This window comes from Amblyomma americanum, chromosome 6 (assembly GCF_052857255.1).
Source record: "Amblyomma americanum isolate KBUSLIRL-KWMA chromosome 6, ASM5285725v1, whole genome shotgun sequence".
Lineage (NCBI taxonomy): Eukaryota > Metazoa > Arthropoda > Arachnida > Ixodida > Ixodidae > Amblyomma > Amblyomma americanum.
In genome coordinates this window covers 98497557-99067658 of record NC_135502.1, presented here as the reverse complement: position 1 = coordinate 99067658, position 570102 = coordinate 98497557, and the positions used below count along the sequence as shown (strand labels likewise).

Below are 570102 nucleotides of genomic sequence, written 5' to 3'. Positions count from 1 at the left end.
TTGATGTTATTTGACAGCTTATAGAGGAAATGTAACTCTGCCATGGGGCTTTCCCGGCACTGCGACGGATGTACCGAGCTTTTGCTCTTGCCTTTTTAAAACGTACGAGATTCTCATGTGTAGGGTACCTGCGAAATTTGCCCAAACTCTATTTTGTTGTTTTTTTGTTTCCTTGCATTCCTTTATCCACCACACTTTGTGTTTTTGCCGCACCACTCCTGAAGACTGAGGAATAGGTAGGTATGCGGCATTAACCATAGAATTCGGGAACGTTTCGTGTATCTCATCGATGCTGAGGTTTTCTAAAACTATATCCTCTAAATTGGCTTCTGCTCTAAAAATTTCCTAGCCTGCTAAATGCAGCTTCCAACTTCGCGGTTTAGTTGGGATGATTCTGGCGCGGATGTCAAACTGATTAATACCGGAAGGTGATCGCTGCCATATGGGTTGTCGATAACGTCCCATTTAAAACCGTTAAAACAGATGGAGAACTAAAAGACAGATCTAAACAGCCATGTTTCCCGAGGTTGGAGAGCAATATGTGGCCTTTTTCATGTTTAAAAGACATATATTGTTTGTGAGAATAAAATCTTCGATTGTTTGCCCCCTAGAGTCGCAGCGCTCGCTTCCCCAAAAAGGGGAGTGAGCGTTAAAATCCCCAACTACCAGATATGGCTCTGGAAGTTCATCTATCAGTTATTCTAGATCATGGACTGTTAATGTAAAATGTGGAGGAATGTATGCGGAACAGATTGTTAGTGTTTTATAGCTGACGATGCTGACTGCAACCGCCTCAAGTTTTGCATTGAGCTTGAATTCTTGAGCAGGGACGTCGCTTTGGACGACAATTGCGACGCCTCCCGAGAGTCGATTTGCCTGCTCGCGATCACGCCTAAAAGTTTTATAATGTTTCAGGATATGCACATGTTGTCGACCAAGATTGGTCTCCTGAAGATTTAAACTATGGGTAACATTGACCCTAAAATATGTGTTATGTCACTGTAATTCCGCATAAGTCCTCTACAATTCCAGTGAATTCGAAAGGCCATGTTTATGCTTTGAGAGGAAATGAAAGGGTATTTACTTATGTAGTGGACCCGTTATGAGGGGCCTGTCTTTTTTTCGCTCAAGAGAGATGTTCCGCCGCTGTAATGGAGGCGGAGTGGGTGTTGAATCCATGACCTCAACAGAGGTGCTGGAGGACCGCGCAGCCGCGGTTGTGTTAGTTTCAGGCCTCTCCCGACGGGGGGAGGTCCTGCGGGATGCCGACCCATGGACCGGCGCTCCCTGCTCTGGCAATGACAGGGCAGCTTTCGCTGGCCCTGCCTGGGGCGTGGATGGCCCTGCCATAGGCTCGGTGGAAGCGGCCTTGGCAGGTGCCGGAGTGCTGTGTGGTGCTACGCCCCTGCACACCACGTCAACGAAGTTTTGTTTTGCGGTGAAGGAGAATGTGTTTGTAAGCGCAAAACGCCTTCTCGCTTCTTTAAATGAAATGTTTTCCTTTGTCTCTATGGTAATTATCTCTTTCTTTCTTCCAGGACGGACACGCCCTGGAGTATGCAGCATGTTCTCCTTCACAGTTTGCAGAGCACAGGGCTGCGTCACATACATCAGACTGGTCATCATTCGAAGTACATTTTGCGCAAGTTTTGCGACCGCGGCAGCTCTGTGAGCTGTGGCCGAACCTTCGGCAGTTGAAACATCTGCGAGGGTTAGGTACGTAAGGTCTTACATTGATTTTCAAATATCCCACGTCGATTGTGTCGGGCAGGGTGCCGGTGTTGAACGTCAGGATCATGTGTTTTGTGTCTATTTCCTTATTGTCCTTCCGGATTTTGATTCGGTGGACATCTATGATGTCTTGGTCGATGAGCTCTTCGAGCATTTCTTTTTCAGTTATGTGAACAAAATCATTTTCCGATGTTGCGCCTCGGACAGTGTTAAGTGAGCGATGAGAAGTCACGGAGAACGGGATTTCCCCTATGGACGTTAGGTTGGAGAGCTTAGAGTGTTGGACATTGTCACATAGTTCGAGCAATAAGTCGCCGCTGGTCATTTTGACAGCTTATAGCCAATGCCTAAGGTTTCAGTCAAGCACTTTGACACAAGGAAGGGGGATATTATTCTTGCCTGTTTACCTTGTTGTTCACTGTGGATCACGTGATATTTGGGGAAAGTTACTTTTCTTTTTTGAAAGAAGTTGTCTGCCTCGTTCCGCCCTCTTTTGAGAGAGCGATCAGGTTTTGAAAGTAAGGGAGCCATCAAAAAAATTTTGTTTTTCGGTCATGGTGCAAGCCACCCACCACGGAGTCCAACAAGGAGACGGTACAGGAACTTGATAGCAAGTCCTGCCCCCGCCAGCTGTACACCTCAACTCTAACCAAATATGACGCAACTCAGGGTAGTTGGTCGCACAAGGTTAACCCTCACCGCCAGGAAAGAAGGAAAAACCAAGTGAGTAGAAGATAGGAGAGTTTTGAGAAAGAGATAGGAAAGTGAAAGATGGAGGGGAGGATAGGAAAAGGCGAGTGCCCATTTCCTCCGGTCGGGTGAGGCCGGAGGTGCTGTCTACAGGAAGCTGAGGCCAAAGTGGTGTGTTGCCTCCGCCGAGGGGCCTTAAATCCAAACGCTCGGCATCGACTCAACCACCAGGATCCCCTTTTCCCCGGACACGGCGATGCTACGCACGGCTAGGCGAGGGTGCTCGGGTCCGTGGTGATGCACTGTTCACCATCATCCCCCTGCGGGGATGTGCCTGCGGATGCTCGGAAACCCGTGGTGTCGCCACTCACCAACGCCTGCAAGCTGCAGGCGACCCCCTGCGGGGGCCACGCAGAAATGAAGGCGCGGGAAACGGTCTCTGCGGTGATGTCAGGAATGGGGACTGCCTCCCGCCAGCGAGTGAAGCGGTCGACCATGGTCAGGATATAACGGTAGCCTCGAGACACGGGCAGAGGGTCCACGATGTCGAGATATATATGGTCGGAATGACGGCAAGGTGGTAGGAAAGCTTGGGAAGGCGTCGTGGTATGACGGCAGACCTTGGTCGTCTGGCAGAGCAGACACGGGTGCGGCCAAGCGCGCACGTCAGCGTTGATTCCGGGCCAAACATAGCGCTGGGTGAGAAGGCGCTGAATAGTCCGAATGCTTGGGTGGCATATGTCATGTACAGAATGGAAGATGGGGCGACGTAGTGAAGCCTGAACAAAAGGGCGGGGCCGTTCTGTTGACACATCGCACCACAAGGGCTCAGGCGTGCAGGGATGGGGCACAAGCCGTAGTCGGAGAGAACGGGGGTTCTCTCGAAAAGCGGCGAGCTCACGGTCATTCTGCTGTGCGGAAGAGAATGCGGCCCAGTCGGCGGTGGGAGATGGATTGTCTACCGCGGCTATAAGACAGAAGGCATCAGCGGCGGTGTTGGCAGCACCTTCCACATGGCGGATCTCGGTAGTAAACTCCAAGATATAAGCGAGCTGACGGAGTTTCGGTCATCACATATCCCTCTGAGGATATGTGATGACCCAAAAAGTCGAGCTCAGATGCACCAAAAACACACTTGGAGGTGTTCACAACCAGGCCGTACTGCTGTAGACGCTAGAAAAAAGCACGTATGTGTTGCTCATGATCTTCAGGCGTAGGGCTGGCGATAAGGACATCACCAATGTACGCGAATACAGTCGGTAGGCCCCGCGTGACCTCAGCCATGAACCGCTGGAAGGTTTGAGCCAAATTGCGTAGACCAAAAGGTATCCGCATGTACTCAAACGAACCAAAGGGTGTCGTGATGGCGGTCTTAGGTATGTCGGCAGGTTCGTTGGGAATTCGGTTATACGCCTTAACCAGATAAACTTTGCTGAAAATAGTGCAACCGGCGAGGCGCAACGTAAAGTCCTGGATGTGGGGCAGCGGACAGCTGTCGTGGACAGTCTTGGCATTCAACGCCCGATAGTCGCCACAGGGACGCCAGTCACCGGGATCACGTATGGGCTCTAGATGCAGCGGAGACGCCCACGCGCTGGACGACGGGCGTATAATGCCGAGCTGCAGCATGTGGCCGGACTCGCGTTTGGTGATAGCTAGACGGTCTCCAAGAAAGCGGCGTGGTCGAGCAGCTGAGGGTGGATACCGGGTGACGATGTGGTGTGTCACCGTATTTTTAGGTGCCTGAGCGAGGTTGCATGGCTTGGTCAGCTCCAAGAAATCCGCCAACACTTTTTCGAACTTAGAGGAAGGTATCAGCGTGCGGATGCCCTTTGGAGCAAGGTCGGACAAGACTCCCGAGATGGAGAGATGAGTCAGACCATGGGTAAGGCGACGACACTGCACGCTGACGTCCAAGTCGAAGTATGAGAGGAAAGGCACCCTGCATCCGCCAGGCGCCACCACCTTCAGTTGTCGTGAAGCGCCACCGCGTAGCCGCTTTTGCGTTTGCCGGGGGATAGCTGCAGCAGACGACGCGCCTCACGCGGTGCAGCGGTATGGCGGTAAACGGCGTGCCCCTTGTTTTATCGACGGGTTTCCTTGAACTTCAAGACGTTGACGCTTTTTTCGTGGTGCAAACCTAAAAAAGGGTCAACTACTACTGCAAGCGGGCCACGTCTACGACGTCAGTGAAGCTGTGCTTGTTGCTGGCTCCGAAATCGTGGGAAAATGCATACCGCAGACAAGAATAAACGCAGCGACAAAATGCGCGACGCTTGATGTAAGTTTCGTTTCTTCGAAAGCACTGTACAAGTGCTCTAAACAAATGTGAGATTCTAGATGCCGACTTACAATTTTTTATCGCTGTACTGGTGCTTTAGATCGACGGAAGCCGAAGAATCCGCAGAGCTAGCTGTGACTGCCGCGCTGGCGTGGCGGGAAAATGTAAGCACACGGCGGCCGTTGCTCTCTACATTGAACAGTACAAATGTAGCTCCTGCACGAGCCAACCGCGAGCCTGGGGCCTTCCGTCATCACGCAAAACTTACCCGAAACTGTCCAAAGTTCATAGGCCGAGAAAGGAAAACGGTAACTTGTTTTGGTCACGCTTTCAAATGCAATCACCCCACTCGTTCCGAAGCCAAGATCCCTTGATGATATTTGCGAATATACATTAATGTAATCTTATTTTACTTTTCAGTGCGTGCGAAAAACATTGATGTCGGCCATGTGATAAAGTTTTTCGCGGACATCAAATGTCCGTTGACGGACATGCTTCGCGCAGAGGCACTACCCAACGACGAAGTCGCCCCAGCGGCTTCCGAATGCTCTGAAAAGGAACTAGAACATTTGGATGGCCCAGAAAAGGAGAAAGCTTTCACTGATATCAATTACAAGAAAGCGGAGGCAGAATGATTTTCAAACGACTTAACTTTCCCGAGAGGTTTGAGTAATTTATATTCTTTATTCAGCATGTCATTAATTAGGAATTAAGGAAACAATTTTTCAAAGACCAAATTAATATTTAATGATCTTGTATCATGATACTCTTTATCTAAATCATGCAGGCTCTTAGGCGTTGAGCAAGGAATATATCACCAGCGCGTGATGCTGGATGCAAAGGACGTGAAAGAGTTATGCTCCAGAACAAAGACAGACAGACGCCTTTGGAGCGATGAAAGATTCTGGAGAATCACAGCCACAAAGGTATATCAGTAGTGCTTCTTTTCTTTTACGCAGCACAGAACATCTTCTGGTGTTCATGTGCATGTGCCAGTGCTAAAACAGCGTTATTTTCTTCTGCAGGCACACAGGGTACTGACCTGCAGTGACCTGCAGTGGTGTCTTGTCTCGCTTCGTCCCCGTCTTTATTCGCGCTGTACCGCATTATGGAAAAATTCCAACTAGCCCGATCTGCCACTCCTGCAGTGAAGAGCTCCTCTATGACCGTGCTAAACGCATTGTCTCAGAAACACCGTTCACTGGTCCTGCGTTAGAATATGGTTTGGCACAGGAGCCAGAAGCGAGAAAAAAATTTGAGGCTGAACATGGTACCATGGTCTCAGTTTGGTCTTGTGGTATGCTCAGACGATCCGTGGTTGGCGTGCTCTCCGGACGGGATTTTCAAGTAAGCAGTTGCATAAACATGTTTTGTCGTTCATTGAACAAAATGTGATTTCAGGGATCAAGACGGTGAAACAGTTCTGCTGGAAATAAAATGTCCCTACACCAGGAGAAACCAGAAGTTGACAGAGAGGCCCTTGCTAAAGTACCTGTGTGGCGACAAAGACTTGAATTTAAGATGCAGTCACCCATATTACACACAGATACAAGTTAGCTTGCATGTTCTTGGCCTGGAAAAGTGCTACTTCTATGTATATTCAAGTCTGGACTCCCTCACGATTCCTGTTGTAAGGGACAATAGGTTCCTGTCTTCGGCAGTCCCAAAGCTGCGTCAGTTTTATTTTCAACATTTTTTGAAGGCAATATCCGAAAGCAGAAAAATGTAATATTCCACACTAAGCAGCGCTTTCACTGGCCATAAGGCTGAGCAGTCGTTTATTACATGTGGATGCAGTACATTTTATTTATACTATTTACAATGGCTCCACTGCAGTCATTTTAGACAGTTGCATGTGTAGTACCACATTCTATACTGTAATAGTCTGTCAGTGCAATAAACAGTTGAAATCAAGTGCAATACTGCGTTGTGTTTACTGTCTGTCTTGCAGCCTTTCCAGCAAGCTGAAGCTAACAGTTTGAGTTCATTGCAGCTTTTGACAATACAGCGCAGCATTGCCACGGTGCCGGGCAAAAAGGAAGACATAAATCTTCTTTCTAGGCCCCTAGCACCACACAGGTGTCACAACACAAGCAACGGTACAGCAGTTTTGCTCATTGCAACAGCAAACACATAACATAAGAGTTCTACTTTGGAAAAAGAAAGAAAACGAGAAAAATAGAAAGATAATGCATTGATCACAAAACACACCGACAGCGCAGTAATGAAAAAAACAGGAAAGAACGGATTGGCTTTTGCTGTGCATGGAAGGTAACGAAAATGCACTCACTGCTGGGACAGAAAAAAATAGCTTTGATTGTTTTTGAAGCAGAGACAGGCTGGGATACCGTTACATTATTTCAATTAATGAAGGATGGCGTTTCAAAGCTCAAGGACTTGCCATGATGGTAAAATTGTGTAATAGGTCGTCCTAATTTTTGTTTTCCTGAATATGTGTTAGGGCACTTCAATATTGGTTCAACGCATTAGTCACTGCAGTCATTCTTTGCGAAGATTCCAGGCTTAACATTAGTAATAACAGCAACCACGTGAAGGATGTCGTCAACATATCCAGCCAATTCATGATGAATCCTGTTAGTTAAAATTTGAAATATCTTCAGCCGTTGTATCACGCGCTCTACATGGATGCGTACCGATGCTGTTTCATAAGTAGCATCCACCTCTGACTCGGTAAACTGAGGACTTGTTGCAAAGGGTGGCATTACCAAAGTTGCTTGCTGTGCGCCAACCCCAGTCCTAATGCCTGGAAAGCCCTTGTCGGCCAATATAACGTCACCGGGTTCCAGAAGAGACAATAATTTGCTCTCAGTGGTGATTACTGCATCTGTGGTCCTGCCTCCAAAGCCCTCAGAAATGAATGTTTAGGTTTAGTTTATGGTGGTTTAACGTCCCAAAGCGACTCAGGCTATGAGGGACGCCGTAGTGAAGGACTCCGGAAATTTCGACCACCTGGGGTTCTTTAACGTGCACTGACATCGCACAGTACACGAGCCTCTAGAATTTCGCCTCCATCGAAATTCAACCGCCGCGGCCGGGATCGAACCCACGTCTTTCGGGCCAGCAGTCGAGCGCCATAACCACTCAGCCACCGCGGCGGCTTTAGAAATGAATGTTACCAACCCGTTAGGAGCTATGCCAATTAGATATTTCAGTGTATATCGTCCCTTGTAGTTAGAAATCCCAGGTTACGCTTCTCAATGCCCGGTGGCATTTCTGTTTCAAGTTCTGTGCATTCAATAATAACTCTACACATGGGGTAGTGCTCACGAAAGCTAGCTGGCATTGTTCGTTGTACAGCTAACCGTGACGGCCAGTATATCCAGGTCTTTGTAGCTGATTTCAGGTTTGCAAGAACTGATTTGAAAATTCGGGAAGCTGTCGTGCTGTGAATGGAGAATAATGTTGCTAGAAAGGAAAATGGAAGGCCATGTTTTAACTTGATCAAAAACAAAAGGAGTTTGTCTTCAAGGAAAAGTTCATTCACCCGTTGTGTTGAGGCAGGAAGAACACTAAGCAGAAGGGCAAAAATATGAAAAGACACTGCCGTTAATGACTGCAGTGTAGAATCATCGTTACACAGTGCTTTAAACCCACCGAAGTAGGGCTGCTTATGCACTGGGCCAATGGCCTTGTCACAAAAATCGATATCACACACAGTTCCTCGCTCCACTGTAGATGATGTCTTGTGGGATACAAAGCAGCTTGCAGTGCAATTAGAAGTCACTGAGAGAAAGATAAGCTCCCCACTAAAGCACTCTGGTTGATCTTCTGTCATTGTAGATGCCTGCATTACAGAAATACCGATAAACACCACATTTTCATTAGTGTGGAAGTCCAAGACATATAATTCATCACTCGAGCAAAAGAAACATCTTACATATATTAGGCTACATTCCATAGGTGCAATTTCATTAGCTTGTTCTGCGGAGTAATCAATGGCAAGGACAGGTGAATCCAGGTGCGGGGCAGGATCCTGATACCTTCCTGCAGCTTTCTTCTTTTCCCTTTCCATTTGCCTACAAACAGCATGCGACAACAAAAATCACAATGACCATCCGCAGCCTGCCTTTAACTGGAAGGCATTTCACACTCTACGGTTTAGAGGAGCACACGTGTACCTTTCAAATCGTCTGCTTGAGCCAGGGGTTTGTTTCCTCTTGTGAACAGACGGGAAGATGCTTGGATGATATGAAGGATGACCTACTTCGTTGGCCTTGACATTGCCGACAAAATGCTTACTGCATATCCTTGAGTTCTTCGATGGAAGCCAACCCGTCCCATCTTCACTGCGCAGTACAAATAAAAAAATATACTGGGTAGAAAGGCGCAATAAAGGAGTTCATGCTAGCACAGCAGCACGCTGAGAGTGCCTAAAAAGCAATAAACGCTGTTTCCAGAGCTCATAATATAACCTACAAAAAAGTACAGTAAGAACCCGAGTAACATGCAAAGGCTGCCGCCGAAGCGTTTAACACTACCTCTTCAAACGTTTAGTGAGGTTAGGAATTCACGACAAAACAAGATCAACAGCATTTTAAAGATAAACGCTCTAAGACGTCACAAGCGCAGTGGCGTGGAAACACGCACATAGTTCGCGATGCTAGCGTCGTTGTGAGAGCGCCGCGGTTTCGTGTAAACGATGCTAAGAGAGACGTGAATATCGCACTCTATATTTACGTTAGAGCTCATTCACGGCACGACGATAGCAATCTGAGCTTCTTTCTTTATACAGTTGTTTCAAAACGATATATAAAAACACCTCTGAGCGCCGATTTCTTGAGTATATTGTCAGTGAGATTAATAAGAACCGGAATCTTACATCTGACGACGAACTAGCTGTATCCAACGCTGGCTCCGTTCTCTCTCCCAGGGTCTCGATGGGAAGGAGAAAAACTTGACGCCTGGTGAGTTGCTGTACTTGCTGTTACACCCTACAACACAGCAATTTTTGTTGTTGGGACGCGGACCCATGTAATCGCAAGCGCAAAAAGCAAGGCTTCCCGACGAAACAGCGGCGGCGATGCTACTCGGTCGGCGCGCTTGCTCGCTGCGGCCCCCCAAGGGACGCTCGGGCCGCCGCTAGATGCGCCCGCGTCGGCGCCGGAGTTACATCTGCAGGGTGCCTTATGACGAGACTTTGGCAGCACGGAGCGACTGCCCTGATGACTCGGAGCGATCAGCCTTAGCCGGTGGAACCACGCTGATTTCCGCGACCGTGTCTATTAGAAACCGGGCGCCGGAGAACTTGTCAGACAGTCGGCTCGGACGACTGGCGGGACCACACGCCGCCGCTAGTGATCCTGGCGGGCGTTTCCCGGCCACGAACAGGGTGATGTACACTTCGTGGCCCGGTGCAGCAGACGCCGCTGGTACCAGCAGAGAGACGCAAGGCTGGGACTCTGAGATTGACGTGTGCGCGAAAGAGCGCGATGAACGATACGAGGTGGCCGGGTCTCTTGGGGTGGAGTGCGGCGACTGAGGCGGCAAGCTCATCGAGACGGGCCTCAAGGCGCGAAATCGACGGGTCTGCAGGCGGCAAAGCAGCAGTGACGGACGGGGAGGTCGCCTCATGAACGTTATCGGCGAGCTCAGCCAGGCGGTCGAGGTTGACGTCACCGGCCGCCGCAAGGACGAGGCGGATGGGCTGGGGAAGGTGTCGGAAGAAAAGCTCTCGAAGCAACGCCCAGTGGTTGGGGATATCGCGCGCATCCGGCGCAGAGGCTGGGAAGGGCGCCGGTAGCCAAGGTATTCCTCCTAGGTCCTCCGAGGTCATAGGTCAGCAATGTAGGCTTAACGCCTCAGTAGCGAAGGAACAAGGCCACTGTTGTGAACCGACAACAGAACAGAACTGCCAGACATGGTAGGTAGGTAGGCCTCAAACAATGCTGGCACATACCCACTGCGGGGGAGTGGCCAAGACACAGGCGGTTAATTGCTGGATACAGGAAAGTTTTGACGGGAAAAGGAGTGGTCTAAGATAATGTTCGATTGCAAGTTTTTTTTTTCGTCTCGTCAAAAGCAATGCCTGACTGTTTTCGTACATAAAAGAGTGACGTAGATGGCGGGGGGAGGGGGGGGGGCATGTTTTGGCTAGGTTTAGTGGATGTTGCAAAGAGTCAAAAAGCGAGCACTAGCTACGCCATTTGTAAATATAATCCAAGTAGGCCAAAGTGAAAACAAGCACTGGAGAAGCAGCTGGTGTATTTATTACCTGACCTCACTGCACGCGTCCGCCTTGATGGGGGAAATGAAAACACTTTCCTCATTACATATGTGCGCCGCATGTAGACCAGCGCATCGCAGCTGAACAACACGTTGGAGACTAAGCCCTTATGAATGGTTAACTGAATCTGGGTCGCAAGGGGAGTGAACCTGAACCACGTAACTGAAAGTTGTTCTGCGTTAAATTACAACCTGTGATGACAGGTTTCTGTTTCTGCACGCAGGAGAAGATCACATATAAAAAGGAAATGCTCGTTTAGAATTCTGAAAACTTTCTTTGTATAAAACGCATTTTAGCCTGCCACGTGAAACAGCACCAATGAGACATTAACAGCAACCACACAAATACATTAACTACTGTTCACATCAACTCATGATATACGTGTTTAAATGAGTCCTGGCGTGACAATGTTTACATAATATATTCATGCTGTAATATATAAATGATTTCTTTGAAAGCTTGTGCGATTGCGAACGACTACAAACAAGATATAAAACTAACCTTGAGGAATTTTTCCCATTTTGAGGATGTGAAATATGCCGATTTCACTGAATGGCATGTTTAATATTGCTGCAAAAGAAATCAGCGCGCTTACCACATCATGGGCTATGGATATTTCAGAATGAGCTAATTGACTGGCTGCCGCTTGCGCACAATATGAAAAAAGAAACTACACTTGGAGCATGATGAGACAAGGTACTTAGGGATGCGGCTTTGTTTCTGCAGAGCAATGTAGGAATAATACCAAGCCAAGCTTGGCCGCGGCTGGCACAGGACTGGATTAAGTGGATGGATACGGGAGAGTCCTTTGTCCCGCAGTGAGCGTAGTCAGGCTAATGATGAAGCACAAAACACATGACAGATGTAAAAAAATGGACCCCACGGGGGTTTCACAAGCCGGTGCTGAAAGGTAGAAAGCGCCTTCTTTACATAACGCATGACGGAATGAATCTGACCCACACAAACCACACACAGACTCGCACAAATGATCTTTCAGTAGTGGATGATTATGACAGTTTGAAGAGTCACACGCGTCGTTGGTCACATACTTAAATAAAAACGGGATGTGGACGTCAAATGCATCATGCATTTTTTAGGAATCTAGAAGCAAGCAGGTCCGACTAACGATGCCATTCGGGTTTCCACATTCAGTACTAGTCAAGTTCGGTAAGGTTGAAGTTTATACCTGCGCCTCTGGCGTTCCCGGGGAAGAGGACATTCAAACTGCAATTTGAAAGCAACATCATTCAATTCCATCTCTTAAAAAATTACAGGTTGGGAGAAACTTACTAAATGCCTGTCTTAGAACCGCGCCTACATGGAATGCTTGGTTTTGCGCGCAGCTCCAAATCCTGCCCGCTTGCGCACCTTTTGTACGAAGATTAGAACCCAGGGGGTCGGCTTCTAAGCCGTGTACTGGGGCTCTTGTAACACTCGGAGGATTCCTTCTCATTGGAGCGGGCGGGACCGGAATCTTCTTACCTTCAGAATCTTCTCACGAGCCACACGATGTATCTCGGGAGCAAACCCCCGGGCTATAAACTTTTGAAAAAGGGTGTACCTTCAATTTAGCTCAGCATTTCAAGTAATGGTGAATTTTGCTGCAACATAAAATAGCGTACTTCCGGCATAAAAAGCGATGAATATTTCAACACGAGCTAATCGACTGGCTGCGGCTTGTAGACAATTTGTAAGAAGCAACACTCGGAGCATGATGATACAAAGCACATAGAGATGTGGCTCCGTTTCTTCCAAACGATGTAAAAATAAAAGCATCGCCAAGCACAAAGCGCATGACAGATGCAAAAAATAAGCCCCCAAAGGGCATTCACAATTGGGTGCTGATGCGGTAAAGAGCAGTTTCGTTACTTCACTATGTACAGGATAAGTCTGACCGCGGGAGGAAGACTGATGCTGATGGGTCCACCAAGGGCGTAGCTCGGGGTGGGGGTAATGGGACTTCAGCCCCCCCCCCCCCCTCGCCCGAAATGTTTTCAAACTGTCACGCACCGCTGACCAAAGCAACCACCAGCGCCGGAGTCTTTCTGTATTTTGTCGCCTACAGTGTGTCTTTTTCAGACCAGAAAAGACATTTTGGCGCAAACATTGCTAACTCGGATTGAATTTCATGGCAACGGCCATGCACCTAGAGTCATGTAACGCAAGGGGCCCCATCCTAGCACAAACTTTCAAGGGCCTACCGATGGCTCACTTTTGCGACTAAAATTTCGGTGCAATTACTCGCAATACATGACCGGTGACAGCTGCTGCTGCACACTACACTTGAACGAAGGACCGCGTCATTGAGGTTTTTCCCTGGCCGCTGCATATGTACAAAAATGTAAAGGTTCTTGATCGACAAACATTCGTTAAAATATTTGTCCTCTACTTGCTAATTTTATGGACATTACGTTTTTCATATCAGCGGCATGCACTACTTTGCTGGTTCCGGACTGATATAGTTCTAAACATGGGGTGATTTTTTCTTTACTTAATTAATAGGCAAAAACATGGAAGAATTGGTATCAGTTATGTCTGCAAAGAGTGAACGATAAGGGGATAGTTGGTATGACATGATTACAAGAGATAAAACTGAGCAGGGGACAAGACACAGAACAGAAGCAAACAGGACGAGCTCGTCCCGCTTCCTTTTCTCCTGTGTCTTGTCCCCTGCTCAATTCTATGTTTTTTAATCATGTTTGCCACGATTTCTAAGACATATCAATGCACTATTTTATTTTAAAAAATACACATCTCACTTGTCTAGACAGTTCGTAGCGTTATCTAATACACAATGGCATTGGCAATGGAAGTGGCAACGCAGTTATTATTTTTGCGTCTGATCCTTCCACAAATTCTATGAGCAGGCCGCGCTGCAACATGACCCCCTCGAAAAAAATTAAGCACTTACTAGAAATGAGGAGAATTTAGAGAGTAACAAGAATCCTTGTTCGCATGCGACTAATAAGAACTGTGCGCGTCAGATGTATGATGGACTGCTTCGTAATCTTGAAGCAAACAGGAGCGGATAGCGTAGCTGCCAACACTTGCACAGTTCGCCACCGCGCTCGGCCATGTCACATCACCAGCGTGTACTTGCCAACTGCCAGCGCACCTGCCAACTCGGCCTTATCACGCGCCGTCATGACGGCATACATCCCGGCGACCAGTCAGCACTCAGACATGTCACGCGACCCAGTGACGTCATTGCTGTCTCGATCAATCAGCTAATTTTACGACTAACCAATCCGTTTATTTCCATGATGGGGCTTCATGTATTGCAATAAAACCGACATAAATACACCGCGCGCAAGCGCTACAGCTAGGCATTGAAGTGAAAAGAAAATGCAAGAAACGGCGAAAGAACGTAAACCAAGTCCACAGAACTGTTGCTGCACTCTTGGTGAAGGAACACGGAAGAAAGCCCCAACCCTCTTAATGACCAGGGACTCAAAAGGGAGAGGCAGGGTTGGACGCGGGAGCAGACTTGCGTCCGCTCTTCGAAGCGGCCTTTTAGCATTGCAGCTATGAGCGGTAACCGTTGTCATTGTGTTGTACCGTACGAAACTGCAGCAGTACACGCGGCCAGGCGCCTCAAAGGGGACTTCGGAGGACGGGAGGGTGTCAAAAAGAAGATGTCCGGCGCCCCTTCAGAACAGCAATAGCTGCCTTGCTATCTTAAGACCCCACAAGTTGTCTAGCAAAATTCGAATGCTCTGAGGACGGAAAACTTCGAGAAAGTCCGGAGCAGCCTGCATGCGCGGTATAGACTGAATAAATGGAATTTATACGAGGTTATGTCCTAAAAGCTAGACCTAACCAACCGCATTGCCACACATGAAAACATAGTTAACTTTTTTTTTTGCTTTCAGAGAAGATCGAAGCAGAGCATGAGGTGCAATGGAAGTTGAACGGAAACACAACGTCTGCTGGTGACGTGTTTTAATGCCAGTGGCTCCCAAATCTAACTGCCGGCCCTACTACTTCGTCTCTTGGTGCAAGAAAAATGATAGTTTTAGCCACCAATATGGGCGACGTTTTTGAAATCGACGAAACAAACGGAAGAGGTGCCTCTGGGGAGTAGTGCGGTAGAATGCATGCGTAACGACATATATAAATGTAGGGTGGTGGTGCCAGAACCCGGCCGCAGTTTTCTATCAATCGTACGAACGATGAGAGGGTTTTTCACCGCCGTGACTATTACCGGACGCAAATTTTCTTCGACAATGGTCTGGTTCCATTTTCTACCGCTGAAATATGACTCTCAGACGTGCTGATTATGTCACAAAATGTCAACAGAAGCATGCGGAGTGATCTAAAGCACTTCGGCTCGTTTTTTTTAATTTTCTCTACAAATTATGGCCTGGCTGTCTTCGTCAAATAAAAGCTCACGGGAAAGGAGTTGTCGAGTCAGAAAGGAACCTCTACGCTAATGCATTCGTGGTTCAGGTTCACGGCTGCGGTGGGAAATTGCCGAATCGACAGCAAATGTACTCGACTTTCCATATGCATTCAAGACTATCAGAATCTTCAAATGGTGCAGTTAGGCGGCAGTTGCTGGTGCTTCCGGCTCCCCATGCTATTAGTATCAGTCATGCGACACGCTCTCACTCGTGTACGCATACAAGCAAGTGAAAACGTATAGCCTGCGTTCCTGCCCTTGACGTGAAGAATGATATAACCATCACCAATACTCAAGTGCGCAGCTTAAAAACGGGCAAACCGCACCCAACGTGGGCCATACGTCGGATACTGTGAACTCGTAAAAAGGGGCGATGGATCTAGGCCGCTACTGCCTTAATCTGAGCGTAGCTCATTGTTTTTGGCCATTCTTCTCATGGCTCCCGATCATGCTGCGGCTTTTGAAGACGATTTGCAGCTATAGGCCCCCGTCTGACCCCAATAAGTGATGGCTGTGCAGTGCTAACTTAAACCTCATAGTCAAGCCTCTTCATTTTTGCATAACAACAAATTCCGCAAGTGACAGTTAACTGTTCTTTTGGAGCCGAGAAAAGTGTTTTTGTGGAAAATATATTTCGTCTGCTAGATGAAGTACTTCTGCTCTCGGGTACTTATCGCAGCGTCTCAAACGGAGATTTAAATATGATCAACAATTACACGTGATATACTTGCATAAAAATGTTCTCTGGTATGATATTAACAAGCGAAAATGCCATTGTGTGACAACTGCCATGTACAGGTTTGCCCACCGTTAAAGCAAACTAAGAAGTGCGCAGCGGTGTCGCGTCTATATTTTCGTTCACGTGCAAAAAACGCCGGAAACATTTCTGTCTTTAGTTCGCAGGTATCCACCAAATAAGGCATTCTCGTTCACTCTAGCCTAACAAAAGATACAGGATTAAATTGGTGCAAGCATGCGCATCTGCACTGAGTCATGATGACAAGATGGTTGAAAGGTTCCTTGAAGATGTGGAATCGTAAATAGTAAAAACACAGTACACTGTACAGATGTGTGACTTCAATGCCAAGGATTAGAACAAGCAGGAAGGCGACCATGTAGGCAAGCAGGGGATTCTGGCGTCGATTCTAGGAACAGCATGGGAAAGTTATTAGTTGAGTGCGCAGAACGAAACAGCTTACAGGTTATGATCACCGTCTTCCACAAATGGGACAACAGGAAGTAGATTTGGAAAAGAAAGAACGGCGGGAATAAAAATGAAAGTGTGTGTATGTCACTGTGTGTGTCCATCCCGGCATCATACCGGGATTGCAGGCGCCAGGCAAGGTGAGATGTAGAGGCCATGGGATGTAGAGAGCCGGAATTAGCATAGATTTTATAAAGGAATAGAGCAAACTAGAAACAGGTGTACATGAAGGAGTAAGCGGTAAGAAGGAAAGTAGAGCAGACCAGGGTCTCGCTTGACAACAGAAATTCCGCTTTAACCAGGAACGACAACCTAAGTGTAGAAGCAATGAACGACAATCGTGCCAGTTTAATAGCGGAGTGCGCAAAGGAAGTAGGAGTAGGTTAATTGGGCCGGATGCTGGCAAGCTTTCCCAGGGAGCAAAGCATCGGGTTATAAAACGCCAAGGCATGAAAGCCTCGTATCTCATATAGAATATAATGGACAGGATTGTTAAAGGTAGTAAATAAGTGCAAGGTGAGGAACGCAAGTAGGTGGAATAAAGTGATGATCGAGCATGTTTTGAAGAACGGAGGAAACCTAAAACCTGGAATAGGCAAAAAATCAGGTGCACGCGCTTAGAGCAAGAAGTGGACAATGTCATTAGCAAAATCGATAAGATAGTTGAAGTAGCCAAAAAGTTCTACACAAATCCAAGCAGTAGCCAATGTAATCAGGTCGTTAATGAGAGAAAGCTTACTGCACGGAGGAAGACAGACACCCAACTATTTGCCACAGGTGTCGGGAATTACGTCAGGTGGGTCCTGTGTGGGCCCCAGGTGAGGGCGACGTCCCGGGCTCACGAAATGAGTGCAAGTTGAGTTTTGTCTTGCTGGGTAAGGACTTGGTTTCAGCTTTCCGCAGAGGAAGCTGGCAGGAGGGCCCGTGGGGGCGGGTTATTTTCGCATCCCCAGAGAATGTGCGCCTAAGTGGTGGGTTCTCCGTGGTTGGAATTTGGGTGGCGCACAGCAATTTGGCATCCAGTCAGCAGCGAAATAGGAATTAAACGAAGCCTTAAGAGCAATCAAACGGAGGGTAGCAGCTAGTGAGGATCAGATCATAGCAGACCTGTTGAAGGGTGGTGGGAAGATCGTGCTGAAAAAAAAACAAGCCACCCTGCATACAAAATGTATGATGACCTCGAGCATAGCAGAATCTTGGAAGAACGCCAGCATCGTCTTAATTCATGAGAAAGAGGATGCAAAGAACTAAGAAATTTGCATAAAGCATTTGACTATGTCGAAACCTCTGTAGTCATCCAAGCTTAGCGTAATCACAGTGTGGAAGAGGCACATATAAAGGGTACTGGGAAATGAGCGTAGGGACTGTAAAGGGCCATTGTCCTCCTCAGGGAAAGTGATAGAATTTCGATCACGAATGGTGGCAGGCAGGGAGGCCCAGTCTCTCCAGACCTATTCACAGTGTGTTTACTGGGGGTATTCACAGAGAAACTGTCTGAGAAGAGCTGGGAATAAAAGTTAAGGAAGAATACCTTAGTAATAATCTCCGACTTGCTGATGATAAATGCGTGCGAGAGCCTGGCGTCGACCACTTTCTTGGTGCGTTTGGAGAGCAGGCCATTCTCGAACGAAATTGTAGTGCAGTGGAGCACTGCTTAGGGCTGCTGTGCGATCGTGTTTTTTTTTCCGCATGCGCACGCGTCCTTGCGACTATGCGCACGGGCGCATGAGGGCGCGTTGCGGATGACGTGCTGCACGATCAAGTTTGCAGCATGCGGCCGAGCGAACGTCTCTCGCGTTCTGATTGGCGCGCTCGTCAGTGCCGCCCGTGCGGCAGCTCCGGCATGTGCCTTAGCAGAACACGAGGATATCTTGCCTACGAATACGCACACATTGATATTGTGGCTCACCCGAGACATGTTTAGGTATGAGATTTTTCGTATCAGGTAAAACCGCGATCGGCTGTGATAGCCATGGATCTCGGCGCGGCCGATTCTGACGTCCGCGAACGAAGTCGAAACAAACTTTGCAACACCGCAGGCGAGGTTCTAAAACAGCGCCGCGGAAACGATTAACGTTTGCGCTATTTCCACTTCAAAAAGTGAAAAAAGGCATCACACAGAGATAGTGACACAACTCGTTCGACCGCTAGTCGGCTAGAGTCCGCTGATGACCACCCATATATATGCACCGTTCTAACTACGATCTAATTTTTTTGCCTCCTAATATTTGAATCGTGCCCCTATTAAAGTTACGCTATACCCTAACATGCAATAACGATTTCAGAACGACGACGCGATTCGTATCGCGAATTTTGGAGCCAAGGATACGAGACTAGAACAAGCTATAGGTTAGCAGTACATAATCGATCGTTTGTAATTATAACAGGGAAATTCACATAGCTGAGATCAGGCACATGTTAAATCATCAGTTATTCAAACTAGCACACTGCAGTCTCTTTACATGTTATTTAAGTGCCTTTATTTTGTAGACTTTTATTAATCCATGCGCACTTTAGTTGCCATCTGTAAACATTGGTTCTCACTGTCAAGTAAACAGGCCTCCTTTTTGTCTCCCCGCTTACCTGTAATTGCTAAAGACACTTATCAATTCATCGATACAGGAAGTGTGTGTCTGAATTGCGCATGTATTAAAAAAAAAATGCCGCCACCGCTAGAAGACGTTGAAGTAACGGGCGTTAGAGGAGCGATCGACACATAGCGCCATCTATCAGAGAAGTTCAGTTGTAACTGCAGCAGTTGTGCATCTCACCGAAGAGTGGCCGTGCAGCAGTAGTGCTTTCTCTCTGTAATGTTATTCGGTCCATTAGAAAAGCCAAAATTAAAAGAGCCCAGCAGTGTGGTGACAATTTAAGGGTGACAATTTAAGTATGACAGAACTGTATGTGCAATTTAGCCTTGTTATAGAGGAGAAGGGGCACTCTTTTATGAACGCTGTAAATGCTGGCCCTATAGCACACCTGGCTGGCCATTTCAGCCGAAGATAAGGGTCAAAAGGCGCACTCACATAAAAGCCACATGCTTAAACATATGCACCTAGCATTTTAACCGCATCACGTAATGAAAGTCTCTGTGTTGCTTCGATAGACACAGGGTAGGATACAAGCACAAAGGAAATACTGACACATAAATACTGACACATATCGATCATAAAATCTATTAGTGCAGTCCTATAACGCTGGCAAAAGGCCTAATTACTCGATGTCACCACTTCACTCACTTTTGCGTGCGCTCCCAGACGCCCTTAGAGCGTGCGGGGGTAGCGGTCTCGGTCACAAATGAGATGCCCTCGACAGAGCGTGGCAAGTTCAGCCGGAGACCAGCTACCAAGTGACAAGGGGGTTGGTCGTTTGGTGCCCAGCTTTCGCACGTCGCAAGCCAGAGAATGGCTCGGAGCCAAATGTTCACAAAACAAAACAAAGTTTATACAGCAAAGAGACGATACACAGGATTTCACAATCACTAGTACGAGCACAAAGTGATTTACAAATACAATGCAACTCGTGCAAAGTAACCATAGAGAGAGATAAAAACTCAACAAAATCTTTGCACCTAAAGTGCACTAACACAAATAGAGACAAATAAACAAAACACAATTTGTTCACCGGGCACTGCGGCAGTCCGACGACCTGAGGAGCTCGACGGGGGCCGATCCCCACACTGGCGCACGTTGCCTCGCTGGTCCGTGGATGGGCGAGTGGTGTTCTCCCGGGAGTCTAGCGGGCGCGCTTCATGGAGGCTTGAACGGCGGCTCGGGTTGACAGACAGTGGTTGCAGCCCCTCACTTATAGGCGCAGCCCGCGTCTGTTCTTCGCGCCAAGGCAGGCGCGCACATACACGCAGTTCAACTACACAAGCTCTTTCTCCTCGCGCCGGGCGCGCGACCCCATTGGTCGAGCGCGGAAACCACCATCCAGGAAAATCCGGGTCATTCTCGCCACGCGAAGTCATCGGCGCAAAAGCAAAAGGAAGACGGTATCACTTTAGCGCTGCCAAGGTTACCCCCTTTCCGTCGACGATGAGTAGAAACTTCTCAGACATTGTAGAGGAATCGACGCCGCGCGTGGCTATGTTTACTTTGGCGCCGCGCCGGCGAGCTGAGTGGAAAGGGCAGCAGCACACGCAAAGTTACGCACTATCCGGGGTTCCTTCCCCGCTGTTTTTTTTTTTTATTTTACAGTGCGTGGGCGCGATTGCTTACGCGCTGCGCCGTTTTTTTTTTTTGAAGATGCTTCGAATTTTGTGACACTCGAGCACGCACACGGTTGTTCTGGAGGGTTGGAATGTTGGTATTGATATAGAATGGCAGACCACACAGCAATCAGTGAAGACTAGTTAAATGAAGCACTGAAAGGAAGGTCATTAATGAATGTAAGAAAAAGAGAAGGCCCAAGCACAACATCTTTGGGGTAGCCCGAGATTCCAAAAAAATAAAGGCAGGATGAGTAAGAGTTAGCATGAGACAACTGCTCCAGCTAGGATCACTTAAATCCAGCACATAACAGTCGGATGCAAGGCATTATTCTATAAGGGATTTTACTGCATGATTTCTCAAAGCGACCTTGTCACGAAGAATGACAAGTTCGCTATTACAGGAATGGTTTTCAAAAAGCGTGCCGATCTGAAAGGAACAATCCACAACAATATAGCATTGTGAGAGTACATACTGTTTTTCACGATTAGGAACACATGCTAGTCATAGAAATGGTGCTTTGATTTGGTGCTTGTGACATTATCAGAACTAAAAAAATTTACCACAGCCTGCTGTATGCAGCCATGCCTCGTTAATATCCACCCTGCAATATGATTTCGTTTCATTTCATTTCATTTATTGAACCCTCATGGCCAAAGGCATTAAAGAGGGGAGTGGTTACAAAAAATACATAAATAGATGCAATGCATGTTACAGAACGAGTATTATCATTCTCCTGTTATACAATGTTAGCTAGTGCAGAACGAAAATGCTGGTTATCAATTATGTCGACGATATCTGCGGGAAGGCGGTTCCATTCACGTGATGTACGAAGCAAGAAAGACTGAAATGCCCTTTTAGTGTTACATGATTCAATGCCAACTTTGTGACGATTATCAATGCGATTTGACACGTATCTGGAGGACGAAATGAGGGAATCGCGAAGCGTGGGGTGATCGTATAGTTTATGTAAAAGGCTCAAACGAATTGTCTGCCGCCGGGATGCTAAAAGAGGTAAAGAAACTTGACTTGAAATATGGACAGTTTTTCTGGGGATGAAACAGTTTCAAAGCATGCATGCATTGTTAACATGGACACTTGTTGTTTGGACAACTAAGAGGGTTTAAGTGCACAAAGCCCACTGGGACGCGGATATTTTTGTCATGTAATATGAACTGCAATGCGAACGTCTGGGCTGTAGTAACCAGATACTATAACACACCGCGAGGACTGTTAGAGGTGTTTGGCGACAAATACAGACTGAATCATATGGCTGTTCCACCCTGGAATTGCCCTCATACTGTTTGCAGCATAGCGTGCAGTTTTTGTAAACTTGAACTGCCACGCATTCCGACTCTCTCCGCTCGTACTTCCTGACTGACAAAGCACTTCTCTTTCTGGTGTCAAAATCATTGGCACTGAAATGGTCGGCGCCTCTTTTCCTGGCGCACCTTGTTCACTGCACAAAATAATTAATTAAGCCACTCGCTGGCAGTATAACATTTTTGTCATAATCGCAAAGATGTTTACTTCCAACACTAATTTAATGTTGTTGTTTTTCAAAGAGACAAGGAAAAAATAAAAAGGCTACTCGAGTTAAAGGACGTCAGGCACGAGGAGAACTTAGGACAGGTGCAAAGCAGGGAATCTGCAAATACAATCCAAGCAGTAAGGAAACGGGTTGAAATTAAATATGATCGCAGCATCGACAGGTCGATGGCTACGCCGGCACTGTAGGAATTTCAGAAATAGCTGAACGTCAGGGCCAACCGCAGTGCAATAGCGCTTAGCCCATTTTGAAAAATCCAAATAAACCTTGTTAGCATGATTTGGCAATATGAACAAATATAGCCCCGTCACGACTATACGACAAATGTGAACAGTTGTGTCCCAAGAAACTATAGCAGAGCATTGTGGAAGGTGCAAACAAGCATCTGCATTTAAGCAAACAAATTAAGGAATGCAGCAAATGCAAAGAACGCTAAGGAAATCCAGGAAGCATTCTACGTCTCTGACAAATACATTCGCATAGACCCACCATTGCCTTCATCCAGCAGGCAAATAATGTTCATTGCAAGTCGTCGCAGGTAAATGAACGCAGCCGATGCGTGTGTGCATGTGCATTGATGACATATATTTCTAAAGGCTTCGAGAATGTATCACACAAGCTGGTACAGCTTACTTAGGAATCGCTAGTTAACAACTGTTCAACGCCAATAAAGCCAAGCTGTTGAGGGACTCGGCCACAGAAGTGTAGTGAAAACAAACATGGGATCAGGTGCTGATTCAAAGAGTACAGTTTCTATCCCGACTGTCAAGGCTCACGGAGCACTTCGAGATCGCTGCATTTTACCAATATCCATGGCAACCACGTTAATGCCCTTAATATTGCAAGCACATGTCTAAAATCCAGAATGGCACAATGGCAGAATGCGTTGAATTATCATATGGCACGTGTGTTGTGAGTTTTTGAATCAAAGATGTGGTGTTTTATCTGCAGCAATACATCCTGGGTGGCCAAACCAACCATGCGGGTGGGCAGGAGCTCCCGTTCCTCGAGGAAGGTGCAGAGTCGTGTGTCAGTAACGTGTTTCATTAATTTCCGCATGGCAGATGTGAGAGAAATAGGTCGGAGGTTGTTGAGGAGAAGTGGTTTGCCGGTTTTGGGATGAAGGCCACTTTGGCCTCGTTCCACTGGGGCGGCAAGCTGCCTTGTTGCCAGCATTGATTAAAGTAATTGGTTCAGGCAGTTCTGGAAGGGATGCCTAAGTTGCGTAAAAGCTTTGTTGGTGATTCCAGCAAGTCAGGGAGCTGAGGAGGTATATATATTCTGAAGCCCTGCCATTACTTCTACTTCAGTGATAGGCTAACTTAGAATGTCGTTAGGGAGTCCTTGATAGTTCGGGTGGAGTGTGGGTTGGAAAAGTGGAAAGTATGTCTCCTTAATTTCCCCAAGTAGTTATGCTGGCGAAGTGGGGGAGGCGTGAATTAGTTTTACTTCCTGTGGATCGCGGTGAGAACGTGATCAGAAGGTAGCCCGGGTGACATGGTGCTGACAAGATGCTAAGATCGTACCTCCAGTACTCGGTACTGTTGACTGTCCCAGTCTCCCTCGCTGGTAGTGAAACTGGCGAATGCGAAGGGCGAAGCGGTGAATAATGCAGTGCATATCCGACAAGCGACAGAGGTGTCAGCGGGAAGCCCGAAAAAGATTAAGATAATACATTTTTTTATTGTGAAAGCAATACTACGCCAGGTCTAACCGCTCGTCGCGTATGCCGTCCACCCCCCACCCCAAAGCCGGCGCTGCGCTTAGCAGGTGGTGTGACGTCAGCTCTCTCCGTTGCTATGACGACGCGTGACGTCAGCGTGCTCCCCGCTGCAGCTAGAAGGGAGCCGCTCATCGCGTGTGTCGTGGCCCCAGAGCCGGCGCCGCGCCTAACAGGTGGTCTCTCCGTTGATATGACGACCTCCTCGCCTTGCGCTCGCTCCGTGGCGGCTTCACTGGGATATATAGTGGTGCGCTACGCGTTGGTTGATCAGTCCCGCCATAGAAGTTACCGACGAAGAGTCTATACATGAATCTAGTTGCTCTACTGCTTCGAAACAGTTAAATTCTGAGGCGAAAGCTAAGCAAGCTAGGAAGAATGAGAGAAAGAGGTTGCAACGTGCCCAGGAAACAAAAGAACAACGAGAAGAACGATTGCGAAAACGACCAGAAGCCGAAGCAGCTAAGCGAGCCACTTAAGATGGTGAGTCTAGTCGTACTAGACGGAATGAAACTATGAGACGACGAACGTGCCGAGGAAACAGAAGAACAACGGGCCGAACGTCTTTCGCAATTCAACCAGGTTTAACCACAGCCAATTTCTTTAGTTGCTAGTGCCATGAGAGACCCTAAGTCTATGGGGTATTTCTACCAATGTTTTTAGTCTTGGAGTATACATCTAATACTTTTATTCGATGTTCAACCTAAATAAGCTGGTCTATCAGAGTTGTAGCTTGAGTAATTAACCACACATATCTGGAGGCTGGGAGAGATTTTTCCTTGCTGTGCGGCGAACCATACATTGCTCTGGAAAAGCCCTGAGGCTTAGCTTTCCTATCTGATAGCAGCGCCGTAGCAAGTAACCTGGTAAGCGGTGAAAGATCGCTTTATAATGAATGACTCACTGAATTATTACAGCTTCACTGCCACATTTATTATCATTAGTATCATTTTCACGACACCCACTACCAGAGCTTATCTCTCGGCACAAGCATCAGGGTACTACAAAAGTTACACGTATGGTGTGTCCAAACCGAGCGGTACAATTTATCAATTAGGAATTTATGCGACAGCAGATGAAGCCAAATCTATAAGAAGCATGAATGTTACAGATGGAGACTCGGGTGCAAAACCATCTTATGTTCGCAAACGCGAGATCGATGCTGCTATAAGGAAGTCTGGGCGCTTGGCCGTTCACAATTTAAAGAGGTATCGCGTCACGCATTGAGCCTCAGGTAAGTGTTACAGCCCACTTTGCCCAAGTAAGTCGACAAAAATGCTTACAAAAATCAATGTTGACCGATTAGACGCGAATATGGTTATCTCAGGCCTAAAAGTTTATGTGGTGACAATGTCTTTAGGGCCAGCTGGGGGTTGTTTACTGTGTGCCTGTCGCTAACGATTCATCCAACATGTGCTCTTAGGGAATAGAGTTCACTGCTACTAGTTGCAAATGGAAGACAGCACAAAGTATATCTGAACCATACCAAAAACATATCTGGCAGCTCGTGTGACGCCCTCACAATTTGAGTTTAAGTGCGTGAACTCCTATCATAAGCAGCTCTGTCATCAGACCGAGGTGCCTCACGGGGCCATACTCCCATTAACTCTTTAAACTTGAGTAAAGAGTACTGGCCACCCACTTGCGTCAACAGGTCGATTACATCTGTCTGATGATGCAGGCCAATGATGCAATCTATGGACTGAACCCGAAAATCATGCAACTGCAGATGAATCAATCAGGGCAATGGTTCATGTGGCACTGGTTTTTAAATTCAATGCACTGGTTTTGTTAGTGTTCTGCTGTTTTCTATATAATGCCAGGACGACTTCCGGTGAAGGCATATTTGGCCAGGGAATCGAGGGTACCGTGATGTTAATTCCGCTCATTTTCCTCAACTGAATTCCACTCCATTCATGTCTGTGTAACCAAGTATCTATTCGCACGGTGATTACAATGAGAACATGCTAGCTATATGGTGAGTATATTCATGTCGTCGCGGACACCAGCATTTGCTCATTCGTTGTCGTTCTCACGTGATTCTAGTACAAATGTGGGACCCGCATGAAAATCTACTCACACTTGTAAAGGAGCACGTATATTGCAAGCGTAGAGCCCACCAAACACGCCACGACCTTTTAACTGATTATTTATAGGCGCTTTATTCCGCGCGCAGCAGTCGTTTAGTTTTCTGAGGTGGAATTCGACTACACGTTGACCCGTTCGGGGCCGGTGGCCGTGCACCATGAAGTGCTGCCACCTTGCTGGGAGGAAGTGCAACTGATTCGCGGGCCCGTACGTAGCGAAAGGTTCAGGCGCAGCGCTTTCTGGTAATCACACAAGAGAGCGGCACTGCCGCCCTGCCTTGCCGAGCTCAACAGCGTTAGCATGGCAGCCAATATAGAGCGCCGAACAAAAGTTTGTTGCGCTGGGATTGCAGTTTTATACGCATTTGAAGGCTACTCATGAATTACTGCAATAATGCCTAAGCGACCTCCAGAGACCTCTTTTCCTTCCTTCCAGACTAATGGAAGGCGAATGCTCAAAAGTAGCTTCTAAAATATGCGGTTTTGCTAAAATCAGGGAGTGTAGCATTCAAATGCAAATTCTCATTGCACCTATCCCGGTTGAAGTGCACACAAAGTAATCGGGATCTGATCTTGCAAAGTTTCGGTGTCGAGCTTAACTGCCAGTTAAGTTTGCCTTGCCAAAACTTGTGGTTCAGAAATTTAACTTATATTGTTACTGCAGGAGTAGACGAAACGTGGACGTTAAGCTAGTGCTCCAACGTGATCGACATTGACGACACTCAATTCGAAGACAGATGAGTGAAACTACATTTCTTGAGTGAGCTGGACTCGGTTTATGACGTTAACGTCCCATATCGACTGAGGCTATGAGGGAAACTGTAGTGGAGGGCTGTGGATAATTTCCGATACTTGAGGTTCTTTAATGTGTGCAACATCGCACAGTACACGAGCCTCTAGAATTTCGTCTCCATCGAAATTGGACCGCCGTGGCCGGGATCGAACCCGCGTCATTCGGGTCAGCAGCCGATCCCCACAACCACTGAGCCACCATGGCATGGCGGCTGTGAGCTGAGCTGAAGTCATTTGGAGGAGTATAGCATATCGGTTTAATGGTATAATGCGATTAAAATCTCAGCTCAGCTCTGTTTTCTGTTCAGTTCTTATTCAGCCTCAATCACTTGGTTGAACCAATTTCAGTTACATACTCACCTTATTTACTGCTTCCAGAGGGCTTTTAAATCGGTCTTTCCTGAACTATGGTTTCGTTTCTACTTGGCCTGATTATAGCGTTTGTTGACTTGCTATCGCAATCAAGTCGACCTTTTGCCAGCTTTCTCAGCACTTTTGTTTAAAATATTATTTCGTTTCTTTCTCTAGGCGCCGAATTGGCTGAGTGACTTTGGTGTTCGGCTGCAAGTCCCAAGGTCGTGGGAGCGAATCTCGGCCGCGGCGGCCACATTACTATTGAAGAGAAATGCAAAACGGCCAGCCGATGCGGTGGCTCAGCGATTATGGTGCTTGGCTGCTGACCCGAAAGAGGCAGGTTATATACCGGCCTCGGCGGTCGCATTTCGCTGGAGGCGAAATCCTAGAAGCCCGCCAACTGTGCGATGTCAGCGCACGTTAAAGAAGCCCAGGTGGCCGATAATAAGTCGGAGCCCTCCAATACGTCCTGCATCATAAGTCATGAGAAATTTCGGAATGTTAACCACCATATATTATACTATACTATACTATACTATACTATACTATACTATACTATACTATACTATACTATACTATACTATACTATACTGTACCAGTTGTTACTCTGCTCACATTAAAATACTAAATAGCTGCTCTGCGTTTCGTTCGTGCGCAGTGATAGCAGGAAAATATTAACTTTCGTATCCTTATTCGGATATACGACAAGTTTTATGTGTTAGAAGTTTTAATCGGCGTGTCGGCTTTTTTTTTTTTGCTCTCAAGTTATACGGTTCTTCGGCCCATTTTTTAATCTTCCGTGTGGTCTGATTCTCACCATACTGTATTAGCAATCTGCAAAATTTCAAAGACTGCCATTCAGGATATGAACGTTGTCAAGACAACACTCCCCGGAAGTTTACTACTGCGATTCCTTCGTCATCGTCATCATTACAATTATAATAAATATTTTCCCAGTCTCTGCCTCCCCCCCCCCCCCCCCCCTGCATGGACCGGCGGACCATAAACTACTAAGCTACTACCTCTGCGTTTCTTCTATTAAGCGAAATAACCTCCTCTGTGTCTTTCTCTAGAAACGTAATTCACTGCAAAGCATGCGGCACTTAGTTTCGGCAATCTCAAGGATTCTTTACCATTACTTCTGTTCTGGTTTTTCGCAGAGCATACCTTTCCTGAAGCTTGAAATCGTTTTGTTGTTATTTGCTCACCTCATAAGACAGCACTGGGTTAGGCGCTTTGACAGCCGGACGCTGCTTTCCAAGTATTTGCGAGCGGTACGGCATTGTGCAGAATTAAACGGCCAGCAGGAGCTTGCGTTCGTGATAACGCAAGTGTTGACTTAATGTTCAAGATGAAGGCTGCCGATCCTTGGCACATATATGCGGATATCACACTGCCAAATCCTCTCAGCCTCTGCCATAGCGCTTCTCGTCCGAGCTGTGGACACAATTGTGAAGCTGCGGAGCAAGCCTTCGAGGCATCTCGGGAAACTGGTACCTTTGGCATACAGTCCATTTTTTCTTGAAAATTTAAAATATATTTTTTTATCTGAAGCAGGCCCCGCCTACGGTTCATGTTCACCTTGGCACCTGCTTCCGTATATCTGCGGCAAGCTAATTTTAATAAACCACTACCACCACAACACCTTAGTGCACTATATGATGCGTGAATAGTTCCCGTTGATCACTAGCCTTACAGTTCAGAATCCGCGAATGAGTTGCCGCTTCTTGGGTTTCCAAACAACACGCTGGCAGTGCGCTGGCAGTGCGGGGAGCTCCTCGGCCCTGGGAGCCCGGGTTAGTTCAAACCTCATGATAGTCTCAATCGCGCTCTCTAATCTCAGTTGCCGGGTGTTCTGGCAGGTCTCCCTGCTGGCGTGCGGTCACCGCGGGACCTCGAATATGCGCAGCGGGCTCAGCAACAGGGGGTTCTGACGGTTGCATAACCACCCCTAACAAACAACCACTAACACAACCTCTGCGACTTCCTTCCCACAGGTGTAAATGACGCCGAGACGCTATAAATAGCAATGATGAAACAAAAATATATAAGGAGGAGTCGCTAGAATGGCAAAGGAACGCACAGAGGTTTACACTCTGTCTTACAATCTGTTGGCATAGAAGTTCAAACTGTAGCTCAGCTGGTGCCAGGGACCAGAGGCCTTCTCAAAGATCGCCGCGCACTGGCCAGTACATTTGCAGTCGCATGCATCGGTGGGGATCACAGCTCACAAAACAAAAACAGGACGAAACACGAGAAGGCACAGGACAAGCGCTAATCCCCTACTAAACGTTGAGCGCTTTTTCTGCGTCATCTTTTTTTTACAGCAAGAGCTGTATCCCTCACGCCTCCAAAGAAACACAGTTTAAGTTTGTCTGCGATCACGTGACCCCCTTTGCACGTGCCTCGCTCTAGCTGAGTCATCGGGTGGGGCGTACGCTCAATCGCGATCACGTGACCGAGGGTAGCCTTCTCCCACGACCAGCTGACCACACAGCGCACTCAGCCCATGCCTTGCGTATCGCGCAACCTCTGGGATGCTGCGTGCAGGGCTTTGTGGGTATTATAAGTAGTTATAAGGAAAAGCACAGCAGCAGTCTTGTAATGGGGGGGGGGGGGGTACTCGTGGACCGTGCGATAAGAAAAGAGATTAAGGAAAGAGAGAAAGAGGCAGAGATTTCGTTAAAAAAACAGCTAGCTCTTGCTGAGTTCACATAGCACAAGCGCAGTCAACTATTTCGTTCGCTTTTCGTTTCCTGCGCAACGATTTCTGCTTTGCAGTGGGTCGACAAGCCACTCAAACTCGTTCCCTTCTCAGGTATACGCGAGGCTATTACAACCAACGATGAGGAGAGCGCGAGCCAATCCCAAACCGTTCTTATGCGTGAAATGCTTCAATTGCGAAGCCCACAGTTCATGACTCGACCCCTACTGCCTTCCATTAGTACCAACAAATTGTGGAAAAGATGGTAGTATATAATGAGCGAAGATAAGCCTAGTAGGGCATCCACAGGTGCTTACTTAAAATGCCTGTGTACATGTATTAAATACGAATATTGTTGCGACCAGCGGTTTATTCACACCACGATGGGCTGCTCAAACCAGCTGGGTCCGCTGCCGAGCACGAGGCCCATAAACCTCGTCCTCCTCATCATTTGCGTAGTCAGCGATACCGGCCAAATAGACTAGGCATCGCCTCTTCATAGGCGTCACGATATAATGACATCTGTCGTTCAGGGAAAAGAAATCCTGCGCGTCACTGGAAGACCAGGAAAATTGTACTTTGTCGTTGGGTGTAAGCATACAGCCTAAAACTGATGGCCGCGTCCCGGTGCTCGCAGGAGCACGCACCAGCTGCAGGTGCGTGCCCCCTCACACGGCAAATTTAATGTCATGCCCATCAAATGACATTAGCACCTAATGCCATTAATCGGCTGTTACACGGGAATATTTAATGTCATTAGGCTGGAATGACATTCGCCATCGAATGAGTTTGGGGAACTCATTCGCATTCGATATCGAACCGAATGTATACTCTGGACACCAGGTACGCAGCAGAAACAAGCGACACAAAAAATAGCATGCGCACCGCCATAGTTATAAATTGCATTTATTTAGTTCTGCTAAAGAAATACTAATTTTGGTGCGGACCTCTTGACATTAGAAGCTGTCGTGGATAGTTGTTAAACTCTCGGTCCCAGCAGCAGCCAACGGCAGCGACCGATCGTGAAGCAGGGCCTTTCCAGCGACCGCTTCAGCCATTTTGTTTGTTTACGTTTATCGGATTTGTGGTTGACTTTGTACTTGACTTGGCTTTTTAAGGCTAAAGTGCTGTAGAATTGCCGGAAATAATTTTTTAAGCTTATATTATTGTACCGAAATGTTCTCACCCGCTTTTGAAACACGACACAGCAATATCAAACATCTTTTAGGCGCGCTCATGTCTTTCAATTGTACTATTTTTTTCACTGATTGTCACTGCCATCATTTTCGAATGACATTATTTTTTACCGTGTAGCACCGAAAGAGACCGAATGACATTCGATGCATCGAATGACATTCGGTTGGAAGGAATTTAAATTTGCCGCTTAGCAGGGGTATAACATGCCTCATTCCTGTTGAATGAAAGTAAGATGGGTCGCGTATATGGGACGTTCACATCGAAGGTCAAGACGGGTCAAGCGCAAACTTACCTCAGCTGAAAGTTTGTGTTTGTCGCGTCTTGTCCTCCCTCGCGAAGGTCTCATATGCGCAACTCATTTATTTATCGCTAAGAACCAGCTTGCCCAACAATGCATTTTGAAGACTATAGAATGATATAAAATTTCCTTTTGCAGCTCCTTTCTTGGTCCTTAATTTCTTTTTACCTCAATTCTTTCCCCAAGAAGGCGTTGTTGCTGCATGCGCAAAAAAAAACAGAGCTGTGCGCTACTGTGAACGAGGTACCCTTGATCAAATTGCAGACACTCGTACTGAACTTCCTCCTATTCATGCACATGTGCGTTGCCTGGAATTTGTTGTTCTTTTTTCTTTTGGTGGTATGGGAGCGCAGTTTGTGCTTGTAATATTTCACTTTCGCACTGGTAAGAGCGAACTGCCCACTTTCTCGCACGACTAGCTGGAGCGGGGCCGTAACTGAATACGGAGGCCTCGCCCAACGGGGCCTCTTGCTGAGCCATCGACTCTCTCCAGGGCGAATGATGCCCATAAACGGAGCCCGCAACCCCGACCCTCGCGTGTCGGAAATAGAGACCACGACGGGGCACATTGGGAGGGGCGCCCTTCGGACCTCCAGCTGTGGGGCTGTACACCACGTGCGCAGCACGAAAGGCGTTGCATTTGGGCTTTCTCTTCTTTCTTCATTTAGCAGTTGGGGAGACCGGCTCTTAGGCAAGCACAAGGAAGACGTATATGAGAGTACAGCCCCGAGCTGATCATCAACTAAGAGTGTAGAACCACATTGATCACGTCTACGTCAGAGGTGAACTCCAAGTAGCCCCATGAGGGCTTCAATCTTGAAGTCTCTCAAGCAAGGACGGAAAGCCCGGAAGCTTTCATAGATTGTATTGTATTTACAGCCACATGCAAACGGTTTCACGTAGTAGATTAGCGCTATGATTGCATTAGCTAGCAAGCTGGAAGGCCAATTTGAAGCTTATTAGGTACCTGGGCTCAAAAACGTGACGAACTTCTCTCTTGGTCTTACAAGCAGGTGCCACGTATACAACTAATCATGCTGACGGCGAGGGAATTCTTCACAGGTCTGAATGTTCAACAATACAAAGCCGCTTTGCTGATAAAATGTGATCTCAGGACATCTAGCGTCAGTAAAGATGATCATACAAGTGCGCAGTGGATCGCATAGAATGACACACATACCGATCAAGAGGGGTAAGATGGCGCGCGGTTGTTCTGCCCGCGTGGTCAAAGTGTGTTGATTTTAGAAGCACGTGCGCGGGCGGCCGCCCGTCTGGCGCTTTCGAAAGCAGAAAGAGGCATTTGTTTTTGCCAAACGGCGCTCGCGAAAGCAGAGTTGGCGCCGCCCGCTCGGCAGAGCGAAATCTGCACGCACGCACTGTCGATGCTCGCAACCTCGTTAGAGACCGTCGAAACTCTTTCAAGATAATTTGTGGCGGATTTTCGGTCTTGTGGAAAAATGGTATTTAGAGATTTTTGATGCCACTGGCGTAGTTACATTGCTATAAAGAAGGTTTTTCTAATTCCAGGAAAGAGCCTAACCACTGAGGGCAGCCCTCGTGGTCGCCGCAGTGGAACGATGAATGTGTGATACTGCTTTAGCATGTTCTACTTTCCGCCTGGAGCAGATATATGGGAAAAGAGAAATTTTCAGAAGCGATGGTATATCTTCGATTTCAATGCAGGCTGGGGTGACCTCAAGTAGTCAGAGCATATCCATAGCGCGCCTCTCACGGCCCACGAGGATACTGCAGTGCATGATCTTTCCAGAAAGATACTCAGGCACGTTCTACTGAAGCTGCGGTTTGTTTTACAATGAAGCTTACGGGTGCTAAGGAACCTGCTATGTCTTCAATGCTAGCGCGCGAGACGCTGCATGCGAAGGGAGCTGCAGCAGTAGTAACGCAACATTGTTCGACAACTCCCATGTTTTCCCTCTGCTAAGACTCATCTTTGTATCCGTTGCTTCACGAGCGTTCTCTTTCTTTCGAGACCGCCAATTTGTGGTATTTAACCCACAGTGATGCTACAGGTGCACCGCCGAGGCAACAGTAGTCACATGAAACGGAAGCGATAAGAAACAAAACAGCGCGAGAAAAAGGCCGGAAATCGTTGTTCAGGGTCAGCCCGCCAGAACATCACGCAAAGTCCACTTTCTTAGTGTGCCAAGATGGCAGGCTTCGCCGAAGGGTCCACACATGGGATTGCTCAAATATTCGCCGCTTCATCCGGTCTTTTATTCCTTCGCATTTCTTTGCTGTTGCACGTCTTGCACGTTTCACCGGTGCGCCTGCTTTGACTCCGCAAAAGCCTCGCGCTGGCCCATTTCCAGCCAGTTGCCTCGGGCAGCCCTTCTTCTTCCATGTTCCTTGAAAGTTTATCGAAGCCGACGCCTCCCTGACGGGCAGCTTTTCACGTTCAGGCCTTGGCTTGGCTTGGCGCGTCGGTCGGCAAGATGCTTTGCATCTCTTTACTTTTCCCTCTCGCTTTTCCTCCTCTACGATGCCCGGTTTCTGCTCTCCCCACTTGTGTGTCGCGGCTTGCTTGGCCCCTCTGCTGGACGCATATAGCACCCTTCCTTCGGAGAGTTCTTTGAACTGTTCCGCGGCTGTCACCACAGCCACTGGGTTCGAGCGCCCGCGCCGCGGCAGCGCAACTTGCGACACCCGCCGCGGCGGTCGCGTGGAGGCGCATGGACCAGTGCTGCCCGACCCGCCAGACTGCTCGTCGGCCGCACACCTTTGCCCCGCCAGAAAGGGCGAACACCTTGGCGGTGGTGATTTGCCCACCAGTGTCAACCACCGAACACTCCGGAGAAGGTGAAAGACGGAAAGGCAGGGGAAGAAAAGCGCAGTAGGAAGATGTTAACCAACGCATACACGGAAAGAGATGTTTTTGTGCGTTTTAGCAATGTGCATGGCGGCAGATGTATCGCAAAAAGATAGTGCGTACTGCGGAAGAAAAAGCAAGGTAAATGCAGAATAGTGACGGGAACAAAGGGCTACATCGGACGGGAATGAAATCTCGGCAGAGAAGTACAGACCTGGGACGACCGCGGAAGAATGCGTAGCACCTTGAATGAGGAGAGGCGCGTACGAAAGCCGTTTAGCCAACATGCTTCTGACATTACCTACTGAAAAAGAATTGGAATATAGCAATCACGCATTCAACCAGAACATGTGATTCACCAATGACCGTTTATTTATCATGGCTGCGTATTATATGTGTGCAGATTAAAGGCAGTCGTACTTAATAAATGACCAATGTACAGTGTTCGTCCGGGCTATATATGGGTGCTTTATATATTCGTGTCTTTTGCACTGCATGGTGAAGTCTGAAGAATGTCGCACCAATTATGGCAGGTTAGCGTTCCCCTCTAATTCTATGCTTTTCGTCGCTAGCTAAACTCCGAACGAGGGGAAGCAGCTGAGCCGCACGTGACGGAAACGGTCGTTCGAGTGATTTTTTTGTTCTTTTTAAGACTGCCGCTTGCAGTTTGTATATGGCGCATAAATGTATCAAACTTTGCGTTATTATATGCTGACCTTATAGGTGTACTGTTCAGTACTATTTTGATGCTATTTTGTATTTGCTTTCCTTTAACACTTTTCGTTTTCTTTTTCTCTTACTTGTTGGTTGTATTTCGCTCACCATATCATGAAGTGTGCTATACCGCGACTATTTTCATTGCGCACTGACAATACCGCCATGGGCATTTTATTTTATATCTGTGCTTTTACATATGTGTCTCGTATTGCTTAATCCCACCCACCCCACCTCCTTGTTTGGTATACTCTTCTATACCGTAATCATGGGCTTAAATATGTTTTACTATGCACTGCATGCTTCCTTCTTTTTTCATTGTTCCTTTGTTCACAAACGCACTGTTCTCTACTTGACGCCCCCCTAACACAATGCCCTGCGGGCCTGAAAGGTATTTCAAATAAATAAAAAAAGCTCATTAAGTCCTCGTGCCGACACGTGTATTAGAAAATAAGTTTTCTACCTCTTCTCGCAGGCTGCATTGCGGAAAACCGAATGGAAACGGGATAACCAAAAAAATTCGCTTTGATTGTGCTGCAGTTAGCAAAGTAATATATTTGTTCCATGCCTGGATAGATACACATATTATTGCCAGTGTACACAGCGTTGCCTTTTTGAAAGCACAGATACGGCGTTCAGTCAAGAGTTGCACGAGGTTACATTACATTGTGTAGCGCGATAAATAATCCCAAAGGACGTGGTAAGAATAAGTTTGTTCGATGTGTTCCGCATTAAAGAAAATTCTTAAGCAAGAGTTACATATCCTTTGTCAAGGATATAGGGCTCAGGGAACCTCCAGGTTCTGTGGCTCCTAATGCACCACCAGCGTTCCAAGTCAAACCCTCTGGGCTCTAAACTTTTGAAGAGGGCAGTACGTCAGGACAATGAAGCGTGTTAATGGCTGTGGTTTACTTCGCTCGAGAACTTCAGGTTAGTCGATGCGTACAGAAATCTTTTTGCGCTATGATTTTTGCATTCCGCCGATATTTAAATGGGCTGCCTCATAAGATTCTTCTGATTTTCCGCCTCAGATAGGACGGCACAGAAAAGGAAAGGCACATACACTTTTTAACTCCCAGGAATTTCCCAGAGTCGCAAGAAGGCAAACTGCCCTCAACCCAAACCCTATATAGCTGCTGCCTGGGCCTGTGGTCGAATCCTAGGTGTCGTGCCCATCATCACAACACCACAGAAACGACGCCATCAGTGCAGAGAATATCTGGTTGTACACTGTGAGGAGTCATACGGAGTCCAAGCAGGCTACAAATTCAGGCTAAGTAACACGGCTAGTAAAGGTTGACAGCCCGTCTAGGTACGTATCAAGCTCCATGAAAGTCTTCACCCCTCACGTTACAGAACCAATCGATAATCGCGCATAAAAAGACCCGCGCAAATTTCATGTCTGGACTGGGCTCTCCAGATAAAGCCTTATCTGTAGTCTCGGAATTTAGGTGAGCCCAAAAAGTCTCAGCAGAAGGGAGAGGGAGAGCGAGAGGGTAGAGATGCAGAGCCAGTGGTGTCACTCGGCCCAGCCTACAAAAATAGCCTATAGACTGTACGTGGACTTCTTATAGACTCTATTGCCTTCCTATAGATATATCAGTTTCACTTTATTTCTTCTTAGTTTTGCATGTACAGTAAACTAAAAGGTCAGGAACAAAACGTACGGTGTATCCGACTGGGTCCCTAAACCTTTAACTGGGTTTGGGAACAGCCCAAATTTCTAATCCACACTTAGAACACATAGAATTATAATGCATCATTAAAAAAAGCGTATATAACAGCACATCACAACAATTGACACGCGATACATCAAGTATAGATTGTATACATCAAATATACATGGTTAGTCTAATTTTTAGAGAAATCCTTTAAGGTGGAGTAAATATTTAATAAGGGAGTAATTACTCATTGGCATCCACCCAAGCGGGCCCATACGGCTACAAAGCAAAGCGATACTGCTTTCTCAGAAACTTCGTTGTTAAAGAAAAATTTGTCCTGGTCCGGGGTTCGAACCCGGAACCATCAGTTCATCAGAGCAGTCACTCTACCAACTGAGCTAACCGGGACGGCAAGCTTATGGTAGGGAGAGAGAACTGATCAATAACTCGAAGTGGAAGCAGTGTTGGTCAAATAATGAGGGGAATCCCCCAAGGTGGAGTAAATTTGTTATAAGGGAGTAATTACTAATTGGCATCCACCCGAGCGCAGCCATGCGGCTACAAAGCAAAGCTACGCTGCTTTCTAAGAAACTTCGTAGTTAAAGAGAGGAAAGCTGTATAGCTTTTCTTTGTAGCCGTATGGCTGCGCTCGGGTGGATATGCCAATGAGCAATTACTCTCTTATAACAAATATACATATTTGCATAAAAAGATTAACTAGCATCACTCAGTTCTGTAGTGTTGTTAGAGGTTACAATCAACAGAAATTCATCAAATAAAATACAGCACTAATGACAGGATGGTACAATACATGACTCAGAACACATCAAGTAGAACATTACATCTTGCACGAAAAGGCATCATTTGTATTAACGATTTGCGAAGTGAATATTAAGTAGAGGCAGCAAGAACATAGCAATCCATTAGGACATATCAAACAGTGGAACGTTGCTCAAGTAAGTATTTAACTAAATCTATCTCGAAAATTTTGGTTGAGGAAGTTTCTGTTGCAGCCTTAATTTCTCTATTTTGATTTAAGGGACGTGGTATTAAGTATTAAATAATTTGCTGACCATAATTTGTCCTATGTCAAGGCACTCTATATTTAATTACTCTGAAAGGAGAGGATTCATTTCTGTCAAGGTACGTTTGTTAAAAAAACATGATTACGTCTCCTTTCTAGTGAAATGTGCATTGCAAATTTGTAAGTATATAATTAATTCATATGCAATGTGGTGTGCTTTTCGACGAACTCTCTGGTTTTAGCCCCGTAATTTAAGCCTTCTATAGCTTTGACGGCTTTCTTTCGAAGTCTTGTTAATGCTTAGATATCATTCGAAGTTGTTCCCGTTATTAAAAAGCAGTAATTTATATTAGACTGTATTAAGCAATAACAAACGGTTTATCGAAATTTCTGTGGGATTTGACTTGGAAGCTTCCACAAGGCGCCAGTTACTCTTGCTAACTTTAACTTTAAGCTGTTTACATGCTCGTTCCATGATAAAAATTCTTTAAAATATACACCGAGTAATTTAATGGATGATGTTGACTGTATGGTTTCATTACGATAATGCAAGCTAAAACCGGTATCTGCAAAAACATTTTTTTAACCTAAAAACAGCGTATTTCGTTTTGTATGTATTTAATTCTGACTTCATGCAGCATAACCATCCAGAAAGTTCTTGTAACCAACAGTTCGTAGTTCTTTTTAGATGTATGACGTCAGATCTAGAGAAAAATAAAGTTGTATCGTCCGCATATAGCAGTATCTCATCTGTTTTAGGTATATTGTCATTAATGCAAAGTAGAAATAAAAGTGGTCCAAATATTGAACCTTGCGGGGCTCCTATGAATGAAGTGCTATAACGAGAAGCACAGTTCCCTATTTTCACGTACTGTTTGAAATTTAAGAGATAATCTTTAATAAGGTTTAATGCAATGCCTCTTATCCCATAACAATTGATCTTATTTAGCGATATATCATGATTAACGAAATCAAATGTCTTTCTAATCTCAAGGAGTATGCCAGTTGTGTAGAACCTTTTCTCAGTGTTTTCAACTATCCTTTCCTTTATTGCTATTAGTGATAATTCGGTCGATTTACTCTTCTGAAATTTGAACTGGTTCAGAGTAATGATTTTTGAACTGTCTAGATATACAGAAAGCCTCCTGTCGATCACACGTTCGACAATTTTTGAAACAAACACTTACTGTAGATATTGGCCGATAATTGTTTAGGCTTTTTTTGTATTACGGTAACTCTTACAATTTTTAGTTGGTCAGGGAAACAGCCTTCACTCAGTATATAATTACATACCTGTGCCAACGGTACTGCAAGGACATCAGCTACTACTTTTATTGGCAGGGGTTTGATATCATCAGGGCAAGCTCTACCTGAGCTATTTAATGATGCAATTATCTCCTGAATTTCGGCCTCATCAGAGGGGGCCAGCAATATTGAACTTTCGTTATGTTTGACTATATACTTTGATTTTTTTGGGTAACAGTCCATCATTTACTGGCTTAGAAACACCTGTGAGAAAACGTTCATTGGAGTTTTCATAGAGGTTCCTACCTGATGTTATTACATCATCTATGGTTATGTTAGGGTGAACAAAGTCCTCTCTTCGAGCTTTGCATAGGTCGTTATAGACCATCCCGAAATTGTGCGGGTGGTCAGTATTTTCAAATTTACTGATCTGATACGCGTTGCTTGTTTTATCTGAGCATTAACTTTATTATGGAATATCTTAAATTCCTTGAATCTAGATTGGTCTTTTGTTTTAAGGTAATCGCCGAACAGCTTGTATGTTTGTTTTATTTTTGATAAATTTTGGCACAAACCGAGGCCTTTCGGGCTTTTTTGGATTTTTTCCGGAACTTTTCCGGGAAAGCTTTAGCGTGTATGTCCAGAAGCTTACCATTAAAAATGGACAAACTTCTTCGCGCATCAGTTTCAGTAAGTACGCCAGACAAATCTGTCTCCAGGAGAATAATTCTAACGTTCGTTAACGTCATTTCATTAATTTTTCTGTCTTTATGCTCTGTTGCAGTCAGCTGTCTTAGGACAAGGACACTGGTAGCAATGTTACAGTTGTCATAATTTGCAAAGAAGGCATCAGTCATTGTCTCAGAAGTGTCAGTTATTCGCGTCGGACAACCAACAAGATTTCTGTAGCCAGGATAAAGCATCAAAGATGAAAAGGCACTCTGAGCATGTCTAGTCCCCAGCAAATCAATATTGATATCTCCAATAACAACCATATTTTAATAAGGTTGAGATAATGCCCCTAAAAGTGTATCCAAATGTTCTATGAAGCAATGTGCTTTTCCTACTGGAGGTCTGTAGACAATTACCCCAGTCACACCTTTACATCTCAAAGTCAGTATTTCATAATCATTATTAAATGTGGAATATTCCTGCAGCCTAGTGCATTTCAGCCCCATCCTAGCATATATAGAAACACCACCACCTTTCTTCTGGTGTCCAAATGAACCGAAATGAACATAACCGTCGAATATATGGATATTAGATTCCTTAACAAACCAGGTCTTCGTGGAACATAAAGGATCAAATTTCAGAGCAAGGTCATTAAAAAGAGCGTAGAGCTGTCCGCTCTTATTCCTTAGACTGCGCGAACGAAGTCCGAATACGGAAAATGCTTTACGCGTTCATTTCTTGTCGAAGACGTACTGGTTAAAACATTCATAGTCACACTTTGTTCCAATCATGCCGCAGCGCTGGCTCGGTGGATATGGCGCTGAGCTGCTGACCCGAAAGACGCGGGTTCAATCGCGGCCGTGGCGGACGAGTTTCAATGGAGGCGAAATTCTACAGACCTGTGTACTGTGCACGTTAAAGAACTACAGGTGGTCGAGATTTCCGGAGCCCTTCACTACAGCGTCCCTCATAGTCTGAGTCGCTTTGGGACGTTAAGCCCCCACAAACCAATTAACACCTCTTTTTGGGCTCGTTGACGCATACTTGAATTGGAGAAAAAATAGCGCCAAACCATGCCCACCACAAAAAATAACGACGACGAGACATGGACCACATATAGAAATTGTATTGCCTATAGACTGGTTTGCAGGATTTGTTTATAGAAAGTCTATAGATTGTATAGACAAAAGTCTATTGACAGTATACAGACTTCCTAAAGAAATTTTTCTAATGGAGTATCTTTCAGTGGCCGGGATGACGAAAGTACCGGGATCTTTTTTTTTTCCTTGTCATTGCCGCAAGAAAGGAAGCTCAAAACTTTCTTGGCAACGACAAGGCACTGTGGCTACAGAACCTGATGTTGTTCAAACAACTTTGAAAGTGTTGAAGACTTCAGTCCTCTTGTCGTCAAGCCCTCCGGTCCCCCTCAGCTTAGCATGACTAACCGGACGGCCTAAGTGCGCCTCGCGTCCGCGAATGTTCTGTGAATATATGAATGTGCTAAGCGTTTTACGAGCGCGGTCTTCTAACATACGTGTTGAGTGGATGCCGTCGGCGCTAATCTTGGACATCTTCGATCGCCACGTGAGTCTCCCTTTTTTTTCTGCGTCATTTCTTTGGGAAATAGGGTAAAAATTTCAGGGCCTCGTTCCAGCGGCACGGGGCAATGACGTCCCATCTTGGTTCAGCAAATTTGACGCATCCCGCTTCCGGAGCATGAATGATTGCGCTTTCTGCCGGCTCTTAGCTTTATATAACCTTCGCTGGCGCAACTCTGGCAGCGCACAAGCTCGTCGCTTCTTCCCGGAGTGCATTCAATGTCAAACGAGCCATGGCCTTGTTCCTGGACGCCGTTATATACTTACCACGGACTCGCTGTGCAAGACGGATACCAGTCCTGTGAGAAGTATACGTCCCACCGTATATCGTGTGAAGTGCCGCCTTCCTGTATTTCCCAATACGCGTGCACTGCTTCTGTGTTCTTTTTTTCAGCCGCTCACAGACAGCAGTCCCAATGAAAGTCACTGTTCCCCCCTTCTCAGCGCTAAACAAGGCGCATGGTGTCATGGAGTACAGCTTTGTTCTTTGTGTTGCTTTGTTTCCACTTTGACTTTCGTTGTTTTTTCTTCGCCTTGTTTTTGAGAGCGTATGAGTTACTGGGTCACAACCGGACGCCGCCTCTCGTACCGCAACTTTTATACTGCGCCGAAAAAAAAAAGGCATGGTCGCACAAATGGTATTGTACCGTCCAGAGATCGACAGAAATCCACGTGGCGTCCGAAAACTGCGGAACCAGTTAATGAAAATCAAAGGCCGGCTACCAGATGAACAGTTTCCTGGAGTTATCGACAAAATACTCTGTCTGCTCTGAAATAATTCCTACATAGGTGGAACGGGAAAAATCGCTAGACGCCGCAAGGATCATCAGCGGGATGTTAAATACAACAAACAAGCTACTAATCCGCTCGGGGGCAACGCACATGACACTGAGCTACCAAAGTGACTGGGGCAACGCCTCTCTCTTATCAGAGGAAAAGAACCTGGCAATGCACCTTCTGCTTGAACTCCTATTTCTCCAAACTACGCAAGCACCTTTAAACAAGACAAGAAGGCCCCATGTAAAGCATCTACGACCGATCATTACGGAATATTCTTCACATATGAATTCGCTGCTGCGCTCCTGTCCAGCTCATTTTGAACAGAAAGCCTTTGCGAGTTTATAAACGTCTTTTCTTTTCTACTATGGTCAATTACTGTATTTTCATTTCCTCGGATTTCATTGCATTGTACTGTACCGTGTTGTACTGTATTGTACTGCATTGTACCATATTGTACTGTGTTCTGTTCTGCTGTACTGCATCGTGTTGTATTGTATTTAATAATATTACAATCCCGTTTTCAGGATTTTGGCATATCCGTGTATGCATGCAGTAACATATAAACTGGTTTGGTTTGGTTTGGTTTGGTTTATAGGGTTCACTGTCCCAAAGCGACTCAGGCTACGAGAGACGCCGTAGTGGAGGGCCCCGAACAATTTCGACCATATCGTGTGCTCGCGCACTCCTGCAGCACAGTACACGGGCCTCTAGCACTTCACCTCCATCGAAATTCGACCACCACGGCCGGGATCGAACCCGCGTCTTTCGGGTCAGCAGCCGAGCATCATCACCACTGAGCGACGGCGACGGCTAGATATAAAATGGCAACGATTGTGAACTGTACATATAACTGTAAGCAAGAAAAAAGTCAGTATAAAATGCCAAAAAAAGAAAGTGTAAAAGCATAACGACAATCTACAGAAGTAGAGGCTGGAAAATTCGCTAATAATAGTGCATGCTGTCAGCGTTTTATCTCTCGCATAAGGCGACCGGGTATCACGAACTGCAGTTGCGTAGCAGCATTGAGCTGGTGTTGCATTTAATTATCAGGCGACCTTGAGTGAAATCTACAGGAGTATGTTTGGTGCAAACTGCAAGAAACACAAAACAAATAAGAGGACATAGCAACTGTATTTCAGTTTTCTGTAAAAACATGTCGTGTACCATATAGTAATGGCCACACCGAGAAGGTTAAGATTTTCGAGCAACAGTCTTCTGGCCTGCACGATAGGCTGTTACTTTACCGAACGCTTGCTGACTTTGCGCACTAACTTCATTTTCCTGCTACTCTCTTTTCTCTTTCACCTTTTTATGCACTCACCCCTTTCCCACCATGCAGGGTAGCAAACCGGTTATTCTTCTGATTAATCTCCCCGCCTTTCCTCTTTCTCCTCCTCCTCCTCCTCCTCCTCCTCCTCCTCCTCCTCCTTCGAGGCTGCGTCTTCACCTAGTTCGATCACAGCACAGGGCTACAGCGCGGAGCAGCACTTGCGGACTGCCCGCAGCAATTAGTAACAGATGGTTTTGTTGAAGTTATCAATATTGTAAGCGTGAAGTGAAAATAGAAAAAAAACATGGGAAGAAACTTTAGGGATAGAGTGGAGAGTTGGGCTACATATACCTTTATTTTTGTCTTCACGTAAGAAGAACGTATAATCAAACACTTGCACCCAGATACAGCCACGCATAAAAAGGCTGAAACCAGATTTTGAAAGGCCTTTCATCCCTGAATGAAACGGTCTCCACAGGATCTCGAGACACGCGGCCTGGAATGGTTGCCTGTAGTAGAAAGCCGCATCATCTCTCTCACCAGCGAAAGTCGTGTCACTCGGATACGCACTGATTCTGTCTGCTGCCAGGTCAGGGCGGAAAATAAAATAAAATAACCGACCTCCTCCTCTTCTGTGAACGTGATTTAGTCTTTTTTTTTCTTCCTGTTTCTTCGTGGCGCCTCCTTCCTGCCGACGTCCTCGAAGTCTGGGCTGCTCGCGGGGAGCTCCCTGCGCAAGCGGAGGGCGCCCCTTCCTCGAGAATAGCACCCATTGTTCCACCGCGTCTGCTTGCGCCGACTGCCTTCGGCGAACCGTTATTTTTACATTCGTTTTGTCCTCTCCACGAGCTAGCACACCGCTCTTACCCTCCACCGTCTCGTTCCGAGTCTGCTCGGAGGAGGAGCTCGGAAGAGCGATGGATGGACCGGAACCGCGGAGGCGATGTTCTTGCAGCCGGTCTTCTGGGGTGGAGGGACGCAGAATTAGCATCGCAGCCCACCTTGAAAAGCTGCAGCCGGAGAGAAGACAAGGAAGTTGGTGGAAGGAGAGGGGAAACCATGGCTGTAAAATTGAACACCGTATACCTATTTGGACCAATGCACGGGGCAGGGGGCACGGCATAAATGAGCATACTTGTCCGAGTCTACGTGCTGCTGCTTTTACAAGCAAAGATTACAACCAGTTAAGTTCTAAAGTTCTAACAGGGGCCGTACAAAGAGACGAAAGTTTCAGCACGAAAAGCTGTACCGGAGAGAACTGCTTGTTTACCTTGCATCATCATCATCATCATCACAGCCTGACTACGCCCACTCGAGCACAAAGGTCTCCCTCGTATCTCAACAAACTAACCCTGTCCAGTGCCGTAAACTGCGACCCCTTTCCAAAGCTGTCTAAGATTACTATAGTTTCCTGCGTGGTAATTTTTGGACCTAGCTTCCTGCTCTGCCTGTCTAACTAATTGGTCATGCTTTGCAGTTCATCCCCTGAGTGACTAAGCAAGGAAATGTTATCAGCCAATCGCAGATTACTAAGGAATTCAATAATAACTCTTATCGCCAGCTGTTCCCAATCCAGGCCTTGGAATGCCTCCGGTAAACAGGCGGTGAATAGCATTTGAGATATCGTGTATCCTTGCCTGACGCCCTTCCTTATTGGAATATTATTGCTGACTTCAAGGAGTACTTGGGTGGCTGTGCAGCCGTTATACATATTTTCCACAATTTTTGCACAGGCTCGTATACACCCGGATTCCGCAGCGCCTGCATGACTGCTGAGGTTTCGCCTGAGTCGAATGTTTTCTCGTACTCTATGAATGCCATAGTGGGGCTGGTGATATTCTGCACACTTCTCTATCGCCTGATTGTTAGCGTGAACATGATCTATTGTCGAGTAGCTTTTACGAAAGCCTGTCTAATTATTTTGTTGATTGTCTTGGTTCCATTAGCGGTTACCTTAGTAAATACCTGGTAGGCAACTGACAATAAACTGATCGCTTGGTAATTTTTCAATTCCTTGACTTCCCTCTTCTTGTGGATTAAGATGATATTAGCGTTCTCCCAACATTCCAGTACTCTCAAAGTCATAAAGCATAGCGTATACAGAGTAACTAGTTTTTCTAGCCCCATCTCCCCTCCGTTTTTCAGCAGATCTGCTGCTAGCTGATCCTCATCAGCTGCTTTCCCACTTTGTCTTGCCCCCCAAGGCTTTCTTTACTGCCTCTTTCGTTACTAGCAGGATGCCCAATTGCTGTGTACTTCTGCCTCTCTCCTTAACGCCCTGATTTTACATTGGCTACTCCATAGATCTTTTGTTGAACTCTTCGGCTGCTATGACTATCTCATCCATATTACTAAAGATATTGCCCTTTTTGTCTTTTAGCGCGTACATCTGATTTTCGCCTGTTCCTAGTTTCCTCTAGATCGCTTTTCGGGTACCTTCGTTTAGTATAGCATGCACGATTCTCGCCATATTATACTTCCTTTATTCGGCTAACTAGTGCTTGTTGATTACCTTTGGTAGCTCTGCCAGTTCAATTCTGTCTGTCCTCACAATAGAGTACCTCAAATAGTTTACTACAAGCTTATGAAAGCAATCTGACAATAAAATCAAATATTCTAGTACCCGAGGCCGGTTCCGGCTCAAAGAGGACAACAGAGAAAAATTAAGTATTTTGAAAATCGATATATTTTGAAATATCGTATTGACAAAAAAACACAACGTCACTTCATGCGCAAACGAATAAAAATTCGTACCCAAAAGATCACATACAAGACAAATTTGTGTATGTGACATAGGTCTCTTGGTTTTTCTTTTTTTCTCTCTTCTGAAGAACAGTACGCTGGCGGCTAAACTCTTTCTTACAAATTTACCTGCTGCGCTGCCCTTTCTTGGCAGTGAATGAAGGCAGAGGCTGTAACAATATGAACAATAACACTAGTGAGAAAAGAACAATTTCAGCAGTATCTTGAGGAAAGGCTTAGTTCCTAAGCTTTCTTCCGTCTACGATGTCATTTTTATCTAATTTTATTGTGTTCTCGATTGTGACATGCTCGTAGTTCACAAGAGAACGACCAGCGGCATTCGTACATCATTCAGATTTTGTGCATGGTTTTAGCATACAGGCTCAGCTCTGATCTATTTGAAAAATGCAGCTCGCCAGTACCTTAGACGGACCTTGTTCATGAACAGTTTGTCAACTTGCTTCCGGTTTGGTTTATGGGAGTTTAACGTCCCAAAGCGACTCGGACTATGAGGGACGCCGTAGTGAAGGGCTCCGGAAATTTCGACGACCTGGGATTCTTTTACGTTCACTGAGACCGCACAGCACACGAATTTCGCCTCCATCGAAATTCGACCGCCGCGGCCGAGATCGAACCTGTGTCTTTCGGGCCGGCAGCCGAGCGCCATAACCACTCAGCCACCGCGGCGGCTTACTTCCATACTGCCCACCGCTAATATTCTCTTCAATTGGAGAACTATTCGAGAAGATAATTACCTGATTAGCGTTCGCCTCCAGGTGTAAAATCGTCATTTGCGAAGAGCTAACATATTCCTTTCCCTTTTATTCTGCAAATCTAAGTAACACGCTTTCCTTGCACACCTGATGATTAGGGCTCATATCATGGGCAGAAATCATGACTAAATAGCAGCAACGCGTATACGTGATTAGGGTAGCTGCAATTAAGGCTATTAAACTTTGCAGTCCCTTATCAAACATCAATATGTGGAAAAGTGAACATCTTCCTTGGTCCTCTCCCCTTTCTGTCTCTCCCTCCGTTCCCCTTCTCATGTGTAAAGTAGCACACCGGGCGCTGCCTAGTTAACCTCCCTGCCTTTCCGTTTGTCTCTCTCTCTCTCTCTTATCAAACATCAAGAAGAACTATCGCCGTATGCGCGACAGACAAGGGCACTTGGTTTCCTGCCACAATGTTCATCGCGCTATAAGGGAAAAAATTGCAGAGGCACGGGAGAAGAAAAGTGTGCAGCCAGAAATGCTGCGGCGAGGGTCACCCATGATGCCCGTTTTCTAAGAATAGCAGTTAATAACAGTCAATCAATAAACTAAATTTTGTCGCGAAGTTGAAATTAAAAAAGACTCGGACGCACATAAAAAGACACGGGGAGTCGTGCAAGCAAATATCTATCTAAAGTAATCAGCAAATGCATGACCGTTCCCCTCGGGGGAACGTTTCCGAGCGGGGTTCAATTATCGATACTCATCGCAACGGCCGTCACGGAAGCGATAATAAATAGCTCGGTCGGGTCGAGCTGGTAGTTTTTTAGGATATTTTCGTCATTGTTTACGGCCAGACAATAATTAAACAGTGGAGCAATTGTTTTCTTGCCGCGCCTATTTGCTTCCTTTTCAAAGCAATCTCTTGCCTCGCCTCATCTGGAACCGCGACATTTATTGCACTTTACACCCTGGCCACACGACCGACATTCCTCTGAGGTGACGGCATCAGTTCCGCGTCCTCGTCACTCGCTGGAACCTTGGCTGCTCGATGCGCATCGGTGTGTTTGGCTCCCGCTGCCTGAGCGACCGTGTTGTGCTCTGGACGGGGCATTGTGTGGCGTTGTTTTGATGCCGCGCATAAGGGAGAAGCCTTGGACCTTAGTCGCACGAGGGAGCCCGGCGTTATCGGTTGGGCGCAACGCCACTCTGGTTCCAGCCGGCAACAGGAGACGACCGAAACAAAGGCAAGTTGGACGCCGGAATGTGCGTGATGGACGCAAAGTGTGGCTGAACGCTCCAGCTACGACAAATCCCCCTTAAGTGCGACATTAGATGCGTCGCGTTCTATTGTACAGATCTTACTGGGGAAAGGCGAAGGGGTAGAAGATGCGCACGCTGAATGCACGGCAACGGTGGAGTAGATCCACCGTGACAGTTCATTAGCTCACATGCGAATGCGCTCAGAGGTCAACAGTTCAACCAGGGCGAAGTCAAGTGGCAGTGAGATAAGGGGAGTCGACGTATCACACAATGGTCGTCGCGTTGCCAGCTGGTTGGCGATTATATTGCTTCCGCATTGGCAAAATAAATAGTGTCTCGTGCAAACGAATAAGGAACACAAGCATAGAAGGTTACAACATCGTTAAGTTTATTAGGAATTGTAGTTTACTGGTAATACGGGCATTCCGGGAGTTGTTATATGCGGACGCCTTCTCGATGGCTGTTAGAGGACAGAGACAAGCTTGGAGGAAATTTGCTTAACTCATTCTATAAAGTCTTTGGCGTCATCAAGTCGCCACTGATACAGGAAGTTCCAAACATATACCTGCTAACTGACAGTGTCTATAAATGTGCCACCATAACCGTCTAGCCCAAAAGCTTTCATTCATCAAATACATGACTACACTTTTTCAACATGTCAATGCATGCCTGCTAGCTTATATAGTTCCAGGCACGTACTAAAATTGCTTACGGATAACAAGAACAATGCCGCTAATTTCATTTCAAGCGACTGCGAACAGCGCATTCGAATAATTACTGCTGAATTCTTTTCAATCCGTCGAGTTGAACACAGTGATCGCAGCGTAAAAAAAAAGCATTTAGTCAGAGTTAATGCGGGCATTTGATACGTATCTAATACTATCACTATGCCTTATCGTTAGACACTACCCGTTAAAGTGATGTGAATATGATAAAACTCGTCGTATCCTACGAGCTGTCACATTTTGTCCCATCCCTTTGCCGTTACATTTCGACAGCTTCATGCTATGTTTGCGTCTGTACTCTTATTTTGGTAGCTTTAGTGCGTCTCTGTCCTCCGTGACAATTCCACGTAAAGTGCGGCGCCCCAACCAGAGGCTGTGAATTATCCGTCCAGCTCGCATGAGACACCGCACCGGGGAATGAATTGATAGTAGCCAGAATACGCACACAGATTAGTACTTATTTAATTGTAAAGTCGTACGTTACAAAAGCCCTTATCCCTGAAATCGCTGCTATTAGCTGCCTATCTACATTCGCTTCTAGTGTGAATGAGTATTTTGCGAAACAATACATACGTGCCAACCGCTGTTTTTCTAATACCACTCAGTGTGTTATGCGATGTGAAATGACACGACATAATGCGATGTACAATACGTAATTATGCAGTGCTCCCCTCTATGGTGCAACTTTATGCAACGCTGTGCAATGCCGCCTTAGTGAAGTGGTATCATGCCATCAAGCGCAATGCCGCAGCTCTCTGCGCTGCGAAGTGTCGCGTTCTTGTCTGATTATTCTCATACGCATCATGATGCATAATGGCGTGGGATTCTTTGAGCACGCGTACTCGTTTAACAGTTTGCTTTAACAGATTTACGTTTCTGCGGATTACTGTTCGCGCAAAAATATCCGATAAATTTAAAATACAATGCTATAAAGATGAGCTTAGAAGTAGAGGACAAAGGAAAAGAGGAAGAACAAAAAGCCAGCCTATACTACACGGCATTTCGTAGGAGCTTCCGTTTTGATACACATATACGTCGTTAATAGTGCAAGAATACACTAAATGCGTACCTTCGAGGAGGTGGAGGTCACGAAGAGAGAGACGAGCCTGCATTTTTGCAGTGTAGGCTAGGCCAGGATTACCGGATGTGAGTGAAATTTATATATATATTTTTTAAATTGCCCGCGTAGAGTAAGAGGAAATGGGCTTAGTTAGGCTATGTTATGTGAGAGCAAGCTAATCGATGGTCGTCAAGGGTAACGGAGCGGATTCCAAGAGAAGCAAATAGTCAAAGTCAGGTGGCTCGATGAGACTAAGAAATCTGCGGGGATAGGGGGGCCGTGGCTAGCACAGCGCAAGGTTAATTGGAGAGATATGGGAGAGCCCTTTGTCCTGCAGTGGACATAGTCAAGGTAACGATTATAATGCTGCTGATGATGATGCTGACGATGACGCATAGACTGCTGCATCGTTTGTCGAAGGGGGATAATTGCTTCTGTTGACTGAGTTTGTATTATTAACAAGCCATTATTCTTTGAGCTTTCGAACAGCTTTTCTACATTTAGGCTATGCAGTTCCCGGTGATCGACCAAGGTCGTTTACCCTGTTTGATAGCAGTGCTTGCTCACATGATCCAAACCACTGCTCGATAAGCTGCGAGGACAGAAAAAAAATGGTAACTGCAAAACAACGGGTACTTTCATCCCATATCCTCAGTCCCTTTGTATCGCGAAGCTATTTGGGGCTTTGTTGTCGCCCATTACCCGCGTTCTCTCTCTGTCTCATTTATCATCCGCGTTGAGAACGGAAACCAAGGCCATATGCGGGTACATGCTTGTTGAGATGAAATCTTAGGCTTTCTTTTCAGCAGATGTGCGAACGAGATGCATGCTGAAAACAAATACCCATTCCTATGGCGGGAAATAGTAAGAATACAAAATCTATGGTTCCGATCGCGTACTAAGTCTTTTCTTTCGCTGTTACCTACCATGTATTTCAACCAACTCGCCCAACTTTCTACCTTTATCGTACTACTAGAGCTGCACGCGGCACCAGGCCCTGTTTTTTCTTTTTTTCGTTGTTTTCGTCGTTTCTGTGTTGTTTCTGCTGCTCATAATTTGAAAAGTAGGACGGAAAAAAACGCTCCGTCATTAAAACGCAAGCGAAGGCTGCTTAACCGTAACCAGGGTAGTCGTCCTGGCTGTTAGCAAAATAACGCGCCTCTGGTGCTGTCTCGCCTGGGCCTCACGTGCTGCTGACCAAAATGAACAGAGCTGGTTGCTAACGCAAAATAAAATAAGAATAGCGTTTGCCTAAAGAGGACACGAAAGTAAGCAGGCAATGCTGCTCACAACCTGTGCATACAGTCAAGGACAGAAGAAAATTACACTGACATTGGCAACATTGGGAAATGTTCTCATTAGCAATGTGCTCCTTTTGACTCCCGTATGGACATGATTTTTCTTGCAAGTCTGCATATTATTTTTCAGTGTCCATGTGGGATTTTTTCTTTTACTCTGCATTAGAACACGTAGAATGTCTGTGGTATTTTCATTTCACGTTATTTTCTTTCTATAGTAGTTGCAGTTTAGCACACAAACCGAACATTATATATTGTGCCCTGCTCTTTGTTTCAAGCGATATTTATTGCCTGAAGGCATAAAAGAGAAATGGTTACGAGAATGACAGAGAGGCGATTGTTATATAAATTTAAAAAAAGTATGGTTACGTGATTGGCACAAAGGCGATGGTTATAGAAATTTTAAAAAGGTTGCCTGATCGAATGAAGTCTAGGAGTGACCGACTGCGTGATCCCTGCAGTCCGAGCATCACAGGATGTCAAACTGGCCGGCGAAAGACCCGCTGCGGCAAGGTGCCGAATTCCTGTCGGTTTTAAAACTGGGCGTACCGATGGTAAATTATGAATGTCGGCTTCCGCTGCCTGGGATTAGCATACCGTACACCTAGGCCCGGGAAACATCGGAAATGAATCCAATTTCGAGTGGCGGCCCGACTGAGATCAAACCAGGCACAGATCCTCCGAAGAGTGGCTGAGGCCGCGGGGGAGGGTTAGCGAACACGAAGGGACTAGAGCACGTGTCCGGCGCTGGAGATACGGTCCTCCAACCACGCATCATTTGTCAAGCCCATACGCTTCCATCATGTAACCACGGCTCCATGAGATCGTCCCAAAGCCATCAATCGAGAGGCCATGAGGGACATCACTCGTCTGCTCTGTATGACGCTGATCGCGGATTTACAAAAGCATGCACAGCTCAACACAATAGACGAACTAGTGTAGCAACGATGTGGGTCTCACAGGCTATGCACTCAACACGAGCACTCATGCCTTACGGTTCGTCCCACTTCTTACTGCTACAGCCGCCGCCGCTTCTTTGTGTCTGAAATTTTAAACAACTAAGCGACAACAAACCAAGCGGCATTCATCGTCAAACGTCGTCATACGGAGTCGTCTCTTCGCTATCACAATTCTAAGCAAGATTCCCACATACCCCACGGCTCCATTGTTCTTTATGTGGATGCCAGTATCCCGACCTGCGAAATAGCAACAGGAATTCACTACCCTTACAAGCCTGTCCTTGATAAACCGCCTCGATTTAGACTCGGCGAACCTCATTCCTCATTTTGGGCAAAAATGGTAGGCGCTTTCCTCTGTGGCCATACGTGTACCTTGCCGCCTTTGACCCGCACTGTCATCCGCACCCACGCCCTTCAGTAAATACGCTTACTACGACGGGTCCGCCGAAGCCCAGTGGTTTGTAAAAATATTCATCATCTGGAACACGTCGTCAGCGATAGCAAAGTGGCGGTTAGGAATTTTAGGAAGGGTACAGTCAGCAATCGTGCTGCCAAAATTCTGAACGAGTCGAGTCTCGCCGAAAGCGTGACTATAATCTGGACCCCAGCACGCGCCGGTCTCGCCGGCAACGAGGCTGTCCACAAGCTCGCCTGCTCCTCGCTACCTCGGGGTGCTTCGGACGCCTCCACAACGACATCTAAAAGCAGAGAAATTATTGGCACGTTTAGGGATCTAACCGACAATCTGAAGAAAGACAGGGGGACATATCCGCCACCGGATAGATCCCTGAGTAAAAAGGAATCCTACTACTGGAGAAGAATCCAAGCTCGAAATTTCTTCTCGCCACTGTGGAGGAGTTGGACGGGTTCCAGAGGGCGAAAGAGGGACGGTGCAGAAACCGAAATTTGTAAATTTTGTGGCCACGTGGCAACATTAGATCACATAATATGGAGATGCGCTCGTGCCCCAGGGCGTAATGCGATTAAAACTAGCGATCAAAGGGAGACCACACTAAGAAGCTCCGACGAAAAAACTCAGCGCTTCGCCGTCCGCCTAACGGCCGAGGCTGAAGACCTCTTCTCCCAGACGGGGTCGGATGTCCTCCGGCCACGGAGCGACAGACTGCCTCCCCGGACGCCTGCGTGCAGACCCGGAAGTGGCTGCCGTGCCATATTCGGTGGAAATAAATGTTCTTCCTCCTCCTCATCATCTGGAAGCTCATGTTCCACTACAAATACATATTGAATGGTTTCCACCGTGGCTTCCGCAGTTCACAAGCCCATGGAGATTCTGTGACCAGCACCATCACTCACCCTTCGCCACTGCCTCAAGTCCTCAGCGTGATTGCCGCCACCCTCCTTTTGACGAGGAAGATTCTTGTGTTATTACTTAGCGAAAATTGTTCTTTATTAATTGCATTACCTGTGCTATGGTTGCTGCTGCTCTCAACAGTGCAATAACAATGTCGGGTGAGAAACTGCGTTAAGCCTTGTTATCCAAAGGACAAATAACATGAATTGGTCCAAATGAAAGATTAATAAAAATAAATTACAAATGAACGAAATTAATCAAATTAAGTGTTTGTCTGCAGCAAGACTTAGCAAGGCAATCGCTCAAAGTCTAAGCGGTTCGTACTACCCTTGCCGGCAACTATAGTCTGATACAACTTACAGGCAGATTCACACTGGCGAGCTGCGGAGGTCGAGCGACAGGTTTAAGCCGATTCGTTAGGCTTCCTCGCCGCTTTTCTAGTGCTCCGTAGCCATAACTAATCGACCGAAATCGGCCGCTTGACGTCTGCGTCTCACCACTGTGAACATGCCCTATGTCTGACCGCCAAACAGAATTCCTCCGTGATAAAAAGTAGTCCGCTCGAACCTATCATTTCAAAGGAGAAAACACGCAACTAAAATTAGGTGTCGGTACTAAAGCTTCTCTTGTTGCCTAAAGAAAAAGTTCACCACCAGCGTAAATCATCAGCTCAACCACTTTTATACTTGTGGCGTGTTTGATATATTGACGCATCAACAAGCTGATTTCTTTTACTGTTTTGATTGGTCACCGAAGTAACACAGAATGCCACGGAACATAGCTCATTGTTACCAAGTGCTCAGTTTTCCGTTGTATTCAACTATTAACACCCCATAATTTACTTGTTGCGTCACTTATCGGGCAAAATACGGACAGATGAGAACTAAAAAAATTACTTCAATTCCCCTGACCCCAAAGAAAACACCGCAGTTACCCAAACCTCAAATCCGCCTTCGAATTCAAGTTTATGGTTTAGTGTTTAGGGTCGTTTAACGTCCCAAAGCGACTCAGGCTATGAGGGACGCCGTAGTGAAGGCCTCCGGAAATCCCGACTACCTCCGTTACTTTAACGTGCACTGAATAAAAATGGGGTGGAGCGCATATGGCAGGTTCTCTCAGATCATGAATGGCAGTTTACCAATATTCCTCAAGAGAAAAATGTAGAACAGCTGCATATATATTATCGGTACTCACCTACGGAGCAGAAACATGGAGGCTAACGAAAAGGGCTCAGCTTAAGTTAAGGACAACGCAGCGAGACATAAAAAGGAAAATGGTAGGCGTAACGTTGAGAAACCGGAAGCGGGCCGAGTGGGTGAGGGAACAAACGCGTGTTAATGACATCCTAGTCGAAATCAAGAGGAAAAAATGTGCTTGGGCAGGGCATGTAATGCGAAGGCAAGATAACCGCTGGACCTTAAGGGTAACGGAGTGGGTTCCAAGAGGAAGTAAAGCGTAGCAGAGGGCGGCGGAAGGTTAGGTGGGCGGATGATATTGCCACGGACCTGGCTCGAGCTACCTGCGCGCTAAGCCGTGACGAGGACGAAGTGGTCGCGTTCGCGTGAGGCGCGCTCGAGCTGGCTCTGTTCTGGGCGATTAAAAAACCTCGGCCGTTCTGCGGTTCCCCTCTACGTCTACGACTGTTCTCCGTCTGGCCTGTGACATCTGGTGGAGGTGCTGGGTATTCTCGGCTGATGCTCCATCCTTCCTCGGAGAGCCGAAGCACAAGCCCGGTGCCCCTTGTGCGAAACCCCCGTCCATCGTGTCAGCCGCAGGCTCCGCGGCTTGTCTCCAGAATTCGGACTCCAGCCTCAAGAGAGCGCACCCATGGCTACGACCACGGCAGCAAGGTCAGACAGCGCCCCGTTCATACCTGCTTCTTTTGTTAGCCTGCAAAATCCCCGGATCCCGAAGCCCCTTCACGGCGGATACTCGGAGGACGCCCAAGACTGGCTTGATCAGTTCGAGCGCGTTGCGCGTTTCAACGGCTGGGACGACAGTGCTAAGATCCGGAACGTTTACTTCAGCTTAGAAGACGCCGCTCGGATCTGGTACGAAAACCGCGAGACGAGTCTAACGACGTGGCAGGACTTTCGTCGCCAGCTGTTGGAGAATTACACCAGCAGCGATCGCCGTGAACAGGCCGAGCGTGAATTGACCGCTCGCATTCAGCTACCAAACGAGAACGTAGCGATGTACGTGGAGGAAGTGACGCGCCTCTGCAACCGAGCGGACCCGACCATGACGGAAGAGAAAAAGCTCAGACACCTGATGAGAGGCGTGAAAGAGCAATTGTTCTGCGGTCTTGTGCGAAGCCCGCCCAGAACAGTCGCCGAGTTCCTCTCCGAGGCTGTGCTCATGGAGAGAACGCTCCAGCAACGGTACAATTTCTACGACCGGCAGCTAAACCCTATCTCGGCTCTACACCCCCTGGATGCTGCTTGGGGGCCAATACAAGCTCCCTTCGGGACATCGTGCGTTCTGTGGTCCGTGAGGAGCTGCAGAAACTTCAGGGGATTTTTCCTGTGGACTCTCTGACTAGCGCCATTCGGGAGGAAGTTCAGCAGGCGCTCAGATCGCCCGTCGCTCCAGTAGAGCCGCCACCACAGCCAGCTGCTTGGCCGTCAGCGACGTATGCGGACGTGCTGCGCCGTCCTGCGCCGGTTCCCTGCGCGCCACCGTATGCCCCTTCGGTAGTCGCACTACACGCCGAGCAGCCGGTTCCCTACTGGCAAGCTCGAGGACAGGCGCCGAGGAAGACCGATATTTGGCGTGCGCCAGACCGACGTCCCCTGTGTTACCATTGTGGCGAGGCCGGTCACATCTTCCGGCGGTGTCCATATCGGCCTCTGGGATTGCGAGGCTTGTCTGCAGGTAGTCCCCGTCCGCGGCATGCCGAACAGCCTCAGGAGTTTGACGAATACGTCACCCGCCGGCGTGGTTCACCACCTCCTCCGCGCCGAACGTCCCGATCGCCCTCACCTCGCCATCCGTCGCCTCATCAGTCCGGTTATGGACCTGGTGCACAGCGTGGGTCCTCGAGCCCGCACCGGGAAAACTAGAACAGGCGACCTTTGGAGGCGAGGCCGCCGAACGCCGTATTGCCGAAAAGCTTCCACCGACGCGCCGACTGACCCTTCCCGAATCGACGACCACGATACCGATGACGACGACGACGACGACGACGACGGCGCCGACGACTGGGTCTGGTAAGACCAAGGTCTCCCTTGACATACCCGTGCTGATTGACTCTAAGGAGGTTAGCGCACTAGTGGATACGGGTGCGGACTACTCGATAATGAGCGGTAGGATGGCTAAGGTGCTGAAGAAAGTTATGATGCCGTGGGCAGGGTCACAGATACGTACGGCTGGTGGCCACGTGGTTACGCCGCTCGGAATGTGTACGGCAAGAATTACGGTGCGCGGATGCACGTTCGTGGCAACGTTCCTCATTTTGCCTGAATGCTCATGAGACGTCATTCTCGGTCTCGACTTTCTTCGAGAAAATGGTGCGACTATAGACCTTCGAAATCGATTGGTTACATTTTCAACTGAACTCGCTGCCACCAAACCCGCCCCCGAGAATTTCAGAGCCGCACTGCGTATATCCGACGATGCCGTAACGGTGCCTCCACGGGCGAGTATTCTGGCTAGGGTCACTTGCGACGCGCCACATTGCGGACAACGTGTTTGTTGAGCCAAATGTCTCTCTTTTGCTCACCATGGGTGTTTGCGTAGCAAGAGGGCTCGCCTTTCTATCTGACGGTCGCACTGAAGTCCTCGTGACCAATTTCAGTAATGAACACCGCCATTTATTTGGTGGCACAGCCATCGCACACGTCGACCCCGTCCAAGAGGTGGCTGAGTGTTTCGCATGCCTAGAAGACACGCCTGGTGAAGTTGACGAAGGGGCAGTACGCGCCGTTCACATAAACGAGGGCCTCCCGCCCGCAGAAAGGCAGCAATTGCAAGAATTGTTGCTGCAGTTTAAGGACTGCTTTACCTCGTCGTCTAAGGTACGTCAGACGCCATCACTAAGCATCGGATAGTCACCCACGATGGCGCGCGCCCAATACATCAACAGCCTTATCGCGTATCTCCCCGAGAGCGGAGGCCATCCAAACGCAAGTGAAGGAGATGCTAAATGACGGCATAATCCAGCCATCGAATAGTCCCTGGTCGTCTCCTGTCGTTCTCGTAAAAAAGAAGGATGGCACGCTGCGCTTCTGTGTGGATTACAGAAAACTTAACAGCGTAACAAAAAAAGATGTCTATCCGCTACCTCGTATAGATGATTCCCTCGACGGACTGCGCCAAGCAAAATACTTTTCTTCTGTAGATCTGCGCAACGGATATTGGCAAATAGAAGTTGATGAGAGGGACCGGGAGAAAACCGCCTTTGTCACCCCGGGACGGCCTCTATGAATTTCGTGTGCTCCCCTTCGGACTTTGCTGTGCTCCAGCAACGTTCCAGCGAATGATGGATACCGTGCTCACCAGCCTTAAATGGCAACATGTCTAGTATACCTGGATGATGTAATCATTTTTTCAACAACGTTTTCGGAACATTTGCAGCGGCTCAGAGTGGTGTTAGAAGCCGTCCGATCAGCTCATCTTACTCTAAAGCCGCAAAAATGCCATTTTGGATTTACTGAATTGAAGTTTCTCGGGCATGTCGTCAGCTCCGAGGGCATCCGGCCAGACCCTGACAAAATTTCTGCCGTCGCGGAGTTCCCGGTTCCCACTGATAAAAAAGCCGTCCGACGATTTCTAGGCCTTTGTTCGTACTACCGACGTTTCATAAAAAACTTTGCTAAGCTGGCCAGTCCTCTGACGCGCTTGACACGAGATGAGGAGCCATTTTTGTGGGGTGCCGAGCAGCAAACTGCTTTTGACGATCTACGACGTCGGCTACAATCACCACCAGTACTAGCCCATTTTGACGATGATGCCGCCACTCAAATTCACACGGACGCCAGCAACGTCGTCTTGGAGCGGTTCTCGTCCAGCGTCCGAACGGTGTCGAAAAAGTAATCGCTTATGCTAGCCGTGCACTTTCCCGTGCAGAGTGTAACTACTCTACAACTGAGAAGGAATGTTTGGCCGTAGTATGGGGCATCACAAAGTTCCGCCCCTATCTGTATGGCAGGCAGTTCAAGGTTATTACTGACCACCAATCATTGTGCTGGTTGACAATCTTGAAGGACCCATGTGGCCGCCTAGCACGTTGGGCATTACGCTTACAGGAATTTGACTTCACGATCATCTACAAGTCTGGTCGCAAGCACACCGTCGCTGACAGCTTGTCGCGTTCACCCGTGCAACCTTACGAAGGTAACGCAGAAGACGAAGCATTCCTTGGTGCAGTCACGTCGTCCGACATCATCGCACAACAACGTGCGGACGACGAGTTGAAGCTGCTCATGGAGCATCTAGAAGGTCACCATCCCTCGATACCCTCCCACCTGGCTCGTAGGCTGCCATCCCTATGTCTTCGAGGCAGAGTGTTGTATAAGAAAAATTCCGCCTCCAGTGGTAAGAGTTACCTTCTGGTTATACCAGCCGCCCTCCGCCACGAGATCCTCCTCGCCTGCCACGATGAGGCCGACCTCTGGGCACCTTGGATTCACGCGCACACTCACACTTGCCAGAGTGCGGCAGAACTACTATTGGCCCAACCTTGCCTCATGTGTGAAGCGATATATTCGGACCTGCCGTGAGTGCCAGCGTAGGAAGACGCCGCCTCTGAAACCGCCTGGCATGTTGCAACCTATCATGCCTCCTAACATACCCTTTGAACAAGTCGGCATGGACCTCCTCGGACCATTTCCTTGTCGTCGGGAGGGAAACAGATGGATAGCTGTTGCAACCGATTACCTGACGCGTTACGCCGAAACGCAGGCTCTCCCTCAAGGCACAGCGTTCGAAGTTGCGCACTTCTTTATGCGTGCAATAGTGCTTCGACACGGCGCTCCGTCCGTCGTCATCACAGACCGAGGGAAGGCATTTACAGCTCAGCTTGTCCACGACATCTTTGAGCTTAGTCACACCAGCCATCGAACAACGACAGCATACCATCCCCAAACAAATGGCTCACAGAACGCCTGAATAAAACACTGGCCGACATGATTTCCATGTACGTGGATGTGGAGCACAGAACCTGGGACAAATACTCCCCTACATCACATTCGCGTACAACACTGCGACTCAAGAAACGACCCGCTTTACACCATTCCGTCTAGTCTACGGCAGAGAAGTGCGGATGATGCTGGACGCCATGCTCCCGTGCGTGGATGATGACTTGACACCAGATGCGGGCTCCTTTGTCGAACAAGCCGAGCAAGCTCGCCAGCTTGCTCGTTTGCACATCACAGCTCAACAAGACACGGACTCCAGACGTTACAACCGGCGCCACAGGGAGGTTACCTACAACATCGGTGACCGTGTGTGGGTGTGGACCCCTGTCCGCCAAAAGGGATTGTCCGAAAAACTGCTGCACCGATATTTCGTACCTTATGAGGTGCTCCGTCGTGTTGGAAACGTGGATTATGAGGTTGTTCCACGTGGAACTGTGGCTACCGGTCGTCGGCAACCACGGACTGACATTGTGCATATAATGCGACTTAAGCCATACTTCTCGCGTGAGAGCGATGACGCTCCACTTTAAACTGTGTTCGGGTTCTGCGTTTTAATTTGTTTCTTTTGTTCGTTTTCTGCTTTGTACATACCCTCGCATCGGGACGATGCTCTTCTTTTTCGGGGGACTAATGCCACGGACCTGGCTCGAGCTACCTGCGCGCTAAGCCGTGACGAGGACGAAGTGGTCGCGTTCGCGTGAGGCGAGCTCGAGCTGGCTCTGTTCTGGGCGATTAAAAAACCTCGGCCGTTCTGCGGTCCCCCTCTACGTCTACGACTGTTCTCCGTCTGGCCTGTGACAATATTAAGCAGTTTGGAGGCATAGGGACGGCGCAGCTGGCAAAGGACGGGGTTAATCGGAGAGACATGGGAGAGGGCTTTGCTCTGCAGTGGGTGTAGTCAGGCTGATGATGATTATGATGATGACGACGACATCGCACACACTAGGGCCTCTACAATTTCGCTTTCATCGAAATTGGACCGCCGCGGCTGGAATCGCACCCGCGTCTTTCGGGTCAGCAGACGAGCGCCATAACCACTGACCCACCGCGGCGGCCCTTTCGTATTCGAGTTATACTACGAACAGTGCTAACTACGCACCATCGAGAGTGATTGAGAAAAATTAAACTGGACGCTCCTGTATGCATAAACTGGTAGCGAAACATGTATCGAAGCCCTTGAATTCAAAACATGGCGGCCAGTGGGGCACGCTCAGTGCCATCCATGGTAGAGGCATTAAACAGGGAGCGAGAAAGTATCGAAAATGCAAAAAACAACATGTCATTTGAGAGAGAAAAAGTGCTCGAACATCTACGCGTTTATTATATGTTTCAGAATGTTGACAATTCCAGATGAAAATATTATATGCGTAGTCAAATGTGCCGCAATCAAACAAGTACAAGTGAAATCGTTCGGCAAGCAAAACCTATATAATAAAATACTGGTGGTTACAGTGAATAGTGTAAAACGCAGCGACCCTCTGAAATTTACCTGCAGTTCAAAGGCTAAGTTGTTATCAACCCTGTTTTACTAAATTGTTTTGTGAATTATTACGTTGCAGACTGAAGAATAATCGAAGACTTTAAGCCGAGCTTTTTTCTCGCACAACCTATGGAAAAAAATAAACGCGAAAGACGTTTTTGTTACAAAAGAATCTTTAGTATAAAGGCGTGATTATTCCGTGTGGGTTCACTGCGTTTGTAGCCGGCGAAAGCAAAGAGATACAGCCTCAGCTCATTATGTAAGCATAAATGTAAGCTTTATGTAAGCATTAGGTAAGCATAAAATCGCTATTCGCTAAACACGGCTAAACTTTATTCGCTCTGTTTTGCGAGGCCATCACAGGAGAGAAGTTCAGAAGATGATTCCGCGTGCTGGTAGCGATTACAGATAAATCAAACAGCATTCTATTCAGCCCTTTAAAGTTTGATAACCTTGGTTTTTGGCATGTGCGAACCATACTTTGTTGGAATATTCAAGCGCCGGTCTGATATGTCTCACAGAAGCAAGCTGTCGTGTTGGCCCCGGTACAATGACGCAGCGTGAAACGCGAGGAAAGTTGGAAAAAAAGGGGGGTACGTCGGGCGCTGACCACGAAGACCATTAATTCTATGGCAAAAGCCCAATTTGTCTCTTGGAGTCACTGAACCCGGTGTTCGGCATCCACGAGACCTGACCGAAAACCCACTTGACCTGATCACGTCATCGGCAGCGCCTACATCATCAGAAGAGAAAGAAAAACAATTTATTTCAGAGTGCATTTTGAACGCAGGCTGGCGCGAACAGATCAGGTATGTTTACCCACTCCATCGGAGTACTGCGCCATCACCATTCGCACTAGTGCATTAGCATTACAGCACTGTGCCATTTGGCTATCGTCGTTTTCATGGCATCCAAACAGGCGGCGCAAACAGACCAGTTTCGCTGGCCACTTCATTAGGGTCTCTGATCAATGGTGTATTTCGTTGTATCACGATAAATTGTGGTGTATTAACTTATGGATTATGTGGGATAAAGTATGATTATGGTAAATTGTGGTGAATGAAGGGTCGATTACTTTGGCTTAAGTTGTAGTAGGTTAGCTTGCACGGGATTAAGTTGGTCTACGATGAATTGTGGTAGATTGGTGGTGGGTTCTGGTGGATTAAGAGTGAATTACATTGAAATAAGTTTGATTATAGCGTATTATGATGGACTCTTGTATACGTTTAATGTGGATTAAGTTGAATAAAGGTTTATGGTTTATGAAAGTTTAACGTCCCAAAGCGACTCAGGTATGAGAGACGCCGTAGTGGAGGGCTCCGGAAATTTTGACCACCTAGGGTTCTTTAACGTGCACTGACATCGCACAGCACACAGACCTCTAGAATTTCGCCTCCATCGAAATTCGACTGCCGCGGCCGGGATCGAAACCGTGTCTTTCGGGTCAGCAGCCGAGCGCCATAACCACTGAGCCACCGCGGCGGCAGTTGATTAAAGGTGAATTCAGGTGGATTGTGGTGGGTTACATTGGAATAAGTAGATTAGGAGGCTTACGGTGGATTACAGTGGATTCGTAGGTGGATTAAAACGCAGTCAATGTTTTCTTGTTCACAGCGCGTAAGTAGGCTGAAGTGCCATCCGAAAATTTACTTATATAGCGCTCGTTGTGCGTTCTTCTTTGCACTATCGGACGTATCGCGTTGAATTTCAAGATGTTAACGCACCAGCATGTCCATCTATCTGCCTGTATACCGAGAGGAATAGTTCTAGAAGACCCCTTGTTTAGAAGCTGTTTTAGAGTACCAGAGTTTGCGAGCAACTGACTTGGACAAAATTGTGTTTATTGGCTTCTTTTTCACATAACAACAGCAATTTATTTTTTTATTATCCCACAATCTATTTTGCGAGAACCACGTAGCACACAGCCTAGACCGAGACGAAGAAAGGGGTTGATAAAGTAGTCTACGAGACAAGTTTTAGCATCTGAACTCGCAGAGTACGATAAGCTGGCTGCTTGCTGTGTGTCGAGAGCACAACGCTACGGCAAAAAAACGCAGCACATTCACAGTGCGATCAGTGTAGCCACGTCGAATATACGTAGGGCGGACGAACTCTGGAATATATTATTGAAAGCTACGCAGACAAAATGCGCCCAGAATTATGCAGTGATACAATTGGGAAATAAAAGAAGGCACGAAAAAGTGACACAATACGAACAGTGAGCTCGTAGTCCAATAGGAGCCGCCGCGGTGGCTGAGTGGTTATGGCGCTCGGCTGCTGGCCCGAAAGACGCGGGTTCGATCCCGGCCACGGCGGTCGAATTTCGATGGAGGCGAAATTCTAGAGGTCCGTGTGCTATGCGATGTCAGTGCACGTTAAAGAACCCAGGTGGTCGAAATTCCCGAACCCCTTCACTACGGCGTCTCTTATAGCCTGAGTCGCTTTGGGACGTTAAGCCCCATAAACGAACGAAACGTAATCCAATAGGAAACGTTGAGGCAGGCACTTACTACTAGTGTACAGCCGTCCTGCTTTTGAATAATATAGCACGAGCGTCCAGTACTTCGGCCTGGCCACTGCGGAAATGTGTGATACCTCTTGTGATGCTAATTCCTCCGTCTAGAAGCGACCAAACTGTTGGTAAGCGCCTTATAACGGCGGTAAGCGTGCAACACGGCGACATTTCGCGCACGCGCACGAAGGGAGAGCGTCGTCTGCTATGCTCTTCCGATCTCATGGACACACGCCCTGCCACAACATCTGTTCGCAAAAACCGCGTGGACAGTAGAGCACATGTGCATTACTAAGATGCGGCATTGAGACGTTCGAAAGCTGCGATGCTTTTTTTACGCCGTATAGAACGTGAAAGTCTAATTAAAGAGCTGGTTGGTGCCCCTTTTATCGTGCTCCCACCTCGCAGAGGGCTGCTCAAATCAGAAGGTTCGCATTCGAGGCAGTGGTTTCCAAATGCTGCTGTATTTCCCTTTTTATTTTTTTCTTATCTTAATTCTGCGTCGCCAGCGCAGCCTCCCGTCATAGGAAAAAAATAGGAAAAGCAGGTCTCAGCGTCTCATCTTAGTCATGCACATGCGCTCTACTGCCCGCCGGTTTTTTGCGAACAGATATTGTGGCAGCGTAGGGTGTGTGTCCTCGTGATCTAACAGCGTTGCAGACGACGCTCTCGTTGCATGTGCGAGCGTGAATTTTCACCGTGTTGCACGCTTATCGCCGTTATAAGGCGCTGACCAGCAGTTTGGTTGACGCTCGCGTTATATTATTAAAAATCAAGACGGCTGTACACAAGAAGCTTTCAACAAAGTGACTGACCTCATGAAAGGCTAGTATGGGCCTAATTGAATAAAGAAGTCTGCATCTGGGCGCCGAGACTGCTGCAAATTAAGCATAATGTGGCACACTCGATGGGGTGTGCTCAAATATGTGATATAGGATAACAACGAAAAATGGATTACGAGGATACTATAAGTACGGCAGGACATCTGTAAATAACTTGTGTTGCATGAAATTTATTCCGTACCATTTTGCGGCATGCACACGTAAGTAGGGTAAAAGTTTAACGGAACGCTCAATTCGTCTCTGAGAGCCATGGGACGACACCTCAGACCTTATACTGAAGCGTTAAACAATACGTAAGGAGATATAAAACATATAGTGCATGTCCTCTAGGTGCAGCAGTGCAATAGATCTTTGCGCCAAATCTTAGTCAATAAATTACTGTCACATACGCGTTGATCACGGCCACTGAACGCTGAACACAAAAACAATTTCATGCATCATTTCACCTAGCGTCAGCACAATGACCATTTATTCCTGTCCGAGGCAGCCTGAACTGAACAAATTCGCTATAGAACACGCTCTTTCGGCCAGACTAGACCAAGTAATCATCCCAAATCCCCATCCCACTTCTCTAGCATACGCTTCCTGACGCAGCTTTATTGCTGTAGTAGACAAATAGTGAGAACGACCTATAAGCGCTAAATACCAACGAGACTAATACTTACCGATGCAGTGTGATGCCAGCACAAGAGACGTCACTTTGAAGCTTCACTGTGGAGCATCGTTTCTTCGCGTGCCGAATCACATCATGCCCATCACAGCAGTAGCGTCAAAACCAACGACGGGAAATGTGGCCAGTACAGCGAAAAACAAGCACGCACAATCAACAGGCAGAAAAGCAGCACACGAACAGAAAAAAAATCATCAGAAGCTTGAAGGTAGCCAGCCGTACTGCAGAGCGGACGACTGCACGCAACGAAGTCACGAGTTCTAGAGAGGCTGGCTAAGTCCGGCAGCCAAGCGGCATAAGCACCGCTGCTATAACAGCCTCACCAAAAAACAGAAAAAAAAATTTATGGCAAAAAGGCACTGTATCTTTCAAGCAGATGTGACTCTCTAAAATTTATTTTAAGTGGAAGTAACTAGTAATATATTTTGAAGATTATTAAGAAAAGTATATGCGTAAACAGTTTGTTTCAAAAGTGTTTGCTTCCACAGTTATTGGTCGCGCTTCAATCGCATCGCAACCATGCTAATGTCGCTGCTAATTACTTCTAGACCACATCGTGTTTCGGCTTTGCGACCTTTAAATTGACCTTGTCAAATACAGCAGGCCCGTCTTTCCTGCGCAGCGGCACCGAAGACCGAGGCCAAGCAAATCAAAAATATGAGAGGGAACGAACGAGCGTACCGATTATGGTACCGATCGTGTATTCATTATGAAGGAAGGAAAAAAATGGTACCCATCATGGTACCGATCATGATCATGGAGCGAGCGCTGTCTACTTGGCTGTTCTGCTTCGTGCGAAGCAACCTTCTCGAACCAAGTTTTATGGTCGACTTCTGAGAGCACTTCTGTCGTGTTCTATTTGCTGCGTGTCTGTGGCTATGGAGTGACGCTAACACGTAACGTTCCAAGCGTTATGCTAGGCCCCGGTTGCGTTTGTGAGTAGCGTCTTGAAAGCGTTTGTTTTAAATAAGTTATTGCGCTGATATGGGGATCCTCTACAATTAGTTTTTTTCTTCGTAATTAACGAATGCAACTGTTTCCTAGGAATGCTAGGCTATTTATGCCAAATGCTTGCTCTTTTCAGATATAACCCGCACTATTTCAGCGGGTAAAAATTACTGGTCGCAGCCTAATGGGGCTCTGATGCATAGCAGCAGGTGATGTGCAGGGGTTGCTTCACACTAATCAGAACAGCATAGCAGACGACGCACACTACAACAGCAAGAATTGTGGGAACGTTCTTGCCCTTGCTTTCTCCTCTCCCTCGCCTTCCGTTGACGCAACGCACGGCGCATAGTCTTAGGTTAGTCTTAGGTGGCCGTCTACACATATTAACGCCAAGAATGCGATTGCGCACAATGCCATGACGTGTTGCACATATAATGGGTGAACTTGGAACTTGTACGCATTTTTGCACATTCAAACGACCGCGTACGTGCTAAGGCAAAAAAAAGAAAGGAAAAAGAAAGTGGAGAAATTTAACTGCACTGCAAGAAAACTCCATTTGGCAGTCACCGTGTAAGGCACATGAGTTATGAAATGGCACTGAACAACACTTGAAGGCGAGCATGAATTGGAACGATGCTATATTTTTTTTTCTAAATTATTTGTTGCAATAAGCTCGCAGCGAAACTGAAATTCTTAGAGCAAAAGCATTAAACATGCTGTTTTTTACGCGAGCTTTCTAAATATTCGGGGTTTTTATCCGTGTTATATTCAATATTATAAAGCCGTTAAGGGGTTTCTCTGTACTCATGCGTTTCACGCCACCTTCCGCGCTTATCATGACCTTTGCCTCTTCTTAGGAAATATCCCCAGCAGGAAGTTTTACAGAATGCCGTGACGTCAGCGGAGAGAAAGCCACAGAGATTGCATAAGTAATCAGCAATCAGCGTGACGTAAAAGCCTTTGCGAGCATTATTATCAGTTGCATAGACAGCACTCCTTTATATGCTTGCCCTGACCGATTACGATTTCACAGGAAGTGAATGGAACCATACTCCTCTCACAGGGCTCCCGGCCAGCTGAACTGAAAACTTGCAACGTACATATAGAAACAGGAAAACATGGGGCGGAAAGCAGGCAAGCGATTGGAAAGACTGGCTCGTTATGATATAAATGACGAAAGCAAACAATCACCGAAACTCGGGAGCATAGAGGATTTGTTGTGTTTTTTTTTATTAATGGGAGATTAATAAAACCAGAGGAAGAAACCACCATATGCCGCCGGTGAGATCAGAATCCACGACCTCCGAATTCTGCGTAAGGTGTTCTGCCAACAAAATTTTGAAAAAAGACATCCTATGCACGCTCTATGGTTTCGTTGACTGTTGGCGCCTGTCATGTATGTCGTAAGGAGGGCCTTTTTCCATTAACCTGCCTGCTGAATAGTTCATCGAGGGCCTGGAATCTGGCAGTCTTGGCGCCAAGTAGGTAGTGTAAGAGGGTTCTCGCACAGCTTCCGCCCTCACCGTTCGATCGCGTTCGTTTACGTGGCACTCGTGGTAATACAGGACATACTACGTCCGCCGCTATGAACGAAGGTGGTGCAGGTGAACGCTCTCAAGGTTCGGGTGCACTTACGCCCGAAAGCAGAATCTTGGGCAGCCATCGCCGTAGCTTAATTGATAGAGTCAAGCACGCGAAATTCGGAGGTTGTAGGTTCGGATCCCACCGGCGGCATGTGGTTGTCTTTTCTGCTGCTTTATAAGTAATTTTCTTTAATCGATAGGTTAATCTAAGTATTATTATCCCACTGGTAAGCACAACCCATAAAAAAAATTTAACATTCACCTATGCACCTTGGTTTCGGTCAGTGTCGGCTTCCGTCATTTATGGAGCAAAAAGGTTGATCTGTGCCATGGTACCACTTATTAGGTTTGCTGTTTTTCGCGTGATTCTACACCCACTCGTGTGTATTGCCGTGCAGAAGGAACACTTGTAGCCTGCCGGAATGCATTTCATTCTCACCCTGTTTATTACACCTAAGGCCAGCAATACATTTGATGGCCGTTTCACCGGTACGACGCGTTTGGCGTGGCTTCTAAATTTGACGAAGTGATCAACGCCAGAAGATTAACGAGCGAGAACGCTATGCACGCTTTGTTGAGAGTAAACTAAGTTAGGTGAGCAGGCAGTGGTGGCTCTGATATGAAAAGGAGTGGTCATCTTATACATGAAAACTAATTCTGTTGTTAATTCGAATTCGACATACTGATCCGGAGTACCCGGATTCGAACCCAACCGCGGTGGCCGCGTTTCAATGGAGGCGAAACGCTAAGGCGCCCGTGTCCTGTGCAATGTCAGTGCTCGTTAAAGATCCCCAGGTAGTCTAAATTGTTCCGGTGCCCTCCACTACGGCACCTTTTTCTTCATGTCTTCTCTTTGTCCCCCCTTTATCTCTTCCCTTACGGCGCGGTTCGGGTGTCTGCCGAGATGTGAGGCAGATACTGCGCCGTTTCCTTTCCCCAACAACCAATTTACATTTTTTAATTCCACACTCAAGCTGAAAATGTCTCATTGGGTGTTATTTATATTCAAATTAAACCCATTCAACCCGAAGGAAAAACAATTGTTTTCACTGACACCTACGGGGTAACCACATTTGGCAGCATGCGGATGGTGTGTTCTTTTTAATATTGGAACTACCTGTATACATACTCCGCGTCTTTGCAGCTATTGCTTTGAAAACCGCTGACAAGCATGCATGCTATCCATCACATATGAGGTACAGGCTTCTCCAATATGAAAAAAAAAACAAATTTTGAGAAATAACTAAATTATTACTCTGTAATTAAGTCTGACATACACCCTTATTTTCTGATTTCTAGCTAGTTTTATTCTTGGGGTATTATACCAAAGTCACTTTCAACCGTAGTAGAGAAATAACCAGCTAATTCGTCTTTTTGTGCAACTGGTCATTCCCTTTTATATTTGGGGGACCTGCACTATGCCCAGCAATTCGGCGCCACATAGGCACCCCGCAGGGTATAACCAGTAGTGCGAGCAGCGCATGCGCCAATCGGCCTGTTTCAGTCTGGTCACGCTCCGTTAAGACTCGTTGCTATGTCGTGTACGCTCTGTCAGCAGCCATTGTAAATTTCACCCTTAGCGACGCTCGTCCAGCTTATACGCAAAAGAATATTGCTAGTTGTAAGTAAACGGGAACGGCCTGCAATTTATTATGCTTAGCCGGTGTGGCAATTAAGTTACGACTTGTGCTCGCTCGGTGTCGAACATAACCATGTTGCGTGTTCATGTAGCCGCATGCGATAAACAAAAGTCGCCCTACTAATCTCACGCCTGGCCAGTTGGTCCATAACGACTGTTTGTAGTGCCTTGTTAAGCCGTTATTCTACGTGCGCATAGTTATTCTATGTGCGCCTCACTCTTAGTACTTCTTCGCGGCCAAATCAGTGGGTATGTCAGAGTTCCTGGAGCTAGAAAGTATAGGGCGCTATCAACCTGTGCGTTTCACTCTCATGCCGGATGCGAATGCTCAGTGCGCCGAACCAGCCCTGTCTTCCAGGAACGTGCCATAGAACAGGGCTCCGGACTCAATTTGAGCATCAAAGGTTCTCTTACGTACGCTTTGTCGAAATAAAAATGAAGCCACCACTGCCGGAATCGAACCCACGTCCTCGGGCTCATAGTCCTAACTCCATAACCACTGAGCCCCCTTGGCCTGTAAGATGATGTTGGAAGGCCTGCTTTTCTGCAAAGCGAAAGCCCGGCTGGGAAGCGCGGCTCGCAGTTGTCGTTGGACTCGATAACAAACTAACAGAGAAGTCGTCGTCACCAACTGAGCGTTCGCAACACAACAGAGACATGTGTCCTGTTCTTGCTGATACAGATTGCAGCTGACCATCCCTTGCTATGCCTCTTCCATGGGTCATTCAGTTCAAAGTGACTCGTAAATGTAAACAGTTTCCTTCTTTTGGGTGAAGGCCTTCGAGCGGGTGCTCAAGTGCATTTATATAGGAATGCTGTGGATAGTAGGCATAATTAATGGCGCGAGCAGACATCTACAAGGCGCTCCTCTCACTGAAGAGGCCACGTAGAAGTAGTGCCTCGGAACAGCGCAGCGGTTGCTTTTCTTACCGTTTACCGAAGATATTACCCTTGACATACTCTTGCTGCACAAGACGCCACACGTGCTCTTAGGTTGCCGGAAATCCTCATGGAGGCCATGTTTTAAATTACGACGTGCGAATGTTTCCAAGATTTAGAACTCTGCAGATGGTTAAACGAGGTGGTTGCAAGTGGTGAAGAATGACTGCCATCTGCATGTGACGTCAGAGGTCATGTGAGATGTCTCCATCTTTTAGCCTGGGGAAACGCAGAAGACCAAGATTTCAAAGCGAAGTTGCGTAACAACTGCGAACGCTTATCAATATATTCGAAGGCGCTCGGTACCATGCGCTGTTTGTCCCATAAACAGACTCTCGGCTGGCGGGAGCTCCCTTCGCCCTAGAATAGTCAGATAACGTGCTGCGCAGCTACTCGTATGCTGCGCATACCCAGCCGGCTTCAAGCGATAACGCCTGACCGCGTTATCCACAGCGTACACGACCGGTCTTTCCCATGGGTCCAGTCGAAGTAATCAAAACACGAACTTGGCGTCTTGTGGCACACGCGAGCCCTGTTGTCTGCCGCGGGCTACTGTGCACACGCCCCGCTGTTGTCGCAATAGCCTTCGACCCCTCAGTCAGCGGTGCGTGACACGCTACCCGCAACGCGCACTATCGCCTCTGCCCATCGGTCGGTCCGCGTCATGTGAGGCCCATTGGTGTCGTTAGAGGGGGCGGGGTTTCGGGTCCTGGGAGAGCCGCCCGCGCCGCATTGTTATCGGGGCAAGGTTGAATACACTGGAGAACCTTCTGGAAAGATAAAATAGGGAACTTTGTCGTCGCACTGAGGCACGTGAGCCGCACGCGTAGTTTGCAGTGATTGTTATCTTCAGCGCGTGCCCGCGGTGTCATGGTTTCTTAAATCTTACTCTCAACTTTTGTAAACGCAGAAATGCATTCCAGGACTTTCTCGCCATATCTCCACCCAGTTACGCGAACGCACAAAATTGATCCCAAGTGGGAGCAAATTACGTCATTTAGCGCACGCCCATATGGGAGTTTTATATGGTCCTTTTTAGATGGTCCGTTTGCTCCTTTTAGGAGTTCAAGGATGGAAAATTTTACCGCTCCATGAAACCTATAGTCACTATTAGTGACTATAGGTGTAGCGCCTAACCATTCTCTCCCCTTTTTCCATTCCTCATTTTGGCCATTGGCCATCCTAAGGCAATTAATGTCAACTGATTAATTCATTCCTTCGGAAATGGAGCAGAATCATGGCGCCATGTTTATGCGTTTCTACACTGAATCTCGCAGCCCCTGCCAGCGATGGAAGACGACAGGAAGAGGAATGGGCTGCTGGCAAACCATAGTAGACGACTCTGCTGCTCTCAACAAACCCCTACTTCTGCTTGCGGAAGGGACCGTACACATCACGGGATCTTTTTTTTGCCGTGTGCAGGCGCTGCCGCGGCGCAGACGGCAGGAGTCGTCTGCTTGTCTTCTGCTTGTGCTTTGCAATCGTTTGGTTTCGTATTAACGTAGATGAAGCGATGTAACCTTACAAGCTCATGCAAAAGTTCGAAGCCAATGCGAAATTATACTGCAGTTTTCGTGGTCATGCACCACGCTACAGTTGAGGAAACACCAGCGCAGAATAAGTTGAATACGAGGACGCCACAGGAGGTTATCTAGCATGAGACTGTCAGATTTCATTCTCGTATATTGAAAGCTTTGTGTAGCTGTCACCAAGGGTTACTCTTTCTCCATAGGTATGGCTGATAGCCCTGCATGCGCCATCTGCGGGCGAGACGAGACTATAGCCAACATTCTTTGTGAAGGCCCTGCCTACAGCGCCGAAATGCAGTCTCTCTGTCATGCGCTGTAGCGTCTAGATCCACGCCCGCTGATGGAAATGATGATTCTCGGCCACTGGCCGTGGCGATCGTCGACGGTGAAGGCCTCTAAGGCACTGCTCCCCTTCTTACGAACTTCTGGCCTGCACGATAGGCTGTGACTTACCGAACGTTTGCTGGCTTTTCATAGTGACTTCAATTTCCTGCTACTCTCTCTTCTCCTTCATATTTTTATCCCCTCACCCCTTTCTTCCCGTGCAGGGTCTCAAACCGATTATTCTTCCGGCTAACCTCCCTCACTTTCCTCCTCCTCCTCCCAGAGATGAAACTCTGTTCAATCGCAGTTCCAGTTCGATGAACCAAGCGGCGTTCGGGTGCACTCACCACGCGAACAACACCAAAAAATGTGAAAAGGCCGAAGCAAGAGCTCCTGCTTATCCTGCGGGGATGGCGATACTTACAAATAAAGATCAGGTATCGGGACAGCGCGCTGGACGCTACAAAAGAACAGTTCAGTGTAGCTTACTATTGTGTGAAATTGTATCCATACGGCCTTTTCTGTCATGGTAGGCGCCGGTGAAGCAGCAGAGACGAGCGGTGATACAGCGACTTTGCCAACGTTGGCAACCGTCATTATCAAGCCACTGAGCAGCAGCAGAAGAGAGTCTACATGGTAGTGCGGCTGGGCAAAAATGCTGTCTTTCATACTCCATTTGAGATTTGGGGGGGGGGGGGGGGGGGGGTATTAAGAGCACGAAACTCCATTTCTAAGTGACAGTTGTAAAGAGAGGGGCCTTCCATTTAGCTTCATCACTCGGTGAAGGGAGTAAATGAGTGCTTTCTCCTGATTTTGTTCCATGTTGATAGAGCAAATTAGTCATCAAGTAGAGTTTAAAGGGCGACGTGACGTATTTAAGCTACCATTGAGGCCGAGTCTCGTTTTCATTGCGCTGCGGAGCTGACCTGGGTTTGCTTTATGCCAGGTCCAAGCTCTCCCGGAGAGCAACAAATACCATCAAAAGCGCGCACTGTGCAAATGGCCACCTACAGCATACGCTGCTTACATAACCGCAAAGACGGGATAGATTGTTCATATGCTATGCAGCTGAGCTTGGTAGGATGATGATAGTCTGCAAACATTTTAATTGGCACTGAAATTGGCGGTCGGTCCCCATATTCCGGGAGTCCAATGGATCTTGCAGCCGCTCTAGCCCTTCCGGTCAGCTCCTGCTGAACTTTAGAGTCTCAGCTGGACAGCATTTGCTCCCAGCACTCAGTCGTCGGTTCTTTTATGCTTTATATTTCTGTGCAGTTTTAGCAGGCCCATACCATGTGGTACAGGTCCACCTCTAAGTCACAGTGTGTGCACTGCGGCTCATATTCTTCTGGGCAAATTGCGTGAGGTCTTTTAATGTGAAAGCACCCATACGATCGTCAGAGACGAGCTAAAATCTTGTTTATAAATCATCGAAAGCAAAAAAAACCCATCGAAAGCAAAAAAAAGTGAAGGTTGAGTACTAAAAGGCTATCTAACTCTAACTAACTATAATGCTTCTATTTCCTGTTGATGCGAAAGCTCAAAGCAAGTTGCTTTGACATGTTCGATGCATAGAGTGCAGTATAGGCACAGGCACAAAAGGAGGACGCAGATGCACAAGACTCTGGCTATCAGCTCATGGCTTATTGTGAGCATCGTCTCTTCACTACGTTCTGATGAACAATAAAATAAAAGAAACAATTAAATAGAGATACCAGGAAAGCAAAGACGAGATACGGTAGATCGCGGCAGAGCCGCCACAAGGAACACAAGGAACGCCCGATAAATAATGAATTTCTTAATCGACCTACAACAATAACAGCCTCCTGAGACATATTTGTTGTAGCGATCAATTTTTGTGTGTATTGATAATTTCCGTCGTGAGTTCGGCAGCATTCGGGGCGATTACTTCACAGCGGTCAGAGATATGCTCATAGCAGCAGTGGCGGTAATTGAACCGTTGAATAGCTTGCTACTGCTTTTTGGACACATTGTTCTCATAAACGCGCATTTCTGCAATGGCTGTCCAATATGAACACTGTGTAAATGTCTTTTTTTTTTTAACAGGACAGCAGGAGTCTCTGCTCTTGCGATAAAATGTCTCGTATGATAGCTACTACAAGCAGACGCTTTTATTCAGAACTGATTGCGAGACGCCTGATCCTATAAAGTTTTCTTTTTTGATCATAGGAAAAAAAAACCCTGACTCCTGCGCCTGTGACAATTATATACAATGGATTCTAGTAATTACATATAATCGTGCGGTGTATAAATGCTAAAGGACCTTGAAATGTTTTTCTCGCTATATGAACGGTGAACGATTTACAATTTGTTTCGCCTTCCACAATCGTTGCAAGGAACGATTATTCTTTCATGCCAGATTTTTCTACAACCTTCCATTTCTCGTATTTTAAGTGCAAAGTCCTGTGCCTAACGAGGGCAACTTGAAACTCGAGGTCACCGTGTTTTATTCGAGTTGTTTTCGTTTATGCCAGTGGCGTCGAGCAGGGTTCGGGAAGGCGGGCTTCACGTGAATCACGGCATCAGATAGATGAAGTGCGTGAACATGTCACATGCCTTTTGCGAAAACTATACAGTAGTGCCGTTATCGGCCACCTAACATAATAAACCGCACCTGTGTCCTGTAATCAACTGATTAAACAATTCTGCAAGTTTTGTTTGCTAGTAGCAATAAAAACTGTTGTAATAAAGTCCCATCGTGTAAAAATAAAGAGATATTTGCGTGTGATATTGTGTTCGTACACCCATCTGCACAGGGCTGTTTGGATTCATTTGGCAGGAAAAGCAAGCGAATGCACCCGTATGCAACCACCGTTCGCGGCACGAACGCGTAATGCAACTTGGTGTGCAAGGCGGTGTTCGGCAGCTGATGGTATCCAAGCCAGTAGTTGCTGCACTGGCACCCCTAAGACCTCGCAGCGGAAGTCGCGCGCGGAGCCCGCGAGTGACGGTGCACAACGTCACCAAAAGCGTAGAGGAAGCTCTCACATCACCTATCTGGGACGCCGCCGTGGAAGCCTCCGAATTTATTTCAACCCCCTGTGTAGACATGCACTGAGATCATACAGCACACGGGCGTTTTCACATTTCCCGTCCGTCAAAAACGCGGCTACCCGGACCTTGAAGGGCTCCGTAGCCGAACGCAATAGTCAGTAAGCCACCGCGGCGGGTAAATGATCCAATTTAGGAATGAACAACAACGCTTTAAACCGGAACAATGGATGCCTATGTACCGGATGGTAGTACCGTTAACTCGTTGTTTTAGATGCGAGTCATCTTTTTATTGTGGGGTCTCACTTAAGAGAGATTAGCTCAAGGAATGTAATCGCCAGTGTGCGGCAAGCCAAAGCATTACAATGCTAAAAGAACGCCTGACAAGCTCATTAACTTTGCAGCCAGTGCTATATGTGACCAGGCACACAATGCTTTGAAAGAGAGCATCACCGGTCGCGGGCGTGATGACCAAGAGGAATTTCAGGTGTGCGCAGGTGGACAATACTGAAGTCAAGAGCTGTTTTCGTACTGTTGACCGGGATTCAAACACTACATTAGGACTCAGATGTTCTATCTGCCTCAAGTAATTTTGTGTCGTCACTTCGAATTGCCTTACACCAGAGAATTTCAACAGGTCGTCGTCTCTGCATCTCACCGACAGCAGGTCCTAAAAACTCGCCAACTTGCGCGACAAGTGACAGCGGACAGTGGCGAAAACAAAAGGAAAAAATTTGGCTCAGGCACACCTTTTGAGATGCTCGCTATCGACATTGTCGAATTATTATCGCCTCGATCTAGAAGTGTAGACCTCTTGGCTGCAGTAGACATCGCTATCTCGTATCGCATCCGGACGCGGGCGCTCTCGAGAGAGCACTCACTCCTCAGCACTCAAGGATAACATTCTCTTTACCCTGCGGCCTTCATTACGGCATAGAACGAAGCCGACCCCGTCTACCTTTGAGAAACCCCCTGTACAGTTGTCACTCGAAAACACTACGACGTACGCGCGTAACGATAGCGGTTCGAGGCATGGGACAAGGCGCTCATTCTTCTGCCAGCCACACACAGCGAGCCTCTTGTGCATTAGAAGAGCGATTGGCCTGTTGTTGAGGAACGGTTTGAGAGAGATCATTTTCTTGACTTTGGACGCACGAAGCAGCTGTCTCTTGTCACTGTGTTCAGAATGTTGGTTGAGTCCCGTTACAGACTGCTACCGCGAAAAGGAACAAGATGGCTTACAAAACGGAGAGTGGCCACTTCATAAGCAGTGCTATCGGAACACTACTCGCGTCTATTTCACGCTTCCTCAGTGCTTGAAAACAGACTGCTTGTTGCAGCGCGAACCCTAATGCACTTAATCCTTTTTTCTGTGTTTCGCCATGATGGAAGCTCCGCGATGAGCCTAGTAGAGGTACATGGCGTTTCAAATGGCATCATCGTATCTATGTACACTTTGTCTATGTACACTCTGTCAGTCGATGCTCACTGCTATAGCGTAGGTGTATTATCAACTGCCCAAGAGGTTGCATTTCAGGTGACGAATACGGTAGTTTTGTTGGTATGACCTACTTCAGACAATTTTTCTGAAGAAGCTACTTCCCTTAGGACTGTTTCGTTCATCCTACATATAAAAAGTATCAGAATGTGCGTTCGTTCAATTGTGTTTGATCAGCTGCCCTTTAAATATAGCAAAATTTGTCCACTTTTGGCACGAATATCTGCTCTATATCGGGTGCACAGCAGCAATATCTCTACAACTTAGGGCACACCATATATTATACCCTCTACTGCACTATATGGTTTTCCCCAAGTGGTAAAAATACTGCTGCTGTGCACCCGATACAGAGATTAGATTCGTGTCAAAAAATGGACACATTTTGCTATATCTTAAGTACAATTGAACGAACGCACTTTCTGATACCTTTTGATACTAGATAAATATCTATTATATATGTAGGCTGAACGAAACAGTCCTAAGGGAAGTAGCTTCTTCAGAAAAGTTCTCTGAAGTGGGTCATATCAACGAAACTCTCGAGTTCGTGATCTGCAATACCAACTCTTGGGCAGTTGATAATGCAGTTAAACAACAGCGATATGCATCAATTGACAAAGTGAACATTAAGCATCGTAATGATGCCTACATTGAGCTGTTTGAACACGAACATAGCGCGGAATGCTGGCGCGAACGTTGCCTAAAATGAAGCCTTAGCGCTGCCGGAGTGGGACCAGCGGCTTATTTCGCGGACGCAGCAGTCAGGGCATAGAAACTGCCTGTCTTCTTCTTCACCATTCACCGACATAATGCGAAGTCGTTACGCAGCAATTAAATAAAAAGAGACAGTGAGACTTCTTTTACGGGGCCTGCAAAGCCTTACCGCACCGGAACAGTTTCAGCATCGGAGGCAACAAATTTAGAAATAGCATCTGAAGAGCTGAACTCGAGGTAAACAAACTGTGACCGAGATCAGTGGTTCGACGGCGCTTCTACAAGTTTCTCGGCCCTTGAGTGCGTACGACGGCTCGCTGCCTGCAGCCCGAACACGGACGGGTGGCTGCACGGGTTAACATAGGAACTTTTCGCCACCATACCATTTTGAAAGATCTTCACTGAGCCAAGATCCTTCGCAATTGTCTCTGCTGGGGAAAAAAATAAGATCCAAGGAGGGGGAGGGGGTGGAATAACACGAGGTACCGCCTCATCTACAAAGGAGGACGACATGATCTTGGAGGGGCAGCCCTTGCGTAACCAGAGCACGCGCGCGCGCTCCCTGGGGTCTTTGTGTCTATTTGTCGCCCTCCGCTTAATGTGCACACGATAGGCCCACGCTAAGCGGCGTGTCTGCTTTGCCAACAATGTTGCCTCAGAGCTCATCCCCTCTTGCTTTCCCAAGCCCGCTCGTCCCTCATTCTGGGACGTCTCCACGTGACTTCACCTGAAGACGCATGGTGCGGCTGACGCATCAGCTTCATCACGCTACCGGGTATAGCTTACCGCTTTTAATGAAATTGAGAAAGCATCCACGTGGTTGCTATAAAACAGTGACCCAGTTCTGAACCTGCGAGCAAAGTACAGAGGTTCAGCACACGCATGCGTGCATGCACGTAATGTGAACTAAATTGATTCAGTACAAGCCGTTTTTCCCACCCGTGCAATTTGCTAGCGGGAATTCTTGTTTCGCTAAGCCTGCTGCACTACTTTTCTATGTGCGAACATACAGGAAGCAGCATCATGACAGTCAGTTTCGCGCTTGTGAACAGAAAGCAATTCCTGTAGATGGCTATTCGTCACCACATACGCTATATAGTACTTGCTATTCCCCTCCACCAACTATTCTCTTCAACAATTACTCCGTTGCATAGTGCACTGCACAAAAGGCTGATACTGGCTCTTCCTAGCGCCACACTGTGAAGTTGACTGCAGGAGGCCACGACGGCGCTTGCCAATTGGCGAGGTGCTTAACTACTTGAAATGATCCGTAGTTCCATTTGGCGGTTACTTTGTGTTACTTAGTGAACCAATTGCGGCTTGCTGCGCCGCTTATTCTAATATAAACACAGTGTCATCATACTTCTCCATTTCATCGTGCGCAGTCCTCGGCTCATTATCGCATGTTAGGCGCAGTTTTCTGAGTGGTACGACACCTTCTGTACTGCCTGTATTGGCATGTACGGAAGCGTCTACATAAGTGACACTTTCTTAAAGTGTTTTTCATTGTGTTTTTTATAGCGGCACCTCTGTCAAGGATGTTTCTCTGAAGTTTACGGCATCGTCGCTGTGGTAGCTTTAGACGTAGTACTATTAACATCGATCGTCACAGGGAACTGAATTGAATTGGAACTTTGTGACTTCGCCTTTTCCTGGCACCTTGGGTACTATTTGATCAATTACAGGGGAGTACTTACTGCCGTGCTCACCAAGGACATAACGAGATTATGACATGAATGGTCACATTACCTGGTCAATAGTCCCTAAAAGGAAATGGCGATACGCGAGGCACTCATTGGTGCCCTTTAGGAGGCGAAAAGTTTGTCAATTCCCCCCCCCCCCACCTTCCTTTCTTTATTTCTCCGTGCGCAGTAGCTTTACTTGAATTCTCTTGTATTGTTTAGTTTTTTTCTCTATTTTTCATGCAGCTATAAATGCTCCCTTTCTTTTTATAAACTATTCTATGTAGCCAGTATTTGTGTGATGTCTCTTTTTCTAGCTCAGGGCAGCCGTTACTGTCACCATTATTGACAAAAATTTTACTAAAATATTTTACCTTTTTTATGTTTTGGAATCGATAAAGCCACACACTGCGTCTTCCTGGGTTTTCTAAAATACTTCTAATGCTACCTCGCGTAACACAAGCTGACAACTAATAATGTGACCTGCTTACTATGAGATTACAGCTGCACATCGACACAGTACTTTCTTCTGTTTCTTCGTCTGCATCAGCTGTCGCCCTCATGTTTTTTTTTTTTTTTACATGGCAGTCGTAGCTAAATCTTTATTGAAGATAAATAAAATGCTGGAACGAGGAAAATTCATGAAGAACGGCAGATTGGGAGAGTTGGTTTTCCATAGTTACTTAAAAAACAGCGCCATGGACACGGGGCCTTTAGCCGTAGCGCATTTTTTTTTTAAGCAACAATCGGAAGGATTAAACACTGTCCACATAGATACACAAGGGGATCAAAGCCAGGTTGGGAGCTTGGATACACCCGAGACAGCTGTGGGTCTGATCCTGGAGACAACGACATGACTGGAGCTAGAATGCTTTTACAACAGGCACATTCTTCAGTTACTCAGTTTCAGCTTGCAAGCAAATTCTGCCTACATCTTGCTGCCTATTTCAAGCTTTCGCGTTGCCTCTTTCGCCTTAAGTGCCTTTCATCGCCCCAGATGGGTGTGACCTGTTCACTGCTGCCTCGGCAACATCCTCCCGTTTTTTGCGCTGACAGCGCATCTTTTGTTTATGCCCGCCGTGACGGATCCTTCAGGAAGTATGACGGATGATGGCCAGTCGCTGTAACCCAGAATAAAAGCCATACAGGTACAAAAAGGAAACAAGAGAGCGGAGCAAGGAAAGATATAACCGAGGGGAAAATGGAAAAAGGAATAAGCGTAATGGGGAGAGCGAAACACATGTCTGAAGCGGCTCAAAAATACCCTCGGTTGGAGTGGCGGAGGGGGCCTTTCTTCTATTTACGTGACCGCGGGGTGTTGACACAGCGCGCGCGAGCGAGCGGGGCCATGTGCGCGTCGCGGGCAGACGACCTCCGGGCGGGCGACCAGGAACACTGCGGGGACGAAGGACGCGTCTGGCGTTCTCGCCGATGCGGCGCTATTGCCGCCGCAGCTTCGGGGTCGCTGCCGGCAATAGTGTCTGGATTGCAATCGCGGAAGCAGCCGGGCTTCCGGGAACGTTTTCAATGGCTTCAACGACGACCGTTACCAAAGACACGTTCGTTGCAGTCGAGGAGACATTTACTGCGCGCGCGCTTCCCATGCCTCTGAATCCTCGCCAGGCACCGCCTATATTATAATGCACATCGGTATTTCATGGCACTATAGACAAACAATTATGGAGCCTAAGTGCCCTTGGAAGTCGGCAGCTCTAGTCATTGTGCTCCTACGCAGTCACCTTTTCAGGAATTGTGTAGCAATGGGGGTGCTCTGAGCAGCCCTCCAGTATGGTTGCTTTGTCCGAGTCAGCATCTTGTTTGCAGCGATCAAGTAACTCCCTAGTTTATCGCGCATCACCACGAGATTATTTATCGTTTTGATTTAATTAGGCATTCCGCGGCGTATGTGTATTGAATTGAATATGTCTTATAATACGTTGCTGCATGTTCCTTAAAGAACAGAGATCCATTCAACAGAGCATTAACAAAGGTCGTAGTGAAAGAACTTTTGCACCCAGGGGCTGCAAAAAGAGTTCTCCGCTAAAGGGAACACCCAGATTTTAAGAGTATATTTTGATTAACGCCGACAAGCCAAGATTTTCAGCCGATTCGGCAATATATACGTGTGTGCAGTGTGAAGTAACAATGGTACAGGTCTGCGTTGTTTAACGTCCCGAAGCGACACGTTAGCTAAGATTATGGTAATGTAAAACATTAATTTTATTCAACATGAGGTTTGCCCTGTTCAGGAGGTGTCCTCAGTCCAAAAGGGTTCTTGCTGCGGCTGCCACCAGCCTGTCTTTGTCTAGGGACGCCGTAGCGGAGGGCTCCGGATTTTGATGTGCGTTGACATCGCACATCCAACAGGCGTTTTTAATTTCGCCTCCACCGAATTGTGATCGCCACTGCCGGAATCGAACCCGCAACTTTGGGATTACCAGGCGAACGCCAAATCCACTGAGCCCCCACGGGGAGTTAAATCATAATGGGCAACCGGGCTAGTTGGTTGGTCATCTTGAGAAGAAATAACGTACTGTGGGGCCGAAATGAAACGGGAACAAGCATAAACTGTACTTTTCCACTTTGCAGCGAGATATTTCTTCCCAACCGGTTTAGGAATATGAACATCGGTAGACTATTTACCCGGGAACATTAATCATGCTGGAGGGAGTTACACTGCCGCTGAAAGGGGGTCAGGTAAAATGTATTGTTTGTTCACACGCGCTGTTTCGTGTCTTTCCGGCCTTACTGTACATTGAGAAGAAACGAAGGAAGGACATCGCATGGCCGGGCAACTAAATTGGCGGTGATGGGGTGTGAGGAACGCTACTTGCTAACTATCAGCCTGAAGTCACTCCGGATATCTAGCTGCCTGTGAAAAAGTGGAGAAAGGTTTAATCTAAGAAACAACCAGAAATAAAATTTATGGCGGTCCTAATATATGAAGAGCCACAGCGGACGCGCTGAACCACCCGCCATGTCTTAGCCGACGCCGAATTGGCTGCAAGAAAATGATAAACGGTCATATATTAGCAGATGCCGAATTGGCTGCAAGAAAATGATAAACGGCCATATATTCGTAAAAACGCTAAGGCGCCCGTGTGCTGTGCCATGTCAGTGCACGTTAAAGATCCCCAGGTGGTCGAAATTATTCCGGAGCCCTCCACTACGGCACCTCTTCTTCCTTTCTTCTTTCACTCCCTCCTTTATCCCTTCCCTTACGGCGCGGTTCAGGTGTCCAACGATATATGACACAGATACTGCGCCATTTCCTTTCCCCCAAAAAATCAATTATTTTTCATATATTCGTTCTGGAACATGTTCAACAGTGGTAATTTCAGGAGCACTTATGTAAAGAAAGGATTTATTCATCTGGGGCGCGACTGGCGCAAAGGCCACTCGGCTTTATGAACGAACCTGTGGTATGTACTAAGGGCACAAAGCCTGGGAGGGATGAAACGGAGGCTCTGCTCCTTAGGCCGCACCCCGGGGAAAGTGCGCGTTCTTTTAATGGCCGCGCAGCGAATGAGAAATCATCTTGAGCACCGGCGACAACTTAGTGGTTCCCGTTCCGCGCGACTTAATCAGCGCGAGCCCAGCCTGGCACGTCATCAAGGCCAGCCCGGGCACCGAGTGTTTCTCAAGCTGGCCGGGCAAAAAGCATTGCGCACCCCCTTGTTTCTTCACGGCTGAAACTCCCGAGCCCACGGAAGCACCTACATCACCGCGCCGGCACGCATTCACAAAGCTATCATCACTCTTTTTTTTAATGGGGGATGATTTAACGTGGTTAGGCCAAATGTGAATTTGGTGCGCCAGCACTTCGGTTTTCACTTCGGGTGCGGTTTGAGGCTCGGTTTTCAAGGTCAAGCAGGCTTCAGTTTCATTTTTTATTCATAATCTTGACATACAGATTATCAAAACATGGACTGAACCCATAGCCAGAGGCTAGTGTGGGGTTCAGAAACAAAATACATAATGGCGATGACACAGCACTTGTGTAAAATGAAAAGCACAAAATCAACGGCGAAAGACCGAAATACCGCATACAATGAGAAGAAAACAAAATAATGTGCATTTTACAGCAGAATGAGTAAAGATCTATCAAGAACAACACTGCACAAGAAATACAATCCGAGAACGACTACCACAGAGGTCAAATAAGGCTCATAAAATATGTTCTTAATGTTTTATTAGTTCCATGGGACTGTTTTATTTCTGGGGGTAGAGCATTCCAAACTTTGGCTCCTGAAAACTGCACCAATCTTTCGCTGTAGATGTTATTATTCGATGGCAGATTAACCTTACTATGTGTGAGGTTTCTTGTGAGTCGAGAAGGACAGCGAAACAGGGAGGCATTAAAAGGTTTATTATATTATTATTATAAAATAGGTGAAATCGGACTTAAGCTCTGTCATAAGGGTATGAGACGATAGAGTTAATAGGTGAATGTCCATACATGCGGAACTGGTTATTCACTATACTAACATTCATACATTGCAGGGAGCCCTCACACCAATCATGGCGCAGTGGTTAAGCTATAAGGTGGCTTTTTCAAACAAAGCTACCGGAGGGACTCGTCAGAGCCAAGTTGCTCTTCCCGAGCGACCTCTTGGGATCAATAATTAATTTAACTGCCACCTCTGGCGGTGGGCCGTTTCCTCACCCTTTCCGCGGCACTTTTCTGTACACAACTCTACCCTTCCTCTGAATCCCCACGGGGCTCGCGCTGTGGTGATCGCATTAAACTTTTCCGCATTGCCTGACAATGGCGGGCAGCCCAAAACTCACAAACCATCCTTAGCGCCACCTCTGTATCCTGCAAGCAACGGCGAAGAGACGTCATGGCCGCTGGCCAGCAAACACTGGTGGAGCCTGCCGTGGATCTGGCGGCCACGTATATGCAGGCGCCCAGACGTTGAGGTATCACCGTAGAGACTATGTGAAGGCGTACGCTTGTTAGAAAAAGCAATTTCTAAATATTAATAAGCACTAAGAAACTTGTTTGTCTTCTTTTCCGTGTTTCCGTGAAATCAACCAATATCCTGATAGCCATAGGGACGACTAGAGTGTGTCTTGCTAGTATGTGTATAGCTTAATTAGATACAGGCGCTAAAATATGGCTTTCAATAATTACAGAAGCTACACACAATATTTCTGGCATGCGTTTTCCTTCCTGTAGATTGAGCTGTACCAGCCTGCATTTTCTTCGCAATTTCAAGTGCTTATTATGCAAACGACTAACTAGGAAGGAAACTCCTTTTTCTTTTTTTGGCTCGAAACAAAGGAGGTTTCGAGGCGCACATTCCAAGAGTAAGAAAAGGCACTATTCTTATCAAGCTACTCCAACTCTAAGGTGCTGAGTAACGCAGTAGAAGTGATTTCATCATAGGTATGCTATTGAGTGCATCTTGACACGGCTCCTCACAGGAGCTGTTAGCTGGAGCTGCATGCGTCATAAAGGCGAAAACTTATTACAGCGAAGCCAGCTGTATACCTCTACCGCCCAACCAAATTTTCGCGTCGTCTTCAGCAGAAAACCCGAGGAGTGGAAAAGTATCGATATATGGTGAGACAGGCATCTTCTCCTTTCCTTAAAACCAATTTTCAGTTCATATTACTTCCCTTTGGCGCGGTTTTCCTTCCCTTGAAAATTGTTTTTTGGGAAAGGAAATTGTGCAGTATCTGTCTCATATCTCGGCTGACACCACTTCCGGGCCGTAAGCGAAGTCGCTCCTTATAAGGAACGGCTAAGAGAAGAAGGGAAGAAAAGGTGCCCTGGTGGAGGGCTTCGAAATAATTTCGACCACCTGGGGATTTTTAGCGAGCCACCGCGGCGGGTATTTCCTTTCCCTAAATTGTCGAACAGGCAAGGCGCCGCGACGAACGGACGATGGCGTTCCGTTCCGTGGACTCCCTGGCAATTCTGCAACACGCTGTCACGTCCCACTCTTAAAGACGAAGCATACAGGAGTCGTAATGTAAAAAAAATACGAAAAGGGTAAAAATACAAAATAAATAAAAATAAATGATCAAAAATCAAATCACAAAAACTGCTAAAAAACATTTTCAAAACAGCTCCGTCTTTAACACCGGGACGCGGGAGCGCGTTGCAGTGTTGTCAAGGGGTCCACGGAACTTAGGCGCGACGACAGGCCCGTAGGACAATTTAAGGAAAGGAAATGACCCTGCCGCACATATCTTTGAGGACACCGAAACCGCGCCGTAAGGCAAGGAAAATTAAATGAAAAATGGTTTTAAGGAAAGGAAGTAACGCCTAACTCCCATATCTCAGCGGACACCCAAACCGCGCCAGGTGGTGATGTCACTTCCCTCTAACCAATGAGAATGCTCCCGTCTGGTGACGTCCATGGGCCTCCAGCCAATGAGAATTCTCTCGACTGGTGACGTCATTACGATCCAGCCAATGAGAATGCTCCGGGCTGGTCACAGCACTTCCAGCCAATGAGAATTGTCCCGTCTGGTGGCGTCACTTCCCTACAGCCAATGATAATGCCCCTGTCTGTTGGCGTCACTGCCCTGCAGCCAATGGAAATTTTCCTGTCTGGTGACGTCGCTTCCCACCAGCCAATGAGGGAGTTTTACTACCGACGACACATTTTTGTCCCGTGGGCTGCTAAAGCAATTGCATTAATAAATTCGTCCTTGACCCCAAACTAAGTGTTCCTGTTTGTATAGCTATGTACAGGTTGCATAGAAAAAAATCAGATGACGGTCACAGTAACGTTCATTAAAGGCTACAAGCTTTCACCGAATCTTTCGGAATGGTGTCTTTTACGAATTAGCCATGTGAAAGAAATGCGAGAAAGGCCTCACTGGACGGCCCCGAAACATCCGTGAGCTGCCGACAATACCCACTCCCATAACCTTGCACTCGCAAGACAACAGGATTTATTAAGCACAGCGACCATATGTACAGTTTTGGGTGTCATAAAAACCGCATATCTTAAGAACATAAACCATAAAATGAGAAAATCATGCTATGCTATTCTTTATTCAGAGCGACAAGTTTTGCCTGCCTGATTGTGATTGTATAAATCACGTATTTTCATCGCTTTTGCAGCTAATTTGATACAAAAAGCGTTTCATCCCCTCTGTGTCGAACATTTCCACTTGCTCAGCGTAGAGCCTATGAGACGCGACAAATGCATGCAGCAGGCAGCGTATCACATTAGGCTCTATCGCTTGAGAAAACGCGGGAACGGATGGCTCAGCGTACAGAAAATCCAGCACAGGTTCCACTTCGACAGACTTCAAGCGACTGCTTACCCACATGCACAAAGCCCCCATCGACCCTTAGAGCATGCTTACACAGGCCAAGCAGGTGTTGCGTGTCGTGGCGCTATGGTCACCCATGCGCCAAAGGCCTCCGACCCGCTATGGTTCACTAATGATGATGGTATGGCGGTATATCAGGTTTGAAGCTGCACAATGGCTATGAGAAAAGCTGTCGTAGAGGGCTGCTGGTTAATATCGACCCCATAGGGTTGAAACCCGACAGGGGGCTGCGAGTGCTTTAACGAGCACTGACATGAAACAGTCACGGGTGTACACGGGGGTCCGTGTACATCGCTTCCATAGAAGTGCGACCTCCGCAGCCCGGATTCAATCCCGTCACCTTGGGCCGAGCAGCTGATTTTCGTAGCGTCGGAGCGACCACGTGGTTCACTAATAATAATAGTAATTGGTTTTGGGGGAAAGGAAATGGCGCAGTATCTGTCTCATATATCGTTGGACACCTGGACCGCACCGTAAGGGAAGGGATGAAGGAGGGAGTAAAAGAACAAAGAGAGAGGCGCCGTAGTGGAGTGCTCCGGAATAATTTCGACCACCTGGGGATCTTTAACGTGCACTGACATCGCTCAGCACACGGGCGCCTTTGCGTCTTGCCTCCATAAAAACGCAGCCGCCGCGTGGTTCACTAATGAAGGTTCTAAAACGCATGGATGATGCGTTTGAGCCGAACTTCCAACGTAGGCACGATTGCATGCGCAGTCCGCAACGCTGCAACCTGTTGGAAATACAGGGGCAGATTCCGCGTTAGTTGCTTCCGTTTCCGCAGGCTCACCAACCTTAACAACGACAGAACAAAAAAGCAAATAATTTGTCGGTGAGCAACCACTCCGTCTGCGTCGGCGCGGCCCCCTTCTTTCCACGGAGCGGCTTGCGGCAGCCTGCAGCAGCGGTGGGTGATCTTGAAGCTGCGCCAAATGCGTCAGCTGCGCTCGGCAGCGCATCTCCGCGAAATTCTTCTTCTTGTTGCACGTCGCTCTCGTGGCTTCAAGGCCCCGAGAGCGAAAATTTTTTTGAGAAAAGCTCCGGGAAAACCCCGAATAGCTCGGCTCGGTTCTTTGCGGACACGCTGCTGGGAGCAAGGCCGCCTACCCTCGTTCGGTGGCCTCTAATGGGCCAACAGCGACGGCTGAGAGAGAAACGAAGAACAGGATGCTTAAAGCCGAAAACTTCCGGCGGGCTATCCTCAAAAGCCAGAGGAAGTGAGATGTGGCAGCAAAAAGAGAGGGTAACGGAGAGTTTTAGGCAATCCGGGCATCCACAGTGGCCGAAGGTGCGCTGCACAGTCACACTGCTGGAATTGCACTTACTGCTGTCAAACCGCTGGGCAAAGGAGGTAAAGCAAACGCTAAGACTACGGCAAAGCGCTGAAGTAGTATTAGTAATATCGAAACTAAGGCATTTAAAAGAGTACCGATATATTTTACGACCCTTGACCGAGCACTCAACGGATTCCTTTGCACCACCATTCATGTCCGCCGATTTCCAGAATGTAATAAATTTTAATGTGAATGGCAATAGCAAACAAGCACAGGAAGACAGAAAGATCTTTCTGTTTTCCTGTGCGCGTTCCTTTGACGTTATTCAAATTTGTTATGAACCAACTAGCGCAACAGCAAATGCTTTTATTTGCAGAATGCGCTCATTTATAGAGGTTTCTTTCGTTTTGGCGGTACCAAGTGAGGAAAAGTGGTGCCCGCCGTGCGGGTGACGCAATGTCAGGAGAACTGACGCAATGGATGCCGTAAACATAAGAAGTACACAAGAGCGAAGCCCGTCTAGGTTTTTTACGTTGTTCAAAGCTGAATTCGGGCAATCGTCATTGCTGTCAATTTTATTTGTCATTTTTTCTTCTGCATCTTGTTTAGTTTTCTGTCTTAAACTTCCTTCATCTGTTTTCCTCCGTACTTCCCTTTTTAATGAAACAGCGAATTACCCGCCCTTTTACAACCGCTTGTAGTGATCTTTAGAGCAGAATGACCCTATCGATTGGAGGCATATATGGGAACAGCGGGGCGCCATTGTGGATGCGCACAATAACCGGAGGGGCGTTATTGTCCTGCGCCTGTGCACTGGCGCCCACCTGTTCCCTGATTGATAGGTTCACCCTATTCTAAATGTGTCTATTATGCGATGGCATACAAGCTTCTCCGGAGCAAAATGACAACGATGGCCATCCGGCATTAACCAGAAAAATCCTGACTGGCTGGCGAGCAGTGACGTCATCAGCTATGTCCCACCCAGGAGAGAAGAGAAATCTCATTGGCGGAAGGAAAGTGACATCCCCAGACCACATTCGTCTGTCTAAAGCCTCCACCTGCAACTGTGGCAGGAGGCAGGTGGTGAGCAGGAAGAGCTCCGAACTGCAACCTGCCTCTCATTAGACCCGCCAGTCACTTCCGGCATAAGGTATCAAGAGCTTCAAATGTTACTGAATTCTCAAATCAGAATGGAATGTTTTTACCACAATTTTTACTTCCCTCCGTGTTCCTTCCATTCGTCATATGTTTAGGGGAATCCCCCAAGGTGGAGTAGATGTGTTATAAGGGAATAATTACTCGCTGGCGTCTACCCAAGCGCACCCTTCTGGCTACAAAGGAAAGCTGTACAACTTCCACTTAAACTAACATTGGCATCTTGGCTGGTTGCCAATGTATAATTGCTCCCTTACTACAAACCTACGCCACCCAGGTGGATTCCGGCAAACATCTGACGAACACTATTCCCATTTCGCGTTATTGATCAATTCGCTCTCGCTCTACCAAATGCTAGTCTTTCCGGTTAGATGACTTTTCAGAGCGACTGCTCCGGCGAAGCGGTGGTTCCGGGTTTGCACCCCGGACAAGGATGAATTTTTCTTGCGAAGTTTACGTGGAATCTGCATAGCTTTCCTTTGTAGCCGCAATGCTGCGCTTGGGTGGATGCCAGTGAGTAATTACTTCCTTTTTACCTACCTTTTGCTAACCACACTGAACAAGAGGGCAGGAAGGACGTCGGTCACTACCATGTTATCACCGTGCGCATCTCCTAAACGTGAGAGGCCATTGACAACCCTGATTACATCCTAGAACCGAAAAGTGAGAAGAGCAACCAAGGTCCCGGGTGCTCAGTTTACTCCTCACGAACGGCGTTAGCGCTACGGCAAAAGACATTGGCTCCAAAGCCCATATTCGAGGCGTTAATGATATGCGTGCAATTTGATTGGAGAGTGGGTTAATCACCATCATTCTCTACATATAGCCCTAGGCACTTACTCATCTTAAATTTAAAAACCATCGTAGTGCTCGGCGACTTCAAAATAGACGCTTCCTATCACAAGCAGTTCCTTGACGACGTTCTTGACCAAAGTTTCGAACTGAACATGAACCCTGCCAGCCCAACCCGCTTCCTCAACACCTGTATACACCTCATGTGCGGAAGAAATAAGCAGGTGCAAAAAGTTACATATGCACTGAAAGTTCTGATCACAAAGCGGCGATAATACATGCCCTTTACCCGTGCAGTAATATGGAACGGCTTACAGATCTGTGCCTTGCCGTTGCGAAGATAGCTCATAGAACATCACTACCATCGTCGGTCCAGCCAAGCGTAAGGTTAGAGCTAGGGCTGGAATAGGCAGCATCTTGGGTGGTCACGCAGTAATTTCTCTTCAGAGAGCTTCGCCATCGCAAAAAAACCCTGCTACTCCTACCTTTACAACAGGTCTACAACGATAGCGGTGTTGACCTGTTGGTTGTTCATGTTTCTGAAGCAGCGCAAAATACACGGACCAAGACAAATATTGGCCACACACGGCGCTGACCTTCAGCTGTGTTGAAGAATGAAAATTTTACACGTATTTATGCGCGACGCGTGAAGAAAGGGGTGAAATGCGCAACCAAGAAAAAAGGAGTTGCGTTAGTCACATTTTTCAGGCCATGCCAAATACACGAAATTCCTTCTCCGATAATTCAAGGGCCGGTCTGCGGACGCAGAGGTCACCCAGTGCGGTGGTCACCCAGGCTTCGCTAGTTTCCCTCGTGGCACGATCCTTGCATATTTTGTACATTGCTCGAACAAATGTTTGCAGTTTTGTTTCAGTTTTTGAGTGCATTCCGAGCAGTGTCGTGCAAGGTTTCGGTCTTTGGAATAATGCGATTTTTCTGCTTCCTTAAATCATCATTAAGGCAACGACCCGTTTGTCCCGCGTACGTTTTTCCATAAGAATGTTACCTTATAACAGGGTCCTGGCAGCTGGTTGTCGGGGCTGACTCAGTGCGGCCGAGCCCAGAGCAAAGGACGAACCCTGGCACCTTCGGACACGCTTCTTTCACTTCAACTCCTTCCTATACTACTACTGCTTGCACACGCCGCAGTAGCCTTACAGAAGTGACGCTACGGTGGAGCAATTGCCGGCAGAATAAGCAAGGCTAATCCCACCTGTAGCACTCAACACCTCACCTCAACTCAACTCCACTGCTCACGTCGTCACAGGCGTACGATGCCCGCCAGCATGTTTAGAAGGATTATGGGGAAGGTGATCTTTGAAGTACGTCAGCCGCCTCCTCTGTACAGTCACCACATTAACTTGACGCTATCCGCAGTTACAGCGCCGTGGTACTTTGTCGAGTCACAGGACCAGATTGGCGGCATTGTCATTACCCCGAAAGGCGGTGCCATGTATCGAGGCACCGCTGTATCTAGAGTGAACATACGAGTTCTAGAGGAGAGCGGCGGCCGCACTCCCCATGCACAACCTTACCATACTACTGCTATCCGAACTGGCAACTTTGTTGGTAACGCCTCTCGATAGCCAGCCGTTACTCTGCGAACAAAATGCAACCGTACTAGTCTGGTGACAGCGATTTTTTCAGATCACATGATCCCAGCTGGTACCTAATGATGGCTGCTACTTCTGCAATGGTTTAAAGCCCACGGTGCTCAGAAGCAGGAAAATATTCTCCTCAAACAAATTTCACCGCTTCTTGAAGAAACTAATCATTCATCTTGTGCCTTGTTTTGTGCAAGCATTGAAGGCAGCATCATGATGACGCAGCAGAGTTAGCACCGCCTGTCATCCGTGCTTTAACTTCCTTTCCTGCAGGTGTGTCCACGTCTTCGGCGCTCCGAACAGCGCCTGTATACACCGTGCGATCTTTCCGAGTGGGCCCAGAAAGTTCAGCAGGAATCCATTTCCTTCGGCACTTTGCATGTGGCAGTTCGCTGCACTCCGGAGCGTTCTCTCCTTCCCGCTGAAGTCAGGAACCTGGCACCTCAACTTAATAGCTGTGGTCCCTCTAGAGAATAGATCTCGCTGGCCCAAAGGACCCGAAGAAAACGGCCTAAGCTTCGTGCCCATCACCGGAAGCTGAAAAATAGCTAAGGGCTGAGAAATCCCTCCATCTTCAAAAAAATTAAAAATACGGAGGGCACTACAGATTAGTTACGTGCTTTGAATGCGAAAGCATTGTTTTTTAATTCCCTTCTTATTTGTGTTTTGAATTTATTTTATTTTTTCTCTTTCTTTCTGATGACACACCTATACATTATTATACTGTTTCAAGGCTACGCTTATACTAGGTTCACCCTTGTTGGCCAAGAAACAACGCAGTTTTATATCCTATGGGTTGCATGCTCGGGGTTCGGAAAAAACGCCTCCCGATAAAATTCCCCCGGAAAAAACATCCCCACTTCCGAAGCAGGAAAAAATGTCCCCAAACGGGTGCCACCAAAGGTCCCGTAACTATCTGCTATTTGAGCATCCACCTCGCATGCGGGATGTGGGAGTTCGATCTTCACTGCCGCTGGGTACCCACCGGTTTTCAAATGAGCACAAGCTTTCCCCTGGCCTGGTGCTCACCTTATCTTGCGTTACGTGCAGTGCCGGTATGCAGTGCGCTCCCAACGGAGCACTTGTTCATGCTGGTGCCATTTTAAACGTAATGGCTGCAGAAATCATTTGACTGCGTGCCTTTCTCCAAGAGACTAATGCCAGAAGCTGCCCGAAAGCTGCTAGGCTGTTTTGATGCATGATATGTTTCCGGTACTTACACTCGGTTAAACCGAGCTTAAACATATTAACTTTGCAGCGAACGCCTCCCACTTATCCCCCTGTGATGTGAAGCGTCCACTCGACCACTCTTGGTGCAGAACACATGACCACGGATAAGGCAACATTAAATGCTACAGCGATTCCACTCATCGGCATGGAAGTGACTAAATTGAACGAACAGATTCCTGGCGTTCATCCCCCGGTGGAGATGCCTCAAACGTAATGATGGCTGACATCGAGTACCCTGAGGAGTCTCGAAATGAGCGGCGGTCAGTGTCACAATCAGTACTGAAGTTTCAGAAGACACTGGCCTTATGTAACAGTGGTGCAGCCAGAGTCATTCAAATCAGTGACTCAGACGAAGCAGTTGCCGACAGGCCCCTTTAAGTCTAATACCGCCTGTACATTCACATCCTTACCATCACCACTTCATCGTCACCCATCCACCCACCGTGCAACGTCCATGAAAAACAAAATGATGACGATGGAAGGGGAATGGCCCTGCGAGCGCAAGTGTGTCCTTGCATGGTTTGTTCGGCGTTTCAACGGATTCACCGGCGGAAGTGCTTTGGGGTGTGGCTGCTCTTGGCATGACGTGTACTAAATGACCGTATTGCGATCTGGTACTGCACAACACTTCATGCTTATATCTATTCTCAAAGTCAAGGAACAGTCCAATGAAGAGGGCAACTTTTTGTGTAGTAGGTTCTCAAAGAATTCATTCTTTGGGGACTTTTCTTTTATATTGGGTGCTACCTCAGGTGACTTTTTTCCACGGACATTTTTTTCTGGGAACTTATCTTCCGGAGACATTTTTTTCCTACACCCGCGAACTTTCTTCGCGGTCTGCAAGTCCTGGACCTTGCACTTCCGGAAGACCTCGCACTTCCGGAAGACCTCGCACTTCCGTAAGACCTCGCACTTCCGGAAGAACACTCACTTTTCTTCGATACTGCTGTGACGTCATCTGGAACTTTTGAGACCGCTGCTGCTTATCAACGCCGACGTCAGTTTTCGTTGCCGATGAGCCATATAATTTTTTCGCATTAATATGCAGCAGCAAAAGCGACTTGACGGTCATTTCGGCATGTGTGGCTTTCGAAATTAATATTTGTTTTTCCAGACACAACATAGATAGGCAACAAATAAAAACATCAGTTTATCTTGTTCTATTTTTTGGCAGGCTTTTCCTTTGGCTGCTCTTCAACAATTTCTGCATTGTATTTTACTATTTTTTTCTCAACACACTCGATTTGTATAAAAAAAAGTAAAAACAGCGCTAATTTTTACACAAACCACACAGAAAGACACGACAGGACGGGCGTTGACTCCAAATATGTTTATTGAAAGCCACATGTTGCATATATGTGGCTCATTTCTTACATGGTGATGTAAGAAATGCGCATGCGTTCACCTTCTTAGGGCTACATATATGCAACATGTGGCTTTCAATAAACATAGGGTTGGAGTCAGCGCCCGTCCTGTCTGGTCTTTCTGTGTGGTTTGTGTAAAAATTAGCGCTGTTTTTACTTTTGTTACACGATGTTACACCAACTAGCCCAGCAAGAAGTACTGTTAAACACTCGATTTATTTATCTGCGCACGCGCATGTTTTCACATGCTTATGTATGTGCTGACACCGAGTTCAGGATAATGTAGCCATTCAATTCTAATTTCACTTGATGCGAAATTGCAAATAATTGAACGAAATCGAAATAAAATAGTCTCATTGTCCCTTACTAGTCCATTTGTTCCTTCCGTTGACAGCGTTCGCTTTGCCCATTCCCTCCATGCACGCCCCGCCCCGCATTAGCGTGCACTATTATCATAAAAGCGTGCCCTGAGAGGCATGACCTACATGTCAACGCTTCTGAGAACGCCCAGTACACAGGGATTACTTTAGCGATAGCCGTTATCTGCAGCACGAGCCTCATTTCGAGGACAGGGCAGACTGCTGCTGCTCCTGCTTCTGTGTGGTGACTGGCGCGGTGAGGGCGTCTCGTGACCTCGCATCCCCTAGCATCCGGGCGTCGCATTTGTCACGCGCAACGCGTTTGCGCTTCCCTGCAACAAACAATCGTCGCGGTTGGCCCTGATCACAGAAGTCGTGGCTTCTGTGTCGCTGATGTCACCAAGCTTTGTCCTTATCGCGCGCAGGGAGGCCACGATGGACTGGCGCATCCTCGCGTTACTGAACGGAGCTCCATCGTGGGTCTCTCCAGAAATTGGGGTCACACACACAAAGGCACGCACAAATACATTCGCGCACACACCGAAAAAAAAAGTTTGCGTTTGCTTACGTGATTGCGTAATCTGGGCATTCCCGGGCGCAGTCACTGGCCGACTAGAGCGGTTGCTTACCTCTCTGACAATGGCGAGGTTGCCAGAATATAATCCTTCTGTCTCTATCTCCTGTGCCGGCACGGGTCGTGCTTGTTTTAGGAAGCAGTGTGTGTGTTTGTGCGACGAGTCATTGGGAAAGGACAAAGCTTCTTCACCCTATCTGCATCGCCCTTGCAAACACGATCCCTCATAACTGCGGGAAGCATTTAGCACGTGCAGCGAACCGGTTTCGTGCGGAGCGTTCATGTTTACCAGTGCGTATACATTCGTGGAGCTGTTTCTTGTGAGCCTTGGGAACCGCTTTCGCTATGAGGCGTAACTTCAAATATTTACAAAACACGTTCTGATTTCGCGTGCCATTACCAGCGCGGGCCACGGGTCTACAGACGCCAATGGTGTAGAGTGCTGCCGCGGAGCTTCAACGTAACGTTTCCATCGTTAAAAAGCGCGCAATCCCAATGATGATGGTGGTGGTGGTGAATTTTTATGAGGCAAGGGCATCTGTAGCCAAACAGCGTCATAGCACAAGGTGTTTTTGACTACTTAAGTTGGGGTCAAACACCCATATTCTAAGCATTTCACCTCTGATAAGCCGATCAGGAGGCCAGGGGAAAGCTTGTACCCATTGTATCACCGGCGGGTACCCGGCGGCACTGGGGATCGAATCCCGCATCTCCCGCATGCAAGGCGGATGCTCAATCACTTGGCCACCGCTGGGCTAAAAAGCGCGCAATCGAATGGGCCTTTATATTTATGGGGTCCCGGCTAAGAGCATGCATGAAAAATAAATCGTGTGGTATATATAGATCATGAAGCATTATTAGCGATCGCCTAGCGATATCACGATCTTTTTAAATAATGTCAATTTATTGAATCAGGTGAACCACCTTGATTGTGTCTGAACCACGGAAGAATAGCGAAACGTTTAAATTAGTAAGTTGCAAAGCGTCAGTGCATACCAGAAACTACACAGCTTTCGCAATAGTAGACGCATTGCGAACGTGTTTTCTGCATCCGCATAAAACATTGACAGAACCGGGAGCGTTGTTTCCTCGGATGCATGCTTTGTTTTCAACATCCCTTTGTGGTTGGAGCACTCGTACTGGTCGTTCATATAGCGGGCCTAAGTTCGAGCCGCCGCATTAGTTGTTAGTGCTCGCGACCGCCATCTTGCTTTCATTCTATGCTATTGCGCGCCTCCTTTGCGTGCGGGAATAATTAGATGTATTGTTATTTGTTGCAGCCGCTCTCTGTTAAGCTGCGGAGATCACCAAGACGGTCGTGACGTCAAGATTCACCGTGCACAGCGTAGGTTTTGATGACATACCTGTCAAATATCTAACGCGTCACTTACGCTGCCGCAGACAAACAGTTAGGAACACGTAAATTGTTAACGGGCGGGTTTCTTGTCGAGCGCTCCGAACGTTAGAGAGGCTGCCGAAAGTCTCACAGTGGACCAACTAAGCCCGTTTCGAGTATACACCTATCTAGCGAAGTACACAACGCTTGCGCCGTTCACGTGCCCTGTCTCTCAAACTAAACCAAGAAACGTTCCAAGCTATGCGTAACGCAACTCACCGTGGAAACATCTGTCCAAATCGCGATGAAAAAAAAAACGCCAACAACGCAGCGCCGACGCTCTCCACTGTTCGATTTTGTTCACGATCGCGCTTTTACCTTGGCGGTAAAAAAAAAAAAAAAGACGTCAGAGTCGTCCTAGAATGCATCACGGGCGACTCTAGCGTCTTTTTGGTACCGCCAGAGTAAAAGCGTGATGAAAATAAATGCTAATAGCGGTGCGGCTAGGCTCAGCTCTGTTCGGCGTTTCTATCCACCACTCCTGTACATGCACAGAAACGAAACCAGCTTGACGTCCGTACCCCGAGCTATTTAACGGGCGTGCGCAAATATGAGTGTGCGGTAGTCATCTGTCCAAAACTGTCGAATTTCCGTCTTGTTTATTGCACTCCAATAAAAAATACAAAAGAAATGTCACGCCATGATGCAGCTCAAAAGTTGTCACAGTGAGAACAATGAAACATATTAACATCAACGGCCCGCACAGATCAGCCCTAGACGCCCGATTCTCCGTCAAGCAAGCTAAAATAGAGCTTCTATGCGGGTAGTAATTAAGCGTGTTTCTACCTGGCCGAGACATGAAGTATAGTTCAAGGTTTCAACAAAAATATCTGCATGCTGCCATAGGAGCTGTTGTTCCGCCATATCATTAACTGCATTCATATTATATTCTCTGTTGCGTCTAATTCTCTTGTTCCCGTTTTTTTTACAGCTTTAACTCAGAGCGCGTGTCGGTGGCTTTTTGAACAAGGCAATATTTCTTAACCCGTTCAGCTAATTGCCACGAGCACGAAGGCCATTCCGAAACACAAAACCGAAGTGTTTCCTTCGTGTGCGAAGAATCGGATTGGTTTTGGCACGTGGGCATGAAGATAGGAGAAAGGACATGCACTGTCCCCCTTTGCATTGTATTGCATTGAATCTCAGTGTTACATAAAAGCTCTTCCTGGAAGTCGATATCTCCGCAGCACAGGTTTTTGTCCATCGATCAACCTTGACCCGTATTTCTCAGATATCGGTATGAATATGACGCACGGAGTATAGAATGACGCCCCTTCTGCAGCTAGCTGATCCTGTTCCTTTATCATTTTCGCGCGCTTGTAAATTGCAACGCCTGGCAAATATCGGCAGGCACGCTTAATATTATCTACAGATAAAGAAGTCAGCTGCACTCCATATTTCTCCCCTTTTTTGTGTTTGAACACAGCAGCGGGGAGTTAAGAAAGATCAGTGGATAAGACGACTGTAGGCAAACTTTATCGGAAACTCGTGACTTTTGCCTTTCGCCATGAGAATAAAGCAGTTGGACGAACTGGATGGCGTTTAAAATAAATACAGTTATCGGCAACTCCATTGCGTCTGTAGTTTTGACAGTGTCATTGAAAACTGAATGAGGCAACTGGTGCTGCACACGTTCGATCGGCAATGTTTTTTGCGTACTCCTGTTATGAAATTGATAGCGCCACCTACATACCTCTTCTTGCTCAATAAATTTAGCTCCAAGCACGGAGGTGGTCAGTGGTTGTGCTGGTGATAAAATTTAATTAGTAAAGAGCTCTCCCCAATTGGGAGATGCCCTTAGTCCAGGGTTCCTGCGTCCTTAGTTGTTTGCGTCGCCCGCTGAACCAGCTGTCTTTGGTCTTCTAGGCTGGACAGCATGGCCTCCCACTGCTCAGGTTGTGGGTATGGGATTTTCGGCGCAGCCTGTATGCTTTGGCAAGCTCATGTAGCGCGATGCAGTGCCGGGTGCATAGCGGGCATGTGTTCGGGTATAATATGGGGTATATATGGTGTAAGAGGCTGATGCATGTGTTCGTCTGTAGCTACCTCCAAGCTGCGGCTTCTTCTCGCGTCAGCGACCCTTGTGGCCCAAGAGAGATGTTCAACCACTTAGCATGGTATCCTGTCTCTTGTCCCATCACGCTTGCTAATCTGTAACCATCCTGACATTTTGGACTCTCTGGAAGCTGCAGAACTTGGTGGTCGCATGTTGTGCTGGATACGAAGTTCTCTATCCAACCGATCATTATCTATGCAGACTGAGGACGGACCAACATCTTCACATTTCCCTTCCCGTGGGGTCCCACAGGGCGGAGTACTCAGCCCAATGCTTTTCAATCTTGCGCTCGTCGGCATTGTCGATGCACTACCACAGTCGGCGCGAGTCTCAGTCTATGCGGACGATATTTGTATCTGGGCATCAGGAGTTACGCGGCCACAAGTTCGAGCAAGGCTTCAAAAGGCGGCAAGCATTCTTACGGCTTACCTCCGCCTGCAAGGCATGCAGATTTCTACTGAAAAGTGTTCCCTTGTTGCTTTTACACGCAAGAACATGTCAAATTACCCCGTACGCATAAATGGCTCAACCATACCCTACGAAAGAGCCTACCACTTCCTTGGAGTAATCGTCGATCATGATCTAACATGGAGCCCACATTTCTCGTACATGAAAAGGCGACTGACATCGATCGTTCATGCTCTCTCCTTTCTCGGAGGGGAGTCGTGGGGAGCATCACTGCAGTCGATGCTCCAGCTGTACACCGCATTATTCATGGGATTCCTTCGGTACAGTATCCCTGCACTGGGAAACTGGAAGAAAACGAACATACGGTGTCTACAAAGTGTTCAAGCTCAATTAGGCTCTCCGGACGTGCCTAGGACTCCAAAATGCGCGTCTTAGGCGGCAACAGTACTCATCGCTCTGGAGAATCCAATGACTGCCTATGTAACAATCGAAGCCTTGAGAGCGCATATTCGTCACCTCTGTCGGATTCCCGCTCACCATCTTGCCAGTCTTCCTGCTAACCGGCCGAGTATATCGTTCGGGAAAATTACTGATGCCCATCGCGACTTCCTACCAACCCAATTTACACCAGCGTCTAGACCATCTTCTCCATTATGGAGTCGGCACCAAACTCGTGTGCTTCCTTCCATACCGGGCATCAAAAAGAAGGCTGATTTATCATCGACTGCACTAAAACAGACCTTTCTAAAATATTTTCATGAGAAACACGGACAACGACTGCACGTATACACCGATGGCTAAGTGACCCCTTGCAGTTCCTCGCGCTCCGTAGTCATCCCCGAAAAGACCACAGTTAAGAAAATGAAAAAAAAAACATCATACCGGACTTCATCGACTGGTGCAGAACTTACAGCTATTTGTATTGCCATTGAGCATATCAGTGAAGAAACACCCCAGCAATGGTCTTTTTCACTGATTCAAAGGCAGCCCTCCAATCCTTCCAATCTGCTCTTCGTCATGGGTCCCATGAACAACTTGTCGCGGATATCCGAGAGCTCCACCACACAACCATCAACAAAGGGTACGATATTGTTTACCAATGGCTGCCAGGACACAGCGGCATCGCAGGCAACCACCGCGCGGACGAGGCCACGCGAACTGCTCACCATGAGGGCGATTATGTGTCCATTCCCATTTCGAGAGCCGACGCAGCTGGTAGGCTTAGACCACTTGCGCGGGACATCACGCTTGCCGCGTAAGAAATCAGGCCAATTTCCCAATTCGCGTTTAAAAACTTGGACCCAGATCTGGAGCTTCGGCTTCCATCCGGCCTACCACGACGTGAAGCAACTTTGCTGTGTCGCCTGTGGCTTGGTGTAGCTTTCACCAAGCATCACTCGTTCTTAATAGGTATTGGCTGGCAGCCCTGCATGTGCCATCTGCGGACGTGACGAGACTACAGCCCACATTCTTTTTGAATCCGCTGCCTACAGTGCGGAAAGACAGTCTTTCTGCTGTGCGCTGCAGCGTCTAGAACCACGCCCACTGACGGAAATGAAGATTCTCGGCCATTGGCCGGGGCGATCGTCGGCGGTGAAGGCCTCCAAGGCACTGCTCCGCTTCTTGAGGACTTCTGGCTTGCACGATGCGCTGTGACTTTACCGAACGATGTGACTTTGCATAGTGACTTCAATTTTCTGCTACTCTCTTTTCTCCTTCACCTTTTTATCCACTCACTCCTTTCCCCCCGTGTAGGGTAGCAAACCAGTTATTCTTCTGGTTAACCTTCCTGCCTTTCCTCCTCCACCTCCTCCTCCTCCTGGCATAAAAACATAATTGCCTGTAAATAGTCTTCAGCAACTTCCTAGCAGCAATATTACATGCATTAGAAATCGCCCTATTTTCCCATTACGTCTGCTCTTCACTCATAACCTTTCTCTAGTGCATTAGGTTTCTCTCCGGAAGGTTCCAGTTTGGCAGTACTTACACGTTCCGCCATCTGAAAGCAGAAAAAACGAAAGGCAGAAATTCACGGGAACACCCAATTTCACTGCATTAGGTGTCGTAAATACGATAGCATTAGAACCTGTGGATGATTTTACCGGAAGTGATGTCACTTCTTTCCAGCCAATGAAAATTATCCGGTCCGATGACGTCACTTCCCTCCAGGCAATAGGAAATTTTGTGACAGATGACACATTTTTTTATCGATGAGGCTTTTAACGCGACAGCTTTAAAATCCTCGCATTTGAAATTTCTATTACGTCTTCCGTCACGTGATTCCCGAAGGAAATGTGCGTAATGTACCTTGTTCCCGTGGCTTCGGCTGATGATCACTGTTCTCTGCTGTGTTGGCTACAGCCTGACCAACTGAGAACGCACACGCATTCCGTGATTTAAAAAGCAACACGCAGCCTTCCTGGTCTCCTCCACCACGACGGAGTTGATGGAGATCCGGCTCGGGCTGGACCTGCTGCTCACCCTCGGCCCTCCGCCGCCCAGGAGTGCTCTGCTGTGTGACTCCCGCGCCGCCCTCAGCCGCCTGTAATCTAACGGCCGCGGTACCCCACTAGTGAGGGAAATTCTCTCGCGCATCGAGTGCCTCGCGCAGAGAGGTTGTGCCTTGCGTGTACAGTGGGTGCCCGGTCACTGCGGCATCGCAGGCAACGAAGAAGCTGACGACCTCGCGAACGTTGCACACCAACTACCTGCCAGCGATCTGCCCTTGCGCTGGAGGACGTGCGTGCGGCCATCCACGACCATCTCCGAAAGCAGCACCCCGACCCACGCATCGCGGGAGGTGAGCGCATCGACAGTGTCATCGGCTGTCGCGGACTTACACGGTCACAACGTGCAATGATCCTCCGCGCGCGCATTGGCTGCGTGTGGCCCGGGGAACGACGGTTGCGTCACGGAATCGCGACGAGTGATGTGTGTGACGGATGCGGTGCAGTGGAAACACTAGAACACCTGCTCCTTCACTGTGCCGCGTTCGCCGATGCTCGTCGCGATATGCTCGCCGCCTATAGGACGCAGGGCATACTACCAGACTCCATCAAGACTCTATTGTGGCCGCAGGGCAGTGCGCGCACTCGTGAGCGAACATTGGTGAGCCTCTGTGCATTCCTCGAACACACTGGCTTGACGTCCCGTCTGTTCTCCGTCAGGTAGTTACACGCAGTGACCGAACGCTGCGCGAGTTCTACCTTGAACGAATAATAACTGGACGCCCCACTCCAGTTGTAGCCAACACAGTGCTGTGCGCGTGTGTGATTTAATTCCTCTAAAATGAACTAATCGCGCGCACAACCTGGACACATTTCTTATTGTGTAAATAGTTTGTACATATTACTTCTCCCCATATTCTCTCTCCCTGTCCCCTCACCTCTTTCATTTCATTTCTCTATTCTGCCTGCTATCCTCTATTTCCGCTGCCCCAGCTCAGGTGCTTCAGTATCGATGGCACATGCCGGGGCTAGCAAAAATCGTTTCCTTCCTTTTTAATATTATTCTAATAAACAACCACTACCACCATTTAAAAAGCAGTTCTATACGTCGCCTTATCCGTGCATGTACGAAGGTCCCCTGCCGACCACCCGTCTAGTTCTCCTTCAGGGATACCTTGCTGCAACCATCGCAAACTGAAGAAGAGAGAGCTTACGTTGTTTATTTATTTCGCGAGCCTGAACCGTCCGTGTTTGAGAAGCCTTCATTGTTTCCCATGCTAAATTCAACTTCAATTTTTTATTACTTTATTTTGTAGACGCCCCCGCTCTAGATAGCACATCGGAGATGCAATACAGAAAGCTTGCGTGCCTCTCATGAAAACGTATTGCATAACAAACTGCTCCTCGTACGCCCACCTTTGGCCGCGCGTTTGGGTTTGGCCATTCAGCTCAAAGCCCAGGAAGTATCGCTGCCGTCAAGGCAGAGAGCTTAATTTAAAAAAAAAAACAACGCTCTGTAGGCGTCATTTTGTCGAAGCTGGCTAGCTGCACCGTTAAGTGGCGTCAGCGTCAACAGTCCGCGTCAGACAGACCAAGCTTACGCAAACAGTGCGAATATTGCAACGCACACACCCGAGGGTAAATAGTTTTCTTGCCAGAAAACCCGCTCCCTGGGACCTGTTGGTCTTCGCGGAAGCGCACATTGCCTGCTTGCTTCGGTAGCCACCGCGGCGATGCCCACAAATTGTCCGCTTGCCGTCTGAGTGCCAGCGAGACGGTCCCTGCAGAGAAAAACACTCTCGAGTCGGGCCAGGAACGCGGGAAACATTTTGAGGATCGCGTGCGGGCTGTGAGTGGTTAAGGAGACGCGTAAAAGTGACGTAACTGAGCTATTTTATGCGTTTTGCTCTTGCGGGCGTGAGCGCGCCAGACTGAGAGGGAGAAATAGGAAGCGAAGGGGGTGAGGGCGCCTAACAAGGTTGAACGGAATCCAGGAGACAGAAGTAAACTGCGCTCGCCGCGCGTAGAGCTAACTGCGTAGAAACGAAAAATGTTTGTCGCTTGAATAGGACATGAATCTTTTTGCAGATTCTAGCGCCTTGGCATAAAAAAAGAAGAGCGCCAATTATATCTTTTCTGTTTGATTGCTATTGCCCAAAAAGAAGACTTCAAGGTTGGTCTCCACCTTAGAGCTTGAACAAGTGATAACGGCAGCTCTGCCGCATCAGTCGTGAGGATGACGCCACTATATAGGAAAACTTTGTTACGCCGATATCATCGCAGATGTTATCAGAGCTAACGAACGAGGTAGCGGAGAAGAATAGAATTCGTAGACACCACTGGCGCCTTTGTTCTTGATCTTTTAACCATTCTACACTCATATTGTAACGCAACACGAACATATTCAGTGGACAAAAAGAAACATGAAGGTAGTTCCGAGTGCTCTGCCTACCAGGGTTTTCAGAATGTATCGCTTTGTCACTTACAGTCACATCAGTATCACACAAAATTCTGGGCAAAACCATTTTTTTCAACAAAAAATGATTTATCAACGCAATTTTTTTTTTCATTTATTCCAAGATTTTGCTATGACAATAAATGTTTCCACAGGCCTTCCCTCGGCATCCTTGCATATTTTTGCTATTAACGGTTTCGCTGTCGTCAAAAACGTTCCCCATTAGTTTTCTGTGGCAGTCTTAACTCCTCAATGGGAGCGATAGAAAAACTAAAAAAAAAAGAAATTTTGCTGCGCATCGGCAGTATGGATTATTGCCTTCAATATTTTTATAACATTACCTTGCTATATTTTAATATTCAATCATTTTTGTCCTAGAATGCTGGACGCGGAGGACAGCGGCACATATTCATTCCACTTTCTGAATCCCCGTTAGGAAGCCGTAAGCGGCTATTGGGGGATGTATAGGCCTGGTTTCTTTTATCTTTGTCGCATTAATAATAAAGTCACTTACGATATGCCAACGTTTCAAGAACAATGAAATGTGTTTATTTTCTATTCCGTCAGTTTACTCTGGGCTACGATTTCAGTTGACGCACTGTACTGACCACTAACATTCAAAGCCGTCATAGTTTCAGGTTACGGAGTTGGTAAGTAAAAAATCGCATCGTACATTCACAGAATGCTTTACGAATAACCTTGGATACTAATTTTGCTCTCTAACTTCTACAACTTAGAGAATTAGTCAGTACCAAATGTACTATGTTCCAACATTCAAAACCTTTAATCTTATCACTTCCTTAGCTATAGCAATTCTTCACGACAGAAATGAGTAGATTCCTCGGTGTTGTTTTGCTGGACAAAAAAAAAACTGACTCCTGAGCTAACTCCTTATCTGTATTTTAGACTCCCTGAAATCGAAACAGAGTGTGCGGACGAATCTGATGACAAATCGACGGAGCTTCCGATGGACGTGGATGACGAATCCGACGAGGAAGAGTAGTTTTCCCTAAAAAGTGTTCCCAAAGAAGAAAATTCATAGGGCGATCAACTGGATTGGTGTGGAGCAAATGCGATAGCCTTTTCTTTCACTTAGCCAATATATTCCAATTCTTATTAATTTGTATCTCGTTCCCCAATCTGTTACACATTGAGTTACATTCCAAATGCGCTTCTATTCCAGTTCCGTTCTATTCCAGTTTAGGTTATATTCTTATTCTGTTTCCGTTCTTAGTCTGGCCTCTCCCTACTCTTCCCTACAAGTGGAAAGAGGATTTCCCTCTCCATATGCGCCTGCCAATCATGGAAGGAGGAGAGAGGGAAGCCCCCCTAAGCACCACCTGAAGTGTGGAGGCTGAACTCTAGACACGAATGGTAGTAAAGAGTGAGTAAGTTGTCCTCTAGTGCACACACTTTTGGGGGCAAGATATTCTGCCCAGGAGGAGGAGGAGAAGAGGCAGGAAGGTCATCCAGAAGAATAACCCTGCACGGGGGGAAAGGGGTGAGGGGGAAAAAAGATGATGGATAAAAGAGAGTTGCGGGAAATTGAAGTCACTATGCAAAGTCACAGCGCTCAGTAAAGTCACAGCCTATAGTGCTGGCCAGAAGCCCTCAAGAAGCGGAGCAGTGCCTTGGAGGCCTTCACCGCCGACGACCGCCGCGGCCGGTGGGCCGAGAATCTTCGTTTCCGTCAGTGGGCGCAAATCTAGACGCTCTAGTGTACGGCACAGAGACTACCTTTTGGCGCTGTAGGCAGCGGATTCACAAAGAATGTGGGCTATAGTCTCGTCACGCCCGCAGGCTATCAGCCATACCTATTAAGAAGGAGTAGTGCTTGGTGAAAGCTACACCAAGCCACAGGCGACGCAACAAAGTTGCTTCACGTCGTGGTAGGCCGAATGGAAGCCGAAGCTTCAGATCTGGGTCTAAGGTTTTTAAACGCGAATGCGAGAATTGGCCTCAATTCCACGCGGCAAGCGTGATGTCCCGCGACATCGGTCTAAGCCTACCCGCTGAGTCGGCTCTCAAGATGGGGATGGACACAAAATTGCCCTCGTGGTGAGCGGTTCTCGCGGCCTTGTCCGCGCGGTGGTTGCTTGCGATGCCGCTGTGTCCTGGCTGCCATTGGTAAACAATATCGTGCCCTTTGTTTATGGCTGTGTGGTGGAGCTCATGGGATCACACGAACAAGTTGTTCATGGGACCCATGACGAAGAGCAGATTGTAAGGCTTGGAGGGCTGCCTTTGAATGGGTGAAAACAGATTATGACTGAGGTAAGTTCCGTAGTAGATTTCGAGCCCTAAATATACGGACTGCTTACTCTTGGCAACAGAGGTGCACTGCCATTGCAAAGCATGGTAACCTTACACCGTTAGTTATTAGAGGAGGCTTTAAACGCGACACTGGAGGTCTTGAGGTTACCAAATAGAGGAGTTTGAAACCTCGGTTAAAATCCTCGTAACTGCTAGGTTCTGGAAATGAAATTTGTTTCCGTTGCCATTCGTAAGTATTCCGTAGGTGAAAGTCTACTGCAGGGCTTGGGCAACTCACTCTGCGCCGTAAAGGAAGTGCATTAGAGCATAGCTTATTCTTTTTTAATCATTTGTGTTTAGACTGCAGAGGGGGGGGGGGGGGGGGGAGTTCACAACATCAGAAAGAGTTACGTCAGTCTCTTTCCTTGCATTCTAGACGTCGTAATAGTGAACGCTTTTCTCTGTTATAGCTGCATGAATATTTAGAGCAAGAACTCTATTCAGTGCAAGAACTCGTGTTTCAGTCGGTATGCAGATTTGACATTGAAGTTACCTTCGGACTTGGAGATTTCAGAGCAACAGCGTTAAGTCAGATGCCGAAGCATACTTTGACTATGGTCAATGCGATGGTGTCCCAAAATTTTGCCCCGGTGAGTAGAGAAATTGGTCCACCCCACCTCCCAATTTTGGCCTACACCCATCCCCGAAATTTAACCTTCTCACATTTGGACCAAATTCGATATCCAACATGGCTCAGTGGTTAGGGCGCTCGACTACTGATCCGGAGTTCCCGGGTTCGATCCCGACCGCGGCGGCTGCGTTTTTATGGAGGAAAAACGCTAAGGCGCCCGTGTGCTGTGCGATGTCAGTGCACGTTAAAGATCCCCAGGTGGTCGAAATTATTCCGGAGCCCTCCACTACAGCACCTATTTCTCTCTTTCTTCTTTCACTCCCTCCTTTATCCCTTCCCTTACGGCGCGGTTCAGGTGTCCAACGATATATGAGACAGATACTGCGCCATTTCCTTTCCACCAAAAACCAATTATTATCATAATTTTAATCTGCCCAACACGATGATGACCACCAAATTTAGCCTTGGCTATTTCCAATTTTAACGCATCCTCCCCCCCCCCCCCTTCCAAAAAAAACATTTCACCTCGAATTTGGACCAAAATTGGTGTCCAGGCTAATCGGAATGTGCTAGATACAATAGTAACCTCCAATTTTGATCTTGCTGGTGATATCTACAAAGATTACTATTGTGGAACTGTAAACCATAGCCAACTACTTCATGGGTCACCAGGTGGTGCTTGCCAGAATTGGTTGCGAATCAAGAAGCGTAATTTCAAAAAAGGTTAAAACTTGCAAACTGAGCACTTGATCCGATTACACATAACAGCCGCAAGAAAGAAGTTAAGCCAAGAGATAAGAAACCGCAAAATCATAGTAGATGCAACAATATCTATCTCTCGACCATTCGGTTTAACACAGTTCGATCGCTCTCATTTTTCAGGTATGAAAGTGCGTACTCATTTCGAGCAGCGGCTCATTTCCTGGCAGAGGTTCTGAAACGGCAGGGGCAAACTCGCTGTTCCGAACAAACGAGGAAGGAAGGACGCAAAGACGCTGCCACGGCACTGGCCACTACCCGCTCGGTACTCCGGCAAATAAAGATGCAGCTGAGCTCCAAAGAGAAAGTAAGTTCACTTGCGAGGCATGCGACGCCCTTATCTGCTTCATATTGTTACAGACCTGAATACGACGATCGGTGTGAAGCTGCGCAATAAAAATTGATGATGTCCTAGCTCTGTTAGGCCAGGATATACGTAGTGTAAGCGCGGCGACATCTGGTTCGGAAGAGTTAATATATGAAAGGCCCGCATTCACTAGATGCGCCTTTATTAACGGTTAAACCTTGAGCCGTCGTGCCGGAGTGGTAGCGTCTCCACCTCAAATGCCGAAGGCCGTGGTTCGATTCGCAGCCTCGACACATGGTTTTTTTTATTCAGTGAGTGTGTGTGTGGGGGGGGCGTTAACCACGTGGCCGGTCACGTGGTGCGGAGCAGCTGCCGGCGGCGTGGCGCCATGGCTGGTCACGTGGCTGGTCACGTGACCAGTCGCGTGGTTGGTCACGTGGTGCGGTTTCCAGAGAATGCGCAGACCAGCGAGGCGCGCGCGGCGGCGGCTCCGGCGCGCCAGCTGTGCGCCGTGTGACGTCACTGCTCCTCGCGCATGCGCAGCACAGTTCTCCAGGAGCCACACCAAACTGCTAAACCTCGACCAGTGTAGCTTGCGCTACGAAAAGGATAACGACATCCAGCAGCCTGCCGCGTTGGTGCCAGGAGCATCCATTTGTCACCTGTTCCAAAGCGTCTTTCCGAGTTCCCATCATAAACCCAAGCACTTAACAGTTTGGTGGAGGTTCCGGGCATATATCACTACGAACCCCGGCAGACATCGCCGGAGCCGAAGACTTGCTGACCTTCCTCCACTGACCAAGACGGGGACCCAAGAAGGCGATGCACGGCAGCTAGGAACTGTCGCAAAATTCACCTGGCGGCACTACCGCGAACCGCGGACCTGTCTTGTCAGCCCTGTAAGGACGCGTATGGCTGGCTCACCAATTTACAGCTGGTGTTGAAGTGCAGCAGCTGGGGCGCCCCTGTCTAACTGGCAAACGCTGTTTTTTTTCTTTTTGGCCGAGACAGCATTGACTCTGCTTGACAACCATGATAACTCTTTTACGAGCTGGGACCCTTTCGTGGAAGAAATCATGAATTCCATCAATAACGCTGCAGACAAAACGAAGTACGCAGAAGAGACCTTGTTACAGCGTGCGCAAAAAGCGGATTAGACATTCACGGCGTACACTGGAGATTTCTTACGGCTGTGGAACGTAGTTAATCCCAGAGTGTCCGAAGAGGACTAGCTAGACGTCTTCTGTAGGGTGTCGCCAAATACGTCTACAGTTTTCTTACTAGCAAAGGAGATTTCGCTGCGACCACCGACATCAATAGGTATTGCTGTACCTTTGAAAAATTCAAGCGCCACCGTGTAACGCCGAAGTCTGGCCGGTATTCAAATGTCACCACTGCAGCCAGTGTTGATAGAAATGAGCCTGTAACTCTGGCCGACACCAGTCGCCACAAAGCCCGGGAGGAACTACTGCAGTATCAAGACATGGTAAGCTGTAATGAAGCAGTACATAACTGCTGCTCATTCCAAGCAGTGTCGCCACCGATAACCCTTCTTCAAGTTTGTCCTTTCCAGTTCCGCATTTTGAACATCGTAGCGATACCGTTCCGCACACCGTCTACAGACCGACCAACATCAGCGCCTCGACAAGCGAGCCGCTCGTCCACAGCGCCGGCAGCGACTCTACTGCAAGCGACCCTTTGATCACGTTTATGAGGATTCTTACACCGAGCGCGCCCGTGAGCCGCCACGTAGTGTGCTACGTCTGTGGACTGCTCGGCAACACATCTCAATTCTTCCCCGCCGTCCGTCATCGTGCTACCGGACCTCGACATTCCCTGCGCGACCGGCTTCCCGGGCTATCCCTGACCAGAACTCATTCTCTTCGGCCATTGTAGCGGATCCCTGGCACGACAGATTCCAGCGTCCTTCTCCGGCATCGGACCGCAGCCTGACCCCACGTCCCCTTTAACGGAAACCTAGCTAGCGCAGCCGATAGATGAGGTTGCGGGCCCATGTGCGCTGCTGCCATACTCATCATTATCAACCTGACTACGCCTATACTGCAGGGCAAAAGCCTCTCTCATGTCTCTCTAATTAACCTTGTATTCTGCCAGCTGCGGTCACCATATCGCCGCAAACATCTTAATCTCATCCACCCACCTAACTTCCTGCCGCCCGAAGCCTTCTCTTGGAATCCACTCCGTTACCACTAAGGACCAGCAGTTATGTTGCCTTCGCATTACATGCCCTGCCCAATCCCATTTCTTCCTTTGGATTTCGACTAGGAGGCAATTGACCCGCGTTTGTTCCCTCACCCACTCTGTCGGCTTCCGGTCTTTTAACGTTACACATGTGATTTTCCTTTCCATAGCTCGCTGCGTTGTCCTGAACTTGAGCTGAACCCTTCTTGTTAGCCTCCACGTTTCTGCCCCATAGGTGAGTACCGATAAGATTAAGCTGTTGTACACTTTTCTCTTTAGGGATATTGCAAAACTGCCGTTCATGATCTGAGAGAACATGTTATTCTTCTCCATCTATCTTCATTTTAGTAACAAAGTACAAGAGCTTGACGGTTCATCTAAAATAGCTTTGTTGGACACTGGAGACACAGTTTCGGTTGAACATTTGTGAACCCCTTATGCCGAAAAGTCATGCTTAATTGGAACAAAACGGCAACCTTTTACAGTGTGAGTTGGGAGCGACCGTTCCCGGCAGAAGTGTGTAGTACCAAGGTGTCCTTAAGTGACATCGTATTTCTGGCGAAATTCGCACTTCTCCAGGGCGTGACACACGATGTCTTCCTGGGGGTATACTTCCTGCTTACAGTATGCGGCGTCACTGTTGACTGTGGAGCGAGCGGGATCGGCGTTAGCATTCGTGTTCTGACCGAGCTTTTGGCATAGTCGCCCGATTGTGAAGGCATCCTGTGTGTTAATGATGATGCCGGTCGTGCCTCTATGCTCCGCATAGAGATTCACGGTTGCCTGCTGCCGGCCTGCTCGAGACTCATCTGGCGGCACTGTGGCACCCTGTCATTCAAGATTCACGAAGAAAAACGCTTTGGTGCCTCTATGTTTGGTGTCTTATTACTCGCCTACCCACCTGCACCCTCCAGCAGGCATTTACCCACCATCCGTCCTTCATAAACCGTCTATCCACAAGAAGCTCGTGCAGCAGAGGAACAATAACGCGATGGTGAAATCCAGTTTAAAGAGACAATGGAAAGGCAATCTATAAAATTGATATAGGCAACCAATACTGAAAAACGCACATCTGTCGCATCAAATCCTATGAGCGCCTACGAATTTTTAACGCGATAGTGTTGAGGAGCTATGTACAGAGTCGGCGTCGGCGTCGTTCACAGTGAGAGTAAAAATAGATTAAAAATCCCTGAAGAAACAACACCAGGGATATTTGGGCCACCGAGGTCACGTGATCTTGTGGCGTCAACCCATCCTGCCTACCGTATTGTGTGCAAACTGCCCACGGTGGTGGGTGTTAGTTAAATTAATGTTTGACCGCGAGAGGTTGCTCTGGAAGAGCAACCTGCGACGCACAAGCCCCACCGATGGCAGCACCTGTCATTTCAGGGCTGTGCCGCATCGCTTAACCACTGCAACACTGCGCCAGGTGTGGTGTAACACTCCCTGCGATATATAAATGTTAAGTACAAAATGACCACTTTCGAATATATGGTCATTAATATATTAGCGCTATCACGTCATATCCTTAAGGCGGAACTTGTGTCACCTCCAATTTTTTTCAAAACCAACAACCAGTTCACAGAGGCAGGAAAACTCCAAAGATTCTCGCTTTTCACTTAAAAATTCTCGAGTTTACATCAACGTTATTTTAGGTAATTTTTCAGAAGATTTATTTGCTCGTAAATACCGTACATCGATAAATACTCAGAATGAGGTCCCAGAACACGAAGGCTGCATGGAACCTCCTGCTAGCAATTAATTACAAATCTTGAAATGGCAACAACAAAACATCAGTTCACAGTGAAAGGACGAAAAAACGGTATGTCTAGAAATGAAGGAAAGCAAGACCAGAACCATGTGCGTTATACGCTATCAACAGTAAATCTCTGTTGCGGCATAAAGAGTGTTATTAGTTCACGATCAAAATACCTAAAGATGACGAACGTTTAATGTTAGTAGGAAGCCGATTGCAAACTAATAATGCAGAAAAAAAGATTGGTTTGTAAATTAGTATGCGCTGTTGGGAGAGCAGATAATTGTTATTGGCAGCAAATCTTGTTTATTTACGCTGAATTCATTTACGTGTTCTATCCCGTTCGTATTTATTTAAATACGCGTAAAACGAGACGTAGAGAAATGGAGCAGAGAGCGAAGAGAACGGTCACAGAGAAGGAACTATCGAACCAACTGATGCGGAAACCTATGGGAACGTCCAGATTTGATACATACGTTTTGATCAACAATAAAACGCCAAACTTTTGCTCAGGAGTGAAGAGAAGACACCTTCGCTTTCAGCTAGCCGGTTCTCCATGAATGACTACAGTCACGGCAGAGTTTGCCAGAAAGCGAGCTCCTGCCACCACATTGTCCCGGCGTCGCCAGTGCTGCTCGTTCAGCTGCCGCCGTCAATGAGCCCTTGGCGCGGCCCCCGCCAGTGCCACGCCGTCGCCGATGGTGACACGCTGCCACGGCATGCACGTCCGGTTTTCGCGCGGACGGGCCTCTCGGGTCGCGGCCCGCGCTTCGCTCGGCTCCGGAAACTTATATTTGGAAGCTTGCCTACGCCCTCCTGCTACTTCTCCCCGGAGGGGGTGCCGCGGCGGGGTGGCAGAGGCGAACGAACGTTATATGTCAACGATCGCACGATATCGTGCAACTGCGCACGCTCGCACATCGTCGGCGGGGGGGGGGGGGGGGGGGGGGGGGGGGGTTGGAAAGATGGAGACCGTGTCTTCATTTTCTGTGAACTACCCTTAATAGAGCCCGCCAAGTACATATGACCGAAAGAAAACGCGAGAGACGAGATATGGATGGAAATGAATGTTTCTGGATGCGATGGCGTAGGAGGCACGTTTCATTTTCGCTGTATTAGAGCATAAGACAACGTACAACCAAAGTCCGCAAAACTACTCTGACTTTTACTCGTTGCTTAAATTCCTAGCGTAAAGAATACTGCAATGCATGTTACGTCTGCATTGGTGACTAAGCTGCATTGCACATCCTTCGTGTCTTTTCCTGTTAAGCCTTTCATTCCTGACCAACTCGCATGTTCAAAAGGCATCACCCGCGGCGTTTACCCTTCGGCCTGTCCTCGGAAAATGATTGAGGTCTTTCAAGATGCCAGTGTTGGCGTGATACCAGTATTCCACTGTGCCAGAGATGCTGGTGGCTCTCGTGTGCCTACAGAGTCCGTGATCGCAACTTTTGCTGGACCTCCGTACCTGTCTCACGTGCCCAGCTGCAGTCTCTGTAGCGGCGTTCGTCCGGCTGAGAGGTGCTGGCTGTCCTAAACGCTCTGATGAGCAGAATGTTCTGGACATCATCCAACAGAGGAGCTGATTCAGAGCTGATTGGATAGGAAAAGACATTCTTATGCGGGCCTTGCTAGGTCATCTGGGTGTGAGGTAGAGGCGTTGCTGACTAAGTCTGTGGTCTCAGCTGTTGAGAAGGCACTCGTAGGCGTTGTGGATCGCATGCTGACTGCCTTTAGGGAAGCTCTCTCAGGTCATTTCTAGCCATTTTGCTGCATCAGCTGTTGTTCTTCCCGCTACATCAACTAGTCCTTCAAATAACATCTCTGGTGTCTCTCCCAGACTCGTGTTCCTGCTGCGTCCTCGTTTGTGCCTGTACATGGTGCCGGGGATACCAGCCCCTCTACCGTTTGCACTTCGGACGTCGAGATGGCGAATCCTTCCCAGAAGCGTCGAGCCCTTTCCTCTCCATCGAAGGCTCTCTCCCAAACGACAAAAGCAAGAAAGGTTCCCCCAGTAATCCGCTTAAAACGATGTGTTAAAGGAGGCTGTCACAGCCTCTCTGCGTTTACAGTAACCATGGTGGAGTTAAAAGTACTACGATGGAATTGCCGTTCAGTCGAATCTTCTTTTCACGATTTACTGAACCTTGTCTCACAATTCAACCCAGACACAACTTTACTTCAGGGAACTTGGCTTACTTTAATTAGGTCATTCTCTCTCAAAAATCTTCGGGTATTCTGCGCCGATCGCATTTGCGGCCGGGTTGGTGGCTTGTTAACATTAATTTCTTCTAAATTATTTCATCGGGCGCATGTATCTCCAAATTCTAAGGCCTGAATGCGAGCTGTTGGCTGTTGATATCGCAATTCCACAATGTGCTTCCCTTACCGTTGCTAATGTCTACTTTCCTTCAGGTGTCCACAGTTCAGAATATTTAAATATTTTGGGTTCTAACAACTGATTGGTGGCAGCTGTCGATTTCAATTCTCATCACGTAATTTGGGGCTTCCGTATAGATGCATGTGGGCAGATTTTGTTCCTGAATGTCGGCAAGGAACATGCGCTGTTGCAACAGTTCAGATGTAACTTACATGCATGCCGATTCTCGGTCTGTCATGCACTTAACGTTGGCAGCGACTGAAGCTCATGTCCCTTCTTGGTCTACAGTGGGTTGTGGTACTTCCAGTGATCACTTTCCGATAACTTTCACCATAGTCTCTTGTCCCCATAGGACGACTTCTTCACAGAAATTTGTCAACCACGCACTTTTTAAAAAACTTGTGCGTTCCTCTTTCTCCTCCATTGCATCATCTGACAACTTGGATCGCGCTCAGCAAGTTCTCTGTTCAGTGTTAGGTGCTACTGAGCGTTCCGTGTTCAAGGTGCAATCTACGGTCAAAAACAACAGCCCTCCCTGTGGTGGAATGATGAGTGTGAGAGAGCATATCGACTTAGAAAAGCTGCATGGAAGAGCCTCTCTCATAACCACTGCCCGCAGAATTGCATAAATTACAAATTTTTCGCGGCTTCATTTAAAAGAACCATTGGTAAGACAAAGGAGGAGTACAATGCGAAAATGGATATTTATCTGTCCAGCCAAAACAATCGCAAAGCTTTGTACCGGTTCATGGAACTCAACCATTATTCACCGTCCTGTCATGTTACAGAGTCAGTGGTGTTACCGCCCAAGAAAGCACAAAACCAACTTGACCAGATAGTTCAAGGCCTTGCTCTGCGCTTTCAAGTGTGGTTTGTGGATCATTTCGTCCTACCCACACTGCGCTCAGACAGCATTGCGGTTCAACCCTCTGAATTATTTTCTATACTTTCTGGCCTCAACCCTGCAACTCCTAGATGCGACGGGGTAACTATCGGTATATTGAAGCCTCCTGTGCAAGATTTTACCTGTTATGTTTTGCATATTGTTAACGTGTCCCTTGAGACAGCTTGGCTTCCTCCCGAAGGAAAAATTTCAAAAATAATCTTAGTTCTCAAACATTCTAGGAAGGGTTTTGTAATCGATAAAATTCGGCCAATTTCCCGCTTGCCTAATTTGGTAAAACATATTGAACGCATTATTCACAGCCGTCTTACAGATCACGTCCTTGCAATACAAGCCTTCAGCGCTTCTGAGATAGGGTTTCGTCGTGGGTGCTCAATCTGGACTGCTCATTTGGACTTGGAAAGCAAATTTCGGATTGCAATGGAGAAGAAGGAGGTCGCGGCTTTAGTCACTTTGGATATCGCCAAAGCACATGGCAACGTAGAGCATTCGATACTCTTGAACAAGCTTGTAAGGAATACCTAAAAGAGAGATATTTCTTATATTTCTTCTTTACTGACGGTTCCTTTACCTTCGAAACCTTTTCTCAGTCTATAGAGGTGTGGCCTCAGGGATCGGTCCTGTCACCTTTACTTTTTAACATACTCATGCTGGACATACCTATTCAGGGTGACATCAGAGTATATGTATATGCGGGTGACATAGCCTTTTTTGTGTCTGCTAGAGATATTCATTCACTGTACCAGCCATTTCAAGATTACCTCAATGCCCCGGAAGTTTGGCTGTGTAAGTCATATTTAATTCTCGACGTGAACAAATCTTCCATTCTCGTTTTCCCATCAGCGTCCCCTCTTTATATCAGTCTACTGTATCGTGGTGCCCAAATCCCGCAGGTTGAGTGCTTAAAATACCTAGGTGTTATATACGACCATCATTTAGACTGGCGACTTCATATCAAAATTACTGCACTGAAAGGTGAGCGGGCTCTCGGTTGCCTGAAGCGAATCAGCAATAAGAGATTCGGTATGCGTAGCCACGCCCCATTATTTCTCTATAAGACTCATGTAAGACAATTTTTGGAGTTCGGTTGCGTTCTTTCTCCGGTTGTCCTAGATACAAAATTCAACCTCTGGTGCTTTTGGAGAGGCACTCTGCTCCTTTTCCTAGGTTTGCCAAAATCACTGATAAATGTCTTTCTGGAAGCCCGCGTATGGGACTTGAACTCTTGCTTGCAGCTTCTCACAGTGCGCACCTTCTTACGGGAACTTGAGCCTATGCCTGAAGTGGCTCCGTCCATTTTTTTTTTGAAAACCCTACTTTCTTCTTAGATAAAGATTGGCCGCAATGCAAGCTGCCTCAATTTATGTTTACAGAGCACTTCTTGTGAATAATTTCTGTCTCACTTAGGTTCGTGCAATGCGTTAGCAATGTGCAGGCTGCTCCAGCTATTTGCTTCGACCATACGCTGCCGCAATCTGCAACGAACTTGACTGCCAATGTGCTAAATTGTCTCCTGGAAGAATATCTGTTCCAGTATCCGAGCTACATTCTTATTTTCGCGGATTCTTCTCAACGTGGCGAAAAAGCAGCAGTAGGTGTTTATTTCTACGCACTATAATGGAGTTATTCTATCCAGGTCTCACATTATACGCTAATTTTTACTGCTGAATTTCTCGCTATTGGTTTGGCCTTTCAAAAAGTTCCCCGCTATATTTCTCATGTTATCATTCTCTCGGACAGTCTCTGAGTCTTGGCAGTGCTTGAAAGCTTGAGGACAAGTCTCTTGTACAGATCTCTAAAGTACTTTGTGTCCCTTCATGTGCAAGAAGTGCGTTTTCAGTGGATTCCAGGGCAATGCGGCATTCCTTCAAGTTCGATGGCCGATTCTTTAGCGAAATCAGCTATCAATAGACCTGCTGACCACGTCGTTCCAAACCTTACCCTGCTGACCATGCCCCGTTATGAACGTTCCCAAATACACCAGTACCTGAGTACCTGAAGCCCATCCTTGCTACAGGGGACTATAAATACTTAAAATTCCCATGGAACGTTCGTTCATGTGCTTCAAGGCAATGTGAGGTTTCCATGGCGCTGTTTCGCAGCAGGATTACTCGCCTCAATATTTATTTTTGCCGTTCTGGGTTCACGCTGTCGAGTCTATGTGCGTCAGGCGGTGACGTTGAATCCTGAGACCATTTCATCATCTTCTGCCGGCGGTTTACACAGCCGATTATTCGGTATTTTCAAATTCCCCTTGCTCAATTAGGGCTGCAATTTACTCTCACCATCCTCCTCTCCTACAGTGCAACCGTCAAAGCGCACCCCCTTCAGCTGGTGTGTGAGCTTGTTCGCAGGTATATTATCGATATCGGGAGATTTTTCTGTTAGGTTTTCTTTTCTTTTACTTTACTCTTAAAATTTATTTATTTATGATTATTACTTTTCAATTTATTTATTTTAATACTCCCTTCTTTTTTTCTACGATTTTCATTTCAATCTCCTCAAATCTCTCAAAATTTGTCATCTGTTTTCCCAGGTTACTCAATTTTTATTTCTGAGCTGCTTGAGATAAGTCCGGATGAATTTTTCTCCTCTTTGGATCTGCACCAAACCCTGCCCACTTCCCCACCGTGAGTATGGGCCACATCGTTACTGCGGCAACAACAAGAAGCTGCACACCGATGCATATGTGCACAGTTATAATATAGTACGCTGCAGCGTGAGCGCAGCCGTCTCAATTATTGTTCGAAGATTTCTCCTTTGGGTTCAGCCCAGCATTTTTTGTGAAAGACACGAAGTGTACCTGTGTAAGCACTTCGAATATCAATTACGTTTTAAACCTTTCTGTACTTTCATTTGCATGAAAGTGTTTAAGAAGGCATGCTCTTATGACGAGAACAGACACTGTTAGAAGCAAGCTGACTAGAACTTAGGTCGCTGCGGATACAGCAAGTGTATGCGGTCACTGACATGTCAGTTTCCACGCGGTTACTAGCGGGCACGAAGTGATACAAAGGGACCTTTTTTTCCAGTTACTAGAAAAAATGGCAAAAATTGAAGCTGGCGCTGCGACCGATGTGACTGTGCACGTTTGTTTGGCGAGCCTCACTCGTGACCTGTCAGTTATAGCACAGCGGTCTATCTTAAACTTGCTGTCTACAGCTCATTACAACAAGAATACAAACAGCGTAAGAGCGACCTTTTAGCTGTGAAAACAACACTACTGTTGTCGGAGTGCTGACGCGCCGCTAACGTGTGACTTATTGCCGTTTGCATCCTGTTTGGATTCCTTAACTGCGCCAAGCACTCTTCAGCCACGCCATGCGGAGCACACGCGGTTTGCAAGCCAGGAAAAGAACGCCGTAGGTATCTTGACCGGACTGCACTGAAAACAACGCGCATTTTCTCTTGCGCAAATTTACTTGTTTCCGCCCCATTCGTGGTGCACTCTTTCCAGGAATGACAAATCGGAATACCAGCAACGCTTTTCTTGAGGTCACACGCCGGGCATTCTTTCACGTACACCAGTGTGCCCAAGGCAGACACCGGTGAAACTTGCGATGGATGGTGATTCAACGAGCTGTGTAAACATAAACACGCCGTCTCGGGCCACCGCATTCCATGGGACTACCGCACGGCAAGGCATCTGTGTGCCGGGCTTGTTTCTCTGCGAGACACATACGCGAGGTATTTATTAGAAGAGCATGTGTTTGTCTGGAAATGGCGGCGCATTGTAAATAATTTTAAAAAACAAGGAGTCGCTATAACGGCCATCCGGCCATCCTGCCCCCTCCCTGCATCACGCGCGTTAACTTCAAAACCAAGCCAGACGCCGACTGTTTATATGCGCCTCGTCGGGAACAGAGAGAGATAGAGAGGGGGGGGGGGGGGGGGGTGCCCTCATACAGCTCACCACGCGGGGATGAAAAACACCACGTGGGGATGGAAAACAAAGCGCACGTGTGTTTTCGCTCGTTGAAGCAGTGCTGGTGCCAACCTAGGCTAGGTGCGCACCATTGGTCGTAACTGGCCCAAGTTTTAAAACTGATGACGTCAGCTTGAAGTCCGGATAGTCGAAGCAGGGGCACTGCAGTGACAATGAGAGCAACGCATCAAGATAACTTCACAGAATAGCTTGCGGCCATGAAAATGGTCCTGTCATCAACCTGTCATTCGGTTTATTCATGTTCAAAAGATCTGAGGGCACTGAAGAGAACCGGGAAAGAATCTTTAAGAGAAGCCGGCCTTGCAGGCAGAAAGTGGCAATGTTATCTACCTTCGTTGCATTGAACATCGTGGGAAATACAGCAGGAGCAGTGTCGCTAAAGTTTGCGTTTGCAAATTTTATAAAAGCAGAGCCAACGGTATTTGAAGAAGCAATAAGTCCAGGTAGAGGATTCAATAAAAGTGAAAAGTCGTAGCACTACATTAAACGCATAATTTTCCGCTAAAGTGGTTATGTGGGAGGGGGGGGGGGGGGGACTTTCATACCGGGAGTAGGGAGGGAAGGGGGGGGGGGGTGGAGCGCAGCCCGATAACTGCCTCCTTGTGCAGGGGAACTCCGCAACTGGGCTATCATAATTTGCCGCATTATGTCGCCCTAATAACGTGGGTTCATACAATTGTGGAAGGGGTGGTGTCAGTTATCGCACAGATAAATTGGGTATGCTCGTACCACACAGCATTATTAATACTTCGAAGATCTTTTCCACGCGCACAGGTTCAAACTTTGGCATTATAGAATGAAGTATTACTCCCAAATAAACTAACAATAACATGCGATGACGCAACCCAGTGAATCGCATTCCATCCGCTTTGCACACTTCGGTAATAAATATTGCAGACTGGACGAAACACCGGCATCTTTTGACAGTTTGTCCCCGAAAACTTCCCTTGTCCCATCCATCCGTACAGATGTCCATCTCACAATAAATCTTAGCCGGAAATAGGCATAGCCTAACTGTGTGTGTATGGATCACCTGTTCTAGCCATCAGCTCCAAGCTCGTTACGCATGCACCCAAAGGATGACATTTTTCGACAGTCCCATTTAGCGCCATGTTAAATGCAGCACGACGTATCGCTCGCATGTGGCACATTGCGATAATTGCCCCATTGCGAGTAAGTGACACATTTATGTAGCAATAATTGTAACAGGGTGGTATTCCGGTGCTGTTAGCTACGGCGGACGTGGGTGGGGAATGACGCCACAAGGCCGCGACTTAAGAACATCCGGTCAGGCAGTGGAGGCCATCTGCCACACACATCCGCTATGACGTCAGTGCCATTGTCCGAAAGTTGAAATACTGCGTGCGTTCAAATACTACTGCTTTCCTTCCTTCACCTCGAGAAAGAAACAAGAATTTTTTTTGCTGTTTTTGCTTTTATGGGTACCTTTGGACTGGTTTTGCCGACAAGGAGAGCGCTTCTAAAGCATCTCAAATCATTCTGCTATTATTTGCAGCGATGTGCGCGTAGGTTGTGATTTCCAGGACACGTGGTCTTGTGGGGACGTCACGATACACCACTGTCACGTGACCCAAAAGGCCTGGAGGTTCCTGTATTTCTTCACATGGCGCGGCGCCTACCTTTCTCGTTGATGTCAGTCCAGAACTCTCCTCAAAACGCATCCAACTCACTCAAGTCTGTCGTTCTGCAGACGTCAAGGCGTCAAATCGACGCACCGGTTCCCTCTTTGGTAGGCCTTGATATCTCTGCGCAATAGGGAGCCTAAATTCGCTTTATCCGATAGCAGGCATTGTTACTAGGTGGCAGACAGTTTCTCCGTGAATACGCATCATGCCCAACAATTCTGGACAAAAACAATTTTGAGCGGGAAAGAGTTTTTTTGCAATTTTTTCATATAATGCAAGATTTCAATATAGTACTCTCTCTATATCTGCACATAACGCGACGGCAGTCCTCCAATTTTTTTCCTATTAACGTTTTTCCTAAAGCGTTCCCATTTATTTTCTATGGCAGTCTTAACTGTTCGATGCGATCGATGGGAACACTCTGGAAGAAAGATTTTGATACATGTCAGAAGAATGGATCCCATCACCTTAAATATTTCCATAACAGTACCCTACAATTTTCCAATGCCTGGAAATGTTGTATACGGGGATTCACACTTCTTTTAAGGCGTCGTCTCCATGATCCCGGGTGAAGGCTTAACCCATGCTCGGCGTCAATGTCCTTTACGAGTTCGTCTCTTAGTCACCGCTCGCAACTCGAGAAGCTCGGCCTGCTTTACCCGCCGCCGCATTCGCACGCCCGGGGCAGCGCTCCTATAATATGGAAACTATATAGATCGGCAGAAATCTCGACGTGCGGAATGCTTGACGGCTGCCCGCGCTATTTTTAACGCGCTGCCACAGTCTTCTTTTCACGTGGGCGCAGCCAACGACGCCTCTGGAGTTCCAGGCAGGAGTTCCCGCGCATTGCATTTCAGCGGCGCAAGCATCCGGCAAACGGCTTATCTGTGACCTCATTGCCGCATCTGCGAGTTATGAACTGCCACGGCCTGTGCGCGCGGAAAGAACCAAGTGCCACTGAGTGCCATTGACACATAGGTGAGTAAACACTTGAAAATAAATAGTAAGCGATAGGAGTAAGGGTAAGGTCCTCGGCCCCGATGCATTACGCGGTCGATAGCAGGTGGGCATACAGAAAGCGAGCACGAAAAGCAGGGAGTTCATATCGCTGAGCTTCCGCGAGGGACAAGCAAATTGAGGCCGCTACCACAGTGGAGGAGCCAGCGGGTTAACCTGCGCCAGGTACTGTAAACTGGCCTGTTACCCTATAACCGAAGTAAATAGTTGAGGAAAGCGAGTTCGCTCGGATATTAAAATCATGTTAACCCCTGCAAGCACAGCATCTAAATTTGTCGACGCGATCTGAACGCTGTTAAATACTCTTATACACAATTCCCAATGTGCAGATATTCAGCCGCATTAAAAAATGTACCGACGTCTGAAAAATCTGGTGCGATACCATCTCAAGCCAGGAATGCAAGACGAAGATGGCGAATTGTTTTTAAGGTGAACACGTTCACAATTTTCAGTAGCGCTGATATGGCACCAGTGTGTTTTCATTTGCTTGTTTTGCAAGCATGAGCACTTGTGCTTATTTCCTGATTTGTTTACACAATGGCATCTTATGATAGGAAACACTCAAAAGCCGTATAATTGAGCCCATAGTGAGTCATCTGGGATGGAGGGTGGAGGGGGGATTTTTCTCTGCAATCCTGGCATGCATGCTGAATTTTACCTTCTCACAAATGAGTCAGTACAGCTGGCCCATACACGTTTCTTAAGTTCTCACCTTTTATTTGCTGCTTACCGATCAGTATAGAGTACTACTGACGGCAATTTTGCATAGGGGCAATTACGCTTTTAAGAGCTTCTGTAAACGAATGCAAGTAATACAGCTCCACGTGTTGCCTTAGATCACTTCTGCGCATGCTTTCTCGTCAGTTTCGCAACACTCTATAAAAAGCTCACAGTCATGAAAAATATTGTCATGATAAGTACTTGAATACCAAAATAATCATAGATAGGCCGAGTTACTGGTGCGCAAGGGTTTCAGTGGTATACATGCGTCAACTTTAGGGCCAACACCTGCAAGACCTACATCGGGATGCGGGTGTCGCCATTTTCTGCCCAGTGAACACCATAACGTACGTATAAACCATTTCTTGCTCTCAAAACCAAGCGCCTTCTTATTTTTTGAACTTATATGGCATATATATTGAACGTAACGGTAAGCGTGAGCCATGTGATGAAATTTAAAATTTTACCAAGTGTAAGAAGGCGTGAGAATTCGAATGCGTTCCCAGGTTTTGCATCCATGACACTTATCTCACTCGTGACATCCGTGGCAGATAACAAAGCCCGAGGTACACAGTGTTTGATAAGACGCTTAACATATCTACGTCAAGAGCAAGGAAGCACGACGTCAAAGCTAAGTTGTTTGTGGAACGCAGCCTTTCGATAATGAGGTCCGTCCCACCAGCCGCAAGCATTACTAAGGAAAGTGTATACAATGTGCCGAGCCCCCAGGAAGTGAATGGCGGAAATATGAACGCTGCTTCTTCGATGCCGGTTGCGTTTCTGCCATCATCAAGCTTGCTACGCTCGAGCAACAGGCGTCAAAATATCTTATACCCCTGTCACACAGGACTTCTTCTCGGCCTTTGCCGTAAAGTTGTCTTATTGCACTAAAGGAGGAAAACCGAAAAGGAGCAGCGACGCTGCTACACGGCAAATCCAAAGGAGCTAGAACGCGGCCTCCGTGAATGCCAAAAGTCACCGCTGTGTGTGAAGCGGCGCTAGTAACATTATGAAATTAAAGCAGACGGTAGCACTTCAGCTAAGAGTGCTTTCGTTTATGTTGAAAAAAGTAGCTATCACGATAATAAACGAGCGTTCTGACGGTGAGAAACGGATATTTTGAAACAGTTTTTTTTTTTTCATCGTTCTCGGTCCGAGCACGGTAGGCGCACTTTTCCGTTCGGCTCCTCGTTGTGTTCGAGAAGCGTGCTTTGTTGCTTGTGTCTTTGTGCACACAAGAAAACTCAAAACACGCACACAACAAAGAGCAAACGAAGAAAAAACAGCAAAGCGAGGTGCGCAAGCACGTGTGTGTCGATGCGGCTGCTGAAAAGCGTTCAAGTCCTTTCTTAGCAGTGTGGATGTCTTTAGTCATAGCCTCCTCTACGGTTAAGTGCACTGTAACGCAAAATTAACCATTAAGTAAGATAAATTAGATAATGTTCTACGGTTTCAAAACTAAAATTGCGTCGATTTTTTATTCTTTGAGCTCGCTAGCTGGCGCTGCCGTCTGGGTTGCTCCTTTAAGCAACTTTAAGGCCGCTGACGGCCGCCCTTATTGCTACGGACCTTTATCGCAAAGGTCTCGAAGCTTTGCCGTGTAGATGCGCGTCACGCGCCTTTGGGGCAAAGGACCTTAATTTCTAAGGCCTTAGAAGTGCCCGTGTGACAGGGGTATTATTCAGTACCATCGATATTTTATCACGCTGTTACGGGGAGTATGGTACAAAGAACTGTGCTGCACAGCTATAGGTGGTACTCAATCAACTGAGGGACCTGAGACTTGAAAAATACTCATGCACACACTTTCAGTGTCGGCATCTTCAAAAGCGTCTTCGTTGTCAGGTAACGACAATGTATATGGAATTCCTCTGAGAACATACGAGTTCGCGATTCGTATTGGTAGAAACCTCGGTGATTGGCTTATTGCTACGCTACTTCTGGCATTGTGAATAACTAGCGCGCGCCCACTCTAAACACAAGTACAAATGTTGCGTAGAAACAAGATTTGTACAGGGCATCACAAATAGGTGCTTCTAACCGATAGGCGGCCTTTATGTCCGCTAGCCTGCTTAGAACACGGTGCATCAGAACGCGAGATTACAAAAGAAGATTCACCCTTGATGACGAACCATGTGAAGTGTGTGGTAAGTCTGAAGATACAAGCATATTTTGGTAGCATGTCAAAGCATCCATTCAATCATTCATACCGGCATGATCATCACCCAGTAAGCCGTCAGATACAGGGATAATCAAGATAACGTGAGCGTATCCGCAGTAGAAGACTGTAAAACACGGTCGGAGGGCTGGTGACGGAAGCGCATGGAAGTGACGTAAAGGGGTAATTGTAGAAGTAAAATTTAGTACACCCAAAATATCATTCGAGTTATTTAGTTGAAAGAAGGGTAGGTGAACTGCAAGGGACTTACTTTTATATTTAAATAAAAATTGAAAATCAAGGTTTTGCTGAGCTTCCAGTTCGCGTCTTGCCATCTATCCCCCGATATTCCAAGAAATGGTGTCAGGTGAAGCCCAGATGGCAAGTTTTGACTCGCGATTTCGTAGCTAGCAGAATTAAAGAAGTCTCACTCAAAACCAGCGCTCTTTGTCATAATCAGTGCGTGTTTACTGCATCGCCTGATTCCAACCGACAAGAACTGCATCTGCGCATATGGTGCGACACCTGAGCTGCAGCATGGAAAGCGCTTTTCCACGACAAGCCGTCTGCTCTGCGAGTTCCAGTCTTCCGCGTCATTCTCGAGTGCCGAGCGAGGTTTCGCGCCTGTACCGCATCTGTTTGTAAAGAATGCCATTTCTGTTTCACCCTTGCACCTGACGTCAACCGGCCTCCGCTCCTGGCACGCCTCCCGTCTTTGAGGTCGATATCGAATGTAATCACCAGATACAAATCCCCATTGTTCTCGGGGTATCGCCGCGCTGCTCGGTGCCCATAGGATTGCGGGCCTCCGGCACAACGACGGAACAAAGAGGAGGGGTGATAGGGGCGCTAGGCCTTGTTGCCTGGTAACCAGTAGGCAGGAATAAAGTTTCCGTTTTGCGCCTCTGTCGTTGAAGTCTTCAATACGTTTTTGAATATGGTAACTATGCGCCTTCCTTGCTAAAGTAAGTAACCAAGGCAACCATGCTTACTAGCTAATTTCGGAACATTTTCACGTACACTTAAAGTTCTTATTCGATTACAAAATGAAGGTGCTCTCACAGCTCATTCGTAAAAACCTGGAAACAAAGATTGAATTTCTTCTTAGACTAGTTGGCGTTCGGGCTTGTTGGAGGGCAGGAGAGCAAAGTTTTCGCCTCTATCGTTCTTCGCTTTTCTCTCCTTGTTTTTCAACATCCATCGAGCTTCGCAACAAACAGTGTCGTGTCTCTGATCAAGTTTGGCCAATGCTGTCACAACCGTTGATGTCATCAATATGCAAGTTTTAAACAGAAGATATAGAAGATAAGTTTTAAACATAAAACTAATGGCAATCGAGGATCAGCTATCATACGCAAACAATCAATTCAAGGAACTTGAAGGTGATTTTCGGGCGTATTTCAAGGTCAGAATAAAAAAAATCGCCGCTTAGACAAGAAGTGCTGAGACTGCTCTTTCTTGATTGGAACAACAGCTTGGCATGCCTGGTCCTAACAACAGTATCACGCTAGCGCTCACCTGGTTTTCAGCCATGGCGAATTATTTCGCAAAACATTAGAGCAGGTTACTTTATTCTATTACTGATGGCACGGTTTTTCAGGTGCTTCTAACTGCAAAGTGTTTGCCCTTTGGTCCCTGGTTCTTCTTCTACTCCGATACCCTGAAAGCTTTCCCACATACCTTATAATTAGCTCATCATGCAGAGTAGCATAAAGACAGCAATACCCACACAAGAACTCCTCTTCGACTAGATATTATCCTGGCTATCTTTGCACTGATGTTGCAATTACCCGCCTTCACTTATAATCACCCTTGAACTGATCATTGCCCGCCCACAGATAATGGCAAAGCGCGTTATGAAATCTCACTTATATCGCGTCGCCCTCGATCACGCATTGTACAATGTGTCAGTTTAGCATCTGCGCTCAAGTAAACTGCAGCAGATTGGGATTAATCAGTTCAGTGCTTACGAACCCAAATGTGCATCTGTACATTTTGACAGCATGAGTAACGTGTTGTCTAAGCGAGCACTGCACTTGCGTCCTCCTCGCATTACTCAGTAACCTTGATCAATTTAGCGCCCACCAAATGACGATTAGCCGTTTATGACAAGACCTTTTTAACACATCAAGCAACTCTCATTATTTCTCAGTTGGGGACCTGTCCTGTTCAGGTGACACTCTGGTTTTTTTTTTTAATTGGTTTTTGGAGAAAGGAAATGGCGCATTATCTCTCTCATATATCGTTGGACACCTGAACCGCGCCATAAGGGAAGGGATAAAGGAGGGAGGGAAAGAAGACAGGAAGGAAGAGGTGCCGTAGTGAAGGTCTCCGGAATAATTTCGACCACCTGAGGATCTTTAACGTGCGCGGACATCGCGCATAACACGGGCGCCTTAGCGTTTTTCCTTCATAAAAACGCAGCCGCAGCGGTCGGGTTCAAAGCCGGGAACTCCGGATCAGTAGGCGAGCGCCCTAACCACTGAGCCACCACGGCGTATTCCTTCTGGGGTTGACAAATTTGTTTTTGTGCGTTAGTGTGCGTGCAATAAACACAAACGCTTAGTTTGTGTTTATTGCACTGCTGCAGGCGCCGCATGTGACTGTGAGGATTCGAACTTCAAGCAAAGCGTCAGGTTTAAGGGCAACCACACCTTTATTCATTTACTATTCAGTCAGTGATTGGGCAATGATCTGACGCTGAATGGTTGGCAGTGAAGCGAATGAAGAATTAAAGTGAAATCTAATGCACCGCGATGCAGTTTAATATCGTAAGTAAAGCCTCTGGGAAAAGTTTAGATTCATGCGTTCCAGATCTCTCGAAGGTAAAAAGAGCGCTCATTATCATGTCCTTGAAACTTCGAGATACGCTGATATAGCCTCACAACACGGCTTGGAAGCAAACCCTTTGCGCCCTTTACTTTCCACAAAGGCTCGGCATTTTTTATGGTTGCGGGTTGTAAAAATCAAAACAAGACAGCATGAACTTTGCCAGAGAAAGCTGGGACCATTGGCAAGCCTGAAATGTGTTAACCCTCCCGTATACAAACGATTTTGTGCTATTAATCATCGTGTACGAAGTCCCATCGCATTTCGCAAGGAATAGTCGACACATTACAGCCTTAGAGTGCACGTGCCCAAACATCAGGATCCGTGCTATCGCAAACGTAGAGATAATGGTATTTGACCACGCATGTCACACGACGAATTCGAGACGAAACAAGGTGCCCAGCATTGTGCAATTGCCGCACTTGTCGTAATGTGCGGCTTGAATGCTGTCCCAAGCAAAGAAATGACTACGTTACACGTGCTATACATCCACCATGATGGTACAGCGGGTATAGCACTCGGCTCCCGAGCACGAGCTCAATGGCAGAGAGGGATAATTCCGGCCGCGGGGGCGACAATTTCATGTAGAATTGCAAAACTGGCCATGCGCGTAGATTGCAGTGCTTAAGTGGTGAAGGTACGTCCACCCGACGTTTCAACTGTGGCGTGCATGCCTCAGGGTTTTTAAATTCGTTTTTGAGGAAAGGAACCGGCGCAGTAATCGTCTCGCATCTAGGAGGACACCCTAACCGCGCCGTGAGAAGAGGGAAGAGGGTGGACTCAATGAAAACTGAGAAATAGGTACCGTAGCAGAGGGCTCCGGAGTAATATCGACCACCTGGGGATCTTTAGCGCGCACTGACATCGCACAGCACATGGGCGCCTTTTTCATTTCGCCTCCATCGAAACGCGGTTGCCGTGGGCGGGTTCGAAACATCAGGGCCAAGACAGAAATTCGGCCGGTAGAAATGCTATTATACGAAGACATACATTTTAGACTGACAGGTATTCGATACTGAAGCCCCAAGAACTCGCTCTCGGCAATGTCCGCATCAAGTGGAGCTGCGAGTAAAATTAGGAGGGCGCTTCATCTTCGCCTTAAGAGTAGACGCGATAACACCTTCTACTCCTTTTTTCTCTTTTTATTCTTTTTGTTTCTCAGTACTCACCGATGACCAATCCACTCAAATTCACTCCAGCCTAGTCCTTCAAAGACATTGTTTTACTTTATCAGCATGGCCACGTCCTTTATCCCCGCCCGTGTAAAAGTCTATCAAAGGTGGAGGAGCGGCTTCTGCTTCGCCTGTACACTAATACTTTGCTGTTCCTGGCAGCTCTCATGCACTTCGATACTTCTTTCTCGGGCAGCTGTCCGCACTGTGCAAAGAAGTCTTCGGACATCTTCCACACGGTGTGAGCCTGTGCCTCCAACTCTGCTATCCCCGCTCACCCAAACCCCATTCGGGAGGACTGGGAGGCGACCGTATTCGGTTGCTCTGACCTTCAGGCCCAACGGGCCTTGGTCGGGCGAGCCCGGCCGGCGGCCGACGCCACTGGGGTCCTGAACTAGGGACCTCCACCTAGTACTTGTAAGGGCTGGTCTTCTCTGGGTCAGCTCATGCATAACCTCCTGTAAGTTTATCTGCACATGAAGGTTTTCCAGCACAATCACATTACCGATCACGAAAAGCGTGGGTTCGATTCCGGCCGCGGAGGTCGAATTTCGATGGAGGCGAAATTGTAGATTCCCGTGTACTGTGCGATGTCAGTGCACGTTAAAGAACCCCAGGTGGTCAAAATTTCCGGAGCCCTTATTTACAACGTGTCTTATAGCGTGAGTCGCTTTGGGACGTTAATCCCCCTAAACCATAAACCACCTTACCTATCAGAGTCACCGATTACAAATACAATTACCGATCACATTACCGTTTACCAATAACAATTCTCGATTTCAAATCACTGTCTTGGTTGTACTGCACGATACACTACGCCACCACATACTCATACATATACACACCATTTGTTTCAGTACAATTAAGCACAGTAGCAGCGCCTTTTCATTCCGCGCATTTTCTGGTGCCTAATTAGCATATCAGAACTTGGTTTCATTTTTTTAGTTGCTATAAGATCAGTGAGCTTTCGAAGCACACGTTACCAGGTCATACACGCCACAAAGAGTTCACTATGTGCCCCTCTAAAACGTTTGGACCAACGACCTTTCGTGGCCTAGGGCGTGGAACTGTGATTGTTAATGGCTGTCTCTCACAACCAGTCTGCGTTCAGTCCTCTATGAAACAAGGTAGTCTATTGTCCCCGCTCCTGTTTGCATTACACTTGGAGCCATTTTGTCTAAGCGTTATAAACAGCGCAGCCGTCAGCGGTCTTCGTATTATGCGTGACGACCTGAAGGTATTAGCCTATGCCGATGACCTCGCCTTTTTCTGGCCTAATAAGCCAAGCATCGACGAGGTTATTCGTTTAACGTAAGACTTCAATTCAGTGCCAGAAGTTCGGATTAATTGTTCTAAGAGTTTCAGTCTCTGGTTTGGTATGTGGGGAACGACAGCTGCCGAATATTCTGGTATGCAATGGACACGTACGCCACCAAAGTACCTTGGCTTTCCTTTAAGTGCCTATAAGCACAGTGCACATTACGGCCTACCTCCTCCTGCAAAGCGTGGAGATTTCTACTGAAAAATATTCCCTTGTTGCCTTTGCACGCAAGAGCATGTCTCATTACCCCGTATGTTTAAATGGCTGAACAATACCCTATGAAACAATCCATAGCTTGCTTGAAGTAATCATCGATCGTAATCTACCATAGAGCCCACATGTCTCGTACATGAAAAGGCTACTGACATCGATCCTTCACGTTATCTCCTTTCTCGGAGCAAAGTCGAGGGGAGCATCACTGCAGTCGATGCTCCAGCTGTACACCGCATTATTCATGGAATTCCTTCAGCTCAGTATCCCTGCACTAGGAAACTTGAGGAAAACGAACATATGGTGTCTACAAAGTGTTCAAGCTCAAGCTGTCCGGACGTGCCTAGGACTGCAAAAATGCGCGCCTACAGCCGCAACAGTACTTATCGCTCAGGAGAATTGAGGGTCTGCCTATCCAACAATCGAAGCCTTGAGAGCGCATATTCGTCACCTATCTCAGATTCCCGCACACCATCTTGCCGGTCTTCCTGCTAACCGGCCAAATACATCGCTTGAAAAAAATTATTGATGTCTATCGCGACTTTCTACCAGCCCAATTTACACCAGCCTCTCGACAGTCTTCCCCATTATGGAGTCGGCACCAACCTCGTGTGCTTATTTCCATACCGGGCATCAAAAAGAAGGCTGATTTATCGTCGACAGCACTAAAACAGACCACTCTAGAATATTTGCGTGAGAAACGCGGACACCGACTGCACGTATACACCGATGGCTCAGTGACCCCTTCCAGTTCCTCGGGCTCCATAGTCATCCCCGTCAGGACAATAGTTAAGAAAGTGAAGACATCACACCGGACTTCATGGACTGGCGCAGAACTTACTGCTATTCGTGTCGCCATTGAGCATATCAGTGAAGAAACACCCCAGCAATGGTCTGTTTTCAGTGATTAAAAGGCAGCCCTCCAAGCCTTACAATCTGCTCTTCGTCATAGGCCCCATGAACAACTGGTCGCGGAAATCCGAGAGCTCCACCACACCGCTATCAATAAAGGGTACGATATTATTTACCAATGGCTGCCGGGACACACCGGCATCGCAGGCAACCACCACACGGATGAGGCCGCGCGAATTACTCACCACGAGGGCAATTTTGTGTCCATCCCCATCTCGAGGGCCATCGCAGCGGGTAGGCTTCGAACACTGGCGTGGGAGATCCCGCTTGCCTTGTGGAATTCCGGCCAGTTTTCGAACCCACGTCTTTTATCCACAGATCCTGACCTGGAACAGCGACTTCCATCCAGCCTACCACGACGTGTGTCAACTTTGCTGTGTCGCCTTTGGCTTGGTGTCGCATTGACAAGCCATTATACTGTGATCGGCATGGCTGATAACCTTGCGTGTGACATCTGTGGCGCTTGTCCTTCGTCTTTCTTTGCGTCCGTATTTTTTTTTCGCGCTTTTCGTCTTACAATGCAGTACCAACTAGCCCGCACCCACACCTTACTAAACATCTGTGGCCGCGAAGAGACTATATCTCATATCCATTGTGGGTGCCCAGCGTACAGTTCTCAAAGACATTCTCTACGCCGTGCGCTGAAACACATCGATTCACGAACGCTAATGGAGTTCAAGATTGTTGGACACTGGCCGCGCCGATCATCGATGGTGGCCTGTCAGGCCCTCCTGCGGTTCTTAGGAGTTTCGGTCCTGCACGACAGACAGGCTGTGACTTTGCCGAAGCCTTTTCGCCTTCTGCTGTTTTTTATCACTCCCTTTTCTCCATCACCTTTATATCCCTTCGCCCCCAGTGCACGGTAGCAAACTGAATTCATCTGCCGCTTAACCTCCCCGCCCTTTTTCCTCCTGGAAAGACCGCGTGCCAACTCTTCAGCGCTATGCTCAGACTTTTGTACAGCACGGTGTCTCGATTTTTTGCAGGGCGACGGCATGTAATCTATTTCTCGCTACTAAAATTCATTAAGTACTGCAAATAATTTAAATTACCAGGCGTTATAGCCAGCATTTTGTGAGGTATTCGTCGTTTGAATCAATAAGGCGTGTTAACCTTTTCCGGCCTGTAAGCGCCGGCGGCCTTGGTATAGTCCACCTGTATTTGTCCGACAGGTAGTTCCACGTTTCATGTTTTCCCGGGACACTACACGCCCAGTATTGCGTGCAGCCCTGCAAGTCAGTTTAGTTCATATTTTGCCGGGCCTCACTGTGTCTTCTAATGTTTCTGATCGCCCGTGTAAGCGGGGATTCATGCTTGAGGTGCATTTGTCTGCTCGTTTCCTGCTTGTCGGTTTTTCCCCGAGTTCCTTTTGTACAAGGATTTAATTTGTATGCTTTTCCCTCCACCTATGTAACGCTCTTTATATTTTGGTCTAATACATGACGGTCGGTGCATGACGTACTTAAGAGAGTACCTAAAATTCCCCTCTCGCCATGCACAAAAATATTTTTCATAAGCTGCACACCAAGACATTACCAGTTAAACACATGACTAGAGAAAAGGGATATTTTTGTGTCTACGGTAAATTGTCTTTTGTGATGCTCCTGAAACGACTGAGCATCCTTTCTTCATTTGTAAAGATGAAATTCTGTGCTGGGACCTCATGGAACGGACATTGAAAAAAAAGACAATTTGTCGCCGCATTCTCTACGATATCTCTCTGGATTGCTTAGAAGAACTTCTATTTGGGCTCGATGGTTCATTTCGATCCAGAAAGGAAAACAGTAACACACACACAGTAGCGCTATTCCTATGTCGTACTTCTACTGTGTGTGTGTGTTTTTTCGGCGCTACTGTTTTCCTTTCTGGATCATTGCATTGCCCTTTGTTGATAAACCGCGCTATTCCTATGTCGTTCTTCTACTGTGTGTGTGTGTTTTTTCGGCGCTACTGTTTTCCTTTCTGGATCACTGCATTGCCCTTTGTTGATAAACCTTTTGATATGTTATTTTTATTTGGATTGCACAGCCTCTCGAAAACACGCATGATGGGCCGACAGTGTGAATCTGTTGTTTCTGCAAAATACTATTTCAGTAGAATGATTGTAGGCCTAAAAGATTTGCATGCCCAGACCGATTTTGAATCGGAGTGGCACTCACTCTTAGTGTTGTGCTCTTCATTCCTTTTTTCTAGTTCTTTGTTGCTTAGATGTATCGTATTATGATGCATTAGCTATGTGCTGTGCATTGACTCTTTTCCCGTGCTTGGGTGCTCGGGTGGGTTGATTTGCCACTGTTTTTTCTTAATGTTTGTGCATAGCTCACGTACATAAAACATTGCATCATTGTTATAAACACTATGTAAAAAAAAAAACCTTTACTGGCCTATGCGTTGCGTACCCGCCTGACGCGCAGAGCCCTGGTTTGAGCCCTAATACCAGCCATTTTCGTTTTCGATGCGATGATTTCAATGATTCTGGGATTTTATCCCACTTACGACTGGCCAACGCTGGGTTTTCAGCAGAATGAACTCCTTTATGCTATCGCGTAACATGCACGCGCATGAGATGTCCTTCTCGCTCCTGCCTTTCGGAGAGAAAGAAGCAACTTTATTAGCCACCAGAGGGTTGGGAATAAGGGAAGGTGGGCCGAGTGTGGCCCCAGGCGGGGGCGACGTCTTGAGCCCACGAGACGAGTTCCAGTTATGTCTTCTTGTCTGGTCTTGCGGGAAGTTGGATCCAAGCCTCTGCTTAGGGAGCTGGCTGTAATGTTTCCTGGAGGCAGGTTTCCGTCGCATCCCCAGCTGTCGTGTGCCTGAGTGGCGAACACTTCGTGGTCGCAGTTAGGGCAGACGGTGCTGTATTCCCCGCCAGTGGTGAGATATATAGTCTAGAATGACTGATAATGAATTTGGTCTGCAGTCTTCAAAGCATGGTGGCTTGCACTCGGTCGAGGTCGGGGTGGACAGGCAGGTGCATGCGTCTTGTCTCCTTGCAGAAGTTGCTGATTGTAGCATAGGATTTGAGGGGGGAGGGGGGCCAAGGCACGGCGGCGCACTTTCTGGCACCCTGGCTGGCTGCTGCCACACAGGCGTTACGACGTGAAAGCGACGAGCTGGTCAAGACCACGCACTTCGTGCAGCGGAATGCGAAGCCAATAGGCGTCGGCGTCAAGACCCCACAGTGCGTGCCGCCGAAGGTGCAGCAAAAAGGATGTAGCCTCAAGACACCATAGTGCGTGCCGAAGAGGACGCATCAAAGAGGATACGGCTTAAATGCCCCGTAATGTCTGCCGCAGAAGCCGCAACAAAAAGGCGCTGAAGGCAAGCGAAGCGAAAGCCGCAGGAGCCACAAAGGAGCCTAGCGAGCGATTTCTGGACAGCTCATTCGGCTCTGTGTATGATCATCGTCTGTTCAGCAACGAGCTGACTCCGTTACCACTTCCATGCAGCCCTGCGATGCAGGGGGCGTTTCCGACTGCTGACGTTACGACACTGCAATGCGCACCAGCTATCGCTAAATTTCGCTTTGTATATTTCTGTAATCGTGCCGCAAATTGTTTTACCTTCTTTTATCGACCGCTTGCATCTTAGCCTTGTTGCTACCATTGTGTACTTTGAGATCAGCCTTAGCACAGTGGTGCAACATTCAGTATTGCAGCATTCAATAACAAGAATGCTTCGCAGTTCCCACAGGTCCGGTTAGATCGTCACATGACCAGTTGTAAGCAATAAATGACACCCGCCTCGTGTGATCGGCCTTTTTTTTTTCTCTGACACTCTGCTCGGTTTAAAGCCTGCCGTTCGCGGCACTGATGAAATGCAGAGAATATCTGCCCTGGGCTCTCCGTAACGTGTTACAAGTATAAATACGGGCGTAGCCCTAGAAATCGAAGCAAGAGCAGGAAATGGCAAGAAATTTTCCATCCTGCGTTGATCACTCAAGTTTCCACTCATATGTTCGTTTAAGAAGTTATGTAACAAAATGCCAGTTTATGTAGAGCGCTGCTCAACAATCCCTGCAGGACACGAAGGCAACAGATTAGATACGTATTGTAACTTAAAAGAAACACGCCGTTAGATAATAAGAGAAAGGACAGTCTTTGGTTCCTCTTCTGAGCAGCGGAGAAAGTTGAAGCCGTGACTCAGCGTTTGGCTGCGCCGTTCGATGCAGGATCGGAAGCAAAGCCATTGTTGCTACCGGTCTTCGCAATGACAATAATACTGTGCGAGAGCGAGCAGAGAGAGAGAGAGAGCGGCTGAGTGAGGGCTAAACCGCGGAGCGCAACCCCCGGACGAAAGACAGCTGCGCGCGAGCCTGACGTCACGTCTCGCCAAGTCGAAAACAACAAAGAGGAAAGGGGAAGAACATTAAAACAAAAGAACCGAAAGTCTCAAGACCGGCATGAGGTAGCGGGCGAGGAAGAGAGAGAAGAGGGAAAGAGCGGCGGAGGAAAACGCTGGAACATGAAAGTGCTCGCACGGCACAGCTAAAAGACGAAACGAAGGAACCAGAAATTCGGCAAGGCGTAGAAGGGGAGTGCTTCGCGAAGCTAGAAGAAAGCCAGGAAAGGGGGGGGGGGGGAGGGTTGGGAAGGGTTTTGGGGGTGCGGAACCGCCTTGACGATAGAGAAAGGCTGTCGGGAGGGGGACGGGGGATCTATTCCTGGATAGATTTCGTGTGGGTTCTTGGCCCGGGCTGGAGGCAGCCGCCTCCTGGGCGAACTGCGACGAAGTTCGGCGCGGGTGACGCAAGCAGCGGCGATGATGCTGGCCGTGTGAGTGGCCCGCGGCGCGGCGCACTCAGTGCCTGGCGCAGAAGAAAAGCGCCCTCCGACGGGTCTGGCACGGCACATTGCAGTCTGATCTTTGGCCGGTGCGGAGGTGGTGATTGCCTCCCCAGGAAAGCTCCATTTCGATTAACGTGCACCGTGGTGAACCCGTGGGAGGAACAGCTTCCTTCCTCACAGCTGCGGGCGATTTCACCCCAAGGCTCGCATTTGCTCCGCATCCGTGTGCTGCTCGCTGGCTGCGGATACCCACACATCTTGATACGGTAAGCGCCGAACGAGCCCCGTGGAACTGTGTCGTGTACTACGTGGGGCTCAGCCCCGCAGCCTTCCTTTGTGGTTTGGTTCGAGTTTTCAATGTTTCGGGTTCCCTGATTACTGCCTCTTAGCGGTGTAAGAGGCGGATACCATAACGAGGTGTTTCCATCGCGTGATTTAGAATATTTACGTTAAACCGCTTCCAGAGAACAGGCCGGTCATCTGAGCCGTCGCTACTTGGAGGTGCGGTGTTTGTCCGCTTCAAGTATCCCGTGGTCCGAGTACTCAAACGACCAGTCCTCTAGGCCCGTTGTGTCGCTGTATCCGTTTCTACGTGCAGTGCGTACTGTGGACTAACGGGGCGCCTTCTGTGCCTAGTTATTAACTATATATCTGAAGCGTTCGCTCTAGTGCGTTCTTCACGCTGTTAAGCCTAATGAAGTATTCAAGCAACCGCATGGAGTGGATATGAATCCGACTTCTGCTGACCACATCAAATGTTAGCGTCAGAGAAGGCAAACAGACGTAGGATATATGTAAAATGAGCGTGCACCAATCGAGTGATTAGACCGGAAGCAACAGAAACCGCGTCGGACTAGCACCGAAGGACCTCCCAATATGCGACCACGACATTAGATTTCAAAGCTGCTTCTTTATTAATTCTCGTTCATTAAGATAACGCTAGGGCTAGCTATTTTTTTGAAAGCATCGCTGAAATGGGAGATGCACTTTTGATTCGTCGTTCTTGGCGTCGCAATTTAACCTCTGCATCCTGCGTTATAAAACTGCTCCCTTGCATCATAAGGACGCGATGGCATTGGTTACGAAGTAGAAAGTACGGGCTGCCAAAGACCGACTGCTTCGCTTCGATGCGTGCGAACGATAAGCCCCGAATGAAGCATTCAAAACACCTCTGACGAGCACTGATGGAATAAGCGCGGCTTCGCCCGTTTCGGCGATAACGCCAGCATCAAACTGCAGGTCGGTCTGCCGCAGCCTCGCTGTGTGCATAGAGCGCGCTGGAAAGCAGTTTTGCCACCCCTCGTGTGCTCCGTTTTACTTTTGACGCGCCTGTAAAGCCATGAGTAGGCTTACCTACAGTGCTCGAACACTGCCCTGTGGTTTTAACGGAGCGAAATTTTAAAGCGAGTGTTAGTGTCTTGAGACGGCTATTGCGCTCTAGCAAACAGGCATAAAAGTACTGCGTGCAAATTGCCCTGGCACTATCCAGTAATAGCTCAGCTGAGCCAAGATGTCACTCTTCGTACCGCGGAAGACTGCTCCGTTCTCTAGACAAGCGTGCTCACGTCCGTCCTCAGGCTTCAGCAGCAGGCATCGCCGCTTTTTTTCTTTCAAGTAGGCTCCAAGCACAACCGGACCAGTTTGCAACTGGGGACTGAACGCATCGAGTAAAACACAGCATATTGCAGGCAGTAAGTAGATAAGAAAGAGGGAAATGTGAAGGGGAGAGGGGTGCACGCTTTAAACTGCGCCGACACACGTTCTTGCATTTGCCTTGTCGGCCTCGTCCCATCTGCGCTGCGGCTTGCTATGCACAATTAAGCGCTATCCAGCTGGAAAGCCCTCGTTGCTAGGCAGGAAAACAGAAGTTCTTAAAGTGCCGTTTTCATGCTCCCCGTGCATTCGTGAGCAGAAAGTTAATTTTGTTAGTATATGGGTGATATATATGAGACAGATACTGCCCATTTCCTTTCCCGAAAAACCAATTATTATTATTATTATTATTAGTATATGGAACGTATTGCATAGCACACCAAACTCTTTGGTTTTCCAATCGGGGCAGGAATGGGCCCTTGAAGCAGTCCAAATCTCTTACGCGCCACCCAGTTAACTTGGGTCTGACTGGTCACACCCACCAAGTGCAGCTCACGGCCGTTCATTTCTCGCAGGCGTACTCTGGAGGCCGTTTCCCGGCGCCATTCTGGCTCAATCGCAGCGTCGAATTCGCGTTCCACGCGCACTTATCGCGGAAGTCACGCGCGCCATCGAGAGCGCGCTCTCCGGGAACAGTGGCGCGCTGATAGCCAGGCGCGCGAGCCTTTGTCGTTGGTGCCCCTCCCCCCTAGACACACCGACGCCGCTGTTCGTTGGTTAGTCAGTACCGTTCCGCATAAGCAGCAGCCCGATACACTGCTTCGCCGTATACTGCGCGTCAGCGATCCGCCGGCGCGGCATGATGACCAAGCGGAGCTTTGTTCGACAGAGACTCCAGGGGCGATCTGCGCGGGAGTGTGTGTATACCCATGTCCCCTCTTTCGACTCAGTATCGGAGCCTGAATTATAAGGTAGATAACGAAGGGTCATGCGCAATGCCACTAGAACACCTGGGTGATAAAAGGGGTGCAGCTCGAACGCGCTTTCATTCTTTCTGTGAGGGGATCGCTCCCCGTAAGTGTTCCGGGAAAGAGTTCGACTCAAGGGTATACACATCAATTAGATTATACTTCTTTGTTACTTCTCGCGCACACTATCAATGTAGAGCTATACTGGCGTGTTTGGGAGCGCAGCAGCTACAGCGATGCCAACAATACTAAGTGCACGTTGGGAAAGCGTCGAATCGAGATCTAATCTCAACGCGCACTCGCATCCCCGACCGAGGTACTTGCAGCGCCTTTGACAGCGGCACAGCTAAGCCTTTTGTTGAAGCTCGCGCAGTTATGAGCCGCAACGAATAAGCAGCACTGCCAAACGGAACGTCACGGACAAGTTTTGGGACACTGCAGGCGTGGAAGGCGCGCACAGCGCCTCCAACAAGGGAGAGACCAGTGGCTCATCGGCTGGTTGCAAATTTTACACGGGTTACACTTAATGGCAAAGACGCAGTTGTATCCGGCGCCGTTCCTAAGACGACGAAACACAAAATTTCTAAGCTGAGCTAAGTATCGCGTCTCCAGTTGGTCGCGACGAAATGGTTAGAACTTTAGTGCGAACTAAAGCAGCGGTTAGAACGTCACCTGGGCTTTATCCAGGTGGCATTGCCTGAGCGCGGGGCGCACGTTGCCAATTTAGTGGCGGTGCATAAAACAGGAGGGAGGGGAGAGGACTAGGCAGACAACGAGAGAAATTCACTAACTAGGTTGCTTCAGCTAAACATCCCGTGTGAAGGTTTTTTTTTTCGCATCACACCGCTAACCTGATCGTGAAGGCACGGCGAGAATAACGCATAGAAGTTCAGCCTTCCGCATAGGCAGTGAAGCACACATTGAAGTCTTGCTGCTCGTTGCAAACTTTTCCCAATTCCCTTCCTCAACAACGTTGGCCCTGGCAGTTTTAGGGAGATCTGGCCGAGGCTTATAATCCCATTATAATGTATGGTTGCCTCCAAGCTGAGGACCAGGCGTTCGCCTAGTATTTCTTGCTCTTCAACAGCCAACCTCCTTCTCGCGGTGCACTGTTAAAACATGGCAGAATTCTTACCTATATTCACTTGAGAACGGATGTGTACAGCCTAGGTTTGTCCTCGGGTTTTTCTTAGTTCTGATGCTGTCTCTCTAACAGTCAGTATTTTCCTTTTATCCACTGCAGTTGTGTAGGCTCAATTTCATTTCCTATACAATTTGTATATACCTGGAGCTTCTCAAGTATGGATGTGCACATCCGCCAAGCATTCACAGCATTCGCAGTGCGATACTCAGTTTTTTGCCACTGCGTGCACAAAAGCACTTTTCATGTTCGCATATTCCTCCGTATGCACTAAGGAACTTTCAGTGCTTGGTGTAAAATATTGCGTTTTGCCGGTGTAGTGGTAGCAGCATCAACAATCCTCCGGTTAGGTCTGGGGCAGGTGTAGGTTTCTAACGCATCCCAATCGTCAATATTACCCGGAGTCTTTGGTTTTTTCAGCTTACATAATGAGTTTTAAGGCCGTCAGAGCATATAGTTTAGCATTCATTCTCGCTGTCCGAGTCGGCATAAACTTTCTCACCGCGCATTTCAGACGGCACGCACAGCTTTTGCTTTCGTTTATCACGCAGCTGCTGCAACGAAGAACTTTCAAAAATACCCCCGGGTAAGCGCGGGACGCAAGCACACGTGGCGATGAGCGTCTTTGTCTCGGTGGCCTCCCGGTATTGCGCGTTGGGACGGTTCCAGGGGCAATCCTTGTAGCACATCTCGGGGCAGCATTTTCAAATAGTGACGCTTTCGCTCGTCTGGCGTTGCGTTGCGTCATTAGAACGAACTGTCTGCTCAGCGTTCGTCTTTCATGCGACCACCGTTGTAGTCGCTCTTATTACAGCCTGCGGACGCGTGGGAACTGCGCAAGTTAAGGAAAGCGGGGCAGGCCTTCCAAAGATCTTGCACGACTTCTTTTACTCCTGATTCTCCACCAATGCGACGTCTAACGAATAAAGTGTCTTGCAGAACTTTTCTTATCCTCGCTCTTAGTGGTTTCGCGCGTGAGTTAATCTTCTGGTTGTAAATTCACTCTTAAAAAAATCTGGGTACCGGTGCTAGCGTTGCGTGAGGTTTAGGGCTTAACGCTCTCCTTTTTCAAAAAAAAAAAAGTTCGCCATCCTGTTATCGCTACAGTCCCGGGAGGCAGTCGCTAAGACACTTGGTAACGTTTAGCGCCTTTGCACGTTTTTAATTCAATTTATTGGTTCAGTTTTCAACTGAACCCACGACCCAAGGGGTCGCGGTTCGAGTCCGGGAGCGCAGATGCATTCCTATTTTCAGGGGCACTACGTAATTGTGGTGAAATGACGTCACGAACGTGTAGAACAATGACGAATTGTGTAGCGACGTCACTTTTGCGTTGTGCGACCATTGTGGAGTGCTTAAATCAACCGCGCGAGGTCATGTGGGTTTGACGTGTGGCCTTTCTGACCAATCCGGATCTTGTCGACACGCCAATGCCAGCTACGTCAATTTCTCCACTGAACGGGACCCTTAACGCTATCGCGTAATTACTTGGTTTGGTATCGTGCCGCTGGACTAAATCATGACTGCACACTTATCGTTCATTCATTTATTTACAAGCGCGAGTGGCTTTCTTAAGTTCAAATTATAACCGAACTGATCTCGTGTCATTTTATGTGCGTAATATGTGTCTCGTCTTCGTTTTTTTATTGTGATGTGCATGGTTTGGCGCAAGTTTTTCTCTAATTCAATTTATGTATGCTAACGGGGCTACGATGAGGTGCGCTTGATCGCTCGAAGTGACCTGTAACCGCGTGAGGTTACTAAGCCATCTCATCAAGCCATGACTGAATTTCGGAATTATACTGCACTGCGCACTGCACCGGTGTTTGCGTTGCGTGGGCGTGAGGTTTAGGGCTTACGGCTCTCCTTTTTCAAAAAAAAAAAAAGTGCGCCATCGTGTTATCGTGAGTCACGGGAGGCAGTCGCTACGACACTTGGTAACGTTTAGCGCCTTTGCACGTTTTTAATTCGTCGATGGGTTAAGTTTTCAACTTGCCGACTAGCGGTGTCATTCAAGGTACACCTGTGCGGACTGGTAGCAGTAAGCAGTAACCCACCTCCCATTTGTGCAGAAAAGGGCAAAGCATCAGCAGTTACAACGTAATGCTGTTATGCTCTACACCTAAGCTCATATCGAATAGCATTGGTAAGCACTCCCGTGAGCAGACCTTGCACATATATCCCTCTGCATGCGCAATTAGATTTGCTGTTTTTGTGTTATCGCAGTACATCGCTTGTGCATTACATTTGCAGTATTGCCTGGGCGTAACGCTGTTTCGTAAAGCAGTATCAAAGCAGATTTTTATTTATTCGGTACTTTCTGGTGAGAAGACAATTTCGCCCTTTCGCACTCTGTATATCGAAGCTCATTAAGCACTCGCTAGGCTTGTTTCATTGCTGTTCAAAAACGCAAGCAATGCATCTCATGCAACACGCTGTGCAATATGCAATACAACGCTATGCAATACAGGTCTTTCGAACTAGTCTCAACTTATTGTGATCGGCTATGCAATGTGTAGCTAATCAATTATCTTTCTGCGATAAAGTAATTACTCCATTCATTTCCCATCATCAACACCACAAATCAGAAAAGGCCCCATGTTTTCCTTGGTTTCTGTGATTGTTGGCTTTCTTCGTACTGGCATGTATACGCATTCGATGTTAAATTGAAAATATCATGTCAACATTTAGCCCGCGTATTCTTGCATTTCACGACGCTTTCGAGAAGGGCAAAGCAGCGATGTTAATACAGGATGTATTTAACGAACGACAGGCATCACCCGTTAGCCTTCTCACCTTTTTCTGCGTACCGTGTTGTAGCACTGTTTGGACCCGCTTAATGAAGAAGCAACAAGCCCAGTTCCGTGCCCTCTTTAAGGCACCGCTAAAGGGGTGGGGTACAGACACAAAATTTAGAACGTGAACAAATTAAATTTCTTTCATGGCCGTAAGTAGACGCCTTCTAGCATGTTTCAGTCGCAGGCGTTGAGTTTAACATAGTTGAATGTTTTTGCATGTTGTCCGGAGAGCTGCTCGACGCACATTGAACGACGTCAAGGTGCACTTGGCACAATTATCTTGACGAACCGAAAGCCCAGAGGTCGTTCATAGGCGAACCAGTGCAAGCCGGCAACGCCGACGTAATCGGGAATGTCGTACTCCGGGTTGGCAGGTTGGCCGTGACGCCATGGTGCTCTTAAGCAACGGTGCCTGCCGAGGCCGAGACCGCGGGTACAAAATCATTTGTAATTACGCTGCGCACCTGTATTTCTTTCTAATTTTCGTGATTACCAGGCCTCTTCCAAAGCCAAAAAGAAAAAAAAACGTTCACCCAAAAACTTTGCCTCTGTACCCCTTTAAAAATCTTCCTGTTATAGTTGAGCTGACTCGATGCGGGCTGTTCAGTGCCGGCGAGAGGTAATATTAAGCTGCATACTACTCCTTCACTCCGAATCAAGATGCGCGCAGGGCTGGCGGCACTGCGCGAGCACACATCGCCGAGCGACACAGTAGTCTTTGCTCGGTGGACCGCGCATACGCCTTGTCCCTTTCCTCCTCTCCCTTTTTGCTTCCTCAAAATAGTCCGCGCGGCGGCAGGACTGCGGTGAGGCCGCCAGCTCGGTCGTTAGTCTCGGCTCAATTTTGTACTTGTTTTCGCCAAGGGAGCTCGCGGGCGACGCCAGAGCAGTTGCGTACCTTGGAGATGGCTATCGGCGACATTGAAGAATGTGTCCCGTGTTGTGTCCCCGCGCGGACAGTTGTCGCTGCCGCTGCGCGGAGCCAATGCAGCGAGGCGAGATGGGAGGCATGCTGCCAGCGGGCTCTTCACAGCCTCAGCAGACGCGCTCAGTTCACTGTTTTGTGCGGAGTGGTGTACCAGCTTTGGGGTGCAGCAGGTGTTGCGCGTTGGCCTCGGAGAGGAACTTGAAAATACTTTTTTTTTGTATCGCCATTTCAAAGTTCTACACCCGAATTTCATCACCGCCATTTTGTTTTGCGTGTCTTTTAACGCGATAGCATTTAGGTTGTCTTGAAAAAAAAAAAGCTACCGGATTTCTCCGTAACACAATTCCTTCACCAGTCAAGACGAACGTGGCGTCATCAGCACAGCCAAATTTGAAAATCTAAAGACTAGAATGTTCGAATATCTTGTATTAGGTTATCATACAGGATTATACTAACCGAACCAGCTGATCTACCCTAATCCAGGCACTAATTTTCACTGATTTGCCTTAATCCAGTATCTAATCCCCACTAATTCACATTAATTCATTTTTCTGGGGTGCACTTCGAGAATCTTGGGTATCCTTTGGAATGTTTCGGGATGTGCCAACTTCCAAATGCTGGTGCATTTTCCTTTTTAAGAATGCGAATGAAAAGGCTGCCATTTTTTTAACGCCTTCCTTCTCATCCCGCCTTATTCTCCACTAATGCGCTCTCGTACGCACAGTGCCTTCTGCTGCCCTAAACACGCTGACAAATGTCTGCTTTAGAATTTCTCTCTGTCGTTGCCCTCAGACAAGTTCGCCGATAATAATGCTGGTTTGACACGCCTCACGTCACCAACGCGTTTCGTCCCGAGACAAAATGTATCTGAAAAAGCTACGCGTCCGTTGACTCGCGCGTCGGCTCATCTTCAAGAATGTTCGGAATCTGTTGTGGAGCGCTGTAATGTCGAGCCGTCTGTGCACCCCTTGGGCACGTACGCACGACATTTCGAGTTTGGCGCTCAGTCGGTGTATAGCTTAGCTAGCGAACGGGCACAGGCTGTAGGTCATTGGCGTCCATTGGCTTCGTATATTTGGGGTAACTTAAAAATGGCCTACTGACAGGGACGCGCCCCCCGATAGTACGTTTATGCTTGCGTAAGAGAACGATTCTATCAATAGCGAAAAAAATATATACACGCTAGTAACTAAGAAAAAGAGCCGCTAAAACTTGCTTGATGTAAGTTTTAGAACATACAGTATGTGTCATACTTAAAGGGAACACGTCAGTGCGTGGCCGCCGCGCTGCCCAGGCGCATGCGCCTTCGCCGCCGATTCTAGTCGGCTGCAGGCACGCGTTGCCGTGTTCCTTTTAAGTATGACAGACGCTGTATTTTTGAGTTCGTATCCACATTCTGCAAGTGCAGCCTTTGCTAAAAGTTTAAAGCCCAGGGCTTTTCTTCTAGATCGTGCAGTGAAGCCCTTGTAGCAACTGTGGAAGTTCTGACCTCCGGAGGGCGAGGAGCTGTGTTTCAATTAGCTTTCAGAAACTCGTAACGCTGAATAAGCATAACGGTTTACACGGCATGGCCTTGAAGCAAGCCCCCCTGGGCTCTAAACTTCTGACAAAACTGTACATGTGAGTTAGTACTGCTCTTGAAAAAAAGCGAGGTTTGTGCCGAAAATTTTAAAGGGGACAATTTACGAGGCCAGTAAGGTGTCTGTAAAAAAAGTAGTGGCTTAGGGCAGTCAAAACATAACCCCCACGCCATTTTTTTGTTACTGCCATTGCTATTTGCATCAACTGTCTTAGGAGTAGAGCTCGAAATGGATTAATGGTTAGCGACACAAGGAGGGAAAGGGGGATGGTACTGAGCTTTCCTCCTCACATGTTGGCCACGCGGTGTTCTAACACCTACCCGCCTGTGAATGGAAACGAGCCCGTCAACGCATTTCATGGCCACTATCGCTCCAGCAATGCTCAAGTGCTCCCGATTTCTGTTCTGGCTTTCAAGCGTGGTGCGCTTAACAACTTTCACTTTTCCGGCCCGCATTCCAACATTTGTTTGTTCGTCGCGGCGTCCCCCGTCGTCACAATTGTGCGCGAGAACCGCACTCGTCGTTGTAATCGCGGTCTAGCTCTCTCCCGAGCGTTTCTGCAAACATCCTGCGCTGAAAGCGCGTACCTGTCTTTTTCTTTATTCTTTTCTCTTCCAGAATTTTCCTTTCGAAAAAAAGATGGCACGAGTAAGTGACCGAACATACCGCTTGACGATATAGTGCAACGACGTCATTTCCAGTACGTTTCCATAAGGGGAGCGTTAGCATTTTTTTTTTTGTCTTTCTCTTCTGTGTTTACCTAACGACGGCTAGACAATGGCCCCTGCGTGCTCTTGTTTTTTAGGCTGTTTACTACGGTGCCTTTACATATTGCGCATCGGTGCGAAATCTCGCGCAGTCGGCAGCCGCAACTATTCAAAGATCTTGCAGTTCCTTAAAGTGCAGCCAGTGTTAAGTACACATGTCTTGCTCAAGACCGCACTTGAGATTTTTTTTGTAGGCAAGACAAAGAAAATTGCGCCCAAATCTTTGCCGGGAATGAGAACCAAAATTGGACATGCGGAATTCCCACTGGTGTCCCAAAAGCCGCACGCAGAAGTGCAGAAGGAAACGCTCATGTCGGGAACAACCAAGCGATTTTGTTTGCTCTGAAAAGATATAAGATAACAAAAGGCAAGCATGCAATAAAGTAGTACAACCAACACAGATACCACAATGCATTCACGTATTTCGTGCTGCTGGGGCAACATGGGCAATTACTTGTACTTGTGCCGGTGTTTTTGAAACTGCACAGCTTTCTTTTGTCTATCGCTTGTTAGCAGATGCCTATGCCACGCAAAAAAAAAAAGAAATGCAATTCTTGCTGCTCTTATATGTCATCTCCTGTCTCCCGCGGAATCAGTTAGCCCTACAGTGCGCGCTAAACACAGGCAGAAGGTCACTTTGAAGCAAACGTGAAGAGAAGATACAAGCATCTCAGGGGGAGCTTTGTTTGTGGCGAGCCCTTCGAGAATGTTCTCTCGCAAACGTCAGTGAGCTCGCACTTCAAAAACAGAATTGAGCGCCCGCACCGATAGCGCACTTGCAACTCCGAAACAGCTCCGTCAGTCAAATCCTGAAATTCGGTGCAGTGCCACAAGCTGCGAATTGAGCGGGCACCGTTATCATCTACTTGCTTCTCTAAATCTACGTCCTTCTGGTCAAGTGCCGAGTCTTTAATCGGAAACTGTGGCTTAACGCTCGTTCAACATTTTGCTACACAATAACTCCCCTGGAGCGTCACTCGTTCATAATCGCTCGTTTCTTAGAAATGGATGCGGATTATGTGAAGCTAATTGTTTCGCGCCGATAACGGCTGCCTCGCTGGTTTACTACAATCAAGGCTTCGGCAGTGCTGCACTTAACTTAACAGCAAGGAGCGCACCGCGTGCAAAGGTCCCCAGGCTCACGCGCTTCCGAGGGTGAATCACCCCCTCACGGAGGCCAGCGATCGGTATGCCCTCGAACCCCCCCCCCCTCTCCGCATCCCTCCTCCCGCAGGATAAACCAGTATCGGTAACGTGCTCCACTTTTATCAGCCGTGCGCACAATCGCGCGCGCCCTCCCTCAGGAATGTTATCGTTCTCCCCTTGTGCGAGATAAGTTCCGGACTGTACCGGTCTTGCACTGTTCCGCGGCGAATTTTCTGCTTGTATTTTCGTCGCCCCGTCCATTGTCTTAGGCGAGCTCGCCCCGCGGCTCCCAGTCAGTTGACGCGAAGCCGAGCTTGGCTCTTGTTGCGTTTCAATCTGCTCTCTTCCCGAGACGCGAGCGAAACCTTCTTGGGAGGAGCTGGTCTCTGATCGATGCACTGGTGTCCCGTCTTCCAGGACGAAGCCAATGAGTGCGACGCTCCGCTTTCTCCTATGGCATCTGGAGTACACGTAGACCAGGCCTTGGCCCACATCAAACGTGAGTCACTCGCTCCGGCAAGCCGCGCATTTGCTTGCCTTTCCTTGCTTGCTATACTTTGCGCGCGCAATGCGAATACGCCTTCAGAATGCACTCTCATCCTAGAAGAAGTGTATAGAAAACGAAAATTAGCCGGTGCATACTTTTTAACAGCGTCACACGCGCATCTACTAAACATAGGTCGTGGGAAAACGACCGTCAAGTGTTCATCTAGTTATTCACACTATTAGGTTCCTCTCTTCTACTTTACGAGCACGCCTCTCTAACTCGCGTCAGTGTTTTGACCCGGCTACCCGATTACGTGCCTGCAACTGGAATAAATCTTCAACATCAACGGCAAAGAAAAATCCAACGTCCGTCTGCTCTTTTAAAAAGCAGTCGCATCTGTCGAATTCTTGGCGGCGAAAAGATCATTACGAAGTTTCCAAGTTATCAAGAAAAAACGACTGATTTGCTGTATGCATGCCACAGTACGCGGGTCGTTGGTTAGCGAGCTCTCGCATTCGAAGAGAGGTGCAACAGACAAAATTTATCCTAACAATAGTTTCTTTATTTATTCAGTGAACGTGTCTTTCTACCAAAATCTTATTCCTAAGACGCAGCGTTTATTTGGGCTTTGTTTCTGGAAGCCACTGATCACACACCCCCTGAGGCGGGTGCCTGAAACTTCACTCGAATTTGACTCAGCAGAGTCGGAACAATTGTCCCTCTTATCGCGCGCATGTGCCGCACATAACTTCATTGTCGCGTTCGAATTTCGCTGGGGGCGTACAATAGTTTTAAATACGCTAGTTTTGCAAAATCCTCCGTGTAAATGCCTGTAGATTAAATGATGCTTTGATTGCTGCAGGAGTTGTGCAATAGCCTAAGGGACGCTAATCTTGTATGGAAACAATGTCGACATGGAGGCAATAGCAAAATCACAATAGACATGTGTTTGGGCCAACTGAAGGGTCTTTCGTTTTGTGAATGAGCATTTCCGCTGTTTACAAGACCGGGCGCTTCCCCGTTTATTTGGTATTCTTTCTAACAAAGCCTGCATTAGACTGCTGGTAAACATTATTCCATTAACTGTTGTAGCTCGAAACAAGCGAATAATCTAAAACTCTTCCGACTACCAATGAAGCCATATTTGGCGAAGCTGAAGTCCGATAGTTAACTCCATGTGATCTTGTCCCGAATTTACTCAGCTCGAATAAATGTAATAGCAAGGCGAATTTGAGCTCGCCGTTAAGTTTCCTGTTACGTTAGAGTTATACCGCCGCCGTACGGTTAACATGTCAACTATGACCGTACGGCAAATGTGATGAGGCAAGCCTGGTAACGGAAACGCGTAACTGTGCTAGAACCTTCTATTATTTGTGCCAGCGCTACAATGCCTTTACACATGTAAAATAAGGCTAACCAATGTCGACGCTTCCCCGCTGCATCAACCCTTGGTTATTCAAAAGTGGTCACCCGCTGCAGTGACCTAGCAGTCATCTTATTCCACTGCATGCTTGACACTAGGTCGCTGGGCCGACACACTGCCATGGATGCTCTATCGACGGCGGGGCCGACACACTGCCACGGATGCCCTATCGACGGCGACTAAATGAGGAAACACCCGTGTACTTTGGTGGATATTAGGCTAAAGACTACGTGGTCTAAATTAACCAGTATCCATCAACTACTGCACGTGTCACGGTCCGGGGAGTATCTCTGCTAGCACGACAACGCTTTCACTAATTCCGCTAATTTGGCGTTGCACTGTCCAAGAGCGGACAGCGAAAGCTGGTCCACTGCTGCCCGGTTTTGCGCAAGTGCGTTTTTTTACCACCCAGTGGAAAAACGCGAAAGCCTCGATACTCGACCCAAAAGCATTCAGTACGGGCTTTCCCAGCAAATCTGCGGCGGCTGCACACTGAACATCGCTTGTTTCCATCGCGAACCACGTGCCTCATCGAGGCCAGCTTTCTCGCACTTCAGCTGGGAGGGAAGCCCCAATCGGTCGGTCGCGTGACGCGCTGCCGCGATAAACGGCTCCCGTATCTACAAAGCTGGTACCGAACCAACCTAGTGCTTCAAGCCGCAAAACGTCCTAGAAGTTTCATGCTTAGAATTTCTATCGATGCGGAGTTAATTGTTGCATAAATGTTCGCAAAACTGCTGGTTTTCGTCGCCTGCGTATCTTGCAACCATATAGACACACTATTCGACCGCCTCAACTCGGATTTCACGGAGCCTCGTCGCTGCCGCTAGGGGCACGCTGTAGCGTCCAGGCTGTGTAAAGAGGCCGCCGGCACACTTGAGCAAGCGCTTCCGGGGGTATAGGTTGCCTGCTCGTGCCGCTGGAGCCAAGGGCTCGCGCGTGCGTGTGATAGCTGGAGCCGAAGCCACGTGCGGCGTCTGCGCGGGATTTCGGGAGCACGCGATAACCGATCAAGGGTCGATCGGACTCCCCCGTATCCTTATCTCGGAGGCTCCCGGTGACGCGCCGTCTCTGCCACGTCTTGTTGCACTCGTGACATGGCCTATCTGGTGGAGTGGACGGCGCCAGTTAGTTTAGGCTTTCTCTTAACAGCACCGAGTCTCATCAAGACGAAAGCATTTAATGGCATATATATACTCGCGGCCACGAACCCTGTCTGTCTGTCCGTTACGCTCTTCAGCAACTCGTCAAGAGAAAAAAAAATTGTGTACACGATGCGATTAGAACCACCCTCCTTCCGTTCCGCAGCCGAGCATGCTGACGACTACGCTACTTCCTACCAACACAGTAATTCTCCTTCTCTAGGACGCTGGAGAGTGCAGAAAGGCGTCGAATCATACGGATGCCTCCCAAACGCCGTCCAGTGTCTCCAGCATTTAAGTCACAAACAATTGTGTACTTAATCAGCATCTTAACCACACATTAGTGACACAAGCAGCAAGCAGTGTAATGTTCACCTCGCCTCACCGCACTTTATGTCAACGAAGTGCCCCCTGAATTTTTTGTCAGTCTTTTTTTCACAGCAACATAATCAGATGTAGGGCCTCGCCCTAATGCCCTGTACACTTACTTTATTCTTTATTTGTAGCGTATCCGTAGTAAACGAACTGAGGATAAATAAATCAAAGTGCAGTATCTAAGCAATAAAACGTGATAAAGCGAGTCTTATCGTAATGTCTGAATAACCGCCTACGTCGCCGATACGAAAAAGAGGGCTGAGGAAAATCGGGCAATTGTTGCTCGCGGCAAACTTTTTTTTCTTAGATAACAATACGGTGGCACTCAGTTGTACAGAGCACGCAATCAAATGAAATTTTTCGCGACAAGGAAGCTTTACTCGTACACGCTGTTATGCTGGCCGCCAAGCCAGCTCGGCTCCGGATTAGTTCAAAACTTCAAAGAAGGCCAATTGTATAGGTTCACAAAAAATGGTACAGGTATGGACACGAAAAGGACGGAATCTTAGAATGTTTTGCTTGCAGGAACAGTCTTGCAGTTGTCCTAAACAGTAGCTAAAATTTCAGCCACAGACCTGCGGAGACAGGTCAGCAAGCGACGGTAGTGCTCACGTTCGCTTGAACGAATGCAAGGTCCACGGAAAAAGCAGGACTCCCGCACACACTCTGTCGTCAGCGTCATGATGCTTATCGCTAACAGATTGTTACGACGTCAGGAGGACTGTGTTTTTGCAAAGAATAAGGAAGTGACGAATAGGCCACGAACCTAGGTCAGTCTGCGGTGTCCAGCTGATACAAAGTATATCGGCGACGTCGCGTTCGGTTTGTAAACCTAAGCTCACTTGGCATGCTGTTCGCAGAAAAAAGATAAAGGTCTGTGCTCAAACACTACCAAGGCACGTGCTTCTGGAGTCAGTGGCAGAATCGGTTATCGCGAGGTCTCCGCAGACTTGTTTACTGATTCGACGCACTAACGTAGCCCAAACACAGACTCGCACGAGCTACTGCTTGTCAGATAGATACACGCCTAACCTTAACCCTGCAAGATTCACATTTCTTTTGTGCTGATCAAGCGAGACTCGGAAACAGCGAGACCAGAGTATACCACAACTTGTTCTGTCGCCCTGTGTTACTATGCCCTTAGAAGCCGCGGTTGCAGCTGTTTAACAAAACTGACTCTGAATGCCCCATGCATTTGCATTCTGCTTAAAACGCAGATATATTCGTCGTTGCGGAGACGCTACTCGTAATCTCCTTTGATATTTCCCTGACTACGTGAGCTTTTCACATAATTACCCTCAATTATATTTGTCTGGTTAGAACCTTTGATGATGCAGACGCGTTGCTCAACAGTTGTCTGCCTGCCGAATTTCAAGAGAGCTGTAGTTGACGTTTTGTTGGTAGTATTTCCTCGAATATCAATGTTATTCGGCACGATGTTGTATGTCCATATATTTTGCACCTTCTGCTGCCATGTGGAGCTGTGTTTTATTTTTCAACCGTATTCATTTCTTCCTTGCTGTTCATCAACAGAGCGCATCCAAGAGCTATGTGAAGAGTTCAAGGCGAACGACGAAGCTATAAATGACGACAGCACGACGCTCAACAAGTTCTGCTCGGAGCTCGAACTCGTACTCCAACATGGTCAGAAAGGTACAGGAACCTGACCTAGCTACAGCTTTTCCATTTCAAGCTATCTTTTCTCGTTGTTCTTCAGCCCTAACAGGCGACCTATCACTTTTTTGCCCCCTGATTTCTTGTTCCGGTTCTCTTGACACAGACAAGACGTTCCTTCTCAACGTCTCCAAGGGCTACTGGGGATACTTCTGTCGGTGCTTGGCCGGCGAGAAGAGCCTGAAGGGCTTCAGCGCGCTCAAGTACGCCAAGTCGCTGCCCGAGGTATGTGTCCTACATTTTGAGGCCTGCAGTTCAAAGTACGCGAATATGAGCACGGACGAAGACAGATGTAGTCTTTGGCAAAAGTAACCAGGCTGCATGGTTTGCTTCTCATTCGAATTGCAGAGCCCTTACGGCTTCCCTACAGATAAAAGAGGTATTTGAAGATGAAGACAAGCGTTCTCCTTACCACATAGAGATTTAGAGCTTGAAGGCTGGCATAAGAACTCCAATATACGACTGAGAAACAAGCCGTGCAGCCTGGTTACTTTTGGCAAAGGCTGTACGTACGTACAATGCGTACATTGTATAGGTCGCTTTTTTCACTTAATTTGACCTGACAGGCCCGATAAATTTTTCTTTGAGTAATGTCCACTTGCACCCCCACAATAAATGCTGTGCAGGATAGAGAAATCGGGCGTCAAGCTAAGTTGGCTTATTTTTTTCCAGCGTTCTTGCAGAAATAAACTGCGTTAGGACATCTTAATAGGAATTGAATGTGGGTAGCACAGCACGAAATATACTAAAGACAAAGTAGAAGATGGCACGTTCGCGCTGTAATTGTTTCTTGTTTTTATTTAGCGCAATCTAAGCTCTATACCACCCACAATGAACTATTATCAACTCGCCCAACTATCAGTCTTTGAGTGTGTACTTTAAAAGAAGTTGGCTAAGGCTAATGCGTCGAAATGCATCATACTGCACTACGTCATAGAGGCTCCGCTGCTTATTCTCGCTCTTCTTTCAAGTTCGTTTCTGCCACGCTTTGAACTTCGCGCGGCACTAAAGCAACTAGCTCTAAGCCTTGCCGTATCTTGAAGCCTGTTATCGCAAGTGTGACCGCGGCGTGCCGATTGGCTCGCAGATCAAGACGCACGTGGGAAGAGGGCGGGCGGTGATCCGCTACTGCCTCGTGCACCAGTGCCTCGCCGACACGCTGCAGGTCTGCACGCTCGACGAGAAGGCGACGAGGTGAGCTTACTCCGAGCACCGACGCTGCTTTCGTTCTCTGCCAAATACTTCCGAAGGTCTTCGGACGTTTCTCATTTTTCATGGGTTATCCACGCAGCTAAATAGACGTCATGTAAGAAAGAAATTATTCGACAAGAGAATAATAAGGGAGGCGGCGTGCTATTTATTATGCCTACCGACGTTGTACTTGCAGCACAGATCTGCAAAGATAAACGTCACTTAAGTAGACTATAAAGAAAAAATATTTCCGCAGTTTATCCTAAGTTCACAAGCACGTGGACATCCCTTAACCCTCTAATGCTCACCGTTTTCAAATTCTGATATTGCTAAAAAAAGGCATATCCTTTAGCTAACAAACACTAAGCTCTGTTCGCAAAGTCGATTAGCCTTTCTCGTCAAGGTACTGCAATACCACATGCCTGTCCTCTCTTCTTCGCAGCGACCACTACTATGCGTGGTCTTTGGTCCGACAGCCGGAAAAGCTGCAGGCGCTGCTGTCATCTCTTTACGAGCTGAACGCCGTTCCCTTCGATCTCGCTCCCAGTGGAAACGACTTGGACGCTTCCTGGCCAATCTTTGCAAGGTTTGTCTGTTTCTTTTCTTGCCTTGTGTTGTGCCACAGCTAAGGCACAGCGCAACCATCACTGGTGGAAAGATCGCTTGTATAAAAGCTCAACTGCCAGCAGAGTATGCACCAGGCTTTTTAATATGCCCTGTCTTCATTCCCAGAATAAATCAGTGGCATGGTCTTATCTCAACCGGCTCCTGGTCTGAACAAAAAAAGTTGAGGTAAAACTAGTTTCCATTTCAACTAAAATAGTTCATAGCGCAATTACACGGTCGCTCGATCTCCCGCGGCCGTGCCAGGAATGTGCCACTAATTTACAGGACGAAGAGTTTAGTTTTTGGTGGCCCCTGTTTCATATCTAAAGATTGCAGCCCTGCCGCGGTGGCTCAGTGGTTATGGCGCTCGGCTGCTGAACCGAAAGACGCGGGTTCGATCCCGGCCGCGGCGGTCGAATTTCGATGGAGGCGAAATGCTAGAGGCCCGTGTATTGTGCGGTCAGTGCACGTTAATAAACCACAGGTGGTCGAGATTTCCGGAGACCTTCACTACGGCATCCCTCATAGTCTGAGTCGCTTTGGGACGTTAAAACCCCGTAATCCATAAATATTGCACTCCTGATCACCCGTTAAGATTGTAGTGTTGGCCCACGGAAGAGTAGACTGGCTGTCGCCTTAACCTTACTCACTTGTCAGCAAACTATCGCGTCACAATTCTCCGTCCCGAAAACAATCTTTTTCCTTCTTTCTTCCTAAACAGGAAAGTCTTCGACGAAAGCTGGCCCGCACTGAGCCGGTGTTCGAGCCTCTCGAGCCTGTCCAGCATCAACAGCGCCCACTCGCAGGTAACTTTCGCTCGGATCTGTTAATCGGCTTGCATTACGAACACTACCCCCGTGTCTATAGCTCACGTGGTCTTCGCTCATTCTTTTCCTTTTCATTCGTTCCGAAAGCTGGACACGGCGTGCGCAACGTCACCTGTTGAAGAAGGACCCACTATGGACTCGTCCCTTGTTGCCCAGGATGGTTCGCCGCGACCATCGGCGTCTGCAGAGGACTCCGTGATGGAGACTCCTTGCAGGTCTGATCTTCAGCCAGTTGTGAGAACGGTTAGTTGGTTTCTGTATTTTTTGTACATCTGTGACGTAACATCAGTCCGCAACATATGTAGAAAGCCGTGTGTGTAGGAAAGTCTAACCAAAAGATGGCTCTGGTGGTGGTGAAAGTAGCTGCGCTTACGCAGCGCACCTTTATGAAGTGCTAGAAAATCTTTATATTCATAAAGATTAGCTCGCACAGTGTTTTTAGCACAGCGGAACACTATCACAGTAGTATGGTTTCATTTAAAGGTGCAATTTGTCTTTGCCTAACTCTTAAAACTGGCCATCCTGTGTTGTAAATAGGAACGCACGTATCCTTCGTCAGGTCACTCGCTCACATAAGCCCGCAAAGAAGCATAAAAACTGAACCGAAGATTATAGGCCAGATTAAAGCAAAAAAAAAATGCTACCTGTAATGAATTGGTCAAGTCTTCATGCAGTATAAGCAGAGGTAAAGCATCGGTTTGCGCAAAATCCGCGGTGTTATACGAAACAGTTGAATGAGACGGTGGTTTTATAAATTTTTATGGTGCAATGGCAGGTGCGGCCGTAGACAGTCAAGCACGATGTGAACACTGTACGCCGGTGTGTGCAACACGTTATGCGGTCAGTGCAATACGTTATGCGGTCACAAATACAGGCTCTGAAAAGACGCAGTAGTGCTTAAGATGCGCTGTTCATCGCAAGGCACACATGAGAGCGTGCTCACGCATGACATTCCGTTTGCATTTTTTCCAGTTCAAGAGCAGATCTCTATCTCCAGTTGTGTTCAAGATATCGCCTCCGGACGTTTGTCGTGCGGCACCCTTCCTGGTGGTGAAAACTGCATCTTCGCAGACGGAGTGCTGCTTACCCGATCGAGTGGCTGAAGCAGAAGCCACAGCGACCGCGTGCTCCGAGAAACTGGAGAAAATGGCCGAGGAGTGGCGTGCCAAGGAGCAAGCCTGGCTGGAAAAAGAAGCCCTAATGCAAGGAGAATTAGAATCCTTGAGAGCATCGCAGCCCGGTGAAACCGCTTGTGTTCAAAGTAGCTGTAAATCGTGTGATGATCTAAAGGAAGTGGTCCAGCGGCTAAGTGTTGAGAAAGACGATCTGACCACAAAGAATAACTTCCTTGCCCGCAAACTGAACGAAGTCTTGGAGAAGCTCGAAGACTCTGAAGAAACCATCAACACCCTGAAGCAATCAGAGACTGAACTTCGGACGAGAATAGAGAAGCTCAGTTTTGTGAACGAAGGGCTGAAAAATCTGGTCGACGCCGTTAAGGATGAAGCCACGATCCTTCGGCAGCAGATCCTCATCATGGACAAGGAAGTAAAAAGCAGCCACGAGCTCCTGGAGCAAAAGAAGATGCAGTGCAAGGGTCTAGAAGACCAACTGGTAAAGCTGAGGTCCAAGTGTTGCGAGAGCATCAACGCTAGTGCCGTCAAGGACCGTGAAATTGAGAAACTTGCCTCCCTGGTCCGCCTGGCACGGAGGAGGTTGTTCTCCAAGACACCTGCCATGCACCAGTCAGACGCTTCCCTAGAAGAATCCTCCAAGATTTCTCCAGACAATAGTATGAGTGATGAAGCTCTGCTGAAGATGCTGTCATCTGAAGAAATGGAGGAGTCGGGCATTCCAGCAAAGCAGACATCGAGGACCGAGAGCTCGAACTGCGAGTTGTTCGAACACTGCCTGCGGTACCTGGGCTCCGCCATGTTGCACCACGAGTCCCTAATTGACAGGGCTAACGCGAAGGTTCGCGACATCATTTCCACAAGCCACAGTATTAACCTCCAGCTGCATGTCATGCAAGAGGTGCTCAGCATGCAACATGCCAAGGAGGACGGCGGCTCAGCCGAGGGGGACATTTCTGTGACCAAGGAGGTTACGGGGCCTTCAGAGGAGTTGGTGCCACCGCGTATAGAGGGATGTGACTTCGTTACCTCCCTCTTCGAGACCATGTGCAGGAACCACTCAAAGATGCAGTCTCTCATGCAGTCCGAATCTCATCTCGAGAAGGAGCTCGCCGACTGCCGGGAACTGAATCGCCTACTCTCCAGTAAGGTGCATGAACAAGAGCGTAAACTGTGCGGCTTCGTGCAGGAACTGGACCGCACCAAGATTCTGCTGGTGGGCATGGAGCAGACTCACCACAAGCTGCAGACCGCCAAAGCCGTCATGAGATACGAGCTTCAGGAGAAGAAAAACCTGCTCCACAACCTGCGGCAGCAGCTCGAGAGCACGAGGGAGAACTGCGTCAAGGTGATGCGCTCCAACGCGGAGTCGGAGATCGAGTGGAAGAGTCTGCGCGAGGAGTTCCAGAGCCGCAAAAAGCAGGACAGCCAAGACAGCGGCGTCTCTGACAACGGCCAGAGCACGCGCGAGCAGACACCCTCGAGCAGCGAGGACTGCTCGGAGAGGGACGACCCGGAGTCGGCAGAGGACGATGACCACTCCGACTCCGTGGAGGACATCCCCGAAGAAGGGGCGCAGTTCATTCCAGAGCAGGTGGCCGACTTCGAGTGCAAGTACCGCGCGCGCTCTCAGAGGCTCGAGTACCTGGAGCAGCAGTGTCAGATCCTGTACAACAGCCTGGTGCGTAGCAGCGAGCGAAGAAACAACCTCCAGCGCCGGCTGCACAGCCTGCTGGAAGGCGGTGGCACCAGCAGCAGTGAGACGGTCGTCCAGCCTGTTCTCTCGGACAGCGCGCCGAGCATTCCAGTGGAACCGGATGACTCCGGTTCGCGCGAAGGTGTGGTGGACGAGGAGGATTGTGATGCCGCGAGTGACGATGTGTCCTTCTGCGAAGAGGACAGTGACGAGGTCATGGATGGTGCTCTGCCTGAGATCAGGAAAAAGACGCTGGACACCATAGTGGGCAGAGTGAAGCTCGAGCGATCCCAGAGCGAGGAAGTAATCTCGAACCTGCGGGCTACCATCGAGCAGCTGCAGACGGCGAACGAGAGGCTGCGACAGCAGGTGTCCAACCTTGTGGAAGAAAAGGCTCAGCGAGAGAAAGAAATGAGGTGAGCCGCTTTCATAGCATGCAATGGTCCTATGAAGTATGCGAACAGTATGTGGTGAACGCAAATTTAAGAACGGAGCAGCCAGAATCTCCAACTCAAAATCACAAAACACCAAGCGTGGCGTGTTTGAATTCATTCTATGCACTTATACCATACTGGGTAAATAATGTTTGAAGTAAAGAACTAGCATCAAGCCATACTTAGGGCACTCGTAAATACACGGGCCGTAGTTCGTGCCTTAAATAATATGCTTGCATTAATTTCGGGTCTGGGTGTAAGGACACTGACACCTAGCTGCGCCGTTCACAGCGACTATGAAGTGCAATAGGAGCCACAAATTTTATCGATGTCGATCGGTGGTCAGCGGACCTGTAGTGGCGGGGGAAGACAGCGGACATGCAACCCATTTTGCCACCAGCAGGGTCACCAGCTGCAAGTTTTTTTTGTTTGCTATGGCGTTGGGTGACCTCTGGTTGACGCCATGAGCTGTGCCACTGATGCCATGTGGAATAAGTCAGAAACAAGAATGTACCTTATTCTCTTCGAAGTCAAGCAGCAGACAGACGAGCCCCTGCCACTTTCGTTTACAGTGGGCGCATGTAGGTCATGACAGCGCGATGACCCTGCATCGTCAGGAGTGTCGATGCTAATTCCTTAAATCTCCATTACAGGCAAAGGGCCTCCGGGATGCTGCGCACGGAGCGTAGTCTCAAGTGCGTCCAGATGCAGGAGATCTCGCGTGAGCGGGGAGAGCTTCTCCTGAGAAACAAGGAGCTCGAGCAGCAGCTGGAACAGAAGGACATGCAGATTACGCGGATTGACGCCAGCCGCCTCCAGAGCATCGAGAAGCAGCAAATGCTCGAAAAAGAGCTCGGCACGCTCACCGAAAAGCTTCAGGACCAGGCTGCCTCGAACAGCCGTTTGTACACGGTAAGTGTCCAAGCATATTCACCTCTCTGTTCTCAGCACGACTGCACGCCGCTTCTTGATCAATTTAGCAGACTTGCTGGCTCTTGATGCAACTTGGGCCGCGAAGGAAAATAAAGTGCATGGCGGTGCATGAAATTTAACCTGTGATGGAATATCTTGGACTTGCAGTTCTGTATCGCTCAACCCAATGTGCAATGCCGCCGCTTGTTCGTTGGGTAACCTCGGCATAAGTTTCGAGGGACATGTAAAATTGCTGGGCGTCGTAAATGCATTTACAGTAACATAAAAGAAACAAGCAGTGTGTGACCACTCAAAGCGTTACTTGTGTCTCGGATAGTTTCTCCTCCATCTGAGATCCATAGTTCCCTTAAACTCGTAGTTGCTTGCGCTCGGTAAGGCACTACAAGCGTAGCGTAATGCCCAGCATTTGCACAGCAGCTTGAGTGATCAATGGCCATGAGCAGAGCATCCTATACTGCCGTAAAGCTCATTCTCAACGGCACCCATGACCGAGAATCTTCCCGGCATGTGTTTCAGCTGTATAAACAAGCGCTGTGTGACTTGTGCGGCCTGCTTCTCTAACACCTGCCACTGACTCTCCCTACCCTTAGAATTACGTGACACAGCAAGCTGTTATCCAGGAAATGCGTGAGCGGCTTGAAGACCAAGAACGCATGATTGAGGAACTGGAACAGTGTGTCGAGGACCTCAAGCAGGACCAAGTGATCGAGCAGACAAACTTCGCTGAAGAGGTGAGATGCACGACAATGACTTCGCACCGTCTTGCTTCAAGCTTTCGTTTTTTTTTCGGGAACGCTAACTCCAACTAGAACTTCCTTGAGTTCATGAACTTGATCGATTAAACCATTAAACCTTTTTTATTGTAATCCTGGAAATTCATCTAAACTGCACGTCCCAACTTCTAGTGTAGACTTGAAGGCTCCTTCTTGCATGCTGAATGATATGCTTGATATACTACGGAAGAGAACTGTTTTTGTCGTTCGTGAAGTTGTTTGCTGACGTCCATTTTTTTTCAGGTTAAAAAGCTTCAGCTGGGTTTGGTCTCTCGAGAAGAGGAGTGCTCCATTCTTAGCGACGAACTAAAAAGAGTGAGTACTAACTCGTGCTTAAGAGCGAACGAATTTTCAACGAGAATGCATTTTGGGCATCGCCCGTCGAGCAAAGGCACCAACTTTCATTAAAGGTTCCTAGCTGTAATAGCAAATTGCTTTCGATAATCACTCCTTGGCGAATCTAACTATATGCACATTAATGTTCCAGCTGAAAAAGAAAGTCTCCAAGGTTACGCTCTTTCAACACCATAATTAAGACTTAATAGGTTTCATGCTAATATCGGCGGCAAAACGCCGAAGAAGCGAGTCATCCACGGCTTCTCTCGTCTTTTACACATTTTAGCTTCGTGTGCAAGCTGATGTTGACAAGGAGTGCGGAGAGCGGCTGAAGCAGCAGCTCGACCAGAGCTCCGCCCAAGTTGCATCATGCGAGGAGCAACTGAGCCAGCTCAGGATGGACACGGTAGAGCTCAAGAAGAAAATTGTCAAGCTGGTCAGGTAAGTGTTTCTGAAACCATAATCTCCGCGTCTACGTAGCCATGTTAAGGTTTCGGCACTGCGTCGTTTAACTCGCGGGATTCAAACAAATATGCAAACAGAACTGGGCACCTCTGATCAGAGAGAACAGCATAATGTGATCAATAATGCAGTAACTTAAGATAATAAACCTTAGATAATGTGTTTCGAAATGATTGGGAGCCACTGCTGTGCTCATTCTGCTGCTGAATTTTCGAAATACCGCGTTCCACTTCTCCATGCTGCCTCTTTTGAAATGCATACGGCTTTTGAGCAAAATGTACACTCATGAACGAATGTTTACATTACGCGTATTCACAAATGAAATAAAAAATTGTCTCATTACCCATGCAGTTGGTATTCGTACCATGGGCTGAATAATGCGGGTCTCCTTAAGATGCTAGGCTTTGGTTTTTAGCGAATTGGTTTGCCTACCTGCGCAAAATATTTTTCTTGTTAATACCAATTCATTGAAATTTTGTGAATTACTTTGTATTAAATTGCGTTTTGCTAGTGTCGATTAATGCGAAGGGCTGCACTTGTTCATTATACGTGTTGCTCTGTTTGTACCTCCAGAGAGAAGGACATTCTGTGGAAGCAGAACGACAATTTGCAGTTTCTGCAAAAGCTTCAGGCTACTGACAAGTGGATGGACAACAGTGAAACAGACTCCTGTCTTCAGTGTTCGGCTCCCTTCACGTTCACACTGAGAAAGGTACGCGATTTAGACTTTTTTCGGCACTGGTGCATCGCTCGCTCATCAGCGACTGCTTCACAGTGAGAGCTTGATTTTCGCACACTTGTGGCAAACACACCGCGTTGATTTAAAGTTGCAGTTTCATTTTCACTACGGCGTCTCTCATAGCCTGAGTCTCTTTGGGACGTTAAACCCCCATAAACTAACTAGTTTCATTTTCATGAGCTGCGTTTTTTGCTTATTCTTCCCATTGTCTGTGTGCATACGTTTTCTAACCTTGTATTTATCTTATATTGCAGCACCACTGCCGGCTGTGCGGGCGAATCTATTGCCATGACTGCTGCAGCAACTGGCTCATGACCACCGCAAGCAGGTAACATTGTTAAAACAAAAAAAAAACTTAATCAATCCTGGATAATGGATTTTACTGGTTTGAGCTCCGCATTTCGTCCTGACAATTCGTAAAAAAAATATACACTGCATTCTAAACGCTGCTCCAACTCAATGCGTGCTCGGCAAAGTTCGAAGCGAAAAAGTTTGCAGTCAGTTGTAACATCGACGTTCTCCTAGATAAAAATCGGATCCATATGTTCTGTAATAATGGGCTGCTGTTACGCTTCACTGAAATGTGACAAAGCTACCGCAGAAAGATCACACGCCCCTGCGGATAGCAGGCCGAGAAAAGCATATAGTAACGTTTCACGCAACGCAACCATTCAGCTTTCCTCGGCTTGATATCTGTAGAGGTTCAGAAGTTTTATTTCTAACGTGATATATGCCAATGCAGCTCACCGCACATCTGATTCATGTTAGAAAACTAGCTTAGACACACTGGCACTTTTCTGGTGCAGTAGCTGAAGTATAATTTATGTATGCGGCTGGCTGCATCGGGCGGCTTGCTTCAATGTCCTCTCTCCCCGCAGTATTTTAATCGCCTTCTTCCTATACAACTTCTGTGCGTCTGCTATTAGACATCTGTTGTTCTTCTACGCAGTCGACCCACCAGGGTGTGCAACGCCTGCGCATTTCAACACCAGCAGCTAGAACGGGCTGCCAGGAATCCTTCTGTCTGCTCCAACGCATCTGCAGACAGCGAGGAAGACGACATCGGCGTGCTGGCGATGCGGAGGAGGGAAGAGCCTGCGGAGGCGACCGACACCATCGGTACTTACTCTAGCCCTCCTCGCCCACATCTTCCTTCCCTTGTTCCAATGTGTAGATTAGCTGCCCAGACCTTAATTCATCTTCCCGCTAAGGAAGTTTTTCTCAGGCGAGCTTTCGCGCACGTTTCGCGCGCGCAAGACGTACACACGGCCTCTGCGGGCTGTGTGTATGTTTTCTTGTGAACTTGGTTTCCTTAGACTGAAATTATGTCTGAGACCGCCGAGCATATCTTTCATAACCTCGCATTCCTTGAACACAGCAGCCTCTGTTTTATCTCCGAATCAAAATCTTATCTATGCATTCTGCTAAATGCACACGCCCAGTCTTTCTCTCCAAAGTACTAAATTTTGTATTGAGTGCCTTGATCGCAGATATAATACTAATCAAAATGAGCCAATGACGCGTGTTACGTTGAGTCGCACTAGGACTCTTTTTGGAACTGATATCGTTCGTGATCGATGTTTGATAGTCGGTTTCGATTGTTCCAATAGTTGCGTTCGCTAGCGTCGTCGAGGAGAGCTGCTCGCTTACTGCTGCGTCCTTCTTAATTCAACCTGCTTGCTCGCTTCCAGACTCCTCAAACAGCACTCCCGACGAAGCGGTCTCGTCTTCGGCGCCGATCCAAGGAACGGCACCCAGGACAGAGGCCCTCAAGATGACTCGAAACTGGTACGAATCGAAATATTCGTACTTTGCTGAAACAGTCACTGGCACACTTTTCTGCTATCTCGCTGTGAAAGAGACATGTGGCTGTTGTAAACTAAATAAAATTAGCACCAAGACTGTTTTCTCTGCAGGAGCACCATAGCAAAATCCGCTCGGGTCTCTGCTCTTATCCTCTGCAGCGATATCGTATTTAGACGGAAGTGTCACCTCTTCAGACTAAAGTGAACCTTAGAATGTTACTTGACCCCACCGGGAGCGTACGCCATGACCCCATAAAATGAGCCAACCGTGTACACTAATGCAAGCATGATACAACAAAGACAAATTATGTTCCTAAAGATCGTTTTTCGATAAAAACGCAGAATAATTTCGCGCCATTACTTCTCGTTCCTAACGCCTATTTTTGTACATCTCACTCTTCTATCAATTTGCGAAGCCTACGTCACATGAAAGTTGGAAACTAGGGGTAGTTAGTCGCTGCCGCAAGGGCTCTCTCGATTCGTTTCCATGCGTTCGGTGCCCTAGCTGTTATCTACGTGGCACCTTTCTGGTAAAGTGCAATTGATGCATGCATCCTTCGTACGCTTCGGCAGCTTGCCGCAGACGCACCCATTCTGAGCTGAAGCGCTTATCGCCCTTGGCTTCTCTCCTTCGCGTGTGCAGGTCCTTCCCTCGCTTGCGAAGGCCCCAGTTCCTGCAGAGCGGAGCCAGCAGCCTCACAGAGAGCGACAGCTGCGCCAAGCAGGAGTTCGACATCATCAGCGACGAGGAGATCGCGCGCTCGCTGCTCGCCTGCAGCCCCTACAACAGCTCCCCCAAGACGAGCCACGATCCGGCGCTCTTCCACATGAGCGGACCGCGCACCATGGACGAGATCGCCCAGTGCGGCCCGGCAGGACTCCGGGGCGAGGTGTGGGTGAACGCTGGCGGACGCTACAGCATCCCTGTACAGCTCGCGGTGCCCAAGACGGTGCTCTTCTGGGAGTTCAGATGCGAGCCAAAGGTGCGTTCCACGAGCGCGCGAGACCCTAAACACTAGGGGAGAATCCTAAACGCTAGGGGAGAATCCTAAACGCTAGGGGAGAATCCTAAACGCTAGGGGAGAATCCTAAACGCTAGGGGAGAATCCTAAACGCTAGGGGAGAATCCTAAACGCTAGGGGAGAATCCTAAACGCTAGGGGAGAATCCTAAACGCTAGGGGAGAATCCTAAACGCTAGGGGAGAATCCTAAACGCTAGGGGAGAATCCTAAACGCTAGGGGAGAATCCTAAACGCTAGGGGAGAATCCTAAACGCTAGGGGAGAATCCTAAACGCTAGGGGAGAATCCTAAACGCTAGGGTAGAATCCTAAACGCTAGGGTAGAATCCTAAACGCTAGGGGAGAATCCTAAACGCTAACTTTAAATCACTCATGGCAAAAGCTAACCCCAACAGCAAAACAGCCTAAATTCCAACAGATTTATTGCGGCATTGATAGGTGATTTAATAATGTTATTTTCTGCGAACTTATGGTAAGCGCCTGAGTATGTCTGCTTCTGGGCGCTCAAAAAAAATTTTACTTGATGGATTTAATTCTGCAGCATCCATAAATCTACCAATACATTGCATTGCATTGCATTATTGCACTACTAATGACAACTGCTGTTGACAACACGAACTTTGCTGTGTTACTATGCTAACCAATGAAAGCCATAACCTAAATCAACAATTTATTGTTTTTTATTAAACAAGTCACAGGCACCTGATTATCGCTCTTGTAATCCGATTATCCCTCTTTTTATCCGGTCCCAGCTTTTTAGCTTAGCGGGATCGTTTAAAAATTGCACTGAGTATGACATTCGTTTCATGTACCGGTGCTTATAAGTGCACTTAAATCACTGCTGTTAGCAGAAAATACTACGCAGCTCTCCGCTAAAGCTTGACTCATAGTCCGCAGTGCCCCTCTGAAAGGTAATATACTAATAAATTGTCCTCTCAGCCCTGTTTGTCTTTCGGTTTGTTGATATCTGTAAACCTGTAGATGCCTCCCCCATTTGTTGTCGTCTAACCAATCTTAATCTTGGTTTCTTATTTTTTCATGCTCTGAGGCGTCATTTGAGTACTGCTAATGTTTCTCCTTTCATCAATGTTGCTTGCAGAGCATATCGTTTGAGATGCGCTACAAGCCCCTAAACAGCGACGCCGAGCTGGAAATGATGGACGTCATCCTGTCCATGGTGAGAGTCCAGGCCGACGTGCAACCAGCCGAAGGTAGCCTTCTAGTGAAAAACGCGGGCGTCTACGTCCTCGTCTTCGACAACCAGCACTCCAAGTGAGTCTCGACTGCCACGTATACTTTCAGAGGCAAACCACACGGGCCCGTTTGCAGTGTTTTGTCTGAGCTGAGCTTCCACTCGAAGATACAAGGCTCAAGAGTAGACAATACAACGAACGAACACGGACAAAGCGCCTTGTACATGTTCGCTCTTCATTCATCCTGTCTACTCTTGCGCCTTGTATCTTCGAGGCCTCCAACCTCTATGCGCTCAAAGAATAATTCTCTTTAGCGCTCAGATCATCCATCGGTAGCTCAAGTTGGCCATTCCAGTGTTGTGGATTCCCATTCTTTTAACGAATCAGTACAGACATATATTGTCAGTCCGTTTGCATAAATATTTCGAGTAATAAATGCGAAGGACGACGTTCGTTTTTCGCGTATCGAAAAATTGGCACCGCTAACTGTTTATTAATGAAATCCTGTAAATGCAAATTTTAAACCGCGGTAATAAACCTCCTTTATTACAAATAAATGCAAGCGCAGTAGTTGTAAACGCTGCACACAGCTGCTCCCAAATTCAGAACTTCTTTTCCTGCCATACTTTTTTTCTTTTTTTGCTGACATCGTTTCCTGAATTTAAGTGAACACCTGGCTGCTTTTTGTCAAGACCGTTTAAATACATACCTCCGATGTTCGAGTACATAGGGATCGGCGTTAGCGAATCATATATCAGCACTGTAAGGACTAACTTGTGTTATTTTTATGTATTAGGACATTGTGCAACATATTTTAATGACTCCCGCATTACACGAAGCTCATTCCTGAAAGTCAGTATACAAAGCACTGCCGTTTAAAATGTTTCGAATTTTTTTATTTGTGGCGAATTAGAGTGCTGCTGATAATGGCGGTGATAATCTACTCTTCAGATATGCGTGACCGTCGTGAACATGTAAAAAAGTGAAAAGCTTGTACTGGAAAAAGCCGACAGGGGGGCTTCTTTGTGTTCATGTCTGCTCAACGGTGAAGTTAGCTTCACAAAAAATAATAGGGTGGAAAGATTCAGCCGTCCATGAGGCTGGTTATTGAAATGTCAGATGTAACAATTAAGTGTGAAAGGAAGGGTATATCGGTCTTGCGTTGATAACGCATGCCTGGCCAGGTTCAGCCTCTCAAACCACTCTTCGGCCAGATCTTCAAGTTTGTACATGATCCCTTTCGATCTGAGGTACCCCATGTAACAATATGAACGGAAATGTTTGTGTGACATTGATATCTAACGACATTCATTGCTCCTTTCTGTTATGTTGCAGGTTCATGGCAAAGAAAGTGTCTTACAAACTGCACTTGGACAAGCCATGCGCTTCGGATGGGGAAGCGAGTAGTGTGTAAATATTTCTTCCAACAAGTCTTCAGCGGACTGTTATTGTATAGACGGACTCCTGCGCTGCCCGCGTGACGTGCTTTAGACATGTACATTTTATGTATACGTTTTAGTGTGTGTTGTACCATACCCGCTGTGACTAGCTCTGTGTACAGTAGTGCGATGCTTTTTATGTGTAAGCAGTGCCGTATAAGTTATTTAAAGACTGAAGACGACTTTCTTCCATAGCGCATGACACTGTTTTATAAATGCTAATTTAAGTCCTTTTATTTAAAGTGGTGTCGTTGTAATAAAATGTATTTTCCTATTCACTGATTGCTCATCTGATTTTTTTGCACTTTACGTTGCATTGAAACAAGCAAGTCAGTAAGGTATAGTTTATCAACCCACACAACTGATAGCAAAGGTGTTAGCGAAAACTTACTCAGGTAGGCTAGGCATACTTCGTGCAACCATCGCCACTTTGTTACACATTCATTGCCACGTTCATAGTGTCGCAAGGTTGTGGCACATGCCATACTGTTCAGCCATGCGGTGACAGTTCAACATGTGCAGGATAGTATATTGAGGGGGGAGGGGGGGGGCAGTCGTTATCCTCGAGAACACTAAGCTGGTCAGACGTGACCCAAATCCGGGGCTTGCGGAGAGGAGCGAAAAGGAAAGGACATGTTTTGGTGGCGAGGACTGTGAAAAAGTCGGAGAACGCGAGACGTGGAAATAGAAAACATCAGCAAGAGCTGCCGCGTAGAATCAGAAAGCAGGTCGAGTTTTCGACAGAGAACATTTTACTAGTCTATCGCCTTCGAGGTTGGCCTTCTTAAACCGGAAGCCCAGCGTTCGCTGTGGTGGCCCGTGCTTAGCGGACCAGCAAAAATAGGTGACTTGCAATGAGCAATGGCTTGCAGTCTTTGGTCACGATGTTCTAGTAGGACAGCGTATCAGCGGTTGGGGGGGATGTCAGCTCATTCACAGACCATGTTATTTATGTAGGGGGGGGGGCGCTGTTTGAAAATGACTGGAGTTGTCTATGGAAGCTTGCTAGGCAGTGAAAGGAAAAGGTGCGATGCGAAGATACGATGCGAAGGATTGGGATGCGCGTGACCTCTTGCCCTCACAATTTAAGCCTTTCACCGCATGGAAGCTGACGTCACGGTTGTAATTTCAACCCTTGATTGTGCACAAGAGGCATGTGCAGTGGTCTAACATAACATGACGTCATGAATGAGGTCACTGCGCAAGAAGTATATTTTTATACCGGGCGTCATATAGTGACAATTTCAGTATATGAAAACCACAATTATTAAAGTTCACACAAAAATAATGCGCCGAAATTTCCATTCTTTCCAATCCACAACTTTCAGCTCTACGAAGCACAAAGCTGAGGTAGCAATACACTGGAAGATACTATATGAGGAGTTTACGCAACCAAGTGTGCGAAAAAAAAACGTGTCTTGGACCTGTCACTAAATTCATTTTCCTGAAGTGTGTCAAGTTGTGAGGTCATGTGGAAGCCCTATACACCGGTAACAATAGCATGCCACTGGGTCGCGCGGCAGAGCTACAATAAATTTTTTTCTGAAAACACGCGTCCCGAAATATTTCGATCGCGATAGTACAAAGGGCAGAATAGAGCGGACGCTGCACACACAAATAAAGAAATCCAGGCTGCGACTTTAGGCGCTCTGACAGTTCTGTCTACTAAAAAACTGGAAGATGGATAGTATGCAAAAATGCACACATACAGAAACATGTAGACATAAGAAAACAAAATAACGCATTAAGCAATGTATGTTCAGAATTTATAAAGCGAAGGTTGCGCCAGCACAGCACCATTTACAACAATCAGAAATTTGCATTTAGTAAAGAAGACTAGTTCTATTAGCTCAATTACGAAGCTTACGAAAAAAAATGAAATATGAAGCTCGATCAGAAAGTTTTTCGAGCGCTTTTTTTTTAATAAAACTTTTACAACACACGGCAAGAATGCCAGAAATGCAAGTGAAACGCTCAGAGAATTTTTTTCTGAATCATTAAAAATTAGTACAACATTTCCAACGCAAGTACGGTGTTCAAATGGGTTCCTACTTAGGAAGAACTTTCAGGGATCTATTCTATCAATGCATCAAGAGCAGCTTGAATGTGTGTATGAAGGGTATGTCGTTATAGCGTTAAGGGTCCCAGCAGCGGCTCCTCTTGGCCACGCAGACATGGGCACTGTTTCCATATCATGTGAAAGACCACACGACATACATATTATTACACGTTCTATTTACAAAGACTATATACAAAGGCGAGTCGACGAAAGCTTGGCGCATCAGCGATAACACGCCGAGCTTCTTCCGTGTCCCCACTTCGTAGTTCCTTCAGCGTCCAATGACAGCGCGTGACAACATAAAGCCTAGCTTCAATTCATAAGCATGCCCGCGTGGTCTATGGGTAGCGTCTTTGACCAGCAGACGATTGCCGACTAATTACCGCATTTTTTAGCGCTGTTCATTCCTTTACACATTTACATGTCCTAATGACACTTCAGTCATGTTCCGACATTTTAATCGCCAGTTCTCTAACGTTTTAACCAGTTTTCAAATCCCCCTCTTCACATGTGACATAGCCACCTTTCGACCAATTGTCCGGATTTTTTCGCTCAAAGCGCACAACAGATGCCGCCGGAATTCCTGCAGGACGGGACCACTAAGCTGTCGCTTTATAACCGTTCGCGTCATAGTAAGTTTTGTTTCTGGAAAGCCGAGGTATGAACTCGAACTGAGCGAAAATGACAATTTTTCGTGGTCCCGTCCCCCGTGAGATTCCGTTTCTCGAGACGAGCGGCGCGTTATTCTTCGCTTTCTTCATCTAGTAAACCAAACAGCTAACCCTCGCTACTTCAACGTCTTCCAGACGGTGGCGGCCTTCTTTCCGCGTAGACAGAAAACCCAAGCCTCAAGGAAGCCAATTTGGCAGTTTTCCAATGGAACACACCAGTAGTTAATTTATAAAACGCGTGTACAAAATTTATTCAGAACTGTCAAAGTAGGTGTAAAGTGTAACATTAAAATACCAGTATTTGTGAAATTCACACAATTAAGGATGGTGGAATCATTTTCTGTTTCCAAGATGCGCATGGCGGTAGAAACTCCGGGGTGAAAAGGGTAGCATTAGTACTCAGAAGGGTCAGGGTTCGGGCTAGTGGGTAATCAGCATGAGGATTCATGAAAGACTTAGCTTTCTTAGGTGCAAGGCAGAGGGCGAAAGTGTGAAACTTGTGCACTGTTTGGTAGGTTTTGTTGTTTTTTATTTTTTATTTTTTTATTTTTTTAATGTTTTTATTGTTTTGGTTTTCGTCTTTCCTTGACACATCATGACCTTGACAAGATAATCATTGTTAGTTGTTTGTACCTGCGCAATACCTGACCTTTATAAGGCTGTCAGCGCCAAATAAAGACCATTCAGTGGAAGTAAGCGCTTGAGTTGTGTCCTGTGTATTCTGTGCGCTATGAATCCTCATGCATTAGTACTCGTGGAAAAATCTGTGTGGAGCCCAGATTTCATTCAAGATTGTTTCACATGAAAATGGTGGAGCACGTGCTACTATGGTCCCTATTTTGAGAAATATTATTTGTTGCGTTCGCTAGCTGGCATAAAAGAGCATCCTGTTTGTCTATGAATGTTAAATTCGTCTGAAAGGAAGAAATCGGTGTCAAGTACAGCGCACGGAAAAGACTGAGAGTTCACATGTACGTAGTTGTGTCCAAAGCGCCTTTAAGGGTTAATGGCGGTGGAAATAATGAGATATTTCTGTACAAAACTAACTGAATGCAGTCGGGTTAGTTGACACTGGTTGAATAACTCTCACAGTGTGCCTAGCGCGAAAAAAATAATCATAAACATTGAGAAAATGACACGCTAAACGTAGCTACGGCTTAGTTAAAACATTCGGTGAAAGCCCTCATGGTGTCCCTCCATTTTCTCTCCCTTCTTCGTTCTCTTGGCTTGGCTTCTGTGCTGAACGCGTGACTTGAAAGAGGAGTTGAAACGTTCTTGTCTATTGTCCGCTAGGCAAACACACTGGTGTAAAAAATTGTGAAATCCACGCCATCTAGACTCAGGTCCTCAGTAGATTATTCTTCAGAACGCTCTTCATTCGAAAAGACTTCTGCGACGAATTATAACATATTCATTTCTAGCGGTTACTTGCGATGTTTATCTTGTCTCTGGGCACTTGGAGAATTAGTTCACAAGAGCTTTAGTACACCCCGAGTTCGAAGGCGCTTTTTCAAAGGGTCCCATTATATCTGTATGGCTTATTTTCTGCCATAGTCGACCTGGTAAAGGGAGCGGTTGAAGGAATGCAGTGAAAAGGCTTAACTGCTTAGCATATGCCTCTTGACAGCCCGAACAATATTTGATGTTAAGCTCAATTTGCTTCAGGTTCGTTCCTGCAGAACGTGCACGTCGGACGACACCGCAGGAAGCAGCACTTCCGCTCAGTAATGTAATGTATATCTTTATGGGCTGGCCGCCGCGGTGGATCAGTGGCTATGGTGCTCGGCTGCTGACGCGAAAGACGCTAGTTTGATCCCGGCCGCGGCGGTCGAATTTCTAGCGAAGCGAGATTCTAGAGGCCCGTGTACTGTACGATGTCAGTGCCCGTTAAAGAAGTCCAGGTGATCGAAATTTCCGGACCCCTTCACTACGGCGTCCCTCATGGCCTGAGCCGCTTCTGGACGTTAAACACACATAAAGCAAAACTTTATAGGTCAACGATGCGCTAAAAGGAGCGGTTAAATTCGTACCTTCATCATAACATCACCCTCTTAAACGCATAGTGCCGCATTGCGTCGGCCGACCTTGAATTCCCCACATTTATATCAAGCGGATTCATGTCACCTTTGCATTCCCTAGATAAGGAAAGGCACTTCAGTGCGACTCAGATGACGACTTGCTTCAGCTTATACATGTGAGCATGAATACTTATATTCATGGTAGCTGACAGTCATCGAAACCAGGGAAGTATTTTTTGCATGGAAACAGCGCAGCAGACGGGACCAAGAAAGGAACACAGACACGGGCGCTGACTATCAACTGAAAGAAATTTATTGCAGCAACGTTACTATATAGAACCCATACATACGATAAAAGCATGAAACCTTAAAACTAGGTGACAAGATTCTTCTAATCAGACATTGACAAATCTGATTTCTTTTCCTTTCAAGTTAACAGAAGGAGTGCTGACGCACTTCTCCCCTCGTTGATGGATGGCATACGCCTCAACGAGGGGAGAAGTGCCAGCAGGCGGCGATTGGCTGTTTTGAGCTTTCGGGCTCTTCTTCAGCTGGGCTTCATTCCTGGTCCCTTAATACACCAGGCACAGCACCTGGTTTCCGCGGCCGTCTCTTACAGCAGTCTTTAAAACCTGAGGGTCGTTAACTGCCAATCACGACAGTAGTCATTCCAAATATCCTTCAGCCATCGCTGACACGTAAAGCGCTGTCGGATGTTTCGTGAAAAGATACAGCGGGCTCTTTTCTTCGCGCTTACATTGCGCGGCACGCAGCTGCCTTAGCCCATGAAGACGAGGTGTGTGAGCAAAGCAGGAGCATATGAACAAAATGTAAGGCAGGCGCTGAAGGAACAACAGTTACGAAACAAGCGCCGGCACTCAACAGACCATATAGAGTCCCTGGTACCCTACAGGGAAAGCTGGCGGTAGGCTACTGGTAGCTTTTCACTTCATCCACCATGGACGCCCGATGCATGCCGGGAAGACATCTAGTGACCTAATTGTTGACTGTGCTACGGAATGAATTTTTGGTTGCTCGGCTTCGTTTTCACTACTGTAGTTTTCACTGGTGTTTTGTTATCTTTGTAATTGTGTACTGCAGCTACACACGCAGTTCATTTGAGATCCGAAGCATCCGAAGTGAAAGTGGCCCGACTCCCAAATAACGCATGTATAGTCTAATATCGGCAGAATTACGTTTTTGCATGCGAGCAGTCGGACAGGAGGAGCAGAAAGTCTCAAAGCTATCCTCAAAAAGAACAACTTGTGTTTAACATTAGCCGTTATGTACTCAATGTGCTTAGTCCAAGTGAAGTCATTAGTGATAAACAGTCCGAGATACTTATAATGTATCTCGAGAAAAGTTTCGATAGGATGAATATTTAGGTTTCTTATCTAAAGCGGCGTCTCCAGTAGTGAGCAGTACAGCTTTCTGGTCCGATATTCCATCTACTATCTGGCTATTTGTTTTGGTAGTAATTGATCCGCTAACAAGAAGAGGTCGACCACTGATTGAGAATTTCCCTGAAATATAGTATTTTCTTCCACAATTTGCAATAAGTCGAAGGCAAAAGCAATGTCCAACATAGCATCACGTTGGGAGTCATGCTTTCTAACTGAAAAATTTGACCAGTCTGCTTTAGGCAAATTAATATATCCTGACAGTAGAATACGATTATCGGGTTCAATATTCGTGCACAAATATTGCTTCAGTTCGTCTAATACGGCAACGATGGAATTGAGGGGCCTGTACATTGCTCCAATAATATATCTAACGTTTCCAAAGTAGGTTGTTTAAGAAATGCGCTCTACATTGGCTACATCAGGCATTGCTAAAATTCGCAGGGATGATTTAAACCGAGCGCTGACATCTCCACCCCTACCATCGCGATCGTTTCGGTACGAACTGTAGCCAGTGGTAATGAACTCACTGTCAAAAACTGTATTGCTAAGCCAAGTTCCTGCCAAAACTTATTTCAGTGTCATGCAAAAGCACAAGAGCCTCCAACTCAGTTGTCTTGTTTGTGACACTTCTGCAATTAACATGTAGTATTTTCAGGGTCTGAGATCTCTTAGTCCGCAGTCAGTTTGATTTATTTCTAAGCCTAAAGCGAGCAGCTCTTGTTCCATCCCAACCATACAGTACGCTATCAACGCTTAGCTTATCATAGATTAGCTTTAAAGCTTGGCGCCCTCTTTCCCCTCTTCTTCGGAGCTTTTCCAGTGTTATTTCAATATTTCCCTAACTCGTTTAGAAAAGTCCTCAGCCAATGATTTTGAGCTTCTTTGGTGTTTGGATTTTGAGCTGATTTTGGTGCTTTTGAGTTAATAGCATGATCGTAATATTGAAATTTTTTCACAGAAGTCTAGGAGTTTCAAAATGACTGTTCGCTCCTTATTTATTTCCTTTTTACCCACCCTGTGGCATCTTACGACATTACTCACTGTTGAACCTTTTTCCAGAAAAAAAACCACCATCAACTACTTCCTTTTCCAGTTCCTCGCTAGTCTCCTCGCTAAGCTGTTTTATTCCGTAAATGATCAGGTTATTTCTCCTGCCTCTGTTTTCTAAATCGTCTATCTGCATCCTAACTGTACTAAGCTGCTCCTGAAGTTCCAATATTGCCGATTCCATGTCTTTTTTTAAGACATTTAGGCCCGACAACTGTTTCTCGATACCATCGATTGGCTCAGTTAAACCGGAAAATTATTCTCAGTTATGTTTTGAGACACCTGCAGGCCCTTCACCGTTGAATTAATCTTGCTCTGGCCTTCTAGCAATTCCGATAGCATTTGTTTTTCAATCGGGCCAGGATTTACAAACCTTTGATAATGCAACCACGCAAGAAATGAAACGCTGAACACACAGTGGGCAGGTCAGCAGCACTAGAAAGCGATCGTCACTGCTGTAGCAATGTGCAGGTTTGGAATCACTAACCTGGATAGCAAATCAGAAAAGGATTGCTTAGCATGCTGCCTCGCTTGCTGCCGCCATGCCCACTGTGCTAAAATGGACTGCTAAGATCAGTCATCGCGTTGTTCTGTCTGTGTACCAAAACTAATGTACGCCAAAAGTATTTGGAAAACAATTCAGTAGCGTTTACCACGATAATTGTAAGAAGTGCTAAGCACAGAACAGACTCAGCACGAGGAAATTTTGTAGGTCGCTTAATTACCATTACCCGATGGCATTGCGATTGCACCGGGTCTTTTCAATTTCACTGCTTCTAATCTCCCGCCATTTTGTGAGTTTGCTACATGCTTGTCTGATGACGCTTCCACGCTCACGGCTGGAAGATGATGACCACGCTTTCAAACTACAGCGTGAGAGACTGGCGCTTTCAACAACTCTCGTGAACGCGGCTACGTGACGACGACGATGACATTGCGAGCATAGCACGAGAGCTTGGCAGTTTGTACAGGCAGGCTGTTAGGATTTCCCCCAACTGATTGTTCAAATTAGGGAAATGTATGAACCGACCGACTTAAAACCGGCAATCCTTCTTGGTGATGCGCTCAGCCTATACCTCGCGTCTACTGCTCTGTTGCTGTCTTTTTGTGACGTGTTTCGTGGCGTATCCTAAAAGCTTCGTATATAATTTAGTTAATGTAAATAGAATACATTTTCAATTTTATAAATGTCATGCTTTAAAAAAAAAATTGTGGCGACGTCGTAGTCGTTTGAAGTAGCGGCCAGCGGAACTGGTTTTTTAGTGCCTCCGCGTGTTCGGATCCCGCTCCCCCAGCTTTAAATTTTTTTTATTCATTTACTGTCTTCGCCCGGTGCGGTGCTGGCTTTCTGCTGCAGTGAGGCTCTTTGCGGTCGCTTAAAATAAAACGTTATTGAGTCCACTTGAAAATCAAACGGCTCGCTAATATGCAGCATTTGGGCTGAATAATAGTAATCACTAAGACCCCTAGTCTGGAGTGGTTGCCATTTTAGTGCTCTAGCGCTTTCAATCCGCCGAAAAGTGTCCGTCCGTCCGTCCGTCGGTCGGTCGGTCGGTCGGTCGGTCGGTCGGTCGGTCGGTCGGTCGCTCTGCCTGCCTGCCTGCCTGCCTGCCTGCCTGCCCGCCCGCCCGCCCGTCCGTCCGTCCGTCCGTTCGTTCGTCCGTCCGTCCATCCGTCCGAGGCCTGCTTCTAGCACGCGGGCCGCCTTTATCATGTGACGTTGTGACGTCATCACAAGCTGCCCATTGGGTAGTGAGCAAACTGCCCATCATGGCAGCTCGATTTAATTATTAGTCGCGAAAGATTCCACAGGAAGAACATAGGCCTCACAAGCCCCACCGATGGCAGCACCTGCCATCGCAGGGCAGTGACGCGTATAGCTTAACCACTGCACCTCTGCGCCTGGAGCGGAATCAGGACTCCCAGGTATCTGTGAATGTAGAGAATGACCAATTCTATACCGCAGTACAACTCTAAAATGATGCAATAACACGCTAACTTACATCATATGATAACCAAAGTAAGCATGTCCAGGCCAAGCAACAGCATAGAAAGTCAAGCTGAACCATGCGAAATACGACTAGTGGTGCTAGCGCACAATAATTCGTAGTTAACCCCAAGCGAAACCACCCGTGATTTGTTGCTGGCACGTCTACGCCTTACTCAAACGCTGAGAGTCTATTCCCTACCATGCCTGATATAAATTTGGTTCATAAAATCGGGCGCGCGATTACGCGGTCACAGGCCTTACCAAGGACAGAAATAAACCAAGAGGTGTTGGTGTTATTTGGAGAGCAGTGCAACTTTTTCTTTTTTAGCACATCGTACGATGCAAGGTGGAGCGAGCGATGATTCAGACTAAGGTGGTTAACTGCTTTATTTTCATGGTAAGACTACAGTGGTAGCCTTTGCCCACCACGTTGCGGCATCGCTCTCCTATACCGCAGTTCAAGAGAATATAGAATATAGAAAGAAAATATGACTGTATCGAACTACTCATAGCGTGAAAAAAAAAAAAATTCCACAGCAACGCCGCCAACAGGCTTTGATTTCACAGTGGAATTTTGCAAAAGCATTTTTTGCGCTGCGGCCAATTCTGTGAAACCTCACTCAGCTGGAATATGACTTCGTTCCGGCAAAGAAGGTCCAGAACTTGGAAATTCAACAGCCTTACTAGGTATAATTTCTTCGTGTTTTACTCTACACTCTGATCATCCGACAGACTCGGGACTGGTAATGAAAATGTTTACTGTGGTACCATGGTTCCCGTTAGACTGGCGGCCACACGCACGCTCCGGCGAGTAGCCCCTTGTTAGCGCAATATACAGGGTGTTTCACCGAATACTTTACGCAATTAAAAAAAGATTTTTAAGTCAGACGAGCGCTTTTCTCGGCAGTATAGTACATCACGGCGACGGAGAAGGTGTGCTGCACCCACGTTTCGTGTTCGCCTCGTGTACCTCCAGAGTGCAGAAACTACGTCTTCCCCGGGATCTGCACCCTAAGAAGTAGCGCTTTAAAACCGGAATTCATAACGGGCGACGCAGACAAAAGAGTTTGCCCGTAGTACGGTTCGGGCCACCACCCTCGCCCTCAAACAGTGAATTCTGCCCTCCCTCACCCTCACCTCATCATGTCTTCCCTCCTTCGCCCTCACCTCACGTATTTTCATCCGCCCATCCACCCTCACTCTCACCTCACCGAGTGAAATCCTCATGAGGTGAGGGTGAGGACGCCTTCATGATGGTTCTCCCTAGTGAGGATGCCCATCTAATAATAATAATAATTGGTTTTTGGGGAAAGTAAATGGCGCAGTATCTGTCTCATATATCTTTGGACACCTGAACCGCGCCGTAAGGGAAGGGATAAAGGAGGGAGTGAAAGAAGAAAGGAAGAATAGGTGCCGTAGTGGAGGGCTCCGGAATAATTTCGACCATCTGGGGATCTTTAACGTGCACTGACATCGCACAGCACACGGGCGCCTTGGCGTTTTTCCTCCATAAAAACGCAGCCGCCGCGGTCGGGTTCGAACCCGGGAACTCCGGATCAGTAGTCGAGCGCCCTAACCACTGAGCCACCGCGGCGGGGTTTGGATGCCCATCTCCGAGTCACAATCACGGTGCTCACAAAACATCAGTGAAAACTACAGTAGTGAAAGCGAAATCGAACAACCCAACAAATCTAATCCGTAGCACAGTCAACAAGTCACTAGACGTCAATCCAGTTTGCTGCCTTCCCAGCATGCCTCGGGCGTCCATGGTGGATCAAGTGAAAACCCCTTAGCGTTTTTCCTCCATAAAAACGCAGCCGCCTCGGTCGGGTTCGAACCCGGGTACTCCGGATCAGTAGTCGAGCGCACTAACCACTGAGCCACCGCGGCGGGTATATGGGAGTGAAAACAAGTAAGTACATTCAATAGTACATTCAATACGTGCGAAAAGCAGTATCGGCGTAATTAGGTACTATATGTATCTATCTCCCAGCAATCAATTCATTTGTCAGCTCAACGTTAGTGTGCATGAGTCAAACTCTACAAACATCGTCTCAAGCTACCGGCTACGGCGCTATCAGATTTACGGCTCACGCGTCGTAGAGAATTTTCTCCGCGATATAGTACATTTTTATGGCATGAGCGCAAAACTTTAGCTCTCTGAATTTTCATTCTCTTCCCTTTAGCATGAACTTGTTATTTAATTACGGACCATGAGGCATACGAGAGAAAGTGATCAGAGTATTTCCTTGTGAATTTAAAACCCCAAACGCTCGACATAGTTCTGAGGAATGGGAGAGTGATTCCTCATTTTAAACGTTTTCATCGAGCAAAGATTGTTATGAAGAACCTGTGCACATGTGGACTGTGTTGAAGATACGCAGCTTAAGCATCTGCATTTTGCTTTCTTTGATTTCGGTGCTGTGCTCACCATGAACCAGCGGCCTACAGCGCGAAATCAGCCAAAATCCACCCGCCGCCGCAGATGCAGGCGTGGGGCCAGCGATAGGGTCGTCGCGCCTCTAGTGGCGGCGGGCGGCGTAACTCCCGGAGAAAAACTCGCATTGCTTCCGCGGCGAATGCGAAGGCCGTATGAAAGAGCGGTGGTGGTGGTGGAAACATTTATTGCCAAATACAGAGGGGGGAAAACCCCCTAACATGGCACGAGGCAACCCTTAGGGGGCTGCCCTTAGAGGGCAAAGGACAGCCCTTGTAGGACTATCTGCTTCAGGGCGTCGGTAATTATCCGGCGCTGGTCAGCAGCAGCGGAGCTGGCCAGGAGAGTCTCCCAGTATGACTCCGCCGTGTTGGGGGATGGAGGGTGTGGGAAGGCAGGACATGTGAGGAGGACATGAAGGAAGTCTCCCGTTTTCCCGCAGAGCTTACACGACAAAAGGAAGTGATCGGGGTAGCGGGGGCATGAAGGAGAATAGGGTAGGGAGCAGTTCGGGTCTGGAGTCGGCATCAGTGGGAGGCCTGAATTAAGGTTAGGGAGGGAGCCGGCGGTGCGTAAACGCGCCGGGTATCTCGGTAGTAGGCAAGAATATCTTTGAACGTAAGCAGACGCTCCCGGGATGGCGGAGGAGGTCCAACTCCGGCCCGGAAAGTGAGACCTCGGGCGATGGAGTGGACCTCCTCGTTACCCGGGATGCCTGCGTGTGCGGGGGTCCAGATAAGGGTTACGGGGTAGGTGGGGCGCCAGAAGCGTAGAAGCCGAGCCGCGGTGCGGGATATCAGGCCTTTGGCGAAATTGGATAGGGCGGATTTTGAGTCGGAGATAATTTTGGTGGCAGAGGTGGAGGCAAGAGCGAGTGCAATGGCCGCTTCCTCTGCAATTTCCGATGAGTCTGTGGTGGCGGATCCTTATGCGATTAGTACGAGTACGCGACGAGTACGCTGCCGCGTCCACATAGGCTACCTCGGGACTGTTGCCATAGAGCTTGTGCAGGGCTTTGACGCGGGCTGTCCTGCGTTCTCCGTCGTGCTCGGGGTGCATGTTCTTAGGGATTGGAAGGATGATGAGATGGGAGCGTAGGTCTGGAGGTAGGAAAACCCCCTCGGTAGGGTGGGTGATCGGGGTGATGCCTAGCTGACAGAGTAGAGTGCGGCCTGCCGCGGTACTCGACAGGCGAGTCAGCTGTGCTGTTAGTGTGGCTTCTGCCAGCTCCTCAAACGTGTTGTGGGTACCGAGGTTGAGGAGCCGGTTATTAAGAGGTGCTGGGGGGTAGGCGGAGGGCAACCTTCGTGCAGCTCCTGAGAAGCGCGTTGATGCGGTCCCGCTCCTTCTGCTGCAGACGCGATGGATTCCAATCTCCTGCACCTATGGGAGGCCAAGGCGGGTCTCGAACGGAGGTGGCGGCGTCAGCGCTGGAATAGAACACTCAGACGCCGGCTGGCCAGGCTCAACAAGGAGATTGAGACGCATGCTGCAACTCTGTCTCGCCAAAATTGGGAATCCTGTAACAAGCTGGAAGGCAACATGAGCCTGCCCCAGACCTGGAACCTATTCCGCCATCTCATTTATTCGACTCAGTCCAAGACACACCAGAAACACAACCTCATAAAGCTCATACACACACCCGAGGCCTCCCCGCAGGAACTCCTCGAGGAGCTTCGTGATATCTACTTCCCCGCATATCCCTCCGCAGACCACCCTGACTACACAGGCTCCCCCAACGACCTTCTCGACCAACCGATCACCGAGGTGAAAGTGAGGGCAGAACTTCAGCGCCTCAACGCGTCCTCAGCTCCTGGCCCCGACGGAGTGCACAACAAGGCACTCCGCAACCTCGATTCCCCCTCCGTCAAAGCCCTAACCGACTACTTCAACGAATTCTGGTTGCGCGGTGCCCTCCAAGCTCAGTAGAAAGACGCCAAAGTAGTCTTTATTCCTAAATCTGGAAAACCACTTCTCCCCGCTAACCTTCGTCCCATCTCTCTTACGTCGTGTGTGGGCAAGCTCATGGAGCGCGTTCGGAGCCGCCGCGGTGGCTGAGTGGTTATGGCGCTCGGCCGCTGGCCCGAAAGAGGCGGGTTCGATCCCGGCCGCGGCGGTCGAATTTCGATGGAGGCGAAATTCTAGGGGCCCATGTACTGTTCGATGTCAGTGCACGTTAAAGAACCCCAGGTGGTCGAAATTCCCGGAGTCCTTCACTATGGCGTCTCTCATAGCCTGAGTAGCTTTGGGGCGTTAAATCCCCATAAACCAAACCAAACCATCATGGAGCGCGTTCTCCAGACCCGGCTCAGCCTGTATTTGGAGAACAACAGCCTTATGCCTTCGTGCATGTTTGGTTTCCACCCGGGCTTGTCCACCCAGGACGTCTTTCTACAACTCAAGCACCACATCCTTAATTGACTCCCCCGCGGGCGACACCAAGGCTACCCTCGGCGTCGACCTAACAACAGCTTTCGATAACGTTACCCACGCAGCCATCCTAGAAGGCCTCCACGCCCTAAGCGTAGGCCCGCGGATGTATAATTACGTCCGCGATTCCCTCTCTAAGCGAACAGCCACACTCATCATGGGCGACCACCGGCTGTCCGGTGTCTCACTGGGAGCATGGGGAACCCTTCAGGGCGCTGTACTGTCTCCTATCCTCTTTAATATAGCCCTTCTCCAACTCCCCCACCAACTCGCCCAAATACCCGACATACATTTCAGCCTCTATGCTGACGACATCACTATCTGGGCTAATCGAGGCATTGATGCCGACATGGAACCCAACCTACAGTCGGCCCTCAACATCATCGACTCGTACGCTAGCGCGCGCGGCCTAGCCTGTTCCCCTTCTAAATCAGAACTCTTCTTCTACCGCCCCAGGCCGCACAACCCCGCCAACCCTCCCATCTCACTCACTCAAGGAAACCACCCCATTCCCCTGGTAGATGAGCCGTGCATGATGCGAAAACTTAATCGTCTGCGTCGAGATCGGGGAACCGAAACCCGCAAACGCCGTTTTTTCGTTGGCCCCGCCGCGGTGGCTCAGGGGTTAGGGCGCTCGACTACTGATCCGGAGTTCCCGGGTTCGAACCCGACCGCGGCGGCTGCGTTTTTATGGAGGAAAAACGCTAAGGCGCCCGTGTGCTGTGCGATGTCAGTGCACGCTAAAGATCCCCAGGTGGTCGAAATTATTCCGGAGCCCTCCACTACGGACCTATTTGTTCCTCTCTTCTTTCACTCCCTCCTTTATCCCTCCCCTTACGGCGCGGTTCAGGTGTCCAACGATATATGAGACAGATACTGCGCCATTTCCTTTCCACCAAAAACCAATTATTATTATTATTATTATTATTATTATTATTATTATTATTATTATTATTATTATTATTATTTTCGCTGAAGGGCGGCAATGGCGCCATCTGTTTTCTACAGCGGAAAGCGTCACGACAAGGCGCCGAGGAGAGCGTTGGAAATAATATTTTTGAAAGGTAAAGCCTCGTTAAATCAGTTGTAATGATATTTTATCCGCTCAATTAGCCGAAAATGTTGGAAGCGCTTCAGATGAAGCACACGAGTGAATGAATGAATTAACTTTATTTCCGTCATCACGGGGCATCACGGTCGGAGCGCAGCAACTAGGAGGGGGTGCCTCCCAGCCGGCTCCCAGCACCGGAGACCTCGGAGAGAGTCTTGTAGTAAGCTGTCTCCGCCTGACGGATCAGCAGACGAAACGGCATATGTGGGGCCAGCGGTAGGGTCGTCGCACCTCTAGTGGCGGCGGGCGGCGTAACTCCTGGAGAAAAACTCGCATTGCTTCCGCGGCGAATGCGAAGGCCGTATGAAAGAGCGGTGGTGGTGGTGGAAACATTTATTGCCAAATACAGGGAGGGGGAGGCAACATGAGCCTGCCCCAGACCTGGAACCTATTCCGCCATCTCATTTATTCGACTCAGTCCAAGACACACCAGAAACACACCGTTTCGTCTGCTGATCCGTCAGGCGGAGACAGCTTACTACAAGACTCTCTCCGAGGTCTCCGGTGCTGGGAGCCGGCTGGGAGGCACCCCCTCCTAGTTGCTGCGCTCAAAGGGCCCGCGCTTCTTGCAACGCTCGCCTCGGCGCTTGTGTCGCTTTCCACTGCAGAAAACAGATGGCGCCACTGCCGCCCTTCCCCAAAAAACTGCGTTTGCGGGTTTCGGTTCGCCGATCTCAACGCAGACAATTACGTTTTCGCGTCATGCACGGCTCAACTAAGTAAGTACAGTTGTAAAACTTGTCACGACACAAAAGTTACCATAATACGCAAGCTCTGTGTGCAGTTTCACCGCAAATGAGCCAGCGGTTGAGCCGAGGAAATTTTTGAGTCTTCATGATAAAAATGCACATTACTGCATAGGTATCCAGCCTTGTCAGTGCTGCATGTTTCTATGCTTCTTTGCATTTGGAGCAGTAATGAAACAAACATAGCCAATCGAACACTTTATTGACGTACATAAAAAAAAAAGGTAACAAGGTTTTTAGCAAAAAATGTAGGGGAAGAGAACAATCAAACTCCGAACATGCCCCTTTCCTAGTAACCTGTATAAAGGCACACTCACAACTGTTCACACAAACGTAAGACAGGCATACTTGTTTCCAATATAAGAACGCAGTGCTAAACAGAACTGCTTCAAAAATTTTCTGAACACTGTGTCTGGCCAGTGAAATGGAAGATAAATCACAGGGCATGCACAGGCAACATGGTCTCCAAACCAACCTCGCATCACTACATGAACAAACAGTCACTACACTCCCGCACACCCACCGCCACAATCATGTGTCAGGTGCCATAAAGTTAAACAATGTTGTGTACCATACTGTGCCCCTTAGACTACACAGCTCTTACAGTATCAGCAGTTTGAAATAACCTCAAACACCAATACAGACGTGATATGCAAGAGGTAACTGCAGATAAAGCTGGCAACAAAAATAACTTTTCCACTTCCTTTCTCGTTATCTGCCCTCACAAACAAACAAAAGTTGTGGTAATGAACATTGCTTTTAGGTGGACATGTTGGGTTAAGAGGAGTTGAGGAAAGATAAGGAATATGGTGAATGCGTGCTACCAGCAACAAATAGACCATTGACCACATTCACAACTTTTCAATGGTAAAGTGTGCCTCCAAAACCCACAATAAAGTTTAGCATAGGCACGTTACGTACCTGGCCAACTTATCCCAGGATTTTGCTCAACAATCAAACACAACACTAGCAGTACAGTCAATAATGCCGAAACGGCATAGGAACAACAAACAGTCAGCACCAGAAATTTTGGCCATCCCTTCATAGACTATTGCTCAGTCTTCTTGAATGATGCTAACTAGTCTTTGTCACCGAGTACCACACAAGTCTGCAGCACAACTTCAGCTCGTCATTATTATAAAATCGATTTGTTCATTACAAAAGAGTATTTGCCAAGCACTATCAACATGTGCACATTGTGAGGTTTGAGTGCAGTTTACAGACATTGAAGCACCACTGTACGACGCAAAAGGGGTGTGTCTGAACCCATGCAAAACTGCTAGGAAGAATTCACTTCCATCTGTTAGAAAGAAGTCGTAGACTCATAGAGACAAACTATTTCCTGACTAGAGCTGCAATGGTGCATCAAGCTGCGGACACATGAACAACTTTCGCTTATCTTCAATGACCTTTACAATCATGGCCACGGAGGTCCGCACCCTGGTGTTGGCTCCCACAGCTCAAACAACTTCTGCTGCTCGAATGCAGATTACAGCATTCTCCACAGCACCTCCACTGCTGTAATTTGAGCAGAGCACCCTTGCACAAATAACATGCCAAACAGACACCAGAGGCACATACTGCACGTAGTGTCAAGAAACATTTTGTAATCAGTGGCCTGTGGCACACTCACAGCAAGTGATTGTAGTGCCACTAAATATTTGAGAGCCAGCACCAGTGGATGGAGCCTCCAATTTTTGAGAAAACAGAACACAGAGTTGCACATGAGAATATGGGGATGACTAGCATTATTTTTGCACATATAAAAAAATGTGATGTTATTTTGTCCTTCAAGAACACTTAGCATTTTCATATATGTTCATGCACTCACATTGCTCAGTTCTATATGCAACCATTAAAAGCCAGTTTCAAAGATTGAATAAACCACAATACTAGAAAAAAAGATTGAGTATTTTGTACTGGATTGTATAAAAGTTCGACGACAAGGAAATACCTTTCGCACCAGACCTTCCAGTGTGATCTGTTCCCAGAAATAAGCAATGCTATCATCCACACTGATTGAACAGTTATATGCTTCTAACAAACAACAAGAACGATATTCAAGAGGGTTAGTATGTAAAAATGCCAGACACAGCAACACTCTGAGGTGCAGACTCCCCAACCTCAGCCATTCAGTGCTCTGGGTACGAGTATCAGCACCCTTTCAGGAAGTAACTTGATCCAACAGTTGCATGGAGTTTCTTGCAAGGTAATGCTAGCATAAAGGTCAATGTCTTCAGCTCACTGATATTTCTTTTGTGTTATGATCCAGACACCATCGCTCATATGGACGGCTAGTGAAAAGCTGTTATACTATCATATTTGCAGCGTAGCTTTGATTTCTATTGTTAAAGAACTTTCACAGTGCAACTCTGTTGAAAAAGTTCTAGACATTATATTTCTTTTAAAGCAAAATGTGCATCATAAGATAGTGATGACATCATCTACAATGCAGCGTTTGACCTAAGTGGATTACCTTGCAGCTTGTCTGACCTTAACCACAGTTTCGCTGTTAGTAGGGCAGGTAGTCTGGATTTCTACATGTGCTGTAACTTAAGATTCTTGTGTGCTCTACACTGGAATCAATCGATTGCATTCTGCATTCTTCAGGGATGCCATTTAATTGAACTACATGCCGATTGCTTAGGAATTAATTCTACACTAACGACAAGTTGCTTTCGAGCTCACAGGCATAGGCAGTATTATGCAGACAAATTAATATATATTAATATATAAATAATATATAAATTAATATATATGTTTCTGCAGTAAGCATTCTGTCTGCATGCATGATGTCACAAACATGAATGCACATGAACGTTCCACGAGACTTTGCAAGTGCGGTCAAGTGCGGTGCAAGTGCGGTGCAAGTGCGGTCAGAACAGTGGACTGTGCTATTTCCATCTACTCTTTCACTTAACAGATTTTACACTAACTATATTCAAACTACAAACTGCCTTCAAGTGGCTTACTGCCTTGTAAGAATGTCCCATTCTTCTGAAACTAGTAACCAAAAATGCTGACTGCCTTCACATGTGTAAAAAGGAATGAAAGACCTAATGCACCACTTTGACATGCTTTTTTGTTTCGTCAAGCAAGCATAGGCCTGACTTGGTGTTGATGTTGGAGACATGGCTATGATCAATAGTTGTACTACTTGGTAACAATAAAAGAATGGCCAATACCAGCAAAAAGGCAACATTTACTTAACTCAGCGAACCGTTGTGATCTCCGCACTTCCCGCCTGTGCTTTTGGTTCCATTTGCTGGGGCAACGACAAATTTCACAAGAGGTTCTTGGCCTGCTTTTCACCTTTCTCAGCTGCTGTGGCACTCCACAGCACAATAATAGCCAGCTGCACCTTTCCACAAACATCAACAAGTCAGTGGCATGATAAAAGTAGAATAACAAGTTGCGAAAAGTGTGCTTTATATATACCTCAAGCCTTTTCAGCCAGCTGCCGACAGTTTTGCCTCTCCCCAACCAGGGGAAGCAACGTGGCAATGCTGCTGAGCTGCCAAACTTGAGTTTGGGGAGCCTATACAAGAATTACCAGAGGCTTTCACGGTACCACATGAAATTGGAGCACAACATGGAGACCTGAGGGGCTAAAAGTCAAAAGGCTCATTAGCCAGAAACGACACAGTACATACGAAGCCACAGTTACCTTCCACCTGTTATTTTCACTGTTTAAAACTTTCTTCTTTCAAAGTAAATGAGCACTTTCTCTGACTAGGACAATACGCACCTTTCTTTCTTTTTTTTTAGCACTGTGCAAAACTAACTCGTGCATGCTGAGCTAAATCTCTGTATGTGCCGTGTGCATGTTGGAACTTACCTAGTAGTATATGATATAATACAAACCATTCAAGTTTGTGTCTTAAATATCACACTGACTGATGCACTCTCCTCTACTGTGAAAATAATAAATTCTACAACAGGCAGCTAGGCTGTCATCCTTTTAGCAGCCCTTGACCGGTGGACATTACCATTTTAGGAGCTGTCTTAAATGCCTTTGCAGACAGCAAAGCAGCAATTTGATCACAGCAAGTATATTCTTATCACAGATATCAGTGCCTCATTCAACAACATTTTTCTGTTTTGGACATGCACTTGCAGAAAGAAAAAGAAAAGGTTATAAACCTGTTTACGCTCATGCCCAGGAAAGTCAAATCTAAGAACTCTCACAGCAGCAAACATGTAAAATATGATCTCACATTCTTGTCAGAACAACAGTTAAAAGTAATTACGACCCAAAAATTGTCTCTCTATTACACAGGACAGTACAGTCAACTTGTGTCAATTTGACCTCTTCAGGGCCATATACTTCTGTTTGAAATATTTGAAATTATTTCACATTTATGAAACTATAAGCTGCAATAAGAGCACCTACACATAAGAAGCCCATTCCGAGTGCTTTTTACAGAGACGATCAGTTATCAGGTACTAAGAGGCATTGGCAGAAAGCCCGCGAAAGAGGCATGATCATTCCTTGACATACACATGCCCGCATGCTGTGAAAAAACGTATTTGTCATTCACTGCTTTAACAACACACGAGCATTTAGTAACTAGAAGACATTCTGTACTTTCTATGGAAAGATATGTCCGAGAAGAAAGCTACTGACAAGGTTGCCAGGAAACTGTTTGGGAGCAGCTTTACTTGGGCTATCTAGGATGGCATTGTTATACATAGTGCTGGTCTGATGCTCTAAAACTGAAATCACTCCTTATTCTATTAATTCGTCATCTTACGAACACTTTTACCAAAGTGTAAGTGTCTGTGAAAGCCTTTTTTTCTGATAGAAACATAGCAAAAGAATTAAGAGTAAAATAAAATCCCAAAAGACTACCAATTATATACAGCAATATACCAGGCAAACTATAATTAAGCCATCTGTTCAGATTAACCAGATGCATGCATTATACAAGATCAAATTAACACAAGTCAACTGTATGAATATTACATTACAACTTACATATATGGTTAAACACAGCTTACTAAACAATATTGCACTGCTCCACCAGTAAAAAACACATGTACAACATTAACACACAAACAAAAAGAGGAAAAAAAATACAACGTTTCAGGACACTCCATAAGCACCAAATGCCGGAGGTGAGCATTTTGCAGCAGTGACTAGACAGGTTTTGGTCAAGAGCTTCAGGTGGCTGCTACAACACCGCAGAACACCACCTTTACACGACTTGAGATTTTCTTTCTCTCTACACCTCGCCGGTCTGAAACCTAATGGAAAATGAAAGTATGCATCAAGTCACAAGACGTGATTACCCCGAGAGTGCAGCTTCAAAGTATGAAACAGATAGCAGGAAAGCCTGTTCCTGTGCTTCAGTGATGCTCTCTCGTGCACTGCAGTGAACAAACAGAGAAAAGAAAAGAGAGGATAAAATAAAAAAAATAAGAGGCCTGCAAAGGCAGCGGTGCAAGTATGCAGCACAAAGTGCAGCAGTAGGCAGACGCTTGAGGTGGCTTTCTGTGTCCAAAGACATGACTCACGTAGCCAGAGTAGTTCGCAGCTCTTTGATCTGATCATTCTTTGTAGCCAGCATTTTCTTCATGTTTGAGTAGGCGGCCGTTTGGCTGAACTTTTTCTCCAACTCCTGTAATGGGCAATGGCAAAACATTCGTCACAGTGATGCACTTGTTTGCTGGGGTGAGGATGAGGAGGCAACTATTATGGAACACAGTAATAAGTGCAAAGCACTCCTATTTCTTCCTTAATTGAAAGCATGCTTAACCTACAGAACAGGAAGGAGTGAAAAAACTGCAAGCAATAGTAACAAAAAGGCAACAGCTGTGTCTAGAGAAATGCAGGCTCAGCCAGGGCCTGATCTATGGATCAATCTTGGTGGGGCCGGAAAGCGGGAGGGGCAGGGGAAGTCCCCATTAAAAAATGTATTTCTTGATCTTTTTTCGTTGAAAAAATGGGGTTCAACACATCTTTCCTATGTGAAAAGGGGGGGCTGCTTCCTCTGCCCTTGGTGTCAGCCCACAAAAGTAGGCACAGGTATGTGGGGTTTAAAATCCCGAAATCCTGAAGCAACATATGGGCTTTAAGGGATGTTGTAATGGACGGTGCCGGATTAATTTAGACCACCTGGGGTTCTTCAATGTGCACTGACATTGCACACCACATGGGCATTTTTGCATTTCCCCTACATCAAAATGTGAACGAAGCGGCCAGAACAGGAACCACAACCTTAGGATCAGCAACCAAATAGCAAGATTACTGAGCCACCGCGGTGGGGTCAGCCCACAAAGCTTTTAAAGCCACTGCCATCTCAGAGAGAGCAAAGGGCACACTTCCTCTTTGCTCAAGGTGGCTTAACACAATTTACTGCACCAAAAGATAAAGAGGACTTAATAGTATACACAAATGCTCCTATGAAATGTTCATTCAAAAGAAAGTGTTAGCGCTAATGAACCTCGATGAACCAATGAGCAAATCGTCTCCACAAAGTACAGTCTTTGTTAAAAATATACAGACCATGGGGTTAGCTCCCAAGCCACATAGCAGGGCTCTTAAGCAAATCTGACAGTCCTAAGCTTGGGAGGGTTGAGAACGCAAGTTCCTCCCACCTTTGTGAGATTAGGGTCACTGAGTATGCAAGAGAAGCTGCGCTGCGGGGTTCAGGAGCACACCCCTTGGGCTGTATACTTTTGACAATGACTGTACATGCCTGTTCACTGGTTACAAAGAGGTGCATAACAAACCAAACTCAGCTAGGCATATATTGACCCAACTTTCACAATAATCAGATACAACTCAACAACAAAAAAATGGATGCCCTACAAAGAAGGCCCTCCAACCAATGGGACTGGCATACTGTCATGATGTCACAGTAAGATGTACTCCTTTCTAACTCTCATAAAAAGCCCTGACATTATTCATGTCATTTCATTTGCACTCCTGCCATTCATGATCCTAATCTGGAGCTGAGGCTTGCATCTGTAGGCTGTTACCCCAAGCAAAGCTAAACCTACTTGTTTAAAAGTCTTTTTTGAAGCTTAACTCTTTCATTACCACACCACTAAGCATCGATCACTGGTGATCGACGAATTTGAAGCGCGATTCCAGTGCTTAGCGGGGCCACCGAGGATTTGTTGCTCTATCCAGTTTGTTGTTTAGGCACTCTATTTTCATTTCTTGCATAGATTGCAGTTTTTCCACAAGCATATTTTTGAAACACCCTTGAAGTTGAGGTTCCGGTGTAGTGCACTCGTGGGGCGGCATCAGCCACAAAGACAACGTGCGCTCGGAAAAAGCAAGCTTCACCCGATTCTGCTGCTCCTGCAGCAGATTTTTTCATCAGAATTAAATTCTGACGAAGAAACTGAGCAATCTTAGCACGAAACCTGGGCATCTGTCCACCTGGGCTTCGTTTTCCGCATCGCACTCATGAAATGAATGATATGCCTGGTTTCTGTATTGTATCAACATCATATGGGCAAGACTTACTTCCATCTGCCCAAAAACGAATCGACTTCACGCCCGGGTGGAAATCAGAGCAATGACCTCGGATTGACACTTCGTAATAGCCAAAAGCTGTTCGCGAAAGCTGTGGATGTCTTCAGACTTGTCCTAAATTGTCCAAAACACCTCCAAAAATAGTTTCTTGCAAAATAAATGCATTGTAGAGAATTTCAAGCAATTTACACTCTAACCTCATTATAACGAACACAGATATTATGAATTTTTGGCTATATCAAACTGTTCCTAAATATTTTCAGAAAACACATGCATTTCTTACTTTATGTATTGCGGTTATGCATGCGGTTTTCCGTAAAATGGTTATACAGAACTGCCGAGCGCACAGCTGTGCCTACTCAGATGGCAGGCGGCAGGCTTTGCCTCACTACACAAGTGACTAGTGGTGTGCGGCACACATAGCACCCCGGTTTGTGTTTTATCTCGCTTTCGCCAACAGCAGAACAAAAGATATGCTGGTAGCAAGGTGGTCAGGGCCCATTTGTGCCTCTCACACCCGTAGATAGTGCCTCGGAACCAACAACATGGTCGGTTGTTGTAGCTTTCCAGCAACCATCCTCTGCTCACGTCCACTGTCACGGAGCGGAGGTGGTGACAATTGTGACAGCTTTAGCCCTGGTGTCTGATTTTTTAAGCAAAATCGCTGTAATGCGAGGAAGCCATCCTAGCTTGTGTTTGACCCACCACTGTTGTGTGCTGCAGTGCCGTGCGGGGAAGCCAACCTAGCTGACGTGTGCCGGTCAGTTTTTTGCAGCCTCTGCAACCACCACAAGTGGCTTCAAAACGGTAATAAAACTACGCAAGAAGTCTCTCACAGTTGACGTTCTTTAGCTGATTAAATTTTGCTTCTACAGCTTGAGCTTCTGGAGAAATTTTACAATACAAATTTTGGCTACATTGAGGCATTGTACAGTATTTATTTATTTGCTGCAACAAGATTTCACTGTATTTTACTAAAGCATACGCCTTACTTGCCCCCATTGAGCAAAAACCCATGTGTGTGATAACACTCGATGGTACCCATAAAAGATGGTGTCCTCATCAGTGGCATTAAGATGGGGGTGCGATTTGCACTGGATTTAGAGCAGCTGCAGCAACGGAGGGGTAATGAATGTGAAATTGATGGTGATGCTGTGGTTGTTGAAGAGCCTTATGAATGAGCTGAATGTTTCAGTTGTGAAACTCATAGCCTTCTATGGCTAATTGTCTGAGAGCAAATTTTTCATCAAAATAACTTCCCTATTTATGCAATTCAAAGCGACAGGCTTGGCCTCAAAAGGCCAAGCACTGATCATCATTAGTTTCGCGCAGCCTTTTCACCTCACCTACAAATATTTCAGTGCCCCCAATATACCAAGTGCCCCCAATATACCAAGTGCCCCCACAATTTGTGCATCCATTTTCCCTGATCAGGGCACTATGAGAGGTGTTCAATAAATCATTTACCTCAATACCAAAACAAGATTTTGAAAGTGAATTGAACTTACTACATATGAATGTTATGTCTCTTCACATCAATGCACCAATTCCGCTATGCTTTCGATGGTTTCTTTCACAACAGAGAGACACAACATTCTTGCTGTTCTAGGAAGCCTGTTACCACCATTCACTGAATTATCACCGGAAAATCGTTGCCCAAGCAGAAATTTGCTCAGGTTACAAAAGACAACATAATCCCAGGGATGCAAGTCTGAACAGCAGGGTGACGGGTTAAAGGGGCACTGAGGAGAATTTTAAGTTGCCTTGTATCGATAGAATATCAGCTCCTAACCACAAAAACACCACTCTTACCGAAAACAGAGCTCTTGTAAGGTAGAAGAGAGCAAGAACTAAAATACAGGTATTACCACCACAGGCCAATCTCGCAGGTATAAGCGTGATGACAAAATAGGAGAGCAGAGACCACAGATCTCTGAGGCTGACAAAAGTGCAAGAAGGTTACGCGTTTGATCAATATAGAAGTATAGAAGTTTTGTTTTGAAACCCACTAGTGCACTTTTATCACATGAGGAAGAAAAAAAAAAAACAGACAACCTGAATGTTGGAAGTCGAAGAAAGCCTGTAACTGGCAGCACAACAGGCAGCCAGCTGAGTTTCGGCATGCTTTGGGGTGCTCCGCGGCTATGCGTTCTGCGTGCCCGCATGGTTTCATTACGTACCTCGATTCTCAGGGGCGGAGCAACAGATGACCTCCAAATGTCCCTCTAAGTGCTCCTCGGATGAAGTTTCGTGCAATGGCACGCAAATGCGACAAGGAAAACGGGTTGTGTATATACAATGTTCAACGCGCCTCCACGCTTGCAAACGCACTGCTCGGCGTGTTCGTTTCGTCAATGTACCAAGACGTTGGGCTGCATAACCAGCCCTACGAGGACTATTACTTAATTTAAATTAAATAATAGAATTTAAATATGCCCGCGTGTACCAGTCTTTACACATCAGTCGTGACGGTGGCTCGGCGATGGCAGCGACGCTGCCGACTACTCGGCTCTAGAACTTTCTTGCCGGATTCACTGCCTGCATCGCAAGCTGCATCGCAAGCTGCATCGCAAGCTGTGTGAGGTTGAGGTTGCTGAAGTGCAGGCCGCAGTTCTTTGCGAGAACTTCGCTGTCGGAATTGAGAACGCGATCCATTGTAATATTGGTGCAAGCATAAACAAAGCGATGACGGCAGATAGAGGCTTTCAACATCTGGCCAGTAGTAGTTTTCATTTCGGCTGCTGCTAGGTGGAAGCGCAGTGCTCGCCGCCATCAATCACGGACTGCTCGTTTCCGTTTCTGCCACTTTACGTCACTGTTCTCCTAGTTTGTGATCAGAGAGTCCCGAGTTTTAATCGCCGTGCAGGGAAAAAGTTTTTCAATTTCGAATCCAAATCTCTTAGCAATAAATGCACCTTACACTGCCGGAAAAGCGGCAACAAAGCCACAAAAATGCCGAACAATCAGAGTTTACTAACAAAAAAACTTTGATAGCGTTGTCCTCAGTGTCCCTTTAAACCTCATGAAGCTGCATTCCCAGACAGCAATTTCTGATTTGTGAGACTTATGAGTGTGTTTGCACATTATCCTGAAGCAACAACATACTTGTGGACAACTTCCCACAGCATTATGCTTTGACTGTTCAAGTAATGTCTCCATTACTGAACAATAGATGTCTCCTGCCATTGCCTTGTGCGGCAATAATTGTAGTCATGCAATACCTCCTGTATTGTAAATATAGTTGACACTTCCAGTTCCTTTGCGAGTGGTGAGCTTAGGGGCTCCACTGCATTGGCTCTAGTTTGGATTCTGAATAATGATGTTGAACACATGCTTGAACACTCGTAAACGAGAATAGAAGACCCCTGGAATTTTTATAAGCATGCCTAAACTATCTTGGCTATATTGCCACTGACATGCTTTCTGCTCAGGCATCAGCATTTGTGGCATCCACCAGAAACTGGCCTTTGATACCAACTTAACATCATGAATGATACTGGAAGCCGTGCATATACTGAAATGCCTCATTCGTGAGCTATATCACCAATGATCTTACAAAATCATTGCCTCCAAATTAAGACAACCATATCAATTTATTCCCTACCACTTTTTAAAGTTTTTGACCCAAATCGTCACTTGATAGTAAAAAGGTGAGTTACAACCATGTACAGCAATCGTCATATCATCGATTTACTTAATTTTCTTTGCAGAGAATTTAATCACGAAACAAAGTTTAAATATCTCTTGCTTTTCTTCTAACCCAAACTTTACTGGACATTCCATACCATCCCTTCCCGTGCTTTAATAGGACCGTGTATTGCATCCAGACTTGCCTCAATCCGACAGGCAAGCTGAGCTCCCTAACACTGGTGGGGCTACTGGGGTAGACAACTTACTGAACAGCCTGCGCTCATGCATCAAGGGACGTTCTGAAAGCATTTATTTTGCTTAATAAATATTTGCACCTTGTCATTTTTGTAAATGTAGTTCACCTGTTTTGCAATATCTGTGAAAACTGTCTTAATTGGCTACTTATTTGTTCCTGGTCATTCCTAAGCAAATAAGTTTGGTTGCTTTAGGTTTGTTTGAGTGGGCCTTGCACCATTCATTGCAATCAGTACATGCGTTTTCACATGCTGGGACAATGTTTGCATTAGTTCATAATTTGTTTGTTGTAATGTCTCCAGATATCAATTCAGTTTTTCCGTACATTTTTAAGTACTTCTTGGCTGGTTGCCATTCCAAATCTTTTTAAATACACCTTCTCATTCTGGTCAACACTTCTTAAATCCTCAAGTAATACTTGCAAATCTTAACTATACATTTTTATTTATTCTTGGCTCTGCTAATTTTCACCCTACCAATCACCACATCCATCCATGTCAGAAAACATTGTTGTGTTTATCTCTTCATTAGTGCTCCTTTCTTCACATAGTAAATTTCACGTGTTTGTTTTCCTGCTTCTTATATGAGCATGGAAATATTTTCACTAAGTAGGTTGTGGCTGTTTACTGAATTATCTGTGGAGCATGGTGATAGAACAATGCCGTTGAAGGGTGGGAGAAAGATGGCGGGGTGTCGCACTAGGCACTGCAGAGGATGCAATGGACCCTAGTAATGCCACTGGCCCTCATGCAACCTGGCAGGTGGCGGTTAAATTAACGACTGGTCACGCGAGGTTGCTCGGAAAGAGCAATCTGGGTCACACAAGTCCCACGGGTGGCAGCACCTGCCATCCCAGGGCAGTGGCGCACCGCCTGAATGATGCCCCACTGTACTAGGAGTGGTATCAAGACTCCCAGGGATCTATGAATGGTAAGCAGAGAAAGAAAATTCCGCATATATGGGCACTAACCCATTAGCTACCGTGTCATACCCTTAAGGCAGAGTGTGGGCCACGGTACGGCAGCGACTGCCTTCACAACGTTAGCGTGCAGATCAGAGAGGGTGCAGCAGCTACGTTAAGCCATGCAGAGGAAGAATTGCCAGGTGCGTGGCACCGGGTCACATCACGCCGCAGCGTGCGGCGACTGCGTTCACAAAGCGTTCTCAAAACTAAGCAGTCTTAAGTGCCTCTGCCGACTGTCTATTTTCATGTGAGCAGATCACCATTAATGGTATGGCAGATATAGTTTTGTGTTCTGCAATTTTGTTTTGGCTTCTTTAAAAACATAAGTAGCTCAAACTGATAATGTAAAAAAGTACATTTATGAAGCCATACTTTGATACATGACATTTTACTTTGAAAGTTTTTTGCTGGGTGTGAAATATTTACATCAAGGACACTTTGAAAGCGGCTTTTTCGCAACGTCAGAAAAAAAATTTCTAGCTTGAAAAATTTTTTAGTTATAAACTCAAACTTTTGATGGCTACTTTATAAACGAATTGCAAATATTTTGCATGTTTCAGAATGTTTTTATATTTTTCCCATTTGTATTGTCTTGTCAATACAAATTTTTCCTTAAGGCATAAAATTTTTTTGTGAAGACCAAGGCTCCCCCCTTAACGTTTAACCTTTTTGCATGCTTACAATTTTTTTTTCCGCAAAATTCATGCCAAGTATTTGTGTTGAAATACATATCTTCAGAGAGCACACTTTATTGCCATCATTTTCATGTAAATTTCAGTTTTTTACCTCTCACATATTTTGCAGAAAAAAAAATTATGTCTCGGACCTATCAAACACAGGCATTTTTCCTGTGCTAACAATCCGATACCCTGAATTGGTACCATACATTGCCTGCCATGCTGACCTAAAAGCACAGCTAATCGGGGTAGCTGTTTCCCAAAACATCTCAAGGCTCATGGCAATAAACAGAGATTCCACTTTAACAGATGGCCAAGGACATGAGCATGTGTCACCCAAGAGCCAAGGGAGAGCAACATGTCATTCAGGCATGACAGCAACACATGTGAAATGAAGCTATACCTCCAACATCAGCCTGTTATTCAATATGTGACTAAGTTCTGTACAAGATATGGACAAAATGTCTATTCCAAAGCCACGTCACTGTGAGATAAGGTTTCAGGTGTGAAGACGAAATCACAGAACTGGTCCATTCATTAATAGATTAACTTTTAGGCACCTTCGTGAGAGTACAGATCTATAGCCGCATCTAGCACATAGCTTTCAAATTACTGATGCTTATAACCCTGCTACATGGGCAGTTTCAATGAGTCAACTGTCATCAAACTCAATGGGGATCAACCAGTGCCACATAGCAGTTTTCGATTAACACTGAATTCGGTGGGGACTGACTCAACGGAGGTTCATGAAATACTATTGGAATCTCAAGGGCCTTTCAGAACAGCCTCGCACTCACCATAAGTTGAAAAAAAAAAAGACAAAAAAAAGTCAAAATAAACGAAAAAATTATTTTGCTTCAATTATAAAATTTTAAACTGTGTTAACAAGTTCTCCTAGACTGTCAAACACAAATCAAGCCAATCCTGCTTTTGTTGAGCACCATGGCCCAGCAGTTCACTTGTTCTCGCCTCTTGGTGCATTTTGCAATTACTGAGACTGAGAAGTGCACCACAGCCACTGCAACAAAAGCAGCTGTGAGCAAGATAAAAACAAGCTGGACGGTTACTGGTCTGTGCCGGCTTCCCCAGCAAAAAATGAATAATTCTGAAACGGAGCACCCATCACCACTCCGTCATCGTTGTCTATACATTGCGCTATGAGGTATTTGAACTGCTTTTTCAGAGAAACTTTAAAATAAAAATTATGGAGGGCACTTAGGACTACTGTGCTTTGAAGGTGAAAGCATTAATTTCATTTTTTCATTTTCTTGTGGCCTATAGGTTGCATGCGCGCCTCACAATCTGAAGGTGCTTGGTTTAATTTCCTGCACCTTCGGAAGAAATTTTTTGCTTTTCTGATGACGTCATTGGGGGTTTTCTGCACCACTTTTCCTCAACGCTGACAATGACACCGGGTTTTGTTGCTAATGGGCCGTATAAGGCTTTTGCCTTAAAATAAGTTTTACTTCAAACTGCAATTTGTGCTTTACTACATGTTGCCACATGTTCAGTAGCTTTACTACATGTTGCCGCATGTTCAGTACTCATCAACAGAGTAGCGAACCACTGAAATTCGCCACGTGCCAGCGGTTCATCTGTACAGACCTGGAAAATTTTGATGGTCATTGAGATTGCCCACGTGAAAGGAGTATTAGCTAACTCAAGCAACAGCAGCAACAATCAGCACCAGCAACAGCACCAACAACCTCTAAGCCTCAGGTAAAGTCATTAGTCACTTCTGTCTCATTGGAAAAGACAGAAGTGCTAAGGCCAAGTGCAGAAGCTTTTCCTGAGAGCATACTATTAGATCTATTAGAGCATACACTATTGTATCTGCCAGCTATTAAAGTACTACACCTTTATGATGCATAAAAAAAATGTTAACCCTTTCAGATGTCGTTTTTTGTTTCCATCAAAAACATATCTTTTTCCACCTAAAGAGCATATTCAGGCTGCAAGAAGTATGCTTGGTTATTTTTCCAGCGCAAAATACTGGCGGTTAATTTTTCACAGGGATGTGCAAGACTTGGTAAAAAGTGTCAGAATTGATGAAAATTGCAACACTGAAATGCCAGGACTTCTCATGTAAACACCAGAGGGACCATGCAATCAATTTCTGTTTCGAAGATGTACGTTAAGCTTTAATTTACAAAAAACAAATGACGTTTTTACTGGTGCCAAAATCTGTTTGCACAAAAATGGTGAGCGATGTGCCCCCCCGCCCACAGTTTCACAAAATATTATTTTGCTGTGTTCGCTTTATGAATAAAAAACCCCTCCTATTAAAGACATAAATGATGCTAAATGTTCCTCAAACAAAACAATCACTGCTAGGTGAAGCCCACTCTCAAAAAGAACTGTGAGGTCACTTTCTGCACATATGTGTACAAGGCATCTGAAAGGGATGAACCACCGGTAAACTAAAATCTACTCATGAATAGCAAAAGATAACAGAACGGCAAAGCAGCATTACTTTTACAGACCTTTTCAGCCAAGTCTAGCTGTGCCTGCACTTCAAGCAACTTCTGTCTGGTGAGCACCAAATCAGACTCCAGCTTTTGCTGTGACAGTCTGCTCTTGTTCAGGCTCTGAAAATGGGAGTAAAACAATAATTTATGGCAATGCGTAACAAGGACCAGACGAATTAAAATAAATTCCACAGTGCAAGCCATTCAAAAATACCTCTTCCATTTCAATCTTGACTTTGGTCATTTGATCTTCAATGAACTCAGTCGACTCTTCCATTCTCCTCTCCTAAAAACACAGCCAAGATAAAGGTCAGTTCAACATTCTAGAAGTTATATTGTAGCTATCCACAGAATTTGCACTGAATTTCTTTACATGAGTCATGTCATACTAAAAGTAGATTAGGTAGCAAAGCTCACAGCTTTGTGAAAGTTTACATAAAATTAAAGCAACAATAACAGAGTTCTCAATTACTTTTGAGCACTTTTAGCTAAAAATAATAATAATAAAGATCAATGCAAAATTCATTTTTTTAGCAAATTTCCTAAACATTAAATAAGAAAGTGTTAATTATATGAGCAAAGGTGCTTGCAACAACATGCGATGCGTGCATATACACACCTTGCATGCTCACAAACTTTTCACAAAGAAAATCACTAGCTACTGTAAAAAATAAAATAAGGAATAAATAATGGCATTAAATGTGTCACTGCTCTGGCTTTACCACTGCTGTAAAACTCATCACCTTTCAGAGTTAAGGAAATTCAAAAGCAAGTACTGTACATAAGTAAGCCTGTTCGGTGTGGACAGTGCACTGGAAAACGCCTTCTGGAAAGCTCAGCAGTCATGCAGAACAAAGCATCGCATTCTTTTTGTTGCATGCACATCAGGCATTGTGTGTTAGATTCCCCCTTCATGCAGGAACCAATGCATCAGCTACACTGGCTTCTGCCTGAATGAGACTGCAGGAACACAGCTACAAGGCATACAATTATTGCGAACAGAATATGTCTGCACTGTCACGAGTGCGGCTGTGTGCTATTCGTTCTGATGTCCAAGGTAATGGCAAAGTATAAGAGCGAGAATATTAAGGAGGTCACTAAAGCAGATTTGATTAGGAAAGTAGGCAGGTCTTGTGTCATGTGCCCTCTATAGCAGTGAATAGTAAAGAAACTACTATATTTTTAAGTGCAACTACCCTACATTTCAGTGGTGGCTGTCATGAAGAAAGCCATACCTCAGTTTCGCAAAGCCAAGGTTGGAAGTTTGCGCTCATCGCATCTTTTTTTATCTCTATCAACGCCTGTGAGCAACTGTTTCTGTTTCTATCTAAAGGAAGGCAACACCCAGCTTGCCCAACAGTCAATAAACAAACAAGCCTGTGCTCTCGAGCTCAAGAATGTAGTTTCCTTTAGTTCAGGACATCATTTGTGTGCACAATGAACTTCAAAGTGAACTTGAAAATAAAGCACCTCTGCCTACGCACTCCTGGTTAAACGTTTGAGCATGGGAATCTGAAGCACATTATAGAGAGCTAACGTTAACAAAGTTCACAGCTGAATTATTCTAAATTTAGAACTGAGAAAGTATCGCCTGTACGCCTAGAACTAGAAGAAACCCATTTCTGAAGATGAAAAGACTTGAAAGATAGAGGCCACTACAAAAAAAAAATAGAGAACAGAAAAGAACAATTTTTTCCAGAGAATATTTTTCTGTGAGTGACAACTTGTAGGGGGATATTTCCCCATGAGTAAATATCCTCGTTTCTGTGCTATTGAAAACTACAGCCCTGAGTGTAGCTATACCAATGACTAGCAGAGCACATAGAACTATCAAATACTGTTGCACAAGTGACGCAAACTGTAATTAGGGTTATGCTAATTTCAGGCCTTGAGATCAGCCTTAGTTTCTGTACTGCCTTTACTCAACACGGAAAGTAGTAAAAGGTGCCACAGTGACATCAAGATTGAAGCTACACACTTTTACAGCTAATTTTGTGGAGCCGACACTGTAACCCTCTCGATGTATTTCGTGCCTTTGTAATTTTCCCAGGGCATATGTAGATGGATCATTTTGTGAACAATAAAATAAGCATTTGCCAATAACAAGGAGCATAGAAATACACCAACAGGCTTTATTTGAGTACGAATTCAATGGATCAACATCCATGCTACAGTACACTGTGCTATCAGACCGTGCAATTAGAACACTGCCCTCTGAATATGCTGCAGTTTCCTCTCTTTCAGACCAAGTCCTTCTCTGCCCCCTCAGGTATGAAGGTGCATCTTACTGCCCCTTACTACTAGTAAATGTAGGACACATACACATGCACAGGAGCACTACCCAACAGCCCCCTTTTCTACCTCACACCACCCCCTCTCCCCTCCAGCTTGCAGTGATTGGCTCATCATGGTTACCTCACCAGCCCCATACACACAGGCCAAACGTATATTTTATTGTATAGGCAGCCTTCCGTCAACAGCATTTTTTTGTTTTTCATACTCGAAATAACAACGTAACAGGAAGGGCGGCGAAGCTACTAAACGACACCGAGTACACTAAACGACACCTGCAGTATGAGTATGTTCATCTGTCACCGTAGTGGCCGGTAGTACTGGCGAACAGATTCAATGTCAGGCAACATGCAACACAAATGCATTCCAAAGTGGAAGAAGAGATCGCTCAGCTGGAGTTGGCAGAGCACTGCACACGACATGTGAAGGTCAGGGGTTCAGATCTTTTCACCCAACATGATCCTCTGTTCTTCTACTTTCTACAAAACTAACTCCTATCTAAACAATAACACAATTTATTTCTCACCCTAATCAACACATCAATGCACCATAAAACAAAAAAATTACAACATGTTAAGCCAGCAATCGCCCCAGCATGCTGGATCACCACTGAAATGCTGTCCAGGTTTCTTCTCGAATAAATGCGGCATGTTGCAGTTTCTTCAGTGTCCTTGTGATATGAATGAACATGGCAAATGCCCCAAAAGTGTGGCACTTCCCAAGTGCGGTAAATCTACATAGTAATATCTGTTAATTATATTGGTCATATATGGAGTGCGTTACCTTGTTTTTCATGCTCTCCATGAGTTCGCACTTCTTCTGATTAAACTTCTCAGCCAGCTCAGACTTCTGATTAAGTATCTGGGAAACCTACAAAAGAAACAACAATTATCACAGGTCTAATTTTTCCCATAAATCACGTAGAGCTGAGTCCTCGCACCTGACTCTCGACATCTTTCAGCCGGCTCCTCAACATTGCATTCTCAGTCTTCATTCGTGCTATTTCCTGGAATACATAGAAAGCAGAGATTTTAATTTACCACTCAGGAAATATGTCACAAAATTGTACCAACTCAAGTTTTTTTTAAGAGTAACTTTAGCAACAGTGTATCTTTTAAAGCTTAACCTTCTGCAGAAGAGCACTTGGTCCATGCGCATCTTCAAGCGGGCTCAGCTTGTGTGATCGTGAAGAAGAAGCCTGCAGTACCCTTCCTGTGGTCAGCCCTTCTGCTTCCATGTCGCCAACTTTTTCAATCAGTGAACTGCAAACGTAATTCCAATGACAAAAAAAAACAAACATGCGGTTTAAACTGTACAGTAATCTTCCCAGTAAGTACCCGAGGTACGGGGTGTCTTCAGACTGGTATTGGCTAGCTAGGTCACTTAACCGCAGACCAAGCATGATCGCGTGCTAATTTGCAGACCATTCGCGGCAAATTGCACACGGGAAGCACAGCCTTAAAGCTTACCCATCTTCAAGTTCCGTTATGTCTGCCTGAAGCTGAAGATGCCACTTCTCCGCTTGTTGGCAGAGCTGCCTCAGCAGGACTACATTGGCGTGAGCAGTGTTGATGAGCTCGCTTTCCACCTCTGCTCGAACTACAGTGCAGAGATCATCCAGGATTTGTTTAACTTCTTCGGACGTGTAGGTTTCCTCGAGAAGCCTGTGAAAACGTTAAAGACTTAGCGCCTTCATTAAGTAATTAAAAAAAGGGGGGGGGGGGGGGGGGTGCTTACCTCGCATGTTTGACATCGTCAAAACTTCTGTCGATAACTTTCAGGCGCTGCGATCTTTGAGATTTCGCGAATTTCAGGTAGCGCACGATTATATCGTGATGCCCGTCACTTAAATCAAGCTGTTGAGCCTGTTGGAAGCAAGCAGAAGAAAACATGAGGTTGAATTGCTTGCCAAAAAACTTTAAAAATAATTAGGATCATAGGATTTATTCTACGCTCGCTTACCATGTCCAAGTGCGCGCAAGTTGTTTTCCCTGCAGAGCTGTGTTGGCACCTGTCTCCGATTGTTTACAAGAGATGACGCAAAAAGCGCTAGCGATAACAACCGATAGTGATTAAAGTTTGTTTAAATTATTACAAGAGACCCGCACCGATACAACTAAATTTTTCATAGTTGTCGATAAGTAGATTAAAACTTTAAAGTTCTTATGTTAGAAAAAAATTTTTGCTGTGGGTTTATTTTCTCTGTCGGCAGGACTAGCGGACTAGCGGTATCGGCAGTTCCGGCGCCGCCGGTTCCGGTAGGGAACGTGTATCGATCCGCCCTTTTTTTATCCGTTGTCGCCATATGCAGAGGCGATTAGTGGCATCGGTAATATAACCACGTTAAAAATGGTATGATATTTTCTGCTACTCTAAGATCTACTGTGCTGACAAGCTTTGTGTCGTTCTGAGAGCTTGAGTGGTCATTTGTCACGCGATTTTTTTATACTGTTGCAAAGCATAGGATACTGTCAGCTACCGGCAGTAGGCTTAGTTTTCTCGCCTGTTACCGCAAACCATGTGAGAAAATGATTCGAGGGTTAGCTTCGCGTCGTACGCGCTTGGATATGTGCGGTGAAATAAGGGGCCATAACTTTAAATAATACAGTGTCACTTTTTGTTGACTTTGCCTTCTGCTGCTTCATCGTGTGGCAGACACCACTCTGGCGCCACGTGTCTAAAGCTGTCTACATGTAAAGTGTTCCGAGGCGATTTATCAGTGTGCCGGTTTGTTCTTGTCGATTGAGACATTCTTTTATTATACGAGCGGGTGATAAAATTCCCGTTTAGGTTTGATCCCGCAGTGAAGTTGCACTGTCAGGCGAACGTGGGGCCGCGGCCTCGGGTGTATCGTGTTCGGTCCCCGTTGCTCTGCGGCTGAGTTAAGCACACACCATGTGGTTTTTTGCAGGCGTATACCTTAGCGCGACCCCTGGTCAACGTTTACAATGAAAAGAACGAGCTGTCCGGCGCCACTGTGGCGCTGCCGGCTGTGTTCAAGGCGCCCATCAGGCCCGACATCGTGAACTTCGTTCACATGAACATGGCCAAGAACAGCCGGCAGCCGTACGCCGTCTCCAAGGAAGCCGGCCACCAGACGTCCGCCGAGTCCTGGGGCACGGGTCGCGCTGTGGCCCGTATTCCCCGTGTGCGCGGTGGCGGTGAGTCGCATTGGCAACCCACGTAGTTTAGGAGGGCTTGCAGGCAGTCTTTGCGCAATGATTAGTCACAAGCTCCCGGTTTCTAGCTTATGAGGGATTCCTAGTGCAATTCTCACTTGCATTATGCACCTGAGCTGTGAGCGGTTAAAGCTCTAGGCCCATGTGGCCTGACGGGAGAGCTTGTATAAGGGCACATGCTGGCAAGAATGCATCATTGGGGACTGGCGGACCGTGAACGTATAGCAGTACTGCAGGCCATGTTCTCAATGTGTGCTGTCACATCTTTAGCTGTGCTGTGTTGTGCGGAGCTGTCGTGAAGCTTGTGAGGATTTGTTAGGAGCATGTGCATTTCATTGACTAGGAAAACACCGGGAACTAAGTGTCTGTGCAAATATTCAGCAATCTGAAGATTCTTTCGAGCACTGCTGTTAGGTTGTGCCATAATTTGCTGCATTAAAAATTGTTCAAATGTTTATTGGACACTTAATAGACCTTCGTGCATTTTGGAGCTCGATCAGCACTACACAGCTTTTTTATTAAAGCCCATTATAGGTGTAGGCTCGTGACGTCATGATGAGCACGGTGAGGGTTATCCCAGCAAGGCAAACCGTTAGCTACGTGTCGAGATTCTTTGCTATACATGCTAATTTCAGTTTGAATACTTTGGATCCGTGGTCAAAATATACCGGTGGTTTCATGTTTTCTTCCTTGCACAGATCACCTGTGTTTTGTTATTGATTTTGTTCTCTCGTCTCCCTCCAGGTACTCACCGCTCTGGCCAGGGTGCCTTCGGCAACATGTGCCGTGGTGGCCGCATGTTTGCACCCACCAAGACGTACCGTCGCTGGCACCGACACATCAATGTGGCGCAAAAGCGCTACGCCATCTGCTCAGCAGTGGCTGCCTCTGGTGTGCCGGGTCTGGTGCTCTCAAAAGGCCACAAGATTGAGCAGATCCCCGAGGTGCCCCTGGTGGTGAGTGACAAGGTGCAGGACCTCACCAAGACCAAGGAGGCTGTGTTGTTCCTCAAGAAGATTAAGGCATGGACCGATGTGGAGAAGGTAAGGCCATGTCTTCTTTCTTGTGCCCCGGTTAGATTTGTTTTGTTTTTTTTTTTCTTTTGAAAGGGTGCGATTCAGGCTATTCCCATATTCCGGTTGGCAACCATGCGCAAGCCCTGGAAGTGGTAAACAAAGGAACAAAATTTGGCAAAACGTGTGCTGCTGTTGGTTTTCCAAATCACGTGACCAAAATGGCGACTTTTGGTTGGTTGGCGGCACCGACCGCTTGCAGCCTGGCGCCCTTTTGAGTTCACGCCGTCCCACTGCCACGGGGAAGTGAGGTTCGTCGGCCACGAAGTGCGAAATATCATGATTTGATCAAGTCTAAGGCTAAAAGCACTGAAAATGAGAGAAAGGTAGAGATCCACCAAAGCGCGCTATGTATGCTGCATCGTCGCATCCTGGTTTCTACAATCAGCAACGACACTTCGCGATGGTCCGATAACGCCGTAACTGGAGGTGCTTAGCGCGACAGGACTGAACACACATCCTGAGGGAGCGAAAGGTAGAGATCCGAAGCGTGTTACAATCAGCGATGAATCGCCGACGCTTTGCGATGCCCCGATAACGCCGTCACCGGCGGTGCCTGGAGCTCCAGCAAGGAGTGACCAGGACGATTCATGCCACTTACAGATAGCTTAATCATTACTGTGAAGAAATGCCAACTAAGCAGCTTTCATTGACAGCCAGCAACGGTGCAATAGATCAAGATTTCCGATAAAGCTGGTGGCGCGGCGGTCGCGTAACGGCATCCCGCAACACGTGGAATCGAAAACCTTGACGAAATAAACATGCTTCTGAATGTTTTGAGGGGCAAGATCAGCAAAGAGCACGTATAGTTTTTTTAGGGGCTGACTGCGATCAAAGGCCGTTGTGGGATACAGTTGCGCACCGCAACTTCAGGGAGGCCGCAGTGCAAAGGCGCTCGTGTCGGGTTCGAGCCTCCACACCATGCCAGCTGTTCGCTGGCAATTTCCTTGTTGCAAGTGCAGTTATGTCGACGGAAAATAGAGCCTCCTCATCGGAAGCCAGCCAGAACTCAGTTCAGCGATTTCTGGTTAGCCTTGGTACTGCAAGAGTATGCCAAAAGCTTATTCCCTGATTTCTCAGAACTGCATTTTTGTCGCATTCAGAATTTTGGAGGGGCGGTATCTCCAGTTCTGTACAGTATCCGACGGGTAATCCGGACTTGGCCTCGATGAGGCACCGTCAGTCTCCCCATAGAAGCTTATACATATTCGCGACGGATATTTCGGACTACGAAAGTTCAAAATTTCGATTCTTCGGACTAATTTCAGTCGCCTGCTGTCCAAAATCAGCCGTCTTATCGGCTTTTCGTCGGCACAAGAGGCGCCATCTTGGATTCAGGTGGATTTACATTGCAGTTGTATTGGCTTGACATACTTTCGGTACCTCATTTTTGCCAGTAGAAGTACCTGCGATCTCTTGCACTTCGAGGTTGTCATCGCCGTCAACTTGCTTTTATCGCCGACGTTGCGGGCAGTTATCGCTTGTCCCATACGTTGAAAATTGGTTGTTGGGGGAAGAAAATTGCGCAGTACCTATCTCGCATCTCGGCAGACACCTGAACCGCCCGTAAGGGAAGGGATAAAGGATGGACTGAGAGAAGAAAGAGGTGCCGTAGTGGAGGGCTCCAGAATAATGTCGACCACAGCACAGGGGCGCATTTGCGTTTCGCCTCCATCTAAACGTGGCCACCGAGGTCGGGTTCGAACCCGGGTACTCCGGATCAGTAGCCGAGCGCCCTAACCGCTGAGCCACTTGGCGGGTCTCATACGTTCGCCATTCACCGTTTCTCGTCTCCTGGGTCTCTCTGATCACGTCGACTGAGTGGCACTCAGTCTTCACGAAGTTACATCCGTTCGCCGGTTTGTGACTGCGTCCGACGGTTCCACCGCTTTGAACAAAAAGTGCCTTGTCTTTGCGTGTGTTTGACGAGCGCTGTGGTGCGCTCTCAGGTTGTGGACAACATGGCCCCGCTGGTGCCGCCGGGTCTGTCAAAGAAACGTGGGAAGTATTCAAATAAATGCTGTGACCTTGCTGTCTAGCGTGTACAGTGAAAGCACAACTTTGGCGTAAATACAGGCGCACATCGTCGCCAGCAAGAGAAATTTTCCGCAAGGTAAAATCAGTGACATTTTTAAGCCGACTTCGTCTCAATAAAGTTTTTTCTTTTCACCGATTTTTGAACTGTTCAATTATTCGGACCATTCTTCGGTTCCCTTCGAGACTGAAAAAATAGATCTGCGACTGTCGGCTTTTACCACAATTCTTTTTGTGCCAGAAAGATAAATGCACAGGTTGTGCAGTAATGCTAACTTTAAACCACTGCTTTCTTAGGAAAGTTTTCAAAAATCCTTTGTCTCAGTCATCAAAATGAGCTTTTTCTCTGTCAAGTTTGACCAGCTGTAACTTTCGTTCAAGTTGCCCTAGAATGCTCATTTATGCCTTATTACCCTCCTTGGTGACTCTAGATTATCTATTAATAGAAATTTTCTCCACGAAGCTTCAAACAAAAGGCTTTCCATGATAAATCTAAAACTGTCTGCAGCAGGAAGAAACCATTTGCAGTTTTGTAATCAGCGCACATGAAATTGTACAAACAGTGAACATTTGATGTAATAGGTCGCATAAGCCTACGGGTGGTTCTGTTTGAAACAGCCGCGTGCCTGTGCAGGGGTGCGTCACTTGACCATTGCACCAGTGGTCGCGTGAATAAACGCCTAAACAGCTATCGCTGAATCTCTCATTATATAGTTGTAACTGTCCTGTGAGTTTATTTCTTTTATTGTGATGGTTATATGAAGGAAAGAGGTTCGGGGTCAAATGGATTCCACAGAAGACACCGCTGATGCAGTCCCTGGATATGGGAGTTAAAACTGTTGAGAACTGTATGAATGCCGAGGTGCCTCTTACGCACTGTTAGCTGTGTGAAAGTTTGAGGCATAAAATTGACACGTGCTGCTTGCTCTGCTTGCTTGTGCCAGGTCTACAAGTCTCGTCGGCTGCGTGCTGGCAAGGGAAAGATGAGGAACCGCAGGCGCATCCAGAGGCTGGGTCCCCTCGTTATCTACGAAGCGGATCACGGACTGACACGTGCTTTCAGGAACATTCCTGGTCAGTGTTGTCATCACTCAAGAGCATAGTTCCTTTTCAGTCGTGTTGTAAGAATGTTGAGTGTCATTGAAAAGAATTAACATCATGGCGGGGCTTGATAAGTGCATTCTATGGATTTTTGTAAATTTGTGGCTGTGTTTGCTGATGCACCCTGTTAATGTAGACAAGCAACAGGCAACCTTATGTCTAATTTCAGAGACCATTTTTGGTCAAACCAGATGAGATAATTGGACTGAGCATGTATTTTTGGATGCTGGTGTTGAAATGCAAAGGTGTAGAAAATGGGTAATGTGGAGGCATTTTCACTAGCTACTTTGACAAGACTGCACATTTATCTGTTCGCAGTGTTGGCGGTAACACGTTACCTTTTCCGGTAACTTAGTAACATACTCGTTACCATTTCGGAACAGTAATGGTAACATACTTAAGTTAACATTTTTTGTGTTAAGTTAGTTACTTTTTGTTTCAGTTGTCCTCCACTCTGCCTGCCCCCCCCCCCCCCCCTTTTTTTTTTTTTTTTTTTTTAGAAAAAGAGGGCAGAGCACCTAAAGTGATGTTGCAAGTAAACAAAATGTGCGGGTGCTCTCGATGACTCTTGTTGCGACTCGCATGCATGCCAGAAAACACCTACCTTTGACAACGCACCCAACTAAAAAAAAGACAGAATAGCCATAAAGCACGAAAACGTGCACGAACACGTATTCACACACTTGCCTTCACCTACCTCCCCGTCCCAAACCACTCACACACACAACTCTCTAAAAAGCGGAAGCATGCCGAGCATTTTGGAACATCACATTTTTCACAGTTGCTGTAAATTTTTTTATAGTTCAGCGATGTTTTCTTTTGGATGTTAGAATTGATGATGAAGTGTCATATTGTGTTTAATGTCACATTCAGAAAATGGCTTCACCTTGTTCCACAGAGTTAGAAGCCATCACATTCAACTCTACAGGCAACTTTAGGCCACTATAACATTGCTAACCTCCTGCACATTTGTGCAAAGTATTCTCGGAAAATGAAGGGTGTGTGTGTGGGGGTGGGGTTCAGCTCTAAAGGCTCTCTATCCCCCTTGACGACTGCATTCTCCCCATGAACATTGCATATAAGGGCAAAAAGTTTTTTGTTTACAACCGTGTAATTAGGCTGGTTGATACGTGTTCAAGAGCATGGTGGGAAAGCAGTATATTGACAACGGATACAAGAACAGGTGATTCAGCATGCATGGTGTCCAGCCTGGCTTTTTTTGTTAACTTTGATGGTGCCGCATGACAGCAGTTGGGCTCAGTTATGTTTGTATTTCAGGCCTAATTCAGAAAGGCGTAGTTGTATTTTCTTGGACAGTATGTTTCCGAATGTCTGGTACGTTGCTGTGCAGGTGTTGACACGCTGCGCGTGGATCAGCTTAACCTGCTGAAGGTGGCGCCGGGTGGTCATGTGGGTCGCTTCGTCATTTGGACCGAGGCTGCTTTCCGGCGGCTTGACAAGATATACGGCACATATAAGAAGCCCTCGGCTGAAAAGAAGTGCTTCAAGTAAGTTTGCGCAGTGGTTTGCTTTGGTATTGTTTTTTCTTCGTCTCCTATGTTGCTGGCTGTAAAGTTGAGTGTTATTTGCACTAGTTCACTCTGTCAACTATGGCAGCCTTGTACTTGTGATAAGCCAATGAACTGAATAATGCATGTTTTTTTTGGATAGTGTTATGCTCAATTCAGCCACAAATATTTTATTCTTTGCAGCCTGCCCAAGCCCCAGATGACGAACTCTGATATCAACCGCATCTTGAAGAGCGAAGAAATCCGTCACCTTCTGAGGGCACCACAGTGAGTTTACTTGCCGTATATTACTCCCCTGCACGTATTCTTGGATATGGGTGCCATGATGTCATTTGTGGTGTCATGTGCAGGAGGCGTGTTGCACGTCGCACACAGAAGAAGAACCCGTTGAAGAACATCAATGCCATGCTGAGGCTCAACCCATATGCGGCTGTTACTCGCCGGGCTGCAGTGCTCCTGAACCAGAAGCGCAAGCTCAAGAGGCAGCTTCTGATTGCCGAAAAGAAGGGTGTAAGTGTGTTTTTCTATTTCAGTGTTGGTCTAATTAAGGCTGTGCTAGCTATCCTGGTTAGTTTGGTAGGGCTGCTTCATTGCTCAGGTGGCGGTTCTGGGTTTGTGGTTTGGACAGTGACAAATTTTTGAACTGTAAAGAGCTTTCTAATGTACCACGCGGCTATGTTTGGGTGGACGTAATTGGTAGTTTACTAGGCTTGCGCGAATATTCGATTTGATAAAAGTGTTTTCCCATTCGAAGGCTCTAGCGAAAGATGTTTCTGAAATGTTTGAGGTTTCGGTTAAGCATACCCCTTCCAGGATAGCATTGCGGCACGTGCCCAGCCAAAGCCCCAATTTCATCATTTCACAGGCATATGTGCTGCGTGCCTGTACGCTCACATGTATTCCGGAGCTGGTCTCCGCATTCACGGCACCCAGATCTCTACCACGGATGCACCGCAGCGTGCATCAGTTGGAGGACGCAGGACATTTTTGAGCTAACTAGCACAAGGCACATGCAAATGGGCGTGGCACAGGCACGTGCGCGGTGCGTATGCCTAGCAGTTGTTCATGGGGTCACCGCTTAAATGCAACAGCTCTGCGACGACGCAATCGCCATGAAGACCAGTGGTTGGAGGCCCCCCAAATAGGTCTTACATCCCACAAGTACGTCAGCTCCGTGTGTAGGTTGACTCCCTATATTTCCCATGGCCATTTATTGCAGAAGGTCAACACAGCCTCAGTGTCTGGCAAAGCTTAGATGCACTTTTTTTTTTTTTTCATGTAATGGCCTTGTGCGTTTTTTTTTAATGCCTATTTTGCTGTTCAACATATTTTTAACGTGTGCCAGAGAAGTATTCAAAATTGCCACTTAAAAATTATTTGAAGATAATTACTATTTGCTTTGAATTCACTCCAAACCAAAGGGATCACCATTTTCGCAAGCCTATTAATCATGCCATGCTAGGAGTAATTGTAATGTCCCGAAGGTCTCAAACAGCAGGAACTGTTCTGTTCAGGGCCAATCAGGAGCATGTTTTCTATTGAAGACATGTTTAGGTTTTCAAGAATTCGTTGTGAGGCTCCAACACCTTTTCAGGCCTTTCCCCATTCACTTGCACCCATTATGCAGTTGGTTGTTCCAAGGCAACCAAATCTCACCTGTGTGGCTCATTTGGCTGAAGAATGTGATTCAGAGCAGAAACTGATCTCTCCACAGGTGAAGCTGGATGAGAGCAAGCTGAAGCCATGGCAGCTTGCCCTGAAGAAATCGTTTGAAGATCGCCGGGCAGCTGCGATCAAGAAAAAGGGTGGCAAGGCCAAGGACCCTGTCGCTGAGAAGCCCAAGAAAGCCGGTGGAAAGGGCAAGGGCAAAGGTCCAGCCAAGGCATCCGCCAAGACAGCAGCGGCCAAGAAGTAAACTGCCTTGCTTCAAATAAAATAAAGGGTCCCTGCGCATTTTGCAGTGTTTGTGTCTACCGTCTTTGACTACTCCAGCTGAGAAATGTCGCCTTTTTTTTTATCCATGGATTGCAGGAAGGAGCAGTTACGAGTTCTCAGGTGAGATTTGTGGCTAGGCCCTCTGCCTTTTGAATGCAGTTATAATCAGTCTGCGAGGTTCATTTAGTGTTTGGTTGGCAAAAAATGGAACCAATACACAATTCGAAGTTATGCTTTGCGAGTAGTACAAGTATATACTAATTTGGTTGCATGCTTTGTTAGCGGGATTCATGGAAGAAGGAAAGAATTAAGAAGATAGTTACGAGGCCCCCTCCTGTATGCTTTCCTTCCTCCGTAGTGGGATCTAATAGGTAGTTTCGACCGAGTCGCGGGTAGTACACACCTCGTGCCCGTTCCCGGCAGGATGCAGTACCCTCCCCCCCCCCAAAAAAAAAAAATTGTAACGCGTGTGTTGACGGTTGCTTTCCCTGACGAGCTGACATCCGGAGCGCGCGTCACGCCGGAATCCGAAACTACAGGACCGTTAGGGGTCGGCATTCGGTTTGCCGCTAGTCAACCGGTCACGAGCGAGTATGGAAGGCAGGAGCGCTGTTTCATCACCTTTTGATCTCCATTTTCCTCCCACTGCTGGCCGCCGCAACGCGGCATCCCGAGGAGGGGGGGGAGCCTAGTAACATCCAGCAAAATACAGTATGTTGTCTCCTTGTTTGTGCACAATATACGGTAAACTCTTCACCTCGAAGTAAAAAAATTCTGCATACCGCTTTCAGACAAGCATTGTGTTCTGAAACCGAACGTTTCAAAGCGACTCGCTATGAGGGACGCCGTAGTGCAGGGCTCCGGATAATTTCGACCACCTGGGATTCAACGTGTACTGACATCGCACGTACCGTGCACGGGCCTTTAGCATTTCGCCGCCATCGAAATGAGACCGCCGCGGCCGGGGTTGAACCTGCGTCCTTCGGGTGAACAGCCCAGCACTATATATAACCAGCGAGCCACCACGGCGGCGCGGTTCTAAAGTTGAAAAAAATCTGAAAGTTTGTGTGCATATATTTAGTACCCCTTGTTTCGCAACAATAGCATGAATGGCTCAAGAACTTCAGGAATTCACGCTCGGCGCACACTTCCACGCCGCTCACGAAATTTCAGCCTTAGACACACTTCTGTCCAATTAATTACTTCCATCATCCGCAACCGTTCCCGCAACGATCATTTTTTCTAGGCATAAAGTTGCCGCACCATTCTGTCCAGCAGTGAGTAAAATGTCGCCGCCATCACTGACTTCGCGAAAAAAGCTCGAAGTCTCGAAAAATAAAGTTTGAAAAGTCACGCTGTGCGTCAAGGGGTAATTGCGAACTGCATACTGATCGTGCATTGTAAAAATATGCATAAACTAGCCCTTCAATGTAATGAAAAGAGCCCCATGTAGCGGCATGGCACCTCAATAAACGCAATTGACAAAGAACGTGCAAATGCGTTGATAGACAGGGCTGACCAGCTAATGTAAGGTCATGTACAAAGCTTTGCGGGGGAAAAAATATTTCGGTGCGGTCGGGCAAAGCAAGGCAATTATTCAGCACGTGGGTACATGCGCGCTCCATCTTGCAGAAAAATACCAGCTGACTGATCGGCGAGGCAACGCAGAAATGAATTTTGTTCCGCAAACTTTTGTCCATGACTGTAGACGTCTGCGAAGCAGGGGGCTATATCCGAGGCACTGTCTCTGTTATGTTTTAAATTTCTTGAAAATGCAGTTGCAGGTATACAGAGTCAAGCCCGCTTACAACATACGCTTCACTGTAATGCAAAGCGTCTCGTTTCATTAAGCTGCGAGCTCACTCTGCGGGTTTCGATAATCTGTCCTTCAGCGGGAGCCTTTGATGTTATAGTAGTAGTAGTAAGTGGTTTTATTAAAGTAATAATAAAAAGGAAGGGAAATATTTTCGCTAGCCCCGGCATCAGCCATTATTACTGAAGCACCTATGCTGAGCTGGGGCAGCGGAAATAAAGGATAGCAGACAGAATGGAGAAAATGAAATTAAAGAGTTGAGGGGACAGTAAGAGAGGATAGGGGGAGAGGTAATATACACAAACTATATACACAATAAGAAATGTTCTCTCATAATGTTTGTTCTTCTTAAAAGCTCTTAACGTGCCAAAGAGCGTTGCCTTCAACAACACTTTCTCACAGGGAGCACGATCGAGGGTGGGTACAGGACAGCTAGGGAAGCAGTACATACACCAAATTTTGGTCGTGTATTCCTCTTTAATGATTTGTTAGAAATTCGTCGACATAAATCATCTTGTGGATTTCGCCTGTCCTGTAGAATTTATACCTCAATATATTCTCTCGTGCTCTTTCGGTTTCGGCAGCCGAACAGCTCATCAAAAGGTCATATGCGCGCGGCATGCAAAGTGATATTTTAACCGCTCCTTTGTTCGCTGTCACTCCGGCTTTTGCAGCAGGCTGGCGTAAGGGTTATAGCGCATGAAAACAAGGCGCAGAGATTATATAGGCACCGTGCAGAAGTAACTATAGTTCCGGCGCGACGCGCGCACCCGCCGCGGCGGAAAGGGCATGACAGCGGTTGGGAGACGCGCGGCCGCCAGCGCCGCACAAATGCGGCGAAACTAGCTGGGAGTACGTCGTACTGTTCCTTCTTTCTTTGTATTCGCGGCATTCTGCGGTCAAACATTAATTTCTGCGTAGCATTACTTACTGAATTCGCCACGGACGAGGTTTTCACGTTCCTTTAAACGAGCTACACGATGTAAAGCAAGACGTATAGGGTGGGTGGCTCTCGTCCCGACGGCCAGCAATGTCGGTATTCACTGTATGACGTCCTTCCCAAAGTGAAAAAGAAGGCACAGTACTACAATACGTACCCTGCACCCGTATTTTTCTCACCATCTTAAGAAATCGAGCTACGCGGCAGTACGGCTCCTGCATTTTCTGCTCCCAATTAGCCTGCCCGACAGGATCGAGGAAAGCGCGTACTTGCACCATGGAACCACAGAACGCGTCTGGTGGCGCGCGCGGACACAATTGGCAATTGCATAACCCTTAAAATGTAGCTTAATTGGCCTATACTGGACAAACGGCTCACTGCGCCCGCGATAGCATGCGCGAACACCGGTACCATGTGGGTGATCAGGCACCTCAATTGGCGTTCGCTGCAGAGAACTGCCCCTCCAAAGTAACAACTGAACGAATGTTGTCAGCAAAACCAGCGTCACATACATAGAGGTCGGCCAGTGGCGAATTTGTATGTTGACGAACGACATGTGTAAGATTGTCTGACGTGGCGATCGATGCCCGCGGCTTGCTGAGTGCGTAATAGGGAAGCTTGATGGCGTCATCCTATTTTTCTTGCCATCGCAGGGACTTAATTGTTCCACCATCTGCGGGTACACACTAACACGTACATGCCACCGGCTTTTATCGTAATGGGACTAGTAATGTTTTCGCATTAAAAATTGAATTTCATATATATTCATATTTTTGAACATTGGCAAATATAGGGTTAAGTTAGGGTGCTGGGTCAATGACCACCTGCGCGCAGCAGTACAATGTGAAGAGAGTGATCAATTTGCATCATACTGACGTACGCAGCAGAGACAACCGCTGCTGTCCTTTAAAAAAAAATTGGTGGTGGTTTAGCTCTGGTTAAACCTGGAGTGACGCGATAGCTACAGCTGGCCGAGTGGAACTTGGTCACGTGACTAACCACGTGATCAGCCACGGCGCCGCGCCGTTAGCGGCTGCTCAGCACCAAGTGACCAACCACGTGACAGCATGGCGGCGCAGCCACGCTGAAGGCTCGAAATGCGACCGTAATGTAGCTATCGCTACAAAACTCTTCTGTCATCAGGAAAAGAGGAAACTGCCCTACCCGAGAGATAAATGAAGCCTCTCAATATTAATTCTGCCTAAGCATACGTTAGAGTTACCTCAACCATTCTCACAGACAAGAATGTGTCGCTTTCTAATTGGCGCCCGTGTGCTGTGCGATGTCAGTGCACGTTAAAGATCCCCACGTAGTCAAAATTATTTTGGAGCCCTCCACTACGGTAGCCCTTTCTTCTTTCACTCCCTCGATCCTTTATCCCTTCCCTTAGGCGTAAAACGCTAAGGCGCCCGTGTGCTGCGCGATGTCAGTGCACGTTAAAGATCCCCAGGTGGTCAAAATTATTCCAAAGCCCTCCACTACGGCATTTCTTTCTTCTTTCACTCCCTCCTTTATCCCTTCCCTTACGGCGCGGTTCAGGTGTCCAACGATATATGAGACAGATAGATACTGCTCCATATCCTCGCGTGACCAGTGACGCGGCGCGTACGTTAAAGTCGCCGTTCGTGTCTTGAAACCGAAACTTAAAACTTTATCATAAATCCGCATGGTTAAAGCCCTTAGTTTCCCGCGATTCCGCTAGAAATCGTGTATTAATTTAAGCATTTTCTTGTGGAATTGCGTGGGTTCAAATTTTCTTATGTTCAATTGTTACGGCCATCAGTATAATGAGATATAAGAGTGCACGTTGTCGGGCGAGTCGGTCGTACATACTTAAGCAAAAGAAATGTGAAAAAAAAAACAGAAACGAGAATAGCACAAGGACGGGCATCCTTGTGCTCTCCTCGTCCCCGTTTTTTTTTTTTTTGCGAACTTCTCTTTCTTAAGCATCCGCAGTGTAACATTACGATGAAAAATGGCAAATTTGGCTTATTTTTAAGGATATAACGCGAGGAAGAAGTTTGGTCTCACAAGAATTAAAAAATATCACAATAATAATGTGTTCTCAAACCGCTCAGGCCCACATTGCCTTCTCCCCTCATCCACCACCACCTTCTATGCACTTCTACACCGCGCGCTTCTCCTGAAGGTCCGTGAAAAGCTGGCTTCTCCTACCGGCTTTTAAGCCTGGTGGCGAAAGTTGCTTCATCTGCCCTGAAAAGTTTTATCTGTAAGCCTGTTTCACATGCAAGGGAATCCTGCCGCCGCGGCGGAAAAAACTCTTAACGAGTCGTCGCTGCGATGAGCGGCAAGGTTCCAACAAGTTGGAAATTTTCGCTGCGACGCTCAATCGCTTGCATGTGAACCAGCCTTTAGAGCAGATTTGCATCGCCTGATGTGACGTCATGCGATGAAGTAGCAATGACGTCACACCATTTTTCGCTATAAATACCACCGGCTTTGCTTTCGCTCGTCTGCTTGGTTCAGCCGGGTTGAACCTCAGCCATTTTTTTGAAGCAAAAAGCTTCACTACACCAGCTTTTCGAGCAGTCAGCTTTTCGAGCAAGTTTTACCTTGAATGTAGCTATATTGGTCAAACCATGAGCATAACTGGTGGTAGTCAGGTTCGATACCAAGGTCAAAGTCGAGACACTTAGTGTAACTGCCACTGGTGTTGCTGCTGTAGCTGACGTAATATAAAAGAGGAGGAGCAAGAAGTCAAGGGCTATATAAGCGCGTGTGCACGCTCACTGCCATACGCCTCATCCTGCCTTAGCCGTACACCGAGAAGCCATGGTTGCAAAGTTAATGTCGTTTAAAAGAAAGCAAGATGTTTGACAAATAAAAAGAAAGCCTACTACTGTGTGTGTGTCAGCATGCTTATTATGTAAACCGCCAGTCACTCGACCACAAACGTAGCCAGGGGGATGTAGCGTTTCGCTTTCGACCAGCGTTAACCAGGGCGTAACCATCAGCATTTTTTTTTTTTTCACACTGAATTTCACATTCTGAAGCCTGAATTGCTTCTCCTGCGGAATATAAAATTTTTCTCCACAGAAAATAAGGGACTTTTACGCATGGTCAACCACGCACGCATACTGATGTCTTGTGCACCATTAAATGGAGTTTAGTATTATGCACCATTCTAAAAATGAAAACGGAACTTACCAATAAGCGCTCCCTAGGTGTTGCCATATTGCTCGCTGGACAGTTGTGTGCACATGGCAATAGCACGGTAAAACGAACTCTAAACCAAGTTTGCAACCGTTTATAGAGAGGTAGAATTTTGACATGTGTACATGATAAGGTCTATATCCTATAAGCTCATGAAGTTACATGTCGACTTCAAGAAGCTGCAACACCGCGATGGACGAGTGCATTTCTCTTCCATGCTCTTGGAGAATATTGCACTTTTTTTTTTGCTTGGCTGGGCTGCCATACTGTCACATTAGACAACCTGCCGTGAGGAAGAGCAAAAAAGGTATACATACCTTGGCATGTTCTTTTCTTGCATCCTAACTACCCATCACATCGCGTTCATGGAGTCACTTCCACAGACTCCCACCAGTGGAGTGACGTACCCACATTTACATATTCTCTTTGCCGCTCTTCACAGAGGGCAACAAGTGTTGCAGTTTTGGATACTTCCCCTCATGGGAGGGGGCCGAGAAAAAGGCTGATGCACCTTATTGCGAATGGGCAGAAATGGAGCTTGTTGATTGAGAAGTACTAGATGCATTTACGGTCAGTACTCTCGTTTTTATGCACCACATTCCACACTTTTATCAGAGTGTGTGCCCCAAGCATATAGATGCTACGGCACTTTTTCGCCCAGTAACTAAACTACATCATAACTGAACAAACTTAAGCTGGAAAAAAAACCTTTACCGAACTAAAGGCATTGTGAGAGGTCCCATGTGCAGGGTCTCTGTCCCACATATTTTAGTCTTGGTGTAGCTAGAACAATGAAAGAACACAAGTAACACACAGGTGAAAGTATAACATTCAAGTTTTAATGCTTCTGTACAGATGAAACTGCCATGCTACCACTGAGCTTGAAGAGGAAAGAAAATAAAATTATTAAAACAACTGTACACAATCTAAGTGAAAGTAAGAGTAGTTACACCTGCACCACAGTCAGGGGCAATGTGTTAAGAACTAGTGTGACTAGGACTGCTAAGGCAAAAAAGGACAGCCAGTACTTTTATTGTATCCGCATGGCGAAACCATCACGCAAAGTACTCGACTGGGGTGGCTTGGCAACCTGGTGGTGCGAAACCCTGAAACTTTACGCTCGCTGCCATTTCCAAAAAAACTTCACTACAAAAAATTGTAAAAGAGCCTTTACAGCAGTAAAAACCACACTTGGCTACTGGACAGCCAGTGGCATGTTCGACATCAACCCACTAAAATTCAAAGTATGACAGATCGAACAAACATGTGCACCGGTCAACAACTGCAACAGCAAAACACAGCTGCTCGTAAAACACCATGCAACGCTCCTAATTACACAAAAATGTCACTGCCTTACTCGGAAGAATGAACACAACTTTACTACCACTTACAGATGACCTTGTGTAAAAGGTTAACTGCTAATGAACACAAAAAGGCATGCCGGTACCATGGTTGCATAAAACGCCACCCCGCATGCTAGAAAAAAAGTCGAACATTCCTAGACTGACAGTTAAAACTTTCTCAGCACCACTTGTTCTCGTTCACATCCCTCTCTCTACACAGTCCAAACCTTGAAAAAACATTCGGTTCATAAGCACATGGGTGGTCAGGGAAAAAAAGAGCGGTTCAAAAGACGCCTTTAGAACAATGGCGCACTGATAATACATGCTAAAAACCAGGGGGCATTTCGGAGAGTTCCTTGCCTATGCTACCGCTGTGTGACTGAGCAAGTTTTGTACGCAGCACATTAGGGCAGCGGGTCAGTGTATGCGTGTGAAGCCAAAACTTCGTTCACTAAGAAAAAATGTGCCCTCTAGGCGGACACATTGTATCGGGGCAGGACGAGTCCGAACTTGGTTTCCATCCCACTGAATGTGGCCAAGGCGATACGATAGCCACCGATGTGGTCAGGGTTGGAAGACTTGATTTCCCCGGCCTGCACAGGCACCTTAACTTGTGACCCTGTAGGCCTCCTGTCGAGCCAAAAACATGCAAAGCATTTAGTTTCTTGCCTCCAGTGACAAACCGCGATCAGGAAATTAACATTTACAAATTTCATCACACAAGCTCTTCGCTTACCTTCCTCCGAAGTCAATGTAGAACAGCCTCTGGAGGATCTCATATGTCAAAAGCGTGAAGCCAAACTGTGGGGCTGACCGGAACACACGAGCTGCACGAGAGAGTAAGGCAGCAATATTATGAACATGCCAGGAAGCCTCTGAACTGCACCAAAGCTTGGAAGTTTACAGAACACTTTGCTGCCTTTACATTATGGCACTGACTGTCCAGATGGTTGCATGAGTGACCATAAAGGTCTTTATGGTCTTGTGACCATAAAGGGCAAAGGCACCAGCAAATGCCAATAACAGTCTATTATTGATACTCAACACATATGGCCAAAGTCACAATTGCAGGTGTGGTATGAAGAGGGCACAGTTGAAAATGCTGCATACATCAGCTGACTAGTTATTCTTGCTAAAAATCAATGCATTCAGAGGTTCACAGAGTCAACACATGTAAAGACGACACTGCTCACATACCTGGTCCTCCCTTCCAGAAAGCCTGTCCACCTTCCTCTTTCCAAATCTTGCGGCAGGCATCCATGACACCAGAGTATGTGGTCTGACCCTGCCGGGCAGCCACTTGCAGCCTTGTCTTGATGACATCCGCAGGCGTCACTAAATACGCGGCTGGCACACCTGCCAAGAGCCAACTTAATTGTCAGCACGGGCTGGGCACAACTAAAACGCTAACACCGAAAGGCAGTGTTGCGTTCCAGGAGACTTCTTAAAGTCTCGATGCTGGAATGGACGGGCCAGAAGCTGCAATTCCTAAAGCAGTCAAGAGGCGATACAAGTCTCATATCCTCACAAGGATACAAGAACCGGTACCTAACACTTGACTGAAAGCAGGGGTAGTAATAAAGCAACATTAACAGCTATAGTCATGTGGCATGGTAATACTGAAAAGCACTTTAGGAGTATTTAGAAAAAATTTTGAAGCCAGAACATTCATATAGTTGGATTTCTTTGCATACATGGATACCTTGCACAAAATATTAGCAGCAAAGAGCTCAAAAAGTAAGATATTGCACGCCATTCAGGTGACACCACACCATAGATATTCAAAGTGATGTCACTGAGCTCCTATAATGTTCAGCGATGAGTCATGAAATGAAATGCTCCTGCCAGCTTATCTGGTAGTGGGATGCCAACAAAGCTAAAAAGCTGCAAGTCAAACATGGCTGAGCCCAGGTGAGAACCAGCTATGGCTGCCGAAGTACGCCTTGAAATCGTGGCATACTCTGAACTCTTGGCAGTCTAAAGTGCTCACAGTAAATCACAACGTAATTAAGCATTCATTGTGCTTGCGTAAATGATGCTACATGCATTATTCAATTGTTAAAATTTAAGACGAAGCCCAAAAATTGCGCATTAGTACCCCTTAAATGACAGTAAGTTACAGGCAGCTGGGAGAACTTAAGGAAAATGTCTTGGTGGAGACCATAAGGAACTGCCACTTTAGCATCCATCAGTTTAGCCTTTCTGCACCTAGCGAGTAATGACACCATTTTTAAAGGAGACTTAAAGAATGACCTGTGAGAGAAACTTTGTTTAACACAGGCATTTCCATAAGAGGGAGGGCATGTCATCCCATCCTATGACATCTCAGTTTTGATGAGTGTGGCAATATTATTTCAGTAAAACTTGGGACATGCAATGGCCAAGCTAGCAGCTGCCCAGAGCCGAGGAACAGCCAAGTTGAAGCACCTGCAATCACAGCAGACAGGAGCAGAGAGCCGGGTCCATTGTGGCCCATCTCGTCTGCGAACTTTAATTTGCAGTGCGCATAGGTTGGGAAATATATGGCCGAAAATGGGATGTCTCGCAGGAAGCACGCTCGAGAGCCCTGTAATGCAAAACAAACAAAAAGATGATGTTAGCGTCAGTTTATTTTTCTGATCAATACAACTGTTGAATCTACAGATAGCCACTTACATGCATACTTATGGAAGAGGTCACTAATGCCTTGCGAGCCACTTACATGCATACTTATGGAAGAGGTCACTAATGCCTCGCGTTATTCAGCACTTTGCTGTTTTATGCTTTCTTTTTCTCAGTACTTCTCACTTCAAAAATGGATGCAAACATTTGTAACCCTGCTCACATGCGCTGCTATGTACCCTCCAAAACTTGTTTTAATAACAGTGACCACAGCCAGTGCCAAGTCTGAAAGCCCTGAGCTTGCATACAATGCAACCACAGGAGAGAGTGTGCCTGTGGTTTGACCATCTCCAGAATTCTGCTTCATTACAGTTATAAACTTCATTATGTTTGTGCATACAACCAGCTGATACATCATGCTGCAGGGGCAGCAACTCAAGCTAAGTAGTAAGAAGGATAATGCTCAAAACAAATTGGTATTCATCAAAAGGTTCCAAACTGCGATTCGTACCACTCACAACACATTTGCTATTTAAAGACTGAGTCAAATTTTTGATGACTTCATTCCTTTCACAGTACTCCAGTTTAAGAAGCATAACCACACGATGTAGACAGGAACCTATGGTTCATATATTCCTATCTGCAGGAACATATGTAACAGAAACATGACAAGAACGTATGGGGGCATGCCTTGTAGAGTCCTCTAATTCCCAGGTCCTTGATGACTGTCCACGCCCTGACTTTAGCAGTGGATGCAATCTCTCCAGCAACCTGAAGACGGATCTTGACAATTTCCAGTGGGTTGGTGAACATCACTTGCGAGGCACCGGCCTGAAGCGCAGAACACATGGGAAACATTTTAAGAGAGGAATACAACCTTGCTCAAAATCTATTGGTGGCACAATACAGCAGAAACAGCAGAGTTACTGTTTGAAGAATAAATTAAAGTTAAGTGAATTAAAAAAATAACATTACTATGTAGCCATGTCATCTTTTGTGATTATGAGGTAAGATTACAAGCAGTTGTTGAACTTGCAACACTGTGCAGAAGTGGAGAATAATGCTGCATCACCCTGCAAGGCAGATGCTTCCAGAGGCTTCATCAACCACCTAAGCAAAATGTGTGTAGTGACTGCCATTACCCAGTTACTTTCCCATGCCCCTGCTGCACAAGTCCCTAGGAATCCCAAAATATAATTCAGAAAAAACTGCATTTCACAAGGCATAAAATTTCATATTAGGAACAAGACGTTGCTGTTGTGGATGATTCAATTCATTGGTTGGTGACCCAGAAGCAAAACAGCAGCCCCAACAATAAGAAAGCCCACCACCTCCGAGCCTCAAGAAGGTTCAGCAAGCATGCTGTTTCTATTAGCCACAAAAGAGGTGTTTTGTGCAAATCAAATCACCCCCCCCCCCCCCCGCCCTGATTTTTCAAAACTTAAACTGAAGATGAGGTAGCCGCCACCAAGCCAATGATCTCCACAAAACAAAATACGAAAAAGATGACTGCAAACAACAGATCAACTGGCCTGGTAAAGTACCTGCTGAACCATGTGGTGGGGCACCAGCTTCTGGGTTTTTAACTTCGCTGGGGACTGGCAGATCAGCCACGAAAATGCTCCAGGCAAACTGTCCATCTAAGTTTAGCCTTGTTGTTCACCATTTATATTCTGCCAGTCTGACCATGCATGATTTTTTGCATTTTTTTTTGCTTTTGAAATGATGGTGTAGCTGAAAGGCTGAGGATCTGGCACAAGAAAAGAGACCCAGGAAGGGCAAAGGTGAAGTAGGACTGCAGAAGAACGAGAAGTCCCAGAGAGTGCTCTATCAGTGGCCAAATGCATGTTAGAGAACAGTGGCGAATGAAAACCTTTATATTACCAATTTCAATTTTATGGAGGCAATCCAGGAACCATTTGATAGCACCTTGTACACCAATCACCATTACTTGCAACAATGTCCTTATCAATACCTCATTTTATGTTTGAGTGATGTTTGCATTTGCTCTTTCTGTCAAGTGTCCTTTTGATCATTTGAAAAGCTAGACAGCAGTGCAGTACATACGCAGCCTCCGGCCATAATCTCTGCCCACGCTGGAATTTCTCCTTTCCCACTTGTCAACTTGTCCCGGACCAGGTCGTTAACCTGCAAGAAGGTCACAGCGGTCAGACACTTCAAAGCACGGCCACTACTGCAAGCACTGCAGTTCAGTTCTGTTAGCTAAGGCAAAATGAAAAGCCGCAAAGAAATGGAACCACTTACCGTGAGCTTGATGGCCTTCTCTGGACAGACGCCCACCAGTTGAGGTAGGAGACCTCGGTAGAGGCCAAAGAGGCCTTCGTGTCGGATGACCTTGCTGGCACAATCCCAGCTGTTGCGGTACATCAGCTCCCCAATGTAGGAGCCTGTTCGCTGGTTCTGCATACGTGTCTTCACCAGGTCTATAGGGTACACGACCGTGGCTCCTGCCGCTGTAATTTGACAGCGTCGGCATTTTGCATGTCGAAACCCAAAGCATAACTAGCAGCATGCATGTAGCAAAAGTAAAACTCAATTGAGTGCATTCATAAAGTTCATGGTGATTGGATGCATGGCGCTTACCACCAGCGATTGAACCAAGCGTGAACCGGTAGACGCTTTCTAGAACCTGGACTCCAACGCCTCTCTCATCAGGGCTCTGAAAGCAGACATGCGCAGCCAGCTGCCATCAGATGTCTGTGCACTGTTTGGTGCAACAGGCACCAACCATGCACTACATTACACAGGATAACACAGGCGAAGCTTAAGCTAGAAACAATGCTTTTGCTAAGTTAATGGTAAAAAAATGGCTACACGCACCCTAACTGCCTTCACTTCAGCAATGGGTCTCGAAAGAAACCTGGTCGGCCTGTAGGGGGCTATTCTCTCCAAGTCTTCGTATGTTACACGCCTGAAACCATGCAAAAAAGAAAGGCAGGAAAAATGTGTTTATGCTGCCTGGTGGGAAAAAAACGGTTGACAGCATGGTACAGTGAAACAGCAATTTTAATAACAACCAAAATCAACTCTGGTTATGAGCGCAGGCATGATTCCGCTACTTTGATTCCAAATGGCTAAATTCGGGCAGTAATGTGCACATAGTCTTACAACATGCAGACATGTAGTATTCACTGCAAGCCTTCGAGTGCTGAACAGAATGGGTGGCAATAAACGGACAATGTGTCTGCATACCTTTGCATCCAAGGTTCATTAGGCCTAGAGGTAAGATATGCTACACTGTGGCAGGAAACAGTACCAGAGCCCTAAGGATACATGACGGGTGGACATAATTCGCTACCTTGATGGATATTCTCTTATTTCTCAAAAATTACATTCCAAGTAAAGTTCACAGTGAATTCACTAAAAGGATGGTGAGAGCAGCAAAAACAATTGACAGTAATTGCATTAGGCTGTAGGGCAGTGAAGCCTTGTCTGAAGAAAAAGCTCACAATAAGGTTCTAGAAGCTGTGTGGTAAGCCAAGGGCAGATTTATAGGCGACTTTTGGAGGGATTGGTTAGGAGGGGGCAACGGTCGTATCTGCACAGCACATTTCTAGAATTTTCTTCATTGAGAAAAGAAAAAAAAAAGGCTTTTCATGGTTTGAAACCCTTTTGTTGGGGGCAGAATATGCCCTTCTAAAACTGACCCTGTCGTTAGCGCACTAAGTCAAGACTTCAAGATTTTAAAGCAGTTACTTTTGAGCTACTAATGCTACAGTGATCTTCCCGTACCAAGCACATACACCAGCAGCTTACTGACACTGTTTTACTTCCAGTTACTAACAACGGTAGCACAACAGTTGCACCTTACACCGCTAATCATGACTTCTGATATATTTAATTTTGCAGAGGTTACAGTGAAACAAACAAGCGCACCGCCGCACAAAACAACAGGTGTACAAAATGCAATACTTTGACAGCATTTTATAGTTTTATAATGATAAATTTATGAACACCATTTTAGCACTTGGTGAATGTCAGTAAGCAAATCAAGCATTTTCACTAGAAGTATTCAAGCATGCTCACTTGACAGCATTAGTATAATAAATTTTATGTACTGTAGCCTTAAATTGCTCGACTGGTCAAGCTTGTCCTGGGTCAAGCTCTTTGTTAGAAATCTACGTGCCAATTCTAGTAAACCTGTAACTGATAAGTGATGCATGCAGACAGATGCTAACTCTCGAAAGTGAGCTTACTCTTTGTTTTATTCACCAGTGTGCCCAGTGGCACTGTAATGCCGTTCACAATGTAACATTGTTGTCTCACATGTTTTTGAAAAGCGCAGATTACATTGACCACTTGATGCGACCCATTCGTTCAGAATGCGAGATAATCCCAAAGATGGAAAATATGTTACAACAAACATTGTGAATGTACTCTGTTCACTGCTGTTATCTTGTAACCAACTCATGCAGGACAAACATCACTTGGATAGCAGGTGTGGGTGGCGCAAAAAGAACTTTGAGGCTTCATTTATTGGCACCTGAATGAGAAAAGCACTGGCCTAGGCTTGCATCCAGAAAGTCACTAGTGGCAGTCCAACTGCATGCAGCAGCATGTTCTCAAATGATTTTAAACTATTTTCCAGACAGTTCTGTAATAGCGTTTCGAAACTAAGCAATTTTTCGGTACAATAAATAAATACATATACAAATACTAGAACCAGTTATGCTATGATGGCAAAGAACAGTCTTTAATAGAAAAGAACACTTGTGCTATTTAAAATATTAAGGGGGGATGGTACATCGTGAGGTGTGGGTAAGAATTTTTTTTATATTCACAGCTTCTGTAGTGACAAAAGAATAGAAACTTGCCTGGATGTTTGATCAATAAGATTTTGTGAAGACCACCAAGTTACACTGAAAAATATTGTGTCAATTTGAAGTTAAAAGAAAAACAATATCTGTGCTGTGGGGCTTTGAGAAAGGTACATTTATAAAATAACTGTTGCCATCACTCTCAAAAATTCATATTATTCTTAAATACATGTATTACTGACTGAACTAGAATAGTTGTGCATGGAAGCATATTTTGTGAAAAAAAAAGTTCTTGAATTTTGACATTAAATTTATCATACCTTCTTCAGAGATATAAATATTTATCTAAAAAAAAACCTTCATTGGTATCCTTGTTTTTTTCTAGTTCAGTAAATGGAAAAGATGCACATTTAAAAGTCCCAAGCATTTTCTTTGATTTTTTTCTAAAGGTTGGTGACAAAATGTTCCTTAAATACATAAAAACAGCATCTTCAGAAATTGCTGTTTAAACTTTGCTCATGCAATACCAATCCTAAATTGTGCCTTCAGCGTCATTTCTTTGAAGTAGTTTATAAAGCCAGTCCTGGCACATTCCTTCCCCTGCTACCTGTTCTTCCATTTGGCAGAGCCATGAAAGTATGCTTTTGCTATCAGGTTGTTGTCCGTGTGGTTCAGCACCACATTACAAAATACATCTTGTATAGCACACTGACTTTCTCAAAACTTCTGCCTCTCTCATGGATTGGAAGAGAAATGAGGAATCGCTGTGTTCGCAGTGTATTCAGAAAGCAGCCACCAAGTTTTGTAAACTCCGAAAACTAGGCTGTATGACTAGCAAAAGAACTGATGGTGCTTCAACACCAACGCACAGTGCCAGATCACAAAAAAAAAAGAGCTGTTTAAACGCAGAATCTATTTTTCTAGTATGTTGTGTCTAGTTTATAAAAGGAAGACACACTCTAGGAGATCTTTTCTTTATTTTGAAACAAAACAAGCTACACAAACGCATTCTGCCTTAGGTCACGCTTCGTTAAAGAGTGAATAGGTGTGATTGAAACCATTCTAAAATATTTTCCAGAGCTCATATGAGCACGCTATTTGACGGGCACATTTTTTGGGATTCCTGATACTTTCGAAGCGCAAAATGAAAAAAAAAAGCCCTTTTTTTTGTCAAATTTTCCAAACCATCCCCCCTTAAACCACGCACCAAGATCAGAAATATGATACTTTCATGTATGCTCGTAATAAAACTGTATGACAAGTAGGAGTTTCCACAGAATAATTAATATCTCTCAAGAAATAAAACTCATGTAAAATAGGAACTAGCGTCTGTTTAACTTTATAATACCATTACAGTAATTTCATAATTTCTTGTAGATATCATGAAGCTACGTTTATTCATGTTCTGTTGCAGGCATAACAGCCTGATTTCAGGTATGTTTCGCATGATAACAAGGAATGAATTGATTACAACTTGATTACTTTACCTTAACCATTTCCTTCAACACCACCAAAGCTTAAGCAGGACTTCTTGCCACATGTGTCAAACTTGAAGCAAGCACCACAATACAGTACACTGTTTTCAGCACTCCCGACACTTCTGCCACTCCTACCCCATGCACGTTAAGAGGTTTTGTTTGTACACATGTACCTGCCATTTGTGCACAATATTTATGGTGCACTTTTGTGACATGCACTATCTTTTTGAGCCACTAACTCTTGACACTGAATGCTGCTGATCTAAAGTGTGTGAAGTGGTGTAAGCTTTCTTCAGCATTACAGAAAGCCAAGCTCTAAACATTACGGTGCAGTAAAATTTTTGGTGACATTAAAATCATTCACATGTACAATCATAAAACAACTTCGATGGCATTGCTAATTTTTTTGCTAAATTTAGGATCATAGAAAGTCAAATTTTAAACATTACCAGTACAGTGAAATTTTTCACGTAGGTCAAATTACTTATGTTTATAACCACAATACAATCTGCATGGTCTTGCTAGCTCATTCATTTCATTCTACCGTAGCTAGCAAAAATGTTAAATATGAACAACATCTGGAGGTGCACCCTGAACTTCCCGATATGTATCTCTTGAGTGGCTTGGTGAAGATCGGCAATGCTTTCAACATAAAGAGAAACAGAAAACAGGCTGTCAGCTATTTTTCTTTTCGCCACAAAGTTCTTTCTGTGCACTCGCATGAGTGTACACAATGTAAAGTAGCAATAGTGTTGCGAGTTATAGTAAAGTATTTGAATTACTAGTGGCTAACATTGATAGCACACATCTGTCTTGTACAGAGAACAACTTTTCTGTCTTGTAAAATGTCAGCAACAAGAGGTCTCAAAGCCACAGGATCTGGCAAAAAGCCACTGATAGACAGTTAAAAATTGTTGCTTCCTGTCTCCACAGCTCTTGAGCACATAATATTTTATTTGGATAGCATAATACTTTATCAGTAAATGACGTCCCTAAAAAAAATCCTTTTGTTCCATTTCCTTTCGGTGGCTTCCTTGGTATGCTATATCTAAATATGCATGAAAATATGACAGTTAAGTATGTCTTTTCAGAAAACTATGAATATTTATGAATGGTGTCATTCTGACAGACACAAAATGTGAAAATGCAAGCAATACAAATAATACCCTATACAATAATACCCTCTAAACAAGTAAGCCCTAGCCATGCCAGCATAATAGCACCCATCTGATGAGTGCCCTTGCCAATTGTTGAACATAACAATAATAATTGTATTATGACATGCTATACTTGAAGTAAACTTTAAAATTTTTGGCACCAGCCGTTACTAACACTTTTTAATCTGCAGATGATACATAATTTACACTGCAGTTTAACCTGCTCCAGTTTTTTTAGTGCACACACTTCCAGTGAATCTTCAGTAGCCACTAGGGCTCCCAGATAGGCTGTTAAATAATGCACACAGTAACACTACAGAGAACCTCAATTTAAGATAACAATACGACAATATGCTTTGCCTTCACATCTCACATCTGTTGAAAACAGTTTCACTTTTCTTGATTCATGAAATTTATTGCACATACGAACATCATAGCATATGTAAGAAGCAAAAACTAAAATAAGACAGAAAGAAGGGCAGAACAATTTCTAAAGAAAAGTTTTATCAGTAACCTGTGCATGTTTGTCAACCAAATTTAGCAAGATACGAGGCAGTGAGGAAAGATGCGCCATAACACTGCGTGCCAGCTTTAAAGGCTGCATGCCTGTACAATAGAGGACTTCCGGATCAACTGTGTATAGTGTGTTTTAGCAAGCACAATCTCCATAACTGCACAAGTGGATAGAGCATTAGTATTGTGCATGTGAGAATTTTTGCTAAAGATACGAATTTTAAACAGGTTAGCCAAAAGGAGCAGTTTTAATATGTGAAGAATTACTTGCACCATTAAAACAACCCTGAAATAAAAAAATCTAAAATGCAAATAATTTTAGTCTTAAAGTGTGACTAGCTTACACTGAGGTTCAACTGCAATGTTAGGTGTGAGCGTTTTTTTTAATGTTTGCATTCAAATTTTATAGCGCACATTTTAGCTGCATGTTCTGCACCTGCTGCCATCTCCCCCCCTCCCTTTACCCTTCCACCCAAGTTGCTTGTGCAGTGTCTTCCTGCAATGTAATTTCAGTCTACTCGCATGTCATTCATATATGTGTGCTGCCTGCTTTGCCCTTGTGCAAATATTTAAAAGTAACCTACAATTTTCAAAAATTATATAAAGCGCACTTAGGACAACAGACAAGGGAGACCAAACAACACAAGCGCTTACTCGCAACTGCGCGTTTACCTACAATCCTGCAAACTATGGTTTCATGCTAGGATATGCTATAAGTTATGTTTGAAGAAGTAGAGCATGAGGTTTTCAAAGGAGCCACAATCAAACAAACCTTTAACCTACATGACCTCCTACTGTGTTTCATCCGAGGCACAGCATTCTGGGCTGACCAGTTAAATTAATTTGCACACTCAGCTTACGGTAGGTGCGATCTGACCGAAACGACGTTTTAGACAAACTGAACGAGAAAAAACAATTGAAATTATGCTCTGCACTCTGTCATATGATGGGTAAGTTTTCTCATTAAGGAACTAATGTGGCTAAGAGACCTTTCGTACGCGTTCCTCTTTCTTCCACAACACTGCCTCAGCACCCGCCATCCACACACCACAGCCAGGGGTCAATTGCACAGTAAAAAAAACAAACGAACTTTCTGCAAGAGTGCAGTATTTGGCTCATATCAGAACAATGGTGAAGAGGCTTAGAGTGACTACCCAATTAGAGTTTGAGTGAGAATACCAACACATCAGTTGTCTGAATAAAAAATAGAGAAAGCTTAAGCTACGAAATCAGTTGGAATTTGATAAATAGATCTAGATCTAAGATATCTCTCAAGTCTAGGTAGATATCAAATAAATGCGCCTTAGCCTGCTGTTATCAAGCTAGAGCCTAATCTGTACAGACCTCCAAACACTAACAAGGCAGTCATACTAAGTGCAGTCACCATGACACTTCTAGGATGGATAAAGTGATCCCCAGTGGCACAAATCGGCACCAATGCTTGTAGAACATAGAGCTAGAGACGAGACGGAGAGATATGGATAGAGATGGTGGTTAACAGCATAATATGTCTCTGACTATTATTTTTACTTTTTTTCTATCTCAACGAAGTGTACTCTGCAGTCTGTGCCGCCCAGGGGGGGAAGTGGTTACCTGGGAACCTCCTCCTGCCTTCGCTCGTGGAGACAGAGTCCCACAAGAGGAAGGTGCAGTAGTGGGTCCCCACGGGACGCATGGTGAGAGCGCGCGCCTCTTTGCCTTCAGGGCGCTCCGGTGCACCACCGCCTCTACACACCCGTCTTTCTACAAGACAAAACCAGGTGCCTCCTGCGACACTGCCCCCCGTTGCGGGCCCCTCGCCGCACGCACCGCTCTACCCAAAGGAAGGACGCCCGCCGCTGCCGCTCCAAGAGATGGTGCACATGGCAAGAGCTTGGCGAGGGCGCCCCACCTGAAGAAGCAGCCCCCTGTGAACCCGTGTGGCTGCTTTTCCCCTCACAACCCTGAGCCCGGTGCCAGCACTCTTGACATCGGAGACATGTCTTCCCTTTGCTGTGTTATTGGGTGCCCTTGAAACAAGCCTACTCGCCACAAGAGTGGCTAAGAAATAAGCAAGTTTGAAAGCCTATGCAAACCGTGGAGAATCGTGCTTTTGTAAGACTGCTCTCCATAAATACTGATACTGAAGCTCCTTGATTTCTCGAAAAATTTCCAAACTTCCAAAACAGGGAAAGAGCAACACGTTTTGTCGGTTAAATATTGTTTTTGGTTAAGCAAGGACATTTTCAGCTGCTTCAAGCTGAAGAGAATTAAGGTTCAGTTGTGAAGCATTTACTTCTGCACCACACTGTGCATTCACGCAAGAGCTACTCCACACGTTGTGCACATGCTGCTCGTCTTGATGCCTCATTTTTAAAGACAGGGCCCCTAGATCTCTTGAATAAACTTTAATATCACTGCACAAAATTCTGATTCAGTATCTGACTTCTGGCTCCAACCAGCGTTGCTAATAAAAGACATGTCTTGGGGTCAAAGTAATGGCTCTAGGCTCAGGGTTTCCACCTGTGTCATCTACTTGGGCAGTCTTTCAAAGGTGCTATTGGGTCGCATTTAGCAATAGCATATCCTACATTGCCACATTCTGAGAGCAACACTGCTATACCCAGTCCCATTGTTCCAGAAATCAATAGAATAAAGTCACAATGCTAGAAAAAGCACCCTGAAATAACGCTATAGAACTATAATGAATGCATTTATTGGCCTTTTTATGTCACAGGCATGGGAATGCTGTAACAGCTTGAAGGATGTTATGCTTGCTTACAAAAGGAAAAAAAATGACAAAGTCTAATAATTTACTTTCACTGCTCATGTCATTCGACCTTTTATATTTGTGTGTGTATTGTTCTCATAATACCGAACTGCTGATTTATCCTGCTTTCTAATTGTTGAAGCAAGTATGCAATGCGTTCCAATATTACTTACTTCATTTTCCTGTATGCAGAGATGACCCGTATGTTCAGACTGTTAAGACACACAGAAATCTTCATTGATAAAATAATGAAACGTGTGTTAATGAAGCCCAAAATAATTTTGATCTCTTGGCCATCTAGCAGTACTTTTTGTGTGCCAGTCCGTCAGTAAATCTGCAGTTACAGGAAATTATTTCTCAACAATTCACTCTACAAAAGTAAAAAAGCCTTGCAAGCAGTATCACAAAAAGATCTGGCATTAGATTTCATGAAAAATATCTAACTTTTGTCGAAATTTCTTCCACAAAGTCTCAAAAAAAAATTCTTCAAATATCTAAAAAAAAACGCGGTAGGAACTAGAATTTGGTCACAGCAAGTGCAACAAGCTTTCATGTCAGCAATAAGTGCAGCAGCTTTTGACCAGTACACCAAGCAACACATAATAACACTAACAATACTATTAAGCACTCATGCTCTGTATAGCCTGATTTTGCACATTTTTACCGCTCAAAAACATCTAAACGGCGCAATCGCACCAGTTACTGAGCCAATTGCTACACATCTATTTAGGTTTCTTACTAATCGTGCTACTGAACACCAAACAAATATCCTGCATGCATAGTTATGGCATTCAGGAGTCAAAACTAGTTAAACCACTGCACAGTTATTGCAGCATGTACGACCTGTACACTATTAAACAGGAATGCCTAGTAACTACCCCTAACAAGAACATCACTAACAAGAAATTTTCAGCTGTCCTTCAACATACTGAAAGACATTCCATGTTCCAATCCACATTACCAAGTGAACGGACATTGTGACACTCATACTCAGAAGAGCTAAAGGGACCGGGCACAATAGAATGCTCTCAGCATGCAGCTCTCACAAAAGCAGTACAGAGTTTTGCATTGCTATGAAAATGTGAAAACAATCTATAGAGTGGAGGCTACTCTTTTCACCAAGGCACAGTTTTGATCAGGCACTGGCATGTATGTTAACCCGTACAGTAAAATTACACTCTGAAACATTGCATGTGTGCTGATCAACGTATCGCATTCAAAAATGATTCACACAATGAAAACTAAGAGCTGAAAAAAAACAAAAAACAAAGAGTACACAGGTGCAGAAGTGAAACAGAGACGCTGCTATATCAGCACTACGCACATGCTATGCTATGAGCAAAAGAGAACCACGTTTTAAATTCGGGCACTAAAAAAAAACAGCAAGAAGTGCTACTCTCTTTATGCCCACTGCAATAACACGCATGCTTAAGCTCAAATAAGCACATCATGGGCACAGTGCTGACAACATTTTTCTTTGGTGAAAGAGCACGGCCACTGTCCAAACCAAAAGCTCCGAGCTGTACACTAATTTTGCCTTTTAACAGCTGAGCTAGCTAAAATATTCAAAACATGCAACAAGCACTCCGTACAATCACTGCACTGTTCAAAACTGAGGTGCAGTTGTTGGGTACTTCAACAGGCAGCAAACTGCAAAGGTTGAAAAAAAAAAAAAAAGCTGTATATAGACTAGCCTGATACTCATAAAAAATATGAAGCATTTCATTTTTTCTCCAATCACAAGTTCCTGTAGCTTTGACACCAGCAGGTACAGTGTAATTTACTGACAAATGACTTCCACACCAAGAACAAGTTCCCTGATAACATTTTCTGAATTCGAGAAATATGCAGACCATCGTTTGCAGGAGCCAGCTCTATCGCACACATCTACCATATCCATTAGGTTTGCTATAAATCCCTTTCAATACTCTGGTGAAAGCCCATGAAAAAATTATCTAGGTTAAAGTGACCAAGCAGCCAAGGCAGTTTAAGAATTGGAAAAACATCTTTAAAAGTGCTTTTTATGAAGAGCTTCCTTTCAGTTGAGCACATATCTCAACCAAGCCCTGAAGTATCTCCATAAGGCTAGTTCGACTTAAAAAAATTGTACCAGGAGATGTATATTTTTGGGCTAAGGTGTATTCATAAAGTGTAATTTCAAGCAAAAACAAAAAGAAACCTTTCAGGGAAGGCTATCCAGATGGGCTGGTTGTCTACACCCTTGCCAAGCATTCTCACACAAGAAATTAGCTGATGGGATCTAACACAAAAGTTCCACAGTCGAGCCTGGATACTCAAATACTTTGAATTATTGGCTATATTGAACACACAGATTACCACCTCGAAAATCACACACTATACTGAACTCTAATTTTGCAGGCTGTTTAATATATTGAACTGTGCGCCGTGTGCCCCTGCAAGTGGCGTTTCTCCTAACGGTGCTCGTCAATCACTTTTCGTGCGCAGAGATGGGTCAGCCACGCGGCCTTTGGGCACCTGCTCAGTAGCGCTAGCGCTGTCAAAACCCGTGAGGAACTGAATGTGGGATGTGCTTTCGGGTCGCCTTCACTCTCTTGTACTCATTTTCCATGCCACATCGCTGACATGTGGTGAACCCAACCTAACTATCTAAAGCCTAGCAGTGGCCCTTGCCTGACATGCTTCTCTTGCTTCGCTGCTAAAGGCGTTGCGGAAACCACCTGTGACCTAATTTTAATGAGCAATTATTCTATTTATAGTGCACTGATAACAGGCTTAAATATGTTATGCAAGGCAATGAATAGTTCCAAAGAACAAGCTGCAGCAATGCGAGCAGTGCTGGCGGGCGGAATGTTGTTCAAGAAGTGCAACACTTCCGTGGGTACAATGTATTCTTGCTTCCAGGTTATAGATAAGCTTATCTATTGGCAATAAGCTTATCCACTGGCAATTTTTATATATGGAACTATCAACATATTGAACTATTTCGATCGCGATCCCCTTCGAGTTCCGATATATCCGGATTCAACTGTGCATTAAAAAGAAATGCTTACTTGTGAACTGATAATACCCCGATTTTGTTGCAAGCCCACTAAGTCATGTGAACACGCCTGTGCAGAAGCAAATCTAGAGAGATGCATCTTTTCACCCCAGCATTTTGCTACCCAATGTGTTTCTAACTCATTGAGAACTGCAATGCTCTTCCAGCATCCTGAAAATTCTAAACAGGTAACTCTATTTGCAAGCCAATAAATTCTCTTCTTTCCACTCATCTCCATCATCAACCTGACTACGCCCACTGCAGGGCAAAGTCCTCTCCCATGTCTCTCCTATTAACCCTGTCCTTTGCCAGCTGCGGCCACCATATCCCCACAAACTTCTTAATCTCATCTGCCAACCTTTCTGCCACCCCCTGCTATGCTTGCCTTCCCTTGGGATCTACTCCATAACCAGCGGTTATCTTGCCTTCGCATTACATGCCCTGCCCAAGTTAATGACTAGGATGTCATTAAATCGAGTTTGTTCCCTCCAATGAGTGAATGTTTTATCGCACCGGAAAGATGCAGCGCAATGAAGAATAAGAAGATTAACACAGATACCACTGACAATGATTTCAGTGAGTGAATAGCTTCCTTATTTCATTGAATTGTTCATGAATGGCCCTGGATCACTGAAACCCAGTCGACGCACCAGCAAGACTAGTGCTGGTGTGCTTTCTTGGTGCATAAACAGCAGTGTTCTTTCTTTCAATTTTTCTTGGATGAGGACACACCCTGGTGGCATTTTCGAGAGTTTTACATTTACTACAGCAGACACTATTACAGTAAAAGCTCGTTAATTCGAATTCCACGGGGCCGCCAGGCCAGTTCGAATTAACCAAAATTCGAACTAATGAAAGTGAGCAAAAATGGACGCGTTTGATGCCCGGAGGGCACGAAAAACATTTATTTAGCAAAACAATCTGTTATCATCTTCTGCTTCTTCTCTCTGAGGGCTACCGTAGTCACTCGGTCTTCTAGCGCGCGAATGCGACGCAGGGAGTCTTCTTCCCCCTCTTCAAAGCTCACAGCGGTCTCAATGGATACTTGGCTAATCGGAGCCTTTTTCTGTTGCTGGCGAAATCTTCGGCTTCGTAGTCATCCTCGATGGCCTTCGTATTTCGGACGTAGGTCGACAACGTGCTTGGTGGAATCCTGTGCTTTTTCGCGATTTCCACTTTGCTGGCCTTCCGTTCGTCCACCTCGCATAAAATCTCCACTTTCTCCTTCACCGTCTTGGCGCAGTATTTCCCACATGAACACATCTCGCGGACACAAGCTCACAGCAAGCGGCGTGCAAAACGAGGGCTAAAACACTAAAACGTCGTTCCTCGAAGCAGTCGCGGCAGGAAAGACTGGTTAGTACTTGTTCCAGCACCCTAGCGGCGCCCCGATGGTTGTGCCATCTATCGTTCTGCCGTGAAAGCTTCCAACGATGGTTTTCAACAGCGGCGCATGGCGGCGCGCAGTTCGAATTATGGGTGGCGGCGCCAATTTTTGAGTGAATTAACGAGCTGTTACGCGCATAGACTTCTATGCACTGCGGACCGGACCACGATGACTATTTAGAATTATCCAAAATTTCGAATTAACGAGTTGTGAATTAACGAGCTTTCACTGTACAACAATCCTTCCTGGCAGAAAGCAAACACTGCCAATGCTGCACACCGGACGTGAGAAGCTGCACAATTGTCCCCTCTTGCAAGCCGCTAAACCATGTGACCTCGCTCAGTCATCCGACTCTGCCCGCTACCGAGACCTTTTCCCCTTGGCGCTCTCCCTTGCCTCTTGGTGACGTCATTTGGACAGATGAAGAATACTGCTACAGCAGCCAAAGAAATCTATTCACTATAAAAAATGGTGCAATGCGGACAGGAAAGCATATTAACAGTATAGACACCAGCACCTGTCTTTTCATGTGTCTAAATTTTTGTCTGTCCTTCGCCGTTTATTCCAACTTTACTGAGACTTTGCTGTTACTTAAGGGCTGTCTGCTATGCTGTCACTATGGCTGAATCGCTGCGAACCAACTAGCTGCATCCAGAATTCCCAGTGAAGCACGTCAGTGCTCATTGCAAGAAAACCACTGTTACAAAACAGATAAAAATTGCTCTTGGTGTGGAAGATTTGAGCACAATGACTTTGTAGTTGCTGCTTAATTGTGATGTTAAATAAAATGATCGGCCACGGAGCGCCAGCCAGCATAACTAGAAATGCTCTTAAATGCATGCCTTAACAGGCTGGCAGTACCTGACTACTCAACCATGCTACTGGAAAGCTTTATTGTCCAGCTGTAAATGAAAAGGCAAAACAGAAAAAAAAAGCTCGAAAATAATGCATCACTGTTCATATGTAAATTATTCCAGTAAAAAAGAGAAGGTAATGCCAGAGGAAAATTATAACATATCAAAAATGAGACTAGTATCTTATAATCTCAGAATGAACTGAAGATTACACAGGGGAGAAAACCGAGGAAAGACATTATTGGGCACTTGCCAAAGTAAACAGAAACTTTGTTTACCTCTGAAAAACCTTGCCTTACTAACCGTGTCTTTTTCATCCACAAAAAGTAAAACTGCTGCACACTGAATGACTTCAATAAGAAATAAAGTTCTGCAAACGGCAATTTCTACGAAAGCAATAGTAAAATGGGTCAGTTCTAACCGATGAAGGCATTGTTGCCACAATATTTTGTACGACAGCAACCTATCACTTGTAATACATACCTTTCCTCTTGTTTAAAAAAAGAAGAAAAAAGCACCACAAGAAAGCAGAACCATGAATCCTTATTTGTAAAGATGCCTATGCATTCAATGTTACGTAACAGCAACTGAATGCTAAAGAAATATTTACAAAAGTAAGCTATCCGTACCACACTGAATAAAAATACTACTATAGTAAGCATCACTGCTACAAGTTTAGATAGAGACATTTTTTTTCAACACCATGGCACATTTTAAGAGCACCAACCATGGCAAGACTATAAAAAATGGAGTAGCATAAAAGTACACTGTTATGAGGTCCGAAACACAAGCTGAAATATGAGGCTGAAAAAAGACGAGCGCAAATAAATTAGAAGCAAAGCATTGCAGCAGCAAATTTAATTTCTGTCGTTAGTTACAGCCTCGCAGCAATTAATTGAAGGCATGCCAGAGTGCCTCATATTTGTTGGCATTCTTCTGGTTTTTCATAATGGTTTTCATAGCGCCTGGTTTTTTTCATAATGCACACATATTCCCTTCAGGTGCGCATTCTAATAAAGTGGGGAGAACATTTTCATAGCGTAAGACTTTCTGCAAGCAGCATGCCAGGATCACACAGCAAAGACTAACTCCAAACTTCTCCAATCATAATTATGTAACTTATGCTGGGTGCTCATATATCTAAATCATGACTCAGCGCTGCTTTCAATGTCTCACTCTTCTTCTGACTCATTTCTGTCAAAACAGATCATTATATCAAGCAAGGAACACATTTTAAGCACTATAAAGCATTTACGCTATCGAAACAAGCAACAAAAATTCACGCTCACCATAGCCATACCAGAGGGACCGTAAAAGAGGGAGCCACCTAGTATTTTAAAAAAGCGGATTTCCGCACTTATTTCACATGCCTGACTGGATATCTTTTTACACAAGATTTTTCAGATGTCTGTGCTTTTATTGTGTCCACATATGTGGACACTGCACCTGAAGGGGATATTGTGCTAATCTGTTTGGCTGATGCACTGGAAACCATAGATTTCATTGCACAAGAACCAGTCAGACAATAGTGATCTTAGAAGCCGGCAAAGCTACAGGATAACACATCATAGCCTCCTCCTGTCACGATATGGCCTTTGCAGAATTTAAGTGTTCCACATAAACCTCCTTTGCAACTAGAGTTGGTTAATAATGACAAATTCTCAGATGCAGAACGTGAATATGGCGCACTGCCACTTCTCACAAAAACACCACTCACACAAACTTGCATGCAACTGGTTAAAAATCGACCACGAGCTCACCCTGTGGACTGGTGAAGGAAGCCACCGAGTTGAAAGAGGATGTCGATTTCCAGTGGTGTGACCTGGGACATCTGCTGCGCCGCATACAGGAACTCCTCTGCGGTGAGTGCGTCATCATCAGCAGCAGCACAGCCTTACTACGCCCACAGCAGGACAAAAGCCTCTCAGACTAACCTCCAATTAACCATGTCCTGTGCCACCAACATGTACCCTGTCCCCGCAAACTTCCTAATCTCATCCACCCATCTGACTCTGTGCAACCTGCAGCTATGTATGCATTCTGTTTTTAGTTGCGTAAACGGAAGTTACAGCAGTTACGCAGAATGCGATACGTACGACGTTTATGGTGGTTGCGACTGTAGTCTGAACGCGGCATTACTCTAAACAACGATAGGTTAGTTTGCATTCATATTACATGTCCTGCTCATGCCCATTTTGTCAGAGGCCTCTTGCCTCTAACAAGAAATGAAATATTGGCTATGTGATAGGCAGTAACCGTGCAACTTTAAAGTGCAAACAAAAATCAGAATGTGCAACAGTAATGAAGTCCTAGCATGCACAATAAAATTTCACTCATCCCTCATGCTTCAAGAAAGTCTGATTCTATTATGCTTTTAGATAACGTACTGGAAGAGATACAACATGATCACTGCTGCCTCGTTAACATAATAGCGACATAGACTGACCTTTTGTAACCTCCAGAGAAGTGTTTCCTTTGGTAAAGTGGAGGTAGATTTTTTTCACAAGTTCCATATTGTTGAGCAGCGAGTTGAAGGCCATGAAGTATGGGAACGTAACCTGGTGGCCCCCAGAGGCAGAACCTGCAACCTGCATCATGCAAAGACACCAGTTTCACTTTAGTGAAGACCTTTTTTTGCAATTTAACCATACAGAACCTTGTTCGGACGATTACTACCTAACTGTACTTCTGAAATAGCAAGAACTGCTCCTTTGCCACAAACATTATCCATTAACCTCAAACTGCTCCAAGCACACAACATTCTACTGCAATGTCGCACATTGCCAGGCTGTAGTATGCAATTCTTCAAGATAGTAACTGCAGAAGAGCATCTGCTTTCTCCACAAGTTAATGAAATATTTTATATTGTTATTGGAAATCAAATCAAGAGAGTTTTTTCACCTCATCATTATCCCCAGCCAGGTGACGTCACGAAATGAAGAAGAGCTCTTCGCTTAGTTTAGTGGAGGTAACACAGTATAAACATGCATAAAAAATTTGATACTCTGACACTTCTCCTGACAGGGCTAAAAAGAATATGGAGCAGATTTCCTACGGATATTCACCTGCGAGGCATTTTCTTCAGTAATGCTGTAGAGATTGCCCGTGTGACTACTTGTGGTTTAAGAATACAACTCTGCAGCCATTAAATAGCATTCACTACCATCTGTTCACAAGTGTCAGATTGCGCTGCTGCTTTTGAAACATAATTCATTAGTGCAGCCTGTGGGTTCTACATCGGGTGTATACTGCTTCTTAACAAACAATGCTGGATCTATCTGTCGATCCATATTTTTTCATGCTCAGTCGATAAACACAGAGAAAAAATGGAAATAACTGCAGCATCAATTAAGATAACTGTCAACTGCCACTGCAGGCAGTTCTTTCGACTTACTGTGGGATAATACAAAACGGTAGGCTCCTGAAAGTAAACACAGAGCATATTCGACACGGCTTAGAAAGCGTTTGATGAGTGGACAGAGACGCGTTAGTACAACAGTTCGATGAATGACTTGAATGGAATGACACATGACAAAACAAAAAGACAACTTACTGCAACCAAGTTCTTCTTAACATCTTCGCTGAGCAAGTGAGACTTGACTGACACCATGATATCGTTGAAGTCCATAGCAGCAATAACACCAGCTCGCTTTTTATCATACTGTTTGAATGCTTGGATAGCATGTTCTTCGTGGAAATCCTAAACAGAAGGCAATGATGGAAGAAAATTGGTGAGAATGAACACCAGCAAACAAATACACATACATCTCCGAGTTCTCAGCAGAAGTAAGGACAGCTGCAAAAAATAGACTCACGTGCAAAAGCTGAGAGAACTCTGCGTAGCTAACAGTCCTTGTGTGGTCTGCTCCAAAATGCAGTGTCATAAAGTCACTCTTAAAGTCAAATGGGATCTTTTCATACAATGTTGTCTTCTTGATGATATCCTCAAATTCGTCTGAAAAAGATTGCCAAGGATGACACTCATCAAAAGACTGTGAAAGCATCTCTTGAACCTTGATGCAGTAGTTAAACACTAACTTCCTTACCATGTGTAATCGAACCAGACCCATTGGTGTCAAACATTTGAAAAGCCGTTTTGTACAAGGCATCCGGTTGACACAGAACACCTTCAAAAGCTTGAAATTCCATGAATGAAATAAGCCTAGGAATAGAAGAAGCACAGATACTGAGCACTAAACACACTGCATATGCCAGAATATTTTTTTATCTGCAAGGTTGGTGACAAAAGTTTTTAAAGCACTGCTTCTTTTTTCTGTGCTGATAATAGGCATTCCTTAGAAGTAATAGTAGAAGACACCTAATGCACTAGTATTCTTCAAACTGCTCCTAGCGTTGAAATGCCACTTTGGAATTTCAGTTCTTATTCTCACAAGCAAGGACAAGGATAAGTGCAAGGTATTCTTGATAGGTATATGCCAGAGTTCCACAAGAGGTAGAGAGGCTGCAATGATAATGCATATGCTCTGACCTCTACTCAATTCCTGAATGACCAGAAAAACCTGTTGTATTACACTGCTTTGCACATAGCAACACTGTCATGTTGAGGCTCATTTTTAGAGGCCCCATGTTCAAGACAGCCCAGCTCTGGCCACCCTGCACTCAAAATAAATTTTGGTTCGGTCATTTCCTTTCAATTACATTTTATACGAAAAGCCTTTGCAAGCCAAAAAAGCAAATTCTGTAGCTTCTACGGTTACGGATTCTTCTTTAAAATACCTTTCAACATCGCTCACCCATCTTTGGAAGTGTCAAGAATGCTGCCCAGCATGTTGACTGCTTGCTGGTTGTACTTTGGGCCTTCGTAGAGGCCAAGAAAACCTCGCACGAAGTCATTTGGTGTCATGTAATGATTGCCTTCTTTTTCAATGCTGGCATACTGAAAAACATAAGCAATGAGTCAGGCACATAACGCATGTCTAATGTGAACAGTTAATCCTAGAAGAGAGAACTCGTGCTCACTTTGTCAAAAACTTCACGAAGCCTGTCACTGTCAGCTCGTCGAACATACTGTTGGCTTGCCTGTAATGTGACAGCGAAAGGTGCATCACCATGAGCTACACAACACAAACTAAAGATCAAGTGCAGATAAGTCAACTAGCACAAACAACATGGGACATAACATCTGCGCACACCACTAAGCATGCTTCTAGCTTCAGACTCAACACATAAATGTACATTTTTCGAAGCATCAGCCTAGAAGAGCATGCAAAATAAAGGGAACCATGCTAACTACGTTCAACCAACGTTACTCGAAAGCAACAACAGGAATCGGCACCAGATTTACTGCACGCTGAGGCCAGAGTTTGGTTTAGCAAGAGGTTTTACATCCCAACACCCAACAGACCAAGTAGGAAATAATAAAGGCAGCATTACAACAATAAAGGTGCTGAAAAACCTGCAACCTTTTTTATATGGAACAATGTTTTGTTCCACACCTTCTCTAGAAAAGTCAATGTTCACACAACAAGTAAGGCTATACTTGCATGAAGAGAAGACACGATGAAATTGCAACTTCAAAATGTTCACACAAACAAAAGCCAAAGACATGCAGAACCTGCTGCTGGTGCACAAGTTCTTCAAATGACCTTGACAACAGAGTTACACATGATGTCTTAAAATCGCAACACTAGCAAAGCAGCTTCAAGCTACACAAACTTCACTTGTCAATCTTCACAAGAAAGGGGTTTTAAAAAAAATTAAATTAAACATGGTAATCAGTTCTTGTATGAATACATAAAATAAAATGGGAATAAACCAGTATGATTACAGTCAGCTAAAATAAAATAATAAAAATGGATTGATACAAAAGCCTTATTCAGTGATTTAATCAGGCCACCTGCTTTTCGCTCAGAAGTAAGGCACTTTCGGAAGTGAACCTTATTTGCATGCTCATATATGCAAATACAAGAATATTTTAGTGACAATTAACAGTAAGTGTAAGTTGAAAGCTAATTTTCTGTTATGTTTGACTTAAATACATTTCTATGTAATATTTAATACTGTCAATCAATACCACTACATTTAATAGTTATCATTATTACACAAACTATACAGAATTTGTTCAGTTTTGATACAAAAACCTTTGAGCATATGATGATGGGAGTTAAATGCTTGCAGCTACACGCTAAGGTAGAAAGAAGAAGAAAAAAAACTGCACAAGGTAAACCTACAAAGTTTGGCAGGTAGTACATAACACAATTTCTGAAGCTACAGCTTCGATTAGGTGCCTTCAGAAACAGAAAATTTTGAAAACAAAACGATTAATCGCGTTGCGGCGCTCAGGTACCTCGCAGATCAGTGTTTCACTAACGCCAGTGTTAGTATAAATTCCGTCAGTGACAGTGAAAACGTTATAACGAGGCAGAAACTAGGCACTGGTCGGCGATCCAATATAAACGCGGTCCCCGCCCATTTTCCCAAAACAGAGCGTCAGACGCGGTGGAGGTTAAAGACACTGCAGACTAATCATCGCGCAATTACAATAACTTGCATGTGAATGAAACGTCATCGAAGCGGGGCAGAGATAAGAGCTGTTAACTTGCAAATCGCGATTGCATTATAGTTTCGAGAGGCCGCTGAGAAGCGCAACGGAGTAATAAAACATTAACGATCTGTGTCGCCAGTCCGACCTTTCCATAACGGTCGTTCTCTGAAGGCTTGCGCTATAGGATGTCGGGAAAACGGCCGAGTGAAATAAGAGAGTTTCGAGCTGTCGGAGGCTGTGAGAGAGCGTACACGTTTCGACGATTGCAAGTCGGCGAGTACGTTTTGCACACAGGTGAACAGAAGCGACAACACAGAGGAAAAACAAAGTGATGAAGAGCAACGAAAGAAAAGAAAGCAAGAACAGATTCACCGGCACCGGGCTTCATATCATACCTCGCATGATGCACGGGTGAGGAGCAAGCTCAAGAGACGGTAATCTTCCATACCGGCCTAGATACAGAAAAATGCAGGAGAAAACAAAAGGAATGCAAAGGAAAACAGGCATAACTCTACAGCATGAACTAAGGATCATGTAACGGAGGTGGTTTCGCCAGCTCGTCAGCTAAACATGACAACTTTGGCCGTACCTTTTCTTCGAGCAAGGTCACTTCTGCATTCTCAGTGGCCATGATGTGAAAAGGGAAGCAGCGGTCTGCATTCCTTGCTCCCATTGGACAAACCTTTGGCGAGACACGATTGGTGCCGGTTCTAGCCGAGCACAGTTCGCGTCATATCCGGATGCGCGCAAACGTGACTCGGCGGGAAAACAAGCAATGAAAATGGCGGGTGAGTATTCTTGTGCCGTGTTGGCGCCGTAAGCGTGCCATTTGGCGGCGTACCGTTGAGCTGCATATGCAGATATATACGAGGACAGGTGTCTAGTAACAAAAGCTGTTTAAAATGCTTGTGCTTTTCGCTCTTTTAGCTGAGGTAGTATCGGAAGCGACCTTTATGGGGAGCGCCACCTTGCTCATGACTCCGAAGACTCGCCAACTGTAGTGTTTGCGCCGGCGTATACACCTATACCTGCTGCTGGCAGAGCGCCTGCTGTTGAATCTGCAGTAGCTACTTCTACAAATGTTTTCAATGTGCGCAATCTGATGCGCGAATAAGCGCTTGGTGACAGCGGTTGTCGCGAACGCGAGCACCGCGGCAATTTTACTGCTTCGCTACGTGTTGCCTGCGGGCGTCCCGTATTTGCTCTTATACATCGAAACATTATTGTGTTTGTTGCTTTTTCTTAGGTGTTTCCTTATCTAAAGAGGCCCTGGAGGCCTACGTCGTTTCTGCGAACGATGTTGTACAGTTCAAGCTAGGTAAGGAGCCTGCCGTCACTGTTCGACGCATCATTGCTGACTTCTATTTTGTTGGACCTGTTTCAGTTATGACAACAAAGGATATCGAGGATGATGACATCGCGTTTCGCCCGGAAATGTCACATCAAATCTTTGGCGAGGGGTAAGATTCTGTGTTTCTTGTCCATTTTAGTTCAGTTCTGTACATGTTTAGTGTACCTGTTATGCCTAGGACGAAACTGGTTTTTGTTTGATGTCGCGCAGGCAATGGCATAAAAACAAGTTTAAGATTGAAAAATTTTGTGTGTGCACACCTGTCCAAATCAGCGGGCTCCCAGGAGTGTTACCACTGTTGTGTCGTAGTCTTCTGAGCATTTTGCTCAGTAATAAGATTAGCCTGTTGAAAAAGGCACATACTACAGTCAGGTTTTTGAGCACCAACCTGAAGTGACAACACAAAATGCCGTTGTTGGGTGATTTCATTTCTTCATGCTAGAAGACCTTATGTGCGCACATTGTATTCATCAAGTTGCAACGCAATACAGTAGACACATTGATGCAAGTGATATTGCGGTGCTGGCAATGACTCCAAATGTTTGCAAGTGCAGTGGGTTGCTTGTGGCGAGTGACTAACAGTAATTAGAAACTGTGATATGCTACTCTTTATACAATTTATACAAAATGATTAGAAACTGCATCCCCAATCATTAAAATGTCCATTTTGTTTGCTAAAAATAGGCACTTTCAGGGCAACCTATAGGGTTTTTTTTTGAGGTTCATATCTTTAATGGGACATTTAGTGTACATGTGTTCTTTGTGCCATATTTTGTAGCATTGCAGCTTTTTGTATCTGTGAATTAATTTTAGGGTTGGCCGAGTTCAGCTGATTTTTACGGACAGCCCTTCATTTGTGACCTCAGAAACATTGCCTGCTTATTGATACTTGCTTCACAATTGCTGAACAAAACAAAATAATAGGTTTGTTTTCATGAATGGAGTCAGTGCTTGCAGATGCCAGTTTAGCCACTCAGCACATAGCATTTTGCGAGTAATGTTTGTTATGCCATCCCTTCTTCATGTAAGCACCGCTTTCATTTAAGCAGCCCAATTTCGGTATTGCTTTCTTGTTTTTACTATTATAAACTGTTTTCCACGTTACTCTGAAAGCAATATGCTGCACTGAAGACAGGAAGTCAAACTTATGCCTTTAGCAACTCAAAATGTTGAAAAGAAAACTTGCGGAGTTGCTCTTTAAGCCTCATATCCAGCACCAAAAGGCCTAAGTAGGCACAGAAATTTTTGCAAAAATACATAAGTAGATAAGTTTCTTATGCTAATGTAATGTAGCATACCAGTGCAAACCAGTTCCAAACTGGCCCAGAAGGAAACGAAGACGATTTGCTTTCATTGGCTCATTTCACATGCTGCGACTAGAATGAAAATAGTCGGCCTAGTCGGTGACGTTGCAGTGCAATTTTCGGTCTGTGCTTTCACATGCAATGCATACCCAGCAAATTCGGTCGGAGGGACATGCAAGGTTGCTTGATGTTTGCATAAGCAACCGAGGAATACATGTGACAGAAACGCTACATGGAATGTTTTGGTGATATGACCAGTGTACTTTTAGATGCAAGGCAATATTTCTTATAATTTCGATTAGAATAAACAGTTTTGCTTCCGCCGCAGCAACAGCTCCCACATGACCCCACGTCGCATGCCGTCTCGGGGCTTCATTGGTCAGTCGCAGAGCGAACACACCGACGCTGCGATTCAATACTAAACGAACGGAACTCGATCGCAAGCCATCTGCGGCTAGACCTACGGCCTTTCCCAGTTGCAGACCGACAGAATTCGTAGCGTTGCAGGTGAAAATCGCATGCATGTGAAATGGGCCTTTCTCTCTTGCTCTCGCAGGGAAAGCATTTTTGGCTACCGGGACTTGCATGTCAAGCTGTACTATGGCTCCTGTTCACTCACCCCGTACCTTGGCATGTCCTACGCTGAAAAGATTGATGTGAAGAAGAGTGATGGTGTCCAGGTATGCTCCTACATTGCACACTGTCATGCCTTTGTTAACAGGGCAAGCCTGTGCGTTTGCTTTGAGGTAAACGCAGATCATTTTTTGTTGTTGATTGTCTCAGTTACGCTCATTCTTTGCATTTCATTTGCGTGCCTCCCAGTGAAAGCCAGTGGTATGCATTAGAGATCGGCTCTTGTTTTCAGGCTGATGACGTTCTCAAGGCCGTCTTGGAAAAACTGCCGTCTGGTGTCCACACCAACATTGACGAGTTTGTTTCAGTTCTGCCCAAAGAACCTGCGTTCCGGCCATTTGGTGAATTGCTTCACTCCTTCAAGGTTGGAAAAGGTGGGTGTTTGTGCATTGTTTCGCAGTGCTCTGGAGTTAGTGCTTCTGGAAAGAAAATATGCAGTTATGATTCCTTTATGCTGTATGGTTTAAAATGACACCGTGAGGTGCCACTTCATTGGCGCAGCCCTTTCTGCTTGCTTACAGCAGACCATTTTACATTGTAGGCTGTAGTTTACACTCTGTATGCTCACTCTTTTGTTTTTGTAAACTCCAGTCTTTTGTTTCTGTAGACTCCAGTCTTTCGTTTTTGTAAATTTACAGACATTGCAGGTAAGAAACAGGAACGAGTACGCTATCATGTAGAATTGTTTGTCCAGTTCTATCTCGTAGCATGATTAACATGTGAACAAAGTATCAAGTCTGGGTAGAAAAGCGTTAATGCTTTCCTTCTTAGGATAGTAATAAAAAGCACTTCATTTCCTCTTTTGTGTGCTTTTGCAGACTTAGTGGCTTAGTTGTGGAATGCGCTGATCACTGACTACTAAAATTGTTGTGAAGGTTTGGACATCAGCTAATGTTAACGATTGGGACTTGCTTGAAAAAAGGAGCTCCTTGGAACATTTCAGTTGGCTTCATAAGAGACCCTTACGTGATTCAATTTGGCTACTAGGATGTTCTGGATGCGTCAGGCTATGGACCCTACTGTGTAAACCTGAGTTCAATCTCTTACGATGTATGTGTGTGATTATAGTGTGCAGCAGCATTGCAAGAGCCAAACATGTTATGTTTTATTTGTGCAGCCTGTCATTAGTAGGCAGTATGCCTTTGTATAAAAGCCTGGTTTGACTGACCTCATTCTTTTTAATTTGGCCAATGCTGCAATCTATGCATTCGGCCAACTCGTATAATAGTACTACTACTGCAGTATATGGCAGTTTTCATTAATATAAAAAATTCCTGCTGGCAGCCTGGTTTGTGCATGTTATGTGTTTGCGACTTTTGCTATTTTGCATGAGATCACGAGCTCAATACTTGTTCTCCTTATTTTTTTGAATGCAAGATGTGAATTTGGCTGCATGCAGAGGTATGAGTGCACTGCGAAAAAGTTTTGCCAGTTGTACCTTACCAGTAGCCCTTCAGTTTGATGTTTTTTGTGGACAGTTTTCACCCTTGGCATGTGAAGCTGCCTGATGAAGCCCTCTGACATGTGCTTCTCTGCAGGAGGCCTTTCTCGTACATTCGAACTGTACACGGCCGGGGTGACGACGCCTGGCTTCCTGGACTACCATGCTCGCATGCAGAGCTTCATCCTCTGGTTCATTGATGCTGCCTCTTACATAGACTCGGACGATGAGAAGTGGGAGTACTTTGTTCTGTGAGTATCATCCTGTTTCTTGTGCAAGGCTGGGGAATTCTGAAAGTATTTAGAGAGTTTAATGAAACAAAAATGAATTTTTCTTTCCAAAATGCAATAATCTTGTCTCTCTGGGGCCACTAGAGTTGTGTCATCCATCTATTAAAGCTGGGGCCCTCAATTTTTGTGGCCTTGGGGAACCCTAACAACTTTCAAAAGTTGCTAAGGAACTCCACATGTCTTGGCTTCTGTTCTTTCCTGCCTGAAAAGCATGTAAAAAAGAGCGTGCTGGTGCATTGCCGTCAAAAAATGCCTGAAATCTAGTCTACTTCTGAAGATTTTTTTAACATTAGATTATCTGTTGATTTAAAGAATTCTTGGAATTGCATGCTTTCCAAGCTTGACAAGAGATCCTTATATTTAAGCTTCCAAATCCATTTGCCTTTTGTATGAGGCTGCAAAAAGGGCCAGGAAAAGTTATTAAACCTGAAGAAATGTTTACCTCGTCATCCTTTTTTTTCCCCTTCAATTTCTTTGCAGCTGTTACCTTTTGTACTTGATTTCCTTGTCCAAACAAAAAAAGGCAAAACAAAAACAGTGGCTAAGGAAAGGTGGGCTTGAGGCATGCATTTATTTAGGTGCTCGAGGAACCGAAAAATTCCTCCAAGGAACCCATAGCTTGTGTGGAACTGTGTTTGAGAACTGCTGTATTAAAGTTTAGAGTGATAGGGCAACACAACACAAGAGTACGGTTGTGTCGTGTCGATGCAACAACTGCTGAAATTGGTCAAAAAAGTAGAGGGCTTTCTGTGGGATCCAGGATGCAGGCAAGATTTTTATGAGTCCAAAGTGGCAGGACGCATGGTTTATAGGACAGGACATTAGGCTGACAAGGCCAGAGGCATCCCAAAGCAGGAGGACAGGGTGTGTGCGTTGGTAGGCAGGCCACTGGTTGCAGGTGCACCCGGGAAAAGCGAGAAGCACGATGCAGCCTCGCTGGAGGGGTTAGCACAGTGGGAGTGGTTTGCGGGCTGAGCGCAACGTCTGTGGTAGCTGGTGCCATCAGAGTGCTGGCTCAGATTTAGTGCTAAAACCGTTCAGAATAGATTAGGAACCGGTTACTCGGAAGGGGACCTGCGTAGGTAGAAAATGGGGATAATAAAGGCTACCTGCATAGTCACATTGCTGTGAATGTGAGGCTCACGAGGACAGTACATGATGGTGTGGAAACTGTGAGGGCCAGAAACGAACTCACTGTTGTTGGTGTTGGCATGGTCATTGGGTGTGAGAGTAGTGCTCTGCAGTAGCTGGGGAGAGACTGCTGATGTGCGGCACCTTAGAGAAAGGGATGACATTTTTCGCTGAGAGACAGGTGCCAGACAGCGTGAGACTGTCAAACTGCATGACTGAGCTCCCATGAAGAGCTGAGTGCACAACCGGCAAGAGGGCATAAATCACAACAGCGGGGATAGACTTGATGGTTGGTAGGGCAGAGGTCCAGTTCAGGTAGGTGGTCAGGGAACCTCAAGAAACTCCAAGGAACCTCTGGGTTTCATGGAACCCAGGCTGATAACTTGTGTGCTCTATGATAGTCAGTCCACAAGTACACTGAAACCAGAACTTGCAATACAACATTTTATCCAGTGATTGAGGGAAAAAAGTTATTTTGTGGCCTATAGTATCCATGTGAACTCATCGACTCATCTTCTGATGCTTTTCTTTTTCTTTATTTTCGCTGATTTGTTCACTGGTGACAGGCACGAGAAAAAGGTTGTGGATGGAGTCACATGTTACCCGTTTGCTGGTTACTCAACAGTGTACAAATACTATGCCTACCCAACGCACATCAGACCGAGGATAAGGTAAGTTCAATGGCATTTAGAGTGTCTGTAATGTGTGGGTATTTGACTTATTTGCATGAGCATCTAAATGTGACTGTGGTAAGGCCAGGTAACTGAAGACAAAAGCAGTAGTCTGCACTCGTACGTTGCGCTTGCTACTGCGTCTTGGTACTATTTGTTGCTTTGGGAAGGTGCTCTCCCTGCTGAGACTCGAGATTAGTTCTTTGTGTACCTATAGTATAGCACGCTTGAGTCATTTTTAGCATTAAATACTAAGAATGTTTAGTATAAATGGCGAAAGAGGTTACACTTTTTTTGGAATTAATGGAAGAAGCCTGTGTTACAAAGGCAAAGCAGAATTAAAAATTAATATACAGCCAGTTTTTAAATTGGCCTTCAAGGATTGCAGGCCTAATCACTAATGCTGGTTGAGTGCTTGGCTGGAAGGGGCATTGTTGGCTGTTCTACCTTTGTATTTTTGCCCATTGTCTTCTTGTTTTGGGCTTCTATATGTCAATTGCAAAGCACTTCTCGCCATGGTGTGTTCACTTGTACTTCTGAACTTTGTCCCATGCTATTCATTTCTTTTTCGAGGTGCACTTACCCGCTCTAGGATGCATCTGCACAGTGAGCATGTTATTTCTTCTGACAGTTTTACTTTGTGGCTCACTGATGTATTTGCTGAAGGCAGCTGTTTTTCCTCAGACTGCACCCATCAGATGCATCATGCGTGGTATATCTTTCTGATGTACACCCAAAAGATGCGGGTTCGATCCCACTCACGGCAGTCACATTTCAATGGAGGCAAAATGTTAAAGGCCCATGTACTGTTTGATGTCAACACATGTCAAAAGAACCCCAGTTGGTTGAAATTATCCGCAGCTCTCCACCCGTAGCCTGAGTTTCTTTGCGACGTTAAACCCCATAAACCAAACCATCTGATGTACCATCTTTATATGACTCTTAACAGGTGTGAGGCAGTTGTGTGACTTTCTTGTAAGTGTGCAGCTTTTAGCACACAGGACAGGTGACTTCGGTCTCTCAGTACGGGAAGGGAGAATTTAAGTCATGGTCCCCCCTCCCCCCCCGTGTAAGCACTGTGCATGACGTCAGTAACTCTGGAACACTATGTATCATTCTTCAGTATGCCTTTAAATTGTACAGTAAAATTTCGATGATAAGAATTCGTAAAATATCCTGGCCAGAGGGATCAGTGTGCAGAAATTCAGTTGTTCCGAAATCTCTCCTGTGCCACTGTGGATGATATGAATGAGCGAGCCGCATGAAATGTTCTGCCTGGCACACCGTTCACACTTGCACAGTCTGAGAGAAGTTTATTTTTGAACGTCATTTAATAGGTCGTGGTGATGCTTCTCGCAGTAGATTCTGAAAGTCAGTCAAGCTAAGTTCTGCATTCTTTAAAGTCAAAATAAAATCAGTTTTATTAATTATGTTTGCATTCGATACTTTCATGTATGCCTCCTCGTGCATGCAAACGGTGTTTGGTGAGCTCACCCTTAAAATTTGGTGTGTCTAGTCCTTGTTCGATATCCCCACCGTGTGCCAGCTGCAGTAGTTCAGGGTAGTGACTGAGCACAGATTTAAGTGAGTAGCTGTCACTGGCCTGTGAACTGAACAAAAGGTTGAACATAGTTTAGGGCCTGCACGAAAATTAGAAGAGCTTCAAGTTATTGTGTAAAGTGCATCCTTGTGTTGCGGAAACTTAGTAGTGAGTGTCACTCTGAAGAGTTTCTTCCTCTTGCAGCCAGATGTTGATTCTGCCTCCATACCAGAAGATGGGCTTGGGCACAGAGTTGCTGCAAGGAATCTACAACTACTACAAAGACCGCAGTGATGTGCTGGATATTACAGGTAGCATGTCGTTTGAGAGTGAATTTGTACTAGTGCTTGCTGACATGTGTTCTAGAGATTTATTGTTAGAGGCCATTCCTTTCATCGCCAAGTAAAAAAAAAAAAACTGCTGGTTAGCATGCCATAAGTACTGAATAAGGCTGAAACTTCTGTCTTTTTCGTCAACAAGTTGTGGTGTGATGCAGTTAACACTATGGACTGAATTAAAAAGCTTGCATAGTGGTGTTTCTTGTGGGAAACAGAATGAGTTGCTGCTGCTTGCTAATTCTAAAGTTATTGGTTGCAGCAGTTGGCGGGCAGTTACAATTTATGGTTGTTAAATGATGTCATGCCCAGAATTAGCTGTTAGTCTAGTTTACTTTGGCAAATATTTTAACAACAGATTATCTGTGCATCCAACCAATTCTTGGGATTTTATGCTATCCAAGCTTGACCAGAGATTCTAATATTTCAGCTTTCACATCCATTTCCCCTTCTACTGAACATGCACCATGCTTTGTTTTGAGGCTGGTAAGGGCCACAAATCATTAATTACGCCTATAATAAAGTTGAGCTCATCACACTTCTTTCATTTCTTTGTGGCCCTTACGTTTCTTACTTGATTTCCGTGTTATGTCTAGTACAGGTATGATTAGCCATCAGGTCTTGTACATGTTACGTGCTATGGACCGTTGTAGCCGTACTGTTTGAGTGGCTTCCTTTGGCTGACCTTTTGGATCTAAGTTGAGTGCACTGTTTACTTACTATTTGCTTATACACTAGCAGACCAGGGGTTATTGCAGGGTGGATAGGGAAAAGGGTTACAATTATTGTCCATTTTTCTATGCTTAGTACTACTGAGTCCAGTCATGTCAGCAGCTGTTATTAATACATTGGAAAGTTGGTGAAGTTCGTTGGAACTTTAAAATTTGAGAACCGAGTAAGTGGGGTTTTCTTTTAAATATGCATGTGATTAGATGTGGCATAGGTAACTGATCACTCTCTTGTTGCTACATCAGGTTTTTCTAGCATTCTGCTAAATCCAGTTAGCTCAAAAGTAGTCTGCTTCCTGCCACTGTGTGCACATGTAATTTGATTTGAATTTCTAATTTTCGCTGCAGTGGAAGACCCCTCTGAGGTCTTCACCCGGCTAAGGGACTTTGTGGACGCTAGAAATTGTCTCAAGCTTGCCTCATTTGACAAAGAGCATTTGCTCAACGGTTTCTCGGAAGAGATGCGGAAAGAAGCCCAGGAGAAGCTGAAAGTCAACAAGGTGGGTGCTTGCACGATTGTGGTTCTTTTCATTTTTTGGCTCTTTCACGTGCATTTGTATACATAGGCTTGGTTCTGCATATGTGTGTGTTTCTTCTTGTTAGTTTAGTGTGCTGGCTTACCGTGTAATGCCCAGGAATTGAAAATGATGAAGGATGAACTTCGAGGATTTCATCACTAATGGTTCTTTCGTGGCAAAAATGTAAAAAAATGGGAGGTTTATTGGGGAAAGGGCGATTACACTGCAATTTATTTTACAGTAGCCACCGCAGCGGTGGCCTAGTGGTCTGAGCAGCCACCGGTGATACAGTGGGTACAAGCTTTCTCCTGGTCTAGTGCTCGGCTTACCGTATTTATTCGAATCTAGGCCGATAGTTTTTTTAAAATAATAATATTCCAAACTCTAGGGTCGGCTTAGATTCGAGGATTTTAAAAAACGCGCCAGTTTTTCATTGAAACTGCTAAATATGATGCATAGCTAGCACCATCTAGAAAAGTCAGTATCGCAGCCGCTACTAGCCGTCCCAGTAGCTAACCGTACACAACCGAGGTCGCCATTTTGACCTATGTCTTGTCGGCCGTATCGGTGTGTGGCATGGTGTAATCTCGATGGCATCAAGCAGGAGATGCCACTACAGTGCCGCTTTCAAGCGAAAAGTTGTGATAGCCGCAGAGGCATCGTCGAACCTTCAAGCCTGGCGGGACTTCGGCGTCGATGAGAAAAACGTTCGTCGTTGGAGCGAGCAACGACAGCAGCTTTTTGCGTGCGGCGCAGCGAGGATGGCATTTAGCGGGCCAGAGAAAGGCCGTCACCACGAACTGGAAACAGTTTTGGCCGACTTTGTTCGGACGCAGAGAGCAGCTGCCCTTCCAGTGACAACAGAAGTGCTCCAAGCGAAAGCTAGGGAACTTTTGAGGGAGTGAGGCCTAACGCCAAAGGATTTCAAAGCCAGCCGGGGCTGGCTTCAGAAATTCATGAAACGCTTCGGCTTCAGCCTCCGACATCGCACTTCAGTCATCCAGAAGCTGCCCAGCGATTTCGAAGGAAAGCTGATAGCTTTTCAGCGCTACGTGCTGCGAAAGAGAGAAGCGGCAGGCTACAACCTTGGGCAAATCGGCAACGCTGACCAGACGGCTGTGTATTTTGATATGCCAGTGGCATACACCGTGAATGAAAAGGGCGCCAAAGAGGTGAAGGTGCGCTCTGCGGGCTACGAGAAGCAGCGTGCAACTGTGATGCTGTGCTGCACAGCTGATGGACATAAACTCCCTCCTTATATGATATTTAAAAGGAAGACACTGCCTGCTCGAGAAACTTTCCCTAGAAATGTCACTGTGCGGGCAAATGAGAACAGGTGGATGACGGGTGCGATGGTGGAAGAGTGGGTTAAGATTGTGTGGCGATGGCGTCTAGGAGCCATTTTGACAAAACTTGCTCCTTGTCGTCAACGCTTACCGTGGGCACTTGACCGACAACGTGAAGGCTGCGCTCGCCCAAGCAAACACGGACCTCGCTGTCATACCGGGCGGCATGACTGGCCAGTTGCAGCCACTTGATGTCAGCATCAACAAACCTTTCAAGGATCGTCTGCGGAAATATTACACGGACTGGTTGACTGACTAAGACCACATGCTAACGGCAACGGGCTGCATCAAACATGCATCGCTATCGCAACTGGCGGGCTCGGTAGCTGCAGCGTGGGACGACATCCCAGGTACTTTGATGTGAGCGCCTTTCAAAAGTGCAGCATATCTAATGCGCTTGACGGTACCGAAGATACTGCAATGTTTGAAGGTGACAGTGACAAGGAACACAGCGACGAGTCTAGCAGCGACGATGGCGTTGAATGAGCTCTGCACATACAGATTCAGTAAATGCTGTTTGCATTTTGTGAGCGCTGTCCTCGCTTTTTTTGTTTGGCCTACATTCGAGGTAATATGTTTTTTTGTTGGTTTCGGACTTCAGGGGGTCGGCTTAGAATCGGGGTTGGCCTAGATTCGAGCAAATACGGTATTTAGGGTAAAATGCTTGGGAAATGAGTCTTTGACACCACCTTGAATAGAAGAAAAATACCTTGTGCCATGGCGCTCTTTGGCCACAGATGCCCTTGCGTCATAAAAATCCATCATCATCATCATTTGACAGGAGCCGACCGATTTTTTGGACTCGTATAATTCGGGCTCGTGCGATATTTCAGACGTCGCTGAGGGACCATCACACACCTCATACGAACGTGGACATTTTCATGTCCGATATTTCGGACTTTGTGGAGTTGAAAGTTTGATTTTTTTGGTCTAAAATAGCCACCAGCAATACTGTGATGATCTTAAAAAATTATGTTTGGCTTAATATAGATGCGAGCAAGCATCGCTGTTGCAACCAACGGGTTCTCTGCTGCTGTGAAAGGCACCATATTAGATTTAAACCTTTAAATGGAGTCAGTCGGACAGGCTGGCTTGGATATAGCTTGGCTATTTTTACCTCATGGCTGCCACATGAGTTAATGACATGCTCATCATTGCCATTGAGATGGCCGACAAAGCATACGATCGCTTTGAAAGCAAAGCAGCTGCAGCGTCTGTCGCTGCTTGGACGGCACAACCTGCGGTGCTGGGTGGGGGGTGCATATAGAGGCGCTCGCTTCCGTTTGCATCTTCCCGTTGATTGCTTCTTTTGATCTTTGCGAGCATTGTTGCCCATGGAAACATGCTGCTCTTGCCTTGTGCAGCGTGTGCATTCGTTCGCGGAATGACCTGCGGCAGCGTTGCACTGTTTGGTATCGTGATGTAGCGTGACCCTATCGTGACACGAAGACGGTCAAACGTGACGAAGGCATGACTTTGGCTCAGATAAAGTCTTATACAGTAAAAGCTTGTTAATTTGAACTCGAAGGGGACCGGAAAATTGTTCGAATTAAGCGGAGTTCGATTTATTGAATGGGCTCTAGAATGAGCGGTTATAGCGCCTCTCCGCATGGGCAGAACCCGAAGCAATCACATCTAGACTTGTTATCGCGAGCTAGGCGCTACCGCACGTTTGTGGTGTGCGATTCTGAGAATTAAATTGATCCGGTCCCAATAGCAAATGAAATAAACTTATTGGCCAGTTAGGCGCCAGGAACAAGTACTGGAATGCATTCGCGTGAGCAGCGAGCTATAGTGCTGGAATATAGGACCCTATTTTTGCTCCAAAACATGTTTATTTACGGGGAAGGGTTGTCAAAAATAAAAGTAATCAGTGATGTGCATTTGCTTGCGTTTCTTCTGCTGAGACTCTATCAGCATCATCTGCAGCATGCCCAAGAGCTCCAGCGCAACGTTCGAGTTCTCATTGGCAGAGAAGTAGCGTGCTGCAACATCGAGCGCCGGCGCTACTTCACACGCACTTTGGTGGTGGCATAGGCTTGTCGTCGCAGTTGGACTCATCACTGTCGCCTGTTCTCACCGCACACGAGTCCTGTGACGTCTGCTGGGAGCATGCAGCCTCAATTATATCGGCGTCACTCAAGGGCTTCAACGTCTCGGCGCTGCTGTCCACGTAGCTCGTGCTTGCGGCAGCAACAAAACCTGTCATCGCCCGAACCGCCATACTACGTTGTTTACACCACGCGATCGCGACCGTGGCACAACGAAAACCTGGAACGGCTCGCGCCGGCAGCGAAAAACTGCTACGGCATGCACCGGAACGCGGGCTCCGTGAGCCTTGTGCACTCGGCTTTTTTTTTCTTTTCCATTGTTTTTACATCTCTGGTAAATTTGGAGCGTGTTTTACTCGCTATGGGTCAACTTCTATCTATGAGAAGTGGCGTCAGCCGGTGGCTCCTAGTTCAAATTATCCGTAGTGGATGCCGACTTGTTAGAATTATCGGGAGTTTTCCCCAATTGAAATACACAGGGCTGTGCCCGGGACCCGGGCGTCAGTTCAAATTAACCGTAAGTTCGAATTAACCGAGTTTGAATTAACAAGCTCTTACTGTATAGTCAATGTAATTGTAAGCTGTTTCTGCCTGTGAATGTTTACATCTGAGTATTTTGTGTTTATTTCTTCCAGAAACAAGCACGGCGGGTTTATGAGATTCTCCGGTTGCGAGCAACAAACACTGCAAATGCCAGCCAGTACCGAAAGTATCGCCTGGAAGTGAAGAACCGGCTCAATGCCCCTTACCAGGTATAGGAAATTCCTTGTCTGACATCCCTTTCTAAAAACCCTCTGGCAAAACAGCTGTCACACATCTTAAAGTGCCCATACACAGCTTATTGCTGGTCTACATTCTGCCTACCATTGCTGACATAGCGCCACGTTTCCTTAGCAAGACATTGTTTCCCAAGTTGCAGGCTTTAGAACGGTCCACGCGCTCCCTTAACAAGGTCTAAAACAGCCAAAGCTCGTTAATTAAGACTTCAAGGGACAAAAAAAAAGTTTGGGTTATCCAAAGGTTGAATTATCATATGACCCCCCCCCCCCCCCCCCCAAAAGCTTCCAGAGACCATTTGCATTGCAGTAACTATATTTGCCTGCTTTTGAGATGGGAACAGCGCAGCAGTGGCTGTTTATAATGGTTCTATCATGGCTTAATTGTGTGCACACTGTTGGGAGTGCCGCAGCAGAACTGCACAAAATAGTAAGGACCTCTGCAGCACTCTTCACGGTGCGACACGGTAGTGATGGAACCAACGTTGCCATGCGTTGTCAGCGTCTCGGTTTCCAAGCCTGTCGTCAGGTGCCAGAAGCATCGCATCCAGCTCCAGCCAAGTGCCATTCATTTGTGGAGTACCATCGGTTGCTCACAAGCGCTTATCTTTTCACTGTTACGGAATAAGTAAAGCATCTTATTTGGCATACTGTAATGCTCTGTTCGCTTCAATCACCATTTACAGTGCATTTTTGTGTTTGCATACACCACTCTGCTGACGGATCCATCTGCTCACTTGTTTACCTTTTCTGCCTTGGACATAAACAACACAGTTCAATTGCTTTTTGCGCGTGCTTTATCAGGAACGAAACGCAACTGGACAGTGATATTTGTCGCACTTTTCAATCCGTATGTTCCACGGCTGGGCAGCAACGAGCCCGAAGATGCTGCTTTTTCATCGGGATTCAGTTCTGACAGCGGCAGTGATGGACACCAGCTTGAAACAGGCGGCTGCACTCCAGTGTCCAGCTATAGCTCGCACCGCCAAAAAGCCCAGACTGCATGAGCACTTCCTAGGCGTACGCGCCACGTGCCTGTGCTCCCGCGCACCTGCACGTGTGCTGGAGTTGGTCTGGGCATGCGTTTGGCAGCAGACGCGAGCAGGTGCAAGCGCGGCGCCTACACTTGTACCTGCCGAAGTCCGTGTCTGCGCTTCTGTGGGACGAATCTGAGCTGTCTGCAGCTGCCACAGCTGCTCTTATCCGCACGCAATTTGCATGCGCGATGCAGTCGCAATTAAAAGCAGTAGGCGGAGGCCCCACATATACCATATGTACTCGTGGAAAGGCTGCACTTTGATAATTTTGACGGGTGTGGCATTTGCAAGAGTTGGGCCTACATCTACAGTGGACTCTCGTTAAACGGAACTTCAAGGGACCGACAAAATACAGTAGAATCTCGTTACAACGAACTTCACGGGACCGCCGAATTTAATTCGTTATTTTGAAATATCGTAGTACTGAAAAACCTTTATTTTCATGTCAGTAATGCACCACAAGAGCTAAAATTACGTACCTTTGCAGCAGATTTATGTATTGGTAAGTAAATAATAAACGATAACGCTGGGCACAGTTTAACTACAATTTATTGCTTGAAGAAGTCTGTTATCTTCTTCTGGCGAGTAGACGACAAGCGCTGCAGGACGAACGCCTCCACATCCTCGACCTTCCTGTGCACGTCATCGGGGACATCTTTTCAGCGCCCGAGGAATGATTGGGCCTTTTCTAGAAAGACTAGGACATCCGAGCCGGAAACAATCTCTTCCTCTTCGTGCGCTGATCCAGTGTCGGCATCGTCTTCGTCGCTACTACATTCTTTTTGCTCATGCACTTGATTCACGATGTCTTCGGTGGTGAGCTCCGCGGATGTAGCCGCCACGCTGTCGCTGTCCACATAATTCGAAAGTCGCTGACCACGGTAGTTGCCCAGCCGCAGACGTTTTCTTGAGGGAGCGACTCTCGATGTAGTTTTATGATCTCGTCCCGATCTTTGAGCATCGTTGTATTTGTTGACTGTGTGATGTCAAGCTCCCGGCACAAGCCCACTTGCTTTTTTCCAACATTCAGCTGCAACAGAATGTCCGCTTTTTTTTTAAGCGAAAACTGGCGTCGCTTCTTTTTAATGCGGGGGCCAGGAGAACTCATTGTCAGCAAAGCTAATGCACAACACAATCACAGCGCCGATAACTTTGCAGATCCTACCGTTCGCTGTCGACGTGGTGACACTGCACTGAATAGGCTTAAGACTACGGCGCAGTATGCGACCACACGCTGGATGGATGATAATGGCCTTACCCTTTGTATCGGGCGGCAGCTTGCGCCGCCTAGCCTATATTCATTCAACGCGACACTAGCGTTGATCCCGATGCCGCTGGGGCTGCATCCGTTGCAACGGGTTCCCCAGTGCATAGCTGCTGCTTCGGATGATGGTGATAAGCGTCAGCTTCAGGGATTTGGTACGAAACTTTGATGGAACTTCGCAATAACGAAGCGTCTTGCGATGATTGCAAGATTAAATTACATACGTTATTCTGAAATATTCGGTAATTTGAAATTCGTAGTAGTGAAAGTTTTTTACATTTAAAATATAGGCATTTTGGCGGGGATTTTAAAAAAAATTCGTAAATCTGAAAATTTCGTTAATCTGAGGTTCGTAGTAACGAGGTTTTACTGTATATTCCGTTTATCAGGAGTTTCGTTTAGAGTGAAGGTTCAGGATTTCGCAATCCGTTCCGCGCTGCTTGGTCCCGACCAGGCAGGTGTGCGCACAGTTGGCAGTCTCCGCGGGAGCGGATCTCAAATGCAAAATCTAGATAATAAAGTGAACGGTACACTATGGGTACTAACTTTATTGCACAAAAGCAGTAAGCAGTGAACTTTTTTTTTTTTTCAAAGCACTGCTGAAATTTAAAAAAAAAATGTCAATAGTCCACTTATTCCGTGGAAATCAGTGGGAACTGCAATTTATTGGCTTGTGAAAAAGGACTTTATGTTTGCTTGTCTTAGCTCTCGCAACCGTTTTCTTTGGATGGCGCCCGCCATCCATACTAGACAGGCTGCTCACTTCTGCAGAATTTCTGGGAGCCGTCTTGCTTGCCAGTCCCCGCATGCTGTCGTGCCTGCAGCGGCATCCTCCCCTGAAACTGCAAGACACACTATGCCATTCCGATCTTTAAATCTCGTCAACCACCCTTCGCTGCACAAGAAACCTTCGATGCCGAGCTGCAGAACAAATTTTTCTGCTTGCACGTGAATGAGTGGCCCGCTGATCGGAATGTTTTCACTGCAGGCTCTCCGCAGCCAAACCACCAGGCACTTCTCCAGATCTTCGTGGTTGGCCACCCACAGTCGTTTGAGGGCCAAAGCGTGACGTCCTGAAAGCCTGCCGCATCTTATCCTTGTCCTGAAGTATTCTCGTGAGGCTACTCTTGGGGATAGCGTAGTTCGTCGCAAGCGCTGTTTTTGTGAAGCGACCACTCTCGAAGTCGTTGATTATCTCCACCTTCCTTTCTAACGTAAGGGCATTGTGAGGTTGCTTCTGCGCTGCCATCGGATGCTGACTTCACGACGAAATGTCGCAGACGACGCTCAACAGCGGATGTAGGGCTTAAGCCTAGCTGAACACAACTGCAAGCACACCGTGACAGAAAGCAAGCAATGCGGTTGCAGTGTGCGAGAAAACTGGAAACGTCCAAAGACGGAAATTGGAGGGGGGGCAGTGATGCTTACCGCGATGGGGCTGCGCGTTCACGTCAAGTTGCGGTTTCGTGCCTATTTTCGGTTCCGTTTATACGATGGTCGGAAAATTTTTGTTCCGATTACTGCAAGGCGTTTGTTCCATTTAAGCGTTGGTTCCGTTTAAGCGACTTCCGTTTATCGAGATTCTACTGTATCTGCAGAAATGTTGCACTGTTGCTGTGACTGTTTTAAATAATGTAAACACTGCTGAATGGCCACTCATAGTTTATTCAACGAAATTTCTTGTCGCTTTCACTCTGGCAACTACTTGAAGAGCTCTTCTCATGGGCGCTTCTCCAGAGGTAGTCATCTTCAGTGCCATCCACCTAGTTCGATATTCCACTCACCTTGAAGCTTTTCGCAATAGTGTCGCACAACACTGAAAGCCATGCACTTAGAATTCACAAACTGCAGCGAAGCTCTCTTCAACCGTCCAGTAGGCGTCTTCTCGTGATCGTCCGCTGCCATCCACTCGGGAGTAGTAACAACGCCGGAATTCAGCTTTAAATGTCCGATTGACAGAAACATTTAGCGGCTGCAGGATGCTTGTCATTCCTCCAGAAATGACAGCTAAATTCGAGTTTCGGTGAGCCGGGCCTTGACATGGTCTGTGAGATTGCCTCAAAAACTCTCGAGGACAACCAAAGCCCTCCATTGCAGCAAGCCGCCTGGTTGGCTCGCCCACACTGTTTTTACTAAGTCCAAAATGAGTTCATCGCGTTCTGTCTTTTCGTCGTGACGTGCTCTGCAAGTTCCTTTTCAAGCTTCGGAAACTTGCACTGCTTCCCGCAGAATGCTTTCTGGTTGCAGTTCGTACCAGCAAGCTGTTCTTTCTGGTTGGACCACCAATGCACACACTTCTTTTTGACGTCGAACTTTCGTTCAGCCGCCCACATGCTGTGTTCTTCGGTGTAAGCGACGACTTTCAGCTTGAAGGCCCTGGTGTATGAAATCAAATCTCTGCCCATCGTCACCAAGCGGTAAACATAGGCCGCTATCCACTGAGCAATGCTGCACACAGCAACCACAACCGCACCAACGCACTGCCCAAAACAGCAGCACCACACAAAGAATCGTTTCGCTCTGGGAGTGAAACGATTGTAAAAACAAGACCACGCCACCGCGTGATCGCGAAGCACTGATGGTGATAGGGGGTTGAAAGCAGCTAACGCCATCTAGCAGCGACTTGTGAAACATAACTATTGTAGGTGCACGAATTTTCGCGTTTGCGTGCGAAAAAATATTTTTTTTGAAAATTTCGTCTAGTTGGGGGTGCAGCCCTTAAATGGGGGCACCCTTTACACGAGTATATAATATAGGTCTCACATTCCGCTAATATACTGACACCGCATGTATGTCGGCTTCCCCAACTTTAGACGGCAATTTTTTCAGAAAGTCAGCACACACATTCAGTGACAAAGCTTCAGTGTAGTACCCCCCCCCCCCCCCCCCCCCTTTTTTTGCATGATAATGCTGTTGTGTGTTGAAAAATACGATTTTTGATAATTCTTATTGTGGGGCCAGGGGTATCCGAAATATTTACCTCGAAATTATTTGAAGAAATTTACTATCTGTTACGAATTCGCTTCTAACAAAAAAAAAATCAGTTAATCATGATTATAATCTCTTAATGCTTTTGGAAGCATAAAAGACACGGACACAAGAGAGGCTGTTTATTGCAAAATGGAAACAATTACTAATAACTGAATTATTTAAAACCAGAAACACGCAGGTGCAAAATTGCAGGAAGAGGCAGAGCAAAGCAAAAAAAAAGTGAGAATGCATGCACAGAATTTCAAGTAAAGTTTCTTTGCATTTCCTTTTTTTTGCGACAGTGTGCTCGCTGGCATAAGGTATTTACAAATATAGGTACACACTGGACTCTTGCTTTAGGTGAATGCTTCAGCGCTTTATAAAGCTTATAAAGGAGGTTAGGTGTCAACTTGCTGTGTAATTGCTTTTTTTTCTTGTGTTAGAAACAAAAGGCCGATGTCGAGAAACTGCAACGGACAATGACACCGGAAGAGTTTCGCGCCACTCTGCAGTGCCTCAATGCTGAGAACCGCATCGAGCAGCTCGAGAGTCAGTACAGGGATTTGGAGCTGGAATACAGGCACACCATTGAACGCCTGGCTGCTGCTCCCTTCAATAGCTAGCTGATTGGAGGGCTGTAATCCACCACGCTTCGTTCATTGGGAGTTTCATGTGTGCATGTTTTTTTTTTTTTGGTCCATTTGCCGTGCACTGTTTGCATTGGAGAATTGTGAGGCCATGTGCCCTGTCTTATTTAATATTCCATTAGCTTGGTTGCGAGAACAACCCGGCTGTGGGAACAACTCGGTTGGTGTACTTGAGGTTGTCACCAGGTGTGGCTGAAGTTATTGGGTGTGAAGGAAATTTACTATTGTTACAGAAGTTCCTTGGTGTCTGCCAAGTCTTGGCAGCTTTTTATAGCTGTGTGGTGTATAAAATTTGTAGATTCAGCTTAACATTCAATGCTAACAGTGTTGGCCATTTTGATTATGCATAACGAAAGTAAGGCTGTTTCTAAGCTGTGTAGCGAGACTGCGTGCATAAAAATTTTCAGAGCTTTGTGCCTAAATTGGTGACCATCAGAATGATGCTGGAATATTGTAAGCAAATAATTTTGCTTCATCACAGTCAGAACCTGGGATTTCTGATCCTGGTGTAGGCTGTCCGGTTACTGAATCTCAGGGGAGGGTGCACCACAAGAAGGTAGGCAGATTTAACACGACTCGGGTACATTATGCAGCTTATGTTCTCACGTTTCCTTCGGTATTAGTGGCTTACACAGCTTTGCCAAGTTTTCAAGACTTGGCATGCTGAAGAAAAACAATAATGTTATCAGCAGTGTGCGGCAGCTTGTATATTTGTCACAGTCAACTCGTGTGAAAGAGACCAGTAAAACTGGCGAAAATAAGTGGTCGTCAGCAGTGTAACCTTGTGGCCTGAAAGGTATCGATTGTTTAAACTTTGCTATGCAGCGTTGCAGACTGGCGATCCAAGTCTCTAGATGCAGCAGCCATGTTTTGTTGTTTTACTATAAGGTGATTTTTGTATCCTGCTGTAATGTGTTGAATTTTATTGTGGAATTATGTTCACTTGGTGCATTATTGGAAATAAAGTTTCGCTTGGCTATTCAAGGTATTGTGGTGTGGAGTACAGTAGTGAAAAAGCTGGTCATGCACTCGGACAACTCTCTCTCCCAGCGCACGGCTGTCTGGCATACTCTTTGTGGATGCTTCATGATGACTTTGTTACAGCAGCTGTCGCTGTGAAAGGAGCCTAATTATGCAGCAGAATAAGTCCGTTCTATTGCCTGCATTTCTGCATTTTGGTCAGAAACAACAAAATGCTGGAGCTCTTATAGTATGCTGTTTTTTGCCTTAGTATTGCAAATGGTTAACTGTAAAGCTTAGCACACTTTCTATGTGCAGGATATTTTAGTTCTCTTCCAAGATACATGTGATTTGAAGGTTATAAGTTGCTATTCTTCATTGGTGTTTCGACAAATTTTGTATTCAAATAGGTAATCTTGCTTGTTTTCTGATAAAGCTTCATCAGGTGAGGGTAGTGTGCACATTCCACATTTACACGAATGCAGAGAGTTTTTTAACGTGAAAGCCTTATGTGGCCCTTCGGCAACAAATCTCGGCGTCCAGGAAAAGTGGCCCACAAAACCCCGTTGACGTCACCAACACAGACAAAATTCTTTCCGAAGGTGCAGGGAATTGAACCAAGGACCTTCAGTTTGCAAGGCGAGCACACAACCTAGAGGCGACAAAACCGTGTTGCTTCTTGGCGAATAAAGGTGAACCTAGTGTATGCATGGTCTTAAGACTACGCTAATAAGTAGGCGTGTCATGAGAAAATTAAAGGGAAAAAATAAATTTAAAAATTTATGCTTTCGTCTTCAAAACTTCGAAGCAGTGTTATGTGCTCTCCATAACTGTTTTCCTCAATTCAGCAGTTTCATAACGCATGTTGCTTTATACTTTAAACAAGGATACGAATGATGTGAATTTTTTCACATTCATTTAGGGGCCCCAACCTAAAGTTTGCTGCGCGACGACGGTGCCGTGCTCCTCCCGTAGCGGCGGAATTCTGAAGCGTCGATCGGGTGTCGATCGGACGCAACAGCACCGCGGTGCTCTGACTGGCCGTGTTCACGTGCTGCGCACGCTTTCTCTCTCCGTGTGGTGCTCGCGCCCATCTCCTCGCGGGCACGGCGGATGTGAGCACAGCCTGACGACTGCACAGTGCGCCGGTTATGTCCGCCGGAGGGCAGTTTTTACGCGGTGATCGAAGTGGCGTGCGGCACCGTGGTTGCCTAAAGGCGGGGAGGCATCTTGCTTGACTTGTGGGCTTCCCTGAAATGATACGTTTGCTTACTGCTATGTGTGCTGTCAACAGAAATTACCCAAGTGGCAGGGATAGATCAATGCGAAGTACCGGTGCAGTATTGATTAAAAAATAGTACTAATGATCAATCACCTGCGGCAACAAGAGAGAGTGCTTGCGGGCACTTAATATATGTGCTGCTACTCAGCCGACACCATATAAACTGGCAGCGCATACAACTGTGAAGGCGAAGATGGCAGACACGATTCCACATCTGAACTAACCTTGTGTCTCTGTCATACATACGCGGTAGCAGTGTGGCTCAGCAGGTTACAGACCACGGACTGTAGACCTCGGGTGGCTGCGCAATAGTGTTACATGCCTCGTCGATGTGCATCAGAACTTAGTCATGCCAGTGGTTTGTGAGTTTAATGTTCTAAGGCTGTATGTAGATTGTGAGCAAAGCCGTTATTGAAGGGCTCCGGATTAACAGATATTATTTTTAGATATCTGTATGGTAAATACGCCATCTGCTGCAAATATGACCATATGGCAGAAGCGGCTAGGCAAGCGCGACACCGGTAGGAATGGCAATGCGTTACTATATTGATCGTATCAGCCACACGTACACCCATGGTAAAACTGTACACAATAGCAGACATGGTGAACTTCCAGCTTTTTCTGACAGTGTGTGTGCTAAATTAGTAATTTTATTTCACATGAATTCAAGAAGAATGTGTTTTTACGTTGGTTAACAAATGCAGGGAAGAATATTTTTCAAAACAGTGAGGTTGAGAGCACAGACCTTGACATAGTCATATAGACTGATGATTTTATCAAATTTTATTCCAGGTTCTATTTTATCCGTTGCTAGTTGAAAAGTGATTGCATTCTCCACTGAGTGCTTATCTGCTTCACTACTGTGAACCACTGTGACGTTTTTTGCACACTTGTGTCCATACCTGTAGAAAATTAACAGGTGTTAGGCATTTTAAAATGCTCTGAATAGACGAGCACGGACCATTTGGGCAGAAAAAAAAACAAACTTAGAAATGGCAAGTGGTGCCTGAAGCAGTTAAAGCACTTTAACTCTTGACATAATGTGCATCGTTGCAAAGTTGCACACCATAGCTGGGCAGGCTACACATTACACCACTGCAGCATTTTTTCCCCCGACATCGTGATGCTTTGTGTGTTCCGAGCTGTAGTCTATAGAGCGCTCTGGAAAGAATGTCTGTCTGTCTTCATTAACTGTATCCGTGTAAATCCAAGCAGTGCAGCTCTTGTATAAGACACGAAATTCCTATTTCATTACGCTCAGAGTGAAAATTGTCTCTACTTGTGCAGAAAAAGTGCGTATAGAGTTACCACCGGTGCTTTCCCTTTCTGACAGGATCTGAATATATGGCATCTTCAAAGGGCAAACTGTTGATCTGCACTCACTTTTTATTTGGGTGTATATTGCATTTTCAGAGAATAATAATAAAAAAACACCTTATCCAGCAACATCAGCCTTCTGTCTGGGTCTGGTTTGTTTTCATATTGAGCAGGATAATAATTGTAACCGGTTACGAGGAAAGGAAATAAAGGAAAAGCGTGGTGGCTGCCTTCACTCATAGTGGCCACCCAAAATGTGTTGTGAGGAACAGATGGAGCGAATGAGCCACCATAATGGAAAGCTATTGATTAATTTAAACCACCTGGGGCCCCATAATGTGCACTGGCATTGCGCAGTAGTACATGCACACCTTTGCATTTCAACTCCATTGAAATGCCACTGCTACAGCTGGGATTTAGCCCTGTGTCTGCGTGACCAGCAGCTGAATGCTATAAGCGCCGAGCCACCCTGGAAGGATTATAATGTGCAGGAAGAGGTATGAGAATTGGTGCAACTACGTATTGCAACTACCTACAGAGTCTCGAGGCACAAAGCAACACATGTACATGTCACCAAAAATAAGCACTACATTTTTATTATGAATACGGCTTGTGGAGATAAATAATTGCAGAGATGCAGGTGCAGATGCATCTCCCCTTAATTTGCATGCGTTTCTTAGTAAAGCAGTTGCATTTGTTTGTGCACATGCATGAGCAGCAGTGGAGTTCTTCTTCAGCATCTTGGAAGTGGCAACAATTACTGTACTGCTGTGCAGCCCTGTGGGTGTTAAGCCCTATGAATTTTCGCGATGGAGGGTACACTGCCACACTGCCCAGCAGCACGGTTAACGTTGGAAATATCTATTCCAAGTGTACTTGTATGGTGAACTTCCATCACTGTTACGTATAAAGGTGAGTTCTTCAGCCTCGCTTGACTACGACCAGCCCATGATGCCATCCAGCAGCTGAGGGAACCGGTTCAAGTTTGGCTCTGGGAAGGCCCTAAGGCGACTCGGTTCCATCTCTTCCAAGGTTGCTTGGAGGTCTCTGCAAAAGTGTGCAACTGTGTCATGGAAAGGTGTGCAGGTGAGCACAGGTTTTGGTTTTGCAGAAAGGAAATGGCACAGTAACTGTCTCGCATATCTCGGTGGACACCTGAACCTCAGGGCACAGGAAGGGATAAAGGGGGAGTGAAAGAAGAAAGGAAGAAAGAGGTGCTGTAGTGGAGGTCTCCGGAATAATTTCGACCACTTGGGGATCTTTAATGCATAGGGGCAGCCTCCAGCGGCCGCCGCAGTCTGGTTTGAACCCGGGTACTCCGCGGTAGACGAGCGCCTTAAACACTGAGCCACAGCGGTGGGTAGGTAAGCATAGTGATAATGAAATATGTGGCTACCACAGGTTGGAATTTGTGAGGGAAAGAACGTGCAGTGAAACGCATGCACACAGGTAAGTGACACTGCACCATTTACCGTATTTACTCCCATGATGAGCCCACTTTTTTTCCCCGAAATGTTGACGTCAATTTGGAGGGAGGGTTCATTACACGGGGGAAAAAAGCTTAGAGAGATTTCTTTGTTACAGACAAAATTTCATATCATACATCTGTCTGCCCATCCATCTGTCCATCCATTTTCAACAAAAGGAGGTGCTCGACAAGTTGCATCCCCGCGTCACCTGCGTTCGTGTCCCTGATGTTTAGCATCGTTTGCTTCAAAAGGTGTGTGCTGTATCATGTCGTGAAATGTGATAGCTAACAGCGCCGGCCAATCATGGAGAGATAAAGCCTACACGCTGAACATTGGCCCTGATGATCAGGTGTGCGTTTTTTATGAGAGATAAAAAACAAGTAAATTCTTAATGGCAAAAGTGGGAGGTGAGTTCATTTTTTGGTTCGGTCGTGGCCTCACCCATGGCAGCCACTATGACATCAGTGTAAGCCATTCATAGAAAAATCTGCACTTCCTTTTTCAGGAATGAAAACGATTTGTGAGTCCAGGTTTGGTGCCAACAAAGTAAGCTGACAAGTGATACAATCAGTGTGAAATCTCAGTTTGTCCACCACATAATATTAGATTCAATACCCTAGAAGCAATGGAATAGTGGGTTAAGTCTGGTCCTAGCCCAAGACCGTTCAGCTCAGCTGTTTAATTTGTCAGCTCATCTGACCTACTTAAAAATGTCCGTAACCAGGGGTGTGTGAAGAGCACTTTCTCATAACTGAATTGAATATGAATGATGTAGGGTAACAGTGAATTGAATGTGAATCGAATAGTGAAACACGAATCAAACATGAACTGAATACTAGTGCGAAAGCACTCATATGCTTGCCAACACCGACCAAGAATCTTGTCATCTCTGGGTCCTGTGCCATTGCCTAGCTACAATGACTCCACATTGTTAAGAAAGATCAATATCCGTGACTGGGAGTGAAACACGCGGTGGAGTCGAACACGCGGTAGATCAGCTTTGCAGGCCGCTGCGCGAGAGCACCAGGCTACCACTGCACCTGAACACGTCTCGTGTTAAAGGGGCTGTGAAAGGGGCTCTAAAAAAGTTGTGGCATGCCTGGGATATTAAAGCACGCCGCTTCATGAACAGTGTCCAGCAAGAATTTTTTAAATGCGCTTTGTAGAAGCTGAGTTATCTGTAGTCAAAATTTGAATTTCAGCATCTTCGCGCCTTTTCCTCTCCTCTCATCACTTTTTGCACGCTGGAAGGTAGGCGCTCCTCCACTGACCCCTGCTCTGGGAGCGGAGCTTCCCGACAAAACCGTAGCTAAGCAGCTTATTGGCCGCAGCCACGGTAGCTGCCTGATGTTTGAAAGAATCTAGCTAATAGCCATCTCTCAACATGTATACGTAGATGCGAGCAACGGAGGAAGGTGCGAGCACGAAAAGTCGCCGGGAAGGGCTCGCCAACATTGGCACGTGATTGTGGGTTCTCTGCTGTGTGTAGAAGGGTATTATTTGGCTCTCGTTTTCATGGCAACACAGTGCAGTGATTAAGTGAGTTAATGCGCTCTCCTCGGAAGGCGTTTCAGAGCCCCTTTAAACTGCAACCCACTCTCACGCTGTGCATTGCACACCGCCTTCTTTGTCCATTAATACTGCTTCGGGCCCGTGCTTTTGCACTATAATTGGTTTAACCAAGTTAAAAACCTGACACTTTCATTTTAGTTTTTCATGCAAGTATTGAATGTTTGTACAATGAATAATAGTGCAAAACAGCAAAGTTATAGGCAGTGCTACTGTATATGGCGCTGTAACTTCAGGAGTTCTAAGTATAGCTGTCAAAAGGCTCAACACTGATCTCTACTAGGGGCTATGCAACACAATGTCACTATGTTAACCTTATTACCGCAATGTCACATGATTAGGAAAATTGCCATTTTCTACTGATGACGACAAGGAAAAGCTAGCACCACATGCCACCCAATGAGAGCTATGTATGAGTCATGGTGTCCAGAATTGGGCATCAACGCATGGTGCACATGTCTGAGCACTCCTGCATCATGCAGTTTTGGAAGCTATGTATGAGCATTACAAATGCTGCCACATGAAACGGACTGCGCCGCGAAGTTGAACTATCTATCCAGCCCAGACCGATTGTGGCAGCATGCTGCGTTGCGTTGGAGTGGTTCTGAAACTGTCGCAGAAAAAACTACCGCGAGCCTTATTCGAACTCCGAGCCAATTATTCGAAATATATTAAAAAACTTCACAGAATATTCGGGTCACTATTTGAAGTTTTCTAATATTCTCACACCCCTTGCTATAACGTTACTACACCTCTGAAGTTGCAATGCCACATGTTGTAATTGCCTTGTACAACCAAGGAATGGCGGGAGGGAATAAAATGAAATGTGGCGAAGCAAGCCCCCAAAAAAGAGTCATGAGGAGAAATAGTCTGTGCCATTTGTATACAAGCCTGTGTAACAGCATTTAGCAACTCACTTGCATGTACAACAGAGCAGATATCCCTCTTTATGCAGCTGACCTGCCAGCTCACTTTGGTGATTGTGGAGCAGTTTGTCGTTCACAACTGCTATGAGCTTCTTCCCAGCTCTAAGGGCTTGGAGAATGCTTCCTGCACCTGAAATACGATAATTAAGCATGGTTTTAAGTGTTAGCTATTGTAAAGTTATGCTAAAACATTGCAGCTGAGGATTGACATAGTGTCAGCTAGCTGGACTAAGCCCTAGCTGTGAAGCACAGATTTTAGAACTCTGCTGTATGTTTCCCAATATGCAAAAATTTCAAGCATTGTTCCCACATTGACAAGAATATTAACAGCACCTAATTAAGCAGCATTGTGAAAAAAAAAAAATGCTTCCAGGTAAGGCCAACATTCACCCTGGCTTTTACGCTAATTATGAGGAAAAAATGTAAGAAAAACTCTGATCAGTAATGCTCGCTGAGCAGATGCACAGCTTGAGCTACTTAATCAAAACTGTATGCAGTAATGGATTGCACCCATGAACTCACCTCCATGACTTATCACCAAAGAAGCTTCGTTTATGTCTCTTGTTAAGGAATCCTTAAAGTTGTAGCTCTCCACTGACGGCTCTACATGCCCTTCGACTTTGGGGGTGTTCCCTTTTCCGACTTGAAGAAGGACCTTTGTGTAACCTTGGTTCTTCAGGACCTATTGGAAAGCCACCGTCAGCATATAGTGGAACGAAGTGCTCACGGGAATGGGCTAGCAGGAACTTCATTTTTACGAGGGTTGTGCTGCTTAAAATGATAGAGTCACACGTACAGTTAGTAGCCTGCACTTAGCCGTTCCTGTTTGCCTTCGCCAACTGTGTTCCTGTCAATATTACAAGCAGCGCAGCTCACGGCTAAGCATTGCGATATTTCGCGCGCTGAGCACACAAAAATGCACTCACGCTTAAAACCTCCGGAGACGTTACAGTGTCGACCAGTTCGTCGAAGGAAGTTGTTCCCACGGTAACAAACACAGTCTTCATATTTCAGGACTACTGTTTTTGATCCTTCATGGGTGCAAGAATGCCTGCGAGTAGGACCACAAACAATTGTAAACGCCAGCGAATGCCAAAACAAATCGAACGTGCTGTGATACAGCCCAGTGAGCTGCAGATTACGATTAATTAACCAATTAGTGAATAGGTCGCAATACGCAGCCACGCAGGTATAACGCAGGTGTCGATTTTTTTTTATTGCGACGTCACCACCCATGGTGACATCTTTCCTCCACGTAGTACGCCTGCAAGCACCGAGTTGCATTTCACGCACCGTAGTACGTACCGTACACAGTACCTGATATATTTCCGAACTTCCAGGTCACCAGCAAATGGCACGTATTGGTGAAATATTTCCGCTCGCCAAATTTCTCGAGAAACACAAATGCAGTACGCTGTTGCGAAACCACTCCGCCAGAACAGCACTGAAAGTAACCAAAACCAAAACCTCCGTGCGTACGGCTACTCTCGCCCCCAGGATACTGCAACTTCATAAACAGAAAAAAAAATAAAAAATAAACGAGGGTATTGTGTTGTTCCAGTGCCTGCCTGCCATGGCGGAAGGGTGGATAATCGTTCTGTGGTGACAATATATTTTTATTCCTTCAAGCTGGCTTGCTCAAATCGCCTTCAAATTCGAGTCTGCTATGCATCTTCTATAGTGTAGGGTAAGCGACGCGATATTTTCTCTTACGCTGCCGTCGTGTTTTTGTGTGCCGCCAGCTTCGATCAGTGTAATGTTGATGGAACGCCGACCTGGGGATGCGTTCGGCGCAAACGCCGTAACGCTGAAAATTCGAACAGATTGGTCATCAGCTTAATGTCGCCGTCTGTGAGCGAGCGGTACAGAAGCAGTGCTCAAGCGATTTCGAATTTTATGCGATCGCCAGCAAAGTACACGTCGTATCTAGCCCTGTTTTGTAAATATATGAGCGCACCCGCTGCCTGCTTATCTGGTGCAGGAATTGTGTTTTGTGAGCTCGCGAAGGTGGTCCTGATCCTCGCGTTCGCATGACATTTCTGATGTGTTTGATTCCCGGATTTCTTCAGTCCTGCCACGCTGATAGACTTATCCATGCGTCTGTAGACTCGGTTTGCCAAGTTGCTTTTGCTGGCGTGACATTTGTTGGGCGCGCACGTAGGCGCGTTTGTGCCGTCAGGCTGTGAGATCTCTGGCTTTCTTATCAAATTATTCTCGTTACTGCGTGGCTGTTCGAGGCCGCGAACATCTGTTGATCCCTGGCCAGGTCGGTGCAAGGCCCGTGTAGCATGTAAGTATGCGCGAGATGGGAATAGCGTCTTGCGTTCGTACTTCGCGAAACAAATGTCACTGCGTCCTGTCTGAAACGCCATGCAAGACGCGGGTAGTACAGCCGCGGTCTGGTCACTTGCTGCGATGGCTGGTCATTGTGTGTGTCGCAACCTCAATAACTCTAATCGTAGGTAGTTCCCGCGAAGTTGGAACGATGCGGCCGACCGTAAACTTGCTTGCTTGACTGCACGCATTTTCTGCTTTATCGCATTGATCGCCGGTCGTTGTTCTTGTGTTTGCTTCGGAGTGACATTTCGCTTTTTGTTGTAGTGTTCCACAAGCCTTTTCGCAGAGGTCGTATTCAGGAGAAAAAGAAGTGACGTAGACAGTTTATTTTCTGGAAGTTCTTTATAGCACTACAAAACACAAGGACACAGGAAGAAGTACACAGGACGGGCGCTGTGTCCTGTGCACAGCGCCCGTCCTGTGTCCTTGTGTTTTGTAGTGCTATAAAGAGCTTCCAGAAAATATGCTTCACCAACTAGCCCCACAACGTGTTTTGTTAAGACAGTTTATTGTTCATTTTATTGTAGTGGAAGGACTGTTGCGTGTAGACCTTTGGGAAACCTGATATCAGAGCTTCGTTTCCGCTTATTGCCTTATTTGTTGTTTTTTGGTGTGTTTTAACGCATTTGTAAAGTACAGTTGCAAAAGCTAACGAAAAAAAAAAGACTGAAAGGCGCTACCTTTTTTTTGGCCGATTTAATGCATGAATGACGTCAGGCTGCTTTTTTTACACTTTCTAGAACGCCTGTGGTGCATGGAAAGGTGTTCCAGCCTTATTTGTTGCTTATTATTGTGGGCATATAAAGTATATAACTTAAGAATACTTCCACGGTTCTTTCTTTGGTGCGTGTGCGAACAAAAGGTACTTGGAACAGGTCCAAATGTTGTAGAAAAAGGCATTGCATTTTGGGGGACCTGGCCTCTACCAGATAGAATTCAGATTAGCAATGCTGCTCATATCTTGCAGATTATGGAAGACCAGCTACTGTCCCCGGGTAGTCAGGCTGCCCAATGGGGCCATTCCTCAGGCCTTGGGAAAGGCCAACCAAAGGCAAGTTTCATTACGATGCAGCAGATGAGATGTTCCAGCTATTGATCAGTGAGCAATAGTTAAGGGAGGCATCTTGTCAGTATGGTTGAGTTTGACTGGTGTTTGTCCCACCGTTTCTGTTTATTGGCACATAGCCCGTCATAGTTGGTGGCACGGCCAGGGACACTTTATTTTTTGTTCTCTTTATTTTCCTGCAATAATTTTTTTTTTGCACATGCTGGGAAACATTTTTCTTGTTTATTATTTTAGTCCCTGCATTATCTGTTTATTGGCACAGTTTTAGGCAAGGGCAGTGTTTGCTGCATTTTCCAGCACTGTTTGTGCTCTCTTTACGTTTCATTCATGTGTCTGCTGTGCGGCTGTTAACAGGTTCTGCACTAATCTTTTGCTGACATCCACCTCAGTTTTCGAATGGAACTTGAAATTGTTTGGACAGTCATATTCGAATGCATTGAGTTTGGATTGCAGGTTGTTGTGAGCATTAGACCCACACTTAAAACCTTTGTGTTAATCTTATACTATTTTCAAGTAATTCTAGAAAGTTGCAGTGCCTGATTCATTAGGGTCAGGTTACTGTGTGCTTTCAGCTGCCCTTACCCCATAGGATGTCAAGTGGGAGACTGAAGCTACCGGAGCAAGTCCTGTTGTTAAGCTTGCACAAGTGGCGTCGCCAGTTATTGCAACTTCTCAAGCACTGCTGAGCACCAAATGTAAAAGTTATTTCCAGTAATATCTTCTCGCTTAGCTGATCAGTGATAGCCGCCACGGCTTGACTTCAAGGTGCAGTGCACGGCGAAGCTGATTTTTAATTTTTAATCGTACACAGCCAGGCCCTTTAAAGAAGTGAAGGCAGCAAATTAGAAAGACATCAGTTAACATGAATTGCATGTGTTATTTCATCTATTCCTAGTAAATAATTTATATTTTGGTTTCTTCTCTTATTTTGCTCTCTCAAAATTCAAGTCACACGAGGTGTATGAAAACAGCAATATTGTAGCTTCTTGTTCATTTGTTTCATTCTGGCTGTATTGACAGGCTGGCTGGCATAAGAAAGAGTTGCAGTGCATAAAAGATACAAAGCGGTGGCTATATTGCAATCCTTTTGAGCCTTATGTGATCCGAACCAAATTTGATGTCATAGCCACCGTTCGGTCGTTGAAACTGAAACCGGAACAATTTACATGCAAGAAGAAATGCGATTATAAATTATCTACATGGCACATGCGAATTCCGCGTGATGTATGCATGCTAATGCATTAAGCACCATTCCAAAGCAGGAAATACACCACTAGACATTTGGCATTAGTATTCTTTATAGCATGCATGAGGAGAAAACCCTTTGAGAAGACATTTTACTGGTCACTGGTGGCCTGATGCGACAGAATCCCTTTCAAGGACCCTTTAATGTTAGACTACCTCTTTCCTTTGCATGACCCCATTACATTTAAAAACACCTTAATGCTAGGCACCTTGTCATTTGCATACAGTGCTATGCGTTTGATGCTGTTGATGCTATGTCTGAAAGACTTGCTTTGGGAGGGTTTCATTACACACACAGTTTCAGTGGCCATGCAGAAACTTATACTTGGCATAAGTGGTGGTTTAAGTTGTGTTTTCGTTTTGGCGCTGTATATGTTTGCGTCTAACAAAGTTTTTGTTTCATCATGCTTTGCCTTTAATGGGAGTTGTGTAAATTAACCGTGTAAATAGGTTAAGAATAAGTGGTGACCCCTTGCATGTGAATACATGGGGTTTCAGCTGAAGAAGGAAAAGGACAGTCGTGTGAGCTGTTGTTGGTCCTTCACAAGCGTTGCATTGCAGGTGGCCCAAGAAGTGGTTCCCGAAGGAAGCCCTCCACCTACGCTCTCCTCCATATTTGAGACTGCATTTGGTGCCACTGTAACCCAGTCATCAGCTGAGCTGCCGAATGGTACGGTGGCGCACACAGTTTAATCATTATACTGTTAAAAACCAGTATTGCTCAGTCATATTTTCAGAAACCAGAGTGATGACATCACTGATCACCTTCATCCCTGTGCCTATTAGGCACCTCATTTATCTCTCAGTATGCCACTGATGTTGAGGCCTAAGTGGCATCACTGTACATTGCATTTCTGGAAGTTATGAAGACAGTAGTTATGGCTTTTTATGCTTCGTTATTTTTAACAGTTAGTGCTTAGCACATCAGAACAATTTATATGAATTTTTGTGCCCTTAATGATGGGTAGCATGCCAGCAAATTTTTTTTTTGTGGGGTGTGATAATTATAAACAAAAAAAAAGAAAAGGAGCTGGGCACATCCTTCTAATATTTCAATGTGTGCTGCTGTGATACTTCCTTGGTGTACTGGGAGGCAGTTTCACACCTGTAGTTGCAGATTCTGCTGCTGAAGCTTTAAGATAGGCACCGTAATGTAGGATGTTCTTCGCTTCTCCGAAAAGGTTAAGATAACCTTCTGGCCTTGCGGTGTTTGTGGATACCAACATGTCTTTGCTGTTGCTTCTCGGCACTTCACTCGCTCTCTCTGCATTAAAGAGCTAAGTACTGAAGATTGAAGCTGCATATGTGCAGTAGACATGTGATAAGCTGTGTTTCTTATGGAAGAATAGTGCATTGCAGGGAGTAGAGTGGGTTGTATTGATGTTGCACGTGTGTGGTTTGCTTTGAAGCACTTGTGCATGGCCCTGCTTTTGACTTTCGGCAAACATGGTGTAAGTTCAAGCGGACACATCTTAGTGAAGTTTTTTTCTCTGCTGCAAAAGCTGGACCTTCTTGCCTTTCAACTGCGGCTGTGTTTGCTTCTGTCTCCCTGGTTGCAGTTCCAGAGATGCCCATAGACTGTGGTTCCCCCCTCTTTGCTTCTGCTGACGAAGATGCAGACAGTGCATCCAGTCGGCTCGACCGCGGAGGTGTTCGTGGCAGTCACTGTGGCTATCGCCGAGCCTCCCCACCCCCAGCCTCCTATCCCCTTTCGTCGTACTCCCCTCCCGGGCCTCAGCCTTTCTCCCCCTTCTCTCCCACTCCCTCTCACCACCTCCTTTCCCTAACTGATCTCCGCATGGACATGCGGATAGCTGCAAGGAGTGGTAGTGCGGCAGCTTTCTTGTCTGCCACTAACGTTGGCTCGCAAAGCCGGGACTGGCGTCCGGCCAGCGTCGTCACGCCAGGCATCATTTCGACCAGCGTCTGCTCCCCAGGCGTGGCCTCGCCGGGCATTGTTTCGCCCAGCGTTGTTCCTCCCCCCAGCCTGGTGCCGAGTGGCAGGCTTGAAAGTGCGGACGCACGGCATCGCAAGCGCCTGCTCAGCGAGGGTGAGAGTGGCCGCCGCAAGAAGGAGAAGCCGCGTAAGCTGTACCCTCCGTTGTCGGCATCGGCAGGTCTGCCGTCGGCTCCTTCAGGGTCGTCCTTCTGCCGGAGGGTTGATGGCCGCAGAAGGAGCTCGGAGAGTGGGGAGACATCCGATGGCAGGCGTGAAGGGAAGCGTGGGTCTGAGCCAAGAACTGGCGGCGCCCCCCCATCCCCCAGTGAGTGCTGGATTTGTGTGGAGTACATTGAGCAGATTGTTGCATCTCTGTTGTGGCATTTTTTAAGGAGCAGAGAAAAAGGCCATGTAGATATTCGTCTCTTGGTTGGCAGGCAGGCTACTTTAAGCCCTGCTTTCATGTCTTTGCCCCGTCTTTGCTTGCTGCTTCTTTCTCCTCGTTCTGCATGGTTTTACTTTGCAGTGGGACCAAAGGCTGGGCTGAGTTGCAGGCCAGGGTGGCTGCCCTGCTTCTGCATGTCTTTGTCCTTGGGTGGTGGCCCAGAATATTTTTTTTTTGTTGTATTCTTTTTTTTTCACTTTTGTGATGCACAGCTACATTTGAGTTGTTGATTTTGTGCTTGTTTTCAGGTTCCTCATCGACCAGGATGACTCAGCAAAACAAGTCTTACAACAGGGTTGAGCGAGCATCTTCTGGTAGTGACAGCGACACGGATGTCATTGTCGCCACACCACGGGCAGTGATACACAGTGTGCACAGTCCAGATCACAGCTATGTGGAAAGCCGACGGGGTAGGGAACATCGGAGCCGAGCTTCCCCCAAGGGTCAGCCTGGTGAGTTTAGGAGCTGAGGGGGAAGCAACTGTAAGGGGAGCTTCTCTTTGACGTGAGCGGATGGTTAGATAGCGCCATGTAGAGAAGTAACTTGGTGACGTAGAATACAAGCTTCCCGCACTGCAGTTTCCTACTGGAGTGATAGCACAGTGCACCATCAGGCATATTTTAAGACACCTGCATGTGTTTTCATACAGGTGTAGTAAAAACAAGCGGCATATAGATTGCAGAAGTGCATGAGAATGTAGTTATTTTTGCTTCCGTGAGATGCCAGCAGCATGTTAAAGGCTTTGAGCTGGTCAATGCAGTTGCTAAACTATTTGGTGATGATATTGACACTCGGGGTCAGCATTTTGGCTCGTCTAGTATGCTCTTGCTTTATGTCTGCTGAGCAGAGTTTAATCCGCTCGTTTTGTAATCACGTTAGGTACATCCCGTGGCACTGAGCAAGGCTCACATGACGATGTGGAGCAGGACACGGAATACCACTGGCCCTCAGCACCGGATCTGCAGCTGGATTGCCTCATCAGCGATGAAGATGATGATAGTAGCAGCGTGGAAATTGTCAGTGTTGAGATTCCCAGGTGGGAGTTGTTCTTGGCCATCTGAACATCTTAGAATCCAATGCGGCTACTAAACAAGCCCGAGATAATAAAATCCTTGCCACAATGAAATGTTTTAAGTATCCTCTGTGAGGATTTACGGCTTCTGAGCGGGTTTTATTGCAACTATAAAATGTCTTTGACCACGGTAATAGCTTAGTGGCTATAGTGTTGATGATGTGCCCATTGTCGAAACATGATCTTGGACCTTAACTTTGTTTTGTGTGGTGGCTGCGTACCACCAGCTTGTGAAGTAGAGTTGGACAGCTGAAGAATGTAGGTGGGCATATATTGGCAGCTAAGGTGTAAAAGCAGTGTCCCAGTGGCTTCATGCATTCTGCTAGGGGTAGGTGAATGTAAGCTGCTGACAACAGAGCATTTTGTGATTGCACTTTTTGTGCAGAGATGAATTTTCAGTTCTCTCTGCAGGCCCTGTCGTCAGCCACACTCGCGTCAGTCGACTGGAAATGCCAGCGGACACTCGTCTGCCTGTGGTTCGGGCCGAACAGGAAGCGGAGCCACCGACTTGTCGCGTCCTGCCCTGAGGCGATCACCGCTATCAAGTGGAGGTTCACTGGATGGTTATTCGGCACAGCAGACTGGTGGAGGTGGTAGGGAGCGCTCCCATCATGGGCCTGGCAGCACTGTGGTGGCCGCCACAGCTTTTGTCGACTTGACGCAGTCAGACGAAGAGAGTGGTGGTGCGGGTGCGGCTGGCGGCAGTTGCACGGGTGGGCCTGGTCCAGCATCCAGCTGCCGAGGGTCACCGTCCTCCTCTATGCCATCATTTCCGTCATTTTCTTCTCTGCCATCGTCGTCGTCCTCAGTGCCACACTTTGGGCCCATGACGGCGGTGGTGCCTCCTTTGCAGGGCTGTGGGTGAGTGGGCATTGGTGTGGCCCTTTCGTCGCCATTCTTTTATATATTTATTTTTACTGTGATAGCACTTAACGTTTTGTGTGTGAGGCCTCCACCCACAAGCCACCTCCCTATTGCACCCTCCTAGCTAGGGGACCGCCCATGCTCCCACCGTCGCCATTGATCCACCTCCCCACCTCTCCTTCACTGCCCAGAAACCACCCTCCACAAAGCCCGCCACCCACTAGAAGCCCATGCAGGAGCAGAATAAAAAAATGACTGCAAAGTCACACAGTGGGAGAGCCACCTGCTCTGTAGAAGCACTGCCCACCGGTCATCTCCCCTTCCCACCCATCTAATACCATCACACTCAACCCACCTCCCCACCCTTCCTGCATCCTGCAGAAAAATTGTCGTGTGTGTGAAGTCTTGGCTTTAGTAAAGGCAGCATAGTACCGTAAAAACCCCCTTATAATACCTGGAGCAGCATGCGAGGCCGACAACCAGGCAGACCTCTCCTGTTCCACTAAAGTCCGTCCTCCTCCGCCTCCTTATACGGACCCGAATATAATATGAGGCATGATTTGTGGATATCAAAAACAGCAAAAAAAGTGTTCATCCACGTATAATGCAAGAGAGGAAAGTGCACCAAAAGTAATTATTTACACGGCATTTCGCACTTTACTTGGTGGACACTCCCGAGGCGTACATGCCGTGTGCTTGTGCGTCAAGCGGCATCCCGCGCCAGGCGTCGAAAAGGGGCATGCATCTTCATGTGCTTGCTGCTGGCTCGCTCCCCATCTCGCGCCGATACCAGACACTACGGGCACATGTACAGGACAGCAGTGGAGGTGCCAATAGTCAATTGTACCAGGTTATATCTGGCATCAACAGATGTGGGTACCGTGGGCATATGCATGCCAGCTCCTGCACACGCATGTGCATGCAGACGCATGACGTGTGCGCCTAACAAGTGCCCTCGGATTCGGGGCCTTAGTGATTGTCGTCATCGGGTGCACCGTCTTCCGAGAGTCCCTTCTTGGAGGTATCTTTCTATAGAAGCTCTTCTTTGGTTCCGTTGAGCGCGTTAGATATCCCGAATGGTGATATGGGCCTCATGAATGCTGGCCCAAGCGTCCATGATCACACTGCAGAGCACGGCTCTCCCTACCTCATCCAGTCCATGTAACAGCGCTTAACGTAGTGCCATTGTTTTCAGCAGCTATGACTACTTCCCTTTCAAAAATAGATGCACACTGCTTTTGCTGTCCCGACATCTTGCAAGGTGCGACTGTCCTGCTTCCAATAGCACTGATGTCACGAGGTCAGCGTGGTGAAATGGCGTCGAAACCATCGAAACAGTCAACCGATGCCACCACTAGATAGCACCTCTTCTCGCTGGAAGCGTGATGGTGACAGCGCTGAGTAATAACGACTGGAACTCTGAATTTGGGATGAAAATTGTTTGGAGCCGCATATAAAAGGAGGTGGAAATTTGGCACACTAAAATCCAGAAAAAAACCTTGTATTATATGTGGGTTTTCGATGGTAATCATCAGGATAAAGTCCAGCTGCTATCGCAGCTTTCTTGCATCAGGTTTCGTGATTGTTCTGTCATTTTTTGGCCTGTTAAATGTGGTGGCATTTTCTTTTGTTGGGCTGTTGTGGCATGTCAGTTTGTTATGTGCATGGCCTAACCCTGTCTCGGTAAGGCAGAAACAAATAGGAAGGGCGGGGAGCGCCCTCGCTGTAGAGTTTTATATTAGAAATTCCAGGGGGAAATTTACCGCTGTTGCTTGCTGGGGCCACTGGCAGGGAAGTTGTGGAAGTTTATGCATTGTTGAAATCATGGCAAGTATATGAATCTTAAAAGTTAGCTTTTAGCTTATGTGTACTGTCAGCAAGGAATGAAACGCGAACAAGGCAGTTGAACAACGGACTGCAAAATATGCCACTCTTAGCCAGGGGAAGCTCAGTACTAGCTCCTAATATTTTAATTTCGAAGGCACAAAGACTCTTCCTCAGAAGTGTTATTCAACCTCAATTCTATTTCCAATCCAGAAGCTAATATGTTGGTGTTTTTGTGTTGCCACCTCAGTTTTTTTGTTCGTGTTTCATTCGTTGCTGGGAGCACCTTCTTAGACAAGGCTTTTTATAAAGGGCCGATTTATTGGTTCTGTAACACAGATATTTCTGCTGAATGCATTATTTTTTTGCTTGTTGGATAAGTTTCACCTCCAAATCATGTGGCACGTATGTCATTTAGTGCACAATAGTGAACACATTCTGCTTCTGTGCAGCGAACCCTGCTTTATGCGTGTACACCGGACCCTCCCGTCTTGCCCACTGCCTCCGGTGGGGGCTAGCCGCTTGCACTTGCACTACTCGAACCAGCCATATGGGGCACCGCCTCCGCCCACTACGACTGTGGTGTCGAGCTTTGCGAGTTGCCGGTACCATGGCAACGCCGCCCCTCCAACGGAGCCATCGCAGCCGCACCATCATCACAGCCACTGTAGCCCTGAAAGTGGCGATTCCAGTGCACGCACCATTGTAAGTGGCAGCCTGAGTGTTGTGTTAGCCATTGCCCATCTTTCATGGTGCATAGTGGTGTGTTTGTCTAAGGTCGAATTTGTGCCAATTTTCAGCATGGGTTTTCTTGGTAAGGTGTTCTCAGCCTTCTTTTATAATTCTTGGGAAACTGTCTGTGGCTTGCAAAGGTGCCAAAGAATCCCATGCGTTTTGGCTTCCATCAATTTTGCCGAATAGCATGCACGCAAAAAAGTGCTCATATGCTTGGTGTCTCAGAAAATGCCCAAGTTTGATTAACAGATAATGGCCGAGTTTAATTATGACTGGTTGCATAATGAATAATATCCTGCTACTATAAGCAGTTATAGAATGGTCAGTTCCGAAAAGCACTGCAAGAAATTTCCTGGGACCCAGTTCGTGAACTTTTTTTTTTGTGATAGACTGTAGAAAGCTGGGCTGGTAAGCCCATTTTGAAATGGACGCATTTGTAGCTAATGCTTTGTTGGTGCAAACAAAGCCCATGTGAGGCATTCTGTAATACAGTCGCCGACCATTTATTCGCACCTTCTGGGGACCACGGAAAAGTCAGAATAAACAGATGTCCGAAAAAATGTTCAGAAAAAGAAGAATGCTTTATTTTTACCTACTTATTCGGGCTCGGCAGTTAGCGGCAGTCCAGGAATGTGCTGTTGCACGCTGCTTAGTTTACGTGCATTGAGATCAAGTCGCTGCTTGTACAAGACCTGCGCGCGACAGCAGCGTCGTCTTCTGACTCTGAGTCATCATTCGACGGAGTTGCAGAAGCCTGACGAATCATCTTATCATTGTCGAATTCTGCGCAAGTCCAGCATTGTTAGTATCTGAGAAATTTTCGAATGAGACGGTGTTCGGGATTACAGTACCACCACTGCACAGGTCTCGAAGGATATTTTAAGGGGTCCCTATACTCCGTTTCATACATAGTAGGCAATGCTGCGGAGGCTGCGGTTGTATTGCATCCAGGAAACCCTATTACTGCGCCACGTATCGTTTGTGCTCGAAATCCTCAGTGAGTGCTTGGACGAGAACAAAGAGCGGTATAAAACAAAGTGATAGCACTGAAAATCATGCTCAAAACTGCGAGGCGCGCTGTGTTCTAGCCCTCTGGCTTTAGTTTTCACCGAGTGTGGACTGCTTTTCAGGCACGGATGGAGTAAGAGCGATTTGCCCTGCAAAGATGTATCATACCGCCACTGCTACTGCTCTGACGTGGCACCTTTCAAATAAGTCATTGTGTTGCTTCTGTATTTTTGCTTGCTCTCTCTATTTTTTCTATGCCCTCAGCTTTAGGTGGCTTCAACAGGCTCAGGGCGCGCTATAATTGCAATACATATATTTTGTTATTTTTTTTAGGTCTCAAACTTCACCCCTCGATTTGTATTTGTGGTTGTGCTATGTAAGTCTAAATAAGGTGTGTTCACTAGCAAGAGTGAGCTGTGACATACTAGTTGCTTTCCCAAATGGTCTCATTTGAAACAAGAGTTGTCGGCCTAGACAAGCCTCTGTTCACTTCCGAGGTGCCGCTGATCAGTTTGCTGTTTGCGACTTGCTGTGCCGTGTGTGGATGCTATTTGGATGTTGTGCCTTATCAGGGTGTTTTTTCTCACCATGCCTTGTCCGGAATCTCGGTGAGGTGTCAGCAATGTTTTATGTTGTGGCAATTTGGTAAACTTGGCAGCTTACTGGCTGTGTGCTCTTTCTTTCAGGGTGTTTCGGTCTCTAGCAGCGAGCCATGCAGAAGTTATGGAGGCTGCTTTGGCCACACAGGACCAGCAGGGCCCTCCAGTATGGTGATGGCTCACACCCACGTGTACCCAAGTATGCTCCCTTTGTGCATGTGTTGTGAGAGTGCGGACTGGCTGCGTCATGTGCTGCGGTGGGGTTCATGGCTGGCTACAAAGCAGCCAGGAAATACCAATCACTAATGGCATTCACTGTAGTGCTGCCATGTAGCTTCAAATCAGTATTGTGGAATGAATTAAATGCTTGTAAGAGGGACTCGTCGGCTTTTACTTGGGTCTTTAGGGGAGTTACTTAACCTCAGAATGCATTTTGTGAAGTTCTTGCCACCTTCAGCAGAATTATGGAGTGTGCTGCATCTCCAAAAGTTATTTTGGCCAAAGTTTTCAGTTTCTACAATAGGAAGGAAAAGGGAGTGGAATTTGCTGTATTTGTGGAACTGCATGTTGCCAAAGGAATAACCCGCCCATATGAAAGCTGTTGAAGCCCCTTGTTCACGTCCTCTGCGTGTCTTGACCATTTCCCCCATCACGCTTGATCTTCTCCTCTGCATGGTTGCGTCTTATTTTTGTACAGATCGTGGATATGTTCACCAAGTAGGCTGTGGCTCAAACTGTGTTCATTATTGCCTCTTCTTGTTTCTGAACAGCGCCAGTGAGTTCCCACATGGGCTACTTGGCCACCGCACCCAATCCTCCTCCTCCGCCCCTGAACACGGTTGCGGGCCTTGGCCCTAGCCTGAACTTGGGGCTGGGGCAGCCGAGCTCAGCGTACTCGAACTACACTGCACCATCACCTGCGCACCATGAGTTTCCGCCAGCTACTTCCGCTGCAGTGTTTGCGCGAATGAACCCAACGCACTCTAGGCTGTGGCAGGTGAGGGACGCATCTCCCACTCAATGCTGAGCTGTGGGTGTTTTCATTTTAACTTCGAGAAGGGCTCGACTGTATAGGAACTAGGCACAGCAATGAGTCCGCTTATGACTTGGGCAAGTTTCTTTACGTAATGCTGGTTGGTTGCTGGGCTGCCACACATAAAACGTTCTATGCTCAGAGGTGTCTCGTTGACATAGACTGTAATATTTCAAGGTGTGCTGATTGTCATGATGAGTTAAGTTTTAATGGACAAATCTTTGGATGGGACCAAACTTCACAGAGGATTGGTATAAGTCTATTGTCTTAAACTTGCGCAGCCATTGGCCATTTTTTACTGTGTTTGTGCAGTTGCTGGGGCCTTCCCACTTATGATAAAAAAGCATTGTTAGCCTGGCTACTGTAGCATGGAGTAGCCAGACTCCCATACGTCATATTTTTGTGCAATGACTGCTCATTCTAGCGCCCATTCGATAATTCGAACAATATTCTGATCCTCTTCGAGTTTGAATTAACGAGCTCTTACTGCGCTAAGTGCAGCTCAAAGAAATTTTGCGCAGTTAACGAAATATGCACAGTCCACAAGTGTGTCAAATATGCTTGCTTTTTGTCATTTAGACTGAGCCTCTAATATGTGTTATCTTGGCCATTTTTGGATATTTTTAGATCACTAGTTCTAATTAACTATCCACTTGAGCCAAAATGTGGTCGGAAATTACTGAGATCAGCATTTCATGTAAATGCCGCAGAAGCAGTCAGTCCTTCTCTTCGTGCTGTAGTTTTTCCAAGAAAGTTCACGTGAGCAGGCAAGTAAAACAGGAATGCCTTTTTGGTCACTTCGTATTTTTCTCACTTCATATGTACCAGTTGAAATTGGTATTTACAATGCATGCCATTGAAAAGTATTTGTTTTTAATGAGCTAAAACTTGTTTTTCTGCCATAAGTGGGAGGGCAACTGCGAATGCATAAGCGTGGGACCCCAACCTTAACATGAGTTGGATTAGCATGTTGCCCGAAGTTTGATGAAAACCAGTGTTGGCGGTAATATGTTACAAGTAACGGCGTTACCGGTAATGTGTTACTTTTTCCGGTTACTCAGCAACGTATTCGTTACCATTTCGGAACTGTAACAGGTAACTAACATACGTTAACATTTTTCGGTAACGTGAGGTGTCACGTTACTAGTTATTTTTTATTTCATTTGTCTCCCCCTCCACCCCCTTATATATATAAAAAAAAACGCAAAGCAACTACAGTAATGTTGCAAACAAACAAAATGTACAGCTGCTCTCGACGACTCCCGTTGCGGCTTGCATGCATGCCAGAAAACACCCGCCCTTGACAACACACCCAACTAAAAGATAAAGACAAAATGCTCATAAAGCACGAAACACATGCACGAACACGCATTCACGCACTTGCCTTCGCCTATCTTCCCTTCCCAAACCACTCACACACACAACTCTCTACACTGTCGCCGGCGACAGTCTGTGTGCGTCTTCCTCTGGTCTACAGAGTGGAAGCATGCCGAGCATTTAGGTAATCACATTTTTCAGAATTGCTGTAAATTTGTTGAGTTCAGTGATGCTTCCTTTGTGAAGTTAAAATTGATGATGAAGTGTCATTTTGTGTTTAATGTCGCATTCACAAAATGGCTTCACCATGTGCCACACAGTTAGAAGCCATCACATGTAACTCTACAGGCAACTTTAGGCCACTGTAACATTGGTAATCTCCTGCACATTTGCTCAAAGTATTCTCGTTAAATCAGGATTTCGGCTAAAATCATGGTTTGTGCTAGAATTTTTATGTGAAATATGAGCTTTATAAAATTGCTATCGGAGTTTTTGCAGTGAAGACGCACTGATTAAAATTTATGGCCATATAGTAAAGGCAAAGTAACGTATGGTACTTTTTTTGGTAACTGTAACAGTAACGCGTTATACCTTTTTTTTTTTGTAGCTATCATAGGGTGGTAACGCGTTCCTTTTGTTATCGTAACGAGTAACGTATTTAGTTACTTTTTTTCGGTAACGCCTACAACACTGATGAAAACCCATTTGGCAAGACAGCACGACAGGCAAGACAAGACAGCACGGGTAAAACAAATACCTTTTTTTTTTTTTACATTTGGCAAGTGTTTGCTTCACCTGTGCCATCGTGGATGAACACATGCTATATTTCCAGTTTACCTAAGTGGCATAGTTGCCAAAGGTAAGATGTGTGTGCACTGTACATGAAAAGCTAAACTCAGCGTGTGAGTTATGAAAATTCAGCTTGTTAACTGAGATGGAGATTGTTTTTTTTTTGGGGGGGGGGGGGGGGGGGGGGTTGGCGCCTTTTTTTTGTGCGTTTAACGAACTATTGTCATTTATTTCAGACCCAACAGAGAATGCAAGAGATGCACAGGCGCTGCATGTACCAACATACCCTGTACGTGCAGAGGTAAGTACTAGTATGAAGCATTCCAGGTAGTTGGGAATTGACGGCTTGACGGCTGTGTCCTGGCCTGGAGTTGGTGCAGATTGTGATGCGGAACGTTAGCTTGAAATAGTCGTTTTCAGATCATGATTGAACTGCGCGAAAGAAACGGGGACCAAGAAGAAACACGTACACACACACAGCGCACTGTGTACGTGTTTCTTCTTGGTCCCCGTTTCTTTCGCGCAGTTCAATCATGAACGAAATCTACCAACTAGCCCGCCTCAAAACCCTTCTCGTTTTCAGAGATGTCACTTTATTTGGTGTGAGTCGTTCTGCAGAAGTGATGGAACTGGGTGTGCTGAAAGCACACGGCGTGTTGCATCGTGCAGAAAGGAAAGTATGACCTCTAGGGATTGTGCTAATAGTTATTGTCACGGGGTTGTGATGACGCCTTAAGCAGCAGATTGTGAACAGGTTGGTGTGGCTCTCAGGCTTTTTATAGTGGGTGGACCTGTGCCCGCCGAGAATAGAACAACTCAGCAGCAGCAGCTGTACTGAGTGGTGTTCGAAAATCAGAATCGTCATCACTCTTGGCCGTACTGAATTTAAAGGTGACGGTGAACCTTCCATGTAATGTGTTTACAACACCTATGGCAACCTTGAGGTTAATAGAAAGAGTTTTGCATGGCTACAATGATTACAGAGAAATCCAGTAGTCTTTTGCGTGCGGCAGCAATAAGGCCAGTGGCTTTGATAAGGAACATAAAAAAAAAATTGCAGGAGACAAGCTCCTACCTTAATGGTACGATGCGATAGCTATGTGTGGAATTTGTCATTCTCGCAGTGGTTAAGCGATGGCAGGTGCTCCCAGTGGTGGGCCTTGTGTGGCCCAGGTTGCCCTCCCCAAGCGATCAATAATTTATTTAACTGCTGCCTGCCACAGTAGGCATTTTTGTCACTATCTAGTTGGCCCACCTGCCAGAGCCATGCCCATGATTTTTCGCTCACAGTGGCGACGGCACCGACACCGGGTTTACTGCGTAGCGGGGCTTTTAACTCTATCGCATTCAAATATTGCGAAAAATCATGGCAGTATACAGTAAAACCTCGTTAATTCGAACTCGAGGGGGACCGGAAAATTGTTCGAATTAAGCGGAGTTTGAATTAACGAGCGGGCGCTAAAAAAAGCGGCCATCACGCCCGGCAGCACGGGCCGAAGCTAAAACAGGCATATCTGAGATCGTTATCTCTTACTACGCGCTACTACACATTTGCGGCGGGCGATTGCGTGAATTAAAATCATAGAGCCCGAATGTCGAAGGAAATAAAGTTAATTTGTTTATGCGGTTGGAGCTAACATCAAAATGCATTCGCGTAAGCAGCAAGCTTAATGATTAAATATGACACTATGCTTCAAAAACATGCTTATTAACAGCAGATTGGCAAAGCATATCAAAGAAAAATAATCGGTGATGCGCATTTGTTTTCGTTTCCTTTGCCGTGACTCGACAAGCATCGTCTGCAACTTGCCCAACAGCTCCAACGCAGCGTCCGAATTATCATCGGCGGAGAAGTAGCGCGCAGCCAGATCGAGTGCTGACGCTGTTTCACATGCACTCGGGGGTGGCAATGGATCGTCGCCTCCGTCGGACTCGTCGTCGCTGTCAGCTGTGCTCGCCGCGCCCGAGTTGTGCGGCATCTGGTCACCGCAGGCCGCTTCAATAATCTCGGCATCGCTTAACGGCCCCGATGTCTCCACGCCGCTGTCAACGTCTACGAAGCTCTGGAAGTCAACACCCTCCGATAAAGCAGCGTAGGCAGGGTGCAGCGCGACGGAGTCATCACACTGAGCATCCAGCTCTGCCGTGCTGCAGGCTTCTGGGCCTTCAATGAAGCCGCACTTTCGGCAACAGTTCGCGACTGTGTCCGCCTTGACAGCATTCCACGATGTTGCCAGCATGTGGCAGGCTCCGAGGAGATTGATGTCGTGCGATTTGCCGCTGTCCATACACACAAGAATCCGCTCTAGGAGGTGGCGCCTGTACAATGTTTTGAGGTTTTTAATAACCCCAAGGACCATAGGCTGCAGCACAGCCGTAGTGTTTTTCGGCAGAAATGCCAGACGGATCGCCTTCAGTCCGTTGATGTCGCAATGGGCTGAACAGTTGTCGACGAACAACAGAACATTCCTGTTCTGTGCCACGAACTTCCTGTCGAGTGTGCGCAGCCAATCCGTGAAAATTGCTCGCGTCATCCACGACTTTCTGTTAAAAGTATAATCAACAGGGAGAGTTTTTAGCCCCTTAAAGCAGCGAGGCTTCGCTGCTTTGCCTATAACTAGCAAGCGGCACCGTTCCGTGCCAGTCGCGTTTGCGCACACCAGCACCGTCACTCTTTCCTTGCTTCTCTTCCCGCCTGAACACGTGTCGCCTTTGTAACTGAGTCTTGTTCGGCAGCAACTTAAAATAAAGCGCGGTTTCATCTGCATTGAACACATCGCTGAGCGAGTAATCGGCAAGGTAGTCCTTTAGTTGACCTGAGATCCAATTTTGACACGTTTCTTCATCGACTGCGGCTGCCTCTCCACAAACGCTTTTAAACGTAAGTCCGTGACGGGCCTTGAAACGCGACAACCAGCCTTCCGACGCGCTGAAGTCACTTATGCCCATCTGGCTGGCGAAGTCCACTGCCTTTGCGGCAATTATTGGTCCACTTAGCGGAATGTTCCTGCTGCGAACGTCCTTAATCCATGCCATTACAGCATCCTCCATCTCTGGATGAGCCGATGTTCTTAGTCGTTTCCGCGAGGGCTCCATCTCCTTTTGATACGCATTGAAGATCGAGTCCTTGTTCTTGAGGTATGTGGACAGCGTGCATTTCTTGACTGCAAACTTCTCTGTGATCGCTGTCTTTGTTAGGAGACCACGTTCGACCTCCTGTAATATCTCCACCTTCGTCTTCAAATCCTTTGCAGAGTACTTTCCTCGGTTTGCCATGATTGCCACAGTCGATGAGACGTCACCAACGAGATACCAAACAAACGAGGAATATCACGCAACACAAACTTCGCTAGACACCGCGGCAACAAAGACTAGGCGCAAGAGGGGCCGGGTGCTGCGTGCAGGATGAAGGAAAGGAAAGAGTCTTCGCTTCCCGAGCTGCACAATAAAAGGGTACCGGAAGTCACGCGTTCTCGCAAGGGCTACTGGGAGAGTTTAGCCGACGGCGCAGCCAATAGAACGCTGGGCGCAGCGGCGTCGTCTGCTGCATGGGCAGGCGCGCTGGGACGGCGCCCAAGTAGATAGAAGCGGGGGAACGGGGAGGGGAGGCCCGCTTGATTGAAACGTTTATTTCCATCAGAAAAAAAGCGCGGCTTCAAAAAAATGTGACGTAACCGCCTCTCCGGAGTACTTCCTGCCTCCATGGTCGCGTGCATCTCCAATGGTCACGACCGCCTCGGCGCAGCGGAAACCTGCAACGGCTTGCGCCGGAGCCACCGTGGCCGGAGCATAGGCGGCGCCCGCGGTAGGGTGGCTACCCGCGTGACCGCGTGTCAGCCAAAAATAGACAAGCCAATGCTTCGACGCTCCGGCAGCGAAAACCTGCTACGGCATGCACCGGAGGGTTGGTTCGGGCAACGAAATTCACGTCTCACCTCGTGCGTGCTGGCTTATTTTTTTTCTCATCATTCTGCATTTTTAAAAAAATTTTCAGCGCATTGTATTTGCTACGAGGTGACTTCTATATGCGAGGAGCAATGCCAGCCATCGGCACCTAGTTCGAGTTAACCGACGTGGATACCGGCATATTCGAATTATCGGGAGTTTTGACCCATTGAAATACACAGGGCTTTGCCGGGACCCGGCCGTCAGTTCGAATTAACCGGATGTTCGAATTAAGCGATTTAGAATTAACGAGGTTTTACTGTACTGCCCTCCCTTGTGAGCATACCCTGTCTTGAAATGTAGGCTTTGCATTTGGAGTGCAGCTTTGTTTGAAGGGCTTTATGCTGGAACCATTGGTGTGGATCAGGCAGCACTGGAACTTGGCCTGCGGTAAACTTTGGCCGGAGGCTCAGCAGCAAGCACGCAGGGTGGCAACACTGTCACAAACCTGCCTTTTGTCTTGGCTTAGATAATAATAATAATAATATTTGCTTTTTTCGGGAAAGGAAATGGCACAGTATCTGTCTGGTATATCGTTGGACACCTGAACTGTGCCCTAAGGGAAGGGGTAAAGAAGCGAGTCAAAGAAGAAAGGAAGAAAGAGGGGCCGTTGTGGAGGGCTCCAGAATAATTTTGACCACCTTTGGATAAGTTTCAGTATTTTTGTTCTTGCAGAGTGAGGCGCTTTGCAAATGCCAGGTCCAGCCGCCGCGGTGGCTGAGTGGTTATGGCGCTCGGCTGCCGGCCTGAAAGACGCGGGTTTGATCCCGGCTGCGGCGGTCGAATTTCAATGGAGGCGAAATTCCAGAGGCCCGTGTGCTGTGCGATGTCAGTGCACGTAAAAGAACCCCAGGTGGTCGAAATTTCCGGAGCCCTTCACTACGGCGTCCCTCATAGCCTGAGTCGCTTTGGGACGTTAAATCCCCCATAAACCATAAAACAAATGCCAGGTCTGCATTTACTGACCTCTGAAGTAAACAATGCTGTATACTCTTTGGAACATTTCCAGGCTTGCAAGAGTTTGAATGGCCTGTTAGTGTTATAAAGGCATTATGTATTTACTTCGAAAACTGTGGCTTTACCAGGTCTTTATAGCTGGAGCCCTATAAAGGTTCATTACAGTGGCGCTTATAAGTGCATATGTGATGGTTTGTAAAGTGCAGTTTGATATGGCTTTCTCTTTCCATTTGTGGTGAAAGAGGAGTGACCGGGGAGCTCATGAAGACTGAGTATAGTGAGTGGCCAGCCAGTAGCGGCCTCTCATCTGATTGTGGAGGTTTTGACTAGTATGCATCTGTGGGTCTGGGGGATCACGCTGTCTTCTAAGGTTGTGCGACGTTTCGAATCATTCAGTAAGCAGAAAAGCATTTCATTTTCACTTTCATAACTATTTTTCTGAGCAAACACGATCTCTGCTATTGACTTCTTAGACTGAAGTTTTGGAGATGACAACATTGTCAGTGTTAGCCAGCAGTGAGAGGTGCTTTGTTGTTTTTCCATTTTCTGGAAAAAACTTGCCCCTGCAACTGTTGGCAAGGTGGAGGCTAATTGCAGTGTCTGCCTGGTCTGCCCAACATGTTGTCTGTGCTAGGTTTAAGGGGAGACGCGGGTCGAAAAGTCGCGGTTTTCTAAAAAAAAATCACTTTTTCGTTTTAAGCTGCATTGTCATATTTGGTGTATAAGCTTTTATTTCTGTAAATATCAAGCCGAAATTCGCACGAGAAGTTACCAAAAAATGCGCCTAAGTGAGCGGCGGTAACTCTATAATCCACCGAAAGTTTAGAAAGTCCGCGCCGTTTGCATCGTTCTCACGCAATCCAGCCTCACCGCCCGCCATTTGCAATCATCGGGGCGTGCAGCGTCAGCCCTTTCCTCCAAGGTTCAATGGCTGTCAGTCTCGTATGTTCACGGAGAATAAAAGAAAAACGAGAAAGAAGACGAGACTGTCGCGTGTTTTGAATTGCGCACCATGCAGCGCGGCGCCGCCATTGGATGGCGGTGCTCCTTTTGTGCAGTAAAGCCGAACCACCGCTGCTGCGTGTTCTCGAAAGCCGCACAGTTTCCCGTGTTCTTTCCGCGTTTTCGTGATGACTAGCCCGAAAAAGTGCAGTTCCGACGCCCGGAAGTATCGAACTCGGCACAAGTACCGAGGGAAACGGCGTAAGACTGTTAAAAAAACGACAGCCGGGAATGACGCCCGCGACGCTCCGGCGTCGGTTAGGCCTACCGCCGACACCGGTCACCGCGACAGTTGTGAAATCGACGCTGCTATGGATTTCGTCAGTGCATCGCAGAAAAAGATGGGATTCTTCAAAAGTGACTCAAGGTCGGTCGGTGCCCCTGCTGCTAGCACGGTGTTGTGCGAGATCGGCGCATTGACGGCACTGGTGGCAGGATCGGCATGCCCTACTTGCCGCGAACGGAAACTCGCCGTCCGAGAAGCAGCTGAGAAGCGCAAAGGGCTTTCGTCGTACTTAGAGCTACGCTGCGAAAATCCCGACTGCCCAGAGTCTGTGCTTTCATTCACGCACACGTCGAAGCGGATCATTTCGGCCGGTGAGTGCGGTGACCCCGGGGCGAACACTCGCTACGACAGCGGGAGCTCGCGCGACGGCTTCGCCGTAAACGTGAAGGCTGTTTTGGCAGCGCGTGCTATAGGTGCTGGATATGACCAGCTTTCGCGATTTTGCGCAATCATCGGCCTTCGAAAACCACTGCATCACAAGACATTCCATGCTATTTCCAAGAAGCTCCATGGTGCTGCAATGGAAGCTGTTCGCCAAAACTTGGAACAGGCACGAAAGGTGGCAAAGGACGCCGTTGGCGGCGGCGATGTGCCGGTCATGTTTGACGGCACGTGGCAAAAAAGGGGCCATAAAAGCCACAACGGAGTGGGCACAGCTGTGTCCCTGGACACAGGCCTTTGCTTGGACTTTGAAGTGCTTTCAAATTACTGTCTTGCTTGCAGTATCCACAAGCCCATGGGTGATGATGATGAGGTATGGCAAGCCTTTCATCGCCCTGTATGCGAAAAGAACACTGAATGTTCATCTCATGCAATGGAACCTGAGGCAGCAGTGCGCATATGGCAGAGGACTTTGTCATATGAGACCCCACTGCGGTTCACAACTTTCTTGAGCGACGGTGACAGCAAAGCCTATACTGCCGTCTGTGGGGCTGAGGTGTACGGTGACACTGTCATCGAAAAAGAAGAGTGCACTAACCACGTTGCAAAACGCCTAGGCACTGCTCTGCGAAAAATGACAACACCACTGCCACGAGGTCAAAAGCTATCTGTCACAGCCATCCAGAAACTGCAGACATATTATCAAATAGCCATAACAAATAACAAAGGCAGCGTGCGCAGCATGTACACTGCTATATGGGCCTCCTATTTTCATTGTTGCTCCAGTGATGGGGCCAGCAGCCACAAATTTTGCCCTGCTGAACCAGATTCCTGGTGCAAACATAGGCGTGCTGAAGCACTGGGGGAGCCTACACCACGCCATACCCCTTTGTTGACAAAAGCTCAGGGCTTGGCAATTATGCCTATATATAAGCGCCTTACTGATGAGAAGCTCCTGGCTCGGTGCCTTCATGGCAAGACGCAAAACGCAGCGGAGTCGCTCAATAGTAAAATATGGCTGCTGTGTCCAAAAACAAAATTTGCTTCTCGGACATCTGTGGAGACAGCCACGGCTATTGCCGTGCTGTGGTACAACAAAGGCCATGCCGGCTTTGAAGAAGTCCTTCAAGAGATTGGGGTACTTCCCCCAGAAGAGTTGGTTGCACGCAGCGACCATTCTGATTGCATGCGGATAAAGAAGATGAACTTGAAGCGAACCGCAGAAGCAAGGGCGCACCGTCGGAGCGCAGTGAAAAGGGCTCGCACCGAGGAGACCAACCGTAGGAGCCGGGAAGGGCCAAGCTACAGCGCAGGAGCCTTCTAGAAACTGTGTGTGCTTTCTGTAAAGCTGCTCTTGGGTGTGACCAAGATTCATCGGAAAACAATCGCATTTTGAAGAATAGAATGTTTTGAAACTTTCAAACCTGTTTTTCTCATTTTGAAATTTTTTTATATTTTCGTGTCTTCCGGGAAGCCTTTTGTACTCTTAGAATTGGTGTATACTAACGAAATTTGGCATACATATTCTTGAAGGTATGTAGAATGCCGATATCTACTTGAAATTTCATTATCGGTCGTCAGTAATTACAATATAACGAAGCTATGTTTCAGGGAACTGAAGAAAGCAATGGTTGAAGTGTCAATTTTTTTGTCTAACTTCCAATAACTGAACACGTTTTTTGACTAGATATTGGCACTCTGTGATCTACAAAGAGCTAAATAAGCTATAGCACAATACCTTTTGTGAAAGTTTAGTGCATAAAAAAGTGCCCATAAAATCGTTATAATTTGTCATTAAGTATAATATAACTTTAGAACTGTAGCAGCTACATAAAAACTAATTGCATATTTGAAATCTGCATAAAAAACTGTCTAGTTGGCTGAATTTTGAAGTCTCTGGTACAAATAATAAAAAAAAAGTTGTTTCGAGGAGCCTCTCCCCTTAAGGTGGACACACCCAAGACAGTGTTGCCTTTCGGTTACTGCCAGATGCTGCTGAGCAGAGGGTGCATGCTGGAAAAACTGTCACACAGTTGTTATGAGTGCCTTTTTTTTTTGTACAGAAAAATAATGCTAATAGCTGTCATTTGTTCTGCATTTGAACGTGCTAGTTGAGAAGAGCATGCAAAATGAGGCAACCCTGTTGCAGAGTAAACCCTCGTTGTTTAACAAGCAAGATTTGTCGCCTGACTGCGCTTTAGAGTGTCTTTACGTATGGTGCACTGATTCTCTACCTTGACCATTAGTGTTGCATTCAGAAAGGGAGGTGCATTTCCTGTGTTGTCCACCTGCAGGCAGCAGGAGGCCCTATCACTCCAGCGCATGATGGACGCCCATCGGGCGGCTGCGGCTGTAGCTGCTGCCGCCGCTGTTGCTGTACCCCCTCCGGTGCCGCCGCCACCACCACCGGACAGCATGTTCCTGTGCAGCACCACCTCCGAGAGAGCTGCTGCACCTGGACTGCTGGTGGTGCCAACCACGAGGGATGGGCCGGGCCTGCCCCTTGCTGGCCATGAGAGCGGTCGGGTTGCAGCCTCCAGCTCAGAAGCGATCGGCAGCTGCCAGGTGGCAGCATTGAGCACCCCTCCCATCCAGGTGGCCAGCGATGCGGTCGTGTTGGACCCCAATGTGCAGGCTGAGGTGGTCATTGCCTCACCCACCAGGTTCGCCTTCCACCCTTTTGTGCACCAAATGTTTATTATAGAGGCAGCATTCCACTTGCACTTTCTGCAGTGGGCCTACAAATTCGGTTGAGCAGTGTTGTTGCTTTTAATGTGCTTGCTGCTTACTGTTGTAAGCAGTTGCACTCACTTTCTGTTTGCATGTCTTTTTTTTTTGAGCAACTTGCAGTGCTTCTGCGAGAAATGTGAATAGTGTAGAAAAGTGCTGTAGAAACGTGATAAAAATGCACCAAGCCAGTAGACGCTCTTAACATGGTGGATTTCACACCACAGGATCAAAGCTTGCAACACTATAGGCTAGGAGTCCTAAAGCTAGGTTCCATGCTATCCTTGGGTCCCTTCGAGTGTTTTTGAGTTTCCTGTCTACCTAAATTCATGCTTGCCTCAACCTCAACTTTTTCTTTACTGACTTTATTTCGGGACTGTCCCAAAAGTTGGCATTAGTCCAGAAGTTGGCTCGCCTGTCCACTGCGCGGGAAAGCCAACTTGTTGGGTAGGTTTGTGCGGCTTGAAGTTCAGTATTTCGAGCGCGGCTGCTAATTTTGTTCGATATATTATTATTTTTTGCTATATATTCTAATTATAACAACACAATGTTCATAAATTATTCATATATGGGTAATTCAGTGTAAACGGGTTCTATATAGTTAGGTTTGACTGTATTTCGAATCACATAGGCAGTGGCCATTTTAATGGGGGCTACGGAAGACTACAAGAGGATCGCACGCCTTCCAGTGCCGCAAATGCCATGGCTCAAGTCTGAGGTTGTGTTTGTTGTGCTTAAAAAACGATTAGCCGCTCACTGTGGTTGCGCAGTGCGATTGTGAAAATGGAATGGTTTTGCAGTAGGGGCTTTGCATGATTACTGGGCAATTTTTTCTCGAGGTGTGCTGCTGTGATGTTTGCAAAATGAGAGTTTTTAGGCGCGCAGTTGTCGACGACACTGTGCTAATTCTACGGTTCGAGTGTTGGTGTTCACGCAGCGGCGCGTCCAGCGTCCACACCGTTGGCAAATGTCTAGGAACAAAATTCAATGACCCTACCACGCATTTAGACTGTCTAGTCGGATGGCTCGAATCGAGCATGACCAGCTCGAGAAAATCGCCGGGGAAACACCATAGTTGCGTTGACCCGCCACGTTGACAGCCTGACTCACCATTTTTTCGTGTTTTCGGAAAGTTATCTGCAAGTTATTTGCAAGTTATTTATTCGGCAAGTTATTTGCACCGTCAGAAGTGCAACGAAGCTAGGGATGATGTTTCATTGCGATGCGGGCTGATTACACTGAGCAGCAAGCAAATTTCTAGGCCGGCCTCCCCAAAGTCGTCTTCCCGATTTGTTAACGTAGCTCCTCGCGTGTCAAACATAGCAAAGGGAATGCGACCAGCAGTCGCTTGTGATAAGGCAACAGCTCGACAACACTGTTGTTCACACTTGCAAGCGCGACCTGCGGGTCGCCTTCTTGTTTGAAGCAAAAATTCTCGGGAATAACATTCGCGCGCTTTCGAGAGTTTCGTTTGCTTTGGCCGAGGTGAAACGGTTAGGCTTAGCGACGACTACGGCAGCCAGGGAGCAGCCCAGTTCATTGCCCGGCGAGTCCGCAGTCGGTGTTGCCAAAAGCTCAGCTCGCTTGCAACTCGCAAGTGTGAATGGGCTCATAGTTGGAGGGACACTTCTTTCGTGCTTTTTGACACGTTTCAGCGTCAGAAGTGCTCTTCAGAGCGGTAAAATTTTCATCGAGCGCACCCCATGGAATGCTACGGCGCAAGTCTGCCCACGATCTTTTGGTCACTTTTTGGCATCCAAGAAACTGCGGTTTTCTGCCATCGCAAAGCGTCACGAAAACTTTATTTTCGTGTGGATTCTATCGCGGGGGACACCAGCGATGCGATTGCGACTGATTCGAGCGCGATGCACCATGGAATTCGACAGCTTCCGTTCACTTTGCAGTAAACAGCTGGGGGCACTAGGCACTCGCTTGGCACTTGTTACTATGCAGGTCATCGGTCGTAGGTTTGATTCTTTTGTGGCCTTTTCTGCGCCTGCATGAGACTAATTCGTCGGCCGTATTAATTTGACACTGCATGTGCAAAAGGGTCGCCCACTCGATGGCGGCAATGCCTCCGCTCGCCACCTCGCTCTATGCGGGTTAAGCCCTTTGTGCGCTTCGAGTAATGCGGCTTAAAATGCATGCTTTTGGGTTGGGACTGGAAGAAATTTCAAATAAAGTGATATTTTGAGTAAAGCGTAATGCAGTAATCCCTCGTTATAACGAGGGATTACTGTATTTGCTTGAGTGCAGTAAAACCTCATTGATATGCTTTGTAAAAAGTGCAGCGGAAAAGTGCGTTGCCCGAGGGAAGGTACCGTATTTACTCGAATCTAGGCCGGCCACGATTCTAAGCCGAGACCCGAAAGTTGAAGGCCACAGAAAAAAAAAAACTTACCTCGATTGTAGGCCGGCCGAAAAAACAACACAGTTTATACCTCATTATCACAATTATTTTTATGACGCGACACGACTGTTCTTACGTCGCCGCGCACGTGAAAGTGCGTGGCGCGAAACGACTGCACCATGTGTCTGCGCATAGGCGACTTGGTGTAGAGAGAGGAACTCGAGTGAGACACAGCGGGAAGCATCGTGCCTGCATGCTCTGCCGAAGCGTGATTGATGGCCCCGAGAGGGACCGTTGAAAAAAAAAAGCTGCCAAAGGAGCTTTGAGAGAAGAGGAGGAGGAGAGGCGGCGTTGGGCGAGGAGACATATGCAACGCCAGCCCGGGATCAGCCCCCGCTCATTCGTCATCATCATCGCTGACTTCTTTATCGCTGGCCTCCTTGAACAGTGCACTATCTTCACTGCCATCAAGTGCATTAGAGATGCAGCACTTGCGGAATGAGCGTGCAACCAAGCTTTCTGGGATGTCATCCCAGGCTGCAGCTATCCAAGTGGCTACAACTCCCAGTGAGGCGCGCTTTATTCGGCCTGTTGGTGTAAGCTCGCGCCGCTCTTCACTAAGCCAGTCCACGTAGTACTTGCGCAGCCGATCCTTGAAAGGCTTATTGAGGCACACATCAAGAGGCTGCAGCTGGCCTGTCATGCCGCCGGGTATGATGGCGACGTCGGTACCGGCTTCGGAAAGCGCAGCTTTTACGCCGTCAGTGAGGTGTCCACGGTAAGAGTCCAGGACGAGGAGGGAACGTTTGGCCAAGAGGGCCCCTGGACGCCGCTGCCAAACCATTCTGATCCACTGCTCAACCATATCGCTCGCCATCCATCCATTTTCGTTGGCGCGGACGATCACATTTCTTGGAAACACTTCCCGAGCTGGTAGAGTCTTCCTCTTAAAAATTATATACGCCGGCAGCTTGTGGCCATCCGCCGTGCAGGCCAGCATTACAGTCATGCGCTGCTTTTCGTATCCGGCCGAGCGCACTTTCACTTCCTTGGCACCTTTTTCGTTCACGGTGCACGCCACTGGCATGTCAAACCATACCGGCGTCTGGTCAGCGTTTCCCATTTGTCCTACGGCGTAGCCGTGCTCCATCCTCTTCCTTATTACGAATCGCTGAAATGAGATCAGCTTCTCTTCGAAGTCGCCCGGCAGCTTTTGACAAATGGACGTGCGACGTCGGAGGCTGAAGCCAAAGCGCTTCATGAACTTCTGCAACCAGCCCCGGCTGGCTTTGAACAGTTCCCGGGGGACGCCTCGCTCTCTCGCCAGCTCTCTTGCATTGGCTTGCAGCACTTCCGTGGTCACTGGAAGTGCCGCTGACCTCTGCATCTCCACAAACTCGGCCAGAGCTACCTCCACTTCTGGATGGCGGCCTTTCTTGGGGCCCGTGAAAGCCGTTCTCGTTGCCGCGCAAGCAAAAATTTCGTTACGCTGCCCCCTCCAACAACGAACATTCTTCTCTTCCACGCCGAAGTCCCGCCCGGCTTGAAGATTTGACGACTGCTCTGCAGCGACTATAACTTTCTGCTTGAAGGCGGCACTATAATGGCACCGCCTGTTTGGTGCCATGGTGTTGGTGATAAAAACTACGCACGAAAACTTCACTGCTGCGAATGTGCTCACGCCACCGCACGAGAACAGAACAAGGCCAAAATGGCAGCCAGTGTTCATGTGTGCTTTGATCAGTATCGGCTACGGATAGCAACGGCTACGGATAGTAACGGCTACAGTGCTATCTTTCATTGGCGTTTTGTGGGGGCGCCACCTGCGTGCTACATTTATTCGTATTTTACGAATACGAAACCTCGAAACGAAATCCTCGAATCTAAGCCGACATAAGAGTTCTACATCTCGTTTTTTTGAAAAAACTATCGGCCTAGATTCGAATAAATACGGTATGTTTCGAAGCAGTCAAGATTTTTAAAAGTGCGACTAAGGAAGTGCAAAGGCACTTATTGGCACTTGCTATAAAGGCTGGTTAGCACTCGTTGAAACTGAAACTAGACCTAAAGACCACTTGTGGTTTTTATAGACTTCTGTCATCATTTGTATTCACCTCAGTGCAAAGAAACTGCTAGGTAACCATTTAGGTGACGACAAGGGTGAAAGTAGCCAAGACTGACAACGCTGACAAACAAGCCAAGGCTGACAAACTTGCTTAAAGGTTAGGATTTCGGTTTATGAGAGCTTTAACACGGGTCCTAGACCTATTTTCCTTATTTTGAGTCCAATCCTAATGAAGCTGTATCCCATTGCTTAGTTTTTTACGCAGATTTCAACTCTGAATTTACCTTTTTTTTGTAAATAATTAGTTTCTATGGTAATTAATTTTATTTAGTCACTAATTAGTACCTCGGTGCAAAAAACTACTCAATAAAAAATAATTTGTTTAATCCATGGCTACGTAGTGTGGCGAGTAAGGAATGCAATAATCAAAGCCTTTTTTTTTTTCATTTTACCCTCATTAGTAACTTTACGGCACTTAGAATATCAGCATTCAAGATGTGAAAATAATGCATCGGTAAACTACAAAATTATAAATTTTTGAAGCAAGATTGAACAAGTGTGCTTCGATTAATGCACACACACTGTGCTTTCAGCTTCCCTTAGCAAACAATATGAGGTCCCTATCTGTCCTAGATGTAGAAATATTGACATACAAAGACAGCCGTATGTCCAAAATTTTTATGCCACTAAATTTTCTGCTTCTGCATAAATTCAGCCCACAAGATGATTTGAATTTTAGTATTATGGTCAAAATACTGATTTCTTGAAGGAAAAAATTGGGAGGGTTGGAGAATAATAGCTGTACATTCTGCAGATGTCGTTTTTAGAAAATCGATTTTTTGGCCATTTTTTTTTGTCTCAAGGGGTAACGTTCCAGAGCGACTTAGGCTATGAGGGGTGCTGTTGTGAAGAGCTCCAGAAATTTCAACCACCTGGTGTTCTTTAACATACAGCGACATTGCACAGTACACTGGCCTCTAGAATTTCGCTTCCATCGATATTCGACCGGCGTGGCCGGGATTGAACCCGTATCTTTTCGGTCAGCAGTTCAGCGCCATATCCACTGAGCCATGAGTGTGATCGCGTTTGAGGTTATGTGTTTGATAGAGATTGAAGTGTATAAGTTTTGTTTTGAAACTGCTAGTGCACTTTTATCACATGAGGAAGAAAAAAAAGAACAACCTGAGTGTTGGAAGCAAACGAAAACCTGTAATCGGCAGCACAACAGGCAGCCAGATTAGTTTTGATATGTTTTAGGGCGCCTCGTGGCTATGCGCCTTGCGCACCCGTGTGGTTTCGTTTTTGATGCGCCTCGATTTACAAGGGTGGAGCAGCAGAGGACCTCTAAGTGCTTCTGGGACGAAGTTCATGCAATGGCACGCATCTGCAACAAGGAAAACAGGTGTGGATAGCTGATGTTCGACGCGCCTCCATGTTAGCAAATGCATCACTTGGCGTGTTTGCTTCGTCAACGTACCAAGACGCTGGACTGCATAGCGAGCCCTGGAGGACTATTATAACAGAATTTAAATACCTATGCCCACACGTACCATTCTCTACACATCAGTCGTGACGGCGGCTCGGCAGTAGCAGCGATGCTGCTGACTCCTCGGTGCTCGGACTACCTTGCCAGCCCCGCCACCTTGGCCCTCAAGAGCGTTGCACGCTGTGCGAGGTTGAGGTCACTGAAATGCAGGTGGCAATTCTTTGCGAGAACTTTGTTGCTGGAATCAAGAACGGTATTCATCGTAATATTGGTGCAAATGTAAATGAAGCAACGACGGCTGATACAAGTAGCCTTCAACATTTAGCTGGCAGTAGTTTTGATTTCGGCTGCTGCTAGGCGGCAGCACAATGCTCGCTGTCAGCAATCACGGACTCCGGGTTTTTGCCACTTTACACTTTACGTCATTTTTCTTCTACAGTGAAAGCTCGTTAATTCGACCCCCGTTAATTCGGACAATCTGATAATTCGACCTGCACGCATGGTCCCTACAATTATATATAGGAGTCTATGGGGCAAAACTCTCGTTAATTCGGACAAATTTTACCGCCCATCGGTTAATTCGACCTAGTTCCACGGCCCGCCAAGAGCGGCGCTACTGTAAAGTTGGAAAAAAAGAATGTAGCGTAGGCCATCCGTATGGTCATCGTCATCAGCAGTGCGAGAGAGGGCGAGGGAAGCAAGGTTAGCAGTGGCCGAAGCGCCCGGTGTCTTTCTTTGTGCTTCGTTGCCTCTTGCAGTCGTGCTCAGTCGTCGTGTTAACCCTATCTTCAGCAAGTCTCGTTTTGGCGTGTTTCGTCGTTGCCCCGTGTTTCTTGCTGCTACGATCGCGGTTATTGAACCCTAACACGCCTTTTCTGGATATTGCGTGCCTTGCCAGCGTGTTTACTGTGCTGTTTTCGAGTGCGTAGCGCGCCGTGCCTGCGCGCCTCGCCATCGCGTCCTGCTCCGATGGCGACACCGGCAAAGCGGCCGAAGTACAGTAAAACCTCGTTAATTCGAACTCGAGGGGGACCGGAAAATTGTTCGAATTAAGCGGAGTTTGAATTAACGAGCGGGCGCTAAAAAAAGCGGCCATCACGCCCGGCAGCACGGGCCGGAGCTAAAACAGGCATATCTGAGATCGTTATCTCTTACTACGCGCTACTACACATTTGCGGCGGGCGATTGCGCGAATTAAAATCATAGAGCCCGAATGTCGAAGGAAATAAAGTTAATTTGTTTATGCGGTTGGAGCTAACATCAAAATGCATTCGCGTAAGCAGCAAGCTTAATGATTAAATATGACACTATGCTTCAAAAACATGTTTATTAACAGCAGATTGGCAAAGCATATCAAAGAAAAATAATCGGTGATGCGCATTTGTTTTCGTTTCCTTTGCCGTGACTCGACAAGCATCGTCTGCAACTTGCCCAACAGCTCCAACGCAGCGTCCGAATTATCATCGGCGGAGAAGTAGCGCGCAGCCAGATCGAGTGCTGACGCTGTTTCACATGCACTCGGGGGTGGCAATGGATCGTCGCCTCCGTCGGACTCGTCGTCGCTGTCAGCTGTGCTCGCCGCGCCCGAGTTGTGCGGCATCTGGTCACCGCAGGCCGCTTCAATAATCTCGGCATCGCTTAACTTCGCTGCTTTGCCTATAACTAGCAAGCGGCACCGTTCCGTGCCAGTCGCGTTTGCGCACACCAACACCGTCACTCTTCCCTTGCTTCTCTTCCCGCCTGAACACGTGTCGCCTTTGTAACTGACAGTCTTGTTCGGCAGCAACTTAAAATAAAGCGCGGTTTCATCTGCATTGAACACATCGCTGAGCGAGTAATCGGCAAGGTAGTCCTTTAGTTGACCTGCTGCAACGGCTTGCGCCGGAGCCACCGTGGCCGGAGCATAGGCGGCGCCCGCGGTAGGGTGGCTACCCGCGTGACCGCGCGTCAGCCAAAAATAGACAAGCCAATGCTTCGACGCTCCGGCAGCGAAAACCTGCTACGGCATGCACCGGAAGGTTGGTTCGGGCAACGAAATTCACGTCTCACCTCGTGCGTGCTGACATGCGTGCTGGCTTATTTTTTTTCTCATCATTCTGCATTTTTTTTTAATTTTCAGCGCATTGTATTTGCTACGAGGCGACTTCTATATGCGAGGAGCAATGCCAGCCATCGGCGCCTAGTTCGAATTAACCGACGTGGATACCGGCATATTCGAATTATCGGGAGTTTTGACCCATTGAAATACACAGGGCTTTGCCGGGACCCGGCCGTCAGTTCGAATTAACCGGCAGTTCGAATTAAGCGATTTCGAATTAACGAGGTTTTACTGTACAACCAGGCGAAGGACATAGCCACGAAAGTGGAAATATTAAAGGTGCTGAAGGATGGTGTTTCACGCTCTGACGTGATGGTCAAGTATGATGTTAAAAGAACCACCTTGGCCACTTACGTGAAGAATGAAAACAGCATTATGGAGGCATTTGACAGTGAAGCCTACGGTGACAAAAGGAAACGACTGCGGACTGCGGCCCACCCGGAACTCGAAGAAGCTGTAATGCGATGGATTAGAAACGCACGTGAGGCCTACCTCCCTGTGAGTGGGCCATTAATTTGTGCCCAGGCTGAAAGGTTCGCCACAAAAATGAACCTTGAAGAGTTCAAAGCTTCTGAAGGTTGGCTTGCTCGCTTCAGAAGCCATCACAATCTGACTTTTAAGAGTGTGTGTGGCGAAAGAGCATCCGTGGACGAAGACAGGATCGAGGAGTGGCGGATCACCGGGCTTCGTGAACACCTAGCTGCGTACAACGCTCCGAATATATTTAACGCCGACGAAACAGCGCTTTTATTTAAGACTCGGTCTGTGCGCACGACGTCGTGTTCTTGAACCGGAAAAGGTATGCACACGACGCGACCTTAGCGCCCTCAGCGGCGGTGGTGGCGGCGCGCGCTCGAAGAATGTTCGGCTCGGTCGCCGGCCACCGCGACTACTCGATTAAAATCGGCGGCCGGACGTACTACTGCTTGGCGCGCCGTCGTGAGCTGCTGCTGGCATTGCAATATGTAAATAAAGCGATGTGCGGTGGCAATTCTTTTCCGCTTTTACGGGGGTACCCGAATTGCTGGCAGCGAGATTCGTTACAGTTGCGCTGAAAAGCACAACGCCGTGCTCGTGCCGTATTGCCCGAATCAGAATTAACTGACATCCCTTTGCTGTTGAAGTATGTTTGGCTCGGCCGCCGCAACGCCGTGCTCGTACCGTATTGCTCAGAGTCAGAACTGACACGCCTTACAACAGTAATATACCCCGACCCTAATCGTCGTCGGGCTGACTCGCGCACGGAACTCGATCTTAGGTTGGTGCTCCTTATCACGTTTAACAGCAGTCATAGACTGTACGACAGCAGCTTATAACTGTTTTTCTAGCAGTGCTACATTCTCTGTTCGATGAAGTGGCTGCCTGCCTGGAATCGTGGAGCTGTGTGAAGTACTGCTACTTGAGTTTTGAAGACTGTCACATAAGTTCTAGTAGTTCGCAATGAAAAAGCATAGGTATGCGAGGAAACAGTGGTAAAGTAGAACTACAATTTTCCGGAAAATTATCAGAAGGAACAGTAAATTATTTCTTTCCATTAAGTAATACCCCTGTCACACGGGCACTTTCGATCCTCATTGAGTCAATGCTCATCGAACTCAATGCAGATCGACGGTTGTCACACGGCCACTTTCAAGCGCAATCGAGCTCGATCCTGCTTGACTCGATGCCGATTCCTCAAGAGTGCTTGAAGTTCCAAGCACAATCGAAAACTCTCGCTCTCATGAAGCTATAAAAGTAAACACAAGTTAACAAAACCAAACCACAATTGTTGTTGTTGTAATTGATTAAAATATAATACAGAACATTTTTCAGGTACTATGCCTGCTTGTATGCAAACATTTGAAAATAATCTCTACACCACGCTCCTAGCTTCGCCGTCAGTGTAAACAAAGATGGCGTCCTCCTGCTCGTCGGCGCGGAAACTGTGGAGCGAGCGCGAGACAGCCGCTCTCATCGACTGCTGGCAGGACCGCCTAAATAATTTGCGGCGCCAGAAGAGAAACCCAGCAATCTATGCAGAAATCGCGGAGGCGTTGCGGGCCCTCGGGTTGCATCGCACAGTAGCAGAGGTGCGCCACAAAAACCTGGCGCAAATACGTACCGATTTGGCTGCCGCTGCCCCCGACTGCACAGTGTTGCCGGACATCGCCATGTTATGGCTGTCGGCGAAACATTTGGCGCCAACTAACACACATGAAAGGAAACTTCTCAATGAGCATTGAAAATGCCCGTGTAGCACCGGATGTTTCGAGCGTGCTCGAAAATCTCGATGCAGATCGAGCTCAATGAGGATCGAAAGTGCCCGTGTGACAGGGGTATAAAAGTGCAGTGTGTGGCATAATAAGTCGTAACCGAAACTCCTGTACGTGCCCGGGGGGATCCAAACTCAATTTGCATGTACCCGGCTTTCGTAAGTCCGCTGCTGCTGCGGCCGATTATGTTTGCAAAGGAAAATTCGATGTGCACAAAGAAGTGGGCGACCATCACGGCGCTGACCGCACCCGCGATCGATCAGTATATATCGCCAGCATGGGCAGCGGTAGCGGCACACAACGCCAAGCTGTCCGGCCGCCGATTTGAGTAACGTGACTGCGACGAGAAAGCAGTCTCCGCGACCGTCTGTGAGCCATGTTTGGCACCGGAGTAGGGGGCACAGGCTCGACAGCCGGCAGCCGAACCCGAACAGCCTTCGTCGAGCACGCGCCGCCACCGCCGCTGATGGCACTAAGGTCGCGTCGTGCGCATACCTTTTCCGGATCAAGATCACGACGTCGTGCGCACAGACAGAGTCTTTCTTTAAAGCACTCCCGGATAAGACGATCACCTTTAAAGGTGACCCTGCACAGCAGGGAAAAGAAGCAAAGAAAGGGTCACTGTGCTACTTGCCGCCAACATGACGGGAACAGAGCGTCTGCCTCTCCTAGTGATCGGAAAGGCTCAGAAGCCGAGGTGCTTCAAGAACGCGCGGCGCCTTCCGGTTGAATACCAAGCCAAAGGGAAGGCTTGGATGACGTCCAGCATATTTCAGTCCTGGCTTCATCAAATGGATCGGCGTTTTCGAGCTGAGAAACGGAAGGTCCTCTTGGTTGTGGACAATTGCAGTGCTCACTGCAAGGTGTCGGGCCTGGAATGGATTAAGCTTGTGTTCCTCCCGCTGAATACAACCGCAGCCCTTCAGCCCATGGACCAGGGCATAATCCAGCATATAAAATGCAAGTACAGAAAGCATGTATTGCAGCGCATGCTTCTCTGTATGGAAGCTGGGAAGAAGTACGACCTTACGCTCCTCAGCGCTTTGAACATTCTGGCGCACGAATGGGCCAACACGCCTACAGCAGTTATTGCGAACTGCTTTCGGCACAGCGGTTTTGTGCAACCGAACTGCGGTGTGGGGGAACTGCCGACAGAAGCAGCTGACGCAACCACAGAAGACGACAGCTGTTTCGACAGCGTTTTGCCTCCTGCCGTGTGGCTCGCGGATTACGTGTCCATCGATGATGGTGTCGCCATTGCCGGTCAGCTGACCGAGGACGAAATCATCCAAGAAGTGACAGGCGCCGACAACGACGATTCGTCGGAAGATGACGATTGTGAGCACCGGCCCAGACGCTGAAGCGCACGGTGAAAGAAGCCGCAGAAGCCTTGTCCGTGCTGGAAGACTTCTGTGAACAAATTCCGGATGGTTCGCGTGCCTCGGAGCATCTGGCAGCTGTTAGAGCTATTGTAGCCGCTCAAATTCGCCCAAAAAAGCAGACGACGATAACAAACTTCTTTGCCAAATAAAGGTATGTCATGCTGGGGCAAATTTCATGTTTTTTGTGGTTCATTCGATATTTCGACATTCGGTTAATTCGACAATTTTTCGCGGTCCCGTCAGTGTCGAATTAACGAGCTTTTACTGTATTTCATCATCAGAGAGTCCCGAGTTTGAATCAGAGTGGCAGGAAAAAGTTTTGCAACTTCGAATCCAAATCTCTTAGTTATGAATGCACCTTTTGCTGCCGGACAAGTGGCAACTAAAGCCAAGCAATGCCGAACTATCTGATTTTACTAACCGAAAAACATTTGATAGTGTTGTCCTCAGTGTCTATTTAAGGGAGGATGTGGGTTTAGCGGGCGAAATTTTATCTTTTTTGGCATAGAGTCATGACATTTGCCACACTTATTGGGAAGTGCACTAAGTAAATAAATAGTTTCGATAGTTTCGACATTAAATTTTTGTGCGCTTCATTGCTGCACTAAACTTGCAACAAAGCCTGGCGTGCGGGGCTTTGCGGTTAAGGCGCTTGTCTACTGAGCCAGAGTACCTAGGTTCGAACCCAACTGCAGCAGCTGCATTTCTATGGAGGGGAAACTCAAAAGGCACCCATGTGCTGCGTGATATCAGTGCAAAAATCAAAACTATTCCAGAGCCCTCCACTACAGCACCTCTTCCTTTCTCCTCTTAGTCCCTCCTTTATCCCTTCCCTTACAGGGTGCAGTTTGGGTGTCCACTGAGATATGCGAGACAGTGACTGCTTCATTTTCTTTCCTCAAAACCAATTTTCAATCTTGTTTTTAACATTGTGTGGTAGGAGCCTAGAGTTGCTCTTAAATTTCAGCCAAAGGAAGGGTTCATGCAGTGACATCTCCAAATTTTTTTTCAACTTGAATTTTTTCTACACAAAACATTATGCATGTTTGCATAATGCATTCATTACGATCATGTCAAATTAGTGACAAGGTAAAAAATGAGATAGTAATTTAGAAATATATGAGCGTCGCTGCACAGATTTATCAAGGAACCACATGAGAAATCCATGAAGGCATTGTCATGCTATGCTTTGCAAGCAAGTCACTCTAGTCAAAAAACACTTTTGAGGGAACGCATTTTCATGGAGATCTTGGATAGTTTTTCGCTAGTCACTTTTGGGCTGTTTTTAGAGAAAATTTGTCAAAATATAATGGAGAAAGACCTTATAGATATGAAATATGGTGTTTTCGATTATTTTCCAGAGTTTCGTGATTTGCAAGCTGCACCCCCTTAAAATACGCAGAAGGTGACACTGTGTGGACACATTGTCTTTTGCTTTGGCTGCCTTGTAACCAGGTTATAATCGTAGTAATATTCTTTCTTTTCCTGAAGGCTTAATGTCCTACCTCATGTTATATTTGCGGTTGTGTTAATTCATACAAATACTGTAACTGCTGAGGTGTTCGAGTGTTCCGTAACATAATAGAATCTGGCTGTATGCTACTGTCTCTCTGTCTAATATTCTGTCTGTTTCTGGCGTCATCAACCTTGTGCATTACTTTTGCTGCTGTCACTTATTACTCGATTCTTTGGGTGCAGAATTGAGGAGTAAATACTGTTTTATTTCAGTCTTGCCACTGTCTTCTGGCTGTTGCCTACACTTGGCAGTAAAATAATATTGAAGGTCATTTAATGCAGTGACCTTGTTGCTGTCCTTTCTCTTTTTTTTTTTGCGTGCTTAATTAATTGTTCACTGGTTGTATTTTGTGCAGTTCTGGTGAGGCAAGTGGTGGCCACGCCCACCTCCATCACCACATTCACCAACACCACTACCACCACCCGCCAACGCCACCACAGATCCACCCCTTCTCACCACTGGCTCTGGCCCTCCCCCCCAGTGTGGTGAGTGCTGTTTTGTTTTTGTTTTGTGTACTGTCTTTTGTAAATTATTGTCCGGAAGCGCCACATGCGCTATGAAGGATGCCGCACTGCAGGGTTCTGGATTAATTAGAGCGCTCTTTGTGTGTGCTGACAGCACATGGGCACCTTTTACATTTAACCTTGATCGAAGTGCAATGACCTCCCCGGCTGAGATTGAACCCTGGTCCTGTGGCTTTGCCTCGCCGCGGTGGCTCACTGGTTAGGGAGCTCGGCTACTGATCCGGAGTTCCCGGGTTCGAACCCGACCGCGGCGGCTGCGTTTTTATGGAGGCAAAACGCTAAGGCGCCCGTGTGCTGTGCGATGTCAGTGCACGTTAAAGATCCCCAGGTGGTCGATCTTCCTTTCTTCTTTCACTCCCTCCTTTATTCCTCCCCTTAGGGGGGTGCAGTTCAGGTGTTGGCCCATATGTGAGGCAGATAAGATACTGTGCCATTTCCTTTCCCCAAAAACCAATTTTCTGATATTTCCTGTGGCCTAGTAGCTGACTGCCCTAACCACTGAACCACCGTGGTGGGCTTGTGCTGTCTTTTTTCTGCCTCCCTCTTTGATTTAGTGTAGTCTCTAGCTTGACTCAGGTTGGTGTAGGGGCCAGAGATTTTAGAGCAACAGCTGTAAAGCGCTCATTCCTGGGTTTCGCATTGGTGCGATAGTAGTGGCAGTTGGCGTATCTGGTAGGTGTGATGAGAACAAAGGAATGAGTAAGCGGAAGTTGGTCACTGTGGGAAGAGGAGGAGTGTGTGGAATGTACCACTGGAGGGAGAAGGCAACCACCCTCAGAGTCTTAGCATTTGAAGGAGGAGGGTATGGCGAGAGCACAACAATGTGCAACAAGAGAGGGGTTGCTACAGCAGGAACCAACCGAAGGGTGGCTATTATGGAAGTTGCACATTTACCACACAAGGGAGTATGGCAAAATCGGGAGTGTATAACCAGAAGGTGGTAACTGTGGGAACCATCCGGAGGGTAGTAATCTTTGAAGGAGGAGGGTATGTTGAGCGCAGAGGATTGCACAACTGGGCTGCCATGGGAAGAACTCTGAGAGTGTGACTGTCGTGTGAGTTTTTTTGTTTGAATTGTCAGAAGTATGTCTTTATATGATCTTTGACTAAACGTGATTTGCTTTGTGGATATTTTTGTGTACAAATGGTAATTTTGGAACTATTTCTCTATGCAAATGTAGCTAAAAGCGTTAGCCTGGCAAAGCATTGAGTGAGAGGCACCAATATGTCGATCCTCAGAGCAGTCCCAAACTGATTGTGCGGTTGAAAAAAGTTAGCAACATAATGCACTGGTTTCCCAATAGAGTGACACGATGCACGTTAAATTGGGACCTCGATGGACTGGAAAAGATGTTTGAATTATCTGAAGGTCAAATCATTGAATAGCTACAAAAAAGTTTTCAAAAAAGCTTTTTCACGCTGCACCAAATTTAATTGACGAAAAAAAATCTGTAGTCACCACCTTCTGAGTGAGAACTATGCAGCAATGTCAATTTTTCGCAACTCTGTCGTCATATCTTTCCACTGTCGGGAATATCAAAGTAGAACTACTTCATAATAGTAAGGCCTTCCGCGGCCTCCTTCACAGGTGTGACACGGTAGCAATGGAGTATCCTCAGAAGGGGCACAGTCCATGTAAGGACTCTACCACAAATGAGCAGCTCATGTTGAGCAAACATTTTCATTAAAGAGTACCATGCGAACAAAAGAGAGGGGAACATATATTTGTGCCAAAATGGCGAGATGCTTTCTAAAAAGAAAGAAAGACTATTCACGCAATAAATCAGAATCAGAAACGGTGCGCAGTTGGACTTGGATTACTGATACGCGGCTTATTTAGCTGCTATCTCTGGGTGCTGGTAGCAAAGCTCGGAAAATGAAACTCCAGTCACTTAGAGTGCTGATCCAACCTCGACCACATTCGAGTTAACTGCTTGGAGGGACCGAATTTTCTGTTCATGCGGCACCGGAAACCTGACATATCCGTCTTAGGCTGTCGCTCTTTTGCTTGTCGGGAGCATTGGAGGGAAACAAAAATTTGAGCAAAGTAAATTTTAGAGAGAAACCATGGTACAAATTAAACAGCCTTAAAATGCATTGAAAATATACCCAGCCAACCAAAATCATGGAATTGGTTTGAATTGACTAGATTGTGCAGATTTTTCAAGTTTGTATCATTACGAGTCTACTGTATGCATGTTTGTTGTGTTTGCTGTTTTAAAAAATGAGATTTAACCTGGGATGGCAAACGAATGCAGCAATCGTTCATGGCAGAGGCAGCCATATGAAACCTTGGTAGTGGTTTTCTTTCAAAACTACTAAAGGCATTGCCATTGCATTCATATGTTTGCTTTGGTATTTCATTGGTTCCTTATTGGGAAGTCATTCATAGTGGAATTTTGTTAATTTAAAGCTCCCTAATTTGAACTTCTGATTTATTTGATGGTTTGGTCCCATTGGTCCCACTGAATTGTATGTAGCTGCCGCAGTGGCTCGGTGGTTATGGTGCTCGGCTGCTAACTCGTAAGACGCGGGTTGAATCCCGGCCGTGTGCTGTGCGATGTCAGGGCACGTTACAGACTCTCAGGTGGTCGAAATTTCTGGAGCCCTTCACTATGGCATCCCTCATAGTTTGGGATTTTTAACCCCCATAAACCAATCCAACCTAGGATTTATAGTGAACTATTGTTAATCTGGGCTTTAAAGGACTGAAAGAAAAAGCTTGAATCTTCAAATGGTCACAGTAAGCTGCCAAAATGGCCGACGGTCATCTGCTTTATAGGCAAAAACTATGAGGGGACAAGTTTCCGTCAAATGCTTTTGTGTGCGTACAATATCGGGAGTGTCAAAAGCTGAACTGCTGCATAGTGGTGTTGGTTTCCGCGGCCTCTTTCACGGTGTGCTGAGGTAGCGGTGGAGCTTCTATTCACATGTGGTGTCGCGTGTGAGGAGGCTTCACTGCACAAACTGCAAACCGGCCATGACGAGCGCACATTCGTGGTGCACTGGAAGAAAGCAGAAGCCACATGAACTGAAGCGAGGGAAGTGTGCAGAAGAAAGGGGAAAGGTCAGCAAAAAGTCAGTGGGCAGTCTAAACAGCTGCTCGGCTGGGCTCAGCTGACTGCCTGGCTGATGTGCTACAGATCGCTGCCACTGCCACGGGCCATAGCAAAGCCTAGCAGTGGGGGCCTGCCATTGTGCGCATGCCGGAGGTAGGCAGGTAGCAATGTGTTTGCAGTGCAGGCCCAAGGATGGTTATTTGGATGATCCTTTGTCAAGCAAGGCATACCTTGACACGGCACCCCGTCGGCAGCCCGTCCAAATTAACAAGCATCGACGCCTTAGACTTACATGGGTGGGAGACCCCTGGCGGCACTCCGTATTTTCCGAATTAATCAGGCTCGAATTGACGTGGCTCCTTTTGACTCGAACTCTGCATGATATGCTCAGATTTTCAGTCCTCTTTGAGTCTGAATTATCGAGAGGCGACTGTACCTTGCCTCATAGCGCCACCGAGCTGGCTGTCAGCATCACATTGTTCAGGCATGTTGTGTTTATTATTCTTTTCTCACTTTTTCTTTGTGCAGGCGGTCTCACATCAAAGATTCCCAGAAATGTATGCCATTTCAGCGCTGTCCGATATTCCTCACTACGTGTCAGTGCCCCATTACATGCCACTGCTCTCGAGGCATGTTCATGTGAGTATGCCTGCTTCCTGACAGTTGTTGCATATTTTGGAAATTATTTCATCATGGGCTTGTTTTTGTTTGGCCTGCCATCGACGTTATGTTGATGTATGTTCAGTGTATTTTGATGTTCTTCAAGGATACTGCAATGTGCTGGCCTCTGCATTGTTGCCCTGAACACGGCGCATAATTCTTTACTCTTGTTTGTACTCATTTGCATGAGGTATAGTTGAGCCCGCCTGTAGTGAACATGACCATCACACGTTGCTCGTTTGTTATATTTGGATGTTTGCAGTAAGTGGACTAATCGTAATATAGATGACATGACAACCGCAATGAGGACTTCTGTGCTTTACAGTCTATGTAGTATTCGTGAGTGGCCATAAGCTTGGCCAAGTTTCGATGCCATTTGGCACATTTTTGCACATAGTGATTAACGGGGCGATCATTACCGTATTTACGCGCATAATTTGCGCACTTTTTATTCAGAAATAAGGGCTCTAAGAAGGGGGTGCGCAAATTACGCAGGGATTTCGCGAGCGCGACTTAAAAAACTACAAAGGTCATAACGCGCAATATAGGTATAGTGTTTGTTGCATATACGTCAGCACCCGGACCCACACCCTATGCTGGCCGGACCCCGAAAAAAAGTTCACTCTAAATGAAAGCCCCCCCCCCTCTCGCGGGAAGGCATGAAGGTGCATGCACGAAGCTGAATAAGACGCTAAAACAGCGTCATGGCTTTGCATCCCAGCCAATTGTTCGGTAGTTCCGGATTCCGTAAGTTTGCTTTCACAACTTCGTCCGGGAAAGCAACCGCGAATCAATAAATCAATTACCGCACCACACAATTCTTTAACTGTACCGCACGAGTGTCGACCAAACTGCTTGTCGGTGCCTTATCACGGCGCAGAGCTGAGAAGCCAGCGAGAATAGCCACGTGCGCACAAGTTTTCCGACACAATGATTGTCGGCTATGGGCAAACCTGTGCGCACGCGATTATTCTAGCTGGCTTCACCGCTCCGCGCCGTGATAAGGCGCTGACAAGCAGTTTGAAACTTGCCGTGTAGTTGTGATACCCCGTCGCAAGACACGACTGAACAACCAAACACAAGCCCTCAGAGCCACCAAGAAAAGCGTAGCCGGCAGTCGAGTCCCATGCACCAGCCAAACAAACAGCGGTGTTGGCTCTTCTATCAGCTGCCGATCCTCCTTGGAAGCGCTGCTGGCCGTTCCGGCAATGCCGCTGGTGCCACCGCGATTGTAACAGCAGCCCCTGACACCACGATGAACGCCCAGTGCACAAAAGATTCAAAAAGCCTTCCGAACAAACACGCGGAATAGCCGAATGCTACTGGGTAGGGCCATAGGGTAGAGCCTGCGTGCATGATGGTGGTCTAGAGCAGCGCGGTGCGTAAAATATGCGAGTTAAAATTTCTTTTGTAAACCCGAGTGATAAGTTAAGGTGCACAAATTATGTGAGGGCACAAATTATGCGCGTAAATACGGTATTGTGTTTTCAGTTTTAGTGCGACATGAAATGAAAGGCCACTTTTAATTACGGGGTATATTATAGCCACATTAAAAATTGTTCATTTGTTACATTTGTTTTTGCGCTTATGGTGTTCCAGTTTTGTAAGGACACCGCCATCTTTGCTTAGCGCTAATCAGTGACCGCCTTTCACATAAAGTCATGCTGACACTGTACAGGCTTAGCAGCAGCGGCAGCGATGACCAGTTTTCACGCACAGGAAAGGTTCCTCACTGTTCAGGTTTTAGTCTTAGAGTAAATTTTTTAGGCTAACGAAGCACAGAGGCACTTGTTGAGCTTAGCACGGCCGCAGTGCAAGAGAGAAGGCCTTTTTGGATGCTCGTTTGCAGTGCTGGTGTCTGAGAGGCTCAACCGCCAGTCTGCTCTAGTTCTTCCAGCTTGTAGTGTTTCATCTGGTTTCTAAGGAATTGGTCTTTAGTGCATGTGGCGCAGGCGATAACTGGCCCTACTAAGGAACGTGCTCCAGCGCAAGATCGTACCTCTTCCCATAGTTTTATTGAGGCGCAGAAAGATCTTTGTTTTTATGATTCGTCGTAAGGAACCATTGGCAATCCACCAGAGTGCTGCCCCTCCACAAGGTGATTTTCTTGAGCGAGCACACCCCACAATTGAGTGTGCAAGCTGTGGTCATGCCACGTGTAAGAGGCAGAATTTTCTTTTTTTGTTTTCTTTGCTTAGTCCGCACCCTTTTCATGGTCTCCATGGGGAATGCAAAAGCAGTATCAGTGCCGATGTAAGACCATGATGGACTACCATGTAGCATACCCGGCATGCGAGTTCCTGGCACCTACATGTTTGCTGTAACCGTATTTTGTGTCTGCGGACGTTTGCTCTCTCCCGAGACTTGCTGCCATAGCCCTTCTGTAAATTGCCACGGTTGCATCATCTTTGTTGGTACTAAATGACTGTTCATGATAAGTGGGAAGCATCGAGCTGTGTAAAATGTCATCTTTGTTTGCTTTTGCCTTATCAGTGCATCACATTCAGGGATCCTTTGTGCAAAAGCACACTTCAATTTTCAGCGCCTGATTGGCCATGAAAAACATTCCAAAGTGGTGTCATTGCTAATGGCTCTCTCTCATTGGGCTTGCAGGATACCATGCGGTTGTTCGAGCACCGTCGCATGGTGGTCAACCGTGGAGCTTCCCAGAACACCATAGAACGGAACACCTTTCCTCACAAATATAAAAAGGTGTGCTGACATTTTTGCATTGTCCTTGTTTGAATCTGAGGAATGTTTGCTACATGGGAGCATTGCGAGTTGTGAATGGAAGTGCTGTAAACCAGAGATGGGCATAAGTCTGAAATGGTATGCTCGTTGCTGTCAGGCCACAGAGTGACAAGCAGCTCGATGACTTTGATAGCCACTGGATTGCTCTTGCTTTCATTATATTACTGTTAAATCTCGATATAACGTAATCTAGAAACGTCCATGATATTTCATTACATGCAGATTTTTGTAACATACAGTTTTCACATGAAGGCTCGAAATGAAAATGCAGTGCGGAAACCAAAATGAAAAATAAATGTAGACGAAATTGCCTTGCTAAAATCCACAGTAAACCCTTATTACTCGAAGTCATTACCAAGAGAGACATTTTGCAATCGTGCTAATACCAGTTGCCATCATCTCCGCCATGGCTCGCGCATGGTGCTGCTACATATTGAGTGGGAAGAGTGGGTGAGCCTGAGGCAGCTGCCTCTTCCCGTGTGGAGTCTCATTTTCTGTCCAGCCACCATTGTCCTAGGAAAAAAAAAAAAAACTCATCACCAGCGCAAGTCAGCTGTCGGCGCTGAAATCACGTGAGCAACCGAGTGACGGGGATAGCCGCGCACTGCTTGTCCTGTGCCTTCTTTGCCATGTCCTGTTATTTGTGCCACCTAGTGTAACTTTACACAAGTGAAAGCTGCGAATACCACGCTTGCTGCGTAGAAGCACTGACGGAGCTGGAATACAACGCATTGTGTCAACTGCATTTGCTGGTTGTGGTCGTAGGAGCTCGTCTCATGGCAAATCACGTTAACGTGATAAAACTTTTGCGTGGTTTGGCCAAATTTTAAGTAACACTGCACTAGCTAAATAAACAGTTTGCATAGGGAATTTGTTATATTAAGTTCGACTGCTGTAACACCTTCATTATGTGAAGTTCACAAATTTGAAAAAATTGGTAATATCAGGGAATTCACTGCATGGAGGTTCATTTAAATGTATATGATCCTTATTGCCTTTCGTAGGGGACTGATTTTACACTTTTCCTTCTTTTTCTTCGTTCACAAACTCGAGTGCTCTGTTTGTCTTTGTTCGCAATCAGATTCCAAGAAGCGGCGGTGACAACGAGGACAACGTGGAGAAATGCACTATCTGCCTGAGCGAGTTTGAAGACAATGAAGAAGTCAGGTTAGGCACGAATGTAGCTCTTTTTCACATAAAATGGTCTCTTCATGGCCCCCACAAAAGTTGGTCCACAACTCCTGTTCAGTAGTCTGTAATGCTGTAGCCTTTGAGCTTGACCTCAGCCGACCAGAGTTCACGTGTTTACTTTGAACCTGTGATTTATTTCTCTCTCATTTTCAAATCCTTCTTGCTTGCGAGTGTTGCAAAAATTGCACATCTGCTGCAGCACTTGCTGTTTTGTTGCCCTTGAGAAGAGGAGGATGGCGTTAGCTGCAGGAAGAGCCACTTCGTTGTGAAGCCACATTTGTGTGGGCATTGCAGTTGTGAAATAGGTTAAATGAATGCGTGAATTGCAGCTGTCATCTGGCATCTCAAAGGGCAGATAATTGATGGCCTTTCAGAGTAAAAGAGTGGGCTATAGAAAGGGAAATGTAGCCACTGGTAGGGGAGAGTCCGGTGGGGTGGCAAGATCATGTGGCCACACTTGGCACGGGACAGCTATTTAGTGGTTGATCAGGGTGGAAATTGCTCCCTCACACTGCATAACCTGCATTAGCATAATGTTGACAGGTATGAATTAGACAGAAAATTCAGGAGAAAATGAAAAGCAAAACATCGACTCGGACTTGCTGTGAACACTATTGCTGCACATTTCATGCAGATAATTTCGTTTGTAACACTCTCACTGGTGTTCTCTCTGCACGCGAATAAGTGCGTGTGCACTTAAAGGGGCTGCGAAACACCGCTTGAACGGATGCGGGTTACACTTCAAATGGATTCTTTATGTCACACAGATGCTGACTCAAAAGGAATTACGAGAATTGATGCATAGGAATGGGAGTTACTCAATGAAGAAATTTCAGAATACAAGGAAACAAAATGCTGCCCTCAACTCAATTTTCGCACACCTTCCCATTCCTATTTCACTCTCCCAATGACCACACTTAGTGCGATCAATCAAAACAGCCTATCTGAGCACGTGGCGGAAGTTTGCACTCCATGGTTGCCTGTTCTCTGTAGCTCGTTCATGCCAAGGCTGGCAGCGCCGTTTGCATGGTTACAACAACCATGTGAATGCCCAGCTGACCCAGCGATGCTTCATCGTCACGTCGACGGTGCAGAAGGGAACACTGATCAGTGACGTTCTCTTACTTATGAATCCGAACTCGAGCGCGAGATACTGCGACGGTGTGACAGCCTGCGCAAGATATCCGACACATTTAGCATACCGCGTACCGCTACTGCTTACCGCCAACCATCGCCCATCGCTCCTAGCGTGCTGGTTGGTCTCGGCGAGCAAGAAGCGTGCGCTGTTGACGGGATCGTGGCGCCAGATGGCACCGCCGCCCGGTGATCTTCCACAAGCTGACGTTGCGCACTCCCTGCTAAATGTGAAACGAACGCATCCTTCCTTGGGACCGAAACGAAGGCTTATGGAGTTCAATGGCTCGATCGGATCGATTCCGCAAAGCCGCTCTCAGATACATAGAGAGTAGCCATAAGTGTTGAGTGCTAGGTCGTAGGATGTTAAGGGGAGACGCGGGTCTTGAAATCGCGAAAAATGGTCAAAAATGGCAATTTTCAAAAATTGCGATTTTGAAGTCTTTAATGTCCCAACTATGCCTCTACAAAATATTATAGCTGAATTCCAACTCGAAGTATGAAAAAAACGGCAATTTAGAAACGTCGGTGAGCCTAAATTGAATGCCAAGCGCGAAGGTTTGCCCCATTTTCAAGCTGCCGTAGCTCCGCGCGACGCGAACCGATCGGTGCCATCTTGGTGTCGTTTGAAAGCTGGTTTCCCGCTCTCCAATTTGGCGCCTCTCAGCAAGCTGTAGACCCTCGCACCACGGAGCTATCAGCACCCGTTAGCAATGGGGGTAAGCGTCGCGAGACAGCCGCCGATTGGGTAAAACGGGCGCCTCCTCGATGCGCAGCCTTCTGATTGGCCGTGACGCATTCTTTGCCCCCCGGCGGCCGCGTTGTCCGGCTCCTTCCCGTCGTCTGCTTTCGCCTGCACGCCCGTCATTTTTCGCGCTCCGCTTTGTTTCCTATATATTTTGTTCTGCCTTTTTCCTTATCGTTATTGTAGATATTTTGGCTATTGAATCGCTTCTTTTAGCCCCGAATTTTGTGCTTTTGCGTGTATTTGCCTGCCTGGTGTCTTTGTTCCGTGTGTCACGATGGCCCGAGACGCGCGCTTGAAAGCAAGCACGCGGGAAGCAGTCGGCAAAATGAGACGCGCATGGAATAAGTAGAGCGCTGCATCGTCGAGAACTGCAGCTTCGGTGATGCCGCAAGCTGCTGTACCCTCGGTGCATGCGGCTGGACTGAGCTCGCCAACAACAGCTTCGCCGTTGGACGCGGCTGAACAAACCCTGTTGACGCCAGCATCGCCGGTGGACGCGGCTCGACAATGCCGATCGGCGTCAACTTCGGTGTTACCGCAAGTCTCTGGAGTGCCGGTGGATGTGCCTGGACTAAGCCCGTCGAAAATGTCGACTTTTGATACGCTCGTCGAACTTGGCAGAGCGCCAAGACGTTGTGCGCTCTAAGCTGTAGCTTGAACATTCGCATTAGACACTCCTCACTGTCCTGTTTTTAACCTCGCAAGAAGCAGTTTCTCGCTTCAACCAAGGAATGGCAACAACCAGCAGAGCTGTTGCAGCACAGCTTGGTTACAGGCCTGGGAGCTGCCTCATTGGTAGGAGCCTTGAAAAAGATAAACAGAGGCTGTGCAGGTCTGATAAGGGTCACACCAATGCTGAAAAGGTGAAGAAGAGGATGGCCAAGAAGCACAAGCCTGACAGCACCCAGGACTACTGCCCAGGACTTTTGTGAATGTGTGGCAGATTCAAAGAAAATAGCAAGTGATTTTCTGAGCTTTTTTTTTTGTCAAGTGCCAATGCAATACAGAGGTTTTCACAATCTTTACATGAACAGATTTCTGTAAATTTGGTGTTATTGTGTTCAGCGATGACTGGGCTGCATGCTAAAGCATTAATTTTTTCCATATGATCAGTAAACAAAAATGGCAGAGTAAGCAAAACTTTGAATGCAATTTTCTCAGCTTTGCTTTTTCGATCAAATGCCTTTGCCTTACGGAACTTTTCATAATGTTTGCATCGACTGATTTTATTAAAGTAGGTATCATTTTTTCAGCAACACCTCAGCTACATCCTAAAGCTTTCCAATTTTCATTAAACCCAATAGACTAGCAATTAGGTCAGATGTAAGCTAATTACTCCCACATTGTTTTTTTTTCCTACTTTGTTATTCATTCATGACCTATGTGATGACTTTTTAAAAATTTCTTTAGCTTTAGGATGTGCAATGGGCCCTTAGAAATGACAGCATTACTTTAAAACTAGTTTTTCTAATTAAGAAATCACCATAATGGCCCGTAAGAAAAGACCTAAGTGGCATAAATTATTTTGCCATATCTTCGTTTCTAGATGAGATATATAAAATCTGAATATATATTTGGGATTAGCATTCAAAGATATATCTGCATGCCAATTTTCAGGAAGATATGTTAAGAAATAAAAAAAAAGTTTTCAAGACCCTCATCCCCCCTTAACAGAGGAGGTGCAAAGTCCTTCGATGCAAAAAGTAGCCATAGCCTCTGGTGGTGCATTTTTGTTTTACTTGCTTTACAGTGCTTTTAGCTAGGGCAAACAAGTTGGTTTTGTTGATGTAATATAAGACACAAAAACTTGACAAAACATATCTCTGGTTATTAACACAATTTGCAGTATATTTACTCTTTGCCCAATCATCAAGCTCCCACTTAGTGATGTCATATCCGCTGCTAAAAACCGCTATTGTATGGTGACACCGTCTGCGCACGAGTTTGTTTTTGCGAGCTAATTAAAATATTAAACACCGCAGTAAACGCGGTACGAACGATGCTAATAGCATCACCTTAACTCATTCTATGCAACCAACCGGCAAAACAATGCACTGAAAATGTGTTTCGGGGCCCTTTTAAGGGGGGACAAGGGTCTTAAAACTAACTTTTTTTATTTATGGCTAGAATATCATGAAATTTTCCACACGCGTGGCCTTTTCTCTTCTGATTCCAAAAATGTAATCATAATTGAACTGATGGTTCTAGGTCAAGAGTTATCTTACAAAGTGTAGAGTGTGATTAGGTAAATTCTTATGCAGCTTTAATGAACTTTCTCATAGAGTTTTGTAGCTTTTAATTGCATGAATTGACAGCCGGATAGTTCCCATACCCAATGACATTCTTCGTTTTTCTCTAAAGGCATGTCATCCTGATATATTATGCCGAGAGTAAAAGGTCGTAGTAGTTGACGCTGCAACTCGTTAAGCTAATTGCAGATTGCTATTTATGCGTGGCCTAAGCAAAAAAGTAAGAATGTCATGGGGTACCTTATTTCTCTCCGAAGAAAATGGTACCAAGGTTATTTTTGTGAAACAAAATGAAGTTATCAAAATCCTGCGTGAGACTGCGGAGATCGACCAAAAACATGAAACTGAGAAAAATGCATTTCAAGTTTGATCATATGTTATAAGATGAATAGTCGGTAACTTCATTGTGATATTTCCCACCAAAAATGTCATGTTCTTCCCATTTCCAAAACTCTCATCAGATTCTACATATTTCAACTAAAACTGAAGATACCACAGATAACCCAAGGTCAAGATGGCATATGCCATTAGGAATTCAGCAAAATTTCTGAACTTGAAAGCTAGCCAAGACAGTGGCAATACTTTATTGTGTCTTGCCAGTTATTGTATGAGGGCTGCAAAAGCTTAGTAACTAAACAGTTCTCGTCCATGATGACGGTGATTTGCACCTGTCCCGGGCTGTAGTCTGGAGTGGTTCATGTTAGTGATCTACACCTGTCCAAGGCTGTAGCCTGGAGACCTGTCTCCATGGACTATGCCCACTAGAGAGACTTTTTTTTGTCTGCATTATTGCTCAAAAAGGCTGTTGTTCCGTTCTTCAGCCTTCTCTGTTCTTTTTCAAGGCTGCGACGAAGGATGTTGCAGCTTGCAGTGTAGCTGAGGCTGCTTTGCCGACTTTGCACCCATGCCGGGCTTGATCATGTTTGCGTGGTCCGTGCGCGTGGCGATCTTCTCCGCTGTGTAAAAATTCCTGTCATGCCGACGAAACGTGCTGGGCCTGGGCCTGGATTCTGGAGCAAATTGATCAGGTGTTGGGGCAGGTGACGCTAGCCGAGGTCCGAACAATCCACATCTGTCATGGTCGAACATCGTACAGGCGACGAAGCAGGCGACGCTCGTTGCAACTTCGAACAATCCTCATCCGGCACGGTCGAACATCGCACAGGCGACGAAGCAGGAAACGCTCGCTGTAACTTCGAGCAATCCTCATCCGGCACGGCCGAACATCGCACAGGCGACGAAGCAGGCGACGCTCGCTGTAACTTCGAACAATTCTCATCCGGCACAGTCGAACGTAGGGCATACGATGAGGCAGGCGACGCTCGCTGTAACTTCGAACAATCTTCATCTGCCACTGTCGAACATCGCACAGGTGACGAAGCAGGGGACGCTTGCTGTAACTTCGAGCAATCCTCATCCGGCACGGCTGAACATCGCACAGGCGACGAAGCAGGCGACACTCGCTGTAACTTCGAAGAATCCTCATCTGGCACAGTCGAACGTACGGCGCACGATGAGGCAGGCGACGCTCGCTGTAACTTCGAACAATCTTCATCTGCCACTGTCGAACATCGCACAGGTGACGAAGCAGGGGATGCTTGCTGTAACTTCGAGCAATCCTCATCTGGCACAGCTGAACATCGCACAGGCGACGAAGCAGGCGACACTCGCTGTAACTTCGAACAATCCTCATCTGGCACAGTCGAACGTACGGCACACGATGAGGCAGGCGACGCTCGCTGTAACTTCGAACAATCTTCATCTGGCATGGTCGAACATCGCACAGGCGACGAAGCAGGCGACGCTCGCTGTAACTTCGAGCAATCCTCATCCGGCACGGCTGAACATCGCACAGGCGACGAAGCAGGCGACACTCGCTGTAACTTCGAACAGTCCTCATCCGGCACAGTCGAACGTGGGGCATACGATGAGGCAGGCGACGCTCGCTGTAACTTCGAAAAATCCTCATCTGGCACGGTCGAACATCACACAGGCGACGAAGCAGGCGACGCTCGCTGTAACTTCGAACAATTCTCATCCGGCACAGTCGAACGTAGGGCATACGATGAGGCAGGCGACGCTCGCTGTAACTTCGAACAATCCTTATCTGCCACGGTCGAACATCGCACAGGCGACGAAGCAGGCGACGCTCGCTGTAACTTTGAACAATCCTCATCCGGCATAGTCAAACGTGGGGCATAAGATGAGGCAGGCGACGTTCGCTGTAACTTCCAACAATCCTCATCTGCCACGGTCGAACATCGCACAGGCGACTAAGCAGGCGACGTTCGATGTAACTTCGAGCAATCCTCATCCGGCACGGCTGAACATCGCGCAGTCAACGAAGCAGGTGATGCTCGCTGCAACTTTGAACAATCCTCATCCGGCACAGTCGAACGTAGGGCATATGATGAGGCAGGCGACGCTCGCTGTAACTTTGAACAATCCTCATCTGTCACAGTCGAATGAAGGGCATACGATGAGGCAGGCAACGCTCGCTGTAACTTCGAGCAACGGCACGGTCGAACATCGCACAGGTGACGAAGCAGGCGACGCTCGCTGTAACTTCGAACAATCCTCATCCGGCACAGTCGAACGTAGGACATACGATGAGGCAGGCAACGTTCGCTGTAACTTTGAACAATCCTCATCTGCCACGGTCGAACATCGCACAGGCGACTAAGCAGGCGACGTTCCCTGTAACTTCGAGCAATCCTCATCCAGCACGGCTGAACATCGCACAGGGGACAAAGCAGGCAACGCTCGCTGCAACTTCGAACAATCCTCATCCGGCACAGTCGAACGTAGGGCATATGATGAGGCAAGCGACGCTCGCTGTAACTTTGAACAATCCTCATCTGGCACAGTCGAACGTAGGGCATACGATGAGGCAGGCAACGCTCGGTGTAACTTCGAACAATCCTCATCCGGCACGGTCGAACGTCCCAACATCCAACCGGGCTTCTCGTTGGACGGGCGACGCTTTCTCCCGTACGTACTACGCGTCGTCTTCTTCAAACGTGTGTCTCCCGGCATCAGTTACTTTGCACTGACAAAGTATACGACAGAGGAAAAAGAAACCGCAAAAAAGATCTCGAGAAACTTTGCTGCGCGAAATGGGAACCACGATGGCGAAAAAAAAAACAAAAAAAAAACAAAACGGCGTGCCGATCTCGCCGGCCAGTGGTAGGCCTCAGATGAGAGTCTTTCCTCGCGCGCGCGCCCTCCACCCAATTAGCGGCCAAGAAAAGGCATTCGGAAAACCGGTTACTGCGGTCGTTCTCAATGACTGACACCATTTTGAAATGCAGCAAAATGCGCACAAAGAAACAAGCTTCAAAACGAGCCCACGATGGCGCCGATCAGCCGGATGCTTCGCCTGCGGTGTGCGCGGGAAATTCGAACAAATTTATCCCGTTTTGGGGAATTTCGTGGCTCCCTTAATGTTTTGAAAGTCTATTTTGTCGTATTTTCTGATCGAATTCAGCGTTAATATTTTGAGGGCTGGTGCTTGAAGGTACAAATATTTAGAAAATGCATTTTTCTCACGACCGATTTTTTGGCCATATTTTGCCATTCTAAGACCCGCATCCCCCCTTAACTATAGTAATCCTAATTCAAACATTAAAGAAAAAATCTGGAAAAACGCATTATCCGAAAAAATGTACCGTATTTACTCTATTGCAAGTTGACTTGAATGTAAGTCGACTTCCCAAATCACGTTTCCAAGAAGAAAAAAAGAAAGAAACTTCGAGGTTGTTTAAGCTTGGCCTTGAATAGTTGAATGCGATAGCATTATCCAGCGGCCGCCGTTTATTGCCAGCCGCTATCGGCTGCTGCGTGCGAGAGCGCCCGTGGGCACATTCCAAAACGAAAATGTATTACAGTTGAACCCACTTATAACGATATCGGTTTTAACAATGTGTCCGTCACAACAATGAAAAGCTGCTGCACCGTCCACTTATGTATGTTTTCTATGGTAAAATAACCCGCTTACTAGGATGCCCCAGCAGCATTATCAGTTATAACAATGAAGTCTGCCTCCTGAGTGCTTGTGAATGTGAAATCCTTGAAAATAAAAAGAAAGAAAGAAATTCCAGCCGCTGCACCCTCCCCACCCCCGCCGCGCGCCTATATAATAGAACCTCTTTTCCGGCCTTCTACGCATCGCCAGCCTCGCACGCCTCTCTCGTGCCACCCTTCCATTCCTCCAAACATAAATGGGCTGCATCCATAGCTCTACGCTGCGCCACCCTCCGAAACACGAATGGACAGCGCTGGTCTGCTCGCTTGCCCCTCATTCTGCACAGTTCTGCCAACGGATTTGATTGTTTGTGTGAGTTGATTGTGTCGAAGTCGTTCCTGGCCAAGTGGTTTCTCCGTCTCATTTGAATCGCCGCCGAAACGGAAGATGGCTGATATTCCGCCCGCTGATTATCTGACGATGTTACCGGTAAAAAGAAAGTGCATGGCTGTCGATTTGGAGATGAAGTGCAGTGTTGCGAAGGACTGCAAAGACGGCAAGAAAGTGTGTGACTTGGTTAAGAAGTATGCACTATCGCAACGGACGGTGTCGACGATCATCCGCTCCACTGAGAAGATCTACAAAGAAAAGTGCTCGCTTGACAGTGGGCACAAATGCATTGACAGTGGGCACAAATGCACAGGTGTCTATAAGGAGGTGGAAGAGGCCCTCTTTGTGCCTGTGCCCAGAACTTGCCTATCACCGGGCGAATTCTGGCCATAAAGGCGAAGGAGTTTGCCCTGCTGATTAACAATGTGGACTTCCAGCCAGGTGGCGGCTGGATACAGCGCTTCAAAGAGAGGCATGGCATTGTCTACAAAGCCGTTACCGGCGAGGGAGCTTTGCTTGACGTGGAGGCGAAGGAGAAGTGGCTGCTGGAAACGCTGCCCTGCATCCTTGGCAACTATGTTGACAACAACGTATACAGTGGCGACGAAACGGGGCTCTTTTTCCAGATGTTGCCCTCCAAGGTGCATGGCGGCAAAAACAGCAAGCTGCGCCTCACTGTGTTTTTGTGTGCCAACATGGACTGGAGCGACAAGTGCCTTACATTTGTCATTGGGCACTCAAAAAATACTTGCTGCTTCTACGGTGCTGCCAGGATACCTAGTATGCTACCGTAATAATCGCAAGGCATGGATGACACAAGAACTTATTCGTGAGTGGCTGTTGGAGTTTGATCAGCGCATCGAGCGATTGAAGAGGAAGGTAGCCCTCATCCTGGTTAATTGTAGTGTCCACCACTCCATGCCCAAGCTATCAAACGCGGAATTTTTTTTTTCTTGCCTCCGAACACGACGGCAGGCTTGCAGCCCATGGACGCCGGTGTGATCGCCAATTTTAAGGTGCTGTATCTGTCGCGTCCTGAGCAAGTTAGTCTTGTTGATGGACATGGCCACGTGGGCAAGAATCAGGGAGCAGTCAGACTTAAAAATCAATCTGCTGATAGCCGTACAGTTTATATTTGGTGCGTGGTCCGAAGTTGGCGCTTCTGCGGTGCGGAACTGCTGTAGGAAAGCGTGTTTTGTCCGAGGCAGGAGTGACTTAGACGAAGGCTGCGAAGTTCCCAACGACGAAGTGATGCCAGAAACTTTATTCTGCAGTCGATGAGGATGCTTCATGACTCGAAGAAGAGTTTCTTCATGCGGATGATGCATTAGTAACATCAGAACTTCTCGCCGATGAGGCAATCGTCGCGAATATGCTTGAATCGGACAGTGACGACGGCACTGACGGCGACGACGGCAGCGATGATGCGGTAGAGCAGGTTGCCTCAACGTTGTCCTCACAGGAGGCCCTGCAGGTTATTCAGTCCCTCTGGGGCTTCGTTTTCGCGAGGGATCTTCCACTGCACCTAGTGAAGTACATGGATGCGATGGAGAAGAATGATGGGAAGCTTCACGTGAGGCAAGCAAGGCTGATGGACATGGTGTTTTCTCATGCAAGCCAGTGAGAAGTACGTGGTGAGATGCTTGTGGCGATTTCACCCCAGCATTTCTTCGGGTTATCTCAAGCTGAGAGGTGGCCGCGGCAACCTTCTCGTATTTTTTACAAGGCCCCTTTCGATGCCACCAAAACGATGCCTCGGCGGAGCTCACATGTTACTTGTCGTCCGTTACTCCTCTTTGCAGTTGTTATGCCTTTTCTTCGTGCAACCCATTTATAACAATTATTGGTTATAACAGTGGAATTTTCGTGGCACTTGAATATTGTTATAAGTGGACTCGACTGTAGTCACTGGACTACTCGTCCACGCTTGCGCCATCGCCCTCACTAGCGGTGCTGTCGTGATCGCTGCTGCGGTTCCACAGCTTGTCGTTCTAACGTTGTCGTCCAGTGAAATTCCGCACTTCGCAAACAGCCACATCACGACATCGTGTAGAACAGCTGAAAATTTTCCTCGCTGCAGCTGCCACACCTGAATCATCTTTTTCAAATGTCGAACTTGTGGCCCGGTGCGCAGCAGTTCGTTTCTTCGGCGTAAAGAATGGCAGGGAAGCTTGCCGGACCTGGAGCACAAATGACGACTGACGAAGCACTACATTAAAAACTTGTGAAACACAGCTGGCAGTAGTCAAATGCGTCAGAGCCAAAGAGAAACTACGCGTGAATGGCGTCGGCTCTTCCGTCGGCTACCGACACTCCCCTGCACCGCTGCTGTTCCTAGTGGGGGTGCTGCCGTGATTGGAACAGCAGCCCTTCAATAAACAATCAACGCTCCCTTGAGCGCCGAGGGTTCATTTGAAAGTAAAAACGAAACTTATTGGACGCTTGAGCTTCCCATAGAACGCAACTGAGTTATCGGGCCGGCAGGGCTTATCAGCAATCGCAGTCAACAGCCACATGTGGGGTGCCAGTTTGCAGCTTATCGATAGCTGCCATCGGCCGCCACCCGCGCACGCAAGCAGGGGATGCCAGTTCTGCGCATTGACATAGCAGCTGCTCAAGGCCAGCACCAAGAGCGATGCGACGGAGCCGCTCAGCAAAAGCGCAACCACACTGTAGCATGCCCAATATCTCGTTTGTCTCGCCTTTACTTATAGTGCGATGTTTTCGTTTCGATTTTCAAATTTTGAAAAATAGGTCGACTAATCGTCTAAATCGTGTAAATACGGTACGATCTAAACCGTCTAATGTTGAAAAATGTAACTGCTGATTGAAGTACAAAGGTGAAGTTATTGACATTTTCACTTCATAAAAATCTCTGTTGACATTTCTTGGCACAAAATCTGAACAGCAGCCTTTACTAGTGCTCACAGAATTCTGTCCACGTTTGTGTTGGCTTGGAAAGAAAATTGCAGCACGTCTGGTTCGTCAACGGTGAAAGAAAAAGTAGCCAGTCTCTTTCTTGTCATTTTTGGATGCTTTGCCCCCTTGCACCTAAGCGGCGCGGGGAAGCCGCCACTGCAGCTGGCTGTCGGAGCATTTTTGCTCTTTATGCTGCGCTCCCCAGACCTGGCCTGGCTTGTACATAAGTGCATTGCTGTACCACTCAGCTATTTTGCCCTCTTTTCCTTAGGCATCGTGAAAAAATCACAGCGTTTCTCCTCTCCATTGCGTCCCCTCAACGATGGCACCGCTCGGCTGCCGCGGAGGCTCAGTGGTTATGGGCTGCTGGCGCGAAAGACGCAGATTTGATCTCAGCCGTGACGGTCACATTTCGATGGAGGTGAAATTCTAGAGGCCCGTGTGTTATGCGATGTCAGTGCATGATAAGGAACTCCAGGTGGCCGAAATTTCTGGAGCCCTTCACTAAAATGTCCCTCATAGCCTGAGTCGCTTTGGACATTAAACCCTCATAAACCAAACCCAAGACTGGTGCCGCACATTTTTTCCTTTTTTTTTTTCGGTGCTTTGCCTTTTTGCACCTAAGAACTGCAGAAAAGCCACCATGGCAGGTGACTACTGCTGATGCATTCCAGCTCCTCTTGTGATGCACCCTCATGTTTGGCCCATTCGTATGTTTGCATGTGTGTGTTGGGTCGCTGAACATATTTGCGACCAGAGCTGTAGAAATTTTAAATGTAGTAGCTGGAAAACCGTATTACAGTAACTGAATGTTTTCGACACGTTTCGTATACAGTGGAACCCCGATTATACGCCCCCCGGTTTTGCGACGACCCGGGTTTTACGACAGATTAACACAGTCCCGGCGAAGTCCCTATAGAAGCAATGCATTAAAAACACTGGTTATCTGGCGCAATTTTACGCCTGACCCGCGTTATACGGCGACTCTCGCGAAGCGCGGGACGTAACGGTGGACGAAAGAAAAGTGCCGCGGGTCTCTTTCCTCGCTCCGTCTCTCCGCATGCAAAGCACCTGACCTCGCTCGACCGGTTCGCTCCGGCGGGCGCAGGTTTCTTCCCTGCCTCGTCTCATCGTTCGTTTCTCTCTCCCACACCGGCAGCTGCCCGCGAAGCCCGCTGTGCTGAAATAGCGCGTTTTCTTCTCCACAATCACTTTCTCCCTCTCTTCTCGGCAGCGTCGCCTCTCGTCGCTTTGGGGAAGCGTTTCTTTCCTTCCAGTTTCCCAGCAGCAGATCGCCGACAAGGTAGCGCGGAGAGGCCTAGGTTTATCGCACGTGATCTTCATCTTAATCCTAGCAACCAGCGTTCAGCAAGGTTTTGAGTTGTGTGGAGCAACACAACGCATGATGTCCCGAAAGCAAACAGTTCTGTCGCTCGGTGATAAGCTCAATATTATTGAGGAAGCGGAAAAGCGGCATGGAGCCACGAAAGCCAGCATTACCCGGGACCTTAAGATACCCGAATCTTTGCTTAAGATGATCCTGGCAAACAAAGCGGTGATATTGCAGAATGCCAACAAGTTCGGGCTCCGGGCTCAAGCGGAATGCGGCAAAAGAAAGACAGCATGAGAAGTTCGAAAAAGTTCTCGTCAAGTGGCTGCATCAAGCACGCAGCTCTGCAATCAATGTTGACGGCGCCATTCTAAAGGTAAAGGCGGACCTTGTGGCATTGCATCTGGGCATCGACAACATTCAGGCATCGAATGGGTGGCTGGATCGCTTTAAAAAACGAAACAGGATTGTGTACAGCCGCTGCTGCAAAGAAAGCACTTCCGTGGACGTTTCGACGGTGAACGAGTGGATGGAGTCACTGTCGGAGGTGATTGCTGCTGTTATACAAGATACAAGCCCTGCGACGTTTTCAACGCCAATGAGAGCGGTATTTTTTACCATATGCAGCCTGAGCAAATCCTTGCTTAAATATTTAAGGGTGACAGCTGTCATGGTGGCAAGCTTAGTAAAGAGCGTGTCACGGCACTATTCTGTGCTAACGAGGACTGTTCCGAGAGGCTGCCCGTGCTCGTCGTTGGAAAGATTGCAAAGCCACGGTGCTTTAAGAACTTGAAGACGCTGCCTTACAGCTACAACTTCAACAAAAAGGCGTGGATGACGTCTTCGCTCTTCAGCAATTTTTCGCAGCAGTTGGATAACAAAATGGGTTCTAAGGCAAGGAAAATATTGCTTTTCGTTTACAACGCACTGTGCCACCCACCTGATACGTCCAGCCTGATGAACTTAAAGGTTGTTTTTTTTCCGCCCGACTGCACAAGCCGGCTGCAGCTGCTGGATGCCGGCATCATTAAGTGTATCAAGCAAGGGTGCCGCTAGCGGTTAGTGCAGTGTCGGCTGGCGGCTATGGAGCGCAGCGAGTCGGAAAAAGGATCACTGTGCTCAATGCGATGCATTTTATTGGCAGTTCGTGGAATGCAGTGTCGCAAAGCACAATCGCTAACTGTTCGAGCACTGTGGCTTTAAGCGAGAGACTGCCTCCTCTGCTGGGGACGCAACAACCTCGGTGCCGCTGGAGGCCGATGCAGGCTTTGCTGATGACGATTTCGAGGGTTTAAACCTCGCCACAACCTTCGCCGAGTACGTGGAGGCTGACGACAACGTTGCGATCTGTGGCGAGGTGTTGCTGGATGATGCCATCGAGGAGGCTTTGCCTAGTGCTGACACCACTGCGACATCGGACGAGGACAACGACGACGCCACAGATGCCGTGCCTGTGCCTACCACACACATTCGCCGAGGTGCTGTGGCACATAGGCGGCATCTGGAACTTCATCTGTTCACGCGACGCCGCAGAGGACCTCCTTTCGGACGTTGCTCAACTCGAGCGAAAGCTCTTGGTTCACGGATCAAACAAGCTCCAAAAGAAACTGACAGACTTTTTTTAAAGTTCGCGCCGGCTGGCCAGAATCGCGGCAGTGGGCAGTAGAGTGCCGTAAAGGTTTGTTTGAATAAAGCATGATTGGTACCTGTACTGCAGCATTAATTCTTATCGCATTTACTTTTTTGGTAATATCAGTTTCCAAGCCCTGCAGAGTATGTTAGCAGTTTACATTGAAGTTTCTCGTAAATTAGTTGCACGAAAAAAGTAGTATTTTTATAGGCATATTTATGCTCGGATTTTACAACACTTATGGGTTCCCCACCTTCCAAGACGATATAACAGAAGAGATCCGGCAACAACTGACTTGTGAGGGAAGGTAAACTGAACCTTTATACAGGAATTCACATATTTACAACAGAATAAACGGCGAGCATTATTACATGGAACTGGCTAAGGGAAAATCTTCCCTTCTTGGCATCGCCAAAGATGCAAGGGACCTAAATCTAGCTCAGAACAACTTTTCAGGCTCTGGAGCCTTGTTTTAAAGACCTAGAAGCCTAGCCCACCCCTTGCATCACCCAATCACAACAAACCAACCCATGGTTGGTTTAAAACTGCATGGCACGCCTTCCAGTTTCAGCAAAGTTCAAAACTCTCTCCCCAAAATGCACAGCACCAAAGGAACATCGAAATTGCTTTAAGAAAATGGCATTCCAGGAATGGGCCCTCAAAATGTTTTGCCCACTAGGTTTACGTGCCACGACCCATACCTCCACAGTATTACCCAAACTCTCTTCCTTACAATGTAAAAAAGAGAAACATATGAAAATACACCAAAACACTCTCACGCGTCGCCGGCTCCCTGAGAACTAGTGACCCTGCCAGCTCCCAGCATTATGCCAGTTATTGATCTCAACCGAGCTGCTACTGCCGCAAGTAACGAACTACTCGTCTTCGTGACGACTGTTGACAGGCGTCTTCCAAAATCTGGAAAGTGGTGCCAACCTGTCGTTGCTGCCTCTGAACATGCGCGAGCATCCCCTTTGTACATCTACGTTTCGTTAAGCCGGCCCGCTTCTCGAGAGCCGTTGGCATGCACTGTCCTCGGGCATCGGCGCGCCGCCCTGGTGTCTGCTAGCCGCGACTGGCCATACGCTACGCTTAATTGTTCTCAGTCAAGTGCGAGCTTCCACACCCGTCTCACCAGGGTTCCCTCTCCTTCCTTCTATCTTTGTTGTTGCCTTGGCCGGTCAACGCCCGCCTGCCTCGCCCTGCCTGCTTCTTGCCCACACACGAACGGGGATTAGCGAGGAGAAATCGTGCTTCACAGCGCCCGGCCAGTAACAATAGGACAAATCGTTCTCGCAAAGCCGCGGGCATCCACAGATCTCTTACACAGTAAAAGCTCATTAATTCGAACTCTGTTAATTCAAACTGATGTCTAGGTCCCGGCATAGCCTTGTGTAATACATTTAAGGGAGGGAAAACTTACGATAATTCGTACAAGTCGGCATCCGCTACAGTTAATTCGAACTAGGAGTCCCTGGCTGACACCGCTCCCCGTAGATAGAAGTTGACCCATAGCAAGTACAATGGTTTGCAAGTTTACTGGGGATGTAAAAAATGAAAAAGAAAAAAAGACGAGCGCACGAGGCTGGCGGCACCCGCGCTCTGGTGCATGCCAAAGCAGGTTTTTGCTGCCGGAGTACTCGCCCACGCCGCTGATGCTTCGGCGCAAGCCATTCCAGGTCTTCGTTGTGCCGCATTCGCTGGGTCGCAACCACGTGGTGTACACACGCCGGCCTCATAGTTTTGGTTGGTGCTGCGAGCTACGTGGACAGCGGTTGGAGCCCTCGAGTGACGCCGATATAATTGAGACAGCATGCTGTCGGCAGACGCCACAGGTCTCTTGGGCGGTGAACACAGCCGACACTGATGAGTCCGACTGCTGCGACGAACGAGCCTATGCCGCCACCAAGTGTATGTAGTGCATGTGAAGTAGTGTCGGCGGTCGATGTTCCAGCACGCTACTTCTCTGTCGGTGAGAACTGGGATGTTGCGCTGGAGCTCTTGGGCAAGCTGTAAATGATGCTGATAGTCTGCAAAAGAAATGCAAGCAAATGGACATCACTGATTACTTATAATTTTCACAACCCTTCCTCATAAATAAACATGTCATCAACATCATCATCAGCAGCCTGACTGCACGCACTGCAGGGCAAAGGCCTCTCCCATGTCCCTCCAATTAACCCTATCCTTTGCCAGCTGTGCCCACCCTATGCCTGCAAACTTCCTAATCTCATCCGCCCACCTATCACCTAACCTTCTGCCGCCCCCCTGCTACGCTTGCCTTTTCTTGGAATCCACTCCGTTACCCTTAAGGACCAGCGGTTTATCTTGCCTTCGCATTATGTGCCCTGCCCAAGCCCATTTCTTCTTGATTTCGACTGGGATGTCATTAACACTCGTTTGTTCCTTAATTCACCCACTCTGCCCGCTTCCGATCTCTTAACGTTACACCTATCATTTTTCTATCCATCGTTCGTTGCGTTGTCCTTAACTTAAGCTGAACTCTTTTCGTTAGCCTCCACGTTTCTGCCCCGTAGGTGAGTACCGGTAAGATTATGCTGTTGTACACTTTTCTCTTGAGGGAAATTGGTAAACTGCCACTCATGACCTGCGAGAACCTGCCATATGCGCTCCACCCCATTCTTATCCTTCTAGTTATTTCTCTCTCGTGATCCGAATCAGCTGTCACTACCCTGCCCTGAGTAACCGTATTCCTTTATCACTTCCGGCACCTCGCTGCCAATTGGGAACTGCTGTTCCCTAGCTAGACTGTTGAACATTAGTTTAGTTTTCTGCATATTAATTTTTAGACCCACCGTTCTTTTCTGCCTAACTCATTGATCATGATTTGCAGTTCACCCCCTGAGTGACTCAGCAAGGCAATGTCATCAGCGAATCGCAGATTATTTAGGCATTCTTCATTAACTCTTATCCCTAACTGTTCTCAACTCAGGGTTCAGAATACCTTCTGTAAACAAGTGGTGAACAGTATTGGCGAGATCTTGTCTCCTTGCCTGACACCCTTCTTTATTGGAATTTTATTGCTGACTTTATGGAGGACAATGGTAGCTGTGCAGTTGCTGCATGGTATATTCTAGTATTTTCATGTAAGGCTCTTCTACACCCTGATTCCGCAATGCGTGTATGACTGCTGAGGTTTCCACTGAGTTGAATGCTTTCTCAGGCTATATATAAGGGCTGGTTACATTCTGTGCATTTCTCTATCACCTGATTGATAGTGTGAATATGATCTGTCGTAGAATTATCATTTATGAAAGCCTGCCTTATCATTTGCTTGATTAAAGTCTAAAATTGCCCTGACTCTATTAGCCATTACCTTAGTAAATACCTTGTAGGCAATGGACAGTAAGCTGATCGGTCTGTAATTTTTCTAATCTTCGGCGTTTCCTTTCTTATGAATTAAGATTATGTTTGTGTTATGTTCTGGTACGGTCGAGGTGCTAAGGCATTGTGTACACAGGATGGCTAGTTTTTCTAGATTTATGTTTTCTCCGTCCTTCAGCAGATCTGCTGTTACCTGATCCTCACCAGCTGCTTTCCCCCTTTGCATTGCTTCTTAGTCTTTCTTTACATCCTCTTTCGTTACTGGCAGGATGACGCATTGCTCTCCGCTACTGTCTCTCACATTAATGTTCTGTTTACGTTGCCTACTGTATAGTTTTGCGTAGAACTCTTCGGCTACTATAACTATCTTATCCATATTGCTAATCACATTGCCCTCCTTGTCTCTTAACGCATACATCTGGTTTTTACCTATGCTTATTTCCTCTTCACCGCTCTTAGGCTACCTCTGTTCTTTAGAGTATGCTCGATTCTCTCCATATTAAACTTCCTTATGTCGGCTACTTTGCACTTATTTATCAACTTCGATAGCTCTGCTAGTTCTATTCTGTCTGTAGGGTTAGATGCCCTCATGCTTTGGCGCATATTTACGCATGTTTTGGAGCATAAATAGAGTTCTATATTTCAGCACTAAAGCTCGCTGCTCACTCGAATGCATTCCAATACTTGTTTCTGGCGCGTAACAGGCCGATTGATTTATTTCATTTGCCATTAGGACCGCATGAATTTAATTCTCAAAATCGCCCTCCACAAATGTATAGCAGTACCTAACTTGCGATAACGAGTCTAGATGCGACTGGTTCAGATTCTGCCATGCGGTGGGGCGCAATGACTGCTCATATTAGTGGCCATTCGATAATTTGAACAATTTTCCGGTCCCCTTCGAGTTCGAATTATTGAGCTTTTACTGTATATGGGAACTTTTTAACTGGGAGGAAAATAGTGTAAATTCTATGGATTATTTTTAATGCCTGGATTTTGAGCATATGATCTGGGAAATCGTATGAGCCGGGAACTCAGTGAGGTTTTACTGTGTTTGGCCTCTAAAACTTGCAGTGCAGGAGTGCTTCATGCCCAGCTTCGTTAAAGCTTTAAGAAATGTACTCAGCAAAGTCCTTGCTGTCTTCTTCTATTTTATTGACTTTCTGAGTTTAAGATGCATACTTCTTACTAGTAGTTTCAGTAGTAGTTTCAGAAAAACTGGGAATATGAAACCCAGATAGCTGACATTTATCCAGAACTCTCCCACTATGGTGTCTCTCATAGATCATGTGCAGGTTCGGGACATTGAGCCCGATGTGCCACGTGACCAGCAAACTGCGGTTTTATGACCTCAGAGTGCAATATAATATGTTCATTATTATTTTAGGAGCATGTCAGCAACCCGAGAAGTAGCTTTGTAGTTTTCTTTTCTGCTTTGGAACGTTTTCGCGATAAATACCCTGAGCCAAAACACACATTAACCACTCTACGTGTTTGGAGCCTTGAAGTTTTGGAAAATGAACCAGACGGTTCATTCTGGTAGCCATCAGTTCTCGAACAAACAGGAGCATGGCCACTGGGAAGCAATGTGCAGAGTTCACAGTCCTGGCAAAACTTTGAGTGGTTCATCACTCCGTGCAATCACAAGTGTGGCGTGATGTTTGCGTTTGCAGGCGCCTGCCATGTATGCACTTATTCCACGTGGTCTGTGTGGACCAGTGGCTGACCACCAACAAGCGCTGCCCCATCTGCCGCGTGGACATCGAGGAGCACCTGAAGGATTTTGGCGTCTCTTCCTCCTCCTCCACCTCATGATGCCGTCCGAAGCTGCTGTGCTGCCCCTCTGCCCTCAGCCAGTACTGCAGAGATGTGGGCACAGTCTGACGACGTGTGGCCTTTTCTTCCCCCCAGTCTCCTCCACCACCCTCCTCACCTGCCCACCGCCCAAAACAACACTTCTCTCTTTTTGATACCTCTTTGAGAGCGTGATCTTTGCTTTCTCTCTTTTTTTCGCTGCGTTTTCACACACATCCTCTTGTACTACCATGTCGGATCACGGCATGTTTTTGTTGACAATGCTAGTCTTTTCTTCCATAAAGGGACCCTCTGAGTTTCTTTCACTGCGGAAGAAGGCTTCCTCGGTGATTTGTCCAATTGACAAGTAGGGCGCGAGAAAGGAAGGAATGTGTGTTTCACTTGCTCTATTATTTTTCTTTCTATCCTGCGTGTGTTTCTAGTTTGCTGTGGTATTGTTTGGTTGGTGTGATGTGAGACATAGTATACGGGCATCATATGCATGTTTGCATCATTTTTGCAGCAGTGCAGTGTACTCACTGCATGACAGATGCGTTGCAAAATGTTTACAGTGCAGCCGTGAAAAAAATTCAAAGTGAACCTGGAGTGGGTAGAAGTAAAATTAGAGCCAGTTTCAATGCATTGTACAGGTTCATGGATAATTGTTCTAAGCACAGGGGCAGCGAAGAAGCTAAATAATTTTGCAGCCAGAAACCAAGAGGTGTTCAGAACAGGCCAGTGGGCAACCCACAAGTCGTGGCTAGGCATGTGGGCTTCGAAAAGATCTAGCTTTTTGGTAGCTTCATGCTTGAAAACCTTCCACTTGCAGCTGTACCTCTAAAGGTTACAAAGTTAAATATGCTTGCCGGTGAACAAAATGGCTTATATTGGATTAAATTGGCGGGTGGTCATCGGCGAAAGAAAAACGTTATGAAATGAAAGCTTGTGCTAACTTTGTGTACCAGTGTGATTTATCATGTGGAAAGTCTGTTTGAATTTGCGTGTGGAAGTCGAACTTCATCCTATGTTTGTTCACTACCATTTCAGTTTGTGTGAATAAAGATGCCTTGTATCACAACATGTTGGCTCACACTGTAGCTTTGATTGCAACCCCTATTTTGTGCCCAGCACTGGTTTATTTCGTGTTACCAAATATGCTAGGCTGTAAACTAGTTGTTTATGCTTGTAGCTTCATCAATTGCTGAACATTATAGCTTGGCTTCTTCAGTTATAGCCAGGGACAACTTTTCTTGGCAATGAAGGGAAAGCCACTAGCACAAGGCGATAGTTTCCACCACTGTGTTGTTGTCACGCATTCGCAACATTTCTGGAAGCTGGTGGCTTGCACTTGCAGGTTTCCCGAGAAAAATCTCGTGTTTTCACCCTGGCGTGCATGGTGTGGTTCCAAGTGTACAACACTCAAACCTGACTGTCAGGTTGGCAGGAAACTTCACTTTACAGTTCGCGTTCTGACTGCCATGACCGTAGTGCCATTTTTTTAATTGCGAATATGGAGCTGCATGCTTCTTGCAGTTTGTACTGAGTACGAACTTATGCATGGCAGAATGAATGTAGTAGTGAAATTGTGCTTGTTAAATTGGATGAAGTCTGGACATAGGCACACATGTGCTGGTGCTTTCAACAGGCCACCAAAATGCATTGCTTTTTCACGCACGGTCTGGTAATGTTAAATTATAAGCACAAATCGTTTGCATTTTTTTTTTACTTTTTGAGACAGAAAACTATTTTTGCTTCTCTGCACATGTACCTAGTTAATTTCAAGACATTTGTGTGGCATTTCTGGAAGCTGCTGTTTGTTGCTTAATGGTAACGTGGCATATTTTTCTTCCTCCTTTTGAATGTAAAGTGTGAAGAGTGTGAATTCTTTTCTCCTTCATGTTATTTGTTTGGCTAGAGTTTCTTTTGTGTTTGTAAAGAGGACTCTGTGTACAGAAATACTTGTGCTCTGCTATTGGATGTGCTGGCAGATTAGGGAGGGCTTGTTGTTTAGAACGGAGCATAAAAAAAAAAAACGGACAACGGTCTAAGAAGAGGACACAAAAAGTCATTCACGGGGGCTTATTTACGTGATCAAAAGAAAGGTTTCCTGCTGCTGGGAGCCTTGTGTCCGCTTTGGTGTAAGAAGAGAATTTAGGTTTGTTTTGTCAGCGCTTTTCAACAAAACTTCCTTGGAAGGTATTGTCTTGAGGAGGAAGGGTGCATTTTTCTGGGGTGGAATATCTGGGTGATATTTTCTTAAGGCAATTTTTCAAGGATATTTCTAGCACAGGAGAATTTGGCAGTGCAGTTGAGCTGTGGGTAATTACTTGTCATGTTGCTGCAATGGGAAAGGAAAAGTCCAGGACACTGGCAGCGTGATTATGGGTGCTAGTTACTAGAACTTGTTTCCTGTTAAAATCTCCAGTGGATTGACAGTATCTCTAAATAAATAGATAAGTAAAATTGGTTGCCAGCAGTATCACTTCGTTTGTTTGGAAAGTTAAGTACATCGAGTAGCTTTTGTTTAGTACTTCCATGTGTGGCTTAAACACTTTGTAGCCGTCATTGTAGAGCCCTTCAGCCTTCTACATTTGAGGGGCATATAGCTTTGCCTTATGACTAAAAGAGTCTCTGAAAACTAACTTCCAGTTTGCTTGGACCCTTTTTTGTGCTGCACTGAATGTACTGTTATGGATTTCAGACAGTTTGCATTGAGTTTCACTTTTTGTATTGCAGTTCCCTAAATTCAGTAATTTCACTTAGCATCACATAGTTGGGGTTTGAGTGTTAAGTGCAAAGCATACTGTTTTGTAAGTGATCTGAATTGCGTCAGGTGTGTCAGATGGACCCCTTATTCTTCTCAGAGTTCCCCGTACGAACTTAGTGTGATAAGCGTTTTTTGTGGCTTGAGATTGCTTGTGGCGGGTGTTTGCCTTCCGCATTTTACAGGCTGCACAAAATGGCATCTGTTCACATATTTACTTAGAGCTCTGCTCAAGTGATGCATTTTATGGAGAAAAAAAATTGTAATCTTTGTTGGGCAAAAGCAGAAGGCTGCAAAAATAAAACCTGGTTCTATTGAACATTATTGGCGATCTTTGTGAAACATGCAGTTTTCTTCAATCAAGGGCTTGTAATCATAATACAGATCTGGAATTTAGCAGCTGTAGAAGGCGTGGTGTGTCGGATTGTGCATTTCTAGAACTGTTGACAGTTCTAGAAATGCAATGTTAGCCGGTTAGTGTTAGTAAGGCTGAAATAAATCCTTATGTACCGTTTCAATTCTCTCAGTGGGGAAAAAAAAATGTTCCTGATCTTTTAGTCAACACAAAGCCCTTTACCGTTCTTCTGTACCTTAAAAGTTAAAACACATGCACTTGAATTAGAGTTGTGCTCCCCTGTTCTCGTGCTTTGCCAAGCTGACTTGTGTAATGACTGTTAGGTTTGGTCATGTGCTGGGTGTTGCGTGGAAATGTAGAGAGGTTCCAACCTTTGCACGAAGGCCTAAGCTATGTCGCCGGATGGTAGATGCAAAGTTGTGTGAGTGAATTAGTACAAATGTTAAAAGACAAAGGGGTAGGTACTTTACCTTAGACTTTTTTTTTCTATTCTAAGATTTCCTTTGCTATCATACCTCCTTTTTCCCTGCTGTATTTTTCTGGTTCTTATCCTTAAATCTGTGGGGCAACCCTCCCCTACCTCTCAAGTTAGCTAGTCTGTTGCTCACAAAATGGTGTTTATCTTATACGTCTTGAGGCAATGGTCCGGTATTGCTTGCCAAATTCCAGTGTCTGCTGAGTGTAAATGAAGCCTAATGGAGAGGCTTAGCTGTTTGTCATGACTTGGGGCGGCCGAAACTTTCACCTGTGTTGACAAAGTGTTTCCTTTGACTCCATTGAGAAGGTTGTTGCTGTATTATACTGCAGTGACTAGGCTCCCCAGTGTTCTCCTCCAGGCCATGCACATCACTGGATGCTCTATGCAGTTCCTGTTTTTTCTTTTCATTTGAATTGATGTGTACCTTTTTTGCTACCCCTTTCATGCAGTTGATTCTGCCCACACTATTTGAAGTTTTCTATCCTTTACCGCCTTTCTGCTCCATAGTCTATGAAGCCCAGCTGTTTCTATTAGTCTTGTACAATGTGGGTGCGTCCTTGGAACAATGCATTGCTGTCTTGTTTTTCGCAAGTGTACATATGAAGGCGCCTTTGGAAATGAGCTTTCAAGGCTTGGTTGCCTATAGGTTTACTACAACTTTCCAGATGCAACTTTTAGGCTATCCAATTGATGTGCTTACATAGCAAGGTCCTTGTTTCCCATGGTAGTTTCTATACTGCCATAAATGATAAGTTGTCTGAATGCTTGTTGATCAAGTTGTTTTACTTTTAGCTGTTTGTGTTTATCTTGTGAACGCAGTGTGATGCAATTCTCTGATTATGTGTATTTAAAGACTACATTGCTTGCAAGGTACCCAGTCTGTATTACTGAATTGTGCGTTACACGGAAGCAATGCCTATAGTTTTAAAATAAAAGTTGTATTGCAACCATATTCAACACAGTTTAAAATCTCCATTGCTTCAAAGTTCATTGCTCGAAGAGATTGTTTGTAGTAAATACTCGTCTGTTAACCTCTTGTGGCCGAGTGTCGCGAATTCGCGGAAAACTGTTTGTGAGCTCCTGTATTGGGTTGGAGCGCATGAACAATACCTTGGTTTCAGACAATATTTGAAGGTGTCCGGCAACCACACAACAGTGACATGTCGTCTCATCCCTCATTAATATTTTATACACCAGTGAAGAAACGCTGCAGGAGCCCTGCTCATTTCCTTTCACTTTTGTCGTCATTACAGAAAAGCGGTAAGCTGATGGTTGCAAAAAAATCAGTTGCAAAAAAATCTGTTTCAGTTCATTCGCTTCTCTATAAGAGCCCTACTTGAAAAAAAATAAGCAAAAAACGTTTTATCACTCGGGGCTAAATTACGTTGGGAACGGTGTACCAATTTTTCTCATCAGCTGGCTGTAACGGATAGTCCAGAGGCAGTATTTTTTCGCTGCATGAATTACCATTCAACATAAAAACATCGTGTTATATTAGCTAACAGGCAATTTCTTGAGGTTTCCAAATGGACCCGAAGACTTTTATAATGGGCCATGTGGAGACGAGGGTGTTAAGAGCTGCCTTAGTGGAAGTGACGGCAACAGATGCTGCTGATGTGGAGAACATCACGTCGCGAGTACCTGAGAGTGCAATGAAGAAAAAAAGGAAGGGGAAGTTACGAGGAGAAAGAAGCCTCTGTTGAAGTAGATGTTGAAGAAGATTTCAAGCGAAGCGGACGTGCTGACGTGTTCTTGCTGGCCGCTGCTGTTTTCTGCATCTTCTGGTGGTTCCGGCTTGTTCATCCTTGGTGAGCCCGTACTACGTTGGGGGGTTTTGGCCAAGGCGTAGTTTAAGACGCAGTTCATGTGAACCTGAGAGTGCGTTTTGCTGAGAGATGTCGTTGACCTCCCCAGGTGGAGGGTCAGCAGCTTGGTTTGCCAGCTTGCCAGCCCAAAGCCTGCCACTTGAGTCCTTCCACAAAAATGGCATTGATGCGGTTCCCGTGGCTATCGTCCCAATCGGTGAGGGTGCGATCAAAATGAAAACCCCCAAACTAATTCAACAGGAGCCAAGATCATTGACTGCCCAATACCTGCACATCTCTGAAGTGCGTCCATTTGGCTGTCGAGGAATTGTGTGCAAGTCCCCGGACATCGCTTGTGTTGCAGACTTAATTGCAGGCTTAAGTGCACAATTTTCAGCTCGCTGCCGGTGAAAGCATTCATTCCCGAACAGCTTGCATGTGTCAAGGGTATCGTAAGAGGTGTCGACCTAGCATCGTCCCCGCAAGAAATTCTACAGGAATTTCAGGATGCAGGCGTTGGGGTCGTTTCAGTCTACCGCTGCAGTAGAGAGGTAAACGGCTCGCGCGTTGCTACTGAGTCTGTAATAACAACTTTTGCTGGCTCTTCCTGCCCTGCTGAACTAAAAATCTGGCCGATTGTGTACCGTGTGGACCCTCTAGAACCCCGCCCTTTTCAATGCACCAACTGTTGGCGGTTCGGGCATAGCGGCAAAGCATGCAAGTCGGAGACCCGCTGCCGTTTATGTGGACAAGGTCATTCGGCTGATAACTGCACCTCAGAGCAGCCTCATTGTTGCCTCTGCAGCAACATTCACTCAGCTGATGATGCCAACTGCGCAAAACGTAGTGAAGAGCGTAGCTTGTTGGACATTATCAAAGAGAAGCGGTGCTCAAGAGCCGATGCTTATGCTGTTCATAACAGCAAAAAAGATTCATATGCTAGTCGTGTGCGCGCTTCTGTTGGGGACATTGAGTCCAACTTGACTGCCTCATTTGTGACCACAGTAGAAAAAGCTCTTAATAATGTGGTTGAGCGAATGCTAAATACTTTCTCTGAGGCGTTGCCTCACCTCAGTTTGTTGCAGTTCATTCTGCGTCACCATCAACACCCGTCCTGGCAGCAACGTCTGCATCTGTTTCAGCTTCTGCAGATAGTGCTAGCCGCTCTACATCACCTTCTGATGCTCCCCAGGTCCCACCTCACATCTCTGTTCCTAGCAGTGAATGTCACAGTGACAGCTGCACAACCGATGTCGAAATGTCGTGCCCTACGCAGAAGCGCCGTGCTTCCTCATCACCATCTAATTCTAGTTCTCCACAGATGAAAGCTAAAAAGGGACCACCCAAACTTCATCCCCATGTTGATATCCTTAAAGAGGCGGTTTCGGCCTCTTCAATTGTCAATAATCATGGCTGGTCTCAAAGTGTTACAATGGAATTGCCGATCCATATTGTCTTCTCTTCCAGATCTAGACATTCTTATTCACAAGCATAAGCCTGATATTGTACTTTTACAAGAAACGTGGTTATCGCCGTATAAATCATTTTCAATGATAAACTTCCGAGTTTTCCGGTCAGATCGAAATGTTGGCAGGGGAGGTCGACTGGTAACCATGCTATCTAAAAATTTATGTCATCAGGCATCTATCTCTAAGAAAATTCTCCCTGACTATGAGCTTTTAGCGATCAAAATTTCATTTCCGCATTGTGCTGATATTACAATTGCTAATGTCTATTTTCCTTTAGGTGTACACAGGACAGACTGTTTAGACAGCTTGGTGACTGGCACAAACAGTGCAGTCATCGCAGGAGATTTTAATTCTCACCATAGTGACTGGGGAAGTCGCACTGATTCCTGCGGCCAGCTTCTCTGGTCGTGGCTGTCTGCAAATGCTGTACGCTGCTGCAATTCTAGAGAAATAACCTTTATGCGAGGGGTTGCTCGCTCAGCCATTGACTTAACATTATCAGCAGGTAGGCTAGATGTGACTGATTGGTCGACAGAGGATTCGGGCACGTCTAGTGATCACTTTCCTATAACTTTCACTATCTGGTTATCTCCTCTTAAAACTAGTTGTGTAACCCATAAATTTGTCAACCACAAAATTTATAAAAATCTGATGTCCGCCTCACTTGCTCCTATAGTTAATACAAGCCGGGACGACAGAGCTCAGCAGACGGTTTCATTTTTGCAAAATGCAATAGACCACTCAATATTCTCTGTGCCCACAGCAGCCTCTAATAAACAGCCGTCTTCTTGGTGGACAGAAGAATGTGAGAAGGCCTATCGTCGCAGAAAAGCGGCCTGGAAGAGGCTGTCCTGCAACCAGAGTCAGGCTAATTGGTTAAATTACAAATTCTTCTCTGCATCTTTCAAAAGAACACTTGCAAAAGCCAAGGAGGAGTACAACCAAATTTTAAACATATCTTTCAAATCCTCGTCATCGGAAAGCCCTGTATAGATTCATGGAACGTAACAAGAGTTCTGTCGTCCCTCTTCTCACTAGTTCAACAGTGTTATCACCACAAAAGGCTCAGGAGAGCCTGGAGTGTATTGCTCAGGGATTGGCGTTACGGTTCCAGACGCAGAAAAACGTCCCTTTGTGCACAATTTCACCCTCTTCGGATTATACCGAGGTTGACGCATCAGAGCTCCTCTCAGTCTTGGCAATGTTGCATCCTGCCGCTCCTGGACCAGATGGTGTCACTGTTGGTATGATTAAAATTTTAGCCGAGGAGTTTACAAGCGACCTCTTAGATATGGTCAATGCTTCTCTGGAAAATGCATGGATTCCAAGCATTTGGAAGACGGCGAAAATTATTTTATTAAAGAAAGATGTTGGAAAAGGGTATGTCTTAGATAATATTCGGCCAATTGCGCTGACTTCAAATTTAGTCAAATTAATAGAAAGAATAGTGCACAGTCGCCTCACAAAACATGTTCATGACATCAACGGTCTCAGCTCAGCTCAGATTGGCTTTCGTCGTGGATGCTGTATATGGTCCGTGCATGTGGATCTAGAGAGCAGAATCCGGCTCTCGCTACGCAGAAGAGAAGTTTCAGCTTTGGTCACTCTTGATGTAGCAAAGGCCTATGACAGTGTAGGGCATACTATTTTACTTAACAGACTTGCTCAGTTACATCCTCCAACCTACATTTATGCGTGGATATCTGAATTTCTTTAGGACAGATTCTTTTACTGCGCCGAGCGAACCCTATGTTCAAATACATATTATCAATCAAGAGGTGTGCCGCAAGGATTGGTGCTATCCCCTCTGCTTTTTAATATTTTGGTCAGTGGCATCCCCATTCGTCCTGATATACCAGTTTTTATGTATGCAGATGACATAGCTTTTTTCGCCTCGGCCAGGGATATCCACTCCCTTTACCACATTCTGCACGGATATTTGGATGCTCTTGGAGTATGGTTGCAGGGTATTAATTTATCTCTGAATGTAGATAAATGCGGAGTTTTGGTATTTCCTCCAGACAGGCCTTTGCACAATTAATTAGTCCATCGCTCTCTCCAGATTCCACAAGTGGAATCCGTAAAATATCTGGGTGTTACTTTTCACCCAGCATTAGATTGGAGCCTTCATATAAAGAACAATGCGTTTCAAGGAGAACGCGCTCTAGGCCGGCTGACAAGAATCGCCAATAAAAAGTTTGGGATGCGCCGCGACACGTTATTGTTACTATACAAAGCCTACGTAAGACCTATACTTGAATTTGGTTGCATTCTGTTCTCTAGGAGCGCAAGCTACAATATTCAACCCTTAATCTTACTGGAAAGGCGCGCTCTCCGCCTCTGCCTTGGTCTCCCAAAATCAGTTTCAAATGCCCTGCTTTATCTGGAAGCCCGTATCCCTGATTTAACTTCCCGTTTTCAAATACTCACGGTGCGAAGTTTCTTCAGGTCGATGGACCCACTTGATGGCAGTACTCCTATTTTTGTGTCTCAGCCGGCCTTATTCTTTTCTCATCATTGGCCACGGTATCAAATGCCACAAATTATGTTAACGCAGAACGTTTTAACACCGATTGGTGTTGATCTCAGTTCTTTGCAGTGGGTTGATGACACGCCGGCAGCAGTGGAATTCCATTTCGACCAGATCTTCCCATCTCATGTGAAACACATGCCCGCAAACATGTTAAACGGTATTCTCTCGGATCACATAGAGGAATACCCCCATCATACGGTGCTTGCTACCGATGCCTCCGTCAACTGCCAAAACGCTGCAGTTGGCATCTTTTCGCAGGATTTGGAATGGAGCTATTCTGTCTGCATCCCAGATTATATTCCTATATTCTTTGCGGAATTTTAGGCTCTTGGAATGGCCCTTCACAAAATTCCATGCCATGTGTCTCATGTTATTATTCTCGCTGATTGTTTGTCAGTGTTAGTCTCCCTTGACACTTCACAAGAAGATTTTTTGAGCCGTATCCTGCGATTTTTTGTCCCATGCACTTTGAAGGTGGTCCGTTTTGTCTGGGTCCCTGGCCATGCAGGTATTCATTCAAATGAGGTGGCTGATTACTTAGCAAGGTCGGCTCTTGACGGGTCAGTGACACATCCCGTCCCGAATTTCAGCCTGCTGGCGATTTCCAGGTTTCAGCGGTTCCTACATATATCAGCCATGTTACGAGATCCCTTACTAAATACCACTGACTATCAGCACTTAGCATATAATTGGAACGTCCGTTCGTGTAAATCCAGGCTGTGTGAGGTAACAATGACGCGGTTGCGGTGCAGGATTCCAAGTTTGAATTTATATCTATGCAGGTGTGGGTTGACACCGACGAACCTATGTGACACATGTGGGAAAGTTGAATCTTTAGACCATTTTCTCCTCTACTGCCCAAAGTTCGCACTTCAGAGAAAGATTTACCTGGAGGTCCCTCTCTCCAGGTTAGGGCTCCCTTTATCTTTGCCAGTATTATTATCGTTTGGTGCGAACGCCAAGGGATTTGCATTAGGTTCTATTTGTGGGTTTTTCCATGATTAAATAATTGCAACTGGTAGGTTGATGTGCTAATTCTTTTAAAGTTTACGAGCTCTTCTTTTTTCACCAAAATGCTGTCTGTTATTTAACTGTCAATATTGTTCTGTTGTTTTTATTCATTGATTTTTCAAAATTCATGATTGGTGCTACAATTTTGTCGTCATCTTCCATGGAAACTTCTTTGTTTATTCTACTACACCTTGGCCAATCCCCCCGCGTGGGTATGTGCCATATACCTGGGGTGATGAAGAAGTAGATGTGTAAGTCGCAAAATGGTATGACAACCGAGGTGGAACGCTGGCCAGCACAGGAAATAGTGCTTTGCCAATAGGGCAATGCAAGAGGTATCGCAGGAAGGAAAAGGAGGTCGGAGATGTGCTTCAGCCAGCAATTGCTGCCACATACAACACGTTTATGAGTGGTGTTGACTTACTTGATGGGCTGATGGAATATTCGAGGATTTCTCTGTGGTGGTGGTGAAAACATTGAGAGAGATGGAGAAAAATTTCCAAAAAGCGTGTGTCCAGTGCTGAGGGTTGCACAGTGTAGGACAGTGGACAGCCATAAATGAGAATCGGCAGCACATTTTTTTTTTCTTGGGGTGATGGGGATGGTGTGCTTTCTGGCACAAAGTACTTCAAGATAGCACGATGCAAAAGTCAGCCAGAGTTAATTTGTGCAAAATGCAAGTGTTGGCTTTGCATTAAAACTAAATTCTTCACAAGTTTCCGCACTGAGAGTCTGCTCATCCGAGCATATTCTTCCGGGTTTTTTTTTTGAAGAAATGGAAATAGCTGTATTTTTTTTTGCACTTGATGCCTGTTGCCGCTTTTTCGCAACAAACCTACAAAATGGCAGGAAATGGCACTTGTCATGGCCCTCGGTGTTTTGTGGTTTGGAACACAAACTCTTAAAACCCTTGACTGTTTGTTGTAGGAAGAGGGAAATATCAGTTTGAGGTTTGCGGATTCTGGCACTGTCCTTCGGTCGGCTAGCAGCTGCCGCCAGGGAAGGGGGAAAAACCGATGGGTTCCTTAAGCTAACTGCACTTCAGCGGATTGGAGCTTTAGTTCTGCCATCACTGAACCCAGCCGCGGTTAACGGGCTGGGTTCTGTCTGCCACTCCGCCCTCCGCCGCAGGGGCGGGGCAGGGGCTTCCGCTGGCCAGCGATGTCATAAACACCCTACGAAACTTCCCCGAGGGGGGTCAGGGTGGCTTCATTCCTGGAGTCGAGGGGGCTTCGTGAATCTCGGGCAAGCACGTTGAAGCTTCTCAAAGATAGAAACCTATGATGCGCTTGGTAAAGGCTTTCAAGATGATTGCTGACAGATGTGCCGCTGGTAGCAAAGCTCGGAAAGCGAAACTACGTGGCGACGGTGGCCCTCCAATCGTCGTCACACCTGCCGTTGTGTGCACGTCAAAGCTTGCGCGGCAGAGGTTCCTTCAGGAACTGATATTAGGGGAAAAGGGAAGGTTGGCGGTGGTGGACATTTATTCAAGGCTATTTACAGGAGAGGGTGAGGACTGGTTTATGGTTTATGGGGTTTAACATCCCAAAGCGACTCGGGCTATGAGGGACGCCGTAGTGAAGGTTTCCAGAAAATTTTGACCAGCTGGGGTTCTTTGACGTGCACTGACACCGCACAGTACACGGGCCTCTAGAATTCCGCCTCCATCGAAATTCGACCGCCGCTGCCGGGATCGAACCCGTGTCTTTCTGCTCAGCAGCCGAGCGACATAACCACTTAGCCACCGCGGCGGCTTAGAGTGGGGACTGGCCGTAAGGGCCAGCGGTCCCTAGTCCGGTACCGCTGTGGCTTCCACAGTGGCTCGGGCCCTAGCGACGAGGGCTCCTTTTCTCTCTAACACAGAGCAGCCGAGCAGGTCTCTCGGGTAGGTGAGGGGAAAGTGGGGTAAGCGGGGTTAGAGGGGCATGCACACACCACCTGGTACACGTCCGGGAATGCGCATCCACAATGCGGGCAATCCCCGTTAAAAGCCGGATTAAAATATTGCGGCACTGCCGGGCACAGTATTGTGTTGATGTATAAGCGAAGGAGCCAACGCTCCTCGCTTTTGGTTAGCCCTTTCGCAGGGGGATGAAAGCGGCTATGCTGTGTTTGATATAACTGAACGATTTATAAGTGATAGGCGGATTAGGTTCTGATACCTCAGGTGGCGAGTGTCGAGGCGATGCCCGATGGTTGACCACGCGGTCTGAGGCGTCTGCAGCCGCGTTTCCATCTAGTCCTGCACTGCTGGGGTCCAGATGACGATACGTGTGTCCGGGAGATCCCGGTACTCGCATCTATGTAAAATTTTGGCGGCACGTTGAGATATGCGTCCTTGTAGATTTCCGCAGGCTTCCCGGGAGTCTGTAATGATAACCCGGGAGTCTGGTTCTGCAGTGGCGAGTGCTATGGCGACCTCCTCCGCGTGCGTAATGTTTGGGGCACGGAGTCCCTGAATGTACGTGTTTTGATGAATTACTGCGGCTGCATACCATCCCCGTGGTGTGGGCTAGCAGCATCCGAGTAGAAGACTCCGTATCCAGAGCCGTAGCGGTCGTTAAGGGCCGCCGCGCGCGCGGTTCGACAGCCTTCGTGAGTCTCCTTTGTCATGTTCTGTGGCAGAGGTTGGACCTGTAGCGCGCGTGGCGCCAGTCCTCTGGAACCTTGGTCCTTTCCTCTGCATGCGCTTTGTAGGCAATGCGCAGGCGGTTTAGGAGGATTTTGCCGGCTGAGGATTTGTTCAACCGCTAGTATTGGTTGTTTAAGTGCGCCTCGCGTAGCTCCACAAATGTGTTGGTCATCCTGATATCGATGAGCCGTTGATTGGACGTCATTGTGGGGAGGTCGAGGGCGCGCTTATAGATTTTGCGAAGGATCACCTCTAGTGTGTTCTTGTCACATTTCCGCAAGTGGAGATAGGGTGCCGAATAGAGTATACGGCTTGTTACAAATGCGTTGACCAGCCTTGGAGCGTGTTTGCATCGTAACCCGCCCGTTTGTTAGATACCCGGCGGACCATGCGGCCCACATCCAATCTTGCGGAGCTTCTGCAGGGTTGTATCGATCTTGCGGTTGCGGTGAAAAAAGAGCCCCAACTCTTACCTCATCGTGCTCAGGGATAGGGCCGCTAGCAAGGGAGGTCAATTTTGGTGATGCACTTCGGGTTGGGCTGAAGATGCACGAATTCTGATTTCGTCGGGGAGCATTCCAGGCTCCAGCAGCGCGCGCATCTGTCCGCGATAGTTGCCGCTTGTTGCAGGTTGGCCTCGAACTGTCCCAATGACCCATGTGTTGCTCAGAGCGTGATGCCGTCGGCATACACGGCATGCCTGATGCCTGGCACATCATAAAGCAGTGAGGGGAGGGGAGCCATGGCGAGATTAAAGAGGAGGGGAGAGAGGACTGCTCCCTGTGGAGTTTTTCTGGTACCTAGGGGTACGGGCCATGCTCCTGGACTTGGATACGTATATAGGCTTGCCGATCAGTGAGAAATTGTCTGATGTACCTAAACGTCTTGTGGCCACAATTCGTCTGTGACAAATGGGTATTGCGGTAACTTTTGTCTCGTACTAAGTTTGTCAATAGTACTTGCCTGGCACAGACGCGCATGATGCAAACGCGTAATCGTCTGCCTCGAAATCGACTAATTATAGAGTTCCTTACCCCCGAATGCAGAAATGTAACTTCGCTCGCGCTTAGGCTTGACTTGAGGGAGTACGCTCGAAGTACAAAGCTGACTTCAAAACGCCGAAGTGATAATAATAATAATAATTGGTTTTTGGGGGAAGGAAATGGCACAGTATCTGTCTCATATATCGTTGGACACCTGAACCGCGCCGTAAGGGAAGGAATAAAGGAGGGACTGAAAGAAGAAAGGAAGAAGAGGTGCCGTAGTGGAGGGCTCCGGAATAATTTCGACCACCTCGGGATCTTTAACGTGCACTGACATCACACAGCACACGGGCGCCTTATCGTTTTTCCCCCATAAAAACGCAGCCGCCGCTGCGTTTTTATGGGGCCGAAGTGAGAAATGAAAATAAAAATTGTTTTTTGGGGAAAGGAAGTGGCACAGTATGCCTCGCATATTGGCGGACACCCGAAAGAGGCAAGGGAAGGCATAAAAGTGGGAGTGCAAGAAGAAAGGAAGCAAGAGGTGCGGTAGTGGAGGGCTCCCGAATAATTTTCGACCACCTGGGGATCTTTAACATGCACTGACATATGGCACAGCACACAAGCGTCTTAGCATTTCACACCCATCGAAACGCGGCCCCCCAGGTCGGGTTTGAACCCGGGTACTCCGGATCAGTAGCCGAGCGGACTAACCACTGAGCCACCGCGGCGGGGTAAGTGAAATAATAATAATAATAATAATAATAATAATAATAATAATAATAATAATAATAATAATAATAATAATAATAATAATAATAATAATAATTGGTTTTGGGGGAAAGGAAATGGCGCAGTATCTGTCTCATATATCGTTGGACACCTGAACCGCGCCGTAAGGGAAGGGATAAAGGAGGGAGTGAAAGAAGAAAGGAAGAAAGAGGTGCCGTAGTGGAGGACTCCGGCATAATTTCGACCACCTGGGGATCTTTAACGTGCACTGACATCGCACAGCACACGGGCGCCTTAGCGTTTTTCCTCCATAAAAACGCAGCCGCCGCGGTCGGGTTCGAACCCGGGAACTCCGGATCAGTAGTTGAGCACCCTAACCACGGAGCCACCGCGGCGGTCAACTCTTAATTTTCACTGAAGGGCGTTTGTGGCGCCACCTGATGTGTGCATAGGAAAGCGCCACGGTGCGAAGGGCGCCAAGGTCAGCGTTACAAGCTGCGCAGGTCTTTTGATGGCGCCACTGCAGCCCATCGCGGCAATCCTGCGCTGGCGGCTTTCAGTTCGTACTCACCGTGGTGGCTCAGTGGTTAGGGCGCTTGGCTACTGATCCGGAGTACCTGGGTTTGAACCCGACCGCGGCGGCCGCGTTTCAATGGAGAAACGCTAAGGCGCCCGTGTGCTGTACGATGTCGGTGCACGTTAAAGATCCCCAGGTGGTCGAAATTATTCCGGAGCCCTGCACTAGGGCACCTCTTTCTTCCTTTCTTCTCTTAGTCCTTCCTTTATCCCTTCCCTTACGGCGCGGTTCAGGTGTCCGCTGATATGTGAGACAGAAACTGCGCCATTTCCTTCCCCCAAAACCATTTTTTTTCAGTTCCTCGATCTCTGGCAGACAGAGTTGCATCATTTGCGGCCGAATCAAGCGAGTATCTTTGTGAAACTGGCTACGAGACAAGAGTTACCACAATACACAAGCTCTGTGCTCAGTTTTACGCAAAACGAGCCAACGGTTGAGGCGAGAAAATTTTTTCTGTCTTCAGGACAAAGATGCACAATACTGTATAGAAGACGACGAACAGTGCAATGGTGCGGGCGTGAGCGCTCGCGCCAGGCCGTCACATAACAATATTTCGCGGCAATATTTGTACGATAGTTCACCGTGTCGTGCTACGACTGGCGAATTTCCAGCTGATACGGCTCCGCTAGCGTGACGTATTATCGCCTTCGGTGTATAAATCGACACACTCGACGTAAGACAGCACACAACAAACAAACTTGAATACCTCGTTTATTGGCATAATTGTATTACTAGAACCTGTGCACTGGCGGGAACAACAGAGGTGAGAGATTACAAAGATTTGGCAATGTGAAATGATAGCGCCTAAGAAAAAAAATGTTAACCTTCTATGTAACTGTGTAATCGTATCTGATCAACTGTGGGAAGAAGAAAAAAGATCGCAAGATATTGGTGTGCAAGCGAGCGATGGCAGACGAAGGATATAGGTTTTATAATGTACATTTTTGGTGTGTAATGTGCCTCATTAATTTTAGTTGCCAAGGCTTGAACGCACGAGATACATCTGAGCCAAATGGCTGTGAGCGGGCGGTCGTGCTCAAGAGATTATGTCTATTTTATTTGTAATGCGACTCAAAAAGGACGTGATCCCGCCACGAGGAGATGAGCTTAGAGCAGGACCACACTGGCACACACCGTTCGTCGCAGTCTTCGGCGGTCAGCCAGTCTTTCCACTGGTAAGTTAATTTTTTTTTACTGTAATAATTCCACACACTCTGCATTGCTGCATGTACAAACTGATGTACAAACATGATCAGTCCAAGTGTCGTCGTCGCAGGCCCAGCTGCTACTATACTGCACCTTAAACCTGAAGCTCATTGCTGGCTTCCGCTGTCTCCTGGTAAGGCAAGAATATGGCATGTTGCTCAGACAGGTTATCAGAAGCCAGGAGCCGGGTGATTGCTGTCGCTTCGTTCGTCTTCATTCGTAGTACCAGGACATGCCGCAGTGCGGATAGTTGCTAATTTGGAGCTTTGATGCAGCCGAGCGATCATGGTGACCGATCCACCGACGACACTCCAACATGCGCCCGCTGGTCTGCAGTGGAAACGGGTGATGTGCAAGAATTGAAATGACGGCACAAACGACCCAAGCTTAATTGGCAATGCCCTTATCACGAATAAAATGGCTATGGAGAGAAGCGGAATACCGGGTCCCTGCCACGTGAACACAGGTGTTGCACTCCCGCGTGCTTTTCTTTTGCCTTTACTGAGTGCAGGTGAATAGCAACCTCTGCCTCCCGATTCTTGGCCGATCCACCCAGTGTGGGTATGTGTCATCTTGTGTAAGGCTAACAACAACAACGATATAACGGCTTCGCTTTCGAAAGATATTTTGAGCTTAGCTAACGCTTCCTCGACTGGGGTAACGAACATTGATTTCTCCTGTAGACCACTAAAACGTAGGCGCTCGCCACGAATATAACTTCGTGCTGCGTTTGAGGCATAGTCTTACCGTCATGTTGAACCTTGAAGTGTGCGTAGAAGCCGACGCCCGTGTTCTTTTCGTTGGTGACCATTCTAACCATAAGCTGACTGCCTGTCGACTGGAGCGTCGCTGGCATGTCCTGCATATCAAACGGGACATGCAAATGAAAGGTAAGGGTGCATTTTTGCTGTCCAAACAAATCTATACGCCTGGCCTATAGGAATGCAAAATGATCTACCCACGATACTCCGCCTCGTTTCCTCTCACTCCATCAAGAAAAAGTACGGCACTGAAAATCCTTGCCAAAGTACGATTCTAATCAGTGCAAACTGTGCAGACAGAAAACCTGTGTGTGTGTAAACAAAAAAAATTGAAAGGGCATTCATGTAATACCGGACATGAGTTTCAGTAGCGATTGGGGTCATTGTACTGTGTAAGGAGCTTAGTGGGTCACATGATTAACGAGTCATAATTATTGAGACTTGAGACCACCGAGTCATGCGACTGATGATGACGTTGCTAATGATAGTCACGTAGTGATGACTGTGCCCTCATTTAATAATTTAATGAGAATGGCGCGATCTCCGCACAGCAAGCTTTTGAACTGATGCTGCAAAACAACAACAAGGCTAGGAAATTCTCAGATTTTTTGCTGGCCCTGAGGCAGAAAGGTGAAAGTGATAGTTGCGCATCAACAGCGCGAGCAGCAATGCCAGTTCAAAACGTTGAGGGCTCGCAGTTAAGTTTTACAGATGTATAGCTGCATAGGAGGCATTCTGAGCGGTGGACGCTATGAGCATTGGACGCCGAATGTCTTACCCAATTACTCCGCCGTTTGCTTATTGACCTCGAAAATATTCCCCACGCGGGCCAACGAGGGAAAAAAAAAGCACTTTGTAACCATGCAGTGCACCTCATGTAAGGCTTATTTATATGTGGCGCTGTAATAAACAGCGTGGGAAGGGGCGGGAAGAGATTAGGGAGGAAGAAAGAAGGAGTGGGCGTGTGCTGTGCAGCAGTTGCTCTGACTTCACCCTGAAAAAAATGTGTAAAACCTTAAGATCCTTTTTACAGAAACCTTTTAAATGTCTTTTTTAATTGAAATATGGCCATTAAACTATAATTTCGCTTGGTGGGCAGTGAAGATGGGTATTTGCATAACCGGTACCATGACATGCAGTATATCATCATCATCATCATCATCATCAGCCTGACTACGGCCACTGCAGGGCAAAGGCCTCTCCCACGCCTCTCCAATTAACCCTGTCCTTTGCAGCTGCAGCCACAGAGAATGCCAGCAAACTGCTTAATCCCATCCGCCCACCTATATTTCTGCCGCCCCTGCTACGCTTGCCTTCTCTTGAAATCCACCCTGTTACCCTTAAAACCCATTAGGGACCAAGAAAAATCTAAAGGCGGGATTTTTTTTTCATTTTTCGCGCATAATGCTGTCTTATAACGCAAATCAGGTTTCTGAAATTTCGTCAAGATTCCTTTATTAGTTTCGAAGTTACAGAGGTGTACTTTTTATAGTACACTGGGTCCTCCCCATAGCACAAGTGGCCACTTGGCTCCACTTCTAGTTCGCGGCGTGATTTTTTTTTTATATCCGCGATTTTCTGATTTTTGCACAGGGTGGTATAACATTTCTCGCAAGCCCCTATGAATCTTTTATGGCTCTACTGGCTATACTGTTGGTTCTCTTATCTGAGCTCGAAATTTTCTCCTTTCTCAAAGAACCATGAGAGACAAGTGAGTCTGCAAACGGCTGGTTGCTGCACGTCGAGGCGTAGATAATGACGAGTAACCCTTCTTACGGAAGCAAAAATGGTCAGCACTCTCGTCTCAAGCGATTTGGTACATTGTCCAGGCGTCCACATATGAAGTGTAGGGCTTTATGTCGACAACAGTCACCACCACATTTGACCTTGATGCCAATCTAATAGCTGTTGACAGTTTGATCCAGATATTCAAAACCTGCCATGCCAGTATTGTAAAAAGGAAAAAAATTGGCTGCCAAAAGTGCAATTTTCCGTACGCTGTAGGCGACCACCACTTTTCAAAACATATGTTGGCTCAACGCTGTCATATTTGCTGGTCATAGTGACTACATTGCTGTCCTTACTTCAGTAAAATCACGTAACCTATGCGACTGAAACAAGAGCCGAATTCTCTTCGCTGTTTCTATTTAATTTCTTTGGGCCGAGTGGACACTTCCAAAGCCATGTTTTGATGAATGGTTACTGTAGCCCAAACTCCGTTCCGGCGGTGTGTTAGGATGTCTTGACTAACAAAAAAATTGCCCAAAGAGACGAAATGGTCACTAAGCGTTGAATCACCTCAGGCAACCACAGGAGAACACGCGCTTCAAGGGCTTTCTTTACCGGACTCGACGACTTTCCAGTATTTGTCAAATGTATACAGCAACCGTTTGCACTGCACTGCATCCAGTTCGTATAATCAAAACTTTATTACAACCAGTTAAAACCACGTGAACATCATAATCAGGATAACTAGCGACAAGTAAAACAAGCTCTAAGACCTAGCTGGGCAGACAAAATGATTTCCTTAAAAAAAAAGGTTTGAAGGAATCATAAGATCTATGACCTGGAATAGATAGGCGCCATTGTGCATACAGGCAGACCCAGCGTACTATGAAAAGTACAGCAGCACATACTTCATCATAGAGCAAAAGAAGCGCCAGATTGCGGAAATTCGAAGCATCCAATATTTACTATTGTCTTTCGTGCTGCTGTATGCTTAAAATAGCATATGTACGTAAACGCGGCCGCAAGAAAAGTATATGCAAACGACTACCGCTGTAGTTGGCGCGAAACAACTACCCTGAACTTGCTCCACCGAGAGATGACATACTGGGGCCAGGAAACGCTCCTTCGTAGTTATGGGGCGTCGGCCTACCTCCTGGTGACAAAAGCATGACCCAATTGAAAAGCAACAGTCAATCTTTAGTTTCGAAATCTTTCAAAATTTAACTGTATTTTTAAATGTACGATGGTCGCTAATGGGTTAAGGACCAGCGGTCATCATTCGTTCGCGTTACATGTCGTGCCCAAGCCCACTTCGTCCTGTTGATTTCGACTAGGATGTCATTAATGCTTTCGCACTAAAAAAAAAAAAAAACTGACAACGTTCACGCCATGGATGCTCCCTCACACACTCTGCCTGCTTCCGGTCTGTTAACGTTACACCTATCATTTTTCTTTGCATAGCTCGCTGCGTGATGCTTAACTTAAGCTGAACCCTTCTCGTTAGTCTCCACGTTTCTGCCCCCTAGGTGAGCACCAGTAAGCTATACAGCTGCTGTATAGCTGTTGTGTGCTCTTTTTCTTGAGGGATATTGGCAAACTCTCATTCATGATCTGAGAGAACCTGCCATATGTGCTTCATCCCATCCTCATTCTTAGTATATAGGCGCGGATATTAGCGGAGTACACTATTTTGTTTAAGACGCAATCAAGCTTATCCTGCCGAAAATAAAGACACATTACGTGTCCATGAGAAAACGCGCCAGCGATCACTGTCATCCTGCACATACCCCCAATTTTTATTCAGGCAAATAACTCGTGAGCGTTAGAGGACCATAGCATGCTCCGTTTACGTATGCTCACGCCTGTACATTGTGATACACCCCGTGTTCGAACACGGAACATTACGTCAATCTCGCAAACATGTTAAAAATATTAATTTGCATTTCGGCATTTCGTCGGAAAGTTTTCCTTTCTGAAGCTGTCTAACGAATGCAGTCCACAGCTCTACGACGTCACACAGACGTGACGAGCGAGGGACCCCGTGTTGCACCGAATCGGACTCGGAATGAGCGAAGTACCGGCTGCGAGGTCTTTTATACGAATGTCAGCACCAGACGGAAATCGGATTCCTTCAAACGAAAAAGGCCCGAAAAAATATCTATAGCACGCTCGGGAATTAATTACAATGGGCAGTTACTTGCGATGACATTACTATCGAGCTGGCAAAAGGGAAAGCTAGCACTTCAGTTATATAGGCATACATCTCGACTGCGTTCAGCGATGTGTGTTTTTGTGAACTTAAGAGTCCAGTCTCATACCTCAGGTGGCTGTGCCCCAAGAAATTGAATCATCACGTCTTCTTTCCATTTTACCCATCGTGCGCGCATGCGTACCTGTCCGCAGAGGCGCGTGATCTTGGCGTCCGGGCTGTCCCGGTGTCCGTCGTACACCTCCAGGTAGTTGGCCTCGCAGGCAGCGGCGGACGAGTTGAAGGCGAACGCGACGAAGCTCAGCTGCAGCGTGGCCCTGGCGCGCCCCGTCACGAACCACGTGCAAGTGCGGCGCTGGGCGAACGTCGCCGGGAAGCCCGGGCTGGACAGGGCACCCTCGCTGGCCGTCACGTTGCCGCCACAACCGGCGGGGGCTGCGCGCGGGAAGAATAGTAACGGTATTAAGAAAAAAACACATTCAACGGCCTTCTGTTTTTATGCGGGCAATATCAACGATAGGTGCGTCATATCTCGGGATTCCTCGCTCCACCTCGCCCATCATAGCGAGGAGCCGTAATTGACGTAATCTGCATCAACCTCACGGCCGCAGGAAAATGGAGACAGGTGGCAATGCTTCACGCAGGACATCCTGATCATGGCCTTTCGTAATTAAGGAAAAATTTTAGCGCCTTGAATTCTCAAGGCACATAGAGTATAATAATTGGTGGAATGTAAGAAGCTGAACCTTTGAGACGTTATGTACAGTCACGGACAAAAATTTTACGGACGTGGGTTCATGAAAAAGAAAAAAAAGTGTGTGTGGTCAGAAAAAGGGGGTCAGTGAAAAGCATAAAACATGAGAGGAAAGTCCGAGCTCATTGGCTGACGAGGCTGCGCCGAAACAGTTTTTTTTACCACCGTGCCGCCATTAGAAATGTGGTGCTCCAGTGGAAGACGAGAAAACGAACGTCAAAAAAGCAGAAGCAAAACTATCGCAAACCGGAAGAACGTGCTTATCTCTTACCACGACAGGCGGGCGTCGTAAAATAGATCGTTGACCACGAGCTCTGCTGTTCGCATTTCATTTCACGCCGATAGTACATAGCTAACTGTCAGCTTTTTCTAAGAGTGTGCCATGTAACACTGATTTCTTTGTCTTAAGCGAACTTAGCATCCTTCATATCGCACATAGCGAACGCAATAAATAATATTTCTCAAAAGAGTGAGCTTGGTAGCATGCCGTCTGCCAGGCAGATTTTGTATCACTTTTTTTTTTTCAGTTTCTAACACCATGTGCATCGTCGAAACCAAACGTGATTCCACGTTCCCTTGAGTATTTGACAAATGCTGGAATTTAGAATTGTTATATAGTTTTGTACATGCCTTCCAAAATTTAGCCATTGCTGTTTTTGGTTCAATATGCTGCTTTCTGGAGGCCTGGGTATACTTTATAGGCGGAAAAATATTTCTCTTGAATCGAAAATAGGAGTGGTGCTGGAAATGCCGAAGAAGCACTCTTAGTTCTATTCTTTTCAGTTGCTTTTCAACAGTGCGGACGACGTTATGAAGTGCTGCGTCATGTACTACTTGTAAACAGATTACCACGATGTACCTCCTTCAGGGCTGGTGAAGTAGACCATGATGTATCGGACGGACCAGGCACCGATGACTCGACCGGCACCCGTGTTTTTCACGATGACGCTGAGCCGGTTGCCGGTTGAAAACACCGGGCTCGGGTTGACGTCACCGCACACGTGGGCCAGGACACGAGAGGTGGCGCCACCGTCGCGCACCTAAGGTAGAAGAGGCAAAGACCGAGAGTGATGTTAGTGTAATGAAGAATGCGCGAAGCGTCAGTGCTTTTAATGCTTTTCTACTCGCGGGAAATGTAATTGTTTTTGGGTAGTGAAGTAAATTTTTTTTGCCTCTAAAAGAGAATCCTTGATGCTATAGTGTATAGTGTGATTTTTCTGAGTAAGAAATTTTCTTTCCGGTGGTATTACTCCCAGTCAACATGCTTATTAAAGCAAATAGAAAAACTTACACAAAAAATTTCTAACTGGAAAGGAAAAAAACATATATAGACATCAACATTTCTTCACACAAGGATGATAAAAATTTAAGAATATGGTTTTGTATGTGAGGGATCAGTTCAATATTTCAGCAAATGTTTATGCACAGAATTTCTTGAGGTAGATAAGAAAACGTTAGCCCTAGTGAATATCATTCCACCGTGGAAAACATTTGCTTGATGTTGTGAAGCGCAGACTGGCCGCGCATGTCTCAGAAAGCATTTGTTTTATGCTTGACTTTTCTTTCCTCGCAGCGAATTTTACATTTTTCTATTTTTCTGCACATTTGTTCATTTGTGCTGTAGAACCAGATGAGCATCTCCGGGCCAGTTTGACACACTTTCACTGTCCGGGATAAACTCTGACGAACCAAAGTTGTTTTCTGAGTCACTGCTGCTGTCATCGCCCAAAAACTTGCGCGCAGATGCACCGGAGTTGGTATAAACGCGTTGTTCTCGTGGAGCAGCGGCCCGCGCCGTCGATGCGATCATAGAAAATATACGAGTGCTCATCACCTGACTCTGCTCTGTGCCGCTGTGAAGCCACAAGTCTTGTGGCATCCAGAGTTGGCGGTTTTCAGACTCTAGCCCAAAAGACAAGCGGTCGCTGGAAGATTCGGCCTTTGTTGCGCTGCTCAGTCGCAGTATAAAGCGTTAAGTGTGCCCTTGCAACAAGCAATTGGCAATTTTTCGTACGGCTTTATGAATCCCGATGAGCACACGTTAGCTGTGGTTGAAATCGCTCTGAATAATTTTTTTTCGTAACGGCTCATAAATATGGCGTAGGTGCGCATTACGGTAACCTGCCATACACGATCTCTACCCATATCAATAGCCTTGGGTGTCTCAGGACTGAGGTGTCGAGTATCGTCCCGGCACATATGATCCATGGTATGTAATTTTTTCCTTCAAACTAAAATGAATCATATCAGAGATGCGTGGGGTTCAGGATATTGGTTAAAAAATGCAATTAAGGCCCCCATTTGGGTAGGGTTCCGGTCTGTTTGACGAGAAGCATCGCTCATGAGAGCGCAACAATTAAGCCACCGATGCATAGGCTGTCTTGTGATTGTCTGGCAGTGTCTGCTTCAGCCACAGAGTAGCGTCATTGGGGAAGATGTGAAGAAGCGAAGTTTATAGGGAGCGTATGGTACTTTTCATTGCGGGTATTTCTCTGGTACCTTAACAAATTAGCGCATATTGATTTTATTCGCTGGTTTCTGCTTCCCGAGCTGTTAAACCAAAGCCCCATTACAAGGCCATTCAGGTGTCCCCATATATGTGAGACAGATACTGCGCCATTTCCTTTCCCGCAAAACCAATTTTCACCTATAGGTATCTGTAGATGGATCCAATATTCATTAATCAGCACGAACATTTTTCATTGCTCTCCAGTAGTGTTGCTTTGGTTTTTACGCTCCCTATGATCTTCGCTTCTTCACATCTTTCCCAATGACGCTACTCTGTGGCTGAAGCAGACACTGCCAGACACTGCGAATATCGATTTTATTCGCTGGTTTTATTCCCGAGCCGTTAAACCAAAGCAGCACTACTGGTGAGAGCAATGAAAAATGTCCGTGCTGATTAAGGAATATTAGATACATCTACAGAGACCTACATGTGAAAATTGGTTTTTGGGGAAAGGAAATGGCGCAGTATCTGACCCATGTTAAGGTAGCCATACCAACTGCAGGCTCTCAATAAAGTTGATTCTCTCTCTCTCTATCTGTCTCACATATAGGGGGACACCTGAATGGCCCTCTAAGGGAAGGGATAAAGGAGGGAGTGAAAGAATAAAGGAAGAAAAAGGTGCTGTTGCACATGCGCATCAAGCCGTTGCTACACTTCTGAATGGGTATCACTCGAGATTCGACTGCTTCGCGTTTTCAAGGCTACAGCGTCTGAGACAAAAGTAAGTGTGGACACGATGAATTCCCTTCGTGCCTGAAATTTTTGTTTCTTGGCGACTCAGCTTCGGTGGGAGATTATGGAAATGCACGTTTAAGTAAGCAAAGGGAGTAGGAGGAGCCATTCAACGTAGTCATATACAAATGCAGGCTCTCCTCAGCGTTCGCTACGCCCAGAGGACGGAGTTTTGTGCCAGGTAAAACACTGCAGGAACGGATATTCACTTAACGCCGGATCCGCAACCACTTTTGAGTCATTCCAAACTCCAGAATAACTAAATATGTACTTTCAAAGGCAAGAGCCCACTGAACGAGCATCAGTGCAGTACATGGATGCAGAAAGCAACATTTGCTTACTGTGGCATTCGCTAACATAAAGCGGAAAGCTTACCATGCATGCCTACTATTGAAACCACTTTGGAGTACCTGCATGTAGGCGTTTTGGCACGAGTTGTTCAGAGTGCTGCCCACATGGAAGCGGACGAAGTAGAAGGCCAAGGCCGACGTCGATGAGGTATTGACCGGCGCGATGGTCAGGACTGTCGGATAATCATCTATGGTGGTCCAACCCGGATAGTCGACGTTGTGTATAACACCGCTTGGCTGGCTGTATGTCAAGTTGGCGTCTGCGAGTGGACCGAAAAAAGTGTGTTCGAAGCATCGCACCCGCTGTATTGTCCGCGCGTTCGACAATATTTAACAACTCTCACGGCTGCAAAGCTATGACAACAATGCATTAGCTGAAGCTTAAAAAAAGAAGAAAAGTGTTGTGGTTATTATGTGGGCATCCTTAACTCTATACGCGATATAATGTATGATGAATGTTTTGTTATGAGACGCAGTAAAATAATCTATATCATGTAGAAAACGAATTCAGAGGACTAGCGAACTCATTTACATAGCTCTGAGCCATATAAGGCACAACCTGATATCACAAAGGTAGTCTCATTTAATGTTGTTGTCAGCGCTTGGAGAGATTCTGTTGTTAAGAATGCGACATTTGCAATGAAGCAAAGGTTACACAGGTACTTAGTTTTTTACAGGCAATGCATATAACTTCGACGTCTTTAAAAACAAGTACTGTTATCTTAAACTACTTTAAACATTGTCCAATGGCATTAACGTGCGAATGTAGCTTCGACTATAGCAAAACTTTTGAATCCTTTCTTGACAATTCTGCACAACAACCTGACACTAGAGGGTCCAAGTATAAGCACTTCCAAACAACCTATTGTTCGCATTTTAATTTTGTTTCTTGACACATTCATCGGAAAATTTCGAAGCGCCGCAATCCGATAGTTTTGCTCGCGCTTATGAATGAACCAAGCATGCAGGTGGATGAAGGGGGCCTTTGCATGTAAGGGCTGCACTGTCTCTCTTACCCTGCATGGCGCCGTACTCCAGTTTCAGCTTGGCCTGGCCTCCGCGGCGCCCTGTGTCCAGCAGAAGCTGCACGCGGCTGGCCGAGGCGTGCGGCTTGAGCCACTCCTGCGGGACACTGTGCCCACACAGCCGCACAGGCGGCTGCTGCAAGTACTGCACGGAGCAAGGGGAGAAAAGCACAGAAGGGAGCGCATCATTCCGAGTTTGGCAAAAACAGGCTCTTTACATCATGCACGTGGTTCTGTACACTGAGGTTTATGCAGCGACACCCGCCAGTCTTCCCAGCTGCGCCGAAATGACGGCCATAAGTTGGCAAAAAAGCAGACATTTTCTGTGTTCTCCGATGTCAAATATGTTAGTTTTTCATATATTGTCACGTGCCTATCACCGCGCGGCCTCTGCGCTTAGTCAAAATGGTGACAAAGCGGTGGTTAGCTTGAGAGGCGCGCGGTTTAGACCTGGCTCTCGGATTAAACAGGACCGACCTCGTTCTTGGGTTCTCCCCTACACCTACCTGCACGGCTCTCCTTGAGTCGTGACAATATATCTACACCGTAAAGAGCCCTTCATGTATTGCCAGAATGGTGAGTTGGGTTATATCGTCGTGTTCTATATTGGCAGCAACTTGAACAGAGCTAGGGAACAAGACTGTCAGCTCCGTCCTGCCTCTACGCTCTTGTTTCGTCTCTCCTTGCGCTGCTGCCTGCATGGATGCGTCGTGTCTCGCCTTGACTAAGACAGACAAGCACTTCGTTTGTCTTCTGCTTCTACTTCATCTACACTTACACTACGCTTGAACTCCACCTGCGTAAAACTAGTACTGCACTTCTCTTCTGCATCTCTTTCATGCACACTCGCAGTACATTCGCACTACATTTGATCTACACTTGCTCCACACTAGTATTTAAGTATTTAATTTGCCTTTTGCTTCTCTTACAAGCACACTTGCAGTACATTTGTACTACACCAGTATTTCACTTGTCTTCTGCTTCTCTTTCATGTACGCTTGTAGTACATTTGCACTAAACTAGTATTTGACTTGCCTTCTGCTTCTATTTAATGCTAATTTACAGTACATTTGTACCACGTTTGTGCTACACTAGTATTTCAATTGCCTTCTGCTTCTCTTTCATAAACACTTTCAGTACATTTGCTCTACATTTGCTCCACACCAACATTTCACTTGCCTTCTGATCCGTGATGAGAGCCAGGTAAGCGCCGTCCTCGCATGGGAGGCTCATCTCCTTCAATCTAATGGTGACATCTCTAAAGGCACCCTCGCCGTCGAATAGCCGCCCCTGGCTTATGTCCACCGATTCCTGGGCCCGTAGCACCCACAGACAACGAACATTGGCAGGCGCAGCTTTGGGGAAGCCCGGACTCTCCAAGGTCTGCCAGGCATCGCCGCTCACGTTGACACTGCCACCGCACAGCGCTACGTATGGATAGAGAGAGTGGGTGACACAGACGGACTCACACTTTGGGTGCGGTTATGCCGCCATGAATACGCGTGGCTAACAAATCACCTCATTATAGACACGCCTTTGTACCAGTTTTTTGTGTTCTAGAAGCAGCTTGTATTGAGGAATGAGGGCACTCATCTATAGTGTATGCCGTTAAGTGAGCTACACCCGTACTAATGAAAGGAAGCACGTGGCAGCAGTTTTATTGCATGCGTAAGTTCTGGATTATGGTGACTGAGTTTCACTTCGTGAAATCGTAACGGCCTCTCAAGGCACTGTTGCCATGTTTTTCAGCTTCGGACTGCAATATTACCATCACTACGGCAAACGCGAACGAGCTGTGGGCGCCTTGTATGCAAGGAAACCATAAGTTTTGGTTTATGGTGAAAAAGGAAAGTTACCCAGAATTCTTGTAGAAGAGAATTAGTGATCATTTCCAGCGACAGAGTGAATATTAGCATACCAAGACCATGGTCGTATGCTGCACAGAGTGATTTGGAGTGGTGTGACTAGGCCGGGGAAATGCTAAGACAGAGTGGAAGCGGTCGGTACAATACTCGAACTGCTGGAGAGCATTTCGAGAGGCCTCAATCCGGCGTATGGATGATATCACCAGTGTACAACGACAAAAACTCAGCAACGGTTGATACCACTGTAGAACTGGCGGGCGATCATACGAGGTGATGCGACAAATATGCGTTAGAAGTAAGGGCTGTACATATCGCTTTTTCATTGATCGCTTTCCCACAGTGTCTTTGAATTGGATTTCTCCTTCGCGTTGCCGCTCTGCTGCTGCGCAGGCTTCCGGTGGGTGGTGCTAGAGAGTGGGGTGGTGGGTGGCGTTTCTTGCAGGTGGAGGCTTCATTTAGGGAGGCTCCACTTGTCTGGGCTTCATACTCCGTCGGTATGGGGGAATACAGACCATACTGCTAACTCTGTACAAGCGCAGTCGCTTTTATTTGTGATTACGAGTGCAGCTATGAGAAACATTGGGTGCCAGCAGGCTCTCTAACTGGCCACTTATGCCGTTAACCGAGACTGCAGTTATGCTAAGGCTCCGACATGCGCGTAGATGTACTCACGCGGCAGCTCGCGAAATGCAGCAGCGAATCCGGGCCCTTCTCCGGTGGCCTTGGTGACCAGATGCACCAGCAGTGTGTTGCCTGCAGAGCGGAGCGGTGCTTCGGGGGGCCTCTGGCCGCACAGACGCGTCAGGGGCTCCTGCTGCTCGTCCAGGGAGTCCCACACCTGCGCACGCCCGGCACGGTTGCCGAACACGCAGATGCTCATGCCCATTATAGGTATACCGGCCAACTGCACTCTTATTAGGGCTATCAAGGGAGCACCGTGATTGTGAAGTAGTACATCACAAAACCCTGGCCGCTGCTGAGACTCTGTCTCAGTCATACGCTTGCCAAAGGTACCTGGACCCTTTACACCTTGCGGTACCAGTGAAAGCAACCCCTGTCACTAGTCAAAATCCAAAAGCAATTTAAACAGACTGTGCACAAGCTGCCTAGTTGCTGGTACGCGCCTCATAGACGTTTCCATTTAGTGTTCCATGTTCACTTTTGGTTGAGTTCATTTTTAGACATTGTTAAACACGCAAGAGATCATTTTGAGTCGTGAATTTTTATGCATGGTCGGTTTCTGCCGTTCTGTGCTGCCAAAGGCAACCGAATAAACGCAAATTCAAAACGTAACATGGACATTTCCTTGCCTTCGTGCTTTTTGACGGATAATACCGTAGTGGTGGCACAGTGGTATGAATATCCGCCACGTATGTGGCAGGTGCGGGATTCGACCTCAGTGCCGTCGTGCACCCACCACCATTCATACAATGAATGCAAGCTTTTTCCTGGGCTGGTGCTCGGCTAATCTTGGATGAAATGCTTGAGAAACACCTTGTGTCATGGCACTTTTTGGCCAAACGCTGCCCTTGCACAACAAATATTCCTCATCATCATGTTGACGAGATAAGGATGCAGCCAGTTGCCATCCCAGGGACGGTTCTCTATACAAAAATTTTCCGCCTACGCAGATATCGCAACTACACCAAGTTAGAACTTGAGGGACAATAATGACCGTGTATATACGGACTCTCATAATGGATTTGATTTCGCGATGAAAATCACCCCAAAGCGCCTGTTTTGAAACCTAAACTAACCCGATCCCGAATCTTAACTTCGCCGCAAGAAGAAAACGCAGTTCCTGCATACCGTGCTCGATTTTGCGTTAGTGAAGAGCACACTACTGACAGCGTGCAATCTAGACAAATCGCTCTTTGTAGTTAAAAAGTGTCGTTTTCCCCATTCGTTTCTTTCGTTACAAGGTTTTCGTCCACTGACAGGTCATCCGAGCTTTGGCAAGCTAAGTGCGTTACGGTAGTCTTCTAGTGAGAAAGACCGGAGGCCAAGGAGAATGGGGAGCTCATCAAGAGAGGAAAGACATGGTTGCACTCCTCATGGGTGGCCACCAGAACTTTGAAACGAGTAAAGGAATGAGGGGGACGTCATAATATTGTGAGAACGCAAGAACCTTCCGCCTCATTTTTCTCATTCTCTCCTTTCGCTCCGCCATTTCCCGCTCTCAATCCCTATGAGTTCAGAGGAACGCGCACCTCGAGGAAGTCGGTGCTGCCAGCGGTGCAAGGGAGGGTTCCGCTGCCCAGACTGAGCGCCGTGACGTTGAGCTCGAGACCGTAGCCGGAACGGGACACCAGAGTCCAGAGGCAGTTGAGCGGGCCGCCCGGGTAGCTGCCCGAACTGTCTCGGCTCGGAGGGGCCAGCGTCCCAGACTCCGTACGTAGAGTGCCGCCACAGCCTTGGTTCACGCCTGTGCATATCAGGTGGACACCGTCCGAGAGATAGAGGGAGACTTAGTACTGAGAAAGGCAAATGGAATATACAGCTTAGCGGTCTCATGTTCTCTCTTCTCATTTAAGAGCACAGCGATACTCTCAGCACCACCAGCCTCATTGTCATGCAAATGATAAAGCGGGTAATCGACCAGTTCTTGGATCCTGACTTTGCGGTTTACAGCTTGTTCCACAACAGACATATTTAGAACTGGGGCTGGCTAAGTCTGAAGTGCAGGTACCAACAGAATAAGATTATGGGGTGGAACCATAAGGTTACGGGGTGGAATGCAAGCGCTTAATAACTGTGGGGCAGCGCAATGGCAGGTGTGAACGAAAATGACAGGTGTAAAGTAAAACGGTAGAAAATGAGCAGCGTGGATTAGCACACGCAATGGGCGTAAGGTATGAATGGTTCAAGGAACAGAGCGGGTGCTGAGGGAGGAAGAAGTTATGGACGGCAAGAAGTATGCGGATTCATGTGTCTAGGAAATTTGCAGGAATAGGCTCGGCGTGGTTAGAGTAGTACATGAGTGGTTATTGGATGGATGGCAGCTATGCCGCGAGAACTCAATGGGGCCAGCCCGTGTGCTACTTGCGGAGGTTGTGGGCTTTCTTTCACCGGAGTCATGTTGTCACTTTTCGGACCTTACATACTTACTGTACACCTGAAATGCCCCTATTAGGGGTATTACATGAGTATTACATGCCACAAGTCAAGCTTTCTTAGACATCACGTTTAAATGTGAGGAAAACGTGGAATGCTTTACGATACTGTTATGAACATATTTATAGGAGTAGTCTAATCTTCAAATGCATTGCAAATTCTTGCTCTTAAAGTTTGTCCTGCGCTCCCATTGAGCAGTTAAGACGGCCTTTAAATGTAATGGTGTGTGCCTTTAGCAGACAACTCTAGCTCGCCGGTAGGGATCTGCGGATATCGTGATTTTTGTGATGCAATCTTACGATATAATAATAATAATAATAATAACTGGTTTTTGGGGTAAAGGAAATGGCGCAGTATTTGTCTCATATATCATTGGACACCTGGACCGCGCCATAAGGGAAGGGGAAAGGAGGGAGTGAAAGAAGAAAGGAAGAAAGAGGTGCCGTAGTGGAGGGCTCCAGGATAATTTCGACCACCTGGGGATCTTTAACGTGCACTGACATCGCACAGCACACGGGCGCCTTAGCGTTTTTCCTCCATAAAAACGCAGCCGCCGCAGTCGGGTTCCTGCGATTTTATGGAGGAAAAACGCTAAGGCGCCCGTGTGCTGTGTGATGTCAGTGCACGTTATGAGAAAAAATTGCATTCGTAAACAACTCCTGTTGAAAGAAATGGTCTAGAATTTCTGGGTATGCACTATATCCCATCCAAAATGAGACTCTTAGAGCTTCTTGTAAACGGTAAAACGTCACACGGAGGAAACAACTGCTTGCTTCTTCAGTGCGGGTACATTCAAGATGCGCTTGGAGACCCTTCACATCGTAGCTGTTGCGTACGCTCTGAAAAGGTTAATTTGTCATAATTTTTGTTTAGCAAAATGGGTGAGAGTAAAAACGACATGCTGCGATGCTGTTTATAAGACGGCCTAAATCCTAGAACTGTAGACTTGAATTTGCTTTTGCTTTTCAAGAGAGCACCGGCCAGCCCACGTGTCCATTCATAGTATCGGGCTTTGCTATTGGATCAGATCTGTACCACTTTGTCTTGAGCAAAAAAGAAACAGGTTTTGGGACTTGGGGAAACTGAAACGCCGTGCTGGTTGTTAGCAAGCAAAATGTCTGAAAACACCCCTAACCCAACGTGCTGCGGTAGAAGGCTCTGAAGCCGCCTCCGACCAGGTACATGGTATTGACGGCCAGCACAACGGCCATGCTGTTGCCGGTGCTCTTGAAGGTGTCCGGTCCTCCGTGCCTGCCGCAGAATAAGGCGATGGGCGGGGCGTCTTCGCTGTCGCCGTCCAGCACCTGTACGTGGCTGGCGACGAAGGCGTCCGTGCAGTCCGCATAGTGCACCGCGTGCTGTTCGGCAGCCAGCGCCAGGCGCAGCTCGACAGCCCGGCCCTCGGGCACACGGATTCGCCACGTGCAACGGGACTGACCCCCGGCCTCGGCCACCGACGAAAGTAGACTGAACGTGCCGCTCTCCGCGGTCAGGTTGCCGCCGCAGCCTGCACCACACGGGGGAGGAGGAAAGTGGAATTGAGGACAACAAAAATGCTTGACTGGCTGACGAACTTGTTATAAACAGCGCATTAAAACACCGGGGATCAGAAGAAAGAACAGTAAAGAAAGAGTGCACTGTTCTTTCCTGCGATCGTTTGTTTTTTTAACTATATAGTTATAGAACTAGCCCACCCTTGAATTTCGGCAATAGAAAGATTCGTTGAATCGTAAAAATAACTGAGGCACACCCCACGTGAACCATAGTCAGGGTACCACAGTCCAGAGGTCCATAGTTTCGGGCGACCGTTTCCATCCTCACCACCAGCCAAATTTGGTCGGTGAAAGCAGAGTCAGCCGAACTATATTCCTAGGAGCTAGGCAAGTGTTCGAGCAATGCATTGACACTGGAAAGACAGGAACCAGAAGTTTGGTAGGGAAAGCAGTTCTTGTGTTTAAAACTCATCAACGAGATTGATCCACCTTTGGGTAACATGTGCCAGCCAGCAACCGATCTCTTGTATGAATAGGTATCCTCGAATTTGTAAAAGTCCTAGATACCGCACAACCTCGCTGATTATTTTCGGCAGCGTTAATTGTGAAATTAAAAAAAAGACAGCTGATGCTTATTAGTAGGATACAACTTAAAAAAACTGCACTTGTTAACACTGGGCCACGATCCGCGGCGTACTGTATTACACCCCTAGCCAGCCACAAAATAAACGAAATCAGCTGTTTAATGTTGGACTTCATTAAACAAACCAGGTATCAAAATTCATGAGCATATAACTCTTTTCTCGTGATTAGCTTATTGTTTAGGTGTCGAGAGAAGTTTTTACAACGGACTACTTTTTTTGTCGTGGAGGAATTCTGTGCGGCGGCCCTGAATATGGGCGGAGCTTCACTGCAGACTTAAGTTGTATCCGACTATAGTTAAGCAGCGTGCCAGATACGGAAAGCGCACTCGTTACGTCCGCAGATAGATTTGCTTACCACATTGAACTGTGTGGCTCACCTACTGCATAAGAGGTTATCATGCCATGAAAATAAGGAAAAGTGAGAGGAGGGCACTGCATTTGGAGAAGAAAAAAAATAAGGACAGCACTGGGTTTACCAGTAGCATTGACTTGCTCCTTGCTAAGCTATTGTCCTTGTTCGTAGGAATGTGCCCAACTTCCCTGGACTTTAGCAAGTAGAGCCATCTGTCGGCTGACAGTAGCGAACACCGCGTGACTCAGTAAGATTAGCGCGCACCTATTTGTCAGAAAAACTTGAGGGGACACTTAAGCTCCGTCTCAAGGGCATGGCGCGGTGGCGTTAATGGGTCCGTGCAGCGGCCTGGGTCCGTGCAGCGGCCTCTTTGTGTATCACTTCGCAGACACGGACACTGCTCTTTCTGTCACTATCATAATAACGGTTAACCTACCTTCAAGGCAACTTCGGCAGTTTTTGTAGCTCCATAAATTTCACTGAAGCACTGCCGTTTTCTGGTCATTTGTGCCAAATTTCGTACCCGGACGACGTCTTGTTGAAGCGCAAAAGGAATTTTGAAATTTAATATTTCATGGCATCAGTCCGGCCGATTTCTACGGACAACCTTGCATGTGTGACTTCACAGTTTGGCACGCTCAATGATATTCGCTCTGCGTTGGCTGAAGGACCAAATTTCGCTCTTGTTTTTGGACACTTCCTACAAATACGGCCCGCGCTGTCGCTTATAGCCGCTATTTTAGGCAATTAATGCGCCCACAATAAGTTCTGGGACAGTATCTATGACGTTATAATTCGTATGTCGTGACGTATACGTTTCACTGAAACCCATTTCAGGTTTCGGTTTTCTTGTTTCTATTATCTGAAAATACATCGTGGTACTTTTAAAAATGCTTTCCTCTAAAGAATGTGGCGGTATCATCACCTCAAAATGTTCAGAAAACCTCCATATATAGTTACCCCTTAAGAGTAGAGTGCAAAAGCATTAGAGATCCTTGTCACGCAAGTACTCCTTCTCTCGTTCCGGTATTGCCTACATGTAAGTATCTGCAGAATTGCTGATTGCTTACATTCATAGATCGCGAGGAGTCCTTGCACCAATACTAGGGCATTGGTGCAGCCGTTAAGCGATGTACCACTGCCCCAGTCGGTGGCTGTTTCAAGTACAGCCACCAGTGGTGCTTGTGAGACCCAGGTTGTTCTTCTCGAGCTCCCGTAAGGCTCATGCGCTGGCAGCTAAATGGAATTTGTTCTGGCTAATTTTACTGCCACGTTCCACAGGGGGCAGGTAGTTTACAGTCCGGAGGGTAGGTTGCCACTTGCCATGGGGGCCAAGTTGTGACGACCTCACAAATTCAAGTGACCTATCTGTACTAGTAATTAATTTAACTGCCCTCTGCCATGGTGGTCAGAGTTCTCATAATCTGGTAGGCAGGTTGTGATGACGTCACAAGGTCACGTGACATTTGTAGCAAGTGGGCCACCCGCTTTTTCGGCACTTCAACGCTGTCGCGTTAAGCGTACTGAGTGCTGTGAGTGCTGCTAGAGCATGTGAATATTGATGGCTTACTCTTCCTACACGCAGCGAAGTATTACTTGTAAGATGCCTGGCGCGCTCACGACTACTGACGGCCATAGAAAGTCAGTGCACTCTACCGGTTTTACCAAACATTAGAAAATCCTTTGGTAATTTTGGGTGTTCAGCGCCTGCGATGCGTGGTGACAGCCGCGACAACTAAAGCTGGCAGCGGCTTAGCTTGGCTATGCCAGGATATATGTAGCGCGAGCACGTAGCACACGCATATACGTACCGGCACGTAGCATACACGTAGCATAGCTTGGTTAGATTTGGTTAATCTTGATTGCAAGTGCAGGTTAGTCTGGTTGTATGGCTAGTTGTCACGTGGTTCGTCACGTGGTGCGGTGCGACCACGGTGAATGCCAGCACGGCAAAACTACAAGTTCGTGGCCAATAGTGCTTTCACACTATAAGGCATTTACTCAATTTTTCTGGATTTGTAATGAAAGCTATATGGAGTTCTTCTTTGTCTCGTCTTATTTGTTTACCGAATACGATTTCGCATTACGAGTGGGGAAGCAGACACGAAGACAACTTCGTGAAAAGTAGTTAGTGAAACGTAATGTGTTGTCTACATGGATTATTTTGCCTTTGGAGTCGTTGTTATTACTTTAACGAGAATACATAAATAACTTCATCCCTTGCTAAGTTGATGAAGCTAGTAGAAAGTCTTGAATACATATCTCGGACAGATAGGCAGAAAGCACAAAAGTAATTCAAAGACGCCTGCAACACGCAGGAATTTCATGCCTTAAAACAACAAAACGCACTAGAATTAATATGATGTTTTATCCGCCACTGCTACGATTCGTCAGCAGGACGCCTCAGCACGTGCAGCAACTCTTCAGATGTGGAGTCATCGCTCACCATTGTACGAAAAACAGTAAGTGCTCAGTGGTACCCAATGGAAACTTGCACACTCACGAGATATGCGGTACCACAGGCGGAATCCCTTGCCGGCACTGCTCCAGTCTGTGCGGAACATGACGAGCACCGAGGAGGCGACGGAGTAGTTGCCTGGTGCACCGCTGGTGCCACACCAGGGGCCCCCCAGAACAGGAGACGAAGTTGTGTTGCCCTCGTAGATAGTCAGGTTGTCGTACTTGCAGCTCTCGGCGTCTGCACGCACAGGTGGTGTTACGTCTTTCTCGCAAACGAAGGCATGAGAGAATAGTACTGGCATTAGTAGTAAGGCTGTTCAAGCAGAGAATAAGTTTTTCGGCTCAGTCGTCGTACTGTTGCGACGCTATTATGTAGAGAAAGTAAATATTGGTCGCTTATACGAAATTTCTGGTTCAGGGAAAGAGAACCAACAAAATGCAAATTAGAATTGTGATGGCCGGTTGCTTTAAAATCATGCAGTCTACGTGGGTTCTCCGTGTGTTGATATCACAACCGCTCAAGCCTGTCTTAACTTTTCACGTCTGAAACCAGCTCCTATGTTGTATGTAGGGGAGGAGGTGCAAATAATTATTGGCTTGGTGTCATTTACAAGCCTACTAACCTAGCCACGTAAATACGTTTTCTTTCTCTTGTTACGCTGGCTTCAGTACACCAGTTTTTTGCGCTAAAGTATTTTTGTGCGGTCTAGTCGGTCATTAGTCGGCCCGCACCTTAATATGGTTTATGGGGGTTTAACGTCCCGAAGCGACTCAGGTTGAGAGAGACACCGTAGTAGAGGGCTCCGGAAATTTTGACACACCTGGGTGGTCCTTTCCCATCCAGGTTCTTTACCCTGGGGTTCTGTAAAGTGCACTTACATCGTACAGCACACGGGGCTCTAGAATTTCAACTCCATGGAAATTCCATCGCCACGGCCGGTATCAAACCCGCATCTATCGGGTCAGCAGACAAGCGCTATAACCACTCAGCCACCGCGGCGACTTTTTAATAGGTTTCATATCCGTACACTGTGTGCGAGTGCTATGAGACCAATACCTCTCCAGCGGGAACAGCCAGTTCCTTTCTCGAACCTCCAGGTTGCGGCACTATCTCTGGCAAGGCTCTTTATTAACGTGCAGCCGTGCTTTTGGTTTCACCTGAGCGTTTATCCACCGAAGAAGTAACCTCCATTTTACATTACATACACAATTTTCCATTTATAACTTAGCCGTGTCATGTAAGCGGTGCCGACTTAGGAAATGCGCTGCGAAAAATTGTGACGCAAACTGAATATTCTACTTTCAAGGTTTGTTTTCTTTGCTCTGAAGTCAGAAAGATGACCAACGCGGACGTTTGTCATAATGTTCTGTAGCTCCAAACTAATCTTTTTTTTCTTTATAGCTTGGTCTGTTGAACACCCCTTCCCCTTGTGATCTTGAGGACACCGTCAACACCACAAAACCCATTGTTATTGGTCGCATGGCTCATTCAACACTCATCGTTGCAGTTAAATAAACTCTCAACTGAACCACCGAGAAAATTCTCTCGTCACATCCTTTCTTCCACGTTTCACTATAACGTACAGCTCACGTTGAAACTCAAGTAACAGTACGTGAACGCCCGTTTAACTTTTTTTGATGCAAAAGGACCAACCGCGGTGTGATAGATTACCACCAGTGAACACAATTCCATCGCGACGCCAGCGAATCAGATATGTCAAGTGGATTCTAAAGATTGCGCCTTAGTAAACATAGGTTTCCAGTGTCTCACAGTTGCCCGCATTCTCTGCACTAGCGTTCATAATTGAACATGTAGCAAAACTTCAGTGCGTAGGTTCGTGACCCCGAAACAAAGGTCTGCTCGCTCACTCTCGAGCTCGAAGTTTTCTTGGTCGAAGTTGAGCTCTACGTGGCTGCCCTCAGGTACCACGATCAGGTACGAGCAGTTGAGGTTGTTGGCGTAGTTCTCCGGGAAACGCGGGGAGGTGATGACGCCTTCGTCGTCTTCGTACCGGTCGCCGCATGCTGTGGAAAAAAAAGGAAAAATAAAACGAAGACTGCGACACTTTTGTTTTATTAAAACCATTATACTTGTCAGCGAATTCAACGATATCCGAACAGGAGAAGGCAAAAGAAGTTCCGAGATGCCTGACGATTACCAGCCCTCCTCAGGACCCATTTCAAGATATTTTGTCAAGTTATTCCTTCTTCTAATTCGTCTTCCTATCCCCGAAGTTATCCGATGTTATCCACCTGGATAACGAAGGCAACATTTACCTTCCAACTTACGCGGCCATGCATACAGTGCACGGTGCACGTTGCTATAACAGTGAGCGTTTTTGAATACATAGGCGGTCTTTGTTGTTATTCAGGTGTGGTCGAGGCTAGTTCTGCGCTGCGGATGCAAATGTGATGCGAGAAGTGACGGATGTTAGATTAAACGTCGATCTGATGTGCAAGCCATAAAAATCATTTCTGCTTAAAAAAATAAACACTGTTGTGCGTGCTTGCCTTTGCTGATGGTCATGCTGAAGCCATCGCCCTCAATGTCCCCGTTGGAGCGGAACAGCACTCTTGCGCGGTGGGTGGACGCCTCGATGGGCGCGGGCATCTCCAAACCACAGTAGCGGCCGACGGGAGTCGACTCCCACTGGCCATCCATGCGCTCATTGAAAACCTGCAAATGGCGGATAGCTTTAGCGTCCATTTCCGTCTTCTAAAATTCCATGTACTTTTTTCTGATTTAAATATTCCGTGTTTCCTTTTCTCGTTTTTCCTTCCGTGAAATGGATGATGACTAAATGCCACTTTTTACTTGCCTTCCACGAAATCAGCTTGTACATAAAAGATCAGTACTCGTCTAAACACTTTCTGTTTTCGTGACACCTTTAAAACTCTTATGCGTCTCACAAGTTATGCTGATTCTTCTTCCACTGCCTTCAGCCAACAACGTTCGTTCTTGTGTGCCTTATTCCATTGTACCCTGTTGCAAACGGCGCTTAACACGCTATGGGCATCGATAGATATGCCTTTACCACGAACAGGTGCGTCCGATGCAGTGGAGACACGCCCTTCTTCAAAAGGCGTCGCAAAAACCGTATGCGCTTCGTACATTATACCACGATCCCCTCGGTAAATACCAAGGATTACAGATAACGCGCGGCTCTCAAGCAAGATGGAGACTGTGGCCGATAGCGGTTCACCCTTGTGCATTCGCCGCTGATCAGAGCTTCCATTCACGCGCACGTCGCAGACAAAAGAGCTTTCTTTCTCTTTTAGCCTATATTGTGCTGTTCCTCCTATATAAGCCTGCATACAGGGGAGACATTGAAAATAAGCACCGAGATGGACGGCATGCTTCTCACCTTTACATAATTGGAGACAATGAATAGCTGTCTAGGAAGACTGAGACCGTGGCTAAAGACAGTTAACCCTCCAACAGCCTATTCTTTTTTTACAAGTGGACGTTGCAAAGACAACGTCTTTGCCCCTAACCCATTTACTGCTCCTCCTCTATGCGTCCCCACTGCCTCCGTCGCAGGAGCGTAAGGCTTCGCACCTGCAGGTAGTCGGCAATGCAGCCGCTGCTGGACTCAATGTCGAAGCGACCCCGGAAGCTGAGGAGCGCCCGGTAGCCGCTCTGCACGTCCACCGTCCAGTCGCACTCGGTGTTGGGCGGGTACCGGTTCGGGTAGCCGGGGGACTCCAGCCTCTGCTCTCCACGGCCGTGCACCAGGCCGCCGCACGCTGCGAACATCACACATGTTTATTCCACAACGAAGGCCGCTTTCTCAGAGGAAGTGAAGGCAGGGCAGAGAAGCTGGCCTGCGGCAGATTGCTTTGGCACGCTACTGTACAAGGAGTTTTAGGGAAGGAAAAAGACGTAGATTCATAATAAAGAGAGAGAGAGATGAAGAGGCAGAGGGACAGAAGGGTGTTCTGGTTGGCTACCCTGCACAGGGAAAGAGGGATAAGGGGATTGAAAAGGGAAAGAGAGAGGGGTGCGAGGGGCATTGTCACAACTAGTCGCGACCGCAGCGGTTCAGCGTGCGCTTCGCATGCGGGAGGTGCGGGGTTCGATCCCCAGTGCCGCCGGGTACCCGCCGGTTATACAATGGGTACGAGCTTTCCCTCGCCTGGTGCTCGGCTTAATCAGGGTGAAATAATTCCTGACTTCTAATTTGCGCCCAAGTACAGCTGTTCTCTTTTATGTTTTGCAAATTCGTTTTTCTGCACTTCCGTGTTTTCATTAATGATGATCTTGTGCTTTTTGGCTGTCCTGTTTTTGTGAAAACAGTAACCTGACTATGTGTTCGCATTTTTTTGTGTATGTAAAGATTTCCAACTGAATTTGCTCCTTTTTTTGTGCATGTAACGATTTTGGACTGAGTCCTCCCCCGTGCCTTGTAATGGCTGCATGGGCCTCTTAAAGCTGTGTACCTACAGCTTTTAGTCCAGGCAGCCAGCCAGAATTTTCTAGGAAATAAATGGAATAAATGAAATTGAATTGAATTGAAGATGTTTTGACCCAACGTTGAGCAAACGAAGATACCTTGTGCCATGACCGCAGATGCCCTTGCGCCATAAAAATCCACTGTCATCACTATCATCCTCACAACTGGTCCCTCAAGCCAGTCGCGCTCAAGAAGCTGACCAGTGCCTTGTAGGCCTTGAGGGCAGTCGATTTCCGTGGCCATGGCACCACAGAGCACGGGTGTGAGTTTGTAAATAAAGCTTTTTTATCACGGGCAGTCAGCAATCAAATACCCTATTGCACGAAGACCCGGATAAGCCCCAGATGATTTTGCAAGTGTAGTCATGTCTCGACACATATCTTCCCCACTCGGTGGCTTGTTGTCCAGACATGGCAGAGCCGTGACTAAAGTATCCCGTTTAAAGGTGTATTTGGAGGCAAACGCATAGTACTCTTCAGTCCACTGATCGGCGCATATAGCACAAATAGGAGCCTGCAAAGTAAGAAGGAACCGATAAGGTTCATATTTGTGACGACGAGAATAGAACGAAGGTGGACCCTCAGCCTGGTTACAATGCTTCAGCTCAAGGTCTGACTTTGTCATACAAACAAAGGAAAAAAAAAGGTCCAGCCGCCGGAACGCTGGAACCACTTTGGGCTCCATTTCTGTACATCGCTATAGTCCTCTCTGACTACTCATCTGTTCATAGGGCTCCATAGGAGTTTCTAATTGGAGGAACTGCGCTGTTCATTCTTCACATAGACCAAATGTATAGTGACAGAGGAAACGACATTACACAAATGGGACTATTCCGCAAACACTGGTACTTTTTTGCAGAAGTTCGCCGCACCTTGGGCCATAATCTTGAAGTCAACTGGTATGTATGAACTCTAGTTACCAGCCACGGAAGCCAGAAAATGTTTTGGGCGCCAAATAAATAAAAATTCAAACTTCGCGCATAATTGACAAGCCAATGTTCGTCATTTGAGTCTGCTATTGCAGGTTAATTGGCAAAAAAAAAGCTGCCTGGTCAGAGCACAAGCACGATTCTAGCGTAATGGGCTCTTGTTCTTGCAATAGAATCTAGGACTGAGTGCAGGTAAGCCGGTAGCGGTTGACCTGTAACGAGAACTTGATCAAGGTGTGCTTAATTCATGTGCTCCTCTGTGGCTCGCTTATGTGTTTGTCGCGTGGTGACTTGGATCGTGGCCGGCTTTGTAACAAGGGCTAGCTACGGCAGTCAGAAAAGAGAAAGGAAATGCAGAAAGAACAACATTAATGTGCCAGCACGCATCACAGAGTCGTCACCAGTCGTGAAGTGGCAACGGCAGTGCGAAATGTAGTATCGACATTGACCCAAGCAGCGACGTTCCATGCCGCAGCCGAAAATTCCCTCACTTAAACCCCAAACATCTCTCTTTAGGGTACTTTTTTCTGCAGCAGTTTCAAAAATCACTACAGTTTTCCGCCACTTCCGCCAAAGACGAGTTACAACAAGAGGGCGTTAAGAATACAATTTCACGAAATATTCCGCGAAAATTCGCTAGCAACCAATTTTTGCTTTTAGGCCTATTTTCAGACCAAAAACTCTCCAGAAAAAGGGAAAATACTCCAAATGAAACAAAGCAGGGTGTGACTGTGTATGAAGAAGCAGCCACCGATTCAGCCCTCACCGAGACCGACGGCGGTGACGCTGATGTTGAATCCCTTGGCGGTGCCCACTGCATCGGAGTGGAATATGAGCATGAATGCGGTCCCGACGAGTGTGCCGGGGTTCCGCTGGCCGCAGTACTTGTCCACGCTGGGCGACAGGCCGCTGTTCCCGCTTTTCACATCCAGCCAGTCGGCGGTACAGTTGTCTTCCAGGGTGAAGCTGCTGAAGTTCAACTGCGAAGGATTCAAAGAAGAGTTGCCTCTTCCAGCTTTGGAAATGATGTGTCGCTGCGGGTCTATTTATCTGTTCTTTGGCCTGACCTTAGGGCGACGGCAATCAGGATAGGCTGTTTTATGTTTTCATTGCAAATATGTGAAATGCAGGGCTAGTAGGATTGCGGTGTATGGAAACAAGCGCTTGGTAAGACAGAAAGGACAAGGAAAAAGTGCAGGACATAGACTTCCTCATCCTTTATAGCTTTCCAAGTACTGAAAGTAGGTCACTACACTGGATGCAACATTGCCGACGCCGCAATTATAAGGAGAAAAAAAACAGTAGCAGTTCAGTTCAGCCAAGCGTGGTTTAGGAAGATCGTCCCGACGACGTTGACAGCTCCGGTCGACTTGCTCCATCCATAGCGATAACTGCAATGCGAATGGCGCGAGAGCAGCGCCGGCTCCTTCGATATATGAGACAGATACTGCGCCATTTCCTTTCCCCCAAAAACCAATTATTATTATTATTATTCCCAACAAACGGCGAGTCACGTGGTTAGTAAAATGGCCACAGCTGCCAAGGAGGCGGCGGCGCGCGGTTTCAGCTGCGGCGAGCGACGTGGTGTGTCACGTGGCTGCCACGCCTCCTTCGCTCCTCCACTTAAAGGGGATGTGGAAAGGGGCTCTAATAAAGTTGCGGTATGCCTGGGATGTTAAAGCATGCCGATTCACTAATATTGCCTGGCAAGCATTTTTCTAATGTGCTTTGTAGAAGCTGATCTCTCTGCAGTCAAAATTTGAATTTCACCGTCTTCGCGCCTTTATGTCTCCTCTCGTCACATTTTGCACGCTGTAAGGTCGGCGCTCCTCCGCCGGCTCCACCTCCGGGAGCGAAGCTTCCTGACCAACCGGAGCTACACGGCTTACTGGCCGCGGAGACGGTAGCTGCCTGACGTCTGAAAGAATCTAACCAATAGCCACCTCTCAACTTGTATACGCACGTGCGAGCGACGAGAAGGGTGCGAGCATGAAAAAGTCGCCGGGAAGGGCTCGCCAACTTTGGCACGTGATTGTGGGTGCTCTGCTGTGTGTAGAATTGTATTATTTGGCTAAGGTGTTGATGACAACACAATGCAGTGATTGAGAGAGTTGATGTGCTCACCTCAGAAGGTGTTTCAGAGCCCCTTTAAAGGTCAAATTGCGGCGCCGATGTCCTCGGCTTGACTAGGCCAGTGAAGCTTTCGCTCTAAAATAGCTCAGCTATCTTTGGTCTTGTGTTAGGGGACTTCGGGCTATTGCTGTATGCGTGAAATTCCACTGACGCCCTTCGACATATCACTTGACTGACGTGTTCCTGCGTGGTTCGCATTGATGACGTATACCGTGGCGCCGTCTCTCGGTAGCGCCCGCATCACGATGGAAGGTGGATCACGACTATCACTCTCCAGCTTTGCCATGCGTCTCAAGCTATTTAGTTTTAACATTTATAGCTTTATGGTCCTGTTTACAGTCCAGCTGAGTTAATAAATATTTTTTTAAGCAAAATACCTCACCCAGTGAACAGGCTGAGGCAGAATAACACGGAGAGCTTTATCCACAATGAAGAGAATAGCGCGAGTTGTGTCCTTCAACACCCTAAAATTCTGTCGAGCACCCACTGTTTATTTCAGCAAAAGGAGCCACCTGATCCGCTTTGGAGCGTAGGAAACCAATACCGCCATGGTTTTACCTAACCTTTCCAGGTCATTGTCTGCCCTTTCTGGATGAGGATTAATTACTCGGTTCATACTCCTGCACAACATTGAAAATTGGTTTTTGGGGAAAGGAAATGGGACAGTATCTGTCTCACAAGGGGAGAAGAAAGGAGGAAAGAGATGCTGTAGTGGAGGGCTTCAGAATAATTTCGACCACCTGAGGATCATTAATGTGCACTGACATGGCACAGCACACCATGGGATTCGAACCTGGGTACTCCAGATCAGTAGCTGAGTTCCTCAACCGCGGAGCCATCGCATTTTTACATTTTAACATACCTGTTTCTCTCGTGTTCCCGTTTACACCTTTCATTAATTTCCCTGCATTCCTCTCTTCCCTTAGCCTTCCTCTCTTCCCTTAACATGCCGTTTAGGTGTCCACCCAGATGTGAGACAATTACTGTGCCATTTCTTTTCCTAAAAAATAAATTTTCAGGGAAGCCAGCCAGCGCTGTGTCCTCTTGGTTAAACTTCCTGCCTTTCCACCCCCCCCCCCTCTCTCTCTCTAGGAGTCCTGACAAACAAGGATGTCAGTAGTATCAGACTCATCAGTACCTTTTATGGCAGGAATAACCTGAACACGTTCTCCTTCAGAATTTCCGGCCCCATATTTTCTGAGAAGTCCCAAGAAAAGCTTCAACGAACCGCGTTCATAATATTCAACTACAAACGTTTTTAGATGGCTCCGCAATTTCCTTCCTTCGCTTCGCCCGCCCTGAATGCGGCCAAGTGATGTGCAAGTGGATGAAGGCCAAGTGTGCGACCCGTTGCACGTTTGTTAAAAAAATTTGTGGGAAAACTTAAACTGCCTCTAAACGACCATATGCAAGCGTCACCGACACACACTCTTTCTGGATGTGTTGTTACCGGCACTACACAACTCTTAGCGGCTGCTATGTCAAACTCTGTTCACGTGCTTTCAATATGCAAATATAGAGCACAAACCGCGAACTAGACTAGGACAGACAGAAGGCACATGCACACACATTGCGCTAAGTGTCTATGTACCTTCTTCTGCTCGTTTTCATCGCGTCATGCGTTTTATGTCAAATGTGCACCAGCAAGCCCAAGTATATATTCTCGCCGATATATGAGCCTGCACTGTGCATGCAGGCTAGTCCACACACGTTCTATGTAAGCGCTGAGGATGAAGCTCAGTAATGAGTGTGAAGTTGACGGTTTGTAAATTGCATGGTTGAACATTTTTAACATTCGCTCATTTTGTTAGATACGAGAGTGATCTGAGTTGTGTATGAGAGTATTATGAGGGAGAAATCTACGGTCGAACACCGTACCTTGACCTGCGTGCCCCATACTTCCGGCTCCACGATCCACACACAGTCGGTGTTCGGGGGGTAGTTGTTGGGAAACCGTGGAGTGGCGATGAACGCCATGTTGTCGCTAACGCGCAGTCGTCCACCGCAGTCTGAAATACGCAGAAGTGAAGCGCAGGCCATCCTAAGTTTAAAGTTCAGTTTAGGAAACATCAGTAACCCAGCCTCACTAACGCCGGCAGGAGGCTCCGGCTAAACATTGGCCGAGTTTGCATAGAACGGCCTCAGCCTGCACACAAGCGCCCGCGCCTGCCTGCCATCAACAACCGTGTTGCCTATGTGCTAGTCAATCAGTGAGTGATAATGGAAGTAACTACGCGACATTACGGCAGCGAACGCAGAATGGAGGACACTAGTACAGACTCGAAATACGAAGACAGGTACGCATGTTGGATACGTGGCGAAGGTTTAGCCCGTCCTGGTGCTTAGCTTTCATGGAGTGAAATGCTCGGGAAAGGGCCTTTGGTCTAACTGCCGAAACGAGCGCTTGGCGTTAGATGATACGCGACAATAACAGGGGTGGATTTACTGGCTACTTTTGGACGGAATGGTTCGAGGTCGGGTGGACCAGTTTGCATTATACCTGACCTGAGCATTCTTCGTCAAAAAACAAGGTCCAATACGGTTTTTACACACAAAATTCCTTGCTTAATGGGTCAAATCGTCTCCCCGCCTTTCTCAAACTCGCCCCTGAACAATATCTGATGCAGTGCTTTATGCGTTCATATAGGGTACTGCAAATAAAATACGCAGATTAAAAGACTGGCGTGGGCTTTAAAGCAACAAAAGTTGTTTTATCTACCACTGCTTCTTTGCCTATGGGTCAGATGAAAAGATAAGAAGCTTCTTAAGGCACATGGAGCAAATATATTATAAAGATGAAATGAGAAGGCGATAACTGATGATTAGAGAAATGTTCATGGTAAATAATTGAGAAAGTATAATTCTTGCACAAAACTATATGCATACAAGGAATTCGAATGCGCATAACCTTTATTTAAAGTAATTTAAACGGAGTTCGCATGTGGAACTTTTCTTGAAAGGTGTAATTAAATCTATCTGCCTGTGGGATGTAGGCATATTATTACAGATTTTCTTGAACTCCATCTGATTTCGATAGCTTCTCTTGAACTTCTGCAGATACACTTGAGTTCCTATAAATTCTATTGAGTGCATTTAGTTTCTGTTGGAGGCTTTTCTCAAGATTGAGAGTAATTGAAACCATCGCCAGAAGCACTTCATGTTGGAAAAAACAGGGAGAGAGACACTCATCCACTACTTACCGTTTACTCGATAGGTAGCACTGAATCCACCTGAAGTCGAATTGTGTGCCTTTGAATAGTAGATAGAAATTTTTTCCGAGTCCGCGATAGTCACTTCTCGGTCGCCGGATTTGCAGAGCCGACCTGTGAAGCATTTCAACGAAGAATTAGCGCTGGAGTTCCTTGCTTACGGAACGCATTTTCAGTGCGTCTACCTTGTAACGCGGACGGCTTAGCTTTATCAAATGAACCACTACGACTGTCTACTTGCATGGCTGCTATATAGAGTTAAATGAATATTCTTTTAGAGGCAATTCATGTCACTCCACTGTGATCTTAGCTTCATGTCTTTCACTTGCGATGCCCTGCTACATGGAGTCCGCACCTCGTCAGCAAAGACATCCTTCACACGCTCTATTTATTTTTTTTTCATGTGAGCGCCATGCGAATTATTGTTACTGAAGTACGTGCATGTCAAGATTTACCTGGTCGCGAATTTCTGCTGAAAAACGATGCGGAATATGGGCCTCGTCTTTCGAGTAGCTGAACCCGTTCATTGCTAGCACTAGAGGGCACGCGGCTGCATGCGTATGCTATTAGGCGATGGTAAGGCTTCTCCTGGTGGACGACAGAGAACAGTGAGGGCCGGAGCCTGCTCATGTTCTTGCATAAAAACAGCCTACACGACCGCCTCTTTGCCAGCTTCGGCTTATGCTACAAGTATGCGAATTAAAAGAAGACTATCAGAGGGACACCTAAGTGCATTATACACTCGCAATACGATAGCGTTAGAGGATGTTGATGCCTTTGCCGGAAGTGACGTCGCTTCAATCCAGCCAATGGACGAGTTCTATGACTGATTACGCATTTTGGCTCCACTGGGCTTGTAATGCCATTGCACAAAAATAGCGTAATGTGCCAAGGTGTTGAAAAACTCTCGCCTTGTGACTCGGCAGAGAAGACGAGCTGTTGAAAAGCACGTCAACACCTGAGGAAGAAATGATTTCGTGCCTCGTTTGATGAGCGTTGGTATGTGTAAAGCAGTCTTCTACTTGAAGGAGGTAATGCAGCGAGAAAAGTTGTTTATTCACGCCACCCCTAAAGGCCCTCGCTGGGAGGGTATTACATAGGGGGGGGGGGGTATAATGCTTTTTATTAACGCCTTACATTTCGAGAAGAACAAGAGAAAGATAAATACAATAATTAGAACACGTCATAACAAAAAGGGGAGAAAAACAGAAAAACCAAAAATAATCACAACACATTTCGATCACAGCGAATGGGTTCCTGGAATTTTTTTATGTATGTTCCTCTAGCGATGTCCGATGGCAAAATATTCTATTAGACAATTATACGAGGAATGAGCGAGTTGGCATAAGACACTGAACGACACTGTATGCGTTTGATTTTGAATGAATGATCATGTCACGGAAAGATGACATGAGGTGATATAATGCAGATGTGATGTTATGCCCAGATATGAAAAGAATTTATTTGCAGACTCGTGATGACCTTCAAGAGGTATTTCACTTGAAATGAGCGCAAACCACTGAGTAGTCGTAAAAATTCATGAAATGCGCTTCAGAAGCGGTTTGATGAATAATGACAATAATGATGAGGTAGAAATAAGTAACTTCGAGGTATGTCTGATGAAAACAATTTGGTGCTATTCGCATATAAAATGCACTGTGAGGATGTAAGAGTACACTGGACAGGCCACTGATGTATAGACAAAGGTAAAAGGCACAATATAGAGCAAAGTGTGCTGCTGGGCGAGTTGGTAGAGGTACGTTCTTAGAAAAACAGCACTTGCAGACAATAGATGAGAACAAAGAGGACGGGACAGCGCTGTTGTGCGTCTCCCTTGTTCTCGTCACTGTGTACGAGTGCTCTTTTTCTTAGAACACAATATAAAGCCTTGCAATATCCTAGCCATCAGAATACGTAATGAAAAATCGAGGAAAAATATGGTAGGGGAGTGACACTCACGGGAGACGTGGATGAATTCGGCCCCGCAGTGGGCGTTGTCCGTCGCGGTGACGTTGACTCGGTCCAGGGTGACGGCGAACGTCTGGTTCGGCGTCAGGGACAGCGACCACTCGCAGCCGTAGTGACTGCCCGCCGTCAGCGCCTCGGCGGGCGCCTCCAGCGTGCCGCTCGGTTCGCTGAGCTTGTGCCAGCACGCTGCGTCACCGAGCACAAAATCTCTGAAGGCGATCAACTGGCGAGAACACGGGGAAGCGTTAATGTGCTTCCGATTACGTGGAGGCGCAATTGAAAGGAAGCTTGTTAAGGTGGTTGATGCCTGATTGGTTGTAAGCTTCCGTTCAAATAAACTGCATGTTGGAATTAACTGAGTTCGAATGAAGAAAAGTTCTCATATAAATTGTTGCCGCTCTCTCATAAGCAAGCATCTAAGCTCTGCGCTCTTGAACACAGAGTTCCGGTGCAGGTTCCGGCGCTTAAACAGAGAGCCTTAAGCGGAAAAAAAGAAGCGATCATTGGCACTTTCGACAGAACCTTCAGTTTTTCCAGCCTGGCGACAACGGGAGCCCCGACCGATTACATGCTGGCACGTAGTGCTCACATGGAATACTTTGCTACGACGAAAAGTATTCGCTGTTTCTCTACACCTGAAGGTGTCGCCGTGAACTTGCAGCCTCTCTCTGATGGTTGGACATTACACCAGCACGAGACATAGTGCGCCTGCCCTTGCATCATCATTTCAGTATGTAACCCTGGCTATTAATTTTTTCGCACATTAGAGCAGCACGAGACATAGTGCACCTGCCCTTGAATCATCATTTCAGTATGTAACCCTGGCTATTTATTTTTTCGCACATTAGAGCAGCACGAGACATAGTGCTCCTGCCCTTGCATCATCATTTCAGTATGTAACCCGGATATTTATTTTTCACACATCAGAGCACCACGAGACATAGTGCTCCTGCCCTTGCATCACCATTTCAGTATGTAACCCCGGCTATTCAATTTCCCCACATTAGAGCAGCACGAGACATAGTGCTCCTGCTCTTGCATCATCACTTCAGTATGTAACCCTGGCTATTTATTTTTTCCCACATTAGAGCAGCACGAGACAGTGCTCCTGTCCTTGCATCATCATTTCAGTATGTAACCCGGATATTTATTTTTTCACACATTAGAGCAGCACGAGACATAGTGCTCCTGCCCTTGCATCATCATTTCAGTATGTAACCCGGATATTTATTTTTTCACACAGCACGAGACATAGTGCTCCTGCCCTTGCATCATCATTTCAGTATGTAACCCTGGCTATTTATTTTTTCACACATTAGAGCAGCACGAGACATAGTGCTCCTGCCCTTGCATCCCCATTTCAGTATGTAACCCTGGCTATTCAATTTTCACACATTAGAGCAGCACGAGACATAGTGCTCCTGCTCTTGAATCATCATTTCAGTATGTGACCCTGGCTATTTATTTTCTCCCACATTAGAGCAGCACGAGACATAGTGCTCCTACCCTTGCATCATCATTTGAGTATGTAACCCGCATATTTATTTTTCTCACACATTAGAGCAGCACGAGACATAGTACTCCTGTCCTTGCATCATCATTTCAGTATGTAACCCTGGCTATTTATTTTTTCGCACATTAGAGCAGCACGAGACATAGTGCTCCTGCCATTGCATCATCATTTCAGTATGTAACCCGGATATTTATTTTTCACACATCAGAGCAGCACGAGACATAGTGGTCCTGCCCTTGCATCATCATTTCAGTATGTAACCCGGATATTTATTTTTTCACACAGCACGAGGCATAGTGCTCCTGCCCTTGCATCATCATTTCAGTATGTAACCCTGGCTATTTATTTTTTCACACATTAGAGCAGCACGAGACATAGTGCTCCTGGCCTTGCATCACCATTTCAGTATGTAACCCTGGCTATTCAATTTTCACACATTAGAGCAGCTCGAGACATAGTGCTCCTGCTCTTGAATCATCATTTCATTATGTGACCCTGGCTATTTATTTTCTCCCACATTAGAGCAGCACGAGACATAGTGCTCCTACCCTTGCATCATCATTTGAGTATGTAACCCGCATATTTATTTTTTCACACATTAGAGCAGCACGAGACATAGTACTCCTGTCCTTGCATCATCATTTCAGTATGTAACCCTGGCTATTTATTTTTTCGCACATTAGAGCAGCACGAGACATAGTGCTCCTGCCCTTGCATCATCATTTCAGTATGTAACCCGGATGTTTATTTTTCACACATCAGAGCACCACGAGACATAGTGCTCCTGCCCTTGCATCACCATTTCAGTATGTAACCCCGGCTATTCAATTTTCCCACATTAGAGCAGCACGAGACAGTGCTCCTGTCCTTGCATCATCATTTCAGTATGTAACCCGGATATTTATTTTTTCACACATTAGAGCAGCACGAGACATAGTGCTCCTGCCCTTGCATCATCATTTCAGTATGTAACCCGGATATTTATTTTTTCACACAGCACGAGACACAGTGCTCCTGCCCTTGCATCATCATTTCAGTATGTAACCCGGATATTTATTTTTTCACACAGCACGAGACATAGTGCTCCTACCCTTGCATCATCATTTCAGTATGTAACCCGCATATTTATTTTTTCACACATTAGAGCAGCACGAGACATAGTGCTCTTGAGTGCTCCTGCCCTTGCATCTTGAGTTCGATATGTAACCCTCACTACTTCTCTTTTCACGTTCATTAAAACACACATCTATTCACCATTGAAATAGTGAAAACCACTAAATTTTTCAACTACTTTGTGCAAAGAATCAGTCGCCTTTGAAACAACAAAGAGACATGGCTGTTCAAACATCAGTTGTCGCTGAGAAACAATCAGCTCTGCTTACGGAGCAACTGATAAGGCTCAATATCGGCGTTTTACAGATACTTAGCGCACTGTGCTCCAGCCTCATCATTGTTCGAAAATGCAGATCAGTTTTTGCCTTCTTCCTTTCTTCCTTTCTTTCTTTCTTTCTTTATCCTGTGGTTACGCGCTCTGTCTTTTAAAGTGAAACGCCAAGTAACCCAAAGCTCCACTTTGCTAAGATTCATGTAGATGTGAAGAAACCTGCTTAGATTCAGTGCACAGAGAATTTTCTTGTTTAAAGCAGAATACCCCATGCATGTCTGGAATATTGATAACGAATACAATTCACACGTTACAATCTCGCTAATTTGCTATTAGAAATTCATTCATTGACGGGCTGAGTGCGGTAAGGTAGTGTGAACGGAAAACTTACGCAGCTCCTTGGTCGTGTCAAAGGTGACGCGAATTCCCTGTCCGCCGGCGAGCCTCTGGAAGGTGTATGACAGCACGATGCGGCTCTGGAACGACTCGTACGTTATGGGCAGTGCTCGGCCACACTCCATGTGCTGGCGGTAGAAGCGCTCCATCACCTGCACCCCGCATCAACCAGGACATGTGTGAACGTGACATGTGGGAGCCCAGTGATATACAAAAGCCAACAGTCACCGAAAGAAACCAAGCTGCATAGGGATTGTGTTTTTTAAAATAATTTGTCGTATTCATCACTGGAGAATAATTCTCACACAAATATTTTTCAGAGATATTTGATTATAAAGGAGAAGAAAAACAACCACATGGAGCCGATGGGATTCGAACGCACAACATGCGAATTTTGCGTCCAGTGCTCTAGCAACAAAATTTTAAAAAGTCATCCCCTATGCTCCTTTGTTTTGGTGAAAGCTGGCCTCCATCAGGTACATCATAACGAGCCACTCTTTTCTTTTCTCTTGTCTGTTCAATAGATCTATCTACGAGTGAGTTAAAATAAGTGTACCTTAGTAATTTCAGCTCCCGATTCTTATCTAGTGGAAGCAAAATTCTCGGAATTAGTAAGTTTATGCCTATATTGCACACGAAAAAAATCATGTCCTCCTAAATGATAAATCCAACAAATTCTCTTGGGTTCTTAATGTGTCGCATCGTGATTATGCACTATTTTCAGGGTCTCAGGAATACTTGAGTTTTTTTTTCCAAAATTAGTCAACGCACCTACGGGAACTGAAAAAAAAAACGTGAAAGTTTCTTATCCGCTTAAAACATAACGTTGTCCAAGCTGTTGTATGATATGATCCAGAAATATGTTAGAGAAGGTCTACACGACCGTGTCCTGAAAAATTGTGCAGAAAATTTGGTCTATATAACTGTGAAAACCTCGGATTCGGCTCTTTTCAATTTCGAAACTCGAAATCTGAGCCAGTTTTGTAGCAAAAAAAATTTATTTCTATAGTAAGAATTCCTGCTCTGTTTATAAAAATATTGCTTAAAGACGATCATTCTATAGAATGGGACGAAAAGCATTTAGAACATTCATTGTGTGCAATCAGGGGCACTGCAATACTTCACCAAATGAATCAAGTAAATGTGAATAGCAAGCCTCTGCCACAAGCGCTGACGTGACAACCTTCTTTTCTTCTGTCCCCACTTCTGCAGCGGGAAAGTAATCTAGCTGGAATGTATGATATCTAGAACATATTTTACTTCACTGTACCATCCTAAATCAATGATTTGTAGCGAAATGTTTGATGCAGAGAGCACACCAAACGACAGGAGGACCGCTAGTCCTGTCGTTTTATGTTTGGGTTTCCCATTTCGTTAGCAATATTAATTAAGGAAGCAAACACCAGCTAGCCCAGCTAAAAACTTTAAAGCTGCATCTAAGACAAGCACACTCTTGTCTCATCGGCGACTGGGTTATCCTTCACTTACTGTCGTTTTCTAGGTTCACATCTTTAGCCTACCTTATCACATCCCAGGCAGTCGGTGGGGGAAGAATAAATGATACCGCTCTCGAAACAGTCCAAGGTGTGAGGCTCAAGAAGATAAAGAAGGCTCTGAGGAGTGTATCTGTCTCATTTGCAATTTTAAATGTTATTTGCGCTCAGGTTTTGTAGGCGTCACGGGGTCCTAAGAGTAATAATAGTTTTTCCAGAGGAAAGATGTCACGAATTTCCTTGCCTTTGCTCTCCAATTTGATCTAGTTTAGTATTCTGGATTTGCCTCATTTTAAAAAATAAAATAATTCTCGACTTCTTTAGACCAATTTCTGTCAAAAGAAGTCATTATTTATACAATTTAGCTTATTTTAGTCCACTCTAGTGAATGAAAAAATGCATAATAAGCAAAGGAAACATACTCGGCGTAGACGTACCGGCTCTTACGTGAGACGCTGAGAAGGCCATATTAAAATCAGTTTTCTGCTTTCATCTCGCATGCCAGGCTAGAGATGGTTTTGCGCGGCTTGTCTCCAAGAGTTCGAAATGTGAGCTACAGTCACTCGCGACGCGCTATAAAACCAGCGGTAGCCGAAACCCACACAAAACAAGCGTACGACGACACCGTGAACGAAATAACTTGACCGGTTATCATTTTCAGCTGTAAGAGCATGAGCGTATTCTTCACATCAGGATGGATGGACAGGATGATGTATCAGATTGCTTGGTGCTTAGAGGAAAGAGGAGATAAGTGAGGAGGAAATAGGGATGCTTTCTGCATATTGGTATGCAAGTTGACGAGATCTTGGCAGAGAGGTGATGAGTGCTGTTGACCTGAGGTGGAGTTGAATGAGGGAAAGCAGGGAAATTAACCGGGGCTGCTCCCTGCTGGCAGCCGATCACCGGAGGATGGGAGTTACGGCGTTTCTATGATGTACCAGGCTGAATGCTTTACGAAACGTTCGCTTCGGCACAAGCTTTTGTTCACTCTGTACTTAATGCGTCACCTTTTGCTTTGGAAGTAATTCAAATTTAATCACTGTCTTTTGCTCATGGGCCTCTGAACATTTTCCTGCTTTTACTTTGCGCAATTTTCATGTAGAGCTAAGTAATGTTTTGTGTCGAATAATCGCCGGGTATCAAGGCCTACCGAAGCACGCCATTCATTTATTATTTCATGTAGTTTCATTGATTTTTTTCCCGCAGAACGTTGTAACGGCAGCAACGACTAATAGGCAGACTGACGAGTCCCAAGCGGCCTCATTAAGCTTTATGGCGGGCACAACTGCAAAACTAGCATCACAGCATTAGCACCTTTCTCTCGCGGAGGCAGTTATCGATAGCTGGAGCACGAAAAGAGCCCAGCTGTAGTTACGAAGAGTCAGGCGCATTGCGTGCACGCATTGTGCTCGACAACTCTAGAACACATGGTGATGATGAGCACTGGTGCTGTGCTTGCATACCTTCTCACCTGCCGTCCGTCTTCGTCATTGCCCTCCGTAGCCCTCTTTTTCTCTTATTCCCCTCTGCAACACGTACTATCAGATCAGAAAGGTATTGCTTGAGCTGACCGCTTTGCACTTCTTTGTAAATAAACTTATTTTTCTCTATCTCTAGAGCATTACAAGTGAAAGGCAAAGGACGAAAAAAAAAAGAACTACAGACTGTCGGTGCGGCCGCTCGTCTAACCTGCAGTACGGCCGTGCAGTCGTTGACGTTTCCGTCGATGGTAAGCGACACCCTGTTCCCATCGGGAGCGGCGACAGTCCAGTAGCAGTGGCGCCGCTCGTCCAGGGCTCTCGGGAATCCAGGGCTCGTGAAGGTTCCTTGGTCTCCCGTGTGTTCTCCGCCGCAGTCTGCATGAGTGCACGTGTTGCACTTACCTTAACATTGGAAGCCTTCGGAAAAGGAGTATCATGGTACCATTCACTTTACACAATAACCACAGGGTAACGTCATATCATATCCCTGTCATGGTTTAGCATTGTACCGTGCATGTGTTTCCCAAGCTTTAAAGTTTTGTGTGGTGACAGACTTAGCGGGAGGACCCGGACAGTTATATGAGCTTAAGGAGAATCAACAGCTAGTAGTGTGCTTTACCCCATAGTAGATACAATTTTGTTTTCGAAAATGCTACCAAAATGGTAATTTAGTACCCATGCGGCCATTCGTCGGCAAACCAAAAAATGCTTTGTACGAGCCCGACTGATCTTAAAGGGGACACAGAGTGCCAGAAAACACACAAGACGGACTCGTCATGCACCTGAAATTACAGTCGGCTTATGATGAGCCTGTCTCGTACAAGCCCGCTAGGGGATTAAACGTGCTCTGAAAGTTTTTTTATTTTAAAGCGATAGCTTAAAGGGGCTCGTTGGCCAATATGATGTGCGCTGTAATTATTTGACTGGTGCCACTGGTTTAGCAACGCGTACATCTGCGCCAGGGTTCCGCCGCATCGAGGAAGGAAAGCTTTACCTTCCTCTATGGTTCCGCCGTAAGAGTGCGGTAGCGTCCTAGGAGGCTTTGTGGGTGCTCCGCAAACCAGCAGCGCATGTTAAATTCCGATGACTAAACATGTAACATCACGACCAATCAATTTCGATTTGTGCTTGGAGCACATGTGGTTGCGCTCGGTCATGCTCGGCGAGCATGGCGAGACCCTTGTGCTATCGCCAAACAAGGCTGGGCAGTGCCTGGGCGTCCGCTATTTCTTTCTGTGGCGCAGGAAAGCTCGGATAGAGGCAGTAATCGCTTGTGGAGCACAATGGGCGTCACCTTTGCTATGCATGACATAGCCTGAACCTCCACCGAATAGCTTTTTTGCCCCTAAGGTTAGATTTGTTTTCTCCCGAGGCTTCGAACTCAGGTCTTGAGGACGAGTCTAAAACAAACCGGTTCATGCAGTGATAAAATAAAAAATAGCATGCTACTTTGATAAACAAGAGAAAAAAAGAGTGATATAGGGTAGAAACGAAAAGCAGTGTTTTTCCCATATTTAACGAGTCACACGGTAGCAGAGTCCGGAAAGATTGATGCACTGCATGCCGTCATACCAGGATGGAGCTAAACACTGTAACGTTATTGCTAGAAGCTTGCGAAGCTATATTTAAGAATGCAGACAGGACGTATGTTATGGCGCACAAATGCCCTTTGCATATTACTTGGCTTGACAGTTTTGCCTTCAGCAGAGCACAAATTTAATTTTGTCCCCCTAGTAATAACCCAAGTATAAAAGAGACATCTCGCAGTAAGAGTTCTATAGCAGTTACCATTGAAACAATAAAAAAACGCTCAAATAAACTGCCCCATGAGCGCCTTGTTTAAGCAGATCGCTTTACGATCTCTTCCACGGTGCGCGCAAGCAGGTGCCGCCGTAGACACCGTGACGCACGTCAGACTCCGCCACCTTGTGCACGTGCGGCGCTTCTCTTCTCGTGCTTCGTTGAGAGCTTGAGAAAAGCTCTCGCAGCTCCGCCGTCTTCAGCACTGCTCTTTTCAACAGAGCCATCGGCCGAATTGGCTGACGCGACTATATATTCTCAGGATCATATTGCACAATGGCAAATAACAAAAAATAATAAAGTTTTTTCATATTTCCGGCTCTTGAAGTCATATACAATTAACCCGTAACTAATGCATTAGTGCATAAGGAAACAAAACAAAACACAACTCGGGCAGTGCGCGGCAGCGAAGAACACAGCTACAGTTCAATTCTCGCAGAATATTTGAAATCTCGATCCAAATCACTGAAGACAACCTTACTATGCCTTCTTGGTATATTGTCGGGTTATGCACTCGCTGGTGGCATTACGAGAAGGATATTGAACTCACGGCTGAATTCGGAGTGCCACCGCAGAACCAAAGAACGCGGGTTGTGCCGTGTTCCCGAGCTCAGCTTGACCCGCAGGAACATGGAGTTCTCCGAAGACTGCACGTCCAGCGAAGAGTTCGCACCACAAATCTGTGCCAGTAGTTGGCCTGCGCAGGAATTGGTTGAGGAGTTATGGGCTTCAACATTCGAACTAGTCTTAACGCTAACCAAATTTCATACGGTATAAGCATAATGTTAACTCGGTTGTCTTGGCTGTAAAAGAAAACAATAATGCAGTGGCAAGAAGCACACTTGTGTAAACAGGTATAAGAGGGAAGTTCATGAAGTCCATATTTGTACGCAATTTAAACGCTGCTGAAGAGCTGATTAACACTACAATTTCAACCGGAAAGTCAGCAGCGTCTTTAAGAGATATACTGTGCCGTCTGCATTAATATTCCGTTTGCGCTTTGTGCCGTATCCATTTTCTACACGTTTTCTTCTAATTATGTTTTGTGTGTTGTTTCGAAAAATAAAGGTCAAAAGTAATTTTTTTCAACGAGTCTGTCATTGAGAATAAGCTAAAAAGGAAGTATATGATGTAGGCAAGCATAGCAGGGGGCGGAAGAAAGTTAGGTGGATGAATGAGATTGGGAAGTTTGCGGGGTGAAGTGCCCGCAGGACATGGTTATCGGGAGTGATATGGGAGAGGTCTTTGCTCAGCAGTGGGCGTAGTCAGGCTGATGATGATGACGATTTAGAGCACATAGTTACAGAAAGGAGAGTAAGTGAGCCAACATCGAAAGGATTTTTTGGTCATAGTATCAAGCCTACACTGCTTAGTTTGCCATCTTTGAGGAAGCAGGTGTTGCCAGGGAAGAGAGTGAAACTCACCGGTGCGGTTACCGTCGCGGACTTCAAGGAAGTCGGATCCCGAGCAGTCGGGGCTCTCGCTCAGGGTGAGGCCGCGCACGGACAGTGACACCAGCGTCTGGTCTCTGGCGCGCAGCTGCCAGGCGCAGTCGAAGTACGAGCCCTCGATGAGCTTCTCGCGCAGTTCCTCCAGGTTGCGGCTGCGTTCGCTAGACGGCCACAAAGTGCCGCCACACTCGGCTGCACGAGAGCAATACACACAATCTCATCACTGTTTTTCGAGAAGCTTGCAGAAGTTTCGTGAAGCAAAAAAGCAGAGAGATGAGAAGGCTCCAAAGACTCGGGCCATAACAGTTTGTAGCGCAGTTCACAGGGCTGCTTACAGATGCGCTAATACAGCCACTAATAGGGTTGCTCACAGAAGCACTTATATATGGTTGCTTGAAGGGCCGATTACAGGGTCGTTTAAACAAGCGCCAGTAGGGCAGGCAGCTTGTATGACATATTGTTGTAGAAGCGCTCGTCCAGGGCTACACCGCTGCTGACTCTCGGCCAATTAACGCCAACGTGACTCTCGGCCGCTTAACGCCAACGTGACATCTGGTGCAAGTGCAGGGTACGTCGTTAATGCACCATACGCTCCATTCAAGCCGCAGTTCAAGCCCCGGACAAATACCTAAGGCAGACACGCCAGTCAACCAGGGCAGTCGCCGATTGTAAGGCCTACCTCTCGAATTTGGATTACTCCCTGCTTCTAATCCACCCGGAAGGGCTCCTACGATGAATCCTCCAGCCACAGTTCCGCCGGTACTGTTCCACCACCAGCGAGAGCCAGCGCATCTCCACGGCCAACCCCACGAGGACGTCAGACTGGCTGGACCGGTACGACCGGGTGGCCATCTACAATGGCTGGGGCGCTGACTGCAAGATGCGGCATGTTTATTTCGCCCTCGAAGACTACGCGAGGACCTGGTTTATCAACAATGAATCTGGCGTGTGAACTTGGGATACGTTCAAAACAGAGTTGCTCCAAGTTTACAAGGACAGCACGTTACGCAAGGAGAAGGCTGACGTGCTTTTGCGGGCCCGACATCAACTCCCCAACGAGAGTGTGATGCTGTACGTCGAAGAAATGAAGGGACTCTTCCGACGTGCGGACCCAAGCATGTCGCAGGAGAGGAAGGTAAGCTTCCTGATGAAAGGAGTTAAGGAGCAGCTATTCGCTGGCCTGGCCCGAAGTCTTGCAGTGACTGTAACTGACTTCGTAAAGGAGGCGAGCTCCATCGAAAAGCCTCTTGACATGAGGGCCCGACAGTACGACCGCACAACAGCCTCGATGCACACGGCCACTGTGGAGGGAGCCACGACGAACTCGGCAGAATCTCTAAGTGAGATAATTCGATCCATTGTGCGCGAAGAACTGGCGAAGCTCTTTCCGGCTAAGGTACAGCCTGAGGTTGCCACACTTGCTGATGTTGTTCGCGAGGAGGTGCAACAAGCTTTAAGTACGAGCACACCAATACCTCTCCCAGGCCCTGTGCAGCCGCAGCACCCTGATCTCAGCTACGCCGCCGTCACACATCGTTTCATTTCGTCCGAGCCGAACCCACGTTATGACGCACCTGCCTCCGCCGCTATACGGAGTCAACCTCCCCAGCCGAATTCTCCACAGCACTTAGGACGACGCAGAACGGACATCTGGAGAGTGCCAGACAATCAGCCGCTGGGCAACCATTGCGGTGAGGCTGGACATGTTTGGCGGCGCTGCCCATACAAGGTGATTGGCCTTCGAGGATTCCCCTTCGGCTGTCTCCGTTCGAGGTGTGGAGAATGACCGCAGGAAATCGAGGACTACATCTCGCAAGCGGACTCAGCACAGAGCCGCTTATCTCGATCACCATCTCCGCGTCGCTACAGTTCCCCAGGACGAGACCAGTCTCGGAGTCCCCGTGGGGAAAACTAGATACAGGAGCCTTTGGAGGTGCGGCTGCTCATTGACAAAATGTGCAAGATCCTCCATCGCCGCAAGACAGTTCGCTCACAATGCTGAATTCCCTAGCCGTACCGACGACTCATCAGACAAAGTGCCTCAAAGCAAGCCGATGTCCTCACGTACCCCTCCGTGGCCATGACGCCTTTCCACGATGCCGGACTCCTTCGACGCATTGCAGCCGAGACCGACTGCATCGACATCCCCAAAATAAGACGCTAGCAACTTAGAAATTTCGGTCGACGGCACCGATGTAACCATGCTGGTGGATACTGACGCCGATTATTCTGTCCTCAGTGGAAAATTTGCTGCGGCACTAAAAATGGTCACAACCGCTTGGGACGGCCCACAGATGTGTACTGCAGGGGGCCATTTGATCACACCAACGGGAACGTGCACGTCGCGGGTAACCGTGCAAGGCCAAACATTCCTGGAAACGTTCGTAGTGCTAGCCGAGTGTTCCCGGGACGTCATACTGGGCATGGACTTTCTGACTGAAAAGAGTGCGGTGATTAGTCTGCAATCGCAGTCCGTCAAGTTCTCGACCGAGAAGGCCATATCCGTCGATAGTGCTCTCACAGCGGCGCTGCTCATTCTAGACGAACACGTGACCGTGCCTCCACGTTCTAGTGTAATGGTAACCGTCGGCTCAAATAACATACGGCAAATTGAGGGTGTCGTGGAAAGCAAGCAATTGTTGCTTCTGGACGGAGGAGTTTCCGTCGCCAGTGCGGTTGTCTTCCTCGAAGATAGCAAGATCAACGCTCTTCTCACAAATTTCACCAACGAACACCAGCACCTTAACAAAGGGACGACTCTGGCATATATTGACGCTCTTGGTGAAACTAGGTGTGTGCACAGTTTAACGACTGCTTCAACGACTGAGCCTGATATACCTCCTGGTGTTCAGTACGACATTAACCCAACCCTGCCGCTCGAGCAGCGCGACAAAGTGCGCGAACTGCTCGATCGCTACCGTGGTGCCTTCGCGTCGTCGTCACGCGTCGGGCGGACGCATCTTGCGAAACATCGCATAATTACTGATGAAAATGTTCCACGACTCCAGCAGTCACTTTATCGAGTGTCCGCTAAAGAACGTGAGTCTATCAGCACACAAATGAAAGAAATTCTCGCCGACAACGTCATTCAACCTTCTAGGAGCCGCTGGGCGGCACCTGTCGTGCTTGTGAAGAAGAACGATGGCACCTTACGATTCTGTGTTGACTGCCATCGGTTAAACAACATCACTAAAAAAGATGTGTACCCGCTACCCAGAATTGAAGACGCCTTCGATCGCTTATGCAACACCAGATATTTGTCCTCCATGGACCTGAATTCTGGATATTGGCAAATTGATGTAGACGAGAGGGACCACGAAAAAACAACGTTCATCACTCTCGACGGCCTGTACGTGTTTCAGGTGATGCCATTTGGTCTTTGTTCGGCACCCGCGACATACCAAAGGCTCATGGATAACGTTCATGCGGATTTGAAGTGGAAAACTTGTCTGGTCGACCTGGACGACATCATCGTTTTTGTCCCGTCTTTCAAGGAGCCCCTGCGTCACCCCGAGGCCGTATTGCAGGCAATAACGTCGTCAGGCCTTACTCTAAAAGCTGAAAAATGCCATTTTGCATATGAAGAGTTGAAGTTTTTATGCCATGTCGGGAGCTACGAAGAAGTCCTTCCAGATCCCGAGAAAACATCCTCCATTGCTAATTTTCCACCGCCACGTGATCAGAAGGAAGTTCGTCGATTCCTCAGACTATGCGCGTATTTCCGCCACTTCGTGGAGAATTACTCTAAAATTGCCGCACCCCTTACTGATCTGACAAAGGCGCATGTACCGTTCAAGTGGGAACCATCACAGCAGATGGCGTTTCAAGAGCTTCAACGTCGCCTGCAGTCACCCCCTGTGCTGGCGCACTTTGATGAACTTGCAGACACAAGGGTCCACACCGACGCGAGCAACGCTGGTTTGGGCGCTGTCCTAGTTCAAGTTCGGCGGGACCAACCACGTGTCATCGCCTATGCGAGCCGCGCACTATCGAAGACAGAAGCCAACAACTCTGCCTCTGAAAAAGAATGCCTCGCCATCGTGTCGGCAGTTTCGAAGTTCAGACCATACCTTTATGGCCGCTTTTTCAAAGTAGTGACCGATCATTATGCACTATGCTGGCTTACCAACCTCAAGGAGCCCTCCGGGCGCCTCGCACGATGGAACCTTCGACTCCGAGAGTTCAACATCACCGTCATTTACAAATCCGGTCACACACACGCAGACGCCGACTGCTTATTTCGTGCTCCCGTGCAAGCAGCTTCGGACGACGCTGCTGACGACGATTAAGGCTTCTTGAATGCAATACATGCAAACAATTTCGCCGAGCATCAACGCGCCGACCCATACTTCCGCGACATCATTCGTTATCTTGAAGGTGCCAGCAGGAGAGTTCCTAAAGCCTTCAGGCGAGCTTTGTCGTCTCTCTGCATTCGAAACGGTGTTCTCTTCAAGAAGAATTTCGTCGCCACCAGTAGGCAATACTTGCTGGTCGTCCCTGTGAATCTATGCGACGAAATTCTTCACGCCTGCCATGACGAACCAGCATCCGGCCACCTTGGTGTTACTAGAGCACAAGCTAGGATTCAAGAAAAGTACGACTGGTTTCGCCTGGGTCCTGACGTTGCGCATTACGTCCGCACTTGCCGGGATTGCCAGCACCGCAAAGTCCCGCCCATGAAGCCAGTCGGATTCCTCAAGCCCATTGAGCCGCCTTCGTTAGCGTTTCAACAAGTCGGCATGGACTTGTTCGCGCCCTTTCCTACATCAGGCTCCGGAAAAGGTGGATAATAGTAGCCACTGATTATCTCACACGTTATGCGGAGACAGTATCTCTTCAAAGTAGCACCGCCATCAAAGTCGTCCAGTTATTTCTTCATCAAATCGTCTTACGTCATGGTGCACCACAAGTTTTGATTACGGACAGAGGGGCTGCCTTTGTCTCTGAGCTGCTGCACCATATTCTAATTTTTAGCCACACCAGTCACCGTAGGACGACTTCTTATCATCCCCAAACTAACGGACTGACGGAATGTCTAAACAAGACGCTTGTGGACATGCTTTCAATGTACGTGGACGTGGAACATAAAACCTGGGACGACGTCCTACCCTATACGTCACGTTCGCATACAATACAGCCGTGCAGAAAACGACCAACATGACACCGTTTGGCCTAGTTAAAGGACGTATAACGACGACAACACTCGATGCCTTGCTGCCTCATGTCGACGACCATCCGAATGACGACGATGCGTCTTTCTTACAACGCGCTGAAGCTGCACGGGTTCGAATTCAGGACCAACAGGGCCAGGACGCGCAACGCTACAACCTATGAAGGTGGCATGTGGAATGCCACCCGGGTGACCTTGTCTGGGTTTGGTCTCTTATCCGACGACGCGGACTGGGTGAAAAGCTCTTGCGCCACTTCTTCGATCCTTACCGAATTGTGCGACGCCTTGGAGCCTGAATTATGAAGTCGCCCCTCATGAGACTCAACAATCTCGACGCCACCACCGGGCCGAGGTGGTCCGCGTGGTTCGCCTAAAGCCCTACTACGCAAGAACACCGTAACTCCCCGGCTTTCTTTTCAGCATCGGGTCGATGCTTTCGAAGGAGGGGGCTAATGACGCCAGCGCTTGTGCAGATGAACGCGCCTATCGAGAAGATGAGAACGAAGTGTTGGAGAAGCGCTCGTCCAGGGCTACGCTGGTTCTGAGTCTCGGCCGCTTAACGCAAACGTGACAATATTACAGGGCCACTTACAGGGCTGATTAGGCAAGTGCTGACAGGGCCGCCTAGCGAGGAATTTGAAGAACCTCCAACAAGGCTAACTGGGCGCATTGCAGGGCCTATTACAGGGCCACAAATAGGACCGCTAACAAGCCCGCATAGGGCGGATTACAGGTTCACTTTTGAGGCCCTTTACAGAGCCGCTTACAGAAGCGTTTATAGGGCCACACTCAGGGGCGATTAAAAGTACACTTACAGGGCTGCTTGCAAGGTGGCTCGGAGAACAATGAGACGCCGACCACACAGACAAGGAGATAGGATACATCATCGCATGTATCCCGTCGTTTTGTCTACGTCATCAGCTAGCCCGGTTAAGTGCCATTTTACGCTTACAAACGCCCTTATAGGCCTCATGCAAGGTATATTACGGAGTCACAGTGCCGCTTTGATTACATATACGGCTGCGTAGAGAACCATTAACAGGGTCGTTTGCACAAGGGCTTACACAGACCCTTACAAGCCGCTTACTGAGCTGCTCAGGGCACTGAAGTGAATTTCGCACGTTCTTTATTTGCATTCAAAAGGCGATGCTCAACCCATGTACATCAGGTTCATTGCGTTTCATGCGCGTTCAGGCACTTTTTCTTTATCCACTATAAAAACACTTTGTATTTCCTGTGCTCTCAAACAACCATGAGGTCACCCGTGGCGTCACTGTAAAATCGTTGATGAGCGATCGAATCTTGGGCAGTATATAGGAACTGCGCGCGGACTGCTTGGCTGAACTTCTTCATCGACGCCTAGCTACCGGGACTGCTGATTAAGCAAACATGCTCGAGGCACGTCAAGCCGAAAAGTATGACTTGCCATGCGATGCATTCAGGCTGCTCTCAGTAATACAATAGACGGTTTCCTGAATTTCGGCATTTTATTAACAAGGAAAAGCTCAGGAGGATGGCGGGGTGGTATAAATGTGTCTTATTAAAGTTATTGTATTACATGCAGACATGATCAAAGCCAACTTTAAGCCCCTTAAAGTGATATCCATTTGCAAGCAAGCTAAGGGAGGGCCTTAATTCTTTTAGAAGCCATTATTGCCGGCCGTTATACCGCTAAGAATTGCTGTTGGTATATTTAATTTAATTAATTATATTTAATAAGGGTTCGACTGGGTCTAGCTATCTTCATTTCGCATAAATTTCCTGCTTAAGCCAATTTCTTTTCTTGATTTCAGCTAAGATATCATTTACTGGTGTTTTTTTTTCCTGATCCACTCAGCTCTCTTCCTGGCTTTTAAAGTTACCCCCTATCATTTCTCATTCCATAGCTTGTTGCGCTATCCTCAGTTGTATTTCTGCCCTTTTGTTACTCTCCCACGTTTCCGCCCCAAAGGTCAGTAGTGGCAAGATGTAGCTATTATTTTCATTTTGAGAGCTACTGGCGACCTGCTATTGATGACCTGAGAGTACCCGCCAAAAATTGCACTCCACTCCACTCTGCTCCACCCAGTTCTCTATGTTCATTCTCATGGCACGGATCTGTGGTCACTGCTTGCCCTAAGTATATGCAGTTCTTTACCGCTTTCAGTTCTTCACTGCCAATTGTAAACCATTCCATTACCGCTCTTCTGAAGATTACGGATGGTCTCTTAGAGTAACGGAGTGGAATCGAACAGAAGGCAAACATAGGAAGAGGTGGTAGACAGTCAGGGTAGCTGTACGAGATTTGGATGTTAGCGAAGATAAGGCCATCGCAGCTGTCCTCGGAGAGGGTTAATTGGGGGGTCATTGGTAGAGGCCTTTGTCCTGCGGTAAACGTAGTTAGACTGTGATGACGATGGGATTAGGTAGTAAAGTTGATTATAGTCATTGCGCTAGAAAGAGAACGCCTATCAACCTACCCAGCGTGACGGTGGCCCTGAATCCCAGCAAATCCTCTGCAGGCTTAGTCTGTACGTAGCGCAGAGCGATGAGGTTCCCGGAGCTCACCAGGCTGTCACCCCTGTCCAAGCCGCAGAAGACGCCCAGCGACGGGGCATTCGCGGTGCCGCCGTCGAAGACTTCGACGTAGTCGCTGCGACGATCATTGCCCTGTTCGTGGCAGCTGCAAAGATGCAACACGAAATGACGTTGATGCTGAGTTATTGCAACCGCGGCCAAATTTTTCGTCGTTGTATACGACCCGTGGGCTGTTTTTTTAGTGCACTGGAAGGAAGCTTCTGGCTTAATGTTAAGGGATAGGCTTAGCTTTAGCTCATAGCACGTACGCCAGCTGATGATATTCTAATTCGAAAAAGTAGGATACGGGGACTTGGGCATGACACGCAGTGCGTACACGCACAAAATGAGACTGTCGTGGTCAGTTATGTGGACGCCGTAGGCACCACGAGAAGAGAGAGGTGGTAGGAAGTAGCAGCGGTTCAAATGTAGTGAAGAGGCTGAAAAACTTGAAAGTTTGAAAGCTGTAAGAGAAGGCGCTACTGTCGAGCGACAGGCGTAGACAAAAACATCGTCTTGTTGATATTAAAGGCTGAAATCACGCAGTGGCGTCTCAACGACATTCTCTTTGTATCTTTCCGTGAGCCAAAATCGGTGTGTGCGTAAACATTGAATAGGGTCTTGACTACCTAAGTCGTTGCATAAGACCCTATAAGAACCCTGCACTTTCTTTTTAAACTTAGTTATTGTGTCTTCGCTGTTCATGCTCTGCTGTTCATACTCCGCCTTTCGTGTTAAAAGGTTTAGCCTTCCTTGCAGCATCAATTCACGAGAGGGCACAGTTATGATCATATGAGTACGACATATGTTGCTGCATGTCGTACGTAGACAGTAGCTAGGTTTCGTACTATCAAAGTGCACCTCGTGAAAGCACAGTATATGCGCATATGGAAGCACATGGTACACACTTTTATCCTTGTTTCACGAAAATAAAGGGCCTTCCCGTTTTCCCACGAAGACGTAAATGTCTAATTCTGCTATAGTTTCGGCTGCAGAAATGTAAACGGCCTTGAAGAGAAAACGCTACACGGCGTGCCCATTCGAATGCTTGAGCCGCCGCGGTGGCTGAGTGGTTATGGCGCTCGGCTACCGGCCCGAAAGACGCGGGTTCGATCCCGGCTGCGGAGGTAAAATTTCGATGGAGGCGAAATTCTAGAGGCTCGCGTACTGTGCGATGTCAGTGCACGTTAAAGAACCACAGGTGGTCGAAATTTCCGTAGCCCTTCACTACGGCGTCTCTCATAGCCTGAGCTGCTTTGGGACGTTAAACCCCTATAAACCAAACCAAACCATTCGAATGCTTCGTGACGAAGGCGGAATCGCCGCAGTTGCGGTTCGCTCACCTGTGGCGCATGTGGAAGGCGTCGGGAAAGTCGACCCTGATGCGAGACCTGGGCGGTCCGCGGACGGTCCAGTCGCACGTGACAGCGTGCGCGGGCCCCCCGTGCGGGTAGCCCGGTGACGTCACCTCGCGGCTCTTTCGCTCCCTGCTCAGCTGGACTGGGCCGCCGCAGTCAATGCCTGACTCCTCCCAGCGTATGCGGAATTGCTGCGATCGTCAGAAAATGCAGTGCATTTGAGGATAGTAGCTCATTTCCTTTACGGCGGCAACAAAGTGATGGCAAGGAAAAAAATTATGAAAATAATTCAGGGGGACACTTTGTCTACCTAAAGTGCTGTGGGGCGAAAGCCTTTCAGCGCAGTGTTTCTGCTTGTGTCACTGATGTGTGGTTAAGATGTTGATTAAGTGCACAATTGTTTGTTGATCTTTAATGATGGAGACACTGGAGGGCGTTTGGGAGGCATCCGCCTCATACGACGCAATTCTGCAAACACTCTCCAGCGTCCTAGACAAGGAGAATTACACATGCATTGACAGGAAGTAGCGTAGTCATTGGCACGCTGGGCTGCGGAACGGAAGGATGGTGGTTCGAATCTCACCTTGCACAAAGGTTTTTTTTTATCGAGTTGCTGGATGTTAATGGACGCCGGACAGATCCATGGCCGCGAGTATGAACCATTAATGGCTTTCACCTTAAAAGAAATATAGGCGTCATACTGGAGGTCAGGTAATACAAGTTGCCTAAGTGGACAAAGCTGATGGCGCAAATGGCCAGAAATGGCGAAGGCGGTCATGAGGTTTTGGTGCTTTTTTTCTCGGTCAACGCCGCCGGGTTTTGTTCCTGATGAGGCATATAATGTTTCTGCATTAAAAAAAAAATATTGCCTACTTTATGAGGGAGTTTTACGTCGGCAGCTGTCTAAGCGGTTTGATGCTTGAATGCGCCTGTTTCCGGAGGCGGGACTCTTATGCATAAGTGCAGGACAAGAGGCTCAGACACGCAGCTGATCAGATGTATAAGATGTAAGAGTTAGGCCTAATATAACCAGGATTAAAAATTTGGCAGTGGTTTAGGTCTGGTGAAACCTGGAGTGACGCGATAGCTACAGCTGGCCGAGTGAAACTTGCTTAGTTGAACTGCAAAGTCAGTCTTTTGCTGCTCCATTATTGATGAAGATGTTGATGCCTTCAGGCTGAATGGCTCGTACCCACGGCGGGAGATTGGCCAGGGTGCAGTGCTGATACAAATGCACACATGGGTAAGAAGTGGAGAAATTGGATAATTTTGTGAAGACTCGAATTTGGATTAAAAAAGGTGATTAAAATAACTGAAATGAACAAGCTGGGAAATCACATTTTAGCATAAGAATCTACCTGATGCAATTATATATCCGTGAATAAAATCGCACACAGATTTCAAGGCATATCCCTAAGCGCTTGCGCCAAAGGAGAGCGTTCCTTCTTCATCTTCGTCCCACTTGACACGGCGCATGCGCACAGCTCTTGCAGTTTGGTTTCGCCAACGCGCCGCGCCGCCGGCAGCAGCAGCTGCTCCGCACCACATGACCAAACACGTGGCCAGCCACTGCGCCGCGCCGCTGGCAGCTGCTCCGCACCGCGTGACCAACCACGTGGCGGTGGCCAGCCACGTGGTTGGTCATGTGGAGCGGAGCAGTTGCTGCTGCCGGCGCGTTGGCGAAACCAAATTGCAACAGCTGTGCGCATGCGCCGTGCCAACTGGGCCGAAGATGAAGATGGAACGCTCAGAAAAATGAAAGCGGCGAAAGACTGCGATTCAACTGAGCAAGTTCCACTCGGTCAGCTGTAGCTATCGCGTCACTCCAGGTTTAAGTAGAGCTAAACCACCGCCAATTTTTTAGTTCTTCACTTTAGCAAGTGGCGAAGAAGGACGTACCCCCTTCTGAAAGCTGTTGCGACGGTAGACGATATACGCTGTGGGTGAGGAGGTTTTCGGTAGTTCCTGCTGCCTGGACGAGCTGCCGCAGAACTTGCCCTGGCCCAGAGGGGGAGAGTCGCGCTGCCCTCCGTTCAACACCTGCCAGGGAGACAAGGCCTCGTAGGTGAGCACTGAACACTACAATGGCAGACGTTCCAACGCACGGATGACCTTTCTTGTTTGTTTCTGCCTGTTTGATTTACTACCAGATCCCGAGTTCGAACAAATATTCAGTATACTGCGCACATTTAAGATATCATTAATATCTGTGTATACGATCAATTGACGAACTATTAAATGGTACATATTAACGTGAAAAGCATGAAAATAAGTGAAATAATTTAATGAGTTTAAAGTTTGTAATTGATTTGCTCTTAACAAGAGGTAGCCACACTTCTTTGATCTTCAAGCTTCCTATTTTATGCACACATAAATATGTAATACACGGCTGTTAAGACAAGTGCCCGTAGGCTACATAAGCCCTACACATGTAACCATTAGCACCTCCAAACTGTGCTCTAGGTTTCTGCCTTGCTTTCATGGAATCCGCCAGTTTCGTTGACTATATTCGATGACCAAGGATGCCCGAACTAAGGAAACAGTGTCAGGTTCAAACTAGTGTAAAGAATTCGGGTAATAGCAGTTGACTGCCAAAACTAAGCATTTCACGCTCTCTAGGATACTACAGGGTAATTGGTGCTTGCGCTGTCTCCAGTTAGACAGGAAGGTGACGGCTAGGAGAGCTGGCGCTTCGCGACTTGCCTGGGTTGTAGCTCAGTACCTCTGTTAGCTGCAAGCGCTACGTGTACATTCGTGAGCAAAATAGGCAATCTCTGACACGTCAGAATATTGGTCTGGACGGGATGAGTGAGGTATTATACACTCGTTAAACATGTAACTGTTTTTTTGTGGAAGAGGGGCGAAGGAACTTTTGGCAATTGTCATACTCACGTGTGATGCAGGTCTGAAATATGCAGTCGCTCCTTAGGAGGTTCAGTAGTATTGCCAACTAGTTGTCAAAACGAGGTTCAGTACACTCATGAAAAATACAGTTTCTCCTCCACTACACTAGGTCTAACATTACTTCCATCCGGATGTCCGCCTAAGGTGCAGTACGCACTTAAAATATGCATTTGTGCCTTCAGATTAGGTTGGACAGTACTGCTATAGGATCGTCGAACTGACACACAGTAGACTGGTTTAGTACACAATCGCTCCTTTAGACTACGCTCGACGGCACTACCGGCTGGTTGCTGAACTGAGGTGTGGCAGACTCGTGAAATGTGCAATCGCACCTTTAGGCTAGGTTCACGTGTCCAACATTCTCGGGCAAAGATTTCCAGTATTGAAAAAATTGTGAGATATATACTTTTATAGAAATATTGAAGGTAACGGTCCATTCTTCTGAGGTGTAACAAAATTTTTCTTTTAACGTGTTTCCATCGATCGTATTGAGCAGTTGAGACTGACTGCCATAGAAAACCAATGGGGAACGCTTTTGACGATAGCAAAAATGCTAATAGCAAAAAAAAAAATTTCAAGACTGCCGTTGCGTGGTCGGCGGATACTGGCATACTGAAATCTTACGTTATATGAAAAAATTGTGTTCAAAAACAGTTTCCCGCTAAAAAATACTTTTGTACAGAGTTTTTCGGTATGACTTGTACTGCGGAAGGCCGTTAAGCTGAGGTTCACCACATTTATGAAAAATGCGACCGCTTGTTCATTCTAACTTTATTAGTGGTGCCTCCCAATAGGCATTGAAGTACCCAGTCACTCTTTTAGACTAGACGTACTGCTACTGCCGACCATTCATAAAAAAGGTACAATGTATGTACACACTCGTGAAATGTGCAATTGCTCCTCTATTATAGGTTAGAGGTGTACAATTTCAAGAAAATTTGAAAGGTCGAAAAAATCTGAGTATTTTTCAGAAATACCAAATTTTAAAATCAAACGAGATCGTATTTCATTCAGCACATTTACTTTATAACTCAAGAACAGGTAAATATTTATATTTTTACACGAATGCAAAAATCTTGCAAAGCCTTTGCAGAAAAAGATGATTACATATTGCTCAATCGACGCAAAGCATTGCGTCAGTCTGAATCGCCACTGCTGGGTAGAAAAATGCTTGCTGGAACGTCTTTTTCCACGTTGAGGTTCGAGTGCACGCACTCAAGTTTCTGCACAGGCTTTCCGACAAGGCAGTTGGCCAGCTTCGTATGCACATCACGGAACTTTGACCAGTTTTAACATGATAGCGTTAAGGGCCCCGTGTCACAGAAAAGCTGGTGTCGTCGTCGGCGGCGTTGGCCGTGAGCGAAGAACCCTAGAAAAATTAAGAAATAAACGAAGTAGGAAATTGGTTGAGTTGGGGAATCGACCCAGGGCCTCCGGAGTGCGAGACGAGCAAGCTAACCACTCCGACATGCCAGCTCGATGGTTTGGAATGAACAAAGGCGCGTCTAGTGAATACAGTGTTGTCTTAGAAGGGTGCTTCAGAGACATGTACTGGGGTGTATATTAGTAATTATGGTCACGGAAATCACAGAAGTCGCAGTTAAGCGAGTAGCAAAGTACGTTTCCGCTACTTTGCCTCTTCGCTTGGCGCGCACGTAGCGCCATCAGGCGGCGCCCACTAAAACCACTCCCTCCTCCTACTCGCAATGTACGCCTCTGCCCCAACAGATAGCTCAACGACAGTGCCTCCTAGTGTTCCTGTATATGCTCCCACAGGGAGCATATACAGGAACACTAGCGCCTCCTGCTCGTCTCGGTCGGGCGCAGTGGGGCCGTGCTGGGACGCAGGAATCACGCGGTGAGCGACGAACAACGCGGCTCATATCCAAGGCGCGTTCACCACGAAGCTTGCGGCTTGCTGCCCGTTCGTTTGGCGCGGAAGCTATGCTGGCATTCGTGGCATCGGGTCTGTCGAGAACGATGTGCCGACGACTGCGCCTGCAACTACGACAGCAGCTTGAGTCCGGTGCGTTTTGGCAAGGCACCTTGCAGCGCTTCTACGGGGTTTAATAAGGCTTTCTGATAGGCTAGTTGGTATAGTTACAATTCTGAGAGGCTGTGCGCTAAAAAGACGTTCACAGAAAAAAGGGGTAGAGATGACAGGAAAGAAGCGCAACTCCGTTTCTACGTGGTTTGGCGCTCCGCGCGTCCGTTTCACCGTATGTGGCATCAGCAGCATCAGGTTCACGCGGCATCGAAGGTGTTGGCCGTGAGCGAAAAACCCCGGAAGGATTAATAAATAAAAAAGAGTACCAAGTTGGTCTAGGTAGGGAATCGAATGTACGGATCTATGAACGTAAAGAATGACCTTCTGTATAAATGGGAATTAACCCATTACACTGTCGCGTCATACCCTCAAGGCGGAGCTTGAGTGTCCCCTCCAATTTTTTTTTTCACATGACAGAGACGAGCCGGAAATTTAGAGTACCTGACATGCAAGTGACGTCAGGGTTTGGTTGCTACACAGACCCTGCCACCTTGTGGACGGCTCCGGATGCTTGGAAGGCCCAAGCAACCCAAGCGCCAATTTAGACCAACTTGTACAGTGCGTAGTGAGGTTATGCTGTGCAGAAAACTCTGGAAATTTTGGTGTTTTTTTTGTTCTAGTGGGCAATGAAAAAAAAAACGAAGGAAACTTTCCCCAAATTTTTCAATACTTTTTTCAGGCGCTCAGGTCTGTAGTCTAGGTTCATTATCTTTACCGGCTGTTGGATCGTGAATACGTAGACACTCCTTTACACGAGGCTCAGCAGTATTGCTGGCCGGTCGTTAAACTCATGAAATACGCATTCGTCCCCCTCGGGCGCAGTTAAATGCCCTTTCCGGTCGGTTGTCAGACCTGTATGAATGTATCCCGGCAGGCTCCTCCATCCGACGGTAGGTTGATGCTCTCGATGGTGATCTTGAGCGGCATTCTTCGGTCGGAGCTGACCCGCCAGCGACAGAGCACTTCCGCGTCTAGGACGTCGCTGTCCTGAAGCACTCCCGACGCCTCGGTGATGTTGCCACCGCACACTGCGCCGCATGCGCGGAAGGATTGAGTCAGATTAATTCAGATAATGGCAGGCAATGGAAGCTTCTCACCCTGCACCAGTGAACCCATAGCGCGAATTCAATGGCATTCATCCTAGTATCTGCTTAGTGACAATGCTTCGTCAGGGACAAAAGCACGAGCAACTTCTGCCCCGGCTAATTCAAGAAACCTGCACTGAAGCCATAACTGGTCCGCCATCCGCTATGAAGATAACTGAAGGAGGAATTGGCGCTAGCGTTTTAGGTTTAGGGGGGTTTAACGTCCCAAAGCGGCTTTGGCTATGAGGGGCGTCGTAGTGCAGGGCTCCGGATATTTAGAGACTGGGGAGCGCTACAATCAAGACAACACCGTATAGTGAACACCACGAGACACGAGCGCAATGTGGTGCTGTCTGCTTATCTTGATTGTAGCGCTCCCCAGTCTCAGTATGCACGACCAACTAACCCGCTACAAAGCTTTCCGGATATTTAGACCACCTGGCGTTCTTTAACGTGCACTGATATCGCGCAGTATGCAAGCATCTACAATTTTTTCTCCATCGAAATTCAACCGCCGCGGACGAAATAGAACCCGAGTCCCAGTAGCTCAGCGCCATAACCACACAGCTGCCGTGGCGGAGCGCTAGCGTCTGTAATTCATGGCCACTCGGAGGTATAGGAAGTTTCACCCCCTCCCCTCTCCTTTCCTGGCTTCGTGGTAAGCGATGAGAACCCGTGGCCTGTGATTGTTCTCATTTTCGTTTGCTGGGCAAATGATAAAATGAATAATTGCGCGACAGTGGAGGACACTAGAAAGGAAGGCACGACAGGCTACTAAAAAGAGAACGACAGAAAATGTGAGCTCTGAATGCTGAAGCAGAGACAAGAACGATTCCACTAAGTTTTTTTGAAGTTAGTTAAATTTAGCGGTCTTTATACGCAAAAATTTCAATGCTTTCTTCACTAGAACCAGTCTTCTATATTGGTGGCGAATAGCTCGACTACTAGGAGAAACTACGCGCCATATTTCGCCAAGTTAAAACTCCCCACGTCTTCCCCAAGTTAAGGATGAGACGTGCATGTTTCGATAGTTTCTCTGATCTTTTTCAACCCCCGTCCGTCTGCAAGCAGCAGGGACTGTGCCCAGCTGGAGACAGTCGACAGGCCCGTGTACATTCCTCTTCTGAAAGAATAAAGAAAGAAAGAGAGAAAGAGGCGCCATAGTGGAGGTCTTCGGAATAATTCCGACCACCTGGGCATCTTTAACGTGCACTGACTTCACACAGCACACAAGCGCCTATCTAATCGCGGAAGTGGTGTCTGGTCTATATATATAAAAACGGTTTTGAGGAAAGGAAAAGCATAGCAACTGTATCATTTTTTTTGTAGACACCTCAATCGCACCCAGAGGAAGACATAAAGGAGAGAGTGAAAGAAGGAATAGGGAAAGCAGTCCTAGAGTCCACAGCAGCATGACAGATTTTTGTACTAACCAAGGGACTAGTGCGCGTAAAGGCTTCTTACAGGGCAGGAATTCATGGTCGTACCTAGCGTCATCGCTAACTGTCGTCGCCTATGCGAATGGCGGTTTGTAAACACCTCCGTCGTTGCTTCCGCCTCGTCTAGCACATTCGAGACGCGTTACTACAGAGGTCACCCAGTAGGCAGCCATCAAAAATTTTTCTCCAATGTGAGACAGTGCAGTAGTCTTAAATACGCATCGTATCTGAATCAACATAAAGGCAAGGCTTCCTTTGGAGGCCATTCTTCCGATTATTTCCGGTAGCGTAAGAGCAAGTAGTTAAGGCTGCCTCTGCGAGCACAGTGACAGAATATCTGCACTTAATAATTGGTTTTGGAGGAAAGGAAATGGCGCAGTATCTGTCTTATATATCGTTGGACACCTGAACCGCGCCGTAAGGGAAGGGATAAAAGAGGGAGTGAAAGAAGAAAGGAAGAAGGAGGTGCCGTAGTGGAGGGCTCCGGAATAATTTCGACCACCTGGGGATCTTTAACGTGCACTGACATCGCACAGCACACGGGCGCCTTAGCGTTTTTCCTCCATAAAAACGCAGCCGCCGCGGTCGGGTTCGAACCCGGGAACTCCGGATCAGTAGTCGAGCGCCCTAACCAGTGAGCCACCGCGGCGGGTGTGCACTTGGCCACAAAAGAATTTCAGTGAGCACTATACCCCGAGAAAAAGGATGGACATTCATGTGTCCATATCCAAACCGATATCCTTCAAGCACGCGGTGAACTGCCGCTTCAGACGGCGAAACACAACCTTGTGTTTCGCCACAGGCTAAGTGGCACCGGCATTATCGGAACTCGTGGCTGCCAAATCCTATGCCACGGCCGGGCTTTTTTCCTACCTGAGTAGACCCTCGCCGAAAATCCCTTGCCGGTGACATCGGGCCGGCCAGTTTCGTCCGTCCAGAAGCGGACCACCATGAACCTCGTCGAGCTGGCCATGGGTGCCGGCAGATCCGTCTTCGCCGCGATCTGCCCGCAAACGCTACCCAGTGTGCGTTGCTCTGATCTCGCTGTCGGGTCCACTGCACAAGAAAAAAGCGGGCAGTTGGAAAAGGTGGACATCATATCGCGGTGTCTCCCTTGAGTGTTATCTTTCTGGGCTCACAGCAGCGGGTGAATGATTTCGGCGACATGCCGATGTGGCCTCAGGCAGCGATAGCGCCTCAGGTGCAAGTGATAGCGGGCCGTGCATAGCGACTCGCACTCAGCGTCTCTCACAGCCCTCCACCATTGAAATTCCCCCGGAACTGTGTTTAAACCTTGCTCAGTCTGACTGCATTAGAGCTACTTTCAAAGACTTCCCCACCAGTGGGTCTACCACAGCTTGCTTGGGAACTGGGCTTTAAAAATAAAGAAAACGCCAAAATATTTTGCGCGCATTTCACTCTGGCTTTTAAATACCTAAACATGGAGAAATACAAGTTTATCGAATGATTAATTGGCTACATTTCCTTTTGAGCTATATTAGGTGCGCTTGCGTGATTATGACCATTTCAAAAATCAAATAGCGATGACCATATCAATGCGATAACATTCAAGGCATTATCGGAAAAAATTGTGACTGTTATTATATTCGCCCATTGGCTGGAGTGAAGTGACGTCATCAGATCGGATAATTCCGATTGGCTTTAGGGAAGTGATGAAATGCCTCAACAGCTTCTAATCCTATCACATAGCCAACACATGATGTTACTGGGTGCGCCTGTGAATTTCCTTACCAATTATTAGACTCGTTCAGCTCAATGTGCTCTTAATTTTCTCGGTGTGCTGAAAAATAATTGAGGCATCCACTGTAAAAAGTTATGAGAATGCGCTGCTACTTTCTACGCACAAATACGTAAATACAGTTTGGAAGCGCTTAAAAAACGACATTTGTACAGGGTACCCTAGTGCACTAGAGCAAATTTCTCTCTCTTCCATGTTCGCATCGTCATCATCATCATCATCAGCCTGCCTATGCCCACTGTAGGGCAAAGGCCACTGCCATGTGTCTCCAATTAACCCAGTCCTTTGTCAGCTACGGCTACCGTATTCCTGAAAACTTCTTAATCTCGTCCACCCACCCAACTTTCTTCCACCCCTGCTACGCTTGCCTTCTCTTCGAATCCACGCCATTACCCTTAAGGACCAGTGGTTGTCTTGCCTTCGCATTGCATGCCCTGCCCAAGCCCATTTCTTCCTCTTGATTTCAACTAGCATGATTTGCATACGAAATTCAAATCATCTGTTAGTGGCTTCCATTTGCAGAACTGTTCCACAGCAGAACACGGCCGTTTGCATCTTGCAATAAAGGTGAGCAATGCTGCAATGATATTAGAAATTTTGCGGAGATAAGGTTTGAGTAGCTGGCAGAGGACAGGGTTAATTGGGGGGACAGGGGGGGTGGGGGGGCTTTTGTCGCGCAGTGAACGTAGTTAGGCTGCTGCTGATGATGATTATTATGCCGAACGTTGCGATGGACAAATCACGTCACGGTGGACGATTAAGTATTCGTTTTGGACTCCTAAGAAGCTTCGTTAAACGCTGTGCTGGACAACTCGCCTGTAAGGCCACATAAATAAAAACAAACAAATAAATGAATAAATAAATAAATGCAAAGAAAAAAGCTCTAGTTGAGATAAATATGCCTGAAAATCATTGTGCAGTTTTCAGTTCAATGAAAGAGAAGTTGCCCTGACTCTGTGTTTTAGTAATTTTGTTTGCACTTGGAATTAATTCACACTCTCAGTGAATGCGATGACTGGAGTTGCTGTTATATAAAAAGACATACAAAACGAGAACACACACACAACAGAAAATGACAAAATGTGTATATACCAGGTGTTTCTGGGAAGACTTCAAGTAATTTTCGAAAATAGGCTTTTTGAGGTAAAAATATGACTTCTCCGACATAGTGTTGCCAGTGTTGGCGGACACCATGCAGAGTGTCGGGAATTGTCTGAAGTAGCAAGCTGGTTAACTAATTTCTGATAATTAACTTTTTAACTATCAAGGCTAGGCCACTGGTTGCACTTATAGATGCAACCGGTCGTTAGTATTAGCCTTAACAGTTTTTTTTTAAATTTTGATAACGCGATTATTCTCGGCACTGTGGCTCGACAAAATTTGGATACATTGTGCCAATATCTATTCGCTTTCGAAAAGCATGCAAGCAAAGCAACCTGCCGAGTACATGTAACTAGCCAAAAGGCCCAATTTTGCTGAGCAACCGCGCCAAGAATAATTGCATTTCCTAAATTATAAAAAAAACTGATGTGGCTATTACTAACGACCAGCTACAAATCTCTAATTGTTATTAGGTGCCTAACTCGGAGAGCTAAAAAGTTGATTTCTGAAAATGTTTTCCAGTGAGTTACAGGCAGAGCAGTACGGTGGGTCTAAAAATTAACATGCAGAAAAGCAAAGTATCTTATCGGTACTCGCCTATGGGGCAGAAATGTGGAGGCTAACGAAACAGGTTCAGCTCAAGTTAAGGACAACGCAAGGAGATATGGAAAGAAAAATTATAGGTGCAACGTTAAGAGACCAGAAGCAGGCTGAGTGGATGAGGGAATGAACGTGGGTTAGTGACATCCTAGTCGAAATGAAGAGAAAGATATGGGCTTGGGAATGACATGTAATGCGAAGGCAAGATAACCGCTGGTCCTTAAGGGTAACGGAGTGGATTCCAAGAGAAAGTATGCGTAGCAGGGGGCGGCAGAAGGTTAGGTGGGCGGATGAGATTAATAAGTTTGCGCGGGTACAGTGGCCGCAGCTGACAAAGGACAGGGTTAATTGAAGAGACATGGGAGAGGCCCTTGCCCTGCAACGGGTGTAGGCAGGCTCATGATGATGATGCTGATGATGACTTAAAATGATTCACCGATTTTCTGGTGTCCGCCAATACTGGTAATACTATGCTCCAATATATCAAACGTTCAGCGAAACTGGAGTGAAATATACAAGGCGACTTGACTTTAATACACAAGCTTTTCAAGCGGAGAATCTTTGCATTCTATATAGCCAACAGCTTGAAATATCCGGGTTAGATATATACAGATAAATTTTCAGTTAACAGTTTTCGCATCCTCCGTGTTGTGTGTCGATGTATTATTTCATGCTTTGTGTCGAAGCTTTCAAAAGCACAACAATGCAAGACCATTGGAAAGGGCACTTGGACTTCCCCTTTTCCTTCTTTCTGAAGTACAGATGCGAGCGGTTTGAAAAACAACACTAAGTTCGCAGTAAAGCATGAACTTTATTTTACTTCCGTACCACTAAATTGTTGTAAAAAATAAGCTTCTGGTTCATATACTTGTGGAGTAATCGAAGGCATCATGCAGGTGTTTGAAAACTTTGTTTAGCCTAATATACGATTTCATGGGTTTTACCTATCAGACAATGCATCAGACTGGACATGCTTCAAGCTGCATACGAGATTCCACGGTGTTTATGACAGGGCACGACGCGGGAACGTGATCCATTCGAGGGCATCTCGAAGCGGCTCAAACAAGCGAGAGAGCTGGAACGTCTGCAGTTAACGCGTCTTTTAGTACATTCGTAAAATGTCCTCTGTTTTAACTCTGATGCTAGAGCTACTCTTGTAGAAGATGTAGAAGAGTTCAATAAATATATGGCATCTCTTTTCTCTCTCTACAATGGCTATTCTAACGTGTCAACCACAAATAGAAGGTCATGGGTGAGCTGTGTTTGTATGCCTTGAAATATTATTTGTAGAAAACAACTTTGCCTCTAGAGCGCATATTAAAATTACCTTGCCTCCTAGATCCATTGCTGATGATCCATTTATAAATGGATCATCAGCAACTCAAGTTTGTCATCGACGATCATGTTTGACTCCTGACGCCGTCCTTATGTCTGCCAATGACGCAATGCTCCGTTGCGGGGCCTTCGATAGAAAAAGAAGTATTAAAGCACCGAATGTACCTGAATTCAGTATTGCAATAAGAAACGGAGGAGGAAAAGAAATTTATGGTGGAAGGAATTCAGTGCTCACGAAGGAAGCTTATTCTTGCTTTGTTGGCTGCCCTGCCTTACTAAAACTTCTTTCGATACTTCATGGACAGTGCATAGAGAGTCTATAGGCAGTCTAGAGACTTCCTGTTTAAATTATTGCGAGGGAGCCACTACGGAGTAAAAATATTCAGTGCGGACGTACCGTCGTAAACTTTGACGTAGTCGTAGAAGCAGTTCTCCATGGTTTCCCAGCTCCGGAGGTCGACCACGTCGAAAGCGATCTTGGCAGAACGCATTGTTGGCGCCACTAAAGACCAAGTGCAGTTGAGGTAGTCGGTGTACTTTTCAGGATACCCCGGCGAGGTGATGTTGATCACGGAGGACGCGTTGGCCAGTTCAACTTGGAAATTGCACGCGGCACCTGTCGGGGTGAATAAATGCAGACCAATTGCATTTTAAACACTGAAATGAACAACGCCGCTTAACGATTTTTAATGAAGCAGCACATTGGATGTGTAGATGGCTTGACATCTACAACAATATTAAAAGGTGACTTTTTCTCTCCCCCCTCTCTCAGTGGGACACTAAAGTGAGAGGGCACTTCACCTCTTTGCGGAGAAAGCAGACGTGACCAGTGAGGAGACATGTGGTTCGTTTCGCACTCGTCAATGTTCTGTTTATGAATTAATGTGGACCTGCACTACCCTTCTGCTTATTTTGCATGCGCGTTACATTACTCGCATGTTTTTTCAAAGCTCTCGACATCCCGGCTCCTCTTGCGTGGTACATCTGTGGCGCGTGCATGTGGACTCATTGAGCTATTGCTGCGTCGGAGCTGCAGTCGATAAGGAAGTGATGCATGCAATCCATTTGTCAGATAACGAGAGACAGTGTTCGTTTGTTAAACTGACATCGGGAGAATCAGAATAGGAGCTTAAAAACAATCACGGGGATCAGAATAGCGCCTCAAAGCTTACCGTGCGCGGCACCACAGCAGGCTACCAGATTCTGTGCGCAACTCAACTGAAGATTTGCGAGATAATGGTTTGTCTCTGAAGATGATAACGGTGCTTATCGAAGCAGGAATCGCAGAGTCCACTGCTGATTCGCAGTAATTCCCATACTGTTCGTCCGGTGAGTACAAAAGTGTGTTTTGATCAAGCTTTCGGTCATTCTTTTATCTTGTATCGACAACAAAGTGTGACGGATACAACACCGCTCATTGCAAGGCTACATGGACTACTTGTTTGTTTTCTCCTTCACATGTTCTGTAAACACGTATTTCTTAGTTGCACTTTAGTAGGACGTTCTTGCAGGCTAGTTGGTTCATAGTTCGGAAACGTTAAAACAGCGCAAAAGACGAGGACGTAGGCAATGATGAACACTGCGCCTGTGGTGTTTTGTGTGTTACTGGTTGACCATGTCCTCGTCTTTTGCGCAGTTTTAGCTTTTCCGAACTTAATTGTACTTTCTCCATCTTACACCTGCGACTTGGCTGTTTTTAAGCCCAAAATACCAGTGCATAGATCTATGCGCTTGCCTCTTTTATTTGGAGTAGAAGGCTCTGCAGCTATTATAATACGCAGCATCATTTACTTGTATTGCATGCAGCAGCACCAAAAATCATCGGCTACAGATACTTTTGCGTACAGAATCTTGTTCTCGAACCACCAGCCCTGGCCTGCAATTCTCTTGAAATCCATGAAATTGTTAAAACAAAAAGTTGATTTCATTCTACTGATTTCAAACTGATATCTTGCGCATTTCCTTGTCTACTATTTAGAGCTTTCGGATATGTTGATGCCATTTTGATGTTTTAAGGGCTCTGTTAAGCAAAGGCTCGCAAACGCTTGTGGATAGTTTCCCTCCTTCCTATAGGCTGTGTGCATATTGGTGACTGCCAGAACAGAAGTGAAAGCATACGGCTACAGGCTTACTCTCCCGCAGCAGCAAAGTCACAGCGCGGATTTACCGGCTCTGCTGGTGTCTATGCTCTGCAGGTAGCTGCTATTGACGGCCTCCCAGCGCATCCTCCACTTGGCGTAGCCACCACCGGAGGTGAACCGGACTTGGACATGCGACGAGCGGAGAACCACGGGATCTGGCTTCCTGCTCCCGCAGTAAGTTGCCACCTCGGGCGAGCCCTCGTCGATGCCTTCAATGATCTGCAATAGCGAACGGTAAGTGTGCAACTTTGAATATTTAATGCTTCATGGTGAAACTTCTAGCCCGGCGCCGCCAACTGCCATCACACAATGTCAATAACTCAGCCACATCATTGCCACTTTTTTTTTATTGCTCTACACCCGTTGCCTACACATCATCATACAAATATCTTGGCCTGCACATGACACCATCGCTATCATGGGTTACACATATTGAAACCATTTGCTCCGAAGCCTCACGCGTTCTCGGCTACATGCGGCGTAGTCTCTCCGACTCATCCTCAGACATTAAAAAACTAGCATATCTCACATTCGTCAGACCAAAGCTTGAATACGCATCAGCCATCTGGAACCCGTCACAATCATACCTCGCCGCTAATCTCGAAGCCATTCAAAACCGCGCAGCACGATTTATCACCTCGAACTATTCAAGAAATTCCAGCGTCACCTCAATGAAAAGAGACCTCGACTTGCCGTCCCTCGCATCACGCCGCATCATATCTCGTTTGTGCCTTCTTCACACATTCTATTATCACCCACGGTCCAGACATGAGCTACTAACAACACCACTATAAGAAGATCTTCCCGTTTAAGCCACAGCCAGTCTCTAGCACGAATTTCCACCCGTACCCTTGCAATGAGTACCTCCTTTTTCCCCCATGCAATAGTCTTATGGAATTCCTTACCCGATAACATAGCCGAATGCACAGACAGAAAACAATTCCGCAATAAACTAAAACTTTAGCCATCCTGAATAGACTGTCCCCTTTGTACTCTTTTGTTACTTAGTTTGGTTCCATTTCTGCGCCTTGGTGTAATTTTCTTTTGCGCTTGCTGGTTTGCTGTTATTTGACTTAGATGTATGTCTGCATTTTTTACTGTATTTTTTCCTTGCTTTTGTTTTTGCTTGCCTTCATTGTATTTTGTATTTTGCTGTTCACATTTTTCCACGTTCAAGATTTTGTACATCATGTTAATTCGCCCCCCCCCCCCCCCCTTATGTAATGCCCTCGGGCCCTTAAGGAGAAAATTAATGAAATAAATGAAATGAAGTGCTTTCTTCAGCGGAAAATCTGGCGTCGGTGTTGTAGAAATTCTCGTCGGTCGGTGGGCTATATGTCAGCGTTGTCAGCGAAAAATCTTGATTGGTTGAAAAGGTGGCTACATCAGGCGTGGAGCAGTGGATTCGGAAAGTGATTAAAGCATTAGAAAATTTGTGATTAGGTGCCCGTAACATGACTAAAAGGTCTTCCGGACATACAAGTATATAACGTAAATGAGTCTCGCTGAAAAAAAAATCGTGGTTACTAGTCGGGTATGGAACCTCTGATCCTTGGCCTGAGTGTCGGACACGCTACCGCTAGGTCACGCAGGCACATTCGTGCAGGTTGGTTAAAGCGGGGCGTTACATGCACCTGTCTACGTCGCGTGGTCCTACACATAATGACTGTGATTGTGAAAGAGGAAGAAGTGTTTGCGTTCTGCTTGGGAAAGAGGAACCGCTGACTGGACCCATTAAGCGGCGTTCCAAGTGTACCTAATTTATTTTTTCTCCTATGCGGATGCTGGGTGTTCTCGCTTTATTTTTTGTGGGATTTCGAAAAAAAAGGCTCGTTAGTGGCACCATCTTGTGGAAGGGGGGAGGATTTCATTGGCATGTTAAACAAGACTGCTTTTGGGTGCAATACTGCATGCGTCCACGAAATGCAGCGTCATCACGTTGACATTATATGTGGTGAAGTGACCGTATGCAAAATACAAGCTGCTTAGCAAGCATTCAAATTCAAAATGTGATATTTTTAGCGCCTAAAGTTTAGGTTGATGAATCCCTCTTCGCTTGGCTATCGAACGAGTGGCACCTTATATTTTTAATTGAAATACCATAGCGGCAACGTTTGTCGTTTTGCGGAAACGTGAGCAAAAATATTGTCTTTTGCGTCTTTATTCTTTTTTCTGAACAACACGCCCATATATAAGGGACCGAAATGATCCATTTTGAATAGTAATGCGTGTTGCCAACGCTAAAAAACAGTCCAAGAAGGCAGGAAATGAACGATGCTTTTGAGAAAAAAAAAATTCCATAAGTTTAAATTACTTGGTGTTCAGACTGAATATTAAAAAAAAAGTCTTAGGTATCTCACTGCACTTTACAGCAGAACTTGTTCGGTAATAACGAAAAGAAATGGAAATAATATGCCAGACCTCTGAGTGTTTAGATTTTTTCCTGGACGCCTTGTTTTGTCAGCTGAGGTAAACATAGCGTGAAAAACACGATCACAAGAGGGAACACACAAGACTGAACGGGTCCAGACAAAAATCCTGATTCACCTTATTTTCTCGTACAGCGAAAAAATAAAAATAGAAGCTGTAATATAAAAAGCCAAAAATATTTTAGCAAAGTTCTATCACCGTGCGACTAAAGGGCATGATTTTATTGATCTAAATTCGAGGTAGCTGAACTCCCCACCAGGGACGTTTCATAGAGAGGTGTCTTTTTGTCAGCTGAGTTAAAGATTCATTGTGGGCTAAATGAACGGAAATGAACAGCACCCTTCGTAGTAAGCTAACCATGATGTAATCTACCATCTCTCTAGATAACTTCAGTTTGAAAGATCTAGTGGTTAAGCCGCAGAACGATTTGTGTCAGTACCCGAGAAAAAGCAACATTCCAGAAAACCGCGCAAAGAGATATAAACGGAACACTTAAGACATTCAGGCGCTTTTTATCCTCTCTCCAGCCTTTTGCGCGTTTTCTGGAATTTTGATGTGCACAGCCGACTAGTACAAACCTAAACAGGAACTCTCTGCACGCCGATGTTCATGCAGCGGCAGAGGTTCGCGAACATAGGGCAAGAGGCTATACTCACGACGACGTTGCTGGACCAGCACTCCTCGTCAGTGGAGAACATGCTGTCCCAGCTTATTCTCGGGTAGAGGTCGTCGGGCACGTGCAGCCTCCACGTGAAGGGACCCATGGCGAATGCCTCGTGCGGGTACATGGGAGACTCGATGACACCCGATGTTCCTTCCAGGTCCACAGTGCGCACTGCGCCAGTCAGGAGGGGGGGGGGGGGGACTGAATCTTTCAGCTCCTCACAGCGGTTGCCATTATTTAATTTTTTTTCCAAATAAGCACGCTCAGGAGGGACAAACTCCAAAGCGAAAACTCAGGATTCATTAAGGCTGCTCCTTTTCCGGATGCTTCTCACAAATTTAGTTTGGTCATTAAAGACAGGGCAAAAAAGCTACGCGACTGACGGCAGCTTCGAAGCGTACGTCCAGTTGCTTTGGGGTGTGCGCTGATTTTCACTGACGTCATCTGTCTGCAAACTTTGGGGGATAGAGCGATAAAGAGGAAGAAAGAAGGCAGGGATGTTAACCAGAATGGTGTCCCGGTTGAAGGGATGAGAGGATTGAAAAGGGAAATGGAGGAGGGGTGAGGAGCACAGTCAAAGTTTGTCATTCAAGCCAATCGCTCTTACGAAGGGTGTAGTAGGCCTTGAGAGCAGTCGACAGCTGCAGCCACGGTCCGAGGATCTTATCCTCTGTTAATGGGCGTTGTTCCAGGCGGTCCAGAACACAACACAGGGGGTGTCTCGATCGCAAAAGGCTGTCAGTACTCCCAGTCGTTCATGCGAAGTTTATTGGCTGCTGAACTCAATTTGTTCGGGCTGCAGTTCAGCTAAGCCACAAGAACTAGATGTAGCGCATCCAGTACTTGAAATTTGTTGTGTGCTGCTGGCGTGCGCAGGCGAGAAAGCAGAGAACACATGAGATTCATGAAGGACGGAAGCATTTCAATTGCTTGTACATTTTGGCCACAGTCCAGATCATGGCTTTTATCGGGAGCCGTTGTAGGCGTTGGAGACTGCGGGGTTGGCATCGTCGCTGACCCAATAGGCGAGCTAGGCTTTACTAGTGGTGGTCAAATAATACCAGAAGCAGGAGGGGGCTCTCTTGATCTAGTGCGGTTGCTGAAAAAAGCGGACACGCTGCAGTCCACATCGATGCACTTTTGCTGCAGCCTCTCTGTGCGTAGAATGATCTCGCGCCATTTGTTTGGGTACTGCCCGAGCAGTCTTAAGACGGGACAGTCTTTCGAGGAAGACGCGTGAGGGCCACGGAAGTTTACGTACTTCAAGGCAGTCGCTCGGCAATGTCGCCGCTGTGTGGCTCGGAGCATCTTGGACACACAAAGGAGTTGTTGCAGACGCTGCTCACGTGACTGATCTTCGTTCCCTTCCTCCACCTTAGCGGCTTCAGGACGAAAGGTTGAACTGGGTGTTGAAAAGTCCCAACCTTCACGAATGATGATATACAGTCACCCTTGAAGGTCAGCTTGGTGCATTTAGACGTGCCAAGGCGCTGGACATGAATTATTAAAATAATCTCGGCCACCGGCGTGATTAATATAGGCAAATCGGCGTTACTGATGGCTATCTCAACGTTGTGAATTACGCCAGCATTAGTGCCGCTGCCTTGGAGAATAAGTGGGCGTGCGCTGATATTGTCAAGTTTTGGTGATGGTGTTCATACTTTCTAGTGCGCACGGCTCCTTGACATCAATGGCAATCATGTTCTTATAGGGGCTTATTCTCACGTCTTTGATCCCTCCCGGTACAAGGCTTTCCATATATATAGAGGTGGCTTGCCTGTTAAGATGATTTAGGTTGTCGGATGGTTCCTGTGGCACAAGAATGTTTGCATCGTGGCACTTCGCGCTCTGATGAACGTTGACGGGCTGGATGAGGATGACTCAGCTTGCCTGCGCAGTCTGCGCTTGGCCGTTTTCTAACGGCCCGTATGAACCAGTCGTCTGCCAAGGAGTCATCACTTGGCGCCGAGTACACCATAGTGTCCTGGCTGCTTGAGTCACTCATGTGGTAGAGGTGCTTTTGCTGAGCGGTCGCTGCCAACCCACCGGGTTCTAAAGGAGGCCCAGTGGTGTCCACGTCCACCACCATGACCCAAAGGGAGTGGTGCCTGCCTGGTTAGAGGACAAATTACCAAAACCTGCAGAGTTTCGAAGGCAGAATTCTGATACAGAACAACTGATACAGAACTGATAAAGAACAAGAACATACAGGCGTCTGAATAGACCGATAAGGAGCGGTTGTATCTAGAAGTTTTCTGGATTTGTTCCTGTGGTAATATTATAATGAAGCCAATCAACTAGCTGTCTTTGGAAGGAAGGAAAAACAGCTGAAAACACTGCTACTCTTGTGCTTTTCACGGTGAGAGAGGTTAAGTGCTGAATAATCAATTTAGGTAGCGAGTAATTCAACGAAAGGAACAAAAAGCAACACGCTGCACTGGAAGATGAACCCATGGCCTTCGCGTTATGTGAGTTCCGCTCCCGTCGGCGACACGTCGTTTCCTCTCCTCTCTGACTGTTTCCTATTTTAATAACCATTCAATCGCGTCTCTCCTCTAAAGAAAAAAAAAGAAAACAAAGCAGAACATAGATGTATTCCTTTGTTCCAAAGATGGCTTCTTTCGAAAATATCTGCACGACTGCTTCAATTCTTGTAGTTTTTCCGGCTTGCGGCTTTTTCTCACTTACTCTGAAGGACATTTTTAAGCGTCGAGGAGTCTTTTTTTTCGCACACTCACCGTAAAGGCATAATTCGGGTTCGCTGTTTACATTCAGAAATCATGCAAGGTATTTTAGCGCAGGAATAGGAGAAGGCTCCTGCTTCTAGTGTTGCCGGTCAGTCACTTGGAGAACTCTTCCTCCCTGATTGTAGCCGTTAGTCCCACTTCATGTAGAATCCGTGTCCTTGGAGGCGTTGTCCCTCCACAAGTCCACAGCAGGTGGCGAGCATCCACCCATGCAGCCGCTGTGGAACACCTCGGGCAAGTGGTGGGTCCTGCGTCTTCTTCTTCGTAGCCCCATCGGCACGTGACCGACGAGGTAAGCCCCCCCCCCCCCCCGCCCTTGTCCTTCAAAGGGATACCTCCTCCAATCCCGATAAGTTACGAGGGAGGGGGAAAGTGCACGGGGGAATGTGGGCACGTGTACTTTTCCTTAAAGGGGACGCTAAGATGGGGACAGTGGAGCGGGCGTCCAAAGAGAGCCTGGTTGGGGATGCGTTTGTGTTTGGAACTTTTGTGTGCAAGGCTGTCTACTGATGTATGTCTAGGAACATTTACTACATATACGGGTGCGTCGATTATAGAAAATGGCGGTAGAACAGCAGCCACTAGCCTAACACACAGAGCTAAACCTACATCATGAATACATATCAGACCATCCGGACACGCTTGTGATGGACTTTTGTGCATTCCGCGGTGCTATAAAAGCTATAAATAAAACAGAGTGTATTGCTGAAGCGCTTATGTACACAGACTCCAATAGCAGCCATAAAACAACTGAAAAGGCTGACAAAGTCACAATGTGCAACTCAGGCGATCTATGCATTGAATAAGAGAACAAAGATAGACATCCAGATACGCTGAACACAAGACGATGCTGATAACGCTGAGTCTCTCTATTTGCTCGCTACAAAGCTATCGCCACTCACATGCTGTCCTTTGTTTATAAGTTAGCCAATGCTTTCCTTCAGGTATGGTATCAAACGAATGGAACGCGACGCTCCGAGAACCAAGTCCTATGCATATTTGGCGCTGTATGATGCCTCCAGGGAGAATTTGCATTAAAATATTGATTTCAAGTAGGAGTTGGAAGAATGCTTGCGCTACTGGTTTCCTCTATTTTTTTCCTTCCGCCAACAGATGGACGCCTCACAACAGGATTTGCAGGACGCCACGAGCTCATTAGTTCAACACTGCATACGCGGAGGCAGTTTTTTAAACATTTTATATTAGCCGCTCGTATCGAATTATATGGAGTCCATAAGACATGAAAAATTATATGAAAATTCATATCTTGTCTGTACGAAGTCCACAAGCATTTCACGTAATTTCAATACGATTTCTATGCAATGTACACGGCGTCATGTGGAGTTTGTAAGACTCCATACATGCTTCCATACAGTCTATATCGACTCTATATGCTCCATAATGACTTCATAAAATCTCTTATGGAGATGTATGGAATTATAGAACTCGTCATATGGAAACTTTCAGCAGAGAGGTTCGCTTAAAGAGGAGGGCAGACGCACGCGTGGTGAAGTGTGCCAAGAATCCGGCTCCCACGTCGGCGTCGTCCGAGTGGAACTTGAGCCAGAGTCCGTTGGCCTGCGTCAGGTTCGCGGGGATGTCGTCTCCGCAGAAGCGGCCCAGCAGCTTTCCGTTGGCGTTCCGCTCGCGCACTTCCAGGTAGTCCTTGTTGCAGAACTCGCTCGCCTCCAGGGAGAACAACCTGCACCAACGAAGCTGCCGTTGAGCGTTCTCTCGCAAAACGATCCTGGGAGTTCGCTTGTGCGCATAGAAGGTCGAAGAAAACTTGAGCTGCCGTATTGCCTTTATAAGCACAAAAGTGTTTCCCTTGCAAACGCTAGAGAGGCATCAGAGCATAAAAGAACATGTTCACAGAGACCTCCATTCATTCGATCCTCGTTGAAAATGCAAGAAAATAAGATTTCCTGAGCTGTACACACAGTTTGCTAAGAAATAATGCTTCCTGCACTCGAATAAGTTGCATGATGACAGCTCTGCAGACCTAATGAAGAAAAAATGTGGTAGGGTGTTAATGTATTTAAAACGAGTAGATTTGCGAAAGCTCATGTTTACCAATTGCTTTCGAGCAGTGGCCAGCGAAGCTGATCTGTTCGCAACACTGCAGGTTCGAAACACAGTCGCGGCCATATTTATTTTATTTTTGAACGGCCGTTGCTATGCTAGGGTTGGCGAAGGTCACCTTCAAAGTCACCCTGCCAATGACTACAGCTTGCGCGACACTCACCCGAACTAACCCGACCTTACCGGAATTTATACGAGGCTTTACACAAGATTCTTGGTCGGGGCCATGTTAAGTAGTGCTTAGAAGAACGGAAAGCTGGGCAAGTTTACAATGGAGAAGCAGTGCTTTCGCATTCAATGTCAGCTTTCAGGTGACCGCGACCAACGTAGAATCAGACATGTACACTAGCAAATCTGGGGCTAGCATAACTGTAGTGACGGGAACAGGCAGCGGGAATTGTTAAGAACTCACAGGAAATAGGAGGCAGGAAAGGGGGAACTATCTCGCATATTGCGGTTCAACATTACTGAAGGAGCTGCTAACCTTATGAATAATTTCTGATTGAACCAGTTTCCACAAGCAACAAATGGCGTAAGGTAAGGTGATGAGTAAGCTAACAACACTGGCACTTTATGCTTTTTATACAGCTTTTGTTATAGGTTTTTCGTTGCACTTTGATTTTTGTATATTCTGGTACTGTATTTGAAGCTGGGCTATGTCAAGAGTGACAACGAAGTAGTGCGAGGACGGGTCGCACTTCATTTCATTAGTCCAGTGCGTCGGTGTCAATAAAGTGGGGAAAACATGTTCGCAAGAAATTTAAAGATACGAAGGCCTGGTCAAGAGATATCTGTACTCTAGAGAGGAAGAATGCAGCCGTACGAGAAGGTGAGCTCCACCATGTTTCCTGCAGCTGCTGTGATCCTCCAGGGACAGTCCACCGAGGGAATGTACGTATCCGGGTAGCCGGGGCTCGCAACGTTGCCGTCCAGAGCTGTAGTCGTCCCTCCGCAGCCTGCGTGGTACAGATACCTACAGTACTAACCTGCCTATTTGCTCGGGAAGCTTTAAGAACGTTTTCGTCGGCCCCATTCGTTTGTTTGGCTTCCCATTTCGCACTGATATCAAGTCTCAAAGCTTGCTTTCTAAAGTAATGCTTTGGTTAAGGTACAGTCGTGAGCGAAAGTTAGAGACCGCCCCCCCCCCCCCTCTCGTGTTCCGAAGCTTGCCGCTCAGCTTGGGGGCGCCACTTGACGAAGCTCTCCTGCGGTCGAGACTGGTGCACCAGGGGCCAGTCTCGACAGCAGGACGGTTTCATCAGGTGGCGCCCCCAAGCGGAGCGGTAGGCTTCGGAACAAAAAATGGGGGTCTCTTACTTTTGCTCATGACTCTACCTGCGTGGTTCGTGCAGTAGAAACAAAAAATCTTTTTTTTTTGCATGCCAACCTAGCACCAGGAAAATAGTTTTTCCCAACCAAGTGGTTGAGGGCCGCCATCTGCAGGCAAATAGAAATGAGCAATGTAACTACCTGCATCTTTATACGTTTGTTATGTTTCCGGCAGACGGCAACCCTGTTTCCCTTGATTGACAGAGTTCGCTCTTCCGGGAGTTCATCGGCCACGGAGATGGCAACGTTTTTCCATACTGAACGAACTATGCAAATTACGGAGCCAAGTGCATTACTCCAAGTGTAATACAAAATGTGATCTCCAGAGGGAATTCGAGATCTAACGAACCAGTGGTGCAGTAGAAGGTCGTTATTTTAAGATTGCCAAGGCATAAGCGCAAATATCTGTTGTACTCATTGATATATAAATGTTTAGTCAGTAGCTTGTTATCTGTAGTTTCCTCCGAGTTCATACGCGCAGCCATTCATTCATTCATTCATTCATTCATTCATTCATTCATTCATTCATTCATTCATTCATTCATTCATTCATTCATTCATTCATTCATTCATTCATTCAGTGTGCCATGTAGAAAGTGCTCTGCCGCATAAATGTTCATACTCATGTGAAGCCAGCTTTCAATAGCAGGCAATCCTAATACGTTCTAAATACATTCTTGGAATACATCCTGCGCTTTCAGCGTACACGTGAGGCAAGGTCCCGCGCCTCAGATTGAGAGAGATAGTTAGATATGACTTTACTTTACAACACAGTTTAAATTTCAGGAAAAAAGAGCAGAAAGTGTAAACTCAGCTGCATGACTAAACAAAAAGCAAGCAACAGAATGACTGATGCTCTACTGCACTTCTGAACTGATTCTGCTTCGCAGGGGAAGTCAGCCGGAAACGTCGCCTTTATCATGCCAAACAATGCATAATTTGTCATGGCGTTAGGCACAGTGAGCCAACACAGTGCGAATTCAAGTAATGTTCACTCGACGCTCGCCAATCTGGAATAAAATATTGCTATGCTGTATTTATGCATTTATGCATCAGTAGACTGCAGTGAGCCGACGGGCTGATGTCATCTTACTGCGTTAGCAGTATAACCCTCTTTCGGCAACATGTCACTGTCTGTGTGTCCGTGCAAAGCCTCCACCCAATCACTCCTAGAGGAAACCGTCGGCATCCTGGACACCCTCCGAACACCTCGGAGAAACCTCCGAGGTGCAATCATAATTCCGATCATGATGGGTACAAGGTCGACATGCTCGCATGGGTTGAGGCGGGACCAGCACAATATGCAAAGGCAAATTCAGTCAGCGTAAAAGAGGGCAAAATGGAAAGGAACTAATCCAAAATCACGCAATATGATGCGGCAAAAACAAAAGCGTCTTGAAACCAGGGACAAGCGGGTAAAAGTGACGGTGAATTGAAACTAAAAGACCCAGTGGGACGGCAATCATTGTTAGAGGAAAATGTATTGTCATGAACACATGTTTACGGAATTCAGGCTGGTCTATTAAAAGTACGGGGACACTTAAGCTCCGCCTTAAGGGTATGACGCAAGTGCGTTAATGGTTATTTTTCACGTTCTTTCTTAATTAGTATATAGTTCTAACTACGCAAACTCAATAGAATGTACCAGTAGGCATACTAGACCACATTATGCACCACAAGACATACAATGTCTCCTTTAAATTAAGTAGGACGAACGTGCCTCAATGACCGATGATGATGATGATGATGATGATGTCGCCCTGTTTTGTTCTGACAAAAAGTGTGTGCTTGAGGCATTACATTTGACTGAACAGTTTTGTGATGTATCAGGTGCGGCTTAATTTAGATAAATCCAAGGAGTATTGATTGGTTCCTTGGGGTACAACGCCAAGTCATTTTCTTGACATAAGCTGGGACTGCGGGACCCTTCAGTACCTAGGGGTTCCTCTTCGCCAAATTTGCAGCAGTGGAGCCTAATAGGATTCACAGATAATCTCCATGAGGCGACAAACCCAGGTTTTGGACGGGTACGGACCTGTCAGTGTTAGCTTGGGCTCAAGTCTGCAACATTTATTTATTTGCAAAACTTGCCTGTGCTGCAGGTCCTCCACTGTGCGAGGAAGAATGTGAAGGTGATGCACAGAATATTTGCTACCTTCGTATGGCGTTCCCAATGGAACCCATGCGTCGCGATAACCCATTTCTTTCTCAAGAGTCTGGTAGAATCGGCCTCGTTCACTTATTCGTGCATCAGCTTGTTTCGCATTTTTCCTTTTTCAAATCGACAAACCACCCTTTCTTTAGTAGCTGTGTTAATTAGGCATCTCAGTGCTCATTTGTCTTTCCTATTCACACAGTCGTGAGGGGCCTTTATGGGGATTCCTTAACGAAGTTGCTGACGCCTGTGCGCGTGCGCTTTTCTTCACTGTGCGCTTTTCTTTAGGCTACCTGTATAGCCTCTCTAGAACACAGATGAATCAGGCACTTGCAGAGTATTTGTTTCCTGCACCGTTGTATCGGCAACCTTTTCTTTTCTGGAGTTCCTTGACACCAGTGTTTTAAAACGTGTTAGGCGAATGTGCATTTCTTCTGCTGCAAAAACATTCTTCTTTAAACTGCACACGTCAACGCTGCCTGTGAAGGCATGGCTTCATGCTAAGGAGATGCTTGCGCCATGGACAGTGAATTGTCGCCTGTGCAATACACCACAGACAATTGACCATTGTTTTATCCTGTGCATTGATGCTATGTTCTTCTGGGACATGTTACAACAAACAATTAAGAAGGACATTGACATCACACCCTACAGTATCAGCTTTTTGCCTGTGGAGAAAAAATGTGTTGTGCCATACGATATATTTACGTTACTGAGACTATTTAGTCTCTGGAAGAGCCGCATGATGAAACGCCACGCCGAATCACCACGGTCGTCGCAATTTTTGTTTTGTGATCATGCTTTCGTGCGGGGAGTACATGCTGCCCTGCAAGAGCCGCCTAGCTGGCTCCCCTGTCTGGATGCTTGTGTGTGCCTCCCAGACTTTTGATGTTTTGGAAGGGGGGGTAGTGCAGACTTACGGTCGCGTGGTGTTTTGTGGCGTAAGCATGCTTAGATTTTTTGGCACTATTTCCATGCAAAAAAGAAAAAAAGTGCCTCAATGGCCTATAGGAGTAGCGTGTCTGATTCGCCGCACAAAAATTTTGGGGTCGATTCCCAAATAATTATCCCATATTTTTGTTTAATCGTAATAAGTTTAATTTGCATCCTTATACGTAACAATGCCATTTCTGTTATGATACGGCATCATATTCACAGTTTAAATTGAGTTTTAATCATTTTCATTCCACAGCTCAACATGCGACGCCACAACCCTTTCGACCAATCCTGAATTTGTGTGACAACGCGTGCGGCTTTTCCTCCCAAACTTCGCTTTAACGCTGTAGCATTAAAAAAATCGTTTTCTCGCGGTGAGAAAAAGCATGTAAATGCACAGAAATGTGCGAGGCCATGCGTTCTTCCCCTGGTAAAACGAATTCGAGCTGAACGGCTAGCGAGGCAACGTAGAAATAAATTTTTTTGTCCGCAAATACGAATTCTGTAAACTTTTGTCATGACCAACGCTGCTAATGGAGGTTTGTCGTATTACGATCCTTTGAGCAGTATGGTCGCCCGTGCATTTTTTTGTTTCGTTTTATCGCTTTCTGGCGGACCATGTAAATGGAGAAGAGTGCACAACGGCTGCATTGTGCAGAAAGAGACTTAATCTTAAACCGATGGAGAGAGCTTGTGCATAATATAGCAGATTCTCAGGACGTGAAAACAAGAGTTGCAAGAGTCGTCTCGGATGTGCTCTTGGGAACTGCGAGGAGTGGGCGAGAGAGAAAAGGAGGAGATGAAAGCGAACAGAAAGTAGAGGGAGGAGGTTACGAGGCTGGGTAACAGATAGGAGAAAAAAAATTGCGTACAGAATCGAGGAACATAAAGGCTACTGCCAGAGTTAACAAAAATATGAAGAGCCGTTGAGATAGTAAACAGGCGTCGAAACTATCACATTCGTTTTGCTTTTTATCGAAACAGCTCAAAAGACTATCTCACCAGTGCTGAATGCAGCATAGGAAGCTCTGAGCACCGTCTGTGTAGTGCGCACGAACATGGCACCTCCCCTAGACACAATGGCCGGCGGAATCTTTGCAGTGCAGAGGGTTTGCAGCACCGGTGCATCGGCGCTGTCACCGTCGTGCACCGTGACGTTCGAGTGGGAACAGTCTCTGGTAGGCAGGGACAGGTGCGTGACAGTCAGGCTCACCCGCTCGTCTGCGTATCGAGAGAAACAAGCGTTAGACGTATTGTGTGGCGCCCTCAATGTTGCAGTGGACGTTTGCATGCCCATGGGCATTTTTAGACGGCGAGAGCTTTTTATACGTTACGCCACCAATAGTGACCTTCTGTTCGTCTGTAACAACTCCGGGTTAAGACCCACTCTTCCGTCCTCAAATATTTAACCCGTTAACACTAAGTGTTGCTACAATCATTAGTACAGCTTCCTTCTACAAGCGTAGAAGACATCCTTGCTCAGCCGCGAAAGCAGATAGAGTGGCTAGGCTAGCCTAACGAAATAGTTTAATCCGCGCTCCTATTTTGAACATTGCCGTTACGCTTAAAATATGACAAGTGCATGTTAAGTAATGAAATTAAAAATAATAATCCGCATGCGCACATTTTGAGTTTTTCAAAGATTTAAAGATTACTGCACTTGCAATAAGCAGAATGAACAAGAACTTATCGTATCGTATTGAGAGTACCGTATTTCCACACGTAATATGAACCGACAACTTCCGAGTGTACACATGGAGCTCATTTCAAGCGCAGTACATATGTAATCTACAGACATGAGAATGACTGCACAGCGATGCTTAATCTCTGGCAGTATGTGCACTGCCCCTTGCATATTTATTTATGTCTCTCTAGTGTTGTATTGTTGACCCAAAGCCTTACGTATGTTTACATTCAAATGTGACTGTCTGCACTAACAGTGACATTGTAGGTGTGGATTATTTTCGACCGACTGGGGCTCTCAAACTCGATACGAAGCCGCAGTACACACTAACACACTTCTGACTTTTCCTTTGAAGAATAACGACCGCCGACCCCACCTATCAGAGCCGGCAGAAACATAATTTCCATTATGCTATTCCAATAGGGCATGCATTACTGCATTTTAATTCTTCTTTTTTGTCCAAGGACATGCGACCATTATTTGATGTGATGTGACCATTCGACTTCTCGCTCTCGAGTTGTTTTCTCGTTCTTGCAGAATTGTAACTGTGCAGGACCAAACGCGTACGTCACCAAAGCGGTCTTTGTTTTTTCTTACCAGGCTGCGAAGTTCGAATAATCCAGGAACAGTCCGTCTCGGGGCTGAACATCGGGTATTCTTGGGTGGTGAAGAAGCCACCGCCTTCAGCGTTCAGCGTTGCTCCGCAGCCTGCAACCAGAAGACGTTTGTGTGCAACGTGTCGAAACTAATCGTTTCGCTCAGACCGTTTTCGAAGTGATGCAGGCCGTGTAAAACCTTGTCTCTTGCCAGGGCCTCGTTTTTGCCAGAAAAACAGAAGAATATAAAAACCTCTGAAAACTATGTTTTGAAAAGCAACACAGAAATGTGGAGACAAGTGTGTCAGCCTTGCTATAAAGGGGAGAGAGCGGTTCACCTGCAGCGCAAGGCTCTATTATACGCAGTGCAAACGCAGCGCTATCGGAACGTAACTCTGCATGTTGAGAATAAAACATCCAGCTCCCCTTCACTACAAAGGAAAAGAAAACGGGCTAACGAGCCACATAGAGCCCCATGAATGAATATTGAAGAGACTTTTAACTGCAACCGCCAATTCCATTCTTCAGTAATTTGTACGAAGCCATGCCCAGGGCTTTGCGGAGAGCCTGCGAAGGTCCGTCTATGTTGGCACGCTTTGTATAGATAAAAAATATATACGTACATATCCACTTATGTAGAAATATAATATGTCGTTGTAAACAGCTCCGAGGGTACAGTTTCGCTCCAAGGTTCGGTTTCGCAGTGATGTGCGCTTTATCAAGGGCAGATTTTTTCACGAGCTATGACTGCACAGGTCTGATACTTCAAGATAGTGTGAAACCATGGCAACAAATACAAAATGAGCGCTGAAATGTGAAGGGCCAGTTCTAGGCGCAATACGGACTGTACAAGTCGAATCTCTGCACATGAAGACAGGTTGCTAAGAGACCGCGATAATAGGCTGAATGAAAGCTAATGTAGAAGAAATGAAATAAAATTTGGCTGTCGTTCAACCGGGCTGTAGCTAGTAAGATGAACGAAAAGCTCGGCTGCGACTGGTTAAGCAAAGTGAGGCACGGAATTGCCCCCGCTTCGCTGTAGGCGAAGCAGAGGCAGCGGACTCGGCTAAGCGCTTTCTCTCCTTAAGTTCATGCATTTTTTGAAGAGTTTTTCGCCTGTGACTGCTCTCGTTCTTCATCCATCTCTGTGTTGTGCGCCACATGTTTTCGCTGTAACGCAGCTTGTCTCCGAGCTATATCCGCCGGATGATCCGACTCTGCTTGAATTAGATAGGAAATTGTTTGCCGCGAGGGCCCAGCATGCTGTTCAGCCCAGATCGTGTCTAGCGAGACTTTGCTAGACAGCCATTTTTTATTTTGTCCCTCTCCACTCGGAACACGTGATCAGGCGAGCGGTGGCACAGGCGTTACTCAAGGGGAGGGAGGCGGCGGTGAGCGACGCACGGGATTTGACGCCACAGCCACACCTCAGCCCCTCTTTCTTGTTGAAGGTCATTGCCAAGCGGTTTTGACCTTGAGCTTTGCATGCGGAGAGTAGAGATTTTCGCTCTAAAAGAAATGCGCACAGGGTTCGGGCAAGTCACTTTGACGTCTCAGATCTTGACGTCGTTGTGTTTGCGCAGTTTCGAGACACGAAACACCTGCACTGACTACACTCGAGCACTTGAGCTAGGAACACATCGTGTACGTTTGACTCTCCCTTACTCGCATGCCCTCATTATGCGCGAATGTACGCATCGACGTTGCAAGATGACCGAACAAGAGCCGCGGGCAACAACATCGTTGAGGCTGCAGGTATGCTTATGGTAGCAAGCTTTTCTTATTCTTAGGTGCAGCAAAACAGAGGTCAGCACTGCTTGCTTCTTATATTGCTGCAGGCCAGATGACCTTGCCATGTATTGCAGTAAGGTGTCTTAGCGCAGTGCGGCACAATGCTATAACTTGGGTAGGAGTTCTTGCTGTTCATTCCTTTTTTAATGATTGGTCTCACTTTTTAGGTGTTTATTTCAAAATGCAGTGCTAGTTTTTTTTTATTTCATCAAATACTGTTTCCAACTGATGAATCACTGTTATCATCATAATCTGGTATTCCAGGGTAGTAAAAAGACTTTAAATAGTAAAAGTGTTTATTTTGTCTTTTTTGCGCTCCTGAGTCCTCGATTTACCAGTAATTAAGCAAATACGGTTGTTAATTACTGGTAATGCACTTATATCTGCCACAAGGAAGTGCTATTGCCAACAAAAAAAGTAACGGCAGTTAAATGATAGAACCGTCGGACAGAAACGCAAGAGGAATTTGATTCCTAAAAGGGTTGGTTGAGCGAAAGAGTGGTGGTCCACTTGTTGACGTCTCTGCTGAAATGCCTTTAAAGCGCCACAGTAGCCAACATATGAAACTTTTGCGATGGTCATGCATGGTTTCTAGTGTCCCTACGTGCAGTCGATACATCTGATTATCCAAGTGACTGCCCTAAGCGGTTGACGGCAGTGAGCAACACTATGCTAGCAGACGACGTTTGCCGACAAGGTCCAGCCTCTCAGACTGCACAGTCATGCAAGGTGGCGAAGCAACCCCAAGAGTACACCGTCCCACAATGCTCCTGGGTTCCACAGTTTGTAGGTATTCTCCTTTTACTAAGTTAATACCACTCGATTTTCAGCTCGCTCTGACGGACATTTCAAGAATACTGACCTTTTTCGGTTGAAATAGCATTTCTATAATTGAAGTCGGCGTGCTTTCATCGATCTTATTTTCTGTTAAAAAGAAACGTCCACCCCTAGTTGGCTAAACACTTCTTCACGGGGCTATTCGTTCATCTCCGTGCACACATTTTTGCGACGCTGTGTGTCTTCAGGTTTACTGTTACGGCACTTTTTGTTTTCCAAAAGAACGGTTTGAAAACTAAAATATCAGCGAATGTAGATATCTGATTCCTGATTACCTGTTTTCACGCTTGGTGACGTTCGGTGAAAAAAAAAAACCTGATGTAAAATCTGTTTCTTATTCTTTGCAGAGAAATTTCAACAAAAAGAATACCTGCTTTGTAAGACACTTCAATCTCAGGCGAACTTTCTCATCAAGTTAAAGCAAGCGCCTTTCGAATCGTTCATAAGAAAGTAGTTTTTTCTCTAATGTCATAGCATTAGAAGCCACATGCGAGAAAAAAAAAATAGGCGTCGTGCCCCATAAATATAGCTGATTGGTCGAAGGGTTAGGCTCCACAATCATGCTATCAAACAACGTGCCAAAAAAGTGTGACGCCACAATGACGTCACCAGACCGAGAGGGACGTCACTTGTGGTAAAGGCAGCAACAGATTTTAATGCTGTCGCTTTGCCAACACATGAAATGGATTACGGGCTATTGAGTTTTTTCTAGCTAGGTGAGTAAGCGCTGCTAATCTGCAGTAGGTAGATGAGTTATATTAAGATATAAATGTGCCCTCAAGGTTACATTAATGGTTTTGTGCATCAGAAGCAGTATACTAAGACAAAATATGCGGCTGTAGGAACAGAATGAATGACTGGCTTTGCCGATTTCGCCAAAAAGAGACTTGCCCGTGCTGTAGCGAAGCTTGAAACCTTTTCCAGCCGAGTTTCCCGAGGCCTTCATTCGCAGCCGAAGCTGGTTCGCTGTGCTCGTGTAGTTAACCTGGGCCGGAAGCGAGTTGCCGCAGTGACGCAGCAGAACCTTGTCTCCTCCGGTGCGCATGTTATCGTAGACCTGAAATTCGCAATAAGGGAGCAATTACTCATTAGCATACACCCAAGCGTAGCCACACGGCTACAATGGAAAGCTATACAGCTTTCTCAGAAACTTTGCACTTAAAGGAAAGTTCGTCCCGGTCCGGGGTTCGAGCCCGGGACCACCGTTTCACCGCAGCAGTCGCTCTACCAACTGAGCTAACCGGGACGGCAAGCTTAAGGTGGGACGATGGCGAATTGATCAACAAATCGATGTAGGAACAGTGCCGGCCTGAAGTTAAGAGGAATCCCGCAAGACGGAGCAGATGGTTTGGTTTGTGAGGGTTTAACGTCCGAAAGCGACTCAGGCTATGTGGGACGCCGTAGTGAAGGGCTCCGGAAATTTCGACCGCCTGGGCTTCTTTAACGTGCACTGACATCGCACAGTACACGGGCCTCTAGAATTTCGCCTCCATCGAATTTTGACCGCCGCGGCCGGGATCGAACCCGCGTCTTTCGGGCCACAAGTCGAGCACCATAACCACTCAACCACCACGGCGGCTGGAGCAGATGGGTAACGACTCTCTTATTACAGGGGGATTCCTCTAAACATTTTCCATCCACCAGACCTGAAAGTTTTTTTTCCCCTTAGCTCTAAAGACGCTTATGAAGTCTCTTGCACATCGAAGACTCTCTTCAAATGTGTACAGTGATTGTTACGTGCACATCATACGGCCCTCGTTATCCTTCATAACAAAATATGATCTGTGGTAAAAGCAACAAATAAGTGAAAAGTATGTTTTCTCCTATCATACATAGAGCGCTACGACTGGTAATTGTCAGTAACAGGTTTGTGCGGCGACGGCGCAGAGAATAATTCTTATGAATACTTTCTTTTAGTTAAGAGGACCGGATTAAAATGAGTATTCCTTCAAAAGATTGGTTTCTTGAGGTTGGTGTCGCGACCAATCAAGCCGATAGTCAGGGTCTCTGCTAGTAACGGCGAGTTCATTCGTACACGGAGGGCTTGTATGCGTTAAACGGAATCCGCTAATTCCGTTCAACGTTAATCCCCACAACGCAACCTTTGCAGCTACTTCTCTCACGATCTTACAAGTTTAACAAAACAAGTAGTCGGGCAAGATGGTTCACAGCTTTTAGAAGAAATAATAGTGCGAGAAAGAAAGAAACACATGAAAATGCTGAGAAAGACGCAGGGTAAGAGATTTATTTCTGTCTTTCTCGCCCTTTTCTTGCGTGCCTTTTTTTGCGCTATTATTTCTTCGAAAATCTTACAAGTCGCTGACCCTGTATTCACGGTGGTTTGAATATCGTTACTCACGGCCAGGTAGCTGTCGGTGCAGTTGGCGCTGGCAGGCATGCCGAAGTCCAGGATCTGCAATCGCACCACGTGGCCCTGCGCCACGCGGATCTCCCAGCTGCAGTCGTCCTGGGCATCGTAGTTGTCCGGGTAGCCGGGGGACATGATGTACGCCGAAGGCACCGAGAAGCGGCCACCGCAGCCGCGCCGGTCGAAGCGGTAGGAGGCGCGGAAGCCTTTGCCTTGAAGCGAGACGTCGCTGCGGAAGTGCACCGTCATCGCGTTGCCGTGCGATATGAGCTCGCTGACACGGCTGGAGGCACTGCAGATCTCCGCAATCTTGGGCGATGTGAGGTCTGGACCACCGTAAACCTGCGGAAGAATGTCGTGTTGAAAAAAAAAATGATGGCGGTGTGCGTGCAAATGACAGTTATAGGGGGACACCAAACTGTTCCCTTAAGACTTCAGTAAACTCGGAACGCCACATGCAATGCGCCTGCGAATGGTAAATTATTTGTTACTGAAAGTTTTCGCTCATACAATTTTGGTTTCATTTTCGACAACAGTGCTGCATTTACGACGTCATATGTGGGGTCGGATGTTCTAATTCATTGCAACAATTACGCCGTAGTGTCAAAGAGCCAGAGTGACAGGTAGAGACCAAACAGTCATTTTAGTGCTGTTTTTGCATGCCTCAGGCAAGCTCAACCTTAGACGTGACGTTATATGCGTAGTTAAGCTGTTGAAACCCTAACTACCAGCGAGGAAATATGCAATATGAATAATTCACCGAGCTCAGGGGAATGCCACGTGGTGATATAGTGATACTTGTCTCTTCTTGTCATTTTTGTGCCATGTGACCGAACATCAGGGTAAAGCAGCAACCGTTTCCAAAAGTTCGGGCACGGAGGTTTTCATAAAACGGGAACCTATGCCCAACCATGCTCTGGGCCAGAAAACTAAATATATTGTGTCCATTCAGGTATCGCCAACATACCTGGCATTTTTACGTAGCCTACAAATCCACCTATACTGCCTATATTGCTATATTGCCTATATAGAGCTGGAAGTGCCTCTTCCTTGCAAGAAAGAATAACTGCACTGAAAGGGTCCGGCCTGCTTCGGTTAATAATCAACCATCTATATCCCCCTTGCGCGGCCGTTCTAAGCACTGTTTCAAGTATACACTGTAGAGTCGTTGCTCGTTCCAGACTTGAGCAACATTCCTTACCACAGCTCGCGAGCCAGGTGACCGTGAAAAAGAGTTCTGATAGGCTACTCACCCGCACAAAGTCGAAGGGACATCCCCTGCTGGACTCGAGGTGGATGTCCTCGAAGGAGAGCTGCACTCTCTGTCCGATCGGCGCCTTGACCACCCACAGGCACTCGGTGTTCTTGGGGTAGCCGTGCGGGTAGTTCGGGGTCTCGATGCTTCCGCTGCTCTTGACCAGAATGCCACCGCAGCCGCGCCACGCGTACTCGAGTCGGAAGCCCCTTGACGCCACGCTGCCGTCGGTCACATAGTGCACCGTCACGACGTTCTTGGTCGACACCACGGGAGCCGGCAGCGACGCCTCGCCGCAGTATCGGCCCAGCCGCCTGGTTTGGCCCTCGGACTCGGTCTCGTTTATCTGCGCAGAGGGGAACGTTACATCGGGCGGTGTCAGGTTTCCCTTAGCTTGAAGACACGTTCCCGGTGAGTTCTCCGGATAACGTCTCGTTCCTACACCGCGGTAATGTCATTCAGCAACATCCGGTTGAATCAATTTACTGTATTACTTTCAAGCAACATAGAACTTTCGCTGTTCAAGACGACCTCTAGAAACACTGCTTTGATTGAATTCCTGCGGCATTTCAAAGATTTGGTCAATTGGTAAGGGGAAACCTCCAGGGTGGAGTATCTTCATAATAAGAGAGTAATTGGGGTATTCAAAATTCCGCAACAGCGCCGCTTTCTCGCATAAGAGTGTTGCCCAATACAAGGTGGCTGACCATGCGATTCTAGCTGAACCGAAGCAAACAGGAGTAGTATTTTGTTCGATTCTTCAAAAATACATTTCGTGCATTCTATCCACACCCTTAGCATCGGTCCTGTACCACTCACAGTTTTTTTATAGAGAAGTCGGCCATGTTGTCTTTGGCAACGTAGTTCTGTGAGAGAGCGCACTTACAGAATATTGAATGTCCCCTATTATACATTTGCATCCACCCAAGCGAAGGCATTCATCTACAAAGGAAAGCCATAAAGCTTTCTCAGAAACTTCGTAGTTAAAGAAAAATTCGTCCTGGTTCGGGGTTCGAACTCGGGACCACCGTGTCACCGAAGCTTTCGTTCTAACAACTGAGCTAACCAGGACGGCAAGCTTACGGCAGGGCAAGAGAGAATCGATCAATAACTCGATGTGAAAACAGTGTTGGTCCAATGCTGGTTAACATTTTAACAACCCTGTTCCCACAATTCGCACAATTAGCTGTGCACATTAAAAAAACACAGGTGGTCAAAACTTCTGAAGTACTTCCCTCATAGCCTGAGTCTCTTTGGGACGTTAAACCCCTATAAACCTTAACCAGCTTCCAAAGCAAATTTTGTCCAATCTTGTTAACCAGATAGCCACACCACAGAAAGACGTTCTGCTGTCATCAGTTTGAATCAAGCACCCCGTGACCGCGGAACGAGCACAGCTGAGAACAACTTCCAGCACCTCCTCCTCCTGTTGTCGTCGCAGATTTTTTTTTCGTCTGTAGGCGCTGAAGGGCCGGAGTTTCGCTAAGTTTCTGCTCCAGTTCAAGTCCAGTGCACTTCTCTCCAACATTTGACGATGTTTATAGCATCGCAGTGCCGTTGTCATCCCGATGTGTTAGCCAGCGCAGCGAATGAGAAGAATTCGAGAAGTATGGAATTTAAAGGGTCCCTGAAAAGGGTGTTTCAGGGTGTATATAAAATGCTCGCATTAGGCACAGTACAGGCCAACAAGCGTTCATGACGCGCACACGAGCTCAAAAACGAGCCAATAATTTACAATACAATTTTTTAAAACTCCAGATTTTGCACCTAGCGGCGACCTGCGGTGCTGGCTTTCGCCCGAATCCATGCTCGTTACGTAAGCAGCAAACTGCTAGCATTGTTCGCGCGCGTCAGCAGCCGGCGGAGAGGGGGGGGGGGCAAGTGCGAGGGGCCGGCGGAGGAGCGCCGATATTTCAGCGTGCAAAAATTGACGAGAGCAGAGGGAAAGCCGCGAAGACGCAGAAATCCAAATTTTGACTACAGGTAACTAAGCTTCCACAAAACTCATCTAAAAAAATTCTTGTTGGAGGATATTTGTGAAGCGGCGTCCTTTAGCATCCTAGGCACACCGCATCTTTGTTGAGACCCAACCCCTTTAAGTAAAACTGCTTTAAATACCTATCGAAAGGTACAAGCAGAACCAGCTAACCTTTGGTATGTGCCTTTAACGAAACGTACCTCGACGTAATCGAAGGTGCAGTTGTTTTCATGCTCCAGTTCGAAAAACGAGAAGGCCAGCGAAATGTTATGTCCCATGAAGGCCTCGATGGTCCAGGTGCAGTTGGCATTGTGCGGCGATGGTTCCGGGTAGTTGGGGCTCTCGATCGCACCATGCCTTTGGTTCTTGAAGCGTTGGTTGCACTCTGCACAGCCATTGCAAGTATGTCAATATCAGGAAATAGAAGCCGACATTCATCACCTACCATTGCTCTGGACGGCTTTATAGCCTACAAGAATCAAGCACTTGGCCGCAGCGGGTCCTTCGCCGGACAGTTATGCATCCCATGATGCTTATGAACGCAGGGACCGAATCATTGATCACTCTTTGATTTGATGCTATCAACAAGCTACTTGAACTTTATATAACCATTCCACTTGTTTCATTCTCATAATTATTTCCCTCTTTTGCTTCGAGGCAACAATCACAGCTAAAAAAATAAAAATAAACAAAAGCGTGTTTTGCTGCAGAAAGTGAATTGCGCCACCAGTACCCGATTACTGGTGTGCTTTTACTGTAAGGAGCTGCAGTAGTATTAGTAGTAGTAGCAGTAGTAGTAGTAGTAGTAGTAGTAGTAGTAGTAGTAGTAGTAGTAGTAGTAGTAGTAGTAGTAGTAGTAGTAGCAGCAGTAATAGTAGTAGTGTTTAATGTAAAATAAAAACAAAAAGGAAGGTAAAAGATTTTTGCTAACCCCGGTATCTGCCATCACTACGGCGGCATTTCCGCTGCCCGGGCTCAGGTGCTGCCGTAGTGATGGCAGATGCCGCAATTAGCAAAAATCTTTTACCTTCCTTTTTGTTTTTATTTTACATTAAACACTACTAATACTACTGCTACTACTACTACCACTAATACTACTACTAGTACTACTACTACTACTACTACTACTACTACTATTACTACTACTACTACTACTACTATCACTACTACTACTACTACTACTACTACTACTACAGCCCCTTACATTAAAAGCGCACCAGTAATCGGGCACTGGTGGGGAGATGAGCGTGTTTTTTTTCTAACCGGGAGGAAAATGAGCATGCGCAAATTTTCTTCATTATTGGAACACAAATGCTTAGCTTAAAGGGGACGACAGTGGCCTGCAATTCGTGGCTGATTCAGGGCAGAGACGTCTAGAAGCCAATAATTGAAGATCAGCAAAGGGGTGGCCTAAGCCTTTTTTTCTTCCATCCCTACTCCCCTCTCCCCAACTATCCCTGTCTAAAAGCACAAGGATGGCCGGATGTAAGAATCATGGAGCACTAGCTGTATTGCGTGCAAGCTTTTGAAGCGATGTCGACGCGATTGGATGTCCGCCCACAAGTCGAGGTCACCAGTTCTTGAATCATGTCGAACCGGAATGATGATGTTAAGGCATGATGGTACTGCGCGTTTGAGGTGATTGCCACTGGATACGTTTATCTTTGAGTGTTCTTTTCCTGAGTTACAGCGATACGGTATTAGAGATCCGGGAGTGGGTGCATCTACAGCGCCTCTAGCAATTTCGGCCTGCTTTGACGTCATTTTCGACATTTCGATTAAGCGGTTTCTCTCACAGGCAAAAAGAGGTGCCCCTTTTCTGAAATAAAAGATCCATTAATACAGCTGGTCGAAAAGAAAATCTTAGTGAGATAGCCCGTTTCACTAAACATTGATGGCATTATACCACGAAATAAAGGCTGCTAAAGAGAAAAAACTGAGAATATTATCACGCGCTACCTATGAACCTTGAAGGAGCAACGAAGAAATGGGCATGCAAAAAGAAGAAGCATGGCGGGAAAAAAAGTGACACTCAGAATCCCCAACGAGATGAACTGCGTAAGCAGAATGCACTTTTATGATTATGACTTGCCATTTGATGCTTTCCAATTTCAGGTTTTTCTATTTGATGATTTTCGCCGCATCGCTTTGCCCGCAATATGCGCCATTTAATTTCGTTTTGGTTTGACTGGATTTAATAACTCGTTAGTGATTTGTTTATACTATTACATTTGAAGAATTTTATTTCAAAATGAGCCGAATTCACTGAAACAAGAAGTTAGAAAAACCCGAAAATCTGTTATCCGCACGAACCGTAGAGCTAGTTAAACACTTATATGATTTGCTTTAAACTCTAGTTAGAGCAACTTCACTCTTATAGCGAAATAGTAAGCATATACTTTAATCAATATTACTATATAAACTTTGCATTTGGCTCAATTAAGTGTGAAACTTGTGATCCGACCATGCTGGTTTCCAAATCTCTATCTCTGTAGTAGTAATCCAAATGCTTTGTTGAAAATAATGCTTTAAGATGATTATGCTACGAGTTTGGGAGAATGATATACACAACACTCAGTGTGTGCAATCAGGGGCACTGCTGGGCTTCACCACAAGAAACTAAATGTGAAAAGGTGTCTTCTGACACAAGTGCTGCAATGACAGCCTTCTGTTCTTGCGTTCACACTTCAGCAGCGGTACCGTGAACAAGGTAGAATGTATTAAATCTACTGTATATTTAAGGTCAGCGCAGTATCCCAAGTTCACGATTAGGAGCGAAATGGCAGAGCCGACAGGGCAAGATAAGCGTTAATCTTGTTCCCTATAAGAGTCTGCAACTTCACTGCCAATCATTAATTTAGGATGACAGCGCCGCCTAGCCCAATTAAATGCTTTAGCTTTCAAGGCAGTAGAGCCATATCCCTGCTTCTTCGGCAACGCGGCTAATGATCAGTTGGTTCTCGTTGCTTTCGGTGTTCATACCTTTTGCCAATCTCTTCATGTTCCTCACAGTCCATGAAGCAAGTAGTACTGGCAATCGAAGAAATGAGATGACACTCGAAACATTTCGAACATTGGGGCTAAAGCTGACAAGAACAATCTCACAAGTGGATCTGGATCATTTTGACATATACATCAGCAGGATCTGGCTAATTTTTGATTTGAAATGGGCTTCGCGCGCAAGTTAAGTTGGGGTTATACATGGCCCCTTTTGTACTAATAGTTTTTACAACGTAGAGACGCATAAATTCGCTTTAAATTACGGAATAATTTGGCCTAGTTTCAGTTTCAACATTTTGCCTATTTCGAAAAAAAAAAACTAATTTGTTGCATTATACACATTTCACTTTATATGACGAGCGCTCGCTGATGTGACACCCTGACCCGCACTCGCTTTCGGCGCCGCTTTCCCTCTGTGCGCACTCGCTGCTCATTTGGCGACGTCATTGCGCTTGCCTGTCTACGCCTTTCCGCCTCTCTCAGCTCTCACCGGGGGCAGTCCTTGCTTTGTCATCGGCTCGCTGCAGGCGCCGGAGGTTTCGCTAGGCGGCCACGCAAAGAACAACGCAGGCATTTTCGCCTAATCGCACTCATACGGCTTACGTAGTGAAAGGCATGGCGCAAGATTACCGTGGACGTTGTTTTTTTATTCGCTGTGTAAGCTATCTAAGTTGCCTTTCATCAAGAGATCTTCCACAGTTTTTATTCTACAGCACGCGCATTGATCCAAGCTCTCACTGTGACAGGCTGGAAATTCTCGCTGTATGCGTAGGATTTTGTTTCGTGGCAATGTTTCAATTCCTACTGTTCATGTTATATATGGTTTGAAGGAAAAATATCTGCTCTTCTTTTCTCGGTCCAACTTTTTATCAAGCTGCGACCCTAGTCATGGCTTCTGAAGAACTCACGCGCGGAATAGATGACATGAAATCCGCGGCCGGCTGCCGAGGCGTCAGTGCGGAACCGCAGGAACATGTCTTTGCCCGTGGACATCAGCTGCCCCGGTCGCTGCTGGTCATTGCACAGCCGGGCGAGCCGCCTGTCGCGGTCCGAGGCGCCGTCGAAGATCTGCATGATAACATGAAGCCCTGAGCGTGCATTTGCTGTCGTGACATGGGGTTGCCTGTACTGCCTTTGTCAAAAGTATGCAGCCCATAGTGACTGTGGCCGGTGCAACCATGGCGGGTACCGAGATTGCGCCAGGCCAATAGGTTTGCCTTTCCGGCTTTTTGGCTGCCGTTGAAGATGAAGTCTCGAGAAAGTGAGAGGAACATGTCTGCTCATCTGGCGCAACTTCAGTACCGGCGAACGCCACTGATTGCAGCGCCGCCGCTCGGAAGTGCTCTCGCTCCGGACGCGGTCGTTGTGGGCTACATACTTTTGCAAGAGCGTGTACGTTACCTCGAGGGCGTCGTAGAGGCAGCGCAGGTGCCTTTCGATGTCCATGTCCACGACAGACAGGGCGATGCGCGAGCCTTCGTTGACGCGGATGTTCCAGCGGCACTCGGCGTTGTGGCCGTACGGCTGCGGGTAGTTGGGAGACACGATGCTGCCCGAAGAGCCGCTCGTGGAGCCGCCGCAGCCTGCGCAAAAGATCTGTTAAGCAAGTCGGCACGCGCACTGTGTGCGCACCACTCTGTTGTGGAATATTCTTGTTGAATGGAATTTTCGGATGTCGAAGAATGAAACTCATACGCCTGAGAGACTGAGCCTGGGCTTAGTCCTACCTTGCATGCCATTGGCATAAAACAAACAGGCCTAGGGGGCTTAGCCTTCATTTGCGACGAAGGTGTGTGTTTGTGTGTGCGAGTGACGGTGAAGGTTGTTACCCGAGAGGGCGCTATCATAGTAGACCTCGAATCCCGTGGACGGCTGATTGCTTCCGCTCACGAAGTGCAGCCGGAGTGTGTTGGTGTCCGATACGAAGTTGGAAGGCGCGTTCCGCTCGCAGAACCGACCGGCCAGTGGTGACGTCGCCTGTCCGCCATTGCTGCAGTGTGACATTGCAAGAGAAAGCAAGCAAACAAACAACATTGGAGCGGACAATTGAGTATGGCACACGAGAACGGACAAAGGCAACAACTCAAGCAAAAAACAAAAATCAAACAAAGAATGACTTGATCAGTCGGAAGGTAAATCGAGCTCAAAAAAGTGCTTTAATGAAAAGTGCTTTGGATTAAAGGTTAACAGAGAGTGCAATGTGCAAGGGTTTATAGTATATTTTGCTGTCCTGTGCAACCTGTCCTTTATACTGGCCGTGTTTAAGGAGATTCAAGTTCCTGAGACTTTCCAATAACCCCATGTTCTTGAGAAATCTTTGGTTATATAGTTTAAGTACGCCGGATTAATTACCTGAGGAGACCCTCAATAGCATTTCTATAGATTCATCAGTGTTAACGCAGTGAGTCATTTTTAAAAGATTGCGTGCTCATCTGATGTACACCACTGCTGCTTGGGCGAATGGACAGTTTCAATGTCAGTATCATTGTGAACAACGCTAGACGCAAGACAGGCACAACGGAATTCACAAGCTCTGAGGAATTTTCGAAGGCACATTTATGTGATTCAGGAGACTGTTCTGGCTCTCTGCTACCATTCTGCTATTACATTTGTTACCCATAAAAGGGCACAAAGATCCGAGGACACAGATGGTGCCACAAGGGCTGTACTGATGATACGGCAACAATTTGCTGTGATGTGTTATTTTAGTACAGCGTATCGACCAGTGTGTTTCTGAAATGGTTTCATATGTTCCAGTCCTCGACACTATGTGTACTCGTAGTATTGTAGCACATGACATAGTGTACGGCATAGTCCTGGCAGTCTCAACCTTTATAGCTTGCGAAACTCATCTGGAACTTTATTCCCTATTCTTCGCAGGTGGTTGTTTTAAAACCTGCACTCACAAAGCCACGAAGGAATGAACCAAAGTGTTTCTAACACATGACTATCTCGACGCGCTGGTTGAAGTGGGCCTCAGTATGAAGGGAGGCACACGAGCATGTAGGCCTCGTTCTAAGGGGCCTGACTTGTCCTCGTAAGTCGCTTGAGCCCAGGCACAGTAAGAAAATGTGTGTTCAAAATCTAGATAACCACGCTCTGCAGCAGACGTCCCCCAGACGACACACCGGCCTCTCCGGTGGATGGATGGATAGAAGGTAGGAGCGTCCCCTTTGAAACGGGGTGATGGCAGTTGCCACCGTGCTCAGCTTTTTTTCTTTATTGTTGTTTAACTGTGTTTAAGTTGTTATTAAAATTCACCATTTTGTTTAAATACGCCTTCCTACTCTTCCAACATTATGTCACCTCTCTGCTTTTGAGCCACCAATCTTCCAATCGCTTTCTACTAATTTCTACCGCATATTTATTTACATGACCATTGTTATCCCTAAACCTTAGGGCGTCGGGAAGTGACTGTGCCTGCAAAAACATTTGGATGCATACCATCACACTTAAGTATGAGGTGTTCTATTGTTTCTACCGGTTTACCACACACAGCACATGTTTCATCTTCTTCGTTAAATTTCTATTTGTAGCTGCGCGTTCTAAAAGATCCTGACCTAGCTTCAAAGAGTAGAGCACTGCCTCTTGAGTTATCATGAAACGCTTTTTTTCTGATCTGCCTTTCCCAGTATCGATATAGTTCTACAGTACGCTTTTTTGCCATCGAATTTATCTAATTCTCACTTTCCGCATTTTAACCTGTCGTTCAATGCTCTGTTTTTCTCTGCCCTCATGTCTGGCATACTTACTGTTTAGCTTCCTAGCTCTTTTCCGTCATTGTGAGTCAACGCTCTTTCTATATAGGTATTTAAACACCTTTGCTGCCCACCTATTATCGTCCAATTTCCTCAGGCGTTCTTCATGCAGTATTTCACTCTGAGCTTCCCAGGATTCGAACGATGCCCAGCTCATTGTGGTTCTCCTGTGGGCATCTAGTGCTAATCTTCCAACAGCTCTCTGATTAAGTTCCAATCTCGATGGAACTTCCGCCCTTAAGCACAGAACGGCATTCCAGAATGTAAGCCCCGGCACCATTATTCCTTTCCAAATATCTCTAAGGACTTCATACCTGTTGTACCCCCCCAATGCCCTATGTTTCATTATCTCGGCATCTCTTTGCCCATTTGCTATAATGGAGTGTTCGTGCTTTTCCGTGTACATCTGACCTTCGTTTACCCATACCGAGAGATATTTGTATTCGGCCACTCAGGGTATTTCATGGCCTTGTATTGTAAGCACCTGATCAGTTGTATCGTTGGAAATCATCACACCTGACTTAGTTGCGCTAAAACTGAAATGTAGAGTGTCTACTTCATCTTCACAGCAATTAACCAGAGTTCTAGCGTCCACAAGTGACACCTACGTGTGCAATCACGGTGTTAGTCCCCTGCTACAGTGCGCGGTTTGCATATTATGCTATTTAAACCGTGCTATCATTTCAACGATAGTATTTGCGAGGGAATGAGGCATGCGCGGCAGAAATGTCAGACTCCACGCGAAGCATGCGCGATTCGGGGAAAAAACCAGTGGACAGAGCGCTTTTTTGGGGCACGTCTGGCTGCACAGTACATATTTATCATTGCGGTTTACAAAGATAGCTTCCAAATGACGTCGCATACTTTGTCACTCTCTTCCTCAAAGCTCTCGCCAACTGTTAAGAGCCACAACCATGAGTACTCCGTGAAACGAGAAAAATATTTCTGAAAGTTTTGTTTACATGTGTTTCTGAGGGCCGCGGTCTCATTCCTTACACCCAGGCGGGAGTCACTCCCATGCCTACGTGTTTTAAAAATATCGCAACCGAACGACGCTTCATACTTTCAGAATCTGTTCTAGGATGAATTTGGCCGTTCTTCGCAAAGGGATGACATCTTAGGTGCACTGAAAATTCAGAGAACTGCTTTGTAACCTTCGGTTTCTAATATTCCTGGCGGCGCTAAGCCTATTCTTCATCCCCAGTCGATTCCGCCTGACGCGAACCCCCCGCTTTGTTTGCAAACCCGGGGGTGATCAATAGAAGAGCTCTGCACATCAGTCGCCCCTCCCATCATTTTAGACGCTCCTCTTCGGGAAAGGAGATAAACATAGCCGGCAGCCGGGGCGAGGAGGGGGGCAGTGGGTGCGCACAAGGCATGTTGCACAAGGCCAGGTGGGCGCTCTCACAGGATCTCCAGGTAGCTGGGCCGGCAGCTGGGCTCGCTGGCGATGTCGAAGTGGGTGAAATTGAGCCTGATCTGGCGACCGTCGGGCACGTGCAGCACCCAGACGCAGTCGCGCTCACTCACGTACGGCCGCGGGTACATGGGCGACCGCACCACGCCCTGGGACAGGTAGTACTCTCCTCCGCAGGCTGCGAGTAGGACCAGGACTCGTGAGCTGAGAGAAGACAAACTGTAGCAGCAAAACACGTATAGCACTGCGTCTAGCCAATATGGGCAAAATTATGGTGTCAGAAAATTAAAACACCATCTTTGATCAGGTGAAGGGGCTTGAGAAGGAATTGGGAAAAAAAAATGCGCCTTGAAATTAGTGCGCTTGATCGAGACGAAATGGCAGTGATCGATGCAATCGTTGACTCAACTGGCCATTATCTTCTATCATCGCAATTCTATCTGCGTTTTCCGCTGTGCATCACATTCCTACATAAAGTACACTAATGAACAAAGGGGAAGCACTGAAGCAGATTGAGGCGCTTGGTTACCCATATTTTATTGTCCTTTGCTCACGCACGCACCATATCCGTGGACCCGTGAAGCGAGAAGTTTGCATTGGAAGATAACCTGCTGCAGGATTAGAAGATAGGAGACTCTTAGTGATTATCAAGACTTCAGATTTTAAAAAGGATGGTTCTGAAGCGTGGCACTAGTTTCCTGGGCCACAGGAGTTCGATGGAAACACGCGCCTCATGCGGCCGGCTTAGTTGCGTCTGCTGTAGTATGATAATTCATGAATGGAACTATAGTTGTATTCACGGCTTTCGATAAACGTACTTACGGTAGCATAAACAAAGTGCTTGGCCAAAATATAGCTGAACGCCCCTGAATGCCATCAATTAACCACAACACAGCACGGACCATGAGTTGTAAGTAAGGAGTCTGAGAACAACACTTTCGAATCCGAATAGAATCACAGCTTTGCTACCGGATCGAATACAAATACTGCCGCTAAAAACAGAAAAGAAACGAATCCAATACGCATAGAAGCGAATTTAAATATTAAGTCAATGTTTTTACTAATTCCCGCTGCCGGTGCGAATATTCGTTCAAAACGAATAATCGCGCTAAATAGCGAAGCGCTACACGAGGCTCTGCGCTACTGCGCTATAACTTACGGGGTTATAGCTATACCTCTCAAAAGACACAATACTGATCTCTATTAAGGGTTTCGGAACATTCAGTCAGTATAATAACTCTATTCGCTTCAGGTCATATGCGTGTGAAAATTACCATTGACTACTGATGAGAGCGATTAAACAAGTGCCACATCCGAGTAGATGAGAGGAGCGAGAGCTATGCATGAGCCACGGCCATTGAGATCGGTCATCAAGGCCCGGTTTATTGAATCTCGCTGAAACTTGCCGCGTCTTTCATTTTGGCAGGCCGTGTAAAAGCATTAGTAATGCCACCTCAGGAATGGACTGCGTCGCGGCGCTGGACCCTCCGTCCCGCTCAGACCGATCGCGGTAGCACGCAGTGCAGCGTCAATGTTGGCCCCGTCTTTGAAACAGCCTTCGAAGAAAACTGCGATGGGCTTCATTAGAACATCGTTCCAGTTGTTCGAGAAGTTCTCGAAAACTGGAAAGCTTATTTGGTTCTTTCGAATTTCAAACAAGTACTATATTTAATTCGGTGAACGAATCAAACTAAAGAACATTCAATTTGCAATTCGAATATTTCGAATATTCGCACAACATTACCCATGTCATAACCCATGAGTCATGCGACCAATGGCTAATGACGACGTCAGTGATGATGGTCACGTGGTGAGTTGCACCGGCGGGCAGTACAGCTATCTCCGGGGCGAAGTGAGAACAATAGTTGTGTAATACCCCGTTAGAGCAAAGAGCGCTCGCTCCCCGTACGATGCGGCATTTATGGGAGGGCGCATCCCGGTAGCATAGTTATTGGCCACGGAAAGAATGCAGCGTTCACGGGCGTGACATACAACGCCGACTCTGATGTTCTTCACTCAAATGACAGTATAATATATAGCTTTCACAGCTAAGAGATAACAAAACACCAAGCATGTTGCCACTGGAGGCCACCGACCTGTCCTCTCGTTGAGGAAGATGAAGTGAGCAAGGAAGCCGTCTCGTGTCACGCTGTCGTCGGTACGGAAGATTACTTGCAGCTGTCGGCCTGATGACGTCAGTGTGGGAGGTATCTTCAGTCCGCAGTACCTGCAGATTACAGGGAATACGTTGTTCTTCTCCTCCATGACTTGCAGAACACACTTTTTCACGAAGGATTACGACTTCACGAGTTCACATCTTCTGCACTTCCTCAATGTTTATTGCACTCAGCAATGACAAGCAAATTCCTGCTGAAGAGAGGCAGGCTTGCTTAACAATACCGAAGTGGTGTGGTTAAGGATGCTTGCCTTCAAGTCATCCTTATTGCCACCAAGGCCACCACAACAACCATCAAAGCCATCATCCTCATCAGTCAGATATCATGCACTTCAGGTCAAAGGCCAGTCAGTACGGCTTAAGCTAGATCAAAACATATGCCACAAATAAGTAAATATGTCCCGCTACTACGACTGCTCTAAGACTCGCGCGCCCTCGTACCTGCCGATCATCTGGTCAGAGCTGTCGTGAATTTCGACGTAGTCGTAGGTGCAGTTGGACGAGTCCTCGAGCACGAAGTGTGCGAAGCTGAGGCGGACGGTGTGGCCTGGGGGAGCGCGCAAGATCCAGCGACACATGAGGTTGTGCCGGTAGGCCTCCGCGGTGCTGCCGGCCGAGCTGCCGTCTTGGGCGTCACTGTGGTCGTCGGCGGAGGACCGGGTGGCGGGGCTGGCTAGGCTGCCGGCCTCGGTCAACACGCCACCGCAGCCTGAGCCCGAAACGCCCAAGTTAGCGCCACTGTTTCTACTCATTTCATCACCGACTAAATTACGCATCGGCGCTCGGACAGATGCCGCCCTGCCACTGCTCCTATTTGAAAGACATGTCCCCACACTAGCGTTACCGAATATCACTGCCGTTGCCGTAGTGCCAGCGTATACGCCGCTGCTGCTGCATATTACGCCAGCAAGAACCACTGCCATTACCATAGCCTCACCGTTTACAGTTGCCGCTACCTCCAGGCGCTAGTTGCGGAAGTCCAGCGCACGCATGCGCAGTTTCTTGCAGGCTGACCTATAGTAGTCTCATTGAAGTAGCTGTAAGCTAAACATGACGCTATTTAGGCTTGCCTCTTGCACGCAGTACAGGTGCGTAAAGCTAGGGCCACACCTGTAGTGGGAAGGCATCGCATGGTAACTCTGGGTTAAAACACTAACTCAATGCCTCCTGCATAGCATGAATGGGCGGATCGAGAGCCTCACATGAACCCAACGGACGCAAAAATGACAAGATATGCTGGTATGTCTTTGAAGCAGGTAGTTTATGGGTCTACGAGATTTCAGCGAATTAGAGCAGATCAGCGAATTATTGTGGCTGTGCGAAACAGCCACTCTGAAGGCTCTGGACAGGCGACTCTAAATAAAGTGCCCCATCTCTGCGTGTAGTTTATTCCCCTTCAGTCGCTAGGCCCATATGTAGGACTGAGAATACTTCAGACACTGCTTAACAATTTTGCTGACATGAAATAGATATTAAAGTGGAATGACATTCTTTACGATCCAAAAGAAACAACGAAGACGCCTAGAAGAAAGGTGTCTTTTGGGGCACTGAAAAGGTGGATAGTAAATTTTTGACAATTCCCGGTGATACACTGGTCGAACGTTTTTGTGGCTACTATTTACTATTCTGGAAAATAGGTGTGGACGTGTTAAACCTCTGTTCGGACTACAAGGCTGTTCTAGAAAAAGGTTCGGGAACCGCTTACAGGAACATAACATTACCGTCAAGATGCAACTGCTACCACATCCAGCAACACTTAAAATGTAGTACGTTCCTTTATAGGAGCTAATAGTTGACTGTGGATTCGCTCAAGAACTGCAGCGTAATAGATAAGGCGCCAAGAAGTTCGCAAGACCTTTGCGTTTTGATATGCTGCAAGACATTACTTCTTTATTTTCCTATCAGGATGTCACCTGCAGATTGCAGATTGATGCAAGAAACATGGCACATTCCCAAAGCAGTCATTAAATCATTTAGAATTGTTTGATTACAAGCCTAGCTTCACAGTCCCCGAGTGGGCTTACCAATGTCGACCGCCGTGTAGTTGGCCATGAAGCCGTGGTGCTCGTTTGAGTGGTCAGTGTGGAACACCAGTCGCAGCTGGTTGTACTTGGAGGTGATGAGGGGAGGTGGTGAGGAGCCGCAGTAGCGACCAATTCGGCTGGTGGAGCCATTTCTGGCCGGCTCGCTAATCTGCGAAAGAGAAAAGAAGTGGGCGGGGGGTGGGGGAGGAGTTATTGTGGGCGTTTAAATTAACGTTTGGTTGAGACGTATTTTACTCACTACACTGCACGTCAATTGGCTGGAAAAGAGTCAATAGCAGTTCCGGTCGGGAAAAAGATTTAAGAAGCTCTAATTGCTCCCAGCAATTCGGGACCGCTGTCTACTTCCCCTGTTTTGCTACCTTGGGGCGAATGACAATAAACTAAGCTCTGCATTATTTTTGAAACAAAGAAAAAGTACCCGGCAGTAGCAAAAGGTTGAGGACCTCTCTATCTGCACGGTATTGTTTTAACTGTTCGGCTATGATGTAACATACACGTAGATGCGGACGCATTGTCTTATAGCCCTACACGGTAAGATGGGGTACCGATATTGTGAAAATGAAAATTTTGGACAATTTTCCTCTTTGTTTGGAAAGAAACCGCAGTGAACAATGGAAAGTATGGGCCCTTTTATAGAAAAGCAACTAGAGCTGTAGATTAATCAAAAATGATATTTTTGTGATCCAAAAGGGCTCTAAATTTTTTTTGCGTCCATAGATCGGCATTGTTTAACCTTACCTAACATTCTGGAACTAAAGTTAGGTGATGCATCGAGAAGCCGCTGCCTTTGACATGTGTCACAGATCAGCAGAACATGATTGTTGTGGAAAAGCCCAATCAACTACCTCCATGATTAGTCATAGAAAAAACGACATTTCTCCCATTGAAGTGCTGTTGGTTGCAAGGCTTAGCAGCGCCATAGCTAGGAGCTGTCCCAAATTCCTGACAACGGCGGATGATGAGGTAGCAAAAGCTTACGTTATAATTATGGAGGCCCTTTTCTATGCGCACCATGCCCATCTTTAGTGCAACCACGTACCCTTTACTGGGTCCATAGTGCGGAGGTTAAACGTTGCTTTAAAGACCAGTGTCCAGCACTCCAGGCCGGCACTTGCATATTTAACATGTAGTTTTAATACACATGTGAGTTGTTCGGCTGAATTACTCCTGGCAGTAAGGAGAAAAAAGTGATCTATATTTACTAACTCCATTTTAATGTGAACAACTCGGTGGGTACCGCCGACGGCAAAATACAGCGTCATTTCTCTCGTTTTCAACACATTTACGATGTTTTCAATGCTTTGTTTGTCTAATGCCTTCTCAATACCGAATAAGAAAACTGGTTCCAGCTTTGCTCTCATGGGATTAATCGCACTGATACCGAAACGCATACGTTCATGTCTCTACTATTTACATTTCATAGCGAATTTGTGTTGGCGTCCGTATAGAGCAAGTGGTCGCAACATGGTGCGTCGCCGGAAGGGCCGAGATTTAGGCCCGCAGTGTAGTGAAACAAATAAATAAATAGGCCTTAGCTTTAGACCTCGTCTATTCCAGGACATGAACCTGGCATGAGCTAGCTGAGATGAGTCTCAGCATTTAACTTATCACAAGTGATGCACAAGCATAAATTAGACAAAAACTGCGCGGTACTAGTGCCCATTTCCGAAGGGCTATCGGAAGGCGTGCGTACGCATAAAATAAAGCGCACTGATGGCGATTTGTTCCTACAAGGACAGGGATAGTATACGCGTAGTCGTACAAGGTATCGCAAGGACTCGGCTCCTCCCCTCCTTATTCACATTTTTTAGATGTAGCAGCAAAGCGAGTTGGGCCAGTTGGTAACAATCCATTTTCATAAAAACACCGAAAAAATTGAACACACAAGAGAAAGAAAATAAGTGCTCCTAGTGGGTGTTCTTTTCTTTGCGCCTCCTACTTCGTACGCTGTTTTGAAAAAAAAAATATACCAATTTATAAGAGCGGTAGTAACTGGAAGCACTAAAGGTCACCGGTCAGAATTCGTCGATCGAGCCGGAATCGTTATTACGAATCCACGTAGAAACTGGTGAGTGGATGCGTCGAAAAAAAAAAGAGGAAACTTTCAAAACATATTGGGCTCCAATTTCTCGAGTCCTAACGCGTTTCCTACAGCTCTTTTTGCGATGGTCGCCCTTGCGCCCACCTCGAGGTAGTCGTAGTTGCAGTATTCGTCGTTTTCGACGTCGAAGGTTTGGACGGCCAGCTTGATGACGTTTCCCGGCGGCACCTGGATGGTGTAGTTGCAGTGGCGATTGCGGGGATACACGGACGGGTAGCGCGGAGAGGTCAGTTCGCCTTGGAGTCCGGTCCAGCGACCTCCGCACACTGCAACAGCGGGAGGAGGTCACAAGGAGGAACGCACCATAGGTCAGAAACGACAGTACAGTGGTATGTACAGAGGCTATGCCAGATGCTCCACGTCAGACTAAGTTGTAGCTCACTTAAAACTTGCCGCCGGGTGAGTGTGATGTGGAAATGGTTAGGTTTTATAGGGGTTTAACGTCCCAAAGCAACTCAGGCTATGAGAGATGCCGTAGTGAAGGGCTCCGGAAATTTCGACCACCTGGGGTTCTTTAACGTGCACTTACATCGCACAGTACACGAGCCTCTAGAATTTCGCCTCCATCGAAATTCGGCCGCCGCGGCCGGGATCGAACCAGCGTCTATCGGGTCAGCAGCCGAGCGCCATAACCACTTAGCCACCGCGGCGGCGGAAATGGTAGGACAGTGAGAATGTGAAGGGAGAGGGAGGGCTTCGACGATTGGGAAAATATAAACCGACAAACGTCAAGTAGACCCGCCGCGGTGGCTCAGTGGTTAGGGCGCTCGACTACTGATCCGGAGTCCCCGGGTTCGAACCCGACCGCGGCGGCTGCGTTTTTATGGAGGAAAAACGCTAAGGCGCCCGTGCGCTGTGCGATGTCGTTAAAGATCCCCAGGTGGTCGAAATTATTCCGGAGCCCTCCACTACGGCACCTCCTTCTTCCTTTCTTCTTTCACTCCCTCCCTTGTCCCTTCCCTTACGGCGCGGTTCAGGTGTCCAGCGATATATGAGACAGATACTGCGCCATTTCCTTTCCTCAAAAAACCAATTATTATTATTAAACGTCAAGTATCGTGGGCAACTCTACAAGCCAAACCCGAAGCAGCTAGGCAATTTGAATGCTTACCAAAATTTTTGCTTGCTTTGTACCAAAGATACCTCAATGGACCAGTAGCAGCATTTGTCAGTTTTTAGGCAGCTATTATGTGCATGACGAGCCGGCAGGAAAAAAAAAACATGCTTAAAATTGATAAAAGCCTATGAAGAGGCAGCTATGTCGCCCTACAACTTGGTATATTTAACCTTTGCCTTAACAGCCCTATGCACATGAACAATGGAAAATACCAAAGGGCCCGCATTTAGTTCGTTTTTGTCAACAAGTAGACACCGCCATGTTGCAAACTCGAGCACTAAACCTGTGACCGTTACGCATACAGAAGTGAACAGAGGCACACCGAAATTTAGAGTAGCTGTTAGTGCTCTGCGCACTGCTTTTAATACTGTTATCATAAGTTAAGATCTCGATTTAATAGTCATCGTTTGATATTGCTACGGCTCAAAGCAGTGGAAATACGTGGATAGTCGGGAGATGATGTAAACGTCTGTGACCAAGAGTGCAGGCCTAAACAAAAAAGAAACATTGGCACTGCAAAGATTAACTTGCCAGTGTGACCAATGTGACCAGTGTAACCAGTGGGTCACACTTGTCACATGGCTCTGACGATAGTAATGTCCAAAGTGTTATCGTGATACATTTCTCACTGCATAAGACTCAGGCAATCAAGCACAAGTAACTGAAAATTAGAGCAAATTATATTTCCGTCCAAAGCAGCTAGGGTTTCGAAGATACCTTGCCTGTATATACGGCAGCAAAATCCACCGGTTTCACACATCTTTTTTTACTGTCTTTTTTTGTCCATCTCCCATCATTGAACCATCGTGCATGTTCCATGTGCGTAGTGAGAAATCGAACCCTATCATAATTAGCGACGCAACCACAAGAAAGCTACCGCAAGTAAACGAACAGAAACGCCTAAAGAATTCCCATAGCAAAGCGTGGGATGTGAGTGGCGTTGGAATAGGGAAGACGCTGTCTTGGCGTCTGCTGCGAAATCTTGTGCGCTGTGACTAGTGAGCATCGGAGGCAACACCATGATCCATCTCGACACATCAGATAACACCTTGGTCAAAAGCTAAGGAAAAACGAGGGTGCGTTTTTGTTTTGCCACATGTCTGAGCTCAAGCACATTGCCTCGTCTTCAGTGTGCCTCCTTTACAGGACGTCGGATTTGCCGTGCTAGCGATCTGCACCGGGGCCGATCAGTGTCTCTTCTGCATTTAGTGAGGTGCACTCCCAGTCCACCACCTTTGCCTCGTTACAGTCGCCATCATCATCATCATCATCATCATACGCCTGACTATGTCCACTGCAGGGCAAAGGCCTCTCCCATACCTCTCCAATTTACCCCGTATTTTGCCAGCTGCGGCCACCTCATCCCATCAGGCTTCTTTATCTTGTACGGGCACCTAACTTCCTGCCGCCCAATGCCTGCTCTTGAAATCCAGTACGTCATCCTTAACGACTAACGGTTATCTTTCCTTCGCATTACATGCCCTGCCCAAGCCCATTTCTTCCTCTTGACCTTATTTATTTATTCAGCATACACCCAAAGGCCGTCCTTTGAGGGTATTACATAGAGGGGGGTCAGTGTAAAAACATGTACAAGGAACATCACTAACAAGCAAAGGAACGACAAACAGGCTAGGCATAACGGGGAAAAATAATTAAGCACCAGAGCGTAAATAAAGAAGCCGGTGATAAAAAACAATAGAATACAAATTACATATAAGGTTTAAAGCAAACGATTAGGCATAGCAGAAACAAAAAATACTACAGTGTACATATGAGGCACGAAAGGAACGGATGTAGTTGCAAAAGTACAGCAACTAGAAAAAAATATTTAAAGATTTCAAACGTTTCAAACATTTCAAATGCCAACGTCACTGCGGATGAGATCAATAAATGTGGAGGCATTAGATTTAATGGCTATGCGCGCTGGTAAATTGTTCCACTCTATGACAGTGCGCGGTATGAATGACTTCACAAATTCAGATGAACGACACGCGATGAGTTTAACTTTGTGTGAATGGTCGAGCCGCGGAAAGAAGGTTGATGGTGATTAGAAAAATTCGTGGTGGAGAGAAGGATGGTGATACAGTTTATGGAAAATTGCTAGTCGTGGTAGTTTATGGCGGTAAGACAAGTCTTCGAATTCGGCACGATTTTTTAAGGCCGTGACGTTGGTGGTATGTCAGTAGTCTGAAAAAATAAAACGCGCAGCACGGTTCTGCAAGGACTTAATGTTAGCAACGAGATAGGCTTGATCACGATGCCAGATGGCTGATGCATATTCAATCTTCGGATGAATGAGTGCGATGAACGCGAGTTTTTTTCATTTGCGAGGGAGCCAGTCTGAGGTTATGCTTTAGTAGGCCGGGTGAGCGGTTGGTGGATGCTAAACTTAGATTAATGTGGTTAAGCGAGGTTAAGTCTGATTGCAGATGAATTCCGAGGTACTTGTAAGTAGTTATAAGTTCGACAGAATCGTTATTGAGGATATGAGTGGTGGGAATGCGAGAAGTGCGAGTGAAAGTAAAGCATAGTTTTAGAAGTATTACTGGGATGCCATTAACCTGCGTTTGTTTCCCCACCAACTCTGCCCTCTTCCTATATCTTAACATTACACTTATATTCTTCTTTTCCGTAGCTCGCTTGGTTATCCTCAATGTAAGTTCAAGCCTTCTCGTTAGGCTCCACGTTATGCATAGAGGTTTTGCATAAAGTACGAGGACGTATTATTTACATAATATTTCCTGTATTTTCAGGCAGAACACGAGAAAAATGTTCCCAAGTGTTGTTTTGCGAGAAAGTTTGCGAAGCTGCGTCTTCTATCTAATTCCTGAGGTGTGATTGGCTTGATTGAAAAGATTAATAAGAATTTTTTAAAAATCTTCGAACTAAAAGCTTTAGTCCCAGACAAAGCAGTCAGTGAATTGCGTCTGCCAGAAGCATTGGAGTTAATCATTGTTGATCTTTGCAGGTATTCTCCACCGCCGCGAAGAACTCGTCTTCCTAGCAAAACCAAACTAAAACATAAAAAAACTGCTATGCTTGAGGCTATTCCGAAACTTGAGACTATGCCGATGCTGAATAAAATTTTGCCGAACAAAACAAACACGCAGCAACTAATGCCAGAATTTTCCATTTCGCTTCTATTCTGTAAGTACAAAGATGCAAATGTGCTCGTTAATTCTACAGGAACCCAATTTTTAGGAACCTCATTTCTTCATGTGATAAAGGCCCGCTCACTAGCTCGGTACAGTTAGTTGACAGTCGAGAAAAAAGAACATAGGCTGCGGTTCTGTCGCAAACCAAGAGAAGGTCCTAAGTCGCTTCTCTTCATTACTGGCACAAAAGAGAGACATGTGGGCCACAGTTCAATGCACCAGTTCTTGGTGAACATGCTCGCCGTGCACAAGTCATGCGCACTCGTGCCGTGAGCATCGAATGAAACGTGTATAAGAGAACTGAAACTCGAAGAAATTAACGACAAGATTTTAGCTGAAGAAGGCTTATGAGGAGCGCAATTCGTATTCACGTCGATGGCGCGAACACTGGCTGTGTTTTCTCCCCAGGAACTTACATTTTTGATGAAAGCTGTATCGAGGAAGAAGTGTGTCGACGTTCATAAAAATTCACTGTTGGCTGGAGTGAAGTTGTGTCACCAGGGCCTACAGTTCCCTTTGACTGGAGGGTCGTTATCAGAACGGAAGTGACCTGCCCAGACCGGAAGTGATGGCACTTCCGGTAAATGGAAAATCAAAATTCCCACTATACCGAAAAACATGCACCCTCAGTTCAACAAAGATAGAAGACAACATAGGGCCAAGGCTATTGTTAAAAAGTTCAGAGAGCTGCCTGCCGAGGAGGTAGCATACGTGGATGCCGCTGGGGGACCAGAGACGGCTGCGGTTTCGGCCGTTGTAGATGGTCAGGGAAAACCCCTGATCACAGCCTCAGTCAGTTTCCAGAACACAGAAACTGCTGAAGAAGTGGCGGTGGCGCTCGCCCTGGCAGAATCTAATGCAGGATACATTCTTTGCGACAGTAAGTTCGCTGTCAGAAATTTTAGTAAGGGCTTGGTCTCTTGGGAAGCCAAACACATTCTGGACAGCATGCCAAAACAGGTTCGCTTCACTATTCTGGATACCAGCACATGAGAAAATAGCTGGTAACGAGGCCGCGCACCTGCGAGCCCGAGTAACCTACATCCGGGCAGCAGCGGAGCAACCCATCTGCAATAATCTTAAGGATGCCCCAATCACATACCAGGAAATTACGGATAATTACAAATTAGAAAGAAGAGTATACCCTCCTCCGGACGTATCCCTTAGTCACAAAGAGGCTTACATCTGGAGGAGGATCCAGGCAGGGGTATACATATCGCCAGCCAAAATTGCTAAAAACCCAGATGACGAAAAATGCAGTGACTGTGGGGCAAGGGGTACGCTAAACCACATTACTTGGGAATGTCTTAGCTCACCAGGGGCTAAACAAGACATAACTAGTTTTGAAGCCTGGGAGGCGCTGCTGCGGAGCGAGGACTCCAATGCGCAGCGCAAAGCAACCCGCATGGTGGCTGAGGCCGTGAAGCATCAGCTACACCGTTCTCAGCCGACGGCCTCTCCACCTGATCGGGCTTAGGCTTCGGCCGAGCCTGAGAGGGGGTAGGGAGACTGAACTGAACTGATCGACAGCCTCTACTGCCAGCGCATAAGGTAATTAGATGTTCCTCTATGTTTTTGTGTTTCTGTGTTTGCGATTCATTGGACGCTGATGGTCCCGCGAGTGCCAATGGAACCTGGTTTTTGCACAACAGACGGAGGTCAGACGTGCGTCCTCTGCGAGCGCAAAGGAATAGTGATTGCGACTGCCGAACACCACCTCACCTGTCTCGTAGATGGCGCTGAAGCCCTGCAACCGTGTGTTCTCGTCCGTCTTGAAGCGGACGTACAGCGTGCTTCCTGTCGAGGTCACGGGAGGAGGCAGGCTGTCGCCGCACGCGCGGCGTAGGAGAGGAGAGCGGTCGTCGCTGCCATCAAAGACCTGCGAGGAGGGTTACATTCGGGGGAAACGGGAGAGGAAACAACTGAAGGTGTGCTTCGGAAACCACGATGTTAAAAAGAGGAAAAAGTAAACAAAGAAAACAAAACAGAAAACGAAGATTAGCAGACGGTTTAGCATGGCTTAGCGCGGAATATAGTGCAGTATCACTAGTTACTGTGTGTAAGCAGTTAAGGTCCTTTCATGCTAAAGACGTTGATCAAAAGGCCATTACCAGAAAGGCTTTTGGCCTAAGTGCCTTATACCTATATGGCGTTCTCCTGGAAGGCATTTACTGTGAAGGCCTTCACCTTGAGGACCTTTGCGATAAGACCTTTAACTTAAACGCCTTTGACAATAAGGCCTTTACCGTCAAGGACTTCAATCGGGCGTACCCTTCACCCAGGTGAAGGTTTGCGACACAACCGTAGCATATGTTCTTTCTACTTCTCTGCCAGCTAACTGCACTGTGCCACAGTGAGCGGGCGTTTATCACATGGAGAAATGAGACTCCCAGGTGAAGACCTGCGAAGTGTGCACACCTGGCAGGTTGCCCACGATGTGGTGGGCATGTGGGCCGCCTGCCGCAAAGCAGGCTACAGGAACGTATGTATGCCCCAAATTGTTTTTCTTTTTTTTTTTGGGGGGGGGGGGGGGGGGTTATCGTTCCAAAGCGATTCATGCTATGAGGGGACGTTGTTGTGAAGGGCTCCAGAAATTTCGACTGCCTGGGGATCTTTAATGTGGACTGACGTCGCACAAGTACATGGGCCTCTAGAATTTTGCCTAAATCGAAATACGACCGCTGCGGCCAGGATCGAACCCGTGTGTTTCGGGTCAGCAGCCGAACGCCAAAGCCACTGAGTCACCTAAGTTGAAAAATCCGCCTAGTATGATACTGCACTAAATCTAGATATTAAAAGAGGCTACTGGTATGAGCACAGGGACAAGAAAACGCCTCGCATTAACAAAAAATCAGCAGTGTGACACTTTGCATCAGTTTTAGGAAGCCATGCAAATAGAGACATTCGGCTAAGAAGGCCCGACGCAATCTCTCAGGGCATTAACACTTGCGTGTAACATTGCGAGTTGCTTTGGAGAACATTTCCTGAACAGCTACTACACTATAGTCTGAATAGAAGCTGTGCAAGTCCACCCAGCGCCTCCCAGCCACTCGTTCTTTCCCTCCCTCTCCGACCCTCCTTACTTCTCGTCCTCTCCTTTGAAAAAGAGAGGGGGACCATAGCTTCACACATCAGTGGTGGACACTTTTTGCGATAATGGCCACTCTAAGGCTAACACATCACAAAATAGAGTGATAGTATCTGTTATCATCTTCCATAGTAATAGTTTCGGTAATTTGTTTTCAAGATCTTACCTCAGCCCTGGCATCACTATAGCCTGATGGACGATACAGACACAGGTAAAGTGAAGCAGTTAAACACAGCCGACACACGCCAAATTGCAGTGCTTGGGATTGGGCTAGCTGGATCATGATCATATGCAATATGTGCGCTGCTTAGATTGACAAGGACCGAGTTAAAGACAATACGAACGGTTAAGGTTGTCAATTTAAGCTGCGCGCGTCTTGCATGTGGCAAAATAGCGCTTATTTTTGTAGAGCTTCTTTTCTTTTTTCTTTTCGACAATGTAGTAAATTGGTTATGCATAAAATAAATGTCTTCGAAACTAACAGGTGATGAAACAGCCGACACCGTAGTTTAGTTGGCAGAGCACTGCACGCGACATGTGATGGTCGTGGACCGGATCCCACCTGCGGCATGTGACTGTCTGTTCTAATTCATTCTAAATGATCTTATATTTAAAATACTTCCCCCATTTAATTACCATCTGATCGATAAAAGTCGCAATAAAGTAGTATAAAAAAGAAATATTCCACATGTCGTTCGTGGCATCAAGGACTGTTGGCTTCCTTCTAAATACCGTAATTTCCGGACTACAGCCCGCACCCGGTGTATTGGCTGTAAGGGCAAATTTCAGCTAAAAATAAAATATCCTTGCTTAAATAGTGCGCACCCAGTGTATAGTCCGCAGGGACAAATTTTTGCTGAAAGTAAGTTTTTTAGGTTGTCCGCAAGTAGTATACTATGAGTAAGCGAGCATTTTATAGTTAAGAAGTATAAGTGCGTGTTTGCATATCGAAGTTGATTGGTTATTAGAGCTGATTTCACTATTATTTAGAATGGTAGCATGTCGTACGCGCCCAGTCAGGGCACATTTCTTTTTCTTTCATAGCCACCGGTGGGCTTTTCCAGCTCTGACAAATGATCTGAAAAGATAAAATCACGTATAGTGATTTTATCTTTTCAGATCATTTGTCATTTATGCCCGAGGATTATGTGACTTTTTACATCTTACTGGACTCCATGCCTTTTTGTAACGTATGAACGTAATAACGTACATTAATGGCATCACCTTTTATGCCGTGCGGCACATTTAGCGTCCTAAATAAATAAATAATAATGTATAGTGCGCACTTATAGATAGCTCGCATGACCCCAAATTTAAGCTTTTAAATATGTGTAGTCCGCGGAATATAGCCCGGAAATTAAGTATATCTTAACCAATCCTCGTCACCCTCCCTTTCGCCTTTCATTTATTCATTCTAGAAACTCATGAATTGCGCATGATGTGCATGTGACGTGCCAATTACTTTTGCGAATGTCCGAATGTGCGAATGTCCGGACCCCGTCGAGTATCTGTTACGGGTCCAATGGACTTATTTTTGGAAATGTGGCGGAGAGTGAAGGATGCTTCACTCCCGCCACCGGTTGGCCCGGTATTGCACTACCTCCGGGATCGGCCTTGTCTTTAGCGCGTCTGTGCTATCCTGTCTTTATATCTCATCTTTCAACTCTCCTACTATCTGCACGTGGTAGCGATTGTGGCTCCGCTTGAGCCAGTGAGCAGGCCTGTGCACTTTCCATTCCCCTCTTCCTGGCAATAATATGCATACATACTTTCTAACAATGCAACCAGACACGATGTGGTTTCACATTGTGAATGAAGCATGGGAGTGTTTTCGCAAAAGAAACTGAGCCTTACACTCTCCTACCTGAAGCCTGTTTCTTTTAGCCACTCGCACAAACGTGATGAATGATCGTAGGAAAAAAAAAAGAAACATTTTTTGAGTAGCGCAAAGAAAAGCCTGCGAGATGTTCAGAGACTTCAGTTTTTTCCTTCGGAGGTCTGCAGCAGTATACCTTTAACTTGTTATGGTGAATGACTTCAAATTTTAGAACAGTCACAGGCACGTTTTTTGTGCACTGAGAATAACCAGAACAAAACGGAAACGGGATTGCAGTTTTCTGATCATTTTGCAGTTTTTTGATCATTAATGAACATATAAAGACAAATATTTTTTCTTAAATCATTTTCAGAGAGAAGAGACGGAAACTCTTCCGAAAGATTCATTGCCTCCCTCACTGGGAATAAATGCAGCGGTGATAGGTGATAGCCAGCATATGTTCGATTCCCAGGTGGTTTGGTTTTAATGTTTTGTTTTGGGAAAGGAAATGGCACAGTATCTGCCTCATATACCGTTGGACACCTGAACCGCGCCTTAAGGGAAGAGATAAAGGAGGGCGTGAAGGAAGAAAGGAAGAAAGAGGGGCAGTAGTGGAGGGCTCCGGAATATTTTCGACCACCTGGGGATCTTTAACCTGCATTGACATCGCACAGCACACGGGCGCCTTAGCGTTTTTCCTCCATAAATTATTTTGGAGACCTCCACTAAGGCACCTCTTTCCTCCTTTCTTATTTCACTCCCTCCTTTATTCCATCCCTTACTGCACGAGTGATGTGTGTGACGGATGCGGTGCAGTGGAAACACGAGTGATGTGTGTGACGGATGCGGTGCAGTGGAAACACTAGAACACCTGCTGCTTCACTGTGCCGCGTTCGCCGATGCTCGTCGCGATATGCTCGCGGCCTATAGGGCGCAAGGCATACTAGCAGACTCCATCAAGACGCTATTGTGGCCGCAGGGCAGTGCGCGCACTCGTGAGCGAACTTTGGTGAGTCTCTGTGCATTCCTCGAACACACGGGCTTGACGTCCCGTTTGTTCTACGTCAGGTAGTTACACGCAGTGACCGAACGCTCCGCGAGTTCTACCTTGAACGATTAATAACTGGACGCCCCACTCCAGTTGTAACCATCACAGTGCTGTGCGCGTGTGTGATTTAATTCCTCTAAAATGAACTAATCACGCGCACAACCTGGACACATTTCTTATTGTTTAAATAGTTTGTACATATTACTTCTCCCTCTATCCTCTCTTCCTGTCCCCTGACCTCTTTATTTCATTTCTCCATTCTGCCTGCTATCCTTTTTTTCCGCTGCCCCAGCTCAGGTGCTTCACTATTGATGGCAGATGCCGGGGCTAGCAAAAATCTTTTCCTTCCTTTTTACTATTATTTTTAATAAAACCACTACCACCACCACCACCACTGCACAGCACAGTGGTTGGGTCTCGGAGATAGGTGAGACAATGGAGATAGGTGAGACAGGTATTGCACTACCTCCTTTCCTAAAAAAAATTTCAGTTTACATAAAAAAATTGGTTTTCAGCAAAAGAAATGCGCAGTAATAGTCTCAGTTCTCAGTGAAAAAAAAAATTCGGCAGAGACACTGAAGACTGCTTACATGCCGAATGCGATAGCATTACTTTCCTGGGTGCACTGACATCTACCCACATACACACAGCCCACACACCCATGCAAACGTGTGTATGACACCACCTGGATCACTGTAGGACTAATGGTAGCATCCCAATGTTGCCTCACATCTCGGTGGACTCCTCAACCGCACCTAAAGACTGGGGAAGGCATACAATTGAAGATGCAGGTGTCCTCCATTCGAATATGGTTCGCGGGAACTCCGGTTCAGTAGCCAGGTTCAGTATCCGAACGCTCTAACTAGTGAGCCACCACGGCGCTGTACTGGATTGAGGACATTTGGTTAATTCCTATTCTTCTAAATGCGCCACCCGAGGATTTTAGGTTTGGTGTATTTGTTTTAACAAGCTAGGTTTTTGTTTAAGTAAGCGTCATGAAGCCTTTTTTCCTGCGAGTTTCATCTACATGTTGAGACGTCTGTAATATGGTAATACATAATTGCCCTCTTGAAATGACTTGGAACAACACAGGAACGATGCAAACAGTGTTGCGCAAACTTTCAACTGAAGTTTACTGCGTCTGTAATATTAATATGAACATTTTTGTAAATAAATTGCAAGGGTTTTTTTCCTGTTGTTGCGTTTATATCGTTTATGTCCACTTTTTTGGGAATACTTTGTTTTTGTCTCAATATTTTTATTCATAACATTGCGTTTTCATGTTGCACTGTGCTACCCGATATATTATATGTTTTCCCCCTACAATAATGCTCATTTGGAAGCTGTAGGTAATGATAAATAAATTAATTAATTATCTGTTACATATACCTAGGACGTGGGGGGGGGGTGCTTAAAGTTCCTCTTTGGCTCTTGCGAGCTCTCGACAACGTTCGGTTATTTGGAGCCGTCGCTGTTTTCTCCGTCCCACACAACAGCAGCTCGAGTAACCCGCTGTGACGAGCCTTCGCGAGTAGAACAGGATAGGCACACAAGCTCGGCGAGTGCGGCTTCGAATGTGGAACAAACAAACAACGCGCCGTGGCTGCGTCCTATAGTTGCCGCCATACCTCGACTGCGTCCCAGCGGCAGTTTGGATGGCTCTCGAGCTCGAAGCGCTCGAAGCGGAGCCGCAACCGCTCTCCGGCAGTGGCGCGTATCTCCCACTCGCAGAGCAGTCCGTTTTCATACGGGTTCGGGTGGCCCGGCGAGGAGAAGCGGCCCTTGTCACGTGACAGCACACCGCCGCAGCCCTGAATGGCTGCGAGTGAGGGACCACGGGCGTGAGTTCGAGGCAACGTACTATATACAGTACAACGGTAGACAATACTTTGCCGCAGTCTCACCTAGTGGTACAGCTTAAATTTTTGTAAGCTGGGCAGGCTCGTGCAGATGTGGCAATCATTTTTTAAAAAAAAAAGTCTGTGTACAGCTGTCGTTTGGCCAAGTGCAAAAGCAGATAGCAGTGTCCTACCAGGTGTTTCAATAAAGCTGGTTATTAATTTTTACTAGTGGGGTTCTTGAGATAAAGAGAATCTTTTTTGCGGCATAGCAATACCAGTGTTGGCAGACGTCAAAAGCAGGCTAATCCTTTGAACCAGTAAAGTGAACTAAATTCTAATAGTTAACTTTTTAGCTATTACTAATAGGCACCTGATTGCAATTAGGCGTTTGTAGCCAGCCGCTATTACTACCCATATCAGCTTTAAGAATTCCGAAAACGTGACTGTTCTAATCGTTGTGGCGCGATTAATTCGTGCTATTTCTTTTGCCATTCGAAAACCGCGCGCTTGCAGGAGGGTACACAGCGACGTCAATCAAATCGCGACACTAGGTGAGGCACGTATGTATAACGTGACATTCTGTGCCCCGCCCACGCTGGAGCAGCGAAGTGGCGAGGAGCGGGGTGCACTGCAGCACGGGATGGGCTTAGAATTGTCGCGTGGGTGCGTTTGTCATGGATTGGGGCGATTTTATTGACGTCGCTGTGCGCCCTCCGACAAGTGTGTGGTATTCGAATGGCGCCAATAATAGCGCAAATTATTTGAGCCACAGCGGCGAGGGTAGTCGCGTTTTCGAAATTCTAAAATCTGATATGGCTGTTACTAACGGCCGTCTGCAAACTTCTAATTGCAATCGGGTGCCTTTCCTAACTGTTAAATGTTAACTATTAGATAGTTATTCATTTACTATTTAACATAATTCGTCTGTTTTTTGACGTCCATCACCAGTGGTATTCCTATGCCGCAACAAGCTTCTCTTCACATCAAAAACAATATTTTAAAAATTAGTGGCTGGCTTCCCTTAAACACCTGGTATACGTTGGTCGAAATGCATGGCTATCAAGCGTATACACGCGCAAAACATGTCTAGAGCTATTTACTAGTTCTGTCTCTCTTCTTCTTAAGTTTCACTGCTGGAACAAAATTATTTATCTTTCTACCGCAAAAAAAAAAAAACCGAATTCGTGTTTAGAAACATAGAGGACGCTCTCGGACGCCGCGACCAACATTGGGAAAAACCTGGGGTTACGTAAACGAAAGTCTGCAAAGCAAATTTCTGCTTTCACATGCACATGCACACAAACTTAATACATCCTAGAACTGAAGACCAACTTATGAAACGTCCTTTCAACGGCGATGTGTATTTATAACATGGCTATATGTGCTCGTGGGGTTCACCACCAGCGAGGGTAGAGGGTGGGAGTGCGGCACATAAAAACACATGTAAGCAAAACGTTCCAAAATATTTTTCTCCTTTCACAGACCACACATAGTGTATGGCGGCTTTTCGTTACCAGTTGCTGAATGCCTTTATTTTAGATCTGTCGTCTTAAAATCATGATAAAAGTATGTTTAGAAGCCGGACACACAACCAAAAGGAAAAAAAAATTCAGCATGGGCAGTTAGACTGTTTACGTGTGGCAGTGCGAATGCATTGCTGCCCCTGGGTGCATTGTTTACGCGTAATGTTTGTTCGTGCATTAAAGTTCTTTTCTACGAGTTTATATGCATGACACAGGCCGGAATACTGCACGACGAACAGTTGCATCGCAGTTCTGATACGAAACTTTGCGAAGGCATACAATTTAAGCAGCATATGTCGTCTGTACGAATCCCTGACGTAAGCTAGCCTCCAAATTGACTAGCACATGTAAGCTATATGCAACGAGAAAACGTATTGCAGCACTCGGAAGACTGTACGCGAAACGGTTCCGTCAGAAATTTGGCACGAATGCGAGCACATTAGCGGCGCCACATAGAGGTGAACAGGGGCGGGTATGTATAGACGAACGACAAGCACAGGACTGTTTTTTGTTCAAATGTGTTGGTATGCTGTGTAACCCCAGTTTTTACCCCCTTTTGCCCAGCCGGTGACAGCAGCGTTACCACATCTTGTTTACGTCAAGATCGTTGTCGTTCTGTTAGCAGCAAGACACCCATTTTCTCTATTTGTCACAGAATTAGGCTGCGTTCTGTAATCTTGACGTTATTTTATTCAGTAATGAAAGAGTGAGGCACAGAGAGAAAAAGTGTATTGGTAGTAATTTGAGGACTACACAAAATATTCTGCCTTTTAACTTCGAGAAGCAAGTTAGTACGGGTGTGCGGCATCACTAGCTGGTCACTTTGTTATTGTCACCATGTTGCGTGTGTTAGAACAGCACTCAGTCTACCTGTTTGCTGGTGGACATGAGTGAGTGGCTTCGTGCTTTCGTTCGATTTAGTTCCGCAGCGAGATGTATGCCTTCAGAGTTCACGGAGCTTCTTTACAGTTACGTGCAGACTTGGTAAGGGAACATTCGACCTATAACCGTCACCCTTGTTCATTATTTGCAGGTAGAGTGAAGTGGATCTATCCGGCTGGGTCATATTAGCGCACTGGTTCCATCTTTGCAGATGTCATTAAGAAAGTTTGCGAATATTAACAAACATAAAGCTGCGTTTGCAATCCTGAGGTAGAACCTGCCCTCCCCTCCTCGACTCCCCCCCCCCCAAAAAAAAAAAGAAAAGCTATAACTGCAGCATGATCTGAGTGCCTTCAATGGAACCTATTGCAAGATGCATATAGGCTTGGTACATTGCCGACTACGGGGAATATCGAAACGAGAAACGAGTGAGACGCTCAATAGACACCCAAGCTACAGTCTAGGGATTGCACCACATCATAACCGTCATCATCATCATCATCAGCCTGACTACGGCCACTGCAGGGCAAAGGCCTCTCCCTCGTCTCTCCAATTAACCCGGTCCTTTGCCAGGCGTGGCCATCGTATCCCCGCAAATTTTTTTCTCCTCATCCGCCCAACTCCCACCTTCCGCCTCCCCCTACTATATATACGCTTGCCTTCTCTTAGAATCCACTCCGTTACCCTTAAGGACCAGTGGTTATCTTGCCTTTGCATTTCATGCCCGTTCCAAGCCCATATCTTCTTGAATTCGACTAGGGTGTCATTAGCCCGCGTTTGTTCCCTCACCCACTCTGCCCGCTTCCATGCTCTTACCGTTACACCTATCATTTTCCTTTCCCTAGCTCGCTGCATGGTCCTTAACTTAAGCTGAGCTTTCACACAAGGTCACCCAAATGCTTTCCCGACGTGACGGTTTGCGGACGGATCATGAGTGTACTAATTACGAATTACAAAATAATCTAAAATCCACCCCACATTAGAGAAGGCAGCGCGCGCGTTTTGGTTCCGGCGCGTTTTCCCCCGTGCTCACCGTTGACGGCCGCGTAGGTGGCATGGAAGCCCTTGTCTGTGTGAGACTCGTCCGAGTGGAAGTGGAGGAGCATGTTGCGGCCCGAGCTGAGGATGGGCCGATCTCCGGCCGTGTTGTTGGTGCCGCAGAAGGTGGCCAGGAGCCGGTCCTCCTCGGTGGCACCGTCGTAGATCTGCGCAATGATCAAAATAAAGTGGAAATCAAACTTCTCGCTTTCTGCCCAATCGCTCCGCAAGAAGCTTCACAATAACTGTGACCCAATCGCCTCACCTACGTCTCCTTACTCATGCAGACAATAAAGTGGTCTTTCCTGGTTTTTAGCAGCCAGTCATAGAAACCTCAATTACAGCGGTCTAGTGTCTGCTCATTTTTCTTCTGCATTGTTTCACGAGTACTGAAATGGCTTTCATGATTCATCTTCTTGGTTTTTCTTTGTTTTTTTTTTCGTTTTTTGGGGGGTGGGCGCATTCTTTGAAAAACATTTTGGAAGGTGTTTGAATTGTAGAGAGTTCATATTGGTTGTACTTCTCTCCCCTGTTGAGGACTAGTCACGGGTTTGCATACCACAGCGAGAAAATTTCGCGAAGTGATCAACATCAGCGGAAGCACCTTTCAATTTTGTACAGTGACTACAAGGTGTCTTTAACTGCCACGTTTCGAAGAACAGCCAGACATTTTCGTGGGGCGCATCACGCGTAAAATTATGTGAAATGAGTTTTGCACAACACTGTAAAAGCAACACTACCTTCAACTGGCTCTCTAGGGCTAACTCTTATATTGTGAACGTCACACGCAAGTACCACAGAGCCTTGTGCGTGTAAAATACACATTTTAACTTTTACGTCTGTTGGAATGAAGAAGTTTCCTTATTGTTATCAAACTCGAAACTTTCATTTGAATGAACTGAAATAGTTTTTACTTTTCTCTACTAAAAAATCTACACGCAAAATCGGCACTCATTGTTTTTTTTCTTTTTAGCTTGTCAGTTCGCTTTATTTGCCCTGGCTACTTAACGCGCCACTCCGACAGTCAGTCCCAATGCATCAGGATCACATGAAACTATGATGGTAGTGGTGTATACCTGATATTATGAAGTCTTAGTCGCTTTCTGAGAAATGATTTTGGCCACGAAACGAAAGTAAAAACTAGCTTGTCGCACCATCACATCTTCCGCAAAAACTTTAGCTACAAGTCCCCGCGAAAATGAACAGTGCATTTAGGCTTGCGGCACGGAATACGAGGTCTGCGTATGTCGCAAGCGCCTTCTTAATTCTGAAATCCGAAATAGGCCAGAAATAAATAACGTAGCAGAGGAATCTGTGCTATCTCTGGCTCCGCTCTAATTGATTTTCGCGCGGACACCAGGTAAGACGAAGCGGACCTTGAGGAAGTCGTAGGAGCAGTTGGAATGGTGCTCCATCTGAACCGTGGCAAGGTGGAGCTGAATATTCCTGCCCGCTGGCACGGTCAGTGTCCACGTGCAGTCTCTGTTGGAAGGGTAGTGGTCCGGGTATCCCGGGGAGCTGACCGCGCCCACGTTGACCACGGGCATCGCCCCGCCGCACTCTGCAGACCCAAAGGAACGTGCATTTGTGCAACGCGTGCCCACAAATAACAAGGATGTGTGTGAATCGCAGGGGCACATTTACAATGCTATCGATGTTCAAAAACAAAACAAAAAATTGTAGCAGATTAATGTGATTGATGGGGAAGATTACGCGTTAGCATTATTGTTCCTCCCACACGGGTTCAGACTGTGCGAGCAGGTGGATAACCCAGGCCATAAATGACCCCTTGACACGCCGAACCCCACTCCACTCTCCCTATCTAATCCAGCAATCACAGTGTTACACGCTGTACCCCCCCCCCCCCCCCTCTCTCTAACCCGCCTTCCGTCCCCTCCCAGCTACCTGTCTTTTAATTTCTCTTTCCAGCCCAATTACCCTCTTTCCACTTTTCCACAGGTTAACCGAGGCTTCAAACGGATGGACGGACAAACATTTCCGACCTAGGGCTCTAATGCTGCAGCATTAAAGCGCAGATATACAACAATTAACCGAAGGGCTGCAGCCAATAGTATACTTTTGATAATTCCAAGCGAAGTAACATTCGCGAAGACACTTTTGAGATTGGCCAGCACTGACAGCTCGAAGCGGTTATTTTCCTCGGTGGCTGCTTTAAGAGCCACTCTCGGAGATGGTGGCAGGCTCAAAAGGAAAGGGGGGGGGGGGGGGGGGGGGTGTTCAGTTTATTATATAAATTAAATTTCCTTCTGGGCTAAAATTTGTTGCTTTTTTCTGTGACTAACCGCGGTGGGTCAGTGGCTTTGACATTTGATTGCTGGTGCCAATGCCGCGGAATCCAATCCCTGCCGCAGAAGCAGCATTTCGAAGGATATATGCAAAAATGGCGAAGTCAATAATGCGCAACGGCCGGGAACGTTAAATAGACCCGGAAACGCACTACCAATTATCCATTACGTAGGTGACACCTCTCTCTTCCAATTCCTTGAGAATGGACGTAAGTCCACTTTTTAATTCGATCTTTTTGTAACAGCATATATTTTTTTCATTACTGTGACTCCGCTGCTATTCCCGTTGCATATCAGTGGCGTACCTTCATTTCAGACCTCTGACGGAGAACCGATGTTCTTTTCCAAACATCATATCTCCTTTGAAACTTCTAGAAACGGGGCTATTAAGCTTAGCTATGTAATTTCCTCTGTATCACGTGTTTCGGATGAGCAGGCGTTAAGAGTTTGTTTTCTTCCCACACAATAATATATCTTCGCAGCATAAAAAAAGAAACCGATTTCGCAGAAAATTTTTCACAGCAATATTTTAGCGCCAACTGTCAACGAAGTAGCATTAGCCTGACTGCACCGACTGCAGGACAAAGGCCTAGGTCTCCCACATCTTTCCAATCAACCCCGTACTGTGCCAGCTGCGGCAACCTTATCCACGAAAGGTTAGTCACTGCGACGCTTAACACTACCATCGAAACAGACTGAAATTTTAGCAAGCGTACTTTTAAGCGAACAGATGATGGAATGATTTCAAATTATAGTGATTGCTTACATGTATTTAAGTACGTGAGCAGAATTTTCTCGTTTTTAGACATTCAGCAATTATCCTAGTTTTCTGAATGTAACTGTACCGCAACTATTTTTTCCCAGCAATTCTCGCAGTTTCATAGTGTTTCTGCAAAGTACCATCCAGCGGCTGCCCAATTCAGCAAGTTCCAAATTTTTACCAGCAATTTCAGTTACCCAAAAATTACAGTATTAAGAGGATATATAAAAGGCAGAGTGATGCAGTGACCATATTTTGCAGCAATCCCTTTCGTTATATATACCGCTCCTTTAAGTAGTCTGCCCGGCATGTGATGTTGGAGCTGGCGATTGCCTCGGTGCAGCTATAAGTCATGACGTCAGAGGCGACAACTATAAGTGATAGAAAGGCGAAATCCTGCTCTGGGAAATACTCGCTCCAAGATGTGGCACCGCATAAGCTATCATGCAGCGACACGCCAGGAAACAGCGGTGGATCAAAAGCTGTCATGCTGACTAAAATGTTTATATAAGGACATGCAAGAAGTTAATAAAGACCAAGAAAGATAAATCAAAATCACGAGAAAAAGTGTATAGCATCTAAATGTACAGCGATGATGGAAAGAAACGCGAACAGAGCTGAGCCTAGGTGCATCGCGCTTTTACTTCGACGGTAGCAATAAAAGAAGCCTGAGTCGTCCGTGATGCATTCTAGGAGGACGCTAACGTCTTTTTCTTGCCGCCCACGCGATCAAAATAACTTCGAACAGCGGAGCGTGTAGGTACCGCGTAGTTCGCGTTTCTTTCCATCGCAACAGTACCTCACACTCTACAAATGCCACATTGGGAATAATGGAAAGATAAGCGTTTTCTGTCGAAGTGTTGGGACTTTTAATTATAGCAGGTCTTTCCCTGGGGTGCTTTGCCTTTCTTGCTGTGCGCCGTTCCGACAAGCAGACAGATCCAGGCTACAGCGAGGGACCGGTGCCGGTTGACCGAATATCAACCGAAGAAAATAACAAAAACGATATAGAATTGTAAAATACGAAGGAGGACAACAGCCATTAAAATTAATTGCTTGAAAATGGGCGTCTACCGAAAATTATTACGCCATTATATATTTCAGCCAACATTAGAATAAAAAATTCAGAAGGATGCTTAATTTCATTATGTTTTGGCAATGCGATAGCATTAGCCGCTGTTGATGCCTTTACCAGAAGTGTCCTCACTTCCGGTTTGGCGACGTCACGTCCGGTCTGTTGACGTAACTTTCTTCCAGCCAAAGTAAATGCCGTCTGGTGATGTCACTTCCCTCCAGCCACTGAGAATGCCCTGGTCTGATGACATCATTTCACTCCAGCCAATGGGCGAATTTTATGACCATCAATGCATTTTGGCCCCATGAGGCTTCTACTGCTAGAGCATTAAAAGTAACATCTTTCTATGGTTATTTGGTTTCAGTCACCGTTGACTCCTTTCTAAGTGAAGTGTTAACGAGACCATCAACCGATCTCGTTTCCGCATAGAAAAGGAACGGAATTATCCCGGTTTGGGACAGGTGTACGCACCGGGGTCGACGCTGGTCCACTCGATGACGAACCCGTCACCTGCAACCGAGCTGTCGGAGTGGAAGTGCAGGTAGAGCGCCGGCTGGCTAGACACCAGGCTGGTGCCACTGAGCGTGGTGCCGCAGTAGCGGCCGATGGTGCGCCGCGAAGACGTGGAGCCGTCGCGGATCTCGAGGTAGTCGAACGCGCACTCGTGACCTTCTTCCAGGTGGAAAGTGGTGAAGGTCAAGTTAAGCACCTAGAACACGAGTTGCAGAAAAGGCCCCAGTTATTGGTAGCTTTCCGCGTCGTTTGCGGCCACTTTGTCCTTGTACACCGCTACCCGTGACACTCAGGCCGGCGGCGGGCGACCGATCTCTTTTGCAAACCCTGGCAATAAATATTGGGCTGACTAATAGAACAGACCGAATAGAATGCATCAGCAGTATAGCGGTCTAAAAATGCGGCATCAGATTTATTGTGCACGCTATACTTACCCTTACGGTTTGCTGCCACTCCAAGAGAACCTATAAATGCCTGCGACCAAAACTGGGACTGAACGCTGTGAAAGCATTCGGTGGTTATAACGGTGCGTTATTTGTCTGCACTTCTTTAGTCGTACGTCGGGCAACGTCTGTTTACGAAGTCGTGGTCGCAAAAAAAGAAAGGAAAAGAAATTCGCGTGTCAATGGAATTCCGAAACCAGGCCTCGGGTGCGGCCTGATCTCGGTGACCAGAACCGACAACGCACTCTCTCACCAGAACAAGATTTGACCACCCTGGTGTAGTACTTGGCCACAACCTTCTATGAATAAACCTATTGACCCTCGGCCCTCAGTGCCCATCGGCTGCGGAGCAGTTGACCAAGGCGGCGGTGAGACCTGCGACGCAGCGGAGGGTGCTAAGAATCTCTGGCTCCGGACAGCCCGCCATTGGAATCTGAACCTGGCAACGTTTAACGCTAGAACCTTGCCTAGTGAGGTTACTCTAGCAGTGCTGTTAGAGGAACTACTGGGCATTAAATGGGATGCCATAGGGCTTAGTGAAGTTTGAGGACAGGTGAGAGACATTCAGTACTAAGGGACGGGCACACACTGTGCTATCGCGAATTAGCGGATAGATGAGAACTAGGTGTGAGATTTCTCATCAATCATGATATAGCTGCCAACACAGAGGAGCTCTGTAGTATTAACGAGAGAGTGGAAGCTCTCGTAATTAAGCTAAATATGAGCTACAAGCTGAAGGTGGTGCAGGAGTACGCGCCTACATCCAGCCATGATGTCTAGATCGTTGAAAGCTTCTATGAAGATGTGGAATCGGCAATGAACAAAGTAAAATCACAGTACACTGTACTGATCAGTGACTACAATTTGAAGGTGGGCAAGAAGAAGACTGGCGACCAGGAGGTAGGCGACTTATAGGTTCTAGGAATAGCAGGGGAGAATTATTAGTAGAGTTCGCAGATAGAAATAATGTACAGATCATGAATACGTTCTTCCGCAAATGAGAGAACAGGAAGTGGACCAGGAAGAGCCCTAATGGTGAGACTAAAAATGAAATTGATTTCATACTATGCGCTCAACCTGCTATCGTGCAGGATGTGGAAGTCCTCGGAACGGTCCACTGTAGTGACCACAGAATGGTAAGGTCTCGAATTAGCTTAGGCTTGAAGAGGGAAGGGAAGACGCTAGTGAACAGGAAGTCCATTAGCGAGTTAGCGGTAAGTTATAGGAAATCAGGATATCGCTGCAGAACAGATATCCAGCTTTAACTGAGGAAGACGATCTTAATATTCATACAATGAACGATAATCTGACCGCTCTCATTACGGAGTGCGCACTAGAAGTAGACGGTTGTAGGATTCGTCAGAATACCGGCAAGGTATCTCAGGAGACGAAAGATCTGATTAAGAAACGCCAAAGCATGAGGGCATCTAACCCTACAGACACAATGGAGCTAGCACAACTATCGAAGTTAATAAATAAGTGCAAAAGGGGGGGGGGCGGTAGCCGACATAAGGAAGTTTAATATGAAGAGAATCGAGCATGCTATACAGAACGCAGGTAGCCAAAAACGGTGAAGAGGAAAGTAGGCATAGGTAAAAACCAGATGTATGCGTTAAAAGACAAGGAGGGCAATGTCATTAGGAATATGGAAAAGACAGTTAATGTAGCGGAAGAATTCTATGCAAATCTATACAGTAGCCAATGTAATCAGAACGTTTATGAGAGAGAAAGTAGCGCACAGCAATGCGTCATCCCGCAAGGCATGAAAGAGGACGTCAAGAAAGCCTTAAGAGCAATGCAAAGGAGAAAAGCAGCTGGTGAGGATCAGGCAACAGCAGAACTGTTGAAGGACGAAGGGGAGATTGTGCTAGAAAAACTAGCCACCCTGTATACGCAATGCCTTATAACCTCGACTGTACCAGAAGCTTAGAAGAACACAAACATTATCTTAATTCATAAGAAAGGAGACCCCAGGGACTTGAAAAATTAGAGACCGATCGGCTTACTGTCCATTGAATACAAGGTATTTACTAAGGTAATCGCTATTAGAGTCAGGGCAACCTTAGACATTAATCAACCAAATGATCAGGCAGGCTTTAGTAAAGGATACTCGACAATAGACCGTATTAACACTATAAATCAGGTGATGGAGAAATGCGCAGGATATAACTAACCCATATATATATAGCCTTCATTGATTATAAGAAAGCATTCAACTCAGTGGAAACCTCAGCAGTCATACAAGTTTTGCGGAATCAGGGTGTATAAGAGCCTTATGTCAATATACTAGAAGATACATATAGCAACTGCACAGCTACCATAGTCCTGCGTGAAGTCAGCCATAAAATTCCAATAAGGAAGGGCGTCAGGCAAGGAGACACAATCTCGCCAATGCTATTCACCGCCTGTTTGCAGGAGGTGTTCCGAGGCCTCAATTGGGAACATCTGGGGTATGAGTTAATGGAGCATACCTAAATAATCTCTGATTAGTTGATGACATTGCCTTACTGAGTCACTCAGGATGTGAATTGCAAATCATGGTTAATGAGTTAGATAAGGAGAGCAGAACGGTGGGTCTAAAAATTAGCATGCAGAAAACCAAAGTAATGTTCAACAATCCAGAAAGGGAGCAGCAGTTCACAATTGTCAGCGAGGTGCTGGAAGTGGTAAAGTCGTCTTCATCATCATTATCATCAGCCTGACTACACCCAATGCAGGACAAAGGCCTCTCCCATGCCTCTCCAATAACCCTGTTCTTTTCCAGCTGCGTCCACCCTATGCCCGCAGACTTCTTAATTTCGTCCGCCTACCTAACCTTCGGCCGCCCTCAGCTACGCTTGCCTTCTCTTAGAATCCATTCCGTTATCCTCATGGACAAGCAGTTTACTTGCCTTCGCATTACATGCCCTAACCAAGCTCATTTCTTCCACTTGATTTCGACTAGGATGTCATTAACACGCGTGTGTTCCCTCGCCCACTCTGCGCGCTTCCATGCTCTTACTGTTACACCTATCATTTTTCTTTCCATGGCTCACTGCGTCGTCCTTTACTTAAGCTGAACCCTTTTCGCTATTTACTTAAGCTGAACCCTTTTCGCTAGCCTCCACGTTTCTGTCCTGTAGGTGAGTGCCGGTTAGATATAGCTGTTGTACCCTTTTTTTTTGAGGGATTTTGGTAAACTGCCATTCAAAACCTGAGAGAACTTGCCACATGCGCTCCATCCCATTCTTAATGATAGGACAACAGGAGGAACACAGAACGACATGAGCGCTCATGTCGAGTGCTCGTGTCGTTCTGTGTTCCTCCTGTTGTCCTGTCTTGTTACGCGCTGCTCTATTAGTATGTATCACCAACTCGCCCAACAAGCAACACTTCTGGAAGAAGTACATACTAATAGAGCAGCGCATAACAAGACAGGACAACGGACAACAGGAGGAACACAGAACGACACAAGCGCTCGTGTCGTTCTGTGTTCCTCCTGTTGTCTTTTTACGTGCTGCTCTATTATTAAGAATGGGATGGAGCACACATAGCTGGTTCTCTCAGGTCATGAATGGAAGTTCACCAATTTCCCTCAAGAGGAAAGTGTACAACAGCATAATCTTACCGGTACTCACCTACGGTACAGAAACGTGGAGGTCAACGAAAAGGGTTCAGCTTAAGTTAAAGACAACGCAGTGAGCCATGGAAAGAAAAATGATAGGTGTAACATTAAGATACCAGAAGTGGGCAGAGTGGGCGAGGGAACAAATTCATGTTAATGACATCCTAGTAGAAATAAAGAGGAAGAAATGGGCTTGGGCAGGGAATGTAATGCAAAGGCAAGATAACCGCTGTTCCTTAAAAATAACGGAGTGGATTCGAATAGAACGCAAGCGTAGCAGGGGACGGCAGAAGGTTAGGTGGGCGGATGAGATTACGAAGTTTGCAGGCAAGGAGTGGAAGGAGCTGGAAAAGGTCAGGATTAATTGGAGAGATGGGAGAGGCCTTTACCCTGGAGTGGGTGTAGTCAGGCTGTTGATGATGATGAAAACGACTCCGTCCAACCATTGTTCTGAGTAAAAATTGATTCTTTGACACTTTATGACTATGATGACGTTTATTCGACATCGAAATGCCTTTTTGTCATCGAATAATTGAATTTATAAATCTTGCCCCCCAAAAATTAAAGCTAGTGACGTCATTACCGTAAAAGAACGGGGTAATCCCTCTTTGAAGTGAAGGGTGGTGTGCCGTAAACTTCGCGACCCGCGCACAATTATTGAGCAGGTAGCTATAGCTAAAAAAAAAGCGGACCTCTGAAGTTTACGTGAGAGGCTTGCAATTTCTATCAGGTCCGACGATGCCAGCAGTAGGCACAAGGGAAAAAAAAGATAGGTTGCTGTCATCCTGTAAATTGCATAGAACTTCACATTGACGTAAAAATTCTGACGACATGCGACCATGCTTTCATAGGCCAAACCGGCCGCTGCTTAAACATACACCTTATGGAGCATAAGAATTCCTTTAAACAAGACCGCTCTAACCTGTCTGAGCACTGCCGGGTATGTAACCGGCTAGAAAAACCTAAACAACCTGCGCCAGAATTTGAGGACGCCACTGTTCATTTTACACACCATAATAAATTCACACGCAAGCTAATGGAAGCTTATTACATCGTAAATTCAATATACACGTGCATTAGCACCCCTTGAGTAGCCCTAACAAGCCATGAAATAGCTTTCCTTGATGACACTTGTTTTTGTCTAGTGCATTTCTTCTTTCTTGCCGATGTTCAGAGCATTGCTTTAGATCTCTTGTTGATGCGCGTGTAATACGTTCCTGATTAAGATTCCTGGTGCGGCGTCATTGAGCTTTAGTCTTTGTGTGTTTGTATTTTCCGCTTTTTGTGTACATATCACTGTTTTTTCCCAATAAACGTTCAGTTGTGAGTGAGCGCTTGTGTCGTGTTGTCGCAATGTTCTCTGCGTCTTCGTCTTTTTTTGCGCTCTTTAACCTTGAATACGTACCAATTAGCCCAAGTTCTCGCGTTAGCACAATTGTACTTTCGAGATCGCCCGGCGATGGAGACACCTGTTGCTCGTGTTTTATTCCTCTTTGGTTCGTAAAAGCTCTGTTTTCGATTAGAGTGATCTCTTTTGTGATTAGATCACGTTACCTTATCAAAAAAGGCAAACTTCTATTTCTCTTCAGTGTCCCTTTAGTGGTTAGAGTTCTGACTAACTGGTGCGAGCTGCAACTTGACCTTAAGGGCTGAGAAAATGCGCGACAGATTTGACAGAGGGAGAGAAACAGAAGATATAAAAAAAAACAGGGAGGCTAGCCACGCAGTATGGGCTCCGCAGGCCGCACTGCACATGGAGAAGGGAATAAGTTGAGTGAAAGAAAAGAGGATGAGTTTGAAGGGATGCTTAGAGATTGAGTAAAGTACGCATTTTTATGGCCTCTCGGCTCTTGTGTTGTTGGCCATCGTGATTAGCCAGAACGCTGGTGTTTGGTCGGTCACGGAACGTACTTATTACCAAAAACACTGCAAAATGAGGCACCATGTACATTGCCAAAGTAAGGCATGCACTCACTCTGCTGCGAAAGTAAGCGTTCATGGCAGACTGCACAGTTTCAGAGTATGCTACAGCTGAAATCAGCATGACCGAAACTGTAATGAAACTGCTCGTTGCTAACAGTTTGTCCGGCTGAAGTTTTCTCGTGAATTTTCTTTGACCTCAGCTGTCTTGAGATGTGGGCTGAGAAAGTTAATGCGGCATAAGAAAATTTACATAGGTTGCTCAAGTGCACATAGCTCTGTGTAGTGAGCCGGTGAATAGCTTGTCGAGAGTGTCGAAGCAGTGAGCTGGTAAAAAAATGTCAAAAAACAAAAACATGCAAAGTGAGTAAAAAGCGTGCGGGGTCAGTAACAGATAGGAAATACTTGTGAACTGCTGAAACGGATAAATAACAGAAAAAAAGAAGACCAATGTTAAAATGTTACCAAGATCAAAGGGTTGCCACAAGACCCAGCTTAAACATCGAAAAATTCAAACTCTAGAAAGAGAACGAGAACTTGAGGTGCAGCAACGTGCATATTTTAAAAGTATTTACAGATTTATATATGTGTTAAACGTACTCGCTCCAAGAGTACTCGATAGATTTCAGGATTCCTCAGTTGGACCACAGCAGTAGAGAAGTACTAACTTAGAAACTATAGATCATTAAAAAATGTTACCGAGTAGTTTGAAAGTTCATAATATTAATTTATAGTAAGAATTAGAATTATAGAACTAAATGTTTTTCTTTTAATATAGGTGCAAAAAGCGCTAGATATACGTAGAACGCGCAGACTTGAGCTGAAACAAGCACGCAGTAATCCTGCGTTCGCATCGTTCCTCCCATAATTCAACCAAAACAACAATCACCACAGTGACTCAATTCTAAAACACAAATGTAAAAGTAAATAATAGCAAAATATTAGAAAAGAAAAATAACTTGCAAAATACTGCCCCAATCAGATAGTTACGGGCCTCCGCATCAAGCTGCGGTGCAAATTTTTTTCAAGATGATCGATTAAAAGCAAACGGACGACAAATTACAGCCGTCGCTCTGTTTATGTCTTTCAAAGAGAGGTGAAAAAGTCGATTATTATTATTATTTTTTGAAAAGAAAAAGGGTCCGACTTCATACATGCAAAGGTGTAAGTACCTTTTCCGGAGACGTATGGATGATCCATGAGCAGTCACGCTTGTGAGAATAAGTACCGCCATTCTCAGGGTAGCGAAGAGTCCCATTAAAGCCGTACAGGTCGTCATGACAACCTGCGAGCCGAATCAATGCGTTGAAGCACAGTCAGGATATTGTGTAGAAGCGCTAACAGTTGTCGATAACTACAGCGAGAACTGCGTTCTTATTGGCACAGCAATAAAAAAATAAAGCAGTATAAACTGTGTAGTCCATATCATAACTACTCCACTTCTGTTAGTTTCGCAGAAAGCGCGGTGAGGCTTACCGCTTCAGAGATCAGCTCCACAGCATGCGCTTCCACAATAGTGCGAAGAAATGTAACAACAATTAAGGATGGAGGCGGACGACATTGATGGTGGAGTCTTCCCGTGACAGGATTCGGGGCTGTGACTTTTACAAAAATACCTGGGGGCTCTTTCAAATATCCGTTCATTCACTTCATACATATACTCAAGCACGCATAGTAACCAAACTGATGCTTGAAGAATGGCCAGCACGAAATGGCGCATACATGCCATATCCGAATGCGAGCGCGATAGTGTTTTAATAAGAATGTTAAAGCCGCCTCTCCGTAAAGACAATCTTGCGTGGATGAGAGATGCTTTATGCTTCTAGAATGTTTTCAACTTTATCATGAACAAGGTAGTTCAAGGTCAATGGAAAGGAATGGCAATGAGCTTGCCCAAACTATGTGACCGATTTGAAGGAGGCCCAGTTTTGGTTACTGTAAGTTCGTTCTCAACGTGATCATCTTACAGGCTCATTTTACTAAGACAGTGCTTCAATAAAAAATGAATAAATAAATACATAAATAAATCTTTTATGAAATATCTGCGGTGAGTTGAAGAGGAGAAATGAAAGGGGACCTCTTTCTGTAACCGGCCACGAGGATGCCTATAGCTCAGCATAAGCTCAGAGCCACTGCTCATGCGTTGAACTGCGTCTGTGCCCTTAATGAGCACCGTAATTAGCAAGATTCCAGCGACCTCCTACAATTGACCCCGACCACCGTCGGTCGGACAAACAGTAGGGGATGCACGCTTTCATCTCCTCCGGCTTCCAGGCGATGGAGCTACAGAGTGCGGCCGATGCGGGGCGCCACTCACTCTGCCTCGGCTCCCCGCAGGTGGGACCCGTCCACTCGTCCGTGCAGCTGCAGACGTATCGGCCACCGGGGCCGGCGCTGCAAGTGCCGTTGTTCTCGCACGGGGAGCTGGCGCAGCCGTCGCTGGAGCTGTCGCACAGTCGACCCGAGTAGCCCGTCTCGCAGACGCAGAAAAAGTCGTTGCCACGAACCTGCACCAAGGGGGTGCATTTGTTTAATACGGTCACCTCCTCCCTTCCTGGTGACCTCTCACCAAAGGTCTGACATTTTTCGTGCTTCATAACAAGGCTCACTGGAATATCCACTGAGTGTTAGTGGAAGTTCTAGCTTCAACCTCTTTCGCTGCATTAGCACTATAGCCTTCTTTAGGTGAAAAAAAATTGTCTGTGGTTCAACTCGGCTGAACCTGGTTAGCTGGAGCATAAGGTTGGTTATGCTTGGTTAGACGTGATTATGCATGGTTATACACGGTTATGTCCTGTAATTTACATGCTGATAATTAAATTATTCACGAACGCTTCAAAACATAACTCGAAGATACGTTTCTGAGACATCTATGCATTCACTAGACACGCGCCACCTGCCGGACCAAGGACCAAAAGGCAGCAAATCAATTTTAAGGCGAAAGCCTTTATAGGCTCATGACTCGCCAGCAAGGATGTTCACAGAAAAGCTGCACAGTATTGCTGTCAATCAAACTGATGATGTCATCAAAATAAAGCAAAATAAAAAGCAAAAAGATTGAAAACACAAGCAAATAAACAAATAAAAAGAAAAGAAAATTCAAAATATAAATTATAAATTCAAAAGTCGAAAATTAAAAATACAAAAAATTAAAAGTACATCGCGTACAGCCGTCGTGGAAAAAACCCGCGTTCTAGAAAGTTCCATGCTTTCGCATTCGTGCACATAAGCAGACTTAGTGTCCTCAGAACATTATGTTAGTGTGGTTTGTTTCAATCGCTGTGATGGCAAAAAGGATGAGTCACCAAGACTAATGAGGCCTTTGGGCGAAAGCGATGAGTTGCCAAATATTTTATTTCAATGAGAATCTCACCATTGTGAGAAGGAAATGGTTTTGGGAAGCTCGTCAGAGGTATAAGGAAAAACAGTGAAAGTTTGTCGGGGCAAAGCATCGGAAGATCTTTGCTATAAAATCACAATAAGATTCCTCCATTACTCGCATCAGTGTTCCTACCGATCCGGATAAGCTGATTTAGATATCAATGCTTCGTTTTCTCAGTGCACCCACATTGATAAATTTGCCGTCATAGTCTTGTCTGAGCATGAAGCCTTTAATGTCCTTCTTGTAAGCGTAAGTAGTATACTTAAGCACAGCCCTAGCATTGCAAGTGTGTTTGTACTTGCTGCAGGTAACATAATATCTACATTTCGTTCCTTCTTGTCATTGCCCAATTATTTTAGCTTTCATATCACGTCACCTAATGGGACAGGAGGCGGAATACTTTTGTCTACAGCAAATAGAGTGCTCATTCCATAGAGATAAATTTTTGCTCTTCCGAATGTGTCGCATTGCCAATACATCTACCAAATGTTATTTAATTCTACTGGGAGTATACAGACCCCCCCCCCCCCCCCCCCCCCTAAAATAAAATAAAGGTAAAGCATTTATTTCGGAACTTGGCTGGTTTTTAGCCTCGATACTTCTGAATCATCCGATTTGTAAATTTAGTGATTTTAATATGGACACCATTTAACCCTCACGTTTAGTGTCCTGTGAATACAACATTCAAGCGAGGCGTTGCATTCAACCAACGGTAACAGATTATGCAAGAGAGAGTAGATTTAGAAACATTTCGCAGCATCTTGTATTGACAATATCGCTATAAGAGCTCTGTTAGTCGCCGTTCTCTCTTTGGTAATTAGACACTAGATATGAGATCATTAATTTTTCTTTTGAAGCGATGTTACTTCGTCGGATGCCACTCTGCGTTTCCTTCTTTAAGTAAAACAACCTCTGTGATAGCCATGTGGCGAGCTTTAACTGGGACCCTTTTCTTGAGGATGTCAATCTCTTTACTGTATATAATAGGTATGTGCAATTTTTTAATACAAGAAAGCCGCGTCGCAAAGGTCATAGCAAAAAAAACAGCATAAAGAAAATATTCAATTGTTCTGTAGCATTGTGTTAAAGGTTACTCCAGAAAAATACTCACTCTGGGCACTTTGGAAACGCTGTCACAATAACACATATCTCAAAGACGCTTTCAGGTCTCTCCGAAACAAAGTAACAGGCATGACTGGAGCCGCTAAGCGCTGCTATATCAGTACATCTTAGGCAATCGCCGCGTAAAACTAGGCCGACTATTAATTATTTCCTTGGAAGAAACTCTAGACAGTCAATAAACAAAATAGCTGAATCCTTCAGAGATTTACACTCTGTGGTGTCCGAAGTCAATGTGTTCTTTTCTCAAGCGTTTCGAAATTCTCCTGTTTCGCCATATGAAGTTCGTCATTCACAGTATTCCACTGTCATCTGCTGTTCTGCTTTTCATTACACTCCAATATCTTCATAACATACTCGTCTGTTTTGATTCCTACAAAGCTACAGAAAATGATAACATCGAAAAGAGGGACCTGCAGCGTAATTCGCCATAATAACAGTCGATACATTTTTACATGCTAAATAATTTTACTGACCACAATTTCATTGCAGATGAATTGTAACTTGCTATTGCTAGCTCTCCCATAAATGTGACTCACTGAAAAAAGCAGGAAATTTTGAGGGCCATTCCAATAATACCGGTGATTACAAAGCTTTTCTGTAAAACATGCGCTCCAAGTTATGTATAATTTTACTCTCAACATGAAAATTTTGCCTGAAGTGCAGTTTGGATTCAGTTAGAATAAAAGGCATATCTCGATGTTAGAACATTTTCCGATATCATTTATTTTAGCTGTGACAACAATGAGATTGTTTTTTCTCTGTTTTTAGACACCAACAAGACTTTTCCAACAAGACAAGGCCTTGCTGTTTGCCTGTGTACCGCAGGACTTTGTTTTAAAGCCGCCGTTTTGTAATTTATTTGTAAATGATTTATCTAGCATTGTTTCTAGATGCGCTAAGTATCAATACAAAATGATACAGCCCTTGTGTGCTGATGCGCCTTTTCTTGCGGCTACGGAGTGACACTGTGCATATTATGAACTGGTTTCTCTAAAACTTCCTCTCCCATAATATTAAAAAAACGAAACTTTTCTTGTTTCATAATCAGCGTGAAAGGTCGCTTTTGGGGTTGTTTTAATTGTGGCTCCATTCCTGTTCGTTTTTGCGACAGTTCCAAGTATCTAGTGGTGCTAATTGACAGGGATATGTTGTGGAAGAACCACTTAATTTTTCTATGCAATGAGCTTCGCTGTTCATTATTTGTATTCTATAATGCTAGATTATCAGCCGTTCGCTTAATTATGCCGTTATTAAATACGGAGTTACTGTTCTCTCCCTCTCTTTGTCATTAATTTCGATATTCTGTTCCTTGCTGCTACACATGTTATGGCTGCTTTCTTGAGTTTTTACTATGTACTCACAGTATTTTACTGATGGCATGGCTCCCCGGTTATTGCGTTTAGTCAATGGCATCATTGAAGCATTACTTCAGTGACAACATTCTTTTTGTTTGAACCGATACTTAGAAAAATGTGTTTTGCTTAAGAGCAGAATTTTTTATCATGCCTGTTTGGACTTCTAGTTTTTCCATCATCTTATGTAATGTACAAGTTGGCCTATCCGACTGCCGAGTACAGCTCGACAAGCATTGTTGGCTTTGGCTGACCTGCCTTACCTTTTGCAGTTTTACTTTGCGAAAAAAGGCATCATTATTATTATAGCAAGATGTTGGAAGTCTCGTAAGTGATCATTTGGGAGGCTAGAACTTTATTTGCAGAATCGTGGTGCATTTCTTGAAAAACATAAAAATTTCAACACTTTTCTTTCACTGGATAATAATTTGTGGATGGGAAGGGGGGGGGGGAAGCTGGGAAGCTGGCAGTCGTGTTCCACGAAGTGTGACTTTTTGATGTATGGAGAGACAACCTCTTTCCCACCTGACAGAAGCCGTGCCTGCAGGGATGCGCAGCACAAGGGTCCAGGACTGGAGGCAACACGGGACCTGGCTGGGGTTGTGGCGGCCACACGCCGCCACCCCCACCTGGGACAGGCTGTCCCTGGGGCAGACAGCCGCCGGGTCCCACTCCGTTCCCCACGTACCCGGGCGGACAGCGGCACTCGTGGAAAGAGCCCGACCGAGCTGCAGAAGAGGTGCAGTGCAGAGGAATGAAAAGAGGGCTTGAATGCTGATGACGTCGACAGGCATTTGTTTTGAAAAATAAGTGGCGCACTTCTGTCTCTTGTGCGCTTTATACTTTGGCTTCCGCTAGCTAAGTCTTATTATCAATGGGCAGAGTTTCACTGCGACAGCTCTATAGAAAAGTTCTCACGATATATATGCGTGCAGATGGGCGGGGGAGGGGGGGGGGGAGGGGCTTCATGAAGCAATTATTCTTACTTCGTCGCACTGGGGTAAGGAAAGAAGTCTGTATTTTTTCTGTCTTTTTGATCTTCGGATTTGTGAAACTGTCGGCTTCTGTATAAATGAAAGCCATTTCAGGGATGTCAGTGATGTTGCTTTCGTCAAGATCTGTACTTCTCATCAGAGACTTCTATAGTTGCAGATGTGAGCTGGTCGTAGGTCGAATCCTGGGGCGTAGGTGAGAAAAATAAAAAGAATCATTCACGTTAAGGGTGAATAGTGGCGCTTTGGTAGCGATAAACTAACAAACCGCTCTTAAAGGGGCCTCAAACATTTATCATGGGCTTGACGAGCTGTTAGACAAACATCGCAGCCAGGGACATTAGAGTTACTGCTACAACGGTATAGATGTAAGGCGTTCACCCTTTCTATGAGGGATCCTTATTGCTCCGAACTTCACCGCGTTACCTCTGAGCTGTGGTGTCATTGAGTTTACTACAACGAGAGACATACTACCACTATTATTACTACTACCACTGCTACATCTACTATTATTATACTACTACTACTACTACTACTACTACTACTACTACTACTACTATTACTAGAACTTTTACTGTTCCTACTATGCCACTCTTACTGCTGCTGTTATTACTAGTTATATTACTACATCCAGTATTGCTCCTACTGCTACTGTTATGTTAATTACACTGCTACCGCCACTATTACTGCTACCGCTACTGCTACTACTGCTACTCTTACTGCTGCTGTTATTACTACTGTTATATTACTACATTCACTATTGCTACTACTGCTGCTGCTACGTTAATTTCCCTGCTACCGCCACTATTACTGCTACCGCTACAACTACTGCTACTGGTGTTGTTACTACTACTGCTATATTACTGCTTTCATTACTGTTACTACTACTGCTGCTATGTTGATTCCACTGTTACCGCTACTATTGATACTTCTGTTACTACAACGACAAGAACGACTACTACTGCTACTACTACTACTACTACTACTACTACTACTACTACTACTACTACTACTACTACTACTACTACTACCACTACCACTGCCACCACTACCACTACTACCACTACAATTAACTGCTACAACTTATACTACTACTACTACTACTACTACTACTACTACTACTACTACTACTACTACTACTACTACTACTACTACTACTACTACCACTACCACCACTACTACCACTACAATTAACTGCTACAACTTCTACTACTACTACTACTACCACTACTACCACTACAATTAACTGCTACAACTTCTACTACTACTACTACTACTACTACTATCACTACTACTACTACTACTACTACTACTACTACTACTACTGCGACTGTGACGAGACTGCCGCAATGCTCACAAACTCTACAGTTGTAGTTCCAAGTCTACTGCCATCCTACGGGGTATAGATTGAAGGGGTTACGACAAAAAGTGATTAGTGTGGCGTACTCACGTAGGCAACTGGCCAGAGGACTGCAGCCTCCGTTATTGACGTTGCAAGCGCCCACGTAAGTGCAGGTGATGCCATCGCCAACGTACCCTGCGTTCAAGGGGCAACAGAAACAAGCAAATGTTGGTAACTGGGCAAGAGTGTCAAAGAAATGCTAAGTCATTCCTAGCCAGATTGTGAGGCACAGTGCTGGTGAAATCAGCTGATATGTACAGGGAATGACGCACCTGAGAGATAAGCACCATAACAGCACTGTAGCTCTCATTATAGACTACACCAGCGTTGCAATCTGGCAAAATAACTTTTTGTGTATTACCTGACATCGTAACACGTCGCGTCTTGACCTTTTTGGATGAAAAGTGTTGAGATGTGAATATTTACCAGATAAATCTCCTGGTTGACAAGCTTTATTTATTGCGTAATTAAAGACACCTGAGTGAAAGAGACTAGGTAGCAGTAATTGCGAGAATATAGTAGATGTATACAAAAGCGTGCCATTTTATTTTCTAATATTAACGAGTTGTTCCTATTTGAGCTGTTTTGTACGCGACTCATGAGCTAGTTATGACGTGGGAACTTCATCGACGAGACGATTTGCTGAAAAGTCTCTAGCAAAATAAAAAAAATGAAAAACAGAGTGCTGCCTGCCCGCTTGAAAACGAGACATTCTCTAATGTTCCTCACACAACATAACTAGGTAGTTTGATCATGCAATCAAATAAAGCCCCTTCGAAGCATACGTAAGTGTATAGCTGTCATAATACTGGCACATGAATAATGCAAAGAAATGAGATGGAAGCGGCTGGGAGGACGGGTTTTGGAGCCGGAACTGCTGACTCACCTGGAGGACATGGGCCGCAGAATCGGGAGCCCACAGTGTTGAAGCAATCCACGCGGGGATTCTGGGAGCAGCCGCCATTGTTCAAGAGGCACTCGTCGATGTCGGCGCAGGAGTAGCCGTCTCCCGTGTAACCTGGAAAACTTGGTCGTCACTCCTCACGCTCATCTCTTAGTTACGAATGTTGACATTTCGCTGTACTTTGTCATGAGAGTAAAATTTATGCAAGTAGCCGGTAATCACTAAGTAGTTGTGGCGGCGAGGTTTCCGATAAGGGTTTTAATATTTGTTAGGCTCAGACAGATAGAAAAAATTAAAATATTTGTTTTTGGGAAAAGGAAATGGCACAGTATCTGTCCCACATATCGTTGGACACTAAAACAGCGCCGTAAGGGAAGGAATAAAGCAGGGAGTGAAAGAAGAAAGGACGAAAGAGGTGCCATAGGGAAGAGCTCCGGAATAATTTCCACCACCTGGGGATCTTTAACATGCACTAACATCGCAGAGCACAGGGAAGCCTATGCGTTTCGCCTCCATCGAAACGCTGCCGCCGCGGTCGACAGATACGACAGATAAGCCCAAGCAACAAAATCACATTCTTCTTCATAGGGTTCTGAAGATGAGGACTGTAATGAAGAATAAATGTCCCCCACTTCATGTACCGAGCCAAAAAAAAGAATTTTCACCCTAGGAGTTGACAAGACTACGAGATTTTTGTTTTCTCGATATCTAATCGCACTGTTGCTATCGGAGTTTGATGGGTATTTACAAGGCTTTACGCGTGTTGGACTGCAAAGAAGTTGCGCCCTTTTTATAATGACCTCGACACATTTAAACCATTTTAGCCTCACCTAAAAGAAAGTTGAAATTCTTCCTAGACGTCAGCAATTTGACACAATGTTCTTCAATAAGGCAACGACGAGAAATGCAGTGCATTCTCATGATTGCAACTGCTATTAGTCACATAGTCACAGCTTGTAGCTAGACCATATATTCTGAACGTTTTTATTAAAGCTGCGCTACCGGGGGGAAAATGCTCTATTGAAAGAGTTTTGCTTTTTTGGTGGGCACATTTAAGATGCAGCATACTAATGACTGACCACTGGGGCAAGGGCCGCAGGTGAAACCTCCCTGGTAGTTGATGCAAGCCACGGGCGGATTCCTGGAGCAGAAGTGGTGGCCAGACGCACATTCGTCCACGTCCACAGAACACGACTGTTGGCCGGGGCCCTTGGTCCAGCCTTGGTCGCAGAGGCACATGTACCGGGGCTGCGACTGATGCCAGCATAAGCAGTTACTCGTGGAAGATGCGCCCTCCCTGTGCTGTTATGGGCCATCCAGAAAGACTCGAACTTGCTTTCAGAAATAAACTAGCATAAAATAGATGGGACGACAAAAGAAAGAGATGAACAGATGGGCCGCTGTGTTTCTTTTCTTGTTCCGCCTGTTTCCTGCTGATTTATTTCCAACGCGACGAGCCAGCTAGCTCAACTTTCCAAATTATTGTACTACACTTCCAATAGTTAACTCGGCAAAAGTACTCTATTTCTAACAGCAGGACTAGCTGAATTGCTTATAGTACGTGGAATTTAAAACAACCCCCAAAAAAGTTTTTCTATCAGCTCTTTCTTGTGTTCACTTCCACTTTGTCAACCTCCGGCATTGTTCGCTTCTACTATGCCATGGCAAAATAAAATGGCGTCATCAGCCGTGCTTTTCATACACGAGGTGAGGAGGGCACCTCAAGGGTAGGCTTGGGGAGGGAACAAAAGAAGTAAGAGAACAATGGCGTGATACTGGTTAAGCCTTTCGGCAGTTGACTCTCATCTAGCGGGCGTTGTTTTCTGTGATTCCCAACATGCCACTAACTCTGAGAAGCGAACTAAATGCGGCAGTGATTGAGTGGAGAGAAAATGCGTTTCTGGGTCTCTTTGAGGGCGCGCCTTACCTGGTTGGTCTGAGGCTGGCTGACGCAGAATCCGTGGTCACAAAGCGCCGAAGAGCTGGTTATCGTGCAGCTGTCTTGGCGTTCCGTGCAGCGGGCGCCGTAGAACCCTCGCGCGCATTCACAACTGCAGACGTAGGGAGATGCAAGAAACGAATGTTTATTTGTGGCATTCCTGGCAGCGGGAAGCGAGAGTGCCTATGCAGTTGACACGCTTGGCAAAGGCGTTATTGCAATCTTTGCTGAAATTTGTCGGTAACTAGAATGTCGCCGTAAAAAGCGCTCACCATTCCTGCGTACGCAAAATAGTTTGCTTTTTTAAATTGCGCCTATGAACTAAAAACAGGAAAGATTTAACAATGGGAAAGCCTTTGCCGGGCTCACATCTCAGCAGTTTAGGTAAGTTCTAGAAATCCTGTTCATTTCACTTAGTTGGACTATAGCGATGATAACTGAGTTTCCTTCCAAATTCAAGCAATCAAAGAACTAAGGCTTATATTATTTATTGAAGAAGGCGGAGACACCCTTCGTTTTTTAATTTATATCGTCCATGAGCGCTTTCTGCGGCAGCTACGTCATTACTGTTTTTAGCGATTTACAGGGTTCTTCACGTCGGTCGGCGTATGTTCCGCGACTTCACCGCATCACGGGACCACTCTCTGGCCTATGCATATGCATTGCTTCCTAAGTACTTGTTATTTCCTCGGTGGCGTCTTAAAGGCACACGAAAACCCTCGGTGCGATAGCAATAGGTGGCCGTCCACCCAATCAGTGACTATCCTGTGGCGCCGGAACGTCACATGACTGCGCCCGTGCTGCCGAAATTGATTCTTGGCTGAGAGGAATTAAGGTGCCACAGTCTAGACGATTTGTGTTAAGCATGCAGGCAGAACACAAACGCATGCATCGCGTTCCTGGGTACGCATTACATCTGCTGCTGAACTTACCGGTAGCTTCCGGGAGTATTTATGCACCGGGCGTTGTTCTGGCATCCGAGGTCACTTCCTGCCCAGTGAGAGCATTCATCCACATCTTCTTCACAGCGGGCACCCTTTGGAACAATACATACGCATAAGTGCAACAACTGTAGCTGAGTAAAGAAGGCGCTGCTAGCAGAGCTGGTGTTTAGGCAACGATATTCAGCTCTACAGACTTCGTTCTTGATTGGTTCCATTCATTCTTTATTGAGAGGAATCGAAGTAAGTGAACCAGAGAAACGGAAGACAATGCTTCTGGTGGCCATTCTGGAGTTGACACGTTCAATATTTGTGAGCGCTTTGGTGATAAAAATGTCTTAAATGTTTGCTTTATCCGGCAGCTTATATCAGCAGTAAGCAGCGATTAAAGCCTTTATAAATAGGATATACTAGGAAACATTCGAGAATCAAACACTTGGGAGCGGTTCAGTGATTCATGTAGAAATGTCTCTGACGAACATTCTTTGAACTTTTGTTTAGCTTCTGTCAGCATAATGAAGTGCACCCGTGTTTTAACCGTGGTTAGAGCTCAATGTGCAAAAAGAAGAGGTTCACATTTTCAGCCTGTATTGAGAGCGCAATACAGGCCTGGGCACGACGTCATGACAACATAAAATGACGACTGACGAAGCACTACATTAAAAACTTGCGAAACGCGGCCGGCAGTAGTCAAATGCGTCAGAGCGAAATAGGAACTATGCGTGAATGGCGTCGGCTCTTCCGTCGGCCACGACACTCCCCCGCACCGCAGCTGTTCCGACTGGGGGTGCCGCCTCGATTGGAACAGCGGCCCTTTCATAAACTATCAACGCTCCCTTGAGCGCCGAGCGCGCATTTGAAAGTGAAAAGAAAACTTGTTGGACGCTAGAGCTTCCGCTATAACGCGCTTGCCGCCCCCGACGCCGCTTATCTCCGCCGCTTATCAGCAACCGCTGCTTATCGATAGCCGCAATCGGCCGCCGCCCGGGCCGCTATCTCGTTTGTCTTGCCTTTACCTATGCTGCCATTTTTTCGTTTCAATTGTAAATCGACCCCCACTTCGGATTTTCAAATTTTGAAAAATAAGTCATCTTACAATCGTGTAACAGGTGTAAACAAGCAGGTAATCTCGATCTGTGCGCTGGTACGCAGATGATGAGCGGCCTCCACAACGAAAGAAAGGAGGAAACTTCCAGCCTGCATTTTCCCGCTTCTGTTGTTCATTCTTAAGAACAACTTTTACTACTACTACTACTACTGTAAGCACTACACTAACATTTACGCAGTGAAAGATTGTTCCTACAGAATAATAATGCACAAGCCAGAGATAGGAGCGCTGGTGTCCGGTTATACCTCCCACTGAGCCGGGCAGATGCAGGTGTAAGCATTGAAGTGAGGGATGCAGGTTCCACCATGGCTGCATGGATTGGATGCGCAGAGGTTCTGGTTCAGGTTCTGCGAATGGGAGAAGGGTTATCAAGTGAACAACTTTAAGCCTAAAGCTTAATAGTGACCAGTTCAAGTCACAGACACGAGACGCCCCGAACGCCGCCAGCGCCACAGAATCTGGGAAACCCTTTCCCAAATAAGTGGGCGCCTGTGTTTCTCTACGTGTTCCCAGCGCCAGGCTTCACTCACCATCCGAATAAAACTAAAGCGAAATTCACAATTTGATATACACAGATATTGACGCCAAATGTGTGAATATCAAAACACATGTTTCAATACACTTGCCGATTGAGAAAGTTGCTCCAAAGACGTGTTTTTCGTTACATATCCGATTTAACGTGCAGAAATGAAGTTCACGAATAGAGATTTTTTTTTTCACGTCAGTTCAAAAATATAGACTTCCGCCACGTCGTGTGCGAGCTACTGCGTTCTCGAGAAAGAGACGTCATCGGTGTTGCTGCACTGTGATAGCTTTGCTGCGACGCATATTACCCCAAGAGCTTCTCGGCATCCAATGACAAACTCGTTTCACGTGCTGTCAACTTCTGGCGACTCCTGCCGGGACGGGCACAGAAAGAGTTGCTCCGTGGCGCTGGGTGAGCAGCTACGGCTCTGCACTGCGGACGACCAATCACAGTGCAGCACCACCATGCTGCGTTCGTGGCTACACGACTGCCGGGACGCGTACGCAGAGACTAACAAAGTTAATGCGTGTGCGCTCGAACTGTTTAATATTTCGGCTTCGCGCCGAATGCCACTAGCTGTGAATCCCAATCGCAACGTGCGAGAGAAGGTCCACAGGTTGAACGCGTCTAAATAACCCACTTTGGCAAGGCGTATGCTTTTAGCACTGATGTGCGTTCGCAGTAAGGCGTGTAAAAAAAGGAAGAAATGCGCTCAAGGTAGGAGATAGAGAGGGGAAGCGAAATGGCTGCAAGGCTGCATAGAAGGTACCGGTTTGCTACGGCAGCTGAGCTATGAGAAATGGATAAGGGGGCGTAGAGGAGGAGGAGGATGAAAGAAAGGGGAATTAAAAATCAAGAGTGTGAAGTAAGGAAGCAAGGACTTGGCGCGCGGCAAAGTCTAGCTTATCACACATGCGCAACGGCACCCAAGGAACAGAACAGTGCCTGGCCGGCATTTGGAGCCGGCGATCACTGCGGTCACCGTCCGATGACCCTTACAAAAATTTCTTTACACAGTCTATAGACTTTCCATAGACTTCTGTCGATAAACTCTATAGCCTCTATATAGACAAACCCTAGAGAGCAGTCTATAGGCAATACAAATGCTATAGACAGTCTATAGACAATCTATAAATTTATGGCCATACACGTTTAGACTTTTGCCTATAGACAGTCTATAGACCATGAATAGACTAGAAGAAATATCTATAAGAAGGCAACAGAGTCTATAAGAAGTCTATTGACTGTTTATAGACAATTTTTATAAGGGGAGGCCTTTCATCTCTGTCAGCGGGCGAGAGTCAGAGCGGCGTAATATGTACAGCGCATACATACGAAACTTGCTTTGTGCATGCACAGCGCGTGCACAAAGTAAAGGCTCAGTTGTCTCGTCCCATATTCAACTAAGACATGCAGTCCTGTTAAGCTTATGAAAATACTGCAATGTTTCTCATAAGAGAGTGCTTACGTTCCGGAGTCTCCTCAGTGCTGCCACAACACGATTGAGCTAGAAGAAAAACCAAAGAGTGCGGATAAGCGCTAATGAACAGCCATTATTCTATGAAGCGATAGCTTGCGCACACTGAGAGCTCACTTACAGGTCCTCTCAGGTTTCGGGTCACGTTGCCTCCTATCCGCCGAACCTGTACAACAGGGGTGGAGGGAATGTCAGACGTTTGCAGTAAACAGCAGCAAGGCGGGCAGCGAAGCAAAAAAAAAAAAGAAATTCACAGGGACACCTAATTTCATTATGTGTTGGCAATGCATTAGCAGCTGTTAATGCCTTTGCCGCAAGTGGCGTCACTTCCGGCCTGGTGACATCACCCCTCTTCAGCCAATGTGAATAATCCCTTCTGGTGACGCCACTTTCCTCCAGCCTTGCGCGAATTTTAAGACCAATGACGCAATTTCTACCCACGTGGCTTCTAAGGCTGTCAAAAAGTTGATTTATGCTTCCTCCATGAATGCTATTATAAGGATGTCAATCAAAGCATGCGCGATGATAGGTAATGAGTTATCTTCTGCACAGTAACCCCCGCCCCCCTCCTGTCATTGTAAAAAAAGAAACTGAAACAAAGTATATCATTCACTCTACCTAGCCAGCTGACTGCTTCAGATCTGGAAAGTGGATTATGGGAGATCAATAAGTTCCACTCATACTTGGAGGGCTGCATATTAGGAGGCCAGGCATGTCACTATCAGGAAACTATGAATCGTCGAAAAGTCCCTGTGTTCTGATGTTTCAGAATCGTTAAATGTCCGAGGCCCACGTGCAACATCGTCATTGACACGTGGTATAAAACCTGACTGCGTAACCCATTTTAGCGAAAAATGGCAATTATGGATGAGGTATTGTTCTTACCTGACTCTCAAGTGACCGGCATTTGACTCTAAGCTCGTTCATCTCAGTGCGAAGCGTTGAGACAGCCTCGACCGTTTCTCCAAGTGCTTGAAACTGTAAGACGAGAGCGGAAGAGCAATTTTTAAATCGAAATTTCATCAGGAAGCAAGAAGAAATAAATAAAACGCTGGGAATTGCTATTGAGAGAACCAGGTGGAAGGAAAGAATGCATCGGTACCTGACTGCTACTTGCAATAGGCTCGAGAGTCCTGGTTGCCTCTGTTACCTGAAATTTGAGAAGAAAGACAAATAATTTTTAAACACAAGATTTAGAGAGTCATGTCTAGTGGCTTCTCTACAAAATTAATTATTTATATATTTTTTCATACTGCAGATGTTGTTCAAGTCCAAACAGTGTGGCAAAAACAACAATATTACAAATAAACAAGGCATCAATAATTGGAAACAGGCAACAACGAGTCATTCCAGTCTATTATAGTTCGGGGAAAAAATGAAAACTTGAATAAGTCCGTCCGTGCAAAGTAAGGGGTTAGTGAATTCGGATTATGGTGTCGAGTAAGCCTTAACGTTCAACGAGACAGATAGGAGGAAGGTTTGATTGCTAAATCTCCATTGAAAAGCATGAACAGGAACCGCAATAAAAGATTTTTCATTCGCTGCTCAAGAAGCTCAATGCTATTATCACTCATTTTTTGTGAGGGAAAGTCATTTCGACAAAATTTTGAAAATAAATCGCACAACTTTCCTGTGCTCCCTTTCAAGATATTTTATATCTTTTTTAGTAAAATCGTAGCTTCAAATCATCCTATGTGTTTCGGGTTTCGTAAGACCTGGTACGCAGGCCCAACAGTATGTGTACCGAGGTTACCGGTTCTGTACCCACTTACTTTTGCGAGCACTTCAGCCACATCGCGTCCGTTGAGAAAAATTCCCCCGCGTCCAGTTGGGGTACGGAAGCTGATGTTCTTGCTCCTCGGCACTTGGAATACCATGTTCCCGTTGTCCAGCACGATCCGTGGTCTAGGGCCCAAAGTAAAGAGCAGGATTAGTGAATACACATTATTTATGTGCAGAATGATGTGTAGGATGGCTATAGCGAAATGAAAGCTTGTTATAAATGTCCCCTCTCCGCGCACTTTTGCGTGCGCTCCCAGACACCCTTAGAGCGTGTGGGGGTAGCGGTCTCGGTCACAAAGGAGGTAGCCTCGCTCGGCGTGGCAAGCTCAGCCGGAAACCAGCTACCAAGTGACAAGGGGGTTGGTCGTTTGGTGCCCAGCTTTCGCCGTTCGCAAGCCAGAGAATGGGTCAGAGCCAAAGGTTGACAAATGAAACAAAGTTTATACAGCAAAGGGACGATATAGATGATTTCACAATCACTCGTACGAGCAGATACAAAGTGATTTACAAATACAAAGCAACTCATGCAAATTAACAATCGAGAGAGATTACAATTTAACAGCACCTTTGCACCTAAAGTGCACTAACACGGAGAGAGACAAACAAACAAAATACAACTTGTTCACGGGGCACTGCGACAGTCCGACGACCTGAGGAACACGACGCAGCCGTCCCGCAGGTTGGCGCACGCTGCCTCGCTGGTCCGTGGCTGGGCTAGTGGCGTTGTCCCGGGAGTCGAGCGGGCGCGCTTCTCGGAGGCTTAAACGGCGGCTCGGGCTGACAGACAGTGGTCAACGCCCTTGATTTATGGCGCGGTCCGCGTCTGTTCGTTCTTCGCGCCAAGGCAGGCGCGCACTTATACTCAGTATTAACTGCACAATTTCGTTCTCCTTCTCGCGCCGGGCGCGCGAACCCATTGGTCGAGCGCGGAAAGCAGGTTCTAGAAGCATCCAGATCCTTCTAGCGTTCTTGTAAACCAGCGCAACGGCTCGAAGCCAAACAAGGAAGGAACAAAACAGCGCTGAACTAACAACAAAATGGTTTTATTTAGGACACCAGTGCTTAGCTTCGAGCTGTTGAGCTGGTCTACAAGAACCATGACCGACCAACTCGCCCACCAGTTCATGTTGTGCTTCTAGCGTTGCGCCGCCGGCGGTGCGAAAGCAAAAGGCTAGAGGACATCCCTCAGCACGGTCAAGGCTACGCCCTCTCCGTCGATAATGAGCAGAAAGTACTCGGACATTCTCGAACAATTGACGGCGCGCGCGGCCATGTTCCCCTTTGGCGCCGCGCCGGCGAGCAAAGTGGAAAGGGCAGCAGCACACACAAGGTTACGCGCTCTCCGGGATTCCTTCTCCGCTGTCTTAGTTTTATTTACGGTGCGCGCGGGCGCGATTCCTTCCGCGCTGCCGCGTTTTTTTTTTCGAATATGGCCGAATTTTGTGACAATAAAAAAACAGGTTGTTTGTAAAAAAAAAAGGTTTGTTATGGGGGCTTAACGTCCCAAAGCGACTCAGGCTATGAGGGACGCCGTGGTGGAGGGATCCGGAAATTTCGACCACCTGGAGTTCTTTAACGTGCACTGACATCGCACAGTACACGGGCATCTAGAATTTCACCTCCATCGAACTTCGACCCCCACGGCCGGGATCGAACCCGCGTCTTTTAGGGTCAGCAGCCGAGCGCCATAACCATTGAGCCACCGCGGCGGGTTAAAAACGAAACATACCAGGAGCAGAACAATAAAGGCACAACAATATATAACATGGACTGGAGGGTGAGTTGGTCAGACATGGTTCTTGCAAAGAGATTATGAGACAAGGTGCGCAATGCATCAGCACTCCTTCTGTTGCTATGTCGAAGGAAGAGCACGAATACTTGCTATCCTAGATTACATGCATCGACAAACTTTCGCACGCTCAGAATGAATAGCCTTGAGGAACTTGATGTTTTCTCTATTATATTTTATAATTTTTTCGGTGGTACCAGCGTGATCCTTAAGCACTGGTGTCCTGAATAAAACCATTCTGTTATTAGTTTAGCGCTGTTTTGTCCCTTCCTTGTTTGGCTTCGAGTCGTTGCGCTGTTTACAAGAACTACAATGTATGTTCAGGAGGAGCTCCCGATTACAACGGCTCCTTCACTTGAATACATAGCATATACAGCATGCGGAAAAAAAAAACAGCGTACTTGGTTGCTAGTGGTAAAATGGGAAGTTGAGAAACGGTTCATTTGTTTTTGAAATTTGTTTGTACTGAGCGTTTTGGACTGAGCCCGTCCTTTCTTATGACTCGTTTTGAAATAACGGTGTAATAAGTAGTAATATAATAATAACAGTTCAGAGAAAACTGACGCCAATCAATATTTTTTAACTTTACCCAACGTTTCGGGACCAACTCGGGCACTTCTTCAGGGGCGACTGAAGTGTGCCAGCAGCAGCGGGTTGCTGCCTTCGGTCTCCCTATGTTAGCACGTGGCTCAGTCCACTAACGTACGCGGAGGGGAGCGTTCCCGGAGTCCTTTTCATCGCCGCCTTAGTGAGCCGGATGTGCCATGACTCCATATGTCGCCTCTTGAGCAGGTTTGGCTCCGCGGCCAAGACGCTCACCTCTTCGAAGGCTATCCGGTGGTCGGCGCGCTCGGAGTGTTCGGCGAGGGGTTTAGATTCTGAATTCATCAGCCGGATGTCATTTTGTGTGTTGCCTTATTCTTTGGTGGAGGTTTTTTGTTTCGCCGATGTATGAAGCCGGGCACTTTGAGCGTGGGATTTTGTAAACAACACGTGGTCGTTTTTTTCTGGGGACGCGGTCATTCGGTCGTGGTAAGAAGTGGCTTATTGTCGAAACAGGTTTGTGAGCTACGTAGATTTCATGTTTTCCCAGAATGCGTCCTCAGAGAAAAACAACCAGGTGTCGTTTACAAAATCCCATGCTCAAAGTGCCTGGCTTCATACATCGGCGAAACAAAAAACCTCCACCAAAGAATAAGGCAACACAAAAAATGACATCCGGCTAATGAATTCCGAATCCAACCCCCTCGCCGAACACTGCGAGCACGCCGACCACCGGACAGCCTTCGAAGAGGTGAGCGTCTTGGCCGCGGAGCCACACCTGCTCAAGAGGCGACATGTGGAGTCATGGCACATCCGGATCACAAAGGCGGCGGTGAAGAGGACTCCAGGAACGCTCCCCTCCTCGTACGTTAGTGGACTGCGCCACGTGCTAACAAAGGGAGACCGAAGGCAGCAACCCGCTGCTGCTGGCACACTTTAGTTTCGCCTGAAGAAGAGCACGAGTGTGTCCCGAAACGTTGGGTAAAGTTAAAAAATATTGGTTGGCGTCAGTTTTCTCTCAACTATCTCAAGAACCAAACCGGACGGACCTCCGTCGAATATGTTTTTGTTCAAATATAATAATAAGACTGAAATATTATTGTTCTGATACTTATCTTGTCCAAACTGCTTTATTCTGTCAGTCGCGGTGTGCTATTTTTGGAGTGCGTTTATGGTGCAGCAATGCAGAGAGCTGATAGGTATGATGTGAAAATATATGTTACTCAGCTTCACCGAATTTCAGACAAGACTCCTAGAACTCACTCGTGAACTAGTTGCGTATAAAATGTTTGAAACTGAGCGTAGTCCCACTGTAGCATGCCTTGCATCATACCTGTAATCCTCCTGGGACTATTTACCGTAGCGCGACAAAAAAACAGTATGCGAAAACGCACACATGAAAGAAGTCTGAATTAAAGCAAACTTTCTCGTGACTATCACGCTCCTACAAGTACTTCTGGCCATGATGAGATGAAATTATTCTCTCCTAGATGGACTATAATGATAACGAAGACTTACCATCAAGAACTGCTGCTTCAAAAGAAAACTAAATGGCCAAAATCTGATGCTTTACATTCACTAGGTAAAGGGCGCATACGGTTCATGTAAAGAAACGCATCCGCAGGAGACATTTATTTGGTTTATCATTAAAGAACAGGCCACCTCACCTGCTTCAAGTACGTTGCAAAGGCCGTCATCTCGCTTTTACTGCTATTGTTCCAGTTGTTGCGAAGTGTGCATAGAAGTACTGAAAAGGAACTAAGCGACTAGTGTCTCTTTAACTAGACCCTTCAACCAATGCCTCCGACCCATTGCCATGACCAGCCAGCAACCTGCGTTATCACGCTATGAGGAGGCGCAAGGCGGTGAACCGCGGCGTCAGACAATGGATCGACTCCATTCTTAGATAGTTCTTGTTTCAGTGACATCTGCCGCTCCCTTCTTGAGCAGTACCTTACTTTCGCAAAAATTCTTTCAGAATCACACCAGAACGCTGTCCATCAGTGGACATCATTTTATCAAATCAGAACAACAGCAAAGGTAGGGTTTGAACGTAGTTAAACCGAGTAGACGTAGATTAAACCGTTAAACCGAGTAGATGTATTTAGCTTCATTGGCTCATGATTTTGGTTTGTTGTGTCGCCGGAACGTTTGGCGACGATATTAGACACAGATTAAGCTCTAATCTAGGTTAAGCTGATCTGATCTTTTCGCGCCGCGGATGGAAGTTTACGAAGACGACGATATGCAATTCATAGCGCGAGAGTGTGTCGCAGTCCATTGTGTGAGGTCAACAACAACAACAACAACAGTTTCACACGAGGCGTAATAAGCTGCGGTGATAGCATCGTGCTCTCGTGCAGTGGCGAGCGAAGCTGATCTGTCCGCGCCGCCGCGGTTTCGAATGCCAGTCGCGGTAATGTTTGTTTTGCTTATTTATGTATTCGAGCTCGTGAAGGTCAAGGTCAAGACATCAGCGATGTCTAGGCTTTTGCAGCTTTCGTTGTGAAGTAGAGATTTCGCTCTAAAATCTGGCTCTTCTCGTTCAGGGAACTCAACCAATGCCGATACCCATACCTCCACGCTCGCACGTGGAAGTGCTGAAGCGGCTGGTGTAGGCCTTCGTACAAGTGGGAAGATGAAGAGAATACTAGAATTCCGTACAGAATATGACTGTAGTGATAACAAGAAACAAAAGTGCGCAATGCTGAAGCAGTGGTGGGCAAATACCTAAACTGAGCGAAGGATTTCCATTGACTCTAGCGAAAGATTGCGCGCAGCGGTCCCTGGTATCCGCAACTGCTAACCCTGATGTCGTGTTGCCACCAACAAATCATCTTCTCTTCCTAATGGTAGGTGTTATGCCGGGTGTGCAGGGTGTGTGCAACCACTTTCAAGGCGGCTGTAGAATGCGTTCATTATGTGCAAAATGCGTGCATTGCATAAACTACTGATCCTTCATGACGCGTACAAGTCCTCAAAAGCGAGCCGGTAATCTACGAATAATTTAAAAAAATATTCCCATTCTCGCGCCTCGTGGCGGCGTCCGGTCCGGTCTCTCGCGCGAATTATCCCTTTTAGCTTCGTAGGAAACAAGTGATGTAAGAAGTGAGCGGCTGTCATTCCCACACCAAAACCCGCAAGGCAGCTGGAGTGTACGGCCGGCTGGAGTCCTTGCTCCTTTGCACTCTCCTCGCTACGAAAGTACCGCGGTGGGTGAGCGAGCGGCAAAAAAAAAATAAGAATGCCCGGTTTACCAGCTGGCTCTATTGCGCGGAAAGAGGAATTCCTGCCAGTAAACTTAATTTTTTTCTTAAGATGGGGGGGGGGGGAGACGCAGGGCCGTCTTTAGTCGCCAATATCTCTGGTGCTACATCAAGGTTCGGACACACTGGCGGAAAACCGCGCGCAGCGTGCCACCTGCGGCAAGACGCTTGCCGTTAAATCTGCCGCGACTGCGGGTTGATCTGTCGCGCTACGAAGGGGTGGAGGAGCCATTTTGCTGAGAGACCAACGAGCGGCGCCCGACTTAGTCACGGGGGGAGTGTCAGTGTCGCCACCTCTTGGCTCCTACCAAAGTTACATTCCAGCGGCGGCAGCGGAGCTATAGTGTACTAGATCTAGTGCAAACCTGCGCTGGAGTTTCCCCGCCTACCACTAGCGCCACCTATCGGCCATCGCCACACTTCTGGGTAGGACGAAGGCAGCTACCGTTGCTAGAGGTGCGGTAGGGCGGCCGAAAAAAATGCCAAAGCCATCAACATACCGCGGCGTTTGCAAGGGCTACACTGAAGAGGGTTACGATAAGAGTGTTTTATACTTATTTTCGTCGTGGCCGGGCGAATAAGCAGCTTGGAGGAGTACGGCGAATCCGCATGCGCCTTATTTGTTGGTTGCTTTGTCGTACAAGCTTTGACTTGCTTAACGCAATGCGGCTTTGTTACTCGTGCATGGCGCATGTATACGGTTACATGTTTACTCACTGCTCAGTCCAGACGGCAAACCACGTCTGCCAGCCAGCGGTTGACGCCCAAAAATAGCAAATATTTTGTCAGGGATGTCAAGCGACGTAATGCGCACCACCCTGCATTGTTGACAATTTTCCCTGCAGCATATGCAACCGCGAGGCTCCTACAATGAATCCTTAAGAATGTTTGAGAAGCATAAATACACTAAAAACAATTCACCTGACAAGAGTTGCTCCATATTGCCATATTGCTTCGACAGCACTCGGAGCGATTTTGTTCTTCGGTCGCTTCGATGTTAGTACTTGCTTGCGTGCGCAGCCCGAAAACTTTCATGCAGTATTTGTTTTAGGATACATGGTAATTTCCAGCGATTGCATAGCTTTATTCGTTTTACATCGAGGATAGAAATATTTTTTTCTGTATTTTAATCTGCTGTTGTAGGCTGTGCTTCACAATGACATTCCAATTGGTTCGGAGCACTGATTTTTGGCCCTAGCAGGTGTATTAAAGGGGCAGGGGAGGCAAGTTGATGCAATCGCAGACGTCACGTCGCTAATGCCATCAGGCCGTGAATTTTGCATAGCGCTGCAAGCGATACAGAGCAACTTGATTTTCTTGTTTTCTCTGAATCACTTTTATTGCACACCGAATAAAACAATTTCCGATGCGGAGTAAGTTTTTGCACCTAAAATTACAGAGCACGTACTCAGGCGGACTAGTCTTCCATAGGTGGCCACTGTGTTGTCCGCACACGTGCATTTTTTGAGGGTGGCTTACCACAATCGTGACTTATGGCATCAGTGTTCTAGCGGCATCATGATTACAGTGCCCCCAAAACAAGCTTTGAAGACGCATGATATATATGATGCACCTGCGAAAACTCACGCGTGCTGTTGATCTTAGAAGCGTAAGGAGTAGGAACCTGAACATGGCATCCAAGTAAAGTCGGCCATACGCGATCATAAGCTATATTGTAGTACGCATGTATTAAGGAGCCAGGACAGACACTTGCTTCACGCCCAGGCCAAGTGCTTTCGACCGGTGTGACATGAAAAGAGCCGGTATGCGCCTTTCTCGACGCGAATTGTGCCCCAGCGGCTCGCTGCACGTTATTCCGCTAGTGTGTTCGTACCTTAAGATAGAAACTATCATTTTGCGGGCGGTAGATTGGCGATTCAATACCTCTGAGTATTTCGGATTTTCTTACACTCGGTGAAAACTATTGCAGGGACGCTCTAATGCCAGAAACCGACACATGCGTGGCAATAGAGGTTTCCGGATTAAATTAGACCACCTGCGGGGTTTTTAACCTTGTAAACACCATACTATAAAGCAACGTTTCGAAGACAAATTCTTATTGACAATACACATATGCGTTCTAACATAACCTTGAATAAAAAATATAGCCACATATACAACGAATGAGGTTTTTTTTTTCAAGTTGCATTTTTGGAACATTTGTACGGAATCCTAGTGTCATCTGAAACAGCTTTTATGATCAGTGCAGTGCGAGTTTACTCTTTCTGTCTGAGTGAATTATCCAGAAAACCAAGAGGGCCGCCACTGTGGCTCAGTGGTTATGGCACTCGGCTGCTGACCCGAAAGACGCGGGTAAGATTCCGGCCGCGGCGGTCACATTTCAACGCAGGCGGAATTCTAGAGGACAGTATACTGTGCGAGGTCCGTGCACGTTAAAGAATCCCAGTTGCTCGAAATTTCCGGAGCCCGTCACTATGGCGTCCCTCATAGCCGGAGGCGCACTTAAATGTTAAACGCCCATAAACTGTAAACCATTACATTTGCTTTGTTTTGTTCAGTTCAAATTTTCTTTTTCCTGCAGAAGGCCTTCATAAACACTCAGTTGTGACAAGGTCTGCCCAAAATATGTCTGTTAAGCAGGAATACTTTAAACAGTTTAAAGGAATGGATGATAAACCTTATATTTGCGATGTTTTCCACTCTCATCATGCAGTATGCAATGACAAATTTCTTAACAAGCGTGTATTTTAAATGGGAATAAAAATTGAATTTCACATGTTCCAATTTCCAAACATCGGCGAATAAAAAATCACGACTGGCGTCTTGCGCTAGTGCCCGTTTTTAACAAGGTTTGCACGATCGCTGTGGTACTCCTGCTTTCGATATATGAAAGCAAGTTGCAGCTCATTTGAAATAGAAATGTATTTATTTTTCAGTGACGTACGTTGTCAATACCAATTATGTTGGTACGTGTAGAATGCGCAAAATACGCAGTACGTAAAATGGTTTTGTTCTATCAGCTGCCTTTGTGAAGCTTTTTAGAAAGAACGGCTGCCCCGAAAAGAGAGCTGGTTCTGCAGGTTTTAGAAAAGAGGTTAATCTCGTGATCACAAGTGTAGTTTTTGGCTCCATTGGCTAGTTATTAGGAAGGGTTGCGCTAAAAAGGGCCAAAAAATGCCAAACGTGGCTTATATTTACAGCCCATATACTCCGTTTCATACATCAGATGCAACGCTGTGAAGGTACGGAAGTAGTCCGGACAGGAAAATAAAGGGAGGCGTGTTACTCCGCGCTTGTTCTGTGCCTGAGTGGTCTATGGCACGATGAAGCGACAGCGTATCGTCAGCAATAACAGTGCATTTAATCAATGTCATGAGCAATGTGTCATACGGTAAGCCTGCAGGCAAAACAGTTACTATGTTTCGCTCACCACAAATAACGCACTACTTTTTGGTAAGAAGAGCGACAGCTTGACAGCGTTGCACATGATATTTAAAGAAGAGTATAGCTTCTTACGAAATAACAGAACTCAAGCATATGTGGCACATTTTTTGACCGCTCATTCAGTTAAATGTGCAAAAGTTATCTAAGCTCCATGCAGGAGTTTTCAATTTTGTATCCATACACACATGTACGTGCAAATTCCCTCTCGACGTCCATTTGACGATGTGACGTCACTGTGGTGCAGGTATGTGTTTCTTATTTTTGTATAATGATTGCAGCTTTTCCTTCCAGATCTTTCTTTATTGTCATCAGACGTTGTCCCCTTGTGCAGATTTATGTTTTCATTTATTTATTTATTTATCCATCTATCTATTTATTTGGTTATTTATTTATTTATTTACATATACTGTTGTCTCGCAGAGCAAGACATTACAGGAGTGGATACATACACAAACATAATCACAATATAGCAACAAGTGTATAAAGGAAAGCAAAGCAAATAAGCACACTATCACATGTGACTTTGTAGTTGATTGGTAAATTCGTCATGCGGCAATGCACGAAAGGAACCATCCAATGAATTGCACATTTCTATAGTGCGCGGAAAAAAATATTTGTAAGAATCAATGCAAGCCTGTAATGGAACAAAGTTGAGTGGGCTCCTGCGTCACGTCAGTGGCGCAGAAGGATTGGAGAACTCAATTTGTGCTTATACAGATAAGGTGCCAAGTATAATCTCGTGGAAGAGAATGATCCAGTCATGCATGCGCCTGTCAGCAAGAGTTTAGTTTATGGGGGTTTAACGTCCCAAAGCCACTGAAGCTATGAGAGAAGGCGTAGTGAAAGGCACCGGAAATTTCGACCACCTGGGGTTCTTTAACGTGCACTGACATCGAACAGCACACGTGCCTCTAGAATTTCGCCTCCATCGGGATTCGATCACCGCGGCCAGGATCGAACCCGCATCTTTCGGGCCAACAGCCGAGCGCCGTAACCGCTGAGCCACCGCGGTGGCTGTGTCAGCAACAGGGAAGCGATAAGATGGTGGCATGTGTCGAGGAATTGAAATTGCGGTCATAAGGGCGATAAATAAATATGATTGCTTTTTTTTTAAGACTCAAGTAGTTTTATGTCGCGTAGAGGATAGGGTGACCAAACGACAGAAACATATACAAGAAGTGGTCTAACCTAAGAATTACACGCTGTAATCTTGCACTCTTTTGGGGGCTATTTTCAAGCTGCGTTTCAGAAAACCAAGTTTTCTCCGCGCTTTTGAGCAGATTAGTTCTATATACCTTTGCCACTTCAGGTTAGGCGTGAACGTTACTCTTAGGTATTTAAACTAATTTACCTCCTGTGTTAGACTATTGCATTTATTATTATAGGTAGAATTAAGGGCTTCTCTTTTGTTACTAAATGTCTTGGAAATAGTTTTCTTGAAATTAATAGACATCTGCCACTTCTCACTCGAGTCGCGGAACCTTGAAAATGCATTATTTAGCTTCTCTTGATCAATAATTGAGGAGATTTTAGAATAAAGGACGCAGAGCAATACGACATTAATGTGCTATTGCCTGTACCTTTCAAATTCTTGTACCATTTTTATATCTGTATTTCGTTAGTACGCAGTAAAAAAAAAACAATTTTCTTCAATGTTTGCTTTGCTTTTACTGCATGGATCCATAATTAGTCTTTGGTTAAGGACACAGAGAGTGATAGTATAATTGGTAGAAAAATAAAGAAAACAATAAAATTAAATTAAAAAAATACCAGTGCTCATTTAGCACTCCAGCGAGCACCAAGCAGGCTAGCAGGGCGCCGCCATGCTGTCAGTGTTTACCACATAAGCCCCGTATACGTTCTGCTGGCCTACTTGGCCGCCTGTCGAGCGTTAGAGTCCCGGCTAGAGCTCGTTTTATAAATGCCTTTATGGAATGGGGATTGCTACGGCGTAAGCTGTGTCTCGGGCACAAAACTAAGCCAAACTTCGCGGTGCCATTCCACTGGCATCGGAACCCATTAGCAGCTAAGCGAACTGCACGTTTGTGTGTAGCAGATGGCATGCGCTTCCTGGAGAGCGTGCATTACACTAGCGTTTACATCAGCCAGACAAAGGCGCTCAGTATAAAGGATGCAAACTAACTCAATTAGGCCGCAGATGTCCCCGAGGTAATGAACGCTCGCTGAAAGAATGCAGCTGGGATCTCCATACTCGCCTTTGCGCAGTGCTGTTACGCGTTTGTTAGGAGACAATCCGGGCTGAAGTGATCTGTCGAAATCTATAACAGTTGGAGGCAGATTTCTCTCTGACTGTCGTATCATGTACAAAAAATTAAGCCCTCAAGGGTCTAAGAGGAGCAAACCATTAATCTACAAGAAATACAAAATTGCTGCGCTAAGCGGGAGATGGTGAAAAACTCGTGCAAGTCGGTAACAGCGTCTCCTACCAGAAAGAAAATGTCGTGAAATGTCCTCACGAATTCATTGAAGGTAGGCTAGTTAATAGAGTGCAACTGAAATATTTAAAATAGCAAGCATTGAAAATCTAAAAAGGAGAGGAAAGCTAGAAAGGATGAAGTTTATTTTCTTACTAATTCATGGTCATACACGTTTGCAACACACCCTGATGAACCATCAAGATATTACCATTTTATGTACATTCCTGTGCCACTTTCTACTAATTATTGTTTTAAATATCATTTTTTTCCTTGGGTTATTAAAAAATAGAGCGTGCTGCCCGGCTCCACCTTAATAATAATAATTGGTTTTTGGTGGAAAGGAAATGGCGCAGTATCTGTCTCATATATCGTTGGACACCTGAACCGCGCCGTAAGGGAAGGGATAAAGGAGGGAGTGAAAGAAGAGAGGAACAAATAGGTCCGTAGTGGAGGGCTCCGGAATAATTTCGACCACCTGGGGATCTTTAACGTGCAATCTTTAACCTCCACCTTCAAAAGCGATTTCCTTCGTGCCTCTCTTGAAAGCCTGGAATTATTCACATACTATACCGCACTTTAAAAATAGTGCAAATTATACCTCAACTTATGCGTTCTGTTTTTTTTCTTGATTTATTTTTTGCCCATGACATTTGTTTGTTATTGTTAGAGTTGTTGGAATTTACCGTTGTCAGTATATGTGTTTTCTTGGATTCCTCTAACAGCCTGCAAACACTGACAGTTCCAGTAAATGAATGAATGCATGAGTGGTCTTCTAACATCACGGGAGTGTTTGTTTGCTTCTTTCGCGTGCGCGCAAGAAAAGATTGATCTTTTTCTTAATTGGAAAACTGAATCGTGGCGACATTATTTGGCCGAATGAAATTTTCTTGGCCCTTTACTACGGTTTAAGTTCATAATGCAAATATAGTCGAATGCTGTGAGGTGGCCATATGCGCCCACGCACGCAAGGAAGAGGAAATTGCTCAAAAAGCTTGGACCACGCTTAGCTTACCCTTAACAGTACAATGCGAAAGCATTACGGACCCCTCCCGCGCAAGTGCTGCGGCTTTCTCGATTAGCCTCAGTCTACATGCCAATATATGCGGAACTGGTCATTCCACATTTTGCTGTTTACTTTTCGGACAGAGTGTTCGATTGTAATTAAGCATATTTAATTGCCGCAGGCCACGCGTGGCAGGTTGCTCACAACACGTTGAGCAGGCTGGCACCTGACACGGCCGGGAGGTTGTGTTGACGTCACAAGGTCACGTTACCTTTCTCAACTAATCACCGCGGCTCACGATGGGAGGTGGGCCACGTGATTTTTCGTGACATGGACGGACGGACGCCGGTTTTTCTCGAGAACAGGTCCTATAATGCTATTGCATTAAAATCTATTCGCAAAAAAAAGGCCGCTGTGCGAGCACTACTTTCATTCGCCGAAGGCGCCTGCTCTACTGTCACTACCATGCAGTTTACAAAGGTGAAATATTGTTTTGGGGCTGTTGGAGGAACGCCCCTTGCCTGCATGACGTCATACAGTTCTGGTTCTCAGTAATGAATACTTTCGTCTGGCTACCGAGTCCTTCCCAAGTTCAAACTAATTCGGCGTTACACCAGCAAAGAAAGCTGCTCAGAAATCTGCGAAGACAAAAGCTACAGGAGAGATGTAGCGTCGCCTTTCTTGCCTCATTAAACCTTCAAACGTAGTGGGTAGTCACAAAAAACATCGACTAAGAGACGTGTTTTCCATACGTTAACGGTAAAGTGCCGATGCGATTTCGACTTTATACCGCGTTGTTAGGGAATGACCCTCTCTTGTAATTTGACTCTGTCTGCACTTCTCCCCTCTCCGGTACAGCGATATTTTTTTTTACAGGAACGCTTTGGCGAGTATATGGGCCTTCAACACAACATCATGAATGTGTGACTGTGAGCCATGTGGATAAGACATCCTTATGGAAAGTTGCTATCCTTGTTGATATTTGAAGTCATTACTGATAATATCGGCTCTTTAAAGGAACTATGAGTTTTTATAAAAAGTTAATTTAGGTCAGTAAATTATTTTCGAAGGGTACCAGCTATGAACAATGAAATAGTAAACAGACCTTTGATAAGGAAAAAAAGAACATGTAAAACATTAAGTACTCGTGGCGACTTGGCGCCTTACTATTGATTTTATGGCCATTTTGTCCGAGAGAGTTGACTGGCTTTAGCCCCGCAAATTGACTGTCATAAAAAAGAACTGCTTGATCGTAACGGAAGTAGATAACTGCGGCTTGGGGTATTTTTCTATCACATGGATGGAAATATTAAATTAGAAGGCGAGAAATCTATCGCATCCCTTTATAAGTTACCATGCTTCAGTCAGACTTCGGCGACTATGGCCCCAAAGGTAATTTCGCTTGCTTCACTGGCAGTGCATATGCTCGAAGTAGACTTTGGGAATGGACTAGATGAGATGTATATGCGAGGGGTCTAACTGTTGCGGTACCCCAGGCAAATGTGCACGGAATGTGTGCTCATATTATCTTACAGTCTCATTCTTGGCGTTACTGTCAGGGAAAGCCAGAAGCCCTTTGAATTCAACGGCATCAGCGTTCCGCTTCACTGTATTACTTATACTTTTCTTGTAGATGAGAGCACCGTTGCAACAGTAACCGTTGCAGCACCACAAGTCTCATTGCCGATAAAGCACGCGCGGTAGGTAATCGCTCCCAAATGCAAGTGCGAATTGCCGTTGACTGTTTGAAGCGACACCCAGCAATAGAAGCCCTACAAATATTACTTGACTGATGTGGTAATAAGTGTTTACATGTATTTCCATTGAGCAAAGTGATGTTCTCAGTTTACATTTTACAATGTGAGTACGTCGTTATACCGGAGTTGAGCTCTTGCGTAGCGTGCATCTTTGGACTGCGCATTAGAATAGCTTCTTTAACAAGGAAATTAGTCGTCCACTACACCAAATAATTCCTGCACATCCTCTAAAATACGCACAGACAAATGGGACCTTCAGTTTCCGCTAACCTTTTTGTACTAATCGAAAAGAAAGCTCTGCGCATTTCAACCTAACTGATGCTAAGCTTGGACAGAGAAACACACGGTGTAGGTTAATCGAAAGTAAGTTCGAGCCGGCCACCCACCGATCTCTGGACGAGTATTCCGCCGTCGTGAGAGTGATGAGGAGCGCGGTCGCCGCGGCGACGAAGGTCGCGGCCCGCAGCCCCGCTTCCATGCTCGCTGCTCTTGCTGTGGCACTCCGGGACGCCCAGCGCAGCTATGGCCGCAGTCGCACGCTGACTCCTCTGCGGCTGAATGGACGAGTTACGCCAGCTTTACTCTCCGCACTAGGTCCGCTCGGCCGCAGCTGGGACTCTTCTCCGGAGCCGACGGCGGAGAGAGCTCGCGCCAGGCGCCGCTCGCCGGGCTTATGTCCTGAGCCGCCCCTCCCACCTCCGCCACCGCGGAGTCCATTGCGGTGTCCGGTTTCCCTTCTCTAGTCTGGAGGCCCGATACATGCCTCCCTCTGTGCCTCGCACGTTCCCTGATTAACAGGCTGCGCGCAAGAGGCCATTGGGTCAACATGTAACACACTGAGTAGTGGCAACGTTCACAAACAGGGTGAGAGCAGGAATGGTTAGGAAACAAACGCCTTCGAGTTAGTGGTACTCTAGCTGAAATCAAGAAGAAATGGCCATGGACAGGGAATCCAATCCTAAAGGAATGTAACCGATGATCTGTTAGCGTAACATATTCGCATACCCAGAAATCCTGGACAAGCACATTTTTTCAATGGGAAATTGTAAGTGATCGTATTGTTAATGCATATCCTGGAGAAGGCATGTGTGCAAGGTGGGCGAATGAGATTAGGAAGTTAGTGGGAATATGGAGGTCGCCGCTGGGGATGGACAGTGCTAACTGGAGGTCAGTGGGAGAGCGTTTGTCCTGGAGCCGGATGACGATTATGCACGCTACTCGCTGCTCAATCTGCCCATATTGTCACGAAGACGACGAGGACGCTGGCAGTGGCGCGGGACGGAGCGCTCGCGCTAGACAAGCCGCCATTAAAAGCGTCTACTGCAATCGTACATCTCGCCTCATTCTTCGGCTGGTCGCCACGTAACAATATTGCCTTTGTCCACCGTGTCCATACCTTCTTCCCATATGTTCGCGATTAAATTCTTTCACCAGGGAGCGGGGGGTAGAGGCGTGTCTTTTGGGTGACCGCCTCCCTTCTTGCGCCGTCAATGAGATGCTGTTTGGTTTACTCGAACTGCTGTATAGACATTTTGCAAAAAACAGCTTCTCTAAGGTAAAAATGTTGTGGAAACACTCCGGCTCTTCGCGATGTGGATTGAAGCAAGATGGCCGCTAGAAATGTTGTGCCTTTTTGGGTGCTGGTTTTAGGAAGTGGTACAGCGTTGCCTTGATGTTCGAAGCGGGAAGATTTTGCAGCTTGATGATGAGATTTTGTTCGCGCACGCCTGTGCAGCACTGGTTGCTGAGCATCCGCAGGGACATCTCCGCAGGGGGATGATGGTGAACAGTGCATCACCACGGACCCGAGCACCCGCGTTTAGCCGTGCGTTGCATCGCAGTGTCCGGAAAAAATGGGATCCTGGTGGTTGAGCCGATGCCGAGAGTTTGGGCCTTTAAAGACCCTCGGCAGAGGCAACACATCACTTGAGCCCCAGCTTCCTGTAGACGGCACCTCTGGCCTGACGCGACCGAGGGAAATCGGCAGCCGCCTTTTCCTATCCTCCCCTTCATCTTTCACTTTCCTACCTTCTTTATCGCAGCTTTCCGGTTTCCTCCTCCCTGCTTTGGTTTTTCCTTCCTTCCTGGCGGCGACGAGTAACCTTGTGTTGCAACTACCCTGTGATGCGTCATATTTGGTTATAGGTGGGGTGTACAGCTTGCGTAGGCAGGGGTTGTTTGCAAGTTCCTGTTCCGTCTACTCGTTGGGCTCCACGGTGGGCGGATGGCACCGTGGCAGAGCAGTTGTGGCTTATGGCCCCCCTTTGCAACAAAATGATTGCCTTCAAAAAAGAGTGTGGGCCGATGTGACAGCCCAGTGCCTCCAGAAATCCAAGGAGCCTTTCCCGAAATTCCACCTTGCGCACAGCGAACAGAGAGAAATTACTGCCCAAACAATATCCCCATTCTTGCTTGCAAAAAACCTGGCCGATGCTTTGGGCACGGGTTACAAGCTAAAAAAAAATGCACCTAGTGGTGACCTTTTACTGCAGCTTAAAGACAGTACCACACATTAAAAACTATCCGCCATAACGTCAATGAGTGGTACACCATTGTCAATAATTGCACACATGTCGCTAAACACCTTCAGGGTCTTAATCTCTGACTCCGACTTCCTCAAACTGACCGAACAAGAAATGTTTCAGGGTCTCAAGGACCAAAATGTCGTCAATGCCTACCGCATCACAATCAGGAAAGAAAACAAAGAAATACCAACAAAGCACCTTGTCCTCACTTTCAATTAAAGGACATTCCCCGAAGCAATAGACGTAGGCTATTTGCAAATAAACGTCCGCCACTATATCCCGAACCCGCGATGATGTTGCAACTGCCAGCGATACGGTGGTGGCTCACAGAGCTGCCGTGGCCGCAAAACATGCGCGAAATGCGCCTCACACGAGCAGGTTTCAGAGAACTGTAAAGCAGCATCGTGCAGCGCGAACCCTGGAGGAGATCACGCCGCTTATTCAACGTCTTGCGCAACATGAAAAACCTTAAAAGAAAATGTTACTCTAAAAACAAAGGAAAACATTTAATTCACAGAAGCACGACAGGGACTTTCACGTCCAATTGGCACGTTCTCCTTCAGTGCAAAACAAAATTTACCGATGTGGTGCGACGGGGCGGGCACCACACCGGGGTTCGGCGTCTGCCCAGGCCACACACAGTGAGCTTGTGGCAGGGCCATCTGCGCCCCCGGTGGACACGGTGAAGACTGCCTTGCCACTTCTGCGAAAGGGGTTGCCAGACCTCGAGTCAGCAGCCCAAAAGACTTTCCCCATCGGGGGGAGGGGAGGGGGGAGGGTCTGCATCTCGCACATACGCGGCTTCTTCGCGGCACTCCAGCGCCTCTGGTGAGGCAATGTACACATTCCCAGCACATCACAATGCAGGGGCGGCACAGATCAACTGAGTGTGCCAGGAAACCAAAAACTCAGTACGCGGGTTCGAACCCGATGGTGGCGGCCGCGTTTCGATGGAAGCGAAACGCGAAAAGGCGCCCGTGTGCTGTGCGATGTCAGTGGACATTAAAGGTCCCCAGGTGGTCGAAATTATTCCGGAGCCCTCCACTATGGCCCCTCTTTCTTCCTTTCTTATTTCACTCTCCTCTATCCATACCCTTACGGCGCGGTTCCGGTGTCCGCCCAGATATGTGAGACAGTTACTGCGATATTTCCTTTCCCCCAAAACCAATTATTATTATTATTCAGGACGCAATAAACCGGGGCCAAAGTTTTTAAGAGTATCCCCCCCCCAAAAAAAAAAAACAACAGTAAAAATGGCATTCCTGATTCATTGGAAATGCCGAGGACTGTTGAACAACTATAGCAATGTAAACTACCTATTAAACTCATTTTCTCCCGTTGCATTATTCTTAAGGAAAACAAACTTCGGACCTCAACATAAGAACATTTTAAAGAAACTTAGTATTCCGCTGTGACAAAGAGCACTCCAGCTTGCTCCTTGGAGGTGTCGCTGCTATAGTACAGAGTGATGTTGAAATTCGCGAAGTCAAACTTAAAACTAGATACGAAGCTGTTGCAGTCACGGTTCTACATCTCAAAGCAATTACATTATATTCTATATACCTCGAGCCACACTTCACAGTCACACTACACGGCTTAGAGGCACTTCCCAAACAGCTACCATAGCCATATCTAGTTGTTGGATATTTTAATGCCACTCTTGTTATTGGGGAAGTGAAGACACTAGAATTCATGTTTTAGAGGATTTCATCCTGTGTAAAAATACATGCCTGTCAATACAATAAGCCCACATACTGCTATCCAAGCTCTGGAAAAATGAGCTGCATAGACCTGGCTTTCAGTTCTACGTCTGTTTTTTTTTTCGGTTTTAATAGGGACGTTCTGAATAACCCCTTTGGATGTGATCACTTCCCTGTAGTAATTAACTTGTCATCACTACCATCAATCATTCCAAGTAAACGGCGTCGTTTGAAGCTCTACGTAGCTGACTGGGACCTATTTCTGGAAATGGCCTCTCCCGAAAAATTATTTGCAGGTCATCTCAGTATTAATGAATGCAATGAAATATTTACATCTTGTATCGTTGCTGCGGTACGCCTGGCTATCCCTCAGTACTCGGGAGTGGTTCGACCGACCCACAAGGTGTGGTATAACAAATTATCTAGAGAGGCGAGAAAAGAGCAAAATATGGCCTGGTTAATTTTTCGTAGGTACTCGATGCACGAGAATCTGATAAACTTTAAAAACACGACAGCCAATGCACGGCGTATCCATCGCAATGCCGAGAAAGCTTCCTGGAAAAAATTACATATCATCCGTAAATAGTTAATCACATAAAAACAAAAAATGTGAAAGCTGGTCCGTAAATTAAAGGACCACTTCTGCCCTTTCACAATTCCTTTTCTTAAAGGCGCTACTACGCAAGCAAATGTAGAAGAACAAGCAGACATCCTGGGTGAACATTTCTCAAGTGTTTCTAGTTCCTCACACTACACGAAATAATTTTTAAAATACAAAAACACCGCTTGGAAATGTTGACTTCCAGCAAGTGGTTGCACAAATGAACCCTTCAATAGTTTAATTACCATTCATGAAATAAACAAAGTTCTATCTGCCGGCAAACAGACTGCTCCTGGCCCTTATGAAACACACTATGAAATGCTTGCACACCTTCCCAACCTTGTGTAGATGAACTTTTGAAATTAAAAAATATATACAACCTCTGTCCGTAGAGAGTTGAGAATTGAGTGGTTGTAAACTACCGGTGGGATTAGCCTTGCAGTTGCTGCCGGCAATTGCTCCACCGTAACGACACTTAAATAGAAATCACAGAAACACTGTCCGCAAAAACCCAAATAGACACTCCTAAGGTCACCATGTGGAGGCCAAATCCGTGTCCTGTAGGTAAAGTAGAAGAAGGCGAGAAGCATCCCTCCTACTCGACTGGCTCCCGCGCGGGGAAAACAATGTCCTGAAGAGAACTGTGAGGAACTCCTGCCTTCTTGAGGGATCCGAATAACACAGCCCGTTCCGCGTTGTACAAAGTACAGCACAAGAGGTAATGTTCTATGTCACCACACACACCACACGTTGAACACAATGGTGACAACGCTAGGCCAGTCTTATACATCCACGCTGGAGTACGAGCAGAATTCGTGCGAACGCGGTGCAGCAAAGAGGCTTGGTACCTTTTGAGACCCTTGGTCACACATGGCTGATGAGGAGAGCTCCACAAAGAACTGAAGTGGCACAACACCACATCTCTGAACATTTGCTTGCCTTCATGAGGGACTCCATGTACTGGAATCCCGGAGAGAGCTGTATGGGCGAGGTTGTCTGCTATCTCGTTGCCTAAGACACCTATGTGCGAGGGCACCCATTGAAAACGTATAGAGAAGCCTTTGCTATGTAGATTCTGCACCAAACGTAGGGATCTAAGACTCAAGGCATCAGTGGGGAACCGTACTCTAACCTTTGAAGGGCAGATTTTGAATCCGTAATTATGACAGTAGGTTGAGGCGTACAACACCATAGCTTCTTTAGAGCTTCCTCAATGGCAACGCTTTCGGCCATCGTGGAGGACACGACTTTAGTAAAACGAACATACCAATCATACTTCAAAGACGGAATATGAAAAGCAGCTGCACTAGATCCTCTGACCTCGTTCACAGAGCCGTCTGTAAAAATTTGAAGATGTCTGGCATATTCGGTCTCAAGATGTTCCAGTACGAGCGAACGCATTGCCGCTAAAGGAGAATTCCGCTTAGCGCGAACGTGGGGAATTGTCAAGGAACAATCGAAGCTCGGAAAGGACCAAGGTGGCTTCAACGTCTTAGGTCGATCTCGAAGATCGAGACCCAGAGAACGAAGAGTATTTAAAGCCAAGTACGCCCGGGACTCAGATCTCTTTCGAAGGCGCTGTAGAAGCGCTCTCCCGGCAACAGCCTCTCTGAGGCGGCCAATTTGCAGCAAAAGTCTTTGTGAAGCGGCTAGCCGAAGTGGTTTCGATTGAGACTCATACAGTACTGCATTGTTTGGAGCAGCCTGCGGAACGCCGAGAGCCCTCCTTAGTCCCATTCTGTGCAAAACCTGAAGGCGTTCCAGCTGCGATACCGAGGGGGAAATTAAAGGGAGCTGGTAAATTATGCGACTTGTCACCAGGGCATAGTGAAGCCTGATCATTGAAGCAGGATGGTTTCCCCATTGCTCACTAGCAACTCTACGAAGCACATTGAGACGCGAAGATAGTGAAGCCACAATCGAGTCCACAGCTCGTCGCCACTGTAGACGTGAGTCAATAGTGATGCCCAAAAAACGTATGTGGTTAACCTGACGAAGGCAAGACTGATAAAGGTCTATGCTCAGCCGCGCATACCGTCGTCCCCTACCTGGTAACAGGACGAAGCCAGATTTTTCAACCGAGAGAGTCAACTCAACACCGTGAAGGTAAATTTTAACTGAAAGCACGGCCTGTCGCGCTAATAGAGCTAAGCGTTTGTCTTGATATCCGGTTAACCAAAGACAAATGTCGTCTGCATATATCGACATATGGACATGCCTACAATGTTTTTGCACTTTTGCGGGAAGACCAGCCATGACAACATTAAAGAGCGTTGGGGACAGGACACTACCCTAAGGTACCCCCTCGCGATACCGCCCTTTCGGAGCTCATTGTACAACCTAAACGCACTCGAAATTTACAATCACTGAGAAATGAGTGAATGAATCGCAGAAGATAGCCCTGTACGCCTATGACCTGTAGACTATTCAGTATTGAGCTCTGGAGGACGCTATCATAAGCCTTTGATACGTCTAGGAAAATAGCTTGTGTTGAAAGTCCAAAAGCACTGTGATGTTCAATGTGGCTTATCAAGTCCAGGACGCTATCTTGCGCGCTTAAACCTGTGCGGAATCCAGTCATGCATGTTGGTAGTGCCCTTCTATCCTCAAGCCACCAAGACAAACGCTTACTTGCCATCTTCTCCATGAGTTTAGCCACACACGACCTCAGCGATACAGGACGATACGAGGCCGCGTCTGTCATCTCTTTGCTGGCCTTCAGCAGTGGGACTACACAAGCCACCTCCCATGAAGGGGGAACGTCACCAGACTCCCACACACGATTGAGATAGGTTAGGAGCATTCTACGGTGTTCCAGAGGCAGGTTCTGTAACATTTGATTGGTAATGCCGTCAGGACCTGGTGCACAGCGACGCCGCCGGCTGCGGAGCGCTGTCTGTAGTTCTCGAAGAGTGAACGGGGCGTCCATAACAGACGGAGACGCCCACGAATTCGTTGAAACTCCTCCCCGGTGCTTCAGGTGCCAACGCTTTGGACATGTAGCGAGAGTTTGCAACAAAGATCAACGTTGCAAGCGGTGTGGTGGTGGCCATGATTACAAAGAGTGCAAGGCAGATTTTGCTTGCGCTAATTGTGGAGGTGACCATCCAGCGAGTTTCAGTGGCTGCACATTCCGTGTAAGCGCCTTACACCGTCGCAAGTCCTTCATTAGTGGCCCCAAACCACAACCTACTGAGAAGCCGATACATGGAAGTGAAGAGTTTCCCTGCGCTCGAGTCGGAAGCTCGGGACGTGGTAGCAAGCGACGTCGCTGCACGACCTAATCCGAGCAAGTCGGCAACGGCCTCCGAGGGTGAGCTGGCTGTTCGATCTGCTTCTGCAAAAAGTGTCCATGTTCCTCAGCAACCAGATCACACCAAGACTCGACAACATGGAGGACATCCCCTTGCCTTAAAAGAGATGCAGACACCAGCTACCGTGGCCAAGAGTGGGTCCCAGTCCCCGTCTTTTGTCGAAGTGGTGCGCCAGTGCGTGCAGCAAAATAAGGAGCTCAAAAGCCGGAATCTCTCCGACCTTCTACGCGTTTTGTTTGATGTCCTGCGTTCATATAGCCAAGCGATGCAGCCTGGCACTTTGAAGAACTTTATACAGCTGTTGCTTTCCTTTGAGACCTTGATCACCGCCTTCGCAGAGAACTTCAACTCCTAGATGGCTAGTTTTCTTCAACCTGTTGCAACTAAAAACCCTAGAAAAGTGCCGTTTATCATGCAATGGAACTGCGCTGGGATTATAAGTCGATTAGCAGAACTAAAATTGTTCTTGAAAGAGACCTGTGTTCCAGTACTGGCCCTCTCGGAGGCTGGCTTGCCAAGCGGGAGGTCTTTGCCGGGATATGTCGCCCACAAGAATTGCAGCATAAAGTCTTTTCCCGCAGGAAGTGCCGCCCTTTACATACGAAGGAAGATTCCTCATGTGGCTTTATACGTCACCGATCTTTGTACCGACAGTATTGAGGTAGTGGCTGTGAGGATTCGGCTCGCCTTCCGAACTCTGTCCATTGCATCAGTATACGTGTCCCCGCGGAAGAAGGTCGATATGGCTTTGTTCCTCCAGCAACTTTGTGACCGCTGCCCAGCACCCAGAATCATCTGCGGTGACTTCAACGCCCACCACCCTGCCTGGGGTGACAGGAACACAGATCCTCGCGGACGCCAACTTGTAGAAGTCATCGACAGTTTGGACCTGTGCGTGGCCAATGACGGAAGTCCCACTTTCTTTCTGCCTCCAACCTCCCCCACATCTATAGACCTAACCTTACATTCACCTGACGTCCGTGTGCAGTGGTCAACTAGAGCAGACCGAATGGGAAGTGATCACTACCCGATATTTGTGTTTACTGCCGACTTCCATCTGCGTGGTCCTAAAATTTGCCATGTTGTTAATTGGGACAAATACAGGGAGCACTTAGCCTGTGTTTACGGTGATGTGACAGACAAAATGATTTATGCTAAGATGGCTGCTACCACGGCGCTCAAGCTACCTGATCATTTTCCGACTCCGGATTTAAAACTCAGGAACCTCTGGGCAGCGCGCAGAAGGGCGGAGCGACAACTGTTGCGGAAGGACGACAGAGCCTTGAAGGCAACTTTCAACAGGCTCAACTCTACCATTAGACGTCATGCGAACAAGCTCTGTAGGTCCCAGTGGGCATCCTTTTGCGCTAGTTTGACTGTTTTCTCACCGATAACGAGAATTTGGCGTGTCGTTGGCAGTCTTGCTGGTGGCTCTCGTCCGAGTAAACCTTTCTAGGCGCTTGCATTGCGCACGCAGAAACATCTCGTGTGCTTGCCAGAGGAATTTGTGATGCATTCGTAAATTCCAGACCAGGCATTCATCCCTGCGCTCTGCCTGCCTCTGTCCGTAAAGTTTCGAGACTGATTTACTTTCTTGTTTAGAAATGATCCCCCAAAATAAATGTGGGTTCGTGTGTGTAGCGCCACCTTTTTGGGCTAACCTGAGTTATTTATGGTAATTACTGTGGCAACCACCAGATGACACTACCTGTAGAAAAATACGTTGTCACTAGTCGTCTGCGCATTCTACTGTGAGTGAATGTGAAGAGATGGACGTGCACCTCGAACAGCGTGTGAACATAAAACTCTGTGTGAAACTTGGCGAGACAGCCACACAGACGTATGAGCTCTTTCGTGACGCTTAAGGCAACGAAACATTATCGCGGGCGCGAGTTTTCTAGTGGCACAAGAGGTTCGTTGCGGGGAGAACGTCGGTGGAAGACAACACAAGGCAGGGGCACCGTGCAACCTCACGGAATGAAAACAACGCGGCTCGGATCAGGGAAATCGCACATCAAGACCGCACCATTACAGTCCGCATGCTATCAGACGCTCTCGACATTTGTAAGACAACATGTCACCAAATTTTGCTTGAGAACTTCGGGAAACAAAAGCTGAATACCAGGCTTGTGCTGCACTCCCTCACACAGGACCAGAAGGACACGCGGACATCAGTGAGCGCTGATTTCCTCTCCGAGGGAGAGAAGGAGGCTGCATTCGTCGACAGCATCATTGCTGAACACGAAACGTTGTGTTTTCAATACGACCGTGAAACAAAGAGGCAGAGCGCCGAATGCGGTCCACAAGCTGTCCGGTGTCGAGATAGCTAAGGCGATAGAAGACCAAAACAAAGACGATGCTTATAGTTTTTTTCGATGAAAGAGGTGTCATACATTACGGGTTTGTCCCACAAGGACAGTCGGTGAATAAGTAGTTTTATATCCGCGTGCTCCAACACATGCGTGATGCACTGCGACGCCGTCGCCCTGACTTATAGGTATCTGGACAATAGAGCCTTCTCCACAATAAAACAAGGCTGCACACTGCTCTCAGCATGACGAAATTTCTTGCTAAGCACAGCATTACTGTACGTCCCCATCTGACATACTCGCCTGACCTCTCTCCATGCGATTTTTGCCTATTTCCTCGTGTGAAGAGGACCCAAAAAGGTCACTAGATGGGGAGCGTGGAGGCCATTCAAGACGCCACGACAGCCAAAAGAAGTGTTTTCCAACTGTTTCCAAGACCTCAAGAATCGTTGGAAGGTGTGTATAGACTGCAAGGGAGAGTATATCGAAGGGGAGCAGCACAAATTATTTCCATCTTAAACGCATTTTTTAATGAATTTAGTCTCGGAACTTTACGGACAAAGGTTGTATGGACACTAGGAAAAATCCCGGAACCTTGAAAAAGCCTTTCTAATGCCAGTCCAGAAACCTGGAAAGGAGCCAACATCCTCTGCTAGTTATAGACCAATAGCTCTTACCAGCTGCCTTGCGAAATCTTTTGAAAGCGTTTTGAATGACAGGCTAACCTTCGTGCTTGAATCTCGCGAACTGCTTGAAATTCATCAGTGTGATGACCCCCATAATGCGCAGGTCCACACGGGACGTAGAGGCAAAGAGACACCGTATGGCTCAGTTTAAACAAACAGATATATTCAATAATTACACATGATTAAGGTTATACATCAGAGGCTGGGGCGTCCGAGCTTACGTGCCGACGACTTCATGGGGGCGATGGAGTGGCTCCGGAGTTGGGCTCGAGCGGTTGCTGGCAGAAGCTGCACGCCGTCGGGCTTCGGCGCTGAAGGCCCTCTTGGCGAACGATGTCGTCCTCAGCTCAGCAGTAGAATTTCAATAGTCGTCCGTTTCTTCGAGGATGGTTCACAAACCCTTCCTCTAGTGTCGTTCGGCTTGGAAGATGAACAGGAGGCGAGCTTGTAGATGATGACAGCAGAGCATATTTTTCAACATACATATGCAGAGAGTTAAACTGGAAAAAGCAGAACTGAATTTACAAAAGAACAAACTTTGCACTACTTTACTCATCGACCGGGCAGGTTAGTGCCTAAGTAGCATCACATTACATGCTAAGCATGGAGCCCCAGCTCAGACTGGACTGCATCCGTTTACATGTGCTTTTAAGCACTTGATTAACAAAGGACTAAGGGCGGTCATTTCCAGTGGCCCGCCCAAAGCATCAATTCTCCAATCCAAAATAACATGCGAGATGGGGACCACCCCTTTGGGTTGGGCTTAGCCTCGAACCCAGAGTCTGTTAACAATACAAACTAAATAAACAACAAAAACGCCACCACTCTCTCTCAAGTGAGAGTATACACAGGCTCTCTCTTCGGAGCTAATTCACTAGCGCCTGTCTTTCCACATTCTTGGCGAGTACTGCCTGTCCGCCATGACAGGTGTCCGTCGCGGCCCTTCTGGGAAGCTGTGGGTGCCTTCCCGGCGATAGCCCACGACAAAGGGGGGTGGGAGGTAAAGAATGTCGTCTTCGCGGTAGCGCATAGCGTCGGCTGTGGTACGGAGCGCTCTGGCCCGCTGACAGCTCCCTTGTCCTGGAATGTAACCGGAAATTGGGGAGGATAAAGCCTGTTTCCCCGGGGCGGCGGCGGGTCCGGTTTTTCTGGTCGTCACTCAAAGAGCATGGCTGGGTAATTGATGATGCCGCTGTCACGGGTCTCCGTCTACGCCGCGCCGTCGAACGTGGATCCTCGTAGCACACACGGAATGTCACACTCGCTCACCCTCCAGAAGAATGTTCTCCGAACATTTGAGTCCACGCAGCTCCCCTTGTCTTTCTGAATCGCCTCGAACAGTGCGTCCGACAAAACACTTTTCGCTGCACTCAACACCACTGCACAACACCATATGCCTCCGCTGTCAATACTGGCGTCTCCAGGGGCAGCACTGATCTTCTTTTACAGATAAACATGAAACTCAGCACCCAAGCCTCTCCTTTCTAGTCCAAACTGGACGAAATAAATTTACCACAGTTACAAAGGAGCTCCCACTTCTAGCACGATCACGGCACAGACAGAAATATAGATAACGAAAGGAAGTAGGGCAGGTTCTGCATGCGCTCCGCATGCTCTCCTGTGAAGGTGTTACTTAATGACAGAAAGGTTTAACTACCAACTCCGATAACTTAACACATAAGCACATAGCAATGTTATGAGCTGCGGCATTACACAATTCTAACCAGTTCAAAACTCCGCTCTGTTTACGCCATTAGTCCGACTTAGCTTTCCGATTTCGCAGCGGATATCGGCCTTCATGAGTCATACTAAGTAAGTCTGTGCCCCTTTGTCTGCTTTGGGACTCGCGGGGGCTCGTGGCAGGAGCCTCTCCTGGCGTTATCTGCGCGGCAACCTCGCGCGCTTCTTCTTCTAGCAATGCATGAAGTAAATCCGGTGGCATTCCGGCCGTCACCTCGGGCGCCTGCCGAACAAATGCAGGAGAGGGCGTTTCTTGCGAACTATCTGCGCGCTCCGCTTCACTTCTGTCCCCATCAAAATCCGCGCTTTCCCTTTCCTCATTTCGTGAATACTGAACCGGTGCCGACTTGAGGCGATTTGCGTGTATCCTTATCAAGCGCCGGTTTACGTCTCGGACTCTGAAGTTTACCGGAGAAAGCTTCTCGACAACCTCGCACGGTCCTCTCCACTTCGTCTGGAACTTACGAGCTAGCCCAATCTGCCTTTGGCAGTTTTCAATGTACACGCTGTCCCCCACATTAAACGGCGCGTCTCTAGCACTGCGATCGTGCACCTCCTTCCTGCGCTTCGCCGCTTTCTTTAAGGCCTCCTTTGCGATGTCCCTCGCCACTTGCAAGCGCGATTCTAGCTCAACCTTATAGTCGTCCAGTGAAGCGTATGGGACACGACGGGGGCCCTCTGGCACTTCACTAGGCTGGTCCGGGTCTCGGCCGTAGAGAAGAAAGAATGGCGATTCGCCCGTGCTCTCGTGTGCTGCGGAATTGTAGGCAAACATTGCATACGGGAGCCACAAGTCCCAGTCCCGCTGGTCGCGCGAAACAAAATGCGACAGGAACCCGGCCACGGTTTGGTTCAGTCGCTCCACCGCGCCGTTGCAAGCCGGATGGTACGGTGTTGTCTGCTTCTTAGCGATCTTAAGCAGCTCGCAAACTCTCCTCATTAGCTGCGACACGAAGTTCGTTCCCCGATCTGTCAAGAGTTGCCTCGGGGGTCCATGTCGGAGCACGATCTGTTCGACAAATGCTCTTGCAACCGTGTCTGCCTTCTGATCTGGGAGTGCTACCGCTTCCGCGTATTTTGAAAGGTGGTCGACAAATACTAAAATGTACTTGTTTCCGGAAGTGGTCGTGGGCAATGGGCCCATTATGTCCATACCTGTCCGCTCGAAGGGAGCCGAAACCTCAGGGAACGGCTGAATTGGAGCTGGTCTTCGTCCCTTGGGTGTTTTCCTTTCGAGACAGGAATGACACTTCGCACAGTAGTCTCTAACATCCTGTCGCATGCCACTCCAAAAGTACAAACGCTCCACACGCCTGCGTGTCTTCGCTACGCCAAAATGACCGGCGCATGGCGCATCGTGAAACGCGCGAAGAACCCTTTCTGTCCACGACCGAGGTATGACGACTCTCTCCCAAGCGGTTTTCTCTGGTCTCCCTTTCCTGGTTGGCCTCGTGCGCCGACACAGGGTGCCGTCTTTGCCAATGAAATAACCTAGCTGTTCGGGATGAGACGGTGCGCCCTCTAAGCTTTCGATTATTCGCTTCAGGTCAGGATCTTTGCACTGCTCTGTGCGTAATTCGGCGGGGTCGACTACGGGGACAAACTCTTCTATAGCTGCCACGGCAGCTGTGCGGCTGAGTGCATCAGCATTCAGATGTGTCTTTCCTGACTTGTGCTCAACTTCAAAGCAGTATTCCTGCAGGTGTAGATTCCATCTAGCGAGTCGCGAGCTAGGGTCCCTGACACTCATCACCCATTTCAGAGGATGGCAGTCTGTGACTAGCTTGAATTTGCGGCCGTAAAGGTAGCATCTGAAGTGCTTTACTGCCCAGACAACGGCGAGGCACTCCCTTTCCGTAGCTCCGTACTTTTGCTCTGTGGGGCTCAGCTGTCGGCTAGCAAAAGCAACGGGATGTTCTTTGCCCTCGATAATCTGAGATAGCACGGCACCAACTGCGAACTTTGACGCATCTGTGGCCATAACGAAGGGCAAATTAAAATCCGGGTGGCGCAACAGCGGTGCACTCATTAGCTTCCCTTTCAGGGCCCCAAAAGCATTCTCCGCGTTTTCGTCCCAGCGAAAGGCGACATTTTTGGCTGTTAAGGCGGTGAGCGGCTTAGCGAGCTTGGCGAACTCCTCTATGTGCCTTCGGTAGTAACCGATCAGGCCGAGAAACTGCCGGACCTGGCGGACGCTAGTCGGGGATGGAAAATCCGAGACACACCTTAGTTTCTCAGGGTCCGGTCGCACGCCGTCAGCTGAAACAACGTGCCCGAGGTATTTCACCTCGTTTTTGAGGAATTGGCACTTAGAGGGCTTCAGCTTGAGACCCGCTGCTCTTAGTCGCACCAAAACCTGCTCAATATCGCGCAAATGGTTATCAAAACTGTCACTGTATATGATAATGTCATCCATATACACGAAGCACAGCCTCCCCAGAAGACCTGCCAGGATAACATCAGCGGTTCTCTGCCAGACAGCAGGGCTGTTGGCCAGACCCATCGGCATTCTTTTCCATTCATAGTGCCCTGAGGGCGTGTTGAATGCCGTTTTCTCGGCATCTGCCGGATCCATTGCTATCTGCCAGAATCCCGCCGCCATGTCCACTACCGTGAAGTACCTGGCAGAGCCCAGCTGAGAAAGCGTCTCCTGTATATTGGGGATGGGGTATGGATCGATGCGAGTTACGGCATTTAGTTTGCGGTAGTCTACTACCAATCGATACGAGCCATCTGGCTTTTCCACCAATAGTGCTGGTGCTCCCCAGGGTGACTTTGAGTGTTCGACAATGCCGCGATCAATCAGGTCCTGCACCTGCCGCTCCATCTCCTCACGTTGGGAGTAAGGAATCCTGTACGCACGCTGGTAAACGGGCGATGAAGTGCCGGTTTCTATCCTGTGCTTTATAACGCCACAGCAGCCCAAATCCAGGTTGGACGCGGCGAATACCTCCGAGTAGTCGTTCAGCAAACCAGCCAGAGCCTCCCTCTCCCTGGATTTTACGTGAGAAAGATCGAACGACACCTTTGGAGCAGCCGAAGGACTAGCATGCTCTACAGTTGCGAGTACCGTATCGGTGGGCTCACGTTGCTCTATCGCAGAGGTGAAGAAAGCCAATGTTTTGTTCTTGGGAAGGCTCAGTGGCTGCTGGCTACAGTTAACCACCCGTAGGGGCACTCTGTGGGCGTCATTAACTGTCACGAGGCACGCGGCTGCCTTCAGGCCATTGCTGAGAGAGTCGACCGGCTCAAGCACTCCCACGGCGCCGCTCTCTACATCTGAAGGCACAAACGCGTACAAAATGTGCTCCGACCAAGGAAGGACGACCGCCTCCTCGACCAGCCGGACGGCAACCCGCGAATATACCTTCTCCAATGATCCCACTGTTTGACGGGTGTCAATATCGGTAATGCGAATCTCAGCCCCTCTCCTGTTCAAAAACGGAACTTTTGAGCCGCCCGCATTAACCTCTTCCTCAGAGAATGAGACTACTACCTTCCCTTTTCTCAAAAAATCCTGCCCTAATATACCTGACACTCCGTTTGGCAGAGACACCGTGTCCGGGCATACGTAGCAGGGGTGCTCCAATGCAATTCCGCCTAGAGAGAAGTGTAACCGGTAGAGTCCACTTATGCCAAGAGGATTCCCCGTTATGCCTACAAATTTGGTTGCCATACCACCAGACGCTTCCAACACCTCGCGGTCCCCCTTCCTTCGAAGCGTGTTAAAACTGCTCTCCTTAAGCAATGTCACCTTTGACCCCGTATCTATCAACAATTCCATACAACAACCATTTAACTTGCAACGCACAACAGGGCATGCCTCGTCGGCCACACAAACTACCACCACCTCATCATCTACTGCTCCCTCCCCACGCTCCTCAGGCTGGGGAGGACTAACTAGTTTTTTGACTCGGTATCTGGAGCCCCGCTGTAGGCTTGCTTAGGGCGTGTCTCGCCTGCTTCTCTTTGTGGCTCCCCACGGCGCACGTTTTGGCAGAACCTGGCGATGTGTCCGCGACCCTGGCAAGCGAAGCATACGATTTCTTTAAAATCTCGCATACCGCGCCTGTAGCTTTGTGGCGGTCTCCGGTTTCCCGCGAATGGGCGCTGTTGAGCGCGCGCTTCAACCTGGCGTTCTACCTGCTGAGATAGCAGCTGTTCTAAGCGATCTAACCGCTCTGTCAAGAGAGCAACCTCAGGGTTGAGCACCGCTCTCTCTATGACGCGTACTCTCGCTGCGGCTGTCGTTAACGCCTCATTTTGTTCCTCATCCAATGCGGCCTCCACGGCTTGGTCGAAATTGCTCGGCTTGCGCGAGAGCACGAACCGGCGCACGGGGTCTTGCAGACCAGCCACGAACAAAGCGGTCATTTCCTCTTTAAGTAGATCCTCCGCGTATTTCTTCCTTAGCTGGTCTCCTTCCTCCTCCCTGCTTAACGTATCGCGTGCTAGGCGCTGAAGCCGCGACGCAAATGTTCGCACGTCCTCCCCTACCATCTGTCCGGCGTCACGGAACCTCTGTACCCGCACGTGACGTGGTTCAGTGTCGAAATACTCAAACGCGAGCTTCTTAAATTCCGCAAATGATTTTGTGGATTTTACTTTTTCGTCTCGCCATGCAAAATCATGAGCAGCTCCTGCCATCTTACACCTCGCCATTCCCAGCATTTGAGCATCGGACCATCCCCCCATTTTCCCAATCTCTTCTAGCATGGAAAAGAAATCGCAGATTGGAACCCCTGTCTTATCTCCTGTAAACGTCGGAATGACGCTTCCTAATGCCAGCATGCTTGCTCCGAGCGACGGCTGTGGAGTGGGAGCTCCCTCAGATAAAGACATTTTTTTTTCAAGCCCTCCGGTGCCTCAAGCCTCTCAAATGGGGGTAAAAGTCCCACAATCAGTCCCGTGATTCCCTTTTGATTACAATTTTGAAGTCATGAATGTCGCAGCATTCAGCGGACATTTGCTTTTGAGACCCCACTTCTGACACCAGTGTGATGACCCCCATAATGCGCAGGTCCACACGGGACGTAGAGGCAAAGAGACACCGTATGGCTCAGTTTAAACAAACAGATATATTCAATAATTACACATGATTAAGGTTATACATCAGAGGCTGGGGCGTCCGAGCTTACGTGCCGACGACTTCATGGGGGCGATGGAGTGGCTCCGGAGTTGGGCTCGAGCGGTTTCTGGCAGAAGCTGCACGCCGTCGGGCTTCGGCGCTGAAGGCCCTCTTGGCGAACGATGTCGTCCTCAGCTCAGCAGTAGAATTTCAATAGTCGTCCGTTTCTTCGAGGATGGTTCACAAACCCTTCCTCTAGTGTCGTTCGGCTTGGAAGATGAACAGGAGGCGAGGTTGTAGATGATGACAGCAGAGCATATTTTTCAACATACATATGCAGAGAGTTAAACTGGAAAAAGCAGAACTGAATTTACAAAAGAACAAACTTTGCACTACTTTACTCATCGACCGGGCAGGTTAGTGCCTAAGTAGCATCACATTACATGCTAAGCATGGAGCCCCAGCTTATGATTGTACCCCCCCCCCCCCCCTATGTAATACCCTCTTCTGGAGGGCCTTTAGGGGTAACTTGAATAAATAAATAAATAAATAAAAAAATAAATAAATATGTGCTTTTAAGCACTTGATTAACAAAGGACTAAGGGCGGTCATTTCCAGTGGCCCGCCCAAAGCATCAATTCTCCAATCCAAAATAACATGCGAGATGGGGACCACCCCTTTGGGTTGGGCTTAGCCTCGAACCCAGAGTCTGTTAACAATACAAACTAAATAAACAACAAAAACGCCACCACTCTCTCTCAAGTGAGAGTATACACAGGCTCTCTCTTCGGAGCTAATTCACTAGCGCCTGTCTTTCCACATTCTTGGCGAGTACTGCCTGTCTGCCATGACAGGTGTCCGTCGCGGCCCTTCTGGGAAGCTGTGGGTGCCTTCCCGGCGATAGCCCACGACAAGGGGGGGGGGAGGGAAAGAATGTCGTCTTCGCGGTAGCGCATAGCGTCGGCTGTGGTACGGAGCGCTCTGGCCCGCTGACAGCTCCCTTGTCCTGGAATGTAACCGGAAATTGGGGAGGATAAAGCCTGTTTCCCCGGGGCGGCGGCGGGTCCGGTTTTTCTGGTCGTCACTCAAAGAGCATGGCTGGGTAATTGATGATGCCGCTGTCACGGGTCTCCGTCTACGCCGCGCCGTCGAACGTGGATCCTCGTAGCACACACGGAATGTCACATCAGTGTAGTTTTAAAAAAGACATGTTCGATAAGAGACCACTTAGTTCGCCTCGAAAATATTGTCCAAAAGGCTTTCATACACAGACAGAAGTGTCTTGGTTTCTTCGTCGATCTCCAAAAAGTATCCTACACAACTTGGAGGTTTTGGATATCCGCGGCTTAGCAGGACTTTGCATCCGCGGAAGGATGTTGAGCTGCATAAAACATTTCCTGTCCAACCGTTTCTTTCATGTGCGCCTAGGTTCAACCCTCTAACACAATTTTATTTAGGAGAATGGAGTACCACAGGGGTGTATTTTAAGTACAACACTCTTGGCCATTAAAATGAGTTCCTTAGCCCACATAACCCCAGCATCAATAATGTACTCAGTTTACGTTGACGATCTCCAGATAGCCTGCACGTCAACCAACATATCAACATACGAGCGACAAGCACAAGTGACAGTGAATAAACTAACGACATGGCCAGACAGAAACGGATTCCAGTTCTCTCCTCAGAAAATAGTGGCTGTCATGTTCTCTCTTAAACGAGGCTTAAAGAACAATCCGACCCTACACCCAAGGGAAACCGAATTACCAATAAAATAAGAACACAAATTTCCAGGCATAATTTTAGACAAAAAGTTCTCATTCCTTCCACACATACCCACCCGAAGAAGGAGGCTTCCCTATATTTAAATATCCTAAAGGTGCTCTCACAAAAACGGTGGGGGTCCGGTAGGACATGCCTTTTGCACATTTATCGTGCTCTGGCACATGTTGCCTAGAGTACGGGTGCGCAGTGTACGGTCACGCTTGGCCATCCTACCTAAAGAGATTGGGCGCAATACATAACTCAGGTCTGCGGCTTTCAAGTGGATTATACAGGACATCACTCATAAATAGCCTCTGTGCAGAATGCAGTAAACCATCCCTCGTAAACAGAAAAACCATGTTGACATGCACATAAGTCCTAAACACCCGTTCACTACAATAACATCTTTCCTACCCCCATAGTTACAAAGTTCCTAACCAAACAACTGTTCAACAACAAACCCCATGCAATCACGCCACCCCTCCTCAGCTTTGAATAAAAATGAGAAGAATTAGGTATGCTTAACACACTGCCCAATATTGTCCAGGGACCCCACCCACTGCCACCTTGGGACACCTTCCCTTCCGTGCGTGATCTAACATTGACACAAAACCACAATGAGCAAACTCCACAAGAATATACTTTAGGAGTCTTTGGCAGTGGCGGAAAAGTAAAAGAATTACACAGATTTTTACAGAGATGGCTCTGAAACCGCACACTACGTTGGGAGTGCGATAATACAAGAGAAAAATAAAAAAAAATAGTCATGCTACCTGTGTGTGCATCAGTTTTCATGGCAGAAGGTTACGCCATTGCTGTTGCAATTAAAGAAATAATGAAGAGAAAGAGAGAAAAATGTGTTATCTACATAAATCCCTTCAGCGTAATTACAGCGCTTAACTACAGAAATGCAGCTCAACCCTTAGTAATATTGCATAACATAATAGACATAATACATAACATTATAGACATAATACATAACATAATAAAAGCTGACACACAAAGACGTTCAATAAAGTTCTGCTGGGTCCCTAGTCACGTGGGAATCAGGGGGAATGAGAGCGCTGATGCATGTGCTGCACATGCCCGTAATGTACAAGTAGAACACGTAGATATGCCTCAAAAAGACTGCATGAAATTTGTAAAAAATAATCTGAGAGGAAAATAGCAGGCTTCATAGGACAATGACGTCAACAACAAACTGCATTTTGTAATGCCCGTCCTGGGGGGTGAATGGAAGACGTGTAGGCACCAGGAACGTTTTATAGAAGTAATTTTACGCCGTCTCTACATTGGACACACACTTAACTTGCACACAACTACCTACTAACAAAACAAGAGAAACAAGTTTGTGAAAAATGTGATGAACTTACAATTAATCAGATTTGATTCTCATGTACGAAACTTAAAATAATAAGAAAAATCATTTCACTCAATTTTACAATGATTGCATTCTTTTTCACCGAACACGGGTCTTAAGCGACACTGCAATTGTGGAAATATCTTGTTTTCAACTTTTTATTTTAAGAGAAGCAGGTTTTCTCTAGAGTATATAAATTCTGACCCACTGCTTTGCTCCATTTTTTTTGTGCACATCAGCCACCTTCTCGTTTCTGAGAAGAAGGCTGAGGCGTTTATTGGCCCACTGGAGCCTTGGCATCCTCGCCCAGCCAAGGATGTCCGCTGAGGTTACCCGACCTTGTTTTAAGACTAGCCATTTCTAACATTTCTATCTCAGAATTACGAAATAGTAAGAACTAACTTTTTAGCCCCTTTACATCACCATTATTTTTCGCATTCGTGTAAAATTCTGCAGAAACCAGTTTTATTCAACATTCAGCTTGGCGCACGATAGCCTCAGGCGCGAACAGGCACACAGTATCAGCTGTACATTTTCCTTCACCGCGGCGGCTGCGTTTTTATAAAGGAAAAACGCTAAGGCGCCCGTGTGCTGTGCGATGTCAGTGCACGTTAAAGATCCCCAGGTGGTCGAAATTATTCCGGAGCCCTCCACTACGGCACCTATTCTTCCTTTCTTCTTTCACTCCCTCCTTTATCCCTTCCCTTACGGCGCGGTTCAGGTGTCCAAAGATATATGAGACAGATACTGCGCCATTTCCTTTCCCCAAAAACCAATTATTATTATTATTCACATTTTCGCGCCGGGCGCGCGTACCCATCAGTCAGGCGCGGAGACCGCCTTCCAAAAGTTTCCAGTACGCTCTTGAGATGCGCCGCCTCCGGCGTGTGAGCGAAGGGAAGAGGGCATAACTCAGCACGCTCAAGGCTACGCCCTCTTCTTCAGCAATCAGTAGAATTTACTCAAGCCTTCTCGAATAATCGACGGCGCACGCGGATCATATTCCTTTGGCGCCGCGCCGGAAAGCATGTGGAGAGGGCAGCAACACACACAGGGTTAGGTGCTCTTCGGGGTTTCTTCCTCCGCTGTTCTAACGGCGGGCGGTGCGAGATTTCTTCCGCGCTGCGCCGGTTTTCCGAGTATGCGCCCAATTTTGTGACATTGGAACATACACTAATAATCGATGGTGAGCATAGTTTTCGTAAGCTCCTGTTGTGCCCATCGCATCTGATTCGGTTTTGCCATAACCTGGCGTTTTGTTACGACCTGGGAAAGCGGACAAACAGTTAATTTTAAAAATTTCGGCAAGGCCCTCGACACTGTTACTCACTGCTGCTGCATAAACTTAGCATGGAAAATATGAAGCAAAGAGTGCTGGTGTGGATAGAAACTTGCTTCTCTCAGAGTCGACAATGCGCTGCCTTGAACGGTGCTAGTTCCCCTTGTGGCGATGCGACTTCAGGTCTCCCTCAGCACTCCGGCTTGGGGCCGCTAGAATTTATAATTTATATTGAAGACATTTCTGCAGGGATATCTTCTCGATTACGTTTTTTTTTGTGATAGCGATATTCATTACTTCAAGGCATAAAAAGAGTTGGGAAGATAGCAAGAGAAAGAAAAGAATGGGTGGGTGTTAAATGAAGGAGAAAATGTGGGCCGATCTAATGAAGGCTAGGAAGGAGTGGTGATTCAAGAAATGTATGAGGACGGGCTGTCTGGCGGAAGGCCCGCTGCTGCCAGGTGGCAAATTCTTGTTGGCATTCAGTGCCGTGCGAACTCACAAGTGGTGAGTATCAGCTGTGTTGTGCAAAATACGAAAACATAAGCTCAAGTGAATGTCATTCACTTGCAGTCTAACCTTATGAACCTTGTCGCGTGATGTGCGAAAATGAAAAATGAAACTGAGCCCCGAAAACTGCCTCCATCTGGCCTTCGCAAAAAAAAAGAGAAATCAGACGCACATTATTTCCTGGGCACTGATGTTAATCCGTAGCCTACGCACAAATAGATGTGGCGTTTTCCACTGATTGCACATATAATGTTCATTTTGATTACTGCAACTTTAAAGGGCGCCAGACCTTTACATTTCACTCAACAGAATCTGAAATCTGCACCGGTTAACCTAAATTAAACTGCTTATGTTTGCTTTGTTCAACTGATTCCGGAGAATGACGTCGTGTTCAAAAATGTCCTGATTTATAAAATCGACAGAATACAAAATAGAGCCGCATGGTTCCTCCCAGGGCGGTATCTCCAGAGGAAAAAGCTGTAATAAATTAAAAGTGAACTGCAACGGGAGGTGCTGTCCTATCTTCGAATAAAACTGTGCCTTAAACTTTTATTGATGAGTATTTTAAAAGTTAAGAAATAACAATTAAAGACGCACCGCGTTACATATCTAAACGAACTGGCCATGACCTAAAAATTCAACACTTGACGAGGACGAAGCTTTATGCTAACTCACTTTCTGCGCGAACCATAACGGAGTGGAACCGACTTTCTGGTCACCAAGTGTGCTGTACCAATGAAGGTTTGTTCTTTTCTAAGCTTTACCTCCACCCTGCCAACGCGCTCTGCGCAGATCGGGGGGATTCAAGCGTGGAGGTGGTAGCCGGCGGACGTTGGGTCCGTGCTGCCGTGGACCTCCCTTGGATCACCGACGCAAGGCTCTGGCGTTCCTTGCAAGCATGGAGGTGGCAGTCGATGGATTGATTGACCGCGCTGCCGAAAGGCACTCTTGGGTAGCCTGCTTTAAGCCTCCGGCGTTTTGTGATGCCGTCGACGGGTCCTGGCTACGCTTCTCCTTCTGTTGCCAAGTTCTTCGGGCTGGTGACGGGAGACCACCGTCGTCTTCCTGCAGTCCTCTCCGCTCCTACTACCACCTGGCTTCCTTCCGCCGCTTTCTTCGACGCAACGCCAGTAACGCGTCGCACTACATCGACCCGCGTCCGCCCTGTCTGCAAGACATCCCCGCTCCCCCTGGGACGCTCAGTACGTGGTGAACTCTTTCCTTTATTTCTGTAGTGTTCTACGCGTGTTGAGTTCGTGTTTTTCTTGTTTTCGTTTCGTATCGGCTCTTTTCGTTCTGCGCCATTTGCTTTCCTCAAAAATCAGTTTTCAACTTTCTTTTCACCCAATCATTACTCTTAGGTGAAAATCCACTTGTTGATATGTCATGTATTTTTAGATTGCTAATGAGAGAAAATGTCTGAAACAAACTGTAGATTTGGAAGAGCTTTAATCTATTGAATGAAAGAGACTTTTTAACCTCCTCTTTGGCGCCTGACAGCCTTGGCTTCTTACGTGTCATAACGCCCAACACTCTGCAATAACTAGTACAGCTGCCAGCAAAGCGGAAAAGAAAGTCCCCTAAAAGTTTCATAGGTCACAGTGGGCATTGCCAGCGAAAATGAGGTCAACTTATAAACTGCATGAGGAGCTTGGCGTATGTAGAGGCAGCATAGAAAGGCTGGACTGGATGTAGCAGTCATGCAGGTGGAAGAAGACGTAAAAGAAGAATCAGTGGAGGTGGTCAGTCTGTGTTCTCGAGCAGTACTACGAGACAGAAGACGCCGCGTGCAGTGGCGCGTGGAGCAGTGCTCGCGCTTGACCCGCCGGCCAGTGAAATCGCCGTGCCATCACTCGTGCATTGGAGTACGTAGCAGCCTTTGCGCTCTTGCGCGTGCACTTCCAGCGCCGTGCCGCCGAGAAGGAACCCTCTTAGCCTGAGCAAGAGTTGGCGCAGAAGAAAGAGAGGAAGAAGACGGTGATATACTCTGAATGCGCCACTTTGTTCTGCACTGCAGTGTTATTAACGCGACCATTGTAGGCGGCTCTCGAAGCACTACTAACCTGACTTAGTACGCTGCCGCGGGTCAAGTGAAAGTCATCTCACCTGAAGGTTCACCGTAGGTGCCGGCAGGTTTCCCTCACTGGGGCGCTGCTACAACGTTCTTCACGTGCGTCGAAACTATCAAGAAGGCCAAGACGCGCTGTCATGCACTGACCAAATCCACAGCGGGATGAATAAACGGACACTTACAACAGCTTGAACGCCATGGGTTTATTTTTTTTTCTTCAGGAATGTGCCGCTCATTGTCAGTCCTATGTCCAGATCTCGGCCTCCGAGCAAGCGGCGGCCTTCGGGCGGCTCTGCAGGGAGCCCTTGTTGCGGAGTAGCACGCTGAGAGAGGGCGCCGACTCGCCCTACGGCAGTGGCAGGCGGCGGCGTACCTTGGTTCTCTTCGCGTTCAGCTCTAGCTGGCTGGACCAGAGTATCGCGTTCTGCACCACTTCCCAGTCCTTGGTCAAGTTCTTCAGCTTGCGGTACGAAGCCATGAGTTTCACGCTCACGAAGCCCCCTCTGTTGCGCCGCACCTGGTTGAGAAGAAACTTGTTCCGATGGAGGCCCTCGTCCGAGAGACAAGGACAAGTTCTTCAGCTTTCGGTACAACGCCATGAGTTTCAGGCTCACGAAGCCCCCTCTGTTGCGCCGCACCTGGTTGAGAAGAAACTTGTTCCAATGGAGGCCCTCGTCCGAGAGACAAGGACAAGTTCTTCAGCTTTCGGTACGACGCCATGAGTTTCAGGCTCACGAAGCCCCCTCTGTTGCGCCGCACCTAGTTGAGAAGAAACTTGTTCCGATGGAGGCCCTCGTCCGAGAGACAAGGACCAGTTCTTCAGCTTTCGGTACGACGCCATGAGTTTCACGCTCACGAAGCCCCCTCTGTTGCGCCGCACCTGGTTGAGAAGAAACTTGTTCCGATGGAGGCCCTCGTCCGAGAGACAAGGACAAGTTCTTCAGCTTTCGGTACGACGCCATGAGTTTCAGGCTCACGAAGCCCCCTCTGTTGCGCCGCACCTGGTTGAGAAGAAACTTGTTCCGATGGAGGCCCTCGTCCGAGAGACAAGGACAAGTTCTTCAGCTTTCGGTACGACGCCATGAGTTTCAGGCTCACGAAGCCCCCTCTGTTGCGCCGCACCTGGTTGAGAAGAAACTTGTTCCGATGGAGGCCCTCGTCCGAGAAGTACGACTTGAGTTGGGTCACTATTCGGTACTCGATCTCCTCCTCCTCTTTGGGCGGGCCGTTGTAGCACGAAAAGTAGCCGTAGTCTTGCAGCTGGGCGCACTCCTCATCGTCCCAGCGGAGGCTGCGGTTGACCCTCGCCTGCCACGCCGTGCTCCAATCAGCCATCGGCGCTCCTTCCGCAGCCCCGCTAGCAGAACTCTTGTCGCTGCGTGCTTCGCCAGACATTGCGAGGTGCACAGTGATGATCATTTGGCTACCTTCCTTCGAAATGGTCGAGCTGAACGTGCGCCCCGTGCTTCGTTCTCCTCGAGGCGATGGCGTGGCGCCGCGTGCCCTCCGCGCAAGGCCCGCCGCATCGTCCTCTCGCGCTCTGCTGTCCAGGTTGCCTGCGCTCAAGTTTCCCACGCCGGTTGTAGCGCTTTCGCGGCGCCACTGCACGAGCACACTGTATCTGGGGGTACGACGAGCGTCCGCTGTCTGCTGATGCCGCACGCAGCGTGCGTCTGCGTGATGCGGCCATGTAAGGAGCAAAAAATTACGCGAGTAAATGTGGTAAATAGTTTGCTATTTGCTTTCTTTTTGTCCTTTCTAGAAGATTTCAGTTAACTTCACAGCAGCGTTTTATTGTAAACTTAAGAACAAACACCACACACATCGAGTAAAGTGCTGCCTACACATAAACAAACGACGTATTATGATTCAACAAAACACAGTAATTAGAAAATGTACGGGAGTATTGAATGAACTTTACATCGTTCGATGTATTTTTACGGTTTTTTTTTTACTTCGGGCTAGTACAATTGAACAAAGGAGCGCAAACAACGGTATATGGGTCTGTTTGATAACTACGTAAGAGAACCAAGAAACGATCCTACTCGTGCTCTGTGCAGCTTGTTGGGAGAGCATAATAATAATTGGATTTTGGGGAGGGGAAATGGCGCAGTGTCTGTCTCGTGTGTCGTTGTACACGTGAACCGCGCCGTGGGGGAGGGAATGGGGGAGGGATTGAGGGGGGAGGGGGATGGGGGTGTCGTGGTGGAGGGCTCCGGATTGGTTTCGACCACCTGGGGATATTTGGCGTGCACTGGCGTCGCACAGCACGCGGGCGCCTTGGCGTTTTTCCTCCATAAAAATTAATGTGGATTAGCTCAGCTAATCCAGGATATACAAAGAGAAAGATGTCGGCGTTCACTATGTTCATTGCCGTTGGCGTTGGAATGTTATAGACGGAGATGGCTTTGAGCAAAGGGAGGGCGCATAACTGGCTCCCTGGATGTGCGGACGCCTCATTCGAGCGGTGGTCAGAGAGAGACGTGGCCTGAATGCAATAGTGCTGGCAGCGTTGCGGCTGACATGCGGCACTGCAGCAATAGCTAGGCCGCAGCGTTCATTTGGCGTTCAATCTCTCGCGATCAACCATTAACTGCATTCCACCTCCCAGGGTGGCAGGGAGGACGCGCTGCCTATCCAATGTGCGGAACGCAATCAAAGCAGGCTTTTGCAGTTGGACACCAACGCCATGTACATGAATTGAGGTCTCCACTTACCCACGGAGCCGGTTGTGCGCCTCTCCTTTCGTGAAAATGAATGAACGGCCTTTGCAAAGTTGTCAACGCCAATGAACTGTATGAACGCCGTTGGCTCACTTGTTTTGTTTCGTTTTTGAGGAAAGGAAATTGCACAGTAACCGTCTCACCAATCTTGGTGGACACCCGAACCATGCCGTAAAGGAAGGGCTCAAGGAGGGAGGGAAGGAATAAAGAGAAAACTGAAAATTGAAAGCTGGATTTTGAGAAACAGACGGGCTTGACGTCCCGTCTGTTCTGCGCCAGGTATGGATGCGCTGTGACGGAACGCTCCCCGTGCACTCCCTCGGACGCTTAACAGCTGGGCGCCCCACACCAGCTGTTGTGTGCAAAGTGTTGTGCGCGTGTGTTTTTTCATTTTTTATTTTATCATTTTCTGTACACGCGCACGACCTGGACAACATTATTCTGACCCTTTGTAAATGGTCTGTATATGACCACTCCCTATGTCCTTTCTTGCTGTCCCCTCACGTCTTTCATTTCCCTTCTTCATACTGCCTTCTATCCTTTATTTCCACTGCCCCAGCTCAGGTGCCGCCGATACAGTGATGGCAGATGCCGGGGTGAGCAAAAATCTTTTAACTTCCTTTTTATTATATTTTTGATTACACACTTACTACTACTACTACAAATCGGGATACTTCTAAACAATAATGCGTGGGAGCGAATGGTAGGGAGCTCATGCCTTTTAACCAACCACCTCGTGTGCTTAAGTGAAGTGGACTTTCGAGTTGATGCGAGTACCCAAGACACCGTTTTCCGTATCGAGGACGATATTGTTACGAAGCGGTGGCTGCAATCCGGAGAGAAGAGACAGCGAAAATGGCGTCTAAACAAAGCTCGTTATTTGGGCTGACTTGCGCCGACAATAGACTGAATCCCTCGGCTGTCGTCGAAGAGAATGCCCGCCGCTCTCCTCCATGCTCAATTTAAAGCTGATAGCAAACTTTTGAGATATGTTAGTTTTTCCGGTGCTTTGTCACTTTGCACTTGGGAACTGCAGAAAAGCCAACACAACAGGTGACTGCCGATGCATTCCAGCTTATCATGTGACGTGCCCTGATGTTCGGCCTATTCGTGTGTTTGCACTTGTGCATTGGGTCGATAAATATGTATGCGACCAGAATTATAGAAATTTTAAACGTAGTACCTGAGAAACGGTGTTATTAGGGAACTTATTAACTAGGAGGAAAATAGTGTAAATTCTATGAATTATTTTTAATGCCCGCGATTTTGAGCATATGATCTGGGAAATCATATGAGCCAGGGACATTCAAAGAGGTTTTACTGTGTTTGGCCTCTAAAACTTCCAGTGCAGGAGTGCTGAATGCTCAGCTTCATTAAAGCTTAAAGTTATGTACTCAGTAAAATCCTTGCTTTCTTCATCTAAAATATTTTATGGACTTATTTCTAGGTTTAAGATGCATACTTTTTACCAGTAATTTCAGGTGAAAAACTGAGCATGTGAAAACCAGATGCCTGACATTTATCTGGAACACTGCCACTATGGTGTCTCTCATAGCTCATGTGCTGGTTTGGGACATTGAGCCCCACAGGCCACGTGACCAGCAAACTGCGGTGGTATGACCTCAGAGTGCAATGTGATATGTTCATTACTATTTTATCAGCATGCCAGCAACCCGAGAAGTAGCTTTGCTGTTTTATTTTTTTCTGCTTTGGAAGGTTTACGCGATAATTACCCTGTACCAAAACACCCATTCGCCACTTTACGTGTTTGTAGCCGTGAAGTTTTGGAGATTGGACGAGACGGTTCATTCTGGTAGCCATCAGTTCTCGAACAAACAGGAGCATGGTCACTGGGAAGCAATGCGCAGAGTTCAGTGTCCTGGCAAAACTTTGACTTCTTCATCACTCCGTGCAATCCAAGTGTGGCGTGATGTTTGCGTTGGCAGGTGCCTGCCATGCATGCACTTATTTCACGTGGTCTGTGTGGACCAGTGGCTGACCACCAACAAGCACCTCTCCATTTGCCGCGTGGACAAGCACCTCAAGGATTATGGCATCTCTTCCTCCTCCTCCACCTCATGATGCCGTCCGAAGCTGCTGTGCTGCCCCTCTGCCCTCAGCCAGTACTGCTGAGATGTGGGCACAGTATGACGACGTGTGGCTTTTTCTTCCCCTCAGTCTCCTCCACCACCCTCCTTACCTGCCCACCGCCCAAAACAACACTCCTCTCTTTTTGATACCTCTTTGAGAGCGTGATCTTTGTTTTCTCTCTTTTTTTTTCGCTGCTTTTTCACACACATCCTCTTGTACTACCATGTCGGATCACGGCATGTTTTTGTTGACAATGCTAGTCTATTCTTCCATAAAGGGACCCTCTGTGTTCCTTTCACCGCGGAAGAAGGCTTCCTCGGCGATATGTCCACTTGAGAATCAGGACGCGAGAAAAGAAGGAATGTGTAAAAAACGTAGCACAAAAAGGAGAGGGACACAGAAAGTCGATAACACGTCTTTCTGTGTCCGTCTTTTTTGCTACGTTCTACCATTGAAATGAACCAACAAGCCCAAGTGTCTACCCTTCTGAAAGAATGTGTGTTTCGCTTGCTCTATTTTTTCTTTCTATCTTGCCGGTGTTCCTAGTTTACTGTAGTATTGTTTGGTTGGTGAGATGCGAGACAGTGTACGGGCATCACATGTAGGTTCGGAACCTTTTTGCAGCAGTGCAGTGCATTGGCTACATGACCAATGCATTGCAGGAAGTTGTTGACAGTACAGCTGTGAAAAAAAAAATTTAAAGTGAACCTGGAGTGAGTAGAAGTAAAATTAGAGACAGTTTCAATGCATTGTACAGGTTCATGGATGATTGTTCTGAGCACAAGGCTAACGAAAAGCTAAATAGTTTTGCAGCCAGAAACCAAGAGGTGTTCAGAACAGGCCAGTGGGCAACCCACAAGTCGTGGCTAGGCATGTGGGCTTCGAAAAGATCTAGCTTTTTGGCAGCTTCATGCTTGAAAACCTTCCACTTGCAGCTGTACCTCTAAAGGTTACAAACTTAAATATGCTTGCCGGTGAACAAAATGGCTTATATTGGATTAAATTGCCGAGTGCTCATAGACGAATGAAAAACGTGATGAAATGAAAACTTGCGCTAACTTTCTTCACCAGTGTGATTTATCACGTGTAAAGTGTGTTTGTATTTGCGTGTGGAAGTCTAACTGCATCCTACGTTTGTTTCTGATTTGTAGCAGGAAAAATGTACGTTCACTAAAATTTCAGTTTGTGTGAATAAAAATGCCTTGCACCACAACCTGTTGGCTCACGCTCTAGCTTTGATTGCGACCACTATTTCGTGCCCAGCACTGGTTTATTTTGTGTTACCAAATATGCTTGGCAGTAGACTAGTTGTTTCCGCTCGTAGCTTCATCAGTTGCAGAAAATTATAACTTGCCTCCTTCAGTTATAGCCAGCGACAACTTTTCTTGGCAACGAAGGGAAAGCTACTAGCACAAGGCGATAGTTTCCACCACTGTGTGGTTGTCACGCATTCGAAACATGTTCCACCAGCTGGTGGCTTGCACTTGCAGTTTTCCCGAGAAAAATCTCCGAGTTTTCAACCCGGTGTGCATGGTGTGGTTCCGAGTGTACAACACTCAAACCTGACTATGTCAGGTTGGCAGGAAACTTCTCTTAACAGTTCACGTGCTGACTGCCATGACCTTAGCGCCATTTTTTTAATTGAGAATTGAGATGCATGCTTGTTGTAGTTTGTACTGTGTAAAAACAAAAAGCATGCAGCTCCATATGCATGCATTGGAGAATGAATGTAGAAGTGAAATTCTGCTTGTTAAATTGAATGAAGTCTGGACATAGGCACATATTTGCTGGTGCTTTCAACAGGTCACCAAAATGTATTGCTTTTTCACACACGGTCTGATAATCTTAAATTATGAGCACATATCGTTTGCATTTGTTCTTTCACTTTTTGCTTCTTTGCACATGTACCTAGTTAATTTCAAGACATTTGCGTGGCATTTCTGGAAGCTGCTGTTGGTTGCTTAAAGGTAACGTGGCATATTGTTCTTCCTCCCTTTGAATGTACGGTGTGAAGAGTGTGTTAATTTTTTTCATGTATGTGTTTTGTTTCGTTAGTGTTCTGGGAGCGATAGCTACATTACGGCAGCATTTCGAGCCTTGAGCGTGGCTGCGCCGCCACCCCGTGGCTGCGCCGCCACGGTGGCACGTGGTTGGTCACGTGGTGCGGAACAGCTGCAGGCGGCGCCATGGCTGATCACGTGGTTGGTCATGTGGCCAAGTTCCACTTGGCCAGCTGTAGCTATCGCGTGACTTCAGGTTTAACCAGAGCTAAACCACCACCAAATTTGTAGCGATAGCTACCCAACGGTAGCATTTCGAGTCTTCAGCGTAGCGGCGCGCCACAGGGTGGCGGCGCCGCCAACCTGTGGCTGCGCCGCCATTCTGCCACGTGGTCGGTCATGTGGTGCGGAGCAGCTGCCGGCTGCGCGGCGCCATGGCTGATCCCGTGGTTCGTCACGGGTTTGCTCAGGTGACCAAGTTCCACTCAGCCAGTTTAGCTATCGCGTCACGCCAGGTTTAACCAGGGCTAAACCACCGCCATTTTTTGTGTAAAGAGGTTGGTTGTGAAACTTTATTTCGAGCGGATATAGAGGAGCGACACGAAGTCGCCCCCCGCTTAAACGGCGGCCGCTATCACTTGGGCAGCGGCGGCGTCTTCAGCCAGCTGGAGGAGCTTGATCTGTATCCCCGGGTCGGGGCTGAGCAATAGAGCCTCCCAATGAGCAGAGTCGGTAATGAAGTGACTCGCTGGTAGGGACTGCGGGCAGTTCCAGATCATATGGTTTAGATCGGCTTTCGCATCACAATTTTTGCATTTGTTTGAGTAGAGTCCTTCCGAATAGAAGCTACACAATTGGGGATTTGGAAAGGTGTTAGTTTGAAGTTTACGCCAGGCTTTGGCCTGTTGCTTGGAGAGCGTTTTATCTGCTGGGGGGAATATGAGTCTTGCAAGCCTGTAGTGCTGCAGGATTTCTCTGTAAGAAAACAACCTGTCCTTGCCAGAGTATAGGGCGGGTGGGCTGCACGACCCAGCTCGGCGGGACAGTTCTCGAGCTAGGTTATGAGCCGCCTCATTACCAGCAAGGGAAGCATGAGCAGGCGTCCAGATTAGGCGAATGCGCCGCGTGGGCTGGTAATTTAGCAGAATCCGTGCTGCTTGTGGGGAGATTCTTCCAAACGTGTAGTTACGTATAGCCAATTTTGAGTCGCTGACAATGGTTTCTGCCGAGGATCCCACAATGGCTAGAGCAATGGCTGTTTATTCTCCAACATGTGTGTGCTGAGTGCGTATAGTGCCCCCAGTTATGAGTGTACCACGTTCCGTGGTGACCACAGCTACCATCTTGTCAGCCGAATAATCTGCCGCATCTACATATACCACAGAGGTATCATTAAGAAAGCGTTTGCCTAATGATTTGGCTCTCTCTGTACGACGTTCAGCGTGGAAATCTGGGTGCATGTTCCGAGGTAGTGGAGGAATGACCAGAAGCTGGCGTATATGTTTGGGAAGGTCAGTTGTGGGTCCGCCTTGTCGTTCGTATGTTATGCCTAGTGTGGACAGAATGTGTCTGCCAGTTGGTGTGGCCGATAGTCGTTCGTACTGCGAGACGGTTACCGCTTCAATAATCTCGCTTAGGGTGTTATGAAGACCGAGACCTAACACTTTCTCAGTCGCTGTGTGCATGGGTAGCCCAACTGCCTGTTTGACGCATTTTCTGATTATGGCCTCCACTTTTTCTTTTTCAGCTGACTTGAGATGTAGGTAAGGGCATACGTAAGCTATGCGGCTTATCACAAAGGCTTGTACTAAACGGAGAGTATTGCTTTCCTTCAAGCCCGAGTGGCGGTTACTAATGCGGCGAATGAGTCGCATAATTTGCTGCGAGGTTCCCTGAAGCTTCCGAATTACGTCACCATTGAAGCCGTGTTCTTGTAGAATTAGGCCCAAGATTTTAAAGAGGACTCTGTGTACAGAAGTACTTGTGGTCTGCTGCTATTGGATGAGCTGGCAGATAAGGGAGGGCTTATTTACGTGATCAAAAGAAACGTTTCCCGCTGCTGAGAGCCTTGTGTCCACTTAGGTGTAGGAAGAAAATTTAGGTTTGCGCTGTCAGCGCTTTTCAACAAAACTTCCTTGGAAGGTATGGTCGAGTCTTGAGCAGGAAGGGTGCATTTTTATGGCTATGAGCAGTGTGTTTAGTGGTTGGAATATGTGGTTGGATATTTCCTTAAAAAATTTTTTCGAGGATATTTCTAGCACAGGAGAATCTGGCAGTGCAGTTCAGCTTTGGGTAATTAATCATCAGGTTGCTGCAATGCGAAAGAAAATGCCCAGGGCACTGGCAGCTTGATTGCACGTGCAAATTACTAGAACTTGTTGAAAATTGGTTTCTAGCAGTATTGATCTGGTTTTTTTTTCAGGGGGGGGGGGAGTTAAGTACGTACATTTATCTGAAGTTTGTATTGATTAGCTTTTGTTTAGTACTTGCATGTGTTGCAGCTACTTTTTAGCTGCCCTTGTGGAGCCGTTCAGGCTTCTACATTTGAGAGGCATATAGCTTTGCTTTAGGACTAAAACTTAGTGTCGGAAAACTAGCTTCCAGTTTGCTTGGACCCTTTTTGGGCAGCATTGAATGTACTGTTATGGAGCGCAGCCACAGTTGGCAATGAGTTTCACTTTTTGTATTGCAGATTCTTAAATTTGGTAAATTTCACTTAGCATCACATATTTGGCATGATTGGGTGTTAAATGGAAAGCATACTGTTCTGGTAAGTGATCTAAATTGCGTCAGGTGTGTCAGATGGACCCCGTATTCTTCTCAGAGTTCCCCGTATGAACTTAGTGTGATAAGTTTTTTTTTTGTGGCTTGAGACTGCTTGTGGCGGGCGTTTGCCTTCCGCATTTTACAGGATGCACAAAATGGCACCTGTTCACATATTTACTTAGAGCTCTGCTCAAGTGATGCATTTTATGAAGAAAAAAATTTAATCTTTGTTGGCCAAAAGCAGAAGGCTGCGAAAATAAAACCTCGTTTTATTGAACATTATTGGGGATCTTTGTGAAACATGCAGTTTACTTCAATCAATGGTTTGTAATCACAATGCCGATCTGGAGTTTAGCAGCTGTAGAAGGTGTGGTCTGTTGAATTGTGCATTTCTAGAACTGTTGGCAGTTATAGAAATGCAAAGTTAGCCGGTTAGTGTTAGTAAGGCTGAAAGAAATCCTTATGAACCGTTTCAATTCAATCAGAAGGAAAAAAATTGTTCCTGATCTTTTAGTCAACACAAAGCCCTTTACCCTTCTTCTGTACCTTAAAAGTTAAAACACATGCACTTGAGTTAGAGTTGTGATCTCCTGTTCTTGTGCTTTGACAAGCTGCCAAGGTTCTTTTTCTATTCTAAAAGTTTCTTTGATATCATGCACCCCTTTTTCCTGCTGTCTTTTTCTTGATCTTATCCTTAGATCGGCGAGGCACCCCCCCCCCCCCCAAATTTCTCAAGTTGGCTAATCTGTTGCTCACAAAATGGTGCTTATCTTGCACGTCTTGAGGCTGGGTCCGGTATTGCCAAATTCCAGTGTCTCCTGAGTATGTAAATGAAGCCTTATGTAGAGGCCTAACTGTTCGTCTTGGCTTGACTTGGGGTGGCCGAAACTTTTGTCTCGGGAGACAAAGTATTTCCTTTGACTCCATTGAGAAAGTTGTCGCTGTATTACAGTGCAGTGACCAGGCTCCCCAATGTTCTCCTCCAGGCCATGCACATCACTGGAGGCTCTATGCAGTTCCTGTCTATTCTGTTTTTTTTTTTCATTTGAATAGATGTGTACCTTTTGCTACCACTTTCATGCAGCTGATTCTGTCCACACTATTTGAAGTTTTCTATCTTTTACCGCCTGCTTGCTCTGTAGTCTGTGAAGCCCAGCTGTTTCTCTTAGTCTTGTACAATGTGGGTGCGTCCTTGGAACAATGCATTGCTGGCTTCTTTTTCGCAAGTGTACATATGAAGGCGCCTTTGGAAATGAGTTTTCAAGGCTTGGTTGCCTGTGGGCTTACTGCAACTTTCCAGATGCAACATTTAGGCTATCCAATTGATGTGCTTCGATAGCAAGTTCCTTGTTTCCCATGGTAGTTTCTATACTGCAATAAATGATAAGTTGTCTGAATACTTGTTGATCAAGTTGTTTTTCTTTTTTTAGCTGTTTGTGCTTATCTTTTGAACGCAGTGTGATGCAATTCTCTTATTATGTGTATTTAAAAAGTACATTGCCTGCAAGGTACCCAGTCTGTATTACAGAATTGTGCGTTGCACGGAAGCAAGGCGTACAGTTTTAAAATAAAAGTTTTATCGCAACCATATTCAAACACAGTTTAGAATTTCCATTGCTTCAAAGTTATTTGCTCGAAGAGGTTGTCTGTCGCAAAATACCTGTCTGTTAACCTCTTGTGGCCGAGTGTCGCGAATTCGCGGCAAACCGTTGGTGAGCTCCTGTATTGGGCTGGAACGCATGAACGGTACCTTGGCTTCAGACAATTTTTTAGGTGTCCGGCAACCACACAACAGTGATATGTCGTCTCATTTCTCATTAATTAATATTTTATACACCACTGTTTGCACTGAAGAAACGCTGCAGGAGCCCTGCTCATTTGCTTTCTCTTTTGTCGTCATTGCAGAAAAGCGGTAAGCTTATGAGTTGCAAAAAATAGAGAATGCGTAGCGAAATTACTGTTGCGCGGGCAGAAAATAGCACGCCTGGAGGGATATCTTCAGATGGTGGGGACAACGCCATGGACAGCATACGAATTTACTGACCTCGGCGGCGGCGATAGCAGCGAGCATGCCCGGCGGTCGTTGAAGGGGAGTATCATGTAGCCGATTTCTGCCGCGCTCAATTAAAAGCTGTCAAAACATTGGATACGGCACTTAATTTAACCACGAGAATGTTGAACAACATAGAAGGAGTTGCGCATGGCTGCGATCAATTGAGATGGCCGGTCCCATCTCGTGTCCTTAGGTGGACAAATGCCCTCATTTCTACTTTTCCTCCGTCACCATCACTTTTAAATCCATGGCCCTCCCTCAGCTTCGCACTCATTTGGAAAAGTTATCTGGTCTTCCCTAACCCTCACTTCGAAAATTTTGCTGGCCCTCCCTCGGCCTCACATCGTCGGCCATCCCTCGTCCTCACTAGCAGTCGTTTTAAAACTCGAGTAATTTTTTACAGTCGGCCACTTCTGGCGATATCACCGAGTAATATGTAAAGATATAAGGCAAGTCCTCAAGGCAATATTAGACGCGAGGCTAGATGCTTATATGTCACGAAGTGGTGACTGCAATCCGGGAACGAGAACGACAGCGAAAATGGCGTCTAAACAAAACTCTTTATTTGGGCAGGCATGCGCCTTCAGTGAACTCAATGACTCGGCGGTGGCGAAGCAACAAGTTAGTCGGCGGTCGTCGAACAGATTGCCCGCCACTGTCGGCTGTGCTCAGTTCAAAGCTGATAGCAAACTTTTGAGATAAAGCGTGCAGAGTTACTATAACATTCTCGGGCAACGTAGAATCAGCTCTGCCTGAATGCGATCAATCGAGATAAATCTGGCCGCGTCTTGCATCGCAAACAAAGCGATAAAGCGGCGCGCCGGCAGCTTTGAAGCATGAACAAAGAAACACGTAAGATTCGCGGCAATATTGTTTGTGTGTGTGTGCGTGTAGTACGTGTGTTGCTTGAGCTAATAGAAGGATACAGAACTGTGACACGAGTTGAGCTCCTCAAAAATTAATGTGGATTAGCTCAGCTAATCCAGTATATACAAAGCGAAAGATACCGGCATTCACTGTGTTCATTGGCGTTGGCGTTGATAATGTTCTAGACGGCGATGGCATTGAGCAAAGGAAGGGCGCATAACTGGCTCCCTGGATATGTGGACGCCTCATTCGTGCTTTGATTCGTGGTGAGAGAGAGATGTGGAATGAACGAATTAGCGCTGACAGCTTTGTGGCTTACATACGGCACTGCAGCAATACCTAGGCCGCAGCGTTCATTTGGCGATCAACCATTAACTGCCTGCGACCTCCCTGGGTGGCTGGGAAGGCGCGCTGCCTATCCAGTGTGCGGAAAGCAATCAAAGCAGGCTTTTGACACCAACGCCATGTACATGAAAGCGAGATTGAGGTCTCCACTGACCCACGGCGCTGGTTGTGTGCCTTTCCTTTCGTGAAAATGAACAGCCTTGGCAAAGTTGTCAACGCAAATGATTTATCGACTACTGATCCGGAGTTCCCGGGTTCGAACCCGACCGCGGCGGCTGCGTTTCTATGGAGGAAAAACGCTAAGGCGCCCGTGTGCTGTGCGATGTCAGTGCACGTTAAAGATCCCCAGGTGGTCGAAATTATTCCGGAGCCCTCCACTACGGCACCTCTTCTTCCTTTCTTCTTTCACTCCCTCCTTTATCTCTTCCCTTACGGCGCGGTTCAGGTGTCCAATGATATATGAGACAGATACTGCGCCATTTCCTTTCCCCCCAAACCAATTATTATTATTATTAAATGATTTCTATGAACGCCGTCGGCTAACTTGTTTTGTTTGGTTTTTGAGGAAAGGGAATGGCACAGTAACTGTCTCACATATCTCGGTGGGCACCCGAACCGTGCCGTAAAGGAAGGGATAAAAGGGGGGAGGCAAAGAAGAGAGAGAAAACTGAAAACTGAAAGTTGCATTTTGAGGAAAGGCGCGGCGCTGCGCAGTGGCGGAACACCTGTGGCTCGGTGTGACTTGGAAGCGAGAGAAAGAAGAGGACACGGAGTCGGCGGCGGCCACCTGCGCCGTGCGAGACGTCACTCGTACTCCGACATACGCCGGCTCACGCGAAGCGCAGTGTTGACTAGCGTAGTTAAGCTTTTCGCTTCAATATCACTCTGCCTTTACTTCTGGCACGCACTGCATGCATACATGTGCCCTGCACGTATAACGTTTCACTGTTATCTATATGCACTGCTAAAATGAGGTGGCGCGTTGTTGTGTCTTTTTATGAGAACTATTATACGCCATGCGAGAACACTCAGCAAACAATGCAGTAACAGTTAAAACTATTATTACATAAAGTGCGAAGCACAGAATAAACTGTGAAGAGGAAAATTTGTACGTCGTCTAATTACCACTACCCGATGACATGGCGATAACATTATTCGATTGCAAACTATTTATTTCGTCAGAAGGCAAAATGCAGATGGCCCGTGTTAGGTGGCTATGAGTCCACGGCAGACAGTGACCTGAGTAGCCCATTCAATGACCCTGGTTTGAACGCCAATGTCAGAGCTGACAACACGGCCTCCCATTGCTCGAGACTAGGAATTTGTATTACATTCCTGTGGCGGCTCCTCTTTACAGTTCTACAATATACAATTTTAAGTGTCTATTTCGGTTAGGTCTTCTAAATTTCACTGCTTCTAATCTCCCGCAATTTCGTGGGGTTTGCTGCACGCTCGTCTGATGAAGCTTCCGCGCGCGCACGGATGGAAGCTGATGAAGACCACGTTTTCAAACTACAGCCTGAAAGCCTGGCAGTTGGTACAGGCAAGATGTTAAATTTTTTCCAATCGATTGTTCATCTGAGGGAAGTGTATGAACCGACCGACTTTAAACCGGAGTGGCACTCTATCTTGGTGATGTGCTCAGCATTATCTCGCGTCCAGTGCTATGTTCCTTTGTCTTTTTGCGATGTGTTTCGTAGCGTTTCCTAAAAATCTTTGTAAATAATTTAGTTAATGTTAATGGAATATGTTTTCAATGTAATAGATACCGTGCTTTAAAAAGAGCTGTGGCGATGGCGCAGTGGTGTGAAGCAGCTGTCAGCGGAACTAATCTGTTCGGGCTGCCGCGGGTTGAGCTCCCGCTTCACCAGCAGTGAAGTTTTTTTTATTTCTTTAGTGCCTTCCCCTAGTGTGATGTTGGCTTTCCGCTGCAGTCCTAAAATAAAATAAAACATATTCTGGCTACTTGTTAATCAAATGAGTCGTTAAAATGCAGCATTTGGGCTGAATAATGATAATAACTAGCTCCCCGAGACTCGAGTGAACGATTCCTGTGGCTGCCATTTTAGTGCCCTAGCGCTTCCACTCCACCGAAAAGCGGTTGTCTGTCTGTCCGAACTAAGCCTGCTTGGCACGTGGGTAACCTTGCTCACGTGGCCTGGTTACGTCATCACAAGCTTCCCACCGGACTGTGAGCAAACTGCCCACCGTAGCAGTTAAATTAGTGATTAGTCACGAGAGATCCCTAAGGAACAACATGGGTCTCACATCGATGGCAGCACCTGCCATCGCAGGGAATTGGCGCGTAGTTTAACTCCTGCACCATGTATTTCATCACTTCCGCCAGGAGCGGAACGAGGACTTACAGGGATCTGTGAATGTAGAGAATGACCAATTCTACCGCAATACAAGTCCAAAATGGTGTAATATCACACAAACGTACATCATATGATATATCAACCAAAGTAAGCCAGTTCAGAGCAAGCAAAATCATAGAAAGTCAAGATAAACTATGAAAAACCAGGCCTAATGGTGCTAGCTCACGATAATTTGTGGCGAACCCTAAGCTAAACCGCCCGTAATATTTTTGCTTGCACACCTGCGCATTACCAAGACGCTGAGTGTCAATTCCCTATCATGCCTGCAAGAAGTTTGATTTATAAAATCAGGCGCGCTATTACGTGGTCACACGTCTCACCAGGGACAGTAATTACCAAGAGATGTTCCTGTTATTTGGAGAGCAGTACAACCTTTTTTTTTAGCGCCTCATGCAATGCAAGTCGGAGCGGGTGATGATTAAGACTAAGGAAGTTGAGCTGCTGCTTTATTTCCATGGTAAGACTACAGTGGTTGGCTTCGCCCACCAGACTTTGCGGCACCACTTTCCTATACCGCAATTCCAGCGAAAATAGCTAGTGGAAAGAACGTACAACTCCACTGAACTACTCACAGTGTGAATTAGAATTCCACACCCACGTCGCCAACACCCTTTGATTTGAGAGTGGAATTTTGTAGTAGCAATTTTTGCGCTGCAGCCAGTTCTTGGAAACCTTACTCAGCTGAAATTGGACTTCATTCCAGGAAACAAAGCTTAGAACTTGGGAATTCAACAGCCTTACTAAGTATAATTTCTACATTTTTTTACTCTACACACTGACCATCTGACTCGGGGCTGATAATGAAAATGTTGACTGCGGCACCACGGTTCCCGTTGGACCGGTGGCCACCCGCACGGCCCAGGAAGTGCCCCCTTGTTTGCGCACTGCACAGTGCTTTTCACCTAAGATTTTTCACAATTTTTACAAAGTGGGCTTTCTGAGTTAGAACGGCAGTTTTTTTGGCACAACATTATCAGCGATTTAGTGGTGGTGGTGAAAACTTTAATGGACACAGGGAGTTTAGGACATGCAGCTCCTTGGGCCCCCGCACGGCCCCACTGCACTCAAACGTTCATGTCCCGGATGCTCAGGACGATGGCAGCCCGGCCTGTGGCGACGGCTTGCTTGGCCGGGTCCTCAGAGTGCAGTAGGGTCTCCCAAGCCTCCCAAGTGGTAATGTGCTCCAGGCCCTGCGGCGGAGGATCTGCCTTGCAGAGGAAAATGACATGATCGAGAGTGGCTTTGGGGCGGTGGCAGAGGGTATCGGAGGGGTTTGTGTGGACTAGGTGATAGCGCGAATGTATATAAGAGGAGGGTAAGGTGCGTGTTTGGAGCCGCCTCCAAAGTGTGTGGTGATAATTGTCGAGGGAGGGGGGATGGGGTGGGGGGTAGAGCCGACGCTCGGATTTGCAGGCCTGCGTCAGTTCAATGAATGAAGGCGGTGTAGTACATCGCGGTGACGGAGAACGCGTGCGGCTCTTCGCCTTTCGTGTTAGACTGGCGTACCTCCAGACTGCAGAAAATATGTCTTCCCCGGTAACCTTCACCCTAAGGACTAGCGCATTAAAATGGGAATTCATAACGGGCTGCACAGACAAAAAGATTGGCAGTGGCTAGTTCGGCTATGCCGGGACATACGTAGCGAAAGCTAAGGCATGGCATGGTTAGCCTTGGTCAATCTTGATTGCAAGTCCAGGTTAGTCTGGTTGTCTAGCTATGTTGTCGCATTAAAGGCGACACAACGACACAACTGTGGTTGCGGCGCACGCGAGCTCTCATTTTCAATCCTCCAACATGTTATCAGGCATGCGAATCGAGCGCAACGACGAGGAACGCGGTGTGACGTCATACCAAACGGCGGCGGTGGCGAGCCGCGCGGTGTGACGTCATGCCAGATGGCGCGGCGAGCGCGCAAAGCGCAGTAACCGTCATTGCGAAGTCCTCCACTACGGCACCTCTTTCTTCTTTTCTTCTTTCACTCCCTCCTTTATCCCTTTCCTTACGGCGCTGTTCAGGTGTCCAACGATATATCAGACAAAAAAACCAATTATTTTTATTATTCTCACATATCTCGGTGGACACCCGAACCGCGACGTAAAGGAAGGGATAAAGGAGGGAGGGAGAGAAGAAAGAGAAAACTGAATTGGAAGTTGCATTTTGAGGAATGACGCGGCGAAGCGCAGCGGCGGAGCACCTGTGGCTCGGTGCTACTAGTGGCGCATGCGCAGTTGTGACTAGGGAGAGAGAAAGAGAAATATAAGCGGCGAGTTGCGCGTTGTGACTTCATGTGCCTCCTCGGAGTGCGGCCATGGCGTAATCCCAAGTTCGCGGCCAGTAGAGCTTACGCTTTAAAAATTTAGCCTGAGTACAGTTCGGGACACCGCCCTCGCCCTCAGACCGTGTATCGTGCCCTCCCTCGCCCTCACCTCATCATGCCTTCCTCCCTCGCCCTCACCTCACCATATCTTTCCTACCTCACCCTCGTCCTCACGAATTTTCATGCGCCGATCGTCCCTCACCCTCACCGAGTCAAATCATCATGAGGTGAGGGTGAGGACGCCCTCATGAGGGCTCACCCTCGTGAGGATGCCCACATGAGCAGGTGTCACAAAGAGGGCTGGTGGCACTAGAGATAAAACAGCCTAAATATGTCATAATTTTAATTTTCTTGCTTTTTACATACCCGCTGCGGGGGCTCAGTGGTTAGGGCACTCGACTACAGATCCGGAGTTTCCGGGTTCGAACCCGACCGCGGCTGCGGCGTTTTTATGGAGGAGAAACACCGAGGTGCCCGTGTGCTGTGCGATGTCAGTGCACGTTAAAGATCCCCATGTGGTCGAAATTATCCCGGAGCCCTCCACTACAGCACCTCTTCTTCCTTTCTTCTTTCACTCCCTTCTTTATCCCTTCCCTTACGGCGCGGTTCAGGTGTCCAACGATATATGAGACAGATACTGCACCATTTCCTTTCCCCAAAACCAATTATTATTATTATTATTATTATTATTATTATTATTATTATTATTATTATTATTATTTTCATTGACTTGCGGTCACGTAACAATATTTTTCGGCAATATTTGAATGATCATTCGTACGACCGCGAATTTTCAACTGATGCGGCTCCGCTTGCCTGACGTTTTAAGGCGAAAGCCTGTAGTGGCTCATACTCGCGCGTCCGGTGTAACGCTGACTTCCACGAATAACGCGGCAACTTATCAGGATAGCAGAAAACGAATGGTAGCATCAGATAGACGGGACAAAATTTAACCTCCATGGCAAGTTTGAAGACCGTAGAGTGAATGTTTAATTGATTAAATCCAAATATAGCGATAAACAAAAACAAAAGCGTCGATATAGCGCGGGCGTCGATATAGCAGCTCGAGAGGGTGACGTCACGCACGAGGTCGTCATGACAAATGCGCGCGCGCTGGTGGCGCCACCTGCGCGCCACCACAGAGAAGCCAGAAGCCAGAGAAGAAGAGAAGGAGGAGGAGGCCAGAAAAGCAGACAGGTTCAGGTTCAGAAACATAGCAGTCACACCATAATGCGATGCAGCGTCAGAGACGGCTGACCATGATGCACAATCATGGTGCTGATATGAAGTATGTGGTGAAAGTACACTATGAAAGTGGCAATTACTTTGAGCAGCAAAAGACTTAGGCCTCTGGACGTTCAAGAGGAGCTGCTGCTGTTCTCTGCTTCTCGTGGTGGTTCCGGCTTGGTCACCATTGGTGATCCCATAGTACATTGTGGGGTTTTGGTCAAGGCGTAGGTTAAGGCGCAGTTCATGTGAACCTGAGGGTGCGTTTTGCTGAGAGATGTCGTGGACTTCCCCAGGTGGAGGGTTGGTAGCTTTGTTTGCTAGCTTGCCAGTCCAAAGCCTGCTGCTTGAGTCCTTAAAAAAATGGCATTGATGCAATTCCCGTAGCTCTCGTCCCAATCGGTGAGGTTGCGATCAAAATGAGAACCCCCAAACTAATTCAACAGCAGCCAAGATCATTGACTGCCCATTATCGGCAGATCTCTGAACTGCGTCCATTTGACTGTCGATGCATTGTGTGCAAGTCCTCAGACATCGCTTGTGTTGCTGACTTGCTTCAGTGCAAAATTTTCAGCTCACTGCCATTGAAAGCATTCATTCCCGTACAGCTTGCATGTGTCAAGGGTATCGTACGAGGTGTCGACCCAGCATCGTCCGCAGAAGAAATTATTGAAGAATTTCAGGATGCAGGAGCTGGGTCCGTTTTAGTCTACCGCTGCTGTAGAGAGGTAAACGGCTCGCGTTTTGCTACTGAGTCTGTAATAACAACTTTTGCTTGCTCTTCCTGCCCTGCTGAACTAAAATCTGGACGGTTGTTTACCATGTGGATACTCTAGAACCCCACCCTCTTCAATGCACCAACTGCTGGTGGTTCAGGCATAGCAGCAAAGCGTGCAAGTCGGAGACCCGCTGCTGTTTATGTGCAGAAGGTCATTCTGCTGATAACTGCACCTCAGAGCAGCCTCATTGTTGCCTCTGCAGCAACATTCACTCAGCTGATGATGCCGACTGCGCAAAACGTAGTGAAGAGCGTAGCTTGTTGGACATTATCAAAGAGATGCTTGCGCTGCTCTTAACAGGAAAAAAGAATCATACGCTAGTCGTGTGCGCGCTTCTTTTGGGGACATTGAGTCCAACTTGACTGCCTCAATTGTGGCCGCAGTAGAACAAGCCCTTAATAATGCGGTTGAGCGAATGCTAAACACTGTTTCTGAGGCGTTGGCTTAGTTTGTTGGAGTTCAATCTGTGTCACCATCAACATCCGTCCTGGCAGCAACGCCTGCATCTGTTTCAACTTGTGCAGTTTGTGCTAGCCGCTCTACATCACCTCCTGATGCTCCCCAGGTCCCACCTAACGTCTCTGTTCCTAGCAGTGAATGTCGCACTGACATCTGCACAACAGATGTCCAAATGTCATGCTCTACACAGAAGCGCCGTGCACATGCTTCCTCGTCACCATCTAATTCTAGTTCTCCACGGATGAAAGCTAAGAAAGGACCACCCAAACTTCTTCCCCATGCTGATATCCTTAAAGAGGCGGTTTCTGCCTTTTTAATTGGTAAATAATCATGGCTGGTCTCAAAGTGTTTCAATGAAATTGCCGATCCGTATTGTCTTCTCCTCCAGATCTACAAATACTTATTCACAAACATAAACCTGATATTGTGCTTTTACAGGAAACTTGGTTATCACATTATAAATCTTCAATGAGAAACTTTCGAGTTTTCAGGTCAGATCTAAATGTTCCCAGGGGAGGTGGATTGGTAACCATGCTATCTAAACATTTATGTCATCAAGCAATTACCTCTAAGAAAATTCTTCTCCCTGACTGTGAGCTTTTAGCGATCAAAATTTGATTTCCGCATTGTGCCGATATTACAATTGCTAATGTGTATATTTCTTTAGTTGTACACAGAACAGACTGTTTAGACAGCTTGGTGACTGGCACAAGCAGTGCAGTCATCGCAGGAGATTTCAATTTTCACCATAGTGACTGGGGAAGTCGTACTGATTCCTGTGGCCAGCTTCTCTGGTCGTGGCTGTCTGCAAATGCTGTACGCTGCTGCAATTCTAGAGAAATAATGTTTATGCGAGGGGTTGCTCACTCAGCATTTGACTTAATATTATCAGCAGGTAGGTTAGAGGTGACTGGTCGACAGGCGATTCGGGTACATCAAGTGATCACCTTCCTATAACCTTCACTATCCGGTTTTCTCCGCTCAAAACTAGTTGTGTAACTCTTAAATTTGTCAACCACAATATTAATAAAAATCTGATGGCCGCTTCATTTTTCTCTATAGTTAGTAAAAGCCAGGATGACAGAGCTCAGCAGACGGTTTCAATTTTGCGAAATGCAGTAGGCCACTCAATATTCACTGTGCCCGCAGCAGTCTTTAATAAACAGCAGTGTCTTTGGTGGACAGAACAGTGTGAGAAGGCCTATCGTCGCAGAAAAGCGACCTGGAAGATGCTATCCTGAAACCAGAGTCCAGCTAACTGGTTAAATTACAAATTCTTCTCTGCATCTTTCAAAAGAACAACTGCAAAAGCCAAGAAGGAGTATAACCAAAATTTAAACACATCTGTCAAATCCTCGTATTCGGAACGCCCAGTATAAGTTAATGAATGGCACGTAACAAGAGTTCTGCAGTCTCTTTACTCACTAGTTCAACAATGTTATCACCACAAAAGGCTCAGGAAACCCTGGAGCGTATTGCTCAGGGATTGGCGTTAGGCTTCCAGACGCAGAGAAACGTCCCTTTGTGCACAATTTCACCCTCTTCTGATTACACTGAGGTTTACGCACCAGAGCTCCTTTCAGTCCTGGCAATGTTGCATCCTGCAGCTCCTGGACCAGATGGTGTCACTGTTGGTATGATTAAAATTTTAGCCCATGTTTTTACAAGCGACCTTTTAGATATGGTCAATGCTTCGTTGGAAAATGCATGGATTCCAAGCATTTGGAAGACAGCAAAAATTTTTTTATTCATGTAAGATGCAGTAAAAGGATACGTCTTAGATAATATTCGACGAATTGCGCTGACTTCAAATTTAGTCAAATTAATAGAAAGAATAGTGCACAGTCGCCTCACAAAACATGTTCATGATGTCAACGGTCTAAGCTCAGCCCAGATTGCCTTTCATCGCGGATGCTCTATATGGTCCGCGCATGTGGATCTAGAGAGCAGAATCCGGCTCTCGCTACGCAGAAGGGAAGTTCCAGCTTTGAACACTCTTGATGTAGCAAAGGCCTATGACAGTGTAGAACATACTATTTTACTTAACAGACTCGCTCATTTACATCCTCCAACCTACAATTATGCGTGGATATCTGAATTTCTCAAGGACAGATACTTTTACTGCACTGAGGGAACCCTATGTTCTAATACATATTATCAATCAAGAGGTGTGCCGCAAGGATCGGTGCTATCCCCGCTGCTTTTTAATATTTTGGTCAGTGGCATCCCCATTCGTCCTGATATAACAGTTTTTGGGTATGCAGATGGCATAGCTTTTTGCGCCTCGGCCAGGGATATTAATTCCCTTTACCAGATTCTGCAGGGATATTTGGATGCTCTTGGAGTATGGTTGCAGGGTATTAGTTTCTCCCTGAATGTAGACAAATGCGGCGTTTTGGTATTTCCTCCAGACACGCCTATGCACATTTCATTAGTTCATCGTTCTAACCAGATTCTACAAGTGGAATTCGTAAAATATCTACGTGTTACTTATCACCCAGCATTAGATTGGAGCCTTCATATAAAGAACAATGCGTTTCAAGGAGAACGCGCTCTAGGCCGGCTGACAAGAATCGCCAATAAAAAGTTTGGGATGCGCCGCGGCATGTTATTGTTACAATACAAAGCCTACGTAAGACCTATACTTGAACTTGGTTGCATGCTTTTCTCTAGTAGCGCAAGCTACAATATTCAACCCTTAATCTTACTGGAAAGGCGCGCTCTACGTCTCTGCCTTGGGCTCCCAAAATCAGTTTGAAACGCCTTGCTTTATCTGGAAGCCCGTATCCATGATCTAAATTCCCGCTTTCAGATACTCACGGTGCGAACCTTTCTCAGGTCGACGAACCCGGTGACTAATGTCAGCACTCCAATTTATGTGTCTCAGCCGGCCTTATTCTTTTCTCATCATTGGCCACGGTATCAAATGCCACAAATTATGTTAGCAGAGAACCTTTTAACACCGATTGGTGTTGATCTCAGTTCTTTGCAGTGGGTTGATGACACGCCGGCAGCAGTGGAATTCCATTTTGACCACATCTTCCCATTTGATGCGAAACGCATGTCCGTAACATTTTAAACGGTCTTCTCTCTGATCACATAGAGGGATACCCCCACCATACAATGCTCTCTACCGACGCCTCCGTCAACTGCCAAAAAGCTGCAGTCGGCATCTTTTCACAGGATTTTACATGGAGCTATTCTGTCCGCATCCCAGATTATATTCCTATATTCTTTGCGAAATTTTTGCCTCTTGGAATGACCCTGCACCAAATTTCATGTCATGTGTCTCACGTTATTATCCTCGCTGATTGTTTGTCAGTTTTAGCCTCTCTTGAAACTTGAAACAGGAAGTTTTTTTGAGCCGTTTTCTGCGATTTTTCGTCCCATGCACTTTGAAGGAGGTTCGTTTTGTCTGGGTCCCTGGCCATGCTGGTATTCATTCAAATGAGGTGGCTGATTACTTAGCAAGGTCGGCTCTTGACGGGCCAGTGACACATCCCGTCCCGAATATCAGCCTGCTGGCGATTTCCAGGTGTCAGCGGCTCCAACACATATGAGCCAGGTTACGTGATCCCTTATAAATACCACTAATTATCAGCACTTAGCATATAACTGGAATGTCAATTTGTGTAAAACTAGGCTGTGTGAGGTAGCAATGACGTGGTTGCGATGCAGGATTCCCAGTTTGAATTTACATCTATGCAGGTGTGGGTTGACACCGACAAACCTATGTGATGCATGCGGGGAGGTTGAATCTGTAGACCATTTTCTCCTTTGCTGTCCAAAGTTCGCACTTCAGAGGAAGATTTACCTGGAGGTCCCTCTCTCCAAGTTAGGGCTCCCGTTATCTCTTCCAGTGTTATTATCGTTTGGTGTGAGCGCCAAATGATTTGCATTGGGTTCAATTTGGGGGAATCTTTATGATTACATAATTGCTACTGGTCGGTTGATTTGCTAATTCTTTTAATATTCTTCGAGCTCTTCTTTTTTCACCAAAATTCTGTCTGTTATTTAACTTTAAATATTCTTCTGTCGTTTATTCGATACATTTTTCAAAAATTCACGCTTGGTGCTATAATTTTGCAGTAATATCCTATGTAAATTTCTTCTTTTATCCAACTACACCTTGGACAATCCCACCGCGTGAGTATGTGTCATATTTATTGTGGTAAAGAAGAAGAATAAGCATACAAAAAATTTCGTTGTGGCTCTTATCGGATGCTTCAGAGGGCGCACACTGGCTCCTCGATGGCGAACCGTTGCACAATAAATAGAGCTCTCGAAACCGCCAAAATGACATTCCTTATCTCTCCTAGTCATCTTGCCAGCGTGCAACCTCTTCATGATGCTGTCTGAGCACTGGCACTCCCTCCATCACGCAAATCGAAACCCTCCAGGAGACAAGCCTGCCTGTGTTTGCTATGCCAGTGGAGCCGAATTACCGTGTTGAACTACCGTGACTCCAAACCTCTTCTTTCCGGTACCGCATCCTGCAAAGCGCCGGTTTTGCTGATGGTCGCGGTGTAGCCGTCGTGGCCCGTCCACACCCTTTGGCACTACCCGCCACTTGTGTAGGCAGACGACCTTATCCAACGCACACGCATCACGTTCCCCGTTAAGTCATTGCCAAAGATGGCTGGCGTTTTAGTATTGTTACGCATGAAATATTGTGCAAAACCACAATTTATTGCAAATGGACACCACCGCCACGAACCTGAAAGAGCGATTGAGGTGAACACTGACACAGGGAGCCAGTTATGCGCGTTTTTAACTTTTTCATTGTCAATGCCAATTCACCCAATGTACGCCAGCGGCCTTTGCTCCAGGGCCGTGTTTCTGCAGCGATGTCGTCAAAGATAACGCGTATAGCTCTAGTGCCTTGTTTCTGCCACAGCGTTGTCCACGCCAACGCATGCAGCGCGCATCTCTACGTGACTACTTCCACATAGCTGAAACCACGAAAATAAGTTTGATAGCATTACTATTTTATGAAGAAGACTATGTGCAATGAACAACACGACAATATGTTGCAGCTTCACACGAGGCGTGTTCGGCCGCGGCGACAGTCTAAATCGAACGGCCCCTCAATCCAACCTACATATTGGCCGAACAGTTCGACAGTTTTGCAGCAACTCTCAGACACAGCTTTAAATACTTCGAATTGCCCTTGCGAATGCCTTTCTTAGTGTCCGACACATTTTTCTTCTCTCATTTTTACAGCACGTTAATCTTGGTTTAATTGCTTACGAGCGAATGCGTCCTTGCTGCACTAATTGCTCCACGCTTTTGATCATAAATGATCCTCTTTCACAACCCGTGTCCAACTACTCGTCTGTCAAACACGGTGTCCATTATCGCCACTTCTTTTTGCACTCTAGCTAAAACCGCTATGTATGAGTATTCTGCAGTGCAGTGCCATTCGAGGTTTCTGAATACTAGACATTGAGCTCGAAGTACTAACTTATGCAGATTATCTGCCGTATTTCTGCGCAGAAAAGCCTAGCGTGGCATGCCTCGCTTAGCTGAGAAGTTTGGCACAGTTCCGGGTGCCGCGATGAACCGTTCCAAGGGTTGCGGTCGGTGGCTTGGATTGTGGAGATCGACACCAGCCGAATATGCTGGCGTGGCATGGAGGTGTGTAACGCCCAGGTACCTTGGCGTACCACTAAGCGCGTACAGACACAGTGAACACGGAAGGATCACGTGTACTGGCTCTACAGCGCTATGCTCAGACATTTGTCCCACATGGTCTGTCAATATTTGGCAAGGCTACTGCCTTAACTTGTTTCTAGCAACAAGAATGCATTGCTTTACAGATTATTCACTGCGCCAGGATCTCCATTCACTGCTTTCGCAGAGTTTTTGCAACTTTTCTTTGAGGTTCTTTCATGGAACCCCAGCGACGTGGTTATCTTATCCGGCCTGTCAGCGCGGGTGGGCTAAGTTTAGTCTGCCTTTATGTGCTGCAGATTGTTGCCCGCTGTATGTTTTTCGCGACACGTGGGCATACCAGAAGATAGACGTGGTGCCCGTTATATCAAACCCGAGTGCGGAGCAATGGGAGGGAGTGCTCTCCAGCGATCGCTGGGTCGACCAAGAAGGTCTGATTCGGCGAGCACAACTGGCAGCAGCATCCAGCGGAGCCCTGGACTGAGGGCAACCGACCGTTCTGCAAAAAGATGGACGAAGCCATCTGAAGACCGCAGAAGACAGCGAATCTAGAGCTCAATACAGTTTTCACTCACTCACTCACTCGCGACACCCGATAGTTGGAGCATTCTTAAAGACAAAATTAGTTAATGATTAGCCCCCATTTATTGATCGTTCAATTTCATTGACCGATTTTGTTTAAGGAGGTTTATGCACGAGGTATAATTTGCTGTTTTTTTTTGGCAGTTCTTTTTTAAAACAGTTTTTATTTTCAATGGCGCGAAAACGCTTGTAGAAAGGCTTGATTTCGATGCTTTTCTCTCCTCCTATTTACGGCTCGATGTACTTTGGATTTCCAGGAAAAGACGTCTTTACGCGAATGCGAAATATGTTCCTTTCACATTGCACTAAGGCCTACTTCTACAAGTTGAAAACGGAAACATTTCCCGTGAAGGCTTGGCTACAGAAAAAGGACATTTTTGTGTAATCAGGGAATTGTCGCCTCTTTGATGTTCCTGAAACAATTGCAAGGGCGCGATTATGTTCAGGGATGTGTTGCGACGGATTTTGAAAAAGCGAATTTATTTGACTTCTTCTACCATTCGATACCACACCAGAGTTCAATATGCTGATGAACCTCTTGATACAAAGCATATACACAGATAACTATATCCCGTCGACTATGAGCGCATAGCAATTTGAGCCCCGGGCGAGCAGCGGGATGTTATGACGTCATATTGGCTTCATCTAGAGACGCCTGCCAGTGGCGGTGGTACGGTAAAAAAAATGTCGCTTGCCTCAGCCCCGTCCTGTTGTGTAGTTTTGCACCTCACGACGCAAACAACTATTAATGTCATATCAATGCCTTCCTAACACTGATTCTCCTTCCGGATGGTAGGTGCGGGGATAGGTGTGGGGGAAAAGGTGGATCGTATCGCCTTCCCACTAGTCAGTGTTTAGATCTGTTCATCTGAAACACATGCAATCCTCTATTTCGTGTGTACATCACTTGTTTGAAACGCAGGACATCTCAGCAACGCTCCAGTCGACAGGCAGCCAGCTTATGCTTAAATGGTTCCCAATGAAAAGAACACGTGGTAGGCTTCTACGCACGCTTCATGGTGCAGCAAGAAGGTAAGACATATGCCTTAAAGCAGTTGGCAGTGATTGTTAGCGTTCTGTTTCGCTCGAGAGTTTTACGTCATTCCATGCGAGGTAGCGAAACTATTCACGCTGCTGTGAACTGTATGGACCAAGTCTGACTGCGAGAACGCGCCGGCTGAGTGCGTATGAAGGGCGCCAATGCGTGGCGAACGAGAAAATCTGCCGTAAAGCGCACAGTAGAAATGAAAATGAAAATTTGTTTTTGGGGAAAAGAAATGGCGCAGTATCTGTCTCGTCAATCAGCGGACACCTGAACCGCGCTTTAAGGGAAGAGATAAAGGAGGGACTAAGAGAAGAAAGGAAGAGAGAGTTGCCGTACTGCAGGGCTCCGGAATAATTTCGACCACCTGGGGATCTTTAACGTGCACTGAGATCGCACAGCACACGGGCGCCTTGGCGTTTCGCACAGTAGACCCTAACTGGGAAACACGGCAGGTTAAGTGATATACATTGAGAAGAGACGTGTGGTGCGACCAAGACATAGACAGAGAGGATACACGCGCCCACCGCTATCTTCTAACAATAGGAACATAGCGCTGTTTGTGTGCGTGTATGTGTGTGTGTGTTCCTTCCTGCTTGGCGTCCGTTGATTGGCTGTCGTTCTCAAGTATGTCACACCAACTGGCTCAGAAACAAGTCCTTCTGCCTCAAAGTTGTTCTGAGGCGCGGCACCTTCACTCCTGAGCTGCGATATATATGACCAACTTGCGCAATCAGCATATATCTTGTTAGTATTTCATGCGTCATAGATCCCCCGTGCCGGTAAGCTAATTATCGCAGCTTTCTGTCATCGTACACTTTTATTAAAGGCATCAAAAACTTAGAATGCCTAGACAGAGTGCATGGTTTTCTGGGTTGCTGCCGAACAGTCGAGTTTCCAGCCGGTATTTTCACGTTCTTTTTCCTTTCCTATCTTTTATAATAGCGATAATAATAATAACTGCAACAATAATTAGAATAACTTTCCCGCCGTGGAAAGCTGCACTCCAGGAAGTGCGTACAATGTACAGGCCACAAATAGGAGTGCAGATATCCGGTTATACCTCCCACGGAGGCGGACAGATGCAGGTGTTTGCGTTAAAGCGAGAAACGCAGATTTCACCATGGCTGCATGGACTGGATACACAGAGGTTCCGGTTCAGGATCTGCAAATAGGAGTGCATTCGAATTAAGGTTTATACTTAGCGTCACGGAAACGTTAAAGTTGCCAGGTCACTAACGCCACCAACGGGCGCTTAGAGAAAAATACTTTAGAGAAAGATTTTCCTTCGAACATCTCCACGCCGTGCGCACTGAACGTGAAAACTGCAGAAGCCTTACTAGTCTCAGTTATTTCAAGTATTCAAAGTTGTGACAGTGTAGAATGGTGACAGGACTTATCGAAAAGGAAAATTATGAACACAGTGGGCCCGATGTGCTAGGTTTTGTTTCAAACAGAAAAAAACCTGAACTACTACATTTAATGCGCATTAAATGAATACGAAGCTCCCGTATTACCACGTAAGTATCAAAACACATGTTTTGTTGCTCATAATGTTTCAGAAAGTTGTTGCAAAGATATGTTTTTTCGTCTGTGAGCACACAGAACGTTTGCTGTGGGAGTTGACGACGCATGAACACTCTTTTGTTCACGTTAGTCCAAGCTGAACTGAACACTCATGCCCAGGAATTGTGGACAGGCGCATTTTTCCACGGGAAGTTGTTTATGAGTGACATTTTTCGCATATCTTAAGCTTGCATCATAACGATCATCATATCTGCACATCTCTCCTCAGGCCACTTGCAGTTTTTTAATATTTAGGGTGAAAACCGCGTTCATTTCTTTTTTAGGAGTATTAACTGTACGGCGCGAGCGCAGGACGGACTTTAAAAGCAAGATTCTGCTACCCATATGAAAATTAGACCATTCTCATTAGTATGTCCATAACAGCGCTAGACTGTTGAACAAAGTAATGTTCAACAGTCTAGCAAGGATACAGCAGTTCACAATTGGCAGCGAGGGCCTGGAAGTGGTAAAGGAATACGTCTACTTAAGGCAGGTAGTGAAAACTGATCCGGGTCATAAGAGGGAAATAACTATAAGAAAAAGAATGGGGTGGAGCGCATATGGCAGGCTCTCTCAGATCATGAATGGCAGTTTACCAATATCCCTAAAGAGAAAAGTGTACAACAGCATAATCTTACCGGTAGTTACCTACGGGGCAGAAACGTGGAGGCTAACCAAAAGAGTTCAGCTTAGGTTAAGAACAACGCAGCGAGCCATTGAAAGAAAAATGATATGTGCAAACTTAAGAGACCGGAAGCGGGCAGAGTGGGTGAGGGAACAAAGGCGGGTTAATGACTTCCTAGTCGAAATCAAGAGGAAGAAATGGGCTTGGGCAGGACATGTAATGCGAAGGCAAGATAACCGCTCGTCCTTAAGAGTAACGGAGTGGATTCCAAGAGAAAGTAAGCGTATCAGGGGGCGGCAGAAGGTTAGGTGGGCAGGTGAGATTAAGAAGTTTGCAGGCAAAGGGTGGATGCAGCTGGCAAAGTATGGGTTAATCGGAGAGACATTGGAGAGGCCTTTGCCCTACAGTGGATGCAGTAAGGCTGCTGCTGATGATTATGAACACCACTTTACAATACTCTATGGTTGCCTGAAAATTAAGTGATATTCAAGAAAGCTGGACTTGACTACCTCATGTCCAAGGCGCTGCGCTCTTATTCCATGTCATTCGGGTTACTGTAGTGTGATGTCTGTGTGTTGACAAGGTTCGGGTCCAAAAAATTCCTCAGAAAAATTACGTATTACACCGCCATTCAAACTTCTTCTGTTTCTTCCGCGACGGCTTCAGAAAGCAATGGTTCAGCGTCATAGTTCTCTAATATTATTTGAGATTAAGAAACTTCAAATCAAAAAATTAGAGTGTCCGGTGCCCATATCTTGGAGGCCAGAAGACGGTGGTGACACTATTGAGCATTACAGTTAGCTTCCTGTCGCGAAAAGCGAGCTTGTTTTAGGTGTTCGGAGCTTCCATGAGCAGTTGATTTTACTACCGTAAGTTGCTCTGGATTGAGCTGTGCGCCAAATTTTGGGCTAATCTCAGTTCTAGATTTTATACATAGGCCCCATGGGGACACGTGTGGAGCACCCACAGCAAAAAAGCAGCCCGCTGGGGTTGGCGTGCCCCGGCTGCAGAGCCATGCCAGCGTGGAAGAAAAGCTGCCAAGATCCAAGACATAGACGTGAACGTGACATGCGTGTTTGTTGACATCAATATGCGTTGGCATAAAGGGGTGCAAAAATAAAAAAAGCAGCGAAAAAAATTTGGTACCAAGCGGGAAAAGTTTCCCGGAAAGAAGACCTTACGACTCGGAGTCTTCTCGCGGATGTCTTAACAAGATTGATCTGGAACGAAACGCAAAGAGTAACGAAGAAAGAGGATATCACAGGGAGTGACGTCACTGTACCTTGAGCACACTGAGAGACCATTTACAGGTCTTCGCAGGCTTCGGGTCACGTCCGTTTCTGACTGCTGAATCTGTACCAAGAATAGAATCTCAGGTGCACATAGTGTTGAGTGCCAAAACTTGCGGCCACACGACGAAAAAAAAATGGCGATGGTTTGTTAGCTTGCGTTAAGTACAATTAACTCATTCGTTTGAAGTAAGGAAATAATTCTTCCAGCTTTTATTTTTCATTCCTACGAAATCCTCGCCCGCTGAGGATAAAACACTAAAGCGGAAGCATATTTCTGTGGCCATCGAATTAATTGCTGGAGCTTATTCATAAGGTTTAACAATGGAAAGAAAACTTGAAATAATAAGTGACGAATATGAAGTCTTGATTGCGTTTGATGGTCTGTATCTAAAGAGCTCAGAACTTCAGTATCAGGAAAGCTACGGGACACCAATGAGTAGGAATGGTTCGAGTGGTTTATGAGACGCACAAAGAGGGATATCCTCGTGCAACATTTTTCTGATGTGGGAATGGACTCGGCTGCAGTCAGTCCACAAAGCGAGAGATGGCAATCATAGAATATACCTGTTCATACCTGACTCTGCAGTGCCTGTAGTTTGCTGCTAGACTGGCTAACTTCTGTACGAAGCGTCTGAACAGCTTCGACCGTTTCTGCATGTGCTTGATGCTGTAAGAGAATAATAAAAAAGGCAATTCTTAGCTGCATTTGATCAGAAAAAAGTATCAAGGAATAAAGACATAATTAAGAGCTTATTTGTCTACCGGAACAAAGGAAAGAAGGTATCAGCACCTCAGTTTCGTGTAATCTGTACGAGAGTCCGCGTTACCAGTCCGATCTGTAAGTGAAGAGGAATATGAAAGAATGTTTAGCGGAGGTCTTCGATACAAAAAAAATTGACGGTCGGTTTGCGTAGATCGGCTAAATGCGAATTAGGTACGCTAGCACTTCGATGTTCGCTTCGGCTC

General features: G+C 46.6%; 10 protein-coding genes and 1 pseudogene across 23 annotated transcripts; 5 read left to right on the top strand and 6 right to left on the bottom strand.

Moving 5' to 3' along the window:
- Nucleotides 1-7120: 7120 nt before the first annotated feature.
- On the bottom strand, nucleotides 7121-8513 carry LOC144095408 (uncharacterized; annotated as a pseudogene).
- Nucleotides 8514-134983: 126470 nt separating this feature from the next.
- Nucleotides 134984-166043, top strand: LOC144093924 (uncharacterized). 6 transcript variants are annotated; one of them, XM_077627679.1, is made up of 20 exons: nucleotides 134984-135422; nucleotides 146495-146576; nucleotides 151038-151157; nucleotides 151285-151403; nucleotides 152266-152372; nucleotides 152812-152955; nucleotides 153697-153781; nucleotides 153890-154045; nucleotides 154775-157047; nucleotides 157719-157977; nucleotides 158589-158729; nucleotides 159015-159086; nucleotides 159394-159548; nucleotides 160143-160281; nucleotides 160563-160636; nucleotides 161258-161427; nucleotides 162000-162096; nucleotides 162757-163096; nucleotides 164233-164405; nucleotides 165662-166043. In XM_077627679.1, exons 2-20 carry the CDS (start codon nucleotides 146531-146533, stop codon nucleotides 165738-165740), a joined length of 4749 nt encoding a protein of 1582 aa, XP_077483805.1. In that variant the 5' UTR covers nucleotides 134984-135422; nucleotides 146495-146530; the 3' UTR covers nucleotides 165741-166043. The 6 variants fall into 6 exon arrangements, with proteins under 6 accessions (XP_077483805.1, XP_077483806.1, XP_077483808.1 ...); XM_077627680.1 differs by having other exon boundaries at nucleotides 135184-135422; nucleotides 158619-158729; XM_077627682.1 differs by lacking the exon at nucleotides 158589-158729 and having other exon boundaries at nucleotides 135184-135422.
- Nucleotides 166044-181860: 15817 nt separating this feature from the next.
- On the bottom strand, nucleotides 181861-201476 carry LOC144093923 (leucine zipper transcription factor-like protein 1). The gene is made up of 10 exons (XM_077627676.1): nucleotides 201415-201476; nucleotides 201190-201317; nucleotides 200922-201116; nucleotides 200579-200714; nucleotides 200393-200458; nucleotides 200236-200322; nucleotides 197375-197446; nucleotides 197176-197280; nucleotides 187195-187298; nucleotides 181861-186924 (listed from the first exon to the last, which is right to left on the bottom strand). Exons 1-10 carry the CDS (start codon nucleotides 201415-201417, stop codon nucleotides 186903-186905), a joined length of 918 nt encoding a protein of 305 aa, XP_077483802.1. The 5' UTR covers nucleotides 201418-201476; the 3' UTR covers nucleotides 181861-186902.
- A 193-nt stretch (nucleotides 201477-201669) lies between these two features.
- RpL4 (ribosomal protein L4) lies at nucleotides 201670-210321 on the top strand. Its single transcript, XM_077627675.1, has 8 exons — nucleotides 201670-201804; nucleotides 202364-202613; nucleotides 203376-203674; nucleotides 206683-206812; nucleotides 208191-208347; nucleotides 208552-208635; nucleotides 208719-208878; nucleotides 210083-210321. The coding sequence occupies exons 1-8, from the start codon at nucleotides 201802-201804 to the stop codon at nucleotides 210281-210283; spliced, it is 1284 nt and encodes a 427-aa protein (XP_077483801.1). The 5' UTR covers nucleotides 201670-201801; the 3' UTR covers nucleotides 210284-210321.
- Nucleotides 210322-217047: 6726 nt separating this feature from the next.
- aralar1 (calcium-binding mitochondrial carrier protein aralar1) lies at nucleotides 217048-243312 on the bottom strand. Its single transcript, XM_077627669.1, has 18 exons — nucleotides 243204-243312; nucleotides 243010-243066; nucleotides 241090-241149; nucleotides 240864-241006; nucleotides 240156-240271; nucleotides 239925-240064; nucleotides 239663-239809; nucleotides 238556-238697; nucleotides 237870-237966; nucleotides 223016-223106; nucleotides 222779-222854; nucleotides 222440-222648; nucleotides 222242-222322; nucleotides 220865-221005; nucleotides 220001-220139; nucleotides 218771-218929; nucleotides 218310-218400; nucleotides 217048-218203 (listed from the first exon to the last, which is right to left on the bottom strand). The coding sequence occupies exons 1-18, from the start codon at nucleotides 243285-243287 to the stop codon at nucleotides 218044-218046; spliced, it is 2133 nt and encodes a 710-aa protein (XP_077483795.1). The 5' UTR covers nucleotides 243288-243312; the 3' UTR covers nucleotides 217048-218043.
- On the top strand, nucleotides 243304-263631 carry Hat1 (histone acetyltransferase 1). Of its 3 annotated transcripts, none has more exons than XM_077627672.1 (11): nucleotides 243304-243402; nucleotides 243861-243932; nucleotides 243999-244074; nucleotides 245826-245949; nucleotides 246135-246276; nucleotides 247441-247594; nucleotides 249331-249435; nucleotides 251180-251286; nucleotides 252387-252538; nucleotides 256589-256705; nucleotides 262444-263631. In XM_077627672.1, exons 1-11 carry the CDS (start codon nucleotides 243390-243392, stop codon nucleotides 262621-262623), a joined length of 1242 nt encoding a protein of 413 aa, XP_077483798.1. In that variant the 5' UTR covers nucleotides 243304-243389; the 3' UTR covers nucleotides 262624-263631. The 3 variants fall into 3 exon arrangements, with proteins under 3 accessions (XP_077483798.1, XP_077483796.1, XP_077483797.1); XM_077627670.1 differs by lacking the exon at nucleotides 243304-243402 and adding an exon at nucleotides 243454-243490; XM_077627671.1 differs by lacking the exon at nucleotides 243304-243402 and adding an exon at nucleotides 243594-243704.
- Nucleotides 263632-266779: 3148 nt separating this feature from the next.
- Alg13 (Alg13 UDP-N-acetylglucosaminyltransferase subunit) lies at nucleotides 266780-271664 on the bottom strand. 2 transcript variants are annotated; one of them, XM_077627673.1, is made up of 5 exons: nucleotides 271488-271664; nucleotides 271097-271221; nucleotides 270693-270852; nucleotides 270162-270300; nucleotides 266780-267253 (listed from the first exon to the last, which is right to left on the bottom strand). In XM_077627673.1, the coding sequence occupies exons 2-5, from the start codon at nucleotides 271175-271177 to the stop codon at nucleotides 267142-267144; spliced, it is 492 nt and encodes a 163-aa protein (XP_077483799.1). In that variant the 5' UTR covers nucleotides 271178-271221; nucleotides 271488-271664; the 3' UTR covers nucleotides 266780-267141. The 2 variants fall into 2 exon arrangements, with proteins under 2 accessions (XP_077483799.1, XP_077483800.1); XM_077627674.1 differs by having other exon boundaries at nucleotides 271476-271646.
- Nucleotides 271665-271717: 53 nt separating this feature from the next.
- LOC144093916 (uncharacterized) lies at nucleotides 271718-341127 on the top strand. 5 transcript variants are annotated; one of them, XR_013306350.1, is made up of 18 exons: nucleotides 271718-271857; nucleotides 273475-273558; nucleotides 275380-275488; nucleotides 276378-277082; nucleotides 277451-277654; nucleotides 278082-278238; nucleotides 278686-279135; nucleotides 281415-281667; nucleotides 283392-283503; nucleotides 284075-284301; nucleotides 286680-286744; nucleotides 295309-295677; nucleotides 309246-309375; nucleotides 313002-313112; nucleotides 315747-315845; nucleotides 316966-317051; nucleotides 336458-339868; nucleotides 339941-341127. XR_013306350.1 is itself a non-coding variant. In XM_077627666.1 (18 exons), exons 2-18 carry the CDS (start codon nucleotides 273478-273480, stop codon nucleotides 336597-336599), a joined length of 3234 nt encoding a protein of 1077 aa, XP_077483792.1. In that variant the 5' UTR covers nucleotides 271718-271857; nucleotides 273475-273477; the 3' UTR covers nucleotides 336600-341127. The 5 variants fall into 5 exon arrangements, 3 of the variants coding, with proteins under 3 accessions (XP_077483792.1, XP_077483791.1, XP_077483793.1); XM_077627666.1 differs by having other exon boundaries at nucleotides 276378-276869; nucleotides 276936-277082; nucleotides 336458-341127; XR_013306351.1 differs by lacking the exon at nucleotides 276378-277082.
- LOC144093917 (uncharacterized) lies at nucleotides 292404-294868 on the top strand. Its single transcript, XM_077627668.1, has one exon. It carries the CDS (start codon nucleotides 292476-292478, stop codon nucleotides 294336-294338), a length of 1863 nt encoding a protein of 620 aa, XP_077483794.1. The 5' UTR covers nucleotides 292404-292475; the 3' UTR covers nucleotides 294339-294868.
- Nucleotides 341128-352607: 11480 nt separating the features above from the next.
- Nucleotides 352608-514005, bottom strand: LOC144093913 (cubilin-like). 2 transcript variants are annotated; one of them, XM_077627663.1, is made up of 66 exons: nucleotides 513814-514005; nucleotides 499217-499349; nucleotides 498547-498594; nucleotides 498330-498422; nucleotides 497566-497610; nucleotides 497436-497474; nucleotides 495687-495788; nucleotides 494325-494428; nucleotides 493381-493504; nucleotides 492533-492707; nucleotides 491436-491567; nucleotides 490598-490684; nucleotides 488681-488883; nucleotides 484617-484806; nucleotides 483472-483584; nucleotides 476291-476528; nucleotides 473055-473239; nucleotides 471674-471845; nucleotides 468023-468213; nucleotides 462165-462321; nucleotides 456255-456436; nucleotides 454049-454217; nucleotides 452466-452733; nucleotides 451945-452075; nucleotides 449840-450026; nucleotides 446503-446663; nucleotides 446075-446256; nucleotides 445582-445741; nucleotides 441874-442058; nucleotides 439694-440041; nucleotides 438432-438782; nucleotides 436964-437129; nucleotides 433446-433556; nucleotides 432167-432385; nucleotides 427568-427700; nucleotides 426165-426364; nucleotides 421908-422086; nucleotides 418848-419040; nucleotides 417078-417296; nucleotides 412759-412941; nucleotides 410214-410389; nucleotides 406310-406450; nucleotides 404396-404601; nucleotides 402956-403158; nucleotides 395300-395518; nucleotides 394426-394572; nucleotides 392284-392450; nucleotides 389097-389253; nucleotides 385800-385994; nucleotides 383832-383954; nucleotides 382510-382640; nucleotides 379265-379478; nucleotides 376676-376863; nucleotides 375628-375793; nucleotides 374986-375141; nucleotides 373160-373354; nucleotides 369303-369674; nucleotides 367264-367478; nucleotides 365726-365891; nucleotides 364368-364615; nucleotides 363180-363333; nucleotides 362224-362423; nucleotides 359432-359612; nucleotides 358003-358253; nucleotides 353868-353979; nucleotides 352608-353450 (listed from the first exon to the last, which is right to left on the bottom strand). In XM_077627663.1, the coding sequence occupies exons 1-66, from the start codon at nucleotides 513903-513905 to the stop codon at nucleotides 353404-353406; spliced, it is 11280 nt and encodes a 3759-aa protein (XP_077483789.1). In that variant the 5' UTR covers nucleotides 513906-514005; the 3' UTR covers nucleotides 352608-353403. The 2 variants fall into 2 exon arrangements, with proteins under 2 accessions (XP_077483789.1, XP_077483790.1); XM_077627664.1 differs by having other exon boundaries at nucleotides 492533-492701.
- Nucleotides 514006-538697: 24692 nt separating this feature from the next.
- Nucleotides 538698-539746, bottom strand: LOC144095406 (la-related protein 6-like). The gene is made up of 2 exons (XM_077629159.1): nucleotides 539450-539746; nucleotides 538698-538868 (listed from the first exon to the last, which is right to left on the bottom strand). The coding sequence occupies exons 1-2, from the start codon at nucleotides 539744-539746 to the stop codon at nucleotides 538698-538700; spliced, it is 468 nt and encodes a 155-aa protein (XP_077485285.1).
- Between the last annotated feature and the right edge of the window lie 30356 nt (nucleotides 539747-570102).

What these genes read in the sequence shown, in the direction of transcription:
- LOC144093913 (XM_077627663.1), bottom strand. Translation starts at nt 513,905, where the DNA reads ATGGAAGCGGGGCTGCGGGCCGCGACCTTCGTCGCCGCGGCGACCGCG. An exon ending in GAATACTCGTCCAGAGATCG is followed by an intron (nt 499,350 to 513,813) that starts GTGGGTGGCCGG and finishes TTTGGGCCCTAG; the next exon opens with ACCACGGATCGTGCTGGACA. An exon ending in CACTGAGGAGACTCCGGAAC is followed by an intron (nt 495,789 to 497,435) that starts GTAAGCACTCTC and finishes TCCCATTCGCAG; the next exon opens with AACCTGAACCAGAACCTCTG.
- Hat1 (XM_077627670.1), top strand. Translation starts at nt 243,469, where the DNA reads ATGCAGATATATACGAGGACAG. An exon ending in TGATGTGCTGGATATTACAG is followed by an intron (nt 251,287 to 252,386) that starts GTAGCATGTCGT and finishes TTTTCGCTGCAG; the next exon opens with TGGAAGACCCCTCTGAGGTC. An exon ending in AGAAGCTGAAAGTCAACAAG is followed by an intron (nt 252,539 to 256,588) that starts GTGGGTGCTTGC and finishes TATTTCTTCCAG; the next exon opens with AAACAAGCACGGCGGGTTTA.
- Alg13 (XM_077627673.1), bottom strand. Translation starts at nt 271,177, where the DNA reads ATGAAGACTGTGTTTGTTACCGTGGGAACAACTTCCTTCGACGAACTG. An exon ending in CGTCTCCGGAGGTTTTAAGC is followed by an intron (nt 270,853 to 271,096) that starts GTGAGTGCATTT and finishes GCTTTCCAATAG; the next exon opens with GTCCTGAAGAACCAAGGTTA. An exon ending in TTTGGTGATAAGTCATGGAG is followed by an intron (nt 270,301 to 270,692) that starts GTGAGTTCATGG and finishes ATCGTATTTCAG; the next exon opens with GTGCAGGAAGCATTCTCCAA.
- LOC144093917 (XM_077627668.1), top strand. Translation starts at nt 292,476, where the DNA reads ATGACTAGCCCGAAAAAGTGCAGTTCCGACGCCCGGAAGTATCGAACT.
- aralar1 (XM_077627669.1), bottom strand. Translation starts at nt 243,287, where the DNA reads ATGGGAGCAAGGAATGCAGACCGCTGCTTCCCTTTTCACATCATGGCC. An exon ending in AGATTATGGCCGGAGGCTGC is followed by an intron (nt 221,006 to 222,241) that starts GTATGTACTGCA and finishes TCTGCGCTTCAG; the next exon opens with GCCGGTGCCTCGCAAGTGAT. An exon ending in CCTGTCTGCTGTGATTGCAG is followed by an intron (nt 218,930 to 220,000) that starts GTGCTTCAACTT and finishes GGCTCTTGGCAG; the next exon opens with GTGTGCCAGCCGCGTATTTA.
- RpL4 (XM_077627675.1), top strand. An exon ending in CATGGACCGATGTGGAGAAG is followed by an intron (nt 203,675 to 206,682) that starts GTAAGGCCATGT and finishes TGCTTGTGCCAG; the next exon opens with GTCTACAAGTCTCGTCGGCT. An exon ending in GCTGAAAAGAAGTGCTTCAA is followed by an intron (nt 208,348 to 208,551) that starts GTAAGTTTGCGC and finishes TATTCTTTGCAG; the next exon opens with CCTGCCCAAGCCCCAGATGA.
- LOC144095406 (XM_077629159.1), bottom strand. Translation starts at nt 539,746, where the DNA reads ATGTCTGGCGAAGCACGCAGCGACAAGAGTTCTGCTAGCGGGGCTGCG. An exon ending in GGCGCAACAGAGGGGGCTTC is followed by an intron (nt 538,869 to 539,449) that starts GTGAGCCTGAAA and finishes CTTCTCAACCAG; the next exon opens with GTGCGGCGCAACAGAGGGGG.
- LOC144093923 (XM_077627676.1), bottom strand. An exon ending in ATAACGGAACTTGAAGATGG is followed by an intron (nt 200,715 to 200,921) that starts GTAAGCTTTAAG and finishes TTACGTTTGCAG; the next exon opens with TTCACTGATTGAAAAAGTTG. An exon ending in TGAAAGATGTCGAGAGTCAG is followed by an intron (nt 200,323 to 200,392) that starts GTGCGAGGACTC and finishes TTTCTTTTGTAG; the next exon opens with GTTTCCCAGATACTTAATCA.
- LOC144093924 (XM_077627677.1), top strand. Translation starts at nt 146,471, where the DNA reads ATGCACTGGTGTCCCGTCTTCCAGGACGAAGCCAATGAGTGCGACGCT. An exon ending in AGACAAACTTCGCTGAAGAG is followed by an intron (nt 158,730 to 159,014) that starts GTGAGATGCACG and finishes ATTTTTTTTCAG; the next exon opens with GTTAAAAAGCTTCAGCTGGG. An exon ending in AAAATTGTCAAGCTGGTCAG is followed by an intron (nt 159,549 to 160,142) that starts GTAAGTGTTTCT and finishes TTGTACCTCCAG; the next exon opens with AGAGAAGGACATTCTGTGGA.
- LOC144093916 (XM_077627665.1), top strand. Translation starts at nt 273,478, where the DNA reads ATGGAAGACCAGCTACTGTCCCCGGGTAGTCAGGCTGCCCAATGGGGC. An exon ending in TTGGGAAAGGCCAACCAAAG is followed by an intron (nt 273,559 to 275,379) that starts GCAAGTTTCATT and finishes GTTGCATTGCAG; the next exon opens with GTGGCCCAAGAAGTGGTTCC. An exon ending in TCACACCCACGTGTACCCAA is followed by an intron (nt 283,504 to 284,074) that starts GTATGCTCCCTT and finishes GTTTCTGAACAG; the next exon opens with CGCCAGTGAGTTCCCACATG.